Source organism: Mytilus californianus, unplaced genomic scaffold (assembly GCF_021869535.1).
Source record: "Mytilus californianus isolate M0D057914Y unplaced genomic scaffold, xbMytCali1.0.p SCAF_18, whole genome shotgun sequence".
Classification (NCBI taxonomy): Eukaryota; Metazoa; Mollusca; class Bivalvia; order Mytilida; family Mytilidae; genus Mytilus; species Mytilus californianus.
This window is the reverse complement of record NW_026262666.1, coordinates 1-499,122: the sequence shown is the minus strand read 5'-3', so window position 1 is coordinate 499,122 and position 499,122 is coordinate 1. Positions and strand designations below refer to the sequence as shown.

At 33.0% G+C, this 499,122-nt stretch overlaps 13 protein-coding genes, 2 long non-coding RNA genes and 1 other non-coding gene across 27 annotated transcripts in view; 8 read left to right on the top strand and 8 right to left on the bottom strand.

The window, feature by feature from the left end:
* Positions 1–31,882, top strand: part of LOC127726757 (E3 ubiquitin/ISG15 ligase TRIM25-like) — a 61,405-nt gene extending 29,523 nt beyond the window's left edge. The window contains exons 2-4 of the mRNA XM_052234213.1: positions 29,978–30,992; positions 31,126–31,134; positions 31,844–31,882. Coding sequence (XP_052090173.1) covers positions 29,982–30,992; positions 31,126–31,134; positions 31,844–31,882 — 1,059 coding nt within the window. The 5' untranslated portion in view covers positions 29,978–29,981. The remainder of the gene's footprint in view (positions 1–29,977; positions 30,993–31,125; positions 31,135–31,843) is intronic.
* Positions 31,883–50,100: 18,218 nt separating this feature from the next.
* On the bottom strand, positions 50,101–58,889 carry LOC127726510 (small VCP/p97-interacting protein-like). Its single transcript, XM_052233870.1, has 3 exons — positions 58,743–58,889; positions 54,734–54,895; positions 50,101–51,954 (listed from the first exon to the last, which is right to left on the bottom strand). The coding sequence occupies exons 1-3, from the start codon at positions 58,800–58,802 to the stop codon at positions 51,940–51,942; spliced, it is 237 nt and encodes a 78-aa protein (XP_052089830.1). The 5' UTR covers positions 58,803–58,889; the 3' UTR covers positions 50,101–51,939.
* A 2,847-nt stretch (positions 58,890–61,736) lies between these two features.
* On the top strand, positions 61,737–108,563 carry LOC127726502 (protein inscuteable homolog). Of its 2 annotated transcripts, none has more exons than XM_052233863.1 (14): positions 61,737–61,837; positions 66,252–66,316; positions 78,181–78,344; positions 81,629–81,692; positions 82,739–82,862; positions 90,506–90,558; positions 91,773–91,887; positions 92,137–92,250; positions 93,009–93,134; positions 95,307–95,478; positions 95,998–96,173; positions 100,198–100,423; positions 102,268–102,344; positions 102,965–108,563. In XM_052233863.1, the coding sequence occupies exons 2-14, from the start codon at positions 66,282–66,284 to the stop codon at positions 103,094–103,096; spliced, it is 1,578 nt and encodes a 525-aa protein (XP_052089823.1). In that variant the 5' UTR covers positions 61,737–61,837; positions 66,252–66,281; the 3' UTR covers positions 103,097–108,563. The 2 variants fall into 2 exon arrangements, with proteins under 2 accessions (XP_052089823.1, XP_052089822.1); XM_052233862.1 differs by lacking the exon at positions 61,737–61,837 and adding an exon at positions 61,864–62,013.
* A 19,113-nt stretch (positions 108,564–127,676) lies between these two features.
* LOC127726498 (uncharacterized) lies at positions 127,677–136,666 on the top strand. The gene is made up of 4 exons (XM_052233855.1): positions 127,677–128,672; positions 129,491–129,686; positions 132,109–132,135; positions 134,961–136,666. The coding sequence occupies exons 1-4, from the start codon at positions 128,634–128,636 to the stop codon at positions 136,649–136,651; spliced, it is 1,953 nt and encodes a 650-aa protein (XP_052089815.1). The 5' UTR covers positions 127,677–128,633; the 3' UTR covers positions 136,652–136,666.
* Positions 136,667–158,052: 21,386 nt separating this feature from the next.
* On the bottom strand, positions 158,053–164,273 carry LOC127726505 (uncharacterized). The gene is made up of 3 exons (XM_052233867.1): positions 164,195–164,273; positions 162,778–163,154; positions 158,053–158,821 (listed from the first exon to the last, which is right to left on the bottom strand). Exons 2-3 carry the CDS (start codon positions 163,152–163,154, stop codon positions 158,062–158,064), a joined length of 1,137 nt encoding a protein of 378 aa, XP_052089827.1. The 5' UTR covers positions 164,195–164,273; the 3' UTR covers positions 158,053–158,061.
* A 6,844-nt stretch (positions 164,274–171,117) lies between these two features.
* Positions 171,118–196,378, top strand: LOC127726507 (coiled-coil domain-containing protein 28A-like). 2 transcript variants are annotated; one of them, XM_052233869.1, is made up of 6 exons: positions 171,118–171,173; positions 184,790–184,925; positions 186,984–187,124; positions 187,786–187,946; positions 189,807–189,829; positions 190,372–196,378. In XM_052233869.1, exons 2-6 carry the CDS (start codon positions 184,838–184,840, stop codon positions 190,412–190,414), a joined length of 456 nt encoding a protein of 151 aa, XP_052089829.1. In that variant the 5' UTR covers positions 171,118–171,173; positions 184,790–184,837; the 3' UTR covers positions 190,415–196,378. The 2 variants fall into 2 exon arrangements, with proteins under 2 accessions (XP_052089829.1, XP_052089828.1); XM_052233868.1 differs by having other exon boundaries at positions 171,118–171,183.
* A 1,819-nt stretch (positions 196,379–198,197) lies between these two features.
* LOC127726497 (mediator of RNA polymerase II transcription subunit 14-like) lies at positions 198,198–254,331 on the bottom strand. Its single transcript, XM_052233854.1, has 38 exons — positions 254,205–254,331; positions 251,564–251,720; positions 248,788–248,814; positions 248,301–248,406; positions 247,365–247,459; positions 246,202–246,280; positions 244,417–244,546; positions 244,098–244,138; positions 243,563–243,650; positions 243,180–243,287; positions 242,383–242,550; positions 241,890–242,002; positions 239,738–239,806; positions 238,969–239,008; positions 237,903–238,031; positions 236,934–237,015; positions 234,781–234,940; positions 233,730–233,925; positions 233,356–233,402; positions 232,557–232,685; positions 231,822–231,898; positions 230,700–230,811; positions 229,167–229,215; positions 228,047–228,187; positions 221,742–221,833; positions 219,150–219,299; positions 218,187–218,261; positions 216,598–216,674; positions 215,402–215,519; positions 214,900–215,145; positions 214,378–214,534; positions 212,967–213,071; positions 211,988–212,193; positions 210,269–210,398; positions 206,921–206,982; positions 204,923–205,030; positions 204,274–204,402; positions 198,198–199,293 (listed from the first exon to the last, which is right to left on the bottom strand). The coding sequence occupies exons 2-38, from the start codon at positions 251,701–251,703 to the stop codon at positions 199,045–199,047; spliced, it is 4,230 nt and encodes a 1,409-aa protein (XP_052089814.1). The 5' UTR covers positions 251,704–251,720; positions 254,205–254,331; the 3' UTR covers positions 198,198–199,044.
* Positions 207,314–471,556, top strand: LOC127726509 (uncharacterized). Its single transcript, XR_007993552.1, has 2 exons — positions 207,314–207,452; positions 470,555–471,556. It is a non-coding gene; the product is annotated as an uncharacterized LOC127726509 (long non-coding RNA).
* On the top strand, positions 254,375–271,027 carry LOC127726503 (reticulon-4-interacting protein 1 homolog, mitochondrial-like). Of its 2 annotated transcripts, none has more exons than XM_052233865.1 (10): positions 254,375–254,489; positions 256,343–256,642; positions 258,683–258,834; positions 259,308–259,376; positions 261,026–261,150; positions 261,603–261,651; positions 262,380–262,516; positions 263,900–264,089; positions 264,936–265,028; positions 268,116–271,027. In XM_052233865.1, the coding sequence occupies exons 2-10, from the start codon at positions 256,363–256,365 to the stop codon at positions 268,230–268,232; spliced, it is 1,212 nt and encodes a 403-aa protein (XP_052089825.1). In that variant the 5' UTR covers positions 254,375–254,489; positions 256,343–256,362; the 3' UTR covers positions 268,233–271,027. The 2 variants fall into 2 exon arrangements, with proteins under 2 accessions (XP_052089825.1, XP_052089824.1); XM_052233864.1 differs by having other exon boundaries at positions 256,276–256,642.
* Positions 265,479–265,628, bottom strand: LOC127726821 (U12 minor spliceosomal RNA). Its single transcript, XR_007993681.1, has one exon. It is a non-coding gene; the product is annotated as a U12 minor spliceosomal RNA (small nuclear RNA).
* Positions 280,903–322,631, bottom strand: LOC127726496 (serine/threonine-protein phosphatase 6 regulatory ankyrin repeat subunit B-like). The gene is made up of 5 exons (XM_052233853.1): positions 322,537–322,631; positions 319,905–320,200; positions 305,518–305,747; positions 298,217–298,544; positions 280,903–286,340 (listed from the first exon to the last, which is right to left on the bottom strand). The coding sequence occupies exons 2-5, from the start codon at positions 320,116–320,118 to the stop codon at positions 282,151–282,153; spliced, it is 4,962 nt and encodes a 1,653-aa protein (XP_052089813.1). The 5' UTR covers positions 320,119–320,200; positions 322,537–322,631; the 3' UTR covers positions 280,903–282,150.
* Positions 363,267–391,768, bottom strand: LOC127726504 (protein FAM76B-like). Its single transcript, XM_052233866.1, has 9 exons — positions 391,625–391,768; positions 388,173–388,237; positions 386,911–386,971; positions 385,327–385,479; positions 383,702–384,063; positions 380,733–380,831; positions 373,333–373,510; positions 371,980–372,081; positions 363,267–367,027 (listed from the first exon to the last, which is right to left on the bottom strand). The coding sequence occupies exons 1-9, from the start codon at positions 391,703–391,705 to the stop codon at positions 366,929–366,931; spliced, it is 1,200 nt and encodes a 399-aa protein (XP_052089826.1). The 5' UTR covers positions 391,706–391,768; the 3' UTR covers positions 363,267–366,928.
* LOC127726499 (centrosomal protein of 57 kDa-like) lies at positions 391,962–443,166 on the top strand. 4 transcript variants are annotated; one of them, XM_052233857.1, is made up of 9 exons: positions 391,962–392,105; positions 416,126–416,312; positions 421,027–421,407; positions 427,326–427,570; positions 434,115–434,192; positions 435,109–435,300; positions 437,827–438,026; positions 438,724–438,868; positions 440,012–443,166. In XM_052233857.1, the coding sequence occupies exons 1-9, from the start codon at positions 392,085–392,087 to the stop codon at positions 440,282–440,284; spliced, it is 1,722 nt and encodes a 573-aa protein (XP_052089817.1). In that variant the 5' UTR covers positions 391,962–392,084; the 3' UTR covers positions 440,285–443,166. The 4 variants fall into 4 exon arrangements, with proteins under 4 accessions (XP_052089817.1, XP_052089819.1, XP_052089816.1 ...); XM_052233859.1 differs by lacking the exon at positions 391,962–392,105 and adding an exon at positions 411,286–411,322 and having other exon boundaries at positions 421,027–421,206; XM_052233856.1 differs by lacking the exon at positions 391,962–392,105 and adding an exon at positions 411,286–411,322.
* On the bottom strand, positions 417,200–419,024 carry LOC127726508 (uncharacterized). Of its 5 annotated transcripts, XR_007993550.1 has the most exons (5): positions 418,775–419,024; positions 418,215–418,326; positions 417,655–417,934; positions 417,487–417,598; positions 417,200–417,430 (listed from the first exon to the last, which is right to left on the bottom strand). It is a non-coding gene; the product is annotated as an uncharacterized LOC127726508 (long non-coding RNA). The 5 variants fall into 5 exon arrangements; XR_007993551.1 differs by lacking the exon at positions 417,487–417,598; XR_007993546.1 differs by lacking the exon at positions 417,655–417,934.
* LOC127726501 (tyrosine--tRNA ligase, cytoplasmic-like) lies at positions 446,741–484,781 on the bottom strand. 2 transcript variants are annotated; one of them, XM_052233861.1, is made up of 14 exons: positions 484,770–484,781; positions 478,967–479,087; positions 477,112–477,258; positions 476,262–476,437; positions 466,558–466,687; positions 464,906–464,986; positions 463,970–464,021; positions 463,366–463,548; positions 462,034–462,119; positions 460,580–460,712; positions 459,608–459,699; positions 458,477–458,670; positions 452,251–452,389; positions 446,741–449,388 (listed from the first exon to the last, which is right to left on the bottom strand). In XM_052233861.1, the coding sequence occupies exons 2-14, from the start codon at positions 479,030–479,032 to the stop codon at positions 449,278–449,280; spliced, it is 1,590 nt and encodes a 529-aa protein (XP_052089821.1). In that variant the 5' UTR covers positions 479,033–479,087; positions 484,770–484,781; the 3' UTR covers positions 446,741–449,277. The 2 variants fall into 2 exon arrangements, with proteins under 2 accessions (XP_052089821.1, XP_052089820.1); XM_052233860.1 differs by having other exon boundaries at positions 484,645–484,775.
* A 41-nt stretch (positions 484,782–484,822) lies between these two features.
* On the top strand, positions 484,823–494,809 carry LOC127726750 (1-acyl-sn-glycerol-3-phosphate acyltransferase gamma-like; the record flags this gene model as incomplete). Its single annotated transcript, XM_052234209.1, has 5 exons — positions 484,823–484,974; positions 491,148–491,311; positions 492,533–492,702; positions 494,119–494,286; positions 494,656–494,809. Coding segments are annotated over exons 2-5 (649 nt in total), but the record flags the coding sequence as incomplete, so codon positions are not given.
* Positions 494,810–499,122: the final 4,313 nt, after the last annotated feature.

The window sequence follows — 499,122 nt, the reverse complement described above, 5'->3', positions numbered from 1 at the left end:
TAAATTGATCCAAAGTTGGGGTCCGGCACCCTACCCTACCCTAACTTTCAAAGTTTATAAAAAAAATTCTGAGGCAATACTTTTTTCCACACTAGGTGCAAATGAAAGTTGGGACCCTTAGGCATGCTTGACTGAAAAATCCAGGTGGGGTATAGCACGGATTTTTTTTTAAATTGATCCAAAGTTGGGGTCCGGCACCCTACCCTACCCTAACTTTCAAAGTTTATAAAAAAAATTCTGAGGCAATACTTTTTTCCACACTAGGTGCAAATGAAAGTTGGGACCCTTAGGCATGCTTGACTGAAAAATCCAGGTGGGGTATAGCACGGATTTTTTTTTAAATTGATCCAAAGTTGGGGTCCGGCACCCTACCCTACCCTAACTTTCAAAGTTTATAAAAAAAATTCTGAGGCAATACTTTTTTCCACACTAGGTGCAAATGAAAGTTGGGACCCTTAGGCATGCTTGACTGAAAAATCCAGGTGGGGTATAGCACGGATTTTTTTTTAAATTGATCCAAAGTTGGGGTCCGGCACCCTACCCTACCCTAACTTTCAAAGTTTATAAAAAAAATTCTGAGGCAATACTTTTTTCCACACTAGGTGCAAATGAAAGTTGGGACCCTTAGGCATGCTTGACTGAAAAATCCAGGTGGGGTATAGCACGGATTTTTTTTTAAATTGATCCAAAGTTGGGGTCCGGCACCCTACCCTACCCTAACTTTCAAAGTTTATAAAAAAAATTCTGAGGCAATACTTTTTTCCACACTAGGTGCAAATGAAAGTTGGGACCCTTAGGCATGCTTGACTGAAAAATCCAGGTGGGGTATAGCACGGATTTTTTTTTAAATTGATCCAAAGTTGGGGTCCGGCACCCTACCCTACCCTAACTTTCAAAGTTTATAAAAAAAATTCTGAGGCAATACTTTTTTCCACACTAGGTGCAAATGAAAGTTGGGACCCTTAGGCATGCTTGACTGAAAAATCCAGGTGGGGTATAGCACGGATTTTTTTTTAAATTGATCCAAAGTTGGGGTCCGGCACCCTACCCTACCCTAACTTTCAAAGTTTATAAAAAAAATTCTGAGGCAATACTTTTTTCCACACTAGGTGCAAATGAAAGTTGGGACCCTTAGGCATGCTTGACTGAAAAATCCAGGTGGGGTATAGCACGGATTTTTTTTTAAATTGATCCAAAGTTGGGGTCCGGCACCCTACCCTACCCTAACTTTCAAAGTTTATAAAAAAAATTCTGAGGCAATACTTTTTTCCACACTAGGTGCAAATGAAAGTTGGGACCCTTAGGCATGCTTGACTGAAAAATCCAGGTGGGGTATAGCACGGATTTTTTTTTAAATTGATCCAAAGTTGGGGTCCGGCACCCTACCCTACCCTAACTTTCAAAGTTTATAAAAAAAATTCTGAGGCAATACTTTTTTCCACACTAGGTGCAAATGAAAGTTGGGACCCTTAGGCATGCTTGACTGAAAAATCCAGGTGGGGTATAGCACGGATTTTTTTTTAAATTGATCCAAAGTTGGGGTCCGGCACCCTACCCTACCCTAACTTTCAAAGTTTATAAAAAAAATTCTGAGGCAATACTTTTTTCCACACTAGGTGCAAATGAAAGTTGGGACCCTTAGGCATGCTTGACTGAAAAATCCAGGTGGGGTATAGCACGGATTTTTTTTTAAATTGATCCAAAGTTGGGGTCCGGCACCCTACCCTACCCTAACTTTCAAAGTTTATAAAAAAAATTCTGAGGCAATACTTTTTTCCACACTAGGTGCAAATGAAAGTTGGGACCCTTAGGCATGCTTGACTGAAAAATCCAGGTGGGGTATAGCACGGATTTTTTTTTAAATTGATCCAAAGTTGGGGTCCGGCACCCTACCCTACCCTAACTTTCAAAGTTTATAAAAAAAATTCTGAGGCAATACTTTTTTCCACACTAGGTGCAAATGAAAGTTGGGACCCTTAGGCATGCTTGACTGAAAAATCCAGGTGGGGTATAGCACGGATTTTTTTTTAAATTGATCCAAAGTTGGGGTCCGGCACCCTACCCTACCCTAACTTTCAAAGTTTATAAAAAAAATTCTGAGGCAATACTTTTTTCCACACTAGGTGCAAATGAAAGTTGGGACCCTTAGGCATGCTTGACTGAAAAATCCAGGTGGGGTATAGCACGGATTTTTTTTTAAATTGATCCAAAGTTGGGGTCCGGCACCCTACCCTACCCTAACTTTCAAAGTTTATAAAAAAAATTCTGAGGCAATACTTTTTTCCACACTAGGTGCAAATGAAAGTTGGGACCCTTAGGCATGCTTGACTGAAAAATCCAGGTGGGGTATAGCACGGATTTTTTTTTAAATTGATCCAAAGTTGGGGTCCGGCACCCTACCCTACCCTAACTTTCAAAGTTTATAAAAAAAATTCTGAGGCAATACTTTTTTCCACACTAGGTGCAAATGAAAGTTGGGACCCTTAGGCATGCTTGACTGAAAAATCCAGGTGGGGTATAGCACGGATTTTTTTTTAAATTGATCCAAAGTTGGGGTCCGGCACCCTACCCTACCCTAACTTTCAAAGTTTATAAAAAAAATTCTGAGGCAATACTTTTTTCCACACTAGGTGCAAATGAAAGTTGGGACCCTTAGGCATGCTTGACTGAAAAATCCAGGTGGGGTATAGCACGGATTTTTTTTTAAATTGATCCAAAGTTGGGGTCCGGCACCCTACCCTACCCTAACTTTCAAAGTTTATAAAAAAAATTCTGAGGCAATACTTTTTTCCACACTAGGTGCAAATGAAAGTTGGGACCCTTAGGCATGCTTGACTGAAAAATCCAGGTGGGGTATAGCACGGATTTTTTTTTAAATTGATCCAAAGTTGGGGTCCGGCACCCTACCCTACCCTAACTTTCAAAGTTTATAAAAAAAATTCTGAGGCAATACTTTTTTCCACACTAGGTGCAAATGAAAGTTGGGACCCTTAGGCATGCTTGACTGAAAAATCCAGGTGGGGTATAGCACGGATTTTTTTTTAAATTGATCCAAAGTTGGGGTCCGGCACCCTACCCTACCCTAACTTTCAAAGTTTATAAAAAAAATTCTGAGGCAATACTTTTTTCCACACTAGGTGCAAATGAAAGTTGGGACCCTTAGGCATGCTTGACTGAAAAATCCAGGTGGGGTATAGCACGGATTTTTTTTTAAATTGATCCAAAGTTGGGGTCCGGCACCCTACCCTACCCTAACTTTCAAAGTTTATAAAAAAAATTCTGAGGCAATACTTTTTTCCACACTAGGTGCAAATGAAAGTTGGGACCCTTAGGCATGCTTGACTGAAAAATCCAGGTGGGGTATAGCACGGATTTTTTTTTAAATTGATCCAAAGTTGGGGTCCGGCACCCTACCCTACCCTAACTTTCAAAGTTTATAAAAAAAATTCTGAGGCAATACTTTTTTCCACACTAGGTGCAAATGAAAGTTGGGACCCTTAGGCATGCTTGACTGAAAAATCCAGGTGGGGTATAGCACGGATTTTTTTTTAAATTGATCCAAAGTTGGGGTCCGGCACCCTACCCTACCCTAACTTTCAAAGTTTATAAAAAAAATTCTGAGGCAATACTTTTTTCCACACTAGGTGCAAATGAAAGTTGGGACCCTTAGGCATGCTTGACTGAAAAATCCAGGTGGGGTATAGCACGGATTTTTTTTTAAATTGATCCAAAGTTGGGGTCCGGCACCCTACCCTACCCTAACTTTCAAAGTTTATAAAAAAAATTCTGAGGCAATACTTTTTTCCACACTAGGTGCAAATGAAAGTTGGGACCCTTAGGCATGCTTGACTGAAAAATCCAGGTGGGGTATAGCACGGATTTTTTTTTAAATTGATCCAAAGTTGGGGTCCGGCACCCTACCCTACCCTAACTTTCAAAGTTTATAAAAAAAATTCTGAGGCAATACTTTTTTCCACACTAGGTGCAAATGAAAGTTGGGACCCTTAGGCATGCTTGACTGAAAAATCCAGGTGGGGTATAGCACGGATTTTTTTTTAAATTGATCCAAAGTTGGGGTCCGGCACCCTACCCTACCCTAACTTTCAAAGTTTATAAAAAAAATTCTGAGGCAATACTTTTTTCCACACTAGGTGCAAATGAAAGTTGGGACCCTTAGGCATGCTTGACTGAAAAATCCAGGTGGGGTATAGCACGGATTTTTTTTTAAATTGATCCAAAGTTGGGGTCCGGCACCCTACCCTACCCTAACTTTCAAAGTTTATAAAAAAAATTCTGAGGCAATACTTTTTTCCACACTAGGTGCAAATGAAAGTTGGGACCCTTAGGCATGCTTGACTGAAAAATCCAGGTGGGGTATAGCACGGATTTTTTTTTAAATTGATCCAAAGTTGGGGTCCGGCACCCTACCCTACCCTAACTTTCAAAGTTTATAAAAAAAATTCTGAGGCAATACTTTTTTCCACACTAGGTGCAAATGAAAGTTGGGACCCTTAGGCATGCTTGACTGAAAAATCCAGGTGGGGTATAGCACGGATTTTTTTTTAAATTGATCCAAAGTTGGGGTCCGGCACCCTACCCTACCCTAACTTTCAAAGTTTATAAAAAAAATTCTGAGGCAATACTTTTTTCCACACTAGGTGCAAATGAAAGTTGGGACCCTTAGGCATGCTTGACTGAAAAATCCAGGTGGGGTATAGCACGGATTTTTTTTTAAATTGATCCAAAGTTGGGGTCCGGCACCCTACCCTACCCTAACTTTCAAAGTTTATAAAAAAAATTCTGAGGCAATACTTTTTTCCACACTAGGTGCAAATGAAAGTTGGGACCCTTAGGCATGCTTGACTGAAAAATCCAGGTGGGGTATAGCACGGATTTTTTTTTAAATTGATCCAAAGTTGGGGTCCGGCACCCTACCCTACCCTAACTTTCAAAGTTTATAAAAAAAATTCTGAGGCAATACTTTTTTCCACACTAGGTGCAAATGAAAGTTGGGACCCTTAGGCATGCTTGACTGAAAAATCCAGGTGGGGTATAGCACGGATTTTTTTTTAAATTGATCCAAAGTTGGGGTCCGGCACCCTACCCTACCCTAACTTTCAAAGTTTATAAAAAAAATTCTGAGGCAATACTTTTTTCCACACTAGGTGCAAATGAAAGTTGGGACCCTTAGGCATGCTTGACTGAAAAATCCAGGTGGGGTATAGCACGGATTTTTTTTTAAATTGATCCAAAGTTGGGGTCCGGCACCCTACCCTACCCTAACTTTCAAAGTTTATAAAAAAAATTCTGAGGCAATACTTTTTTCCACACTAGGTGCAAATGAAAGTTGGGACCCTTAGGCATGCTTGACTGAAAAATCCAGGTGGGGTATAGCACGGATTTTTTTTTAAATTGATCCAAAGTTGGGGTCCGGCACCCTACCCTACCCTAACTTTCAAAGTTTATAAAAAAAATTCTGAGGCAATACTTTTTTCCACACTAGGTGCAAATGAAAGTTGGGACCCTTAGGCATGCTTGACTGAAAAATCCAGGTGGGGTATAGCACGGATTTTTTTTTAAATTGATCCAAAGTTGGGGTCCGGCACCCTACCCTACCCTAACTTTCAAAGTTTATAAAAAAAATTCTGAGGCAATACTTTTTTCCACACTAGGTGCAAATGAAAGTTGGGACCCTTAGGCATGCTTGACTGAAAAATCCAGGTGGGGTATAGCACGGATTTTTTTTTAAATTGATCCAAAGTTGGGGTCCGGCACCCTACCCTACCCTAACTTTCAAAGTTTATAAAAAAAATTCTGAGGCAATACTTTTTTCCACACTAGGTGCAAATGAAAGTTGGGACCCTTAGGCATGCTTGACTGAAAAATCCAGGTGGGGTATAGCACGGATTTTTTTTTAAATTGATCCAAAGTTGGGGTCCGGCACCCTACCCTACCCTAACTTTCAAAGTTTATAAAAAAAATTCTGAGGCAATACTTTTTTCCACACTAGGTGCAAATGAAAGTTGGGACCCTTAGGCATGCTTGACTGAAAAATCCAGGTGGGGTATAGCACGGATTTTTTTTTAAATTGATCCAAAGTTGGGGTCCGGCACCCTACCCTACCCTAACTTTCAAAGTTTATAAAAAAAATTCTGAGGCAATACTTTTTTCCACACTAGGTGCAAATGAAAGTTGGGACCCTTAGGCATGCTTGACTGAAAAATCCAGGTGGGGTATAGCACGGATTTTTTTTTAAATTGATCCAAAGTTGGGGTCCGGCACCCTACCCTACCCTAACTTTCAAAGTTTATAAAAAAAATTCTGAGGCAATACTTTTTTCCACACTAGGTGCAAATGAAAGTTGGGACCCTTAGGCATGCTTGACTGAAAAATCCAGGTGGGGTATAGCACGGATTTTTTTTTAAATTGATCCAAAGTTGGGGTCCGGCACCCTACCCTACCCTAACTTTCAAAGTTTATAAAAAAAATTCTGAGGCAATACTTTTTTCCACACTAGGTGCAAATGAAAGTTGGGACCCTTAGGCATGCTTGACTGAAAAATCCAGGTGGGGTATAGCACGGATTTTTTTTTAAATTGATCCAAAGTTGGGGTCCGGCACCCTACCCTACCCTAACTTTCAAAGTTTATAAAAAAAATTCTGAGGCAATACTTTTTTCCACACTAGGTGCAAATGAAAGTTGGGACCCTTAGGCATGCTTGACTGAAAAATCCAGGTGGGGTATAGCACGGATTTTTTTTTAAATTGATCCAAAGTTGGGGTCCGGCACCCTACCCTACCCTAACTTTCAAAGTTTATAAAAAAAATTCTGAGGCAATACTTTTTTCCACACTAGGTGCAAATGAAAGTTGGGACCCTTAGGCATGCTTGACTGAAAAATCCAGGTGGGGTATAGCACGGATTTTTTTTTAAATTGATCCAAAGTTGGGGTCCGGCACCCTACCCTACCCTAACTTTCAAAGTTTATAAAAAAAATTCTGAGGCAATACTTTTTTCCACACTAGGTGCAAATGAAAGTTGGGACCCTTAGGCATGCTTGACTGAAAAATCCAGGTGGGGTATAGCACGGATTTTTTTTTAAATTGATCCAAAGTTGGGGTCCGGCACCCTACCCTACCCTAACTTTCAAAGTTTATAAAAAAAATTCTGAGGCAATACTTTTTTCCACACTAGGTGCAAATGAAAGTTGGGACCCTTAGGCATGCTTGACTGAAAAATCCAGGTGGGGTATAGCACGGATTTTTTTTTAAATTGATCCAAAGTTGGGGTCCGGCACCCTACCCTACCCTAACTTTCAAAGTTTATAAAAAAAATTCTGAGGCAATACTTTTTTCCACACTAGGTGCAAATGAAAGTTGGGACCCTTAGGCATGCTTGACTGAAAAATCCAGGTGGGGTATAGCACGGATTTTTTTTTAAATTGATCCAAAGTTGGGGTCCGGCACCCTACCCTACCCTAACTTTCAAAGTTTATAAAAAAAATTCTGAGGCAATACTTTTTTCCACACTAGGTGCAAATGAAAGTTGGGACCCTTAGGCATGCTTGACTGAAAAATCCAGGTGGGGTATAGCACGGATTTTTTTTTAAATTGATCCAAAGTTGGGGTCCGGCACCCTACCCTACCCTAACTTTCAAAGTTTATAAAAAAAATTCTGAGGCAATACTTTTTTCCACACTAGGTGCAAATGAAAGTTGGGACCCTTAGGCATGCTTGACTGAAAAATCCAGGTGGGGTATAGCACGGATTTTTTTTTAAATTGATCCAAAGTTGGGGTCCGGCACCCTACCCTACCCTAACTTTCAAAGTTTATAAAAAAAATTCTGAGGCAATACTTTTTTCCACACTAGGTGCAAATGAAAGTTGGGACCCTTAGGCATGCTTGACTGAAAAATCCAGGTGGGGTATAGCACGGATTTTTTTTTAAATTGATCCAAAGTTGGGGTCCGGCACCCTACCCTACCCTAACTTTCAAAGTTTATAAAAAAAATTCTGAGGCAATACTTTTTTCCACACTAGGTGCAAATGAAAGTTGGGACCCTTAGGCATGCTTGACTGAAAAATCCAGGTGGGGTATAGCACGGATTTTTTTTTAAATTGATCCAAAGTTGGGGTCCGGCACCCTACCCTACCCTAACTTTCAAAGTTTATAAAAAAAATTCTGAGGCAATACTTTTTTCCACACTAGGTGCAAATGAAAGTTGGGACCCTTAGGCATGCTTGACTGAAAAATCCAGGTGGGGTATAGCACGGATTTTTTTTTAAATTGATCCAAAGTTGGGGTCCGGCACCCTACCCTACCCTAACTTTCAAAGTTTATAAAAAAAATTCTGAGGCAATACTTTTTTCCACACTAGGTGCAAATGAAAGTTGGGACCCTTAGGCATGCTTGACTGAAAAATCCAGGTGGGGTATAGCACGGATTTTTTTTTAAATTGATCCAAAGTTGGGGTCCGGCACCCTACCCTACCCTAACTTTCAAAGTTTATAAAAAAAATTCTGAGGCAATACTTTTTTCCACACTAGGTGCAAATGAAAGTTGGGACCCTTAGGCATGCTTGACTGAAAAATCCAGGTGGGGTATAGCACGGATTTTTTTTTAAATTGATCCAAAGTTGGGGTCCGGCACCCTACCCTACCCTAACTTTCAAAGTTTATAAAAAAAATTCTGAGGCAATACTTTTTTCCACACTAGGTGCAAATGAAAGTTGGGACCCTTAGGCATGCTTGACTGAAAAATCCAGGTGGGGTATAGCACGGATTTTTTTTTAAATTGATCCAAAGTTGGGGTCCGGCACCCTACCCTACCCTAACTTTCAAAGTTTATAAAAAAAATTCTGAGGCAATACTTTTTTCCACACTAGGTGCAAATGAAAGTTGGGACCCTTAGGCATGCTTGACTGAAAAATCCAGGTGGGGTATAGCACGGATTTGTTTTTAAATTGATCCAAAGTTGGGGTCCGGCACCCTACCCTACCCTAACTTTCAAAGTTTATAAAAAAAATTCTGAGGCAATACTTTTTTCCACACTAGGTGCAAATGAAAGTTGGGACCCTTAGGCATGCTTGACTGAAAAATCCAGGTGGGGTATAGCACGGATTTTTTTTTAAATTGATCCAAAGTTGGGGTCCGGCACCCTACCCTACCCTAACTTTCAAAGTTTATAAAAAAAATTCTGAGGCAATACTTTTTTCCACACTAGGTGCAAATGAAAGTTGGGACCCTTAGGCATGCTTGACTGAAAAATCCAGGTGGGGTATAGCACGGATTTTTTTTTAAATTGATCCAAAGTTGGGGTCCGGCACCCTACCCTACCCTAACTTTCAAAGTTTATAAAAAAAATTCTGAGGCAATACTTTTTTCCACACTAGGTGCAAATGAAAGTTGGGACCCTTAGGCATGCTTGACTGAAAAATCCAGGTGGGGTATAGCACGGATTTTTTTTTAAATTGATCCAAAGTTGGGGTCCGGCACCCTACCCTACCCTAACTTTCAAAGTTTATAAAAAAAATTCTGAGGCAATACTTTTTTCCACACTAGGTGCAAATGAAAGTTGGGACCCTTAGGCATGCTTGACTGAAAAATCCAGGTGGGGTATAGCACGGATTTTTTTTTAAATTGATCCAAAGTTGGGGTCCGGCACCCTACCCTACCCTAACTTTCAAAGTTTATAAAAAAAATTCTGAGGCAATACTTTTTTCCACACTAGGTGCAAATGAAAGTTGGGACCCTTAGGCATGCTTGACTGAAAAATCCAGGTGGGGTATAGCACGGATTTTTTTTTAAATTGATCCAAAGTTGGGGTCCGGCACCCTACCCTACCCTAACTTTCAAAGTTTATAAAAAAAATTCTGAGGCAATACTTTTTTCCACACTAGGTGCAAATGAAAGTTGGGACCCTTAGGCATGCTTGACTGAAAAATCCAGGTGGGGTATAGCACGGATTTTTTTTTAAATTGATCCAAAGTTGGGGTCCGGCACCCTACCCTACCCTAACTTTCAAAGTTTATAAAAAAAATTCTGAGGCAATACTTTTTTCCACACTAGGTGCAAATGAAAGTTGGGACCCTTAGGCATGCTTGACTGAAAAATCCAGGTGGGGTATAGCACGGATTTTTTTTTAAATTGATCCAAAGTTGGGGTCCGGCACCCTACCCTACCCTAACTTTCAAAGTTTATAAAAAAAATTCTGAGGCAATACTTTTTTCCACACTAGGTGCAAATGAAAGTTGGGACCCTTAGGCATGCTTGACTGAAAAATCCAGGTGGGGTATAGCACGGATTTTTTTTTAAATTGATCCAAAGTTGGGGTCCGGCACCCTACCCTACCCTAACTTTCAAAGTTTATAAAAAAAATTCTGAGGCAATACTTTTTTCCACACTAGGTGCAAATGAAAGTTGGGACCCTTAGGCATGCTTGACTGAAAAATCCAGGTGGGGTATAGCACGGATTTTTTTTTAAATTGATCCAAAGTTGGGGTCCGGCACCCTACCCTACCCTAACTTTCAAAGTTTATAAAAAAAATTCTGAGGCAATACTTTTTTCCACACTAGGTGCAAATGAAAGTTGGGACCCTTAGGCATGCTTGACTGAAAAATCCAGGTGGGGTATAGCACGGATTTTTTTTTAAATTGATCCAAAGTTGGGGTCCGGCACCCTACCCTACCCTAACTTTCAAAGTTTATAAAAAAAATTCTGAGGCAATACTTTTTTCCACACTAGGTGCAAATGAAAGTTGGGACCCTTAGGCATGCTTGACTGAAAAATCCAGGTGGGGTATAGCACGGATTTTTTTTTAAATTGATCCAAAGTTGGGGTCCGGCACCCTACCCTACCCTAACTTTCAAAGTTTATAAAAAAAATTCTGAGGCAATACTTTTTTCCACACTAGGTGCAAATGAAAGTTGGGACCCTTAGGCATGCTTGACTGAAAAATCCAGGTGGGGTATAGCACGGATTTTTTTTTAAATTGATCCAAAGTTGGGGTCCGGCACCCTACCCTACCCTAACTTTCAAAGTTTATAAAAAAAATTCTGAGGCAATACTTTTTTCCACACTAGGTGCAAATGAAAGTTGGGACCCTTAGGCATGCTTGACTGAAAAATCCAGGTGGGGTATAGCACGGATTTTTTTTTAAATTGATCCAAAGTTGGGGTCCGGCACCCTACCCTACCCTAACTTTCAAAGTTTATAAAAAAAATTCTGAGGCAATACTTTTTTCCACACTAGGTGCAAATGAAAGTTGGGACCCTTAGGCATGCTTGACTGAAAAATCCAGGTGGGGTATAGCACGGATTTTTTTTTAAATTGATCCAAAGTTGGGGTCCGGCACCCTACCCTACCCTAACTTTCAAAGTTTATAAAAAAAATTCTGAGGCAATACTTTTTTCCACACTAGGTGCAAATGAAAGTTGGGACCCTTAGGCATGCTTGACTGAAAAATCCAGGTGGGGTATAGCACGGATTTTTTTTTAAATTGATCCAAAGTTGGGGTCCGGCACCCTACCCTACCCTAACTTTCAAAGTTTATAAAAAAAATTCTGAGGCAATACTTTTTTCCACACTAGGTGCAAATGAAAGTTGGGACCCTTAGGCATGCTTGACTGAAAAATCCAGGTGGGGTATAGCACGGATTTTTTTTTAAATTGATCCAAAGTTGGGGTCCGGCACCCTACCCTACCCTAACTTTCAAAGTTTATAAAAAAAATTCTGAGGCAATACTTTTTTCCACACTAGGTGCAAATGAAAGTTGGGACCCTTAGGCATGCTTGACTGAAAAATCCAGGTGGGGTATAGCACGGATTTTTTTTTAAATTGATCCAAAGTTGGGGTCCGGCACCCTACCCTACCCTAACTTTCAAAGTTTATAAAAAAAATTCTGAGGCAATACTTTTTTCCACACTAGGTGCAAATGAAAGTTGGGACCCTTAGGCATGCTTGACTGAAAAATCCAGGTGGGGTATAGCACGGATTTTTTTTTAAATTGATCCAAAGTTGGGGTCCGGCACCCTACCCTACCCTAACTTTCAAAGTTTATAAAAAAAATTCTGAGGCAATACTTTTTTCCACACTAGGTGCAAATGAAAGTTGGGACCCTTAGGCATGCTTGACTGAAAAATCCAGGTGGGGTATAGCACGGATTTTTTTTTAAATTGATCCAAAGTTGGGGTCCGGCACCCTACCCTACCCTAACTTTCAAAGTTTATAAAAAAAATTCTGAGGCAATACTTTTTTCCACACTAGGTGCAAATGAAAGTTGGGACCCTTAGGCATGCTTGACTGAAAAATCCAGGTGGGGTATAGCACGGATTTTTTTTTAAATTGATCCAAAGTTGGGGTCCGGCACCCTACCCTACCCTAACTTTCAAAGTTTATAAAAAAAATTCTGAGGCAATACTTTTTTCCACACTAGGTGCAAATGAAAGTTGGGACCCTTAGGCATGCTTGACTGAAAAATCCAGGTGGGGTATAGCACGGATTTTTTTTTAAATTGATCCAAAGTTGGGGTCCGGCACCCTACCCTACCCTAACTTTCAAAGTTTATAAAAAAAATTCTGAGGCAATACTTTTTTCCACACTAGGTGCAAATGAAAGTTGGGACCCTTAGGCATGCTTGACTGAAAAATCCAGGTGGGGTATAGCACGGATTTTTTTTTAAATTGATCCAAAGTTGGGGTCCGGCACCCTACCCTACCCTAACTTTCAAAGTTTATAAAAAAAATTCTGAGGCAATACTTTTTTCCACACTAGGTGCAAATGAAAGTTGGGACCCTTAGGCATGCTTGACTGAAAAATCCAGGTGGGGTATAGCACGGATTTTTTTTTAAATTGATCCAAAGTTGGGGTCCGGCACCCTACCCTACCCTAACTTTCAAAGTTTATAAAAAAAATTCTGAGGCAATACTTTTTTCCACACTAGGTGCAAATGAAAGTTGGGACCCTTAGGCATGCTTGACTGAAAAATCCAGGTGGGGTATAGCACGGATTTTTTTTTAAATTGATCCAAAGTTGGGGTCCGGCACCCTACCCTACCCTAACTTTCAAAGTTTATAAAAAAAATTCTGAGGCAATACTTTTTTCCACACTAGGTGCAAATGAAAGTTGGGACCCTTAGGCATGCTTGACTGAAAAATCCAGGTGGGGTATAGCACGGATTTTTTTTTAAATTGATCCAAAGTTGGGGTCCGGCACCCTACCCTACCCTAACTTTCAAAGTTTATAAAAAAAATTCTGAGGCAATACTTTTTTCCACACTAGGTGCAAATGAAAGTTGGGACCCTTAGGCATGCTTGACTGAAAAATCCAGGTGGGGTATAGCACGGATTTTTTTTTAAATTGATCCAAAGTTGGGGTCCGGCACCCTACCCTACCCTAACTTTCAAAGTTTATAAAAAAAATTCTGAGGCAATACTTTTTTCCACACTAGGTGCAAATGAAAGTTGGGACCCTTAGGCATGCTTGACTGAAAAATCCAGGTGGGGTATAGCACGGATTTTTTTTTAAATTGATCCAAAGTTGGGGTCCGGCACCCTACCCTACCCTAACTTTCAAAGTTTATAAAAAAAATTCTGAGGCAATACTTTTTTCCACACTAGGTGCAAATGAAAGTTGGGACCCTTAGGCATGCTTGACTGAAAAATCCAGGTGGGGTATAGCACGGATTTTTTTTTAAATTGATCCAAAGTTGGGGTCCGGCACCCTACCCTACCCTAACTTTCAAAGTTTATAAAAAAAATTCTGAGGCAATACTTTTTTCCACACTAGGTGCAAATGAAAGTTGGGACCCTTAGGCATGCTTGACTGAAAAATCCAGGTGGGGTATAGCACGGATTTTTTTTTAAATTGATCCAAAGTTGGGGTCCGGCACCCTACCCTACCCTAACTTTCAAAGTTTATAAAAAAAATTCTGAGGCAATACTTTTTTCCACACTAGGTGCAAATGAAAGTTGGGACCCTTAGGCATGCTTGACTGAAAAATCCAGGTGGGGTATAGCACGGATTTTTTTTTAAATTGATCCAAAGTTGGGGTCCGGCACCCTACCCTACCCTAACTTTCAAAGTTTATAAAAAAAATTCTGAGGCAATACTTTTTTCCACACTAGGTGCAAATGAAAGTTGGGACCCTTAGGCATGCTTGACTGAAAAATCCAGGTGGGGTATAGCACGGATTTTTTTTTAAATTGATCCAAAGTTGGGGTCCGGCACCCTACCCTACCCTAACTTTCAAAGTTTATAAAAAAAATTCTGAGGCAATACTTTTTTCCACACTAGGTGCAAATGAAAGTTGGGACCCTTAGGCATGCTTGACTGAAAAATCCAGGTGGGGTATAGCACGGATTTTTTTTTAAATTGATCCAAAGTTGGGGTCCGGCACCCTACCCTACCCTAACTTTCAAAGTTTATAAAAAAAATTCTGAGGCAATACTTTTTTCCACACTAGGTGCAAATGAAAGTTGGGACCCTTAGGCATGCTTGACTGAAAAATCCAGGTGGGGTATAGCACGGATTTTTTTTTAAATTGATCCAAAGTTGGGGTCCGGCACCCTACCCTACCCTAACTTTCAAAGTTTATAAAAAAAATTCTGAGGCAATACTTTTTTCCACACTAGGTGCAAATGAAAGTTGGGACCCTTAGGCATGCTTGACTGAAAAATCCAGGTGGGGTATAGCACGGATTTTTTTTTAAATTGATCCAAAGTTGGGGTCCGGCACCCTACCCTACCCTAACTTTCAAAGTTTATAAAAAAAATTCTGAGGCAATACTTTTTTCCACACTAGGTGCAAATGAAAGTTGGGACCCTTAGGCATGCTTGACTGAAAAATCCAGGTGGGGTATAGCACGGATTTTTTTTTAAATTGATCCAAAGTTGGGGTCCGGCACCCTACCCTACCCTAACTTTCAAAGTTTATAAAAAAAATTCTGAGGCAATACTTTTTTCCACACTAGGTGCAAATGAAAGTTGGGACCCTTAGGCATGCTTGACTGAAAAATCCAGGTGGGGTATAGCACGGATTTTTTTTTAAATTGATCCAAAGTTGGGGTCCGGCACCCTACCCTACCCTAACTTTCAAAGTTTATAAAAAAAATTCTGAGGCAATACTTTTTTCCACACTAGGTGCAAATGAAAGTTGGGACCCTTAGGCATGCTTGACTGAAAAATCCAGGTGGGGTATAGCACGGATTTTTTTTTAAATTGATCCAAAGTTGGGGTCCGGCACCCTACCCTACCCTAACTTTCAAAGTTTATAAAAAAAATTCTGAGGCAATACTTTTTTCCACACTAGGTGCAAATGAAAGTTGGGACCCTTAGGCATGCTTGACTGAAAAATCCAGGTGGGGTATAGCACGGATTTTTTTTTAAATTGATCCAAAGTTGGGGTCCGGCACCCTACCCTACCCTAACTTTCAAAGTTTATAAAAAAAATTCTGAGGCAATACTTTTTTCCACACTAGGTGCAAATGAAAGTTGGGACCCTTAGGCATGCTTGACTGAAAAATCCAGGTGGGGTATAGCACGGATTTTTTTTTAAATTGATCCAAAGTTGGGGTCCGGCACCCTACCCTACCCTAACTTTCAAAGTTTATAAAAAAAATTCTGAGGCAATACTTTTTTCCACACTAGGTGCAAATGAAAGTTGGGACCCTTAGGCATGCTTGACTGAAAAATCCAGGTGGGGTATAGCACGGATTTTTTTTTAAATTGATCCAAAGTTGGGGTCCGGCACCCTACCCTACCCTAACTTTCAAAGTTTATAAAAAAAATTCTGAGGCAATACTTTTTTCCACACTAGGTGCAAATGAAAGTTGGGACCCTTAGGCATGCTTGACTGAAAAATCCAGGTGGGGTATAGCACGGATTTTTTTTTAAATTGATCCAAAGTTGGGGTCCGGCACCCTACCCTACCCTAACTTTCAAAGTTTATAAAAAAAATTCTGAGGCAATACTTTTTTCCACACTAGGTGCAAATGAAAGTTGGGACCCTTAGGCATGCTTGACTGAAAAATCCAGGTGGGGTATAGCACGGATTTTTTTTTAAATTGATCCAAAGTTGGGGTCCGGCACCCTACCCTACCCTAACTTTCAAAGTTTATAAAAAAAATTCTGAGGCAATACTTTTTTCCACACTAGGTGCAAATGAAAGTTGGGACCCTTAGGCATGCTTGACTGAAAAATCCAGGTGGGGTATAGCACGGATTTTTTTTTAAATTGATCCAAAGTTGGGGTCCGGCACCCTACCCTACCCTAACTTTCAAAGTTTATAAAAAAAATTCTGAGGCAATACTTTTTTCCACACTAGGTGCAAATGAAAGTTGGGACCCTTAGGCATGCTTGACTGAAAAATCCAGGTGGGGTATAGCACGGATTTTTTTTTAAATTGATCCAAAGTTGGGGTCCGGCACCCTACCCTACCCTAACTTTCAAAGTTTATAAAAAAAATTCTGAGGCAATACTTTTTTCCACACTAGGTGCAAATGAAAGTTGGGACCCTTAGGCATGCTTGACTGAAAAATCCAGGTGGGGTATAGCACGGATTTTTTTTTAAATTGATCCAAAGTTGGGGTCCGGCACCCTACCCTACCCTAACTTTCAAAGTTTATAAAAAAAATTCTGAGGCAATACTTTTTTCCACACTAGGTGCAAATGAAAGTTGGGACCCTTAGGCATGCTTGACTGAAAAATCCAGGTGGGGTATAGCACGGATTTTTTTTTAAATTGATCCAAAGTTGGGGTCCGGCACCCTACCCTACCCTAACTTTCAAAGTTTATAAAAAAAATTCTGAGGCAATACTTTTTTCCACACTAGGTGCAAATGAAAGTTGGGACCCTTAGGCATGCTTGACTGAAAAATCCAGGTGGGGTATAGCACGGATTTTTTTTTAAATTGATCCAAAGTTGGGGTCCGGCACCCTACCCTACCCTAACTTTCAAAGTTTATAAAAAAAATTCTGAGGCAATACTTTTTTCCACACTAGGTGCAAATGAAAGTTGGGACCCTTAGGCATGCTTGACTGAAAAATCCAGGTGGGGTATAGCACGGATTTTTTTTTAAATTGATCCAAAGTTGGGGTCCGGCACCCTACCCTACCCTAACTTTCAAAGTTTATAAAAAAAATTCTGAGGCAATACTTTTTTCCACACTAGGTGCAAATGAAAGTTGGGACCCTTAGGCATGCTTGACTGAAAAATCCAGGTGGGGTATAGCACGGATTTTTTTTTAAATTGATCCAAAGTTGGGGTCCGGCACCCTACCCTACCCTAACTTTCAAAGTTTATAAAAAAAATTCTGAGGCAATACTTTTTTCCACACTAGGTGCAAATGAAAGTTGGGACCCTTAGGCATGCTTGACTGAAAAATCCAGGTGGGGTATAGCACGGATTTTTTTTTAAATTGATCCAAAGTTGGGGTCCGGCACCCTACCCTACCCTAACTTTCAAAGTTTATAAAAAAAATTCTGAGGCAATACTTTTTTCCACACTAGGTGCAAATGAAAGTTGGGACCCTTAGGCATGCTTGACTGAAAAATCCAGGTGGGGTATAGCACGGATTTTTTTTTAAATTGATCCAAAGTTGGGGTCCGGCACCCTACCCTACCCTAACTTTCAAAGTTTATAAAAAAAATTCTGAGGCAATACTTTTTTCCACACTAGGTGCAAATGAAAGTTGGGACCCTTAGGCATGCTTGACTGAAAAATCCAGGTGGGGTATAGCACGGATTTTTTTTTAAATTGATCCAAAGTTGGGGTCCGGCACCCTACCCTACCCTAACTTTCAAAGTTTATAAAAAAAATTCTGAGGCAATACTTTTTTCCACACTAGGTGCAAATGAAAGTTGGGACCCTTAGGCATGCTTGACTGAAAAATCCAGGTGGGGTATAGCACGGATTTTTTTTTAAATTGATCCAAAGTTGGGGTCCGGCACCCTACCCTACCCTAACTTTCAAAGTTTATAAAAAAAATTCTGAGGCAATACTTTTTTCCACACTAGGTGCAAATGAAAGTTGGGACCCTTAGGCATGCTTGACTGAAAAATCCAGGTGGGGTATAGCACGGATTTTTTTTTAAATTGATCCAAAGTTGGGGTCCGGCACCCTACCCTACCCTAACTTTCAAAGTTTATAAAAAAAATTCTGAGGCAATACTTTTTTCCACACTAGGTGCAAATGAAAGTTGGGACCCTTAGGCATGCTTGACTGAAAAATCCAGGTGGGGTATAGCACGGATTTTTTTTTAAATTGATCCAAAGTTGGGGTCCGGCACCCTACCCTACCCTAACTTTCAAAGTTTATAAAAAAAATTCTGAGGCAATACTTTTTTCCACACTAGGTGCAAATGAAAGTTGGGACCCTTAGGCATGCTTGACTGAAAAATCCAGGTGGGGTATAGCACGGATTTTTTTTTAAATTGATCCAAAGTTGGGGTCCGGCACCCTACCCTACCCTAACTTTCAAAGTTTATAAAAAAAATTCTGAGGCAATACTTTTTTCCACACTAGGTGCAAATGAAAGTTGGGACCCTTAGGCATGCTTGACTGAAAAATCCAGGTGGGGTATAGCACGGATTTTTTTTTAAATTGATCCAAAGTTGGGGTCCGGCACCCTACCCTACCCTAACTTTCAAAGTTTATAAAAAAAATTCTGAGGCAATACTTTTTTCCACACTAGGTGCAAATGAAAGTTGGGACCCTTAGGCATGCTTGACTGAAAAATCCAGGTGGGGTATAGCACGGATTTTTTTTTAAATTGATCCAAAGTTGGGGTCCGGCACCCTACCCTACCCTAACTTTCAAAGTTTATAAAAAAAATTCTGAGGCAATACTTTTTTCCACACTAGGTGCAAATGAAAGTTGGGACCCTTAGGCATGCTTGACTGAAAAATCCAGGTGGGGTATAGCACGGATTTTTTTTTAAATTGATCCAAAGTTGGGGTCCGGCACCCTACCCTACCCTAACTTTCAAAGTTTATAAAAAAAATTCTGAGGCAATACTTTTTTCCACACTAGGTGCAAATGAAAGTTGGGACCCTTAGGCATGCTTGACTGAAAAATCCAGGTGGGGTATAGCACGGATTTTTTTTTAAATTGATCCAAAGTTGGGGTCCGGCACCCTACCCTACCCTAACTTTCAAAGTTTATAAAAAAAATTCTGAGGCAATACTTTTTTCCACACTAGGTGCAAATGAAAGTTGGGACCCTTAGGCATGCTTGACTGAAAAATCCAGGTGGGGTATAGCACGGATTTTTTTTTAAATTGATCCAAAGTTGGGGTCCGGCACCCTACCCTACCCTAACTTTCAAAGTTTATAAAAAAAATTCTGAGGCAATACTTTTTTCCACACTAGGTGCAAATGAAAGTTGGGACCCTTAGGCATGCTTGACTGAAAAATCCAGGTGGGGTATAGCACGGATTTTTTTTTAAATTGATCCAAAGTTGGGGTCCGGCACCCTACCCTACCCTAACTTTCAAAGTTTATAAAAAAAATTCTGAGGCAATACTTTTTTCCACACTAGGTGCAAATGAAAGTTGGGACCCTTAGGCATGCTTGACTGAAAAATCCAGGTGGGGTATAGCACGGATTTTTTTTTAAATTGATCCAAAGTTGGGGTCCGGCACCCTACCCTACCCTAACTTTCAAAGTTTATAAAAAAAATTCTGAGGCAATACTTTTTTCCACACTAGGTGCAAATGAAAGTTGGGACCCTTAGGCATGCTTGACTGAAAAATCCAGGTGGGGTATAGCACGGATTTTTTTTTAAATTGATCCAAAGTTGGGGTCCGGCACCCTACCCTACCCTAACTTTCAAAGTTTATAAAAAAAATTCTGAGGCAATACTTTTTTCCACACTAGGTGCAAATGAAAGTTGGGACCCTTAGGCATGCTTGACTGAAAAATCCAGGTGGGGTATAGCACGGATTTTTTTTTAAATTGATCCAAAGTTGGGGTCCGGCACCCTACCCTACCCTAACTTTCAAAGTTTATAAAAAAAATTCTGAGGCAATACTTTTTTCCACACTAGGTGCAAATGAAAGTTGGGACCCTTAGGCATGCTTGACTGAAAAATCCAGGTGGGGTATAGCACGGATTTTTTTTTAAATTGATCCAAAGTTGGGGTCCGGCACCCTACCCTACCCTAACTTTCAAAGTTTATAAAAAAAATTCTGAGGCAATACTTTTTTCCACACTAGGTGCAAATGAAAGTTGGGACCCTTAGGCATGCTTGACTGAAAAATCCAGGTGGGGTATAGCACGGATTTTTTTTTAAATTGATCCAAAGTTGGGGTCCGGCACCCTACCCTACCCTAACTTTCAAAGTTTATAAAAAAAATTCTGAGGCAATACTTTTTTCCACACTAGGTGCAAATGAAAGTTGGGACCCTTAGGCATGCTTGACTGAAAAATCCAGGTGGGGTATAGCACGGATTTTTTTTTAAATTGATCCAAAGTTGGGGTCCGGCACCCTACCCTACCCTAACTTTCAAAGTTTATAAAAAAAATTCTGAGGCAATACTTTTTTCCACACTAGGTGCAAATGAAAGTTGGGACCCTTAGGCATGCTTGACTGAAAAATCCAGGTGGGGTATAGCACGGATTTTTTTTTAAATTGATCCAAAGTTGGGGTCCGGCACCCTACCCTACCCTAACTTTCAAAGTTTATAAAAAAAATTCTGAGGCAATACTTTTTTCCACACTAGGTGCAAATGAAAGTTGGGACCCTTAGGCATGCTTGACTGAAAAATCCAGGTGGGGTATAGCACGGATTTTTTTTTAAATTGATCCAAAGTTGGGGTCCGGCACCCTACCCTACCCTAACTTTCAAAGTTTATAAAAAAAATTCTGAGGCAATACTTTTTTCCACACTAGGTGCAAATGAAAGTTGGGACCCTTAGGCATGCTTGACTGAAAAATCCAGGTGGGGTATAGCACGGATTTTTTTTTAAATTGATCCAAAGTTGGGGTCCGGCACCCTACCCTACCCTAACTTTCAAAGTTTATAAAAAAAATTCTGAGGCAATACTTTTTTCCACACTAGGTGCAAATGAAAGTTGGGACCCTTAGGCATGCTTGACTGAAAAATCCAGGTGGGGTATAGCACGGATTTTTTTTTAAATTGATCCAAAGTTGGGGTCCGGCACCCTACCCTACCCTAACTTTCAAAGTTTATAAAAAAAATTCTGAGGCAATACTTTTTTCCACACTAGGTGCAAATGAAAGTTGGGACCCTTAGGCATGCTTGACTGAAAAATCCAGGTGGGGTATAGCACGGATTTTTTTTTAAATTGATCCAAAGTTGGGGTCCGGCACCCTACCCTACCCTAACTTTCAAAGTTTATAAAAAAAATTCTGAGGCAATACTTTTTTCCACACTAGGTGCAAATGAAAGTTGGGACCCTTAGGCATGCTTGACTGAAAAATCCAGGTGGGGTATAGCACGGATTTTTTTTTAAATTGATCCAAAGTTGGGGTCCGGCACCCTACCCTACCCTAACTTTCAAAGTTTATAAAAAAAATTCTGAGGCAATACTTTTTTCCACACTAGGTGCAAATGAAAGTTGGGACCCTTAGGCATGCTTGACTGAAAAATCCAGGTGGGGTATAGCACGGATTTTTTTTTAAATTGATCCAAAGTTGGGGTCCGGCACCCTACCCTACCCTAACTTTCAAAGTTTATAAAAAAAATTCTGAGGCAATACTTTTTTCCACACTAGGTGCAAATGAAAGTTGGGACCCTTAGGCATGCTTGACTGAAAAATCCAGGTGGGGTATAGCACGGATTTTTTTTTAAATTGATCCAAAGTTGGGGTCCGGCACCCTACCCTACCCTAACTTTCAAAGTTTATAAAAAAAATTCTGAGGCAATACTTTTTTCCACACTAGGTGCAAATGAAAGTTGGGACCCTTAGGCATGCTTGACTGAAAAATCCAGGTGGGGTATAGCACGGATTTTTTTTTAAATTGATCCAAAGTTGGGGTCCGGCACCCTACCCTACCCTAACTTTCAAAGTTTATAAAAAAAATTCTGAGGCAATACTTTTTTCCACACTAGGTGCAAATGAAAGTTGGGACCCTTAGGCATGCTTGACTGAAAAATCCAGGTGGGGTATAGCACGGATTTTTTTTTAAATTGATCCAAAGTTGGGGTCCGGCACCCTACCCTACCCTAACTTTCAAAGTTTATAAAAAAAATTCTGAGGCAATACTTTTTTCCACACTAGGTGCAAATGAAAGTTGGGACCCTTAGGCATGCTTGACTGAAAAATCCAGGTGGGGTATAGCACGGATTTTTTTTTAAATTGATCCAAAGTTGGGGTCCGGCACCCTACCCTACCCTAACTTTCAAAGTTTATAAAAAAAATTCTGAGGCAATACTTTTTTCCACACTAGGTGCAAATGAAAGTTGGGACCCTTAGGCATGCTTGACTGAAAAATCCAGGTGGGGTATAGCACGGATTTTTTTTTAAATTGATCCAAAGTTGGGGTCCGGCACCCTACCCTACCCTAACTTTCAAAGTTTATAAAAAAAATTCTGAGGCAATACTTTTTTCCACACTAGGTGCAAATGAAAGTTGGGACCCTTAGGCATGCTTGACTGAAAAATCCAGGTGGGGTATAGCACGGATTTTTTTTTAAATTGATCCAAAGTTGGGGTCCGGCACCCTACCCTACCCTAACTTTCAAAGTTTATAAAAAAAATTCTGAGGCAATACTTTTTTCCACACTAGGTGCAAATGAAAGTTGGGACCCTTAGGCATGCTTGACTGAAAAATCCAGGTGGGGTATAGCACGGATTTTTTTTTTAATTTGTTATATAATTAATTAGTTATGTCCTTGCACACCATACTTTGATTACTAAAAATAAACCCTGCGTGTCATCAAAACTAAGCGAAACCCACTGTTACTGAAAAAGAATGATTCGCCAAAACAGATTTGTTTGACATGAAAGTATTAAAAGTACGAACTAAACTTTGTATTCTCGAAGCGTAGAAATATTTTTACTTTTTAGGAACTATTTTACAGGATGCCGAGAATATGGAAAGCTATTCCGCACAATATCGCACAAACATTTTCTGATGGCAAAGTCGATACCATGTAACAAGAAAATTTAGGAAACATTTAAATAATGTCATTTTTCAGTGTTGACAGTTGAAGTTAAGTCTTTAAGCGTGCAGCACCTGCACGATGTTAAAAGCACATACTATTGTTTATTAAAATATTGAACAGCAAAAGAAATTTTCATATTGAACAGGAAATGAAATTTTCATATTGAACAGGAAATGAAATTTTCAAATTCATTGAAAAGTGTTTTCGACGGCTAAATTGAAGTTAAAACAGATATTGTAGTGGTAATATAAAATTGAAAAGTTTAAGTTAGTTTGAATCTTATGCAACTTTTGGGTTTATAGACATACCTGAAAACTGGCTGCTAGCGGAGTGGCTGCTAGCGAGTGGCTGCTAGCTTGAGTCTAGCTTTGTAACGCATTAATCTAAATCTAAATCTATATTGCAAAATTACACCCATAAGGGTCAAGCCAATACAGACAAACAATGATACATTTTAAATACAATGCAATACAATGTAATACAATACAATATAATAGAACATATTTTAAGAGTTCAATTATAAATTTATGTAAAAAACACAATCATAAGCTTGTCTGACCCCCTAAGTTCTAAAGACTGCTTAATAAAGACTCCAATATGACAAACAAGTTCAGGGATGGGGTTTAGAATGTGTTTTTGTTTATTAAATGCATCAAGATGTTGAAATAATGGTACATAGTCTTTTAGATAAGCAAAAAAATTAGAACGCAATGATATGTTAATGTCACAATACAAAAAAAAAGAAATTCGTCATCTAGGACTCCACATTTTTTACATAATCTTTGTGCTCTTGGAATGTTTCTGTACCTTCCAAATTCAATGCCTATAGGGAATGATCACTAAGTCTAAATTTTGAGAGAAACTGCCTATGTATAGAATTATTGCAATTTAAATATTCCTCAGACTGACAATTAGTTTTTAATTTTCCATAGAGACAAAGTTTGGAAGGAATCCAATTTTGAAAGTTTATTTTAGGTAGTTTTTGGAAAATGACGCTATCAGCGGCATGTTTCCGATACCATTGACCAGAACTTACGGAAGTGGATTATTGCCTCCGCCTACCGCACTCGGTTTCATATTTACTATTTTACATACTAACTGGAATCTGCTTGTATTACGCTACACTCGAACAAAGTGTTGTAGTCGGACGGGAACCAGTATACATACTTTATTTTATTTACCAAAAAGATATCTTGACCTGTCCATATGTTTTTTGTTATTAAATGGTATTTGGAGCTATCCCTTTGTTATATTTTTCTTATTTATTCGCACTTTCACTTTTATGCACATGTCTTACAATCGTAAACAATCGGTATGTATACATGATAAATAGATCCGTTTTGTTATGGTGTTGGACTTTTTACCCTCCAATGATCAGCAATCGCTAGACAAAATAGTTATCCTAAATAATGTCAGCCTTTCATGCCATTTCAACTTTACAATCATTAAAAAAAAGTGAAAATCGGAATCATTTTGATATCCATTGGATAGAAACTGGTCTTTATCCAGATTTACGAAGATTTTAAAAATCGGAAATTAGTAATACGGTTATACCCACGCGATGCGTATGAATCTTTGTTTACAAAACAGGATTTCGGAACGTCTCTAGTTTTTAGATCGTAAGTCACGATAAACTCAAACTGAAAGTAAACAGTTGTTTGTAAGACGCAGGTTTACTCACCATAAACAAGCTGAAACGTTCAGTGTGGCTTATATTTTAGGTTAAAGACGGTCCCATTCATTTAAAAAGCATTTTGAAAGTAGACGGTGGGATTATTTCAGGTTTTGGGAACGAGTAAATTATCACAAAGTTCATTTCTTGACGACCTCATAAATTTCATCATGTCGATGGTACAAATCGATTTTTACTGTTTACTGTCGCTTCTCATGTTTTGTATTTAAACGGTCGTTTATTTTTAAACCCGAACCAGGCATATGCGTTCTGTAATTGTGCAAATCTTCGTTCTTTGGTCAATTGGCTTATGGATAGTTGTATCAATTTCAACTCTTACATTATTTTTTTTAAAAACATATTTGCATTACACATGCAATGGCAGTACCTTTCCAATTACTATTTATGTGTCTAAATTAAAGTTGTAACACTTTATAGTGACTGGAAAGGGTAGAAAAATTCATCAGATGAGAAAAGGCTGAAGATACTTCAACCGGCACCGAATCATTATATATTGCATCTTATAAAAAGAAACTGAGATTTGGATAGTTCCACTTCAAGGTAAAAATGTTTATCTCTTGTGAAATGAAATAAAAAAAATATTGTAACACTGTAGTTAATTAATAAAGATACTATTACGCGTATTTCTGTATTGGCCTTATTATTGGTTCTCGGCCAGCAGTCAAACGGCACCGAATCATTAGATATTGCATCTTATAAAAGGAAACTGAGATTTGGATAGTTCCACTTCAAGGTAAAAATGTTTATCTCTTGTGAAATGAAATAAAAAAAATATTGTAACACTGTATAATTAATAAAGATACTATTACGTGTATTTCTGTATTGGCCTTATTATTGGTCCTCGGCCAGCAGTATTGGCCTTCCGCTTCGCCTCGGACCAATACACCCAAGACATGGACCAATAACAAGGTCAATACAGAAATACTTACGCAATGATATTATAGAATGACAGTATGGTTCAATAGCGGGAATCAGCCCCTCAACTACTTTTTACATAAATATTAACTTCTGGCTTCAACGCTTTTTTCGTCTTGTCTAGAGATCTTGCTGTACTTCCAGTTCAGCAAGCATTTTAGAGACTATCCCGTCCATCCTCTTTTGACTTGTAATCTCTGGTGATAGATTTTGCCGCTTGACATTGTATCCTTTCAAGCTTGTTTTTTTTTTCTTACCGTGTAGGGGTCCCATACAATGGCTCCATATTAAATTATAAGATCCATTCCTAAAGATCCAGATCATTGTTCTAATCTGACGCAAGTTTCAATAACTGGAATGCTACCCAAGTTGAATATATGGTGACCCACGAGAACAGCATTTTCACTATTGAAATTGTGTTTAATACCATGATTGTTCAATGTCATTAACTTAAATGGAGACAGACATTTGACCTGAAAGACATGAAAGGTGGTGTGGGAGTGCAAAATCAAAAACTAACTGACTATGATATATGGTTAAAGAATGAATATCAATTACATGGGTCAACATGGTCAAGGGCAGAGTTGTTATAAAATAACAATATGGCAGAGAAGTGGTTTGAAGTTTCATATAAAGCGACCTGACTGACATGAAAAAAAAAATCGAAGGAGTATCCCTATTTGTCTAATCTTCAAGGTGAAATAAAACTAGTAAAACAATATTATACTATTGTCTAAATATACAGAAATATAATTTGCTTCAAGTAACAGAAATAACTAGGTCACTAGTAACTTATTTAATGAGTATGTGGGGTATAAGAGCTTGCTTACAACAGGCTCTTCATAATCATTTGGTTTGAAAAGGATACTAGTAGTCTATATTCTTGATTTAGAAAAATGTAATTGCAAGAAAAAAATCACATTACTTAGAATACTTTAGATCATTCAGGTAGTCTTTATTTATATGTACAAAAGAACAGCCAGTAGTCATTGGATATTGTAGATCATTCAAATAGTCTTGACCTTTTTATTAAGACAAAAGAACAGCCAGTAGTCATTGGATATTGTAGATCATTCCGGTAGTCTTGACCTATTTATTTATACAAAAAAACAGCCAGTAGTAATTGGATACTGTAGATCATTCAGGTAGTCTTGACTTATTCATTTGTACTGAAAAAACAGACACACATATACGAATATCAATTTTATGCTTACGAGACATGTTGCAATGTTAAACTTATTACGGTATGTGAAAATTAAGACTTGCATAAAAAAATATCACAATATTAGAGACAGTGGCGTCATTTTTCCTCAGAGCTTTCAGCTCTTTGATTTCATATTCCTCGGAAACACACTTTTTAATATTACATTTTAACACGTTTTTTGATTGTTTAAAAGGTACATTAATATTAGAGTAATTTTCTGGGTTTATTTTCATATCTTTAAAAATTTTATCTGCAAATGAGTACCAAGAATAAATTCCTGCGGAATGTAAATTTATGTTTGTTTGTAGAGATTTTTTAACCAGGGGATTAATATCATTACAGTTTATTCTATAAAAATACATGAGTGTTTGAGTTTTCATATAAGAGTCCAAAGAAAATCTACCTAATTCTGATCTAGCACCTATGTTAGTGGCTGTCTTTTTCAGTCCTAATACTGCTTTACAAAATTTAGAATGAACCTTCTCAAAAGGATATTTTTCTGCTAATGCAAGAGTATCACAAAAAGTATTATTGACAGCAGCTCTATTAGATGCCCTAAAAGCTGACTGAAAATTATCCATAAACCAAATTTCAGAGTTGTATGTCAAAATAGGTCTTATAAGAGTATCAAATAATTTACATGACAAATTAGTGGGAACAAAATTAAAATTGGACATATATTTTCTCAATAAAAATAAAACTTTAATACCTTTTTTAGTCAGCTCTTCAGTAGTTTTTGTAAAATTTCCCCTATAGTTAATAATATTCCCCAGAAATTAAAGTCCTTAACTTCAGTCAAAAATTTATCATTGAACAAGAGGGGTGGGGATTGTTTATAAATATTCTGAAAAACTAGAATTTTAGTCTTGTTTGTATTTACACTCAACTGCCATTTAATGCAATATTTATTTAGTTTGTCTAACGCATTTTGAAGCCCCTGGTGTGTCTCAGACAGTAACACTAAATCATCTGCGTAACTGAGAGTTTGGATACTTGAAGTATCAAAAACTGGAGGGTTGCAAGTTTCATTAAAAATTGAATGTAAATCATTAATATAACAATTAAACAAAGGAGGACTTAAACTGTCCCCTTGTCTTACACCTCCAATAATTGGAAATGACCACTTGAAAAATATGACGTATACTGAGTTAACAAAGATTAGAAACATATATTTTTATTAGAAAAATTAAAAATTATAAAAATATTTTTTGAAAGTATATTTTATTTTTGAAATATGAAACTTTAAAGATGTGTTGCTAAACTTGTTTTTTTGCTCATTATATATTCAAAGTACGTGAAGTGTGAAGTGATTGTTCCTGCGAACATTAAATTTTACATTCTGAAGTAAAACAGACAGCGCCCGTCGTGTTCGTCTTTTCTGTACGACCCCCAAAGACTTAAAAACTGGTACTTGCAGCGAATCATTGATTGCTAAGCATGATATAATAAGAACTGGATAGTTATTGACTCGGAGTTAGAATAGCTTGTATGTAGGGTATACTGATACGTTTTACTTTTGTACTGTTACTGTTGTCGTTGGTTCATGTCTGATATATTTGCTTTTCGTAAATTGTTTTGTTATGAATTAAGCCGTTAGTTTTCTCTATTGAATTGTATCATATTTTATATGTCGGAGCCTCTTATAGTCGGTGTTTCTCATTGTTGAAGGCCGTACGGGTGCCTTTAATATCTTACATCTTCTTCATTTGAACTTTGGTGAATAGTTGTCTCATTGTCAATTATACCACATCTCCTCCTCCTCCTCCTCCTCCTCCTCTCATCCATCATCATCATCATCATCATCATCATCATCGTCGTCGTCATCATCGTCGTCGTCGTCGTCGTCGTCGTCATCGTCATCGTCATCGTCATCGTCATCGTCATCATCATCATCATCATCATCATCATCATCATGGTGGATTAAACCTGGTTTTATAGCTAGCTAAACCTCTCACTTGTATGACAGTCCATAAATTTCCATTATATTGACAACAATGTGTGAACAGAACAAACAGACCTGATAGGTAAAAGTGTCAAAAATATGGGTACAGCAGACAACATTGTGTTATAATCTTCACATCACCCCCGGTTGTTGGTATGGGTTTCTATGTTGTGTTTTGTAGGCTGTTGTTTATGTTTTCGTCGTTTTTCGTTCCTTGCTAATGCGTTGCAAGTTCCTCTTTGAATTACCCTTTGTAATCTTTCTTCTCTTTTCTTTTCAAATTTTTAATCCATTTTCCTACTTTCCTAGACCATAACGATATTATCAAACAACAACCTGATATGACTGATGTCATCGAAACTGACGCTCAATACTTTAAATGGATAATAAAGACGTCACAGCTCATTCAAAAAGACAAACGATCAAACACCTGTTCATAGTTCAAGTAGAAGTAAGACAGAGAAAATGATCTTCCGTTGTAGTGTCAAGCATATCAGTGCTAGGCTGGTGTTCCTTTTGTGTTCAAGTAGAAGTAAGGTCGAGAAAATGATCTTCCATTGTAGTCTCAAGCATATCTGTTGTGGCTAGGCCTGTGTTCATTCGGAAGATGCGGCATGATTGCCAATGAGTTTACTATCAACTAGATACAGTACATGAATGTTTTTATATGTCACCGTAGGGCCTTCAACAATGAGCAATAGTCAAAGTGTATATTCAGCTATAAAAGGCCCTGACATGATAATATACAGTTCACTGTTGGAATTGCTAGAAATGTACTCTAACACCAACAATTTATAAACTTAGCCCACATGTTTATTATGATGTGATAGTTTTACCTTTTGGATCCTATTTAATGGTTCCTTGCACATGGAAATGTGAAAGTACGGGTGGGGTATGGTGACAATTGGAAACATATTCTTTTATGCATTTGTTATCGTCTTGAATATGCATGAAATATTTGCCACTGGACATTAAGTAAAGAACAATCAAACTATCAATTAAACAAGCACGTTTCAGGAAAGTTACCTTTTTGAATATAATCTATGATCATTATATGAACATGAAATTATTTATTACTTGTTCAACTTATAATAATGTTGCAGGGTGATGGCCAGTAATTGGAGTCTCTGCGGTGTTTGTGATAATCGTCAGATGAAAAAATCATCCGTAGTCTGGTGTTCCGAATGTGACGAAGGACTATGTGGAGATTGTAAGAAACACCACAGTATTTCTATAGGAACAAAAAACCATGAAACCGTTTCCATCGCCGAGTACAAGAAATTACCGACCGAAGTCCTGCAAATCGCCCAAGTCTGCAAACAACATAATGAAAAATACGAGCTTTTCTGTAGAAAACATCACAGTCCGTGCTGTAAGAAATGTGTGAAATCTCACAACGATTGTAAGGGTTTAACCGATATTGATGAACTCATTAAAAACGTAAAAACTTCAAACGCCTTTTATGAAATCGAACAAACCCTGCTTGAAGTCGCCGAGAATGTTAAAAGACTTAGTGCTAACCGGAAAGAAAATTTAAACTCGCTAAAAGACAAGAAAAGAGAAATTGAAGCAGAAATAAAACAAGCTAGGACCAAGATAAATCATCACCTTGATAAACTTCAGGATGATTTGATTAAAGAATTAATGACAGTTGAACAAAAAGAAAGCAGCAAAATCGAAAAATTGTTGACTACTCTGAAAAAGAAGGAAAAAGAGATCAGTGAAGTACAAGAAAACATTGCTAGTATTAAACAGCATGCGTCCGAGCTTCAAACATTTTTAACCATGAAAGATATCGAAAAAGATATTGCAGTCGAGGAAAAATTTATTCAATCCCTTACAACGAGGGACACCTCAAATCAAGTAAACATTTCATGTCAAATTAACAAGTCTTTACTGCAAATCACATGTACAGCCAACGTACAGAAGTTTGGAGAAATTATTGTCAGTTCTGATCCATGTGATTTTACCATTCAGAAACGGAAGAACAGACAAGCCCAGATTATGGTAGCACTGCCAACCAGAAATATTGATGACCTGACTCTGACATTACAGAAACGTATCAATACAGATTTTTCATTGGTCCGAGGTTGTTCCCTGCTTCCTGGTGGTAGGATGGTATTCTCCTGTTATAAACGAGATAAAATAAATGTACTCAAATCAGACGGATCAAAAGATTTCGAAATAAATAACATCGGTTATACGTTTGATGTTGTATTTGTCGGTGATGATTCTATTGCTGTAACATCAGGCCTATCAGGTAAGATTAATATAATCGACTTAGAGAAACAAAAACTGAAGAGATCAATAAAAGTTAATTCATACAATGATGGAGCAGTATACAAAGATGGGCATTTGATTTATTGTGCCAGAGAGAAAGGACTACAGATGATTAATCTTAGTGATGATTCCATTACCAATGTTACCAATAACAAACTCTCGAAGCTTGCATACGTTACAACATTCGGTGACAAACTGTTCTACACAAACAAAGACAATCACAGTGTAACATGTTGTGATTACCATGGAAACATACTGTGGACATTTTGTGATAAAAGTGTTCTGAAGTATCCATTCGGTATCTCTGTGGACAATGATGGTAACGTGTTTGTAGTGGGATATGATTCTCACAATGTGATCGTCATCTCGCCTGATGGACAACGCTACAAACAACTTTTATCTCGTGAAGATGGACTGGATAACCCACAGGTTCTACACTATGACACATCTACACATACATTGTTAGTGGCAAATGAATCCAATGACGCGTTCTTGTATGAAGTTAGATGATAAGGAATTACGTTCAAATATTTGTCTTTAGACTTACATTGATCTAGATAACTTACAACATTGATCTAGATAACATACTACATTGATCTAGATAACTCACTATATTGATCTAGATAACTTACTACATTGATCTAGATAACCTACTGCATTGATCTAGATAACTTACTACATTGATCTAGATAACTTACTGCATTGATCTAGAAAACTTACTACATTGAACTAGATAACTTACTGCATTGATCTAGATAACTTACTGCATTGATCTAGATAACTCACTATATTGATCTAGATAACTTACTACATTGATCTAGATAACTTACTGCATTGATCTAGATAACTTACTACATTGATCTAGATAACTTACTTCATTGATCTAGATAACTTACTGCATTGATCTAGATAACTTTGTTAATTGGGACCAGTATTTGTTCATAACGTCATTTTTTTTGTCGTAATTATATAATGTATGTTATTGTTTATTAAAATTCTTATTCATCTTACTTGGACTTTTTGAAACAAGAAGTAAGACAAGAAAGCAAGGCTGGCCAAGTATTTTAGAAGATTTCACAGTACAGCAATCAAACAACTTGAATAACAATATTACAGATACAAATACAAGGAGATGTGAGGTATAGGTCAATGAGACAGCAACCCAAGACTGGAACGAAAATATTATAGATACGAATATAATGTACAAAGAAGTGAAGGGTATACGTCAATTAAACAGCAATCCAAAACTTGAACAAAAACATAATGGATACGATTACAAGGAGATGTGGAGTATAACTTAAGTGAATGATACAAAAACCCAACAACTTGGAACAAAGACATAATAAATACGATTACAAGGAGATGTGGAGTATAAGTGAATGACACAGCAATCAACGACTTGAACACATATATAATAGATATGAAAAGAAGGATATGTGGGTATACATCAATGAGAGAGAAGAACCCAATCATTTGAACAAAAATTTTATAGATACAAATACAAGGAAATGTGGCTTTAACACCAATGAGACAGCAACTTACCGACTTGAACATAGATATTACAGATATGAACACATGACGTTTTTGGGTATAGATCAATGAGACAGCAACCCAACGACTTGAACAAAAATATTACAGATAAAAATACAAAGATATGTGGGGGCATACGTCAAAGAGACAGCAACTTTCCGACATGAACGAAAATATTATACATACGATTACAAGGAGATGTGGTTTTTAACATCAATGAGACAGCAACTTACCGACTTGAACATAGATATTACAGATATGAACACATGACGTTTTTTGGGTATAGATCAATGAGACAGCAACCCAACGACTTGAACAAAAATATAATAGATACAAATACAGAGATATGTTGGGGGATACTTCAATCAGACAGCAATCCAGCGACTTGAAAAAAAATATAATACATCCGCATTCAAAGGATGGTATTGTAAACGTTAATAAGACAGCAACCCAACGACTTGTACATAAATATTCTAGAAATGAATAAAAGTAGATGGCGCGGCATATGTCAATGAGACAGAAACCTAACGACACAAACAAAAATATTATAGATACGAAAACAACAAGATGTGGGGTATACGTCATTCAGACAGCAACCCAATGAATTGAACTCTAGTGTTGTACCCCTATTTTTACCTTTTTTTGTCTGTTTGTTTTATTCACGCATCGTTGTCAATATAATGGAATTTGATGCATCTGTCATACAAGTGAGAGGATTAGCGCTATAAAACCAGGTTCAATCCACCATTTTTCTACATAAGAAAATACCTGTACCAAGTCAGGAATATGACAGTTGTTGATCATTCGTTTGATGTGTTTGTGCTTTTGATTTTGCCACTTGATTAGGGACTTTCCGTTTTGAATTTTTCCTCGGAGTTCAGTAATTTTGTGATTTAACTTTCTACCACTAAAAATCAAATATCATAAAAAAGAATTCAAACAGATGTGGGGTATGTGGCAATGAGACAGATACCCAACGACTTGACCAAAAATATAAAAGATATGAATACAAGGAGGTGTGGGGTAAAACGTCAATGAGACAGCGACTTACCGACTTGAACAAAAATATTATAGATATGAACACATGAAGTTTTTGGGTATAGGTCCATAAGACATCAACCCAACGATTTGAACAAAAATATAATAGAAACAAATAGAAAGATATGTGGGGGCATACTTCAATGAGACAGAAACCTAACGCATGAACAAAAATTATTATAGATAAAAAAAAACAAGATGTTGGGTATACATCGATCAGACAGCCACCCAACGAATTGAACAAAAATATCAAAGAGGCGAATTCAATTAGATAATTGGGTATACATCAGTTCGATAGCACCCCACGACTTAAACACAAATTGTACAAATAGAAAAACGAATTCAAATAGATGTGGGGTAGACGTCAATGAGACAGCAATACAACGACTTAAAAAATATATGATTAAACACAATTTCAAAAAATTGTGGAGTGTACGTCAATGAGACGGCAACCCAACGACTTGAACAAAAAATAATATAGATATGAATTCATCGAGATGTGGGGTATACGTCAATGAGACAGCAACCCAACCACTGAAACAAGTATCATGAACACGATTTCAAAAATAAGACAGCTACCCAACAATTTGACAAAAATACAATAGATATGAATACAAAGAGATGTAGGATATAAAATGAGACAGCAACCAAACAATTTGACAAAATATTATAGATATTAAAACAAGAAGATGTGGTGTAATACGTCAATGAGATAGCAAGCCAACGTTTGACCAAAATATAATAGATACGAATACATTGAGACATTGGGTCAAATAGACAGCTACAAACGACTTGAACAAATATATTATAGATATGAATACAAGGAGATGTGAGGGCATACGTCAGTGAGAGACCAACTAAACTACTTGATCAAAAATAATATAGAATGATATGAAAACAAAGAGGTGTGGGGTAGACGTAATGAGACAGCAACCCAACGACTTGAACAAAAATATAGATATGAATACAAGGAGACGCAGGGGTTGTACCTCAATGAGACAGCAACCCACCGACATGAAGAAAAATATTATAGATACGAATACAAGTAGACGTGGGGTTGTACCTCAATGAGACAGCAACCCGACCACTTGAAAAAAATAGCGTAGATACGAATACAAGGAGACGTGGGGGGTTGTACCTCAATGAGACAGCAACCCACCGACATGAAGAAAAATATCATAGATACGAATACAAGTAGACGTGGGGGTTGTACCTTAATGAGACAGCAACCCAACGACTTGAACAAAAATATAGATATGAATACAAGTAGACGTGGGAGTTGTACCTCAATTACACAGCAACCCAACGACTTGAAAAAAAATAGCAAAGATACGAATACAAGGATACGTGGGGGTTGTACCTCAATGAGACAGCAACCCAACGACATGAAGAGAAATAATTCATTCGAACAGTCCGATGGAACTAGTTGTCCGTAATTTTGCGATACGGGGTCCATATTAGATCGTTTATGAATCCGAACTGTCCCCTATTTTATTTAAAGTTCAATCATGTTCGTAATTTCTGTTCAGAGATTGCTTGTAAATCTTGAGCATAATATATTTTCCTGACATTTCATTTACTTTTTTTCATCAACTATGTTAACGTTTCCAGTTCATGGATCTCCTTCAGATGCAAATAAGTAGACTTAGTTGAGTATTGAGGCGTCACATAAACATTCAGTAATTGTTATTGTTTTGTAAATCAACGCTATGAAAATCCTTGCAAACGACACTTATCGAATATACGTACTGAAATGATCATGTTTTGAACTGTTGACACAGAATTATGTCTCGCTTGTATGTAATTTTTTGAAAAGATGCAAATGTTCAAATCAAAATTACAATACTTTTAAGCATGTACAATATGCAAAACATATTAAGTCAGTGGAACTTAACTCAAGCTGCAAATGAGATACGCCAATGCTTGTACAAATGTAAATCTAATATCATTGAGTGGTTCCCCTTAAACATTTAAACCAAGCAAAAATTCTAAAAATCAATAGATCGTGACTAGGGGCCGAGTAAACAAATAACCATGGAAACGATATGCATGAGGTAGTTTTTATACAACTGCATACCAAATATATTTCACCAATCAATAGCTGTTACCCTAAAACAGAATTAATCACATATACTTTAAGAAATTATTGACGCCGCCGCCGAAAACAGAACGTCTAAGTATATCATTTGCTCTTGTTATTGCTACTGTTTGTTTTACTGTATCCCTGCCCGGCCGTATTCTAAAGCGGGTGGTGTATATATAGTGAGGGGGTCCGTCCGTCTGTCCAACTTTTGTATCCGCAACTGCTCCTGAATCGCCGTACAAAATTTTGTAAATATTTCACAAAATCTTACTCTATAGATATTTTTTGGCACTTTACTTATCTTTAGTTCATCATTTTTTGGGGTTTCCCCTAAGGTGACATTGACAAAGACTCTATCATATCTGAATGCTTTAGTATACATTTGTATTCGCCTCTCATCCTAAACCTGATCATAATTTCATGAAACTTTCTCAGCATCATTGTTTACCGTATGATGACATTGTGCATTACTTGCTCTGTTCTTGGTCCGAATTATTTTAAGGACTAAAGCGTTTGCTGATTTTACGTCATCTCCAAACAATGAATAGTCTACTTTGTTATTGGAGATATTTTTTTTGTAACCAGAATAGAAGTCCCAACTTACAATTATATGGCAAGCCGTTTTATTATTTATTCTAACTTCAAGATATCTAATAAAATAAGATATCTCATATAGTTTATAAGATATCTTATATAGTTTACAACCCTCGGAACCCTCCCCCGGATCCGCCACTGGGGAAGCATGACGGGAGTGGGAAACCCTTAGGTCAGTCAGCGGCCACCCCCCTTTTATGAAAAGTTGTGGATCCGCCACTGAGATTTATATAAGCAGGTTTTCTTTGTGTAGATACCTTAAAATATCACCAACTGTGACTGAGTACACAATTTGATTCATTTTAGCTCATTAGCTGGGCTCACTCGCTAAAAAGGTTCATTGCGGGCCTGCTCACTGGCTAACATTTTACGATATTCATGACTCGTGTAGGAAAGCCGATAATCTATATGTCATGTGTGTGAGGAGTAGTTATCAAGCTTGCTTTCGTCTGTAAAAACTGTCTTAGGCCAAGTTAGGGAGGTGAAAAAGCCAGTAATAGAACGATAAACAGATGATCAGGTTTTCTTCATATAGATCCCTTAAAATATCCCCCACTGAGGACACAATTTGATTCATTTTAGCTCATTAGCTGCGCTCACTCGCCATAATAGGTTCATTGCGGCTTACTGGCTAATATGTGTAGAAAAGCTGATAACCTATACATACATGTATATGGTCAGATCATATGTTTTCGTACGTCATATGAATTTGTACTATGCATGCCTTTTCAATGGAAATTGTGACGACAGTACGCATTCTTAATAGCACGAAAAACGATGAGAAGAGGATACATATGTCAACCAAAATTTTTCAGCAACGTCAAAATATGTGAGGACACCCTATCAAGATCTATTAAGCTTGCGTTCATGTTGCGTTAAAACTGTTTAAGGAAGGTGAAAAATACCAACAATATAACAATAAATAGATAATCGATATTGTTAAATATCAATGTGTTGAAAAGCCAATGATCTACATATATACTTAAATATGTCAACCATAAAATAAAACTGATTTAATTTACACCACAACTGTTGAAAAAACCTTTATGTTTATATAACTTATCTCATTCTAGTCCATTCAACTGACAGAATTGGTGTACATTTCATGAACGCTTGAATAACAATAATCATCATGGACTATTCTTTATAGCAATATCTGTTAGCCATTTAGGGGTCTTTTGCATTCAAAGTTTAGTTATAGTGGGTTTATTTTGCGAAAAAGAACTCAATTTCAAGATCAAAGTTAACATTTTCTATATATTTTGCTGTGTCAAAATGACCTAATGAATATAAAGGACAGTACCCATATAGGCCCAAAAATGGTATATCACATTCTACACATGACATTTTAGCAGGAAAGACTGCCATTGGAGTATATAACTTTTAACCTGTGTATATATAATTAAAACATGATAATAAAATTCATATCTTTTTCAGGACTTCTGATCGAACCATGTACATGTAGTATGGCATGTTTTTGAGATATAGTTTTGGTGGATAGGATGTTCATGAAGGACCTGTAGTACAAAGTATATCACTGGATTGAGCTCTTTGTCTAAGTGTATTATTAAAGTGCTTTGCTTTGAGCTCAGTTCATTGTTATGCAATTCATTCTTTGTGAAGACAACTCTCATGTACAAGGATTTGTCAGGGTAGTATCCATTCTATGTACAATTTCACTACACTGTAAGTAATAAGGAGATAAAAGCATTTTATTATGATTTGAACCAAACATTTTTTGTCCTTTAACCAGATTTAAAAAAAGAACAAATTTACCCGACAATGCTACACTCGCTACTAGCAATATGATGCTAGGTTGTTTTAATACATCTGTACTGCCTACTGACGACTCGGTCCTGAGTGTAAATGGTCATTCAGTATGTTAAAAAAAAAAATTTATAAGGCCTATCTGGCCTAATTGATTTCTAAAACTATATTTCATTGTACATGTTCAACATTTTTCATTCATTTGTTTATTTCTTAATTTGTGTGAATTAACATTGTTACAGTAAATGTTGATTACTACACTTTCATACCACAACAAATACTGTATTGGTATCACTTATATTTGTATCCTTATAACAAAAAAAATTGAAAAGAGAATAATTTTGCAATACCTTTTTCATATTGAATACTATAACTTTTTTGATATTTAGACATATTAAGTAGATTTTCATAATACCCACTTGACATGCCTGAAATTCTATCAGATTACTTTTGGAGCAGTTATGAGTCTTTGAAGCATGCTCACAAAGGTTTTTATGTTGATATCGTTTTCATATTGGTCAAAACTTTTTTTTGCTTCGGCCAGCTTTGGAGGAGATGTTATCAAAGAATTGATAAAAAAACAACACAGAAGTTTACTTTCTAGCTCATCTTGCCCCAAGCATCATGTCAGGCATTTTCATTACTAAAAACCAATAAATGTCTTCTAATCTGAGAAACAATTTCGACATTTTAACAAAATATTTTACTAATGATACTGACAATCCACCACAAAGTAATATAAATAGAACCATACAAATAGTGAGCAAATACATATAAAAAAGATGTGGTATGATTGTCAATGAGACAATTCTCCACAACAGACCAAAATGACACAGAAATCCTTCAACAATGAGCAAAGCCCATAACGCATAGTCATTTATGTTATTTATGTACACACAATAAACGAAAAACAAATATTATGTAACACATTAGACAAACGACAACCACTGAATTACAGCCTCCTGATATCATGTTCTCAGATATCATCTCCCATTTAAAAAAAAATCACATGAAAAAATGAACCTATTATGTGTTGCTCTCCTAGCTACAAAATGTATCCAAAATCAAAGATGTGGAAAATATTCTATCATAATCATTTGGTCATTAATGCAATTAGTATCTCTTCCATGCCCTCTTGAACATAAAATCTAAATATTAAATAAACAACACTCCTCATGCTCAGGTTGGTTGTCATCGTGCAACACAGTTAATAACACCATATAGGAAAAACATAGAACTCCTTTTGTCATATAAAACACTGTCAAACATCCAAACATACTATCCACATTCATCTGTGTCCACACTTGTATAGTTTATAAGATATCTTATATAGTTTATGAGATATCTTATAAAGTTTATGAGATATCTTATAAAGTATATAAGATATCTTATAAAGTTTATAAAATATCTTATAAAAAATAGATTATATAAGATATGTGATATATTATATGAGATATCTTATATATTATATAAGATATCTTATATATTATATGAGATATCTTGAAGTTTGAATAAATAGTAAAACGTCTTACCATACAATTAACTATGTATAAATGAAGAATTATTTTTAAACTGAGTGATCGGCTATTTAATTCCGATGGTTAACTTATCGTTAATTTTCTGGTTGTATCTTCCAATATGCATATAGGTAAAATGATTTAAAATCAATATGAAATGCGCAAAAGTTACAACTAATAATTTAAAAACCAACAAAACACCAGTTAATGAATTATTGCAATTTTAATCAATTTTAAATAATGATAATTGAAATATAAATTAAAACCATTTCTTAAAATTACCGGATTGAGATTCAAAATATGTGTTTCCTTCAAAAGTACTTATAGTTATTCACGTTTTATCTATATCTAATTATGTTTAAAGTGTAACGTAACTAAAGAAGATATCGTGAATACCAGTATAATTTGAGCTATAAAAGGAAAATCTATTCAATCATAAATTTGCACCAAATTACTGATTAATTATTGAATTAATTCATGCCAGGGTATTGTTCAAGGTTATTTTACTTTATAAAAGGAAAAGTTAGTGCTACACATAGTCGTGTTTGTCGGTGAGATCATTAAAGCTGGGCGATTGCAATATCATTTAACTATTGAAATTACAATCAATGTTAGTTCCGATAACTGTACTGAGTAAGAAAATAAAATAGTCAACCAGCTCTCGATTCTACTTCGTGTTCAACGATTTGACTCATATTCTCATATTTGATTTATAACATACTAAAACGTATATTCAAATTACAAAAATTCCATACAAAGCAATTAACAATGCATGGAAATTTACCAGTTTTTCGTGTGTATTTTAGACTAGACGCCATCTAATTTACCATCGAGATGGCATCAGAAGAGTGCCGATGGTATATAACCCGATATAAGCATACAAATATTTTTTTAAAAAAGGAAACATTAAATGTAAGTATCTATAAATATTTCGGATAACAGATATCCTTCATCAGTATGATTATGATGTAAAATGAATCGTATCATCTATTCTGATTTAACTATAGCAATCTTTAAATTTATAAAGATTGTTATACATGTAGTTAAATCAGAATTCGATTCGAACCCTTGCTTGTGTGACATCGCGGCAACACCGCCTGCACCGTGTCCAGCGCCCTAGACCTCTCGAATATATATATAATATATATAAACAAGTCTAAATTGAAAACAACGTTCAAACCTATGATTGCGTTGGATAAAAACCGCAATTTTTATACGGGTGCATGCAAAACAAATTTCTTGGTAGAGGGGTCTAAATACAGCACAAACAACATTTTCCAAAAGACCAAATGAGTGAAAAGGTATATTTTAACAAAACGCATTTGACTAGCAGGTCGAACAACGGATTTTCTTAAACCCTGCTGACTGCCATTGGCGATTGCAAATATATATATCATACACACAGACAAGCACGTGTAATAGTATAATGACGATTTTTCTAGGTCTGTTTGATTTTGAATCGAAGTTAATGTTCCAGTTTAAATATTTAAATAAAAAATCATTATAATCGAGTTTTTGTTGAGTCAAAATTGTATCTAATGGTTTATTTTCTTTGTTACATAATTCATGTAATGTTAATTATGTTTATTCATTTTGGGTCAGTAAGTTTTTTTTCAGATTTTATTTACCCACCATTACAAATTTTTCATTTAATTTAAATGCTCCTTAATTCGGATTCCTCCGCGGTTTTGGATCGGAATACCCGGTATGTGTAATAATATTTCTACAGTTATAGCCAAACTGCCCAACCAAGTTTCGTGGTCGGGAGCAGGATCTGTTTACCCTTCAGGAAAACCCTAGATCACCGTGGATTTTGGAGGTGTTCTTGTAACTAAGTGTTTATTTTCTTTTTGTTGTGTTTTGTAGACTGTTGTTAATCTTTTTGTCGTTTATAGTTTTAAGTTGCAGTGCATTGTCAGTTCGTTTTATACGCAATAATTGACTAATGAATAAACAACTATATTTGCATCTAAAAAAAAAGTAAGGGGTTCCACGGAACCCTGTGTCTCGCCTACGATTGCTGCTGTCAGTGTAAAATGTTGACTTAAAAAGTGAGTCCATTTATCAGTAAAATACAGAATTTAAAAAAAACACTTTTTCTTTAGATGCTATTTCTTGGTCTTGGAGATAAGCTTCTGTCCAAGTTTCAAAACAATCCATGAAGGTTTCATCATGTAAAACAAATTTAATCCCAGACTGTCTGTAAATGTTAACTGTAAATAACTAATTAGTCCATCTATCAGAAAAATACTGAAAATGAAAATATATTTTCAAAACTTTGCATCAGACATTATCTCTTAATCATTAAAAAGCTTCTGCTAAAGATTCATAAAATTTTATGAAGGTTTGACAAAGTATTTGTTATGTAACAAGCTTTAACCCCAGACTGTATCTACTTGTTACTATGAAATAAACTAAGTTCATTTATCATTAAAATATGGAAAAATGAAAATCAATATTTTCAAAATTTAGCTCTGGATACTGTACTTTGGACATTATCAAGCTTCTGTCCAAATTTCATAAAATTCCATTAAGGTTTGACAAAGTTATTGATGACAGAAAAACTTTAACCCCAGACTGAATCTGAATGATAACTGTTAAAAAAAACTAAGATCATTTATCAGAAAAATACGGGAAAATGGAAATGAATATTTTCAAAATTTTGCTCTTAATATACTGTATTTTGGTCATAAACAAGCTTCTGTACAAATTTCATAAAATTCCACGAAGGTTTGACAAAGTTATTGATGTCTTAAAAAACTTTGACCACAGGCGGAACCTAAATGTTGACGACGCCGACGCCGACGACGGAATCTAGGATTGCTTTGTCTCGCTTTCGCGAAATAGTTTCGCAGACTGGACAAAAATGAATGGTTACGAAATCCATTGAGAGTAATTTACCAGTTCAGTATAAATAGGTTACCGTTCATTGAAAACAAAGATGACAATAAAGGCAAGCTCGTATATTTAGTGTATTCAATAATCATATTTTAGTAAAATATTACGTGTTTTAAAAGTATGCTACTTTTTTGTTATACTATTGTGTTTTGCACGCTCAATTCAATCCAAATGTATTCGATATTCTCACTGAAAACATTCACCCTTCCATATCACGACGTTCAATGAATATAACTGTTCATTTACGTATTCTTTATATTAGAATTTAAATAGACATTCAGTACATGTACCGACATGTGTATATTACACAGCCCACAGTAGATATGTATTTTAAATACCACTGTATACATGTATTTGGGTTAACATGGGAGTTGTTTGTATATATATACCGTGTATATTTAACTATTTGGATCACCATGTCTTCACAGAGTGTTGAATATGGAATGTAATATGTGATTTTTTAATATCTACGTACATATTTAGTGTTGTGTAAATAAAGTTTTAACTTAGTCAGTCAATAATGTCAATTTCTTAAAGGGAAATAATTTTAAGGACGTTGTTATCAATGATTTTAAGTGGCATTATATCAAAATTAGTTTAAATCTATATGTATTGTGATTTATCAGAAGTCAGATACTGAAATGTGAAAACTTTAGCCACTTCAGTAGAAAGTCGTAGGTTTTTTTTAAACGGTGAAGGCTGTAAAATTGGATACATTGTACCTAATAACTTAATTAGTTCTACCCGAAGAATTACGTTTAAATATTCAAGAACACAAGTAACTGAAAAGTAAACAATTCATTTTGGATCTTTAAAAATTCTGTCTGGATATTTTGTAAGACGACATAACGAGATATATTTTGTGTGGAAAATTTGAAAGTCAAGATCAAAAGAGACAATCTGAGTGAACTTGTATTGCAGAACATTAATGGGAACGATAAAGGCAAATTCGTTGTAGACTTTTGGAGAGACAACATTTGTAAGGATAGCATGACGGACAAGACAAGAAATAGAAATTGTGTGTGGATATTTGGAAAAACAAGATAAAAAAGGGTCAATTTATATGTAAAGATAGTTTGATAGAGAAACCAGAGAACTCAAATGGAAACGTTTAATGATATGACAAAATTAATAAATGGATAAGGTACTTCTTGGGTATGAAGATGATTTCGCGAAAACCAAGCTTTTTCAAGGAATTCAGTCAAAAGATAACTTGGTTTGTCTGGCAAGTATAAAAGCAGGCGAAGACATTCATAGAAAATGCAAGAAATCAGGGCAATCTTATGTGCACGTTATTCTAACGTTTGCGTCTCTAGGTGTGGAACGAAAATTTGTCCCTATGTTCTACCAGTTGTCAAATGCGGATATAAATCTAGATTCGGTCGATAATAATGGAGTATCGCCCTTGCATATGTCAATTCATAAATCCTTGCTTGAACTCATGGTGGCATTGGTAAAATGTGGTGCTTCATGCGACAAGGAACTTGAAATGGACCTTCTGAGGCAAGTGCGCGGTCCGTCTAGTTTTGAGTTGACTAGCTCGTATCAAAAATTTTCTCCTGGATATTGGGACGCAGTTGAAAACGACAAAGCTTTCAAAACAAATGTTTTAGTCAAATCATGGTGTAGGATTAACATATCCAAAAATAATAAATCCCTTATAGAATATGCCAAAGAAAAGAATGCGTGTGAAAAAATAGTCAAGATGTTATTTCAGAACGAGGCATCAATTGAGTTTGCACATGCCACGATAGCAGGGGATGAAGAACGAATGCGCTACCTCTTATTGCATCATGATGTTGATTTATCAACCTCTGACCTTTCACACAGGGAGAGTTATTTCGATCCTTACGCACCCTTAACCTTATATGGCGCAGCCATTAAATACGGTCACAAACATATATTGCATATGTTAAAAAATCCTAAAGATGTCATCGGTGACAGGCGTCAAACTGTAACAACGGAAAATGACATCAGCGACAAGCGTCAAATTGATCAACTCGACATGGTTGACGGTTCACAAGTGTGTGTTGTTCTCTAAATTTTTCAGATGTGATAACACGATTTAACATTCAATTGTGCCAATTCAAACTTTAATAGATTAATTCGTTTTTTTACTTTTATACATAAAATATAATTTTAAATCAAATTCTAATTCATTTAATGCATGTCACTTTAGAAAGTTTTACTCATGTTGATTGATTACTGGTAAATGTCCAGTAGCAAATATTACGCACATGTCAGGACAAGAGCTTGTTAATGGAATGATTATTCTAAGCCTTGTTGTGATTGGCGGACTCACTAAGCAGGACTTTTTACGTGCTTGTTCATAAGATGAACTATATGAAGCAAGTGATTTGTCACCCTACAAGGACGTGACATTGTTATGGCTCTCTGTCATCCAGTGTTTGCTTCAAGACTCTTAAATGTCACTTGCTTATCGAAGAATCAGCAGATAACTGTTTTCAATTATTTGGTTTGACCAGGCGGGGAACTTAACCAATGACTTCTTGCATTCAAGGCTGACAAACTCCTATACATTTAAAAAACTTTATTCATATATGATGATACCAAAAAGACACTGAAGCGGTGTTGACCTTGTCCTCATTAAAACATTTTTGGGACAGATTTTTTTGTCAAACGAAAATTTCATTTTGAATTCAAGTACTAGTATATCATGCATTTTTTCGTGGCCTTTAAATGCTATTAATCTTCATCCTGTTTTCTAACGATCATTCAATCTTTCCATGCAAATCCTCCTGCTAAGTCTATGGAGTGTCAATTATTGGCAAATGTGATTCAGTTTTTGATCGAAAGTGCAATACATTCCTACACCAAGTAATTTGACATAGGTAGTTTTGAACATTTCAAACTCGGGAAGTTAACTGCAATTAAGTCAGGATGACATTTTTTTATGTAGACGGATGCAAATACTTTCTTACTCGCATTCAAAACCAATTTTTATAATTTTAGTCATAAAGTATCGAGACCCTAACTTCGAAAGATAAAATTAATCATGATGTGAAATGCAGGCTTTAATATAAAATAAGGAGATGTGGTATGATTTTCAATTAGACAACTAACAACCAGAGACCAAATGACGTAGATGTAAGCAACTGTTACAATGGATCACCATACAACCTTCAACAATTAGCAAAATACATGCCGCATACCAACATGACAAAATGTAAAACTTCTCGTTTGAAACCAACGCTCTAGTTTATGTACAGAACAACAAACGAAAACAAATATGATATACGGCAACAAACGACAACCACCGAAGACTTTATTTGGGCAAACAAAATAAATGACGAATATAGAATAATGGGCTAAATTACGGAGAATGTTGCCGAGCATCGGGAAGAACAAAAAAATGCACAAAGAATTCAAGAATACAGCGAAGACCTTCATTTAGACCCGCAAATTTGTTTATAATATTAGCATATATACATAACCTGGGAACAGTATATCTAACAATGTCAATATATATGTTCCTGACCTAACGTAGATTGCTGTATAAACAACAATTAGGTCGGCAACAACACAAGAGTCTCATAAAAGCCTGAATCGCTCACCATGCAAAAATATTGTAATTTAATACTTATTTTTACCTTTTTCAAAAACCAAAAATGTACTTCTCTGAAACAAATTGCATGTACTAATTTTCAAATAAACTGCTTTTCGAGAGCAACCAAGTAAACTCAAGGTGGGGTGTCAATATGAGAATCTCAATAATTACTTACAAAATAAATTAATAATAATTTTTGTTCCTCCAAGCACTAAGCAATAAAATTGAGAATGGAAATATGGGAATATGTCAAAGAGACAACAACCCGACCAAAGAGCAGACAACAGCCGAAGGCCACCAATGGGTCTTCCATGCAGCGAGAAAATCCAGCACCCCATACCCCCATGCATGAATTTATTACTCAAATGATGGTACGCCACCCAGTAGTGATAACAACATAAAAGACCAATAAAAAAATGAGGGGGGGGGGGGGGGGGTAATAATTGATAATTGTCATACAAGGGGCAATAACTCCTATATCAATCAGCATTATTGTGGATTTTGTATTGCTGCTCATTTTTATATTGACAGTTTCTGTTTATTTATATCAGTTTCAAGATAATATTTGAAAATAATATGATAAACATTTGGTTAAATACAAGCCATTACTTAGTTTAAGACTATCTACATATATATAGTTTTACTACAATTATATAAGGTGAACCAACACCTAGAGTGGTGATTGTGCAGTAGGAAAATAAACGAGTGGATACCTATAGCTAAAAGTAAGAAATTGTTAAAATAAAAGACAACAACACTTGTAATTAGGGCAAAGTGTTGACATGTTTGCTATCCTCCTAAAGACGCCACACTTGATGGCAAAACATGTTGACCAATAAAACAATTACTTTGCAGTCAATTTACGAGTGTTGTTGTCTTAATGTCTATTATATATATATATATATATATATATAGTTTAGTATAAAACTGGTTTAGTACCAAACATTTCTAACTTATTACATACAAACAATTTATTGGTCTTTGAAGTCAACTTTAATATAAAGAATAAGACAATATACATGTAAATATAGATAATTTTAGTAACATATAAATATCCAAAATCAATAAGTGGCACATGAGCGACTGCAAACCAGAACAAAGATCTGAACTCTGCCCTTTAAGTCATTGCCATAGATCCTATAGAAAAAGTAAACAGTTTTGTCACAAAGAATACAAATATTATTTGATCAAAAGAAGTATGTATGACCAATCTCCCCTGTATTTGTATCACTCGTGTGGTCAAATTCAGAAAATAGTCTTTGAACAGTATTACATAAAACCATGTTATATTGTGCATAAACAGATATAAAAAAAAATTGATACATATTTTAAAAATTTCAGTTTTTTATCATTTTTATTTACTTATGTTCTTTTTGAGGGGACAACCTTACAACTTTAAATTATTGTGTAGCTCAATGTCCATACTCAGCTTTAATTCTGATAAAATTTATTTTTTTGTTCTTTTTATTTTAAAAACACAGTCAGCAGGGCATCAAATTAGTGTGAGTCAAAGGTCTGGGATCAGTCTTTTCTGGCAGGGGACTTTTCATCTTTTAATCACAATTTAAAGACCTCCCATTCTTTACAGAAGTGCTTTATACAGGAACTTTGAAGACATTTTACTTGAAAATTCAAACCGTCCTGGACCATTCATTATTTAAAGCAAATTTGACAAAAAATGTTGAACTGGCATTTAAAAACCATCTTCGGGCATTCATAATTTGGTCAATTGATCACAAAACAATTTTTGTTTGAACAATTTAGTTTTTTCTTTTGGCTGCCCTACATATAAATGTACATACAATTAAAACAGAAGAACATAATCATTATTCATATTGTGATTAAAATGATTTAATATAAAAAAATAAATAAAATGCTTGTTTTTTGCCCCTTTTTGGCCCCTAATTCCTAAAATTTTAAGGCAATTACCCCAAAAATCAATCCCAGCCTTCCCTTTGAGGTATGGTACCTTGCAGTACAATTTCAGAGAGAGATCCATACACTTGAACACAAGTTATTGTCTGGAAACTAGAAAAATGCTTATTTTTGGCCTCTTTTTGGCCCCTTATTCCTAAACGTTTTGGGCAATTACCCCCAAACTCAATTCCAGCTTTCCCTTTGTGATATGGAAGCTTGTAGTACAATTTCAGAAAGATCCATACACGTACACACAAGTTATTGTCATGAAACTAGAAAAATGCTTGTTTTTTGCCCCTTTTTTGGCCCCTAATTCCTAAAATTTTGAGGCAATTACCCCCAAAATCAATCCCAGCATTCCCTTTGTGATATGGAACCTTGTGGTACAATGTCAGAGAGATCCATACACCAACACACAAGTTATGTCTGGAAGTTACAAAAATGCTTATTTTTTGCCCCTTTTTGGCCCCTAATTCCTTAACTGTTGGTACCATAACCCCCAAAATCAATCCCAACCTTCCTTTTGTGGTATTGAACCTTATGGTAAAATTTCATAGAGACCCATTCACTTAAACTAAAGTTAGAGTGCGAAAACCAATGTATCTTCGGACGACGACGCCGAAGTCATACCAATATACGCGTCGTATAAAAAGATGTGCTATGATCAGCAATGAGACAACCCTCCACCAAAAACCAAAGGACCAGGATGTAAACATCTATAGGTTTGCTGAATGGCCTTCAACAATGAATAAAATTCATATCATTTTGTAGTTATCTACTGAAGGCAGGGAGATGACCAAATGTGAAACAATTCAAAAATGAAAAGGAAACAGGAATATGTGCACTGCTTGCACAATCACATTTCCATAATCAGAGAACCGCAAAATATACGTCAAACCCCTAATCTGGCATGGAAATTAAACAGTTCGCTCCATAATGAACATGTGTACCAAGATTCATTTAAATGTGACCACAAACTACCTAAACCAATATTTTAACCTGATATGCACTTTTACATTTCCATGTTCAGTGATCCACAAAATCTGGGTGAAAACCCTTATTTGGCATATATATTAAACAATTCACTTCATAATGAACATGTGTACTAGGTTTCATGTTAATGTGATCACAACCTACCTTATACAATAACTTTAATCTACCTTCAACCAAAACTTTAACCTGATACAAGACTGATGGGAGAAATAACAAATAGATATAATGACAACATTGAGTAAGGCCCATACCCTATAGTATGCTATAAAAGGTAAAAGCTAAATTTTCACTTATAAATTAACACAGGTTTTGCCAGACTAAAATATCATTCAGTATACCTCTAAAATATTTAGTATAAGCCGTCATATAGCAGTCTTAGAAAAGCATAACCTTGTGCAATGCCAAAATATAAGTATCAACAGGTGTTTGGACCTTAAGTGAGGGTAGTAAAAGGTTATTTTCATGCAACGTGTTTTTCCATTTTTATTTCACGTGCAGCCGTGAAAAAGGTTCGTTATTCACTGTGTTTCGTGAAATCGATAAAAAGATCAACATGCAAGAACTTTTTAATTGTTCGTTCATCGTGAACTGGCAATTTTATTTCATGTTCTTCCGTGCAGATACCCCCCTTTACACCCCTCTTAAGTGTTAATAACAGGATAGCAACACATGTTATGTATCAAACTAATGTGGATTCATTTACTTTCGTAGATACTAATTTTCGTGGATTGTGGAAAACTTGTATTTTCGTGGATATTTGATTTTGTGGTTATGTTATGTTACTTTGTCGAACAACAAACTTTGTGAGTTACCTTTTTCGACGATATCCATGAAAATTGGTGTCCCATGAATAATAATGAATCCACAGTATTCAAAATAAAATCAGTTTTAGTAGTGCAAAAGACGTTCTTAACAAAGTTCAAATATCTAACTACCCTGTTACATGGATTACCTTTTAGAAAACATTTATTCAAAGGACCAATTAGTGTACATGGATCTTAGGGTAGTTTACTATCTCTATTAGCAAAGTCATCGTAAACATTTCTACATGTACAGGCAAACTATTTATTTCTTATATAAGCTAAAACTAAAATATATTTACTTAATTTAGCATTCTCCGTAATAAATTCTGAAAATCTTCTATTCATTGAAATATTTGAAGTATAAATTCACATTAAAATATCAGATAAAATGATCACATTTCAACAAAATTTGTACAATAACACAATGAATGACACAAACTGAATGAAAGTGAATTACAAATCTTTATGAATTCTTTTTAGTATCCTCAGTGTTCTCTAAAACTAGTTGTCCTGTCAGTTTTTACCACCAAAAATTTGGAAGGTCCACCAATTTGAGTGTAGTTGTCATGATGTGTAGCTAAAAATTAATGGTAACTTTATACATTTTTTAGGTTGTCTGATATCTAAGTATAGACCCTGATTACAATGTATATCAATTTTTGATATGGAACCATGTTGTTATTGTGCAAATTGGCGTAATCTTATTTATCCCTACATTTATGGAAATACAAAATTTACTTCACAGCAAAAATTTTCTTTATATACAGGACCACCAAATTTTCACTTGGACTACCAGATTTTGTAGTCTTGGTGGTCCTCATGACCCTTAGGCTAAAAAAAAAGGGATTTGGAGAACTCTGTAGCACTTCAATGATAATCATGAAAGCAAACTTAAAATAAAAGAAGACCAGCTTTAAGCAGCAATATAACAAAATAAATTTACAAAATTAAACAATAAACAACAATGTTTTGATCTATATAATACCTGACAAATTAGTGTTTGATCTCATCCGAATTTAACATTTTCAAGCGCTGACCTTTCATCTTTTTATAAATACATATTATCACAAATTTTCAATAGAAAAAGACCACAATTTGAAATAAAATTCCTAAATAGAACTTTTATATACATATAAACATAATATAAGTTGGAAGCAAAATCTGAATATTGACAATCATAAAAAAAAAAACATTTCAACATTGCAAAATATTCAGAATCGTGAGTATAAGAAAGGAAGAAGGATTTTAGTATTTAGAATTTACGTGAAAAAACAAGAAACAGCAGTCATCATTTTGAGCTGTTAACACATAAAAATCAAATATCTGATTGATGTTCTTCTGAAACTCCAATCAATGACACGAAATCACAACACCAATATGCAAAAATCAATTTCTTTTACTGCTGTTCATCATCCCAAAATCATTGTGAGGCCTTCAACATGGGTAAAAATTCTAACCTCACTCCAAGTTCGAAAAGGCCTTTAAAATTTCAGATTCTCACTTATACGTCTTGTAATGCAATGCAGATTAAGTCTAAAAACAAGTCAGTTTTGGTGTGAGCCAATGCTCCGTGTTGAAGGCCGTACCTTGACCTATAATGGTTTACTTTTATATTGTTACTTGGATGGAGAGTTGTCTCATTGGCACTCATACCACATCTTCTTATATCTATTTAGTGATTCTGTCTATCCTATTTTTTATGCTTCCAAATACCTAAGCATAACATTTTAATTGGCAATTTTGAAAGTTAATTTTTGACAAAATGGCATTACGTTTTTATAAATTCAAGGTAGAAAAATTTAGCAAAATAACAAAAAAACGACCAACCTCATAATTTTTCTATATAAGGAAACCCATAACACACATGTCTTCAGTTGGTCTGAAGAGCAAGTAAAACAATGTAATATGTTAATATCCATAGCATTAAAACTTTAAAATTTAATATAATCATGATAATAATATGATACAACTCAACATTTGACTTATTTGAGGTATTATAGCACAAGTTTGATATTCACTCTTTTAACACAAAATACTGATATTTCTCCTTTTTTCTCTTCTTCATTCTTCGGAGATCTTATCCCATCTGCCACTAAAAAAGAAAAAGAAAATGTAGTCATGGCAAGAATATGTCTCCATCTTACACCCTCCCCTGCTTACAATATCAAATTTACCGTGTTTATTTTTCTTTTTTTAATAAAATTTAAACATATATTCTCGATTAACCAAATTAAAATTGCTACATGAAGGAAATTGTTACAAGTAAAATCTGCTTGCTGTATATATATATAGGTATATTATATGGCCTTCGAAATACCGTTTCGATTCCTAACATCACTGAAGACACATTAATTGTCGAAATCCGGATATGGAGTACAAATTTTTGCACCTCATGTTTGCGGTATACCATCTTTTCCGCAAGTTTATTGTTTTCTGTTTGGTATTAAATTAAGTGTTTAAGAACATCCATTGTTCGACCTGCTAGTCAAATGCGTTTTGTTAAAATATACTTTTTTACTTTGTTTTGGTCTTTTGGAAAATGTTGTTTGTGCTGTATTAAGACCCCTCTACCAAGAAATTTGTTTTGCATGCACACGTATAAAAATTGCGGTTTTTATCCAACACAATCATAGGTTTGAACGTTGTTTTCAATTTAGACTTGTATATAAATATATATATAAATGACTGAATAATATCCAACGATAAATCTTACAGGGCGATGGATCATATAATTATGATACAGTACACTACAAAATATAATATATAACAAGTCTAAAAGGGTACAACATCACCAAAAAATAATTAAATCATGAACAAATTTTAGATATTTCGGATAACTAATATCCTTCATCAGTAAGATGTAAAATGAATCTTATCTTGACATGTGGTGGTCAAACTGAATTCTAATATGACCTGCTTCTTTCGCTTTGTAAACAACACCGTGATAAAATTCTCGATATATCTATACTTAGCGCAGACTCAGAGATATACATAATAACGGATGTTACAATATACCTCCCACGTAAATCCACATGTATTGGAACCTATTTGCAAACGCCTTGCCAATTGTATTGTTTTAAAAATTGCATTTAAAAAAAGACAAACAAACTTTTATTCTTATTCGGATGCATAATAAAAAGAATTAATGCACAAGAGCTCGGAAAAAAAAACAAAATCAAAATAAAATTAAATTCCGCGAAAGTCTTTTAATTATTTTGGCGCATTTTAGTCATTTCAAAACATGACGTCATACAAATGAAAACGCTAGAGTTGAAGGTTTTCCGTAGCGTGGACCATCGAAATTCTTTTAATATTGTAATAAAATGGATTTTTGAGGTAGGTTTTGTTTTATTTTCTATTCTATTGCATTATTTGCATATTTACTGATTTCAGCAAGTCAACATGGCGGCTCCTTAGTTACGAAATGTCAACTTTGGATTTGACGGTAGCTGACGAAAAAAACATGTAAATTAAAAATGGCAAATGTTGGGTTTGAGAATTAAAAGAACTATTAAACAGATTTTCTAGCAGTTATTTATGAAATATTCCATGCAAACTACATATTTATTAGGATGTTTGAGCTTTATTTAACAAGGAGTAAAAAAGAACAGCCACACACACGGCATACCCACCTTCGCTTCAGTTTTTAAAAGACTGTATCTGTCCTATTAGAATCGAAATAATTCATGGAAGCCATAAATTTGTTGTAAATTTACACATGGCCTGGGCCGTGATATTCGTTAATTTTATCCCTCGCTAACGCTCAGGATAAAATTCGAATATCACGGCCCAGGCCATGTGTAAATTTCCAACAAATCTATGGCTTCCGTGAATTATTTCTTAAATAAAATCTTGAATGCTATACAAATTATCAATAATCAATACGCTGGTAATTTTTTTTCAATATTGATGTTTGGGCATGTTGGGAGGAGGAATAAATTTCTTAAAACTGTAAGAGTCCAAAACGGAAGCCTGAGTTACTGGAAACAAGTGATGGTAGGGAAAATGAGTGACACATTCTATGTTTTTTCATTTATTCCCTCTAGGGAAACTGTCCTAAGCTTTCTTATCCAAAACCTTTCCCGAGCAAGTCTGTCAGCCCTTGACCAACCCTTGTTGTGGTCTATGATAGTGATGGTAAGGTTTTTGAGATCAGCTTGGGCATGCCCAGGTGATCTCAAATGACGACTTACTGAGAGGTCAGGCTCGCAGGTGTAGTCACTTCGATGACCATTCATGTGTTTGTTGAATGGCTGTTCTGTCTCGTCAACATACTGCATGCCACATCGACACTGAAGAAGGTATACAACATTCTGGGTTTTGCAAGTTACATTGCAAAATATAGTGTACAAAGACCCAGTGGAGTGGCAAGTAAATGTTTGAGTATTCAGTATTTGTTGGCAAGTCAGACATCGTCTGTTACTACATGACTTGCACCATCCTGCAGTTGAATAGCTTTTATTAGAGGAGACATCAGCTCTCACAAATAAGTCTTTCAGAAAAGCTAAGACAGGAGGTTTGGGAAAGATCTTGGATAATTTAGGGTGCTTGGCAATAGTTTGCCAATATCCATGCCAATTGGCAAACTATTGCCAAGCCTGGTTAGATTGGAGTCCAGTGCACCGTATGGGGTTCGAACTCACAACCTCAGTGTTGACAGGCTTAATTGTGATACAGTAGTTGAAATACATTGTACTAAGACAACTTGGCCACCAAGGCCACAAGAGTGAAAATAGTTTTGCAAGTTTTATCAGACCTGTTTGAAAGGAATCTTTTAGATACTGGTGTATAGCCAAGGTTTAAGGAATTTACAGCTAAAAGATTACTACAGCTGAACATAAACTGATAGGTATTTTAATCTCAGCTAATACCTTTAGTCCTCCTTCTCCTTGAGGCTGTAAATCAGCTTTCCTTTCAGCTTCTTCTCGTTTTTGTTGTTTTCTCTTCACATTTTCAGGATCTTTAAGTCCTCTTCCTTCGTTAGCTTTCTGTCTTTGCTCTGCTGCTGCTGCTTGCTGTCGTCTCTTTGTTTCCTAAAGGTAAATACTATGTATACAGAATACAGTGTAAATTCAGACATTTTTGCAGATTTTCATTTTTGCGAAAATTGTGAACAGGATATTTTCACAAAAGTAAAATTCTCAAAATTCTCATTTTAAAATCTTTATAATTTTAGTTGTATACAGCATCTTAAGACTAAATCTCACATTTTTGTTATAACATCTTATGTATGCCTTTACTAACTTTTAGTAGAAAAAAAAACCATGTGTGAAGTACACAGAAATCAGTATAGTCATTGAACCAACATAGGGTCCATCTAGGGCATGATCACTTATATCACAGTACATCAATTTTTACATACTAGGAAACATAAAGAGAGATAAACTAAAACATCCATTTTAATTTAATTTCAACAACAAAAAATTACATTTATAATGTCATATCAAAATAACACTTCAAAAATGTTGTGCCTCCATAGAGCACTTTACTGGATTTATATACCTTCACAAGGACCAATCAAACCAATACATTTGAAAGCCCAATGGCCATGATGTGTAAATATCTGAATATATGTCCAAAAGGGACATAAAAAGAATATCCGATTTCATCATAGGTCAACTTTGCCTGAGGGAGTAGATATCTAAACTGTAAATTCAGAAATTTTTGTGAGGTTTTTAATGATGTGATATAATGCGACTGGGTGAGTATTGCAATAATAAGAACTTGCATTATGATATCTGATATGTATGCAGACCATTCTTACATTGCAATAATTAATCTCGTACTTTTGTCTATTCTCCAAAAATCGCAATAATAAATTCACGCAATAGTTTCTGAATTTACAGTATTGACAGTAGTTTCGAAGTAATTTCCTCAAATATATCTTAAGCAAAACTTGGATTATCTCCCTTTGATCAATAAGTAGTTACTCCATCTAAGATGCACCAAGCCAGTTCACAGTGATAACAGTCCACAGGGTAACATGTAACTGTATCCAGACACATTATTCTGACTCCTACATGTCCTATTTGATCAGTCTTTGCTCTTACCAATTCTTACTCCTCAATGCTGCATGCTTAGCGGATAGAGCTCTAGCAAATACCAATTTTCAAGTCCTTGGTTTGTTTGTATTTTGGTCAAGTATCAAAACCACAACCTCCTGTGCTGAAGCAGGAAATTTTTACATGGGCTTACATATAATTTCATGCTCTACTTGAACACTGTTTCCAAATGTAATGAGTCTATATTGCAAAATGGACAACCTAATTTATTGTAAAATAGAATGGTATAATTTGACAGGATTGCTTCCCTTGAGTAGTAGATACTTAGCCAGCTGCGTTTGGTTGAGCTAGGGAAGTGCATCTATAGCTTAGGTTGTTAAAACGTGACTTGAAACACTGAGGTTTGGGGTTCAAATTCCCAAGGAGACAATATGATTTTCAAAAGAGAAGCATGCTCTCAGTGGCCAGTTACTAGTGATCTGGGAACAAATTATCCACCTTTGATTTTACATAGTCCCTAGTGTGGACAGTGTATAACTTGCAAATCTTTTTCGTACATCTTCCAAATCTATTTCTTTATATTTGATTCATACAATAGGAAGTAGGGGGATGCAATTACATGTAAAATATTTGGGGCATGAACTTTTAGGCAATGTAGTGATTTTGTCCAGTTCATAAGGTAAAAAATTAGTATGTCTGTAAGGAGATGTCAAACTGAATAATAGACCCCCTTAACATAAAAATGTCCATATTTTGAGTCAGAGCTGATAGACTTTTCTATAATTTTTATATAATTTTCTCAAAAGTAGTATACTTAACACTGTACATGCTGTAAAAATCTTATTGGGATAGAGCAGGTGCATTAATATAGTCTAAAAGAAATGCACTACAAGATAACTGTGTTCTGGGGCCAGGTATATGGGACAGACTGACCTTTGTGAGATATATCTCCCCTTAATACTATAATTGTAATGACAAGAACTGTTCCATAGAAATAATCATTTTTTTAAGTTTCTGTGTCTAGAGAGATTTTCAGAAATGGCTGCGGTCAGAAAATCGCTCTGGACACTGAATCAAAAAAGGGATTACCTCAGACACTGTGGTCTAGGACATTGTTATATCATCTGATGAAGATTGAAAAAGGTATGGAATGGCAAAGACATGTATAGACAATTATACAATATATATGTGTCTTCTGTTGACATCATATTTGCTGAACTTTTAACAGGTTGGGACCAAACCCCCTATATCGTGATAATACCTGCATAGAGAGATTACCCTTCTATAGAGGGACAAAATTACAATGTATCCCTCTGTATAGAGAGATATTTTTGTTTAGACTGGATTTAAAGCAGAAAAATGGCAAAAGTGCATTTTGTACTTATATTGGCTATAATCTATAGCATTATATGTATCAATTATTGCACTTTACTACAAATTGGGATGCTTAGTGTTCTACCATGTCTACTAAAGTGACAGAACTTGCAATCTATTGTGTTCCTATCTGAACACCTGAGCAACAACAATAGGGACAGTTGACATTTAAACTTGATGTTAAATTTAACAATACTGTAAACAGGGAAATTTTCGCGGCAGTATTATTTTCGCGGTAAGAGTTGAAACGCGAAAATAAAATGACCGCGAATATTTCAAGGAAATCCGAACACGAATATGAAGACCATACAAGAACATATGTCAATAGGATATGTAGATGGCTAATTTAAAACATCGGTTTTACAGACGACAGATCTATACCTCAAAACATAATTTTATTTCTAAAGGAAAGTCAGTGTTAGATATCAAAACTTTATCTCATGATAGTCCTAATTAATCCAAGTGGACATTACGCATAGTGCTAACTAAACAACTATCGTTACAGTTATGTTTTAAAATGATTACCCATTTCGGTTGCACTCTGCTTCACAGATCAATCAGATTAAAATATTAACTAATAAGCAGAAATTCTGTCAGCATTTAATTCACTCTTAGTTAGGTCATTCCTCTTTGTTTATTGTGATTGTGCTTTTTACAAGCAAACATGACTAATAGTTTTAAATGTGAACCGAAAAAAAGGAATGCTGATTGCTTTTATCACTTGATTTACATACATTTATTAACACTCTACAGTTTCCAAATCATTTAAGAAAAAAACTTATATAGGACACCTACCGGAACATCGCGAATTCAAAACGGCACGAATCTAGATTTTGTTGGTAAATCGCGAAAAAAAGACGGCGCGAAAATTTTCCGGTTTACAGTAGAATGAGTGGAATTTACCTGATCATCACAGCTTTCAATTATGTTGAACATTAGATTGTTTATTCAGTCAGTTTAGCAGTAAATTAAGTACATCAAATATTGGTGCATCCAATGTTGCAGGTTACTGCCATGATATCAAAGATTTGTATAGTGATACTATACAAATCCTTGATGATATTAATAAGTAGAAAATATGCATTTGCCATGTTCTGCTTTAAATACAGTCTAAACAAATATATTCCTCTATAGACATGATAAAGGGATAATTTTATCCCTATATAGAAGGGTAATCACTCTATGCAGGTATTATCATCATAAGGAGTTTGTTCCCAACATGGTCATGCTGTTTAAATTAAGGGATTCTTTTGAATCAGATGTGAAATGTAAATGATGTAGTCTTTTGAACTCTTATGTAGATATTTATGAGTTTCCAGGAAATAAGCTAACGATTTTTAGTTAAATATAAGTATAAAGATACAATTGTTTATAAAACCAGGAAATAATAATACAACGAAACAAGAACCTGATGAGCTGAACATGCTGAAAGTGAAAGTCCTTTTCAGCTTATGAAGATATGGCAATAAAATCTAAGGTTGTCATTATTGAGAAACATATTTACTGGTGATGGCTGGTCATAATCATCAGATTGACCTCCAAGACAGGGCAAACAAATTCCCATATTTAGGAAACCTAGACAAAAACTCCAATATCCTATGTTAGGTTGTCTGCATTTTCTACCCAGATGAAAGTTTACTTCAGAATATTCCTTGCATGGTAATTTTTAGGTATGACTAAAAACCAACCACAAAGTTTAAAAATACAAAGCGTAACAACATTTCGAAGTTGAACTTCAAGCGGGGCTATGATCGACTATAGGATTAAACATTCAACGGATGAAACAGTACTTCGGTACTAGCATGTACATTTGGTACTGGCTATGATTACGTTGAAAACGTAACAATAAGGAAAATAATTGTTACGTTTTAAACTAATTGACGGAATGCATTGTCGGGTTGGGAACTGATTAAATACGACGTAACAATAATATGTTTGTATACTGTTACATTGCGTTATTGTTACGTTATTGCAATTCGATCTACGTAATATATATTAAAATACAACTCAAAAATACTTTTATTCTAAATCAATTCAATAATACAATATTGCATACATTGTATATATATTTATGATATTTAGCTTTTAAACTTCAATTTAATTTTTTACCACTATTACCAAACGGGAAATACATCATTATTGGATTCACACGACGATTTGTAGATCACTCTTTTAGTATATATAAATATTACACCGCTAGTAACAGCAATGGACAAATTATTGAAGACTTACTTAAAAGGCCCGAGGCATTCTTTAAATTTTATTTTGTTATTATGACAATGGTTGTTTGAGAAACGGATTTCTAAAGAAAATAACAAGAAGAGTTTAGCAGCAAATCAATTGAGAAAAAAATGACGCATATTCAAATTATGTGTGCAGGTCAGATTCCGTGACCAGTTTAATGAAATATGATTAATACTTACATTGTTAAGGAAAAAATGCCCATCTTATTTAAAACCTAGCGCCTGTCTTCTGTGTAGAATGTTGAAGTGTTAGATCGGGAACCTCTAATTGGCAAATTTATGTATAGGCACGTGCCTAGTCGAGCCTTAGGTAGCTACGCCACTGTCAGAAATCGATACATCAAATTAACTGATACCAAATGAACGTCCTTCCAGAAATAACAGCGAAAAAGCCTTCAGAATACCATCATGCAAAACAGCAGTTCGGAAGGAGTCGTTCTATCCTAGAACAATCAGAGAGTGGAACACCTTGCCCAACTGTAAGGTCTCTTCCCCGAGTCCTGAATCTTTCAAGGCTCAGCTCCGTAAGTAAATTAAATAATATGTTTTATTTGCACCTGTATATAAATGTCTCCCAGTTTTTAGCTCACCTGGCCCAAAGGGCCAAGTGAGCTTTTCTCATCACTTGGCGTCCGTCGTCCGTCGTCGTTAACTTTTACAAAAATCTTCTCCTCTGAAACTACTTGGCCAAATTAAACCAAACTTGGCCACAATCATCATTGGGGTATCTAGTTTAAAAAATGTGTCCGGTGATCCGGCGAACCAACCAAGATGGCCGCCATGGCTAAAAATAGAACATAGGGGTAAAATGTAGATTTTGGCTTATATCTCTGAAACCAAAGCATTTAGAGCAAATCTGACTTGGAGTAAAATTGTTTATCAGGTCAAGATCTATCTGCCCTGAAATTTTCAGATGAATCTGACAACCCGTTGTTGGATTGCTGCCCCTGAATTGGTAATTTTAAGGAAATTTTGCCGTTTTTGGTTATTATCTTGAATATTATTATAGATAGAGATAAACTGTAAACAACAATAATGTTCAGCAAAGTAAGATCTACAATTAAGTCAACTTGACCAAAATTTTCAGTTGATCCCTTAAGGAGTTATTGCCTTTTATAGTAAATTTTTAACCATTTTTCGTAAATTTTTGTAATCTTTTACAAAAATCTTTTCCTCTGAAACTACTAAGACAAATTTAACCCAACTTGTCCACAATCATCATTAGGGTATATAGTTTAAAAAATGTGTCCGATGACCCCACCCGCGAACCAAGATGGCCGACATGGCTAAAAATAGAACATAGGGGTAAAATGTTGATTTTGGCTTATATCTCTGAAACCAAAGCATTTAGAGTAAATCTGACAGAGGGTAAAACTGATTATCAGGTCAAGATCTATCTGCCCTGAAATTTTCAGAACAATCAGGCAACACCTTGTTGGGTTGCTGCCCCTGAATTGGTAATTTTAAGAAAATTTTGCAGCTTTTGGTTATTATCTTGAATATTATTATAGATAGAGATAAACTGTAAACAGCAATAATGTACAGCAAAGTAAGATCTACAAATAAGTCAACATGACCAAAATTGTCAATTGACCACTTAAGGAGTTATTGCCCTTTATAGTCAATTTTTTACAATTTTTTCATAAATTTTGTAAATTTTTGTAAATTTTACAAAATATTTTCCACTGTAACTACTGGGCCAAGTTCATTATAGATAGAGATAATTGTAAGCAGCAAGAATGTTCAGTAAAGTAAGATCTACAAACACATCACCATCACCAAAACACAATTTTGTCATGAATCCATCTTTGTCCTTTGTTTAATATGCACATATACCAAGGTGAGCGACACAGGCTCTTTAGAGCCTCTAGTTGTTTGTTTTTAAATTTTAAATTGTTTTCATGCGCGCACTCCGAAAATGTGGCAGGATAGTCAACCAGTTGACGATGGCCGCTTACTGGGAGAAGAAGAAGAACCATCTTATAGATTTATACAGATACATCAAGGGTGTTATGAACTATGATATAAAATTCCAAATTCTGTATTTCTTTCAGAACAAAATTACAGCTAATTTTCTAATCCGTTGAAAGTATTTACGATATGTTTCTATGCATTATAATATTATAATTATAACTATGTGCACTTTTGTTCTTCACGATGCGTTGTTATTTTAAAATGTTTTTGGTGTATCTTGTTATTTTTCATAAGGTTCTGTGAAGGGACAATCTGTTATTATTCACTTATCCAAACTTGTGTGAAAACATTTTTTACGACTTGTAACACCATGAACACACACGTATCACATATTTTGAAGGCATGTTGATGAATTTTAAAACCACAGACCATGCAGACAAAGGTAATATTTTTGAATATTTTGTCAAAAATAATAAAAGTTAAATCAAACAATTTTACAAAAAATCTTCACTTTACCGCAATATCATTTGTTTATGTGGAAACCAGTGAAACGTGAAGAAAATCGGATCAAATTTTGTAAATAGTAGACATATTTTTGGGATTAATACACGAGGATGAGTGAGTATATTTTTTTTTCAATTGAATTGATACATAGTTTAGAAGTGTGTTCTTTGTGGCGTTAGTATTCATGAATTAGGCTGTCGGGTACAAAAAGTTTTCAGAAGGAAGAATTTCTTCATGAACAAGGAAACATTTTTGTGCCATCTTACAAAAAATAAAGATTTACATGCCATGTGTGCGTACAAGAAGGATAATATACTGATAAAAAATTACCCATAATAGTTTATGTCTATAAAAGAGAGGCTAAATAAACCAATTTGCAATTATTCATTTGTTCTTGCAATCCTCTGGAAATAATTTGTGGTACGGATTTGCAAAGGATTATTCAAACTCATAAATCGAAAACAAACTGACAGTGACAAATTATGCCATGCATATGGCAAAACATGATAAAAAAACATAACAGTACTCAAAAGTGAAGTGACATAACACAACATAGAAAACTAAATACTGAGCAACAAGAACCCCACCATAAACATGGTAGGTCTTTTCAACACCCCAAAAATTATTTTTTTTATCTCTTATTGTTATAAATGTGACCTAAATATAATATTTAAGTTATTAGTTCAACAAATAATAAGGTTAAGAGAACAAATATCTACATTGAACAGAAAAAGAGATTCTATAACACTACAACTCTGCAAACCACCACTGGACACCTCAAATAATTTCGTTTTCTTCATTTTTTTCTTCTTTCTGAAGTTTCATAAAATAGTTGTACCAATAATAAGAAAAGAGACATGAACAAATGTTAAATATTTCGGATAACTAATATCCTTCATCAGTTATTGATGTCAAATGATTCTTATACACACACAATGTAATCTAGAAAAATAGTGATGAATCCAGAGACGTTTTTCTTTATATTGATTATATTGATAATCGACTTTAACAGAAAAATGATGCATATAAACATCTAAAAATGTGTTAAACTAGACGTAATTTAATTGATTTTACTGTTTTATTGTATAAAATTAAATCACTGATTTTCTTAGTGCTTGATGTTTTTTTTTGGTGTTCGGTGGTGTTTGGTGGTGAAAAGACCCACCCCCATAAACATGGGATGATCGATCTCAAACTGCTATATAGATATTATAAGATCACTGCTTTAATCATGTTAATACATACATGTATATGCACTATAGACTTTTTTATCTTGCTTAAGCAACATAGAAATGTACATGTAATCATAATAATCAACAGGTTGGGGAATGATGAAAAGTCAAATCGGCACCTGGTCAATTCAGCACCTATAGAAAAAGTCAAAACGGCACCAATTTAAAGTCATTTCGGCATTTGGTTAGTCAATTTGGTACCAAATATTTTTTTTATCTTTTTTTCTTTTATTCTGCTGTTTGAAGTTTTCTCTATATTATATTAATTAATGATAATTAAGTTTGATTGGGTATCATTTAAAAAAAAAATGGTATTAATTATAAACAATAACCCACTTGTTGTTTCAACTATTTTCGGGTAGTTTTTGATGTTTTATAAATAAAATAACTTGGATTAAACAGAGAAGTTATTACACCACCCAAGCTATTGTTTAATCCACATACATGACATATGAGGATAAAAACAAATTTAATCATTATTATTTAAATTGTTTTTTCTGCATTTCCTGTCTACTTATATCTTCTTCTTCTTCTTCAGTTATACAACAAAACTTCAGGATACTGAAGATTACTTGTTGTTGCACATGCGTGTTAAAATTTAATTTTCTTGAAAATGCCAAAAAAAAAATATATACAAATTCGACAATTTGTGCATGTATATAACAAAAACTAGTGATTAAAATAAAAATTATATACAAAAACTTATTGTCTTGATTTAAATCAGTTGGCAGAGAACACCTTGTGTAAGGTGTGCTCTGAAACTGTCAACTGTGGCTATAGGTAGCATGTTCCATTGTATGATGGTGTGTGGGAAAAATGACCACTTATATGTTTCCTTTGTGGTTCGTATATGTCTATAAGTATTTGGATGGTTTTGTCTTGTTCTACTGTCTGTTGGTATTAAAATTTCAGATGGTATGGCAATGAGGCCATGAATTACTTTGTAAAATATAATAAGACATGTTTTAAGGCGGCATTCAGCTAATGTCGGTAGTTTTAAATTATTCATCATATTTGTAACGCTACTGATGTTATGGTAGTTGTTACAAATGTACCTAGTTGCTCTTCTTTGAACTATTTCTATTTTTTTGGTAGCATCTTTTGTGTGAGGGTCCCATAAACTGCAGCTGTATTCTAATTTAGGTCTGACTATTGCTTGATATGCTCTTGATTTAATGTCTGTGTTTGATATTTTTAAATTTCTTTTAAGGAATCCTAAAGATTTATTGCCGTTTGAGATAATGTTGTCATAATGTAGGTTCCATTTAAGATTTGATTGTAGAGTAACGCCCAGATATTTAGCAGATGTAACAGATTCAAGAATGTGACTATGAATAATGTTATCATGTAAATATGGTTTCTTTTTATGTGAAATTGAAAGTTAAGTGCATTTATCAGGGTGGAAAGCCATAAGCCAATCTGCTTCCCACTTTGCTGCAGCGTTTAGATCTTCTTGTAATTTATCACAGTCTGATTGAGATTTGATTTCTCTATATATGATGCTGTCATCAGCAAAGAGTCTTAATTTGCTATGTGTTAAATATTCAGAGAAGTCATTAATGTAAATGAGAAACAATATGGGGCCCAGTACAGTACCCTGTGGGACTCCAGATGTAACTGGCACTGATGTAGAACATATATAAAATGAATAATACTGGCACCAATTTTGTATGTTACTAGCAATGTACAGTTGTCATGAAAAGGAAGTTCCTTGATAATTTAAGTTCCAGTAGGAACAGAATGAGATATTACGACATTTTTTATAACAAAGTTTCCATTGGAACTTCTGTTATGCGTAACAAATATACGTTGACACCTGGAGCTAAAAATGTAAATATCTTAAAAAAAATATATATGTAAAAAAACGTAGTCTTCAATAGTTTACTTTGCAAAACATAATACTAGTAATGGACGCCGAAATAACTACCTTGGATGCCGAATTAACCAGGTCCTGATTGACTAGGTGCCGAATTGACTATACCGGGTGCTGATTTGACCAGGTGCCTATTTAACCAGGTGCTGAATTGACTAGAATTCCAAAAAGGGGTCATGCAAAATAACCCATTTGGGATATTATAGCACAAATGGAATTTTAATTTTCATTGCAAAAAAATCTTAATTTTTTAATTTAAGCAAAAATTTTGAAAAGTGCATTTGTTACTGTCAATAGTAGCAACTTATGGTTAGTGACTTTTCCAGAATAAAAATTAAGTTGCTACATGTAAATTGATTCCTCAAGCTCTGAAGAGCATCTTCCAAGGGATAATCAAACTACATTGTTGTTTTGTACTATAAAATGTTGTTGTTCTCTCCAGGCAATCTGGCTTCTTTTACCAATAAAAACTGACAGTCACGAAATAGTCGATAATGCTGAAAGTGGCATTAAACACCAATCAATTTATTTGGTTTATTTTTAAGCATAATAAATTTACACAGCAGTATACATTATACAATGCCCTTTATTAAAACAAAAAAATTAATCATGTCAATTGATGATTTAATAATTATAAATGAATCTCATTATCTTTGGATTGATATTCAATGACTTCCTAAGTTCCTATTGATCTATGTTGACAATTATATTAGATAATAGTGATCATATTTCACTGAAGGTAAGTCAATATACTTATATTAGAAGAAACATGCATGAAAAATAAAATAGCATGAAGATTATACAATGTATATTCCTTTATTGTATCAAACCTACAGCCATGACCATGATGAAAGTAGTTACTTAAATGTATTATACATGTACTGCATGTAAGAAATGGAGCAATATATAAAAAATCTCCCTAACTTTACAGAATTTTGCAAGTATATCATGAACATTATACAATGTACATTATTCTTTGTACATGCATATTGGCATGAGGTAAATTTTATTGAAACAGGATGAATGATGAAATGATTCAATTTTTTAATTTTTCCATAAATTTGTATTATTCGTTTTATTTCTAACAGTCATAACAGTTAAAAAAAAAAAAATATAATACTTACTTCAGCCTACATATACAAAATGTATGATTTTCTTCCAAGATATAAAAAATCCCTTGAATTGTCATGAATGTCTTATGTTAAATTTAAATAAAATTTAAGATGCCTGTTTCATATCTTTTTTAGTGACAACAAACATTTAAAATGGTTTGAATAATGCTTCGACACAGCAAATATAAACAGAGTAAAAGGTAAGGAACTGTATTCATAATGTTATCATTTTTTTTATATTTTGTCAGAATTTTATTGTACATGTATTGAGGTGACTGTTTAATGTCCAGTGGAAAATTAAATGAGAGGAGAATATGATGATATGAAAATAAAACCTTCTTTGTTCTCAACCGACACACTGAGCCAAATTTTAAACTTGCTACTGTAAATTCAGAAATTATTGCGATGTTTTTATTATTGCGAAAAATGCGACAGGGTAATAATCGCAATAATTTAAACTCGCATTTTTTAATTTTTTGTATGAATTATACAGGATTTTTCTCAATATCGCAAAAATTAAAATCGCATTTTAGTCTAAAATGACAAAATCGCAAAAATAAATGCACGCAATAATTTCTGAATTTACAGTATTTGACAAGGTCACAGTCTGCAGGAAGACATGTCACCCTACCTGGACACATTATATATACTGAGCTGACCAGAGTATTTGACCTTACTCCTAAAAGCCTAGTGGAGAAGCAGCAAATACTAATTTTCAAGTCTGGTTTGACCCACGACCTCTCGCACTAGTGACAAGCACAAGACCACCGATGTGGTATTTAGAAAGAACAATGTATTTTATATATTTTATATATCCCGAATCTGCCTTATAGTCTTGTGTTGTCTGTGATGAAACTTGCAGAAGAGTGATACAGTAAACCATTAGTGTGCAGTGTTACCAAGGTAAAGGTTGGACAGTATCACTAGGAAAGCCATATGGTTATAGTGCCCGATTAATGGCAAGAACGCCAGATTATGGTTAATAAATAACCATAATTCGTAATTATAGATGTTTGACACAGAAATAGACGTCCTCCTCTGACTTTAGACGTTTGCTGTATTTTTAGACTTTCGTCCGGCGTTTTAGATGTTTGCCGTAATCCCTCTCATACTCTTAGATAACGATGTCCCTTTAATAACTCGCGCGAACGACGTGTGTATTATTTAACATTAGCTATAGTATTTTTAAAAGTGTTCAGTTAATACACATGATTTATCGTGTCGACGGGAATTAGCTGTTTGTCCGATAAAACTGATGTGTATTGAGTCGTCAATAGAACCAGTGAAGCGTGAGCGACGGTTATAAATACATCGTTAAAATGTAGAACAGATATATATAATCAATGCAAATCAGAATCTGTTAAAATTAACCATCTTATTTACGATGTATTTGAAAATATAGTTACCTGTAAATGAAGACAGAAACAGATAGTATAGAACTATGGAGTAGACTGAGACTTATAATATAAAATGTCGCTGGATTAGATGATTAGTCTACATTTTTTTTCTTGGATTCTTTTATCAGTGTTGCAGGTTTCAAATTAAGGGGAAAGATCGAAATACAAATACGAAACGCTTTTAAGCATGGCTTTTCTGATGAATTAAATATCGAATTTTTTCATTGGTCAATAATAAAAATCTATTTTAATACGACCAATGTACACGATGAATACACGTGGTACCTTTGCAATACACAACTGCAAATATTTATGAATGGAAGTGGTTTATTAAGTTAAAGGTTCAACTTAGAAAATACGGAAATAAATGCAAATAAATTAAAGGTTCAAATTGGAAAATACGGAAATGAATGCAATCAAGTTAAAGGTTCAAATTGGAAAATGTGTTTAACCAGAGACATATATATATACACACAGATTGACAACTGTAACAATGGTCAGCATAAGTCTCTGGTTTAACTTTGAGTTTTATTTCTATTTTTGTCACTTGTCAGTAGCCTATTCATTCTATATACAGTGTCTCATATAAAGTCAATTTGTTTGGCTGGGTGTTGATTATTTTAATTATTGCATATGTTTTAATAGTTATAATTTATTATTATAATTATATATAAACATGAATCGTTAAGTATGTCCCAGGTTATAAATAGGAGGGACTTAATTATAGGAATATTGATTGGTATGAACACACTTAACAGGCACCTGATATTTATTTTTGTAATAATATGATGACCATACTAGAATTTATTAAATGCATTTCTGGTGATATTACTATTTAATTTTAACCTGGCTTATATTTTTAATACCTATGTCTCTCATATATAAATATATATACTGTTCCCGGATTTACTCAATATATACGAGTACTAACAGGACACTATCCAATGTCTTTGTTGCATTTATTTGTAATGTAAAGGTCTCCCATTCAGATAGGCGTGCAGAGTAATAAAGTTGCAATCGATTTTGGTAAATTGCTAACAATAAACAAGGTATAATAAATAGTAAAAGCTACAGGCTCAGCCCTTTATTCGTGAAACGAACTAAATATTCGATCAGGACAGGAAATACCCGATCAATATATTTCAGGATAACATATTTATCTAAAATAATGTCCACCTTAATGTTTACCATCTTCATGGCAATTTTAGATATTTTATTTTGTTGATAAAATATATTTTGTTGGCCGGGAGCGCTTTTCCTTTTACAATCACCAGCAAACCACATTATTTAATAATCGAGGGGGTGGACAGGGGTACTGTAACGTACAGGAAAGTGAGAATGAGGGGTCGGGAAGAGAGTGTCGGATGGAGGAAAGCGGAAGTCAGAGGGTGTCAGATGGAGGTGCGGGCAGAGTTGGAATAAGAATAGTTTTTTTCTTTTCTCTCTCCTCTCCTTACTTTTCGGTAATTAAATCCAAATAATAAGTACGTATAATATACACTACATACGTAATAAATACGGTGTACAGAACATATATATAGAGATGAATTTGCAAAGACAACATTTCATATAAAATAGTTAAAGGTATGTTCCTACCACACAAAGAGCATTACAGTACAAGTAAATCAAATATGTTCCCAAACTCCATACACCACAATTATTCTCGGTGTGACACCAGGAAACTCCAATAATCCTCCCTAAATTCCCTCCGACTTCCGCTACTTTGTTTATTTCATTAGCGACATCTCTCCCAGCACAGTGTCACATCAGGTAATTAATTGCCCTAATCCTCTTGATCTATGCCAGCACGCGACAGTCAGGGTATTTGAAATTTCTTATGTAATTAAACAATTGTATTTCCTGTCTATTTATAATCAGGTTATATATCTAATTGCTTGACACAAATAAAAGATTTAAAAGCAAAATGTTGTTGTTAATTCCTTCAATTGCATTAAATAGATTTATAAAAAAAAAAAACTGTACTTGATTTTGACCTCGTTTTTTTTTTTCTCACCGGTAATATGATATTTTATTTACGAAAAGGGACATACTTGTGTAAAAATAATCGTAAACTACCACTTAATAAATGTGATCAGTTTAAAGAAAATTACGTGTCTCAATGTTTTGTATATGCAAATAAAAAATACCCAAATTATTCACCATTCACTATGTTTAAGTCTACGGCATTTTCTTATTACGATTTGTTGGCATTACTTTAGGATATTTAATACATTTCGGCTACAACAGGAATACTTCCGTACATGTAACTAAATCAACCTTGGTACACAAATACGTGGTCTACGCGTGACATATTTGTCATTCGATGGGTATACATTGAATGAATGAATGAGAATTAGGTCCGGGCGATCTTTTCTAATCAAATTAATAATTAAAATTTGCTCTTTCTTACGAGCAGGGGAACGTCATAACCTATGCAATATCGTGCTTTTAGGTTGCTGCATTAACTCGTCGCTGCATAAATAATATTAATTTACGCACAATGAATGTAATCTTTGTGTGTTGTATTTTGGACAATTTTAAAAAATTAATTTGCCGTGGGAAGACAATTCCACGATACACATCTCAGTGAATAACAGCATGTGGTTGAACTTGAACTTGAACTTGACTTCGCTCACTATATTGAATGCTAAAAATAGCCGACATCAATTTTGTCCACGGCACGAGATTTTTAATGGCGGGAAATTTCACGTAACATTAAACTCATGTGACCTTTTATGAACGACCGTGGGAAAAATCATTCAGGTTTTAAATTTGCTATGTAATGATGTACATTTTTGTGCCTTAATATTGAGGCTCTATCAGGTCCTTTTACAATTGATTTACCGGAATCTAAAATATAATCCTTTTCCAAATAAACGATGATACGTCTTCTTTAACTATTTTATTTTTTATCAGTCAAAACAGGACATAGTCCTGTTAGTTAGGGGACGATCATTTGATATTTTGGGGGGAGGGGCCAGGAGGATTTTGAAAAAAAAATAACTCAGCCTTGATAATAACAAAAGTAAATGGTTTGTTCTGGTGTAGTTTGAAAATAAATAACCTGACTTACGATGTATTGAAAATAAATAAGTCGGCAGGTCTTTTAAGCCATTTTATAATAAATGCTATTCTTAAGTATGAGATGGCACCAGATTCTCCCAAAATTCGTCTTTTTATGCCCCCGCCGTAGTGAAGGGGGCATTAAGTTTTACCCATGTCCGTCTGTACGTCCGTCCCAAAGTTGGTTTCCGTTCTCTAACTTTTAATAGTTTGCCTCAACCAAATGTTATGAAACTTATACACAATGCTTATTACCACTAAATACAGACCAAGTTTGAATTTTGGTGGCGTCACTTTTACTGTTCTAGAGTTATGCTCCTTTATAAATGGTAAAATTGCTAAATTTTTCGTTTCCGTTCTCTAACTTAAGTTTTCCTCAACCAAATGTAAGAAGACTTACACACAATGCTTATTACCACAAAACTCAGATCAAGTTCAAATTTGGATAGCGTCACTTTTACCGTTCTTCAGTTATTTCCCTTTATAACTATATGATATGCAAGCGGGGGCATCATCTGTGTCCACATGTGGACACAATCCACATTTTTTCATATTTTTTTCGGGAAAAACTTTCCAAATCTTTTAAGAATACAATGTATAAATATAAATGTATTTGAAATGTCTGAAAATGGGTTTCATTTAACTTGAGGTATATTGTCTCAGGAACATTTACCTCCCTTTTATTACAAGGCTGTAACTACATTATGGCAAACGCCTCATGTGGGAAGTTTCAAAAACAAAAGCTTGTCTTCATACCTACTTAATGAGGGTTTTAATATTGTACTACTGTCTACTGAACTCCTTGATTCAAAATAATTCTATAATATATAATTTGTAGATTAATTTAAAAAAAAAAAGTTGTGAACGTAACGTAATTGCAATGCATTATTACTGTATGCTGATTTTCTTTGAACATATATACAAGGATCTCTATTCTTAATAAATTTTGCCCATTATTCTCTATTATTTATAAATTAGCACAGAGTGACCCTTAATTCTCTATGGTCTATTTTTCCCTAGTCTTTTTTTTTTGCCCTTTATTCTGTAAACCCCATCCAGACCCTCATATACATGATGAAAAATCTAGTACGTAAGTTTTGCTTCGAACACTAGTTGACATGGGTATAGAAAATTGTCATCTATGTTCTTTTCCCATCCGCAGTATCTATTACCCTTTCTTGCAACGTTAGGCAGCTCTGGATCTAGGATTTATACAAAATTTCCATTATCTCTGCATGATATGACATATAGATTTAAGTATTTACAGGAAAGAAACCTGCGCTAGCCAAACTAAATAAATGCCGAAAAGCAGATCTCAAAATGACAGTAAAACAAAACGGATTAAAACCACAGGGACTCGGTTAGCAGATTAAAATTGTATTAATCAATGTTTATCTAAAAAAAAATCGTATTTCCGGTCTATTTGTATAACATTATAACGTTTTTAACGTTGGCATCAATATTTTTTTTGTATTCTAACAATGTGCAGTTTACTATCCATATCCATATACTGAAAAATCTTATTCAGGCAAAGGACTGAAATAAAAATAAACAAAAGAAATAAAGATAAACTTGAAACAAAATATCGGACATTAATCGTACATTAACGTATGCCTTTATTAAATGTGGACACCTGTAACAAATAAATACACAGTTTATTTATGTTTCAGTTAACGGTTCTCATAAAATATTAATACTTAACTGCGGCCAAGCTTAGCGAAAGGCCGTGCGACATAATCAGTCAAACAAACTTTATTAGATCAACTCGTTAAGGAACGAGTGTTGTCATTGGTCAATTCAAACCTTTGACCTCAAATAAACTCAGTTAAGCCCCGCTCAAGCACACCTGCTAAAAAAACAAAACACGCGTACAATAAACGATCGAAAGTTGAATGATCGCGTACATGATTGTGTACTTGATTATCTCAAGACGTTCTAAATTATATACATGTGCATGTGAAATTTATTTATTTCATAATGTGCAAAAGTTCTAATAAGGTCCTTTTGTTTTAAATTTGATTTTTTTTAACAAACACTCTTAGCAGTTTTCACGGCGAAATATATTGAATCCAACTGTATCCTCTCAAGTAGTTCTGGACTAACCCCGTGCACCTTTTCTATCTGTTAATTTACATCATCATGTGTTTGCAATGAGACCAAATTAGGAATTATGAATGAAATTACTCGAGGCTGTTGGATAAACGTAAATGAGACCGTAATTAACTACAGACATAATTAACCAAATTACATAATATACTTTACGGTAAATGGGTTTTGTGTTCAATATTCATATTCTTTAGTAAGTATATCACAGCCTCCTCCTCGGCCCTTAAACTAATCTCGCGTATACTAAACTTTTTGTTATAAATATGAAAAAACATAGAAATAAGAAAATAGAATTACAAATGACAACTTACATTTACATATCATTTTATGGCTTTTAAAAACAGGGACGTTTTGGGATTTTATGGATTTGACTTTGGATAGTGTGTTTTTTCCCTTCATATTCAGTTTACTCTGGGACATAATATATTTTAGTATTATAGTCCCAGGTTTACTTAATTTTGAAAACAAATCCCGAATTCTAAGTAAATTCGGTGCAGGTAACTATGCTTTCTTTTGAGGAAAATGGAGATAGCAAAACACTGGCCACAATGAAAGGAAATGTACTTTACACATGTTTGTAACTCCGGCGATGTAGGTGATGAAAATATTTACATAGATTTACATAGAAAACCAAGTATTATGTCAACGAACTCGCTAATTGGTAATGAAAAACAATCAATTGAACATGTTTAAAGAAATTGTGTTCATTCATTAAATGTATTAATAAAAAGGTGAAAATGGGTCCCTCCATGTACATTTATTTTGTCATCCTTAAATTTCTTTATATTTGGTTTAACAGTTTATTGTACATGTATTATTTTGTACTTCATTTATAATAAGCATACTAAATTTGTTAACCTTCAATTTCATGTTTCTCGATAAATTCATTCAATTCCAAGTTTTGGGAGAAATGTGAAACCCATCATGAATTATTTTTATTATGAGATCTTTATTACATGTAACTAAAACATTGTCGAGACAATAAGGTAGGATATAATTGTATCCCGTCAGTGTGAAAGAAATTTAAAAGTGGTTCATTTATTTATCAGTATAAATGTGGCACATGTATTTATCCTTATCAGTGGCGGATCCAGAACTTTTCATAAAGGGGGGGGGGGGGGGGGGGGGGCTCCAGTCATGCTTCAGTGATTCCCCATATAATCAACCAAATTTTTCCCACAAATTGGATCCGCCTATGCTAATATTTTTCATAATCCGGTACATGATAATTGGGTTGTTGCAAAGAGAACATTTATAAATACAAAAAATATATCACAAGGATAATATTTCTACCCCGTTATTTTTAAATCAGGCGATAACACAGCAGTACACAAACCTGTTTACGTTCGTAGTAAAACATAGTACATTCCATTGTCGGTCACCTGTGTCAATTCACGTGCACACTACGATTGTTGTTGTATTTGAATCTTTCGGCCAATGAAATGGGACGTTACAAGTTGTTTGTTTGTGTTACACCAGAATGTTATCAATGAATTATCAAATGCTAAACTGCAGTGTAAAATTGAAAACATTATTTACAAATAATAAAAAAATGGAATACTCTCCTGTTCTTTTGAGCCTTCCGAATAGCATTAGTTATGTCCGTGTCTAGTGCATCTGCTCCTTCTAAAGACATTGTTATTTCAAGAATGAACAAGAATGTGTCCATAGTACACAAATGCCCCACCCGCACTATCATTTTCTATGTTCGTGTGCGGGATTTTCTCGCTGCCTTGAAGACCCTTTGGTGACCTTCGGCTTTTATCTGCTCTTTGGTCGGGTTGTTGTCTCTTTGACACATTCCCCATTTCCATTCTCAATTTTATTAGTGGACCGTGAAATTGGGGTCAAAACTCTAATTTGGCATAATTATTAGAAAGATCATATCATAGGGAACATATGTACTAAGTTTCAAGTTGATTGGACGTTAACTTCATCTAAAACTTCTTTGACCAAAAACTTTAACCTGAAGCGGGACAGACGAACGAACGGACGAACGGACGTACAGATGCATAGACCAGAAAACATAATGTCCGTTCTTAGGACTGAATTTTCGGCTCTCTCTTGACACCTTTTGCGAGTATGGCCCGTGTTATGAGAGAGTAATATCTCTTGCACGTAAAAGACACCCTTGTAGATTTCGAAAAAGAGCAGGCTAATGCCGCTACAAGGCAGCACTCGCAAAGTGGAAAGGGATTAATATAAGTTGCAATAACTTGTTTCCCAATCCTCTATAAATAAATATGTTTAAACTAACACAATGTCCATAAATGGGGCATACAAAGATCTAAATGAATTGCTGTCTAACTTCTACATTTTGACATTTCGAGATCGTTTTCGTGTGTATTTTGTATTTTTTATCTGTTCTAAAACAGTCCCAGGATTTTGAAGGCGGAAAGTTTACCCTTAGCAATAAATAAATAAAAACTTTAATCTACAACATTATTTATCAGAAAGAAATATATTTACAAAATATTTGCCACTGGACTTGTAACCAGTTTTCACGCTTAACCACAAGTCCTATGGCTATGGCTTGTAAAATTGCTTTCGGGCTTGTAAAAGTCTTCTCTACAAGCCACAGAATCCAACTAAAATTTTTAAAAAATTGAGCTTCTGGCTTGTGGACTCCAAAGTTAAGCGTGAAGGCTGTGTAACGACAAACTTCCAATCAGTCCAAAGTGAGTAGAAATATGTCAGTTAGTAATTTGCTTTAGACATGTTAGAACGAAATCATACTTTTAATTTTAACATTTAAAAAGTTAGGGGAAGTTTGCATCTTAAAAACTTTGTGTCATATATATTTAATAAAATCGCGTCGAAGACAATAATCAGACAGTCCGATGACGTCCTATCTTTTTGAAATTAATGCATTAAAGTACATTAATTACATATGATGTTTGCAATCAATTTAAATTGCTTCGTCTAAACTATTATTCAACAATCAATGAAAATAATTAAAAATGTAACCGCAGCAGTTATGCAAGTGTTCAATTAACACACTTCTGTTTACCTGTTGACGTTTAAACTGGACACAAATTTGTTTATAATAGTAGGTGTGCGTTGTCTAATACATTTTGTATTTAGGACAACCAGTCATGCGTTCTCAAACATCTCGGGGTAATGATTGACAGGTATTGTAATCTATGTAACATATAAATCGGGGTACAATAAAGGATAGCATGTTTTCAATTAGTAAAAACAGTTCACTTTTTATAGGAAGACAAAATTAAAATATTTTCCGTTGAATCAACACAAGTAATGTAATTATCACAATATAAATTTGTTATAAATAAACAAATGTTTAAATTTTTATTTAAAATTCTACACACAGACCTTGATAGACCTCGTTGCTTGTCTTAATTGCTCTCACTAAAGATAGCAAACTTCAGTATTGGAATTGATTTTAAAATCTTAAATTCCCAATAATAGACTGTCAATGCCGACTTCGCAGATCAACGGGACATTATCTAGGTGACATGTCGCGATCATTTAATTGTATGTGTTCATAAGAAATTTCAGCAAACTTTAATTAATGTCCATCACGGAATTGAGGGATACGCGTTTTCCATTATAGCTGCAGAGTAGAAACCTGACAAATTCTTCAAGTCAAGCCCAACAATTTTTTTCACTAATGACATTATCCATATACTTCTGTGTTTCCGTGACCAATATGTATTTAGTTTTCCGGGACAAGGACCAAAAATAGACATAACTGATTTATTTTACTAAACATGGCAATTAAAGACGAATTTAATTTGATAAAAAAAAATCACATTCTGACCCAAACTATCGGTTAACGTTATGTATCTATCATAGCTATAAGTTCAATTTACGTTTTTTGTTTTACGTAAAACGACTTCCATTCATAGATATTTGCAGTTGTGTATTACAAAGGTACCACGTGTATTCATCGTTTACATTGGTCGTATTAAAATAGATTTTTATTATTGACCAATGAAAAAAAAATCGATAGTTATTTCATCAGAAAAGCAATGCTTAAAAGCGTTCCGTATTTGTATTTCGATCTTTCCCCTTAATTTGAAAAAAACCTGCAACACTGATAAAAGAAAACGAAAAAAGATGTTATCATCTAAACCAGCGACATTTTATATTATATGTCTCTGTCTTAACCATAGATCTATACTATCTGTTTCTGTCTTCATTTACAAGTAACTATATTTTCAAAAACATCGGAAATAAGATGGTTAAGTTTAACAGATTCTGATTTGCATTGAATATATATATATATATCTGTTCTACATTTTATTGATGTATTTATAACCGTCGCTCACGCTTCACTGGTTCTATTGACGACTCAATACACATCAGTTTTATCGGACAAACAGCTAATTCCCGTCGACACGATAAATCATGTGTATTAACTGAAACACTTTTAAAAATACTATAGCTAATGTTAAATAATACACACGTCGTTCGCGCGAGTTATTAAAGGGACATCGTTATCTAAGAGTATGAGAGGGATTACGGCAAACATCTAAAACGCCGGACGAAAGTCTAAAAATACAGCAAACGTCTTAAGTCAGAGGAGGACGTCTATTTCTGTGTCAAACATCTATAATTACGAATTATGGTTATTTATTAACCATAATCTGGCGTTCTTGCCATTAATCGGGCACTATAACCATATGGCTTTCCTAGTGTATGGAGTTAAAGATTTTGTCATCAATATTGTTCAAATGTTTTGGAGTTTTACAAAACTTGGACATATATGTAAATTAAAATTCTTCATGTTTATCACCAAAACGGTTTTAGCACAAAAATTTGAAAATATTTCTTTTTCCATTTTTCAGTGTTTTTCTGATAAATACTGACTTACTTGGGGTTTTTTTTGCAGCGAGTTAACATTTTAATAGTCATAATAGTCTGGGGTTTTATTTTTTAAGACATCAATAACTATGTCAAACCCTCATGGAATGTTACAAAACTTAGACAGAAGCTTCTTTATCATCAGGAAATTACAGCTGAAGAAAAAGCTTGAATTAAAAAAAATCTCTATTTACTGATTAATATTACACTTTTTTTACACTGTTATCAGCAATACCAGGCTAGACAACATATTTTCCCATGAAGTATAAGATGTCATGATTTCTGCTATATTTTCTAAAGGGTACATGGTATTTCCAGACAGATGCTGGGTCTGGGTTGTTTTGTTGTTGTCATTGCCTGATTGGCTTGCTGACTCATTAACGTAGATCCAAAATTTCCTTTAATTCATATTCAATAGATATTGTTCCATGGCAATTTTAAAACTAGTAAACATATTTTTTTCTCAATCTATAGACATGATAGATAACACAGATTTTCAGATTTGAAACAAAATAGCACCAGATGATTATGCCTTTTAGATTCTTTCATGTTCAAATGATTAAGTGTTGGTCAACAAGTAAAATTTTAACCCTTCTTTGTTATAAATGCATACATGAAAACAAAACTATCTCTTTATATGTGTGCTTTATTTGAAAGTTTTTACATTTCAGTCCAGCACCAAACACTATGAGACATTCTTTAATAATAGACCCTGTGGACCAATGGCTATTAGACATACAAGGGGCTGTAGAGATGGAGTGTATGTCAGTCTTACAGGGCAAATCTATCCTCAAACACATGGATAAATATGCCATCAATTCAGCAGCTATAAGAAGTATGTTGTCTTATTATATTATGGATGAGGTTTATGACCTTTTTTCTCTCACTATTTTTGAGTGTTTTTTCAATTAATATGTTATTCATGTTATTCAGTTCCTGTTATTTTGGGGGTATTTTCCCACACTCATCAATATGTTATTCAGCTTACTGTTATTTTAGAGATAAGGAGGCTACAAAAATTTCATCAAAAATTTAAACATTATTTTTTTTCATTACAATTTTTATTTATTACACTATTAGTTGTTACTTTATGATATGGTACAAAAATCAACCATAAAAATCAATTCGTTTTGGCCCCAGATGACTTAAAATGTTTATATCATTAAAAAAGCTCCAAATTATCACCCTTTGATGCAAAAATGACATTTTTTGGCATTAAAATTGAAATATCTTTTTAAACTCATCAGTGACCTATAATTTTTATTATTTTTTTCAAATAAGCTGTACTTAAACTAAACAATTGTAAAATTTAAGCGATTTCTGTAATTTAGTTCTTTTTTTTATTTCGTTATTACCTCTATTTCTCTATTTACTAATTTTCAAGTCTGGTTTGAGTCACCGTTTGACCCACGACCTCTCGCACTAGCGACAAGCACAAGACCACCGATGTGGTATTTAGAAAGTACAATGTATTTTATATATTTTATATATCCCGAATCTGCCTTATAGTCTTGTGTTGTCTGTGATGAAACTTGCAGAAGAGTGATACAGTAAACCATTTATTAGTTCAACAGAAAAAAAGCACCTTAACAAAAATGCATGCTTCTTTCAAAGGTTGATTGTGAGCTTAAATGAACGGTGACCCCATTTTTTTATTTTATTTTTCTATTAAGTATATGATACAGTTAATTTAAAGAAAAAAATAGGGAAATCCTATATTTAAAAAAAAAATGGATTTATACCCGCAAGCCCCCTTAAGTGCTTTTCTCTATTTGATTGTATGCCCTGTTCTTAAATTTAAATTCGTTCAAGTCTCCCAATATTTTTTTTTGTCACTTTATAAGTCTTCCCTGTCTTCAAGGCCTGTCTGCTTCCACCCCCCTTTTTTTGTATAATATTATTTGATGACAAGAAGTTATCAGAGTTCTTAAAGGTTCAGGATTGTTAAATGGATATTGGACTGTGGACTTATAAAGTTTAATAGTTTGAACAAATATAAATCCAGTAAATTTAAAAGAAATTGATCGTTTATATTCAATCTAAACTAGTTGAGGTTGATGTTTGTTGAGAGTAGCATGCTAGCTTTTTGTTTAGAGATAAACATTCATCCTTTATTTGTATAAAGGAATAAAAGGTGATGGTTGGGCATACATCAGTGTGACAGCAAGGTAACAACACAAAAAAATATATCAACATACACTCCTAACTATTGATAACTGTATCTATATAGTATCTCAAGCTTATTATCACCCATAGTCTAGTCATAGACAGGCAGAATGCCAAAGGGATATTCAAACTCATAAGTTGAAAACCAACTGACAATGCTATGGCAAAAAACAGACCAAACGACAAACAGCAGTCTACAAAACTTAACATAGAAAACTTAAGACTGAGCAACATGAACCCTTCTATAATCTGGTGTTATAGGAGGTGCTCAGTAAGGATGAGGAGATACTGCTCCACATGAGGCACCCCTTGTGTTGCTCATGTAAGTGCAAATTTGATGACAAGTCTAATTTGGTGGTGACAAATTTGAAGAAAGAGAAAGGATTGAGGTTTTGACAATTGGAACATTTCCATCGTCATATGTGAAACAGATATTCCAACTTGTGATAGCATCTGTAAACATTTGAAGTTATTATAAATAAATTTGATAGAGACCACCAAAATTTTGTCATCCGCATCAGATTCCCCTTATTTTATAAGTGGATTATGGTTTAATTTGTGCGACGAATCATTGTCAATATTGTATGTTGAATAAATTAAAATTGCAAATCGAATGAACTGTATTGATTAAAATTAAATATTTTAATAGGTTTTAATAGGTTATCATGTTAACGATATAAACATTTTATTGTGATTAATAATAGACGTTTCTGATTCATATGTAATTTATGGGTTGGTTTATATATGGATTAGGATAAAGTGTTCATTTACACAATAGAATGTTGCAGAAGTATGTTTGTAAGAGGATAATTATAAGGATAAAGTGTTGATTTACATAATTAACCATCACAATATATACTATGTGATTATACAACTCCTACTTTTTTGTTGATACTTTAGAATTTATATATTGATTTTAGATTGTAGTAGCATTAATTATTAAGTCACAATTAATCCCAATATGTATTCCTTTGCCAATGATATCTATTTTGGTAATAATTCAAATTTCATTAATTGTTATGTTATTTCATTCAAGTAAACATGGTAAACTTTGTGAGAGAATAGTAAAGAATTAAAATATGAAATTTCTCTTGTTACAAGTAGTTTAACCTGTATTCATGGTAAACATGCTTATTTTGGTTGAATATTGTTTTTGGGTTGTTGTCTTAATGATTTTTACCAAATATCTCTCCATTATATCCAAATATATTCTTATGATTTAAAATGCTCGACATTTATTGACATATTTATTTCATGTTTTCAGGAGATTTATGTATTTTTAAAAGTCTTTAATGAAACAAATATTTTCAACTTCTTTCATGAAAAATCTACCTCCATGGTGTCATGGTAGCATGTTTGCGGGAGGTCACTTGATAATGATCCATCACCACTATCATCCGTGAAAAAAGATTGATATCAAATTCTTAAGTTCAAAAAGGACAGACAACAGGCTGACCAAAAGAAAATGATTAAAAGAGTTTACCCACAACACAAATAAAGCATAAACTTAAGATGAAATAACAGAAACCCATAGATAAAAACATGAGAAAAAGATAACAGGAATTAGCAAAAATATTAGACAGTACAAAAGACCAAATCAACATTGATTCTTTGAGAGAAAGAAACATGGTTAGATAGCCTGACTTGGTAACGGCACAACAATGTGGTGGGATTAAACTATTTTAATGTGCACATAGACCTCTCCACCCACCTCCCCCAATGCACACACACTTTTGGCGGGATGAAATTTAAGTCATCAAAGTGGCATTCATTAAACTTTTGTACTGTTGACTTTTAATTAATCACCAAAAAACCAACAAAACAAACCTTATCCAAACTTATTTGAAATGGTAATCATGAGATAGATATTTGGCCTAAATAGAAAATTATTGAGGAAAGGATGCTCATTTATTTTCTATGATGTTAGTTATGTGTTTATTTTTCTTGTTTCAGGTTCAATTAACACAATACGTAATGAATCTCATTTAATCAGTGGAGAATTCTCTAAGTTATACAAGTAAGTTAATTCCTTATTTATTACATTATTACATCAAAAATTAATGCAATAACTGAGAAGTAGAAACAAAAGAGAACCAGTAAGAACAAAATACTAGGTTGAAACTTTTTTCATACTTCAAGATTACTGGTACTAAGAAAAACATAGACAGAACATCGAAACCTAAAGTTATAAGCAAAAAAAAATTACAAATAGTTTTTTTTTTTCAAAACTGAGAAATTTAAATAAGATGAAAATGCAAAAGTGAAGAAAACACACAAAATAATTATAGGTGTACAAAAAAACAGGAATTTTTAAAACAGAATATTGTTATAGACATAATTCCAATAACTTGAAGTTTTATTTTTGTTGGCTGATCAGTTTACACCGTTTCTCAGTTATTTTTTTAATTGTCAGCTACACTTCCATATTGTAAGTGTGCTTTGTATTGTATGTTAGTAAAATTCACATGTTTTGTAGACCTGTACCTGGACTTTGAAAAATTATCTCTGTATTGATCATTACAACCTGTTACAAACTATTTCTTTAAATTTTGATTATCTCCCATTGACCTATAAATTATTTGAAAAATTACACCAAATCAAACCATTTTTCATTTTTTTGCATTAGTGAAAATGGGAATGAACTAATTATCTGATTTTCTTTAAATGTGAATACCAAATGTTATTAAATACTTACTGAACACATGAATAAAAATTATACCAATTGACTGTAAGGAATAGATTCCAACTTTTTTTTGTCCATAAAAAGGATGGAGTCTCAATTTTGAAATGTGATTAAAGAGTGATGTTAGATATATCTATCCATTCTATGGAAACATTAGATTAGAATTTATCTTCAAAATCTAGAAAATACATGCAGATGGAATTTTTCATTTATGTAGAAAGTGAACAAAAGAATGCAAATATAGTCTGAATGGTAAATATAATCATTCTTTAATTACTTATTTTTTTCTGCACACCTGATTGTAGTAATGTAGAATGGAAACAAAGGAACATTTCTGTAGTATAACTGGTCAATATATCAATAGTTATTTGTCTTTTCAGAAGTGTAAACAGTGAGAAGTGGAAAAATGTCTACCCCTACACAATACAAGTCACATGTCACATACGATCACTCATCCATGAATGTAATGAAACCATGCCAAATGCTCCAACATATATTTTAGAGGTAATAGAAGCATTCATAAGTCAGCTACCGCGTAACTCAACCAAGAATATCATTTCTCTAATTTTTGTGCTATTTTCACATTTCTTGATCGGTGTGAGATAAATATTTCTCCTCACTAGTGAAATATCTGTTCTCTGCAAATGATTGGTCGAAATTTAATTATGATGTCAAATTTTCTTGGTTTCTTCTGAATTTTCCTATTGTGATGTCATTAAAAAAGAGGACCATGCTTGGTGACGTCACGTATAAAGAGCACAACATTCTGCAAATCTGTGAAAAGGAAGGATAAAAATCATCAGAGAAACAGATTCCACCACTATAACTCGTGTATTACGATATTTCTCCACTCTCAACAGTTAAATTTTAATTATTTAAAATGCTCAGCAAGCCTCATGCTTTAAATATTAAAATTTAACTGTCTCGAGTGGAGAAATATCGTAACACACTTGTTCCAGTGGTGGAATCTATATGTAAAATTCTTAAACAAATTCTTACCGACCCTTGAATTGGCTTAAGTGGTGTTCCATACTTTTAGAAGTTAAATATTTTTTTTTTTAAATTTTTATTATTTATAACTTCCAATTTACAACATAATACAGTGTATACACAAATAATAACAATATATAATATATAAATCTATTGATATTATCTTTACAATACATCTTTTTATTAGGAAGCAATTTTTTTTTTAAATATACAAATATAAGATAAAGAGTAAAGCAGTCTGAACACCGGAGAGAGAGAGAAAGAGAGTGAGAGAAAATAGTGTGGTGAGTTTTCAATACAATTCATCTAGACATTGAATTCTATTTTAGCATAGTAAATACAGCATTTTCATTTATAACATGTATAATATTAAATTTAAAGTGTATACATTTTTGTACTTAACTAAGTAATCTATTAAAAATGTTCCATTCTCTGTGAAACTGATGTTCACATTTGTTTTTCATAGCAATATTTTTGTCAATTGCATACACATATTTCATCTTCTCTTTTACTGAGTTTATTGACAGTTTTTTTTTAAAACATCTGGTATTATAAACATATTGCTTTATGGTAAGAAAAAGAGTATTTTCTGCATTGCCTTTTGATATTTTTGCAATGTTACCAAACAAAAAAACTTCTTTTGTAAAAAATACACTAACTCCATTGGTCAGAAACCAATTTTCAATCTGTTCTAATAATATCTGTGTATGTTCACAATCCCAAAATAAATGTTCTAATGTTTCAATTTCTCTATTACAAAATGTACAATTTGGATTATCATAAATCTTAATTTTATGAAGAAATTTGTTTGTAGCTAAGATTCGATGATTGAATCTATACTGCAGCCACTGTAACTTAGTATTATTTGTGACAACAAATGGCATTTTATAAATTTTTTTCCAATGATTTTGATCAAAGCCAAAAATTTCAGTCCATCTTAACTGACTAGTGGGAACACTTTTATTTTTATTTAAAACAATATACATATCTTTAGATCCTTTTGAACTTTTAACAAGTCTTTTAATAGCAGATGGAATTAAAGGTAGTTCTAATTTGTGATTTTTTCCCACAAATGATTTTGATGCTTGATGTATAGCAGATATAATACTATTATATCTCATGAAATTCACATTTATCTGATACATTTCTTCTAATTCTTGATGAGAGAAAAAAGTCCCATCTTCATTTACAATATCATTTATAAATCTTATACCATTTTCAAACCAATCTTTATAAAAAATAGGTTTATTTGCTACCTTTATATTATTGTTAAGCCAGATTGGACTAGCAAGAAAGCATTCCCAACTGTCATATTCATCTTTTTCTCTGAGAAGTTGCCATGCTTTCAGAACATCTTGCCAAAATTTATTTTTTATATTTTGTTGTAATTTTTGTATATAAACACTTCCACAACCATAAAATTTTTCAAGTTCTACATGAACATTTGACAAAAAAACATTCTGCCATTTGTTGTCTGTTTTAAATAATCTCCTTATCCATGTACACTTCAGTGCTAAAATAAATGCACTAAGATTTATCATTTTGAGTCCACCATCTTCAATATCATTTTGTAAAACATCTCTCTTTATTCTATCAATTGGTGAACTCCATATAAAATTGTACATAAGTTCAATAACATTTTTTAAAATATCATCACTTGGATTTGGTAAGGATATAAACAAATGATTTAAAATAGGCAATATCAATGTCTTTACAACAGTAATTCTACCAATAACAGTAAGATTTCGTTTTGACCATTGTTTAATTACACATTTTATTTGTACAATTTTTTCATCATAATTAATTTTTACAATTCTATCAAGATTAACATCAAAGCTTATACCTAATAACTTAAAACATGTTTCTCCCCATGTAAGGTTTCTATTTTGGCATAATACCTCATTACTATACTTTTTATTTCCTATCCAAATAACTTGTGTTTTAGAAAAATTAATATTTAAACCAGATATATTTCCAAACCAATCTAATTCATTTAATGCTTCATTCAAAGATTCTTCTTTACCATCTAAAATAAGAGATGTATCATCAGCAAATTGTGAAAGTTTGTGCTCAGCTTGAGCAACTGTAATGCCATTTATTTTATCATTATTTCGTATTGTTAGTGCTAATATTTCAGCACAGAGAATAAAAATATAAGGCGACAAGGGATCACCTTGTCTACAGCCTCGTTCTATAGAAAAAAATTCTGATAGATGTCCTCCCTGATTAACAGCTGATTTAATATTGTTATAAAAAACTTTAACCCAATTAATTATTTATTCTCCAAAATTGAACAACTTCAAGACACTGGTTAAAAATTCCCAAGAAATTGAATCAAATGCCTTTTCGAAATCTATGAGCAATAAAAGTCCTGGAATGTCTTTTTCCTCAGTAAATTGCATAATATCATAAATTAAACGAAGATTTTCTCCAATATATCTCCCACTAATAAATCCAGTTTGATCGAAATCTATCAGTTTATCTAAAACTGTTTTAAAGCGTTTTGCTATAACTCCAGAGCCAATTTTATAAACTGTATTTAATAAAGATATAGGTCGCCAATTTTTTAAGAAATGTCTAGGTTTATTTCCTTTCGGCAGGCATGTAATTATTCCTTGTTTTTGCGTAACAGATAGTTCACCAATCTCAGTACTGTAGTTCAAGGAGTCTACAACAAAAATTTTTAAATCTTTCCAAAAAAATTTAAAGAACTCTGTGGAGAAACCATCAGATCCTGGTGTTTTATTATTTTTCATATTTTTCAATATCAAACCAGCTTCTTCAATTGTTATTTTACCTTCAAGATTATTTTTCTCATCATCAGTTAATTTTTTAAACTTTATATCTTTCAATCCTTCTTCGAGTTTACTGAATTTATCTCCCTTTGACTGATCTTTATTCTTATATAAATTTTCATAAAAAGATTTCACTTCTTTCAAAATATCTTTTTGTTTTGAAATTACATCTCCATTTTCTTTTTCTACTTTTGGTATTATCTTATTTGTAAAATTTTTTGATTCTAGCCCACAAAAATAGCTAGTAGGTTTTTCACCCTCTTCTACCCATTGTATTCTTGATCGAATTATTTTCCCTTTAATTTTTTCTTTTCTTATATTTTCTAATTCATATTTTTTATTTTCCAAAATCTTTATTGAACCTTCATCTACCTTTTCTTCCAAAATTAGGATTTCATTTCTAATATCTTTCTCTTGTTTTTCTTTTACTTTTTTCTTATAACTTGAATAAGATATAGTTTTGCCTCTAATTTCCATCAACATTGTCTCAAGAAATAAGTGACTGTTAATATTAAAATTTGTAAGGGTTCCGCGGAACCCAGTGTCTCGCCTACTTTTGCTGTTAATTGCAGGCTCAACAAAAATGAGGAAAAAAATTAATAAAAATATTCCTCTCTATACTATCTTTTGATTGTAAGTAGCTTCTGTCCAAGTTTGGTAAAAATCCAGGATGGTTTTTGAATCTAATAAATGTTTTTAAAACTTTAACTGCAGACTGTATGTAAAGTTAACTGGAAGAAAAACTAAGTCCATTTATAAGTAAAATACGGAAAAAATGGAACATATTTTTATCAAAATTTTCTTCTAGATACTATCTTATGATCATAAATAAGCTTCTGTCCAAGTGTAGTACAAATCCAGGATAGTTTAAGAAAGTTGTTAAAATTTTAAAAACTTTAACCACAGAGTGAATGTAATGTTAACTGGCAGAAAAACTAAGTCCATTTATAAGTAAAATACGGAAAAAATGGAATTTTTTTTTTACAAAATTTACTTCTGGATACTATCTTATGATCATAAACAAGCTTCTTTCCAAGTTTGGTAGAAATCCAGGATAGTTTAAGAAAGTTATTAAAATTTCAAAAACTTTAACCACAGAGTGAATGTAATGTTTCCTGGCAGAAAAACTAAGTCCATTTATAAGTAAAATACGGAAAAAATGGAATTTGTTTTTTACAAAATTTACTTTTGAATATAATCTTATGATCATAAACAAGCTTCTGTCCAAGTTTGGTAGAAATCCAGGATAGTTTAAGAAAGTTATTAAAATTTCAAAAACTTTAACCACAGAGTGAATATTTGTGGACGCCGCCGACGACGACGACGACGACGACGCCGACGGAATGCAGGATCGCTATGTCTCGCTTTTTCGACAAAAGTCGAAGGCTCGACAAAAATGGAGATCTTCATTATTTATGTCTTCAATTCTATCTATATCATAAACAGGTGTTACATATTGTTTTTTAACTTCTACTATTTTTTCCTTAACAATCTTCATATATTCTGGATCATACAATAATGAATTATTAAATTTCCACAATCCTCTACCTCGATCAAATGGATTAAATTCTAGATTTAATATAACCATAGAATGATCAGAGCGATAGCTAGGCTCAATATTACAATTATTCAAACAGCATAGTAAATTTTCAGACAAAAGAAAAAAATCTAGCCTTGCTTGTTTAAAGGGGGTTCTTTTTCTCCATGTGAAACGTTTCAAATCTGGGTAAAGTTCTCGGAAAGGGTCAATGAGACATCTTTCCTCAATGATTTCTAAAACTTTTCCCCGAGCATTTGGGTTATTTATATGTAAATAGTTAAAATAATCTATATCAGGGTTGAGAACAAGATTAAAATCACCACATATCATATAGCTATCATTACCAAAATCATCTATAATTGACATAATTTGATCATAAAAAATTGGATTATCTATATTTGGTCCATAAATAGTTACAAGTGTAAAATGTAAAGTATCAACAACTAAGTCTAATACTAAATAATTGCCACCAACATCTTTTTTTTCTTTTAGGACCTTAAACTCAAAGTTGTTATTAAACATAACTGCTACACCTCTTGAATTTGAACTATATGATGAAAAAAAACTATCATATCCCCACATAGCTCTTATATTATTTTCATTTTCACATAAGAAATGAGTATCTTGTAAACAGTAAATATTATAATTCTTTGTTCTTAAATAGTTAAAAACATCTCTTCTTTTAACTTTATCTCCCAAACCTTGGCAATTAACAGTTAATAACTTCAGGGCACACATGATATGATGTCGATAAATACACTAGCACATAACATGACCGTAAAAAATTGTAATAGTAATATCTGATTATTCTCCATATGTATAAAAAATACTAAAGGAAAACATTTCACCAACATATAGAAGCATAAAAAATGATAAGTAGGAAACTCACCATAAACTAAACCAAAACAAAATGTAATGGAATGATATTGCAGAAATGCAATAATTAATAAAAAGAATAAAGGACTGGAAAGAAAAAGATAGAGATAAAAACAAAAATTTAGCATCAAGATGGCAGACATTTTTTATTAAATTAATGTCAAAACAATAGTTTTTTGCAGTATAATTGTTCTTTCAATTTTATATATCCTGTATATGATTTATCAGTTATGACATAGTCAACTATTTTACAAAGTGGAGACAACTTTTGTAGTATTAAGATTTGTCCCATGAAAATAAGAAAAACACTTTTAAAAAAAAAAAAAAATTAAAATTCATCAAGACATAATGTACATGTAACAATGAAAGTCATATACTAAGTTAACTACTTATTTCCTTTGTCTCAATCTAAGAAAAATGTCATCAAAAATATTGAACTTCAGCTGTAGACCATCAGATATCCTTCCATATACACCACAGTTGAAGTACCATACGTCGCTGAACCATTCAGTCTCATTTAGTCTTTTCATCAATTCAATGTTTCTTTTGGAAATGTCATCATAAAATCTTACATGGTCTTGTAAATTCTTCTTTTCTCGCATCACTCTTCGTTTAACATCGCTACTAAATAATCTCACAATTAGAGGCTTTGGTCCTAATTTGTCAGATGGAATTCTATGGATGGCGACAACATCTCTTTCCTCAAGTTCTACATTCATGTCCCTTTTCACTTTACTTATAAAGTCCGCACGCAGATCTTGTCGCTCTCGCCATGGAAAGTTTATAACTCTTATGTTGTTTTTGCGAGAATATTGTTCATTATAGTTGCTGCTGGTAATCGCTTCTCTTGTCAGTCTTTCATTTTGGTGTAATTCTTTCTTTGTTGCAGATAGGCTTTTCATAGCTACCTCAGCTTTCTCCCTCAAGTTCTCATTTTCAATTGATAATGCATCTATTTTCTCTTGCATTTCCCCTATAACTTCTGATACTTTTTCATCAATTTTTGTCTCTAATGATGAAGTAAATTCTTTAAATAAATTCTTCACAATAGATGTTACAATGACTTCCAGATCACTTGACTTAACAAGATCTTTTGTTGCATTTTCAAGGTCTATCTTTTTTAATCCACCCTCAAGGTTTTGTTTAATTTCATCTAAGTCCCTTTGTATACTAATTATACCAGTCAGATCAACACTTGTATTTGATTCATTTGACACTTCAGAGTGAGTTCTTTTTGGTTGTTTATTAGGTTTTTCTGTTTTTTCTTTGTCAACTTTATCTACTTTGGCAGCTAGTAAAGTCTGAACAGTGTTTCCACATTTTCCACTTTTATTCACAGATCTGTTACTTGTAAGGCTATTGCCTCCAGGCATGTTGTATTAAATCCTTTGTGATCAAGTAAATATAATCAATAAATAGGTGAACACTTAAATCCAAAAAATGGTTTTCTGTAAATATCACAAAAGTTCCACCAAATTTTTCTCATAAGTTGGCATCCAATGATTCAGCAAATTGTTATCTATCAGTCTATCCACTTTTTATCATGCAACAATTCATATAAAACACATAAAACTGCAAAAAACTGGGAGCTGACTTTTCACAGTGTTTTCAGCTCGGCAGCCATCTTAATCTTCCAAATTCTTACCGACCCTTGAATTGGCTTAAGTGGTGTTCCATACTTTTAGAAGTTAAATATTTGATTGTGAATTTAAAATTCATGCATGTTCCATCCATTTGTTACAGTTAATTTATTCACGAAAAATTTTAGAGTCTTGATAATTTAATTTTAACAAATTTCAAAAATTTATATATTCTTGTGAGTGATTTATTCATTGCAAATTTCTTCAGATAAGAAATATCACGATAAAATAAAAAGTTGTCTTTGTCTCATTAACGTACACCCCTCTTTTCAGTTTATTAATTTTATTTGTCTTTGTTTTTTTTAGCAACAAGAAGTTGTAATGGGAGAATGTGCCAAGCTTGCCCAGTTAGTAGAAAGGTAATCTTATCTTACAGATGGTTTACCAGGGACGGGTTCAATATGGGATTTTGGGTACAGACATGCAGCTTAAATTTTAAAAATCTTCCCCATTGATATAGAATTCTTATGGAAAAAATGACCCATAAATATATTTAATGGCAAAATCACGACCCATTCATACATTTCTCAGTTATCACATATGCAATTCATGAAATCTTAATTTGAATTGAAATGATAAAACAACATTTATACAAAAATCTAATTGCAAAAGGAGAAAATGTCAGACCCATTGACATTTTACCTTGGTGAAATTGCAACGCATTGATATATTTGATGTGTCAAAAAAGGGACCCATTCCAGCAACACGTCTGTGTATACCTTCTTATAGGAAGAAACCCCTTCCCCTATTAAAAATAATCACTGGTTCACTTATTAATCTAGCAAACTTGTTAACTATTTCTATTCCTTGCAAAAAAAGTTTGTGGGGTATATAGGAGTTATCCTGTCTGTCCATGTGCCTTGTTAGCACAACGCCTACATGATAAAGGGGAGATAATCAAACTATCTTCATTATTGAATTTATTTGTGGTAATAGTCTCTTGTAAGCACAACTCCTCCTAAACGGCTGTGTTGATGAATCTTTATACAGATGTAGAATACCACCTGATGATGTACATAAAGGATGTTTGTAAAGGGAGATAATCCCGGTCCAAAATGATTGAAATCTCATGTGAAATATGCTGAAAAGTGTTAAGAGTAAAAAAAAAAGTATCCAGAATAAGTTGGTTTGCATAAACCAAATTGTTGAATTAACAGCACTTTTATTGCTGTATTTCATCTTGACAGTTCCCAGAAGGTCTTCAGCGATTTAACCTACCATCTAGATTATGTGAAAATTGTAACCAAGGTTGATGATGTAGTGCACACTGTGTCATGATATGTCATCAACCAAGGCCACTGTTTTGCATTGTAGATGCTAAAGATAACATTATTTTGACAGACCCTGATATGAATAAGCAGTACTCTTTGATATTTATAGAATATTGTTCTGTTTAAATGCATTGATTATTTGAAAATTGTAACCAATCATGAAGACATAGTGTACTACTTTAAGAGGAGAGCACTATTTTGTCAACCAAGGCCACTGTTTAGCATGGTCAATGCTAAGAATATTCAACAAATTGTTTATAATTCTGATGAAATCTTTCTACATCTAATTGTTTTTATTTCAGTACTGCAGCAAAATCAGAGGAGAATCCATCTCGGATACCAGTTGTTAATCAGCTTACATTCCTAGGACAAGCTTTCAGTAGAATGGTCGATCTATCACTGGGACATCTTACGCAGGTTACAAAGAGAATATATACATATGATATTCAAATACTAAAATTAAAAATTTAAGACATATATAAATATTAGGAAGTGTTAGCTTACTTAAATCTATGTCTGTTTTGGTAAAATATAATTAGCCAAAAATAATTCAGACAAATGATTTTTTTTTAATTACTGTGAAGTTGGTATATTCTTTTCAACAATTTTATATATAGAAATCTTTTTCAAAATTTATCCTATATATAACTTCTTTTTATTTTGTAGAAAATAATTATCACATTGGACGAGGCTAATGAACCACCAACCCTTGCCACAGCTATGAGAACAATCGTCACTTTAGGGCTGGAAGGAGAACATATGTGTTATATTATAGCAAGGGTATGTCTCAGTAGTAACAAAATACAGGAAGATGTGGGGTATACATCAATGAGACAGCAACCCAACATTGCAAAAAAACAAAAAGACATCCAGAGGTCGACAAACACTTTTCAAAAATAGACAAAATATCAAAATTTTTATTGATTAGTTACAAAAAAACCATTCATGACTGATTTTCTTGTAAAATGGGGTCAGCTCTGCTTTGATTTCATCATGTTTCATTAAAAAAAGAGGAGTTGAAAGAAAAAATGCTATGAATACAAGGTAAGGTCATCTATATCAACAAATTAGCAATACTTCACATGCTAAATTAATTTGGTATTTGATTGTAATTGTAACAAACATTTCTTAGGTTAAATACAGAATCTTTATTCTCATAGATTTTAGGTACATAAAAGTTATATGTCAGTGCAATTTACATGTTTGGAAGGTGCATGGACTATTAAGATTTGACTCTTATTTTGTTCATGAAAGCATTCTATAGACTAATTTTTCAGATTTTGATTATCTCCCCTTGACCAATAAATTATTCTTAAAAAAAAGGATAAAATCAAACCATTTTAAAGGACCAATATGTTTGTTACTTCAGAATCAGAAGCTTTTTTGTATATTAAATCAAGTGAAGTTAATTTAGTTTTTTTATTTTTCTAAAAAACTATAAACATTAATAAAAGGAGAATTGTGTTTATAAATACAAGATAAAAAATAACTTATTTCCCCAATTAAATTGTAAAATGATTTTTCATCACAATTTGTAGGAAGGTGGAGTACGAGCCCTATTAGAAATCTGTCGGACAGAGTCATTAGAGTTTGCCCATTGTCAAGCTTTGAGAGCATTAGCCACCATCTCATGTGTTGCTGAAAGTTTATTTGAAATTGAAAAGGTAAGATATTGGTATTTCTAAAGTAATAATCTGTGACCATATAACTGATAATTAATCAAATTCTGAATGCATATAGGGAGAAATTACATTTTTTGTGTTGATTTCCCAAAATAACTATTGGTCAGTATTTGCTACAGTTTGCAGTATTAAACTACTGGAATTATAAATCTACAGTACAATCTCAGTATTTTGTTACAATAAGCCGTATTAAACTACTGGAATTATAAATCTACAGTACAATCTCAGTATTTTGCTACAATTAGCCGTATTAAACCACTGGAATTATAAATCTACAGTACAATCTCAGTATTTTGCTACAATTAGCCGTATTAAACCACTGGAATTATAAATCTACAGTACAATCTCAGTATTTTGTTACAATTAGCCGTATTAAACTACTGGAATTATAAATCTACAGTACAATCTCTGTATTTTGTTACAATTAGCCGTATTAAACCACTGGAATTATAAATCTACAGTACAATCTCTGTATTTTGCTACAATTAGCCGTATTAAACCACTGGAATTATAAATCTACAGTACAATCTCTGTATTTTGCTACAATTAGCCGTATTAAACCACTGGAATTATAAATCTACAGTACAATCTCAGTATTTTGCTACAATTAGCCGTATTAAACCACTGGAATTATAAATCTACAGTACAATCTCAGTATTTTGCTACAATTAGCCGTATTAAACCACTGGAATTATAAATCTACAGTACAATCTCAGTATTTTGCTACAATTAGCCGTATTAAACCACTGGAATTATAAATCTACAGTACAATCTCAGTATTTTGCTACAATTAGCCGTATTAAACCACTGGAATTATAAATCTACAGTACAATCTCAGTATTTTGCTACAATTAGCCGTATTAAACCACTGGAATTATAAATCTACAGTACAACCTCAGTATTTTGCTACAATTAGTCGTATTAAACCACTGGAATTATAAATCTACTGTACAACCTCAGTATTGTGCTACAATTAGCCGTATTAAACCACTGGAATTATAAATCTACAGTACAATCTCAGTATTTTGCTACAATTAGCCGTATTAAACCACTGGAATTATAAATCTACAGTACAATCTCAGTATTTTTTTACAATAAGCTGTATTAAACCACTGGAATTATAAATCTACAGTACAATCTCTGTATTTTGCTACAATTAGCCGTATTAAACCACTGGAATTATAAATCTACAGTACAATCTCAGTATTTTGCTACAATTAGCCGTATTAAACCACTGGAATTATAAATCTACAGTACAATCTCAGTATTTTGCTACAATTAGCCGTATTAAACCACTGGAATTATAAATCTACAGTACAATCTCAGTATTTTGCTACAATTAGCCGTATTAAACCACTGGAATTATAAATCTACAGTACAATCTCAGTATTGTGCTACAATTAGCCGTATTAAACCACTGGAATTATAAATCTACAGTACAATCTCAGTATTGTGCTACAATTAGCCGTATTAAACCACAATCTCTGTATTTTGCTACAATTAGCCGTATTAAACCACTGGAATTATAAATCTACAGTACAATCTCAGTATTTTGTTACAATTAGCCGTATTAAACCACTGGAATTATAAATCTACAGTACAATCTCAGTATTTTGCTACAATTAGCCGTATTAAACCACTGGAATTATAAATCTACAGTACAATCTCAGTATTTTGTTACAATTAGCCGTATTAAACGACTGGAATCATTAAAATACAGTATAAACAGACAAGTTGTTTGTAGACCCTCGGAAAAAAAAAAAATATTAATTTCAAAATGTTTAACTATTGTGAAAATATTTGATTCAAGGATGACAATATTTATTGATAGAGGATAATTCATTGGTTTGTGGGTAATTATTATACCCCTGCTCCAAGGGAGGAAGGTATGCTGCTTTACCATCGTCCATCATTGTGTCCATCCGACCCATGAAATATTTCAATGCATGTTTCTAAAGAACGATTGTAAAATTATATATTTAGCTACCTTTGATTCATATAAGAGGTTTTTTATGGAGTTTGCTTTCCAAACTTTTGCCAGATAGCGAAAAAACACATTTGGCTTTTAAAGTATACATGCCAAATAACATATTTCCAAATTCTTGTTTTTCCTACCTTTGAGTTTCACATAACTAGTTTCTAATTTTATTTCAGGAAGGAGGAGTAGAAACTTTGATTGAGATTTTATGTGATACAACAGTCGGAGAGAAGGTACGAGGTGAAGTAGCAGGTGTCATAGCACAGATTACCTCCCCTTGTTTGGAGAATTACCAACAGATGTCAGACTTAGTAGACAATATGGAGGATTTACTCAGGTCTTTATTAGGTAATGGTCATACACAGTGCTTCCACATGGGTCATACACAGTTTCCCCCTATTTTCAGAGTTTTCCAACATATGCTGGATTGGGTCTATGCAGGATTTAATTTGGGCAATATCAGGTTTGAATTGAGAAATATTTGGGTGTAAAGAATTCATTTAAAATAATAAATTATTTTTTATAATCTATCCTGTAGTTTACTTGGAAAAGTTTTGTCTGCTTATATAATACTGATCTACTCAAATACTTCGAAATATTGAAAGCACACTTTATTTTTTTTAAAGTTAATCTTTTTAGCCTTTAGGTCCCTAAAGTTCATCAGGTATTCAGATTTTAATACATCTTTGGCTTTAAAATGTTTGGCTTTGAGTGTTCCTGATGAAAGTTAATTCAGAAAAGCGGTTTGAATGCATTAAATTTATCACATATTATTTCCATTTACCTCTCTTATTCAAATATTTGCTAATGAATGATTTAAACAATTGATTTTGATGTATATATTTTCATAGTCCACTCTGATTGTAGGTTTAGCCAGTACGACAGAATCATATGAAATATTCCTGTTGTCGTCTGCAGCTATAGCCAACATAACCTTTATGGACAGTCTTGGCTGTGAAATTTTAGCCCAATATGAAGCTCCAAGGATTCTAATCAAGGCATGCAGTACTCCTATAGCCAATTCTGTCTTTGCAAAAGATCAGGTAAAGTGTTCATATTTGGCTGTATTTAGCAACATAATATTGGTTGTCATATACATATTGAATCAGTACACAAGTAAATATTGGGATTTAAAATGAATTTTATGGTAGATTTTATTCTAATTCATCCTTTGCAAATTATTTAGTCAGTCATTTGAAAGTGTTAATTTTTTGTAGGCATTGCATTGTATGCAGTGTTCCAGCTTGAATCACAGGGCAGAAGGGTGCTAGTTGTCTGAAAGGGCACTTTAGCGTTATAACCCAGATTTTAAGGGCAATGTTGGACAGTGTATAAATTACCTTGAATATTGCTAGGCTCAGCTGGAGAACATTAGTTGTATTTAAACCATATTCAGAAATTAATGTGTTCTTGATGTTGGTTCCAGTAAGAATTTTTTTTCATCAAATTATCATACCATGAAGCAAAGCATATCATTTTGATGTTAATCTAACATACTTGTACATTTGGTATGGAAAATAATCATCAGAAATTTCAATGTTTTATAACTTATACCAAAATAAACAAGTAGTTTTGAAAGATGGAGTTATACATGCAAAATTGAATGTTGATTTTAATTAAATTATCTACATTTAAATTACTTGTTCAAACATATAGTATATATGTTATTGAGAGTTATTTATTATCACTTGAATTGTTACAAAAAAGTATTTTTAAGTGCACACCAAAGTGCTCCTCAGTAAGGAGTTTTATAATTATAACAGGTGAGACAGGAGATGATCATATTTTATATTGATGCAATAATATATTGCAGAAGGTATAAACAGTTACTTTTTTCTCCATCATTGTTAAAAATAAATTTGTTGAGTGCTCCTATGTCAGGAGGATTATAAAATACAAGAAGTATTAAAAACAGGAAGTGAATCTTGTTATGTTCAAAGTACAAATTTCTTTGATTCCTCTTCAAATCTCATACTCATGGTTTTGAAACAAAACATTTTTTACCAATTAAGTCAAAACTATGTATGCCTTTAAAATTGTCAAAAGATTTTATTTTTTATGTTATGTCTACTGAAATAATTTTTTTCAGGTGTACATGCTGTACATAAACATTACAAATGGATAACATGTGGACATTTCATTCTGTATTAAATATCTAGTATTTGTTCAATTATCTTAAATCCACTAATTAGCAGTAAACAATCATTAACAAAGGTGATAAAACTGCCAAAGCACTAGGTATTTAACTTAATCCCATTGTCAGTTAATTAGTGTTACACAATCAGGTAACAATTTTACCGGAAATGCCGGTAGCCATGAAATTTTGAAATTTAATTTTTTTGAAAAGGCAGAGGGGTGCATTCTTTTACTTTGGAGGGCAGAAGGGCGGGGTTAAGGGCACCAAGGGCGGGCCACCCTTCTATTTAGGGCAGGCGGGAACACTGGTATGTTTTTGTCGAGCCTGCGACTTTTGTCGCAGAAAGCTCGACATAGGGATAGTGATCCGGCGGCGGCGGCGTTAGCTCACTTCTTAAAAGCTTTATATTTTAGAGGGTGGAAGACCTGGATGCTTCATACTTTGTATATGGATGCCTCATGTTACGAAGTTTCCGTCAGTCACATGTCCAATGTCCTTGACCTCATTTTCATGGTTCAGTGACTACTTGAAAAAAAAGTTAAGATTTTTTGTAATGTTAAATTCTCTCTTATTATAAGTAATAGGATAACTATATTTGGTATGTGCGTACCTTGCAAGGTCCTCATGCCCGTCAGACAGTTTTCACTTGACCTCGACTTCATTTCATGGATCAGTGAACAAGGTTAAGTTTTGGTGGTCAAGTCCATATCTCAGATACTATAAGCAATAGGTCTAGTATATTCGGTGTATGGAAGGACTGTAAGGTGTACATGTCCAACTGGCAGGTGTCATCTGACCTTGACCTCATTTTCATGGTTCAGTGGTTATAGTTAAGTTTTTGTGTTTTGGTCTGTTTTGCTTATACTGTATGCAATAGGTCAACTATATTTGATGTATGGAAGGATTGTAAGGTGTACATGTCTAGCTGGCAGGTGTCATCTGACCTTGACCTCATTTTCATGGTTCAGTGGTTATAGTTGAGTTTTTGTGTTTTGGTCTGTTTTTCTTATACTGTATGCAATAGGTCTACAATATTTGGTGTATGGAATGATTGTAAGGTGTACATGTCTAGCTGGCAGGTGTCATCTGACCTTGACCTCATTTTCATGGTTCAGTGGTTATAGTTTAATTTTTGTGTTTTGGTCTGTTTTTCTTATACTGTATGCAATAGGTCTACAATATGTGGTGTATGGAATGATTGTAAGGTGTACATGTCTAGCTGGCAGGTGTCATCTGACCTTGACCTCATTTTCATGGTTCAGTGGTCAAAGTTAAGTTTTTGAGTTTTGGTCTTTTTTTCTAATTCTGCATGCAATAGGTCTACTATATTTGGTGTATGGAATGATTGTAAGGTGTACATGTCTAGCTGGCAGGTGTCATCTGACCTTGACCTCATTTTCATGGTTCAGTGGTCAAAGTTAAGTTTTTGAGATTTGATCTTTTTTTCTAATACTATATGCAATAGTTCAACTACATTTGGTGTATGGAAATATTTTATGATCTATATGTCAGTCACACAGGTTTTATTTGACCTTGACCTCATTTTCAAGGTTCATTGCTCAGTGTTAAGTTTTTGTGTTTTGGTCTGTTTTCCTTAAACTATAAGCAATAGGTCAACCATATTTGTTGTATGGAAGAATTGTTAGCTGTACATGCCTGCCTAGCATGTTTCATCTGACCTTGACCTCATTTTCATGGTTCATTGGTCAATGTTTAGTTTACTTGGTTAATGTTAAGTTTTTTGTGACAGTTGTAATAAAGCTTTATATTTAGGACTATAAACATAATATCAATGATTAGTAAAGAAGGCAAGACATTTCAGCGTTTGCACTCTTGTTATGTTAGTTTTTAGAATCAGTTTTTTAGATTCTTTGGATTCATAATTATTCTTCAAGTACTAATTTTCTTAAATCTTGTGGGTATATGTGAACCAGGAAGTATAAATACTGCAAAAAAATCTTGTAGGCTAGTATGCAGAATTCTTGTCAAAATTGTTGAATCAAGAATGCATGAAAATGCAATTTTTTACTTAATCCACAAACAAAGAAATTGATTGACAGTTTAAGGTCTTAATACACCTAAGTCTTACTTTTTCTTAACTTAGAGATCAGGCAGAATTAATCATTATACCCCTGCTTTGAAGGAGAGGATATACTAATTTTCTATGTCTGTCTAGCTCATGCAATTTTTGTATCACATTTTTCTAAGGAACTATTATGTGATGCATTTTTGCCTCTACAACCGATTTGTTTATATAATCTGTATTCTCAAACAGCCAATGCATTACATCACTACTGTTCAAGTGCAATTAGTTAACATGCTTAGGGTCAAGAGTTATTATTAATGGACGTACGCCATACTCTGAATCTGCTGATAACATGCCAATATAAATACCAATTGTCAAATGAATATGATAATCCATGAAAAAAATGGAATCTGTATAAGACAGGAAGCAGATAGACTGCTTAGTAAAATCAGTATTTTTATATTCAGTTGGAACCTTAAAAATATTGTATTTATTCAGTTGGTTTGACTAGTAATTTCAAAGATTTATCCAGGAGATTCAAAGATAATGGAAGATAATTCAACCATTTAAAATAGGTCATATATATATAAAAAATAAGAAGCTGTGATATGATTGCCAATGGGACAACTTTCCATCAGAGACCAAATGACGCAGAAGTTAGCAAGTGTAGGTCACATTATGACCTTCAACAGTGGGCAAAACCAATACCTCATAGCAAGCTATAAAAGGCCATAACATGACAAATGGCAAACAAGAAACTTTTGTCTAAATTTATGTACAAAACATTGAATGAAAAACAAAAGTTTGCAGGTACCCACACACCCCACCCCCTTTCTTCCCTTCTCCCTCCTATGCATATTAGATGCTCCAGTTATAATATTCTCTCATTGCATTTTTTTGGCAGGTTGTGACAGTATTAGCTAACATGGTAGCAGTAGACATGTGTAGACCTTGTATAATAAACAATAATGGAATTAGTTTGTGTTTAGAACTATTAAGTATTTGTCCTGCTGATTACAAATCAGCTTCAGAAATATCAGCTTGTGAACGGGTACAACAAAAAGCTGCTATTGCTCTGACAAGGATGTGTAGGGAAGAAGAAATAGGGAAAATTATTTGTACATCAGAAGGTTTGTAAATTTAAGAGTTATATTTGTTTTAAAATGGTGAAAGAAATACATCTTTGACAGACATTAGAAAAAAATCTTGATTTAAAATGGAAGTTTCTTTTTTTTGCTGGTATCTTTTTTCATTGTTTATGAAATTATTGTTGACTCCTTAAGGTTGTGGTTAATAGATATAAGAAGATGTGGTATGAGTGCCAATGAGACAACTCTCCATCCAAGTCAAAATTTATAAAAGTAAACCATTATAGGTCACAGTACGGTCTTCAACACGGAGCCTTGGCTCACACCGAACAGTAAGCTATAAAGGGCCCCCAAAATTACTAGTGTAAAACCATTCAAACAGGAAAATCAACGGTCTAATCTATATAAAAAACGAGAAACGAGAAACACTTATGAACCACATCAACAAATGACAACTACTGAATATCAGATTCCTGACTTAGGACAGGTGCAAACAAATGCAGCGGGTTTAAACGTTTTAATGGTACCAAACCTTCACCCTTTTTCTGAAACAATAGTGTAACATCACAACATAGAAAGACACACTATAAAATATCAACTGAAATAGCTTAACTCAATCAAAGGACATATTAACACCATTGAACATACACTGAACAAATAAATTTGACCTATGATACAATGTAAATACTTTTAAATGAATCACTTTTTGTGAACTGTAAAAGTTGTTAATTAATTTTACAGAAATATTGAAAGATCTGTTGTTAAAAACAAAAGTGTCCAAAATTCGAAAAACATTAAGAACTAACAAAAACTGAATATGAACCAGACGAGACAGGCAAGATAAAACCTGTTTAGACTGAAATCTGTGTTAAAAACTAAACGTATATAATAAAACAAACAATGAACATTCTTCAATAATCATGATAATGTAACAAGCTAAAATCAAGCACCTGTCTAGTTTGAAAAAAACCAACCTGAAGTCCAGATTGGTTTAAACAGGTTTAATTGTACCTGCTGTTTTTTTACACTTGATTTCATGCTATTATGATACATAGCAACAAAATATGTTTTATGATGTACAGTACACACAAAGTATAAATTCCTCCAAAAATAACTCTAGCTGGTGACTTTTAACAGTGAATGCTATTGACTGATGGTTATTGTACTCCATGCGAAACTTTGAGGGGGACATAGAAATACCGGCTGTCCATCCGTCTATGCATCTGTTGGTCTGTCCATCTGTCAATTCTTGTATGTACTCTCGCTTGTACAATTCTTGCAAGATTTTTATTAAACTTATTATCAGCAATGTCTCAGACAAGTTTGAAAATCTGTGTCAAGAAACTATCTTTAAAAGAGTTATGCCCTTGGAAATATTAATTATATGGAAAATTGCATCGTAAGCGCTGTTATATGTAAGATTCGTGTCGATTTTTATCAAAAGTCCTCTCTGCATATTGCATATCTGTCAATAATCAGAGCGTAGTCATGTCATGTACAAAGGTCAATAATCAGAGTGTAGTCATGTCATGAAATGGAAGTTCCTACATTATATAAGTTCCAAATGGAGAAAATATTCTTGGTTATTATATATATATATATATATATATATATATATTATATGTTCGTAACGGAATAAAAATGTATAGAATATTTGTTCCAACAGGAACAGATATTATGACATTGTTTATAACAAAATGTCCAGTGGAACTTCAGTTAGGTGGAACAAATTTACCTTGACAGTCATCTCAAATCATATACAATCACCCTGATTCACAGTGAATTAGTCCACAGTCTCCACACCAGTAAAAGTGATTTCCAGACTGAATTTCCTTGTGTGTACTGTATAGCACAATAACATGATTTAGTGTTTAATTATTTTGAAGGTATACCTAGACTTGTACAGCTGTGTAGATATGCTAAGGAGAGGAATAATAGTGAAGCTGTCCTGGTGGCTTGTTTAGTAAGTCATTTTTTAACAACTACAAAAATCATTTAAAAACCCAACATTAAGATTTCATGGTGGGAAATTAATTGGGTGAATCAAAAATTTCAAAATTGTGGTAAGTCCTGCCATTGATTTTATACGATTTTAAAGACTATTGTACCTGGATCTCAAATATATAGCTATCTCCGTTTTCTATAAAAAAAGAACTTATATATAACACTATAAGACTCACATGACGATTTGTAAACCATTCTAAGATGATGAAACAAAATTAACCTTTTAACAATGAGGTAACCAAGTCTAGTTGTCTTAAAGATCTTCATAAGACAGATTTTAACAGAGACGAAAGATACCAAAAGGGACATTCAAACTTATCATAAGTCGAAAACAAACTGACAATGTCATGGCAAAAAACTATAAATGACCAAAAGACAAATTAAAGTATGCTAAAAACAACATAGAAAACTAAAGAATGAGAAACATTAACCTCGCTAAAAACTATCTCAGGTGCGTGGCAAGTATAAGCAGATCCTGTTCCACATGTGACAATTAAATAGTGCAATGGCAGCATCATCTGACCTTGTAATGTTGCCTGTTTGTATCATTTCTTGGCTAAATCTTGTCTTCTCTTACAGGCAGCACTAAGGAAGATAAACTCCCAGTATAAATCTACCAACATAAGCCCTGTTGACTATCATCAGCTGATTCAACCAAGACTAATGGATTCATTTCTTATTTGTACAAACACGGATGAAAATTTTGTATGATTAAACCTGAATATTAGGCTAAACGAAAAAATATTTGCTTCTCAGGCTAGTTATTGTTTTTATACAACAATTGAGTTGTATACAGATAATCAGTGAACATCATTATATCCTCTGTACGGCCAGACCTGCCAACGGTCCCAATTTATGGGGGATATCCCCGAGGTGTTGACCTGAATTTGAACTTCTTTATTTTATAAACTGAACACCTCAAAACAGGCATTCAGATGGGTTAAAAGGGTATTTTAGCACATACATACTCTTTGAAACATTATATAGCAGTAGATTAAAAACACTTACGATAAAAGAGGAGCACAAGTTCCTTTTGTGCTAAAAATCCCCATGGAGATTTTGAAAAGTTGGCAGGTATGTGTACGGCAGAGATTTCAAAAGTGGATATATATGAAAAGAATGTCAAGGTCATAAATAATGGAATGAATAATTAAATTTCTGACAATTTTTATATTGAAATTCTAAGGATTTGTTATAATTGTCTGAAAGCAAGGTTGTGATTTTTAGTTTTGATTTTACACTTATATTTAGGATATTATTTTAATGAAGAATTTTTTATCTGCAAATGAATTTGTATGTTTACATTTTGATTGAGGACACAGCTTATTTGTTCCTCATATTCTTTATTGCAAATAAAAGTAGAGTTATCTCCCATGACATATCAAATACTGTTATTTCTTATCTTTTTATTTTTTTATATGTAATTGTCATTTTTTTGTTAAAAAATGTTTTAACAAATGCTATCATCAAAATCTATTTATTGCAACATTGGATATAAAAAATGTTTTAACAAATGCTAAAAGATAGACTGAGCTGTTATGAGAGGTTAAATATTTATTTTGCATTTTCTAATATTTAATGATTTGTTATATATTGTTATATATATATATATATATATATATATATATATATATATTATCTAAATACAGCATTAAATGTTTTTGTTTTTGTCAGCATTTTGTGATAATTGTCAAAATTTATATATGTTTTGTTTTGTGTTGTATACAGATAAAAAACCTGAACACAATGTACACATTTTCCTGCAAGTTTTCATATTTTTTTTTCAAAACCAGCAGCTGCATAAATATTGTCTTTGTGAAAATCTAAATGTTCAAAGGGTACTAATTTTAGTTGATTTTTGTAAATACCTTCAACATCAAAATCCAGTTTTTAGGTAAAAAAAACATCTTATCGATTTGAAGTGTTATATGATGGTTCTCTTCAATGTACTAAATTTTATGAAAAGTGCTGAATATTTTTTTTTCTATTTTTTTTTTCATACAATTGTATGTTGAGTATTTATTGTTTTGGTATGTGTTTTGTATGTGTTTGGTTGCTGTTAGTTTTGTATATTTCAGTTTGTAATAATGTGTTGTGTATTTATCTTTTATAAGTTTTGACCAAATTGTGAACCTGATATAAACATTCCAATATTTTATTTTATAATTTTAAAGTTGTAACAATGATGCACACCTTTCAGCAAATAGTTATTTCATTTTCCCAAATTTCTTAAGAACGTTTTTGAAATAGTTAACATATTGGTGTATTTCTAGATGAAAGATTACTTGTCCCAAAATACATTTTGTATCTCCATTTGTTAAATTTGAGCGGGCAGTAGTGGGATGCTCACAGTTGGCAGGTGTATATCTACTTGAGCTGTATCAGTCAATCAATTTTTGAGACTGGACAGTGCTAGTTTTTTCCTAAATCAATTTCACTGTTATTATCCTATCCATTAAAGGGGCACTAGCTGTCAAATTCATGTTCATCGATTTGACTCAAATTCTCATATTTAATGTATAACAATGTAAAACATTTATCCAAATTATAAAAAGTCTTAAAATAAACAATTGACAGGGCATAGGATGGATAATATGTATCTTCGTTTTGTGTGTATTTTAGTCTAGACTCCATCTAATTAATTGTCGAGTTGACCTCCCAAAAACCACTGATGCCCATATAAGGTATATAAACATAAATAAGGATGTAAATAGATAGCGCAACTCGTGCAAATGGCACTGTTCTCCCCAGGCCGATATGTTGCTGCGGTGCCGCAGCGCCTTCATAATATTTTTGTAGATCCCACAGCGTCTTAATTGGCAGCTGTCCCTTAATACTTGATCCCGCAGCGTCTTAATTTTCACATTTTCATTATAAATGTTGGTTAAAATTGTCAAGTTACTGATCACCGCTGATGGGTCGGTCAGTGTTACGCAATAACTGATAATTAGTTTTACCTGAGCCATGCTTATCTCAGCCTTATCCGACTATGTTATCAGGTAATAGTGTAAATGATCATCAAGAAGATAGATATTTTTTGAAGAAAATTAAAAATTTTAAAAACTTCAGTGCAGAAATTGAAGAAATAGATCGCAAATACATTGTATTTACGCATCGTGTGTGTGATCACTTGACCATTTATATAACGAACTTTTTCATTGGTCGAGAAGAAGAAACTATTTAAACACGAGCAATGAACGTGTTGAATACACGTGATAAATTAGAATACACATTGCTAAAGATATTTACGATGAAAACTATGAATGAAAGTATTAGAAGTTGAAAAAATTAAAATAAAGTTTGATTAAAGATAACGAGGAGTGATTTACTTTAATAGAAAGTGAAAAAATGTTGCTTGCAAGGTAAATTCTTCTGAAACTGTCATATTTTTAGAAATAAAATGATCATTGAACATCGATCGTGAATCCGTGCGTCGGGAAATATGTGACAATCAACACGGGTACAGAATCGCCGCAGCTTCTGTATAATGTCACTGGTAAATAATTTCAGTGGTTTTAACTTTAACAAATTTGTAAAGTTTCGTTTATATCTATCTGCCAAAGATATGATTAAACAATAATACACACGGAAGCGTAATGTGAAACTACGGAAACTGGTCAGCTGTTCATTTATAAAAAAAAATTGTTTTAAAAAGTTGTATACCAAATATCTTAACCATATTCGATTTTATTAATTCTGAATGAACATGTTCTATGCAAATAACAAAGGGGTGAATTATAAGCAAAAGGTAGATGATGGAAGTAGAAGTTTTTTTCAGACCAATGACTTCTAATGAAAAAGGGAATACACCTCCACTTCTCCTAATCTTAAACCAAGCTCAAGTTTTAGCAATTGATAAAAGCAAGCACCATGTTCTTTGTTTCAATGACAAATGGCTGACTGAGTTTTCATGGCTTAGAAATGTTAAAGGGGGTGTAAGCAAAAGTTATTGTGAGTGGGGGTTTAATTTTTAACCCTGAAGAGGATAAAGACAAAGTTGAGGAACAGACTGTCCAACAAAATAACACTATCTTGAAACAATATCCCTAGAAGGAGCAGAGAGTAGAGATGAATATTTATATTTTGACTTCTTTAATTGACTGAATATAAATAACTTTTGTGTTTAAAATCAATTTATTTCATATATATATTCTTGTTATTCATTAATACTCTGCATTATTAAACACATAACACAAAGCATTATTATTCATATTGCATGTCATGATTCATGACATTGCTTCAGATCACAAACGTTCACTCTAAAAAAAGAGTTACGCGCCCTTGAATTTTGCGCCTTAAAAAAATCCTGGGGAGAACACTGAATGGATTCTTCTAGGTCTATTTAATTTTATTTATAGATTAAAAATATATGTTAAGCATGATTTTTACCTGTATAAGAATGATTTTTTTGAGGATCGAATCAGTCAATTAAATGATTAACCTTTGTTTCACTTTCAATGTTGACATTCTTTTCCTTTAAATAATCAAACATGCACACAATTGATGCGTTTTCCATCTCTAGCTTTGGGGTTAAATTGAAGTTCACATGAATACGAATTCAATGAGGTCGAATTATTCACTTGCAAGTGAATAATTCATCATCAATATTTCTTTGCTTATTTTGACAAAATTAGACAATACTAGCTGCTAAAAGCGAATTATTATTTCACTATTTCACTTTCATTAATGATTGAACAAAAAAAATAATATTTTATAATTTGTTTATATCTAGTAGCTAGTGCCCCTTTAAGTTGATAAGAATTTTTCTGAATATAACATGAGTATAGATATTTTGTATGTTTTTTATAGACAATTTTATATTCTTTGTGCCTTGTTCAATTCAAAATGTATGCAAGCAGTCTTCTCTGAATTTAGGATTTTTTTATCAAATGGATATGATTATGTTTGTTGGAAGGATGGTCTTAAGTTGATATGTTTGATCAAAAACCATGCAATCATCTTTAGAATTTTGTATGTTGAACCCACAGACATGTTTCTCTCACTTTGATTTGGAAGAGATGATGTCAACTTTTGCTAGAACCTGTCACATTTTGAGAGGGTCCCTTATTAGCACAATGTAATGTAACTGGTTGTTGATTTTTAATGAATTTTTTTAAAAATATTTACATTTTTTACATTTATAATAATGTTGTGTATTGTAGTTCTTTTCTGATTTTTTATGAAGAATAGAATTTTATATTTAAATGAATTTAAACCTTTCTTTGAAAAAAATGCTGAAGAAGATTTTTAGTGCTTCAAAATTTTTTTGAAGGAGTTAATGAAAAAAAATAGTGGCATACTAAAATCAAGCAACTAAAATAAGTCAGAAGTGCTATTTCATTTTTGGACAGAAGTCATGAGTCATTTAAATATAGATTCTACCACTGCATCGAGTGTGATACGATATTTATCCACTTGAGACAGTTAAATTTTCAAATTTAAAATGTAAGGCTTAAAATTTAACTGTTGGGTAAATATCGATATATATGGATGAAGATGGATTAGAATTTCTTTCATTCCATCTGTCACATTCATTTGATTTGAAAGGAGTATAACTGAATTGCAATAGCGGAAATTTGTAATTTTTCAGTGCTATCCAACATTTTGATGTATGCGAACAGGATTTAACATAAGGATGTTTGTTATTGAGGGTTTAGGATATCCCTACCTATCCAACCATGTTCAGTTAGATTAAACAACTTTGAATTGGTTCTATTTTTTAACTTTTTCTAATGGTAGCTGTCTGTAAAACAAGTTGACTTTTGTTGATTTTTAAAGGAATTTGTGCATGTTGCCCTCCAACATTGTGACTAAGGGAAAAAAACAACTCAAATTACATTTAAAACAAAATTTATTATTAGAATGATTTTTATTTATTCTGTTTGATAGAAAATTTTAACTAATTTGATATTTTATGAACTGGCTGACCTATTAAGGATTAATACAGTTACATGAAAAAGACTTTACAAAAGTTAAAAGGTGCTAAACGTATGTTAGACAATTTGACAAATGTTACAGATTGTTTATCAGTTTTCTTTCTTTGTAATATTTGAAGAAAGCTAAATATTATTTGGGACAATAGTGTGAATTATTTTCCTTGTCAGTGATTGATGATTTATCCCTTATGTTGCTATGAACAATTTCATTTGTACTTGCACAATAAATATGGTGAAAGAAATTTTTTGCTGTTTTTAAGAATTCTTTTGAAAGTTTGATACTACGAATTTACTATCAGTATAAAAAAGAGAGGCAGAAGATACCAAGGTGAAAATAACAAATCATTATTCCAATAATGAAAGACAACATCATGGCAAAAAAGAAAACCATGAAAAGAATACAGACTACAAAACATCATAAAAAAAACTTATCAAAAGGAACACCACGAGGAACCTGGACTTGCTGTCATAAAACGTTCGAGCTCCATTTTGGTACTAAGACTAAGAAAATAAACCAATCAATATATTGGATTCAAGTGTTTCTAGCACACATTTTGTACTCCCAAGTTTTAAGGTAAGTATTATGGCCGAGCTACCAGGGGTCATCTGAGGTAATCAAGAAGGGTAAGCATGACACAGGTATTCCATACTGGTCAAACAAATCATGACGGTTTCTGAAAAGTTTTGGAAGAGAATGTTCCTACATAGAAACGGAAAGCCGAAATCATCTCCTTTGTTTAAAGTAAGTGTCTGGTATCCTTCAAGTTAGATGAGATAGATACGTTCAGACATAAACTCATCTTTATTGCTGAATTAGAAGTTGAGGAATAAGGCTAACTGTACACTTTTTCAGATGAGCTCCTTTATGAATTCAGCCTTAAAGCTGAATAAATAAAGAAATTGCCAAGAAAATGAGGAATAGTTGGTTTCCATAGGAATGTTTTTTTCTCTGTTGAAAAACATGTCCACCAATTGAAACAAATATTATGCTTTCTGGATATGTCAATGTATAACGTCTGCATGCTGATTGAGTCTTTTGATGAAACGTGCCTCGCTGTTCATCTAAGACACACATTAACATAAGTAAGATTAACCAACAGGAAAAACTCCACTTGAATCTGTTGGTAAACTGAGGTACTAGCTGAACTTAACTCTTAACATGCTTAACGCAATAAAAGTGTTTTAGGAACTAAAAATCTTAAGGCCCTTTTTTTTTTATTGCACCCTAAAATATTATTTGTCATAAATACACCTTAGCAATCTTGATGCCAACAATGCATTAGTTTGTAATTAGGTCTGTTTATGTTGAACCACTTGTGGTAGGTTCATGATATTTGGTATGCAGTTGTATTAGCATTGGCACATTTCATTTCCATAGAGATTATTTCACACACACCCAACCTTCCAGTCATGGTTTATTGCTGTTGAAACTTTTTCTTTATATCTATGTGTCAACAGTTCATTTAAAGATTCTTCTACCGAACTGAATGTTGAAACAAAAAACTAGACTTATTTATAAAATCCCATTAATTTTTTGTAAACCTATCTGATGTGAAACTTTGAAATATGAATGACGGTTCAATAGACAAGTCCTTGTAAATAGATTAATGGGGTCACAAGTGAGGAGCAGGTATAGTGAACATGCTTCGGTTTATGGTGGAAGCTTGTTTAACTTATACAACTTATTTATTTTTTTCATTTGATTTACACATATATCTAGGTTTACTAACAGATGTCATGACTTTTATTCCTCTCTGAATTATCCTTCTTAGAAGAGAGGCGAAATATACCAAACTCAGCCAACTTTAAAAGGATGTAATTTCTTTCATAAAGCTCCGATATTCTTAAATGAGTAACCAATAGATAGATGAAAGATGTATCTTTTTATATTTTGATTATTGCATAACTATTACATAATTAATTATATCTATAATTATTTTTAAGATTGTGATGCATTTGTATGTTTTATAAAAATGAAGAGATGACAAAATATTGTCTTGTCTTGTTGTCTTGTCTTGCATTTCAATATAATTAGCTTCTTTGTTATTCATAGCATCCCAAAGGTATTTATATATTCTTGTGTAACACAGTTTGACCTAAAAAAAAAAGTGTGTCATATAAATACAAAAGTCCGTATTTTAGCAGTCAGCAGTTTAACTTGACCACCAAAGGGTGTCTTAAAAAGACAAAAGTCTGTATATCGTCGACAAGTTAACTTGACAACCAAAGGATGTCTTAAAAGACAAAAATTATATATCTCGACGAGGGTTTAACTTTATGATATATCCGATAGAACAGAAAACAAAAGCAGAAATGACATAAGAACAGAAATAAGTTACATAAATCCGGTTCAAAGTACCCAACCTACTAATAAAATCAATGTCGTCGTCAATTCCAATATTAGTGGTTGCACTACAAAAGTAGTTTTCATACAGCGACTGACCCATCTATTGTTTTCTCTCAATTTCCGTTCTCCAAATAGACGAATATGCTATATTAAAATGCAACGGCGCATGAGGAGATTTACAAAAATAAAAAGAACGTAGTAAATAAACTCATCATAGATAACAGGATTGCAATTTTGTATTTGCGCCAGACGCGCGTTTCGCCTACAAAAGCATCAGTGACGCTCGAATAAAAAAAAGTTAAAAAAGCCAAATAAAGTACGAAGTTACGGAGCATTGAGGACCAGAAATTCCTAAAACTTTTGCCAAATACAGCTAAGGTAATCTATTCCTGAGGTAGAAAAGCCTTAGTATTGTAAACAATCAAAGTTTCAATTTTAAATATTAATGTTCATTCAAAAATATTATGAATAGACGCAATAGTATACATGTAATCATAACATATTTCAACAAATCTTATATTGGTAACAAAATACCACTGATATATTTCGCATGATATAGTAGGTAGTATTTAAAATAAATTAGAAGATATTGAACTGTCTGAGTGGGTAAACGTCGATCTAGTGGTGAGGTTAATACATACATTTAAATATTTCACGAAAGAAAACGTGACCAGGTAAACAGAAAGTCTTATATGACTAATCACTTTTAAACAAATAGGATTTTCCTATTTTCGTCCTGCATTTTCAATTAAAAAAACTCTGGAGATGCTTGACAGAATAGAATAAATGATAAGTACATATTCATAGTTATATTAATATCACAACGTTTTTGTATTTTATCTGCTTTCGGTTTTGCTCCTTTTGCTATATCCTAGGTAATGAACACATTATTGATATGGTCATAATCATAAATTAACTGTTTACAAATCTTTGAATTTTTGAAATACTAAAGCTTTTCTACCTCAGGAATAGATTACCTTAGCTGCATGTATTTGACAAAACTTTTAGGAATTTTTGGTCCTAAATGCTCTTCAACTTCGTATGTTACTTGGTCTTTTTAACTTTGTTTGATTCGAGCGTCACTGGTGAGTTTTTGTAGACGAAACGCGCGTCTGGCGCAAATACAAAATTTCAATTATGGTATCTATAATGAGTTAATTATTAAGTCGAAAATAGTTTATAAAAAAACAGAAATGGTTACAAAGAATTACATGGTATTAATGACCATTATTTTATCTCTTTAATTTTGTTTTCATACATTTTATCATCATCGACCACGGAAATCAAGTAGCAAATAAACAATAGACATAGATGCCCTATTTCATTAAAGAATATATTGATCAAAATAGCGTTCTTAAATTGTTTATATCTGCTTCCATGGACATAACAAGATTATTTAAATGCAGCAGTATTTTAAATTGTATCTATTAAATATGATGCATTCATTAAATTTAACACAAATAAATGGAGAACCATTCAGTCATCAGACATTGACTCTCAGTGTTTTGTAAACTCTCATCTGTAGTTACCCGTGAGATTACTATCGACCGTTATCGAATAAAGACAACAGTAGTATACATCTATTCAATAGTCATAAATCGTTTAAGCGAAAACAAATCAGGGTTAGAAACTAAAACCAAGGGAAACAAGAAAACAACGGATCACAGGAATATCTGTTTAACATAAGACGACGGATGTGTTCCAATTATCGTAACTTCGAGCCCGTCCCCTTCTTCCCGAATGTGACCTACCGAATTAGACATATCACCAGCTTTGTACTTACTTAGTACATGAATAACACGATGGCCATGGCGTTGTCAGTTTATTTTCGAGTTATGAGTTTGAATGCCCCTTTGGTTTATTTCGTCTCTCATTTTGTTTTGCAACTGCTTGACATAATAATTGGAGGGAATAGGGGGCAAGTATATAATATACAGTTTTTATTTCAAATATGATCTACAAATCTAAAGAGAAGTAATTTATGAAAATATTTTTGCTTACTTTCGGGTTTCTACGTACGGTAGTAGTTTCCTTGTTCATCAAACATATTATGATGACATATTGTGTACGAGTCTTAAGCTAATAATTGGCTTCACAACCTATAAAACAAATTCATTTTTCATATCAAATCCTTTTTAATGACTCGGGTTTATTTAGGTAATAACGATAACAAATTTATCAACATATGCATTAGACGGATATCCAATCAAAACAAAACAAAACATATTGACACTTTATGTTAAAGAGGATAAACAAATTATCAAATATAGTTTACTAGCTTTGAAAAGGCTGTTTGATTTTGTTTATATGCTCATTAAATGAGTAATGATAAACCCATGTTTTTGGTAGGGTTTGTGTCTCCTAGTCTTTAGTTTTATATATAGAGTTTCTCTAGACAAATTTCTTCGTCTCGTATTGTCATCTTTTCTATACGATCGCAAATAAATTTTTGCGTCCGTATTATGTTATGGCGATGTCTGCGTCTGAAGACATTTGGCTCGCAGACAATAACTTGAGTATAAGTGTATGGATCTCTATGAAATTTTAGCACAAGTTTCCATACCACTAAAGGATGATTCAGATTGTTTTTAGGGGTTACTAGTATTGTCCTGTCGTTTTTCTACGGGTTCATAGAAGATAAATTGGTTCGCAGACAATAACTTTATCATACGTGTATGGATCTGTATGAAATTTTAGCACAAGGTTCCATACATGTACCACAATAGGAGGATGGGGGATTGATATAGGGGACTATCGTCGTAGCTGTTTATGAATTAGGAGTAAAAAATCAAAACCAAAACAATTATTTGTCTGGTTCACATAGAATAACTTAAGTATAACATGTATAAGTGTATGGATCTCTATTAAATTTCAACACAAGAAACCATACCAAAATGGGAAGGCTGGAATTTATTTTGGGGGTTATTGTCTGAACTTTTTAGTAATAAGGGGCCAATAGGGACCAAAATCAAGCATTTTTCATCTTTCAGGAAAACTATTGTGTATAAATTTCTATGAAATTTTACTTCTAGGTTCCCTACTTCAAAAGGAAAATTGGGGTTGATGTTAGGGCTAAACCGTTTCATAATTAGGGACCGAAACAATTATCTGTTCTGATTTGCAGTCAATACTTGAGTATGAATGTATGGATCTCGATTAAATTTTAGCACAAGGTTGGGGTTTATTTTAGGGTTATCATAGTAGCTGTTTAAGAATAAGGGGCAATAAACGGGCTAACAAAAACAATAATTTTTTTTCAGATTCACAGACGATACTTGAGTATAAGTGCATGTATCTCCATTCCATTTTAGCACAGGTTGGGATATATATTTTGGGGTTATTGTCCCTGCTGGTTAGTAATTAGGGCACAAAAACAAGCATTTTTCCTGTTTCACGACAATAATTGGTGTATAGATTTTTATGAAAATTTACCACAAGGTTCCATACTTCAAAATGAAAGTTTTGATTGATTTTTGGAGGGTCGTGTCCAATACTGTTTTATAATAAGGGGTCGAAAAGGGACCGAAAACAACTATTTTCCAGGTTTGTAGGCTATAACGTGATTATAAGTGAATGGATCTCTATTTAATTTTAGCACAAGGTTCCATACCACAATAGGAAGATATGGTTTAATTTTGGGGTTATCATAGTAGCTGTTTAGGAATAAGGGACTCAAAAGGGCATAACAAAAACAATTATTTGTCTGGTTCAAAGACAATAACTTGAGTATAACTGTATTGATAAGGGATGTCAACGAGTACTCAGAGTATTCGAGTATCATTGGTAGTACCGAGTATCGAATACCAAAACAATACTCGACTAATCGGTTTCCTGTTAGAATATTGCTGTTATCTTTATATAATTAGTTATCAAAGGTACCAGGCTTATTATTTGATACGCCAGACGCGCGTTTCGTCTACATAAGACTCATCAGTGACGCTCAGATCAAAATAGTTAGAAAGCCAAACAAGTAAAAAGTTGAAGAGCATTGAGGACCCAAAATTCCAAAAAGTTGTGCCAAATACGGCTAAGGTAATCTATGCCTGGGATAAGAAAATCCTTAGTATTTCGAATAATTCATACTTTTGCAAACTGTAAATTTATAAAAATGACCATATAATTGATATTCATGTCAACACCGAAGTGCTGACTACTGGGCTGGTGATACCCTCGGGGACGAAACTTCCATCAGCAGTGGCATAACTGTTCTGTTGAGAACTTCTTTCGGAAAATTAAATAGGCATTACTAATTAAGCATACTCGTAAATAAAACACATTTTGTTTCGAATGCCTGTCATTTTAAATGCCTCAGAAAAAAAACATGGTCTTCACCTAGGCTAACACTTTAAACTTAACATGTCTTAGCAATAATGTCACATCGGTACCGTCAGAGCAAATATTTTCGTCTGCAAGACAGTAACTTGCAAAGTTGCAAAACCGACCGTCACCAATAATAGTTGACAAAGTAATGTTTCTAAATAAAATAAATTCGTTGAATCCTCTGGTGACCCTCACTGAATAGGTAAACTTCTAATCCTTACGCCTTTGTAAACATTAAACGTAACTTAACTATTACCAAATACTATTGTTTGATATGGGTTTTCCTTGTTATAATTTTAAAATAGGTTTTCATTGAATTATGTTGATTAGATTATTTGTTTCAACTTAATTAGTACTTGCTTTTAATGGGCTATTAATTATATAATTGTTTAATTTCTTGCCCAAGATACTTATGCAGATGGTTTTTCGTCTGTTGAACAACAAACCGCAGAATATAAAATGCGTATTTTTGTGTTTCCGTATTCTCGAGCGAGTACTCAAGAATCACTCAAAAAAAAAAACGACGAGTACTCGATTAGTAATTGTTCGCCGAGTTGACATCCCTAGTATTGATCTCTGTTAAATTTAAGTACAAGGTTCGTACTACAATATGAAGGTTGGGATTTATTTTTGGGGTACTTGTTTCATTGTTCATATTTCAGGACACTAATTTGTGTATTAGATAGATATAAGAAGATGTGGTATGAGTGCCAATGAGACAACTCTCCATCTGAATTTTTATGAAATTTTACTTCAAGGTTCCATACTCAAAAGGGAAGTAGGAATCGACTTAAGGGGTCATAGTCCAAATCCTTTAATAATAAGGGACTGAAAAGGAGCCAAAAACTAGGATTTTCTGATTTCTGGACAATGATTTGAATATAATAGAAAAACAAAGGATATGGGGTATCCATTCATGACACAAAATCAGTTCATCCACAGCCAAAAAAAAAAGAAACAACAACAAACAAACAAACAAAAAAAAAACAAAAAAAAAGCAAAGAAACAGCGCTTTTATTGCTGTTCTTCATCTCAAAATCACAGTGAGGCCTTCAACACGAAGCAAAAAAACAACAAAAATAAAAAAAAACTCTCAGTTCACTGCAAGTTTAAGACGGCCCCTAGCACCGGCTTGAGTGGAATTCTTTGAAAACAATGATTTGGATAGACTTTGTAAGATGTAACACCACCTAATCGGGCCAGGTCAGAAAAGAACATACTGGAAAGTAGCACATATTTAAAACAAAATAGTTCCTACGCATAAGGGTAAATCTTAAACTATGTGGCATATATAAGTCTATTTATTGCTATTTAATTGTGCCACAAGATGTTATACCATAGAATAAAGTTTGGGATTGATTTTAGGGGTTATGACCTTATTGGTTCAGTTAAAAGGAACCAAAACCAATACTTTTTTATGAATTGCCTATTTCTTTAGCAATTTCAATGGGGTTTAATTCAAAGTCCTGAGTTCTTGGGATTCTAATATATTCTGAATCTAATTGGGTATTTAGATTTTGGATTTAAGGGTCTTTTTCTGAAATAATCCATATTAAGGTCCAAAGGGTCCAAAATTAAACTTTTTTTTTTTGATTTATTAAAAAATCAAATTATTGGTGTTCCTTGATATGCTGAATCTGATTTTGTATTTAGATTTTTTAATTTTGAGGTCTGTCTTCAAATTGGTCCGTTTTAAGGTCCAAAGGGTCCAAATTACAACTTTTTTTTTATTAAGAAAAAATTTAATTCTTGGGTATCTTTCATACGCTGAATCTAATTGTGTATTTATATTTTTTAAAATGGGGTATGATCGTCCCATATTAAGGTCCAAAGGGTCCAATATTAAACTTTTTTTATTTCTTCAAAAATTGAAATATTGGTGTTCATTCATATTCTGAATCTAACTATGTATCTAGATTTTGGGGCCTGTTTTCAAATTAGTCCACATTAAGGTTCAAAAGGTCAAAAATTAAACTCTGTTTGTTTGATTTTATCAAAAATTGAATTATTGGGGTTATTTGATATGCCCAATGTGATTTTGGGCTTGGTTTTTAAAGTTGGTCCAAACTGCGATACAAAATAAAAAAAATATGGATGTTCTTAAATGTGTGCAATCTAACAGATTTTAAATTTTTTTATTTTGAGCCCGTTTTTATTTTTAGATTTTGTATTTTGGCCCTGTTATCAAACTGGTTCACATTGAGGTCTTAAGGGTCGAAAATTAAACTATGTTGGATTTCTTTCAAAATTGAATGCTTGGAGTCCTTGATATGCTGATTTCATCCTTATATTTAGAATTTGGATATGGGACCATAGTTTGTCATGTTGGTCCAATCTTAAATTATTTAGGTACTTAGACCCCATTCATTCTTTGTCAAAAATTTTGTTATATCAAATATTAAATCAGAATCTAAATTAAGGATGTATTGCAAAATGAATCGAAATTTTAAGTTGAGTCATAGTTAAAGATAGATAGAGCATTATATCTAATCTTAGAGAAGAGACTATTTATAGAGATTGTTTGAAATTTACTGTTCATTATTAGATATTTTAAATTATATTTAACATTTTTATAACCTAATCATAGAAATTTAATACAAATATGAAAAAGAATGAAGGAAAGTTTATAATGAAATTCGCCTACACATAACACCTTCACATAACAAAAAGAAATTGAAAACTTAATTTTGCTTCCTATAAAACTATACACAATTTGTGTAGTAGATTTTTATAATTAACTAAATATACACATAAGTACATATGGATTAGAACAATGTATTTACAATTGATTTTATTCATGCAATAATTTTTACCTATTATCAAGATAACAAAACATGTGGTAATTATCAATAGCAGAATTATAACTGGAGTGACAGACATACACAAGAATTGCGGACAGCTCAGCTGGATGGCTTTATCAGCTACCACACAGAGAACCGTAATCATTGAAATTTTTTTAACGTTATTGTCTATGGGGAATTATGACCACTAGCTAATTAAACGATTACTATGTCTATTTTATAAATCTCATATAAAATTAATAAATTATAAAGATCTCACCAATTTTTTAGCTTTGAAATGGTGTAATAAAATCCACTTTATCTTGATATTTACTGGTGTCCCTATCATGTTAAACGTCGGGTTCTCTTTTGGTTGAGATATGTTAAATTACGAGGTATACATATTTTATAAAAAAATCATATTAAATTCATTTTTTATTGTAAATCAAATTAACAAATTATACAGTATTGGCAAATAATTTTCCTATCAAATGGTATAAGAATCGTCATTTTAAAGTAATGTTTACTGTTGTCCCTAAGCATTTGAAAGTGAAACTTCATTATTTATGAATACGATGTATATTCATTCAACTAAGATTGACCGTATTCAAAGACAAATTGGTCTTGTTATTTAGTTGAATTCTCATTTTTATGATGTGAACTTCTTTTCTAATTACATCCATCATTTTAAATATCTAGTTAGGTTTTAAACAATATATTAATTTCTATTATACCAAAGAGTTCTTTAAACATCAAAATTTTAAAAGTAGTGTGGTTTTGTTGACATCTTAAAGAAAAATATGCAAAAAGTGTTGGTTTTGTTTTCGTTTTTTAAAGGCTCTGTCTAATTAATCTTATTTTGATTTGAGTAATTATATTATTATTATCAAATATTTGAATACGAAATTGCATGATTGTATTATTGAAAAAAAATGTCTACGAAATCTGAAAAACTAAATTGAAATAGAAAAGATGACAACGTGCAATTTTTAATGTTATTCAAAACATACAAAATTTTATACAAGTTTTGTATAATGAAAAGGTATAGGGAATATTATTCTTATCATTATAAGAAATGATCAGAGAAGTAAATGCAAGTATTTTGAATGTATACAGTAAGATATCATAGCATCAAAATCATTGTTAGGATATGCTATCTTTATGTTCTCCGTCATACATTAATCTTATTGTTTAGTACAAGGATTTGTATAGTACTATACAAATCCTTGTTTAGTATATTCATAAAATGTCGTTTAATAATACAAATGACGAAAAACATGGAAGTCCTTTTTAAGAAAAGCTCCATAATTATCGATCTCAGCTAACATATAAACACGAATGTGTCAATATTTACATAGTATATATTGTTTAAGCGTCCCATGGTGCCACGGCAAATCCTTTCCGGTGCGGTATCACTATTCAATACCATATGTTACTATTTTATCTTATCATTGAAGTATTATATTGAAAATATAGTAGTCCATGCAAAAGAGATTGTTGGGAGACCCCCTTTTTTAATTTTTTGCAGTTAATTTATAATTTGAAAATAGTCTTTTCACATCAACTTTTTTACCTTGTCTTAAGTGTTCAAACTCTTATCAATGCGATTTAACAATAATAATTTATGTATTTACCCTCTATTCTTATGTTTAAATGTTTAAGAGTATTCTACACATAAGAATATAGGGTAATACATATAAACTAATTTTATAAAGTAAAAAAAAATTGAGATACGGCTGAAATATGAACGAATATTTTCAAATAAGATTATTTACAACAAAAAAATAATTATAAAATTAACTAGACAAAGTGATGCCCCGCACTTCACTCTGAAGTAACTGTATCATAACAAAGACAATGTAGAACTTTATCTGAGATTTAATTGTGTCTGGGAGAAACAAATGATGCTCCCGCAGATGCAAAGTGTTATTTTAAAATAACTTCAACTATCTCCCAAAAGAGCAAATATTAAACCATGACCACATGCACATCTCAATATATGTACAAACCACTAAACTTTAAGGAGAAAGTCTGCGGTTTTATTTACTGATATCTATGTCTAATTAAGGGTAGTGAATTATGTAAGTTTTATGTTCCTAGAGGACAGGAAAATATTACAATTTCCTCCACAGGTGTTAATGAGTTTACGTGTTACCTAGATCAAATAAAATTCAGCATGGAGTATACATTTGGCTTATACAATGTCAATGTCGAATACATGTGACCTACCCATATAAAATAAAATTGACAGTAAAAAAATGTACATCTTGTCATATTTATGATATTGCCTTCTGTAGCTTTTATTTATATGTTTTATGAGATTTCAACCCTCCCTCTATACCTCTAGCCTATGTAGAATAAACAAAACACAGCAATACGCACAAAGAAGTCCGAGTCCGATGTCAGAATAGATAATTAAAGTCTTTTAAGACACTTAGCAAAATGGCAATGATACATGATAAATTAACTAAAAGGACTACTACAGCAATAACTGACATGCCAGCTCCACACTTCAATTAAACTGATTGAAAGATTATGTATTCGTCATATTCATAAATTGTCTATCCTTTTCCAGAATCACGTTGAAGAGTTAAATGCTATTTTTTAATATAAAACATAATCTAGATAATACTCAAGCCTCCTTGAAAGCCTGTTTGATGTTGAAAGGATTTGTATATTGGATTTTCATCTAACCCAATTAAAAAGAAATTAACAAGGATAGATCAGTTTGCCTGCGTCTTTTATTGAACTTGTTAAAATCAGAAACACCGATGATAAATTATTTGGACTATCTTAAAGCTTCCGAAAAGGTCGTGTGTAGTATAAACAGGGTTACAAATTTCATACAATAAGAAAATTTACTAGATTAAGAAAAAAAATTTAAAAAAGTATTGATCAAGAGATATACATATATTATAAATATAGGAAATATAATAACATGTAAACGTATCTCTTTTGAACCATCGTTAACAGAAAATATTCTTTCTACATCATAGGGCATGCAAAACTTTTCTTTTTTTAATTATTTCTTTCCTATCGGCAATTTCTTCATCATTCATCTGTGTATAGTGTACGCGGGGTTTCTTTCTTAAATCCAACTGCGTTCGGAATTATCGTATAACTGCTAATATTATTAATTCGTATATTTTAACTAATTTGATTCGTTCAGGGATAGTCACATGTTAAACTATATTTTCGAAGGTAGAGAGAAAACGGCGGATAGCAAAAAGCATATTGCACGGCAAAAAGCATATTGCACGGTTATTTTTAGAATATCTAAAAACCGATATACTTTGTGACGTCATGTTATGAATTTAATGATATTGTTAAAAGTTTTATAAAAAAATATCTATGATCGATTATTTGAAGAAAAAAAATCTTCAAATACATAACATGTAAAAAAAAAACATCAAAAAAGTAAATGAAATAACAACTAATCTGTTGTTATTGTCTAGAAGACAATATGATATCTATAAAATTACAACAAAATCAAATGACGATTTTGATACAAATATGGTCGGAAATTAATAATATAACAATTATAGCCTATTTATGAGGTCAATACAGGATATATCGACCCAAAGAAGTATATCGACCTCGGACTTCGTCCTCAGTCAATATACTTCTTTCAGGTCAATACATCCTTGTATCGACCTCCTACAAAGGCTATAATTGTATAATATCATAAATTACCCTATAGGCATAACGTCAAAGTGACATCTATTGGCGGGATGTTCGTTTAGGGGAGTTATCTATTCTCATCTACTGGTCACCAGACGATGAGAACAAGATGGGAACCAGAATAGAAAAGTAACACGAGTTATCTCGCCTTGAAATGTCCGTAATTCTTGTACATGTTTATTTGAAAATTTTGTGTTTCCTAAGTGTTGTAGATGATAAGCTCTGTAGGAAGGTATACTTATAGTTTGCAATTTACTGTTCATTATTAGACATTTTGAAGCTAATTACAGATAAGTTTTATAGATTTTTTAAAGACATTGTATTAATAATAAATGATATTTTGGATTTTTTTTTCTTTTCTTTGGTAAATTGTTTGAAGAATTTTGTGGTAGGTTTGTTTGTAATTCTGTATAAACCAATTTTCCGAATGCTATATATATTATTTCAACATAAATAAAATATATATAGGGTTCTTTGAAATGCTGAATTTAAACCTTGGAAAACATTTTGGATTTTTTAGCCCAGTTTTCAAGTTGGTCCAAATAAGGGTTCAAAATTTAACTTTGTTTGATTTCAACAAAAATTGTGTAGATAAAGTTGTTGACATTGATAGATAAGTTGCAGATCTATATTAGTTTGTGACAAATGAAAGAAAAAATATTTGGAACTATTAATTATATATATAAAGTTTGAATACACTAAGTGTTTGTAAATAATTTTCACCTTTAATCAGATAACAAAGCATGTGGTAAATATCAATCATACAATTATAATTGGAGTGACAGATTTATTTTAAAATTTAGTTTTTCCGAAGTGCAGTTGATGATAAGCTCTGTAGGAAGGTATAAATATAATTTGAAATTTAGTGTTCATTGTTAGATTTTTATACGACCGCAAAAAAATTTTTGTGGTCGTATATTGGTATGACGTTGGCGTCGTCGTCGTCCGGCGTCGTCGTCGTCGTCGTCGTCGTCGTCGTCGTCGTCGTCTGGCGTCGTCCGGCGTCGTCCGAAGACACATTGGTTTTCGCACTCTAACTTTAGTTTAAGTGAATGGATCTTTATGAAATTTTACCACAAGGTTCAATACCACAAAAGGAAGGTTGGGATTGATTTTGGGGGTTATGGTAATAACAGTAAAGGAATTAGGGGCCAAAAAGGGGCCAAAAATAAGCATTTTTGTAACTTCCAGACATAACTTGTGTGTTAGTGTATGGATCTCTCTGACATTGTACCACAAGGTTCCATATCACTAAAGGAATGCTGGGATTGATTTTGGGGGTAATTGCCTCCAAATTTTAGGAATTAGGGGCCAAAAAAGGGGCAAAAAACAAGCATTTTTCTAGTTTCATGACAATAACTTGTGTGTAAGTGTATGGATCTTTCTGAAATTGTACTACAAGGTTCCATATCACAAAGGGAAAGCTGGGTTTGAGTTTGGGGGTAATTGCCCTAAACATTTAGGAATTTGGGGCCAAAAAGGGGCCAAAAAACACATTTTTTTCTAGTTTCCAGACAATAACTTGTGTTCAAGTGTATGGATCTCTCTGAAATTGTACTGCAAGGTACCATACCACAAAGGGAAGGCTGGGATTGAGTTTGGGGGTGATGAATCATAATGGGGGTTCAAAAAATTTTTTTGGGGGGGGATTTATTTTTTTTTAATTTTTTTCCTTTTTTGTTTCTTTTAAAATTTTCCATTTTAAGTTGGTTATTTCTGATTTAAATTTAAAATCAAATAATAATGATATGGTAGGAGATACACACCAAACAGGATGTGTAAATTATTATATAATAAGTATTGTGCAATAGCAAGAAATTTTCAATTGCACAGTATTGCACAATAGCAAGAAATCTTCAATTGCACAGTATTGCGCAATAGCAAGAAATCTTCAATTGCACAGTATTGCGCAATAGCAAGAAATATCCAATAGCACAATATTGCGCAATAGCAAGAAATTGTCAATTGTACAGTATTGCGCAATAGCAAGAAATATTTAATAGCACAGGATTGTGCAAAAGAAGATACTTCCTATAAATTGCTTATTTCTTGACCAATTTCAATGGGGTTTTATTCTTGATTTCATGGGGTTCTTTAATATGCTGAATCTAACCGTGTATTTAGTTTTTGGATTTTGGGCCCCGTTTTTAAATTGGTCCACATTGAGGTCCAAAGGGTCCAAAATTAAACTTTGTTTGATTTCATCAAAAATTGAATTATTAGCCCCGTTTTTAAATTGGTCCACATTGAGGTCCAAAGGGTCCAAAATTAAACTTTGTTTGATTTCATCAAAAATTGAATTATTGGGGTTCTTTGATATGCCGAATCTAACTGTGTATTTAGATTCTTAAATTTTGGTTCCGTTTTCAAATTGGTCTACATTAAGGTCCAAAGGGTCCAAAATTAAACTTAGTTTGATTTTAACAAAAATTGAATTCTTTGGGTTCTTTGATATGCTGAATCTAAACATGTATTTAGATTTTTGATTATGGGCCCAGTTTTCAAGTTGGTCCAAATCGGGGTCCAAAATTAAACTTTGTTTGATTTCAACAAAAATTGAATATATGGGGTTCTTTGATATGCTGAATCTAACCATGTATTTAGATTTTTGATTTTTGGGCCCCGTTATCAACTTTGTCCACATTGAGGTCAAAAGGGTCCAAAATTAAACTTTGTTTGATTTCATCAAAAATTGAATTATTGGGGTTCTTTGATATGCCGAATCTAACCGTGTATTTAGATTCTTAATTTTTGGTTCCGTTTTCAAATTGGTCTACATTAAGGTCCAAAGGGTCCAAAATTAAACTTAGTTTGATTTTAACAAAAATTGAATTCTTAGGGTTCTTTGATATGCTGAATCTAAACATGTATTTAGATTTTTGATTATGGGCCCAGTTTTCAAGTTGGTCCAAATCGGGGTCCAAAATTAAACTTTGTTTCATTTCAACAAAAATTGAATATATGGGGTTCTTTGATATGCTGAATCTAACCATGTATTTAGATTTTTGATTTTTGGGCCCCGTTATCAACTTTGTCCACATTGAGGTCAAAAGGGTCCAAAATTAAACTTTGTTTGATTTCATCAAAAATTGAATTCTTGGGGTTCTTTGATATGCTGAATCTAACCATGTATTTAGATTTTGGATATTGGACCATAATAGGTGAATGTCCAATTTAAAATTTTTAAGTTCTTAGACCACATTCAATCTGTGTTAGAAACCTATGCTGTGTCAAATATTTAATCACAATCCAAATCCAAAGCTGTATCAAGCTTGAATGTTGTGTCCATACTTCCCCCAACTGTTCAGGGTTCGACCTCTGCGGTCGTATCAAGCTGCGCCCTGCGGAGCATTTTATTTAATATAATTACAGATAAGTTTTATATATTTTTAAAAGACATTGTATTAATGATAAATGATATTTTGGAAATGATTTTTTTTTCTTTTTTTGTTTTTGTTAAATTATTTGAAGAATATTGTGGTAGGTTTGTTTATTTGTCTGTATAAACAAACTTTCTGAATGCTATATATATTTTTTTGATGATGAAGCGAACACCTTTAAAAGCTTAAATTGTCTATTAATAAACATGTATTAAAATTTTTGATTTTATGCCAAGTTTTCAACTTTGTCCAAATCGGAGTCCAAAATTAAGCTGTGTTTTATTTCATTATAAATTGAAAATATACGAGGTTCTTTGAGATGCTGAATCTAAACCTGTATTAAAATATGAGTTTTTGGGCCCAGTTTTCAAGTTGGACCAAATCATGGTCCAAAATTAAACTTTGTTTGATTTCAACAAAAAAAAACAAAAAGTGAAATGATGGGGGTTCTTTAAAATGCTAAATCTAACCAAGTATTTAGATATTGGGTAATGGACCTTCATTGGTAAATGTCCAATTTCAATTGTTTCAGTTCTTTGACCACATTCATTTTGTGTCACAAACCTATGCTGTGTCAAATATTCAATCACAATCCAAATTCAGAGCTATTTTAAGCTTAAATGTTGTGTCCATACTTGCCCCCAACTGTTCATGGTTCGACATCTGCGATCGTATTAAGCTGCGCCCAGCGGAGCATTTAATTTGGTGTTATTACTGCCCCTGAAATATACATTTTTCTAATTTTCTGCATCTTTTGTTGTTATTTTGAAAACTTTGAATCCTAGGTGAAACATGGTCAGCATGACAACGTGTAAGTCCCAATTGTCGTCTCCACAATCTCGTTAACATTTCTGGAAATGTGACACTTCCAGTAAGATGTTTCACCTAATTTTACCTGCTGATATTGATAAGCAGGTTCTGCTTGCTCTTCATTATCAGTATATCGGTTATTTGTTATTCAGTCGGTAGTTTTCTATGTAGTGTTTTGTTTTTCTAACTTCGTTTTTCGCTGAAGCGAGGCATGGCGATTATAGATTCCGTTGTCGTTGGCGGCGTCTTTGTCGTCAGCGGCGTCAACATTTAAGTTTAGTCTGGAGTTGTATTTTTTTAGGCAGCAATAACTTTATCATACCTTTATGGAATTTGGTGATCTTTGAACAGAACCTTTTTTATGATAAAAACCGTATCAAGATCAAGATGTTATTTTCATTTTCCGTATTTTCCTGATATATTTTTGTACAGTTATCATTTAGATACAGCAAAGATTAAAGTTTTTTTTCACTTATCAATAGCTTGTCAAATCCTCATGACATTTTACGAAAGTTGAAAAGATGTTGTTTTTTATGATCAAAAGAAAGTATCTAGAGCTAATTAATGATCAACTTTTGAAAGATAATTTTATATACACGAAAGAGTAATAGATAAGCAAGATATACTAATACACTGTTTACATGAGCACATATATAGAACAAGTAGACAAACACCATCGACTTAAATAAAAAGTATGTTTATAGTATACTAGAACCAGGCCCGTAGCCAGGAATTTCCAGGGGGGGGGGGGGGGGGTTACATGGATACAATCATAGTCAACTTTAACAGTTACAATTCAAACAGAACGTCGACTTTAACAGTGCTTAATTGTTTTCAAGGGGTGTTCGTTTTTGGTTGTGTCTGTCCAGGTTTTCTCACTACTATTGGAATCGGTATCGGATTCGACCCGGAACTGGTTAATTACTAGTAATGTAAATTATGTAGAAACAAAAGGGCCTGGAATGGTGGAATTTTTAATCAAAACCATTGTTCTATATTAGTTATATATAAAGTGGAATTCTTTGATTCGTCGTTTTTACGCCATCCCGGCTAACAAATTTGACCTCGTTATTTTAGTAGTATAGATAGTAAGTTTTAATATGGTTTTGAAATCTATATATATAATATTTCGTACACATGGTTCATAAACGACAGACTGGTGGGTATAAATATACAAGTTTATTGTTTAAACTTGTAATATATTGTATTTCATGTGCATATTGTATTTCATTGCCTATTCTTACATCGGACTCGGACTTCTTTTAAACGAAATTTTACTGAGCGTATTGCTGTGTGTTTGTTTATTCTACATTGGCCAGAGATATATGGTTGGGGGGTTGAGATCTCACAAAACATGTTTAACCCCACCGCATTTTTGCGCCTCTCTTAAGTCATGAGCCTCTGGCGTTTGTTAGTCTTGTTTGTTTTTTTAATTTTAGTTTGTTTATATGTTTTGGAGTTTAGTGTGACGTCCATTTTTACTAAACTAGTACACATTTTTTTATGTTCCAGCTGAAGCCCGCCTACGTGTGCGGGATTTTCTCGCTGCGTTGAAGACCCATTGGAGGCCTTCGGCTGTTTTCTGCTCTTTGGTTGGGTTGTGGTCTTTTTGACACATTTCCCATTTCAATTCTCAAATTTATGTACCAAGTTTTACTTTGAAATAGAAATGTCTAGCTATCTATCTATAGTAAAATTATAACGGTATAACTACGAAAAGTTCTCCTTCTGTATTGTAAAAAGATAAGGTCAAATTTCTGTTGGTCTTATTGTTTTCCAGATCATTAATCTTGTTGAAAGGATCTTAGTTTATTCTAGCTTGTCGAATATCATCATTGTACCAATCTGGTTGGCGATTTCTTTTTACCATTAATAATTGGAGCATGTTTATCTAACACATTCGTTAGTAAACTATATCAGATGTCTAAGAAGACGTTTACATCTAGTGCTTCTTATATATCTCCAAACATTTATTTTTTAAGTTTCTAATTAGTTTAAACTTAACATTTTTGTTTTTTTTTTTATCTTGCAGTGCTAGATACAAGCCATGACACAGACGGAGCGTGAAAACTTTTTGAGAAATGCCATTTTAATTGTTGACCACGCAAAAGATTCTGTCATCTCTCTTCTAGATTTAGATCTAAGAAATAAACATCTAACATTTGAACAGTTCCTTAATCAAAATCAGCATAAAATATACCATTTATGCTACAATTCAAGATGCTGTCAATGCCCTCGAGGATATATACCACGAGGAGGGAGCCGTGTTCTATATCCATTACAGCTTGATATACTCTATGATAAATCGTTGAAACGAACCAATCATACGCATGGAAGGTCACCTGATATTTGTTGTAGCCTGGCTAAAACGGGAATAGTGACACCATTCTTGACCTCACCTTAGGACGATGTATATTAGTGAATTTTTGTACTGATGTATTTTGGTACAGTTGCCTGACTGTACAAAGCCTTACCCTAGAAAACTTTTTGAATCAAAATAAACATATCCTCTGCCATTTTTGGCAAAACAATTCATCATGCTGTCAATGTCATCAAAATGCTTTTGTCTCGTCTTCTCAACAAATTCTTGACCAAAGACAATGGACAGCACTATATACTGCAAATCTTCTTCCATGTGCCTTACACAGGAAGAGACCAAACACAGGAGTTCCAACATCAATCTGTGCGTTTGCGGCGAAATCAGGCATTACAGTCCAGATCTTAGATCCTCATGTGAACAAAATTATTCTAGAAAACTGCTGTGATGTACGAAAAGCCGTGGAGTTAATTGTACAAAGACGGAACCACGTGTACGGACACGCAAACGAGGCGAGAATATCCGATTTGGACTATCTTCAATATACAAACGAAATTGGAAATGGTTTGATTGAAATTGCTCGGGTATGTGGGAATGAATCCGAGGTACGACATCAGTTACTTGATCTGCAGAAAAGAACTCTTGATTAGACTTTGTTGATCCAGTATCAAACAATTATGCTAATTCATGTTAGTCGCAATGAGGAACTAAAAAATGTAAGTTATCATAAAAGCAAAAATATAAATTTCAAATTAGATTAGCCTAATAGATATTTTTTAAAGGATATGAAAGTCTGCAAACTGAAAACAATAATGCTGACATTAAGTCTGAAGGGAAGGTGCCATCTTATGTCTAAAGATTGTTTGGGGGGGGAGGGGGTCAATTTATTGATTACAACAAAAGCGATCTGATAGGTGAATCTTTTTTTCTTTACTATGCTATATGACCGCTATATGACTTTGAATAATGATACAATTAAGTCAGTAATCAATAACACCATATCAAAGAATGCTATCTATTGTTTTGGAAGATAGTTAGAACATATATGGTTCTTGGTAAAATTAATACCACTAACATAACACAAGCTTCATTACAAAAAATAACTGCAAGCTTTTATGTTGTTGGCAAAGCATCTTATTAACCTCTATGGAACACTCGGTCTCGTTCATTTTGGGGTTCATGTGATTCCCTCTGTATTTATTTGTTACCTTGATTTGTATCTTCTTAATCGATTTAACGGTAAACCACTGTTTTCATAATTCATAACAACAAAATTTATTATTCTCATCCCTCATGCACAAATGATGTTAGACGGCTTTGTTTGTAATCTTTTCTTTTTCTTTTTCTTTTAATATTCATAGATAATTTAAAGCATTTGGGTTCCCGAACAATTGGTTTCGAGGGAACATGACGAAGGGTTTCTAAACACATACATTGTCATAACTGTAAAATGCCTATCATGGATATTTTAACAAATGTAAGATCACTAATCACCAGGTTAGAACGATTTAAATTCTACATGCTCAATTTACAGAAAGTAACAGAAATACAACGTCAACTTAAGACACAAAGTAAACATTTGCGAAAAACAGTGGAAAAAGCTGTTACAGTTAAGTTGCCCAAAGTCTTAAAAAAGTCAGTGACAAGCATTGATGATCGTCTAGGATTGATGGAAAAATCTACAAAAGAGACAAACTTGTTAGTGAAAAGAATTGAAACCAAACAGGCTGGTAAGTATTCTAAAATTTTATTTATAAAATAAAGAATATCAATATTCGGAAAAAATTGAAACGCCCTTTCCTCTATAAACTACCAACACATGTCAATTCAGAAATAAATGGACTAAAGTTTGTTGTCAAGTTAAATTAAGCTGTTATTAGACTAGATCATTTAAAATATATATACTCTCAATTTTATAGTATTGTAAAGCACAGTCTAACCGGTTATACGACCCTTTCATGTTTATAAGTAATCCAATTATTTTATCAATCTGATTAAACATATATAATTGCTCCATTTTTTGAAGTCACACACAAATTACGGACAGAAGTGAGAGATATGCCTCTTGAGCAATATTGGTTGTCCTAAGGTTTATACAATATCCCTTCTTTCTTTAAAATAATATATGGTCCGTTATACTTTTCTCTGCGAGTGCAGTAGTACCTTTTTTTCCTTTTATTCTTTGGAAGTAATATTATTTCAAAAACATATTGCTAGCTTAGATTATTCTAAAAAAGCGCTTCTCTTTTTTTTTTTGAAATTCCAAATCCTTTTGATACCCCTGTAAAGATTGATAACATTATATTGCATACTAGTTTTAAAAAAAAATAGGCTACAACAAAGCAGATTGAACAAATAGTTTTTCTTTCTGTTTGCGCTTTAATGCAGATGAACTCGTTCACTCCAATGTCATAAAATGTTTACAAAAGCGATAATTATAAAAAGTATGATGTCTTTCTATACCTTATATTTCATCTTTTTAAAGAAAGAGTTTGTTTCGAAAGGATCGTTAGGATAATTTTTTCGTTTGTTTATAAATGTATTATTTCAACATCAAACCACTTGCGACATTATTGTGTTGATGGTATAACAATTGAAACAAAGTCTCATTCAGTGTCATGATTTAGCCTTTATCACAAGCAAATGTTCAAATCAAATTGAGAATGGAAATGGGGAATGTGTCAAAGAGACAACAACCCGACCATAGAACAGACCACAGCAGAAGGTCACCAACAGGTCTTCAATGCAGCGAGAAATTCCCGCACCCGGAGGCGTCCTTCAGCTGGCCCCTAAACAAATATATATACTAGTTCAGTGATAATGAACGCCATACTAAACTCCAAATTGTACACAAGAAACTAAAATTAAAAATAATACAAGACTAACAAAGGCTAGAGGCTCCTGACTTGGGACAGGCGCAAAAATGCGGCGGGGTTAAACATGTTAATGAGATCTCAACCCTCCCCCTATACCTCTAGCCAATGTAGAAAAGTAAACGCATAACAATACGCACATTAAAATTCAGTTCAAGAGAAGTCCGAGTCTGATGTCAGAAGATGTAACCAAAGAAAATAAACAAAATGACAATAATACATAAATAACAACAGACTACTAGCAGTTAACTGACATGCCAGCTCCAGGCTTCAATTAAACTGATTGAAAGATTATGTCTTCATCATATGAATATCAGGCACAATCCTTCCCGTTAGGGGTTTAGTATCATACCATCATAACATATATGAGAAGAACATAACCCGTGTCATGCCAACAACTGGTTTTTAAATAATTGTGTTTAGTGCCGATGCAAAGACCCTATAAGTGAATCAATATTAACGCCAAAATATGCAATCTTTAATGACCTGACAACAGTATCGTAACTATATCCCTTCTTAATAAGTCTATTTAAAGGTTTTGTTAGCTTCAGAGGTGAATACTGACATTTTTGTGCTTTATAAAGTATCTTTTGTAGTAACTAAATTGAAATAAAACTGCGTCAGGTTTTAACAGGGTAGGATACTTCTGCAAAGTAAAGGACCCATTCCACCCACTTCAATTTACAACGTTTGTAAAAGTAGCCCTTCCGTGAAAAAAATTAGTGCTTTTGATTTTATTGTTTACTTAAACTAACAAACAAATTTGCAGAAATGAAATTGTTGGTGAAACAGAAATATATGTAGACCATTTTGAGCCAACATTTACTTGTTCATGAGTGCATTAAAAATTGAGGATTAATGTGTCCCATAGCATACTTATTCAATATTTTCAGAAAAGAAAACCAGGGGTTATTTTTAGTAGTACTTGACTTCTGAACGGTAGTATCACGCAACAATACTTTAAACCTTGATTGAACATTGGCATGTAGAAAAGTGATACACGCACAATTCATGATATACCTGGTTTCTATGAAGTTACGGTAAAATATTTAGAAAACTGTGAAAATTGCAAAATTTGGTTGAATAGATAGGGATTTTGAATTGGTGGTCTGACACCTAAGATATAAAAATACCGAACTCCAAGGAAAGTTCAAAACGAAAAGTTCCTTATCAAATTGATTTGTTACGATCACAATTTTGTTAACCACTTCATAAGATGTTAGTGACTTTACAAATAGAAGATAATAAGTTCTATTAATTCAATATTTCTGTATTGCAGAAAATCCAAAGAAATTAAGGTTTTTGGGTGAGTAGTTGTTATGGATATTGGTGTTATCTGGGGAAAAATGATATAAGACTATATTATTTGTATTAATATTGATTTTGCTACCAGTAAATTAAAATCAAACTAAATATTTTTTTAATAAACATATGCACATTCATGGCTCTACAATCTGTCGATACCTATATCTGGCATTGCACAATGACATGTTTTTACCTGACTGTTAATAACGTATTTACACTAAATCCATTGTATGTTTGATGTGAAATATTGATATCTTAGTCTTAGATGCATGATTTTTCAATTAGTTGTTATTAGCTTTGAACTAGCAATCAGTAACTGCGAGTACTCTCAGATCCTGTAATTAGAGTCTTTTAGTTGTGAGCATGTTTAAGTACTCTGCCACGTCCACTCTGTGTTTTTGATAGATGTATTTCTATTTGTATCCATCTGACGAGTTAAGTATTTTTCAGCTGATTTTTTATAGTTTGTTCTTATGTTGTACTGTTACACCACTGTCCCAGGTTAGGGGAGGGTTGGGCGCCCGCTTACATGTTTTACCCCGCTACATTCTGTATGTGTCTGTCCACAGTCAGATGCCTGTTATTCAGTGGTTGTCGTTTGTTTCTGTGTATCATATTATTTTCGTTCATTATTTTCTACATAAATTAGGCCGTTACTTTTCTCGCTTGAATTGTTTTACAAAATGTAATTTCGGTACATTTTATAGCCGACTATGCGGTATGGGTTTTGCTCCTTGTTGAAGGCCGTACGATGACCTATAGTTGTTAATTTCTGTGTCATTTGGTCTCTTGTGAAGAATTGTCTCATTTGCAATCACACCACATCTTCTTATTTTTATATAGACACAATAACAAATATTCGCACCCTTTTATTTTTGCTAAGGGCATACAATACAGTTACAGGGGAGGTAATGACGTTGCTAACGTAAAATGTTATTTTCGCGACGTCAAACTGTGACATATCGGGAAAAGATGCATTTTTCGACTGATTTTTATCATTCAAACTGATTTAACTTGAAAACGAGTTCATGGACCCCTCTTTTTTAAAATGACATTTGGTTTGATTACGTATGAAGATTATTTGTACCAATTTTCATGAAAAAGTCAACGATGCAATTTTTTTAAATTAGATAAATATACAGCAAAAGATGCCGTTTTATATCTTAAATCCTGAAACTTTGATAAAAATTAATGATTTCCAGGAAGTGTTATATAAATCTACAGAATACTTATGTAAAGAAGATTATCCAAATGTTTTTACAAAAATCTGCTTGTGTTTATCTTTTGAAACAAAAAAGTTAGGTATGTCTATCCAAAGGAGAGAAATGTAAAAAAAAAAAATTTTGAGTAAATGTCTAAAATTTCGACCCTAATTATCTCTTAAAGTAGCACATGAAGGTATATTTTTTATTACATATTTGAATTGCTTAGGTGAAAAAAGCTTGTATGCAAATTTTCGTCAAAAATTCATCGTGGGATCCAAACTTTATCGTATGCCCTTAACGTATACGGTGAACATCGCAAACAAAATATATGGTAAAAAATGATGTAATGCAATATTCAATGCAAAAAGTAAACCATATTTGACTTTGGTTGACAAGAATCTTCTTCCAATTTAATCATGAAAACAATTTGCAAACGGTCATTTCAAATTAATTTCGTTTCATTAAATAAATATCCATCTGTATGGTCTATCTTATAGTGATTAAAATTATAACACAATGTTGACTGCTGTACCCAAATTTTTGACATTTTCCCTATTGTGTCCGTTTGTTTTTTTTGTGATTTTACTTTTTGCATATGGAACCGAAATGAAGAAAATTTTAAGGGAAACAAAATATAAAACCATATTGTATAGAGCAGCCTTCATTAAGGTAGGAAATTGTCTTTTGATTTATAAACTTCCAGACAAAATAACCATAGTCTACATCACCAACATTGTCAGTCGACTCATGTTATGACTTTTTGTCCATGAATGACGATTTGCAGTCATTTTTGTGCTTCTGGCGAAAACTATATTAGATAGAATGAAATTGTTAAAACAAAAATTCTCACCAAAATAGGATCTACAAACAGGTCAAATTATTAATACGTCAGGTGACTCTTTATAACAGGTATTGCTCTTGAAGAATGGCTTTACCAATTTATTTATTTGCAGAAACTATAGAAGATAGAGAGAAACTGTAAATATAAATAATAATCGGCTTATAAAGATCTACAAGTATGTAAAATTGCTGATTTGTCAGTGGATTCTTAATGTGCGTTATTGTCCTTTGGTGAGAGTTATTAGTTATTTTTGCTTTTTTCTTACTCTATATAGTGGATGATTAGAAACTCTTAGAAAATTGCAAAATAAGATCTATGAATATGTCTAATTGCATGCCAACTCGTCATGCGACTCTTTATAGGAATTATAGACCTTGAGGTGAGACTTTCTCATTTGGTTTTGATGTATTTGTGGTAGACCCTATAGCATATAGAAAGAACTGTATATAGCGAAAATTATCAGCAAAATACTATCCTCAAATAAGGCAAGATGGTCGTAATTGTCAGTTGACTCAATATAGCAGTTATTTCCCTGAAATTACGATTGTTCCCTTTTTCAAGACATTAACAAAATAAGATTTACAAACAGGTCAAATTGGCAAAATTTGTTTTATAGAGTAAATTATAAAAAAGTAAAAACTATTCTTGTTCAAATATTATTCGATAGGAAATGTTTTTAAAAGTTTCTGTTTCCGCATTAAACAAGATTAGTCATCCACATATATCGAAAGTATGTCAAATATTACAAATATACTGAAAAATGAATTTTTCTTTTACAAGATCATACGCGAAAAGAGATTGATCAACATATAAAAGAAAAGACATTTGTGGAAACTAGGGCTATTAAGACATTCATGACAATACATTCTGACAAAGAAGTTTTCTTAATTACTGGGAGTGCAGGAAAAGGAAAAAGTAGAAATGGTTTGGATATATTAAGACAGCTCGGGGAAAAGTATCCAACATATGATGTGGTTAAAGTTTCTAATTTTCATACAGTTGACAAGATATTAAACAAAGATAGTAGAACTATACTTTTATTAGAAGATGTCTTTGGTAAGACAAATTGTAGATATAGTGAAGACAATGATAGGCATGTCTTAGATATATTACAAGCTTATATCAATAGTGGTAATGTTAAGGTCATTTTTACAATACGCAGTGTAGTTAAAAAATCATTACAGTACTTGCATTTATTTTCATCTCATAGAATATTTAAAGGGTTTGAAGAAATAAATCTTAATTCAAGTCAATTTAAAATGACTAAAATGGAGAAAGAAAGACTTCTTGAAAATTATTGTTCAAAAAATAATATAAAAATAGTACATGTAGGAGAAAATGAAAATTGCTATGAGGAAACGGTTTTAGATAAAAATGTTACTGTTAAAATCAATGAGGCAACATTTACAAATATTGTGAATACTGACACATACTTGGGTTTTCCTGAATCTTGCTACATGTTTACTTCAAACAGAGCATTAACTCGATTGGGGATTCAATTTTTTAAACATCCAACCAGATTTTTAAATCAGGAAATTGACAACTTAAGAAGAAGTGGTGAAAGTAACATGAAAGACAGAACTTGCTACATAACCCTAGTTTACATTTTACTGTCTAGCAACACGCTTGGCAAGACAGTTTTTGACTGTGATAAAGCAGCTAGTATATTGAGATCATGTTACAACCGAGACAGCTTTATAATAAACAGTGAAATTATAGGTGCAGCAGATGAAATGACAGGCAGTTACCTTACCTATAATACAGAAACATCAGTATTCCAGTTTCAACATCAAACTATATTTGAAAGTGTTATGTTGTCTTACTACAATGTAGATCCAAATTTAGTCTTGACAATGATTGATTTTGAAATGCTTAGAGAGGTCGTTAAACTCAGCAACTACCTTGCAAAAGAAGAAGAAATAAAAATGATTATACCAAAGCAATTCTACGGTAACTTAGCGAAACGTCTTTTTCAGATATTTCATTTCCAGTTTAGACACATGCCTTCTAATTTTATCAAAGTATTGTGTGACAGTGATTTAATGACACAAATTGATGCTGATTTCATTACTCAACTAGGCGAACATTTCATTGAAGCATCAAATCATGACATTTCTACAATCATAACATACGAAGGCAAAAGTGAAGAGGTAGTCTTTTGTCTTTTGGCAGCTGTACTGTGGTTTGGTACCATTAAAGACTGGAAAACTGAAGATATTAAAGTCATACTTCATTCTTTGAAGATAACATTGCTGTCAGAGACCAGATCAAATGTGAACAACGCGTGTAAAAGAACAATAGTTGCCGCGTTCTTGTATTCATGTGACAAAAAGAATGCAAATGACATTATTGAATTCTTTTTACAAACAATAGACGAACTTGAAATAAGTTTTGATATTAACAGGTGTTTCCAAGACGTAGTTGATAGACAAAATCAGCGGGCTGCATCATGTATACTGCAACATTTTTAAAAAAAGATTGATATTGTAGAAGTCATTTTGGAAACAGAAAGAGAAAAACTACAGGATTTAATTGACATATTTACTGCTTCTTTTTCCTGTTCAACCGTTGGAGGTTTGATACACGATAGAGCCAGACTGATTAAATGGATTTTTTCCTCTGTTGATCCAAAACATTTCAACATGACAAAAGCTGTGGAAACTGCTGGAGATAAAAGATTATTGAATATTGTTGATTGGTTTTTGGAAAAATTCAATTATAAATTGTTTGACTGTCAAGTTCTTCTGAAAGAGGCTTGTGGTAAAGGCTGGGAAAATGTTGTTAGACGCTTTTTGCAAGAGGACGCATACCAATCGTTTGATTTAAGGTGCATAATGAGTGCTGCATGTCAGCATAGTTGGCATTCCATTGTAAAACAATTGCTGCAAAATTCCAACCTAATAACATTTGACGTCAATGTTTTATTGACTGATGCCTGCAAAAAAGACGATTTTAAAATTGTAAAGTCGTTAATTGGGTATATTGGTGATAAAAAAACTAATTTCAACGATGATATTAAGTATGTATTTGAGGCCCTCCAAAGCAATCAGATCTGGAGTTTGTCTGATTTCTGCACAAATTTTGTTAAGGTTTTATTAAAACATATTGATTCGGATAAAAAGTTAATCCAACATGAAGACTTAAAAAGTCTAAATACAATAAACTTGTTGTTAGACAGTGTTTCAGAAACAACTTTTAACTTTCATTCTGCTGTTGCGGAAGCGATATCAAATGACATTATTCACAAAGAGAACGTTTTACAGTTATTTATGGATAGTAATCATGTCAAACAAATCCGTGCGTCATTGCTATTGCTAGAGGCCTGTAGAGGGGTGAATTGCAAGTTCGTTACATGGTTGCTGAAAAACATTGACAATCAATCGCTAAAGGTTACGACCAGCTTTAATGAATCGTGTACATATGGAAGACTACAAATCATCAAAATAATGATACAATATGCGGACCATAAACTGTTGAATTTCACAAGTGCATTTTTCAATAGTGTCAAAGAAGAATGGAGGCACCACAATGATCAAAATGAGGAAGTTTTGAAGTTTTTACTTAACACTATTGATCATTCATTGTTCGATCTCAATAAAATTGCTAAAGAGACCATTATATTAGGACAAGAGGACGTTATGAAAATTTTGTTAAACAATGTTGATATTCAATCCTTTGAAACTGAACAAGTCGTTGATTATGCCTGTGAACAAGGACTTTTGGGAATCGTAGAGATATTTTGGAAAAGTGAAAATAAAGAACAAATAAATGTGCTTAGCGCTGTAAATATAGCTTTAAAAGGTAACAAACTAGACGTTGTAAACTGGTTCAGATTGGATTATGAACGTATGTGTCCCATTAGATTTACCAATAATAAATGAAAACACGTCTGCAATAAAACTAATCAAATATCTATTTGAAAATGAGTATACTTTTAAAATCTACATTGATGAAGTTATAGAACAAAACAGAACGGACCTTTTAGAATGGTTGTATTATAATATTAATAATATTACATCCCATTTAAATACTATTATTACTGACGCAATTTTCAAGGGAAGAAAAGATGTTTTACTATGGATAGTACAAAATGTTGATAAAAAGTTTTTTGATATGAAATCAACAACCAAACATTTATTGGAATTCGGCTTCCTGGAAATAGTGGCATGGATATTGCAGAACGTTGATCCGAAACAGATAGCAATGAATGAAGCTTGTTGTAACGGATTTTTAGATTCTTTTAATTGGATGCAATACAATGTTGTTGATGCATTGCTAAATATAAAAACAGTGATTAATATCGCCATATATCGGAACAATTTCGAAACTGTAAAGTGGATGATTCTTAATAATGACCATACGCTTTTAGATATTCAGGAAATCATGCATAGTTGCTGTTCGTATACGAAAAGTTTGAGCGAAGCAAAATTCTTTATAGAGAACGTAAATTACAATGTGTTGGACACAAAAAAAATCATGAACAAAGCCTGCGGGTTAGGTAATTTATTCATTGTAAAGTCGATACTAGAAATTATTGACCCAGTATTGATAGATATGAAGACAGCGTCCAGAGAAGCCATATATGAAGGTCGTCTAGATGTGGTTAAGTATCTTTTAAGCAATGTTGATCAAAAAGCGTTGGATATAACAAAAATTTTTAACGAAGCCTGGAGATGTAGTCACCTAGAAATAGTAAAGTATATGATAGAAAATTTCGATCACATATTGCTTGATATGAAGGAGAGTGTAAATAAAGCTTTGAAGCTACATCGAATTGACATACTAGAGAGTATTTTACGCAGCCCGAATGAAAAACAACAAGGTACGAATAAAACCATTAACGCATCTTGTGGCACAGATTATTATGACATGGTAAAATGGATATGTGATAATGTTGATCACAGTTTACCAGATATCAATGTAGCCATCTCTGCAGCTTATGAATTAGGTAACCTAGATATGATAAAATTATTATTTCATAATGTTGAACATACACATTTAATAATGAGGAATGTGGTGTATACGACCTGTGAAAAGGGTCACTTAGAAATATTAAATTGGATACTTGAAACTGTTGGTAATGCAACCTTACGTATAAATACAGTCTTGAATAAAGCCTGTAGGGAAAATAACATAAATATAGTTAAATATATACTTGATAAAGTGGAACATACAGTTTTAGAAGTGTGTAAAGCAGTGTATGAAGCTATTATTGAAGGGAACATAGATATAGTAAAGTGTTTACTTGATAAAGTGGATCACAACCGTGTAGATTTTAAGACAGTCCTGAAAGTATTTTATGAAAACATGAACTACTTAGAAGGGGACCTCTTGTGTGCATTTAAAGTAATAGTTGAAAATGTAGATGTGAAACTATTAGATGTTGATACAGTATTGAATGTAGCCTGTACAATTGATAATTCAGATATAGTTAAGAAAATTCTTGGCAAAGAGGATCACACACTTTTAGATATGACCAGTATCATGATTATAGCATGTAGTCAAGAAAACTTTGATATAATAAAGTGTATACTTGATAAAGTGGATCACACACTTTTAGATATGAACAGTGTCATTAATGAAGCATGTACAACAGATAACTCAAATATAGTAAAGTATATACTTGATAAAGTGGATCATAACCTTATAGATTTTAAGAAAGTCCTGAAAGTATTTTATGAAGACTATGACTACCTAGAAGAGGACCCTTTACTTGCAATAGAATTATTAGTTGAAAATGAAGATGTGAAACTGTTAGATGTGGAGATAGTTATGTGCCAATCATGTAGATTTGGTAGATGTGATATGGTAAAGTGTATACTTGATAAAGTGGATCATAACCTTGTAGATTTTAAGAAAGTCCTGAAAGTATTTTATGAAGACAATGACTACCTAGAAGAGGACCCTTTACTTGCAATAGAAGTAATAGTTGAAAATGTTGATTTGAAACTGTTAGATGTGAAGACAGTAATGAATGTAGCCTGTACATTGGATAATTTTGATATAGTGAAGAGGATTCTTGACAAAGAGGATCATAACCTTTTATATATGAAAGCAGCTATGACAATAGCATGTACTATATACGATATAAACATCGTGAAGTTGATACTTGATCAGGTAAATCACGAAATGCTTGATATGAGCTCAGCAATGACTACAGCCATTAAATGTCATAATTTGGAAACAGTGAAGGTTATCCACAATAGAGTGAACAATACCCTATTAGATATAAGAGTAGTCTTCAATGAAGCATGTAAAATGGGATTCCTTGATATAGTCTTATTTCTTGTTGAGAAGGTGGAGCAGTCGCAAATAAATCTAAATCATGCAATGTTTAAGGCATGCCGCGGGCCAGATGATGAGATCGCTAAATTTTTATTTCAAAGATTTGGGGGGAATATGTTTGACAATGAAAGTGCAATGAATAATGCATGCAGATACGGAAATATTCATGTAATTAAGTGGTTTTGGAGTAATAATAATGCGCAGTTGTGTGACATGAAGTCAGCATTGATTAACGCGTGTATCAGTGGCAAGGAAACAGTTGTGGGATGGCTTTTAAACAATGTTGACCAATCACAATTTGATATTCAAGTGTCAATAACAGAAACTTTTGTAAATCGAATCAATGTTACGAACGTAGTAATAACACTTCTGAAACATTCTGATCGCTCATTAGTGAATCTGAATAACGTTGTCGTCGAATCATGCGCAATCGGAAATGTAGAAATAGTAGGGTGGTTACTTAGAACTGATGACAGAAACTTAGTAGATATTAATCAAGCTTTATATTCAGTGTTGAATATCAAATCCAAAATTACTGAAAATGATAGTGAATATAACAATTCGATTACATTAGAAAAATGATCATTAGTGATGTGGGTCTTGAAGAAATATTCGCTATCACTTTTTGATATGAACAACACAGTAAAAGAAATATGCCGTAATGGTTGGATAGACATTTTACAGTGGATATGGAGAAATCCACAGGATCATTCACTCGAGATGGGACCTTCAATAAATGTTGCATGCGTTAATGGTCACATGTGGGCCTTATCAAACATTGATGTGAAGTCATTAGATACCGAAACCTTAATGAATGAATGCTGTGGGAATGGTCTGCTGACTGTTGCCAAGTGGATGTGGGAAAACATTGAGCATAGTAGGCTCAACATAAGAACAGCAATGAATGATGCCTGTGCCTTTTGTCGAATCGATACAGTACAATGGATTTTGGAAAATGTTGATGTCAGCCTGTTGGATACAAGAAATATCCTCAATGAGGCTTCAAAGCATGGATGGGTCTGTGTTGTTACAGATTTGTTGAAAGATGCGAATATAATTCAGCACGACAATCGCTCAACACTATCAGAAGCATGCGTAAATGGACACTTGGATATTGTAGAATATCTGTTTACAAAATTTGGGAAAGATATCTGTGATATTGAAAGTATATTACCCGGGGTATGCTCCAACTCTCTGAATAAAGAAGTAGCTAAATTTCTGATTAACCAATTCAAAAATCAACTTCGTTTGTTTGCAAACGTCATGCCTCCGGCTTGTGGATTTGGTTGGACAGAAGTTGTTGAAATGCTTTTAGAAAACATTAATCACACGGAAATTAAAATGAAAGGTCCTTTGCTAAATGCATGTAAAAAGGGTGAGTTCGATGTTGTCAAGATTATCCTTAATAAGGTCGATCATTCACATCTCGACATAGCATAAGCGTTTATCGTCGTTTGTACTCTTGGTTGGGATGAAATAGCTCGGTTTTTATTGGATGAATTAGACCATTCAGCATTTGATATGAAATTGGCTCTGATCGAGGGAAGCCGAAGCGGCGAGGAAGACATTGTGCAGTTACTATTTCAAAAAGTTAAACCTGAAAAGTTTGATATCCAGATGGCTCTTGACGCAGCTAGTCAAAATCATATGCACGAGAATATAGTTTACCAGTTATTGCAAAGAAACTGTAGTGCCACATTTGAGCTAGACCAACTTAAGACGAAAGCTTTGGAACATGATTGGCCAAAAGTTTTGTCAATCATTAGGAAATGCAATTCCGAACAAAATAAAACTCAATCTTAATAAAGTAGTGTTCAGGAGAACTTACTGATAGCTATAAATTCATTTTTAAAATTAGTTTTAATAGAATTTCATTTTAAATGTTGTTGTTCAGGAGACTTACCCAATTTCATTAATCTCAAGAGCATGACATAACAAAAAATTAATCAAAATGTTAAACTTAATCGATGTATGGTGTTAGATTTAAAAAGAACGATAGTCAGAAAAAGAGTTTTGTGATCTTTGATTTAGATTGAAAAAAGGAGTACGAATTGAACACACATACATTTAATGATTGCAGCGAATCATTGAGTTGCTACAAAATTTTTTGATGGATAACGAGGATACTGAGTTTTACCTTTTCTAACTGGGATATTGCATATATTTATAAAATTGATTTATAATTATCTTAATATTGAAAACAATTATAATGCATATATATACTTTATGTGAATGTGTAATATCTGAGACACCATCTGCAAGGTTCTGTTATCTATTAGATGGCATTACTACTTTTGACGTTTTATATTTTAAAGCAATTTCAATATTTGGACTTAAGGCCACGTGTTTATATGGTGTTTTTTTTGTATGGTATAGCCTTAGTAATTTTCTTAAATTCTCCTTATGTCTTATGCTTACTCAATTATTTATGTTAATATGATATATACAAACCATTACCCATTTTTTAGCTAATGAATATGATATAAGGCCAAAAAAGATTTATTTAGTTCGAAAGCTTATACAAAGTCTTTGAAAAATTCACCAGTCGAAGTTGCATGCTACCTCTTTGATTTCTTAATAAAACCAATTATGTAATACAGCTTCGAAGAAACCTTTTTATTATACGCCCGTTTACGGGACGTATTATGGTATACCGTTGACCGTCTGTCCGTCCGTCTGTCCATCCGTCGTCAACATGTCGGACATTAATTCAAAAATGCTTTAACCAATATGCATGAAACTTTGGTGAATTGTTTATGTCTATTGACGTGAGCTCCCTTTCGTTTTTTTTTATAAATTTCGGATTTACCGTTTCCGAGTTTTGGGGTTTTATTCATTAAAAAAAGGGGGGTTCCATTTTTCGGACAATAACTCAAAAACAATTTCACCAATTTGCAAGAAACTTTGGTAAATTGTTCATTTCTATCGACATGAGCTCCCTTTTGATTTTTATAAATTTTAGACTATACGTATCCGATTTATGGGGTTTTATTCATTACAAAAAGGGGGATTTTCCAGTTTTCGGACAATAACTCAAAAACGCTTTCAGCAATTTTTATGAAACTTTGGTAAATTGTTTATATCTATTTTTGTAAGCTCCCTTTTGCTTTTATAAATTTTTCGATTTTACGTTTCCGAGTTATAAGATTGTATTTGTTTATAGTCTGACAACAGATTTACTAAGTATTGCGCAACAGCACAGTGTATTGCACAACAGCAAGAAATCTTTAATTGAATATAAATTCAATTCATATAACCAATTTCAAGTTCTTTGACTACATTTATTCATAAACCTATAATATGTCAAATATATAATTACAATCCAAATTCAGACCTGTATCAAGCTTGAACATTGTGTCCATTTTTGCCCCAACTGTTCAGGGTTGGACCTCTGCGGGCGTATCCAGCTGCGCTCAGCGAAGCAGTTTACATTTATCTCTTTTTAGAGTAAAAAATAGAGTTTTTAATTCTGGAAAAAAAGTAGACATTTTGAGTTTTGCTGAAAAAATACAATTAAAAAGAAATTACATTATTTTTTTTTTTTAATTTTATCTTTGAACTTGAGAAATAGAACCCATATACAGAACATTGTTACTCCTTCGGTAGATTAACAAATTAGGTGTCTTTCTAAAGTCTAAGATATGATTTATCGTTGAACATATTTTAATAGGGCATTTAGCAAAGAGATTTTTAGAAACCCTGTAAAGATTTGGATTATGCTATGCCGAGGTTATGCTATTATGATAACATTTAAAAAAAAGAAGAACTATCTGATATCAAATATGACTACCATCTCAGAGTCTAATTTATTATTGGATCATAAAAAGGGGAATCAACATAAACAGTATCATTGTTAAAATAGCACAATTTAAATCAAATCCACATACTGCCATATACTGAGTACAAAAAGTTCAGCAACAAATATTTTGATTAAAAACCTTCAAATCATAAATTTCCAAAGTTGCCGAAGTAAAAATTAAAACATGGTTCAATTTCTTTGTAACAGTAATTTATGCTTAGAAGTATAATTTTTTTTTCAGTATAAGATAAGAAATGTGTCTTGCTTCACTTTTTTAAAATGGTATAGTTGGTAATTAAGGAAATAATTTTTGTTTGTAACTACTAAATTATAATTTATGTTAATACATGTAATAAGTTGTTGTGTTTTGACTTCTTTTAAGTTATTAACTATAATTGTTTTTGTTAAGAACTAACTGCATTGTACATTTATATTATTAATTCGTATATTTTAACTAATTTGATTCGTCCAGGGATTGTCACATGTTAAACTATATTTTCGAAGGTAGATAGAAAACGGCGGATAGCAAAAAGCATATTGCACGGTTATTTTTAGATGATATCTAAAAACCGATATACTTTGTGACGTCATGTAATGAATTTCATGATATTGTTAAAAGTTTTTAAAAAGTGTATATTTATGATCGATTATTTGAAGAAAAAAATCTTCAAATACATAAGATGTACAAAAACATGAAAAAAATAAATGAAATAACAACTAATATGTTGTTATTGTCTAGGAGACAATATGATATCTATAAAATTCCAACAAAATCAAATGATCGAATATATAATACTGACGATTTTGTTACAAATATGGTCGGAAATTAATAATATAACAATTATAGCCTTTGTATGAGGTCAATACAGGATATATCGACCCAAAGAAGTTTGATTAAGGAAATCAAAACCAAGTGTCGTTAACGGTTTTGTCAAATTCATATCTTCTAAGCAACATAAATGAAAAGGTGCCTTTTTTACAGACCTAGTTCTCCTTCATTTTCATTTAACTTTTATGCATAACTTTGGGACAAACGAGAAAATACTGAAAACATGTGTAAAGCTGATAGAGATTCCACAGAGAACTTTGTTACGTCAAAAGTCAGAGTTAAATCATATTTTTCAATATCTGTTTGTACAAATCGATAGGAAAATATTTGTTTGAGAAATGAAAAAAAAAAAAAAAAAATCAGATTTTTTAAAGTTAATAGATATAAAAATAAGGAGAAGTGGTATGTTAAGTTTTCATTTCTGTAAAAAGAATGTGTGACCCTTAGATCTTTGCAAAGTAAATTATTAACAGTGAACGTGGTTTTGTGGTTTTTTTGTTTGTTATGTGTATTTTATATATGTTTTAGTCTGTTTAAGACCAAAACACATATAGAAAGTATGAGTATTTTGAAAATACACACTAGTAAGACTTGAAAGAATGTATTTTAATTAACTTTACACTTGATGTTATTCTGAACGTATTAGAACAAAATAAAATGTATTTTCCTTAGTGATTTATGTTTGTTTACCTTTCTAAAATGATATGTAAAAGCTCAGTTTTAACAGCTTCAAATACATATGAAAATACAAATTATATCAAAGAGTAATTAACATTATTTACTTCATTATGTCGCCTGGCTTGAAAAGGCTTTTCCTAACCTCTGATTGAATTTGTTATTCATTCAAGTAAATACACCGAATGTTCTTAAGAGTTGTCTTTTAATTAATTGATTCGTCCTCTTGTTGTTTTTTTGTTTTGTTGTTGTTGCTCAAATGAAAGGGCAACATCGTTGTTTATCTTTCTTTATACGAATAAGAAGATGTGGTCAGATTCGCAATTAGACAACTATGGACCAGATACCAAATGACGTAGATGTAATCAATTATAGATCACTATACGGACTTTAACAATGAATGCAACCCATACCCTACAGTGAGCTATAAAAGGCCCTGACATCACAAAATGTAAAGCAACTCATACAAGAAAAAATAACGATTTATGTATGTTCAAAACAATAGACGAAAAACAAAATTAATTTCATAGTATGATGGATAGAAACCACTGAATTACAGGCTCCTGACTTTGTACAGGCATATACAGAATGTGGGTGTGGGGGAGGTTAAACATGTTCGCGACCCCCACCCTATCATGTGGGACAGTGATGAAACAGCACAACATTAAAAGAAACTGTAAAAATCAATTGAAAAAGGCTTCGACTCTTCAGATCGACACATGGCACACAAAAATAAAGAGGTGCGCCATGAGCGTTTGATACGCCCGTCGCTTTTTCAAAGAATAAAGGTCCATAACTTCTCAATGTCATATCAGAAATTTATAAAAAAAAAAAAACTAAAGGGAGGTTATTTTAATAGATATAAAACAGTCACCAACGTTTCATGAAAACTGCTCAAAGCACTTTTGAGTTATTGTCCGAAAACTGGAAAATCCCCCCTTTTTATGAATAAACTCCCATAACTCGGAAACACACTTTCTAAATTAAATTCGAATGGAAGCTTACGTCAATATATATAAACAATTCATCAAAGTTTAACATTGGTTAAAGCGTTTTTGAGTTATTGTCCGACATGTTGACGAGGACGGACGAACGGACAGATGGACAGAAGGACAGACGAACGGACAACGGTATACCATAATACGCCCCGTAAACGGGCGTATAAAAAAGCACATGACGAAATGACTAGAGACACAGATTACTCACAGCCTTAATCATCTCATTAAACCTCAAGTAAGTATATCTAGCATATTAATCTGTTTCATTACAGAAAAAAGGCTTTATTTGAGTTACAGCAAATAAATTTGCAATGAGATTTTTCAAACAACCATTTGATTAAATAAAAAAAAACATTTTTGATAAGATTGCGTGAAACTATAGTGTAGAAAGTCGAAAAGTCACAATTGTCAATCGATTTGAAAGGACCATCAAAAGCACGCAACTCATCTAAAACATCTAAAGATTTTTTACACTCGAAAACAATTAATTCAATCATTTTCATTTGCTTTATTTGTTTGTTTACTTTTTTAGAGGACTTTTGTGTTGGTGGCTGCTGTGGTCAGTTGTACTATCCAATATTTAGGCAATTCATGTTCCGTTTTTATATACATTATAGAATTGATATCCGCTGAGACATGTGATTAATACCCTTGTATTAATAGAAATAAGAACTGGAAGGAAGTGGTCGACAAAGAAGACAATAGAAGATGCTGAGTCACGATTAAAACACAGTGAGATAGTTGGCAGAGTTGCAGTTGGAAGACAGAGGCTGGATGTTACACCTACAGCAAAATGGAGAACAGCAACAGTGGAAGAAATAAGACACCTGGTACAGAAAGAGGTACGATCAATGGAAGAAGAAAGTAGAATGGTAAAGGCAGTGAGTATGAAGAAACAAGGAAGCTGGTTAAACTGGGAAGGAGCAAGGCAGCAGAAGTTAGGATGAAATGAGATCTGGAAGATGGAGCCACATAGGTTGCAATTCAAGCTAAAGTCAGTATATGATGTATTGCCAAGCCCAACAAATCTAGCAACATGGAGATTGATAGATGACCCAAAGTGTGTTCTTTGCAGTAAGCCAGCAAACTTGGAGCATATATTATCTTCATGCTCGAGTGCTTTGAAAGACGGGAGGTATACATGGCGACACGACAAGGTATTAGGGACACAAGCAGACACCCTAGAGAGAAACATAAGGAAGCCAAGAAAAAACAAGGAAGGCCTTACTTTTGTCAATTTTGTTAAGGAAGGAGAGAAAGGACAGAAGAAGAGTGTGGAAGGAAGTGGTTTACTGGGAACAGCAACTGATTGGCAAATGTTGGTGGATCTGAAGCAGAAGTTACAATTCCCGCCGCAGATTGCAGTAACAAACCAGAGACCTGACATCGTCATTTGGTCAGCCACAACAAAACAGGCAATCCTGCTGGAACTAACTGTGCCATGGGAAGAAAGAATAGAAGATGCCAACGAAAGAAAGAGATTGAAGTATCAAGACCTACTTGCAGAATGCAGAGACAATGGATGGAGGGTATCGTAGAGTGGTTGTATCGGACACAAATTAGGGCTAAGAAATAAGAACGTCTGCATGCAATGATACTTGTATTGGAACTCTGAATAGATAACGTCACAACAACGGTGACGTCGTGTACATAGAGAGCGGTAGCGGGAACACCTCATGTACAATCCTTAACATTCTGGGGGCCCGCAAATGAATTAAATTACAATAAATGAAGATAAATTATGAAAATTTCACTTTGAATTACTGTCTCTAATAAATATAAAACCTTGAATAGCTTTAACTGTCTTTGATAATGCGCACGAATATGACAAAAATGATTTCACAGTCTACAATAAAGCACGACTTCACTCATTAGCACAGTTAACAGTCCATAAAACTCTAGTAAATAATTCACAGTGATCACATCTGACGGTCTTATTTGGTCCATATTTTTATCTTTTCTTTTGCTTCGGTCTTCGCTCGTCCTGCAGGCAGTATTTCATCACGGTCCTATATATTCTTCTGTTGTCAGTTCTAGCGGATATAATAATTGCGGTTCCTTTTTAAGTCTTTTAATAACATTTTCTTTTCTCCATTTTGCAATCTCTTTGTTCACTGGTGAAGGTGGGTGATCTTCTTTCCGGGATAAAGTATCAAAATGTCTGTTGTCATGGTTACTTATACATGTCTTCTGATATGAATCTAATACTTGCAATACTTTCTTTCTCCCTGTCCACTCGTCAATATGTTCAATGCCAAATGATTCTGTCTTCCAAAACTTCTCCTTGTCGCATTCTTCTGTCTTTTGTGATATCCTTACATTCATTGTAGATGTTTGCTGGTTAGTGTAGCTTGATGTACCGTGAAGTGGTCCTGATAATAAATAACCAATTTTAGATTTCACGGCAGTAGGTCCCTCGCCTCTAATGATATGGTTTTCTACAATTGACCAATAGTAGTCGGCTCCTACGAGTACTGAGACTTGAAAATTGTCGTTCGTAGTAACTGGATGAGCGAGTTCTATTCCTGATAAATACGGTAATTTTGCAGCTTTACGGATGTACGTTTTGAGCGGTGCGGCGATTTCCGGTACGATCAATACTCTGATCGGCAATTGTCCTTCATCTGTTAGCTAATAAATAATACTAGTTTTTAAGTGTCTAATTCTTATACTTTCTGCACTGTCCCCAAACCCGGATAAGTTTAAAGTTTCTGTGCCAGTTATTGATAAATGCAATTTAGCGGCTAGGTCTTCTGTGATGAACGACTTCTGTGCTCCTTCATCAAAAAGAATGTTGGCATCTACACATTGTCGTCCCGATCTTACGGGATTAATTGCGATTTTGAGGAAAACATTTGTGGTTACCTGTGAATGTAAAATTGTGCCCGTTTCCTTCGCGTTGTGTTGAATGGTACTTACGTTCACACTATCTTCTTTATCTATTTGTGCATTATCCTTACATAAACTCATGTGATGACGCTTATGACATTTTCTGCATGTTTTGATTGACTTACAATCAACCAAATTGTGATTCCTAAACAGTTAAAACATAAGAGGTCTCTTTTTACTATTGACATCCGATCTTTATATTCCATAACTTTGGTACAATTTACCGAGGCGTGTGACTTATGGCAATAAAAGCACTGTTTAGAATTGAAGCTAGTGTTTTGGTGAACTTTATTTTGGTGGCTGTGACTTGATTGTCGATTTCGCAGTTCCGTGTTTGTCAAAAATGCTGCAGTAGCGGTAGGATTTTCATGACTGTCTATTGAGTTACCGGCTGCCATGATATTCAATTCATTAAATATGCCTTTTCGTAAGTCGGCCAAGCGTATATTAGAAGACCCAAATTCTCTTGCAAGGTTTTTTTCGAATTTCCCCTGGTAGTTTGTTCAATATAATTGGTACTAACAGCGCTCCATATGAATCATCGGTTTGCCCTAGTGATTCTAAACCTCTTATATAAATTTCAATGTTATCATAAAAATGTCGGAGGCTGATAAGTGTGTATCTAGGCGATGGAATATCAATAAGTTCCTGCATATACCTGTGTGTAATTTTATGTTGCTGACCATATCTTTCTTGTAATAGGGAAATTGCCTTTTCATAGTTTGCTTTAGTGTGCGCAAAGCCCGTCACTGACTTTAGAGCTTCATTGTGGAGTAACGATTTCAAATAATTGAATTTTTGGACGTTGCTTAAGGTTGGGTTTGCATGCACGGCTGTCTCAAACGAGTCCCAAAATGACTGCCATTGAAGTATATCTCCATCGAAAGTAGGGAGATTCAACTTGGGTAATTTGTTGTATTCACTTGTTGAGCTAAACGATGGGCGAAAATCTGACAAACGGTAGTTTGAGTTGTTCTGGTGTTCTGTATATGAAGAGTTAATTGTATGAACGGGTTGTGTAGTTTCTAAGCGTGGAGCAAAACTTTCTGCATGTGTATTTAACGATGTAGTTTTTACTAAAATAAGTTTGTTGACTTGACGAATTTTACCTTCTAAGTTAAATGCATACTCATCTGCCTCAACGATCTCTGTTTCAATATCTCCGTCATCCAGTTCCTGTACCATGTCCTCATCTAACTTGCGTAGTATGTCCTGCTTCCGTTTTAGACTATCCAATACGTTTGACAAATCCTCCGTGTCCACGGTTCCATTTTCTTCCTGTGGAACGTCTTCAAATTTCTTTATCAGTCTGGAAACTGCACTTCTATGTCCTGCACGTATCGAACGTAGCTTCAGATTCATCCTGGTCTCGGCACCAATATCGTAGAGTGGTTGTATCGGACACTAATTAGGGCTAAGAAATAAGAACGTCTGCTTGCAATGATACTTGTATTGGAACTCTGAATAGATAACGTCACAACAACGGTGACGTCGTGTACATAGAGAGCGGTAGCGGGAACACCTCATGTGTAATCCTTAACAGAGGGTTTGGTTATTTCCAGTGGAAGTGTGAAGCAGAGGGTTTGTTGGACAGTCTATGTGGAGGGCATTAAGAGCACTTGGTATTGTTGGAGGGGAAAGGAGTAAGCTGATTGGTAACTTGTGCAAAGAGGCAGAGACATCATCAATGTGGTTGTGGAGGAAAAGGTCTGAGCAGTGGAAGCAGTAAAGTGTAGAGGCAGGGATGAATAGCCATGTGGTTTCGGGTTGGGACTTGATCACCCCAGTCGGCGCACCTCTGGAGGTTGTAGTGGACAGAGCCGAAACAGCCGAGGAAGGAGGATTCACCTGATGACGGAACCATGCATCTGTCCAACAGGGTGTAGTAAGGTAAAAAAAACCTAGCATGTTAACATGAAGTAGATAATAGATAACAACAAGCGTGACCTAGATAATGTACAAATTCATTTGCCATATTAGAGGAACGCTGCCACAGACAATGATACTGTAAACCCTTTGTTAAAACCAGGTTTTACAACCTCAAAACCTTGCATGTGTATGACATTTATTTTATTATAATTAAATGTATTCGACACTTTTGGTATAGAGGTAAAGAAAGCTAGAAACTCAAAGAGCAAAACAGATACACAAATTAACCATCATGTGCACAAATTCTGAAATTGTGATTGAAATCCGATTGTTTGTTTATTTTTTAGGAGCTGCGGGTACAAAGTGCGACAAGAGACAAACGGACACAGCGATCACTGAAATTCAATCTCGTTTCATTTAACCTGAGCATTTAACTGTGGAATTAAAACAAGTCTTTATAGGGATTTATATTTTCATTTCAAACCTTAAACTAGAGACTATTAAGAGCCTGTGTCGCTCACCTGTATCTGCTGTGGTTTTGGAAATCATGTAAAATAAGGTTAAAATCATAATAAATAGTATTAGATACCCTTATAATGATTGAGGCCAAGTTTGGTTTAATTTTGCCCAGTATTTAAATTAAAAGCAGGTCATCCCATTGTAGTCTTACAATAGTCACTGAAGACCCCTTATCATTATATAAATTAGTTTTCAAATTGTGACCATTATAAAAAAAAATTTTTAATTTTTCCCATAGACTTCTATAGTAAACCCCTTATGTTCTATTTTTAGCCAAGGCGGCCATGTTGGTTGGATGACAGGGTCATCGGATACATTTTTCAATCAAGATACCATATTGAAAATTGTGGCTAAGTTTAATTCTAATTGGCCCAGTAGATTAAGTGGAAAAGAGTTTTGTAAAAGATTACAAAAATTTACAAAAAATTGTTAAAAATTGACTATTAAGGGCAATAACACTTTAAGGGGTCAATTGACAATTTTGGTGATTTGACTTGTTTGTAGATCGTACTTTGCTGAACATTATTGCTGTTTACAATTTTTCTCTATCTATAATAATATTTAAGATAATAACAAAAAACTGCAAAATTTCCTTAAAATTACCAATTCAGTGGCAGCAACCCAACACCAGGTTGTTTGATTCGTTTGAAAATTTCAGGGCAGATAGCTCTTACCTGATGAACATTTTAACCCCACGTCAGATTTGCTCTAAATGCTTTAGTTTCAGAGATATAAGCCAAAAACTGCATTTTACCCCTGTGTTCTATTTTTAGCCATGTCGGCCATGTTGGTTGGCAGGCGGGATCATCGGACACATTTTTTTTTAAATAGATACCCTTATGATGATTGTTGCCAAGTTTGGTTAATTTTGTCTCAGTAGTTTCAGAGGAGAAGATTTTTGTAAAAGATTACAAAAATTTACGAAAAATTGTTAAAAATTGACTATAAAGGGCAATAACTCCTTAAGGGTCAATTGAATATTTGGTCATGTTTAACTAATTTGTAGATCTTACTTTGCTGAACATTATTGCTGTTTACAGTTTTTCTCTATCTATAATAATATTTAAGATAATAACCAAAAACTGCAAAATTTCCTCAAAATTACCAATTCAGGGGCAGCAACCCTACAACGGGTTGTCTGATTCGTCTGAAAATTTCAGAGCGGATAGATTTCAACCTGACCTGATAATCATTTTTAGCCCACGTCAGATTTGCTCTAAATGATTTAGTTTTAGAGATATAAGCCAAAAACTGCGTTTTACCCCTGTGTTCTATTTTTAGCCATGTCGGCCATGTTGGTTGGCAGGCGGGGTTATCGGACACATTTTTTAAACTAGATACCTTAATGATGATTGTGGCCAAGTTTGGTTAAATTTTGCTTAGTTAGTTTCAGAGGAGAAGATTTTTGTAAAAGTTAACGGACGACAGAAGACGGACGCCAAGTGATGAGAAAAGCTCACTTGGCCCATTTGGCCAGGTGAGCTAAAGGGGTGATAGCAAAGCATGAGTTGAAAAGGGCAGATAAAGTCGTGTTAAAAAAAACGAAAAACACATAAGCAGTTGTACTTAAAATTTAAAGTTTCAGGTACGCGTACAGTTAAAAAAAAACATAAGCACTTTTAAAGTATTATCCGATGAAAGCGTTAAGTAACTTATTTTAGATTACGGAAAAAGTTGATATTTACAAAATATCAATTATAATTATGTCAATGAAATGGCAAACAAATGGCTAAATAACTAATAAATAAACTCATCATAGATACCAGGATTGAAATTTTGACGCGCGTTTCTTCTAAAGAAGACTCACCAGTGACGCTCGAATAAAAAAAAATAGAAAAAAAAGGCCAAAGTACGAATTCAAAGAGACATCTACAGGTCAGCATATGGTTTTTTAAAAAAGAGAACTGTCCGTATTATCTCCTAGTCTAGATTAACAGTGGCATAGGAGTGGACACATTTTCATTTTTATTTTCCGTACTTATTTCTGTTTACAAAAAAAAGGGGGTATATCAATTGCCAAACTACGATTCCTACGCCAGTGAGTTATTCAATCTGACAGACTATTAAAGATCTTCTGTCTACAATAAATCTCTCAGAAAACAAAATATATGGAGTATGCATTTAGAACTCTCTGAACTGCATTTGAATATTGGACAATTATAAACAATTATAAATGAAGCATTTGTACTTCCAGAGATACAGTCAATTTACAGTTTGTGAAATAGACCTATCAATGTCTACAATATACTTAAAAAGCGGTGAAAAGAGGCATTATTTTCTTTTCCAATAGCTATTTCTTGACATTCCGTCCACTAAATGTCAATTGAAAAAAGTTCCGTTATTCAAAATAACAATGCTTATTTTCGATTCCCCCCACCATTTTCCTTCTCTGTTTTATCCTGTCTATATTCCATCTCAAGAAAACATTTTAGGTTGATAAGAAAAACTGGAGTTTTTAAGCCAAATAATAATATATCAGATATTGATGAATCCTCTTTTAAAGGCTGCTGGGTGCGCATATTTTAAATTTTCGCGATTTCGCGTTTTTCGACTTTGATATTTTATAGAGCGAAAATGTAAAAACTAGAAAAGGCGGCCTCCATAACTTTTATTTCCTATTGCCAATAACAACATTGTCATTCAATGAAACAATTAAAAAAACAGATACAATCATCGTGTGATTTTTTACATCCAGCCAAGAACTACACACAAACTCGTAGTGTGCTAAAACCGTATGTTTCGTGTTTAAGGCCTCATTGTGACTTAAAGATGAAAAACTGCAATAAAAGCGTTGTTCGTTTCCTTTTCGTTTTGTCAAGAGCGTATAAATCGCTTCAGACACATGCAAATAACGTGTTGTTTTTTGTTTTTGTTTAAACACTGGGTCGATACCTCTGCTTGTTGACTATCAGTCCCCGAGGGTATCATCAGCTCAGTAGTCATTTCTTCGGTACTAACATGATTTTTAACAGACCTTTCTAAAATTGTCCGTTACATCAATTTTGAAATTATAAAGAAACTATAAGGTTGCAATTCCCTCGGGCAAAGTTAATCTTAGATGGATTTGGCTATTTTAGGTCCTATTGGTCATATAGCTCTTCAACTGTTTCGGTTCTTGTACATTATTGGTTTTCAAATATTCGGCTTTAAGCATTCCTGGTGAAGGTTAACCTAGAAAAGTGCTTCGAACGCTTGCAAATTATAACGTGTTGTCTTCATTTTTTTTTGTAACCTGAATCAATAAACCATATATCAACATCTTCAATGATGCCATACCAGAAAATAAACACTCGTGTGGCGTTTTGAAAATTATTTTGTTCTTCTTTATAATTAGTAGTCATTAATGCTAATGTTTGTTTTGTGAATACTCGTTTGAATTGTTTTACATTTTCTATGCCACAGTCATTTGGTCTCCGGTGGAGAGTTGTTTCATTGGCAATTATACCACATCTTCTTATTTTAATAATGAATAAATTAGTATTAAAGTCGAGTGTTATTAGCCCATTACTTGGCGCCCGTCGGCTGTCGTCGTCATCTTTGTCGTTGTCCTTCGTCCGTCGTCCGTTAACTTTTACAAAGATCACCTCATCTGAAACTACTGGGACAAATTGAACCAAACTTGGCAACAATCATCAATGGGTATCTATTTTAATAAGTGTGTCCGATGACCCCGCTTGCCGACAAACATGGCCAACATGGCTATGAAAATAGAAAATAGGGGCAAAAGTTTTGTCTATTATCTTGAAAACCACTACAGATAGAGAAAAATCCGACAGGGCAAAAATGTTACGAATGTTGAGATCTATACTTATTGTCTATTTACATCAAAACTTTCAGACGACTTTCTTTGAATTATGGCCCTTTAATGACGATTTTTACGATTTTTTTGTGTTTTTGCCTAATATCTTACAAATTATTATACATAGAGAGAAACCGTTAACTCAAAAATGATCAGCAAGACAAGATCTACAATTAAGTCAACAATAATGAAATCGCCAGACAACTCTTTTTTGGAGTTTTTGCCGTTTAATGACGACTTTTACCAATTTTTTGTGTTTTTGCCTTATATCTTTAAAAATACGATAGCCAGCTAGAAACTTTAATCAGCAAAAATGATCGGCAAGACATTTTCTACAATTAAGGCATATGGAGGAAATAGTTTGAAAAATCCTTATAAGAGTTTTGACCTTTAATGACGATTTTTTACCATTTTTTGGCGTTTTTGCCTTATATCTTAAAAATAATAATAGATAGAAAGAAACTTAAATAAGCAAAAAATATCGAAATAGTCCGACGACTCCTTGTTGAAGTTATTACCCTTAGACACTTAAAATAACAAAAAAAAGATCAACAGGAGCAGATCTACAAATAAGTCATATTTTGCCGAAATAGTAGACCCTTTTAGGAGTGATTGTCTTTAAATGATAATTTCTTTTATCATTTTTTGTGTTTTTGGCAAAAACTAAAGAAGATAGAGAGAAACTGAAAACAGGAAAAATGATCACCAATACAAAATTAACAAAAATGAGATTTTTGTCATTAATTCTATTCTAGTCCACAATGTTGGAGAGTATCCATTGTTGAAGATGCACATTGACCTAGGTGAGCGACACAGGCTCTTAAGGGGCCTCTAGTTGTTACACTCATCTTTTGGATATTCAAATCTAGTAAACACGTTAATTTTAAAATGTTAGATCGGTGCTAAGCGGTTGTGATTGCCACTGAATTTTTTTTTTGTATGTGACGTTTAACTGGTCATAAAAGTAAGAGGAGGAAAGATGTCCAGTATAAAAGAAATGTTCACCTAGCCATTTGGTAGTGCTGAAAGTATCCTTGAAACACGTCACTGATTAAAGGTAAACACAATATGCAGAAAAGAGCAATGAGGGTATGGATGGGGATCCTTTATTTCTGTATTATTTTCTAACCGTTTAGGTCATTTTTCTTTTTTCTAAATATATTTTTTGTCCGTCATTCTCTTTTCTTTATATTTTAACACCCCATTGTAACATGAATGGTAATTTTTCCTTTGATCTTCAAGTGAGTTAACTTCTGTTATTTTTAGAAGCGTGCGTTAACTGAATGATTTTTTAGTTATTGCACTCTCCTATCCCGCCGTTTACCGCTTCTCGTTGGAATAGCAAAGAATGGGAGGAGCTTAAACCAGTGCTATAACTTCCATCTCAGAAGTTGTTAATGCACAGTCTGGCACCGCCTCTTTCGAGAAGTAAACAATGAAAGAATAAAACAAAATGTAATAGAAATGACTATACATTTTCATACTGTTATTTTGGTTGGATACCTGCTTTTATCGTGTCCAAAATTAATTATATTCTGCAAAATATATATCACTAGATGTTTAGTAATTTTCTCCAGTTTATTAAGGTCTCGTCTCCATCAAATATGTGTCCCTAGACGTAACACACAATCAACAACCAATGCAATCAATGAAGCGCCGATCTTTTTCCAGTCATTGGGAATGGAAGGATAGTATTAATTACCTTCATAATTGATGTTAGAAAACTTTTCCTTTTTATCACAACGTTAAAACTCCTTAAAACTACATGTCCTTTTCGGTCCCGTTTGAAGGCAGATAAACATCGAATAAAATAAAATTATAATAAAAGAATAAAATTTTGCATTTACACCCCCGCTGCGCTTTTCGTGAATTAAATACGTTAATTCGTAAAAGGCGTGCTATATATATAACTTATTCTCTATTCCTTATTTTTTTGCCCTTTTTTCTCTATTCTTTATTTTTGTGCAATTTTTTCTGTAGTATCGGTTCATTAAAATTCTTAATTTTGGTAAACCCTATTCAGACCCCCAGTTAAACGATACTTACAAGGAAGGAAATGACATATTTTAAGTTGAAAAAGAACTGAAAGAACCATAGCGAACACAAGACAAAGATGGAACAACAATTCTAAAATTGTACACAGGTGTTCTCGAAGTTTTATCAATTCCTACTTAAGTTTTAGCTTTTAGAGAACAGAATCAACCACGTGGTCACAAGAATCATTTTAATTCCAATGGTTTCAATTTTGAACGGTCTTCATTAATATTTGGCAAATCACGTGACATTGTTTTTCGGTTTGTATGAGAACTTCTTTTGTGTCTAGAACTTGATCGACTAAACTGATTCACAGCACTTTTAGTTAAATGACTAATTTGAGTTTCTTGTCGTCTTAGCGACGTCACCAATTCCTCGGGGTAATCAAGGTCGCCCATTTTTTTCTTTCGAACTTGAAACATATGTCCATGTTTCATGACTCTGGCGAGCTTTGGTTTTACCAATCTTACTCTGTTCATGTCTATTTTTGGAAACATTATTCTCTGAAGTTCGTCTGCAATATATCTATTCGTTGTCTCAATGCAGGTTGAGCAGGATGCAGGTCCAAGAACTTCGCAGAAATCATTACCAATCTGGCACTTCTTTGGGTTTGAAAGGGACGGGTACGAATTGACCTTAACAATACTCGGGTCTCTTTGAAGATCAGCCATCATCAGTTTAAACGGATTTGCCTCCCTTGTTTCTGGGCGGGGCATGCCATACCCCGGATGTGCCTTTGGTGCCGGGGCCTTATAAAAATGTCTCATAATGGCATTTTCAAACTTGGCATGGCTGTTGTCACGGAGATGTGCCTTAAGGATATATTCTCTTTCTACCTTTTGCTCGATATTATTGTTGGATGTTGCACTTTCACCAATAGCAGGCTTATCAAGAAATTGCATATCTTTTCCAGCAATGTTTTCTCCAGTTATGGAATACAGAGATCTGAAATGTAAAAAATTAGAAGCATTGAAGGTGGAATAAACAAACACATAGAAATAGCCTTTGAATTTGATTCTAATATGAAGCTCTTTGTTCGCTTTGTAAACAAAGCCATGTTCTAATTTCAGTAATATATAATGTGCACTTGCTTGACGACACAATTAAAATTGATATATGAAACAATATAACTACCTGCACATAAAAAAGACCCAAAGGAACAGCGCTCTTTATTGGTGTTCTTTAACTCATATTTCAACATATCATTCATTGCTAGATGATATCCACGCCACATCTGTGAATTACACAGCTGTAGAGTAATATGAAAAAAATAAGATAACATCGGGTAAATGAATCAAACAAATACTGCCATAAATTGCCAAACAATCTCACGGTAAAAAGTAAAATCACAAAAGTACTGAACTCCGAGGAAAATTCATAACGGAGTCCCTAATCAAATGGCAAAATCAAAACTGAGCAGCTCAAACACATCAAACGATTGGATAACAACTGTCATATTCCTGACTGGTACAGGCATTTTATTATGTAGAAAATGGTGGATTAAACCTTGTTTTATAGCTAGCTAAACCTCTCACTTGTATGACAGTCGCATAAAATTACATTATATTGACAACGATGTGTGAACAAAACAAACAGACATAATAGGTAAAAATGTCAAAAATAGGGGTACAGTAGTCAACATTGTGTTATAATCTTAATCACTATAAAACAAACAAATATGTAACAAAGAAGCACAAACAGGCATATAGACAAAGCACATTAGCAAAAATGAAAGACAAGAATACAAAAATTTACAATAGCACAATAACACAATATCAAAGAAACACAAAAAGGCATATAGACAAAGCACATTAGCAAAAATGAAAGACAAGAATACATAAATTATCATAGAACAATAACACAATGGCGGGATGTATAAGTACAGAGTCACGTCAAATGGATATCACCAAAAACAGACTAAACAGTAAAAGTAATATTCATAAAGATAAATAAAAAAATACTATAACACGTTATTAAGATGATAAACAACGTCAGTACCCAGAATCTATACTTCAAGACCATCGTGTATTATTTGTGAAGTTGATACGGAATATTTATCAACAAGGTCTTGGTACCTTCCGATGAACTTAGAAAAAGGACGAGACGTTCTTTGACATACCCCTGGTTCATCAACTTTCTGCTCAGACACTGGTGACGTTTTACAAAGTCTGAGTAGGAGCTGCAAGCTCTTGAATACCGAATAAGTTGGGAAATGTATATCCCATATGCAGATGAAGTTGGTATGTTGCTACTAAGGTGGGAGAAATTGATAATTTCAAAATTAAAATCGTCTCGTTTGTCATAGAATCTGGTACTGAGATGACCGTGTATGTCAAATTCGAGGTACAAGTCTAAAAATGAGGCGGAGGAAGCCGTGTCTGTTGTTTATTTAATTTCTAGTTCTAGGGGATATATTAATGGAACCCAATCAGAAAAGTTTGGATTATTAATAGAATGAACATCATCAATATATCTGAATGTGAAATTAAATGACCTGACTTCTTTGATCTTCTTGTTTTTGACAAGTGTCTGAAGGAACTCCGATTCATATGAAAATAAGAAGAGGTCGGCAAGGAGAGGCGCACAGTTCGTTCCCATAGGAATGCCGACAATTTGTTGAAAAAGTCTACCTCCAAATTCAACAAATATGTTGGCAATAAGAAACTCCAGCATACTGATCACATGTTCCTCTGTGTAGCATGTTTAACCTTTTTGTTCACAATTAACAAAATATGCCGTATGGTATCCCAAAGTAATAAATTTATAGCGTATGCTACCATTTTTATGTTGAAAAGCATGGTGGATTATTTCTTTTTTTCAATTTCACATGGGGAATGGTGGTATACAGGGTTGAAAAATCAAAAGTTTTGATAGAACTTATTTCAGAATAAGATCGAGATTTAAAATTATTAAGAAGTTCTTTAGAGTTTTTTAGAATCCGAATATGGTTAATACCACTACGCGAGTAAACAGTTTCACAGTATTTCTGAAGACCCTCTTTCACTGCGGACAGAATTTTTGTCAATCTAATGGACAATTTTTTAGTCGAACATGGAGACAAATTAAACGGCAATGTACCGTTGTGTGTACGGAATTTTGTGAAGCTTAGGTATCCAATACAAACAAGGTAAGTCCTCCGATTTGTTGTTCAATGTAATGTTCATTGAAGCCATGAAGGACTTATGATTCGCCAAAATCATCCTTGTCAAATGATATGTTTTTGTATATGGGATTACCTGAGTGCTCATTTATTCCTAATTCTTTTACAAGACACTCGTAGTAGTACGATTTACATACATAGACAATATTATTTGAAGCTTTGTCCGCAGGAACAACAACATACTTATCATGAAGAGATGATAGACATTTCACAGCCTCTTTGTCTCTGAAAACGGACTTTGGTCGATCATTCACACAGTTTTTCAACTTATGAATGCGACGTTTTGTCAGAGACCTGATTGTTTTGACCCATTCTGACAAAGTGTCCAGTTCAACTTCTTCTCGTTTAGCCCATTCTCTGGCGTAGTCCTCAATGGAATCCATAATCATTTTGAAGTTGTGTTGGGGTTCTCTAAACTTAGGACCATGAGAAATCACCTTTCGGAGATTTTCATGTTGAATTATGTTTAGATCCCCAGTAATAACATGGCCAGGGGGGCTGTAATTATAAGGCGAGAAATACATATAAAACCGAATGATTAACAGCGCAGTTAAAATTGTACACCCACAGCTTGTAAAAGTAACTGAAAAAGGAAACATTTACATTAATTTTAATTTATTTTTTGCAATTTTGATATCGGTAAGGTAGTATGCAAGCAACTGTCTTACCAAACAAGAAAGACCACGTCAAAGAGACCGTTCCACTTAGCTGGTAGTTGGTCATTGTCAAGATTAGAATTGTCACTTTCCAAATATATAAAGCCATTCAGTGTCTGTAAATTCAGTAGTCTTAATCGGAAGTACGTCTGATAGCTATGCGTCAAGTATTCATTAAACCTATATGAATATCGGAAGAGGCGAAGTATCTTTCAGACATTATTCCAAACAAGTTTGATTTGGAATGATCGAAATGGTGAAAAACATAAAGCTTCCGGGAATATTTTGAAATGTATAAAGTTGAATTATCACCAAATGAGGAAGTTTTGCAAGGTTTCAACATCATGTTTACTAAAAGGACCTTCCATATATATCAAGTTTAAGTAGATATGAAATAGTTTTCAAACTTAAATGCAAACATTTTTTAAATCATTATAACCAATTTTGACTACCATATGATAGTCGTAAAAAGCGGTACAGCAAATTATATAACTGATAAACTGCATGGGAAATGAATAATTCCACTCCAGCCGATGATAGGGGCCGTCTTAAACTTGCAGTGTGGTGAAAGATTTTTTTGTTCCGTGTTGAAAAATAAAGGCAACAGTAGTATACCGTTGTTCAAAGGTCAGAAATCGACTGAGAGAAAACAAATCCGGGTTACAAACTTAAACCGAGGGAAACACATCAACTATGAGAGGAAAACAACGGAACAACAGAAACACTGAAGTGCAACAAAAATGAACGCAGATAGAAACGGACTATTTGATAACAACTGCCATATTCCTGACTTGGTACCGGACACCTTAAGAAAAAATGGTGGGTTGAAAGCCTCGCTGTGACTTTGAGACGAATAACAGCAACAAAAGCGCTGTTCCTTTGCTTTTTATGTGCTTTTTTTGCTGTGTGTGTACTGATTTTGTGTCATGGATGGATACCCCATATCTGCTTCTCCCTATTGCTTGTAATTTTTAGCGAAACAGGCAGAAATCACAGCAAGGGGAACAACTCTATAAGCAAAACGGGGGTTTCAGAAATTATTTTCTTGAAGTATAATATTTGAGATTTTTATTCCTTACACTTACTTTTTGTCTTGAACATTGCTCTTTCGTCGCCTGGTCTTTTTGACAGTTGCTACATCGTCTTCTTTCTGTCCTTGTGCAACTTCCTGTTCCCATAAGGGTCCAGAAGAGTACTGACGCCGGCCCAAACTCAAACTTGAACTTTCGCGAAAAATATCCCCTTTTTCTGAAAGTTGAATAAGCCCAACAGATGCTCGGCGCTTCTTGTTGACATATTGCTCGAGATCATTGAGATCACTAGGAGCAAATATCTGACTCGTAGAGCCTCGTCTTCGCCTCAGGTAGGCCTCAACACCAGGAAGTGAGTCTACTGAATTTCTTCTATTTATCACTTGAGTCCTTGTTGAGGAAATGCTGGCAACGCTACCAACATCAGACATCTACAAACAAAATCAAACTTTGAAAAAATGTTGTTTTCCCCAGCCCAAGCATACTTTTCGAACACAGGGAAATCATGAAAGCGTATACCGAGAAATAACAGAGAGGCCGTGTGTAATACGTGTTGTATCTTGTGTGTATAGGAGAGGCGGTGTGAAACCTTGGAGTGAAGGAAAGGCTTTAGTTGAGGTGAAATTTAAAAAAAAAACACACAAAAGGTTTGCTAACATAAACGCCAACAAAACTATACTTCATGATTTACTAAGATTTTGATTAGTCATATTTTCTTATTGATTTGTTTTCTATGACGCATCTAGAAAAATATGTCACGGATATCGAAGAATTGGTGTATTAATGTTTTGAAACAAAAACTTAAAATTTGATCGTCAAATATTAATTTTTAAATGATTGTTTACTTATTAATTTCAACTATTTTCAAGGTCATAGAATAAAACAATTACCAACGCGTAAGTAAATGGGCAAAAAAGAACATTTAAGTATGGTCCTATGCATATTACTAGCTTAGATTGGTCCAGGCGGTCGAGTTTGTCCCATATACTGCTAACAATGATGCTTATTGTATGAAGGTATACGAGGCTCAATGACAGATCCGGCCGAGAGAGGGAAGATGAGGGGATTCCCCTACTTGACCGAACTTTTGGTGTGAAAGCTCAATTCTTATAGACAATTTTTTTAATTTCTAAAATGTTATAGATCATTGCCAATCACACCACGTCTTCTTATTTTCATATTTTCAAATTTTCAAATGTTTTGAATACTTGTACATGTTATAATTTCCACAAAAAATTATAGATAAATTTTGAAATATACATTTTCTGATTGTTGACTGCTAGTCCACCTCCTTCCGGACCCCTTAAGAAAAGTTTTAAAATCATGAAACCATCACTATGGCTGGCCCATATTTCATATAGTATTCGATCTGTTATAAAAATAATGACAATAATAAACATGATAAAACATCCTTAACAACAATAATAATAATAATGAAAAAATAAACAAATAGAGAAATGAAATAAATTACCTCTATGTTTTTCTTTCATATCCATTTGTACCACTTAAAACATGGGAGATTAAAAACTAACGGATTTTAAACGAAAATCTTTTCATGATTGCTAATATTCATCTGTAGATTTCGGTTAATACAAGATTTGGATAATCCGGATTAAGTATTTGTTTAATAACATAATCAGTACACTAATTTACTTGTTATGTTTTAATTCATAAATTCAGACAAACCAGAATTATTTACAAAATTAACTAAATATGAACACTTGTGTATAGGGGATCCACTCGCCTGACAGTGACCGCGCTATAATTTTATGAAATATGAATGCACAGTAAAGTTCAACAGTTACTGTCTGCCTGTCACAGCAGGTAACAACTTTCCTGCACCGAGAAAACGAACCTCGATTGACAATATCTTTAAATCACACAACCGCCAAAACCATAGCACGAAATAATGAATTGACGTTATTCTAACCATGGAAGTATATTCTTGACCGGTCAATATAATACTTCCATGTTCTAACACAACCAATGAAAACATCTAACCTTTTAGAAATACTCAACACTTTTTTTATTTATAATCAATGTTTACATACTAGTGAACATAACATTTATAAATATATTCATGTTTAGAAACTATACCTTACCAATGAAGGAACATACAGTCAAAATTAAAACGGTGCCACAAATAATTATATATAGGCAAACAAGCGTATGGTTAACGTGACAGCAAACCAACTTGGCTCTAAGATTATGGAGTATATTTTTGATATTTCATGTTAAAGGTATTTCCTTACAATTACATCGACAATATAGAATACAGTACACATAATTATCCTGTCAAGTAACCTTATAGGTCCTTTTATAGCTGACTGTGGTATGGGTTTTACTCATTGTACATTCAACTTCTAGAACCTGTCTTTAAAAATTTTCTTGTTAATTTGTTTGCTCTTGAATATGCATCAAATATTTGTCACTGTGCGTTAATCAAACATCTGTCATTCTTTTCTTTATTTTAGATAAATAATAATACATAATTGTCATATAAGCATAGACTAATACTTGTGATTAAGGTAAATCACACAAGATGACAAAACTGATTTGGATACATATACATGTATACAGATGCTAAAAAATACGTAAAACTCCTCGGTGCTCAGCTCAAAAGACTGTTTTATAAAGCAACCTGTTTTTCCCTTGATTTATAACTCAGGGCTTAAGCAGGACCACTAGTTTTTCGATATTAAAAAGATTTGCAAAAATATGATGATCGTCAGCATTCTCTAAAAAATAAACGTAGATTGTTATTATGTTGACAGTATAAAAGAAAGTGGTATTAATCTTCTACATGGTTTTACAGGTTTGACACTCATACGAGATTAAGTTTTAGGGGCAACAGTAATTGTTTTAATATTGCTACTGCGCGTTTAACAATTTATCTATCAAATTAAAGGTAACGCCAGTCGCCAGTGATATTTAGTAATGGTGGACAAATAGTGATAAGGTGTATACAATTTAAAAATAAACACAAGACACATTATATATAAAATAAGGAGATGTGGCATTATTGCCAATAAGACAACTATCAAAAAGAGTCAATATGACGTGGATATAAGCAACTATAGGTCGCCGTACGGCTTTCAACAGTGAGCAAAACCCATACTGTATAGTAAGCTAAAAAAAACGGAATATGACAAAATGAGAAAAAATTCAACCGAAAAAGTAACAGTCTTGTTTATGATAAAACAATAAACGAAAAACAGATATAAAATACAGCAACCAACGATAACCAATGAATTACAGGCTCCTGACATGCATGGGGCAGGCACTTTTTAACATATGTGCGACCCACTAACCTGGGACTGTGGTGTTACAGGACAACATAAGACCAAACTATAAAAATCAGTTGAAAATTGCTCGACTCATCAGATCGGCACGAAACACAAAAACAATGACAAAAGAGACACAGTGCCGATCTAAGAGTACTATCATTGACTGGACGCTAGTTCATAGCCAATAAAAAAAAACCTTTAGGTAATACAATGTCTACTGATTACAGAAATGAACGATGAACAGATTAAAGAAGTCATCTAAATACAGAAAGTTTCAACAGTAGAATCATTTTTATGAGAACTTTACAGAATGAGCGCTATTTTTATCGACAAAGAAAAATGCCCTAACCATTTACAGAATACTAAAATTAAGGACCCCAAACCAGACCCTCATAGGCGAAATGGTAAAAATTGACAGTGTACATGAGATGGTTCAGTTAAAAATCACTTTGAGAGTGATCACAGTGAATACCGGTGAATGTGGGAGATTTTTTTATTTTTTTTTTTTGGGGGGGGGGGGGTATCTCTTAGAGTGATCACAGTGAATATGGGAGATTTGGAGTGAAATATCTCTTAAAGTGATCACAGTGAATACCGGTGAATGTGGGACATTGGGAGTTAAATGTCTTTGAGAGTGATCACAGTGAAGTGGGAGATTCGGAGTGAAATATCTCTTAGAGTAATCACAGTGAAAACTGTTGAATGTTGGAGATTCGAAGTGAAATATCTCATAGAGTGGCTAAGAGTGATCATCACAATGAATACTGGTGAATTTGGAAGATTCAGAGTGAAATATCTAGAGTGACCACAAGATGTTTCACATGATTTTATTGCATATATCTTTTTTAAAATTTCTTTTATTTCAGTTCGAAATTCCTTCTCCGTGCGCTATTGACACTCAGCATGCTTTGTTTCGTATTGAAGGTCGATGCCCGAGAATTTTATTGAATAAGCGTGACGATTCCATTGGCAATCCAAAACGATAAGTAGAAGAAAAGCAGAAACCCCAAAAAGATAAGTCGATGACAAGCAGACAAACAAAAACGATTAGTCGACGAAAAGCAGACAACCCAAAACGATAAGTCGACGACAAGCAGACAATTCAAAACGACAAGTCGACGAAAAGCAGACAACACAAAACAATAGGTCGACGAAAAGTAGAAAACAACACAAAACGACAAGTCGATGAAAAGCAGACAACAAAAATGATAAGTCGACAAAAAGTGGACAACACAAAAGCCAAAATATAAACGAAAAACAAACAGACAACAGACTACTAAACACTACACTTTCAGTATCTATAACCCAACTATAACCCGAGGTGAACTTAAGTGTACTGGGGAGGACAACAGTTCCTGCTCCACTATCGACGCTTGTCATGATTATTCTTTTACAGTCCGTTGATAAAGTATAAAATCCGGTGAAAGGATATCACGTATAAATGGATCGGTAAATGTCTCTAGTGTTACCCTGAGACACTAACAAAGTCAAAAATCATCGGTAGGGTAAATGTCTATGGTGTTACCCGGAGACACTAATAAAGTTATAAATCATCGGTAGGGTAATTGTCTGTGGTGTTACCAGAAGACACCACAAAAGTCATAAATCTACGGTAGGGTAAATGTCTTTGGTGTTACCCGGGGACACTATCATGGTCATAAATTTTCGGTAGGGAAAATGTCTTACTATCCACAGCGACGATCACTTATATATAGTATATAAAACCGCTGTGGATATTAAACTTGGAATTGAAGGTAAACAGCAAATATATACGTTATTTCTAGCATGTTCATATAATACAGAAAAAACGCGAAAATAATTGAAATTAATAGAAAACAAAAAATTAACGGATTTTTGAAAAAAGGGGGAGGGCTAAAAAAAAAATTCTGTCCCCAAGTATTTTTACTTTATATGTTCCGACCATTTGCCTTTTTAACAACACCTGCAACCAGTCTGACGACAGTGTAGAAAACATCTGCGCTAGCCAAGGGTTACGATCAAGTCCCCTCCTCTCCACAGAGGAGGGGACTGGGTCGTAACCCTTGGCTAGCGAAGATGTGTAGAAAAATGAAAAGTAGAAAAGTATTATTTTTTTTACTTCACTATTCTTATTAAACAATATCTTCCCTGAATGAAATAAGACAATTTGAATCTGTTTATCGATATAATGCAATAAAGGGGAGACAATCCGACTTCCCATGTTAAACAATCTAATTAAAATATAGAACTCGGATTTCGTTATACTACGTAGTATAACGAAATCCGAGTTTTATATTTTAATTAGATTGCATTTTAAATTCCCCGAAATAAAAAAAAAGTAATTCTAGTATCCTTTTTTCCCCTTTCATTTGATGCATATAAAAACAACTTAACTTATATTTATTTAATTATCTAAAATGTAAACATGAAAATACTAAGTTTTAATTTATCATTTTTCATGAAGAACTAATTTTGTAAACCAAAAAATTGTGTTTAACTTTTCCAAATGTCAAATCTTTAAAATATCTTAATTGTTGCCTATCTGATTGATTGTTGAGCATGGAAAAGATTGAATGAGGATAACTACAGTCTATCTAAAAAAAATCTGCATAGGTGAAAGGTCGCCCTCGTAGGTGACCCGCCTACACTGTGGGAAGCCTGGATTGCAGTGATCTGCCTGCACCCTAACATAATATTATGAATGTAATGAAATAAACAAATATTGTGCTGGATCACCACTGTCCCAGGTTAGGGGAGGGTTGAGCGCTCACAAACATGTGCACATAGGTTGTGCTGATACAACACTGTTCCAGATTAGGGGAGGGTATGTGTCTGTCCCAAGCCATGCAGGAGCATGTAGATCAGTGGATGTCGTTGGTTCAACATGTTCATGTCTGTCATACTTGTTTTTCGTAAATTGTTTTGTTATGAATTAGGCCGTTGGTTTTCACTATTGAATTGTTTCGTAGTTTTCATGTCGGGGCCTTTTATATATAGCCGACTATATGGTATTGGTCTTTCTCATTGTTGCTTATAATTGCTTACCATTCACTTCATTTGAACTTAGGCGGATAGTTGTCTCATTGGCAATCATACCACATATCCATTTTTTTTTTTATAAAGAACAAAAAAACAAAAAAAACCCAATATGATAGGAATATCAAAGATTCATTCATCGTTTTTATTTGATATGGTGTTTGACTTATTCAGTTGAAGATGAATGCTACTTTTGCGACGGTTAAAAAAGTATAAAGAATTAAAACATAAGTTAGACGGACATAGTGCAGATTGAAAAAAAAATTGTCAAACGAGTAGAAGCAGAGAGGTTAACAAATATGTTTTTTTTTGTGTGGTAACAATGTGCCCTATCATACTTGCGGCTATATGCTATTTAAATAATATGCTAAATGTTTATTATTATTTTCTTCTTTCATTAACTTTTGTTTGGCAAGATTTGTTTTTATTGGTAGAAAAAAAGATTGCAACATTACAAAATTCCAGTGTACCCGCTAAGCCATGCATGTTCCCGTTGTGTTGGGATTAGTACAACACAGTATATATTATCTCATATATGTTATTCGTGGTATCGTGTTAACAAAAAAAAATAATCATGATCATTTTAACATCATGCCAAGAAATCCTCGCTAAAAATTCCGGTCTACCTCCTACGGCACTTATTAATAGCTAAAGATTTGATTTCATTCAACAAATTAATTTATGACCTTCATGTACGTGTCGCTTAGAACACGGCCATATACCAAATGGTCAATATTAATCATCGATGTAATTTGCTCTATGGGGTGTTTGCAGAATTTCAACGGAGGCAATTTCTTGGCATGGGAGAAAGGAAGAAAGACCATTCACAATTTGTCTTACGTTTGTTTTTCTCTTTTTTAATTAAATAAAAAAAAAATAATAAACCGTTCAAATGTAGAGTTCATAAGATAAACATATTCCCTGTGGAACACCTCCCCTCCCCCTTTTTTTGTACTCTCTATTTTCAACCCTCGAATTAAGCTTTCCAATCTAATTAAAATTAAAACTTTGCTTTCTAACCAATCTATTCATGTACCGGACCGGCAACTTTCTTTATTTAATACGAAAATCTGCAGTGCCGTTATACACATATGCATGCATGTTGTTTGCTTGGAGTCTCCGCCCGAAAAGAAAGAAATAGCCTAAACTCCAAGATACTATATTCCTGCATCACGTGATTTTTACCACGTGGAGCTTACATTTGAATAATTAAATATGGAAAGTGAAACTACAATTCAAAACATAAAGTCCGAAGGCACAAATAAGAAAAAGAATGGTTTTTTTTGCAAAGGGTGCCGGGATAATTCTCTCTGTGTTCAAAATATACCATGACGAAATATTTGCCACTGCCCCTTTTCTGTTCCATGAATTCTAACCCTGAGTTTTCTATCTGTAACATGCCAAGAAATCCTCTATGGGGTGTTTGCAGAATTTCAACGGAGGCAATTTCTTGGCATGTGCACGGTATATTAAAACATAATCATATGTGACTGTTGATGGGATTGATATTCATTGCCAATTATTATAAATTTCAAACTGAAAATAACTTTCATCTGCCCATTGGCATCTCAATCATTGTCAATGAATATTCAGGGTTTAGGACATAACAACATGACTACATCACAGCTGAAAATTAGCATTTGTTTAAAATATTTTTTTTGTCGAATCACTAAAATTTTGTTTGAGATCGATCTTGCAAATCTCCTGATCATAATAAATATGGGTATAAAATATATTTGTGATATCCTTGACAATTTCATTTTAAATCGGTTTTAAAAATTGTGGATTCCCGTACGGTTTGACGTAAAACCCCGAGAATCCCACCTCAAAATTTAAAGTCAGTCTATAGACACTACAGTGGATTTTACACTATTATTTGGTCAAATAGATATATAAATTATAATGAAAGAAAAAATACGGAAATCATTCGAAGCTTTTCGGAGGTTCAGTGTTTACAGGCACTTGTTCCCGAAGAAAAAAACCTATTCTACCTTAAGGTATATTTTTTGAGAGACAATTAATAAGTGCCTGTGCCTGTGTTGCCTAAATTGAACATTAAATGTTCATTTTAAAGAGCAAAGAAGCGCTTCCGGATTTTGTTGACAGTTGTCGAATCTGTTGTTACTGTTAGTTATATATATTTGATATGTAAGTTCTGGTAGGTACTTACTGAAATTGTATGGTTATGCCTATTCAAAGACAGTTTGATTTTTTCTAGACTATATTTTACTTAATCTCGGGTGCTAAAAATCAGGTAACACAACATTCTTAATTCTTTACGATAAATCTTATCTTTCAGCCACTAATGGCACTATAGTCTATACCTCAATCATGACGTCTTGAAAGGATATTTTATTTTCATAATTATTTGGACTACTAGCTGACCAGCCCAATGCACAGGGGTTTGTTACTATTTGCCGGGTTTTTACTATCAAAAGATTTTTTAGGGGTTCCCATGGATAGTAAACTCGGCAAATAGATTTTTAAGGGGTTCCCATGGATAGTAAACACGGCATATAGTAACAAACCCCTGTGCCCAACGTTAATTTTTGAAGAAGGAAAACGGTCATTTTCTATAACATAACTATTGCAATTTGTTTTTATGCCCCCGCCGTAGCGGAGGGGGCATTAAGTTTTACCTTTGTCCGTCTGTACGTACACAAAAATTGGTTTCCGTTCTCTAACTTGAGTTTGCCTCAACCAAATGTTATGAAACTTATACACAATGCTTATTATCACAAAATACAGATTAAGTTTGAATTTTGGTAGCGTCACTCTAACCGTTCTAGAGTAATGCCCCTTTATAAATGGAAAAATTCCAAAATTTTTAGTTTCCGTTCTCTAACTTAAGTTGCCTCAACCAAATGTTGTGAAACTTATACACAATGCTTATTACCACAAAATACAGATCAAGTTTGAAATTAAAGATGCAGAAATTATTGACCATGAAATTCATAAAATCATATTTGATCATATGTAGACAACAATACTTGATCGCGTTTGAATAAACATTTTAATATATTAAAAACAAAGCTGATTGTAGTAAGGCATTAATCATAATAATCAATATTTTATCAACAGAAAAGACCAGGATACATACCAAATGAGTGTAGACTGACAGGCCTTCAAGACTGTGCCTCATGTGCAGTCTAATGAGCCTTTGGCATTGATGAAAACTAGAAATGAAGTCCTGTGACATGACTAGAATTAGTTGTTCTCGACTCATATTTTTGAAAAGGATATCAAAAGTTATAAATTAAATCCTGTTCTATATTGTTTTAATTCATTTTGTTCATTGAATTAACTTAAAATGCAAAAAAGGTTAATATAAAGATATTTTTTGGACAAGTTACAATTCTGTTCAGACAAGTAAGTTTTGGTATGCACTTGTCCTATTGTACAAGTTGAAAAAAAGTTATTGTAGAGGCCTGTCACTTTAACCATTCACGAGTTATGCCCCTTTATAAATGGAAAACAATGCAAAATTTTTAGTTTCCTTTCTGTAACTTAAGTTTGTCCCAACCAAACATTATGAGACCTATACACAATACTTATTACCACAAAACTCAGATCAAGTACAAATTTAGTAGTGTCACTTTTATCGTTCTTGAGTTATGTCCCTTTATAATGTTGTATGCAAGCGGGGGCATCATCTGTGTCCATGGGGACAAATTCTCCATTTATTTTATTCATATTTTGTTTCACTTTGTTTTCATGATATTTGAAACAATATATCCATGGTGTTACTGGTTACATGTGAAATGTAAATATCAATTTATTTTAATATTTTGAAAATTTACATTTTTATACATGTATACGTACATGTAACTAATTGGCTTCCTTTGACATTTTTATTGCCATACAACATACTTTTAAAAGTAAACAAATTTTACTTTCCTCTACAATATTGCATTTTTATCACAATAGTGTTAGTCAATCGCTTAATCAATTTCTTTTCTCTTATGGATGCACTTATGTTTTTGCAATGGTGAGTCAAGTCAAAAAGTCATGGGGAGTCCAGACTCCAGGACACATTTACGACCCTAACAATTCAAGAACCCAGGTTTTTTCTCCTTTTTTCGAGCACCAAAAATGTCTTTATTGTAAAACTGTACGAAATTGTGGTACCAAATTTCAACATAAAACTCCTGGCTTGTCTAAGCATATATATAAGCTGTATGTATAATTAGCAAAACTTTTTTTAAGATGATACAATTAAGATATTGAGGCTGCTTTGAATAGTACTTGGGACTATCACACATTTATATATTAGACCTAACTTAGTGTTACAGCAAATTGACATGATAGCTGTATAAGTTTGTGTTATGATTTATATGAGATACATTTACTAAATGCTCGTAATTAGAATTCTGTGTATATACATGTACATAAACATATACATGTAGTGATAAAGTTACTAAAAGTACTATTGTTTGCCTGTTTGTCTTTTTCATTTTTAGCCATGGCATTGTCATTTTATTTTCGACTTATGAGTTTGAATGTCACTCTTGTATCTTTCTCCTGTCTTTTATTCAAAATTGATAAACAATTGTGTCATACTTATAGCAATGTTGCAACAATGCAAAACATGTTAATAAGCAATGTAGATTTTTTATCTATATCAAATAAAAAATAAATATTTGACTAAAAATCCAACGATCTATTTAGTCTACATGTACAGTCAAGGGTCTAACTTAAATAAGTTATTAGAGAAAAATAACATACATGTCGTTATTGTGGGCTAAAATATAAAAAAATCTGTGATAACATATGTATGTTACATGTTTCAAAGAGGCAGTATACATCCTTTACTTTGTTAAATTGTATTCAAGTTCTACTGGTATTATTATTTTCTTTATGTATACTAAACTTTAGAAAGATATAACAGTTTATAATTTGCCAATCATGTATAGTACACCTATGTTATTACAGAAAATATATGCCTGTAATAACTAACAGGTGTTATTACAGCTTTTCTACATCTCTTCAAAGCCATTTCTCAGACATATATCACAATATATTTTAATTCATTGTAAGAAATAATGATCAGAGCATGTAATGAGGTTCTGAGCAAGCTTCCCATTAATTCCCAAGTGTCTCATTTTATAAGTTACATGCCTGTAATAACTAAGCCTTGTTATTACAGCTTAGTGTATCCCTTAAAAGCCTTGTCTCATTGATTTACCATGGTTGATCAAAAATGTATTAATTGAATTGGAAGATTAATTATCAAGGTTATGCATTAAGTATCTGCGCAGAGTTTCAAGAAATCCCAAGAGCCCACTAAAAATAAAAATATATTTTGATATATTAACTAATAACAAACATATGTTACTACAGATTAAGAAATAAAGAGCAGACAACTCATGAAAGTATCTGTAATAACATATGTATGTTATTTTTCTCTAATAACTTATTTAAGTTCGACCCTTGACTGATGTACATGATGTACAATGTATATGGTACACAATACCATTACGGCATACACACAGTTGGCCTAGTATATGGTACGAAAAAGCATACACCATTGTACATTGTATATGAAATTGCATACATTTGTACATATATAGATCATCCAGACCATAATCTTGCCGGCGAAATGACGATTTAAGTCGCCAAAGAATTTTGAAAATCGCTAAATCTCGCCGGCCGACTGACTTCATAGCAAAGTCAAATCGCTATCAAAATCGGTAAAAGGGAGACAACTTGTGATTAGGAGCGTCTTTTTACCACAGAACACCACAGAACACCCAAAATTTACCACAGAACTTTGAAATATTAATACTTCAGACATTATTACCGTGTTATTGTTCATTCTTTTTGTAATTTGACATTTATTATTCAAATAAATTTAATTTTTCTATTTAGGGTCGACTCACTATCGCTACGCCCCCAACTGAATGGCCAATAATTGGGATCATACCAAAAACCCCTAACTATTAAAACCATAATATACAAAGATTATTTATATTTTAAATACATTTTTATCTTTTTTGTAATTTTAAATCATTTTTGAAAATGTTTAGATGCATTACGTAATTATTTGTTAAATTTATTTTGTTTACCAGTTTTTTTTTGTCACTTTTTTATACGACCGCAAAAAAATTTTTGTGGTCGTATATTGGTATGACGTTGGCGTCGTCGTCGTCCGGCGTCATCGTCGTCGTCGTCGTCGTCGTCGTCCGGCGTCGTCCGAAGACACATTGGTTTTCGCACTCTAACTTTAGTTTAAGTGAATGGATCTTTATGAAATTTTACCACAAGGTTCAATACCACAAAAGGAAGGTTGGGATTGATTTTGGGGGTTATGGTAATAACAGTAAAGGAATTAGGGGCCAAAAAGGGGCCAAAAATAAGCATTTTTGTAACTTCCAGACATAACTTGTGTGTAAGTGTATGGATCTCTCTGACATTGTACCACAAGGTTCCATATCACTAAAGGAATGCTGGGATTGATTTTGGGGGTAATTGCCTCCAAATTTTAGGAATTAGGGGCCAAAAAAGGGGCAAAAAACAAGCATTTTTCTAGTTTCATGACAATAACTTGTGTGTAAGTGTATGGATCTTTCTGAAATTGTACTACAAGGTTCCATATCACAAAGGGAAAGCTGGGTTTGAGTTTGGGGGTAATTTCCCTAAACGTTTAGGAATTTGGGGCCAAAAAGGGGCCAAAAAACACATTTTTCTAGTTTCCAGACAATAACTTGTGTTCAAGTTTATGGATCTCTCTGAAATTGTACTGCAAGGTACCATACCACAAAGGGAAGGCTGGGATTGAGTTTGGGGGTGATGAATCATAATGGGGGTTCAAAAAATTTTGGGGGGGGATTTATTTTTTTTTCATTTTTTTTCTTTTTTTCCTTTTTTGTTTCTTTTAAAATTTTCCATTTTAAGTTGGTTATTTCTGATTTATATTTAAAATCAAATAATAATGATATGGTAGGAGATACACACCAAACAGGATGTGTGAATTATTATATAATAAGTATTGTGCAATAGCAAGAAATTTTCAATTGCACAGTATTGCACAATAGCAAGAAATCTTCAATTGCACAGTATTGCGCAATAGCAAGAAATCTTCAATTGCACAGTATTGCGCAATAGCAAGAAATATCCAATAGCACAATATTGCGCAATAGCAAGAAATTGTCAATTGTACAGTATTGCGCAATAGCAAGAAATATTTAATAGCACAGGATTGTGCAAAAGAAGATACTTCCTATAAATTGCTTATTTCTTGACCAATTTCAATGGGGTTTTATTCTTGATTTCATGGGGTTCTTTAATATGCTGAATCTAACCGTGTATTTAGTTTTTGGATTTTGGGCCCCGTTTTTAAATTGGTCCACATTGAGGTCCAAAGGGTCCAAAATTAAACTTTGTTTGATTTCATCAAAAATTGAATTATTGGGGTTCTTTGATATGCCGAATCTAACTGTGTATTTAGATTCTTAAATTTTGGTTCCGTTTTCAAATTGGTCTACATTAAGGTCCAAAGGGTCCAAAATTAAACTTAGTTTGATTTTAACAAAAATTGAATTCTTAGGGTTCTTTGATATGCTGAATCTAAACATGTATTTAGATTTTTGATTATGGGCCCAGTTTTCAAGTTGGTCCAAATCGGGGTCCAAAATTAAACTTTGTTTGATTTCAACAAAAATTGAGTATATGGGGTTCTTTGATATGCTGAATCTAACCATGTATTTAGATTTTTGATTTTTGGGCCCCGTTATCAACTTTGTCCACATTGAGGTCAAAAGGGTCCAAAATTAAACTTTGTTTGATTTCATCAAAAATTGAATTATTGGGGTTCTTTGATATGCCGAATCTAACCGTGTATTTAGATTCTTAATTTTTGGTTCCGTTTTCAAATTGGTCTACATTAAGGTCCAAAGGGTCCAAAATTAAACTTAGTTTGATTTTAACAAAAATTGAATTTTTAGGGTTCTTTGATATGCTGAATCTAAACATGTATTTAGATTTTTGATTATGGGCCCAGTTTTCAAGTTGGTCCAAATCGGGGTCCAAAATTAAACTTTGTTTGATTTCAACAAAAATTGAATATATGGGGTTCTTTGATATGCTGAATCTAACCATGTATTTAGATTTTGGATATTGGACCATAATAGGTGAATGTCCAATTTAAAATTTTTAAGTTCTTAGACCACATTCAATCTGTGTTAGAAACCTATGCTGTGTCAAATATTTAATCACAATCCAAATCCAAAGCTGTATCAAGCTTGAATGTTGTGTCCATACTTCCCCCAACTGTTCAGGGTTCGACCTCTGCGGTCGTATCAAGCTGCGCCCTGCGGAGCATTTTATTTTATTAATGTTATGTTAAGAGTTGTTACAATAAATAATCAAAATGGTTAATGTGACATTTAATTAAATTTGTTGTCAACAAATAATTCAACTTTATTAAAGTAATTAGTTAAGCTGCTATCAAGAGTTGTTTCAAACAATTATTTAAACTTGGCTAATGCAGAGACATATATATGTGTATATATGTCTCTGGCTAATGTTTGTACATCAAAGTTTTCTCCATTAGAGTTATATATAAAACAATCCTGTGTTAAGGGCTACCGGCAAATACTTTCTAAAAAGATATCTGAAGTTGTTGTAGGACAGTAATATTTGAGTTGACTAATAACATATTATAAGTGTGTCTTTTTAATTGTCAAAAAGTTCAAGTTCTATGACTGTTTTTGGATTCTTATGTTGTGTGTGTATCTTCTCCAATCATTTGACAATATTTCGGATTTTTACCAAATTTTGTATGCATTTAGAAATCCGTCAGGTCAACTTTTTTTGTAGAATTTTTTTTTTTACTATAAAGGTTATGTTTTCATATAAAATATTCATTATTCTCGCAGATTTCTTAATTTAATGAAAAAAATTTAAAAGAAAAAGCGATATTAGCATATTAGCACTTCCTGTCGATCAGATCAATATTATTCGTAGCTGATATTCGCTGGTAAAATCCGTCAGATCAACTTTATTGTAGAAAAAACATGTTTTATTTATATAAAGTTTTTATTGTTAAACAACATATTTAATAAAATCGCAGATTTCTTTATTTCACGAAAAAATATTGTAAAACAAAAGAGATTTTAACACTTTTTATCGATCAGTTCAATATATTCAAAGCGTATCTTGGATCATATTGATCGTGCGGTAAATTTTTTTTTGCTCAAAACCATTTTTTTTAATGTTTATTTTAGATTTTCATTATTATAATGCATTAGTTTAGTGTCTCAAAGCTCTCCAAATGTAAAAATATGCCAAATAACAAAAAAGTTATATGATCATTTTTTATCTCATCCAGTCAATCGTCATGTCACTGGTGTAACCCGAATTAAAGAAATAATGTAATTCTGAATTATTAGATTTGCATTTTATAAAGTAATTCTAATGTTCTGTGGTATATTTCAGTAGTTTTATTGTAATGTGTGCAGTTCTAGGGTATATTTTGAGTGTTCTGTGGTATATTTTGAGTGTTCTATGGTATTCTGTGGTGTTCTGTGGTAAAAAGACGCTCCGCTTGTGATTGACAAGTCTCACAGGTAAAAAAAATGGCGGCTGACAAGGAAAATCGAGATTTTCGAAACGACCCAGGACTAATACTGTAAACGATCAAATTAAATAAATACAACGGCGACTTTGAACATCCTCGGATATAACTTTCAAAACTGTTGAAACGGAAAACTGACCGTCTGTTTAAGTTATCGTTTTACGATGATTTTCATCTGAGGATGTTGCGTAATCACTCAGCTGATTTGTTTTATTTTTATAACCTACACGAGTCGATCAAATTTACTATTCGGTAGGTAAAGGGTGGGAATTAACGGTAGATTTATTATATTCATTGAATAAAAATTGAAATATAAAAGGTAGAAAGACAGCTGATAGATAATGTGATTGCAAACGTACGACACTCGACCAGATTGTGATCAGCAGTGGATTTTTTCTCATGACCACTTCGTTGATATGGATGATATTTTTAAAAAATGATAGAAATTAGCTCTTTATCGGATAATTAACTTGAGATTGAAAGATATTTTCATTTATAGATTTACAATCTTTAACGATAATCTCAATTTACTACAACTAACATAAATGTCCTGGGCATTCAATAATGTTTTACAAAACAATGACAAGTGGTGTTATAAATTAAATTCCCAATCCCAGTCATGTGAAATTCATCATATTTTTCTGGAGTTTTAAAAATAAATTGAGGCAGATGCACATGAATTCAATGCATCATAATCTTGATAATTTTACTATAGGCTACTCCCTCATGTCCCAATCAACAAATTTTATTTAGAACACATTATGGTATCAATAAATAAATAACAACTATGTATTGTCTAAACCTTTTTATTAAGAACTTTCTATATATACATTGTGTACAATACCATATGAAAAAACTGCAAGTACATCTTTTATTGAATATAAAACAATTTCCTTAGTGATAAGCTTGAAAACACGATGCAACCGAAACGGTAATGGAATCTCACTTCTCCAAGAAGTTGACCACTTCTCCCTTCTCTCTCATGGAAGGAGAAGTCACTTCTCCCTCTTCAAAATCCTAGATTAGGCCCTGGATCATCTAATGAAAATGGCCATGGTGCAAAAAAGTTGATGATATGAAATGAATTTTGTCATAGTACAAAATTACTGAATCAAAGTGTCCAGGGCCAGAGGAATGGAGTAATTGACACAAAGTGTCCAGAGAACAGATGTTTAAAGCAATTGACACAGAGTGTCCAGGAACCAGAGGAGTAAAGTATTTGACACAAAGTGTCCATGGACCAAAAGAATGAAGTAATTGACACAAAGTGTCCAGGGGCCTGAGGTGTGAATTAATTGACACAAAGTGTCCAGAAACCAGAGGGGTGAAGTAATTGACACAAAGTGTCCAGGGACCTGAGGAGTGAAGTAATTGAAACAAAGTGTCCAGAAACCAGAGGAGTGAAGTAACTGACACAAAGTGTCCAGAAACCAGAGGAGTGAAGTAACTGACACAAAGTGTCCAGAAACCAGAGGAGTGAAGTAATTGACACAAAGTGTCCAGAAACCAGAGGAGTAGGGTAACTGACACAAAGTGTCCAGGGACCAGAGGAATGAAGTATTTGACACAAAGTGTCCAGGGACCAGAGGAGTGAAGTAATTGACACAGAGTGTCCAGGAGTCAGAGGAGCGAAGTAATTGACACAAAGTGTCCAGGGACCTGAGGAGTGAACTAATTGACACATAGTGTCCAGAAACCAGAGGAGTGAAGTAACTTACACAAAGTGTCCAGAAACCAGAGGAGTGAAGTAATTGACACAAAGTGTCCAGGGACCTGAGGAGTGAAGTAATTGACACAAAGTGTCCAGGGACCTGAGGAGTGAAGTAACTGACACAAAGTGTCCAGGGACCAGAGGAGTGAAGTAATTGACACAGAGTGTCCAGGAGTCAGAGGAGTGAAGGAATTGACACAAAGTGTCCAGGGACCTGAGGAGTGAAGTAATTGACACAAAGTGTCCAAGGACCTGAGGAGTGAAGTAATTGACACAAAGTGTCCAGAAACCAGAGGAGTGAAGTAATTGACACAAAGTGTCCAGAAACCAGAGGAGTGAAGTAACTGACAAAAAGTGTCCAGGGGCCAGAGGAGTGAAGTAATTGACACAAAGTGTCCAGGGACCAGAGGAGTGAAGTTATTGACACAGAGTGTCCAGGAGTCAGAGGAGCGAACTTATTGACACAAAGTGTCCAGGGGCCAGAGGAGTAAACTAATTGACACAAAGTGTCCAGGGAAGAGAAAAGTGAAGTAAATGACACAGCGTGTCAAGGAGTCAGAGGAGTGAAGTAATTGACCCAAAGTGTCCAGGGACCTGAGGCTTGAAGCAATTAACACAAAGTGTCAAGGGCCAGAGGAGTGAAGTAATTGACACAAAGTGTCCAGGGACCAGAGGAGTGAAGTAATTGACACAAAGTGTCCAGGGACCAGAAAAGTGAAGTAAATGACACAGAGTGTCCAGGAGTCAGAGGAGTGAAGTAATTGACCCAAAGTGTCCAGGGACCTGATGAGGATTGAAGCAATTAACACAAAGTGTCCAGGGACCAGAGAAGTGAAGTAAATGACACTAACATTGTCATACATATGTTGTAGATTGTACATTATATTTATATAAGTATCATGGGACCAACCACCCTAGTCCCTCTGTGCGATTAGAGCAATAATACTTTAGATTACTATTTGCAACAAAAAATCAGTGATCCTCATCCTATTGTCAAATTTGATGCTGGTAGATAATTATGTTTTTTCTGGAGTAAGTCCATTCATTTAACATTGTGTAAACAAAACGCTGGAACATACATGTAGTTATATACTTGACAAAATGAATTACCAGATTTGATGATAATGTGTTTTTACTAGAATTTGTTGGAGGATGATGGCTTTAATACAGTAATAGGGAATTTTGAATTTTACAAGGTGGTGCCCAACTATGCATAAAGACTAAGGGAGATACACTTCATGTGCACATACATTTGTACATGTATTCAGTTTGATTTAGTTTTTTGTTCCATAATTCATTCTGTTACCTGGTTACTGTACAAAAAGTGATGGTGTATTGTGGAATGTGGATACCAATTTTCATGGATTGAGGAAAAATTGTATTATCGTGGATATTTGAATTCATGCTTTTGCTAAAGCCGGCATACAGGCCTATAGAAAATTTTTACTTCATTGACCATTCAAATTTCTGGTTAAGCTATACCCTCAAACTCCATGTAAATTGGTATCCAACGCATAATAATGAATCCAAAGTATTATGTAAAAGCAGAACTTGCACTTCACTAGGTGCCATTGTTCTGTACAGTTCATCAAGATACTGTTACTTGTTATAATTAAATTTACCTGAATCGATTTTGCTGTAAAGGCAGGCTAGACAAATCTCTGTATCTACAGATATACATGTACATGTATCTTTATAGTTTGAGGTTGATTTTAATGTGGTTCCTCAACAAAAACCATCATGAAAATCCCTGCACTCCTTCTTAATTCAGATTTGATGTGGATGAAAATTAATGATATCAGTACTATCAAGGGGAGACCATTTACAATTTAAATAGTAAAACTTACAAAGTTCTTATTTGTTTGGTCAAGAGGCCTGTTTTTTATTGTGATGAAAACCCTCCGCTCTCTTGTATGGAATTAATTTCTTTCAAAGTTTTGATTTTTTGAAATTAAAAGTGTTGAAAAGAATTAATGTACATGGGCCAGGTGATTGCAAGAATCACTGTTGAAGTTTATATGATCTATATATATATACTGGGACATGTATATTAATAATAATCTTAAAGATCCAAAAGTACATTAACTAAGTTGCCACCAGATCATTAGAAAAGTAGTTAGTACTGTTGACGACTTGATGTCTTTTCATTATTTGTGTTTTTGGTTGCTGTCTTGTGGACATAAACGCCACATCTTCTGATGTATTTTTTTAACCGATTACTGTGTCTAAAATGTAACAAAACTTTGTGTGCTTACCCACAACATAAATATCTACAAACCTGATTGAATATGTTTACATGTGCAGTGTCCTAGCTGACTCAAAAAGAGGGACACAGCTCCTGATGTCCTTTTTATGCACCCTTGTGTCCTTATAGCCCTGTCTTATGCATTTCTGGTTTATACAGGAAGATAGATACATTTGTACTTTTCAATGCAAAAACAAACGTTGAAAAAAGGGGGCCCCCAAACCATGTAAAGTTTGGAGTGAGACATGTAAAAAGTTTATGCATTAACCATATATTTAGCTCCATAAGGGGTGCACCCTGCCCCTCCCCCTAAGTCTGCTTCTGACCTAAAATGCCCTTCATATTTAATATGTGTTCCTTAGCACTTAAATTCTTGGTAGAATACTGATGTGTTTTGTGATTCTCAGTAGCAATGAGGTATTAATAATTAGTAAGTCTTAACCTCAGCTATAAATATTAAATGGATTAATATCATTTTTCTAAAAAAAATCCTGTTTTATTAAGTAAAATAATTCCAGTCATGAATAATGAATTAGAATTTCCTGCTTTTAGAAATTGACATTTGATGATGACTCTTGATGTAACAGTATTGATTTCTCATCATATGTTCTAATAATAACTTCTGTTTCTGCATATAACAATAAGGAATGGTGAGTTCAATTTACATTTTATTCATCTTGTATAATTTTGTAAATCGAGAAAAATATGTAACAAGGATATTTCAGATATAACATATAATTTTTATGTATATTTTCTTTCTTCTCTTATTTCTTCAGTGATTAGTACTATATTTAAGCTCGAAGGGATTATGTTTGAAATTCAGATTTATGTTAAGTATATTCTATAAACAACAACCCTTTTTCTGCTTAAATGAGAAAAACAAAATTTGTAGTAAAATGTATCTACATATTTGTAGAGGCTTCTTTGAATTTTTATAAATTCATGCTTGAGAAAAAAATGGTTAGATGCCAAATAGCATGATTAGATAATCAAATTAACAAGGAATATAAAAAATTGTGCAGTGAAAAAAGATTTACAAAAATGCCACTTGTCATTTGAAATATTTGCATTTAAATGATTACATATAACTATCTACATTTAAATTTTGTTTAAAAAAACAATATTTTTAATATATAATGATATTAAGTAAATTAGCAGGAAAATAGGTGGGAGTTTGTGACCAAACCATGCTACAGTACCTGTAAAATTACATGTCTTAATATTATAAACATCCCCTTTCCTGTATGGCTGTAGCCCTTTTTTCACAAACTATCAGTGACTAAGAATTGTAAATTCTACTCATTTTGTACAAATTTATTCATTATGAAGAAGGTTCCTTAATTCCTTAAGCAAAGTTGACCTTTGGTGGATTACCAAATCCCTTAGGCAAAGTTGACCCTTTAGTGGATTACCAAATCCCTTAGGCAAAGTTGACCCTCTGGTGGATTACCAAATCCCTTAGGCAAAGTTGACCTTTTGGTGGATGACCAAATCCCTTAGGCAAAGTTGACCCTTTGGTGAATGACCAAATCCCTTAGGCAAAGTTGACCCTTTGGTGGATGACCAAATCCCTTCGGCAAAGTTGACCCTTTGGTGGATGACCAAATCCCTTAGGCAAATTTGACCCTTTGGTGGATGACCAAATCCCTTAGGCACAGTTGATCTTTGGTGGATTATCAAATCCCTTAGGCAAAGTTGACTCTTTGGTGGATGACCCAATCCCTTAGGCAAAGTTGACCTTTGGTGGATTATCAAATCCCTTAGGTAAAGTTGACCTTTGGTGGATTACAAAATCCCTTAGGCAAGGTTGACTCTTTGGTGGATTATCAAATCCCATAGGCAAAGTTGACCTTTGGTGGATTACCAAATCCCTTAGGCAAAGTTGACCCTTTGGTGGATTATCAAATCCCTTAGGCAAAGTTGACCTTTGGTGGATTACCAAATCCCTTAGGCAAAGTTGACCCTTTGGTGGATTACCAAATCCCTTAGGCAAAGTTGGCATTTGGTGGATTACCAAATCCCTTAGGCAAAGTTGATGTTTGATGGATTTGGCTATTCATTTTACATTCCTGCCCTTTTGGTAATATAGCCATTTATGTGTTTAGGTTCTCTTACACCCTTGGCATTATAATTTTGGAGTCTGAGCATCCCTGATGAAGATTACAAGAATACAGCTTTGGACACAGGCAATTTTTAAAGAGTTATTTTCATAATTAATATTCTTCTTTTTTCAGAATCCTTCTATTGGACAAGAATATTTGAAGACTTGGTTTTCTGTTACGATGGATACAGATCCTGTTAATTACAGGAGGAAAGATGAGACGTTCCCTGTGCCTAAACCCATTCCAGAGAGGAAGGCATCAAAATCTGGTAAATCACAGATTATAGTTATTATATATAAAACAAATGAAGATGTTTGATAAATGTTAAGGAATTGAGTAGACTGAATAAACAATATTAAAATAAAGGCAGTGACAGATCCAGAGGGTGGTTTGGGGGTTGGAACCCCCTTTTTTGTTTGACAAATTTTGTTTGGGAATCAAAGGGGAGCATACTCCTTCTACACCCCTGGATCTGCCAATATTGGTAAAGGAATTTTGTTATTTTCTCCTCCTCCGATTGAACCTCTGACTTTTTATAGATATTGAATTCAGCAGCTTACTCTAATAACTAATTTTTCCAAGCTTAAAGTATTAAAAGTGTTCTGTTCGTGGTAATGTAATTAAAGTAGATTGTATTCATAATACAATGTACCGGTACAATAAATAAATAGACACTGATCTATGACATTTATAAACTCCTATTGGCCATGACAATAAATTATTATAAAATCACTTTGATAAATGAATGGCTCAGAAGTAGTAGTAATAATTCATACATGAAAAATCTCTGTAATTGGTTTTATTAGTTTTTCATGAATACCAAAGATTCTTACAATTAAGTAAGAATACAGAAATAATCGAGTTCTGTAGAAAAAAGGATATATATCCTTCATTTCTTTACAGATCAATAAAAACAATAAATTACTGTTAAGAAACTAAGGTTTAAACTTCCTCAGACAAAGTTGGCCTTAGAAGGATTTAGCTATTATTTTATAATTAGCTCCGTTTGTTTATATATAGCTCTTCAACTGTTTCAATTCTTATTTATCTTTGGATTTCAAACATTCGGCTTTGAGTGTTCCTGATGAAGGTAAATCTAGAAAAGCGCTTCGGACGTATGACATTTATTAGGTGGTGTTTTCATTTTTTACTGGTATTACAAATGTATATACAATGTAGGAGGACATTATTGAATGCAAAAGAGACAGTTTTTTTTATTGTTTGAACGATATTACCCTATTGTGAGAAATTCACAATAACAGTTAAGTGTACTATATATGTTCAGAAATTATTCCCTGTATGTAATTAAAAGACTGAACCAATCCCTGTCAAGTTTTACAATTAAGGTCAAGTTCTAAGAGGAATTATCTTTTTTAGAGCTCATTTTTTGTATAGTAACAAAGTTCCATAATAGATCACCTTGACCTACATTTCATGGCAATGCTAAAATCAATATCATTGCAACAATAATAACAATAAACATTTCCATTCTCAGTTGTATAGAGAAATGAAATTTTGACAGTGTGCACATCTTGGGAGTATAGAGTAAACAGGATCTTTGTTGTGAAAGCTGTACCAAAGGCTTATTGTGAAATAAAAGCCATAGATTTTTTTACCACATAAACCACATTCTTCTTCTATGTAAATTTCTGCAGCTGGTTGTACGAACGTGTCATTAGTCTAATGAGTCATTAAGTCTTCATTAGCTTGATGCATCATAAAGGCTTAATGAAGACTTAAATACCCATTAGGCTAATGCCACGTTCGTACAACCGGCTGCTTACCTATGTATTTTTCATAATCAAATTAAAGGATCATGCAAAAATAAGAAACATTAACCCTTAAGAGAAAGAGATAAGTCAAGCCTAATAATAGCAGACCATGTAAAGATTATTCATTTTTGACAAGTATGGACAATGAGAGATAAATCTGTTCAAATGATTGCCTAATATTATAGAAAAACAAAGGATATTATAAGTTATTCATCCATGACACAAAATCAGTACATGTACATCAGAAAAACACAAAAAGCAAAGGAACAGCACTTTTTTTGTGGGGCCTTTAACACGGAGCAAAAAAACTCACCTCACTGCAAGTTTAAGACGGCTCCTAGCACCAGATTCAGCGAAATTCTTTGCCAAATTTATACGGATAGACTTTGTATGATGTAACACCACCAAATCTGGCCCGGTCAAAAATAACATACTAGAAAGAAGAAAATGTTTTAATATGTTTCTTTGCTTAATCATTGCAATGTTTAGTTTGAAGTTCACCAAGCATAATGAAAGGAATATTCCGATGTGATTTTTGTTTCTTTTTGTCACAGGTAAGAAGGAGAGAAGACAAGCCTGTAGTAGACCATGTAAAGAACATTCCTTCTTGACAGATGTGGCAGACGTCCGCGCCATGGAACAAGGACTCTTACAATTACTGGAGGATTTCCATTCAGGCAAATTACAAGCTTTTGGTAGGTTTTTAATTACTTGCTGCTTGGAATATATTGTGGATTTATAAGTAGGGCCCCACCTAGTGGAGGGTTGCCATATAGTGATCAGTCTGTCCGTCCATCCGACCGTCCATCCGTAACAAATTATGTCCGCTCTATATCTAGAGAAATGTTATAATTTCATACTTTATACTTGACATGTATATTAACCAACACCAGAGGGTGTGTCATAATGTTTGTACAACTTCCTAGGTCAAAGGTCAAGGTCAAAAACTTTAAGTTTCAGTTGACAACTGTTTTTTACAGAGGGGCCCACAGAGATGGCTCCCATCTCAATGATGTCTAGTTTTTTGTGGTATACCTATTTTCGTGAGTACAGTTGAACCATCAATTCAAATTTGAACCATCAATTCAATGTTCAACGAATTACAAATTTTCTATAGGCTTATATGCAGACTTTGAGATAACCACGAAAATGTTAGTTTTCCTGAATCCAAGAAATTGTTGTCCAGGAAAATTGATTCCACAGTGCACAAAATCACCATTGCCGTTTATAGGTCTTTAATTATTACTCCAAATACCTGAAATACTTTTTTAATGTTAAAAAAAACATACTTGATTTGAACAACAATTCTAACTTTCAGAATATAAATTACTGACATTTTTTATTTAACTTTTTTAGGCGGTGGTTCAACATTTCAGCAGATGGATATGATAAGAGAGCAACAAGAATGTTTAGCACGACTCCATTTCGAATTAGACATTCATCAAGACTTACAGAGAGGAAACGATGAAAAGGCTAGAATTTCGGCCAATTCAAAACTGTCTAGACTTATTGATCAGGTAAAAATAAAAGGCTAGAATTTTGGCCAATTCAATAAATTTATAGACTTTTTGATCAGTGAAAATCAAAGGCCAAAATTTTACCAAATCAAAAGCTGCTTAAACTTCTTGATCATGTAAAATTTAAACCAACTATCTCGACTTATTGGTCAGGTAAAACTTAAAGACTTGAATCACACTTAATTGAAAACTAAACTAATTGTCTTGTTAAAAATTAAAGGCCATAAACTGAGCCAATCAAGAACTGTCTAGACTTATTGATCAGTGAAAATTAAAGGCCAGAATTACAGCAAATCAAAAACTGTCTAGACTAATTGATCAGGTAAAACTTCCATGGCTTGACTCACACTCAATCGAAAACTAAACTACTTAGTCAATCAAAAATTTCTAGACCTGTTGATTTGAATTAAAGAATAGTAGTCAATCAAAAACTGTCTTGACTTATTTATCAGGTAAAACATAAAAGTTTTAATCACACTCATTTAAAAAGTATACTGATTGACAAGGTAAAAAAATAAAAGGCCAGAAATTCAGCCATTCAAAATTGTCTAAACTAATTGATTAATTGCAAATCAAAGTACAGAGTTTCAACTACTGTAAATTCAGAAAATATTGCGTACATTTATTATTGGAATTTTTGAAAAATGGACAAAAATGTTAGATTTATTATTGCCGTTTCGGGAAAAGCTGCATACAAATATACATATACATGTATCAGATATCAGAATGTAAGTTTTGAATATTATTGTGATACTCACTCAGTCAGATATTCACATTAATAAAAACCCGCAATTATTTCTGAATTTTATACTACAGTAATCAAAAACTGTCTTTACTTATTGATTAGGTAAAAGAAAGGCTTTAATCACTCTCAATTAACACTAAAATAATTGACAATGTAAAAATAAAGGGCCAGAAATTCTGCCATTCAAAAGTGGTCACGGCTTATTGATCAGTTGAAATTCAATCTTAGCCAATCAAAAGCTGTCTAAACTACTTGATTAGTTGAAAATCAAAGTACACAATGTCAGGCAATCTAACACTGTTGAAACTTAGGACAAAAAAAAGGGTATGATCTAGACCAATTAAAAGATTGACCAATCATAATCAGAAGCTATAAGTTATATAATTTACTGTACTTCAAAACTTTAAAAGTAAACATTTTCAAAGACTTCAAATCATTGGGGGCTGCTGTGGCTGAGTGAATTAAGTAGATCATCGACTGTATCACTAGCCTGTCAACACTGAGGTTGTGAGTTCTAAACCTCGCCATGGCAGGTTCTTTAGACTCCAATCTTAATTGACTAGGATTGCCAGTTTTCCTGCCAACACTGTGTGGTTCTCTCCAGGCACTTCCACTTCCTCCTCCAATAATAACTGGCTGCCACGATGTAGCCAATAGTGCTGAAAGTGATTTTAAACTCAAATAATCAATCAATCAATCAAAACAAATCATTGGCACTCGTTAATCTTAAGATGGAATCATGTCTCAAATCATCATAGAAAATACCTTATAAAAAGTTGAATAACAAAAGTACCGAACTCCAATGAAAATTCAAAATGGAAAGTCCTTTATCAATTGGCAAAATCAAAAGCTCAAACACATCAAACGAATGGATAACAACTGTCATATTCCTGACTTGGTACAGGCAATTCCTTTTGTTGAAAATGGAGGATTTAACCTGGTTTTATAGCTAGCTAAACCTCTCACTTGTATGACAGTTGCATATAAACTTAATAGATATAACATCTCTACAATATAACATATTAGTATATTTTTTTGAGAAGTGATTCTGCAGAAGCTAGTAAACATGTTTATATAGTTTGAAAGTGTATATATTTTTATTTGTTTTTTTTTAGCTTCATTCCATTAGTTCTTCAATGTATCCTTTTGTATGGACATCAATTTTGGGAATTTGATTGGTTGAGAACATTCCTTTTGTATGAACACCAATGTTCAATTTGATTGGTTGAGAACATTCCTTTTGAATGAACACCAATGTTCAATTTGATTCGTTTAAAACATTCCTTTTGAATGAACCTCAATGTTGTCAATTTGATTCGTTCAGAACATTCCTTTGGGAAGATAACTTGATTCTTGATAAAATATCTGACTTCAATCTATTATTATTAACATCTGAAATTGGGAAGCAAATGTTTCTGTTTAATTTAATGATAGCTAATGAGTTGAATGAACTAATTACTTTGTCCAAGACATCTGTTGGGAATTCTGGACTATGGGATTTAATTATATTGTGATGCGGGAACCAACATTTTATTTTCATGGGATTTCATGATTTGGCATTTATATTTCTAGTGAATTTTGGAAAGAGACATCCTCCTACACCCCTTTTTGTACAAGTTTTTATATTCAGATGAAAAGTCATGTTTTTGTCATTCTTGTCTTTCCTTAACTCAAACACAGACAAAAATTACACAAGACAGACTACAGTCCACAGAAGAGATGATAAGAAGAAAGATTGACTTGTTTCCGGTGACAAGTTAGCCAGAAAGGTTGACTTGTTTCCAGTGACTAGTTAGCCAGAAAGGTTGACTTGTTACCTATGACTAGTTAGCCAGAAAGTTGACTCATTCCAGTGATTAGTTAAACAGAAAGTTGAATGACTTCAGAAATCATGTGTGATATTTTGTATTATAATTTTGTGACTTAGTGTCGAATTTTTTTAAACTATTGTGTATTCATTATTTTTCGTTGGATATCCATTTTCATGAATTTCACAAGTAAAGGTGACCTACAAAAGACAAAGGGTGATAAGGGCTGTTTTTGGCCCCAACCCCATATTATTTAATTTGTCATGTTGTTTACTAAATACAAATTTTCTATAAGCTTGTATGTTGACTTTTGTAGCAAAACCACAAAATCAAATATCTATGGAAATACAATGGTTTTCTCACTCCACAAAAATAAAGGAATCAATAGTATTGTAAACTCAATTAATATTTGAATTTTTGCTGGAAAAGAAACATATTATATCGAATTGTAAAAATTGGATGTTCTTTTGTATAAATAACCAACAAAATAAAAAAAATCATGAAAATGCATAATTGACCACAATGGCCTAATGAAAAAAAAAGTGTCAGCAAAAATAATTTGGTTCACAGTATTATCTACTGTGTATTAAGTTTGCAAATGCAGAAGTAAGGATGTATCATTTTTTTTACAATTCAGGGGCTCTTTTCACAAAACATCTTACGACAAAAATTTATCGTAAGTTATACTGAAATGTTCATGACTTACGAGTGTTTTTTTCTCGTAAGATTTTTTGTGAAATTAGTCGCTGTAATTATTTTATAATTTTTTGACATTTGCAATTGACGAAAAAGTAAATGTTCTTTTCTTTTCAATCTATCCCATTTTTTCCCTATTATCTGTTTGATTCATGTTTAGTTTGGGATTTTATAAAGGAAAAATTATGTAGAAAAAACTTAAATCTGATAGGAAATTAAAGGTTTATATTGATATATTTGTTTCAATAAGTATGATAAATAAGAGCATTTAGTCAATATTCAGACAATTCGCATTATCTTATATGTCCTTTTATTCAAAAACAATTTTTGTGAAACTTGTTTTTTTTAGTTTACTTTAAATATTACAACCATACACTCAGGACAAGGCATTAAATCATGTATTTCATGCCAAAATTTTTTAAGTTGGCAGGTATGAAAATTTGTAAAAAAAAAAAACATTTTTGAAATAGATGAAATTAAATGTCTGAATGAATTTATTCATAACTGTAATTGAAAGTGTTATGAAATATATAGTATTTTGTAAACAGTTAAGCATCCATAATCAGAATTTTATTAAAAAAAATCCATCTGCACAAAATGTTGAAATGTTTTGTATGTATATTCCACTAAAGTTATTTAATCAACAATATTGATCTCAGTATTTGTTATAACTTTCAATCACAGGTATTTCTTAAGGACCATCTCAAAATACAAGTTTTGATTTAAATAGATAACATATGTAATTTTCCTTCCTCAGCTTTTGATATAATGAAATAAACACATTTTTGGGGCATTTATAGAAGAAATGAAAAGATATGGTTTGTGTAAATGAAAACTTATTTAGAATAGCATAAAGGATCTAATTTTCACTGCCACTTTCTGAAGTAGAAAATAATACAAATATAGATTGTTGTCAAACTAGGATCCGCTATTAAATGAGTACATCAGCAATGTTCGAAAATCATGAAAATACTTTGCATCAAAGAAGGCTTGAAAGGGCTTTACACAACAACAAAAATCAGCAAAAATCAGTTTGTTTACAAAATGTAAAGTGAAAGCAACTGAAGCTTACCCATCGGTTGTTCTGAGATTCCTGTTTGATATGTGGCCTTGACCTGTTTTCTGCTTTTTGGTCAGGTTGTTGTCTCTTTGACACATTCCCCGTTTCCATTCCATGGTTAAATTTGTTTTTTTTTTAGTTTTCAACAGAATAGATATATATTATGTAGGCTTGTATGCAGGATTATCTTCAAACAACAAATTCAAGTATTCAGGAAAATGCAACTATTCTTCTATCCTCAAAAATAGATAAATGTATCCCCAATAATTTTATTACATAGGGGAATAGGCTGTTTCAGAATCTAAAGGAATATGGGTAATTTTATTGTTTGTTCCCCAAAATGAAAATAATGTCACATCATTGGTTGAATTTAAAGTGTTTAGGACATTTTTAACCAATCACGATACTTTGGTGTAAACTTTTGAAAATATTACCCAGAATGCATTAGATTCTGAATTAGCCAATTGAAAGTCCTTATAAATGTTCAAACTAATACCTACAGGAACTTGTATTTTGAAATTGTCACTTTCTTTACTTGCTTTTCTATAGACATAGTTTATATTTTTGTTGTATTTTTTTATTTATTAGAAGAGAGTTTTGTTTAATAAATGTATTCCATTTTAGTCGACAATCAAATCTTTTTATGTGAAAATAGTACATTTCATTTCAAAATTATCAGTATATTTTTCCGTTCATGTTGTCTTGTTCACTTGACATTTATTAACCTTTAACCTTTATATTATGGCAGGTTTATAGTAGAAATGTATCATCCTTAAATTGGCCCAAAAAAATAATTATGACAATATAGTCCAGGTTTTCATTTTATACCTGCACAATATGCCTAAAAAATTGACAAATTTAGGGTTCTGTGCCTCCATTTAGGCAAAAATTAGACCTGTGTCCTCACATGTGACATTTAAAGCAACTTGTATTATATCAAAGTTAATTTTCTATATGAATGTTTTGTAATTTAGTTAACAGCTTTTTTGTACCATAATTTTAACCTTTAAGTGCCAACCTGCCTAAATATCAGGCAATGGTGAAAACATGACAAACAAATACCCACTCATGTTTACATTAGTTTATTTTCAAAATATATCATGGTGCATGAAAATAACATTTGTTTCCTTTTCCTGATCTGGTATTTCAAGATAAAATTTGGTTGAAATGCACTAGAAATTAACAATTAATGGGAGCTAACTCCTTAACTTGTTATCATTCTAACCAAAAGTTATCTTTAGATTTCTCAAATTACAAGACATGCAGAAAGAAAGACGTACAGATTCTTCCTCTGGATGAGGGTAACTTCAAAATAGGATGGTTAGGTAGGTTGGTTTTTTTTTTTGCCATGTTTGATATTCTTCTAAATTGCCTGATTCTTACAAAGACTGGCACTTAAACAAACTGTTGAGAGGTTGTTGATGTGAATTTTAATGAGTTGTTATTAATACCATTTGCACTAAATTTACAATGTAATCATGACAGTTCATATACATTGCTCAAATCAGAATTAACATTTGCTTAAGTGTGTGGAGGGATATTTTTTATTTTTATATTAGTATACCAATGTTTTTTGTTGCTTTATAATTTCATTGCTATGTTTTAGATCTGTATATCTACTTGAAATATTTCATTTGTTTGGAAACGCCCACCTTACAAAGAATCAAAATATATTTTTTCTTCATTTAATCATGAGTTATCTTCCATTTGTATCAATCCATCCCTATGAAAAAAAAAAAATATTTATTCTTTCCTCAATCAGATCAATGTTTTCTGAGCTTTATATCATTTTTGTTTATCATTACATGCTCTTGCAAATTAATTTATCTTTATATTAGACATTTTGATAAGAATTGAAGAAATTGCCATCATACTGTATAGATGTATTTCTTTCAAAGGAAGTTATTTCTTTGATAAAGGACAGATAATTAAGTGAAGGAGCTGTTATTTGTGCATGTTTATTTTCATTGACTGAGGAAATTCAATTGATAATGAAATCTTCAAATGTTTGTGATTTTGGTTTGTATTTTTGTGATTTCTGTGTTTTTTTGGACTACAATATCCACAATATATTTGTTCCAAACATAGAGAATTAACATAAAGTGAAAAAATTGATGATTTAGCATCAACAGTAAATCAAGGTTGCTATTAAATATAAAAAAAATATTCATTTTATTGTTTCCATGGTTATTGTAAAATTGAAATAGAAATTAATCAGATTATTGTTCTGTGAAGATTGAGAAGGCATTCCTATTTCATCTAAGGGCATACAATACTGTTAATACCCACCATTCATTATTGCTTGACATTATGATACAAAGCAAATTTTTATTCAAACTTTTCAAAATGCCAAGAAAAATATCTTGCGTTCTTTTTTGTTTTTTTTAAAGATATTTCAGTTTCACTTCAGGAAAACGATCAGAAATTTCAGACGTTATATATCAATGTTGAAGAAAAATATAAATTAAAAAAATATTTTTTAAAAAAAATGTCTTTTGGTTTTCTATAAAAAGTCTGTAGACATTCAAGTTGTAGTTGATATCATTAATTTAAATAATGCAATTATTTGTCCAGTAAAGAATGTTGACATCATACTTAATTAAAAAAAAAAATATACACCAACACTTATGTCTCCATTAATTTTTCTTATAATTTTGTTGAAGTTTTCTTCAATCCATGCAAATTTGAATTGCCATTATTTTTTAATTTAAATTTAGAAATCTTCATGCAATTTTTTTTATATATGTAAGAACAATCTCATTTTTTAGATGAATTAGATTTTGTTCCCTATTAATACAGTGTGATAGTTATATAAACGTTACTCTTGGCATTGTTCATACTGATCCCTGCTACATATACTACTGTATTGTATGTCATGAATGTTTTTGGTCTGTAAAAGAAGCTACAGATTTTATATTTAACGAATTTAAGAAGAAAATTCAAGATGAAATCCAATCAATTTTTGTTTGTTTAAATGAAAATTTCCATCTTGTGCTTATATAAGTTACTTTTCTTGTTTTTACACAAGTCTTTCATGATTTAACATTTCTTCAAGATATCCTGAACCGTCCTTTATTTTATATCATTCCAGTTACGTCCCAGTTTCTCTTATATGTTTAATTGAGTTCTTTTTACAGAGGCAGTCACCCTTAAATGTTCAATCTTTGTCTCATTAAGTATTGGTGTCCCTAGTCAGGAAGAAGTTTGGACAAATATTTACTGGAAAGAACATGTAAAAAAAAAAAAAAACCTATGGATTTTTTTGTATGTATTTTTTCACTTATTTTAAATAACAAAACTTTTTAAGTAAGTTTTAACCAGAAATGTGAGTGAATGAAAAAGGATAACTCCCCCTGTTAAGTCAATTCAATTATCACCCTTTAAGTTGGACTGGGAATATATTTCTTGATGCACATCCTCAGGTAATGTCCTTCCAACTGTTTAAAGATTATCAATATCCCACTAGTTATAATAAGAGTTATGCTTATAATGCACATGGACAAGACAAGACAGACAAACAGGGAATGATGAGATCTTTCTTAAGTAACCCCTAAAAACTTTGTGTGCAGGGGGTATAAACACACACGGTTTTCTGATCTTTTTCTAGTTCTATTTTTTAGAATAAGAACATAGATTACATGCTCTAAATATGTGTTGAGATTGAACTGTACTTATGATTTTATTTTGAACATACAATTATTAAGGCCATTAAAGTCTGAATATGCTTTAAAACTAAGGTTTTCAGAAATAGGTAAAATTAATTTTGAGTAGCATAATTCCATTATATGTAGTATACTGAAACTAGATTTGTTTTTTACAATGTCTTATAGAAAAAAATGGTTGCTATTTAATTGATGTGTGGTCAATTTATATATTGCCAATGTTTTTTCTTTTCATCAGATTTAAGAATAATAGGACTATGAAAAATAATCACCACTTTAATCTTAATACCATCTTGAAAATCTCATGCAGAGAATCATATCATGTGCCAATTTCAACACATTGAAGCTTTAGGCTAAAATATACATTTCAGCAAAGAATAATTTTATCAAACTTTTCTACATGTACAATACATATGAATAGTGTTACAATGTATTTTCTAATAAACATTCCATTAGGTTTATTTTGTTGTATTAGCTTTTGTTTCTCTCTCAGCACACATGTCTCAAAGGAACCTTTTTAGCTCACAGCTATTGCTATCACTTGGCATCCGTCAACGTTGGCTGTATGTTGTCATAAAAAAAAAAAATTTAAATGTTCTCTTCCGAAAATACTGGGCCAAATGTTTTCAAATTTTTAAAATTGTTTCCAGGGATTTAGATGTGATCCTTCAAAAAACATGACTGCTGTAGCTAAAAATAGGACTTGGGGTAAAACAGAAGTTTATGGCTTATATCCGGTATCTAAAGAATTAAAGCAATAAGAGCAAAATTGACAGACTAAACATGATCAGCAGGTTAAGGGCTATCTTCACTGAAAATTTTCAGAAAAATTGTACAAACATAAAAATAAGAAGATGTGGTATGATTGCCAATGAGACAACTCTCCACAAGAGACCAAATGATACAGAAATATAAAACACCTATAAAAGCCCCCGAAATGACAAATGTAAAACAAAGTTTGTAATTACTGTGGATTCATTATTATTCGTTGGATACTAATTTTCGTGGATTTCTTGGGTACAGATGAACCGTGAATAAATGTTCAAGGAATTACAAGTTTTCTATAGGCTTGTATGCAGACTTTGGCAAAACCACAAAATGTAAGTTTTCCCTCAATCCATGAAAATCAGTAGCCACAAAAATAAATGAATTCACAGTAGTCAGTTTGAGAATAACCACTGACGACAGATAAATGATATTTTGTGTGTAGTTGTCAGAAATTAGCACATCTCATATCCATGGAGATTATTTCGCCCCGTCTCCTCAGCCATGGTTCATTTTTACATTGTTTACATGTTATGGCTAAGTCTGTGTTTTGGTATTGAAAACCTCTAAATTCATTAAGATTAAATATCAAAATAGCAGGTTAAATAAAATTGAGAATGGAAATGGGGAATGTGTCAAAGAGACAACAACCCGACCACAGAACAGACAACAGCAGAAGGCCACCAACAGGTCTTCAATGCAGCGAGAAATTCCCGCACCCGGAGGCGTCCTTCAGCTGGCCCCTAAACAAATATATATACTAGTTCAGTGATAATGAACGCCATACTAAACTCCAAATTGTACACAAGAAACTAAAATTAAAAATAATACAAGACTAACAAAGGCTAGAGGCTCCTGACTTGGGACAGGCGCAAAAATGCGGCGGGGTTAAACATGTTTATGAGATCTCAACCCTCCCCCTATACCTCTAGCCAATGTAGAAAAGTAAACGCATAACAATACGCACATTAAAATTCAGTTCAAGAGAAGTCCGAGTCTGATGTCAGAAGATGTAACCAAAGAAAATAAACAAAATGACAATAATACATAAATAACAACAGACTACTAGCAGTTAACTGACATGCCAGCTCCAGACTTCAATTAAACTGATTGAAAGATTATGTCTTCATCATATGAATATCAGGCACAATCCTTCCCGTTAGGGGTTTAGTATCATACCATCATAACATATATGAGAAGAACATAACCCGTGTCATGCCAACAACTGGTTTTTAAATAAATGTGTTTAGTGCCGATGCAAAGACCCTATAAGTGAATCAATATTAACGCCAAAATATGCAATCTTTAATGACTTTATGGCCTGTAGAAGCGTCACAATCGAGATGCCAAAGACAATAGAAATGATCCCTATTTGTCTCTACAGCTGGACTATGTCAGGCTACACAGTCAATGATAAGGAGTCTCGCTTTAATTGGACTAGTACTGAGGAATAGCACATATCCATGTCTTTATACATCAAACCAAAGATTCTAAAGACTACAATAACACAATAAATACAAAATCATACAAGTTTATTGTGTAGCACTGTTTACATGACAAGTTCACATGGAAAAAAACAATATAAAAACAACAATTTCTTTATTTTGAATTGTATGAAATTTTGAAGTTTCATAATTTCTTATTTTCCAAAGAACCTCCATCCAATCTTTTGTTATTTTTTTTATGGATTTTACAACTGCATTTCTCCACTCAAGATAATTTTCATATTATAAATACATGTAGCTAAAATTTAAGCATTGAGATCGGAGAAAATATAGTACTGCACAAGGTATGGTGGTAAAATCTTTTTTTTAATGATTTTATACGACAGGTTAGCCTGGGATCCTGGCTCACTGCTCGTCAGTAGAGCCAGGCGGAATACAACATGGTTTCATCAATTGGATGTTAGAATCATGCATCGTGGAATAGCGTCTTTTCTTGACAAATGGCGGGAAATATTTATATTACCACAAAATTTATTGAAAATTATTTTTTATTTTATATGGAATGCAAATTTCAAAAAAATGAAAAAATATAATCCAAAAGTTATTGATTAACATAGTGAATCACCAGTTAATTAACGATGCGATTCGATGTATTTCTTGTTTATAGAACACACACATGTGCAGTAATTCAGTCCTGTTGAGCGCTGATAGTTGGTCAAATGGATTGTATTACGCCTGGTCCTATCGATGAAGTATTAGATTGGGCCAGGATAACGACAGGTAGGCAAACTTTTTGTGTTTGATCCAGGTATTGCAACAGAAACATTTCCAGTATTTATGAACACAGTATTTTTAATTTCAACTTTCTATCCAAATAAATACAGTTTACAAAAGTGATCATTAGTCTCCAATCTAATCTAACCATCAAACTTTTGTAAAATTTCTCTCACTGCTGGAAACACTAAACATTCTGGAGAATTCTGATACAAATCACTAAAGCGTTTTAATAACTGAGATATGGCCATGTACTGTGCAGTATGTATTTGACGTGCTAAGTTTGGACCTTGCATCTGTTCAATGGCATTTTTGTTGATATCATATAACAGTTGAGTGTACATTGTCTGTGGTTCAATGCCACCTTGCTGTACATTCTTTGTGAACTGAAGCTAAAAAAGAACCACATATATGATTATATAAATTTAGAAATTTTTATGGTAATTGGAAATTGATTACCGGTAAATCAACATATCAATATATACGTTTAGTGACGTTCCCTTGTCACCATCTTATGGTGTTTATATTTCTCAACTTGTTCGATTCGCTCATGTATGTAACAACGTATTTGATTTTAAAGAAAGAAATCTCTTTATTAATGAAAAATTATTACACCAGGATTTTCGATTTCACAAACTAGTCAAAACATTTACTAAATTTTATCATCGGTACAAGGACTTCATTCGTAAATATAAATCAACATGCAGACATCTTATACATTAAGGTATTTCACATCCAATCTTTTATGATAATATTCTTTACAAAACACAAAAATGTCCGCATTCACCTCAACAGCTAACCAAATCTTTAAACAAGACTTATTCAGAAGGGATATACTTACGATACTGTTGTCAGGTCATTAAGGATGGCATATTTTGGTATAAAAATTCACTCAGGGTCTTTGCATAAACACATTTATTCTAAAATCAGTTGTTGGCATGATACGGGTTATGTTCTTCTCAAATATTTTATGATGGTATGATACTAAACCCCTAACGGGAGGGATTGTGCTGGATTTTCATATGATGAAGACATAATCTTTCAATCAGTTTAATTGAGGTCTGGAGTTGGCATGTCAGTAACTGCTAGTAGTCCTTTGTTAATTTATGTATCATTGTCATTTTGATTAGTTTCTTTTGTTACCTATTCTGACATTGGACTCAGACTTCTTTTGAACTGAGTTTTACTGTGCGTATTGCTGTGTGTTTCTTTATTCTACATTGGCTAGAGGTATAGAGGTAGGGCTGAGATCTTTAACCCCGCCACATTTTTGCGCCTGTCCCAAGTCAGGAGCCTATGGCCTTTGTTAGTCTTGTATGTTTTTTAATTTTAGTTCATTTATATGTTTTGGAGTTTAGTATGACTTCCATTTTCACTGAACTAATACACATTTTTATTTTTGGGCCAGTTGAGGCCCACCTCCGGGTGCCGGATTTTCTCGCTGCGTTGAAGACCCATTGGTGGCCTTCGGCTGTTATCTGCTCTTTGGTCAGGTTGTTGTCTCTTTGACATATTCCCCATTTCCATTCTCAATTTTATCAATATATCATCTATTGTAATATCTATCATCTAATAAAAGAAGAATGTGTCCAGATGCCCCTACTTGTAAATAAACATGAGTCTTAAGTACTAATTCAATTGTGTTGTGGTTAAGTAAAGTTAAGAGTACGGAAACTGCAAATTTGCCAATTTTTCCATTTAGTAAGCAACACAACTCGAGAACTGCTAAAGTGATGCCATCCATATTCAAATTTGATCTGTGTTTAGTGGTAATAAGCATTTGGTATAAGTTCAGAACATTTGATTGTGGCAAAATAAGGTTAGGGTGCAGAAACTGCAAATTTTGCAACATAACTCAAGAATGGCAAAACTGATGCCACCCAAATTCAAATTTGATCTGTGTTTGGTGGTACTTAGCATTGTGTATATGTTTCAAAACATTTGGTTGTGGCAAATTAAAGTCAGAGTGCAGAAACTCCAGATTTACCAATTTTCCATTTATAAAGAGACATAACTGGAGAACAGCAAAAGTGACACCACCCTATTCAAATTTGATCTGTGTTTGGTGGTACAAATGTAATAAGCATTGCATATAAGTTTCATAACATTAGTTTGAGGGAAATTAAAGTTAGAGAATGGAAACTAAGTTTGGGACGTAAGGATGAGTGAACAGACAGACAATACACCTTATAGCTATTTGTCCGCCATTACTGGACATCGCACAAGTTCCCGTAAAATTTTGACGTCATAATAGAAAACATCTGACGCCACAATGGAAAAGTGATTGTTGTATAACGTCAAAAGTTCAAGCGGGATAGATTCTCAGGTCAAGCGGGACAGATTTCCAAATAGCGATAAGGTGTATGGTAATAGTTAATGTCCTCCCCCCTCTAATGTGAATTATAGTGTATATGAATATCGGAAATAACTTACAACAAAAAACTGGTTGATGCATGAGTGATTTATTGTGCAAGATGATTTTTAAGCATAATGATTTATTGCGCAAGATGATTTCTTAGCATAATGATTCATTGTGTAAGATGATTTCTAAGCATAATGATTCATTGTGTAAGATGATTTCTAAACATAATGATTTATTGTGTAAGATGATTTGTAAGCATAATGAGTTATTGTGTAAGATGATTTCTACATTATGATTTTTTGTGTAAGATGATTTTTAAGCATAATTATTTATTGTGTAAGATGATTTGTAAGCATGATGAGTTATTGTGTAAGATGATTTCTAAGCATAATGATTTATTGTGTATGGTGATTTCTACATTATGATTTATTGTGTAAGATGATTTTTAAGCATACTTATTTATTGTGTAAGATGATTTGTAAGCATGATGAGTTACTGTGTAAGATGATTTCTAAGCATAATGATTTATTGTGTAAGATGATTTCTAAGCATTATGATTTATTGTGTATGGTGACTTCTAAGCATAATGATTTATTGTGTAAGATGATTTCTAAGCATAATGATTTATTGTGTAAGATGATTTCTAAGCATAATGATTTATTGTGTAAGATGATTTCTAAGCATAATGATTTATTGTGTAAGATGATTTCTAAGCATAATGATTTATTGTGTAAGATGATTTCTACATTATGATTTATTGTGTCAGGTGAGTTCTAAGCATAATGATTTATTGTGTAAGATGATTTCTAAGCATAATGATTCATTGTGTAAGATGATTTCTAAGCATAATGATTTATTGTGTAAGATGATTTCTAAGCATAATGATTCATTGTGTAAGATGATTTCTAAGCATAATGATTCATTGTGTAAGATAATTTCTAAGCATACTGATTTATTGTGTAAGATGATTTCTAAGCATAATGATACATTGTGTAAGATAATTTCTAAGCATAATGATTCATTGTGTAAGATAATTTCTAAGCATAATGATTTATTGTGTAAGATGATTTCTAAGCATAATGATTCATTGTGTAAGATGATTTCTAAGCATAATGATTCATTGTGTAAGATAATTTCTAAGCATACTGATTTATTGTGTAAGATGATTTCTACATTATGATTTATTGTGTATGGTGATTTCTAAGCATAATGATTCATTGTGTAAGGTGATTTCTAAGCATAATGATTCATTGTGTAAGGTGACTTCTAAGCATAATGATTCATTGTGTAAGATGATTTCTAAGAATAATGATTCATTGTGTAAGATGATTTCTACTTCTACTTCAAAATGATTTATTGTGTAAGATGATTTCTAAGCATAATGATTCATTGTGTAAGATGATTTCTAAGCATAATGATTCATTGTGTAAGGTGACTTCTAAGCATAATGATTCATTGTGAAAGATGATTTCTAAGCATAATGATTCATTGTGCAAGATGATTTCTACTTCTACTTCATAATGATTTTTTGTGTAAGATGATTTCTAAGCATAATGATTCATTGTGTAAGATGATTTCTAAGCATAATGATTCATTGTGTAAGATAATTTCTAAGCATAATGATTCATTGTGTAAGATTATTTTTAAGCATAATGATTCATTGTGTAAGATAATTTCTAAGCATAATGATTTATTGTGTAAGATGATTTGTAAGCATAATGATTCATTGTGTAAGATGATTTCTAAGCATAATGATTCATTGTGTAAGGTGACTTCTAAGCATAATGATTCATTGTGTAAGATGATTTCTAAGCATAATGATTCATTGTGTAAGATGATTTCTACTTCTACTTCATAATGATTTATTGTGTAAGATGATTTCTATGCATAATGATTCATTGTGTAAGATGATTTCTAAGCATACTGATTCATTTTGAAGATGATTTCTAAGCATAATGATTTATTGTGTATGGTGATTTCTACATTATGATTTATTGTGTATGGTGATTTCTAAGCATAATGATTCATTGTGTAAGATGATTTCTAAGCATAATGATTTATAATGTAAGATGATTTCTAAGCATGCTGATTTATTGTGTAAAATGATTTCTACATTATGATTTATTGTGTAAGATGATTTCTAAGCATGATGATTTATTGTGTATGGTGATTTCAAAGCATAATGATTTATTGTGTAAGATGATTTCTACATTATGATTTATTGTGTATGGTGACTTCTAAGCATAATGATTCATTGTGTATGGTGATTTCTAAGCATAATGATTCATTGTGTAAGATGATTTCTAAGCATAATGATTTATTGTGTAAGATGACTTCTAAGCATAATAATTCATTGTGTAAGATGATTTCTAAGCATAATGATTCATTGTGTAAGATGATTTCTAAGCATAATGATTTATTGTGTAAGATGATTTCTAAGAATGATTTATTGTGTATAGTGATTTCTACATTATGATTTATTGTGTATGGTGATTTCTAAGCATAATAATTTATTGTGTAAGATGATTTCTAAGCATAATGATTTATTGTGTAAGATGATTTCTAAGCATAATGAGTTATTGTGTAAGATGATTTCTAAGCATAATGATTTATTGTGTATGATGATTTCTAAGCATAATGATTTATTGTGTAAGATGATTTCTAAGCATAATGATTTATTGTGTAAGATGATTTCTAAGCATAATGATTCATTGTGTAAGATGATTTCTAAGCATAATGATTTATTGTGTATGGTGATTTCTAAGCATAATGATTTATTGTGTATGATGATTTCTAAGCATGATGATTCAGTATGATATATATGGTTTCTATCACTGCATAGAACTGACAAAAGTTTAAATACCTTGAACAAGAGATGACTCTGTGGAAATGTTTCATTTGGTTTGCAATAAGTCACAATAGCAAATTCAGAGAAAAGTAAGAACATTTAAAGTCTTAATTAAATTTTGACCAAAATATGCAATGAAGAAATGATGTAATATATACAAACCATGAATAACATCTTTCCCGTAGCTTTCTTGAACACAACAGCTGGAGTTCCTGCAGGGGCTACAAATGCACAGGCAGGAGGGACGGTCAAACACCACTGAACTGACCATTTGTGTCTGTTGTCAGGATACTAATTAATATGAAATCACATTAATTATGTTTAACAATTTACATATAATCAGAAATTTCTTCACAATCTAAGGTGTGAATCTAATATTGCAATTAAAATGATTTGATGAAAAAAAAATTCAGTGATAAAAATATAAACTTTAACCTTTATTTTCCCCTAAGAAGACACAATTTAGTTTCAACACCTGATTATTTTATACAAAAATTATTCTAAAATCTAAAATAGAATTGACCAGTTTCAAGAAGACTTAAAATTGGTTTAAGTTTGGGATTTGGACCACCTAATGACCTCTAGATGTTAAACACTGGTTGCTATGCATTATTGGATTGCTGTGTCCTTGAATTTTTAGCGAAAACACTTATTTTCTTCATGTTTGATACTAACAAAATCTGTTTTATGTAAATGAAGATACATTGATAACCATAAAAGATGTTACTGGTTGTTATGTGTTATTGGGTTTCTGTGTTCTTGACATTTATCAGATATATTGTTTAGCACATAAGATGAACACTTTACTCACCAGTTCCATTCTCATAATTTCAATGCAATCTTTGAGAACTCTGATAGGTGTTCCAATCAACCTGCAGAAAGCCCTGACTGTGTTCAGTTTGAAAGGAGGGCAAGCAATCTAAAATAAAATAAAATAATGCATGATAGCTCTATATAACGTGGCTCCTCCTGCTGGTAAAATAAGAAATACCAAATGTACATAACGATTGATTATGGCATCCTAAACAAGATTTTAATAAGAATCAGTTTCTACAACTGCACTCAGGCGTTTCCACATTTCTACTCTATCGACAGTTAAAATTTAAAACATTTAAAATGTTTAAAATGCTCCACAAGTCTTGGAAAAATATAATTTGTATCATAAAAGGTATTGTAGTAAAATCTGTGTTTATCCTGCAAATGGTGTCACTTCAATGCAATCCTATAACTCCTGCAAAAATTGTCAAAAAATCAAAATGACAAACAGTATGGTCAACTTCACTAGATGACAGACAATCCTAGCAAGTATGAAAGCTTTATAGCAAACAATATCATTGAAGTTGCATTCACAAGGTGCAAACATTGTCGAATCAAAATGACAGTATAGTAAGGTCAACTACACATGATGATCAAGAGTGCACACGCTGAAAGGTCTCACCTGCTTTACTGACCATTGATTTTATGTTGATAGTTCTAAATATAAAGCTTTACTACAAGTATCAAATAAATTTAACAAGATACAAGAATATGAGGTCAAGGTCAGATAAACCAAACCGGAAATACAGGTACACCTTACAATCACCAAATATAGTTGACCTATAGCTTATAGTTTCTAAGAATCAAACTAAACCAGGAAAACTTAACATTGACCAATAAACCATGAAAATAAGGTCAAGGTCAGATGATACCTGCCAGACAGACCTATACACCTTCCATAAACCAAATATACTTGACCTATTGCTTATTGTTTAAGAAAATCAGACCAAAACACAAAAACTTAGCACAGAGCAATGAACCGTGAAAATGAGGTCAAGGTCAAATAAAACCTGCAAGCTTGACATGTACATCGTAAAATATTTCCATACACCAAATATAGGTGACCTATTGCATATATTATTAGAAAAAAAGACCAAAACACAGAAACTTAACTTTAACCAGTGAACCATGAAAATGAGGTCAAGGTAAGATGACACCTGCCAGTTGAACATGTACACCATACAATCATTCCATACACCAAATATAGTAGACCTATTGCTTATAATATCTGATATATGGACTTGACCACGAAAAATTAACCTTGTTCACCGATTCATGAAATAAGGTGGAGGTCATATGAAAACTGTCTAGACAGGCATGAGGACCTTGCAAGGTACGCACATACTAAATATAGTTATCCCATTACTCATAATGAGAAAGAAATTAACATTACAAAAAATCTTTACTTTTTTTTCAAGTAGTCACTGAACCACGAAAATGAGGTCAAGGACAATGGACATATGACAGATGGAAACTTCATTTCATAAGGCATCTACATATAAAGAAGGAAGCATCCAAGTCTTCCATCTTCTGAAATATATAGCTTTTAAGTAGTTAGTTAACGCCTCCACAGCCTTATAACTATACCTATGTCGAGCTTTCTGCGACAATGTTGCAGGCTCGACAAAAACGATTCTATCAAGTATGAAAGCTTACTGGAAAATAGCCTGATTTGCATTCACAAGGTGTCATTTGTACCAATAGTAAATGTTGAGAGTCCTATAACTCCTGCAAAAATTGTCAAATCACTATGACTGTAAAGTCAAGAGGATGTGGCGACAAAAGATCCTGCAAATTATGAAATCTATAAGGCAAATGGTCTCATAAAATTATATATTTCAGATGATGAGGATGATTACTATGCAGTGCAAGCCCAAGAGAACAATAACACCATCAGCTTACAAAATAAGGGACAGATACACATGACACAATGTGTTTACAATGCAGCTGATAATAAGTTTCTCGGCTTATTCTTATTGTAACTAAAACTTACCTTTAGTTCAAAGAACTGTTGTACAACCTCCAACACCTCAGCAGGCCAATGTTCTCTTAAATCTAAAAAATAAATGTGTCCAGTGTGACAAGAACTTTGAACATATGTTAGTCAGTAGATTAATCATGTACAAATTTGCTTTATTATAATCCATGCAAAAATCCATTTTATTCCAGCGATAAAATGCATTTGTTAGTTCGCTAATTTTTCTGAAAAATCTTGCTTGATTTGTCCCCTACTAGCAACATGCGTACATTTCATTCAGGATGATTTGCGATATTCTTGTAAAAAACTATATAACTTTTTGAAAAATATTCAGAAGTATTAACAATTAACTACAATTCTTGACAATTTTATTTTCCGTCATATGAATGAAATAATATAAATAATTTATAATAAAATGCTCCGCAGGGTGCAGCTTGATACGACCGCAGAGGTCGAACCCTGAACAGTTGGGGGAAGTATGGACACAACATTCAAGCTTGATACAGCTTTGGATTTGGATTGTGATTAAATATTTGACACAGCATAGGTTTCTAACACAGATTGAATGTGGTCTAAGAACTTAAAAATTTTAAATTGGACATTCACCTATTATGGTCCAATATCCAAAATCTAAATACATGGTTAGATTCAGCATATCAAAGAACCCCAAGAATTCAATTTTTGATGAAATCAAACAAAGTTTAATTTTGGACCCTTTTGACCTCAATGTGGACAAAGTTGATAACGGGGCCCAAAAATCAAAAATCTAAATACATGGTTAGACTCAGCATATCAAAGAACCCCATATATTCAATTTTTGTTGAAATCAAACAAAGTTTAATTTTGGACCCCGATTTGGATCAACTTGAAAACTGGGCCCATAATCAAAAATCTAAATACATGTTTAGATTCAGCATATCAAAGAACCCTAAGAATTCAATTTTTGTTAAAATCAAACTAAGTTTAATTTTGGACCCTTTGGACCTTAATGTAGACCAATTTGAAAACGGAACCAAAAATTAAGAATCTAAATACACGGTTAGATTCGGCATATCAAAGAACCCCAATAATTCAATTTTTGATGAAATCAAACAAAGTTTAATTTTGGACCCTTTTGACCTCAATGTGGACAAAGTTGATAACGGGGCCCAAAAATCAAAAATCTAAATACATGGTTAGATTCAGCATATCAAAGAACCCCATATATTCAATTTTTGTTGAAATCAAACAAAGTTTAATTTTGGACCCCGATTTGGACCAACTTGAAAACTGGGCCCATAATCAAAAATCTAAATACATGTTTAGATTCAGCATATCAAAGAACCCTAAGAATTCAATTTTTGTTAAAATCAAACTAAGTTTAATTTTGGACCCTTTGGACCTTAATGTAGACCAATTTGAAAACGGAACCAAAATTTAAGAATCTAAATACACAGTTAGATTCGGCATATCAAAGAACCCCAATAATTAAATTTTTGATGAAATCAAACAAAGTTTAATTTTGGACCCTTTGGACCTCAATGTGGACCAATATAAAAACGGGGCCCAAAATCCAAAAACTAAATACACGGTTAGATTCAGCATATTAAAGAACCCCATGAAATCAAGAATAAAACCCCATTGAAATTGGTCAAGAAATAAGCAATTTATAGGAAGTATCTTCTTTTGCACAATCCTGTGCTATTAAATATTTCTTGCTATTGCGCAATACTGTACAATTGACAATTTCTTGCTATTGCGCAATATTGTGCTATTGGATATTTCTTGCTATTGCGCAATACTGTGCAATTGAAGATTTCTTGCTATTGCGCAATACTGTGCAATTGAAGATTTCTTGCTATTGTGCAATACTGTGCAATTGAAAATTTCTTGCTATTGCACAATACTTATTATATAATAATTTACACATCCTGTTTGGTGTGTATCTCCTACCATATCATTATTATTTGATTTTAAATATAAATCAGAAATAACCAACTTAAAATGGAAAATTTTAAAAGAAACAAAAAAGGAAAAAAAGAAAAAAAGGAAAAAAAAAATAAATCCCCCCCCAAAATTTTTTGAACCCCCATTATGATTCATCACCCCCAAACTCAATACCAGCCTTCCCTTTGTGGTATGGTACCTTGCAGTACAATTTCAGAGAGATCCATACACTTGAACACAAGTTATTGTCTGGAAACTAGAAAAAAATGTGTTTTTTGGCCCCTTTTTGGCCCCAAATTCCTAAACGTTTAGGGCAATTACCCCCAAACTCAAACCCAGCTTTCCCTTTGTGATATGGAACCTTGTAGTACAATTTCAGAAAGATCCATACACTTACACACAAGTTATTGTCATGAAACTAGAAAAATGCTTGTTTTTTGCCCCTTTTTTGGCCCCTAATTCCTAAAATTTGGAGGCAATTACCCCCAAAATCAATCCCAGCATTCCTTTAGTGATATGGAACCTTGTGGTACAATGTCAGAGAGATCCATACACTAACACACAAGTTATGTCTGGAAGTTACAAAAATGCTTATTTTTGGCCCCTTTTTGGCCCCTAATTCCTTTACTGTTATTACCATAACCCCCAAAATCAATCCCAACCTTCCTTTTGTGGTATTGAACCTTGTGGTAAAATTTCATAAAGATCCATTCACTTAAACTAAAGTTAGAGTGCGAAAACCAAGTGTCTTCGGACGACGCCGGACGACGACGACGCCAACGTCATACCAATATACGACCACAAAAATTTTTTTGCGGTCGTATAAAAAATTATTAAACTTATTTCATGTTTTAAAACTTAAAAGCAAACAATTTTATATGAAACAGTTTGAGTATCTATAATTGAAGGTGTTCCTAATTTAAGGAAACTCATACATAGATGTTAACTACTAGTACAAATTGTCTCCCTTACTATATCATGTTTATCTAAGTGTGACTTGGTCAGGGGTCTAGCCCACAACCTCCCACATTCAAGACAAGAACACTACCACAAGACCATGAAACGGTTTTGTGCTCAGGAGGTATTAAGAGAACAAAAATCAATCAATCTGTTTGTTTAAGACTGTTGTCTTTCCATTTTGATTTTTACAATAAATATCAGGATATGTCATACAGTATATTGGATTATTTTGGTGTCTTTTTTTTGTCCACTATTTTGGCCTTTGATGGGGCATTTAGATCTTCCCTGTGTTCATCATTTGTGTATCATGGTCTTGAACAATACATTTAAATTAACAGGGTAATGTTAACGTAGGATAAATTTTGCAGAAAAAAGGCTACAGTAAATATAGCAAAAATTAAGACACACACGAATATTTCCTGATATACTGTATTGTTTTATGAGGATATGTCCCATAATTTAACGTTTTCAAATTACCTGGAGTGGATTGAACATTCAAATGTATACTCTGGAAGCTATTCATATTATAACTAACTCTAAACTGTAGGATCTCTGTCTTGAACTGGATAACATGTGGCTGGGTACCTTGAACTGGAACTGTTACTAGCTAGAATATATAATATACATGTACCAGGCTTAAATATTAAATTATTTGTGGATCTAAATCTGAAACCATATTACATGGCTAAGTGATTTCAGCTAATAGTGAGAGCTGATGTTAAATGTGGTAAACTCAGAAATTAATGTGTGCATTCATTAATGCAAATAACTGATTACTTGTAAAAATGGAATCTTTAATTAATGCAAATAACTGATTACTTGTAAAAATGGAATCTTTAATTAATGCAAATAACTGATTACTTGTAAAAATGGAATCTTTAATTAATGCAAATAACTGATTACTTGTAAAAATGGAATCTTTAATTAATGCAAATAACTGATTACTTGTAAAAATGGAATCTTTAATTAATGCAATTGCAAAAATTTCACGAAGGAAAATCACAACTTAAATTATGGAATGTAGATGCTAGTTTTTATTATTGTGAACCTGAAAATGTTGCATATTTTACATTTATAAATTCATTGCAATAATTTCTGAATTTACAGTATAACAAAACATCATGAAAATAAAATTAAACAGATTTGTAGGATCTGAATGTTGCTTAGCTAAAAAATTATAGTTGAGATATTTGTCACAGAATTAATAGACTAGATTCTATGTCGCTTCATACTTTGCATTGGTACAAAAAAATAAATAGAAAATAAAATACCCTAATTTTATATAACCTGTATACAGTGGATTATTTTTTTTCTGGGTACCAATTTCGTGGATTCATAGATATTTGATTTCGTAGTTTTGCCAAAGTCTGCATACAAGTCTAGAGAAAATTTATACTTTGTTAATATTTAAAATTTGTGGTTCACCTTCATCCACAACAATTGGTTTCTAACAAATAATTATAGATTATCATTGGTCATCTCAACGAGATTGATTTTCTCGCTTGAGCCGGTACGGCGAAAGTGAGAAAAGCAATAGAGTTGAGATGACCAATGATAATCTGTTTATCGTTATTTTACCTATGACGACGTTGTTAATTTCATTGACAATGGCACGTGCGCCCTTAGTTTCTAGCGATAATTTTTCATATCACTCTACTGTGCTGAGAAAGGAAATTATCAGTCAGTAAGATCAAAGGAAAATTTCGTAAAATAGCGATGATAATTAATCAAAGTACATTATTTCAAAATCTGGAAAATTTTAATTTTTGAAAGAGTCAGTTTCTTTTTTTTTTTATGAACAAAAATTAAATAAATGGGAAATGTGTCCATAGGACACAGATGATGCCCCGCTTGAATATAACATTATAAAGGGACATAACTTAAGAACGGAAAGAATTACACTACCCCAATTCGTACATGATCTGAGTTTTGTGGTTATAAGCATTGTGTATAATTTTCATAACATTTGGTTAAGGCAAACTAAAGTTAGAGAACAGAGCCAATTTCAGGAGGTACTGACTTGCAGACAGATGGACGTAAAGAAGGACAAGGGTAAAACTAAATGCCCCCATCCTCTGCTGTGGGGGCATAAAAACTTACTACTGGAATTATTAATTCACATATAATTATGTAAACAAAATAAAATTATACTCAAAAATTAAATCTGAAGCAATTTGTCTTCTAGATAATGAATACCTCTTCTTCAGCTTGTATAATCCTAGGTAAATGTTTCCTAAGGAAGGCACACCCCAGGAATCTCTCCAGTGGTGACACAGCACACACAGCTCCAGCCACCATGCACGGGGTGAGGAGAATATCGAAGGCTTCATTAGACAGGAGTGTTGGTATTGAGGCTGCCCATGCCTTCTGTGGTAACATTCTAGATGAATGACTCAGCTGTACTGTAATATAAAAAAAGAGTATTAAGAATTAGAAGAGGAATGACAGAAAAATAATAGTATTCAGGGATGGGGTAATCTTGATTTGTAATCCCTCATCAGTGTAATTGATTATATATTTCCAAGTAATCGAGAGTCATCTGTAATCGTCCATTTTTGATACTTGTAATTGTAATTTTATCGATTAAAGCAAAAAATAAGCTGTAATAATCTACCACTAATTGATTACTTTAGTTAAATAGTTTGATGAATTGAAACCAAGTAATTGAAAATCGACAATGCATGTATTCTACAATTTATGTTGTTCAGATTGGTTGTTTTCTTACTGACATTTATTCCAAACCCATGTTATTAATATTTGCACGTAGTATAAATACATCAATATTCTGTTTAATGCCTGCAATGAAATGTGGGATATCCAATATCCATCCATGTGACAGCAACCCAACATCCAAAAGAATACAAAGTCCTTATACAGTCTTTGACAACAGACAAGAGTTCATACATCATGCCAACCTCTATATTGCATGTTAATATGTGCAATTTTCTGTGCTAATCTATGCCACATAGAAAAAACAAAACTATTTCCAATAACTTGTGACAAATTGGTTTGACATATTGTACAGACACCTGTTTGTTGTTTAGATTTTTTGTTGACCTCTAGATGTCTTTTAGTTTTTGCTGCTTGTTTGCTGTCTCATTGATGTTTTATTACCCCTCATCTCATTTTATTTTTAATCATATAATCTATGTATATATATATATATATGACCAACCTGAAGGTTTAGACAGATCTCCATCCTTTCCCATGGTTTGTGGTGAGTGTAAGGCAGGGTGACCTGGTGATGTTGCTGCTCCATGACGGGATGCTGGGGATGGACCTGCAATCACAGACTCATTATCACTATTTTCATAGGTAGTCTTTGATAAAAGGAAATCAAGGCATATTAAGATGTCTTCCAAGTCTCGAACGATTTTATTCAGTAGTTTATAATTTTGATGTAATAATAGTTCTTTTGGTTTTTTAAGGATTGTGTAAAGAATGTTCAAGAGAGAGAGATATATTTTTTATGAAAAAACAAACGAAATCATTGATGTAGAACACCAATCCTACATTCTTTCTACCAAACATTGTTTAGAGCAAGTTGCTATTCTCAGTGGTTTACACTATCTGATTTGCTGTTTCTTTTGATTCACTTTCAAGTAAGTCTGAATGGGAGGTAACTATTAACACCTGGAGATGGGAGATAACTCTTTACACTTTGTAATTTGTAAATTTGTAATAGGAGATAACTCTTTACACTTCGTAATAGGAGGTAACTCATTACACTTGGTAAGGGAGATAATGGTGAAATGATGAACAAACTCGTCATAGATACCAGGATTAAAATTTTGTCTACAAAAGACTAATCAGTGAGTTAATCTGAAAATAGGCACTAACAATCCAAGTTCAATAACCTGTACGTAAGTTGTAAAAAAATATATTTGCAAATGCTAATATGTCTGTTTTTTTTTAATAAGAGCAATACTTCATCTCAATGATAATTTAGCAGAACTGACGGTAGTTCATGACATTCTGAGTTTTTGTTTTTTATGCCCCACTTAGGGGCATTATGTTTTTCGGTCTGTGAGTCAGTTTGTCCGTTCGTCCGTATGTTCGTCTGTCCGTCTGTCCATCCGTCTGTCTGTCTGTCTGTCTGTCCCGCTTCAGGTTAAAGTTTTTGGTCAAGGTAGTTTTTGATGAAGTTGAAGTCCAATTAACTTGAAGATTAATACACATGTTCCCTATGATATGATCCTTCTAATTTTAATGCCAAATTAAGAGTTTTGACCCAAATTTCACAGTCAATTTAAAATGATACTGCTAGTGGGGCATCCGTGTACTATGGACACATTCTTGTTTTTACTCTCTGTTGTAAATTCTCTCTACCTTTTATCCTTTTCTGATAATAGAACTTGCATTTTTCTCTTTTGTTCTATTCTAAGCTGTGGTGCCATGTTGGGTGGTGGGGACCAAACTATATATGAGGATCATTCATCTCAACTCTCTCGAAACTGATTTGTTTCAGTACAGAAAATGATTGGTTATTGATAGACGACAACAACATATGTAAAGAGATGCCAATATCTCACATCTCCCAAAGCAAGGCGAGCTAAATAATGGGAAAGGGAGATAACATCACTCACCTTGTGGTGTGACAAATGATGAGACAGGTGATGGCATAGGTACAAATGATCCAGGTGAGTTAATCTGTATCTGTTGAGGAGGTGCTGGAGATCCACCAGTAAGGAGCGTGGCTGGAGAAGGTGTTCCTATCAAATTTGTTGATGGTGATGGAGCAATCTGAAAAACAGACATACAATGCATTAGTCTTATGCTACTTAAAACTGTGAAGTATCAAATCTACAATAGTAAACATAGGAGGAAGAAAATAAAGTTTCTGTTGCCATCAGGAACAAATTGATTTCATCATTTGTATAGATCATAATACATATACTATAAGGCATCTAATTCAATGAAAACATTACCAGAATTTTTATTCTGATTGAATCAAAAATTAAAAATTTCCAGTGTATCATAAAATCCCATCAAAGAAATCATAGGGTTAAGAAACTTCACATCTCAGTCCTCTCCTGGCATCTGGACAAAGGTAGTTACCCCTTTTACACTGCAGAGCCTCAACCTTCTGTAGTTTCACTAATACTTACCCCTGGCATCCTGGCTGGAGAAGCTGGGGTATGTGGATTAGAGGGTGGAGTCATTGGACTTGGGAACCTTAATCCACCGTCTCCTCTTCTTGAGGCTGGTGAGCCAATGGAAGGTTGCTGAGACATACTGAAGACGTCCACAGCATCCATACCAATAGGTGATGGAGGGTTGTCATCCTCTGCTGTAGATATCCGACGCATATGTAATCCCGTGACGGAGTCATCAACATGCATGGTCAGAAAAGCCTGAAAATAAAACAAAGAATATTGTTTCATGGTTTTCAAGCTGGCTCTGTACAAAAAAATCCCTGACAAAATTAAATTCACTTGAATTTTCTATAATTTCAATCTGTTTTATTTAGAATAGAGGTTGCCATTAGTATTTCTGCTCTATGTTTGACCTTTACCTTTAATCTATGACATACCATAATTGAATAATATTTATTTGTTAAAAAAAACTAAATCATCCTTAATATAAATATCAGTTATGACTAAATCTTACCTTAAACATAGGAGCTGGATTGAATCCATCCACAACTTTACTATTATCAAATAAGCTGAAAGCACCATCTCTAAGGGCAACTATTCCATTACTACGGAAATGTACATCTATACATATACTGGCTAGGTCAAGGATAAACAACAACACAATGTTTGTAATATATTATTACCATCCTCACATGTTCTTTTTCAAGAAATAGTATCTTTTTTTCTTTATGGTTACCTTTTCATCATAGACAGTGCCAAATATTATTTACTTCATAGAGTTCAAAACATTTCTGTATTTTGGGTTTTTATTTTGTTCATTTTTTTATCCAATGAATATTATATTTAATCATATATATATACAGTGATGACTGGCTTGTAGCCACATCAAGATTTGATTATATTAGTAGAAAACTTTAAAACATTCATCCCATGAACTTATTCATTTAGTGTCAACAAAATACACAGACTTAAGGGATAATTTCAATGACAGGACCACAATTGATTTGAAGTGCATTTCCTTATAACAATTAATGAAAATTTAAACAATCCCACCGAATTGCAATTCGAAGCATTAAAAATTGACATATTACATATACAACTGTCTAGTGTGAAAAACAATTTGTTGCCCTTAAGATGTTGATTGTTATGTATATGTCATTGGGTCGCTGTATAATTGACATATAACCTACATTACCTTTTATTCATATGAAGAAATAAATTGGAAAGGTGTACCAAAATTTATGAAGAAAATACTCTATCCATGCTAGGTCTATGTTTGAACACAATAAAAATCTAAGGGCTATAATTGTAACTTAGGATCAGTATAGTGTACCTAGGAGAAGGTCCGGTAAGGGCGAATTAAGGCCTAAAATTTGAAGTACATCTGATGAAAGATTTTGACATTTTTTAAACACTGAAGTGTCTTCTTCAGTCGATTCCATTAGTTTATGTAAAAGATTTGAACAGATTTGGTCATTACATTACAGACGCCTAAATTCAAGCTAAAATAAGAAAAATCTATCAAATATGCCATAAATCATCACTTTTCAGATGGTTTTTATCTAAAATGGAAGTGGCCGCATTCATGTTCAGTCTCAACCTTTATATATGTTATGCATTATCATCAAATACAACATATATTTAAATATTAAGATTGAACACAAGTGCTGCCTACTCCTTTAAAACAATTGAATTCAAAATAAAGGATACACTTGTCTGAATGAGATTCTAACATGTGTTGTTGACTGTGGCATGATGGTGAAGTTCTGGAATAACTGCTTCAGATTCTATAACATAAAAGTTTTACATGTATAACTATTGTATAGAGACATTTAAATTTATTCCATGTGGAAATTAACCAAAAGTTAGTTTTCAATACTGTTTGGGAATGAATACAATCCCACATTTCATGATCATTAAGTAAACATTTGCTTTTAGACAGTGAAAGTTTTGCCCAACATTAAAGGCTTATCCTAGAAATAAAATGGTGTATGTTTCACCTTAAAAAAATTTGGAAATAATAGACCACTTTCGAGTTCATTGAATTTCCATCAAAAACTTTGGTTTTAGTGAACATCATTCACGGGTTTAGGGGCATCGTCACTTCTTTCCATCATGAGCGAGCAGTTGAAAAAATATGATGCTATATTGCACGAATTATTCGGAAAATCAAATTCTTATAATTGATAATCAGCACTGCTGTCATTAGAGAATTGTGATTAAGCACCTATGGAACATACAATATTTCTAGTTTATCCTGCTTAATGACGGTCACAAAGACGCTTTAATAGTGCAGGGATGATACAGGAGATCCCCTCTGTCTAGTAAATAACGTCATGAAGGAACGCATAATTGACGAACATTTCTGGTGAAGAATAGTGGTCTATTGGTGATGAATTAAGATAGAAACTATTCATGTGTTAAGATATTTTCTTTCAATTTGATTGTTCAATTTTTATTTTGCTGAGAGGTCATAAAAGAATGTTAAGATTCGTTCACAATATTGCACAGATGAAACTTAAATTAAGATAACCTCAGCCAATTTCTCCCTGAAAAGTTTTGGTTTCAACATCAGATTTCGTATCAATATTTTTATCATTGATGTAATTTGAGCAAAAGTTACTTCCCTTTTGGCACCATGTTGGAGGTCTAAGTGTGCAAATTCTATCAAAAATCAGCTTTTTATACCAACCACTACACTTAAGAAAAAGTTTTTTTTTTTAAATTTTAATGTCTCTTAGTCTTGCGTAATTCATCACTACCATCTAGTAAGAATCTCTTATCAGACATCTCCTTATTTTTATATTGTGTTTTGCATGTTCCAATTTGGTTAGAAATAGGAAAACCAATTGTTTATCCCTCCAAAATGGCTGCCAAGGGAAATAAATCAGACTCAAATAACACCATTCAAAACCAATCTATTGCTATCAATTTTAGTCTACAATTTTATCAAAGTACTGATTAAATTGTCTTCATCTTCCTTCTCTGACTAACAGTAAAAAATGAGTCTTAATACATTGATTTATAAAACGAAAGGAATACTCATAAATAAGGGAGGGCTGTTCCAATTAAACACATACAGGGAATGGAAGGCACATTTTTTTAGACCCAAACCACGCACATAAATAAATATTTTATTTTACTAATAATGTTTACAAAATTCTGAGGAAATTGCAACCATCCACAATTTATAACTTTGAGTGCCTCTCATCCCTCCCGCCATGACCAATTTGGAACAACCCTAATCAGCATTGTCAATTCCTTTCCTAAGTTAAATTAAATTAAATGTAAATACTCACAGATGCCCCTGCATGTACAATGGCTGTAGGGAGTTTGTTTATAGAGGCCATTGGACCACATGTCTCATGTAAAACCTGAAATTTTGAAAAAGAATTGCATTTACTACATGTAATCAACTAGGAATTTGAAATAGAACATTGTCTATACTCAAGCAACACAACAAACTATGGAAAAATGAAAGGAGCCTAAACAACATGGGGTGGTTCTTAAATAAAATGTAATTCTCAAAATCACATAATTTAATATTTCAATCTATGAAACCAATTACCTAGAAAACTGTGGATTCATTTTTCTTTTCGTCATTTATGCATACTCATTTTTGTGGCTTTGGTGTGTAAAGGTGAAATGCGAATTTAAGTGTTCAACAAAATACATTATTTATAGGCTTGTATGTAGAGTCTGTTAAAACCACTATAGTATCCACAAAAATACCATTTTTCTTCAAATATTATTAATTTATAGTCGGTGACTGACCAACACTGCCAAGTTGTACTTTACCTGTGACAACTGAGCTAAAGATTGTGTATAATTAAGTTTCTGCTGTATCTGAGTTAGCAAGATAAAGTGAGGATTTATAGTTGGTGACTGACCAACACTGCGTAGTTGTACTTCACCTGTGACAACTGAGCTAAAGATCGTGTACAATTAAGTTTCTGCTGTATCTGAGTTAGCAAGATAAAGTGAGGATTTATAGTCGGTGACTGACCAACACTGCCAAGTTGTACTTTACCTGTGACAACTGAGCTAAAGATCGTGTATAATTAAGTTTCTGCTGTATCTGAGTTAGCAAGAGAAAGTGAGGATTTATAGTTGGTGACTGACCAACACTGCCAAGTTGTACTTTACCTATGACAACTGAGCTAAAGATCGTGTATAATTAAGTTTCTGCTGTATCTGAGTTAGCATGATAAAGTGAGGATTTATAGTTGGTGACTGACCAACACTGCCTAGTTGTAAGTTACCTGTGACAACTGAGCTAAAGATCGTGTACAATTAAGTTCCTGCTGTATCTGAGTTAGCATGATAAAGTGAGGATTTATAGTTGGTGACTGACCAACACTGCCCAAGCTCAGCTGGAACTGCTTCGCATCACTTCTCCATTGAATGTTCACCTGAAAAAAAAAACATTATATCCTATATAAATATCCTGTGATTTTTTTGTATGTTCGTGACTTTGTTTATGAAGTCATTTATCAGGTATCATATGACAGAAATTATCGACCAACTTCAGTTAAAATAACAATTTATTGATAACTCTCCCATAGATCTGTTCTATAATGACATACTGTGGATTCATTTATTTTTGTGGGTAACAATTTTCAGGGATGAAGGAATAAGACCAATACCAATTCTGGACCTGTGTCATTGCATGTAATTGATTAAGGTTACATGTATAATACTGAAGCATAACTGATCATTGAAGCCAAGAAAACCTTGACAACAAATTTTCCTTGTTGTAAAATTTCAAACTATCCGCAAACAGGAAGTGGCTGCACAGCAGATGTTAAACTTGCTTACTTGCTGCAACTCAACATTATGAAGCTGCAGACCAAATATAAAATAATTTCCTTTGATAGAAGCCAAGAAAATCTTGACAGTTACTAGACCTGCTTCCGCCTTTGGCCATTCAGGTAAAAATTGTATTTTTATGGATATCTAATTCGAGATTTTGATAAAGTCTGCATACAAACTTATAGAAAATTTTTACTTTAAGCTTTTAAATTCGTGGTTCACTTGTACCCATGAAATCAAAAAAATTGGAATCCAATGAAGAATAATGAATCCACAGTATTGCTGTTATATAAATATCAAAGAATAATGTTGAAAATCTTCATATTAGGGTAAAATTCATGAGTTCAAGGCAACTATCAAGTTGTTGTGATCAGCAGTAAAAATATAGATTCCACCACTGCAACAAGTGTGTTACGATATTTCTCCACTCGGGACAGTTATATTTTAATATTTAAAATGCAAGGCTTGCCAAGCTTTTTAAATAATTAAAATTTAACTGTTGAGAGTGGAGAAATATCGTAATACATGAGTTATAGTGGTGGAATCTGTTTCTCTAATGATTTTTATCCTTCCATTTCAAAGATTTGTGGAAAGTTGTGTTCTTTATATGTGACCTCATCAGGCATGGTCGGCTTTTTTCATGACGTCACAGTAAGAAATTCAGAAGAAACCAAGAAAATTTGACGTCATAATTAAATTTCGACCAATCATTTGCCAAGAAAAGATATTTCACTAGTGAGGAGAACAATTTTTCACAATCGGTTGGGAAATGTGAAAATAGTGAAAAAATTAGAAAATGCTTTTCTTTTACTGTGGATTGATTATTATTTGTGAAATATCAATTTTTGTGGATTTTGTGGATTTCATGGGTTATGGTAAATTACAAATTTAAAAGTTCAACAAAGTACAAACTGTTTATAGGTTTGTATGAAAACTTTGAAAAACCACGAAATCAAATATCCACAAAATACAATATTACCTCAATCCTCGAAAATTGGTTTACAAGGAAATAAATGAATCCACAGTAATTCGTTTATCATTTCGTAGCAGTCTCATGTACATTCATTCCCTATTATTTCTAATCACACTGAATGTATGTAAATGATTGATTGTCATTTACTCAATGTCCAGTGGCAAATATTACCTGCTTATTCAGGAGGAGGAATAAATTAACAATAAATCGGATAATCAAGATCTACAGATTGATTCCACCAGGATAAAGGGCAGGAAAACGGGACTGTAGAAAGAGGGTATGAAGACTACAAACAGTAATATTGTTAAGCAACAAGCCACCTATAGACCCTCAGTCATTGCAAGGTTTCTTTAATTTGTGGCACTCCTACTAAATCAGACATCAAATTAAATATCCCTATCCTGACCAGATGTGGCTGTGTATTCATACATCCCCAAGGCTTAACCTTTACCCCTAAGGAAGGGGTTTTACTGTCAGGCTACCATATTTCTTTACACCTGCCCTTTGGGTTAAACTGAATTAAACTATTGGGCATAGTATCTGCAATTTTCATCGTGAACTGATCCCGTCCAACACTAAATACTCTGGTACTCTGTCTCTGATCTATATGACTTTCACAGATGTAAGGGTCAGGTATCAACTTATTTATTCCAACAGGACTTTAAATCGCCATTAAAAACATTTTTCACAGAAAAATATTGTCATAGAAATTTGTTAAATTAAGTCACTTTAAAACTGATGAATCGTGGAATAGAAATTATCTTACCTCCTATACACTTCTAGGAATATCTGGCTTAATTGAAATACACGGTAAGTGATATCAAATTGTTATGTTGGCATTTGGTTTCCCCATATTAAGGTTGTCAGAAAGAAAAATTCATTACACAGTTGCCAGTGACCTAATACTATATATACTCTTGCCCTCGCCCCATATGGAATTTACTGACCCTGTATAACTAATAGTATTTGCAAATGTTAGCAGAGGAATCAAACTGATACTTGGCATCATGGGATAGCAATCATACCTAGAAAACAGGGGAGATAACTGGACACTACACTATCTACTTACCACATTTGTTCTATTTGGGCCATACAACATGGACAACCTTCTATAAGAATAGGACTCTATATTTACACACTGATGGAGTTTAGTCCTTGTGTCTGTAAAATAACAGATACATGTATGTAGTTTATAATATGAAAATGTTCCTGTACTTTTTGACAGCAGCAAAAAAATCACTTTAATTTAATCAATTAAGGTAGTATGGAAGAATGACACAAATGACAGTAAAATTGGGGTCATCAAACTAAGTTCTTTTGGTACAAATAAAAATAATATATATATATTTGCTGTACATTCATTTCATAAACTAAATCATCTGAGTTATTTTCCCTTATAAAATACAATTTTGAATCAATCAAAACAGTTTCTGTATTTAGATAAAAATAAAATGCTCCGCAGGGCGCAGCTTGATACGACCGCAGAGGTCGAACCCTGAACAGTTGGGGCAAGTATGGACACAACATTCAAGCTTGATACAGCTCTGAATTTGGATTGTGATTAAATATTTGACACAGCATAGGTTTCTGACACAGAATGAATGTGGTCTAAGAACTTAAAAATTTTAAATTGGACATTCACCTATTATGGTCCAATATCTAAAATCTAAATACATGGTTAGATTCAGCATATCAAAGAACCCCAAGAATTCAATTTTTGATGAAATCAAACAAAGTTTATTTTGGACCCTTTTGACCTCAATGTGGACAAAGTTGATAATGGGGCCCAAAAATCAAAAATCTAAATACATGGTTAGATTCAGCATATCAAAGAACCTCATATATTCAATTTTTGTTGAAATCAAACAAAGTTTAATTTTGGACCCCGATTTGGACCAACTTGAAAACTGGGCCCATAATCAAAAATCTAAATACATGTTTAGATTCAGCATATCAAAGAACCCTAAGAATTCAATTTTTGTTAAAATCAAACTAAGTTTAATTTTGGACCCTTTGGACCTTAATGTAGACCAATTTGAAAACGGAACCAAAAATTAAGAATCTAAATACACGGTTACATTCGGCATATCAAAGAACCCCAATAATTCAATTTTAGATGAAATCAAAGTTTAATTTTGGACCCTTCGGACCTCAATGTGGACCAATTTAAAAACGGGGCCCAAAATCCAAAAACTTAATACACGGTTAGATTCAGCATATTAAAGAACCCCAAGAATTCAAGAATAAAACCCCATTGAAATTGGTCAAGAAATAAGCAATTTATAGGAAGTATCTTCTTTTGCACAATACTGTGCAATTGAATATTTCTTGCTATTGCACAATACTGTACAATTGACAATTTCTTGCTATTGCGCAATATTGTACTATTGGATATTTCTTGCTATTGCGCAATACTGTACAATTGAAGATTTCTTGCTATTGCGCAATACTCTGCAATTGAAGATTTCTTGCTATTGTATAATACTGTGCAATTGAAAATTTCTTGCTATTGCACAATACTTATTATATAATAATTTACACATCCTGTTTGGTGTGTATCTCCTACCATATCATTATTATTTGCTTTTAAATATAAATCAGAAATAACCAACTTAAAATGGAAAATTCTACAAGAAAGAAAAAAGGAAAAAAAAAAATCCCCCCCCCCCCAATTTTTTGAACCCCCTTATGATTCATCACCCCCAAACTCAATCCCAGCCTTCCCTTTGTGGTATGGTACCTTGCAGTACAATTTCAGAGAGATCCATACACTTGAACACAAGTTATTGTCTGGAAACTAGAAAAATATGTTTTTAGGCCCCTTTTTGGCCCCAAATTCCTAAACATTTAGGGCAAATACCCCCAAACTCAAACCCAGCTTTCCCTTTGTGATATGGAACCTTGTAGTACAATTTCATAAAGATCCATACACTTACACACAAGTTATTGTCCTGAAACTAGAAAAATGCTTGTTTTTTGCCCCTTTTTGGCCCCTAATTCCTAAAATATTGAGGCAATTACCCCCATCATCAATCCCAGCCTTCCCTTTATGATATGGAACCTTGCAGTACAATTTCAGAGAGATCCATACACTTGAACACAAGTTATTGACTGGAAACTAGAACAAGAGTGCACACGCTGAAATGTCTCGCCTTCTTTACTAATCATTGATATTATATTGATAGTCCTTAACTTTGACCACTGAACCATGAAAATGAGGTGAAGGTCAGATGACACCTGCCCGCTAGACATGTACACCTTACAATCATTCCATACACCAAATATAGTAGACCTATGGCATACAGTATAAGAAAAACAGACCAAAACACAAAAACTTAACTATAACCACTGAACCATGAAAATGAGGTCAAGGTCAGATGACACCTGCCAGTTGGACATGTACACCTTACAGTCCTTCCATACACCGAATATACTAGACCTATTGCTTATAGTATCTGAGATATGGACTTGACCACCAAAACTTAACCTTGTTCACTGATCCATGTAATGAGGTCGAGGTCAAGTGAAAACTGTCTGACGGGCATGAGAACCTTGCAAGGTACGCACATACCAAATATAGTTGAACTATTGCATATAGTATTAGAAAAAAGACCAATACTCAACAAGAGTGCACACGCTGAAATGTCTCGCCTTCTTTACTAATCATTGATATTATGTTGATAGTCCTAAATATAAAGCTTTATTACAACTGTCACATAAACTTAACATTAACCAAGTAAACTAAACATTGACCAATGAACCATGAAAATAAGGTCAAGGTCAGTTGAACCATGCTAGGCAGGCATGTACAGCTAACAATTCTTCCATACAACAAATATAGTTGACCTATTGCTTATAGTTTAAGAAAAACAGACAAAAACACAAAAACTTAACACTGAGCAATGAACCTTGAAAATGAGGTCAAGGTCAAATAAAACCTGCGTGACTGACATATAGATCATAAAATATTTCCATACACCAAATATAGTTGAACTATTGCATATAGTATTAGAAAAAAAGACAAAAACTCGAAAAACTTAACTTTGACCACTGAACCATGAAAATGAGGTCAAGGTCAGATGACACCTGCCAGCTAGACATGTACACCTTACAATCATTCCATACACCAAATATAGTTGAACTATTGCATATAGTATTAGAAAAAAAGACAAAAACTCAAAAACTTAACTTTGACCACTGAACCATGAAAATGAGGTCAAGGTCAGATGACACCTGCCACCTAGACATGTACACCTTACAATCATTCCATACACCAAATATAGAAGACCTATTGCATACAGTATAAGAAAAACAGACCAAAACCCAAAAACTTAACTATAACCACTGAACCATGAAAATGAGGTCAAGGTCAGATGACACCTGCCAGCTAGACATGTACACCTTACAATCATTCCATACACCAAATATAGAAGACCTATTGCATACAGTATAAGAAAAACAGACCAAAACACAAAAACTTAACTATAACCACTGAACCATGAAAATGAGGTCAAGGTCAGATGACACCTGCCAGTTGGACATGTACACCTTACAGTCCTTCCATACACCGAATATACTAGACCTATTGCTTATAGTATCTGAGATATGGACTTGACCACCAAAACTTAACCTTGTTCACTGATCCATGTAATGAGGTCGAGGTCAAGTGAAAACTGTCTGACGGGCATGAGGACCTTGCAAGGTACGCACATACCAAATATAGTTATCCTATTACTTATAATAAGAGAAAATTTAACATTACAAAAAATCTGAACTTTTTTTTCAAGTAGTCACTGAACCATAAAAATGAGGTCAAGGACATTGGACATGTGACTGACGGAAACTTCGTAACATGAGGCATCCATATACAAAGTATGAAGCATCCAGGTCTTCCATCTTCTAAAATATAAAGCTTTTAAGAAGTTAGCTAACGCCGCCGCCGCCGTAGCCGCCGCCGCCGGATCACTATCCCTATGTCAAGCTTTCTGCGACAAAAGTCGCAGGCTCGACAAAAATGCTTATTTTTGGCCCCTTTTTGGCCCCCAATTCCTAAACGTTTCGGGCAATTACCCCCAAACTCAATTCCAGCTTTCCCTTTATGATATGGAACCTTGTAGTACAATTTCAGAAATATCAAAACACTTACACACAAGTTATTGTCATGAAACTAGAAAAATGCTTGTTTTTTGGCCCTTTTTTGGCACCTAATTCCTAATATTTTGAGGCAATTACCCCAAATTCAATTCCAGCCTTTCCTTTGTGATATGGAACCTTGTGGTACAATGTCAGAGAGATCCATACACTTACACACAAGTTACTGTCTGGAAACTAGAAAAATGCTTATTTTTGGCCCCTTATTCCTAAACGTTTTGGGCAATTACCCCCAAACTCAATTCCAGCTTTCCCTTTGTGATATGGAACCTTGTAGTACAGTTTCAGAAAGATACATACACTTACACACAAGTTATTGTCATGAAACTAGAAAAATGCTTGTTTTTTGCCCCTTTTTTGGCCCCTAATTCCTAATATTTTGAGGCAATTACCCCCATAATCAATCCCAGCATTCCATGTGTGATATGGAACCTTGTGGTACAATGTCAGAGAGATCCATACACTTACACACAAGTTATGTCTGGAAGTTACAAAAATGCTTATTTTTGGCCCCTATTCCTTAACTGTTAGTACCATAACCCCCAAAATCAATCCCAACCTTCCTTTTGTGGTATTGAACCTTATGGTAAAATTTCATAGAGACCCATTCACTTAAACTAAAGTTAGAGTGCGAAAACCAATGTGTCTTCGGACGACGCCGACGACGACGACGCCAACGTCATACCAATATACGACCGCAAAATTTTTTGCGGTCGTACAAAAAGTTACTGCCACAAAATTAAATCTCCTTCAAATAAAAAATTGCATTTATGGATCTAATTTTGCCAATTTCAGTAAAAATTCCGACATACTATTTTCAGCTAGGAGCAATTTACGATGGCCATTAACTCAAATACTAAACGAAGGTGCTTTTTTCAGAATTTAAAAAACAAGTTATGGATATTTTTATTCAACTCTTTAGAAGAAGAAAGGACCCAAAAAAGGTCTTTAATATTATTTTTATCTTTAATACAAGCACCAAAGATTAACTAACAAAACTAGAGGCTCTAAAGAGCCTGTGTCGCTCACCTTGGTCTATGTGCATATTTAACAAAGGACACTCTCCAACATTGTAGACAAGAATAGAATTCACGACAAAAATCTGTTTTGTATAAGGAGTTGTCGGAAGATTTCCTCCAAATTGTCTTAATTGTAGATTTAGACTTGCTGATCATTTTGGCTAATTTAAGTTTCTATCTATGTATTATAATTTTAAGATATAAGGCAAAAACGCAAAAAATTTCTAAAAATCGTCATAAAAGGGCAATAACTCTAATAAGGAGTCGACTGATGATTTCGACCATGAGACTTACTTGTAGATTTTGTCTTTTTGATCATTTTTGCAATTTAAAGTTTCTCCCTATCTATGATAGTGTTCAAGATAATAGGCAAAAATGGAAAAAAAATGGTAAAATTTGTCATTTAAGGGTTATAACTCCTATAAGAAGTTGTCTGACAGTTTTGATGCATATGGACAATTGGTAGATCTCAACATTCTTAACATTTTTGCTCTGTCAGATTTTCTCTATTTATAACGGTTTTCAAAATAATAGACAAAACTTGCATTTTACCCCTATGTTTTATTTATAGCCATGTCGGCCATCTTTGTTAGCAGGCAGCGTCATCGGATACATTTTTAATAAACTCCTATAAGAAGTTGTCTGACAGTTTTGATGCATATGGACAATTGGTAGATCTCAACATTCTTAACATTTTTGCTCTGTCAGATTTTCTCTATTTATAACGGTTTTCAAAATAATAGACAAAACTTGCATTTTACCCCTATGTTTTATTTATAGCCATGTCGGCCATCTTTGTTAGCAGGCAGCGTCATCGGATACATTTTTAAAACTAGATACCCCAAATATGATTGTGGCCAAGTTTGGTTAAATTTGGCCTAGTAGTTTAAGAGGAAAAGATTTTTGTAAAAGTTAACGACGGCGACGGACAGGCGAGCTAAAAACCAGTATGATGTAAAAATTTGATACAATATTTGGTCCAAGATTTCAATTGTTTTTTTCCCACTTTTTTATGCACATTCTTTTTAAGAAATATCAATTTCATTTTCTTAAAATTGCTAACCTCCTCCTCAATGAAAATCTCCCCTGAGACTATACAGATAAGGAAGTGCCAATGTCCTTTCCATCCAATAAAATTTGTATGGCCATCACTACCCTTTTCTACCCTTTACCCCTCTTCACTAATCAGTTAAAACTATCGTACCATTATATACAAGAGAGAAATCCTTCACCAGACTATATAGATTAGCTATTGATGTCCATTCCTCCAGTATCATCAGTACAACCTTCTTACTGCTATCCTCAGATTTTATTTCATGCATGTAAATCACTCTTTGGATTGGACCTGTAAAATAAAAAAATAATTTAGAAATAACTGCAAAGCTTTTAAGTCATTTAAAAATTTCGATTTAAAAAAAACTGAATATGTTTTATATACTTGAATTGCTAAGTTTTACTATAAAACAAGTGTACGTGAACTTTCTTGTAAAATAACATCCTTTGTATTATTAAAATCTTCATAAATGTACTGCTGTTGAATTATTGTCTTCCCCAATACTTATTCAAAGATATTTTTCCATATGCAGTGACCTTAACTACGAGACCTCTTGTTCAGCTTCGGCCACCGCACAGCACAAGTGGGAGGAGAAAACCGTGATGAAAGAATGTTAACAAACGTGCACTGGAAGGTAAATAGGAATAACTGATTCTTGAAAGAACAGATTTAATACAACAAATCATTAACAACTAATAAGGAAAAGTTTTAATAAACAGTTGAGAATGCATGGACAATATAAAAAAAATATATATCAATTCACTTATTTGTCACATGCTCCACATGCTCTGTGATGATTGTTTATCAATGTTACAATCCGGTAAACTTTGGCAACAAACTCCAAAGTTAATTAGATTGCAATCAACAATCACTGAATGAATTATCATTTGTTGATAGCTAAGTATGTGCCCTTCTACATACTCGTGTTTTCTTTATACTGTACAAAAACTGAAACTGAAAGTAATAGGTACATAGCTGTGTATATAATTAAACTCATTATAGATACCAGAATTAAAATTTAGTACGCCAGACAAACATTTGGTCTGTTAAAGACATATCAGGGACGCACGAAATCAAAATATAAATTCAAAATTCAGTTATTATATAACTTCCCTGTTTACCATTATTTGAAGTTACACGCTATAAAACTCTGTGTTATTAATAGATTTATTTAACAGAAACCTGTGTTATTAATAGATTATTTACCAGAAACCTGTGTTATTAATCGATTTATTTACCAGAAACCTGTGTTATTAATAGATTTACTTACCAGATTCCTTTCTGCTTAATGACTGTAGTGGTGATCTGGCAAACAAACACTGCAAATATAAACATATAAACATATCATTATACTTCTGACATGTTAAAATGATAGATTTTGTTTGGGTTATAAGAGGGAGATAATTTACTTTATTGTACTTCATGTTAAAATGCCAGATTTTGATTGGTTAATACGAGGGAGATAATTTACTCTATCCCATGGCTAATATTCTATTACCCTTCATGGAGACGCTTGATCAATTGTTGGCTTTAATAAATATGGAAGGTTGTTATGTACAAGACGTCATAATTTTTTGCTTTTAATTCAAAAGTCAATAGACAGTAATAACAGAACATTCAGTATAATAAATTAAATAACACATATCTGAGAGGTTGATAGATAAACCCTTAAAAAACATTGTCAACCTTGGCAAACTGTTGACCATGTTTTCTCAGGGTAACTATCTACCTTCTCAGCTATGTGTTATTTATATAATAACATATGTGATTTCAAACCAAATTTTTATTAAGAAGAAAATATATTTGTCAGAATTATTCCTTTCATTTAATAGTTGTAGTTAATTGAGTAAAAACTGAAAACTGTGAGACTGCAAGTGGTCACTTCTATTTTGACAATTACCATGGTTGAGATGCTATTTGACATGCTAAAAATAAAATCTTTCTTTTCTTTTCATACACATCATACAGAAAGCACTGTAAGGTACTGTGTACAAAATCCTCTTGTTATCACAATCCAAAACATTTGAAAACAATTAACTGGTTCTTCTGGCTTTCATGAAGTTTACATCATTGTGTATATTACAGCTATGTGACAAGACAATTCAACTTGCAATCAAGTTATTGAAATATCAATTGAAAATGGAGCAAATAGGGGAGACAATTTCATATCTATTTCAGTAATAAAATTGACAATATAGTGAAAATGCGAAAAAGGTTACTTTTAATATGATTCAATTGCTACTTTGTCTTCCAATCAAGATGTGGGAATACAACTCTAAATTTTCGAAATTTTTGCGATGCTTTTATTGCTGTAAAAAATTTCTGTGAGATAGTTAAATCGCAAAAATTATAACTCGCATCTAAAATTTTGATAGCATTATTTCTACCAAGCATTTCCTAAAATCACAATTATCAATCTTGCATTTGTATCTATTGTTCAAAAATTGCATAAATAAATGCATGCACAATTTTTTTACTTCAAACTAAGAAAAAGAAGGGAGACAACAGGATGTAGATGAGACAGAAATTTGAAAAATAAATGGAAAGTGTGTCCATGGGAAGCATATGATGCCCCTCTTGCATAAAACGTTATAAAGGGGCATAACTCTAGAACGGTAGAAGTGACGCCACCCAAATTCGAAACTTGATATGAATTTTGTGGTTAGAAGCATTGTGTATAAGTTTCATAGCATTTGGTTGAGGCAAATTTAAGTCCGCTACAGCTGGGACATAAAAATACAGGAAAATAACTAAAACATCAAAGGAATATAACTATTTCATATCCTAATTTTAAGCAACAAACCTCAACAATCCATGATCTCGTTGGTTTACATAAAATCCTAACTTTCAGTGATAACAATGCTTTCTTTAGGCCTTCCATTGTCTCTTTCATTATATTAGGAACATCTGGCATACTGTAAATAAAGGTTTTTAAATCTGATATTAAACTGGATCAAAAAGTCATATGTGGTACAGTGAAGCTTGACAAATTAAACATGATTTTTTTAACAGCAACCTTAGCATCTGTCCCAAGTCAGGAAACTTGTCATTGGTTATCTCCCAAAGTTTTTTTTTTATCTTAATGCAATTTTTGTTGATGACTGATTTTTTTAAAGTTACTTTTAAATTTATTCACAATACTTTCACTTACATGGATGTGGAAATACCATGGAAACTTGATTAGCTTGTCCCTAAATCTCGCAGACAAGTAAGCATGTTCCAACTACTAGTCTGGGGACAAGTAATTTATGAGAAAGCACAACCAGTAGTGTAGGTAAAATAAAATCCATGCAAGTAGATTTTTATACAGTGCTTGTCCTTGGAGAAGTGAAGAATTTTGATATCTCCAGCCCCCTCACTCTGTGTGACTTACAGCTTGACATGTTGTTTATTGATTGTTGCACAAACTTACGCTGATGCTTAGATGCCTTTTGTATTTTAATGTGGATGGGTTTTTGTCTCACTGATTATAACCAAAATTGTAATTCTAATCTCAGGTCATTATTTTTTTGAGAAAGGGTAAGGTCAATGCTCAAGTTTAATATTATTATAGTGTGAGCAAAATTAAGCACAAACATGTTTAACCCTGCCACATTCTTTATGTGCCTGTCCCAAGTCAAAAGCCTGTAGTTCAGTGGTTGCTATTGGTTCATGTCTGTCATAATTTTTTTTGGGTAAATTGTTTTGTTATAAATTAGGCCATTAGTTTTTTTTTCAATTGATTTGTTTCATATTTTTCATGTCAGGGCCTTTTATAGCTGACTATACGATACCTTTTTTTCTCATTGTTGAAGGCAGTACGGTTGCTTATAATTCTTTACATTCACTTCATTTGAACTTTGGTGGATTGTTGTCTCATTGGCAATCATACCACATCTCCTTATCTTTATAATAATCATAGGCTATCACTGATTTGTTTACTAACCTAGCTATTGATAAGCAAAAACATGTGCCTTCACAGTCCACCTGTACTCCTGAATGGACCACACCATTCTTCTGAAACTGTTAAAACATACATATGTATCACTCTTACAAAGAACACATTATATACTCAGTGGTTGTAATTGGTTTATTCAAATATTTGTTTTTCTTAAATTGTATTCTTATAAAATAGGCTGTTATTTTTCTCATTTGAATTGTTTCGCATTTTGTCATGTTGGGGCCTTTTATAATTGACTATACTGTAGGGGTTTTGCTCTTTGTGGAAGGCTGTAGGGAGACTTATTTGAACTCTGGTAGAAAGTTCGTCTAATTGGCAATATTAACCATATAGGGGTTTCAAAACTGCTTGCTTACCCAAGAATAGCATGGAACAAATTGATAATTTTGTGCATTTAAAATATATAATTATGAAACCTTTTAATGGTTAATGTTTGCTTGAATATTTCTTGCCTAATGTCCAATGTGGTGTTTAATATAATTTTTCTTTAACTTTACAATGTAATGTATTAACTAACTGTTCAAAATAGAGGACATTTAGATAATTTATCAACGACAATAACAATTTTTAATGATTTTCAAATTATTTTCACAAAACGTCCTATCTGAATAATATTCTCTCTTTTCTGCTAAGTATGATGTTTTAAATCCAAATTGCAAAATAATCATCATACGACACAATTGTTTTCTTTCAACACAAAACTGATCAAGAGAAAGTTACCTCTAAACCTAAATTGACAAAAGCCAGTCTCTCCTCACAGCTAGATAAAATGTATGTCAATTCAGGTATCATATACACAGATCCTTTCATCTTTTTATTCTTAGGCCCCTCATATTCTCCCAATAACAACTGAAAAAGAAAATATTATGAAGCAGGTGTTATATCATGTGATATAGCGTTAAGTCACATGATGACTAATTAGGCCACCCTTAAAAAAAGTTTTGTTTAATGTTGCCTACTCATGACTCATAGGGTTGGGTAGGTTGAGAGAAATTCCTTTTTTTGCCAACAACATAAGTTACTTAGATTACACAAGAAAACAACATCTGAGCAGGAAAAAATCTAAAAAAAAAACTAATCACAATGATTTGTGTCATAAAATTTTTCAGGTAGGCTGCTTTTAAGTTGGTACGTAGGCAACATCAAACAATTTAAATTCTATTTTTTGGCCATAGTAGAGATATTCTGGGTAATTTTTATTTATTTCTTGTGAAATATTCTAATTTTTACTGATGGTGTTTAATGTGTGCACTTGATTATTTCTTAAGAATTGTACTTACCGTCTCTAAATTGAGAGACTGAAGTTTTTTCACAGAAATAATTTAGACCAGATACAGAGATTTTGTTTTCAAGAATTTCATTTTGGCTAGTTCTTCTGTAAATGGAGATGGATATCTTTCCACTTTCCTCCCAGGCAAGACAAAAATCATCCTTGTTTAATAAATAAACATGTACAAAAATAACTGAAATGAGTCAAAAACTGACAAAAATCTTCCTTTTTTAATATATAAACATGTACCTTTCTTTTCTTTTGTTGTATTTCGTAATCACTCTCCTCAGATTCAGCTGAAATAAATAACAAAATCAAAATTACAGTTTAATTCAAAAGTAAAACATATCTACGGCTATTTAACCCTTTTTTTATATATATAATCTTAATGAAGTCCCAAAACAATACAAATACTAAACTTTCTTGAATAATGAATAAAAAAGCACTTGCTTAGATATAACCCTGACTTTTGATTGAAAATTAAACATGTTAATAGAAAATTACAGAAAAAATTTGAGAACTTTAATGCGAAGAAACAATTTGAAAGTATCAGAAGGTCATTATTGAAATCATAAGGTCATTAGTGATATTAGAAGGTTATTTTTGACAGAAATAAAACTAACGATAAATCTTTGTGTATGGTCCATGTGTAAATGAGAATTCGTCCAGAGGATAAAGTCTGCCAGCTCTAAGATATAATTTAGATCCTACGTCCTCTGCCAGTTCATCGTCAGTACCGTCTGCTGTACAGGGTGTGGTCTCAATCATGTAATATTTGATGTCTACCTTCCTGTTCTTACTCTCCTCTAATGCAACTATCTGTTAAAAAATAACACCATGTTAACATTTTTTAACAAATGTTACAAATATAATTAAATATTTAAATTTCTTAATACTTTCAAATTTTCAACAATTCCTTCTGACATTATTTTTTTTGTATAAAAACATAAAATATATCAGACAATCCACAATTTAGCTCCACAATCTACTGTGTCCCACATCTTTTGTTTTTGAAAATTTCATTTAAAAAATGTTTCTGTACAATAACTAGGAGAGAATGTACTTTAAACTATCATTTTTATCATACTTTAACTACCTTGAAAATACATGAATATAATTGCAAGGAGATATAGTATGATTGCCAATGAGACAACTATCAATCAAAGTTCAGTGATTTGGTCATAATGTGAAGATTTCAAACATTTAAAATAGGAGATGACCCTCTCAAGGAAATGTACTGTATAAACATATTTCATGTTTTTTCCTATAATATGTTATCCTACATTTTCTAAGTGAATTCTAACATTTAAGAACTTTTTACAAATCAACACTAAATTTGTCTAATCATTAATGAATAAATTGGTTAAAATGACACGTATGGTAGCTTGAGCACTCAATATTATGATTTTTTTTTTTTCAAGGTTAAATCCTAGACCCCTTGTTTCTACCTGGTACAAAAGAGATAATTTAAGAAAAAAGAGAGAAGGATTGTAAAAAAGTTATTTCTATGGTCATATAGGCATATTCTCTTTAAACAACAAAGGTTAACAATGATACTTAGCATTTAAAGATGATAAGTGTGGTTAGTTTTTTTTTACACATCACAAAATTTTGCAAACATATTTTTTTTAATGTGATAACTTTTTTCACCAACTTTTATTGCCTTAGACTTACCACATGGTGTGATGACTGTTTGGGTACCCTGATGTAGAATCTACTCTTCGAGACTTCCTCCAGTGGGTGATTAGGGGAGATAATCAGAGGTAAATGTTTCTGACAAGTTGTAGGTAAATACTGGACAGATTTCTCACATCTAATAAGGACTAGTTGTAATCTGGAATTAAAAAACAAAAGTAATTTTGAAACATTTAAATTTATCTCCTCATAAAAAAAAATCCTGTCATCTTTTACGACGGATGCATATTAGTTTGCATGAAATGTCGTGCAAAATATTACTATACTGCCATTTGTTGTCAGACATTGACAAAAAATTAAATGTTCTGTATATATTTGGTTTACTGTGGATTCATTAATATTCATTGGATACCAATTTTTGTGGATTTCATGGGTACAAGGGAACCACAAATTTAAATATTCAACAAAATTAGGAATGTATGCAGGAATCTGATGTTTAGTAGTTGTCGTTTGTTGATGTGGCTCATAAGTGTTTCTTGTTTCTGGTTTTTTTATATAGATTAGACCGTTGGTTTTCCCGTTTGAATGATTTTACACTTGTGTAATTTTTTGGGCCCTTTATAGCTTGCTGTTCGGTGTGAGCCAAGGCTCCGTGTTGAAGACCATACTTTGACCTATAATGCAGTGATCTGGAAGGATTTTTTCTCTATGGGCCCAGGGCCCCCCAAAAATAAATTCAATGGGCCATTTTTAGAATTAATGGGCCATGTTGTCAAATGAGTGGGCCATTCGTTTACAATAAAAAAGTGTATATTTCACTGTACTTACAAGTATGATTCTAATTAATATCATGGATATTGTTCCTGTGATTTTGTAATTTCAATTTCAATGAATATACAATAACTTCTTCCAAACCCGGCAATATTTACGATAACCTTTATTTACAATGTTAAAACTGGTACTGTTCCCTTGTTCATGTTCATGTTGTTTTTTACATTAAATTTGGGTCTTCGTCGATACCATACTTATTCAAGACGTTCCGTATTAGAGGACGTTTCTGGCATTTCCTCTGCACTTGTATTATTATTACTTCATCACGATGACAATAATAACAGTAGAGAGCAACGTTAATTGATAAGACACAACAACAATTCGCTGAAGGCATGTTTACAAAATGTCAAAACGAGCCAAAGACCAAAACAATTGACCAGGACAGTTAAGCCCCTTTTATGGAGAAAAATACTATACTATGCATAAAAAGGCTTTTGGGTTTTTCAATCGAAATAATAGCAAGCTTACTTAAAAGATTATAATTAGAGAAGAATTCTCCCCTGTACTAGCCAATTTTCACAATTAAAGTTGTTTATAAAAAATTATATCATGAATGATGGTTAATTACGTTTTTTGGGTAATCAGTCATACCGCATGTTGCTATTATTACCATAGGAAAACACCCGAGACGTCCCAAAAATATATAGGTGCTCCTATCATTGGAGTGAACACTACACAGTTGTGTACTCACACATGGCGGCACGAAATACGATCGGAAATCCATTTGACGATATCTCAACGTTTCAAAACGAAGTAAAAAATATCATGCGCCACGCGGGCGCTGATATTTGTTACTTTATGCGCCATTTCTGGTCAATAAGCGCAATTGGCGCAAGGCGCACGTCCTTCCCGATCACTGTAATGGTTTACTTCTAAAATTTTGACTTGGATGGAGAGTTGTCTCATTGGCACTCATACCACATCTTCTTATATCTATTTAGAAAAACCACAAAATTAAAAATCCTTGAAAAATTGAATCCACAGTTATAAATTTTTTTAAGGATTATCAAACTAGTGACTAGTCTTTCAGGTCTGAAAATCATTTACATGGTTTAACTCACGACTGTTATTATAAAATTCCATTCCAAATATCACACACTTCCCAAAAACAGAATCTGAGTATTACGTACCAAAAGAAATGGATGAATGAATAGAAGAAAAAAGGACGAGCAGATAGGTGGATGAACAGAAGGACGGAAAAAGTGATTTCAATACACAATCCACTCCATTATTGAACAATTTGGATTTCAAACCTGAGATATTTATAATAGTCTTTGATAAAATTAAAATACAATTGACCTCTTGCAATAAAAGTAAATAAACATGTGTATGGTTTCTGGTGTAACAACATTCTACTTTACCGTAAGTTAACGATGAATTTCCCCAAGTTCTTCCATTCTCCACTGTTCAAAAATTCTTCTAGTTCTTGAACTTCTTGTACACCTAACAAAATAAAATAAGATAAAAGAGAAAAATCCATCAGTCTGATTGACTTGTGTCTTATCCAAAATGTGTTTATAAAAATAAAATATATTTAAATAGAATTAATTAAATTAAAAATATATAAAAGAAAATAGAAATATAGATTCTACCACTGCATCGAGTGTGATACGATATTTATCCACTCGAGACAGTTAAATTTTCAAATTTAAAACGCGAGGCTTGCCGCGCGTTTTAAATATTTAAAATTTAACTGTCGAGAGTGGATAAATATCGTATTACACGAGATTTGGTGGTGGAATCTGTTTCTCTAATGATTTTCAAACAATATGCAGGCAAACTTATTCTGTCTTTTAGAATGATCTGTAAAAAGATGTGTTCTTTCTATGTGACGTCATCAGGCATGGTCGCCTTTTTTCATGCCGTCACAATAGGAAATTCAGAGGAAAGGAAGTAAATTCAACGACATAATCGGATTTTAACCAATGAAAAACTGAGATCAAATAAACCACATGTTGATTAAATTTTTTTTATACAATGGGTGCAGAAAGGGATAAATTGACGAAGAATTAGAGAAAGTCATTTATCAGTAAAATATGGCAAAATAAAAAATATCAAAGTTTTGCATCTGATATTACATGTATTATCTTCCTATCATAAAAAATCTTTTGAATACGTTGTTGATGTCTAAACAAACTTTAACCACAGACATTATCTAATTGTTAATTGCAAAAAAAAACTTTTATAAAAAACACATAAAAATGAAAGTGATGTTTTTCATGATATTATCTAGATCTTAATCACAAAGTAAGTGAAAAGAAACCCTTGACAAAAGATTTTCCCTTAACAGTATACAAACATTTCAAGATATTTTTCATCAAATAACTAACCTTCAATCCCACACAAGGAGGCTAAGATAGATCCTCTCTGGGAGTCCATCATTACTCTGAGGTGTTCAAACTCTAATGTAGGATTAAGTACCGGTACATGTAAAGCTATTGGCAAGTCTTTCATTTCACCTGAAACAAGGATGATAATGAAGAATGTAAGCTTTAAGTAGATGAAATGTAAGAAGATATCATTAAGTCATAGAACCAGACTCAAACTAATTGGAACAATAAAATTGAGAATGGAAACCGGGAATGCGTCAAAGAGACAACAACCTGGCCAAAGAGCAGAAAACAGCTAAGGCCACCAATGGGTCTTCAACACAGTGAGAAAATCTCGCACCAAGAGGCAGGCTATTAAACAACAATGTATACTAGTTCAGTGAAATTGGACGTCACACTAAACTCCGAAACATATAAATGAACTAAAATTTAAAAAACATACGAGACTAACAAAGCTCCAGACCTCAATTAAATTGATTAAAAGATTATGTCTTCATCATATGAATGCATTTGTTGTCGTGCTAAGCATACCCCTACTCATAATTCAAAGTATCAGCAAACAGGAAGATGTCTGACAGATCTGAAAAGCATATTACAACTCAACACTGCTGAGATGCTGACCAATTATAAAATTAGTTTGTATTGCAGTATTGGAAGAATCTTTGATAAATTTTTTTAAGATCATTAAACATATTGAAAAATATCAACAAACAGGAAGTAGGTTTCTGACAGATCTGAAAAGTGCTCAAACATAACTCAACACTGTCAAGCTGCTTACTAAGTCATTATGTATAGCAGTTTCTGGAGAAAATGTGATTGCAATATTTGTTGGACAAACAGTCAGACAGATGGACAGACAAGGTGATTGATATATACACTCAGATTATAGAATGGGAGTATAATTTCATGAATTAATCTTCATTTTGCATGGACAATAAATGTTGACATTCTAGATTACACGTCAGATCAAAGCTTTTGGTCACAAAATAAGAAATTTTATTCAAACACATACATTTGTTTGTCACATGACATTATATTTGAACATGTAAAATTAAACTGCACTTACACTGTCCAATGACGTATTTCTGAAATTCTTTCGACAAGTCCTGAAAAATAGGATTCTTTCATTAAATCTCAAGCTATATCACCATTATTTGTTTAAGCCAGTTCCATTATTCATAAAATTTAAAGAAATGAGCGGCTGCGCCAAAAAAAAAGATAGATGCTTGCTAGATTTGAATTAAATATTTGGAAGGCATCTAATTAGAAGTTAGTATAATGGCCTCATAGAAAACATTCATAAGGATATCATTAGAGATATTTAGGTCAGACAAAATTTATAATATTAGAAGAAATAATCTTGTTTGAAAGTAAATAATGAAATATTTTCGTATGTAGTGATAAAAATTGAATGCAATACAATTTATTGCTCTTGTTTGTTACAGCCGATTTCAATGAGTGTGTAGGAAAAGGTAATATCTTTGGTTAGCTTGCTTGCTAGCTGAACCGTGAAGTCATTATAAGGTAAGGTAAACTACCCTCCTTTATGAGTAGACTAGTCCCACAGGTAACCAATTCTATCTGTCTGTCGGACTAGTCTACTCAAAAAGGATGGTAGTTTACCTAACCTAATAATAACTTCACGGTTCAGCTAGCAAGCAAGCTAACCAAAGATATTACCTTTTCCTACACACTCATTGGAATCGGCTGTAATAGTACAGATTGTTTGGCTCTTGTTTGTTAATAGTACAGATTTTTTTGCTCTTGTTTGTTAATAGTACAGATTTTTTTGCTCTTAAGAAGAAGTGTGACAACAGTAAGAAATATCTACATACCTTCAATTTAGCATGTATCCTCACTTCAATGGTCTGCATCAGTAGCCTCTCTATGGATAAGTGATTACTCTGTAAACAAAAAAAAAGATATGGTCAAATACATCCAAACTTTAAATGACCCATGTAAAAAAAAATGTGGATAGTGTCCACATGTGTACACAGATGATGCCCCCGCTTGTATATCATATAGTTATAAAGGGACATAACTGAAGAACGGTAAAAGTGACGCTACCCAAATTTGAACTTAATCTGAGTTTTGTGGTAATAAGCATTGTGTGTAAGTCTCATAACATTTGGTTGAGGCTAACTTGAGTAGAGAACAGAAACTAAAAATTCAGCAATTTTTCTATTTGTAAACACGCATAACTCTAGAACGGTTGTGTATAAGTTTTATAACATTTGGTTGAGACAAACTAAAGTTACGGAATGGAAACTAAAAATTTTGCAATCTTTCGATTTATAAAGTGGCATAACTCAATAATGGTTAAAGTGACATTACCCAAATTCATCTTCATCTGCTTTTTATCAGTGGAAGTCAAAATCAAACATTGCATTGTATAAAGCATTGATTGTAATTGATTCAACTTTTTATGGACAAAGGAAGATAACGCCAATTTTAAAAATTACTTGATATTTAGAAGAAAATAAAAATTTTGCAATTTTTCGATTTATAAAGGGGCATAACTCTAGAATGGTTAAAGTGAGGCCACCAAAATTCAAACTTGATCTGTGTTTTGTGGTAATAAGCATTGTGTATAAGTTTCATAACATTTAATTGAGGCAAACTTAAGTTAGAGAACGGAAACTAAAAATTTTGCAATTTTTCCATTTATAAAGGGGCATTACTCTAGAACAGTTAAAGTGACGCCACCAAAATTCAAACTTGATCTCTGTTTTGTGGTAATAAGCATTGTGTATAAGTTTCATAACATTTGGTTGAGGCAAACTCAAGTTAGAGAACGAAAACCTATTATTGGACGTACGTACATACAGACAAGGGTAAAACTTAATGCCCCCTCCGCTACGGCGGGGGCATAAAAAATCCTACCTACCCCCTACATTTTGTTACTGTCAAATTTCTAATACCAATGGATGGCTTCAAAGAATCTGAATGCTTAACCTTGAAATCACTCAGTCTCATTATCTAATGCATTCTGGGTAATATTTTCAAAAGGTTAGAAACATCATAAACAATGAAAAATTCAACCAATGAATTGAAGTTATTTCAATTCTTGGGTATGAACAATAAAATTACCCATAGTCCTTTAGATTCTGTAACTGCTAATTACTACACACTTACAGCAGTTTTATTTTGAATGACATAAGGATCATACAGGTACTGTAAATTCAGAAATTATTGCGACAAATGCGAGAGTTGTAAACGCAATAATTTAAACTCGCATTTTGAAATATTTTATATGAACTAAACAGGATTTTTCTCAAAATCGTAAAAATTAAAATCGCATAATAAGTCTAAAATGACAAAATCGCAATAATAAATGCACGCAATAATTTCTGAATTTACAGTAGTGTTTAGTTTGAATAGATACAAGGTTTAAAAGTAGAAACTTTTTTCTTGTAATTTCAAATACAGTCTACATAACTTCAGCTAAATATATATTGGCTCCTTAACTTTGAGAAAATTTTGCTAAAAGTTCATGACAAGTATAACCAGATTGGCCCAATGTGTTTGAAGAAGTTTTCTTTTTCAAATTTGATTGCTTGACTGTTGCTTGCTTAACATCCAATGTTTTAAATCTAACAACAGATATGAGCAAGTGGTGGTAGAACCTCATGCCTGTCTAAAGGGGCATGTGGGCTAAAATGGATGTAGGAAGGATGGATGAGACTTCCAATATCCCACTGAAACATAAATACATTCTTTTGAGTAGTTTTGAATGCATCAAATATTTGAAAAAATGAACAAAAAGCCAGAAATTACCTATGACCAATGTTCAAAAATAAAACTATCCTTTAGCACCTCCCACATTCCTTTTAATGAAATAGCCGATATCATTTAAAATTCTAACAACTGTCAAGATAAACAACAACAATACAAGGACTGTTCTTTCAATTTGGGATAATATTTTAGTCTTTATGCCATTTTTGTATCAGACACTCCCAATCTTTTTTTTTCTAAAATTTAACTTACTTTAATTGCCAGGCCAACTCTGTGGCTCTCCTCCGCTGACATTATTGGGCTGTGACTTATCTGTAACGGCTTCCCTTCATCTTCTTCTGATACATGTACTTTGAGCTTATACACTAATAAAAAAAAACTTTCATTAATATATTGCAATACTGAAATCATAAATTTTCACACTAAATAGTACATGTATTGTAAATTTGTACATAAATGGGTACTCTTATTCAACGTATCCATAAAAAGTTTAAACGTGGACATTTTTTTACTGGGATTCAGATAAATCTTTTAATGAAATATTTTTGCTTAATATCAAACAAACAGTTTAAATAACCCAGCAATGTTTTATCATTGACAAAATATAGCATTAATTCAAAAATTTGCAGTTATGACTTCCAATATTTTAAAATAAATGCATGATCATAAATATTCAATTTAAAGCACTGTCATAGCTGGTTTTTGTAAACCAAAAATGCATTTTTCATTTCTGCATATATCTTACCAACTGGATCCTGCTTGTCCTTCTTGGTCTGGTCCCTCCAGTACGAGACCACGAGACAACGGCCGACAGTGTACTCGTCTATCCTTATGTTGTCCCCCATTCTCTCTCGTATCAGACGTAATGTCTGACTGTTTAATACCTCTAGCTGTAGTGACTGACAAAAGGAATCTTTTTTGTTAAGGAAATTTATCTTTTTATGATCAGCTACCTATTCTTTTGACTGAACTGAACTTTGGGTTCATTTTTAGTCTTCAAAACGAACCACAAACCCACTGGGTTCAGGCCAGTAACAGGTTTCTAAAACTAGAGGCTCTAAAGTGCTCACCTGTATCTTCAACAATGGACACTTTTTGGTAAAAATTGCCATGAAATGGCAATAACTCAAGTTTTAATTGACAATTTCATTCATATTTGTAGATCACATCCTACTGATAATATTTTTGGTTATTAAAGTTTGACATGTTTGAATCTATTATACTATCAAAGATAATAGGCAAAAACTAATTTTGTATTTCTCAAATTAGTTTCAAATATTTCATCATCAAGAGTTTATGCAAAACACTCAAATTTAATTTCAAGAAATTTCAGGGCCTATATATATTGACCTTTTGAAATCATTCACATAATTTTTTTTCTAATTCACTTCTTATGATTTTTTGTTTTCTTTTTGTAAATATCTTAGTCAATTTCTGTTGTGTGTGATGGTTTTAATACTTCTAATTTTTTTTCATCTTTAATATTTCAAGAGAATCGGTCTCTACCATCCTGAGCATGTTTCAAAGCAGATATAAGGATACGTAAAACTTTATACAGGTCATGCAAAGGTCGGTTGTTGTCCACCAATCGAGACTGAGCTAACTGATGTATATAGTTGACTTGTAACGAATGTACCAGGGACTTTCCATCTGTAAATATACGAACAGTCAGTTAAAATACTGTTAATTTTTTTTTCGCCAAATCTGTACAACTATGTTTTCTTCCTGTATAACTTGTATTGGACCATGTTAAGAAATAATGTTGCATCATAGGAATGCAATTCTTCAGCACTTTTTCATTTGAAAACAAATTATTTTTGAAAAGAAGCAGAGCCTGTACAACATATGTATTAAGGACAGTAGTCAAATTTCTGAACTGTCATCTATAGGGTGTATAAAAAATAGGTTGAATTATCTCCCCTTACCTCCAGTGTCCGGATCCTCCACTAAAATGTTAATGTCCAGCAGCCTCCAAGGAATTGTGGGACTATCTCCCATCAATGTTAAGATCACCTGTAATATGACAAATATTCTTCATACATAAGTAGTTTCTGGTGTAACAACTATTTCACATTTTTGATGTCGAGCTTTTAAAAGCTGACTATACAATATAGGTTTTTCTCATTGTTGACAGCAGTTCCTTGACCAATACTTGCTTATATCTTTGTCATTTGAACTCTGGTGGTTAGCTGTCTTATTGGCAATCATAACACATTATTTTTATATTTACTTTGTGACTGAAATATCAGACTAAAGATTGAAACTATTAAACTGCTAAAAAGTTCTGCATTACTTTTGTGTTTAATTACAAATTTAACACCATTTTTTTTATTAAGATGTGGAAATCTTTTTTTGAATACATTTTTTTAGTTTAGACAGGACCACCTGTTAATGTGTATAATCAACTTATAGAGAAACTACCTTGTATGTTATATTATGAAATTTGAATAAAGGTCTTACCTCAAATTCATGTTCAACATGAAACTTAACTCTACCATTTTCTACAATAAAAATGTAAATATTTATAAAACTTACATATACAATGATGATCAACCTGATAAGAAAGTAAGATAAAGATCATTAAAAGATAAAAGACGGTAATACATTTCAAAATCTATGTATCATTTCAATCAATCCTTATTTGAGAAGTAAGTTCTTCAATTTGAACTGTATATCCTGATTAATATCTTGAACAATAAGTCTCTTATCTTATGAAAAAAATTATGATGATACCAGTCTGTACAGTATAACTTTGGACAGTGTCTGGTACCCTACATACCTATTCTAAGTTTCCTCATCTGAGGAGGAAGTTCTGATGATACCAGTCTGTACTGTATAACTTTGGTCAGTGTCTGCAGTGTCTGTCGTTTCTCTGTTGGAGTAATGGCATCTGGAGGTACAATCTTTTCCTAAAATTTTGAACAAGTTTTACTATTCATGTATATGTATTTCAATAGTATTAATACTTCTTAAACTTTGGGACACTCAATTACTTAGCAGCTAAGAGTTTAAACTAAATAGCTCCAATGTCGAGGACATTATGGTTCTTCCACAAAACAATATGGCAGCTTTGATTTCCAATACTTTGGGATCAGGTAGTGTTCTACCTCTGTGGGCATACGATTCACTTACAGGGGAGGTAATGACGTCTTAAGGGTATATGATTCAGTTACAGGGGAGGTAATGATGTTGTTAACGTAAAATGATATTTTCAAGACGTCAAACTGTGACATATCGGGAAAAGATGCATTTTTCGACTGATTTTTATCATTCAGATTGATTTAACTTGAAAATGAGTTCATGGACCCCTCTTTTTAAAAATGACATTAGGTTTGATTATTTGTACCAATTTTTATGAAAAAGTCATCGATGAATTTTTTAAAAATTAGATAAATATACAGCAAAAAATGCCGTTATTTTTCTAAAATCATGAAACTTTGATAAAAATAAATTATTTCCAAAGAATTGTTATATAAATTTAGAGCATACTTATGTAAAGAAGATTTTCCAAATGATTTTACAAAAATCTGCTTGTGTTTATCTTTACAAACAAAAAAGTTAGGTATGTCTATCCAAAGTGTAGAAATGTAAAAAAAAAAACGAAATTTTGAGTAAATGTCTAAAATTTCGACCCCGTTTATCTCTTAAAGTAGCACATGAAGATATATTTTTTATTACATATTTGAATTGACTAGATGAAAAAAGCTTGTATGCAAATTTTCGTACAAAAATCACCATGGAATCAAAACTGTATTGTATGCCCTTAAGTTACATCCATATCTGTTCAGCTGTTTAAGAGGAATTGATCTTTAAAGGCCACATGGACACACAGGAGGACAGATGGACTATATAAACCCCCCTCTCCCTCTTTGTAGAAATTATAACAAATTAATTGCTTCGCTGAGCGCAGCTAGATACGACAGCAGATGTCCAACCCTGAAAAGTTGGGGCCAAAATGGACACAATATTCACGCTTGATACAGATCTGAATTTGGATTGTAATTAAATTTTTGACACATAATAGGTTTCTGACACAGAATAGCTGTAGTCAAAAAAATTCAAATTGGTTATATGATTTGAATTTATATTCAATTTTTTCCTTTTGTGCAATACACTATGCAATTGACTCCCCCCCCCCCCCCCCCTCCCCCCCAAAAAAAATTTTTACCCCATTTTTTGGCGTTTGTGCAATACACTTTTTTTGCCCCTAATTCCTAAATGGTTGGAGCCATAACCCCCATAGTCAATTCTAACCATCCCTTTGTAGTATGGAAACTTGTGGTATAATTTCAGAGAGATTCATACACTTTAACAAAAGTTATAGTCTGGAAACTACAAAAATGCTTATTTGGGCCCCTTTTTTTACCCCTAATTCCTAAACAGTTGGGACCATAAACCCCAAAATCAATCCCAACCTTCCTTTAGTGGTTATAAACCTTGTGTTAAAAATTTATTGATTTCTATTTACTTATACTAAAGTTATTATCCGGAAACCAGCTGTCTTGGACCACGCTGACAACGACATGATACCAATTTACGACCAAAAATGTATAAAAATACATACCCTAATACAAGTAGGCAGTCTGGGATATGTGCCTAATGTTAATACATCTATTGCACATGGTAAGGAGAAGTTTGGTAATCTGAAATTATAATCAATGATATTTGCCTGTATTATGAAAATATATGTAAAACTTGATGAAATATCAGAGCATTCAAACTATATGTATATATGGGTCAAACTTTATTATTTCTACTTTTTAGAAAATATTTGGTATATGGTAGATAAGATTTAGTCTCACAGTGCATTTTTATTCATAAATTCATTAATTTTTTTTCGTTATATCATATTTTAAAAATTCTTATTCAATATTTCTGTGTGATTATTTTCCGTCTCAAGCTATTCAACTGAGATTTGTTTTCTTGATAGAGTAGAATGAGAACGTGATGATGTCATAAGCCAACATCATTTATGTTGCCTTTGAAAATAGCTATAAACAGATCATCTTTGGTATTTCAAACTCAAGAAAGTTTTTCTGCTACTTCTAATCTCAGGGCCTATCAATGAGATTGTAGTCAAGAAATTCCCTTGCCTTTTCAAAACCATTTATAAGCTACAATTCTCATTAGGTCAGCTAAGAAATGAAAATTACAAACAACCCAGTAAAAGTTATTAACAAAGGGAGACAGTTAAGAATGCATTGTCTTTCAGAGGTACATGTATTTAATTCAAATATACCCTATTGACACATGGATATTATAGTTCATAATTAATATATCTATAATCTATACTAGTACCTATCAAATTGAAGCTGATGGTACAAAATGTAGATCTTTGTTAAATTCCGTTATATCTATTCACTTCTTTTATAGACTAGGGTCCATGTAGAGCTTGACACAGTGTATTCATTTATTTTTGGTTGTATGTCCATTTAATGTATTCAAACTTTCTCTAATGTGGTTTTTTTTGTTTGTCTTGTTTTTTGTTGTTTTTTTTGGGGGGGTGGAGATTTCAGAAGTCCTTTCTTATCCATCAACATCCATTTTAATGGGACAGCTCTTATGTCTTTCAGAACTTGTATTCAAATCACCTGAGTAGAACCTATTGATACAAACCTAGCATTAACTAGTCATTCTAGACATTTTGGCTAAGGTATCTGATGCATCTATATATATAAACATAGACTGCTGCTACAGGAAATCAAGGGAGAATGTATTTATACAAACCTAGCATTAACTAAAGTCTCCCTGGACATTTTGGCTAAGGTATCTGCTGTATCTATATATAACATGGACTGTTGCTCAAGGAAGTTACAGATCTCCTGCAAAAAAAAAACCAGAAGTGTTTTATTCAAGTGAAAACCATAGATTTAAGTACTTTTGTGAAAGGTTGCAGTTTAAATCTTACAAAAACACACTTGATTACTCAGACTAAACTCCCATACAATTGATGGCTTTTTTTTGTCCTTTACTAACAAGAACGGACAGACAGGAGGGGGGGTCAGACCTTTATCGGGACTCTAGGATCGGGTGTTTTTAAGCTCAGGATTTCGGGATTGATCCTTTCGGGATCTGGGAATTGTTTTTTTGAATTTAGGGATGTTGGAATTTTAATTTCTTTAAATTCTGGACCTCAGGATTTCATATTTTTAAGCCCGGGATTTTGGGATCAGGACCCCTTCCAAAAATAAGGTCAAGATTAACTGAATCTGGTTAAAAATTTGATAGCTTTGGCATATTGGACAGGCTTCTACTTAAAACACAGATTTTTCAGTGATAAAGAGGTGGCATGATAGAATTATTTAAATTCTAATTGGAAAATTCAGAACTTTTGTACTTTGAAAAGGAGCTATACTACACATTCGAAACACATCCATTTTGATTTGAAGAAGCAAAATCGTCATAGAAAATCAACCGTTTCACAATAAAAAATGAACAGATACATGTAAACTTCCTTTTAGAAAGGTTTATTTAATTTCATAGCTATCAACACCAACACAAATGTCCATTTTGATCTCCTACATTGTTCAAAATACAATTGAAGTTGCAATTTCAATTGTGAATACAATCACGCGCAGCCCATGTTCTATAGGAATTAGAACATGGCTTTGTTTCCAAAGCGAAAGAAGAACTTCACATTAGAATCTTTAAGACATTACTTACTGTGCATTTATCTACTTTATTAGAAGTACTGGCCCATTTCACTAGAGCTAACAGTCTGATAAACAGCTGACGAGTCCGACTGGCAAACTGTACGATTTCTATTTTTCTGCAGAAAAAAAATATTTATTAAATTATTTATTTTTTCAACAATTGGCTCCCTCAAAGTCAATAAGTTGTAATAACATTATCATGCTGTTTTAGAGTTAACATAGACCACACTTTTGCTGAATTTGACATTTTCTCGGAACATGACGTGCATGGATATAGTAACAGTTCCTGAAAAATGCAGTATTAACTATAGGGTCACTTGAAAATCCTGTTTGATGATAAAATTAATATTGATGATAAAAAATCATATAAATAGATGTTAATATAAAGAAGAAAGCTCTCATTTCTTTTATCTGGTCCATTTATGAGTTTTGGAAAATTATTTTAAAAAGATAATGCTATAATACAGATGGCAACAGATCTCATACTTATATCTTACCTATCCATATCAGTTTTTCTAGGTAACCTGCAATTATAAATAGTAAAATTATAGATAGATGTATACAAATAATTAAAACATCACTTATGAAAAATGTCAAAAGTATTTTCCTGAAAAGTTTTAAGACTTGCTGAAGTCCAGACTTCTATCATGTCTATGAAGAAATAATCTTCCACAAATGGTAATTCCTGAAATTATCAAATAAATATCTACTTCTTTTTAACTTGATTAAAGCAAAAATCTTTATTAATTATTAGAAATATGAATAAAAGCAGTTATGGGGAATGTGTCAATGAAACAGCAACCCATAGACATCTAGAAGTCATCGGTATGGATAAATGTCTATGCAATATATCAAGGTTTTAATTGTTCCAAGTTGGTAAAAGTGATTAATAAATAAAACATAAACTATCAAAGTTCTGCTATCAATAATAAATTCTCTAAAGTTGAAAATGTCAGATAAGAAGACGTCTTTAAACATTGTTAAATATAAGATCTAAATGGAAAAATAATAATAAATAGAAATTATTTATACTACATGTACTATGTTTAACATAATGATGCAGAGATCACCACAGCTTAATCAAGAGTGTTGAGGAACATACATGTAAAACATATGTGTTATACACAAGTAAAACATGTGTAAAATAAACTGTTATCACAGAGATATGTCTCGCCTTTTTGTAATTTTGATAATGTAAATATTGAAATTAAAATAGCAATACTTTAACATGTAAGTTATGCAAATATTCAAAATCGATGAACCATGACTGAAGGTACATCGCTTAACAATCTCCAAATACCATTGACTTATTATAAGTCATTCCCTTTAAACAAACCTAAACACAAACATTAACTTGTAAACTATGTAAAAGTTTCAAAGTCGATGAACCATGCTGAGGGTTTGGGCTATATACATGTAATCTCCATTGAAACGAGACTTGCAAATGCCAATAAATTTGCATACCAAATATCACTGACTTAACATAAGCGGTTCATCTTAAACTGATCTAATCACAAACTAATACATGTAAACTAAGCAAAAGTTTCAAAGTCAATAGACCATGACTGAGGGGGCGGAGCCAAATAATCTCTATGGAAATGAGATATGCCAATGCTTATACAACTGCATACCAAATATCATTGACCTACCACTAGTTGTTCCCCCTAAACTGACCTAATCACAAACTAATACATGTAAACTAAGCAAACATTTCAAAGTCAATAGACCATGACTGAGGGGGCGGAGCCAAATAATCTCTATGGAAATGAGATATGCCAATGCTTATACAACTGCATACCAAATATCATTGACCTACCACTAGTTGTTCCCCCTAAACTGACCTAATCACAAACTAATACATGTAAACTAAGCAAACATTTCAAAGTCAATAGACCATGACTGAGGGGGCAGGGCCAAATAATTTCCATGGAAATGAGATATACCAATGCATATACAACTGCATACCAAATATCATTTAACTACCACTAGTGGTTCCCCATAAACTGACCTAATCACAAACTTATACATGTAAACTAAGCGAACATTTCAAAGTCAATAGACCATGACTGAGGGGGCAGGGCCAAATAATTTCCATGGAAATGAGATATGCCAATGCTTATACAACTGCATACCAAATATCATTGACCTACCACTAGTGGTTCCCCATAAACTGACCTAATCACAAACTAATACATGTAAACTAAGCAAACGTTTCAAAGTCAATAGACCATGACTGAGGGGGCAGGGCCAAATAATTTCCATGGAAATGAGATGTGCCAATGCTAATACAGCTGCATACCAAATATCATTGACCTACCACTAGTGGTTCACCATAAACTAGACCTAATCACAAACTAACAAATTGTTGACGCCGCCGCCAGAAACAGCATACCTACGTCTCGCTTTTTGACTGCATCAAAGCGAGACAATGAACAAGTATTATACAAATCTTATGACTGAATACAAGCTTACGGTAACACCTGTGAATATTTTGTGTGTCATGCATATGATGTATATTTTCCTTCTGACCAGTACACCTCTTATACATATGATTTGATTTGGGTTTTTTTGTTTGTTTGTATTTAAGAATACCCACTTTCAAGCTCAAATATTTTATTAATAAGAAATACATGTTTCAAAGGGAATTGGAGAACAGGCCAAGCCAATATACATCCTCACCAATAAGAAAATGGAACATACAGAAATTTTTGCAATGTATATACATGTATCATTGCTAAAATTGCATAAAGGTTTGGCAAAAATAGAAACTTGCATTTAAAATTTTGATAGCATTATTTATATGCAGCATCTACTAAAGTCGCAAAAATTAATTGTCTTTTTTTTTTGTAAATCGCAATAATACATGTAAATGGACACATAAATTTTTGAATTTATAGTATTATTCAGTTGTGTATTACACATTGTATAATACTATATATATACATGTAATCTATCTAACACTTATATATCTTCTATGTGATAACAGGGGCCTCGGTGGCTGAGTGGTCAAGTAGTAATTACTACTGTAATCACTAGCCCAGTCAACACTGAGGTTGTGAGTTCGAACCCCGCTCGTGTGGGTGCACTCGACTCCAATCTTAATTGACTAGGATTGTCAGTTTTCCTATCGAAGGTTGGTGGTTTTCTCCGGGCACTCCGGCTTCCTCCACCAATAAAAACTGGCCGCCACGAAATAGCTCAAAAGCGGTGCTTAAAAGTGGCGTTAAAACACCAAAAAATCAAAAATCAAAATCTATGTGATAACAAACTTACAATTCAGACAAAACAGTAAGTTCATGGTATGTCCTCTGTATGATATTTTCCATCAGATTGGCTAGCGGCATGGTCTCTCCTCCTCTTGGACCTCCATGATGGACCATCATCTGCCCACCATCTGCTGGTGGCATCTTCATTTTTCTTACTATTTGATCTTCAAAAAAAATCTCAAGTGTGAAACATAATAACATTGAGACATTAAAATGTGGAATGTGTCAAAGTGACAACAACCCGACCAAAGAGCAGAAAACAGCCCAATACAACCAATGGGTCTTCAACACAGCGAGAAAATCTCCTTCCAAGAGGCAGGCTTCAGCTGGCCCCTTAACAATAATGTATACTAGTTCAGTGAAAACGTATGTCTCACTAAACTCAGAAACATATAAATGAACCAAACTAAAAAAAAAAAAACATACAAGACTTACAAAGGCCAGAGGTTCCTGACTTGAGACAGGCACAAAAATGCAGCAGGGTTAAACATGTTTTGAGAGATCTCAACCCTACTCCTATACCTACAGCCAATGTGGAATAAACAAACACACAGCAATACCCACAGTTTAAAAGAAGTTTGAATCCAATGTTAGAATATATAGGCAACAGAAGAAACTAAGCAAAATGACAATGATCAACATAAATTAACAAAGGACTTCTAGCAGTTACTGGCATACCAGTTCCAAACATCAATTAAGATTAAGCTGATTGAAAGATTATGCCTTCATTATATAACAATAGGCTGTCAGAGTGACAGCAAACCGGATTTTCCTGCAGAGGTGGAATCCTGAACAGTTGAGCAAGTATATATATGGACACTACATTTAAGCTTAAAACAGCTCTGAATTTGGATTGTGATTGAATATTTGACACAGTATAGGTTTGTGACACAAAATGAATGTGGTCAAAGAACTGAAAAATTTGAAATCGGAAATTTACCTATTATGGTCCAATATCCAAAAACATTGTTCTCATTAGCATATCAAAGAACCCCAAGAATTCAATTTTTGAATTGTTGATGAAATCAAACAAAAGTTTAATTTAGGACCCTTTGGACCTCAATGGGGTATTATCTAATTAATAATGAAAATAAATACAGGTTTAGATTCAGCTTTTCAAAGAACCCTATATATATATTCAATTTATGTTGAAATCAAAGACAGTATAATTTTGGACCCTGATTTGGACCAACTTGAAACATGTGAAAACTGGGCCCAAAATCAGAAATCTAAATATATGTTTATCAATAGACAAACTAAGCTTAGTTTTTAAAGGAGTTTGCTTCATCAAAAAAATATATACATGTATATAGCATTCAGAAAAATAAGTTTATACAGAACTGGTAAGTCCGCCCATACATGTATGTCATGTATGTAGCAAACATGTATGGAGGGCTGATTTATCATATATATTAACAAACAAGAAAGTAAGCAAATGATGTTTTAATAATGGACCACTAAGAAAGGAATTCCAGATGGACAAAATAAAAACTAGAGGCTCTCAAGAGACTGTGTCACTCACCTGATTCTACTTTGGTTTTGTAAATCATGTAAAAATAGATTAAAATCATAACAGATACCCTAATAATGATTGAGGACAAATTTTTAGGTGTAGTTCATACATATTTCTCATTTTGTAAATAGATTAGACCATTGGTTTTCCTGTTTGAATTTGTTTTACACAGGTCATTTTGGGGCCCTTTATACATGTAGCTTGTTGTTCTGTGTGAGCTAAAGCTCCATGTTGAAGTAACAACACTTGGTCAGCACCTCATTAGCATGATTAAGAACATTTATGCCATGTTTGGTTTCATTCCATTCAGTGGTTCTCTAAAAGAAAACATTTGTATGTATTTCCCATAGGGTCCTATGTTAAACTAAGTCCCTGCTGGTGGCCGTCTTGGATGATTGATTGCCTACAAAGTTACAACACTTGGTCACCACCTCATAAGGAACATTCATGCCATGTTTTAGAACTTTTTTTTAAAATTTTTGATATTTTGGCTTTCCATAGTTTTTTAATTGCATTGTCTTTGTTTGATTCAGACTTGACGTTGGTTTTCTTCAAAGTTTAAATAATATAGCAGACAAAATATTTTCGGAAGAGACCCACAAGGAAGTAAAGGGGCGGAGTTAATGGATGGGCTAAATTACTGGACACGACTGTATATGTCATCTATGGTACATGTATCTACTATACATTGAATGTTTAAAATTGAGTTGTTTTCATGATTTTTGTAGGTCACATAATGTGTGTATATATTTTATTATTCAGTCAAATTGAAAAGCTCTCTAGAGCTCGTGTTTATGTAGTTTATTGAATATAGACCTTAAATAAAACTTTTAAGAAAAAAACGACTAATAAATAGGCATAAATTTACAAAATTACCTATACCAAATTACGTCAGCTAAAACGTAGAGAACCTGTTAATTCATGACAGTATGAATTCCAAATAATAATTCTTGGCGTCTTCGGAGGATATTTAAATTGTACAATAAAACACAAATGTGAAAATTAGTGCATATGTGTATAAATGAATAAAAAATGGCAAGTCCGATCTCAAGGTAGTTATTATCGATTGTATGAATTTACGTTCTTAAAAAAGACATATTTCTATTAAAGAAGTGTAATGTGTAATAATGCTAACCTATTCACGCCTTGAAACGTATAATATCATGTTGTAATATTCACATTTCTAAAAATTTAACCAATTGCAAAAATCCCCGTTTTCCAAACTACATTCGGATGACTTCCGGAACTTTTTTTTCCTTTCCTCAGAGCGTCAAATCGCAAGACATTCGAGATAAAAATTAAGGGCAATTACTCTGTCTTTTCTTATGCAAGCACATAATAACATTTCGACATTGAAGCACATATAATGTGTGCTGTCATTTGAAATTAAAATATATGAATATTTCAGAGTAAATTATAGGTAAGATGTTTTCAGTTTTAAATAATGCTACCCTTTAAATTTTTATAAAGCATATAAATAGTAATAAATTCGTGATAATAGAAACTTTTAATACTATATGTCTCTGATAAACCATTTAATATGAGGCAGGCGTTACCTGTGAAAGGGGACGAAGTCTGTATGAATTATTTTTTTTTAATTCAAACATATGTTTTAACTTCAAAATCTGTTCAAAAAGAACGGAAATACCCTTACGTTTCCGATTTCGGTTCTGTTGTTCGGAATTTTAGTTGTGACGTTATTTATATTATGACGTCATATTCAATGTAAACAAAGAAACGCTATCAGGTAACGTTTTTTCATATCAAGTCATTCAAGGAATTATTAAAAATGGAATTGGTATTGCGTTCCTTCCTATATTTTACTAGACTGATAAATATATATTTTACTCAAAGACTCATGCAAACGAGACCGGAAAAAGGAAGTAGATTTCTGCGCAAATGCGGGAAAATAAAAAAGTCTGAAAATAAAAAAGTTAACGATTTTGAGTTCATTAGTACAATGAAAATTTCGGGAAATTTTCCCGATTTTTTTTTTTTTTTTTTTTTTATTGATTTTTCTACCGTAATAGGGGACTTCGTCCCCTTAATATTGGTGCTATATGGAAATGTGTTAAAATTATATATTCAAATTCATTTTTAAAAAAATAGCCAACACTATTATTTCTGAGGCGAAAAAAATGTATATATATATATGTCAAAATAATTCTATTTTATGCTGGAAAATGTTTTGCAAAAAGTGGATATAAAAAGAATGTTTATTACAAACTATCGTATCTCTTTCAAAAAAACAAAAAAAACGTAAAACTCTTTTAAATTGTCTTGCAAATATATAAAAAGACTTTAAAATGTGTACTGACCCTTTTTTATAATCTTCTTGATATAAACTTATGAGTTATCTCCCCTGGTTAAGCACAAATTATTTGATTCCTGAACAAATCTTAAGTTGTATTTTAATTGTTAGCTTTATCTGTATGTAAAATACACAATATTCTTATCATGTGCATTCTTAAAATAAATGATAATAAACTTTGAATAATGTCTAAATGTTTGCATTTCTATAAACAATTTATACAGACTTACAACCCAAACAATAAATTCAACATGGCAGCATCAATAGATAGGTAATGATATGATTAAAGCTAGCTAGCACTGTTTGAGAGCTCTCTGGCCAGTCAAAAACACTCCTAGCAGTCTTCATGCTGAACCACAGGCCCACCATCCCAGGCATGTAAAATTGATGTTGGCCCTGGAAAAATCAGGTCTACAGGGCAATAGAATTTGTCTGAAATTATATTAAAATCAAGCTTTGGGCATGTGGATTAGAAGGTTTATTATGAAGACTGTAGTAGAAGTACTAATGAAATTGCATCTAAATCTGAAATATTATCATGATTATATAGTCTTAAATTAAAAGAATGTGGCAATTTATTATCATACCACATCTCCTTATTTTTATTTAAATGTTAAAGCTTCTAAACTTCTTTTAGATATGAATATATACAAGTGTAAATAAAAAAGATTATTATCATATAATAAAAAATGAATAATAGCAATTTTAGAAATGACAGCTTTTCAACATCATGAACATATCAGAAATACTTTATTTGTTTTTTCATCTACTTTTGTACAAAGCTTATGTCCTATTTTTCACCATGGAAGATAAAAAGCATGTACATATAGCTGGCATATTAAATTATAAATCTAGAACCTTTTACTCTGTTATATTTATATGACTTCTTTTCCAGCTTGACCCTACCACACGTCAGTTGCCTCAGGGTTGGTTCACTTTACCCATTACAACTTCTGTTTCAGTTTGTAAGGATTTATAAAACATGGAAAAGATATGTACATACTGTGTTCAAAGATGTCTGCAAAAGTTTCATCCATCATCAACAGTAAGACAGATCAGACTGCATATTAAATCATATTCCACCAACAGTACAGATCCTAATAAAAAAGGAACAATGAGAGCTTGGCAGATCCACCAATATGGAGGAAATGAAGAATTGACACTATCAGATTCTGTGACAATTCCAAAAATAAAAGATCCAAGAGGAATTCTCATAAATATTCATGCTGCTAGTATAAATCCAATAGATTGTCGCATGAGAGGTATTTACATAACACATTAATCTTTCAAATCATCAACATGGTCAAGCTTTATGAGGGTCTTGATTCTTTCATTTCTGTATTCTTCAATTTTTCTGTAAATTTTCTGTATTTTTTAATTTTTTTACGCAAATTTTCTGTATTCTTTAATTTTTTCTTTAAATTTTCTACATCCTTTAAATTTTAGGCCATTTAAAGCTATTGCCATCACTGGGCACCTGTCATTGTCGTAAACTTTTTCAAAGATCTTCTCCTCTAAAACTACTGAACCAATTTCGAACAAACTTAGGCTGAATGATCCTGAATCCTGAAGGTATTTAGTATAAAGTTTGTGTTTTTTATTACTTTTACTTTTGTCGCAGAAAGCCCGACATATGGATAGTGATCCGGCGGCGGCGGCGTTAGCTTACTTCTTAAAAGCTTTATATTTTAGAAGGTGAAGATCTGGATGCTTCATACTTTGTATATGGATGCCTCATGTTACGAAGTTTCCATCAGTCACATGTTCAATGTCCTTGACCTCATTTTCATGGTTCAGTGACTACTTGAAAAAAAAGTTAAGATTTTTTGTAATGTTAAATTCTCTCTTATTATAATTAATAGGATAACTATATTTGGTATGTGCGTACCTTGCAAGGTCCTCATGCCCTTCAGACAGTTTTCACTTGACCTCGACCTCATTTCATGGATCAGTGAACAAGGTTAAGTTTTGGTGGTCAAGTCCATATCTCAGATACTATAAGCAATAGGTCTAGTATATTCGGTGTATGGAAGGACTGTAAGGTGTACATGTCCAACTGGCAGGTGTCATCTGACCTTGACCTCATTTTCATGGTTCAGTGGTTATAGTTAAGTTTTTGTGTTTTGGTCTGTTTTTCTTTTACTGTATGCAATAGGTCTACTATATTTGGTGTATGGAATGATTGTAAGGTGTACATGTCTAGCTGGCAGGTGTCATCTGGCCTTGACCTCATTTTCATGGTTCAGAGATAAAAAAAAAGTTAAGTTTTTGAGTTTTGGTCTTTTTTTCTAATACTATATGCAATAGTTCAACTATATTTTTGATCTATATGTCATTCACGCAGGTTTTATTTGACCTTGACCTCATTTTCAAGGTTCATTGCTCAGTGTTAAGTTTTTGTGTTTTGGTCTGTTTTTCTTAAACTATAAGCAATAGGTCAGCTATATTTGTTGTATGGAAGAATTGTTAGCTGTACATGCCTGCCTAGCATGGTTCATCTGACCTTGACCTCATTTTCATGGTACATTGGTCAATGTTTAGTTTACTTGGTTAATGTTTAGTTTATGTGACAGTTGAAATAAAGCTTTATATTTAGGACTATCAACATAATATCAATGATTAGTAAAGAAGGCGAGGCATTTCAGCGTGTGCACTCTTTTGTTATTTATTTGTAGGTCTTACTTTGCTGAATAGTTTTACTGTTTGAAGTTTCTGTCTATCTATCAAAGTTTCTGTAAAAAAACTTTAAAATTTAATAAAAAAATAGTTTTTCAAGGGCAAATATGCAAGAAGTTTTTTCATAAAAAAAATGTTTGGAATATCTTATTGACATAGTATGTTCTAAACATGCTAAATTTGGGTAACAATTCTTTGGAAACATCACATAGTTATTTAATTTTCAGAATTTTAGAAGAAAAAAATTACTTTTTTTGCTATTATATTGATGTTATTTTTGTAATTTAAAAAAGACACATAATTATACCAAAAGTCATTTAAAACAGAGGTCCATGTACTAGTTGTCAAGCTACTGATCAAGATCTGTAGAAAATTGCATCTTCTCCCTATGATTGTAAGATTTTGACGTAATGAAAAATAGAACTTTATGCTAGCGATGTTATTACCTCCCCTGTAACTGTATGAGATGGCCTTAAACATGTTAAAACAATAAACAGTTTTGCATGAATATTAAAGAATTTCACAACATATGATACAAATATAAATAAGATAAAGCATTATTTAAGATATTTCTGAGAAGTTTTGAATCATTTCTTTGTTTTAAACGAACCTTTACTACTTTTAAGCTGGATACGGAAGCACTGCTATGAATGCAATAAGGCAAAAGACTATATTCCCAACAAATGGAGGAGAATTCCCATTGATTCTAGGGAGAGATTTTTCTGGGGAAGTTGTAGAAACGGGAAGAGATGTAAGAAAGTTTCATCGTGGAGATGAGGTTAGCACATGTATATTTTATTCTATCCATTGCCCTCACTTTCAAACAACAAACAAAAAATTAATTTGCACACTTTTGTACCAGAAAACAGACGGTAATCAAGTCACATGCTTGCAAACAAAGGAGGCTCATTTTAGTTCAGTACTGCCATTTTATAGGGTGCCAGTGATGAGTGTTATGTAGATGAAACGCACATCTGGCATGATGAATTATAAACGTGGTATCTAAGATGAGTTTTTTAATAAGTTTTAAACTTTTAAAACTGTATCTTTGGACTCAAAGCTTATGCAGTCCTCGAAATTAGCATAGTACTAACAGGACATGTCCTGTAAAAATATATTTGGTCCTGTCAATTTTTGTAAATTTTGTAATACATTCCTAAGAAAAATTTGATGAATCATCAATTCGGTCCTGTAAATGCCAAATCCCAATTTCTATGACTGCTTATGTAGCTTGTTGAAATTCTTTTATAGGTATGGGGTACAGTTTTTGCCTCCAAACAAGGATGTCTAGCAGATTATACAATAGCTCAGGAACATGAGGTTAGATAAAGCTAGAATTGTCATCTTAATGTTTAATGTTTTGTCTGGCCTTGACAGAGTCAAAAAGCGAGACATAGGTATGCTGTTTCCGGCGGCGGCGACAGCGGAGGGGGCGGCGGCGGCAGCGTCAACAATGTATTAGTTTGTGATTAGGTCTAGTTCATGGTGAACCACTAGTGGTAGGTCAATGATATTTGGTATGCAGTTGTATTAGCATTGGCACATCTCATTAAAATGGAGATTATTTTTGTCTCGCCTTGACAGAGTCAAAAAGCAAGACATAGGTATGCTGTTTCTGGCGTCGGCGGTGGCGGCGGTAGCGTTAATAATGTATTAGTTTGTGATTAGGTCTAGTTCATGGTGAACCACTAGTGGTAGGTCAATGATATTTGGTATGCAGTTGTATTAGCATTGGCACATCTCATTACCATGGAGAGTATTTGGCCCCGCCCCCTCAGTCATGGTCTATTGACTTTGAAACGTTTCATAGTTTACATGTATTAGTTTGTGATTAGGTCAATTTATGGGAACCACTAGTGGTAGGTCAATGATATTTGGCATGCAGTTGTATAAGCATTGGCATATCTCATTTCCATGGAGATTATTTGGCTACACCCCCTTAGTCATGGTCTATAGACTTTGAAAATTTTGCTAAGTTAACATGTATTAGTTTGTGATAAGGTCAGTTCAAGGGGAACCATTAGTGGTAGGCCAATGTTAATTTGTGTTCAGTTGTATAAGCATTAGCACACCTCATTTCCATGGAGAATATTTGGCCCCGCCCCCTCAGTCATGGTCTATTGACTTTGAAACTTTTGCTTAGTTTACATGTATTAGTTTGTGATTAGATCAGTTTAAGATGAACTGCTAATGTTAAGTCAATGATATTTGGTATGCAAATGTATTGGCATTTGCAAGTATTGTTTCCATGGAGATTATACAGCCCCACCCCTGATCATGGTTCATTGACTTTGAAACTTTTACATAGTTTACAAGTTAATGTTTGTGTTTAGGTTTGTTTAAAGGGAACGACTTATAATAAGTCAATGGTATTTGGTATGCAGTTGTATTAGCATTGGCACATCTCATTCCATGGAGATTGTTTAGCCATGTACCTTCAGTCATGGTTCATCGACTTTGAATATTTGCATAACTTACATGTTAAAGTATTGCTATTTTAATTTCAACATTTGCATTATCAAAATTAAAAAAAGGCGAGACATATCTCTGTGATAACAGTTTATGTAAAATACACTTCTTTGTTTTCGTGTTGTATCATGTTGAGAATACCATCATTGATTTATTAATGCATTTAGAATGATGCACATATAATGAATACAGTCATAAATAGATGAAGGTCTGGATGGGGTTTACAGAATAGACAATAATGGGCAAAAAGTGTAAATTAAGGGCAGTAAAAAAAAGTATAGAGAAAAATATACCAAAAAAATAGAATAGAGAATAATGGGGTGCTGAATTATATAGAATAGAGATGTAGACTTCTATATGCCTGATTTAAGTTTATACCATTAAACCAAAAACAATGAAGACACACAGCAAACAATTTCAACCACTTAATAATAGGCTCATGCATAGAAAATATACAAAAGGAGTTTGTAGTTTGTTACTATTTATACATTTTGTTGTAGATTTCACTGAAGCCCTCCATAATAACCCACACATCAGCCAGTTCTATACCATATGTTGCCTGTACAGTTAGTGCAGCTTTTACAGAATTTGGAGGATTAAGAGAAAATAGTGTAAAAGATAAAAGGTACCTGTAAAATTACTTTATTCTTTCATGTTTTTTTTGGCATTTCCGTAACTGAGGTTAAAAAAAAGTTGCGAATGATGAGACACAAGTTTTATAAATAAAAAATACTAATTTAAACAAGCAATTTATTTATGTGACTTTTGCTGTTAGAAAATTAATGCTTATATAAATGAAGATTTAAGTGCCTTAATGGCTTATTCATATCATAATTGTGTTAACTAAAGATATTATACTACACCCTAAAATGCGATTTTGATTGTTTAATACAAGGGAGACAATTTACTCTATCTCATGGCTCAACAGGAGACAATTTTATTAATGTCACCCTCTAGTGCAGACCAATAAAAAAATATGACCACCTGGGGTGACAATGTTTTCTCAGGGTAACAATCTGCTCTATCAACCTCCCAGCTGTGTGTTATTAATATAACATTACATCTATTTCATTCCAGAGTTTTAATTTATGGTGGTTCTGGAGGGATAGGAACTTTTGCAATACAGGTATGTTTATTATAGAATAAATAATCCAGGAATTGAAATATTGAAAAATATTGAAGGTGTGACCAACAACAAATTAATTCACAAATGGGGATTATAATTGGTTTTTTTGTCAAGAAATGATTTTTTTTTCGATATTTGAATTCTTTGATTAGTTAGTTTTCATATTACATTGACCATAGACATTTTAATGGAAATAATAGAAAATGCTAGGAGTCCTTTCTTTTTTAACCTATGCTATATTTGTTTATTGCAACTTCATCGAAAATGTGTTGACAACAGCCAATCAAGACTTTAGATTTTCAACATTTGAGCTTCAGCAAGCCTGTAAAATTTAATTTATAGAGTGGAGAAATATTTTAAATCATTGGCAAACAGATTGTACATTTTTCTTTTTTTCTTGTGTATAACATCATGTCTAGACAGGACAAATACATGATAAAATAATAAATAATAAAACTTCTAGAAATGTGGTATGATTGCCAATGAGACAACTCTACACTTAAGACCAAATGACAAAAAATTAAAAATTAAAAAGTGGCCTTCAACAATGAGCAAAATCCATATTACATAACAAGCTATAAAAGTCCTGAAATTTTACCATTCAATCAAAAGATTTATAATGACTGAATTATATTAAATTATAACAGTAGATAATTTATCTCTCATTTTTAACAACCTGACTGAGTCCATAAATCTTCAGTTAAACTACTTGTATATTTTATGAATAGCTGATGAAGGCTTTTGGGGCTGAAGTAGCTACAATATGCAGTACAGATGCAGTAGAACTAGTTACCTCCCTTGGTGCTGATGTTGTCATTGACTACACAAAACAAGATGTCCGACAAGAATTAGCTAATTTGGAAAAGTATGTTTCCTCTTTTGTGTTTTTTTGAACACATTGTTATTGGCATCCAAGCAATTAAAAATTATACTAAAACTAATCTTGAATAAAGAATAAATAGGAAAACAGGAAATACTATAAATTCACAAATTATTGCAATTTTTGAAGAAAGAATGTGGTGGGATTCTAGTATTCTCTTTGCCTATCATAACATATGTTTGACATAAATGTATAACACACAATTAGAAACTTTCACAGTCCAGCTACCAACATGATGACCACTAAGTTGAACATGGAAACACTTTAAATGCATACTATTTTTAGTGTAAACGTCTTTTTGACACTCTTCCTACATCTTTTTTTATTACTACCTGTAACGTCTTTGTTATATAGGCACCTAAGTTTTAATATTTTATTTATATTGTGTCATAGATTAAACTTATTTTTTCAGTGTTTGTTAACTTATTTTTATTTAAATGTCTTTTTGATTGAGTTAAGCCATTTCAATTGATATTTTATAGTGTTTCTTTTTTTGTTGTAATGTTACACTACTGTCTCAGGTTAGAGTGAAGGTTGGCGCCTGTTAAAAGGTTTAAAACCCCTGCATTTTTATGCCCCTGTCCTAAGTCAGGAGCCTGTTGTTCAGTGGTTGTCTTTTGTTGATGTGGTTCATAAGTGTTTCTTCGTTTCTTGTTTTTTAATTATATTAGACCGTTGGTTTTCCTATTTGAATTGTTTTACACTAGTCATTTTGGGGTCCTTTATAGCTTGCTGTTTGGTGTGAGCCAAGGCTCTGTGTTGAAGGCCGTACTTTGACCAATAATTGTTAACTTTTTTAGACATTGTGACTTGGATGGAGAGTTGTCTCATTGGCACTCATACCACATCATCTTATGTATACTGTAAATTTGGCTGACATATATATAACAATTTAATTTAATATAAAATGTTAGAAATATAACCATACATATTTGTGACTTTAATGAGATTAATATATAGCCATATATACACAAAAATTCTGATATGAAATTCTTCAAATGCTTTGAGTACACACCATTGTATAATATGAATATATTGTATGTCAGCTTATCTGCAACAGCAGGATATGTTTGGACTGTTCCCGTTATACTCCCATGTTGTATGCTTTTTATGAATGAGTCACCAGAGGTCAATCGTTGTAAATGACTTCAGTGAACAATGACGTAAGAATATAAGCATTCTACAGGAAAATGCACGAATGTGAAACTGAAAGTCATCAAAATATGGAAACATAAACAAAAGATGATAAAAATTTGTTGAAAGCCAATTTTCTTAATTAAAAGTAAGATGATCATTTAACTTTGTCCAAACCTCTCTAAGTATGTTCTTGTAAATCATTTAGTAACAAATTTATGGTATTTTTTTCAGATTTGACATAATATTGGATAGTTTTGGAAAAGAGAAAACAGGATATTCGATGGAATTCTTGAAACCTTCCAAATGCAATGATGCTAAATATATAACGTTAAAACATCCGTTTTTACAGAACATTGATGACTATGGTATACCTGTTGGACTATTGAGATCGTTATCAGATGCTGCTATTGACACTTCTTTGGTATGAATGTTCAGAAACTGTTACAACTTAAATCTAAACACAAGTCTGTCATATTTGATTTTCGTAAATTGTTTTTTTATAAATTAGGCCGTTAATTTTCTCAATTGAATTATTTCATATTTTTCAATGAGGGGTCTTTTATAGATGACTATATGGTATGGGTTTTTCTCATTGTTGAAGGCTGTACGGTTGCCTATAATTGCTTACAGCCACTTCATTTGAACTTTGGTGGATAGTTGTCTCATTGGCAATCATACCACATCTCCTTATTTTTATAGTGTTTACCCAATTTTCTAACTTTTATGAAGAGCTGTACTGAAAAAAATTAGTTGTTGAAATCAAAATTATAAATATATAAAGTCTCTTGAAACAAGTTGTTTAGCTTAACCTGAGCAGTTGTATGAGTTTGGTTGTAACATAGATAACTATGGTATTGTGTACTGTGTATAGATATAAGAAGATGTGGTATGAGTGCCAATGAGACAACTCTCCATCCAAGTTACAATATATAAAAGTAAACCATTATAGGTCAAGGTACGGCCTTCAACACGGAGCATTGGCTCACACCAAACAGCAAGCTATAAAGGGCCCCAAAAAATTACTAGTGTAAAACCATTCAAACAGAAAAACCAACGGTCCAATCTATATAAAAACGAGAAACGAGAAACATGTATGAACTACATAAACAGACGACAACTACTGTAATCAGATTCTGACTTAGGACAGGTGCAAACATTTATATCCACTAAATATTGCCACAGCTCCTTTTATTCATAACCAATAGTGCTGTACCATTGTATTTCTGTTGTTGACATCCTATTTACATATTCTTTTATGCATTTGTAGGGTTTAAAAAAAGGAATTAGCCACAGATGGGCAATCTATTTACCCATGGGGAAAGCTTTAGAAAGATATGCTAAACTAGTAGATGATGATCAGGTAAATATTTAAAAAACATCATTTCTATGTATCTTCTGTGGTCTCATGGTTTTTTTCTCCAATCTTTAGAGCAGGAATTTTTTAGTTTGAAACAACAATAAGGCCAATTTGAATTTTACTGCAGTCTGGTAAGGAGTCACAAGGAGTGAAAGGAAAATCCAGATGAGAAAGGAAAAGAGATAAGAAGAACCTGATGAAAAAGGAAAAGAGATAAGAAGAACCTGATGAAAAAGGAATCTGAATAATGTGTCCACAGTTGTCATTTCTCATTTCTCTATGTGGATTGCTACCTTGCATGCATCTGAAAGAAAACAAAGAAGAAAAACTTAAATAAATTCTCATTCTGTACATGGTTAAAATGTTAAAGATACATTGGACATTGGAAATACTCTTCATTATTGTTTAATATTTTATCAATTTCTTTTCTTTTATATTTAATTTGTTAGGGTTCAGGCAGATCACTGCAACCCAGGCATCCCGCGAAGTAGGCGGGTCACCTTGGGGGCGACCTGTACCCTTGCAGAAATTATTCCTAGATAATGCTAGGGAGCCTGTAGCTACCCAGGCTCATTATTTTCCTTACTCATTAGTTTAAGGCATGAACTTGTTTTGGGAAGGCAACCATTGAGTATTTCCCAAGACTTGACATTTGGAAAGGTCTAACAAAGAATTTAAGTTTACAAAATAAAGTCTTTAGTAATAAAAAGTTATTACTTTCATATTAGATTTTAATCAATTAGATACAAAACTCTTTTTTTATATGAACTAAATATACTTATAGTTAAAAATTACCAGGTTAACCTTTTTTTTAGTTTTTGGGAAATTTAAATAAAATAGAATTATCTCCCCTTTTTTGACAGCTATTTTGCATGCATTTATAGAAGTAGGAAATTGTCCACAATTTAGCAGGAATTTAATCTAGTTGAAATTTTGTTGTCAGAATTTGATGCTGAGAATAGTGAAGGAAAAGTAATTGGCATATTTGATTTGGATTTGTATGAACATTTTGTATTAAAAAGATGGCAGATTTAAGGGGGATGCAAACATACTGAGGCAAAAACAAAACTCATGCCTTCAAGACAAATTGATGTGTAATATTTAATCTCTATGGCATATTGCAGCTGTTACGATTCAATGTGCTTAATCTGCCATTGACAAATATCCGATTTGTTAATTGTCTCATTTGCTAAAATTCAAGGAGGGGGAGATGAATAAAAATTAAGGACCAATTTTTTCACTGAAATTTAAACTATTAATTGAATAAATCAATTCAAGTCAATTTTAAACTTGAGGTAAATCCAAATAAATAAAAACTTGTATTTAAGAATAAAATTTATAATTTTATCATCTTAGTGTTTTGTGGAAAATTATCTTAGATTTTGGTCATTTATCAAACATTTTGTGCACTTGCAGACTTAGAGTGCATGTTAAGTACCATATTACTAATTCACCACAGTCTATGTAAACCACACCTCTGATGTTAATAGTATACACTTTTGCCACTCACAAAAATGTGTCAGAAAGTTTTTTTTTGCTGTTTTATAGAAAAACTTGATTAATGCTATCTTTTGATCATAAAATCGGAGTGAATATTTATACTATTTGTAAACAATTTCCTCTTTCTTTGAATGTTTCCATTTTCATGTATTGTCTTTATTGTTGAACCTGCAAGAAAAGTCAAGCTAAACATAACAATCCTAGTTATCAGCATGTCGATAAAGATTTTTTTAGACATTTATAATAATGTCAAATCTTCATGTAATTTTAGGAAAAACATGTACAGAAGCTATTTTGTGATCAAACAACAGTTTTTAGAGCAAATTTTTTTTTTTCATATTTAGCTCACCGGGGCCCAAAGGGCCCCATGTGAGCTTATGCCATCACTTGGCGTCTGTCGGCGTCCGTCGTCTGTAGTCGTGGTCGGTCGTCATCGTCTGTTGTCATCTGTCATCGTCAACTATTTCAAAAATCTTCTCCTCTGAAATAACTGGGCCAATTACCTTCAAACTTTAACTAAATGTTCCTTAGGGTATCTTGTTTATAAATTGTATCCGAAGTTTGTATCCATCAACAAACATGGCTGCCATGGCTAAAAATAGAACATAAGGGTCAAATGCAGTTTTTGGCTTACATATCAAAAACTAAATCTTTTAGAGCAAATGTGACATGGGGTAAAATTGTTTAATTGGTCAAGATCTATCAGCCCTGAAATTATCAGACGAATCGAACAACCCATTGTATGGTTGCTGCCACCGAATTGGTAGTTTTAACAAAATTTTGCAGTTTTTTTTTATTATTTTGAATATTATTATAGATATATATAAACTGTAAGCAGCAATAATGTTCAGCAAAGTAAGATCTACAAAAAATTTAATATGACCAAAATTGTCAATTGACCCCTTAAGGAGTTATTGCCCTTCAAAGACAATTTTACACAATTTGTTCATCAAGTTTGCTAACATTTAAAAATCTTCTCCTCTGAAATACAGGTGAGCGATTCAGGCTCTTGAGAGCCTCTTGTTCCATGTGTTGCTTATAAATGGACTTACCAGTATTATAAAAATAAGGAGATGTGGTATGATTGCCAATGAGACAACTATCCACCAAAGTTCAAATGATGTGGATGTAAGCAATTATAGGCAACCAAACGGCCTTAGTTTATATTTTCCAGTAAACATTTATATACAGTCTTTTAGATTTTTAAACATTTAAAACTTGTGAAACCTTCATGAAAAATTGAAACTTGGACAGAAGCTTCTTCATAATTGAGAAATTAGATCTGAAGAAAAAATTTTTTTTTTTTTATTTTACTGATTAATGGACTAAGGTTTTGGCAATCAACATTACGCTGTTACACTAACAGAAGTAATGGCAGGCAAGACACAGGGTTTCACAGAACCCTTACAAATTCTATTATTAAATAAATCAATCTTGTTTTACATTTAAATATAGGCCCAATAAAAGCTTATAGGGACACCTGCATTATTGTTTTATTGTTGGTTAGTACTTTTGTTAAAATTTCAAAATTAAAAAAGATTTTTAATATATTTTATTTATTTATGTATAATTTAAAATTTTTTTTTATAGATAATTCCAGTGATAGACAAAGTTTTTCCGTTTGAAGATGTTCCAGCAGCATTTGAAAAAGTTGAACATGGTCATGCTAGAGGTAAAACTGTGATACAAATGGTCAAAGAGAAGTGAAAGTGAATGCCATAAATCCGTTTTTAGCATCTAAATAAAAGAGGATAGTGAATTTGAGAACATTGATATGAATCACAATGGGATATTTTGTTTAAAGAGCAAAATGAGAGAGCAGAAAACCGAAACTCTAAAAAGTTTAAAAGGAAAGTATATTTATTGTGTCAAACATAAATTTGATGCAAATGCTTCTTTTAGTGAGACTCATCACCAGCATAAGTGCTAGATTAATTAAATTGACCCTTATTTAAGGTGGTACCAAACACCTTGACGTAAATTAATTTGGCTCGTTTAATTTTCATAAAATTTTGACAAAATATTTAATTTGACCCTTTGACAAAAATATAAAAATTTCAAAAAACTTGAATCACACAAAAATTTCATTGGATATATAGCAGTTTGTCAAACACTAATTTTGATCATTGAGAAGCTTAATACTTCCTTAACAATAGAACGTGATTAAAACGTTCAGCTGGTTTTACTGAGTTATCTCACTGTAGTGTTAAGTACCACCTTTAAGTAAGAATTTGTAGCAAAAATCAAAATGTGAGTTTTCACAAAATGTCATCCTGTTAAATTTTCCAATGTCTCCATGATTAAAGTCAGGTAGAGTTATTTCCCTTTCAAGTCAGTTAGAGTTATTTCCCTTTATCTGTAATTGGTATGCCTATATTTGTAAACATGTGGTTAAATGAGCTACATCACATATTAGTAGTGATAACATGTGGCTTTTTAAAATATTTCAGGGTCATGTCTTGTAATTAACTTCTGGGTCATTTACTCTGGTGGTTAACTGTAAGTCCTAGAATCATATTAGGTCACATGAAAGGAATGATACATTAGGTTGTCAGTTAAAAATTTTTAAAAAAATAAAACCAAGGTTTCCAAAAAATATTTGAGCCAGATAGACATTTTTGTCGAGCCTTCGACTTTTGTCGAAAAAGCGAGACATAGCGATCCTACATTCTGTCGTCTCTGTGGTTAAAGTTTTCGAAATTTTAATAACTTTCTTAAACTATCCTGGATTTCTACCAAACTTGGACAGAAGCTTGTTTATGATCATAAGATAATATTCAAAAGTAAATTTTGTAAAAAAAAAATTTCATTTTTTCCGTATTTTACTTATAAATGGACTTAGTTTTTCTGCCAAGAAACATTACATTCACTCTGTGGTTAAAGTTTTTGAAATTTTAATAACTTTCTTAAACTATCCTGGATTTCTACTAAACTTGGACAGAAGCTTGTTTATGATCATAAGATAATATTCAAAAGTAAATTTTGTAAAAAAAAAAATCCATTTTTTCCGTATTTTACTTATAAATGGACTTAGTTTTTCTGCCAAGAAACATTACATTCACTCTGTGGTTAAAGTTTTTGAAATTTTAATAACTTTCTTAAACTATCCTGGATTTCTACCAAACTTGGAAAGAAGCTTGTTTATGATCATAAGATAGTATCCAGAAGTAAATTTTGTAAAAAAAAAAATCCATTTTTTCCATATTTTACTTATAAATGGACTTAGTTTCTGCCAGTTAGCTTTACATTCACTCTGTGGTTAAAGTTTTTAAAATTTTAACAACTTTCTTAAACTATCCTGAATTTGTACCAAACTTGGACAGAAGCTTGTTTATGATTAAAAGCTAGTATCTAGAAGGAATTTTTTTTTAAATTTTGTTTCATTTTTTCCGTATTTTACTTATAAATGGGCTTAGTTTTTCTTCCAGTTAACATTACATACAGTCTGCAGTTTAAGTTTTTAAAACATTTATTAGATTCATAAACTATCCTTGATTTTTACGAAACTTGGACAGAAGCTACTTACAATCAAAAGATAGTATAGAGAGGAATATTTTTATTAATTTTTTTTCTCATTTTTGTTGAGCCTACGATTAACAGCAAAAGTAGGCAAGACACTGGGTTCCGCGGAACCCTTACAAATTTTTAAGGTCAAGTTTTTAATAATATATTTGCTTATATCTAAGTCATTGGATCTTTGATGGATAGTTGTTGCGTTGTCATTATTACAACATGCTTTGCATGTGCAAATTAAGGTGCTTATTACACCTACTGTAATAGGTAATAGGATACTCTAAAAATAAGTTATTTAGCATCATAATTATTTGTTACACAAATGGTGTGGGTCTCATAGGGGTTTAAGCGTGACTAGGGATTACCCTATATTTAGTAAGCATGACTCGTGAAAGTAAAATTATTAAGCATGAAAACAGGAAACGAAGTCTGGCAGAGCACATGAAATTACAACCGTTATTATTACAGTGTTAAGCGGGATACAGGAATCTGACAAAACAATAAGCGGGATCCGGGATCAGACCCTGCAATGGTACGATGGAAAATTCCCTGAAGGTTATTTTGCACACTTTAATGAGAATTATATATGTACTTTTATTTTGAACAACTAATACATCATACTTGATTGTTTTATTTAAGTAGGAATCCTGGAGAAAATAATCATGTATTATTACTTGGTGATAGGTATTCAATCAAGTTCATTGATTTGATGATGCTATTTCAATATTCATTAGGGTCCCTTTGGTAAGCCAGATTTCTAAGTATTTATAAGAAGCCATCTGATTAGTCAGATTTCTAAGTATTTATAAGAAGCCATCTGATTAGCCAGATTTCTAAGTATTTTAAAGAATCTATTTGGTTCTCCAGATTTCTAAGTATTTATAAGAAGCTTACCCAGATTTTTTGTGCTATCACCTCAATATAAATGCAATCTAGTATTTATGTTTATATTATGAATGTTAATTATGAATACAATAAGTTTTTGATCATTTGGTTTTTATGTTTTCTCTTTTATCTGGTTCAAATCAACAAGTTTTAAACAAGATATCTACAAGTCAACCCCATTAGAAAGTTCATTGGAATATCCTGTATAACAATGAGAGAGCCACCAAAAAATAACAAGATATCTATTGGTCAACCCCAGTAGACTGTTCATTGGCCTGTATATCAATGAGAGAGCCACCCAACAAAAACAAGATATCTATTGGCCAACCCCAGTAGACAGTTCATTGGAATTGCCTGTACATCAAGGAGAGAGACACTTAACAAAAACAAGATATCTTTAGGTCAACCCCAGAAGCCAGTTCATTGGAATTGCCGGTACATCAATTAGAGAGCCACACAATGAAACAAGATATCGTCCTTATTTATGCCATATCAATATCTATAAAAATTAAAAGACAGCATTTGAGAATTAAAAAAAAAGCTATATGTAAAGCGTCAACGTAAAATAGCAGGATTAGAACAATAAATGTATGTTATATTGGTAAATAATGAATATAGATACAAGTTTTGTATCTCTGGCTTTGTATGTTTTCTCTTTGCTCTGATTCAAACAAACAATTTTGAGCTCACCTGGCCCACTAGGTCAGTGTGAGCTTTTGCCATCACTTGACACCCATTGTCAGTTATGGTCCTAGGTTGTCCATTTATAGATACTTGGTGGAATTTTGATGTTACTGTGGTTATAATTGCCACAGCACAATTTTGCAAATCTTTTTTCCTGATACTAAAAGCAAATAGCTTTTCCATAAAAAAAAACACTAAACTGTTTGTCTTACTAAAACCAATATTTTACATTGTTATCTTCTGCTACTGTGGATTCATTTATATTCGTGGGAACCAATTTTCGTGGATTGAGGAAAACTTGCATTTTCGTGGATATTTGATTTCGTGGTTTTCCAAAATTCTCCATTTAATCATACAGCAAATTTGCAATTCGTTGAACATTTAAATTCGTGGTTTCCATGTACCCACGAATTCCACGAAAATTGGTATCGAACGAAAAATAATGAATCCACAGTATATAAGATAGCAGGTACATGCTTAGTATCTATTTATTTTTAACCCAAAAAAGTTACACACATGATACAGGTCTCTCATAAACCCCCTTTTTAGCTCACCTTGTCGTCCGTCGTCCGTCGTTGTCCGTCGTCGTTAGCTTTTTACAAAAGTCTTCTCCTCTGAAACCACTGGTCCAAATTTAACCAAACTTGGCCACAATCATCATTAGGGTATTTAGTTTAAAAAATGTGTCCGATGACCCCTCCAACCAACCAAGATGGCCGCCATGGCTAAAAATAGAACATAGGGGAATACAATGTAGATTTTGGCTTATATCTCTGAAACCAAAGCATTTAGAGTAAATCTGACATAGGGTAAAACTGATTATCAGGTCAAGATCTGTCTGCCCTGAAATTTTCAGACAAATCTGACAACCTGTTGTTGGGTTGCTGCCCCTGAATTGATAATTTTAAGGAAATTTTGCAGTTTTTATACGACTGCAAAAATTTTTGCAGTCCTATATTGGTATGACGTTGGCGTCGTTGTCGTCGTCGTCCGGCGTTGTCGGAAGACACATTGGTTTTCGCACTCTTACTTTAGTTTAAGTGAATGGATCTCTATGAAATTTTACCATAAGGTTCAATACCACAAAAGGAAGGTTGGGATTGATTTTGGGGGTTATGGTACCAACAGTTAAGGAATTAGGGGCCAAAAATAAGCATTTTTGTAACTTCCAGACATAACTTGTGTGTTAGTGTATGGATCTCTCTGACATTGTACCACAAGGTTCCATTTCACACAGAGAATGCTGGGATTGATTTTGGGGGTAATTGCCTCAAAATATTAGGAATTAGGGGCCAAAAAAGGGCAAAAAACAAGCAATTTTCTAGTTTCATTACAATAACTTGTGTGTAAGTGTATGGATCTTTCTGAAATTGTACTACAAGGTTCCATATCACAAAGGGAAAGCTGGAATTGAGTTTGGGGGTAATTGCCCAAAACGTTTAGGAATAAGGGGCCAAAAAGGGGCCAAAAATAAGCATTTTTCTAGTTTCCAGACAATAACTTGTGTTCAAGTGTATGGATCTCTCTGAAATTGTACCACAAGGTTCCATATCACACAAGGAATGCTGGGATTGATTTTGGGGGTAATTGCCTCAAAATATTAGGAATTAGGGGCCAAAAAAGGGGAAAAAAACAAGCATTTTTCTAGTTTCATGACAATAACTTGTGTGTAAGTGTATGGATCTTTATGAAATTGTACTACAAGGTTCCATATCATAAAGGGAAAGCTGGGTTTGAGTTTAGGGGTAATTGGGCCAAAAAGGGGCCAAAAATAAGCATTTTTATAGTTTCCAGACAATAACTTGTGTTCAAGTGTATGGATCTCTCTGAAATTGTACTGCAGGTACCATACGACAAAGGGAAGGCTGGGATTGAGTTTGGGGGTGATGAACCATAAGGGGGTTCAAAAAATTGGGGGGGGGGATTTTTTTTTCTTTAAAATTTTCCATTTTAAATTGGTTATTTCTGATTTATATATAAAAGCAAATAATAATGATATGGTTTGAATAGGTAAATTAAAAATTTTTAAGTTCTTAGACCACATTCATTCTGTGTCAGAAACCTGTGATGTGTCAAATATTTAATCACAATCCAAATTCAGTGCTGTATCAAGCTTGAATGTTGTGTCCATACTTGCCCCAACTGTTCAGGGTTCGACCTCTGCGGTCATATGAAGCTGCGCCCAGCGGAGCATTTTATTGGTTATTATCTTGAATATTATTATAGATAGAGATAAACTATAAAAAGCAATAATGTTCAGCAAAGTAAGATCTACAAATAAGTGTCATGACCAAAATTGTCAGTCGACCCCTTTAGGAGTTATTGCCCTTAATAGTCAATTTTTAACAATTTTTCGTAAATTTTTGTAATCTTTTACAAAAATCTTCTTCTCTGAATCTACTGAGACAAATTTAACCATACTTGGCCATAATCATTATTAGGGTATCTAGTTTAAAAAAATTGTCCGATGGCCCCACCTTCCAACCATCATGGCCAACTTGGTTAAAAATAGAACATAGGGGTAAAATGCAGTTTTTGGTTTATATCTCTGAAATTAAAGCATTTAGAGCAAATCTGACAGGTGGCAAAAATGTTCATCAGATTTAGATTTATCTGCCCTGAAATTTTCAGACGAATCCAACAACCTATTGTTGGGTTGCTGTCCCTGAGTTAGTAATTTTACAAAAAATTTGCAGTTTTTTGTTATTATCTTTGATATCATTATAATATCTAATATCTAATACTATTAATTATGATTTTAACCTTATTTTACATGATTTCCAAAGTATCAGTAAATACAGGTGAGCGACACAGGCTCTTAAGAGCCTCTAGTTAGAATTGATATATTTGTGATCATCCAATAAGTTGTCAAGAAAAGCTGTTGGAGAAATAGCAAGACATTAATACTGACTTTTCATATGATATAATGTCAACAACAAAGAGTTTGTGTCCATATTACAAGCAAAATGTTTACTTTTCTTCAACCATCTTTGAAAATAGCTAGAAAATTAAATTAACAGACAAATATACCAATGTGTAATATAAAATAAATACAATTATGTTCCTGTCTACTGATGTTTGAACTAGATTCCTTTGTATTGTTTGATTGATGTCCCATTGCGTACACCATACACTATTATCTATTAAAAAAAAACACGAATTACTACTACAGTTTTCATTTAAGAAAATGTGCACAAAAGTATAACATACTGTCACACTCAAAAAATTTAGTTGCCTAAATATGAGTAGCTTTATTGGCTTAATACTAAACAATGAACTGATTACAATCTAGTCATTTGATAGCAAAGACTGTAGAATTTTGTACAGTGACATCATTCCTTGGTTTCAGAACTGGGGGCGTTTACATGAAAAAAAATTGAACATAGAAATGTAATGGCTTTCTGTAGTCGTGTTCCTGAACCTCACATTTCTTTTCATATCGCCATCACTTGTTTTCTTTTTCAATAGTACAAGAAGTTAAAAATTGTTGCGAGGTCTGCTAAAATTTTATAAATTTTCATATTGGTCATTAATTTCTTGTAAGTTGACTAATGTTCAATGTCAAGTATTAAAATCAAATTCAGGACCTAAAACAAGTTAAAGCTACAGCTGAAATGGTCGTATAGAAAATCTATATATAGAATAGTTTGAATTACCTTTTTAAACTGGATATATTAAGAAGACAGCGAATTAAAACATTTAACAGACGTTCTGTCTACTTCTCTGCAAAAGTATGTTTTATTAAAGTTCCGAGTGCCATGAATGGTTTGATGAGAAAAAAAACAATACTGTTTTAAGTTAATTAAATGTTTACACTAAAGGGTTATCTTGCAAAAAAGGGAGTTTAACACATTTCATTGTCATTTAACATCCATCATCAATTTAGAATTAATTTACAAGGAATGACTGTAATATTTTTTCTGTCTATTAAAAAAAACCAGAAATAAAAAATGTGGTGCATTCTTATAAATAACCAGCTACACAGTTAATGCAATGTGCACCACATTTTTAAAGTTATTTCTTCATAGACAGAAACAAATATTACAGTAATTCCTTAAGACACCAGAGAGACAGCACACATAGCAATATATATCTTCAGGTTGAAAAGCAACCCAACAAAAGAAACAATAATGATATCTACTGGTTAAAAATACACAATAGAAATAAGAAGATGTGGTATGAGTGCCAATGAGACAACTCTCAATCCAAGTCACAATGTACACTTTATTGATACTAGACATCAAAGAGACAGTTACAAAAAATAGATACTTACAGGTAAATCACACACGATATGGTCACTGGACAATAAAGGGATAGAACAAAAACTATACATAAATAAAGGCATTAGAAATAAAAAGACAGCAACCAAACATCAGCAAAAATTACTTACAGATATCTGCATGTCAACTACAGTAGTTTATTATCGCAGTATATCAAAAGGACACCAGAAAACCAAAAGATATCCACATGTCAACTATAGCAGACAGTTCAGGGTCACTGGTATTCAAAAGGACAACACAAAACCGCTTTTTGGTCGGGTTAACGTTGTTGTTTCTTTGACTCAATCCCCGTTTCCATTCTCTGAACTAGCACACAATTTTATTTAGGGGCCAGCTGAGGACCACCTCCGGGTGCGGGATATTCTCGCTGCATTGAAGACCCATTGGTGGCCTTCGGCTGTTGTCTGCTCTTTGGTCGGGTTGTTGTCTCTTTGACATATTCCCCATTTCCATTCTCAATTTTATCTATTCTATATTGTACTCGTTTTGTAATTTTGTTCTTCATTTACACAGTGTGCGGGTGATTGGTTTGCTTCAGAGTAGGAATTTGGTTTAAATTCTAAATTAAATGCAAAATCGGTAAAAGGTCAACGAACAAAAAATACCGATCCCCAAGGAAAAATTCCAAATCCGAGAATGTCAAGAGGATAAAAAAAAAACAAACGCCCATTCTTTCATTTTTGAGACCAAACTCATTTTACGCGGATTGCTTAACAAAATTTGCCGTGTGCTTGGGTTCTGTATTTGTTGTTTGTAGATCCTGACCCCTTTAACATGATATTCAACGATGGAAAATCACGTTAAAATTCAATCAGTAATTTTCGGAAAATAAAAGAGATACATGCATTTTTTTTCGATTTTCAGTTATTGTTCAATGAGCCAAAGATATATGCAAAATTTTATCAAAATCTGTGAAATAGACCATTTACTGTAACTTAGCCTTAAATCAGAATAGATTGACCTTATTCATTTTACATTATCATTATCATAATGATGAAAGATATCTGTTATCCGAAATATTTATTGATACTTGTACTTGTTGTTTCCTTTATGTCGAGCCTGCAACATTTATGTCGCGAAAGCGAGACATAGCGATCCTAGATCGGTTAGGTTCAGTCTGTGGTTTAAGTTTTTTAAGACATCAAGTTCATGACCTACAGTGCCCAGATTAAAATTTTGAAAATATTTATTTTCATTTTTCCATATTTTACTGATAAATGTTTTTTTTTACAGTATGCATTTAGATTCAGTCTGAGGTTAAATTTTTAAGGTTAATTCATTAAGTGAAACTAACTTTCTAACACCAACATCTTTGTTATACTGCTGTGACCCCAACTATGATCGCAACAAGGAACTATCGGCGGTTCATTTTGGATATATGTTTAGTGTTATAAACAAACACTAGTTCATTGTGACAAAAAAGTAATTAAAACCTTATATCCGAACTATCACACCAACATCTGTTTATCTCTTAAATATGAAAGACATATGTGTAATTTAGCGTTCAGTAACTGCGAGGACTCTTAGACCCGTGTCTTTAGTCTTTTATAGTGGTTAATGTGGATCTGATGAGCCAAGCCATTCCAACTGTTTGTTGTGCTGCAACCTCAATGTCCCAGGTTGGGGAATGGTTGATGAATCACAAACATGTTTAACCCCGCCACATTCTATATGTGCCTCTCTCAAGTCAGGAACTCCAGTAGTTGCCGTTTGTTGCTGACTGCCATATTATTTTGTTTTTGTTTATTGTTTTGTCATGTATTCAGGTCATTGTTTTAATTGTTTCACTTTTCTTGTCAGTGCCTTTTTAGCTGGATATACAGTACGGGTTATGTCTTTGTTTCAGGCCGTATGGTCACCTATGTTTGCCTAAATCCGCTTTATTAGGACTAGTTTTCTCACATGGAATTATATCATATCTTCTAACTTTTGTCACCCAAAAAACGCTGTTCGGGGGTCATAAATAAAGGCAACAGTAGTATACCGCTAAAAACACAGGCGTCCGTCCGTCCGTCTGTTTTTTTCGGTCTTGTAATCGCTCTCACTTGTACATTGCTAGCAAAATTTATATGTAAAAAGTAAAATAACAAAAAACAGAACTCCAAGGAAAATTCAAAACGGAAAGTTCCTTATCAAATGACAAAATCAAAAGCTTAAACACTTCAAACGAATGGAAAGCAACTGTCATATTCCTGGCTTTGTACTTGCATGTCCTTATGTAGAAAATGGTGGATTGAACCTTGTTTTATAGCTAAGTTAACCTCTCACTTGTATGACAGCCGCATAAAATTCCATTATACTGACAACAAAGTGTGAAAAAAAACCAAACAGACATAAAAGATAAAAATGTCAAAAATAGGGGTACAGCAGTCATTATTGTGTTATTATCTTAATCACTATAAAAACAAACAAATATGTCAACAACGAAAAACAAAATGACATATAGACAAAGCACATAAGCAAAAATGAAAGACAGAAATACACACAACTACCATATCATAGTTCATATCAAAGGATTATATCAGCAGTTGCCTCGGACAAATTTAAAAAAAAACAGTGGTAATTAATAACCAACTATTTTTAAAGAAGAAGAAATGCCCCTTAGAAATTTAAATTCTATAGAAAACATTGTAAAATTGTAACATTCTATCAAATGCACAATTCTTGCCAGGTATTTATGTAATTTACATCAAAGATTTTTATTAGCACTTTATCGGACATATTACAAATACGTTTTGCAGGATCTCAACATTGACGACTTCAAGTCTAAACCTCCTGATTGCACCTGTGCTAGTTCCAAATTCACATATAATCCGGCTGGCCACATTATTACCGGAGACTTCAACATTGTCAATAACACTTCCCTGCGAAATTTGTTATACAAAGGTCCGAAATATCGTGAGCCTAAATCCATCAATTGGAAATACAACTTCAAAATACTGATGGATTCAGTCGAGGATTATGCCAGGCAATGGGCTAAACGCGAGAAAGAAGACGTAGATACTCTTTCCGAAAGGATTAAGGCTGTGAGGTCGTTGATACAAATCCGAAATAAGAAACTAAATGGGTCTATCAATACCCACGCTACGTCAATTTTTAAAGACCCAAATGTTGCAAAACACTTGTCCTACCACCATGACAAATATGTTGTTGTCCCCGCAGATAAAGCCCCAAACAACATCGTTTTTGTGTGTAAATACATGTATCATTACATAAACTGCTTGATAAATGAATTAGGTATTGACAATTCATTTGGAAACTCAACATATACCCTCACGACACTTACCAAAGAGGAAATCCTGGATAATCATAGGTCTATGTTCCTTTGGAATTTCAACCAAAGATGAAGAACTGGATCTTGCATCACTGTATTGAATACATAAACTACATAAGTGTCCTTACAAACAACGGTGTATTGCTGGGTCTTCCAAGTGCTCCACGAAACCTCTTTCTGAATTATTAACATCTATTTTATCAGCAATCAAAGCCGGTTCCAAAGTTATTCTGAAACTGCCTATTCTAGAGGTGGCGTGTATCAGATGTGGATACTAAAAAATTCCAAAGATCTTTTAGAGTACATACAATCTAAGACTCTCTCATCTTGCAATAGTATTAAAACATTTGACTTTTCTACACTTTACACAAGTATTCCCCATTCCAAACTAAAAGACAAATTGAAAGATTTTGTATTACTTTGTTTCATTTAAAAGAATGGCGAACGTAGATACAAGTATCTTGTCTTGGGGAGGGATAAATCCTTCTTTGTAAAGAATCACTCTGATTCAAACAAAAAATTCTCTGAAACTGACACTATCGAGATGCTTGATTTCTTGATTGACAACATATTTGTTACGTTTTGAGGACGAGTTTTTCAACAGACTGTCGGAATTCCTATGGGAATCAATTGTGCCCCTCTTCTTGCCGACTTGTTTCTTTATTATTATGAGGCTGACTTCATACAGGAACTTCTTAGGAAGAAAGATAAGAAGTTAGCAATATCCTTTAACTTTACGTTCCGCTATATAGATGATGTTCTCTCACTAAATAATACAAAATTTGGTGACTATGTTGAACGAATCTATCCCATCGAACTAGAGATAAAGGATACTACAGACTTACATCTAGAAATTGACAATGAGGGTCGGTTGAAAACAAAACTTTACGACAAAAGAGATGAATTCAGCTTCCCAATTGTGATCTTTCCATTTCTATGTAGCAACATTCCAGCAGCGCCTGCATACGGAGTATATATCTCCCAATTAATACGATATTCCCGGGCTTGTATTTCCTATCATGATTTCCTTGAAAGAGGATTGCTGCTCACAAGGAAGCTATTAAACCAAGAGTTCCAAATGGTGAAGTTGAAATCATCCCTTCGTAAATTTTACGGACGCCATCACGAGTTGGTTGACCGTTATGGAAGAACCGTTTCACAGATGATATATGTCGTAACTACAATACCCTTCCCTTTTCACGAATGTGACCTACCGAATTAGACTATTTACCGGATTTGTAATAACATAAGCAACACGACGGGTGCCACATGTGGAGCAGGATCTGCTTACCCTTCCGGAGCACCTGAGATCACCCCCAGTTTTTGGTGGGGTTCGTGTTGCTTAGTTTTTAGTTTTCTATGTTGTGTCATCTGTACTATTATTTGTCTGTTTGTCTTTTTATTTTTGACCATGGCGTTGTCAGTTTGTTTTCGATCTATGAGTTTGACTGTCCCTCTGGTATCTTTCGTCCCTCTTTTATAGAAAATTGCATGGTAAGCATTCTCACACCTACATTTCGTGTAGGGTAGTTTATGAAATTTATATCAAAATCAGCAGTATCTGTTGGTTAACAAAATTCTTTTTTGTACAGGAGTTGTCTCTCTCTGAATTGTAATCTATGTTCATTGCCAAACAACTATTCTATATATAGTTATGCCTTCGGCAATAAAAAATACATTGAAAAATAATATTGTTAGTGATCTCATGCCTATATTATTTGAAAGATAAGTTTTTAAAAAGTTTAAAAGAAATAAAAACACAATTTTATTTGTGCTATTGCCCTTGGACAGATAAAACATGTGCAACACAGGGAACATTGGAACGTTGTTCTTTTATATATTATAGACGTATAACCTTTTTCTTTTTATTCATGCGTTTTTTTGTTTTTTTTGGTAGTAGTCAAATTCTTTTGCTGCTCTATGATCAATGGAGGACCAGCATATTAATTTAATCCTGTACTGGAATAGTCACCAGCAAAAATGATTCAGTACACACATTTTTCTAGTATGTACAATGGGAACCAGAATAATTAATATGCTCCATTATGTAAATAAAAATGACGATAAGGAATGAACATTACATTAATAGATGGTCAAATATGGTTTATATGCTCCTGCATTTACAATAGGCAAATATGTACTCTATATGTTCGGTATGTGCTATAGGTACATTTTTAGATCATTGGATTCTGTCTGTAAAACAAAATGGCCTTTGGCTATTATAGTTATGTCCCTTTTTAGTCATATAGCTCTTCACATGTTGTGAGTCTTTAACATTAAATCGATAGTAGTTTAATACACCCTTGACATTCGATTTGTATTGCATTTCTAGTAAAGGTAAATCCATAAAAGGGCTTCGGAGGCATACAAATTTTGAAGTGTTATTTTCATTTACAATAGGTACCACTAATCTGTAACAAATTGTAATTTCAAGATAAATCATAAGTGTTTGTAGATGAACGTCTTCTCCTTGAATTATGTAACAACCATATAATCACCAATTAAATTTCACTATAATTACTTTTTTGTGATGTAAGAGGTAAAGTCCTGCAGATTCCACTGAAAATTACTTTCCTGGCAATCAATGAAGAGAGGCGATGATCTATTCTTTAAAACAAAATCCTTCCAATATCATTATGTATTGGTAGCTTCGCTCTGTTCATGTACCTACTTATGCATCATCATAAGAACACATATATCTGTATGATTGTTTTTAAACATCTGAAGTTCTGCAGCATGTCCTTTCTGTGTAGCAACGATCAAAGGCGTTGATCAATTTTTTACATTGATGAAAATCTGCCTTACTGTGATACAGCGTAATTGCTTTCGCATGTTCATTCTGACAATCAATTTACAGAGGACATGGACAGATGTAGGTTACAACGAAAGAGGTAGCTAATTGTTATAGATAATACTAATATATTTAACGATTATTTAGCCAAAAATATTCATTTTCCCGATTAAAAGGGATGCGTGCGCCCTTTGCGCCCTAATCAGAATCAATCACTGGAGGAGATGCCACATTTTCTGTATACCTATTCATGCCTGCCTTATTGTTTAATAACATCCGAACTACTTCAGGGTGTCTTTCTAGACGCGCAATGTACAGAGGTGTTGACTTATTACTTGTACACTTATTGATGTTTGCTCCGTTTTTTATTAATATCTCAACCAAACTGATGTGTCCTTTCTTACAAGCAATGAATAAAGGTGATGACCTAGTATATGTACACTTATTGATCTCTGCGTTATTGTTTATTAATATCTTAGCTATTTCGGTATGTCCTTTCTGACAGGCAATAAAAAGAGGGGATGCTCTTGTTATTCTGCATTTATTTGGATCTGCATTATTTTTTACTAATAACCGAACGATTTCAATATGTCCTTGTTCACAGGCAATGAATAGAGGTGATGCATCTTCATTATTGCACTTATTAACCACTGCCCCATTATTAATTAACATTTTAACCACTAATGTGAAACCTTCCTGAGATGCCATGAACAGAGGTGATACATCTTCATCATCACATTTATTAATGTCAGCCTTATTGTTTATTAAAAGTTGAACTAACTCAATGTGGTTTTTCTGGCAAGCAATGGACAGAGGGGATACACCTTTACCGTTGCATTCATTAATATTTGCCATTTTGCTTATTAGAACAATTACTATATCAATGTGTCCTTGCTGACAGGCAATGAATAGAGGTGATACGTCGTTTTTGGTACATTTAGTAATGTCTGCATCATTTTTTATTAGCACCTGAACTACTTCAGTATGTCCTTCTTGACAAGCAATGTATAGAGGTGATTCTTCATAATTACTGCACTTATTTATATCTGCCCCAATCTCTATCAGCTTTTCTGCTATATTAGTATGCCCGTTATAACAGGCATTAAACAGAGGCGACGCTCCAGTATCAGGGCACTTATCAATATCTACATTATTGTTAATTAACAGATGAACAACAGAAGTATGTCCGTTCAAACAAGCAACGCACAGTGGAGATGATCCAGTATCGATGCACTTATTGATATCTACATTATGGTGTATTAATTTCTCAACAATATGAGTGTGTCCTTCAAGACAGGCAATGAACAGAGGCGATGCCCCAGTACGCGTGCACTTATTGATATCTACATTATTGTTAATTAATAGTTGAACATTTTCAGTATGTCCGTTTTGACATGCAATGAAAAGAGGCGAGGCTCCAGTATCTTTACATCTATTTATGTCTGCATTTTTGTCAATCAACATTTGAACCGCTTTAGTGTGTCCATTTTGACAAGCAATGTATAGAGGGGATAATCCTTTATTGACACACTTATCAATGACTGCCTCATTCGTTATTAACAACTCTACTATTAAAGTGTGGCCTTTTTGACAAGCAATGAACAAAGGTGACACGTCTTCAGCATTACACCTATTAATGTCTGCATTGTTGTTTATCAACAAATTAACTACTTCAGAATGTCCTTCCTGACAAGCAATATAAAGAGGAGAAACTTTATCATCATTACACTTATTAATGTTTGCCGACCCAATTATCAATATTTCAACTACTTCAGTATACCCTTTCTGACAAGCAACGAACAGAGGTGAGACCCCAGTAAGAGTACACATATTAATATTGATATTGACTAACAGTTTAACAACTGCAGTATGTCTGTTTTGACAAGCAACCAATAATGGTGATTGTTCAATTTTGTCACACCTATTGATATTTGCTTCATTGTTTATCAAAATGCGAACAATATCCGTATGTCCTTGCTGACAAGCAACGAATAATGGTGATTGTTCAGTTTTGTCAAGCATATTGGTATCTGCCTCATTGTTTATCAAAATGCGAACAATTTCCGTATGTCCTTGCTGACAAGCAACGAATAATGGTGATTGTTCAGTTTTGTCACACCTATTGATATCTGCCTCATTGTTTATCAAAATGCGAACAATTTCCGTATGTCCTTGCTGACAAGCAATGAAGAGAGATGATGCTCCCTTATCTTTAAATTTATTGTATATCAAGTTATTTTCCTCTCTCGCAATATCGAGAGATGATACGTTTTTATCAGCGGTAATTTTTATGTTTGCTCTATTATTCATCGCTAATTGAACTACCGCAGTATATCCTTCCTTACAAGCCACAAACAAAGGTTCGGAACCAGTATTTGTACACTTGTTAATGTCTGCCTTCTTGTCTATCAACTTTTGGACCACATCAAAATGACCTTGCTGACAAGCAATGTACAAAGGCGATGATCCAGTGTTTCTACACTTATCAACGATTGCAGATTTGTCTAGTAGAATTTGAACAATGTCTGTATGTCCTTCTTGACAAGCAATATAAAGAGGAGATACGCCATAATGTGCACACTTTTCAACGTTTGCAGATTTGTCAAGTAGCTTTTGAACAATGTCTTTATGTCCTTCTTGACAAGCAATGTAAAGAGGCGATACGTTATCATGTGTATACTTATCAATGATTGCAGACGAGTCTAGTAGCCTTTGAACAATGTCTGTATGTCCATTTTGACAAGCAATATAAAGCGGAGATACGCCATCTCGTGCACATTTATCAACGTCTGCCTCATGGTCTATTAACTTTTCAACTATTGCCAAATTACCTTTTTGACAAGCAATTAATAAAGGAGATGCGTCTTTATCATTACACTTTAAAATGTCTGCTTTATTCTCTATTAATATTTCAACTATGTCAGCATGTTCCTCATGAGACGCAATGTGCAGAGGCGATGATCCAGTGGATGTACACTCATTAACATCTGCCTTATTATTTATCAATCGCTGCACTAAACTTTTATATCCTTTTTGACAGGCAATGTATAAAGCCGATACTTTATCTTTATGTCGACAATAATTAACATTATCGATACAATGATGTAGACACCAATCAATCATAGCATCATCTCCATCTAAACAACACTGCATCAGCGGTGTAATATTGTTAACTCTATCACATGCAGTTGCCAATTTTTTCTGTTTTGAAATATCCAAACTTTTTAAATGTTCAAAAAATCTATTTCTGAACAGTTTGTTGTCCATATTGATATTACAGAACACATCAACAACTTCATTTCTCTCCCAATCACAGATCATTCTATTGATATATCTTTCCTGATACGGTTCTGGTACAGTAATTTCAATCTTTTCACTCGTGTCCCTATTTTTGAAAACAAACCTTTCACTGATAAAACGACTAGTAGCATTATCAATTAAACAACTCATCATGACATTGGCAAAATGAAGAACAAGAAATTCAAAAAACTTGTCATCAATTGTGCGATACACATTACCATCCTTTTTGATAAAGGTATTGGTGAGAGAATTAAGCTCATCATGAAGAACCCATGTTAATGATTTCGCTACTTTCAAAGCTTCATATGTTTTCTTTACAACAGTTTTGAAATTTTTATCAGCGTCTTCAGTGATTAATTTTTCCTCGAAATTATTATTAAACATCACACATAGAGCAAGTGCACAGTATTTGTCATATGCTTCCTCTTGCTTTAAATTATCTAACTCTGTTTTGTAAACTGTAAATGGATTCGTAAAGAAGTTTATAATGCACATATTTGTGTTTTTACTAAACAATTGGCATAAGAGAGGAAAACAGTCAAACATGTCCCGAAATGTCTGAATCTTTGAAGACATTGCTTTCAAATACAATTCCGCTATTAATTGTTTTTCTGTCCCCGACAAACACATATTTTCAGACAAGAGATTACATTCACAAGATTGAATAAAGGACAAAGCTTTTAATTTTTCATCCTTATAAACCTGCAGTCTACTAGTCATAATTAACCAGACTCCTTTCGATACCCATTTTTGGATTTTTTGCATGTTACTTTTCCAACTTTCAAAATTTATTTTATTCAAAGTATATGTTCCACAAAAATCATCTACAACAAAAACTTGGTTTTTCGTAAGTGGATTGTAAAAACTGACAATTTCATTTGGGTTTGTAACAGGTAAAATAACATATCCTTCTTGTTGCATTTGCAAAGCTACGTGACGCGCCAATGATGTTTTTCCCATTCCGAAACTGCCAGTTATGACAACACAGCCATTTACTTTTACATATCTCAATACCCTTTTTGCTGCATTTGTTTCTACGAACATTATGTCATCTGTTTTCCAGGTTTCTAATTCTTTATTCATTTGATCTATAAAATAAGGAAAACGATTAATAAGATTAAAAAAAAATACCGTCTTCGTCAATATATCATAACTGCCTGTTTAAGGGTCTTAATATCTCCTTTAATGTTTCTCATTTGAAATATAACTGAATATTATTACTTGTTATTCTTTCATTTAATTGTGAATGCACCATATAAAAATTAATTGATGACTTAAAAACAAATAAACTTTCGTTTCGTCACTATGAAACAAAGAGATGTGGTATGCTTTTGCATAGTATGACGTCCATTATCACTGAACTAGTATACATATTTGTTTAGGGGCCAGCTGAAGGACGCCTCCGGGTGCGGGAGTTTCTCGCTGCATTGAAGACCCATTGGTGGCCTTCGGCTGTTGTCTGCTCTATGGTCGGGTTGTTGTCTCTTTGACACATTCCCCATTTCCATTCTCAATTTTATTGTCAACGAGTCAACTATACAACAGAGTGCAAGTGTTACGGATTTAAGCAACTGTAGGTCACCGTATGGCCTTCATCAATGAGATAAACTAAGAGCATAAAAGGTCCCAGTATGACAAAATGTGAAGGAAAATAATACCCATTCCTAAATTTCAGGTTCTTCACTAGGGACAGGCAGATGGGAGAATATGGAGAGGCTAAACAAGTTTGTTAGCACTTATCATCTCCTAACTTGACCCATTGGTATAACAGCACAATATAAAATTGGCACGAAGTATAAAAAGAAATAATATAAAGATAAATACACAAAGTGTCAATGAGTACTTCCAGTTCTGAAATCTAGTTCATACCAACAAACAACTAATACATTTATCATGTTCTCGTAGACTAAAGTTAGAATCAGCATAAACAAACGAATTTGGTATAAACACGCATTAAACAGTCTTATAAAAGAAAAATAACAAAAATTCAAAACGGAAAGTCCCTTAGTATGCTTATTAAATGTCAAAATCAAAAGCCCAAACACATCAAACCAATGAAAAACAACTGTAATATTCCTAACATGGTACAAACATTTCCTTGTGTAAAAAATGGTGGAAAAAACCTGGAATTATAGCTAGCGAAACCTCTCATTTTATGACAGTCGCATAAAATTCAATTGTAATTAAGATAATGTTAGGATTCGTCGTAGGTGAGAGTTTTTTGGCGCCGCGTTGAAGGGCCAGTCTTAACTTTGATTTTTGTATTTTGATGTGCATTTACTGATTTTTTTTTTGTTTACTTTCTTTTCTTTTGTACGACACAATTACTGTTATTTATTGCCATACAAATATCTCCCACACAAATATTTATGTTTTGATTGATATATTTTGTAATAGAGTAGACGTACAAAAAATAAGTTTAACAGCCCTAACACAAATCATACAATGAAAAGATTTCATTTATTTCTTTTAAAATCTAAAATTTAGTTTATCCCCGTTTTTTGTTATTGGTGGATAATACAATATTGTCAATTATAAGTCTTATTGCGTGTCTGGTTTACCAAAGTATAAACCTGGTACCTTTTTAGAATTTTGACATTACTTCTTCTAAAAGCTTGAACTAAATAAAAAAAACATTCAGTCATCTTAGGTCTACCCAGAATTAATCAACTGACCTCAGACAGTTGACTTTGATGAATTTTGAAATTTTTTTAATGTATATTCTGGTAATAAAGCTCAAACGTGTTTCCGTCGATTTATCCTCGATTTAAAATGTTTGGGGTTGAGCGTTCTTTGTGTCGGTCAATCCATCAAAGCGCTTCGGAGGTATGGAAATAAGTAAATTGTTATTTCCCCCTAACAGTGATTTATTCATACCTTTTGATACTTGTTTAGTAACAGTCCATGCCATTTTGAACCTAAAATCATCCATAATTTTCACAGAAATTAGAATATCATTATTGATGCTTAATTTTGAAACAGGGGTAAAAAATATGAAGATTTGGTCGCTTGTATTCGGTGATAATGGTGAAAAGTAAAAACACACAATGATTTCCAAACTACAATACTCCTATTTCATCGGTATCGATACTATTTAATGAAGAATCAGTAAAAAATGTCCAGTTATATGATATTTCTATCTTTTGCACAGAATGTTTTACTAAAATAAAATGCTCCGCTAGGCGCAAGCTTGGTACGACAGCAGAGTTCGAACCCTGAACAGTTGAGGCAAGTATGAATACAATATTTAAGACCTCTACGTGGACCAAAAGGAGCCCACAATCCAAAATTTAAATACATGGATAGATTCAGCATTTCAAAGAACCCTATAAATTCAATTTAAGTTGAAATCAAACAGAGTTCAATTTTGGACCCCGCTTTGGACTTATTTGAAAACTGGGCCCACAATAAAAAATCTAAATACATGTTTATGAAGAGACAATCGAAGCTTACTTTTAAAAGAAGTTCGCTTCATAAAAAAATATATATACAAAAGTCAAAATAATAGTTTATACAGAAAAACAAACAAACCTACAAAATAAATCTTCAAACAATTTACCAAGAAAAAGATAGTTTTCACAAATTATCATTTATCATTAATACAATGTCTATAAAAAATCTATAAAACTTATCTGTAATTATCTTCAAAATATCTAATAATGAACAGTGAATTTCAAACTTCATTTATACTTTCCTACGGAGCTTATCATCAAAATCATTTAAGAAACACAAAATTTTCAAATACATCTGTCACTTCAATTATGATTGTTTGATTGACAATTACCAGATGTTTTGTTATCTTGCATTCATAACAGGTGAAAATTATTTTAAAGCACTTAGCGTAATCAAACTATATATATATTTAATAGTTCCCAATATTTTTTCTTTCATTTGTCACAAACAAATATCTGCAACTTATTTATCAATGTCAACAACTTTTCTACACAATGTATTGTAATAAAATACATACTTTTATGAAAATAGCATTAAGATAAACCAAATGTATTTAAAATTTTACTTGCCCTTCCACTTTAACAAATGCACAAAGGTTTGTTTAATTTTTCAAGTGAATATTCAACCAATTAGAAAATATTCAATCATGTTGACAATCTTTAAATCTAACATGATGCATACACAATTATCACCTCAGTTAATATATCTAAATCAGCAAATCTATTTTAAGCAGTTAAAATTTTTTATTAGTTTACAATAAATCAATAAAAGAGGGATGAAAGATACCAGAGGGACCGTCAAACTCATAGATCGAAAATAAACTGACAACGCCATGGCCAAAAATAAAAAGACAAACAGACAAATAATAGTAGAGATGACACAACATAGAAAACTAAAGACTAAGCAACACGAACCCCACCAAAAACTGGGGGTGATCTCAGGTGCTCCGGAAGGGTAAGCAGATCCTGCTCCACATGTGGCACCCGTCGTGTTGCTTATGTTATTACAAATCCGGTAAATGTAAAACTTGATTAAATATTTACTATCCCAACCCTCCTATTGTAGTATGGACCCTTGTGCAAAAATGTCTTACATATCCATACACTTATACTAAAGTTATTGTCTCTGATCCAATTTATTTCCCATTAACCAGTGATGTAAACCACAAAAATAGTTCTCTGAAATTAGATATGATTAATTGTGCAGTTACATCACTGAATCAGATTCTGAGCAAATATGTATAAGTGCTTAAATAATTTTAAAACTAGACATTTACCAAATATGGTCCAACATTAAAATTCAAAATGCATGGTTGGATTCAGCATATCAAATAACCACATTGTTTCATTCTTTGTTAAAATCAAACTCAGTTTTATTTTGGATACTTTAAACCTTTATGGGGTCAAGTTAGAAAACGGATCAAAATCAAAAGTTTTAGATTGCGCGAATTAAAGAGCACCGATGATTTAATTTTTGAAAAAAATAAAATAAAGTTTAATTCTGAACTCATATTCCAAGAAAACCAAGAACAAAATCCAAAAATCCATAAATATAAAACACTGTTGGATTGACCACATCAAATAACACAAAATGAAATCAAACAATGTTCAGTTTTGTACCCCAATTTGGACCATCTTGTATACTGGGGCCAAAATCAAAAAGCTAAAAACAAACTTATATTCAGCATGTCTAATTACCCCAACCATTCTTTTTGTTTTAAATCAAACAAAGTTTTATTTGAACCCTTTGGACATTCATGTGGACCGACCATCCCTAAAATCAGAAATCTAAATACACAATTAGGTCGAGCATACCAAGAATCCCAAGAATTTATATTTTTGTCTTGAAAAAAAAATGTATATTTGACCCTTTGGTCTTTAATGCTGACCAATTTGAAGACAGGCTCACAATTAGATTCAGCAAATGAAGGAACAACACTAATTTTATTATCAAAGAAGTAAAACAAAGTTTAATTCTATACCCTTTGAACCTTAATATAGATCATTTAAAAAACAGACCCCAAAATACAAATTATAAATACCCATTTAGATTCAACATATTAAAGACTACCGAGAATTTAAGACTCTAGAAGTAAACCCCATTGAAATTGCTAAAGACATAAGCAATTGATACGAAGTATTTGTTTTGGCCCTTTTAACTAAACCAATGGGCTCATAACCCCTGCAATCAATCCCATGGTATACCACCTTGTGGCACATTTACAGAGTAATAAATGAATTTATACTCAAGTTATAATCAAGTTATAAGAAAATCCTAGTTTTTTCGCCACTTTTCAGCCCCTTATTATTAAACGGTTTGGAGCATGACCCTTAAATAAATCAAACTTTCCATTTGAAGTATGGAACCTAATAATAATATTTCATAGAAGTTCATACTATCAAACACATATCAGTGTCCTGAAACATGAAAATGTTTTTTTTTATCCCTTTTTGGCCCTAAATTACTACTCAGGTAGAAAATAACCCTCAGAATAAATCCAAAGCTTCCTATTGTGGTATGGAACCTTGTGCTTAAATTCAATTGAGATCTATAGAGTTATACTCAATTTATTGTCTGTTAGTCCCTTTTTTATCCCTAACTCATAAATAGCCACTAAATTACCCAAAAAATAAACTGCATCCCTCCTATTGTGGTATGGAACCTTGTGCTAAAACGTAATAGAGATCAATACACTTAGACTTAAGTTATTGCCTGCAAAACAGAAAAATAGTTGTTTTCGGTCCCTTTTCGACCCCCTAATTATTAAACGGTATGAGCCATGACCCTCCAACAATCAATCAAAACTTTTCCTTTGAAGTATGGAACCTTTGAGTGGAATTTGATAGAAATTTATATTGTTATACACCCAGTCCTGAATCATGAAAATTGCTTATTTTTGGACCTTTGTTTACCCCTTATTACTGAACAGCTGACGACAATAACCCCAAGAAATAAATACCAACCTTCATGTTGTAGTATGAAACCTTTTAGTAAAATTTGATAGAGATCCATACGCTAGTACTCAAGTTATTGTCAGTGAACCTAAAATTGTTTTTGTAAACCCCTTTTGGCCCCTAATTCCTTAACAGCTATGACAATAATCCAAAAATCAATCCCAGTTCTCACATTGCAAGGAAGAACTTAGTGCTAATATTTTGACCAAAGAAATATGTCTTATACTCAAGTTATTGTTTTAAAAACAGACAAATAATTGTTTTTGACCCTAATTACAAAACAGCTAAGACAATAATCCTCAAATTAATTCCAACCATCTGGTCGTAGTATGGAGCCTTGTACTAAAATTTCTCACACATCCTTACACTTACACTTATGTTATTTTCTGCGATTCAATTTATTTTCAATGAACCAGTAAATTTGACTTTGTTGATACCTAATTAAAAAACCAAAAGTACAATAGAATCCAACCCCCACATAATATCAATAATCCTTTAGAACCTTGTGCTCAATGTCATAGGTCGTATGAAAACCCTGTTTTCACGTTAGAAATTTCAAGCAGCATAAATCAAACGTTGTCAATTTCGATTGTTTCAAATATTTTTTTTGCATTTGAGAAAGACCTTAAGTGCTGGGTCATTCTAAATTTATATACATTAAATCGATCAAATTAAAAGACGTTCCTAATATTGAAACAAAAGTACAATAATTAAAAAAAGAGAAGCTTAAAATAAACACCGGCAGGTTAAAGTCTGCTGCTTTTTTTAGGGGTATGTTCGTTTTTATTCTGTGGTTAGTATGTCGAAATGTACTATTGTATTGTTTATTTGTGTATTTCTCTATCCTGAATGTTCTTGCAATTATTTGTACTGTATTCCTGTCATGTAATGTTGTCATTTTAGTGTTATATTTTACATTGCCATAAAAGCGCGAGGTTTGGCTAGCCACAAAACAAGGTTCAATCCACAATTTTTTCTTAAAATGTTCTGTACCAAGTCAGGAAATATGGCAGTTGTTATCTTATAGTTCGTTTCTGTGTGTGTTGCTTTGTCGTTTTTGTTCACTTCAGCGTTTCTGTTGTTTCGTTGTTTTCCTCTTATAGTTGATGTGTTTCCCTCGGTTTTAGTTTGTAACCCGGATTTGTTTTATCTCAATCGATTTATGACTTTTGAACAGCGGTATACTACTATTGTTTTTATTTATTTACAGTATTTAAGCGGAAATATGTGCTGAATTAGATACCACAGTTTTCTTCCTTTCAATCAGAAAATAAAAGAAATGAAAGAAATAAATATCTCATAGGTCTCCATATTTTCTGTCGTGTTATCATATTATATCAGTACAGAAGTAATAAATCAAATGTCTTAAATGTGTTGCCAATCATGACATATGCAAACAACTATACATTTTAATTGAATCACAAAATAAACGCTTATACAACAAAAACTTAATGGTCAAGAAGGTACGTTAGAAAAAAGGACTTAAGAAATAATAACAAAAGCCATTCCCCAATAATCAAATGACCCTCCATTGAGATGTTTTCAAACTGTTAACGAGGATTAAATTCTGTGTTTCCATTATTGTTTTAAGGATAATATTGAAAACACAAGAAGTTTATGGACCTAACCAATAATGTGCAACAATTAAAATTGTGAATATTTCTTAAGGTTTGATTATTATCTAACGTTACTAAATATAACTAAAATCAAAACTTCTCCTACTGATACCATGAATATTGTTGATAAAAGACAACGTTAAAATAAGTTTCATGGCAAACTAATCAACCGAAATAAACGAATTTAACATCGTATGAATTATACACTTGATAATCTCTTATTTATATTTAAAAACAATGGTAGGCATCAATTATTATGTAAACTTGGTCAAATAACAATTAGAAAATTGAATGATATTTTCAAGGAGTGTGACGCAATCTCTTTCGTCAGCCCACTTTGAATATACGCGTATAATTACAGCTTTTTGCCACCATAGGCTGTTCCCGCGTATCGATTAACCCGAAGACCACAAACGGCACTTTTTGAAAATTAAATATATTAACAGAGGTATTGATTTCATCAACTTATCGAGTATAATTAATGACTATACCATTCAAAACTTTATACTTTCCTACTTTGGTAACACAGAACCATCTATTTTTTCGTACACAAACAAAAAAATAAACGCAGCAGAATTTTAATTTTAAGTTATACGTAAGTATTATCAGATGTCAATGTAGAAATTTATACTGCTTGAACTTGAAACTGTGAATCGTCGAAGTTAAGATATGATCCCTATGGCCATGTTAATACTAGAGACCTACATATCGTCAAAGACAGAGAGGTTAAAAACGTTTTGAAAAAAGGACCAAGATATCGTCCTCCATCTAAAATAGAATGGAAACAGTGTCGTCATGTCACAAAAGACGCTCTTTCCTCGCTTTGTAAAAATTGGTGTAAATGGAAAAAATCTGATAAAAATACCTTGATTCTTATTAAAATAAATGTATTCATTTAGTGGATATTCGAATTTGATGTGTGGTGGTATGCCGTAAATATTACGCTGACATTCGTAAGAATGAAATTTTGAATTCATCTACATAAAGGTCCGTGCACTCCACTGAGAGTCATATAGTAAACAAACATATCATAACCGCATCACAGCTTAAGGCCTCTTCTGAACATTTGAGGGTCCTTACTATGTATTCTTTACATAAACAACACAAAAACGAGTGAAATATCGTTGCATCTCGGGCTGTAATAAGTGTTCTACAACTAATTTTTCAGTGCCTTTAGCTAGTTCTTTAACTTCTTACTCTCAAAGAACTTTTGTAATAAAATATTTGAAAATAGAATAATCAACTATTGTTGGAGTGTAAACAATTATTTGGATGCTTTAGACAAATTATGTGCTTTTGATGGTCCTTTTGATTCTGTTGACAGTTTGACATTTCAACCCTTTATACTACATTTCCAAACAATCTTGTCAAACATAATTTTAATTACATGGTCGTTCATGAAGGAAAATATATGTGCTGCAACATATTTAAAGCCTTCTTTCTTCTCTAATGAGAAAGGTTGATATGCTCAATATACTTACTGGAGGTGTGATAAGATGATTGCAGCTGTTAGTTTTCTCATTTATATACGTTTCGGCAACAAATAGATATAAGAAGATGTGGTATGAGTGCCAATGAGACAACTCTCCATCCAAGTAAAAATTTATAAAAGTAAACCATACAGGTTGTAGATATTCCTATGAGCACTAATTGCGCCTCTTAATAAGACAACTTGTTTTTGTACTGTTATGAATCACAGTGTATGACCAAACTCAGTAAAGACCCGTCTCAATTGCATATATTGATAACTTCAACAACACTTACCGTTACCTTGATGATAATTTTTCGTGAAATAATCAAGAATTTTCTAAATATACTGACGAAATTTACCCAAAGGAACTTTAAATAAATCTAATGTTAACAGTGATAACTGTCCTTTCCTAGGTTTATTTTTTAGTTTTACACGGGAAACTCCACACCAAGATTTACGACAAAAAGGACGATTTCGTTCCTTATTGTCAATTTTTCTATTTTTGTATGGTGGTGTTTCTTTAGCAACATCTTACGGTGTTTAGATTTTACAACTCGTTCGCTATGCTGTGTCTGTTGTGACTTTTTTAAAATTTCAATGAACGTAATCTACGTATCACTGGAAAAGTAATAAGTTAGGGGTTTCGGTACCAAAAATTAATAAAAACCTTTACTTAATTCTTCCATAGATATAAAGATTTGGTTCTAAAGTTAGTTGTACCTGTAGAAACTTATTTCAAACGGGATAGTACATCCTTATTTTTACGGAGATTTTATTAACCGTGCCCGGAAAATCAGAAACAATCCTGGTAAACTTATTAATTCTTTAAATAAACTTAATCTAAAAGGTTACCAATTCAACACTGTAATTAAATTTTTGAATGTCGTTTTTATTGGTCTCAATTTTTATATTGTTAATTGGTAAATTAAAAGCAAACTAAACGTTATTGTCGTATTCAAAGTCATATGCACTTTCATGGATCTACAATATGTTGATAACTGTATCTTGGCATTACACAAGGTCATGTTTTTCACTGACTGTTTATAACGTCTATCCACAAAATCGAAGGGATTTTGGATGTGTAATGATTAGTCTTAGATGCATGATTTTATGTATTAGTTTTTATTGGTTTTGAACTAGCTGTTAGTAACTGCAAATACTCTCAGATTAGTACTTAGCGTCTTTTTTTGGGATGTACAAGTACCCGGCCACGTCCACTCTGAGTTTTTGTTAGATGTACTGCTATTTGTATCCATCTGTTGAGTTAAGCCTTTTTTAACTGAGTTTTATAGTTCGTTCTTATGTTGTACTGTTACACCGCTGTCCCAGGTTAAGGGAGGGTTGGGATCTCGCTAAAATATTTAACCCCGCCATATTATGTATAAAATTGAGAATGAAAATGGGGAATATGTCAAAGAGACAACAACCCGACACCAAAGAGCAGATAACACCAAAGGTCACCAATGGGTCTTCAATGCATCGGGAAATCCCGCACCCGGAGGTGGGCCTCAGCTGGCCCTTAAAAAATGTGTACTAGTTCAGTGAAAATGGACGTCATACTAAACTCCAAAACATATAAATGAACTAAAATTATAAAACATACAAGACTAACAAAGGCCAGAGGCTCCTGACTTGGCACAGGCGCAAAAATGTGTCGGGGTTAAACATGTTTTGTGAGATATCAACCCCACCCCCCGTATACCTCTAGCCAATGTAGAATAAAGAAACACACAGTACACGCATAGTAAAACTCAGTTTAAAAGAGGTCCGAGTCCGATGTCAGAAAAGGTAACAAAAGAAACTAAGGAAAATGACAATGATACATAAATAAACAAAGGACTACTAGTAGATACTGACATTCCAGCTCCAGACCTTAATTAAACTGATAGAAAGATTATGTCTTCATCATATGAAAATCATCAAAATAACAAGATCAAAGACAGATTAAAAAAGAGGGACGAAAGATACCAGAGGGACAGTCAAACTCATAGATCGAAAACAAACTGACAACGCCATGGCCAAAAATAAAAAGACAAACAGACAAATAATAGTACAGATGACACAACATAGAAAACTAAAGTCTAAGCAACACGAACCCCACCAAAAACTGGGGGTGATCTCAGGTGCTCCGGAAGGGTAAGCAGATCCTGCTCCACATGTGGCACCCGTCGTGTTGTTTATGTTATTACAAATCCGGTAAATTGTCTAATTCGGTAGGTCACATTCGTGAAAAGGGAAGGGTATTGTAGTTACGACATAAGGAACATATCCGATATCACCTGTGAAACGGTTATTTCATAACGGTCAACCAACTCGTGATGGCGGCGTAAAATTTACGAAGGGATGATTTCAACTTCACCATTTGGAACTCTTGGTTTAATAGCTTCCTTGTGAGCAGCAATCCTCTATCAAGGAAATCATGATAGGAAATACAAGCCCGGGAATATCGTATCAATTGGGAGATATATACTCCGTATGCAGGCGCTGCTGGAATGTTGCTACATAGAAATGGAAAGTTCACAATTGGGAAGCTGAAATCATCTCTTTTGTCATAAAGTTTTGTTTTCAACCGACCCTCATTGTCAATTTCTAGATGTAAGTCAAGATATGAGGCAGACTTAACTGTATCTGTAGTATCCTTTATCTCTAGTTCGATGGGATAGATTCGTTCAACATAGTCACCAAATTTTGTATTATTTAGTGAGAGAACATCATCTATATAGCGGAACGTAAAGTTAAAGGATATTGCTAACTTCTGATCTTTCTTCCTAGAAGTTCCTGTATGAAGTCAGCCTCATAATAATAAAGAAACAAGTCGGCAAGAAGAGGGGAACAATTGGTTCCCATTGGAATTCCGAAAGTCAGTTGAAAAACACGTCCTCCAAACGTAACAAATATGTTGTCAATCAAGAAATCAAGCATCTTGATAACGTCAGTTTCAGTGAATTTTTTGTTTGAATCAGAGTGATTCTTTACAAAGTAGGATTTATCCCTCCCCAAAACAAGATACTTGTATCTACGTTCGCCATTCTTTTTTTAATGAAACTAAGTAATACCAACTCTTTCAATTTGTCTTTTAGTTTGGAATGGGGAATACTTGTGTAGAAAAGTCAAATGTTTTAATACTATTGCAAGATGAGAGAGTCTTAGATTGTATGTACTCTAAAAGATCTTTGGAATTTTTTAGTATCCACATCTGATTCACGCCACCTCTAGAATAGGCAGTTTCACAATAACTTTGGAGCACGGCTTTGATTGCTGATAGAATAGTTGTTAATAATTTAGAAAGAGGTTTCGTGGAGCACTTGGAAGACCCAGCAATATACCGTTGTTTGTAAGGACACTTATGTAGTTTAGGTATCCAATACAGTTTAACAATTCCGAATTGTTAGCACATAGTTACCTAAACCCTGCATCACCATACTTAAACATTAATTTCACTATTTTTTTTATTAAAAAGTCAAATATACCTTTTATGTTCCAAGGTATCGTTTCCTTTCTGGCAACTGAAAACGTGTTACTCAAATTGTCTATTGATATCTGCCTTGATCTATCAGATTCTTCTAAACTTGCAACATTTTTTGTCACATTCAAGTGTTCATTTTGCAAGGTTTGGCAGGAGTCTTGTAACTCTCTTTGATAATCTGTTACTCTGTCCAACGTTGTTCTCATGTAAATAATCTCATTTTGTGTTTGTCTGAATTCCAACATAATTTCATGATATGACTGATCTATTGGTTTTTCTTTTAACCCTTGACATTCTTGGTATATTATTGGACCAGCTAATCGGTTTAAAGCCTGCAAATGTAAGAATAAACTCATCATAGAAACCAGGATTAAAATTTTGTATTAATGCCCGACGCCCGTTTCGTCTACAAAAGACTCATCAGTGACGCTCGAATAATAAAAAAGTTAAAAAGGCCAAATACAGTACGAAGTTGAAGAGCATTAAGAAATTAAACTCTGTGCTACTGTTCAATACTGACTCTCTGTCTATAGTTTTTTGATAAACAATATGTTTGAAATGCAATGGATGTGAAAATGCATCGCACAGCATAGTATGCTCACATGTATTTTGATACCAGAAGAAAATTTACGAAGCGTTATCTTTGGCTTAGATGTTTTTATGTTCTTTTTTTATACATGTTCATTGTATATCTTTATTCTCTATAAGCCAATGCAATACATCAGTACAGAGATAACAAATACAACAATGATTATTTTCAATATTCACGAAACAAGCGAGAGAGGATAAAAAAGTTACAAGCCAGGAGTACAAACACAAGTATTTGTTTTTTTTATAAAAAAACAAAGCTTCTTCCGAACTGCTTTTCTTGTACTTGACACAAGTTCTCTAACTTAACTGTATTTGGACATTTTGTAAAATATGCAGTTAATTCTCTTTTCGTTTTTGATCAGGCCACAAAATTAAAAATTTCACAACGAAATAGTTGCAATATTACTGTTAACACAACATAACTTCATTTTTCATAAAAGCACATGATAAATACTTTATATAAAAAAGCATATTGCACGAGTTAATCTTTCTAACATCTGTGACACCAAGTCTCCAACTGTTAATATCTGACCACTCGTTACAATCAGGAGTAATCTATATAACCAGGGGACCAAAATGTAGAGGGAAATATATAAAGCGGATGAATGTATTTGGAAAATCTCTGACACAAGTTTATGGATTTTCTATCCCAGGAATTTAGCACTGCTGTTTGAGGCAACCTTCAAAAGGGTATCACAAGCCCAGTAGTCTGCACTTCTATGTTGACATGATTTATCATTGATATGGTCATGATTTTTAATCAACTGTTAACAAAACTTTGAATTTTACGAAATACTAAGGATTTTACCCCCACGACATAAGCTGGTTTTGTGTAAGGTTTCTGAATTGTGGTTCTTAGATACTTTTGAACACCGTACTTTGTTTTGACCGTTTGAACTTTTTGATTCGAGCGCCACTTATGACAAAGGCTAAGAGCGTAATACTGGGAAATATCTTTACTTCGGTTCTCATGCCATACGATAAATCAGAAAGTATCGGCCTCTCATAAAGCACCAAATTTACCAAACTCCAATCGGAAGGCGGACCTGGTATTTGTTTTATCAATCTGTTTTAGTAAATGCATTTAGAACGAAAGGGATCAAATCATCTGTATTTTTATATTTACCCGTTTAATTTATAAAATACGGAAAGTAACTTCTGGTTTCGGAAGCAAAGACCCTTTTCGGTCACGTGCTAATGTTTATACCCCATGGAACAGAGTTCCGTAGTGTATAATGTTTTTGACCCGTTCGTCTGTCCGTCTGTTATTCTGTTCGTCAGTCCTGTTCTTGTTATTGCAACTCCTCTGAAACCACAAATCATTACATGACAGGAATACAGTACAAATAAATGCAAGAACACTAAAGACAGAGAAATACATAAATAATTAATATAATAGAACGTTTCGACATGTTAACCACATAAAAACAACGAATAACTAAAATTAATTTAGGACAGTACACAAAAACAACATAATAGAATTACGAACTGTGTGTCTGTCACACGAATGTATCAACGCCACAAAAAGTAACGTCACAGGTAAATTTCTAAATATTGGATATAAATCAAGATTAGGTTTCTAATTATTTTATTTGATGTATTTTATAACTATTACAAGAATATCAATATCGAATTGTGTTAGTAATTGCGCAACTAACTTCACTATCTAACTATGTCGGCCTTTCTTCCAAATCAAACTGTGTAAAATAAATAAATCCTGTTGCTTTAAACTAAAATCATACAATTTAACTGGGTGATTAATTATCTTTACTTTTACATACATGAAACTTTTGATAAGGACAAACTAAGTATATGTGCATATTGACAGAAAATTATGATTCCATTGTTTTTCTTAGAGATAAGCTTCTTTTAACTTAGAGTTTTGGCCTAAATATACTACTGCAACAGTTTTTTTATCGCAACTCCTCTGAAACCACACAACAGAATTTCATGAAACGTTTAATAAGGATATACCATGTAGATGTGCATACCAACAGAAAGTGTTCATCAGTTGACTTTTGCAAGTCTATGAACTTAGAAATCTGGGAATATTTTGTTTGCCCAGTGACAATGTTGGGGTGTGGGGTATGTTATCGTGCTCACAAAGGTTCTTTAATTCGTGAAGATTCGATTACTTCCCGGTCACGTGGTTTGCATTAACGAATGAACAAGAAAACGATGCGTGTCGTGCATGATATTCCGTTAAATACACTACCTCTATAAAATCTTGGAAAAAATTTATTAAGATAATTAAACAATGATAATCCAATTTGAGTTCTGTCTTACATCAGTCTTCATAAGTTCAATAGATTATGGCGTAATTTGGTGACGTCGAAATATGGAAATTCAGTAATTGGTATTTAAATATATTAAAGAGAATCAAATGAAATATATGTCGCCAATACCATATTATTTCGTTGTATCAATTGATGAAAAGGGTTTTAAGAGTTTGACGAAAAATAAAACTGCCGCCTTCATTAGAATAATTAATGTAAGAGGAGAATGCTTATCGGCAATAATTCCCTAAAAAGTCATTTATTTATTAATTAAAGATTCCATGTCTTAACTTTAAAGTGTTGAATAACAGTCAACAAGTATTCATAGAAAAACACGTTAAACTATCATTTGAAAAGATGAAAAGTTTAAGACTTATACTTTCAAGTAAATGACAAGCCAACTGAAACATTCGAAACAAATGTAATCGTTTAAATAAACGTTTGAGGTGTGGGTTTATCAAAAGGCCAAATGCAAAATGTTAATAATTGGTCTGCATCAGTATCCTGTCGTCTTTAAGTTCATAAAAGTTTAATCTTTCTAAAAGGTATGAGTACGTTGCAATTTCATATCTAAAAAAAAACATTTTTTTTCGTAACGATTTTGATTTTTTTTCTGATATCGTTATATAGATTTCAGGTTTATAAATAATGTTCATGAAAAAAATGGGGTCCATTGGGTCGATTTATGGGTCACTGGAAAAGGAATCGATAAGAATCACGCGTTACTGTTTATTCTGAAATAATTTTACACTCTGATAAATTAATCGTGTTATGTAGAAGTTCAATGATACGTTCAATTTCATTGTCACATAAACGGTTACAACACGTAGCGAGTGTTACTCGTTAATTGAAGCTTAAAGTTCCAATGTACCATTTACAGAGGGCTACTTAAAAGTTAAACAACAAAAATACCGAACTTCAAGGAAATTCAAAACAAATAGACCTTTATCGAATAGCAAATCAAAGCTTGAACACATCAAACGATTGGAAAACAAATATTAATGACTTGGTACAGAGATTTCCTTACGTCGAAAATAGTGGATAAAAACCTGGTTTGATAGGTAGTTAAACCTTTCAATTGTATGACAACCGCATAAAAGTCCTTTATATTGAAAAAAATGTGTGAACAAAACAAACAGACATAAAAGGTAAAAAAAAATTGAAAAAGTAGGGATACAGCAGTCAACAACGTGTTATAATCTTAATCACTATAAAAACAAACAAATATGTCAACCAAGAAAAACAAAATGGCATGTACACAAAGCATATAACATGCATAAGCACAAATGAAAGACAAGAATACAAATAGACTATTGTCATATTACCAACTTTTGACTCCGGATTATATAATTTGTCGACTGGTTACCTTGGACATCATGGTACCAAGTCAGGTAAGAGCAAGCTAAAGAATTAAAACCAAGCTTTCAATCGGTACAATTTTGGGGGAAAATTACCTGCTTAACATTTTTTTTTCACTATTATACCGATTATATGTTTGATTTTACTTATTTTGGTTGCTCTTACTTGACCGATTACCATGATGTCCAAGGTAACCAGTCGACAAATTATATAATCCGGAGTCAAAAGTCGGTAATATGAAAATAGTCTATTAAGACCATAGCACAATAACACAATGGCGGGATGTACAAGTACCGAGCCATATCAAAAGGATATTTTCAAAAATGGACTTAGCAGGACAGGTAAATAATTCACAAAATTAAATAAAAGAACACAATAACACGTAATTAAGATGATACAACAACGTCAGTGCCTAGAATCTATGCTTCAAGACCATCTAGTTTATTTTTGAAATTGATACAGATTATTTATAAACAAGGTTTTGGTATCTTCCGATAAACTTTTTCGAAAAAAGACGAGACGTTCTTGGACGTCACTCAGATTCATCGACATTATGCTCAGAAACTGGTGACGTTTTATAAAGTTTGTGTAGCAGCTGCAAGCTCTAGAATACGGAATGACTTATCAAAAGTAATACCCATATGCACATGAAGTTTATATATTGCTACTAAAAAAATTGAGAATGGAAATGGGGAATATGTCAAAGAGACAACAACCCGACCAAAGAGCAGACAACAGCCGAAGGCCACCAATGGGTCTTCAATGCAGCGAGAAAATTCGGAGGTGGTCCTCAGCTGGCCCCTAACTGAAATAGTGTGCTAGTTCAGTGAAAATGGACGTCACACTTAACTCCAAAACATATAAAAGAACTAAAATTAAAAAACATACTAGACTAACAAAGGCCAGAGGCTCCTGACTTGGGACAGGCGCAAAAATGCGGCGGGGTTAAACATGTTTTGTGAGATCTTAACCCTCCCCTATACCTCTAGCCAATGTAGAATAAAGAAACACATAGCAATACGCACAGTAAAACTCAGTTTAAAAGAAGTCCGAGACCGATGTCGGAATAGGTAACAAAAGAAACTAAGCAAAATGACAATGATACATAAATGAACAAAGGACTTCTAGCAGTTACTGACATGCCAGCTCCAGACCTCAATTAAACTGATTCAAAGATTATGTCTTCATCATATGAAAATCAAGTACAATCCCTCCCGTTAGGGGTTTAGTATCATACCATCATAAAATATATGAGAAGAACATAACCCGTATCATGCCAACAACTGGTTTTAGAATAAATTTTTATTTCTGATGCAAAGAGCCTATGAGTGAATCAATATTAATACCAAAATATGCAATCCTTAATGCTTTACAACAGTATCGTAACTATATCCTTTCCGAATAAGTCTGTTTAAAGGTTTGGTTAGCTTTTGAGGTGAATGTCGACATTTTTGTGCTTTGTAAAGAATATTACCACAAAATATTGGATGTGAAATACCTGAACGTATAAGATGTCTGCATGTTGATTTATATTTACGAATGATGTCCTTGTACCGATGATAAAATTTAGTAAATATTTTGACTAGTTTGTGATATCGAAAACCCTGGTGTAATGATTTTTCAGTAATACAGAGATTTCTTTCGTTGAAATCAAATACGTTGTTACATACACGAGCGAATCGAACAAGTTGAGATATATAAACACCATAAGATGGCGACAAGGGAACGTCACCATCTAAAATGGATAATTAACAATAGGAAATGAAAAATCATCTCTTTTATCATAAATTTTGGTATTAAGCTTTCCGTTAAAAATAAAGATATCAAGATCTAGGAAAGGGCAGTTTTGATTGTTAGTATTAGCTTTATTTAAAGTCAGTTTGGCAGGATAAATCTCTTTAGTGTACATACTGAAGTCGTCATAAGACTAGCAATAGACCTCCAGCATTGTATATACGACGCGATCGTTTACCTATATATTCAACAAAACTGGTCTGTAAAAACAGGAAAACTGAAACTAATCTAGATTCTATTTTCGCATATGAGTTCGTCTCTTCTACACGGCGTGTTTAATATTCTATAATTCATTAGCGCCAGTAGAAAAGTAGCCACATCGTTAGACAACAGGCATTTTTTAATACCAATTTGTAGGCGTTTATATCGTCGGAAACTATTAACTTTTTACCATAATGCGAAGCAAAACGACGTGAGTAAATTAAATAGAAAATATCAATAATCTATTATCACGATCGAATTCCCACGAGGGCCAAAAATTAAAACAAATAACAAAATAATGTTAAGGACAATCATATAATCTCTTTTGAAGGAAACAAAATTAAATAATTTCATGTTAACTTAGATTTCAAAACCATTTCAAGTAAATGCAAACAAATTGATTGTCAGAATATAACTGGACAGAACGATGAAAATATCATTTAAATTTGTCTGAGTTAATGTTTCACGGGAAAGTAATAAAAAAAAGGGACGAAAGATACCAGAGGGACAGTCAAACTCACAAATCGAAAACAAACTTAGAACCCCATGGCCAAAAACAAACAGAAAAACAGACAAACAACAGTACAGATGACACAACATAGAAAACTAAAGACTAAGCAACACGAACCAAACCAAAAACTGGGGTGATCTCAGGTGCTCCGGAAGGGTAAGCAAATCCTGCTCCACATGTGGCACCCGTCGTGTTGCTTAAGTTATTACAAATTCGGTAAATTGTCTAATTCGGTAGGTCACATTCGTGAAAAGGGAAGGGTATTGTAGTTACGACATAAGGAACATATCCGATATCATCTGTGAAACGGTTATTTCATAACGGTCAACCAACTCGTGATGGCGTCCGTAAAATTTACGAAGGGATGACTCCAGCTTCACCATTTGGAACTCTTGGTTTAATAGCTTCCTTGTGAGCAGCAATCATCTATCAAGGAAATCATGATAGGAAATACTAGCCAATATGCATCTGACTGATTGATGTTTAATTAATCGAACATTTCATTAAAATATCAAGCGTTGTATAAAAACAATATTTTATAAAAAAAAAACAGTTTATGCATAATAAACTTACATTAGATATATCACTCCATGCTATATTGAAATATGTGGTGTCTATTGTATCACTATCAAGATGAGCGATGATATTCCTATACCATTTTATTCTTGCAAGATCAGATCCTGGAGTTTCCTCGAATTGAAGTGGTAGATCGTCAAATCCATTGATTGGAGGAGTGATAGATGTCAAGTTTCTGATCAAACAGATCATTAAGGATAAATCAAATTTTGTTGAATCAAGTGAACCTGAAAATACAGGTTTGTGGATATGACTAAGTTATATAACATTAGGTTTTATAAACAGAAATGTCAAAGGCTGAACAAAACCTGTAAAGGCAGGTCCATTGTAAGACCTGCAGTGGAATATGCATGGGATCCAACAACCCAAAATATGCAATAGAAGTTAAATTTACAACATTTTTAAATTATTTTAGTCTTTGGGGTTTCAGTAGTGTGAGTTATTTTCTTGTTCTGAAAGTATATTAAACACCAGTATTTACTTTCTGCTTAACGAGTAAAACTATACATCTTGCATGTTAATCTTTCAGTTCAGCCAATTTTCATTCCTTTTTGTTATGCAATATGTTATAATTGTTGCCTTATACTTAAGACAATAATAGTTTTTTTTATATAAATGTTCAATAAATGCCTCAATACCTTTGCTAGTGTTTTCTTACTAAATATTACTACTATCTTCAAGAAATATAAATTATATTATAACCAAATGAATACAATGAATAAAAGTACAATATATAAAAGAGGGACGAAAGATACCAGAGGGACAGTCAAACTCACTGATCGAAAACAAACTGACAAATCCATGGCTAAAAAATTAAAAGACAAACAGACAAATAATAGTACACAAGACACAACATAGAAAACTAAAGGCTAAGCAACACGAACCCCACCAAAAACTGGGAGTGATCTCAGGTGCTCCGAAAGGGTAAGCAGATCCTGTTACACAAGTGGCACCCGGTTTTCTGTAATTTTTGTGCATGAAGTATGTACCTTATAGTTATCTGTCAAGCTCAGTCCAAACTCAAATCATAATCATGTTTACAATAGAAAATACCCTTTTTATAAGCCAAATTACACAATAACGTTGCGTGCAAGAAAATAGATCGTTAAAGTTCAAGATTATTCATGTAAATCACTGTTAGAACGTACATAAATATTGGATTAAATAGAAAGTCAGCACTATTTCATACGTCCTGACACCGATTTAGCAATATAAAGCCTGTTTTATTTCAGTAACTAAAGAAATGTAGGATTAATAACAAGCTTGAAAACAAAGATGTTATTCAAATGCCACATGTTGGCTGAATTTCGCAACGCTAAATTGGCAACAGTCAATTTTGCAAGTAACGACGTTACGTAAACAAAACGGTAATACCGCGTTATTTAACGTTCACAACACTGCCCTCCGTAAAAATGGAGTTTCGTCTCCAAATTTAGATAATCACGAAATATTAGATCATTATATACAATAAAACAAAATATAAACAAGCATCTGCTGTCTCAATGAAATATTAGAATAAGAAAAAAATGTTTCTGTCAATTTGGACTATAGTTCTAGACACATTATTAATCACGGATACCACAAATCACTTTAAAATTGTATCAATTGAATACGACAATGATACGAATAAATAATGTCAAAACTGTAGTTTTGTTTCTTGTAAATATAATATTTCAAAATTAATGTTTTTTACATTGGATATTGATTTATGGTTCTTCTCCTCCGGTCCTTTTCTTTTGTGTTTTCTTCTAGTCTTTTATTCCTTTTCCTCCAATCTTTTTGTGTGTCTTGAGTACCTGTTTTTCTTTCTAAATTTCTTTCTTAGTTTGGTCTAAATCTGTTTTACTGAAACTTTATATCTGTTGACTTATTTCTTCCTCCTGACAAAATATGTTTCTTCTGTAGTGGAAACATTTACATTTTTTTCTGTAACTGGAACATTTTCATTTTCTGTTACTAGAATATTCACAATTTCTTCTGTAACATTCACAATTGCTTCTGTAACATTTATATTTTCTACTGTAGTATTTATATGTTTTCTTTAACATTTACATTTTCTACTGTAACATTAACATTTTCTTTGGTAACATATACATTTTCTTCTGTAATTTGTTTCAACAGTCCATCAACATCTGGACATCATCCTTGTCCGTCTGTGTATCCGTATCACTTGCAGTTGTAATATTTCTCATATATACATGTATGTCCTGGGTCAATGACTTTGGTACTGTTAACTTATCTTTCTTTTTCTAATTGTATCCTGTATTGAGCATAGTTCTACTTTAACATAATTTGGTTTCAAATTTGAAAGTTGGTCATCAAGGATGATCACTCTGATTGGGATCTATTACCAAAAGGATCTACTAGCGTACTTGCTACCAACGGTTTTCTGCCATCTGACATTACCGCCTCTACCATAGAATCTCTGATTGACATGAACTATTTTCTTTCCGCAACCTTGTCAATGATAAGCCCAGAATAAGTGTCTCTTACTCCGACTCTGGCTACTGCATCAGTTTGCCTCTTAGTCTCACATTCAATCCACTGACCATTAAACTTTAAGCTTCGCTTAGGATTGATTGTGATGATCATTTCATCTATTAGGTCACAGCCTAATAATATGATATCTCCAATGGGTGCTACATAAACTGGCCATTGAAGTCTCACTTCCAAGAATAACTTCCACCTCTGTAACTCTATAATCCCTCGTGTTGTCAAGTTCTGTCCTGCTTCAGCAAATACCAAATGTCTTGTTGCTCTCCTTAGTTTTGGCCTTTTACTCTCAGGAATCTGAATATACAGCTTCTCACTCAGAACCGTCACCTCCGCTCAAGTGTCAAAAACTGCATTCGTCACAATATTGTTATTGTATTATAATGACTAATACTTTAAACAATTAACAATTTAATGCAGTAAAAATTTATAAATTAGATAATACTGATAAATGTTCAAATTAAACTGTTAATTCTGTATCACTTGTTAGCTGAACTGCTGCCGAAAAATATACTTCCAGTCATCAAAACTGGCCCAACTTAACGTGTAGTTTGACTGTCCCTCTGGTATCTTTCGTCCCTCTTTTACGGCTGCCCTATTGACGTCTCATAAGGTTTACGTTGTCATACAATAATGTTGCTTTATACCATACTTCTAACTATTTTACCCAGTTACGTGTTTATCTCCATACTACATACTACTAACTATATCATACTCCTCAGCCCTCTGACTGGGACCTACCGAAATATATACTATACGTTATAATAAGACATATACATACCCTTGTGTATTACACATGTCGCATAATTAGTCATAAATACTTTGCACGACTACTTATGCGTTCAAGCTATAGAAGATTGCGTTACATTAGATAATATTTAATGCTTTACTTTACAAAATAAATAATTACGGCGTATCGCATAATGCACTACGTTTCATGTCACATAGTTGACTATAAAGTATTATGTCATTATAAAATTACTACACAACGATATATAGCTTTTAAGCTGAATATACATTCATGTCTATATTTTGCATATTGCTTTACATACTTATGGAAATACGTACAACATTGCATTATCGTAAGCAAACTTATATAAAACACTAACTGCTTCGATAACCGCTTATTTACTATAGGCGGAAGCATACACACGTTCTCAAAAAATTGAAAACAACACGTTTAAAAATTTCATGCGTCCGAAGCGCTTTTCTGGATTTACCTTCATCAGGAACGCTCAATGCCAAACATTTGAAATTCGAGGGATGTATAAGTACCGAAACAGTTAAAGAGCTATATGACAAAAATACCTAAAACAAATAGCCAAATTCATCTAAGGTCAACTTTGACTGAGGGAGTTGAAACCTTATTTTCTTTATAATTTCAAAATTTATTAACAGACAATTTTAGAAAAGTGTGTTATAAATCATGTCAATACCGAAGTACTGACTACTGAGCTGATGATACCCTCGGGGACTGATAGTCCACCAGCAGAGGTATCGACCCAGTGATGTAAAAAATTGAAAACAACACGTTTAATAATTTCATGCGTCTGAAGCGCGTTTCTGGATTAACTTCATCAGGAACGCTCAATGCCAAACATTTGAAATCCGAGGGATGTATAAGTACCGAAACAGTTGAAGAGTTATATGAAAAAAATACCTAAAACAAATAGCCAAATTCATCTAAGGTCAACTTTGCCTGAGGGAGTTGAAACCTTATTTTCTTTATAATTTCAAAATTTATAAACGGACAATTCTAGAAAAGTTTGTTATAAATCATGTCAATACCGAAGTACTGACTACTGAGCTGATGATACCCTCGGGGACTGATAGTCCACCAGCTGAGGTATCGACCCAGTGATGTAAAAAATTGAAAACAACACGTTTAATAATTTCATGCGTCTGAAGCGCGTTTCTGGATTTACCTTCATCAGGAACGCTCAATGCCAAAACATTTGAAATCCGAGGGATGTATAAGTACCGAAACAGTTGAAGAGCTATATGACAAAATTACCTAAAACAAATAGCCAAATTCATCTAAGGTCAACTTTGCCTGAGGGAGTTGAAACCTTATTTTCTTTATAATTTCAAAATTTATAAACGGACAATTTTAGAAAAGTTTGTTATAAATCATGTCAATACCGAAGTACTGACTTCTGAGCTGATGATACCCTCGGGGACTGATAGTCCACCAGCAGAGGTATCGACCCAGTGATGTAAAAAATTGAAAACAACACGTTTAATAATTTCATGCGTCTGAAGCGCGTTTCTGGATTTACCTTCGTCAGGAAAGCTCAATGCCAAACATTTGAAATCCGAGGGATGTATAAGTACCGAAACAGTTGAAGAGCTATATGACAAAAATACCTAAAACAAATAGCCAAATTCATCTAAGGTCAACTTTGCCTGAGGGAGTTGAAACCTTAGTTTCTTTATAATTTCAAAATTTATAAACGGACAATTCTAGAAAAGTTTGTTATAAATCATGTCAGTACCGAAGTATTGAGTACTGAGCTGATGATACCCTCGGGTCATTATTAAGAATATTATTGTAGATTCATTAAAATTCGTTGGATACCATTTTATCGGGGGTTTCGTTGGTACAGGTGAATCACGAATTCAAATGTTCAACGAATTACAAAGTTTCTGAAGGCTTTGTACATGTGTGCAGAGATTGGAAAAACCACGAAATCAAATATCCACGAAAATGCAAGTTTTCCTCAATCCACGAAAATTGGTACCAACGAACATAAATTAATCCACAGTAATTTACTTATTTCATTGACAAAATTACAATGTCGGAAAATAAAATGTAAATAAATATTAAAAAATTGTTTTTATCATCGAGAACAGGTATCACGTGATACTAAACCCGTTCGACGAGTTTACAGGTAAATGCCGAAGTAAAAAGTGGACGCCACCTTATTTATTAGATGTAAAATGTGGATATGTATTATACACTGAAGTTTGCAGAATATACGTTTTATAAAATACTGACAGTCTGCAAAATTGAAATAGAATAAACCAACCAAAATAACTTTACATATAGGTGTGAATAAAGTCACCTTGTGACACCCGCTGATTTTTTTGGTTCAACCAAATGCTCTTTCATTTTGCAATGTTTCTCTTCATCCTTCAAATTATTCACTTTTTTTTTCTTTAGCATGTGTATGGGCTGACACTTGGCCGATAGTCTCAACCCTTAACAGTTTGAAAATTCTGCGGTGTACCCTCTTGAACATTATATTCAGAATTAAACCCTCTGTTTTCTGCATTTCTTTGGATTTGTCTTGTTTTTGTACAGTCTTTGATATAACAGCCTTCTTTATTGCAATTAAAACATCTAGTTGTTCTTGTTTAATTATGTTGCCTTTTTTTGTTGCACCTCAGTGTTTCTGTTGTTCATATTTTTCCTCTTATAGTTGATTTGTTTCCCTCACTTTTGGTTTGTAACCCGGATTTGTTTTTCTCTCAATCGATTTATAACTTTTGAACAGCGGTATACTAACGTTGCCTTTTTTCATTGTGTTAGTCTCTCCTCAGTGACACATCTCTTTCTACCAACATTTATAACCTCTATATCGGCTTCACATTCATCTGAATCAACAGTATCTTGTGTAGTAAGCTGACGTATGTTTCTGTCCATATGCCCTTTTTTGTATGTTTCATATAAGGTCACCTGGTGAATAGCCTCAGTCATACAAGTAATCATCTTCGTCAGTAATTCTATTGTTATGCTCTGGTCAGTTAGTCCTCTTAGCATCTACTCGATACTCAATGCGTTGCTGCATCGCTAGTAGGAAGTGACCGTCTGACCAGCATTTCCACTCTGGATGCATAGTCATGAATGCTTTCTCTGCCTTGTTTTCTTAATTATGTAACTCCTGTCTATACGTATCGGGAAAACCAAATCTATTCTACATAGGTGCACACAGCCCAAAGTAGGATCTTTTGGTTTCATGTATGATGTAGAATGCATAAACCATTGCCTCATCTGTAAGTGCTTTTACTAATTCAATGTCTTCTGCATCAGTATCCAATCTTTTGATATCTGCAATCAGCTCGAATAGTATAAAAATAAGCATTCTAAGGATCCATGACGTTGTAAAATGGTACTCTGATTGTTCTCCCATTATCTTGTTTGGAGTTTCAAAATTCCGTAAGCCATTCTGCTGTTGCTGTGATTTGCTATACTGTTGCTCAGCTAACCAGTTTGCTATTGTTGAGTTGTTTGGATGCTGCAAGTAGTTAGGACGTGGCTGTATCTCAGGCATTGTTGTACTAGTATATAAGTAGTTTGGACGTTGCTGGATATCAGGTATTGTTGTATTTGCGTAGGAGTATGTTGGTCGTTGATGTGTCTCTGGCAATGTTTTATAAGTTTAGGAGAAGGTTGGATGTTGCTGGGTCTCTTGCATTGGTGTACAAGTGTAAGAGTATTTTGGACGTTGCAAAACATTTGCATGATGACTTTGACTACTGATTTCATTGTCAGGTTCAATCTGAGGGAAATGTTGAGCGTTGTTCTTCATCTGAAGGTTTTCATTTCTTAATGCCTCTAATGCTTATCTCAAATTTATAATTTTCTTACTCTCATATGATTTTTCTCTTGTCATAGTAGCTATAGCACTATCACTCTTACTTTGAGTTGAGAAAAGAAATGTGTTTGTGCTTACTTCCCTTTGAATATTTTTCCCTGGTAAATTCAAACTAAAATTGCACAAAGAACTAGCATTTTGTTTAAATCGGTAGCCTGGTTCGAGTCTAAATAATTACAAGAAGTGGCATCCCCAAATGAGCAGGTGTCAATATTTGTAGATGCAACAGACCAAATGGAAATGGTTAAACTTGTTAATGTGGTAATTCTCCTACCAATTGAATTTGACCCCTGTGGTATACCCTGTGGTATACGAGATCAGTCTATTAAATTATACATTTTACTGTTAAAATATAGACTAGGGTGAAGATTTTCAATGGAACATTCAACTTGGATTGAAACTTATCCTTGTTGATTTCATACTTAATTACAAAATGATTCAACTTGAATTTATGTATACATTTCCTTATCCTTTCTATCAAATCAACTTAAATTTATATTTATACTTGTTGAATGCACTTATTTGGATAATATGTTTTTCCTTATTATTTGAAAACACTTTATAAAATAGAAAATAAAAATTGCAAATTTGAAATAGACTGTAGATTAAAATTGAAATATACAACTTTACATTTATCTATAACTTAGCTTATTATCAACGATAAATTTATGGAATGGACTATACAATTTACACTATCAAAAACTTACTATTTAATTTAAAAATCAACTTGGATTCATATTTATCCTTGTTGAGAAAGATAAGTTTATGAAATAAACTATATACTTTACATCTTTCAAATGGACTATATATTTTCCAACTTTGACCCTATTGAAAAATTACTTTAATTTTTATAATCAACTTGGATTCATATTTATCCTTGCTGAAAATAGACTCCCAAATTTAAAACTCAACTTGGATTGCAACTTATTCTGGTTAAATAAGGTATTCACTTTTATTATATCTACACTTGGATTATATCTTAGCCTTATTGAATATTTGACTTATCAAATTGTCTAGTTTAAAATTCAACTTGGATTAGAATCTATCCTTGTTGACGTATACTTATTTACTATTTAGTTATCAACTTGGATTTATTCTTTATCCTTGTTGATGTATATTTTTATTTACTATATTATTTCTTTTTAACTGGGATTAAGTTTATCCTTGTTAAATATAAAACTACTTAAATATATTCAATAAGCTAAGGTAATCTCACCAATTGTACTTTTCTTTCCTTTAAGATTTTGTTGAAGTGTCCTATTTAATATGTTTGAATTTGTTTTATATATGTTACCAAATATTATAAAATATGGACAATGACAATTTCAAAACATTTTTACTTATTTAAATGCCTGTAAATGATTGTCTCGTAGATTCTTAAAACTTCCTTAATAAAGAAAAGTTAGTACGATGCCACCAATGATATAATTGTTGCCTTATACTTAAGACAACAATAGGTTATTTTTATATATATGTTTAATAAATCCCTAAATACCTTTGCTAGTATTTTCTTATTGAACAATAACTATTACACTAGCAACAAATATGTTGATATCACTTTTTGAGTTGTGATATAGAAACATTATGTACTGTTGATTTCAGTCTTACTTTCTCATAATTTTGTTGAGGCTTTATTTTCGTCATTAATTATAGTTTGGAGTCGTTCATTTGTGTCAATATCGTGGAAATGATTAAGATGTGAAGCAAAAGTTCTTCTTTCTATAGTATGTTTCCCAAGTTCTGCAGCTATCAGTAACCTGAAGTTATTTTTCAGGTGACGGGCTCAGGAATTCGATATTCAGGGCTATTTGATAACAACTCTCTAAGTTGTTCACTGTTTACTATGTCAACGTCTCTAGTTATAACAAACCAGAGGGATTATATTCTTATGAGAACAATGCACAATAGCAATCGGGAGGTTAAAATGTTACAATCCTCAGGAGAGGAAAAGGTCTGTGATACTTTCTTGTGGTCGATAACTTTGTATGCAAAAGGTATTGCTTAAGTCTATATTGTTATAGGTGTAGTTTTACCTTTGAAGTATCAAGGAATTGTTTTTTGCACAGATGTTTGGGGAAAATATGGTTTATATCTACCCATTGTCTCAATATTGAGATAGGCAGATATAACAATGTATATTGAGAAAATAGCTTATGTACTATGTTCAGTAGCACAATTTTTGAGGATGAATTACATTTTATTTTATAAATGTAATAGGCATAGTGTTCTAAGAAAACGATGAATTAATTTTTTTAATTGGCAAATCAATCAAATGATTTTTTTAAGAACATAATAATGTAGATACATTTTTGTTCAATATCTAAATAAATCCGTAGTATGTAGTTGTATTTCTTATTCATTATAATGTTATTGTCCCCGCCATATGTGTATATTGTATTGTTTTTAATGATTATTGCATTGAATATTTAATGTAAAAATGTATCCGATATCAGCTGGATTGCTTTTGAATAAAAAAGATATTATATTGATAGATATTGATAGCATCTTAACCCTTTTTATGAAACTCTACATTGGAAAACAACGTCTTTCATTATGTCGGAAATAATTGAAAAGGGTTTGAATAGCGTATCATTATTAATGTTCATAAGCATTGCAACCAACCTATACTTTTTATATCAATAATGGAAGTTTGTTGAGCTACTTTAAAAAATGAAGTGAATTTGATAAGGTTATGGGAAACAGTTAAGTTTCGAATGAAATGGAAAACATAATACGGTTTGTGAAAAAAAAATGAAATTTGGTGGGTAATAGTGGATTAAAATAGGCAACATTAGTTAGGACATGCGTCTCGCATGCGTGACATATGAGTCTCTCATGTGTGACAAATGCGTTTCTCCTCATGTCACACGTGATTTTGAGGCGTTTCCTGCCACGCATATGACACACGTGTGGAAAACGCATGTGGTACACATGATTCAACCATGTAATCATGCGTTTTACATGTATGTGAAAGTACGCATGTGACACATGAGCAAGTAAACCCACGTAAACCGCATGGCGTATGTATTAGATATATTTTTCTTAAATGTCCTCACATATGGAGTTTTTATAAAATCATAAAAGTTAGCATGAAGCAAAACTTTAATTACTACCTGATTGTGAAATAATATATAATCAACCAAAGATAATTCAAAATAAACAAAACAGATATTCAAGAATAAGTGGTTCCTGCATTAAAAATAGCTGTAATTAACTAGCCAGCATCCAGCATGCAACATTTATATCCTAAAATTTTCCTTAAGTGAAAGCTTTCTTGTGAATTTCATGTGAAGGAAGCTAATATAAGATATCCACTAGAAAGGAAATAAATAAAACATTCAGTGCTCTTGATTCTTAACAATATGAGAGGCATTTTTAAATCAACCTTATCAACGTTAAACCTCTTCTACTCGCATGCAAATGATATAATTCCTGAAAATCTACTGATCAAGACATAAAGCATGTGAGGGTTCAGATCTCAAAAACAAGTTAAAAGAAAACTCCCACATATCCATGTACCTGTCCAAAGTCCAGAACTCGTTGTTGTTTCTTCGAATGTAAGGTGTTGGATGCCTACAAAGAAGTGAATATGGCTCATAAGCCTTAAAACTAAAAACTGTCATCAAGTTTGAAGATGTTTTTTCTTTGTTGTTTCCAGATTCATCTCTGCTGCTGCTGTTTTTACTTTCATCATAAAAACATGATAAAGATCTTCAATTTCTCTTTCTTCTACATCACATTCATATCGACATTCACGTCTAAGTCATTACAACTGAAAGGACGTGCTGGGTCAGCTCCACTTTACCCGCTATATACGATGTTGGTTTACTGATAGATGGATCAACGACTTACTACTTTCGATGACAGAAACCAATCCAACGCTATACCGTCTACATTGTTGTCTATGTAAATACTCGCGTCAGCCTACACTCCAAAACCCATTATGGATGAGGGAGTGGTATGCCGACTGACGTCCGAGGGTCTGTATCCTAGGTGTTAGATAATGGAAAGCCATTTCGCTGTCTTACGACTTTGGTCCTGATAATGCTTCCTGTCATCGTTAATACTATTTCCGAGACTCATCGACCAGTACTTCATCATCGTGGTTAGCGGGCTGCTCAGCTGACAAATCTGGCCCTGAAAGCAGCCGTTGACAGGCAGTAAACAACAACAAAATAGTCAACATACCAAAAAGATCATACAAAAACCAAAATGGCGGCCGTCCTTTTCAACTGTTCCAGCATTTCGATTTTGTCAACAAATTATTTAAACGCTCACCAAACGCCTTCGTTCGTTTAAACCAACTAGATAGATCTCTACATTAAGAATGAAAGATACTGGATCAAATAGTAGTTCGGCATCAAAAGTGCACTTGTCAGATCTGCCACATCTTCTTCGAGTCCGTTTTTGATAGAACCATATGTCAGGGTCATTGCAATATTTTTTTTGTTGCCAATATATTTGTGATATTGGTTTTTTTTTGGGTCCTTTTTCGGGAGCTTAATAGTATAGTAGCGTTCTGTGGTATTGATCGTTTCATTTTTGAAATAAGAAATAACTTGTTTTGTTTTAACCATATCCCCTCTAGGAACAGTAGCTATATTGCAATCACTTTGTCTGTGTACGTCCATTCGTTAAACAGATATTTTAGCCACATTTTCCACAGAACGACTTCATATTTAGTCAGCAGCTTCACATTGATTACTTTTAAAAAAATGATCCCATCGAATAATGTCATTCCGCATGAATTAGAATATTACTATAGAACAATAAATAGATACTAGTATATAGATATATTACATGTATGCTTCATATTTTACTAAATATTGCTTTATAGAAACAAGTTCTTACCGATTCTCATGGTCTCCAACAGTCAACCACTGGATTAGCTGACAAAATATCCTCATAACCGAAGTATCTTCTTCTGTGAAAACTACCAAACTGTTTAACCCTTATATTTTGCTCACGCATGGCATGATGACAATCACGAGTTTTGTGGAATTTCTTAAAAAGTAACAGGTAATTTGCAAATCTGTAGCCTCAGTTTTTGGTGGGGTTCGTGTTGCTCAGTCTTTAGTTTTCTATGCTGAGTTTTCTGTACTGTTGTTTGTCTGTTGGTACCTTTTGTTTTTATCCATGACGTTGTCAGTTCATTTTCGACTTATGAGTTTGAATGTCCCCTTGGTATCTTTCGCCTCTCTTTTAAATATGTATTGTATCAGCAAAGATCAGATTCAGTTTTTTCCGTTCAAGTGTCTTTCTGCCTCTTTCAAGCCAAGGGTACTATCAGTGTCGAATGTTACATCAAAATCTGTCTGGATATTTTTATAATTCACGAGAAGTTCTTCAATGTTTCAAATATGCAACACACCAATATATGTTCTATTGAAAACATTCAAAAGTGTATCGTATGACAAGTACATGCATGAAATTTTCTGTTGAACAAGAGCATTTAGATTTTTCGCCTTTTTAGTTGAATTAGTATTGATAAAAGTTTCCAATAATGTCTACATGTGTAATGGAACGCCATATTGCCATTATTTTAGAGTATTCAAATATTTCCAATCCAATGGTTCAATATCTCTTTTTTCTCAGGAAGGACCGTTTTCTTCAGATCATTGTCTTATGCATATTGGTGGATATGAGTATTAATCACATGATGATATATTCGTGCATTTATATAATCACAACGCAGTCTAAAGTGATTTAAACTGTCCTTTACATTTTTGGATCATGTCAAAGATGTTGACCGAGAAAATATTATAGACCAAAATTGAATGCTATGTTTGCTTTTAATCCTGCTTTTAATTAAAAATGAACATGATGAAATGTCATGAAGGATAAATTGTCAACAATGTTTGGTAATTCCACAACTACGTTGATTTCTTTGCAATGGGAACATTTTCGTGTACAGTCAAACCACACTAAATTCTCAAACGGTTGTTCTTTGTTCAATTCTATATCGTGGTGATCAATGATTTGTCGGCAAATGGATTTCACTGTTGGTAAAACATTTGATGGTTTCATAATCTGAGGCAAGCACGTTCCTCACAGTTTTCATATATGACTGCTAAGCTACATCATATAGACCAACAGATTAATGTAATAGCTTTTCAAAAACTTCCATATTTGTTTAAAGCAAAAATTTCAAAGTCAATAGACCATGACTGAGGGAGCAGGGCCGAATAATCTGTACGGAAATTAGATGTGCCATTGCTTATATAATTTCATACCAAATATCACATCACTGACCTACCACTAGTGGTTCCCAAAAGAATTGACCTGATCTCAAACTACTGGTAATACATTGTTGACGACACCATCGCCGCCGTTGGACGCGACGCGAGACGAAAACATAAAATAATATATAATAAGTAAAATAAAATGTTGGATGCTAGTAAGGTCAGTTATCCTTTAATTCACATTTCGAATATATATGTTAAACTAAAGCAACATAAAGTACATAGAGGAAAAGTTGTAAAGTCTTGGATTAGAATATAATAATTTGATAGATTAATTAGAAAAAAAATGAACAAACTTAAATATGTAATATTTGCAAGGAAATAAAAACACATGCCTGAAATTATTTAAAACACAAGGAATAATACAGGCGGATTTGAGGGAAGGCCAGTGGTCCTTGCACCCCCACCCCCTCGGTTTTATGGAGCTACATATATGGTTTATGTATACACGTTTTACATTTTCCACTCTTAACGTTGTCTTGTTTGCATCCCTTTTTCAACATCCTCGATCCGCATCTGTTAAAACCTTAATTAATATGTTAAACAAAATATCAATAATACAGATTTTATAAAATTTCACGAGAGAGAGAATGAAGCAACAGCCATATCCATGAAAATTCATTTCCGAGTCAGGAATTAGAATAAAGAAAAATATTTTATTTTAATAGTAATGAGGGAAAAAAGATTTAACCTTTATTTTACAATTCATTGATAGATATGGCTAATCTAAAACGTCTTGATATATAAATACATGCAATGTACATTTTAATTAATTTGTTTTTCTTTTTTCTTCTCATGTTTTGAATGTATTTTCGCTGTTGTTTGTATAATGCATATCAAACATAAAAATATACGCTGACATTTAACAGCTTGTGTAAGTTTATTATCTTTGTTTTTATACGTTGTAACCCTAACAGTTATTAGCCTGTCAAAAACATAAAACTAACATGACACACAACATCTTTAAAATTCTTAATTCTCCAATATATATCAGCTAAAAATGACACAATAGAATAAATACGAACATATTACTTTTAGTAATAAAACATACCATTTCTTGGAAACAGGAGATCCCATTGGGCCTGGTTCAAAATTCGCTTCTTAGACAAATTTAGGAGAATGGTTCTGGAGGTATTCAGTGTTGAAGAAAGAGTGGTTGGTGGAAATTTTCCATAAAAAAAAGAACGGACCGCCCTCGGCGACACTCCATTTAGCAACAAACATAGCCGGACATAATTCTCTTGATCTAAAGAGAGGGGTGCCATGTTTTAAAAAATATTTTCCTATTTCAGTGTATTTGGTAGTTAACTATATCATCCTTTTCCCATTATATAAATGTCCTAGATCCTGAAAAAAAACCGGTAAAAACTGGTATGCTATTGATATTGAAAATGATTTATAATACATTTATGTTAAATTATGTATAATATGAATGAATGTCGGGGAAAAAACTCACCAAAGACACCAAGAAATGAAACGCTTTTGGTGAAGTTCGTGTTGATCAGCTTTTAGATTTCAATGTGTTTTAGACTGTTGTTTGTATTTGCTCTTTTTTTCTTTCTTTTTTTGCCATAGCCTTGTCAGTTCGTTTTTTGTCTTAAGAGTTGGAATACTCCTTTAGTATGTTAAGCCTCTCTTTAAACTATCATACAAAATGTAAAATGATATTTATGTAAAAAACAATAAAATATAAAACATTAATATTAAACATCAATCAAGAGCAACCACTGTGTGATCGGACGGGTACATGCAATTTAGTACAGGTTAAAACATCTTTTTTAACAATAAGTCTGTTCAATGCTGATGTTTGCAGGGGCAGATCCAGCCATTTAAAAAAGGGGGTTCCTAACCCAGGATCAAGGAGGGGGGGGGGGGGGGTTTCAACTATATGTCCCCATTAAAATGCATTGATCGTCAAAAAGGGGGTTCCAACCCCCGGACCCCCATTGAATCCGCCACTGGTTGCATATTTTTCGTAACAGGATTGTGTCGGAGAGGGCCACTCTGGAACGAACTATAATTTGGTACATACGTTTGCCTTTTTTTTTTACAAGTATTTAAAATGTAGGTCATCTTTATGGATTGAACTGTGTATAAAACTTAGATTTTTTTCAAAATACTAAGGAAGTAGTACCATAGAAATAAGTAACCTCTACTTGGCAAAACCTTTTGGAATATTGGATTGTCAATGCTTTACATATCATAGATATAAGAAGATGTGGTATGAGTGCCAATGAGACAACTCTCCATCCAAGTCAAAAATTATAAAAGTAAACCATTATAGGTCAAAGTACGGTCTTCAACACGGAGCCTTGGCTCACACCGAACAGTAAGCTATAAAGGGCCCAAAAAATTACTAGTGTAAAACCATTCAAACGGGAAAACCAACGGTCTAATCTATATAAAAAACGAGAAACGAGAAACACTTATGAACCACATCAACAAACGACAACTACTGAACATCAGATTCCTGACTTAGGACAGCAAACAAATGCAGCGGGTTTAAACGTTTTAATGGTACCAAACCTTCACCCTTTTTCTGAAACAATAGTGTAACATCACAACATAGAAAGACACACTATAAAATATCAACTGAAATAGCTTAACTCAATCAAAGGACATATTAACACCAGTGAACATACACTGAACAATTAAATTTGACCTATGATACAATGTAAAAACAAAATAAATAAACTAAGGGAAGAATAATAAAAATAATATGTTATATCGGTATGAAATGTTATACAATTTAAGAAAAACAATATGCTCGAACAAAAATATCAGCCATTTGCAATAACTTTAAACACATACACATACCTTTATTTTGTCTTTTTAACATTTTGGTTCGAGCGTCACTGTTGAGTCTTTTGTAGACAAAACGCATGTCTGGCGTACAAGATATTAATTCTTGTATCTATGATGGGTTTATTTACAATGTTATGTAATCAAATTTTAATATGACGCGAACGAATCATATTAATAACTGTAAATAAAAACACTAATTTCTGTTTATCATCAAAAGACATAAAATCACTATAAAAATGTGTTCCTTCATCAAATATTTTTTTTGAAATCGTCATATAAATACACGATAAAAATATCTAATTTAATAAGGTCTTCATTAAAATACAACCACAACCCAATTAAAAAATGATGACGAATATATATTAAATAGAGCGTTTAAGTGCCTATATTCGTCATTGTAAATTGATCATCCGAAACCAAAAAAGACACCAACTGTTGATTTCAACAAATTTTTATATCTTTTTATCTTTGGCTTTTGCTTAGTTTATGAATCAAAGAAGAACCGGAAATCAATTCGTTTTGTTTTGAAATATTTTTTAGTGTTCAAAATAGCTTGTGTGTAAATTTTATTCTATTGTGGCCGCAGCATTGTCAATGTTGTTGTTATCAATGCTTTTGTTATATAAATTCTTAAAAGAACGAAAGGCTACCATTGTTTCGACTAAGGGAAACACAATATACAAACTTTACAAATTGGAATAGAAATGATTGAATGTGGCCAAAGCTAAAAGCCCAAAACACAAGGGTCCAAGGATATTCTGTCATCTCAACAATAGGAATCGTTTATGGTGTTCAATATTTACAATATTTCATTGTTTTTGTAAAATCAAAAAAGGCATAAATAAAACATTTTTAGTATCCATTGTAATGCAACTTACCAGGACCCTTCAGCTAGTAAACATCCAGCCCAAATTTGATGCACTCAATAAAAAATGTTATTATATCCACATACAAGACAAGTTATGTAGACAAATATTATTTGTCTATCCATGCATTACCTGTAAATAAAGTAAAAACGGATCTAGAATATCTTCGGTTACAACGTAAATCTTTTATATAAGGTTACTCAACAGAAACGATCGGAATGAGATTCATATCACAACTTAGTATTTAATTACAGAAACGAAACTTGGTTTAGATAAAAAAAAATAATTTTCATTTAAAATGGTAAGAATTAACACGATATGCAAATTGAAAAGAAGATATATTGTAATCAGAAGGCCCATATGGGTACTTTCTATTCAAAAACTTAGTTGAAATTTTTTAGATTTTTTGTTTTTGTTTTTACATACTTTACAACTTCATTGACGTTTTTTGCATCTTTCTTATGCTCATTTACTTGAATGTAATAAAATTGAGAATGAAAATGGGGAATGTGTCAAAGAGAAAAAACCCGACCAAAGAGCAGAAACAGCATTAGGCCACCAATGGGTCTTCAATACAGCGAGAAAATCCCACACCCGGAGTCGTGCTTCAGCTGGCCCCTAAACAAAAATGTGTACTAGTTCAGTGATAATGCACGTCATTCTAAACTCCGAAATATATATGTGAACTCAAATTAAAAATCATACAATACTGACAAAGGCCAGAGGCTCCTGACTTGAGACAGGCGCAAAAATGCGGCGGGGTTAAACATGTTTTTTTTTAGATCTCAACCCTCCCCCTATACATCTAGCCAATGTAGAAAAAACAAACACACAGCAATACGCACAGTAAACCTCAGTTTAAAAGAAGTCCGAGTCCGATGTCAGAATAGGTAACAAAAGAAACTAAACAAAATGACAAGGATACATAAATTAACAAAGGACTACTAGCAGTTACTGACATGCCAGCTCCAGACCTCTCTTAAACTGATTGAAAGATTATGTCTTCATCATATGAATATCAAGCACAATCCCTCCCGTTAGGGGTTTAGTACCATACCATCATCAAATATATGAGAAGAACATAAACCGTAGCATGCCAACAACTGGTTTTAGAATAAATGTGTTTATTTCTGATGCAAAAACCCTATAAGTGAATCAATATTAAAGCCAAAATATGAAATCTTTAATGACCCGACAACAGTATCGTAACTATATCCCTTCTTAATAAGTCTTTTTAATAGTTTTGTTAGCTTTTTGAGGTGAATGCCGACATTTTTGTGATTATATTATCCAAATGATGTGTAAATGTGTCGCACTCTCACACAAATTACACGATGTTTTGTATCCTTGTTTTATAAAGTAATGTTATATAACCCTGACGTCTTGAAAGATGTTGAGAAGCCTTTTAAATACATGATTAAATTGGATAAGATCATTTGGAACGTATTATTTCACATACTCATGTTCATAGAGATCCATTTTAAAAGTTGATTCTGCGTTATCAACATAAGAAAGTAGACAATATTTGGCACAATGGTGTCATTAAATATATCAGATAAGGTAATACAATTAACTTTAACACGTATTGTAAGCCAATCGAAAATATCCTGTCCTTTTCTAGGCAGTTTACTTACGAAAACTCTTGAAATGTAGTTTCTGCTCCCCGGAGCACCTCTACTTGTGTATAAAACTGCGTCAGTTATTGTGTTAGGAATGGATCCTCAGATTGATTAATACTTGTGTACTAAATGGCTTCCTGTAATTTTGTGTTACTGTATTATTTGTGTAACTTAAGGCTTTTCATTGTTTTTTATTTTGAAGGATGAGCGTTCTCCAGCTGCTTATTAGTTTTACCAGTGTAAATGAATATATTCCTTTTTTGTTTGTATCTTAGTGGGGTGCCCAGTGTCCAAAAATTCCTCTAGTTAATGAGTTTATGTTAACGGAATAACACACGGCTATTTTGTTTTAGCAAATTAAAGGACAATCATTATATTTTACAATCATGATTGTCGTCTGAAGTTCCCGTTGTCACGATATTATAAATTTAGTTTCTTTACAGGGAACCCCAAGATAGCGTATTGTACGGGGAATTTTTAACATGAAAATACAATTATTAAAATGGAAAGTAAAAGTGATTTTATTATAAGAATTTCAGCATTTTAGTAAGAATAAAATTTTACCCAAAATGTACACCATTTTCATCGAAATCAAAATTACTACGTGTATTATCACGATATTTTGTAGTCTGATCAAAGCAATAATTAAGACACAGTGCATGTGTGTACCAAATTTCATGTGTGAAGTCGTTTTGAAGAAATAAGCAATTAAAACACAATTAAGTCAACATTTTGGCATTTATTAGACTCGGATTATCTTGTACCATTAATCGTTTTCCTGTTTACACTATTATGTCATTAACAAGGACAGTGGTCACTCAATACATTCTCTTTTTTTTTCTTGTTGTGTGGTTGATTTATTTGTTTTGAATAGCCAGTTAACTTTGTAGATTGTTACTTTATTCGGAGGAATATGTTTTGTGTCTGTTTTTCAAACTTTAAATTTTATTGAATAGATAAGATAAGATATTTTATTTTTCCAAATTAGGTCCCCAGGGGTGGGGCATACTCATATAACAAATATAATCTTTACAACATACAGTAATTTACATGACATTCATATAATACACCTAAAATATTGATATAAAGTTATTCAGGCTATTATAATTATGTTAAATATAAAAGTATTTAAGAGTTGCTACTCCAGAAATATGGCAAACGTCCTCTCACTTTATTTTATTTGCAGTTGTTTTTATTTTGTTTTATTTTTTAATATTTTTGGTTGAAATGTAAAAAATATAATTGATTGTTTAGCTGCAACAGGTACCAAGGGAGCTCTAACAAGCCTCCTCGTATCTGATGCAGAGAAACAAACATAAATCACATAAGCAATTTGAAAAAGTTTGCGAACTATTTTGGATAAAAAGGCTTCAAACAGATTATCCTCTCGGTCTCAATGGTAAAATATTAGGACAGGGGAACATATCTAAAACTTCTATCGATGTCATTAATATTGTAGATGAACGGCTAAAAAATAATAGGTCTCATCGTAAACGTAAAAACTGTAATTTACGTATTAAACATCGTATAAATTATACACTTGCTGATCTGTTATCTATAATAAAAAATAATGGTAGACATCAATTACTATGCAGCTTGGTAATATACCAATAAGTAAACTATATGATATTTTTCTGGAGTGCGATAAAATTTCATTTTTTAGCCCGTTGTATGAATACACCCGTATTATCACAGCCTTTTGTCATCACAGGCTGTTTCTTAGTATCGATAAACTTGAAAATCATAAACGACATTTTCTTAAATTAAAATATATAAATAGAGGTATTGATTTTATAAACATGTCTAGTATATTCAATAACTCTACCATCGACAGCCAAATACCTCCATATTTTGATAATACAGAACCACCTTTTATTTCTTATTTTTATTAAATAAAAAACCAGCAGAAGTTTGATTTTTAATTACACGTCAGTTACATCAGACGTCAATATAGAAAGTAATACTCCTTCCACTTGAGACTATAAAACATCTAGATTTAGATATGTTCCCTATAGTCATGTCATTACAGGAGACCTCAGCATTGTTGAAGACCGTGAGGTCAAAACTTTTCTGAAGAAAGGACATGAATATCGTCCTCCATCTATAATAGATTGGAAACAGGTCATTAAAGACGCTCTGTCTGCCTACTGCAAAAATTGGTGTAAACGTGAAAAATCTGATAAAACATTCTCTACACAGTCATTTGAATAAAATCATGAATACTGTTGATATTCGTATATCTCATTTTAAAAACAATTCTGAAATTAATAATAGGGTTCATGATATACCCATTTCTAGAATAAAAATAAAATCAAAGTACTCGCAAAGCGATTTGTGTTCGTACCGGCAGACAAAGCAGCCAATAATGTATTGGTGGTGTGACGCATATATTACACGGAAGTTCTCCAAAACAAAATTAACAATTCTTCTTCATTCAGCTCCGTAAGCTCCACAGATAGTCAAATTGTAAACAAGCATACCACTGCCACTACCCAGCTTAAAGCCTCTTCCGAACATTTGAAAGTTCCGACTATGTACTGGTTACCTAAATTACGCAAACAACCATTTAAATTTCGTTTCATCTCCGCATATAGTAAGTGTTCTACTACTAATCTGTCAGTGCTTCTAACTACCTCCCTTACTACAATAAAAAAACTTGTTATTAACTTTTGTAGTAAAGCTTATGAAAATAATGGTATTAATTGTTTTTGGAGTGTTAAAAATTCTCTAGAGGTTTTAGATAAAATACGTGCTTTTGAGGGTCCTTTTAATTCTGTTGACAGTTCTCATTTTTCTATTCTCTACGCTACACTTCCACACAATCTTATCAAGAAAAAGTTTTCATGTTTAATTAAATGTTCTTTTGAAAAATCTCATTGCAAATTTATTTGCTGTAACTAGTTTAAAGCCATTTTTCTGTAACGAAAAAGATAAGTATGCTAGATACACTTACTGGAAATGTGAAGATATGATTAAAGGTTTAAATTTTCTCCTGGACAACATATATGTACGTTTCGGTAATAAAGTGTATCGACAGGTAGTAGGTATTCCTATGGGCACTAATTGCGCCCCTTTAATAGCAGATTTATTCCTGTATTACTATGAATCTCAGTTTATGACTAAACTCAGTAAAGACCCGTCATTGTTACATTTGGTTGACACATTCAACAATACCTATCCTTATCTTGATGATATTTTTGCGTTAAATAATCCAGAGTTCTCTAAATATACTACTGAAATTTATCCGAAGGAACTTACTTTTAAACTTTAAATAAATCTAACATAAACAGTAGTAGTTGTCCTTTTCTAGATTTAGACATTTCAATTACTAAAGGGAAACTCAATACTAAAATTTACGACAAAAGAGACGATTTTTCATTCCCTATTGTTAATTTTCCCTTTTTAGACGGCGATGTTCCTTTGGCTCCATCATACGTTCTTTATATATTCCAACTAGTTCGTTATGCCCGTGTGTGTAATGATATCATAGATTTAAACGAACGTAATCAATGCATCACTGGTAAATTATTAAGTCAGGAATTTTGTTACAAAAAATTACTTAACACCTTTACTAAATTCTTTCATAGATACAATGATTTGATTAGTAAATTTGGCTGTACCTGTAGAAACGGTATTTCACATCTTAAATTTTACGGTAGTATTGTACCATAAGCGCGGAAATCACTATGTGATCCCGGTAAACTCATCGAACCTTTAAACAAATCTATTAGTAAATGTCATCTTATCAATAATGTAATAAGATCTTTGGATATTGTTTACATTGGCACAAATATCGATTTTGTCATCAACAAACTTAAACATAACTATATTTGAATTCTTTTCAAATGTATTTTTGGGATGTGTAAATACACATCCACGTTCATTTTCTGTATAGAGATTTCTTTATCTATGTATAACATTATACACATTTATTAAAAGATTAAATCCTAACTATCCTACTGCCTGTCGATACTTTTATTTTGGAATTGCACAAGTCGTGTCTTCGTTGACTGTCCATGGCGTTTAAACACTAAATCCCTGGGATGTGTTCTAGTTGATTTTAGTCTCTGATCCATGATATTTATTATTAATAGTTTTTGGCTTTTAATTAGCTTTCAATAACTGCGAGTTCTCTTAAATTGTACTTTCTTGTTAATTTGATCTGTTGACACAATTTGTAATTCATTTTTATTATTCAATGTTTGCTTATTTTGTGTTACATCTTCTCTCACTATTTTTAATATGTACCACCTGTGATAAGCATTTAGTTTAACGATTAATTATCAATTCTGCTCGCGTACTATGAACAACAAATTTATTTATTTTGTTAAAAAATATTTTCGTACTCCATGTTCACCTTACAACAAAATTATTATAGTTACCTGTGTGCGTTATTTCATTTAACGCCGTTTTGTCCAAGGTTATCTTTCTGATTATGTTTTACATCTCCCCCTTTTTTATATTAATATTGTATTTATATTGTGTAAGAGAATATTCGTCCAGTGTATGATTATCTGTTTTTGTTAATATGTGTTTTTGATTCAGTTAAGCCATTTCAATTGATATTTTAAAGTGTGTCTTTCTATATTGTAATGTTACACCACTACCTCAGGTTAGGGTGAGATTGGCGCCTGTTAAAACGTTTCAAACCCGCTGCACTTGTTTGCACCTGTCCGAAGTCAGGAACCTGTTGTTCAGTGGTTGTCGTTTGTTGACGTGGTTCATAAGTGTTTCTCGTTTCTCGTTTTTTTATATAGATTAGACCGTTGGTTTTCCCTTTTGAATGGTTTGACACTAGTCATTTATGGGGCTTTTTATAGCTTGCTGTTCGGTGCGAGCCAAGGCTCCGTGTTGAAGGCCGTACTTTGACCTATAATGGTTTACTTTTTACTAATTGTGACTTGGATGGAGAGTTGTCTCATTGGCACTCATACCACATCTTCTTATATCTATAAATGTAACAAAAGTCCAAGTTTATTCACAGCAAATAAAATTTACTGCAGTAATAGGTATTGAGCATAGTGTAGGTTTCCCTACTGCAACAAGGAATATATTATTTTTGTTATAAATGTAGTATAAGAATCAAATCGGCTCGTTTTGTTTCACAACCGGAATATGGCACATCAAGTCTATGTTATTGTCTCGCATGATGTTTTCGAACTAAACCCCCACACCCCCCTCGATGTGAATGACAGCACAAATGTACAACCGTTCGTGCTATAAATTATACAGCTGCACACAACAGCAGTAGTTTCAAAGCAGAATTGGCAATAGGTTTGTCCAAGCAAACCACTAAAGCCAAGGACCTATATGTGCCAAACATGCATGTTCAATCTATCTACCATGTTTCAGATTGGAATGGTTTTTTTTCTGTGAAGATAATGAAATTAAAAAAAGATCGTTAGTTTAAAATTATTTTAACTTTTTTTGAATCGAGCGTCACTGATGAGTCGTCTTTTGTAGACGAAATGCTCGTCTGGCGCAAATACAAAATTTCTATCCTGGTATCTATGATGAGTTTATTTATATGATCAGCTATTAAAGGCCCCTACAAAACAAATTGTGAAACAATCCAAACGAAAAAACTAACGTTCTCATTTATGACAACAACAACAACAACAAAAAAAAAACAGATACAACAGACAGCAACCAACACCAACACTGAATTGCAGGCTGCTGACGGCAGGACATTTTTTTCCGGATTGACAACTTGTTTTCATCTGTTGTTACGCATGCACATTCATGGCTCTACAATCTGTCGATACCTGTATCTTGAGATTGCGTAAGGTCATGTTTTTCTCTGACTGTTTGTGACGTTTTGACACTAAATCCATTGGATGTTGGATGTGTACTGATTAATTATTTATTCTTAAATGCATGAATTATCTTTATTAGTTGTTATTGGCTTTGAACTAGCTGTCAGTAAGTGCGAGTACTCACAGATCTTTACTTAGTGTCTTTGTTGTTGAGATGTACAAGTTCCCGTCCACGTCCACTTTGTGTTTTGTTAGATGTATTTCTATTTGTATCCATCTGATGAGTTAAGCATTTTTCAACTGATTTTTATAGTTTGTTATTATGTTGTTCTGTTATACCACTGTCCTAGGTTAGGGGAGAGTTGGCGCCTTTAAATAAGTCTAACCTTGCCAAATTCTGTATGTGCCTGTCCAAAGTCAGGAACCTGTAATTCGGTGGTTGTCGTTTATTGCTGTGTTACATATTTGTTTTTCGTTCATTATTTTCTACATAAATTAGGCCGTTAGATTTCTCGTTTGAAATGTTTTACATTTGTCATTTCGGGGCCTTTTAAAGCTGACTATGCGGTATGAGCTTTGCTCATTGTTAATGGCTGTACGATGACATATAGTTATTAATTTCTGTGTCATTTGGTCTATTATGAAGAGTTGTCTCATTGACAATCATACCACATCTCCTTTTTATATATTTTTAGCGGCTTTGCTGCGCGAAAACTTCAATTTCCACTTTTTTGCACATTTAAATCCTCAACTATCCTACAGGATTCATTTTCATCCTGTCTTGTGCAACGCCAGTTATTTTCAGTTCATACCAGGCCAATTTATTCATTCTCAAAATCCTCCTCCCCTCACCTCTTCGAAATCAAATAGTCGTCCCCTTACTAAATGCTAATGAAAAGACATCATCAAATGTCAGGATCGAGCCAGTATTTGAGTGGTTGTCGTTGGTTCATGTTTGTCATATTGTTTTTTCTGAAATTGTTTTGTTATAGATTAGGCCGTTAGGTTTCTCAAACGAAATGTTGCAATTTTTTTCATATCGGTGCCTTTAACATCCGACCATACTATTTGAGTTTTTCTCATTGTTGAAGGTCGGTCGGTTGCGTATAATTGCTTACTTCTACATCTCCTTATCTTTTATATTATACAACAAGTATTACACAAAATCAATATTATCAATGTTCACTGATCCATGAAATGAGGTCGAGGTCAGGTGAACCATGTCTGACGGACATGTAAACCTTGCAAAGGATACCATATATTAGTAACCAAATATGGTTATCCTAGAACCCATGATAAGTGAGACATTCATATGACGAAAAAAAGCTATACAGTTTTTTTAGCAGTCACTAAGCCATGAAAATGAGATCAAGAACAATGATTATATGACAGCAAAAACTTCGTACCATAATGGATCTATATAAAAAGTAGGGACCATTCAATTCCTCTAGCCGCTGAAATATAAAACTATACAAAAGGTTTACGGTGTTGCCGCCGCCACCTTCAAATTGTATTCTGTATTCCTCGCATTCTGCGACTAACGTCGAATGCTGTTTAAAAAGAACTGAATCATTTCTCTAACCTAAACCTGGTCGATAGGCTTTCAACTTAACAGTAAACAATGAATAGTAGCTACTATTAGCATCGGAAATTTTTCCTATGTTGTTTCAATCTGATCAAAATTTTCATCTATATTAACTCGCGTGCTCGTATATATAACCTCATTATGAGGATAACGAAATCAGAGATATTTATTTTAACTACTCGTGACCTAATGTCTTACTGGGGATGAAGAGGATAAGTAAGTAGGTAATATTCATTTGAAAAAGTTGCACAAGGTCATGCTTGAGGTAAAACTGTGATACAAATGGTCAAAGAGAAGTGATTGAGAACGCCATAAATCAGGTTTCAGCATCTAATTAAAAAAGTGAATTTCAGAACATTGATATGAATCACAATGGGATATTTTTATAAAGAGCAAAATGAGAGAGCAGAGAACCAATATCTAAAAAGTTTAAAATCCAAAGTATATTCATTGTGTCAAACATAAATTTAATGCAAATGCTTCTTTTAGTGAGACTCATCACCAGCATAAGTGCTAGACTAATTAGTTTGACCCTTGTATTATTTAAAATAAAAATTTGTAGCAAAAATCAAAATGGGAGTTTTCACAAAATGTCATCCTGTTAAGTTTTCCAATGTCTCCATGGTTTATGTTTATGTTAGGACAACTAAAGTCAGTTAGAGTTATTTCCCTTTATCTGTAATTGATACGCCTATACATGTAAACATGTGGTTAAATGAGCTACATCACAAACCAGTAGTGATAACATGTGGCTTTTGAAAATATTTCTTGGTCATATCTTTTGTAATTAATTTCTTGGTGTAAGTCCCAGAATCCTGTAAGGTAAAGTTGCTGTATTCACATGATTGGAATGAAACATTAAGTTTTCAGTTCATAAAGTTTTTAAACATATAAAAAGTAGTGTTAAAACCAAGGTTTTCAAAAAAATATTTGAGCCAGAAAGACATTTTTAAAGATCAAGTTTTTTTTTTTTTTTATGTATGTCATATCTTATTGATAATTTTAACATTTGTTAGTTGGATACAGAAAATACCGGTACCTTATCACGGCCGCGTTAACCATTAGTAGTATATAATAATTTGGTTAGTACTTATTAGTTTACTTATGTCTGAAATATATACATTTCTAAATTATGATATATCCAAATAATACATATATCAATATAGAATTTTCCGTATATTTAAAAAAGGAGAGAAGAAAAAATAAATGAATCAAAATAACAGAAATTAGGAATTTTGGCAACAGCAAAACAAACAGAAAAAAACCCCAGCAAAAATCAAAGAAAAACACATTTTCTCACTTACAGCATTCATTACAGCTCACAAGGGTTTTTGTTAATTATATTTGTACAGACAACTAAGATCAAGTTTTTAATCATATATTTGTTAACATCTAAGTCATTTGATCATTGATGGATAGTTGTCTCATTGGCAGTCATACAACATGATTTGCAAGTGCAATTAAGGTGCTCCTTGCACCTACTGTTATGATTTAGGATTTCAGTGTTTTCAAAATAAGTCATTTAGTATCATGATTATATGTTACACAAATGGTGTGGTCTCATTGGAGTATATGCGTGATGCGGGATTCCCTGATTTTTTGTGAACGTGACTTGTGAAAGTCAAATTATTTAGCGTGAAAACTAGAAAGAAGTCTGGAAGAACATGTGAAATTACAAGTGTTATTATTTCATTCCCCCCCAAATGAGACCCCCAATGGTACGATGGAAAATTTCCTGAAAGATATTTTGCGCACTTTAATGAGATTTATATATGTACTTTCATTTTGAACAACTACTACATCATACTTGATTGTTTTATTTAAGTAGGAATCCTTGAGAAAATAATCATGTCATACTACTTGGGGATAGTTATTCAATCAAGTACATTGATTTTTTTTTTGGCATCATTGCTATATAAGTATTCATTAGAGGCCATTTGTTAAGCCCAATTTCTAAGTTTTTTTAAGAAGCCATTCGATTAGCCAGATTTGTAAGTATTTATAAAGAGCCATTTGATTAGCCAGATTTCTAAGTATTTATAAAGAGCCATTTGATTAGCCAGATTTTTAAGTATTTTTAAGAAGCCATTTAGTTAGCTAGATTTATTGTGCTATCACATCAATATAAATGCAATCTAGTATTTATGTTTATATTATGAATGTTAATTATGAATACAATAACTTTTGTACCTTTTGGTTTTTTGTTTTCTCTTTTCTCTGGTTCAAATCAACAAGTTTTAAACAAGATATCTACAGGCCAACCCCTGTAGACAGTTCATTAGCATGTACATCAACGAGAGAGCCACCCAACAATGAGAGTAACACCCTGTCAAAAACAAGATATCAGTTCCTTAGCATGTACATCAACAAGAGAGCCACCCAACAACAAACGAGATTTCTATTGGTCAACCCCAGTAGACAGTTCATTGGCATGTACATCAATGAGAGAGACACACCCAACGAAAACAAGATGTCAGTTCATTGGCATGTACATCAATGAGAGAGACACCTAACAAAAACAATATATCAGTTAATTGGCATGTACATCAATGAGAGAGACACCTAACAAAAACAATAAATCAGTTAATTGGCATGTACATCAATGAGAGAGACACCCAACGAAAACAAGATATCAGTTCATAAAAATGTTCATCAATGAGAGAGACACCCTGTCAAAAACAAGATATCAGTTCATTAGCATGTACATCAACGAGTGAGTCACCCAACATAAACAAGATATCTATTGGTTAACCCCAGTAGAAAGTTCATTGGCATGTACATCAATGAGAGAAACACCTAACAAAAACAAGATATCAGTTAATTGGCATGTACATCAATGAGAGAGACACCCACCGAAAACAAGATGTCAGTTCATTGGCATTTACATCAATGAGAGAGATACCTAACAAAAACAAGATATCAGTTAATTAGCATGTTCATCAATGAGTGAGACAAAAGAAATGTCATTGTCACTGGACATCAATAAAATGCCACATAAAAAAAAATATATCTACAGATCACCCATAGTAGACAAGTCATTGTCACAGGACATCAATGAGAGCGCCACCGAAAAAAAACCAAGACATCTTTAGATCAACCCCAGTAGACAAGTCATTGTCACAGGACATCAATGAGAGAAACACCCAACAAAAGCAAGATATCTACAAGTGACTGTCACAGGACATCAATGAAGCGCCACCCAACAAAAACAAGATATCTTTAGGTCAACCTTAGTAGACAAGTCATTGCCACGGAACAGCAACGAGAGAGCCACCTAATAAAACAAGATATCTACCGGTTAACCCCAGTAGACAGTTCATTTGCATGCACATCAATGAGAGAGCTACCAACAAACACGAGATATCTATAAGTCAACCCAGTAGACAAGTGATTGTCACATGACATCAATGGGAGAGGCACCCATCAAAAACAAGATATCTTAAGGTCAATTCCATTAGATAATTCATGGGCACTGAACATCATAAAGCAATAGATATCAACATATCAACCCTACTAGACAGTTCATTGGCATGTACATCAAAGAGACTGCAACCAAACAAAACATAACTAAAATAGATATTAACAGGTCAACTCCATATGGCAGTTTGTTTGTGATATCAAATAGACATCACAAAAACAACTTTACTATAGATAAATTCTAGAAGACTGTGTATTATCTCTAAATTTAAAAACTGCCACGAAAACAACATATATTTACAGATCAACCCCAATAGACAGTTCATTGACTCTGGCTATCAAGAGAGAAAAACAAACGAAATATATATCTACAGGTCAATCCCAATAGACAGTTCATTGACTCTGGCTATCAAGAGAGAAAAACAAACGAAATATATATCTACAGGTCAATCTCAATAGACAGTTCATTGACTCTGGCTATCAAGAGAGAAAAACAAACGAAATATATATCTACAGGTCAATCCCAATAGACAGTTCATTGACTCTGGCTATCAAGAGAGAAAAACAAACGAAATATATACCTACAGGTCAATCCCAATACACAGTTCATTGACTCTGGCTATCAAGAGAGAAAAACAAACGAAATATATATCTACAGGTCAATCCCATTAGACAGTTCATTAACTCTGGCTATCAAGAGAGAAAAACAAACGAAATATATATCTACAGGTCAATCCCATTAGACAGTTCATTAACTCTGGCTATCAAGAGAGAAAAACAAACGAAATATATATCTACAGGTCAATCCCAATAGACAGTTCATTGACTCTGGCTATCAAGAGAGAAAAAACAAAAGAAATATATATCTACAGGTCAATCCCATTAGACAGTTCATTGACTCTGGCTATCAAGAGAGAAAAACAAACGAAATATATATCTACAGGTCAATCCCAATAGACAGTTCATTGACTCTGGCTATCAAGAGAGAAAAACAAACGAAATATATATCTACAGGTCATTCCCAATAGACAGTTCATTGACTCTGGCTATCAAGAGAGAAAAACAAACGAAATATATATCTACAGGTCAATCCCAATAGACAGTTCATTGACATTAGGCATAACAGAAACAGTATATAATCAACACAATTTATACATATGCATGTCATTTCAACTGGATAGTTTGTTGATATATGACACCAAAGATACACTGTGCATAACAGAAACAGTATCCAAACAACACAAAAATCAACAGATATCTACAGGTCAACCCCATTAGACAGTTTATTGTCATTGTACAGCACAAGAAAGGGATACCTACAGGTCAAGGACGTTAGATAAGTAATAAATATCAAGTATATTAGATATATAGGGATATTTAAAGGCCGGATTGCATCATCAGCTCAGTAGAAAGGAATTTAGTACTTTAATAACATTTTCCTAAATTTCTCGCTGATAAAGTAAGAAACTAAGATTCCAACTCCCTTGAGAGGAAAAGATTACCTTAGCTAAATTTAACTATTTTTATACGACCGCAAAAAAATTTCGAATATTGGTATGACGTTGGCGTCGTCGTCGTCCGAAGACACATTGGTTTTCGCACTCTAACTTTAGTTTAAGTGAACGGATCTCTATGAAATTTTACCATAAGGTTCAATACCACAAAAGGAAGGTTGGGATTGATTTTGATGGTTATGGTACAAACAGTTAAGGAATAAGGGGCCAAAAAGGGGCCAAAAATAAGCATTTTTGTAACTTCCAGACATAACTTGTGTGTTTGGATCTCTCTGACATTGTACCACAAGGTTCCATATCATAAAGGGAATGCTGGAATTGATTTTGGGGGTAATTGCTTCAGAATTTTAGGAATTAGGGGCCAAAAAGGGGCAAAAAACAAGCATTTTTCTAGTTTCATGACAATAACTTGTGTGTAGGTGTATGGATCTTTCTGAAATTGTACTACAAGGTTCCATATCACGAAGGGAAAGCTGGAATTGAGTTTGAGGGTAATTGCCTTAAACGTTTAGGAATAAGGGGCCAAAAAGGGGCCAAAAATAAGCATTTTTCTAGTTTCCAGACAATAACTAGTGTTCAAGTGTATGGATCTCTCTGAAATTGTACTGCAAGGTACCATATCACAAAGGGAAGGCTGGGATTGATTTTGGGGGTAATTGCCTCAAAATTTTAGGAATTAGGGGCAAAAAAGGGGCAAAAAACAAGCATTTTTCTAGTTTCAGGACAATAACTTGTGTGTAAGTGTATGGAACTTTATGAAAGTGTACTACAAGGTTCCATATCACAAAAGGAAAGCTGGGTTTGAGTTTTGGGGTAATTGCCTTAAACGTTTAGGAATTTTTGGCCAAAAACGGGCCAAAAACAAGCATTTTTCTAGTTTCAGAAAATAACTTGTGTTCAATTGTATGGATCTCTCTGAAACTGCAAGGTACCATATTACAAAGGGAAGGCTGGGATTTTGTTTGGGGGTGATGAATCATAAGGGGGTTCAAAAAATTTGAGGGAGGGATTTTTTTTCCCTTTTTTTTCCTTTTTTTTTCTTTAAAATTTTCCATTTTAAATTGGTTGTTTCTGATTTATATATAAAAGCAAATAATAATGATATGGTTTGAATAGGTAAATTAATTCAGAAACCTATGCTGTGTCAAATATTTAATCACAATCCAAATTCAGTGCTGTATCAAGCTTGAATGTTGTATCCATACTTGCCCCAACTGTTCAGGGTTCGACCTCTGCGATTGTATCAAGCTGCGCCCAGCGGAGCATTTTATTAGTTTTGAAATTATAAATAAACTAAGGATTCAACTCCCTTAAATAAAGTTGGCCTTAGATGGATTTGGCATTTTTTAAGGTTATTTTTGGTCATACAGCTAATCAATTGTTTCGGTTCTTATAAATCCTTGGCTTTGAGCGTTCCTGATGAAGGTAAATCCAGAAAAGCGCTTCGGACGCATGAAATTTATATAACGTATTGTTTTCATTTTTTAGGTCTCTTCTGGTAAAATTTTACCTCCTAAGATTTCTACATATTTATACATCTCTAGCTTTCAAGTGCTTGGATTTAGCTTTTGTGATGAAGGTTAATAAAAACAAAGCTCTGCGGACGCACGAAATAGTGTTATTTTTATATTAAAACAGTAGAAGATGTAAATGTACATTTTGTAACCTTTTTCAGCCTTATGATTCATGCGACATTAACAGCGTGATGTCTTGCTTTTTAAATACTCTAACATTAAATGAATTTTATCAACACTATAGATAAAATAACAAGGCTTATTCATATATCATTCTTATAATATAAGAAGCAGATTTGTATTCAATAATGGACACAATAAGGACATGCGAATTTTTGGTCTTCAATGCTCTTCAACTTCGTACTCTATTATGCTTTAAAATTATTTTTGATTCGAGCGTCACTGATGAGTCTTTTATAGAAGAAACGCGCTTCTGGCGTACACAATTTTGATCCTGGTATTCATGATAAGTTTACTTAACATGAAAGCAATTATTCAATAGTTTAAAACATTAAAACATGTCAAATGAAACTACTGAATTTCCTCAGCTGATATCAAATATAGCTCATGATATCATAATACACCATGCCAATGTTTCTGATATTTATTTCAATAATTATCAACATATATATTGATAGAAATGTTTTAAAGTTCTGATTTGATATTCAGTAATTAGTCCACTGCTATAGCCTCATACTTGTTAGATTACACAGTCATTTTCCCCGCAATTTATGAGCAATAGCGATAATGTATTAAGCTAGATATATATTCGCCGGTTGCTTCATTTTAGTCTAGATGTTTCTTTTTTCACCAACCTTTCAATTTGATCTAGGCTAACACTCGATTCGACAGTTGAAAATTTTTCTCTCGATGGTTCTACATAAGACAGAACACCAGAATATCCTTTTATTCTATACGTATGTGACATATATCTGGGTCCTACACCATATGACGATCTATGAAATTCGGGTTTTGGGCGACTAGGCCTTAAATGTGCATAAGACGACGAACCTCTCCTTCTATCACTAGATGAAACATATCTGGGAATCATATCCTCACGTTCCACCGAAGGCCTGTCATAATGTACTCTTGTTTTCAATCTTCTTCCGTGTCCTCGCCTTTTTAATTTAACGTCGTTTCCTAATTTCCTCCTTACATCAGCCATGGATGACAGATCGGCTAACAATTTTGCTGTAGACGATGGTCCCTCCAACGCCTTGCTGTTTTTTGTAAGGTGCTTAGTTTTTACACCTTGAGTGTTCAGTCTCTGATAGACAGTTTGAGCAATTACCATTTCATCAACTTCTTCGCCACGATCAACATATTTTTCGACTTCATTTTTTACTTCCGATGTGAATTTATTTAAAGACAGTTGTTCCTGAGCGCCTCCAATTATGACATTTATTAGCTGATATGGGTTTCTCATGGGCACATATTGTCCACCTGTTAAGAAAGCCAGGGCTTCAAAAAAGTCCTTGTATTTATTAATAGATGGCTCAATACCAACAGTATATAATGTTATACCCAATTTAGCCAATTCTCGTATAGTTTGCATTGGGTCGTGTTCATTCGGACACCCGCTATGAAATGAACTATCTCTAGAAGGATCCAAAGCATGAGGCGGAGCATCGGAAACCATAATACTGATTTTAGTTGATTCCGTATTCCATGATAACATTGCTGCTTCATTCAAAGCATCAGCAACAGCTTCCGGTGTGTCGCCACCTCCTTGTGCTTTTGCATTGTCCAGCCATGTTATCATTGTTTCCACAGATTCAGTAAAGTCATGTGTTCTTGTCACAAACGAATTGTCCTGGGGTGGATGATCTCTGTATTCCACTAAGGCCAACCGAACTCTACTTTGCGAATTTTTTACAATGGCGTTGACAATTTTTCGAATATTTGCCTTCGCACTATGAATATAAGAAGACATGCTTCCTGTAGTATCCATGATAAAAGCTAGATCAAGAGGGTGTTCGAGAGAAACTGAGGGTTGTTGATTTCTAGTGGATCTGGTTGTTGGAGGATCAATTGGTGGTCTCACAGGTTCTGGTCGATCGATTGGTGGCCATAGCATGTCGGGTTCTTCAGGATCGATTGGTAGCCTGACAAGTTCTTTACGCTCGATCGGTGGCCGCCTGACAAGTCTTGGATCATCAATTGGTGGCATGCGATGTTCTGGTGTCATGCCAATATCTTCCCTGAGAGTTCTTGACTTAGCAATACATACCAAAGTAGTACACAGTAAAACTGCAATATAACAAGCTCGTTCCATGATTACAGTCTGAACGTTAATATATATTCTGAATCAATTCGATATATTTATAGTATTTTGACTGAATCATTGGGATTAACATTTGATAAGTACCATTGAGAGTACTTGAAGTACTTAGCCATAGTAAAAGCTCTCCACAACGTATCCCTTTAATGTAACTTATTATATCCAATGTATTAACCAAGTGTTTACAAAACATTAAAGCGAAATCATGTCTCTCTTTAAACACCACTTGTGTTTTCATTTTCCCCTCTTCCTATTCTTAAACCGCTGAGCATCAAACATTTTTGTTCAGCAATCCCCATCAGTTCTTTCCGTTTAAAAAATCTCTTAACACTTTTCTAATGTAACTTATTATATCAGATTTATTAACCAAGTGTTTACAAAATATTAAAGCGAAAATCTGTCTCTCATTTAACACCACGTGTAATGTACTATTATATTATTTATGTATGCATTTCTCTGTGCTGAGTGTTCTTGCTTTTGTTTGTACTGTATTCCTGTCACGTAGTGTTATCATTTTAGCGGTATTTTTAACGTTGCCATTTAGCGGGAGGTTTGGCTAGCCATAAAACCAGGTTCAACCCGCCATTTTTTTCTTCAAATGTCCTGTGCCAAGTCAGGAATATGGCAGTTGTTATCAAATAGTCCGTTTCTATGTATGTTGGCGTTTGTTTTTGTTGCAGTTCAATGTTTCTGTTGTTCCGTTGTTTTCCTCTTATAGTTGATGTATTTCCCTCGGTTTGAGTTTGTAACCCGGATTTGTTTTTGCTTAATCGATTTATGACTATTGAACAGCGGTATAGTACTGTTGCCTTTATTTTTGTAGCAACAAAATAATTTGTTTGATTTTCTTGTTATTTTGTATATCGGGTTATTTGGGGAAGGTTTTGATCTCGCTTTAGACTATGGATGGGACATGCAAAACTTATATTAAATTCGATCTTGGAGGAAATTGAATTTTGGAGGTCCAGTGATAATTGTGGATCTCCATAATTATTTAGGGATATCTGAAATTGAATTGTCGAGGTCCTGAAATATATGATTATGGAGCTTAATAAATATCAAGGATGTATGTGGGTCCTGCAATATTCCAGAATATCTTGAAATCGAATTATCGTGGTCCTGAAATATTTCAGGATATACTGAAATTGAATTATGGAGGGCCTAAAATATTCCAGGATATTATGAAATCGATTGATGGAGGTCCTGAAATATTTCAGGAGGTGATCAATGAGAAACAGATATCCTGAATTGGAATTATGGCGTTGATGGAATATTTCAGGAGCTCCTTGAAAACAATTTATTGATCAAATCCGCGCATCAAAGTATTCATTCGTGCTTCACGTCTTTGTACAATCCATTAAACTGATCAGTGAAATGTTCGCGTAGGGTAAATTTCTTGGTAAAAAGTTTACCGCGAAATTAGAGAACATTATACACATGCATTAATATCCCGATATATTGTTCCCACATTTTAAAAATCATTTCTTCCAATACATTGTATAAGTAAATTTCAGGGGCATCTTTTCACTTAATTATATTACAAAATAAGGTAATTAATTGCATAATATTTCAATTTTAAGGATTTAACAGGAAGGGGAATTTCACGCAAAGTTTTATATTTATATTATTTTAAGCGAAATTAAGGCCACCGAGGACTGGAAATCATGTAAATTGAAGGTTATAAACCATATCGGCAGACTGCTGAGTGAGTTACATGTCACACACTGAGCTTATCAATGAGTGGTCATCCGTCTGACCATGTAATTAGCTGTCACTTATAACTTTGCACCGTGATGCGAAGCAAACCGATATTATTTTCTGGAAGAAAAGATATGTTAGGTTTCTGGAAGGGTTCAAAATGCATATCCTGTTCCAAATTGTTGAATAAATCCCCTAAACATGCTTAATACCACCATGTAGCCTCATATGCACATACGCACCAAGAGATGGAAAGGAAAGGAAATCATTCGAAAATCTACAACCAGTGTTAAGATGATACCACCGGGTAAAATAATTTTGGATATCAATTTTCGATATTAAAGTATTGGAAGCCATGATCATCGTATCAGTGGATTAAGCACGTTCTTTTGTTTTCGGTAGATTAAGCACGTTCAATTTGTTTTCAGTAGCTGCGAACATTGTTTGAATAAGTATTGCATGTGCCGTAATCGTTAGTTTTTACCCGTGCTTTTTTTCATTTGAAATATCTCCATTGTAGGGAAGTGCTTTTCTTAACTGTATTTTGTGAACTTAAAGATAAACTTTGCATTGTATAATACAAAAAAACATATCAGTTTTTGAAATTGAGGCATCTCCCATTTTTACTAATTCTAGATGGAACAGATAGATTCAAACCCCCTATACTACCTTTTATAACTTCATAAATAAAGTAATAGTTTGAAAATACGTTTCTTTGTCGAGTATATTAAAACAAATACATATAATTTATAAATTGAACATTTGAGTAGAGATTATTATTGAATTGTTTGACATGAGTATTGATATGATCTCAAGAATGTTTACTTCACTCATTTATGTTGCGCATACTCTTTACACATTTACCTTTAATCCGAAGTATACCAGACAAGTAACAAGATATGAATTTTCCAGCTCTTCTGTTGTCAAAAATGAAAACAACACTTTATAAATTGCATGCATCTGACGCGCTTTTCTGGATTGATATTTTTTAGGAACGCTCAGAGTCAAGGATACTGTGGATTCATTATTATTCATTGGGTACCAATTTTCGTGGATTTCGTGGGTACAGGTAAACCACGAATTTAAATGTTCAACGAATCACAAATTTTCTATAAGATTGTATGCAGACTTTGGCAAAACCACGAAATCAAGTATCCACGATAATGCAAGTTTTCCTCAATCCACGAAAATTGGTACCCACGAAAATAAATGAATCCACAGTATATAAGAACCGAAACAGTTGAAGAGCTATATATGAATTAGAACCTTACAGAAAAGCCAAATCTATGTAAGGGAGTAGAAACCTTAGTTTCTCAGTAATTTATCAATTTATAAACGGACTATTTAAGAATTGTTTGTTATAAATCATGTTTATACCGAAGTACTGACTACTGAGCTGATGATACCCTATGGTACTGATAGTCCACCAGCAGCAGTATCGACCTTGTGATGTAAAAAACTAAAACAACACTTTATAAATGTCATGCATATATATGCGAATAGCTTTTCTGGATTTAACCTTCATCAGGAACGCTTAAAATCGAATATTAGAAAGACAAGGATGAAATTTGATGCATTTGAATTGAAACACTAATAAATTTGTATACACATATAGTTTAAGTTGTCGCCGTCGCCACTGGGTTGGTATATCTTTGTCATGCAATCTGCTACGTCGTCGCTGCCGACGATTTGGTTGTAATTTTGTTATGAAGCATTTTCATTGTCATTTCTGAGTCTTGATCTCTAGATGTTTTGTACTGTTGGTGTGGTGTCTGAATAATGTATACTTTATCTCGGAGAACATGATTTATTTGTTAGTTGTTATTATTGGCTTTGAACTAGCTTTCAGTGACTGCGAGTACTCTTAGATAATCTTATGTACTTTGTGTCTTTTGTCGTTATGTTAGGTGTTTTTGTGTGCTTTATGTGAATCTGAGGAGTCCAACTGATTTTCAGGGTGTTCTTATGGTTTGCTGTCCCCGGTACGGGGAGTATTGCGCTTTCACAAAAATATTCAAACCCGCTTTATGCTTCATGAGTCACAAGCATGTAATTTAAATACGCAAATGAGATGCGATGTGTACGCAAAAAGTATTAACAAAAATACCGAACTCCAATGTAAATTAAAAAAGAGGGAAGTCCGTTAAACCTGACAAAACCAAACTTTAGACTATATCGAGGGATGGGGGGGGGGGGGGGGGGGGGTATCTTCCTATCTAGAGATATACACAGACGTGCCGCTGGTATGGGTAATTTTTTTTGGAGTGTCAAATATATCAATGGGGCGCAATTTGTGGGATGTAATATAACAATGTGTAGAAGTTTATTTGTGAATGGGTTATCGATATGCGTCTTTTTTAAGATATCTGTAAAAACTGTGTACTGAGTTTTTGTCTAAAAATATGAATGATCGAATGTGGTTTGCATCTAATGATGTTATAAACTGTATTTCTGAAACCAGGGAAAATATATGAATGGGAAGGGATTTTCGCAAACAACAACATATCAATGGGGTGGTTTATATACCAAAAAATCTGTATGTTTAGACACCGACATCCCCCCCCCCCGCGGACTATTTCGAATGGAAAACAACTTTCATATTCCTAACTTGGAACAGTCATTTCCCGAAGAAAATGGTGGGCTAAACCTGGCTTTATAGCTACCTATATCTCCCACTTGTATTATAGTTGATTATAGTTCCGTTATATTGAGAAAAAAAAAGGTGAGAAATCCAAACAGACATAATTGGTTACTGTGACAATAATTGTGAAAGAGGGACGAAAGATACCAGAGGGACAGTCAAACTCATAGATCGAAAACAAACTGACAACGCCATGGCCAAAAATAAAAAGACAAACAGACAAATAATAGTACAGATGACACAACATAGAAAACCAAAGACTAAGCAACACGAACCCCACCAAAAACTGGGGGTGCTCTCAGGTGCTCCGGAAGGGTAAGCAGATCCTGCTCCACATGTGGCACCCGTCGTGTTGCTTATGTTATTACAAATCCGGTAAATAGTCTAATTCGGTAAGTTATATTCGTGAAAAGGGAGGGTATTGTAGTTACGACATAAGGAACATATCCGATATCATCTGTGAAACGGTTATTCCATAACGGTCAACCAACTCGTGATGGCGTCCGTAAAATTTACGAAGGAATGATTTCAACTTCCCCATTTGGAACTATTGGTTTAATAGCTTCCTTGTGAGCAGCAATCCTCTATCAAATAGGAAACACAAGCCCGGGAATATCGTATCAATTTGGAGATATATACTCCGTATGCAGGCGCTGCTGGAGTGTTGCTACATAGAAATGGAAAGTTCACAATTGGGAAGCTGAAATCATCTCTTTTGTCGTAAAGTTTTGTTTTCAACCGACCCTCATTGTCAATTTCTAGATGTAAGTTAAGATATGAGGCAGACTGAAATGTATCTGTAGTATCCTTTATCTCTAGTTCGATGGGATAAATTCGTTCAACATAGTTACCAAATTTAGTATTACTTAGTGAGAGAACATCATCTATATAGCAGAACGTAGAGTTAAAGGATATTGCTAACTTCTTATCTTTCTTCCTAAGAAGTTCCTGTATGAAGTCAGCCTCATAATAATAAAGAAACAAGTCGGCAAGAAGAGGGGCACAATTGGTTCCCATTGGAATTCCGACAGTCTGTTGAAAAACACGTCCTCCAAACGTAACAAATATGTTGTCAATCAAGAAATCAAGCATCTTGATAATAAAATTGAGAATGGAAATAGGGAATGCGTCAAAGAGACAACAACCCGACCATAGAACAGACAACAGCAGAAGGTCACCAACAGGTCTTCAATGCAGCGAGAAATTCCCGCACCCGGAGGCGTCCTTCAGCTGGCCCCTAAACAAATATATATACTAGTTCAGTGATAATGAACGCCATACTAAATTCCAAATTGTACACAAGAAACTAAAATTAAAAATAATACAAGACTAACAAAGGCTAGAGGCTCCTGACTTGGGACAGGCGCAAAAATGCGGCGGGGTTAAACATGTTGATGAGATCTCAACCCTCCCCTATACCTCTAGCCAATGTAGAAAAGTAAACGCATAACAATACGCACATTAAAATTCAGTTTCAGAGAATATTTTGTTTGAGTCAGAGTGATTCTTTACAAAGTAGGATTTATCCATCCCCAAGACAAGATACTTGTATCTTCGTTCGCCATTCTTTTTAATGAAACAAAGTAATACCAACTCTTTTAATTTGTCTTTTAGTTTGGAATGGGGAATACTTGTGTAAAGTGTAGAAAAGTCAAATGTTTTAATACTATTGCAAGATGAGAGAGTCTTATATTGTATGTACTCTAAAAGATCTATGGAATTTTTTAGTATCCACATCTGATTTACGCCACCTCTAGAATAGGCAGTTTCACAAAAACTTTGGAGCCCGGCTTTGGTTGCTGATAAAATAAATGTTAATAATTTAGAAAGAGGTTTCGTGGAGCACTTGGAAGACCCAGCAATATACCGTTGTTTGTAAGGACACTTATGTAGTTTAGGTATCCAATACAGTGATGGAAGATCCAGTTCTTCATCTTTGGTTGAAATTTCAAAGGAACATAGAACAGACCTATGATTATCCAGGACTTCCTCTTTGGTAAGTGTCGTGAGGGTATAGATTGATTTTCCAAGTGAATTGTCAATATCTAATTTATTTATCAAGCAGTTTATGTAATGATATTTACTCACAAAAACGATGTTGTTTGGGGTTTTATCTGCGGGGACAACAACATATTTGTTATGGAGGTAGGACAAGTGTTTTGCAACATTTGGGTCTTTAAAAATTGACGTAGCGTGGGTATTGATATGCCCATTTAGTTTCTTAATTCGGATTTGTATCAACGACCTCACAGTCTTAATCAATTCGGAAAGAGTATCTACGTCTTCTTTCTCGCGTTTAGCCCATTGCCTGGCATAATCATCGACCGAATCCATCAGTATTTTGAAGTTGTATTTTCAATTGATGGATTTAGGCTCACGATATTTCGGACCTTTGGATAACAAATTTTGCAGAAAGTGTTATTGACAATGTTGGGGCCTCCGGTAATAACGTGGCCAGCCAGATTATATGTGAATTGGGAACTAGTACAGGTGCAATCAGGAGGTTTAGACTTGAAGTCGTCAATGTTGAGATCCTGCAAAACGTGTTTGTAATTGAAAATTTTAGTTGCAATTGGTTTGGTATAGGTATAAGAAATTATTGGTACAGACTGATCTTTAAAATAAGGTGATATGCCCCTAAAAAGACAATACGATGTAATGCCAGACGACAACTTCCAACTTGAAGGTTCCTAGCTGACAGGCACACGGATAAACTTGCATTTTTTTTTATTTCAATTCTCTTCATTTTAATATTGTCGTTCTAAGTAACGAAAATATCCTAAAAGAGATTACAGTTTTAAAAAAAATACAGTAAATGCACTGATTTCTCTCATATATCAGTACGATAGATAACAAAGAAAAAGGTAAAATGAAAAACACGATTAACAATTCCGTAATTAAAAATGCTAACAGTTACCAAAAGATTGTTCAAATACTTATATTATATACAAATATGAATACTAAATCATACCGCTTACACTATAATTTGGTTAATTATTCCGGTGTTGTTTTAGGTTTCGGATTTTTCATTTTATGGATTTAAAAAAAAGGGGGGGGGTGATGTGACTGACATAAATGTGGAAAGTTTTGATGTTCTGTAACCTGATTGAACCTTATTCAAACACACAACCAACATTGTCATACGAAGGTGCCTATACCAAATCAAGGCTTTGATATCCAATCGTTAATTTCATTAGGGAATTCAGATGACTTTTGTCGAGACTAGCAAGTATGGGCATATGTTTTTTTTCTGTAAAATACAACTCCATTTTAAACACGGAATAATTCCGGGCTTGATATAAAGATCATGAAGGTTCAATATTTACCCTTAAATTACCTTTTTGTCATTAGTTTGCTTGTTGTATTTTCACGTTTTGTGTATATTGAAGTTATGAACAATTTTCACTGACATTACAAATCAACACATTTTTCATAATAACTTCATGAACATTCTGACTGCGTATACAGAATAGATATGAATTCATCTTAAGTATGGGAATAACACTTAAAAACTGGTTCACATACTTTAATATGACAATTATATCAATAAGACTATAATTAAAGCATTTAGATATACGTCAGATAAATCAAAACGAAAGTTCCAAAATAGATATAAATACAGCGTAGGATATTGTGGTACAACATGCACTGTTTTTGGTGATATTAGCTCCAATAGTTATCCAGAAATTTTGATAGATATTCTTTAAGTTTTGGCTATAATCTATTTTGCAAAAACATACACACGTTGATAGTTTCATTTTAGTCTCGCAGTTTCTTTTTTCACCAACCTTTCAATTTGATCTAGGCTGACACCAGATTCTACAGTGGTAAATTTTTCCCTCGAGGATTCTGCATGAGACAGATCACCAGAATATCCTTTCGTTCCATACGTATGTGACATATATCTGGGTCCTACACCATACTCATCATCCAATTTAGAAGATACACTGCGGTCATAACCGCGTGCTAAATATCTGGGTCTTATATCAGATGACAATCTGTGAAATTCTGGTTCTGTAAGACGAGATCTTAAAAATGCAGAGGAACCTCTCATTCTATGCCTATATCTCAATCTTCCTCCATGCCTTCGTTTCGGGACTTTTGTAACTTTGTTTCCTATTTTCTTCCTAACATCAGCCATAGATGACAAATCGGCTAACATCTTTGCTGTAGAAGATGGTCCTTCTAACACTTTGCTGTTTTTTGTAAGATGCTTAGTTTGTACTCCTCTTGCATTCAGTCTCTGATAAACAGTTTGAGCAATTGCGCTTTCATCGACTTCTTCATCATCAGCGACATATTTCTCGACTTCATTTCTAACTTCCGATGTGAATTCATTCAAAGACAGTTGTTCTTGAGCTCCTCCAATTATCACATTTATGAGTTGGTATGGGTTTCTCATAGGTACATATTGTCCACCTGTTTTGTAAGCTAGAGCTTCAAAAAAATCCTTGTATTTATTAATAGATGGCTCAACACCAACAGTATATAATGTTATACCCAATTTAGCCAATTCTCGTACAGTTTGCATTGGATCGTGTTCATTCGGACACCCGTTATGAAATGAACTATCCATAGAAGGATCTAAAGCATGGGGCGGAGCATCGGAAACCATGATACTGATTTTAGTTGATTCCATATTCCATGATAACATTGCTGCTTCATTCAAAGCATCAGCAACAGCTTCCGGTGTGTCGCCACCTCCTTGTGCTTTTGCATTGTCCAACCATGTTTTCATTGTTTCCACGGATTCAGTAAAGTCATGGGTTCTTGTCACGAACGAACGATCTTCTGGTTGATGATCTCTGTATTCCACTAAGGCCAACCGAACTCTACTTTGCGAACTTCTTACAATGGCGTTGACAATTTTTCGAATATTTGCCTTCGCACTATGAATATATGAAGACATGCTTCCTGTAGTGTCCATAATAAACGCTAGATCAAGAGGATGTTCGAGAGAAACTGGAGGTCTAGTCGATCTTGGTATTTGAGTGGATCCTGGGAGTCTTGTTGCTTGAGGATCAATTGGTGGCCTGATAGGTCCAATTGGATCGATTGGTGGCCAAACAGGTTCTGGTGGTATGACATGATCTTCCCGGAGAATCATTGACTGGGTTATGCAAACAATAGTTGTGCAAAGTAGAACTATAATATAACAAGTTCGTTCCATGTTTACAGTCTGAACGTTTACATGTGTTTCCAAACTATTCAATATATTTATAGTCTTTCAAGTGAATCATTGCGGTTAATACTTGATAAAACTCTTGAGAGTACTTAAAATATTTACCTACACAGTACCAGTCCCCGACAATACGTAACTTGTTCCTCTTATGACTGACCTACTATTTCCAATTGTTCGCAAAAAAATAAAGAGCGTCTCTCTCTATCTTTTGAGACTGCTCGCTACAAGTGCATATTTTTCACACTTGTAACCACTCTGGGTTTTCCTAGTCTACACATTTATTGTGCTATGATCATTTTTGTATTCTTATCTTTCATTTTTTGCTTATGTACTTTGTATATAGAGTGTTTATATTTCATTTTGTTTTTCTTTGTTGAAATAGTTATTTGTTTTTATAGTGATTAAGATTTAACACAATGTTGACTGCTGTACCCCAATTTTTGACAATTTTACCTATTATGTCTGTTTGTTTTGCTCACACATTGTTGTCAATATAATGGAATTCTATGCGACTGTCAAACAAGGGAGAGGTTTAGCTAGCTATAAAACCAGGTTTAATCCACCATTTTCTACATAAGGAAATGTCTGTACCAAGTCAGGAATATGACAGTGGTTTCCAATTCGTTTGATGTGTTTGAGCTTTTGATTTTGCCATTTGATAAAGGACTTTCCGTTTTGAATTTTCCTTGGAGTTCAGTATTTTTGCTATTTTTACTTTTTCAAATGCTCTAAAAAAAACCCATATATGATCCTATAGTCATTAGTATTATTTAAATTTGCATCTCAGATGCTCTTCCTGTAAAATATTTAAAAAAAATCATGATATTATAATTAAGGAATAACAATGCTGTTTTTGAAGAGATACAACCATCAATTGAGGATTTACACCCATCAAATCCATAATTGACGGTGGCAACTCTTCAAAATATCATTACAGGAAATCAATACAACTGTTGATGCTTCTTAATTAATGCTTTAAAAACTTATTCAGAAGACGATGATGTATCTTGATAATTTACACACTTTATGCGTTGTTCATGTTGTAACGTCAAAACTGTTTGCTCATCAAAATGCCTTACACAAAATCCAAGCAAATTGTTGTATATAATCAAATGGTTGTGTATAAATATATGTAAATATTGAGTTATTTTGTATACTTATCTATTTTCTTGTCACAAAAATACTGTTTATAGTTTATATGACAATAACATTTGAATATATACTCGTATACCATTTTAAAAGAATTTCACGATAGTTCATGTATTTTACTAATGATTTTGTGTGTAATAAAGTATCGATATTACTGTGATGTTTTTCCATTCGTATTACTCGCATTAATAAAAACATCGCAATAGTTTTGCGATGACGTTATGCAGACTATGTATTACAAAACTCATCATAGATACCAGTATTAAAATTTTGTACGCCACACGCGCTTTTCGTCTACAAAAGACTCATCAGTGACGCTCGAATAAGATAAGTTAAAGAGGCCAAATAAAGTACGAAGTTGAACAGCATTGGGGACCCAAAATTACAAAAGGTTTTGCCTAATACAGTTTCTTAAGGTTATCTATTCATGGGGTAGAAAATCCTTATATAAATGCACAGTCTTTAAAGATTGAAAGGGGAAGACACCAATATATTCCAAGAAGTGAATGGTTCTGTCCTATTAAAATAAAATGGGAAATTGAAGATTTACAACATTTCTTAAAGTGAAAGGTACTGTCCTATTTGTATAACAATGGATCAAAGAATATCGTGTCTTGATTTGGTATAAACTTATAAATATAAACACTCTGATATGAAAGAGAAAGACAGTAAAAGTAGTAAAGTTTAGTTATTTATTTTTACCAATTGGAATATTTCAAAAATATTTAACATATTAAGGCACAGTTAATGGGCTTTGTCACAGATTTTGATCTTCAACAGTATAAAAATGACTACAATGTGTCAAGCCTAGCCGGCTAATTAGCCCGGGTCTAAACCAGTTGAGGGACTATTAAAGATCTGCCATCAATACCAAATACTTACTCAAAAAAACACAACGGACAGCAGGATTGACTGTCTTGTTTGCGTATTTTATTTGAAGTTAAGTACTTTGTTCGTTTGTATCATACACTAATACATTTTTCATATCAACATCATGTACATTGTGACGTCGTACATATAAAATATTTTAATCGGCCTTAAGTATGGGAAATTACCCTTAAAATATGTTTCACGTACCATCCAAACAGATATAACCGGAATCATAAGCTACTTAATTTGTACCAGTCCCTGTCAATTGATGTGATTACTGACATGTTTCAGACTTTACTTTTACGTGTCTTCAGAACCTACGGTAGAATAATAAAAAATTGTTTGTTTAACGTCATTTCTACTCATTCCTTTTTGAGAATAAAATGTTGGCAGTTTATATGTATTTTTCTTTATACAAATAAGAAGTCTTACATTTGTACACAAAAATTGCAAATCTGTCTCAAAATTTGAAAATTTAGACAAAGAACTAGACCGATTGTGTACTGCTATTATACTATCCAAGATGGCGGTATACAGTGAATCTACCTTAAACAGTGTTAATACTACGTTACAAATACAGCATACATTGTATTCTTATATTTGTCGTTTTGAGGCAAATCTTTAACAATATAGTAAGAAATGTTGTAGATCTTCAATTTCCCTTATTATTTCAATAGGACAGAACCTTTCTCTTCATGTATTTATCAAAGTTGTACAAAAAATCGAACATGTAAAAATGTTGTTTGTTTATAGTTGACTAGTGTTTGGCTCATTATAGTAAGGTCGGTTCGATTGGGATATTGAGTTCATGCACGAGTGAACTCATGTGGTTTAAAGTCATTCGAGCCATTGCATTCAAAGTGTTCAGTAGCATTTTATTAGTTTATCTTCAACTTGTACTTTTCGTAATATGGCAAGTTCTGAACGTGAAGAAAATCACCTTTATGATATTATGATACTGACATAACAATGAAGATATGGTAACCAAAATTGCAGACATAACATTGAACAATTTTAAACAGTATTTAAATAGTAAAATTGATAGCCTAAAGATGGAACTTCTGGAAGACGCGACGATTAAATCAGAAACCTTGTTTATAAACAGCTTAAATCAAGACTTTCTTATAATTTTAAGTTACAGTAAGCATGTTCAGCACGAATTTAATTCTGAAATTGATTATATAGTATCCAGGATCAAACGTGCAGCCGAGCGTGAGGATTATTCTAAAGTCGTGGATATTAGCTATGACCTTATGGAGAAAATTCTTAAGCGGAACAAGTGTATTAAGATCGCTGACAAGTCACCAGCAGAATGGGATAGAGTCAAAGAATACCTATCAGATGAGCTTGCTTAGGATTCCGAGAATGAGAAGAAAATTAGGTCTGCTGTAACACGGACCTTGACGGACCAAGTAGCACAAGGAACAAGAGCGTTTTAAAGATCAAGGTGGTAAGTATTGTTTACATCATGTACTGTAAATTCAGAAATTATTGCGATGTTTTTATTATTGCGAAAAATGCGACAGGGTCATAATCGCAATAATTTAAACTCGCTTTTTGAAATTGTTTATATGAATTAAACAGGATTTTTCTCAATATCGCAAAAATTATAATCGCATTTTATTCTAAAATGACAAAATGGCAATAATAAATGCACGCAATAATTTATGAATTTACAGTATTGTTTTTCATCATATTGAATTTAAAATTTATTATAAAAATGAACATTTAGGTTGTAATTCAGTACATGTCATTTGATTATGAAAAAGAATCCCTCTTCATGATTTGTAAGGGAAATGAGAAGAACATATATAAGTATTTGAAAGATAATGATACACATTCATTTGTTTTAGACATGATTGATTATGGTTCTTATAACCAGTTTATCACAGTTCCGCCAGTTATACTGTTATATTTAACAAGAAATATTTAATAATGCTGAATTTGTTTCAGAAGCTAATTCAGGGAAAGGAATTGGACTATAAAAAATTTTTGTTTTTGGTTTTGTTTATCCTTGTTCAGAGTTCTGACATGCGCAGGTTATATAATGTATAGTTATCATGAGCTGTAGCTAAACTATAATACAGTTACCAAGAGTTTCTTTTTGATTATTGTTGCTTAATTACCACTGGGAATGATACTAGTAGATTTCTTTAGGGTTTATTACTTTTTGAGTATCTATTTGTCTTAATCAATGGGCTGATTGATTGTTAAAATTACTGCATGTGTTGGTAAAAATTTTGAAACCACTTGCTCCTGACTGGTTGTCTTGATACTAAGTGACTGGTTGTCATTGAAGCCACTGTGTTGATTTTATTAAAGCCGTTGACTGGTTATTATTGAAGTATATGTACTGATTGTTATTTAAGCCACTTGACTATTGTTATTGAAGTCACTGGACTGGTTGTTATTGAAGCCATTGGACTGGTTGTCATTGATGCCAATGGGCATGTTGTAATTGAAGGCACTGGACTGATAGTTATTTAAGCCTCTGGGCTGTTATCATTAAATACACTAGACAGGTTGTTATTGAAGCCACTGGACTGGTTGTTATTGAAGGCACCGGACATGCTGTATTGACGGCACTATACTGATATTATATTAAGCCTATGGGCATTAAATCCACTGGACAGGTTGTTATTGAAGTCACTGGAAAGGTTGTTATTTAAGTCACTGGAATGGTTGTTATTGAAGTCACTGAAAAGGTTGTTATTGAAGCCACTGGACTGGTTGTTATTGAAGGCATTGGACTGATAGTTATATTAAGCCTCTGGGCTGTTTATCATTAAATCCACTGGATGGTTGTTTTTGAAGCCGCTGGACTAGTTGTTAATGAAGCCACTGGGCATGTCGTAAATAAAAGCCACTTGGCTGATAGTTATTTAAACCGCTGGGCATGTTGTTATTGAAGCTAATGGGTACGTTGTTGTTGAAGCCACTGGACTGGTTGTTGTTGACGCAACTGAGCAGGATGTTGAAGCCACTGGGCGTGTTGTTATTGAAGACACTGGGCAAGTTGTAATTTAAGCCACTGGGCTGATAGTTAATTAAGCCACTGGGAATGTTGTTATTGACGCCACTGGGCATGTTGTTATTAACACCACTGGGCAGATTATTATTAATGCTAATGGGCAGGATGCTGTTGAAACCGATGGGCATGTCGTAATTTAAGCCATGGGCTGGTAGTTATTATGCCACTGGGCATGTTGTTACAGACGCCACTGGGTGTGTTGTTGTTTTTGATGCCACTGGGCGTGTTTGTTTGTAAGCCACTGGGAAGGTTGTTATTGACGCCACTGGGCAGGTTGTTATAGACGCCACTGGGCAGGTTGTTATTGATGCCACTGGGCAAGTTGTAATTTAAGCCACTGGGCTGATAGTTAATTAAGCCACTGGGCATGTAGTTATTGACGCCACTGGGCATGTTGTTATTGACGCCACTGGGCATGTTGTTATTGACACCACTGGGCAGATTATTATTAATGCTAATGGGCAGGATGCTGTTGAAACCAATGGGCATGTCGTAATTTAAGCCATGGGCTGGTAGTTATTAAGCCACTGGGCATGTTGTTACAGACGCCACCGGGTGTGTTGTTGTTTTTGACGCCACTGGGCGTGTTTGTTTGTAAGTCACTGGGCAGGTTGTTATTGACGACACTGGGCAGGTTGTTATAGACGCCACTGGCCAGGTTGTTATTGATGCCACTGGGCAGGTTGTTATAGACGCCATTGGGCGTGTTGTTATTGAAGCCACTGGGCAGGTTGTTTGTAGGGCACTGGGCATGTTGTTATTGACGCCACTGGGCAGGTTGTTACAGACGCCACTGGGCGTGTTGTTATTGACACCATTGGGCGTGTTTATTTGTAAAGCCAATGGGCAGGTTGTTATTGACGCCACTGGGCAGATTGTTATAGACGTCACTGGGCAGTTTGTTATAGACGCCACTGTGCGTGTTTTTATTGAAGCCACTGGGCAGGTTGTTATTGACGCCACTGGGCAGGTTGTTATTGACGCCACTGGGCGTGTTGTTTATTGAAGCCACTGGGCAGGTTGTTGTAGATGCCACTGGGCGTGTTGTTATTGACACCATTGGACGTGTTTATTTGTAAAGCCACTGGGCAGGTTGTTATTGACGCCACTGGGCAGATTGTTATAGACGTCACTGGGCAGTTTGTTATAGACGCCACTGTGCGTGTTGTTATTGAAGCCACTGGGCAGGTTGTTTGTAAAGCCACTGGGCAGGTTGTTATTGACGCCACTGGGCAGGTTGTTATTGACGCCACTGGGCGTGTTGTTTATTGAAGCAACTGGGCAGGTTGTTGTAGATGTCACTGGGCGTGTTGTTATTGAAGCCATTGGGCAGGTTGTTTGTTAAGCATTTGGGCATGTTGTTATTGACGCCACGAGGCAGGTTGTTATAGACGCAACTGGGCGTGTTGTTATTGGAGCCATTGGGCAGGTTGCTTGTAAAGCATTGGGTAGTTTATTGTTGAAGACACTTGGCTGGTTGTTATTGACGCCAATGGACAGGCAGGTTGTTGAAGCCACTTGGTGTGTTATTGAAGACACTGGGCCAGTTGTAGTTAAAGCCACTGGGCTGATAGTTAATTAAGCCACTGGGCATGTTATTATTGACGCAATTGGGCAGAGTTTTTTTATTATTATGCCAATGGGTAGGATGTTATTAAAGCCACTAGACATGCGTAATTAAAGTTATAGGCTGATAGTTATTTAAGCCAATGGGCATGTTAATAATGCCACTGAGCAGGTTGGTATTGAAGCCACATGGCAGGTTGTTTTTAAAGCCACTGGCCAGGTTGTTAGTGAAGACACTGAGCAGTTTGTTATTGACACCAGTGAAAAGTATGTTGTGAAAAATACTTGACTGGTTGTTGTTGAAGCCACTTGGCATGTCGTAATTAATTAAGCCACTGGGCTGATAGTCACAGTTATTGACGCCACTGGGCATGTCGTTATTGACGCCACTGGGCATGTTGTTATTTACGCCACTGGGCATGTTGTTTTTTGAAGATACTGGGCTTGTAGTTATTGAAGACTCTGGGCTGGTTGTTATTGAAGACACTGAGCTGGGTGTTGAGGACACTGGGCTAGTAGATGTTGAAGACACTTGCAGTGATTTGGCTGTTTGTCAATGAAGCCACTGAGCAGGTTGTTATTGCAGACACTTGGCTGGTAGTTATTCAAGACACTGGGCAGGTTGTTGTTAAAGACACTGGGCATTTTATTGTTGGAAACTATGGGCAGGTTGTTGTTGAAGACACTCGGTTGGTTGTTGTTGAAGCCTCTAGGCATGTTGTTATTGAAGACATTGGGCAGGTTGTTATTTAAGACACTGGACTTGTTGTTATTGAATACACTGAGCTGGTTGTTGTTGAAAATTCTGGGCTGGTTGTTGTTGAAGACACTGGGCCTGTTTTTGTATAAGCCACTGGGTAGGTTTGTTATTAAAGACACTGGGTTGGTTGTTGTTGAAAACACTTGCATGTTGTTATTAATGGTACTTGGCTGGTTGTTATTGAAGACACTGGGTAGGTTGTTATTGAAGACACTGTGCTGGTTGCTCTTGAAAACACTGGACAGGTTTGTTATTATAGAAAACGGGCAGGTGGTTGTTGATGAAGCCACTGGGCTGTTTATTATTAAAGTAACTTAGCATATTATTATTAAAGTCACTAGGGCGAATATTTAGACAATACTGATTGTTATTGAAGCTATTAGGCTGAACTTCAGACATGCATATTGGTATATTATTTAACAAAATAAACTTCTTTAAATAGCTATATTAAAGATGCTGACATACACCTTGATTAAAATTTTTAGTTAAAATAACATTCTCTGAGAAGTCCAATGTTCATAGGTTTCGAAATGATTCCAGACGTCTCTCATATACAAGAGCCAGTGCTAACGCCTGTATTTCTGATAGGATTTTTCTGAATCATAACAGGTTAAAATGGGACAGAGTAAAGGATGGTTACGTTAGAGAAGACTTTAAAGCACAGTTATCTGTTTATCAAAATTTAGGAATTCAAATAAATATTCAATGCTATTTTCCCGTTCTTTGTGTCTCTGCAAGTGGCGTCTCCCATGTAAGAGTTTGTGGTTATTTGATAAATATTTTATGTTCGTTTGAGTTTACGAATTAGAATTTAAATGTATTTATCAAAGTTGTACAAAAATCGAACATGTAAAAATGTTGTTTGTTTATAGTTGACTATTGTTAGGTTCATTATAGTAAGGTCGGTTCGATTGGGATATTGAGTTCATGCACGAGTGAACTCATGTGGTTTAAAGTCATTCGAGCCATTGCAGTCAAAGTGTACAGTAGCATTTTGCCAAATAAATAATATTATTAATTATATTATTTATTTTCAGATTTGTAGACCACTAGTATGGGGAAACCAGTACATGTACAAGCTGCTTAATACCTGCGTATTTATATGAACTTTCCACAATATTATACTCATATTTATAATAAAATGTGCGCTTGTCTCTGCAAGTGGCGTCTCCCATGTAAGAGTTTGTGGTTATTTGATAAATATTTTATGTTCGTTTGAATTTACGAATTAGAATTTAATTGGAATATTAAGAAGTCTTCTCCTTTCAATCATCAAAGAATGTGCGCTTACACGTTTTCTGCTTACTGCTGCTCTATCATTCAGGAATAGATTACCTTAGCAGTATTTGACAAAAACTTTCAGAATTTTGGGTTCTCAATGCTGTTAAACTTCAAACTTAATTTGGCCTTTCAATAATTCTTTTGATTCGAGCGTCACTGATGAGTCTTTTGTAGACGTAAAGTGCGTGTTGCGTTCAAATTTTAATCCTGGTATCTATGTTGAACTTGTTAATATTTTATTGTTTAACAAATCATTGTATGACATTCTTTGACCATTGTTTAGACTTTCTGAAAGATGAAAGAAAACAAAAGTTTTTCAATATTCCTGTATGTTTACATTTTGACTTTGCAAGCACTGATCATAAATTATTTGTTTTATTTCATTTAAGTGTTGTTTTGTTCAGCAACCATTATCCACAAGATATAATCCTAAGTTTTGTAAAATAGTATAATTTTGATTATTCAGGGGTTTGAAAACCTTGTAGCACAGAACAATTGATATCTGAACATACAAGATTCCACTAGCTAATGACTATTTATTAGCTGCAAGTAAGCTTTTGAAAACTACAGCAGAAACAATATGTTGCTCAATTGCTTTATTTCGAAAATGATCATCATATTTAAAGAGGATTTGTGGTTCTAGGACAGGGGAGCAAATATTGCCAAGAGTAAGAGCGAGATTTCTTGTGATTCTCCAAGTTTTTGCCTGTCATATTTCTTTTTTTATTGTGGTTTTCAAGAATGAGACAATTAAAATTTGTAAAAAATCGTCATTTATGGGCAATAACTCATATAAGGAGTCATTTGATAATTTTAGTAGAAAAGGGAAGTATTTATATCTCTACATTCTGAAAGTTTTTGCCTGTCATATTTTCTTTTTCTATTGTGGATTTCAAGAAATTAGACAAACAAGCATTTTATTTTAAGCCATGGTGGCTATGTTGGTTATTGGCAGAAACAAAAAAAACACAATCTTTATACCATTCAGTCCAAGTTTGGTTGAAATTGATTCAGAGGTTCAAGTATTTGAACAGCTGACGTCGACATCGAACACCCAAGTGATTGCAAGCACATTTTGCTTAGGGCCAGGTGATCAAAAATCAGAAAAATAACTACACAATAGTAGGTGCAAAACTTTTTTACACATGTGCACTCTTTCTGTGACACATGTGCATTCTTTCTGTGACACATGTGCATTCTTTCTGTGACACATGTGCAATCTTTCTGTGAAATTTCAGGGATCTGGTTTGAAAATTGTAAGTGAAGTTCTATACAAAAAGTTAAAACTTCTGGTTATTTTGTTGGAAAAGAAAATTTACTAGTTTGAAAAGGGGGGAAATTCATTCAACGATGCTATAATAGACGATGCTATAATAGCTGGTGCACAACTTTGAAATTTGTGCAATAGATCTATGGAGATTTAAGAGATCTTGATTAAGAAGTTTAAGAGAATGAATGTCTGTAAAATTCTATTTCAGCACATGCAAAGTACTTATTATTTCAGAAACATGTTTGATGACATGAAAAGAAGAATACCACACACTTTTATCACATTTATTTACTTTTCATTGATACAACTAAACTAGAAATACAAATAATCTTATAATGAGACGTTAAAATGTCAAACATTTAAAACAAAATATGAACATTGTAAAAAAATAACTCAATAATACATGGTCAACAATTGAAGGAACAATCAGATAAAATATACTGGCATATGAACTAACATTATTTACATTTACATTGTCAAGAACATTTATAGTGTCAACAACATTGTACTGTACCAGGCAGCTGGAAACAGATTATTTTGCGTCAAATTTTGTTCATGTTTTGGGCCTAAGACATGTAAGAAGGGGCAGTTCAATCCTACTCATGTTTATTGTTTGGGTTTTTGGTCTTGTACAAGGCATTTTACGCTACAGTGAAATATTCACATAGGGTAAAACTTGCATTAAAATGCCTACAGCGAATATAGTGAAAATTAGAAATATGCAAATATTTCCCAATACTAGAGTACAGAATTCATTATAACTTGCATATTTTGGATTATGTCACCGTATTAAATTATACTTCGATGAACTGATTGCACTTGATGTATGAAGCATTCATGAAAGAAAATGAGGAACCAGATTTTTTCCCAATTGATATTTAAGGCTTGATAAGCTGAATTATTTAAACCACATATTATCTTGTAAATCAGATCTGAAGGGAAGCCACTGAAAAAAATAGATCCCTAATTATATTATAATCAAATTAAATAACAATAGCATATGATAATTTTTAATGAGTACATTTAAAGTGAATTCCATACCACTGTATACTATGTAATTGAATTCCATACCACAATATACTATGTTATTGAATTCCATACCACTGTTTACTATGTAATTGAATTCCATACCACAATATACTATGTAATGGAATTCCATACCACAATATACTATGTTATTGAATTCCATACCACTGTTTACTATGTAATTGAATTCCATACCACAATATACTATGTAATGGAATTCCATACCACAATATACTATGTAATTAAATGCCATACCACAATATACTATGTAATTGCCAAAAGAGACAAAGATACACATAAGCAATAATCAAACTCTGGTAAACCTTGTCTGCAACTTCAGAAATTATTACGTGCATTCATTATTGTGATTTTTGAAAAATGGACAAAAATGTGAGATTAATTATTGCAATTTAAGTAAAATCTGCATACAGATATATGTATCAGATATCAGAATGTGAGTTCTTATTATTGCGATACACACTTAGTCGCATTATTGCCATTAATAAAAACCTCGCAATTATTTTTGAATTTACAGTATCAAAAAAATTGATTGCAGCAAAGTGAACATCTATTGATTTACTATACTGTGTTTTAAAAAATTCTTCAGTGCATTTAGTATTCAGATTAATTTACAATGGACAAAAATGTCAAGGTTAAGTGCCAGTCTTTGTAAGGATCAGGCAATTCAAATAAAAATCATAACATGGTCAGAAAAAACCCGCCAACCTTACCATGCTATTTTGAAGAAACCATCATTCTGAGCCAGAAATAGTATATCTTTCGTTTCTATATATTTGGTAATTCAAAATAACTCTGGATAAGTTTTGGTTAGAATGATAGCAATTTAAGGAGTTATCTCCCCTTAAATGTCAATTGATAGTGCATTTCAACCAAATTGTATCTTCTATTACTAGAACAGGAAAGGGAAAAGAAAAGTACTTTCTTGCGTTACTACATATTATGAACTGAAATCAATGTAAAGTTCAGTGGGTTTTTATTTGTCATGTTTTTGCCACTGCCTGATTCTTATGCAGACTGGTACTAAATTAATACAATTTCAGAATATGCTATCAAAATTTAAAAGTCACATTTATTTTGTTGTCGAAACCTATTCAGTCATAATTTTCGCAATAATAAAAACATTGCAAACAAATTGTGATTTTATAGTATTTCCTTTAATCCAATATGAAGACAGGACATCAAATATAGCTTGGATACCGGTTTAAAGATTTCAAATTTTGCTGCGAACAATCTAGCCTTTAATATGACATTTTATTTTTTGCAACGTATTTAAAACCTAATATAACATTTACTATACAATTAAAATGAGTAAATACCAAAAATATATTCTAAAAATTTAAATAAAACTGGAACTGGCTTAAAATATCTGTTGCTTAGCAACAGAAAGTGATCAAGATATGTAAATATAGTAAACAAAAACTTAAGTAGAAACTATAGCTTACCATCACTTCTGATACATTCATACAATATTTCGTGGATTCATGAAAATTTTAATTTTTGTGGATATTTGAATTTGTGGTTTTCACAAATTCTGCAGATTATCCAATATAAAACTTGTATTTACTTGGAACACTTAAAATTGTGGTTCATCTGTACTCATGAAAAATGTATACCCACTAATACAATTAAATCCACAGTTTTTGAACATAGTTTCCTATATACTAAATAATAAAAAATATTCATAACATATAATAAGAAAAATTGTTGCCATATAGGGATGGGAGGGGGAAAAAACAGTCTCCATCCCTAATGTTCTACCAATCATGTGCCCAGAATTAATAAGGCTTATCATTATCCATTTATACACAGTAATTTTCCTGGACTTGTAAGTTTCCTTTTTTTATTATAATAGCAAGCAAAATAAATGTCTTCATGCAATAATTGAATTGAAATAAAAGACTCCAACCATCCCTAAGATTTTACTCCACCTGAGCCAATGACATCCTAGAATTTCAACCATTGATATTGTTATCTTGTGAAAGATAGGTTTTGATATGATGTAATCTAAATGAGTTATTTCCCTTGGTCACCATTTTGGAGGTGTCAATGGTTGATTTTCTTATTTGATTACAGTTCTTTTCATAATGCTAGCAACACAAAGGTTTGTTTGGCTTGCTTGCTTTGTTTGTATCAATGTTTGCTCAAGCATTGTAATTAAGATTGACATCTGTAAACAATATAAGTAGGTGGAGTTAAACTTATATACATTATATTTAAATTTGATTGGACATTATCAAATAATCAAATTTACCTATACACAGGTTTAACTCCGCCTACTTATATTGTTTACAGATGTCAATCTTAATTACAATGCTTGAGCAAACATTGATACAAACAAAGCAAGCAAGTCAAACAAACCTTTGTCTTGCTAGCATTATGAAAAGAGCTGTAACCAAATTGAAACATGTTGTACAAGTAAGACTGATACTTACTAGATCCTAGTGATGAATTAAGGCTTAAAGAAATAAAAAAAACAGACAACAATGTTTTCTTAAGTCTAGCAATCAGAATAACAAGTTGAATTTTGCTGATTTATGATTTATTTGATTTATTTGTGCACATAGACCTCTAACATGGCAACCACAGGGAAATAACTCTAGCTTAAATTGCATTAATCGAAAAAACTATTAATTGTGAAAAAAATACAATCAATTATATAATTTCAGAAAAATTGTTAGCTTTAAAGTTTATAGCTATAAACAAACAAACAAAATTTATAAAATCGATTCAAAGATAATATAAACAGTATTGTCTAAATATTTAACTTGTGGCTGACTATAAAGTTGATGATAAACACTGAGGTATATATAAATAAGGCCATACTCACAAATGGTCAAAATAAAACATTCAAACTTTCTCATAAACATTCAATTTAAAATAGATATCATCTGGATAGCTAGATACTTTGAAAAAATCTTTTAATAGTAGAAAATATGAGATTTTTTCCTTTTTCGTTAAAACATTGGATCGGGAAACACACGCATTACTGTCACAACAAAGCCTTTGTTAAAATGATGTGCTAGGACATAAATAAATTAAAAGAAAATAATAAACAAATCGGGCAACCTTCTTTCATCCATATTTTTTTTTATCTCTGAACACATTTTAATGAACACTAGAATACAATGTAAAATACTGTGGATTCATTTATTTTTTGGTGGATTGATGAAAAATTATATTTTTATGGATATTTGGATTCATTGTTTTGCTAAAGTCAGCTAAACAGTTTATAGAAAATCTGTACATTGTTGAACACTCAAATTTGTAGTTAACGACACACAGAAATCCACGAAAAATTTGTATCCCACGAATAAGGGCTATTCCATTAAAATGTATGTGGGAGGGTAGGAAGGGAAGTTTAATTATTAAATGTGGGTCATGGGTCTTTTTTCAGCATGCGTCTATTACCATTATGAAAAATTATCTAAAAAATGGTTCTTGGTTGTAGGGATATTTTGAAAGTCCCTTCCTACCCTCCCACATACATTTTAATGGAATAGCCCTAATAATGAATCCACAGTATAGAATTAACATAATTGAAATTTTATAAGTTTAAGATAAGACTCTTCCAGATATGCTCATAGGGATGTTGGAAAGGGCTTTTTAAAAATGATTGATACAGAGTGACAGAAAAGTTTCTGTAATTCTTCCTATAATTTCCCACTTCCCCTTTTAACCACTTTACAAGTATTACAGGTTTTGAACAGTTTTGGCCACCTTTGAGGAGGGGCAAACTGAAGTCTTGGGGAGGGGCAAGCTGAAGTCAACTCTTTATTCTCTCCCTATAAATACAAAAGTTATTTTTGGGACGATCAATAATACATGTTTGCAAGAAATTTTTTTCTTCAATAAATATAATATTGGCAAGCTTAAAGTTATAGCACTTTAAATATAATAAATAATTCTAAAAATCATAAATTAAGCGCAAGTTTTTTCTGTTGTAGGAAAATTTTGGAAAGTTTGCGCTTAATCTATACCTTCAATTTCTAAACTTCTATGCAGCTGCATATCTCATGTTTGAGGGTCTCGATTAGGGGTATTTCATTTCTGCATATCTCATGTTTGAGGGTCTCGATTAGGGGTATTTCAATTCTTCATTCTTTAATTTTTTGTGCCATTTTTCTCTGTTCTTTATCTTTGCTCATTATTCTTTATTATTTATATTTCAGCGCCCTGTTATTCTCTATTCATTATATTTTGGCAACTCATTGTTCTCTGCTCTTTATATTTTAGCACCCCATTATTATCTTTTATTTGCTTTCTTCCTGTTAATCTGTATTTTGTTAACCCCATCCAGACCCTCCTTGTGTCATTGTGACTTCTCACAGAGAGTATGTGTTATTGATTTTTTTTTTTTAAATCAAAATGGACTTTTTTTAAAAATTTTCATGTATATTTTTGGCTCAACATTTTTTAAAGTATACTTAAAAAAAAAAATAAAAAATACACAACCCCTTTGATTATTTTAAGTTTTCTATATAAAAAAAAAGACACTGGATGAAAAGCAAACAATAGTCAATGAATTTATTTTAAAAATGACCCTGGAGTGAGATGCTTAAATCAACCAACATCTTATTTTTTATCTCTTTTTTTTTGGCTTCATTTAGTTTTGTAATAATTCAAAAACATTTTGATATACATGTATACAGAACAACCAAAGAAACACACCACCTTCAATTAGTACAAGATCAAGTGCATATAACTCTTGCCATAGTGTTTGCAATAAATGGAATTTATTATGTTTATAATACAAATGATCCTTGATGTAACAGAACAGATACAATGAAAATGACAAATTTAAGAAATTGGGGTTTTTAATTCCCAACAACTTTTTCTATCCCCCATAGATAATTTTGCCAAATTTTCGTAAAATTACATTAATGTTAGTCTCGTGTAGGTCTTGAGGGATCAAGCTCTACATGAATGATTCTTTTGATTATCTGTGTGCAGTATGTTTTGGTGTTCATTTATTAGTTTTCATACGTTTTGTGTTTATTATTTGATATGATCAAATCTTGTCTCGCTTGATACTGCTTGCTTATTAATACATATTTTGCTTGATTTGTATGTCTTTGTGTGCATGTATTGTAATGTCAATCATTTGTATTTCGGTAAAAAACTCAACAGATACACCAACTTCAAGAGTTTTATGCATTATGCTTTAGAAATTTTGCTTTAACTGTCATTTTCTGAAAGAATTATTTAGAAAATGACCAGGTCAATATCAATCTTTTGATTTATAATTTGACGAATGAAACTTCCAATGTTAACAGAAAAAAACCATTTTAATGTCAACCTAGGATTAACATCAAATAATGCTGAATATATTTTAGTTTCTCATAAATCTAATGTTAATTCAATGCATGTGGAAAACATTGTGTGTTTCTTGTTGTTCAGAGTATATATTGTTGTCAGCCATTTTGCAAAATACACTTTGCTACTTTCAATTTTAACAGTTAAAATAAAAATTCCTTTGCATTTAAAATCACTGCTTACATATATTATAATAGATAACATTCAGTATAAAATATAAATATTTAAAATTATACATATAAATACATTAAATTCTAATTTACAGGGTTAAAAACAATATATTTACACCAGAAACCTAATCAATGTTGACCAATCTTCTTGCAACTGGTCAAAAGACCAAAAGATGTTCAAACCATTGGGAAGTTTTAAAAAAAAGTACTGTGCAACAGCTAGAATCAAAGTGACTTTAACTTGAATTTACAAGAGTTATGCCTGAATGATTTTTACTTTAATAAACTTTACTTTACTTTACTTTTTTACTTTGATTTTTACTTTGATAAAATACTGTGGATTCATTTAGTTTCCAGGGTAACAATCATCGTGGACTGAGGAAAAATTGTATTCTAATGAATACTTGATTTTATGATTTTTTGAAATTCTGCATTCAACCTTGTAGAAAATAAGTACTCCATAGTTCATTTGAATTGTTGGTTCACGTCTACTCATGAGATCCTGGAAACTAAGTACAACAGGTAACATGATGAACCCACAGAATCAAAATAGAATTGATCCCTTGAAAGAAAATCGGTTAACACATGAATCTTTTCTGATGTTACAAAGCTATAAGCCTTTGTTGAGATTGCTGGGAAGTTCTAATAACCTAGAGGACTGTCTTCTATCAGTCCTATATAACTCTAAACGGACCGTCTTTTATCAGTCCTATAATTCTAAAGGACTGCCTTTATCAGTCCTATAATGCTAAAGGGCTAGGGACTGGACTGTCCAGTCCTTTTAGCTTCTTCCCTTTAGATAATGTTGATATCTGTTTCATTAAGTCACGTACTTTGATCTGAAAAGAAAACAATAAAGAATTAGTATTGTGGAAGTCAGAATGAAAAATTCGCAAAACCTCATATATTGCTATCAAGTCTAAAATGTGAACTAGAGGCTCTCAAGAGCCTGTGTCGCTCACCTGTATTTACTGATGCTTTGGAAATCATGTAAAATAAGGTTAAAATCATAATTAATAGTATTAGATATTAGATGTTATCATGATATCTAAGATAATAACAAACTAGAGGCTCTAAAGAGCCTGTGTCGCTCACCTTGGTCTATGTGCATATTAAACAAAGGACACAGATGGATTCATGACAAAATTGTGTTTTGGTGATGGTGATGTGTTTGTAGATCTTACTTTACTGAACATTCTTGCTCCTTACTATTATCTCTATCTATAATGAACTTGGCCCGGTAGTTACAGTGGAAAATACTTTGTAAAAATTTACAAAAATTTACAAAATTTATGAAAATTGTAAAAAATTGACTATAAAGGGAAATAACTCCTTAAGGGGTTAATTGACAATTTTGGTCATGCTGCCTTATTTGTAGATTTAACTTTGCTGTACATTATTGCTGTTTACAGTTTATCTCTATCTATAATAATATTCAAGATAATAACCAAAAGCTGCAAAATTTTCTTAAAATTACCAATTCAGGGGCAGCAACCCAACAACATGTTGCCTGATTGGTCTGAAAATTTCAGGGCAGATAGATCTTGACCTAATGAACAATTTTATAATCATCAGATTTGCTCTAAATGCTTTGGTTTCAGAGATAAGAGCCAAAAACTGCATTTTACCCTATGTACTATTTTTTAGCCATGTCGGCCATCTTGGTTCGCGGACGGGGTCATCGGACACATTTTTAAAACTAGATACCCTTATGATGATTGTGGACAAGTTTGGTTAAATTTGTCTTAATAGTTTCAGAGGAGAAGATTTTTGTAAAAAATTACAAAAATTTACGAAAAATGGTTAAAAATTGACTATAAAGGGCAATAACTCCTTTAGGGGTCAACTGACCATTTTGGTCATGTTGACTTATTTGTAGATCTTACTTTGCTGAACATTATTGCTGTTTACAGTTTATCTCTATCTATAATAATTTTCAAGATAATAACCAAAAACGGCAAAATTTCCTTAAAATTACCAATTCAGGGGCAGCAACCCAACAACGGGTTGTCCGATTCATCTGAAAATTTCAGGGCAGATAGATCTTGACCTGATAAACAATTTTACCTTGTCAGATTTGCTCTAAATGCTTTGGTTTCAGAGATATAAGCCAAAATCTACATTTTACCCCTATGTTCTATTTTTAGCCATGGCGGCCATCTTGGTTGGTTGGCCGGGTCACCGGACACATTTTTTAAACTAGATACCCCAATGATGATTGTGGCCAAGTTTGGTCAAATTTGGCCCAGTAGTTTCAGAGGAGAAGATTTTTGTAAAAGTTAACGATGACGGACGCCAAGTGATGAGAAAAGCTAACTTGGCCCTTTGGGCCAGGTGAGCTAAAAACTGCAAAATTTTTGTAAAATTACTAACTCAGGGGCAGCAACCCAACAACGGGTTGTCAGATTCATCTGAAAATTTCAGGGCAGATAAATCTAAATCTGATGAACATTTTTGCCACCTGTCAGATTTGCTTTAAATGCTTTAGTTTCAGAGATATAAACCAAAAACTGCATTTTACCCCTATGTTCTATTTTTTACCAAGTCGGCCATGATGGTTGGAAGGCGGGGTCATCAGACAAATTTTTTAAACTAGATACCTAATTATGATTATGGCCAAGTATGGTTAAATTTGTCTCAGTAGTTTCAGAGAAGAAGATTTTTGTAAAAGATTACAAAAATTTACCAAAAATTGTTAAAAATTGACTATTAAGGGCAATAACTCCTAAAGGGGTCAACTGACAATTTTGGTCATGTTGACTTATTTGTAGATCTTACTTTGCTGAACATTATTGCTGTTTACAGTTTATCTCTATCTATAATAATATTCAAGATAATAACCTAAAAATGCAAAATTTCCTTAAAATTACCAATTCAGGGGCAGCAACCCAACAACAGGTTGTCAGATTTGTCTGAAAATTTCAGGGCAGATAGATCTTGACCTGATAATAAGTTTTACCCTGTCAGATTTACTCTAAATGCTTTGGTTTCAGAGATATAAGCCAAAATCTACATTTTACCCCTATGTTCTATTTTTAGCCATGGCGGCCATCTTGGTTGGTTGGCGGGGTCATCGGACACATTTTTTAAACTAGATACCCTAATGATGATTGTGGCCAAGTGGTTTCAGAGGAGAAGATTTTTGTAAAAAGCTAACGACGACGGACGACGATGGATGACAGACGACGGACGCCAAGTGATGAGAAAAGATCACTTGGCCCTTCGGGCCAGGTGAGCTAAAAATGGGTCATATTTAGTTTTTCCTCATAAACATCAGGTGTTAAAAAATGTCCTACCAAATTCAGGCTTGTATAGTCCACATTTTTTTCTCTCCAAAATTGAACCTGCCAGACAGGATTGCGGACTATAGAGTACGATAAGCAAGAAATAAGAGAAAAATTCTATTTTTCTAATTTGTTTACGTTCTGCCATGTTTGTTATTGAAATTGTAGAGGTGCTCTTATCATATTCAAAACTAATAATTTACCTAATCCATATTAATATGCAATTTTTATTCAATAACTAATATAAACTATATAACTATAAATTTCAAAATTAAATGCTTCATTACAATTTTCTCCTTTCTTTTTACTGCCTTGTATAAAATAAACTTGAATCCATTTGAATTTACTGATGGAACGGAAAAAGTGTACAAGTCAGCTGGGAACCAGATTATGCATATCCATGTATAAACTACAAAACGTAATCGGTTATTCGTTCCGTTTTGGTATTTCAAACTGACACATGTGTTTTGTTTTAGCTTAAGATCCTTCATACCGGTACATTAATGTGATTGATATGTTTAACATTATTTTACTTTAGGATGAAACTGTTTTACTTTCAAAGTCGTATTCTAGTGATATCTATAAGTACGGATTTTCCATTCACTCTTGCCATATTTTTCATTTACACTTGCTATTTGAACTTCCGGTTTAACAAACACAAGTTTCTCATTTTGTTGTTGTTGTGATTTTGACTTATTTTAACACTCGTGAAGTGTTCTAGAATCATTTACAAGCATTTTCAAGTTCTAATTGATGATTGAAACGAGTTTTTCCATGAAAATACCGCAAAAGATCACACATGATTTGAAATTATCGGAGTTTTATAAGACATTTACGAACAGTTACAAAAAGGTTTTTTTACCTGAATTCTCGTGGCGAGAAGGGGGCAGCAGACAATGACAATGTACCAGTGTGAACTATACATGGCTGATTGCGATAAACTTGCGAGCGGAAATATGCTGATTTTCACCCTAAAACATAGTCTGGTTTCGTATTACAGTCAGTGTTCTCACACCAAACATAGTTTGGTACCGTATTACAGTCAGTGTTCTCCCCACAAAACATAGTCTGGTCTCTGTACTACAGTCAGTGTTCTCCCCCAAACATAGTCTGGTCCCTGTACTACAGTCAGTGTACTCACCCCAAACATAGTCTGGTCTCTGTACTACAGTCAGTGTTCTCTCCCCAAACATAGTTTGGTCCCTGTACTACAGTCAGTGTTCTCGCCCCAAACATAGTCTGGTCCCTGTACTACAGTCAGTGTTCTCTCCCCAAACATAGTTTGGTCCCTGTACTACAGTCAGTGTTCTCCCCCCTAACATAGTTTGGTCCCTGTACTACAGTCAGTGTTCTCCCCCCAAATATAGTTTGGTACTGTATTACAGTCAGTGTTCTCCCCCAAACATAGTTTGGTACTGTATTACAGTCAGTGTTCTCCCCACAAAACATAGTTTGGTCCCTGTATTACAGTCAGTGTTCTCCCCCAAACATAGTCTGGTCCCTGTACTACAGTCAGTGTTCTCTCCCCAAACATAGTTTGGTACTGTATTACAGTCAGAGTTCTCCCCACAAAACATAGTTTGGTCCCTGTACTACAGTCAGTGTTTCCCCCCTAACATAGTCTGGTCCCTGTACTACAGTCAGTGTACTCCCCCCAAACAGTGTCTGGTCCCTGTACTACAGTGCAGACTGGTTAAACTATCTGTCCTGTAAGTCTGTTATTCAAGATAATGAAATGCAAGAACTAAATGAACAATACAATGGCCGCACTTTACTGTTTTATTCTTCAATATAAATGCTGAAGTCAAGAAGAGGTGGTAATAATATGATATAAACAAATTACTTGGACCCTTCACAGAAAAGTAGGTGGATTGTAAAATTAAAATGAATTCCCCTAGTGCTTGTGGATTCCGCCCAGTAAATTAGTTTTTTATTTTGCATTTGTATGAATTAATCATCTTCAATTTCTTAAATTTTGCTTTCATCTATCTGTGTGATAATTTTCATCTTGAGGAAGTTTCCCATTTCACCATGAGGAAGTTCCCATTTCACCATGAGGAAGTTTCCCATTTCACCATGAGGAAGTTTCCCATTTCACCATGAGGAAGTTTGCCAGCTACATTTCATCTCAAAAGTATGGCCAAGGGTTCTCACTAAGGATTTTTGAAGGAGAGTCCAAGGACTTGTCATTTTTGGCCATGGCGAGTCCAACAGTAATGATGAAAATTAATTATTTCAGTCTCCATACAAAATTGAGCAAGGTAATGACATTAAATTTAGATTAATTATACACTTTTCTGTAAAGTGATGATATCTGGGCACATTTGATACAACATTTTACAATCCTGATGCATCTTTGGATTATTCAGTTTTTAAAATGATGAGTGCGAGACAGATTTTGATGATTCCAGGACTCAATGACTCGCCATAGTGAGAACCCTGTATGGGCCTTTAATGAGTTTTTAGCTAAGAAACTCCTTCTGGGTACAGAACCATAAATAAACTACCTGATTGTTCTCTGTTGCCTCTGTAAGTTTTTTCTGTAAATTTGTAAATTTTATTCTCCACTCTTTCTCTGATTCATAATTCTGAGCCTTCAGTTCTGTTAGCTACAAAAAATTCACAAGAAATTTAAAGATTGAAAGATAAATCTAAAGAAACTTTATACAACTTTTATATAATACATAACAACAATTTACTATTTACCAAAGGTATCTTATTATTTTTTTTAAAACTTTTTTTCAAAGGTAATCTTGAAATTGAACATTCAAGCTGTTCCAGAAGAAATGAAAATAAATAAATGTGTGTGAGTGAGTGTGTGTGTGAGTGTGTACATGGGGATTGGGTCAAGAGGTCAAGAGGCACTTTTGTACAACTTAAGTTACCCACGATACCATTTTTTTTTCTACGTTTCTTAAAGCTGTATAAAAAAATACAACCATCCATCAAATTTTAATAACAGTGCCTCCCGTATTGTAAATATTGAAAGTCACTGAAATAATAACACATTTTCATTCTAAAGATGGATAGAAAGTGATGTGGGGTTTATTGGTGTATGAGACAGCAACCCAGAGATGCATGAAATTTAATATCAGATGTGTTTTGTCTTTGACCATGATAATAATGCCATTTTACTCACTTCTACTATGAATGAGATAAAGCCTCTATATGGAGGAACACTTCCAAATACGAAAATTTTGTTCCAAAATATATAACTCAATTTTTTATTTTTTCCAGTATTGACAAGTCTACTCAAGATCTGTCTCTATCCTACAGACTTCAGGACATTTTGGTGCAAAGCTAAGGACAGGAAAATTACTCTTATTATTTAGATCTCTCAGGTGGATTGTAAAGTGAGTTTCATCTGTTCAACCATACTTTACGAAGTTAAAAGATGTTTAGCAACTCTATTTTTCATGCTGATAGAAGCTATTTCAATGTTCACATTATTCAAACAAAAGTAGCTGTTTTAGATGTCAAATAGTAACTCTTTTGTTGTGATAAGCATCTTTCTTAAGTTTTAATATTATTGTTATACATATATTTCTAGACTAATAAAATGCTGAAAAAAATTGTAAGTAAACATTAAAACTGCCGTTTTTATGTATTTAAGTCTCAGATTTAAGTCCATGCAATAACTGCCTCTGTTCTATGCTGTCACAAAAAATATGTTTGTTGTCTCACTCAAAAGTGAGACCCTCAAAATTCTAGCTCAAACCCAGAATTGCCAACCTTTTTTTCTTTTTCTGGAAGCAGCTGCTTTTTGTTGTTGTATCTGTTCTTCCTTCCATCATTTACCTCAGCTAACAGCCTCTGTAAATATCATTTTCAGTAGATTTTTTTTTTTTGCAGAATCCTACCTTTTTTTCTTTTTCCAGAAGCTGTTGTTCTTTTTGTTGTAGTGTTTTCTTCAGTCCTTCCATCTGTTCCTGTAGAAGCTGTAAAGCTATCAGATGTTCTGAGCTGTGGGGGTCCTCAGTTGATCTGTCTGTCAGACTACTCATATTTAACCCTGTTATTGAGGACAAACTACTTCCACTACAAGTATAAAAACAAATATAATAAAACCCTTCTTTGAAATGAAATTCTTAACAAATCTTTTGATTTAGCTCCCTTTGTTCATACATGTCAAGGTGTTTTTTTCAACCCTTGACCTTGCAAGAAAATTACATCATCAACTATGTTTTATCCTTGATGTAAGAGATGCTAAGATGAAGAAGTAAAATGTTTGTATTACCTAACCTTGATGGAATAAGAATATATAAATTAAGATATACAGTTGACTTACAAGAGACAATATTTAGTATATATAAACTTTAAAATATGAAACTAATTGTATGAAAGGGTACAGGCACTTAAATTTATATCAAAATGAGAAAGTATCACTTTTAATAATGAAATTAAAAAAAAACATGTAACTTTTTAGTTATTGAAAGTTAAAAAAAAATGGATTTATTTCTGCAAATTCAGATTCTTATTTCAATTTACCCTACCCTACATCAAAATATATGTTCACTTTTCACTTGCACCCAAAAAGCAAAAACGTACTAAGGATTGGAACTTAGTTTAAATATGTCAAACAAAAATGAAATCAACTGAAATAGCACTGTCAATAAAGCATGAAATGAATCCTGAATTTGACACAAAATAATGTTTTAATAACACTTACTCTCCTTCAGAAAGGATGCTCAATTGTTTCTTTCAATGTGGAACTAAAGAGATTGGTAAAAAATGAACTATTTACTGACTTTATAATAAGTGTGTATGAAGTAAAAGTACCATTTGTAAACAAACAAATTTTGATATGAAAACTAACACGGAATAGGCCTGAATAATAGCAGCTATCCAGTATTACACCTTGAAATTTAAATAACTTGTCTGCAAATTTATGGAATTCAAGAGTTTACCAAAGTTTAGTTAAATGATATTTGTATCAAGTCATATTTATACTAAGAAATAATTCTTTCATGTCATGCTTTTTGCTATTTTTCACATGGTTAGGCATTATATTTGTAAATAACTTTATACTGAGCGATAGCAATAAGAAGAGGATCATAATAGAATTCAGAATTTTTTTAGAAAGCCATAATAATATATTTCATTTTCAGACTTATATTAAAATTAAGCCACTAAATTCCGCAATATAAATATCAATATTTCAAACAGAAGATGGCGTCTTCCTTACAAAATTTTAAGCTTTGTTGTTTATATGTTTTATTTCACATTCATTTTAAAATGTTCTGTTAATTTGTAAAGAGTTACCTCCCATAAATATTTTTGTATTCATAAATGAGTTAATTCAGGATTCATAAAATGATGTATTCCAAACAGCTATATACATGATAAGTGTGAATTGACCTTCACACAATTACAAGGAACAACCAAAGCTTTAACACATAAAGGGATATAAACATAGATTCTACCACTGCATTGAGTGTCATGTATAAACTCATCATATGTTTACCAGGTTTCACATTTAGTATGCCAGACACATGTTTCGTCTACAAAAAACTTATCAGTGACGCTTGAATAAAAAAAGTAGAAAAAGTCAAATAAAGTACAAAATTCAAGAGAATTGAGGACTCAAAATTCTGAAAAGTTTTGCCAAATACAGCTAAGGTAATCTATTCCTTGCATAAAAAATCCTTAGTATTTCGAAAAATATGGTACTTCTCCACTCGAGACAATTAAATTTTCAAAATAAAAAACCCTCACACAAGATACAGTGGTAGAATCTGTTTCTCTACAAGTTTAAGTTGGCAAACTTTTATTGTTTTTACATCTTTCTCATTAGACTATATATCATACATCTAAAAAGTATTAAGGAAAATAAATATTTTAGAAGCATTTGGAAAATTGTAATATCAATAACAAGAATAGCAAAATATTTACCAGTATATTTGAGATGTAAATTAAAAAAAAAAAAATGAGAAAAACAGGGGCTGAAGTTTTTTAAATGCATAGCCTAGGTAAAGTACAAATGGGTTATAAAATATTTAGAAAACCAGAAAACATGAGAAGCACTGTAAATCCTTAAATTATCCTCAATACAAATCTATTATAATACAAAGAATGCACACACTGAAATGTCTGGCCTGCTTTACTGACCATTGATTTTATGTTTGATAGTCCTAAATATAAAGGTCCACTACTAGTATCACATAAACTTAACATGATCCAAGAAAATGAGGTCAAGGTTAGATAAACCAAACTGGAAATACATGTACACCTTACAATCACTCCATACACCAAATATAGACCTATTGCTTATACTTTCTGACATACATGTATGGACTTGACCAAGAAAACTTAACCTTGTTCACTGATCCATGAAATGAGGTCGAGGTCAGATGAAAACTGTCTGACGGGCATGAGGACCTTGCAAGGTACGCACATACTAAATATAGTTATCCTTTTACTTATAATAAGAGAGAAATTAACATTACAAAAAATCTTAACTTTTTTTTCAAGTAGTCACTGAACCATGAAAATGAGGTCAAGGACAATGGACATACGACAGACGGAAACTTCATAACATAAGGCATCTATATACAAAGTATGAAGCATCCAGGTCTTCCACCTTCTAAAATATAAAGCTTTTAAGTAGTTAGTTAATGCAGCCGCTGGATCACTATCCCTATGTCCAGCTTTCTGCGACAAAAGTCTCAGGATCGACAAAAAATTAAGGAAATGTGGTATGATTTCCAATGAGACAACTATCAACCAGAGTCCAAATGATATGGATTTAAGCACTTATAGGTCACGGTAAACCTGTACAGCTTTCAGACAATGAATGAATTAATATTTCATACCATATGTTACCTTTTCATTGATATAATGTAAAGCAGGAAATTTTCGTGAGGGTTTATTTTTTTGCTAATTTTGCAATTAAGATCTAAATTGTAAAAATGTCCCATCATGTAAATTTGAATTTTAAAACAATCTGATTAAAACAAGGATCTGAATCCACGCTGAGATTACAAGGGTCTTAGAACACTCCATTCTATTTTCTATTTTAAAAACCTTTCGAATTCCTTTGGTTTTGTCGTTACAATCCACACCTCAAATTTTGAAGCCAGAAATTTCATTGGCCGATGTTATAATTACCAGAACAGAAAGTAGAACTGAGTGTTGTCAAATCCTTGTATGTGAAGCGTCGACACAGGGTCTGTATTTTAATCAGAACAAATTTTTAGGAAAACAGAACAAGAGAAAAAAAAAAGAATGAAAATAAAACATCATGTACGGTTTGGCAATAAAAAGCGTAAAATCTAAACTCCTTGAAAAAAGACCACTTTACAACAGGTTCATCTGTCACCATGGTTACATAGCCATTTCAGCCAAGCAAGGTCAAGTCACATTTGAGTCACAAGAAATATAATGACAATATTTATATGTACATGAATGCTTGCATATGAATATTCCAGTTCACCTAATAAAGCAATGAAGACCCAAGTCATCTATTTTTTTGCTTAATTCTACCCGACTACCATTGTACAAATCTTCCCCTTACAATGAAATGATTTCCTCCATCAAAAGCAGATGAATACATTGACATGAATTAAGCTCGGGGGCGATGAAGCTTACTTTTTTAAGAAAGAGAATCTGCTTTGATCTGCATTAGACTGAATATCTGGTCTGGAAGAAAAAACGTCTGCGTCCATTAATATTAAAAAGAGTTAGTTTAATAGGATGAGTCCAACCCACTATAAAACAGCTGTCAACATTTACAAAGACGGTCAAATCTACTGTGGATTTGTTTAATTTTAATGAAAAAAATGTAATATGCTGTATTTAAAAAAAAAAATTTTAAGAATCCAAAGGATAAACCTGAAGCCAAATTTATTGTTAAATCTTTCTAAAAATCTAGTAGCTGACAGAAGTATTCTTGGTACATGTACTGTAAATTGAGAAATCATTGCAAGTTTTTTTATTTATGCAAATAATGTGCCTACTTTAGTACATGTATCGCAATAATAAGAACTCCCATTCTGATATCAAATTTGTATGTAGCTTTTCATAAAATTGCAATAATTAAACTCACATTTTTGTTAAATCTTCAAAAATCGCAATAATTTCTCAATTTAGAGTATTTAGTGTCATTAACTGGAGGGAGATGGTACATATTGTATCATTAGCTGGAGGGAGATGGTACATATGGTACATATTAGTGTCATTAACTGGAGGGAGATGGTACATATTAGTGTCATTAGCTGGAGGGAGATGGTACATATGGTACATATTAGTGTCATTAGCTGGAGGGAGATGGTACATATTAGTGTCATTAACTGGAGGGAGATGGTACATATTAGTGTCATTAGCTGGAGGGAGATGGTACATATTAGTGTCATTAACTGGAGGGAGATGGTACATATTAGTGTCATTAGCTGGAGGGAGATGGTACATATTAGTGTCATTAACTGGAGGGAGATGGTACATATTAGTGTCATTAGCTGGAGGGAGATGGTACATATGGTACATATTAGTGTCATTAACTGGAGGGAGATGGTACATATTAGTGTCATTAGCTGGAGGGAGATGGTACATATTAGTGTCATTAACTGGAGGGAGATGGTACATATTAGTATCATTAACTGGAGGGAGATGGTACATATTAGTGTCATTAACTGGAGGGAGATGGTACATATTAGTGTCATTAACTGGAGGGAGATGGTACATATTAGTGTCATTAACTGGAGGGAGATGGTACATATATGTGTCATTAACTGGAGGGAGATGGTACATATTAGTGTCATTAGCTGGAGGGAGATGGTACATATTAGTGTCATTAACTGGAGGGAGATGGTACATATTAGTGTCATTAACTGGAGGGAGATGGTACATATTAGTGTCATTAGCTGGAGGGAGATGGTACATATTAGTGTCATTAACTGGAGGGAGATGGTACATATTAGTGTCATTAGCTGGAGGGAGATGGTACATATTAGTGTCATTAACTGGAGGGAGATGGTACATATTAGTGTCATTAGCTGGAGGGAGATGGTACATATTAGTGTCATTAACTGGAGGGAGATGGTACATGTTAGTATCATTAACTGGAGGGCCGGGAGATGGTACATATTAGTGTCATTAACTGGAGGGAGATGGTAAATATTAGTATCATTAACCGGAGGGAGATGGTACATATTAGTGTCATTAACTGGAGGGAGATGGTACATATTAGTGTCATTTATAACTGGAGGGAGATGGTACATATTAGTGTCATTAACTGGAGGGAGATGGTACATATTGGGGCTTTTTTAAGGTCCCTAATTGACCAACAAAATGATTACCAGTAACAGAATTTCTGGTTAAATTTTTTATTTTGCTAAATTAAGGACTGCATGAAAATCTAAATATGAGATTAGTCTTGATGCCACAAGAACCAATGACAACCACAGAACTACAGGCTCCTGACTTGGGACAGGCACATAAAGAATGTTGAAGGGTTAAACATGTTTGTGAGAGTTCAACCAGGATTAGATGATCTTAAAGTGGAAAATGTTGCCCTTATATATTCATTATATTCTGACCTGTTGACAATAACAAAAAAATTTGAAGAAATTTGAACCACACAATTCACAGGAATAATATCATTGGATGTATAGCAGTTTGACAAACACTAGTTTTGATCTCTGAGAAGCTTGATTTCTCTTTACTTATAGTATTCAATCTAAACGTTCAGCTGATTTTTAAGAGTTAAGTCGTTTAAGTGTTATGTAACCCCTTAACTCATCAGATCGATACAAAGTAGTATGTTTTAAAGTGCTGAGAAACTGCATATGGAGTGCAAAAAGTCCAGATCTAATAAACTGGGACTGTAGATAGTCGATGAGGTCTGTTCCATTTAAATATCAGGTACTCAACAGAGGTCTCAATGGAGATTTTTCACAAAAGTCCAGAGGCTTTTCATTTTCAGGCATGATGATACCATATTGTGGAGAGAAACAAGGTCAGGGACTTTTTTCACAAAAGGTTCTTATGAATAAAAGTGGACTTACATAAATGAACATTTCACATACCAGCTTTGATAAGTGTTCGGTATTACTATAAATTTTCACTTCGTACTATGAACATCAAAATTATTTATTTTGTAAAAATATTTCCTTTCTCTATTGGAGCTGTACACGTATACCTAACAACAAAATTATTTTCATTTACCTGTGTTAAAAGTTATTGCAAATGGCTGATATTTTTGTTCCAACATATTGTTTTTCTTAAATTGTTTAACATTTCATACCAATATGACATGTTACTTTTATTATTCTTCCTTTAGTTTATTTATTTTGTATTTACATTGTATCATAGGTCAAATTTATTTGTTCAGTGTATGTTCACTGGTGTTAATATGTCCTTTCATTGAGTTAAGCTATTTCAGTTGATATTTTATAGTGTGTCTTTCTATGTTGTGATGTTACAATATTGTTTCAGAAAAAGGGTGAAGGTTTGGTACCATTAAAACTTTTAAACCTGCTGCATTTGTTTGCACCTGTCCTAAGTCAGGAATCTGATGTTCAGCAGTTGTCGTTTGTTGATGTGGTTCATAAGTGTTTCTCGTTTTTTATCTAGATTAGACTGTTGGTTTTCCCGTTTGAATGGTTTTACACTAGTAATTTTTGGGGCCCTTTATAGCTTACTGTTCGGTGTGAGCCAAGGCTCCGTGTTGAAGACCGTACTGTGACCTATAATGGTTTACTTTTATAAATTTTGACTTGGATGGAGAGTTGTCTCATTGGCACTCATACCACATCTTCTTATATCTATTTCACAATCAGTTTTTATCGTAAGATTTTTAGTGATCATAATCACAGTTTCTTTCTGAATCAAGTCTTATGGCATGAGAAGATGAAAAGAAAACTAAATTTTTAACCGTCTTAACTTTAAAAAAAAAAATTGGTGATGACCGGACAGTTATCTTAATGAGTTTGAGGCTCATCTTATATAGAACCATAAACTTAGATAGGCATTTTTAAAAATCGGGAAACCATAGATTTTTTAAAATGCTCAACATTTCATTAAAATTTAGGTTGCAATTTCTGACCACTTAAATCTGGTGTTTGAAATAAAAACTTACTTAACAGTTTCAAAACCTCTTTTAAATGAAATACATGCAGAAACAAACTCTAAACTCCACTATAAATACTTTAATGACACAGTTAAAACTACTGGAGGTAGTATATATATAGTGCCACAAACTACTCAACTATGTACATATAAGTGTGTATCTTGACATACACAGAATTAAATCTCTATATTTTACCTTTTTGTTGGTGTAACACCATTAGTGGATGAGTTTGTCTCTAACCGAGGTTTCTTGGGTGGAGTTTGTGCTGCTGTTGGAGTATTTGGTTCACTTGATCTATAAAACACAGAAACTAAATATAATACATGTATCTTTACTTGTGACTAAAACACAGAAACTAAATGTAATACATGTATCTTTACTTGTGACTACAACACAGAAACTAAATATAATACATGTATCTTTACTTGTGACGAAAACATAGAAACTAAATATTATACATGTATCTTTACTTGTGACTTATTTAAACACAGAAACTAATTATAATACATGTATCTTTACTTCTGACTAAAATTCAGTGAATGTAATGCCTCCTCAATATTTTGTAATTTTCTAATTTAAACTAAATACACTTTCATGACCCCATTGGAAATAAGCAGAAATGCTTTAATGGGTTATCCATGGAAGGATATCAACTTGAGAGTGCATTTTAGCATTACCGTATTTGTTTTATTTCAAATTTTTTAACTGTACTTGTCTATAGTTGATATTGATTCCTAATGAATTTTACCTTTCACCTTTTATCTTTACATGAATGGGTTAATGAATTATCATGATAAAATATGATTTACAAGAACTTGTGAACATAAGACACAATGCCCCAGCTTGCATTGTAGCACTTCTATGTTCAGTGAAGCATAAAATATGGGTCAAAACCCTTATTTGGCATATATTTTAAACAGTTCATTTCATAATGAACATGTGTACTACATTTCAAGTTGATGTGACCTTTAACTATTTATTACTTTTTTTGGTGATGTGTTCCTCACCAACATTCACTTTTGACTGTGGTGATGTGTTCCTCACCAATACTTACTTTTGACTGTGGTGATGTGTTCCTCACCAATACTTACTTTTGACTGTAATGATGTGTTCCTCACCAATACTTACTTTTGACTGTGATGATGTGTTCCTCACCAATACATACATCTGACTGCAATGATGTGTTCCTAACCAATACTTACTTTTGACTGTGGTGATGTGTTTCTCACCAATACGTACTTTTGACTGTGATGATGTGTTCCTCACCAATACTTACTTTTGACTGGTGATGTGTTCCTCACCAATACTTACTTTTGATTGTTGTGATGTGTTCCTCACCAATACGTACTTATGACTGTGATGATGTGTTCCTCACCAATACTTACTTTTGACTGTGGTGATGTGTTCCTCACCAATACTTACTTTTGACTGTAATGATGTGTTTCTCACCAATACTTACTTTTAACTGTGGTGATGTGTTCCTCACCAATACTTACTTTTGACTGTGATGACATGTTCCTCACCAAAACATACTTTTGACTGTGGTGATGTGTTCCTCACCAATACTAACTTTTGACTGTGATGATGTGTTCCTCACCAATACTTACTTTTGACTGTTATGATGTGTTCCTCACCAATACTTACTTTTGACTGTGGTGATGTGTTCCTCCCCAATACTTACTTTTGACTGGTGATGTGTTCCTCACCATACATACTTTTGGCTGATGATGTGTTCCTCACCAATACTTACTTTTGACTGGTGATGTGTTCCTCACCAATACTTACTTTTGGCTGATGATGTGTTCCTCACCAATACTTACTTTGACTGGTGATGTGTTCCTCACCAATACTTACTTTTGATTGTGGTGATGTGTTCCTCCCCAATACTAACTTTTAACTGTGATGATGTGTTCCTCACCAACATTCACTTTTGACTGTGGTGATGTGTTCCTCACCAATACTTACTTTTGACTGTGGTGATGTGTTCCTCACCAATACTTACTTTTGACTGTAATGATGTGTTCCTCACCAATACTTACTTTTGACTGTGATGATGTGTTCCTCACCAATACATACATCTGACTGCAATGATGTGTTCCTAACCAATACTTACTTTTGACTGTGGTGATGTGTTTCTCACCAATACGTACTTTTGACTGTGATGATGTGTTCCTCACCAATACTTACTTTTGACTGGTGATGTGTTCCTCACCAATACTTACTTTTGATTGTTGTGATGTGTTCCTCACCAATACGTACTTATGACTGTGATGATGTGTTCCTCACCAATACTTACTTTTGACTGTGGTGATGTGTTCCTCACCAATACTTACTTTTGACTGTAATGATGTGTTTCTCACCAATACTTACTTTTAACTGTGGTGATGTGTTCCTCACCAATACTTACTTTTGACTGTGATGACATGTTCCTCACCAAAACATACTTTTGACTGTGGTGATGTGTTCCTCACCAATACTAACTTTTGACTGTGATGATGTGTTCCTCACCAATACTTACTTTTGACTGTTATGATGTGTTCCTCACCAATACTTACTTTTGACTGTGGTGATGTGTTCCTCCCCAATACTTACTTTTGACTGGTGATGTGTTCCTCACCATACATACTTTTGGCTGATGATGTGTTCCTCACCAATACTTACTTTTGACTGGTGATGTGTTCCTCACCAATACTTACTTTTGGCTGATGATGTGTTCCTCACCAATACTTACTTTGACTGGTGATGTGTTTCTCACTAATACTTACTTTTGACTGATGATGTGTTCCTCACCAATACTAACTTTTAACTGTGATGATGTGTTCCTCACCATACTTACTTTTGACTGTGGTGTGTGTTCCTCACCAATACTTACTTTTGACTGGTGATGTGTTCCTCACCAATACTTACTTTTGACTGTAGTGATATGTTCCTCACCAATACTTACTTTTGACTGTGGTGATGTGTTCCTCACCAATACTTACTTTTGACTGGTGATGTGTTCCTCACCACTATTTACTTTTGACTGTGGTGATGTGTTCCCCACCAATACTTACTTTTGACTGTGGTGATGTGTTCCTCACCAATACTTACTTTTGACTGTGGTGATGTGTTCCTCACCAATACTTTATTTTGACTGTGGTGATGTGTTCCTCACCAATACTTACTTTTGACTGTGGTGATGTTTATGTTTGTGGTGGTGGTGATGATGATGATGTTTGTGTTTATGATGTTTATGAGGCTTCCGTTCACTAGATTTCTCATCCTGACTACCAGTACTCTCCTGACTTTCAGTAACAGAACTACTTGTATTTTCAGTTTTAGGTCCTGGCTTGTTTTCATCCGTAGTTTTGTTCATTATACTATCAAATTTGTCAATTTGTTCTGATTTTTCAGATTTTTCTGATTTTTCTGATGACTGTTTTTGAGACCCAAAGTTCTTTCTTGATACTTCCTGCCTTAACTTAGCTTTAGCCAGCACTCGTTTATAGGCTACTGTACACAACCAGCACATTAATTTTCCATCAACCTGAGAAAATAAACATGAGAAAATGTTACTATCTTTCTCCAGAAGTATTGCACTTTAGTATAAAGCAAACTACATTAGCAAGTTGATCATTTTTTAAACAGCTCAGTTAGTCCTGTGATCTGGTTCCTATTATAAAAAACATTAGCCAGTTCTATGAATACATCATGTACATCAGGGAATTCAATTTATTCAACGATTGTTGGGACGTATAATTCTCAGATCAATTTTTGATATTGCCAAGATATCTGTTTTTCAAATACACATTTATATTTTCGCACATTTCAGAAGCATCCTATTTCCGAAATTATAGAGTAAATATAAAATTTGGTTGTGTTGTCTGTTCTTTCAACCACACATTTTTGTTTACATGTTCACAATTTTAGGAGCACCCTATTAACCCTCCATAAACAGTCAGAGCTCAGACATAAATAAGTCAAATTTTGCTTTTGACTTGTAGAGGTCTAAATGTGCATGGGTTCTCTCCCTTTATCTTAAAACAAAATAAGACTCCAACAAGTCAAATAATGTTAAGCAAACAATATTTGACCTTTATCAAAATGTTGCAATAAATGACTTCTTCCAAGTCAAAAAGTTACAAGAATTGGTAAACTTCAAGACCTATGTACATACATAAAAAGGTCTTGCACCTACATGAAATTGAGACAACATTGTTAAGCAATGCGTTGTCTTCTAGAGAAAAATATGAGTTTGATTCTGAAAAAAAGAGACATTGTCCATTCTCTTTCTGATGCAATCATTTATAACAACTAAAATTGGAAAAAAAACTTAAATGTAAACTAAAAACTGTTCAATCAGATCATTGCTTGTAGATAGCTCAGGTACTTATACATGTTGTAAATTCTCAGAAAAATTTTTATTGACATAGGTGATGTACTTTGACCACAAAGTCTTATAATGTGTTTTCATCCTGTTTTATAAAACATAAATAGACTGAAACAAGACTGTCATTTTCTGACTTAGACATGTTCAAATTTTATCAAAATACATGATTTGACTTCTAAAAGCTGATTTGCTTAGGGCTATTCCATTAAAATGTATGTGGGAGGGTAGGAAGGGAAGTTTAATTATTGAATGTGGGTCATGGGTCTTTTTTCAGTATGCATCTATTACCATTATGCAAAATTATCTAAAAAATGGTTCTTGGTTGTAGGGATATTTTGAAAGTCCCTTCCTACCCTCCCACATACATTTTAATGGAATAGCCCTTATTTCTGAGCCCTGACTGATAAAGAAAATACATACTTTAGTTGAGTTGTCTGTTCTTTCAAAAGCACATTTCTGTTTACATTGTTCACAGGTTTTCGGAGCACCCCATTTCCTTTCCGAGTTAGTACATCTCTGACATTTGTTTCCAATAAATGCAGCAAGGATATTACAATATTCACAGGCTGATGGCTGAAAGAAAAAGTTATCAGCAATGACAATCTTTACAATCAAAGTGCTTGCTAGTACTGAAGGATAAGATAACATTCATTTAACAGAGGGAACTAAAAAATCAAACCTTGCATAAGTACGTAGAATATGAATGTAGTACTATGGATAACAGATGTAACTGTAGTTAGTTCGACTTCAATTATGGACAAAAGAAGATAACTCAAATTTTAAATATTATTTTAATAATAACATCATTGATACTTTTAGAACAGATACTATGCACAATTTATGTAATTTATCTTGAAAAGTATTGTTATACACATACACATCATTTCAGAACTTGAATGTCTGAGAATCTATTTCTTTGATAAATTTCTTGAAATATTCAATGAATGTACTATGTTTTGTTTATTTCAAAAGTGGTGATTAAGTCTGGAAAATTGATAAATATCAAGCCAGCCCAATAAGGGATATAACTGCATGAATTCAATCTTTACCCCAAAATCGGTCATACACACTTCAACTAATAAAACGCTAATCTAAAAATATTTAACATGTCAAATTAAAGTTCACAAATGTTTTCTTGGGCAGATTCAGGCCGTTGTGTACTAGCTACTTCCTTAAAATCGAAAAAAAATAATTAAATTTTTTACATACTACACCCCCTCTTCTAGTGACCAAGGATCAGCACTTATTTTTTCTCCTAAAAAAAGATATTCTATTGTGAAACCATCTGTTCCCAAACAATTCTCCCAGACTTACTGTTAACCAACTAATTTTGGTAGCAATTTATTTTTGTGACTTTCCCCTTTAGAAAAATAACGCGAATATAAACAGTCATGAATATGTAAAATTTGGATCTTTCCTTATTCATGTTATTCAACTAAATCAAATTTATTTGAAAATTGTGAAAGTCAATCGCCAGGATGTGGGCTAGAAAGGGCTAAACGAGAAATAAAGTATCCATGAAAATACGTTGGTTTACAGTCTTCATTGTCTGATTTCCATGACTATGATTACGCTCTGAAAAAATCTATTTTTTTTTTGTTATGGCCTTATTAGAAATTTTCAATGAGCCAAAACTTTAAATGGTGATCAATCAAACTTAATAGGTTGATATTGAAAGGTCCTGCAGGTTTTGGGTCTATTTATGAATGTCAAGACCGGTCTGATACTGTCCCAAGTCAGGATTCCCACAGCAGTTGTCTTTGTCTATCTTAATGTGTTTTTGTATTTTAATTGGAGAAATTGGTGTTTATGACATATCTATGTTTGTCCCGTTAAATAATTTCTTGACTTTTAGACTGTTTAGAGCTTGACATATTGTATAGACACCTGTCTATTTCTAAAAACTATATCTTGACCTCTACATGCTCTAGATGTCTTTTTATTGTTTGTGTTGTTTGGTTGCTGTCTCATTGACGTGTTCCTCACACCTTCTTTTTTTCATACCTTTCCATACAGTTTGACATTCTGAGCACACTTCTTGCAGATAGAATTTGTACTGGTTTTGCTGTAAAAAAAAAATAGAATTTGCTAAATCATTATATGTTATACCTTGTAAAAATGACCAATCTGATTAGGATCCATATCTTAAGTCTACGCTCTGTTTTACTTTCTGTTTTCAAGACCTATTCAGGATCCTTGCATTTTGTTGACACGATATATACACCTTCAAATATTTGGAGGCAGAAATTGCATTGGTTTTTCTTGTGATATTGAAATTTATCTGGTATGTACGTTTAAACCTTAGAGTCATTTTGAATATCAGCTAAAATATATTCTTGTTACCGCTAAAATTCTTTAAATCTTTGTATCTAGAATTAAACATTCAATATCAAAGCTAAAAGAAGTGTCAGCTCTCCTTTAAGTCTTTGTAACTAGGATTTAACATTCAATATCAGAGCTAAAAGAAGTGTCAGCTCTCCTTTAAGTCTTTGTAACTAGGATTTAACATTCAATATCAAAGCTAAAAGAAGTGTCAGCTCTCCTTTAAATCTTTGTAACTAGGATTAAACATTCAATATTAGAGATAAAAGATGTGTCAGCTCTCCTTTATCATGTTTATATCTCTGTAACTAGAATTTAACATTAAATATTACAGCAAAATATGTGTCAGCTCTCCTTTAAATCTTTGTAACTAGGATTTAATATTCAATATCAGAGCTAAAAAGATGTGTCAGCTCTCCTTTATATCTCTGTAACTAGAATTTAACATTAAATATAACAGCAAAATATGTGTCAGCTCTCCTTTAACATGTTTAAATCTTTGTATCTAGGATTTAACATTCAAAATTAGATCTAAAAGTTGTGACAGCTCTCCTTTAAAGACCAAAGCACAAAATATCTGTTTCTTTAATCAAAAGCGCTGTTTGTTATTTACTTTAAAATAACAAATTTCACAAACAACGTACACATAACAGCTTCAAATTTCTGATTTAATATTCAGTTTACACATGTACATAAGAACATGTATTGTATAACAGCTGAAAATCACTTGTAATAGTATCAAACGCAACTACTATTTACATGATTTTTTATTGACATGATAAATACAGTATTTGATTGGTTTGAATCCTTTTGGTGACTGTTTCAATATTGATTATACCCATATCTCTTTTTGTTAAGCCATCCAAATTCCAACTTCTGTTCTATGCTTTTAGGTTATGTTTAGAGATTATGTTTAGAGATTAATGTTAAATATACAAACTTACTCTTCCTGTTGGAATTCAATTCTACAATAAGTACACTTTACTATGGGGTAGTAATTTCTGCATTCCTGAAAAATAAATTGGCAAGATCACTTAAACTATATAATTAATACAACCAAAGATTTATATTAATCATTGTTAATTAAACCTGTGCAATACAAGGGATAGAAAAATAATGATTTATTGTTTTTCTGAATCCCAATGGCTTTGGGTAATTTCATTGTTCCATTGCCTGAAATGAAAATAACTTTGAATCATTGGTGGAATTCATACCCACTGTTTTATAACCAAGTGACAATATAAACAATCATAAAACAATTACCTAAAATGCATTATTTTCTTAAATTGTGTATGTCCTAAATCCCAAATACCATTTTGGTCATCTGATCTTTTAAATTAGTCTGCCAAATATGACAGTTTCAAAAACACTTGCAGTTCGAAGCAGGCTTATCTCATAAAAGGAAACATTTGAAGTTGAAAAGTATCAGAACTATACAAGATGAGAACTCAGCAGCAGAGATCATGTTTGTGTCCTGAGTTACAAATTCCAGCCTTTAATGTAATCATGATGTCGGATTGAAAATAGTTTTCTGTCTTAAAAAGTGCTTTTAAACGACTTTAATGACTAAGCTCCTCAGGCAGTCTTCACGCTTAACCACAGGCCCACCAGCCCAGGCCTTTAAACATCATCTCTACAGGCCAACAGAATCTAACCAAAATTTTCTAAAAATTGAGCTCCCAGCCTGTGGATTTCAAAAGTTTATCGTGAAGACTCCAGTGTAAACTACAGCATTGAGTTTTATAATATTCACAGAGCGGCTTTTTGGTAGAACACACATACAGCTTTACACTTATCAAGCAGTTAAAAAAAAATTGAGGATTTTGATTTTAATCATGTTAGTGAAATAGGAAAATATAAAAGCATAAGTTGTAGCAAAGACAAATGAAAGAGGGAAATCTAATAATTGAAATAGGTCAAATATCTGCAAAGTGTAGCGAGGCAAAAATTTTGTTTTCGATTTTATGAAAAAAAACTTATTTTTTCCGCATCAAATAAAGGGGGAGGGGGTCTGAATCAGACTCTGTCAATATGAATGTAAAAACAATTGAAAATGACACTTAAGGATGTAGTCAGGTGAAATTAAAAATATATAGAATTTAAATTGACATAAGTCAGAAGACCATTTGTTAAGGAACAAAATAAGATAAAAATATTGATAGGTTATGGAACTCTTTTTGAAATATTTTGTTTTAAAAAATGGCGGGAAAAAGGCTGACTCAGACTTTTACCTTATATTTATCAATGGCATTAGTTGGGTCTTAAATCGTAAGTAGAAAACTAGAATCTGCTTAAATATTGGTAATGACCTTTTAATGAGCTGTTGAAGTCTTCTATTGAAAAAAAAGAGGGTGATTATGGGGCAAAATATCTTACCCTGTATTGTAGGAAAAAACCCAAGGAGCCTGAAAATCTGACAACAAATCCTAAACCTGACCCGACGACATCCTTATTAAATTTGGTTTGTCCGAAAGTGCTTTTCTAATTTTCTGTAACTATTGTATACCTTTGTAAACGTGGTAAGAGAAGCGAGATTCACTTTAAAATATAAATAAAGAATGTGTCTGTGGGACCATGTAAATGATATATATATATCTTCAATTCTCAACAAACCAAATTAGAGATAAACCCAATATATAATAAATCAATTGTTTTAAAAACAAATTGTAACCCGTCTTTCCCCCTCGTGATTGCTTGCTGGATTGATTGGTTGGTTGACCGGTTAAACACACAGGACCGTGTCTACAAATGAAGACCTTGGATCCATTATTACCACATGGGCCCGGAACCTGTAGGATTTATTGAATGAATGATTTAACTCTTTTTCATGAGTGGGGCGAGTTGATAGACCCAAATTCAGCGGAAAGTGGGGTGTGTTTGCAGACCTTTATCTATCAGGCTTTACTACTTTTCATAAGTAGGGAGAGTTGGCTAACATGAGTGGTGCAAGTTGCTAGAAATTCTGGAGAGTTGGTTAACATGAGTAGTGCAAGTTGATAGAAATTGGGGAGAGTTGGTTAAGGTGGCTGGGGTGTCTTCCTCCATCTTGGATTTTGAAGTAGCAGATGACAATTGACACATATTTTAGCTCTAATCTTTAATCATATTTATGGCTGTATTTTCTAAAACACACAATATTTTTGTTTGATTCTTTTTTTTTCAACTTTGCCACATAAGGGGAGATAACTCAGATAAAGTAATTTTTATTATTAGAAAGTGTTGTGAATTTACTTATTTTAATATGTAGCAAGAAAACAAGTCTAGTGACCCCACTTTTTCTTATCTGAAACCATGTTATAAGAGCTATCTTCTCACATTTTATCTTGAAATTCTAAGGGGTAGTTTTCTTTTTATCACAACTAAAGTGGATTTTCCATGCATAATCTATACAAAATCTGACGATTTTGCACAATCTGACAATTTGCACAATCTGAAGTGCGAAAAATAGTCTGGTGACCCATACTTTTTATTGTATTTTGTAAAAATGCATGATAAAAACTACATTTTGACAAATTATAAAAAATTCTATGGATTTTAATTAAGACTCCCCATCCTCCTTAACATATGAGTGGTGCAAGTTGTCATGGATTAGGCCAGATCAGGGAGTCATATCATAGGGAAGCAAGCCACTAAAAGTCAACTTGTACCAATGTTACATTTTAACTTGTACCACTGCAAACTTGTACCATTATGAGCTCATACCACTGCAAACTTGTACCATTATGAGCTCATACCACTGCAAACTTGTACCATTAAGAATATAGAATTTTATTGAATTTTAGATTGAAAAAATATACAATTTACAAATATTTTTATGAATTGTTTTGCAAATCTTTACAAAAAAGTTTGGAATTTCTTAATTAAATACTAGTATCATAGACTTGCATTGATTTTTTTTATCATTACTTCACCATTCTAATTAACAAATTATATTCCTTTGATTGTGTAATTATATAATTTTACAGTTTGGAATTAATTGTATAATGTCTATTAAAAATAAAATTCTGTGATTATCAAAACACAAGTTGAGATGAGTCGTCTCTTTTATCAGTAAAAATTAAATAATGGAACTACATTCAAGGGAGACAACAAAGCCAATCTGCTATACTGAGTTTTCTTCATCCAATTAGCCAATGCAAGGAACAATCATTAATTCATATCATCATGATCATAGACAACAGCAATATTTCATCAAAAATAACCTTTGAAAATACTTTCTGCAGTTGAAAACAAATAATGGTTACTAATCAGCTAATTGCGATAAAAATAGAGTAAAGAAATAGAAAGTTATAAGAGGAAAATCTTGAGCTGACGGTGTTAAATCATGCAAATTATTTACTGATGCCGTGATGGGTCAGTAAGATCGTATAAATTTACAAATCGCTGGGTGTCATACTTTGCACAGTTGTTCAGCTGAAGATAATTCGTCAAAAGGGTGTCTCCTGTGACACTTTGTACAAGCAAATAATGCAGCCATTTCAAATATATATAAATTTAAGGATAAAATTTAGTCATAAGTGCTCTTTCAAGTTAGCGGAAGTGCAAATAAATATGGATAATGCAGGATCGCAGTTTTATTTTTATTTCGAAAACGAATAATTTGATTCAAAACCAATAATTTTATTTCAGTTCTAGTAATTAAAGATAATTATAGACAAATTATGATTAAATTCAATTTTTAACATCCGTTTTAAATTCAAGCTTTTATTTTTGACCAATAAGAAAACAGAAAACTTCAAATGTCCGGCGGGATGTCAAAGTTGCTGTCAAGTTTGTTTACAGTTGAAACGATGCACATGTCAAAGGATTACAGAATCAACACGTTTTGTTTTTACGGTTAATGTGTAATTTTCATAATGGAAGACAATTATAGATCAGTAAGTTACAAGTTTTTTATCCCACATTGTCTAGATATTCTTGCATTCATTATTATCTGGAAAATATCAGGTCTGTTCTTGATTTCCATTCATGACATTCCCATATTTTTTCACATACTTTTTGTCAGATTTCTTGAAATGTTAAGGATGAATGAGCCTTTTGCAATGTCAGAATAATTGACTGCCAAGTTAAATCTGAAACAAAGCCAACAGACAGTAAACTTTACACTGTACAATACTAGATATTGAAACATACATGTATGTAAATTATGGTGGTCACTTTTGCTAGAGATCTTTTCTACTTACAGACTACTATACATTATTGTAGTTGTAAAATTTCCCGTGGGCGCAGCCATTTTAATTAGGGTTTCGCAGGTCCACTTCCTGTTGGCCAGCCGGGACATTTTAGGGTTTGATATATATAGCCAGAAACAACAACGAATAACACAAAAACCGGGCCACAAAGGGTAACACAAATGACGGAATAACACCGTTATTATCCAAATAACACTTGTAATGACCGAATAATACTTGAAATTTTAATATAAGCACATACTGTATTGGTGACTTTTAAACATTGATTATTAAATAATGTTATATTATAATTGTATTTTATAACTTAAAAATGATTAACAGAAAGCAGGTAAGTTCATAAAGATCGTTTTAAATTTAGTGTGTACATCCATCATGGCGACCATTGTGATTTCCTTGGTCGCCATGTTGGATGTACGCACTATATTTAAAATAATCTTTATGAACTTACCTGCTTTCTGTAAATTATTTTTAAGTTATAAAATACATTAATAATATACTATTATTTGTTAATCAATGTTTAAAAGTTACCAATATGTGCTAATATTAAAATTTCAAGTGTTATTCGGTCATTACAAGTGTTATTCTGATAATAACAGTGTTATTCGGTCATTCGAGGTACCACAGAGTTCGCGAAAACCTTTTTTGACCCGTCGATCATAGGACTGACTAAGCAAGATTATTTGTCAGTCCTACAAAATTTTTGCCAGTCCTACAAAATCTGTCAAATTTTATCCTGAAATAAAATTAATAGCATATTTTATCGAAAAATAACTTTATTTAAATAAGTTATATTCTTCACAGCCACAGGCAAATTAACAATGAAGGACCAGTTCTGGTCTTCTGATTGTTCTAATTCAAAGTCATCTTCACTATATATCCATTTCATCATCTGAATCACATTCTCGGTTGTGACAGTAATTGTTGGTTTCATCGGAGGGTTCCACCGCCCATTGTTTGCCAGGGATGGCTCCATGAAAAAATTTAATAGGCCATGTGTAGATCGCCGCTTTGATTTGTTTATAATAGAATTCGGAAACCAGTACCGGAAATTAGCCGTGGGTACATCTGATGACCGATGTAAAACACGTACTGGAAATAGTCACGGGAACATCTAATTACCGATGTAAAAAATTGCCGACATAGGCACTGCAACGGCCGTTTTTACATCGGTCATCGGGACTGCCACTAGCCTTCAAAATACTGGTCCGAGTCTCATTTTGGCGGTCAGGACCGACAGGACCGACGGTTTTCGCAAACTCTGGGTAACGGGCCACAAATGACATAGTTACTTTTAGTTGATTTCCAGTACAGGATCCCTAAGGTTCCTCTTCACCAGACTCATAATTTCAGTTATTTCTATTACTGTTTTGTCCGTGATTACCAGATATTTCTGCTCTATAGTCATTGTAATACTAATAGAGCTCTTCATCAGACTAATATTTATCTAATCGGTTTTTAAAGGTATTTATGGATGGAGCTTACTTCCTTATCATAGTAGCCATTGATAGTTTTGAAGGTTTCAATCATATCCCCTCGTATTCTATATGATAGTGTAGGTAAGCCTAGTTTTTTAAGTCTCTATGGATAGCTCATGTCTTTGATTTGATTTTTGGTGTTTTAATGCCACTTTTAAGCACCGCTTTTGGGCTATTTCGTGGCGGCCAGTTTTTATTGGTGGAGGAAGCCGGAGCGCCCGGAGAAAAACACAGACCTTCGATAGGAAAACTGACAATCCTCATCAATTAAGATTGGAGTCGAGTGCATGAGCGGGGTTCGAACTCACAACCTCAGTGTTGACTGGCTAGTGATTACAGTAGTAACTACTTAGACCACTCGGCCACCGAGGCCCCTCTCATGTCTTTGAGACCTGGTAGTTGTTTTTATTACCCTTCTTTGGACTCCTTCTATTTTGTCAACATCTTTTTTCTTGTATGGAGAACAGACTGAACTAGCATAGTCCAAATGAGTTCTGACCATGGTTATATGTTTATACAATGGTACGAATGTCTACTTACCCAAGTATTTAAAAGTTTTTCTGAGAACTGCAAATATTAGTTAAGTTGGCCTTATTTACTTTTTCGCTTATGTGATTTTAAATAGTGAGTTCTGAGTCAATTAGGACTCCTATATCTTTTTCCTCTTTAACCTTTGCTATTGTATGATATAGTAGACTGTAATTAGTTGAGTGGTACACTGTATGTGCTATTTGATTTCTTACATATTTTCAGGGTGAAATTTGAGTAGCCATTTGTCACTCCATGTTTCCATCTAATATAGGTCTTCTTGTAGAATTTCTCTGTCATGTTGAGTCTTTATTACTCTGAAGATCTTGGTGTCATCAGCAAATAGATTGGCATCAGAATCCACTTGGGAGACTTGGTAAATGTTTTTTTAGGTGTTCATGGTGTTGTATATATATCAGCTTCAAGTACCTACAGAGCTTTTATTTCCATGTGTACAGAAGATTGAAGCTACATGTACAATGTACAAATATATATATACATGATATATACATTGATATATGTACAATGTACTCGTAGATATATGCTTATTTGGTGTTGTATTACAGCTATCATTTACGATATAGAGGATCTATTTCCATATGAAAAGAAGCTTGAGTGTAAAGAAGAACTTAAGATATAAATTTAATTTATTTTTAGCTCACCTGGCCCAATGGGCCAAGTGAGCTTTTCTCATCACTTGGTGTCAGTCGTCAACGTCTGTTAACTTTTACAAAAATCTTCTCCTCTGAAACTACTGGGCTAAATTTAACCAAACTTGGCCACAATCATCATTAGGGTATCTTGTTTAAAATATGTGTTCGATGACCCCGCTTGCCAACCAACATGGCCGACATGGCTAAAAATAGAGCATAGGGGTGAAATGCAGTTTTTGGCTTATAATATCTCTGAAACTAAAGCATTTAGAGCAAATCTGACATTGGTTATAAATGTTAATTAGGTTTGCTCTGAAATTTTCAGACGAATCAGACAACCCATTGTTGGGTTGCTGCCCCTGAATTGGAAAATTTAAAGAAATTTTGCAGTTTTTGGTTATTATCTTAAATATTATTATACATAGAGATAAACTGTAAACAGCAATAATGTTCAGCAAAGTACCATCTACAAATAAGTCAATATAACCAAAATTGTCAATTGACCCTTAAGGAGCTATTGCCCTTTATAGTAAATTTTCCGTAAATTTTTGTAATCTTTTACTAAATCTTCACTTAATAATCTACTGGGCCAAATAGAATTACAAAATGTAATCTTAGCCACAATTTTCAAATTTGGTATCTTGATTGAAAAATGTATCCGATGACCCTGTCATCCAACCAACATGGCCGCCATGGCTAAAAATAGAACATAGGGGTTTACTATAAAATTCTAAGGGAAAATTGTAAAAAAACCAATTTCAAATGGTCACAACTTGAAAACTAATTTGAATAATGATAAGGGGTCTTCAGTAACTAATGTAAGACTACAATGGGATGGCCTGATTTTAATTTAACTACTGAGCCAAATTAAACCAAACTTCAATTACTTGGCCTCATGCATTCATTATTAGGGTATCTAATACTATTAATTATGATTTTAACCTTAATTATTTTACATGATTTCGAAAACAACAGTCGATACAGGTGAGCGACACAGGCTCTTGGGAGCCTCTAGTTATTCATTATAATATCATACATTCCAACAATTATTTAAAACAAATAATATTTATTCATCAAATCATTAAAAAAAATATTTTATTTAAATGAATTTTTATTCATGAAAATATAAACTATTTTCCTATATACAGATATATATACATCTAAAAAAACATCTGATAATTTAACTGGTATTTGAATGCGAACAGACACAGGGGGCAAACATGCGGGAAGCGAATGTGTAGGATGCGAACATGTATTTGGAGCGAACAGACACGATACCCGACCCCGGTAGCAGATGATACAGCAAGGAAAAACTATCCCAGTCGAAAGAACATAAACATTTAGTGTATTTATAGTTAACTAAGAAATATTTAGACACCACCATGCACATGATGCACTCACATAAATTTGTTACCCATTAACATCATGAACATGATTAATGTATATCAAATTATCAATTTGTCAGATACATTTTTTACATCAATAACAATAAATATTTTTGATACTTCAAACGGCTTCGTTCTTTAAAATCAGAGAACTTTCGAATAATCATTCCCATGACATTATGGATTGTCCATCATCTCTGCCACTTCAGATGGATCTTGCCAAACCACAAGATTGTGAAACTACCACCAATTGTACATGTGCTGCCATCAATTCCAGAGGCAAAGGAGGAATAAGGGGGTTATATTCGATGGTTGTGTTTGAGTATAGACCAGTTTTCACATCAGAGGGAGACAGTTAAGCAAAGATAAGAATTCGAAGAATAGGAAAAGAAGGGACAAGATTTGAACAAGAAAGAAAGATGCCCCATGAATTAGAAGCAGGAAACAGGAGACTGAAGCGATAATTGAAGAAGACTAAGTGGAGGGAACAGTTTTTATTTCCAACGGAACAGTAATTTTATCCATTTCTACAGTGACTGTCCATTCATTTGTGACTTTTGATTAATGCCTTGATTGATATCTTATAGTGTGTCTTTTTATGTTGTAATGTTACAGTACTGTATCAGGTTAGGGTGAAGGTTGGTGCCTGATAAAATGTTTAAACCCACTGCATTTTTGGAAAGTTTGCAATAGCTTGCTATCTTGACTTTTGTCGCAGAAAGCTCGACATAGGGATAGTGATCCGGCGGCGGCGGCGGCGTTAGCTCACTTCTTAAAAGCTTTATATTTTAGAAGGTGGAAGACCTGGATGCTTCATACTTTGTATATGGATGCCTCATGTTACGAAGTTTCCGTCAGTCACATGTCCAATGTCCTTGACCTCATTTTCATGGTTCAGTGACTACTTGAAAAAAAAGTTAACATTTTTTGTAATGTTAAATTCTCTCTTATTATAAGTAGTAGGATAACTATATTTGGTATGTGCGTACCTTGCAAGGTCCTCATGCCTGTCAGACAGTTTTCACTTGACCTCGACCTCATTTCATGGATCAGTGGACAAGGTTAAGTTTTGGTGGTCAAGTCCATATCTCAGATACTATAAGCAATAGGTCTAGTATATTGGGTGTATGGAAGGACTGTAAGGTGTACATGTCCAACTGGCAGGTGTCATCTGACCTTGACCTCATTTTCATGGTTCAGTGGTTATAGTTAAGTTTTTGTGTTTTGGTCTGTTTTTCTTATACTGTATGCAATAAGTCTACTATATTTGGTGTATGGAATGATTGTAAGGTGTACATGTCTAGCTTGCAGGTGTCATCTGACCTTGACCTTGTTTTCATGGTTCAGTGGTTATAGTTAAGTTTTTGTGTTTTGGTCTGTTTTTCTCATACTGTATGCAATAGGTCTACTATATTTGGTGTATGGAATGATTGTAAGGTGTACATGTCTAGCTGGCAGGTGTCATCTGACCTTGACCTAGTTTTCATGGTTCAGTGGTTATAGTTAAGTTTTTGTGTTTTGGTCTTTTTCTTATACTGTATGCAATAGGTCTACTATATTTGGTGTATGGAATGATTGTAAGGTGTACATGTCTAGCTGGCAGGTGTCATCTGACCTTGACCTCATTTTCATGGTTCAGTGGTTATAGTTAAGTTTTTGTGTTTTGGTCTGTTTTTCTTATACTGTATGCAAAAGGTCTACTATATTTGGTGTATGGAATGATTGTAAGGTGTACATGTCTAGCTGGCAGGTGTCATCTGACCTTGACCTTGTTTTCATGGTTCAGTTGTCAAAGGTAAGTTTTTGAGTTTTGGTCTTTTTTTCTAATACTATATGCAATAGGTCAACTATATTTGGTGTATGGAAATATTTTATGATCTTTATGTCAGTCGCACAGGTTTTATATGACCTTGACCTCATTTTCACGGTTCATTGCTCAGTGTTAAGTTTTTGTGTTTTGGTCTTAAACTATAAGCAATAGGTCAACTATATTTGTTATATGGAAGAATTGTTAACTGTACATGTCTGCCTGGCATGGTTCATCTGACCTTCGACCTCATTTTCATGGTTCATTGGTCAATGTTTAGTTTTCTTGGTTAATGTTAAGTTTATGTGACAGTTGTAATAAAGCTTTATATTTAGGACTATCAACATAATATCAATGATTAGTAAAGAAGGCGAGACATTTCAGTGTGTGCACTCTTGTTTACAATGTTTATTAAAGACGTAAAAGCCCGAGTGTATCGAAAGTATCCCGGTATCTCATCTCGGACCACAACAAACTCGGACTATAATAAACTTGGCCTATTACATAATCGGCATCAGAAAATCAGACTATAACATGTATAACAAAATTCGTAATTATACTTCTTGCTATTAAGTCTCCCAAACAAAGTTTGGAGACTTATTGTTTTGCTCAGTTCTTATTATTTTTCTTCTTGAGGTCTATTTAGGGGTATTTTGAGAGGCCATTAGAAGGGAGGGATTTACTATAGAACCCTATGGGATTTTTTTAAAAAATTTTTCAAATGACTATAACTTGAAAACAGTAAGTGATAGACACTCACGGTTTTCAGTAATGATCACAGGATCATAAAACAAATCAAATGAAATATAGCGGGAGTCCCTCTGGATCAGCCCCACCCCCTCCTGTTTGAGATAAAATTGAGAATGGAAATGGGGAATGTGTCAAAGAGACAACAACCCGACCATAGAACAGACAACAGCAGAAGGTCACCAACAGGTCTTCAATGCAGCGAGAAATTCCCGCACCCTGAGGCGTCCTTCAGCTGGCCCCTAAACAAATATATATACTAGTTCAGTGATAATGAACTCCATACTAAACTCCAAATTGTACACAAGAAACTAAAATTAAAAATAATACAAGACTAACAAAGGCTAGAGGCTCCTGACTTGGGACAGGCGCCTCTTGTAAACGGTTGAGATCCCCAACCCTAAACCATATATATTCTTGTACAGGACAATAAAACCAGTCAAATGAAATATAGGGGGAGTCCCTGGGTGTCACCCCACCCCATCCTGTTTTGAGAACTTGTAAACGGTCAAGATCCCCACCCCGAAACCATATATATTCTTGTACAGGACAATTGAACAAATCAAATGAAATAAAAGGCGAGTCCCATGGGGTCACTCCCACCCCCTTCCTGTTTAAGAACTTGTAAACGGTCGAGATCACCACCCTTAAACCATATATATTCTTGTATGGGACAATAAAGCAAATCAAATGAAATATAGAGGAAGTCCACAAGGGTCACCCCTACCCCCTTCTTTTTGAAAACTTGTAAATGGTCGAGATCCCCACCCCTAAACCATATATATTCTTGTATGGGACAATAAAACAAATCACATGAAATAAAGGGGGAGTCCCTGGGTGTCACCCCCACCCCATCCTGTTTTGAGAACTTTTAAACGTTCAAGATCCCCACCCCGAAACCATATATATTCTTGTATGGGACAATAAAACAAATCAAATGAAATAAAAGACGAATCCCCTGGGGTCACTTCCACCCCCTTCCTAAAATGACTAATTATGGGAGCTTTGTTTGGGAGACTTCGTAACAGCATCATGTTACAATTATTTTTTGTATTAATTAATAATTAAGTAATTTTTTTTTAAAGTCGGAAAAAAAGTTAAACACCCGATCTACACATTTACAACCTATTTGAAATATTACACATCTACCGTTGCAAACTTTCCATAGGTGCTATCCAGCACTTTGATTATGTCTTAAGTCAGGAGCTTGTTGTTCAGTGGTTGTCATTTGTTGGTGTGGTTCATAGGTGTTTCTGGTTTCTCATTATTTATATAGATTAGACTGTTGGTTTTCCTGTTTGAATTGTTTTACACTTAGTCAGTTTGAGGCCTTTTATAGCTTGCTGTTCAGTGTGAGCCAAGGCTCCGTGTTAAAGGTCGTACTTTGACCTATAAGTGTTAACTTTTTATACATTGTGACTTGGATGGAGAGTTGTCTCATTGGCACTCATACCAAACACATCTTCTTATTTATACTTATAAAAAAAAGGCTTTACCAAACATCAGTGACTATGTGAACATTAACTTTAATCAAATTTGAACAGAGTAACATTTAAATAATGAAGTTTTATTTTTAATTAATGTTTATCATGTTTATGTGAATAATATTACCATGAGCTGATGAGTACTTTTAAATAGATTGACTTTAAGGTTTCTTATAGGTGATTAACCATAATCATACTTAAAGAAATTCATATTGAAATGGTTTTTTGAGAATTTATTTTCTATAAATCCACACAAATTTATGAATATTTCACAACGGAAAAAAAGAAGAAAGTTTAATAGTTAATTAGGGCCCCGCCGAATGGCGGACGCCCTACATTGATCAGTCTGTCCGTCCGTCCGTCCGTAACAAATTGTGTCCGCTCTAAATCTAGAGAACTGTATATTAACCAACACCAGAGAGAGTGTCATAATTTATGTACAACTTCCTAGGTCAAAGGTCAAGGTCATAAACTTTGGTTTTAGTTGACAACCCCATGTCCTATGGTAAAGATCGTGTCCGCTCTATATCTTGAGAACTGTTATGATTTCAAAGTTTATACTTGACATGTATATAAAACAACACCAGAGGGTGTGTCATAATTTATGTACAACTTCTTAGGTCAAAGGTCAAGGTCATAAACTTTGGTTTGAGTTGACAACCCCATGTCCTATGGTAAAGAATGTGTCCGCTCTATATCTTGAGAACCGTTATGATTTCAAAGTTTATACTTGACATGTATATAAACCAACACCAGAGGGTGTGTCATAATTTATGTACAACTTCTTAGGTCAAAGGTCAAGGTCATGAACTTTGGTTTCAGCTGACAACCCCATATCCAATGATAAAGATACAAATTTTTTACCACACATTATTCACAGCGGGGCCCACAGAGATGGCTCCAATCTCAATGATATCTAGTTCTTTTTACAGTAAACAGTCAGGGGACTTTCTTAAATGAGTGATTTTCTAAATCACTGATTCAAGTAACATTATGTCCATAAAGGTTGGAAGTAAGAGTTGTCTTTCTTTAATAATCACCCATTTAAGTAGTACAAATTAATCACTAGACTAAGTGATTTAATTTTATTGTAGCTTTAAATATAGAATACTAATGATCCAGGGACTAATTATGTTGCTAAAATTATCAGAACCAAAATCTGTGTTGATAGGATGACAGGGTCATGTCAGGTGATGACCTTGTACTAAATCTAGGATAATGACATAAAATCACTTGTTTAAGTATCATACCTCAATTTCCTTCCAAAAAATCACTTCTTTAAGTATAATTTTTTTAATAACCCCCACTAATTTCAACACCCCCGAACAGTGAAATTTTGATCATGAACAGTAGAATTTTAGTACATAATCTATAAGATGAAACCTTGAATTTTACAGGAAAAATACTCCCACTGCTGGGAAAAATCTGTTAAAAAAGTATCAGTTAATTATGTAAAGCCATTTTTATAGCATTTTTTCAACTAAAATAGAATTTGCAGCTAAATGATTGCATCAAAGGCATAATTCTTGCTGCTTAAAAGAAGCAAAAAGTTCATTTTTTTCAATTTTACTAATGAAAAGATATTATCTAAACCTATGTGTTTAAAATTTTTCGTAAAACTACAAAATCACAATTTGTGACAAAACTTCGAATTTGCTACTTAAATAAGTGATTTAAAAATCACTTATTTCAATAAGTCCCCTGACTGGTAAATTGATATTTAAAAGATATGATACATGTAAATGAAAGATAATTCATTTTTTGTTTCATTACATTGTGTACATATTGTGTATATTAATATGTTGTTTATTTTCACTTTTGGGCAAAGTCAAAATAAATGGTCCAAATTTTATTTTTTTTACCAAATTTCAACATTGTTTTAGTGCATTTTCTTTTGTTGTATCTTGATACATATTCATTTAAGTTAATAAATCCAAAAGGATATAAAAAAGTATATAGAAATAAAAAAGTTCTGAACCTTAAATGACATAAACCAATAAAACAAATTTAAATCAAGAATACATTTTTGGAATATTATTTCAGACAAACACTATCAAATATTTATATTTTTTTCACCCCTATTGATTGCAGAGATCCAAACATTACTTTTGATGCAAAGATTATTAATCTCCACATTGATTATAATTTTTTTTTTATGTTTTTGGCTATTTTTTTGTATCAATTCATTTAAAGTTGATTGAAAAAGTTTTGATTAAAAAATAATTCATCAATTAGTTGATGAAAAAACTTCTCCATATTAAAACTAACCCTTTTTCAAATTCACTGAGGAAAAAAAATTGACAGATAAATCTTTTAATAAAGAAGATATATCAAAAAGAAAATACATCCAATTTCCCCTGTTTTTGTTGCACTCCTGACATATTATACACCAAACAAAAAATGCAGAAACTAGAACAAAATACTCATGATTTTTTAAAATTTGTAATCATTGCTGGTTTATAAAGACCTAAATCTGTCATTTAAATGTTATTACTATTTTAACTTATGCATCTTATGCACTTCAGATCACATTTAAATTGATTTTTCTGACACATTATTATAAAAATGAAGTTAAGTTACCAAACTATGAACTAAATTCTATTAAATATTCAGTAGAATTGTTGTTTGACAACTTAAAAAGAGATCTGCATTCTTCAAAGTTTTTCTGAACTATTATTATTTTTTTAAATTATTACCTATATAAGGAACTTTATTTTTCCTATTTTGTTGCACTCCTGACATTCAATATATATCATATCAAAACAGTTATACATCATCAAAAAAGCCCATGATTTCTAGATTAAGTGTATATATACCTTTCAGATTTAACATTTTAATTTCATTTAAACAATATTTTTGAACTATATCATACATATCACTTATTGTATACATAAGTTCACGTCTCATCACATTTCGCTACTTTTTTTTTTAAATGGCAGTCTTTGCAATGTTAAAATGGGCCGAATTTTGTGGCTTGATGTGTAGAATAATCCTGCAAAATATCTTTGGAAAATCTCAAGTATTAAAAAAATGACGATAAAAAAAGAAGCAAAAATTGTCAGGAGTGCAACACTTTTTGTGACATTTTGAAAAAATACTTTTTTTATAAAGACACAGCAACTTGTAATATGATGATATGTCCCATAGATTCTTATTTATATTACAACTATTATGTCTTAGTGATGAATTAAGTTACAAATGAAGTTTGTCCATTAAACCGTTTTGATGCAGATATGTTTTGAAAAAAAAGTATTGCCCTGTCAGGAGTGCAACACAATAATTAGTACAGCTGTGGAATAGAATGATGTTTGAATATATGAATCACACCTAAACATAAACAAAAGTCAACCCTGTAAAACAAATATGTCCTTTCCAGAATAAATACTTTATTAACCTGATTATTGATATAAATAATGTGTGATCAGTCAGGGATATAACTCTATAGGGTTATTACAGAAAATAACTTGCATGTGTTATTACAGATACTTTTATGAGTTGTCTACTCTTTAATCCTTAAATTTACTAAATCTGTAATAACATATGTTTGTTATTTGTAAAATAAACCATAAATATTTTTATTTTTAGTGGGCTCTAGGGAACTCTTGAAACTTTGCGCAGAAACTAAATGCATAGCCTTGATAACTAACTATTAATTTAGATTAATACATTTTTCATTAACCATGGTAAATCAATGAGACAAGGCTTTTAAGTGATTAACTTAGCTGTAATAACAAGGCTTAGTTATTAAAGGCATGTAACTTATTAAATGAGACACTTGGGAATTACTGGGAAGCTTGCGCAGAACCTCATTACATGCTCTGATCATTACTTCTTACAATAAATTTAAATACATTGTAATTGAGCATAATCTATGTCTGAGAAAATGCTTTGAAGTGATGTAGAGAAGCTGTAATAACACCCTTTAGTTATTTCAGGCATATTTGTTCTGTAATAACATAGGTGTGATATGCATGATTAGCAAACTATGAACTGTTATATCTTTCTATAGTTAAGTATACATAAAGACAGTAGCAATATCAATAGAACTTGTATACATTTTAACAAAACTAATGATGTATATTGTCCCTTTGAAACATATAACATACATATGTTATCACAGTTCTTTGATTTTTTTGTCCACAATAACAAGCGTATGTTATTTTTCTCTAATAACCCTATAGAGTTATATCCTTGACTGGTGATAGTCAAGTAAATAAGGCCTCCCTATAAGTGTCAGGAGTGCAACTTTAAAGTTAAAAAACTCACACTTAATAAATACAAAAGCCAATATATTGTTCTCTTTTATTTTTCAAAAGATAATATAATAGATACAAGATTGCACCCAAAGAGTAGCCTGATAGACAAGGATTTTTTTTTAGAACCATTTATTTGATGTCAGGAGTACAACAGTTTTAAAATGTTATTTTCTTGGACTTACATTTAAAGATAATCTCAGCTCCTTATGACTTATTTGCCTTCAAATATGTGTTCTTACTATTTAGGCTACATGTATGATATATTCTTAAAGGTGAATTTCAAAGCAGGACTTCGATCCAAAAAATATTGTTTGTCACAAGCAATTATATCTGAATGATGATTTTTTATATAATTTTAGAATTTAGGAAGCTAATTGTCATAAACTGTGTCGTTTGATTAGGAAATAACCATATTTCAATTTAAAAGTTTTATAATGGTTTCATGTAATACTAATTAAATTATTATAACTGTAATAACAAAACAATTAATTTTGTTGAACTCCTGACATGAATTTACCATAACAAGCAGTTTTGAACAGATTCAATATTTTTATTTTATTAAAGTCTCACACATTTGACTTTCATCTTGCAGATCCAACCTTTGAATGAATGAAAGATGGGAAAGATATTTGATCATACTGAAATAACTTGAGAAGAAAATCAGACAGACTAAGGGATCAAAACACACCATCAAAGTCAACATAGACTATAACTTTGATGAGCAGAAAATTGAGAAAAAATCTGAAAGAAGATCCACCTAAAGGACACACTAGACAAATATAAGCAAAGAAAGAACAAAAAAAACAAAACAATGTAAAACTTAATTACAAAGACTTAACCTGAATACAAAAACACAGATGGAGAAATTGAAAAAAACAAAACAAAGAAATTGGCAACAGAAAAGAAGAAGAAAATTGACACAAGCCAAAAAAGTTGCAAACCCACAGAAAAATGTCCAGTCGAGAAGCAAAAGTACAGGTGCAGATACACTATCTAGAGAAATCAGAAAGAGAAGACAAAGTATAGGGAAAATTCTTCCTGACCAACCCAAACCTTGCCCTAAAACAATTGAATACATCATATCCACAGCTACACCAAGGCAGTTGTAAGAACTAATCAGTACTGATGGAAGTGTGCTAGAAATTGATGGGTGCCGAAGTGGAAACAAAATTGAGAGACCCTTAATAGATCTGGAAACTGTTGAAAAGAAACTGCCATTTTTAAAAAGAATAGAGGCTACCTGAAAAAGTTAGAACTAAGGGACTCTTTGAAAATGCCATTTTCTTTTCAACAGTTTTCAGATCTTTTGGGGGTTCCTCAACTTTGGTTATACTTCAACATGTTCAAGACTCATCAATTTCTTGCACACAGCTGATATCAGTTCTCATTTACTCTGACAACCACCTTGGTGTAGCTGTGGATATGATGTGCTCAATTGTTTAAGCCCAAGATTTGGGATGGTCAGGAAGATAATGTCTTATTCTTTGACTTCTCTTTCTGATTTCTCTAGGTATTGTATATGCATCTGTACTTTTGCTACTCTACTTGACTGGACAATTTTCTGCTGGTTTGCAACTTTTTTTAGCTTGTGTCAATTTTCTTCTTCTCTTCTGTTGCCACTTTCTCTGTTTTGTTTTCATTTTCTCATATGTGTTTTAATTCTGGTCTAAGTCTTTTGAATTTTTCTTTTACATTGTTTTGTTTTCTTTGTTCTTTCTTTGTTTATATTTGTCTAGTTTGTCCTTCAGATTTGGATCTTATTTCAGTGTTTTTCTCAATTTTCTACTCCTCAAAGTTGAAGTTGTTGTTGACTATGATGGTGTGTTTGTATGCACTTAGCCTGTCTGATTTTATTCTAAAGTTTAGTTTCACAACCATCTTTCCCATCTTTCATTCATTCAAAGGTTGGGTCTTAAAGTTGAACTCAAAATGTGCAAAACGGCTTGTTATGGATAATTCATGTCAGGAGTGCAACAAAATTAATTGTTTGTTATAACAATTATAATAGTTTAATTAGTATTACATGAAACCATTATAAAACTTTTAAATTGAAATTTGGTTATTTCCTAATCAAAAGACAAAGTTTAAGACAATTAGCTTCCATAATTTGAAAATAATATGAAAATTTAACATTCAAATATTTTTGCTTGTGACAAACAATAATTCTTGGATCAAAGTCCTGCTTTGAAATTTACCTTTAAGAATTTATTTTAACTCATACATGTAACCTAAATAGTTAGAAAACATGTTTAGATGCAAATAAGTCACTAGGAGCTGAGATTATCTTAAAATGTAAGTCCAAGAAAATGTCATTTTAAAACTGTTGCACTCCTGACATCAAATAAATGGTTCTAAAAGAATAATTCCTCGTCTATCAGGCTACTCTTTGGGTGCAATCTTGTATGTAGTATAGTATCTTTTGAAAAATAAAACAGAACCATATAATGGCTTTTGTATTTTTTCAGTGTGAGTCTTTAAACTTCAAAGTTGCACTCCTGACACTTACAGGAAGGCTTATATACTTGACTCTCACACATTATTTATATCAATAATCAGGTAAATGAACTATTTATTCTGGAAAGGACATATTTGTTTTACAGGGTTGACTTTTGTTTATGATTAGGTGTGAGCCATTTAAGCAAAAATCATTCTATTCCTCAGTAATACTAATTTTTGTGTTGCACTCCTGACATGGCACAACTTTTTTTCAAAACACTTCTGTATCAAAACGGTTCAATGGAAAAGCTTCATTCTGAGCTGAAATCATCACTAAGATATAATAGTTGTAATATAAATAAGAATTTAAGGCACATTCCTCCATACAACAATTTTCTGTGTGTTAATAAAAAAGTATTTTTTCAAAATGTCACAAAAAAGTGTTGCACTCCTGACAATTTTGGCATCTTTTTTTAACGTCATTTTTTCAATACTTCAGATTTTCCAAAGATATTTTGCAGGATTATTCTACACATCAAGCCACATCATTTGAAATTAATTTATTCAATCAAATGATCAGCATGATTTATAAATATTGCGTTATATGCAAGGAACCATTTTTTTTGACTTTGCCCTTTTCAGACATTGTGACTAATACTTATGTGAACACATTAGGTCTTAAGGGGGAGGGGAGTTTAATAGCTGTTGCATTCCCTAGAGATCTTCTTTATTTGCAGACTACTATTGTATACATCATGTACATCATGTACATATTTATTAAATATTATTGTAGTTGTATATTTTCCCATGGGTGCAGCCATTTTAATTAGGGATTTGCAAGTCCACTTTCTTTTGCCCGGCTGGGACATTTTAAGGTTCGATATAAATAGCCCCATCCCTGTGACCGGCAGTTTCGACCTCCGTAGCAGATGATACAGCAAGGAAATATTATCTTAGTCGAAAGAACAGGCCAAGTGAGCTTTTCTCATCACTTGGCATCTGTCGTCGTTTGTTAACTTTTACAAAAATCTTCTCTTCTGAAACAACTTGGTCAAATTTAACCAAACTTGGCCACAATCATCATTGGGGTATCTAGTTTAAAAAACAATGAACGATGACCCACGCCGCCTGCCAACCTATATGGCTGACGGTTGAAAATAGAATATAGGGTAGAAATGCAAGTTTTGTGTATTATTTTGAAAACCGCTATAAATAGAGATTTCGACAGGGGCAAAATTTCAGAATGTTTAGCTCTACTTACATGTTTTGTCAAATTACGTCAAAACTGTCAGGCGAATTCTTATAGGATTTATAGCCTTTTAATGACGAATTTTACCATTTTCATTTTTTTTTCATTTTTTGTGTTGTTGCATTCTTTCTACAAAAATATAGTAGATAGATAGATAGAAACTTAAAAAAACAAAAATGATCAGCAGAACTAAATCAACAAAGAAGAAATTTTTGTCATGAATTCTATTCTAGTCCACAAAAATTGAATTCTCTAAGTATATCCATTGTTGAAGATGCACATAGACCTAGGAGAGCAATACAGGTTCTTTAGAGCCTCTAGTTTTTCAGATCCTCTTCAAATTTGTATGAAGGTTTCTTATTAATTTCATCAAAATCTCAGAGGCTCTGATGAGTTCAATAATCAGAGAACTAAATGGGTTGAGGGCCTTTGGGAGGTGACTTGTAAAAATATCCCAAACTAATTTTTGTCATGTCCTTAAATTTGTCTTTAATTTTTTTACAGGTTCAGACCAAATTTGATTGAGTTTAACCTGTCTGTGATCAGGGGTGGATCCAGGTTTTTAGTTTAGGGTGGGGGCGCAAACTTAAATTTTTTTTGAGGTAAAATTATCGAAATATTCTTTATTAAGCTGAGGACAACCCATGCTTTGCAAATTTTAGGGGTGGGGGGGGGGGGGGGATACCGCTATGCCCCCGCCTGAATCCGCCCCTGGTGATAGGCACATTTTCTACTTCATTAAAATGGCCATTTCTAAAACTTTCACACGTACACATGGTACAGTCAGCATGGTCAGGGGAGACATATTTAAACATGTTTTGTAAAGTAGTGTTTATGATTATCCATAATTCTTTTAAAGTTTATTTAGATTTGCCTTACTTTTATTTATACTTGTTTACATTATATTGATGGCTTTATTGAGTTATCTCGTCATTTTGTAAAATGTTTTTATTAAATTTTGATTAAATTTATGCTTGACAAACACTTGACACTATCTGAACAGGGATTGTGAATAAAAGTTAGTTTAGGACAAAAGTAAATTTGGGAAAGAGATAAACAGGTTTTTTTAAATATAGACAGTCAATAAGGCTTGGTAAGTTAAGACATGGTTGAATTTACCAAAAAAAATTCAATTCAAGTTTGAAATTATGAATTACAAGTAACTGTATACAATCAGAGGTCAAAAATGTTTCACAACTAAAAAAATCAGCTTTATATTTCATATTCATATGCAATGATCATGATGATATAATGCATTTAAAAAAAATTTTTTTTCTGAATTTCTAACTTGTCCAATTTGAATGATATTAATACATTATAATTACAGTACTTATGTAAAGTTTCTTGCAATAATCTTCAATGTGTGTTTATTGTATGATTTGTAGTTTTGTACTTTTAAAGAAATCACTGTATTATGAGACAAACTGTAATTTCTACATTCAAAAACTAGTATGGATATTATTTAAGCATGTAAACATGGTATGCACATGCCTGTGTAGGGAACAAATTTCAATGTCATGTTTTAAAAATGTTTTATGATAACCGTAAAAAAACTACTCATTTATGACAGTCAAGGATATAACTCTATAGGGTTATTAGAGAAAAATAACATACGCTTGTTATTGTGGACAAAAAAATCAAAGAACTGTGATAACATATGTATGTTATATGTTTCAAAGGGACAATATACATCATTAGTTTTGTTAAAATGTATACAAGTTCTATTGATATTGCTACTGTCTTTATGTATACTTAACTATAGAAAGATATAACAGTTCATAGTTTGCTAATCATGCATATCACACCTATGTTATTACAGAACAAATATGCCTGAAATAACTAAAGGGTGTTATTACAGCTTCTCTACATCACTTCAAAGCATTTTCTCAGACATAGATTATGCTCAATTACAATGTATTTAAATTTATTGTAAGAAGTAATGATCAGAGCATGTAATGAGGTTCTGCGCAAGCTTCCCAGTAATTCCCAAGTGTCTCATTTAATAAGTTACATGCCTTTAATAACTAAGCCTTGTTATTACAGCTAAGTTAATCACTTAAAAGCCTTGTCTCATTGATTTACCATGGTTAATGAAAAATGTATTAATCTAAATTAATAGTTAGTTATCAAGGCTATGCATTTAGTTTCTGCGCAAAGTTTCAAGAGTTCCCTAGAGCCCACTAAAAATAAAAATATTTATGGTTTATTTTACAAATAACAAACATATGTTATTACAGATTTAGTAAATTTAAGGATTAAAGAGTAGACAACTCATAAAAGTATCTGTAATAACACATGCAAGTTATTTTCTGTAATAACCCTATAGAGTTATATCCCTGACTGTATGAGTTTGACAGTAAATATTTCAACAAAATCTGACCAAAATAAAAAGACAAATTTTAAAAAAAAGTTTTTTTTATATGAAATATATTGCTTAATTTTAGATTTGTGAAACTTTTTTACTTCTGTACATTTTGTCTTTAAAACATGAAATAAGACAATTTACTTATATTCCTGTCAAACCCACTACAAAATCTACCGTATTTTACCTGCTACAATTTCCTTTGTATTTTTTTTATCTTACATTTAAAAAAAAAAAGTTGTTTAACAGAAAGTCTTCTTTAGTAGTTAATGTCAGAGTTCAATATCTGTGCATAATTAATGTACCTTGTTAAAAATGTGTTAACAGAAAAACTTCAATTGTATACATATACAATATATGCCTATTGTGTATACATTTAATAGTAAGCTCTTCCATAGAGGGTCTGAATTAATGATTAAATCAATTAGTAAACAATTAGAAGGCTATCATATATCTTATTAAGTATTTATCCCATATTTAATCCAAGATGGCGTTCTGTAGTATAGGGGAGAATATTCAGGTCAGTTACCGTTTTTTTTCTTCCCGGGGAAGGTTCAATTGCAGGGATAGCAATGAATCGTAGCTGTAAACAAGAATTCAGTATTTAGCTTTAACAAATCTATGGTAAATTTTGAATTTTCAGAGAACATGGAGGATAGAAGCATTTAGGGGAATAAAATCACATTATTGATAAATACTGTAAATTCTTTTATTATTTTGGCTTCCAATTTCCTCTGTTTTTTTTTGTAGATACTTTATTTCATGCGTTTGACAAATTCGAATTGTATACAAACCTAAAGAAAATGTATTTTGTTTCAGAACTATAGTTTTGGTTAAAAATCAATGAAACTGAGTACCCGATGTCGGGGTTAAAATGAAATCATGGTAGCAAAGAGGTTCTGATTTAAAAGAATTCCATTAATAACAGTTAAGGGGCTTTTCATATCATAAAAAAATGTATCTTAAAAACCATAAGTACATGAAATTTAGGTTTTTTTTCAGTACTAAATAAATTTACATGTACTAACTCACTTAAGTAAACTGTTCTTAAAATGTGAAGTGAGATCTTGTTGTTATCTTTATCATGTTAATTGTAAAAAAAAAATGACTACAAGTTTTTATTACTTTATTATTGTTTGCCATCCTCATTCAAGATCTGCTGATTCATGTCTTTGCATTGTGCTTTCAACTACTCATTGAGCTGGGACACTTGAAAAGATCTGAATATGTTTATTGTGTAAAAAATTTGAGATGATATGAACGTACATTTGGAAGAAAGCTGATCTTTTTAAAAGTGTTTTTTCAATACAAAGTAAGTTTTCAAAACTATTAAAATTTATAAATTCATATTCAATTTAAAAGTATATTACAATTGAGCGTTATCATTATAACTTTACAGCCCATCTTTCAGATTAAAGGCTTCTGTTAATTGCTTTTATCTGCAAATGAATTTGCCATTTCAGTTTCAATACGGTTTAATATGCTCAACAGTACTTTCTGTTATACAATGATTTGCATAGAAGTGATTCAATACAAATTTGTATCGTAAGTTCATAACCGAGCTATTGTTAGATAACTGTGCTGTTGTATTGTGAATTGTACGATTTAAATGGAAATACGGTACATTGATCTCTTAGCTGTTTTGTTCTGTATGTAGACATCTCAAACAATGAATAATATCGTGAACAATAGTCCGTAAGATGCTCCAAAGAGATAAATGTTAACTATCTTTTACAGTTTATCAGCCCTTTATCAGTTTCGGCTTCAAGTCAATTCCTGTTTACCAAATTTACATTTATATTAACATTTAATGGTGTTTTTCCATATACACTGAAACGGAAAAAAAAAAGCAAAACCCATTTACATTTTTTAAGTAGTTTTTCATTTCAGTGGAAAGAATAAAATTGGATCTTCATAGTACTAATGTTCCATAATAAAAGATATCTTGATTTAGTTATGCACCTGGGTCGTTTGTTACTTAATTTAGTATGTCCGGGTCAAAATTAGCAGACAGATCTTTGAATGTTTTTTGGTAAATACGATAAACAAGTAGAGGTATGATTTTGATTGAATAAAGATGGTAGGTGTCATTTTTTGTTTTTTTTACAAATTTAAAAGCCTTGTTATTTGGGCACATTTTGTTGAATTTTTTTAATTACAGTATTAAAAGGTTATAAAATGGTGAAAAAATTATTTCAAGGGTATAACATAAACATGATAAATAATTCTAAGTTAACGAAATACATGTATAGACAACGGCAATACAGTGGGAAATCTAGTGAACGAAATACATGTATAGACAATGGCAATACAGTGGGAAATCTAGTGAACGAAATACATGTATAGACAACAGCAATACAGTGATAAATCTAGTGAACGAAATACATGTATAGACAACAGCAATACAGTGGGAAATCTAGTGAACGAAATACATGTATAGACAACAGCAATACAGTGGGAAATCTAGTGAATGAAATACATGTATAGACAACAGCAATACAGTGGGAAATCTAGTGTACGAAATACATGTATAGACAACAGCAATACAGTGGGAAATCTAGTGAAAGAAATACATGTATAGACAACAGCAATACAGTGGGAAATCTAGTTAACGAAATACATGTATAGACAACAGCAATACAGTGGGAAATCTAGTGAACGAAATACATGTATAGACAACAGCAATACAGTGGGAAATCTAGTGAACGAAATACATGTATAGACAACAGCAATACAGTGGGAAATCTAGTGAAAGAAATACATGTATAGACAACGGCAATACCATCGGAAATCTAGTTAACGAAATACATGTATAGACAACGGCAATACAGTCGGAAATCTAGTGAACGAAATACATGTATAGACAACGGCAATACAGTGGGAAATCTAGTGAATGAAATACATGTACATGATGTATAGACAACGGCAATACAGTCGGAAATCTAGTGAACGAAATACATGTATAGACAACGACAATACAGTGGGAAATCTAGTGAACGAAATCAAAAAGAAAATTCACCGTTCTTATGATAGAGTCGTGAAAGTCAATAATAAAACAATGTCGTGACGATTCTAATCAAAAGATATTTCTATAATAATTGTACATTTTAAAGAAATTATTTGTTAAACTGTGTATATTGCCAAGAGAAAAAAAAATGAACACACCACACAGGAACTACGATTTTGTATACACATTAAAACAATAGAAGCCCTTACATGCACCTGAGATTAAATTTTCACTTCTTTTTTTCACATATATAAGAAAAAAAAAACATTTTTTAAAGGAGTGCATGAAACAAGATCATGAAGGTATAATTTGTATAAATGACTTGTCACTTGTTTTCCAATCTTTGTCTTGCATTGCTGTACAATTGTTTCTTTATTTGTTTTCTTAATAAATTTCACAGAATGAAATAGAGAATTAAAAAAATGTATTATCTACAACATTTACTAATTACTTTCTTGATATATAGATAAAAAATTAATTATCACAAAGATTTTCAAACAATATTTGCAAATTTAATCATGTTACCTAAGAATTCCCCAGTTAATTACTGAGTACACAGCCTATATTTGGTTACTCATTTACATAATTGGTATTTGAAAGGAGAAAGTGATTTAAAACAGTAAGAGTATTGGATTGTACACCTGATTGACAGGTAAAACATACAAGTGTAAACATGTTTATATTATAATGTAGTATTCATGCTATACTACCCAGTTCAACAATGTTCAATTGCATTTAATAGATTGGGAGGCATAAGTTGAATATATACATGTTGTTTTAGTGGATTTTATACAAAAATGATTAAGGTATAGGCATTTTATTTTTATTGAAAGCTATATTATTATTGTTCTTGGTATTTTGAAAATTATGTCTTTTTTTGTGTTCTTTTTATGACATTAAATTGTTTATTTTTTACTTGAAATTTCTAAAATGTGCTTGCACTTTACATGCTTTACATGCTAAAATTATGAATATTTATTATTATTAATTAAATGGTTCTTAATTCATGCAAGTAATTGATTTAAAGGTATTTTTAGCTTTTGAAATTTGCACCAGGACAATGCATTGTGTAAGTTACACTTTAACATTGGAATTTATTTTCATATAGATCTATATATATCATGTATATTATCATGTGAAAAGATTTTCTCTGCTTTCGCCTAAATGTTAGAAAATGTGTAATTAAATGGAAGTTTATATCCTTTTTCTGGTGGCAACCTGGTCATTTTCTAAGTTTTATTTTGACTGGAATTTAATAAATTTTAGTTTAGGATTTTTCTGCATGTATACCACATCATTTGCATATATACATGTACTTGTTTAAGAAATATTAACAATTTGAAAGCAAATGTCATGTGACATCAAGCTCTCAAAAATTATGCAATAGATTTTGCAGAATATACATGTACTTGTTTAAATTATTTATTATTTTGAAAGCAAATGTGATGTGACATCAAGCTCTTAAATTTATGTGATAGACTTTGCTGAATGATCCCATTAATTTCAATATATTTTAAGATAACAATTCCTTTATCAAGTAAAAACTGGATATATATCTATGATCATGTAAAAAAAAAATTTAAGTGCTAATTTTTCTGCCATGCATAACTATGAAACTGAATTGAAGCCTTGTTACTTCCTATTACCTTGACCAAAAATGGGCTGTTTTGTTACAGGCCCCTATAACCAACATGTTTAACCCCTCCACATTCTGTATGTATGTGCCTGTCCCAAGTCAGGAGCCTGTAATTCAGTGGTTGTCGTTTGTTTATGTGTTACATATTTGTTTTTCGTTCATATTTTGTACATAATTTAGGCCGTTCGTTTTCTCGTTTGAATTGTTTTACATGGTCATTTCGGGGCCTTTTATAGCTGACTGTGCGGTCTGGGCTTTGCTCTTTGTTGAAGGTTGACGGTGACCTATAGTTGTTAATTTCTGTGTCATTTGGTCTCTTGTGAAGAGTTGTCTCATTGGCAATCATACCACATCTTCTTTTTTTATATCCTTTTAAATAGTAACCTAAAGTCTTACTCACCATAAGTCAGAATGAGTCTACAATACATCTGCCTTATTGACATATACCTATATCTCTGTTCACCCTTTAGTCATAATTATAAATAGATCCCTAGTCCTGAAATGCTGGGTCCCCAAAATTAAAAAAAAAAAGTCAAAGTATTGGCATATTATACAGAAAATCAAACTATGACAGAACAAGGGTTAAAGGTCAGGATACTTTTAAGTGGAATTTCATATATCAGGTGATAGCTTCATTTTCCTTAATAATATATATTTATTTCATTCATTTATTTCTGTAGACATTTTCACCTCATATGGGATCACTGCGGAGTCCTGCAAAACGACCTCTGTATAGGAACCAAGATGAGAGTTTTACCTTGAACCACGACAACACACAGTACCATGAATACCCAAACAAGCCATTTATCAATGATGATTACAGACAAACTAAACCAACAAAAGCATACCCTGAGAATAATAGGACAGGTAATTAAATATTGTTTACAAAGTTTTGTATTGTATACTTTTTCTGTATGGCTTTTTGTTCTTTAAATGCTATGCTTTTGTAAACAAAGCACCTGCATTTTTTTGTTACAGGGTTTGGGTTTAATTTTAAGCATGAGAATTAGGAGATAACTGTATCGTATTTTAAGCTCCAACGGCATTCATTGGTGATTTGATGGTCACAAATTAAGTTTACTGGTGACACTTTTTCTCCATTCTAATGATACTGACGGAAAACAACGTCAAATCATACATTTAAAATCTGTGATACGTTGTCTGTGCTTGCGCATACGTTTTCATAGCATCAATTGTGAATTGATGCCATGAAAATTGGTGGCGTTATCCAATCAAAATGAACGTTACAAACAATGTTGCATTAGAATTTAGGATGATATGAAGGAGAGAGTCATCTCAACCTCTGTTTATGCAATATATCATATCTATAACACGATATAATGTATAATGAAATTAATTAAAATTAATTAAGAAAAATGTATTATAAAAGATATTTATTATTATTATCAATAATAACCCTCAACCAATATAATCCCTCGAGCAGAGCTCTTGTGATTATATTGGTGTCTCGGGTTGATACAGGTGTGATATTGAAAAAGCCATATGATATTCTCTATATAAAGCCTTACTTAAGCATAAATGTTGGATTTGTTTTGAAGCCCGAAAGAAATGCTATAACAGAACAGGTAAGTCATGCGTGAATTTTGACCCCAATATTTTTGAGAAAATTCCTAGATATTTTCACATTATTTGATTTGTCCCTCTAAAACGAAGATCTTACCAGTATCCAACGTTCAGAGAAAACCTAAATATTGTCCCTCTAAAAAGAAGTCTTACCAGTATCCAGCGTTCAGAGAAAACCTAAATATTGTCCCTCTAAAAAGAAGTCTTACCAGTATCCAACGTTCAGAGAAAACCTAAATATTGTCCCTCTAAAAAGAAGTCTTACCAGTATCCAACGTTCAGAGAAAACCTAAATATTGTCCCTCTAAAAAGAAGTCTTACCAGTATCCAACGTTCAGAGAAAACCTAAATATTGTCCCTCTAAAAAGAAGTCTTACCAGTATCCAACGTTCAGAGAAAACCTAAATATTGTCCCTCTAAAAAGAAGTCTTACCAGTATCCATCGTTCAGAGAAAACCTAAATATTGTCCCTCTAAAAAGAAGTCTTACCAGTATCCAACGTTCAGAGAAAACCTAAATATTGTCCCTCTAAAAAGAAGTCTTACCAGTATCCAACGTTCAGAGAAAACCTAAATATTATCCCTCTAAAAAGAAGTCTTACCAGTATCCAACGTTCAGAGAAAACCTAAATATTGTCCCTCTAAAAAGAAGTCTTACCAGTATCCAACGTTCAGAGAAAACCTAAATATTGTCCCTCTAAAAAGAAGTCTTACCAGTATCCAACGTTCAGAGAAAACCTAAATATTGTCCCTCTAAAAAGAAGTCTTACCAGTATCCAACGTTCAGAGAAAACCTAAATATTGTCCCTCTAAAAAGAAGTCTTACCAGTATCCAACGTTCAGAGAAAACCTAAATATTGTCCCTCTAAAAAGAAGTCTTACCAGTATCCAACGTTCAGAGAAAACCTAAATATTGTCCCTCTAAAAAGAAGTCTTACCAGTATCCAGCGTTCAGAGAAAACCTAAATATTGTCCCTCTAAAAAGAAGTCTTACCAGTATCCAGCGTTCAGAGAAAACCTAAATATTGTCCCTCTAAAAAGAAGTCTTACCAGTATCCAGCGTTCAGAGAAAACCTAAATATTGTCCCTCTAAAAAGAAGTCTTACCAGTATCCAGCGTTCAGAGAAAACCTAAATATTGTCCCTCTAAAAAGAAGTCTTACCAGTATCCAGCGTTCAGAGAAAACCTAAATATTGTCCCTCTAAAAAGAAGTCTTACCAGTATCCAACGTTCAGAGAAAACCTAAATATTGTCCCTCTAAAAAGAAGTCTTACCAGTATCCAACGTTCAGAGAAAACCTAAATATTGTCCCTCTAAAAAGAAGTCTTACCAGTATCCAGCGTTCAGAGAAAACCTAAATATTGTCCCTCTAAAAAGAAGTCTTACCAGTATCCAACGTTCAGAGAAAACCTAAATATTGTCCCTCTAAAAAGAAGTCTTACCAGTATCCAGCGTTCAGAGAAAACCTAAATATTGTCCCTCTAAAAAGAAGTCTTACCAGTATCCAACATTCAGAGAAAACCTAAATATTGTCCCTCTAAAGAGAAGTCTTACCAGTATCCAACGTTCAGAGAAAACCTAAATATTGTCCCTCTAAAAAGAAGTCTTACCAGTATCCAACGTTCAGAGAAAACCTAAATATTGTCCCTCTAAAAAGAAGTCTTACCTGTATCCAACGTTCAGAGAAAACCTAAATATTGTCCCTCTAAAAAGAAGTCTTACCTGTATCCAACGTTCAGAGAAAACCTAAATATTGTCCCTCTAAAAAGAAGTCTTACCAGTATCCAACGTTCAGAGAAAACCTAAATATTGTCCCTCTAAAAAGAAGTCTTACCAGTATCCAACGTTCAGAGAAAACCTAAATATTGTCCCTCTAAAAAGAAGTCTTACCAGTATCCAACGTTCAGAGAAAACCTAAATATTGTCCCTCTAAAGAGAAGTCTTACCAGTATCCAACGTTCAGAGAAAACCTAAATAATGTCCCTTTTTGTGCTGAGTGTTATGTTTTCCTTTGCCTTGTCCTCAAGCCATTTTTACAATAGAAAGTTAGTAGATTGAATTTTAAATTGGTTTTTGGGTTTAATTTTACTTCCTCATGTATGGAACACTAACACTTTATTTTGCATGCTATTAATTCGTCATTGCTTTGTCCTTGATGAAGCATAGATTGATTGATAAGATGTTAAGAAGTAATCAATCAATCAATCTCATAACTGTTACTTAAAGCTTTATGGAAATGTAAAAAAGAGAGGGACATTCAAAACACATTAGTCGGAAGAGAAACTGATGACGCCATGGCAAAAAACAACGAAATTGTCACACAAGTTCATCTCAATGTTTAAAAAAGTCATAACGCTTAAAAGCTTATTAATGATCTTATCTTAACAATTTAGAAATCTCTTAGCTGATGTTCATGCAAGGGTACCTGGATTTAGGAGCACGGCTACAATCTTCTTTCCTTGCGCATTGATTTCCATATTAAGCATGACCTAAGGGGGAGTTGGTTCTATAATAGAGCACTATAGTCATGATAGTGGCTAGTTCCATACTAAAGTCTGATCCTATAGTGGCTAAAATTTATAGTAAAACTAAAGTTATGAACATTGTAGTTGTAAAAGTGCTTCTTTTATTGAAAAGTGTCATTAAGACTTCCTTGATATTTGTCTTCAACATTTAACTGTTATCCAGTATTTTAATTCAAATTAATTCAAATTAATAAAAAAACAAATCATGCAGTTAAAGAGGTTATGTAATGATTTAATATTCATATTTCACATGAATACAAATCACAGCTTATCGAAAAGTTTAAATGTATAAATGCCTTTAACAAATGGGTATAAGAGGATTGTGTTAAGTGGGTATTATATTATTTCACAGCCATTAGCTACTCTGATATTTATTTTCAAATAATTATATTGTTGGGACCCTGTAATATTTTATGACCACCCTGAAAATGAGGCATTCTGTCTGTGTGTCTTGCCATTTTCAGGTTGCAGTCCATACAGTTTTGTACTTACTTAAGGATGTTCGCTACTCTGTTTCAGAATAACAAGCCTTTTAAAAGACTGTTATAAAATGATAGTATATAAATAATTATAAAAGAACTAAAAAAGCAGAAAAAAATGAAGGGTCAGTGTGCTTATTTTCGAGATATAAGACACTGAAAATTTGGCGTGAAATTATTCTCTCTAGATTTTTCATACTTTTAACATTGTCTGCTTTTCTCTTTTAAAAACTATGAAATAATAACAAGATTTTTGTAAGTTATTCAAAAAAGGCTTTTAAAACTATATGTAAAAAAATTTGAAAAGAAAAGTAGGGGTTAGTGGACAAATTTTTAATTGCTAAACATGGATAAAATCAGAGGATTCCGAAAATCTGGCAAAAATTCAAAAACAAGAGGAGCAAACATCCTTAAAAGTGATATACATCAATGATACAGCAAACTCTCCAACATAAAAAAATCAGACTTCTAGAGGTCAATATATATGGTCTTCAACAGCATGAACAATATAGATACATTTGGCGATTTATCATGTTTATTAGGTTCTCCAAATTTTTATTTACGCAGCATGGCAGACTTCATATATTTTTATTTTTGTTTGTTCTGTGAGTATTTTTCATGTTTATATTAGCCATGTTAGTAGATGAATAAATATGGCTCACAAGCATATGGTTTTGTTAGGTTTTATGGATTCCCCTTTTTGAATTTACCTTAAAGTTCTTTATATTTGTTATTACAATTTTTTACACTAATCAATTGTATTATCAGCTAGCAGCAGCTTGGTATGTTTACTTGTGTATCCCATGTATGGCATGTATTGGAAATATCATAAGTGAAAACATTTTTCCATCTTAAAAATGCTGGTTATGAAATTCATTATCATTTATCATGTTTATTGACCACTAAATATTTAAGTTAATACAACTAACACCACTTTAATGCAATTTTTTTTTAGAAAATATGTCACGATTTTAATATTGTCGTTTTTTTTCAGCGGTAATATCAGCCCTAAAGAATCTTCAAGACAAGATCAGAAAGTTGGAGCTAGAACGAGGAGCTGCCGAGGACAATCTGAAAAGTTTGGCGATAGAAACAAATAAATACAGAGACATTTTGCAAAGAGACAGAGATATTGAAGAGCCCCGTCAGTCAACTGTGTCTAAAAATACACAAGGTAGGGAGAGTGACCTCCCCTTATCATCAAATCATGTTACATTAAATTTACATCAAGAAAATGGCAGGATTTCTCCGAAAAGTCAACCTTCTTTTTCACAGGACAGAGATGGAGAAGTGACCTCTCTTTCTACTCGCTATTCATTAAATTCACATCCCGATGTGAAGGAAGATGCCAGGAAAATGTTGTCCCAGTCACGAGGTATTGGCCGTAGCTTTGTGTACACATATATAGTCTGCCAGCCCTAACAGTCACACATTTAACCACTTTCCATTTTTATTTTTAGCCACATTTTTCTGCACTGTTAACTTTTTTTGCATTGTGGTCATTAATTATACTCCAAAGCTGGAGAAAGATGTGTTCAGTATATTTCTTTCTTTTTTTTTTTCTTCGAAATCATGACTTTTTTCCTGGAACTGAACTTGTTGCAGTTGGAGAAATTAGAAAAATTATTTGATTTAAAACATTTTGTTTTTAAAACAGCAAACTATCTATTTTTTCTTGCAGTCAATCGTCCACCTTGCTTAGTTAATCCCTCTTCCCTATAGCTAGCTTTTACTGCCTCTTGTATATATGCTAGATCTGCTCAGTAGATTGTTCATTATACCCAAACTCTAAACATATATATTTTTATTTAACAGTTATATACAGGAACAGTATGTACTGGTTTTTGTGACTGCTAGATTTATCCAGTAGCAGCTTACAATTTATTACAAAGCAGTGTCCTTCTCTCCCTCTGCATTTTATATGAGAGATTTCAGTGTGAATAACATTTGATTTTGTAGAGTTGTCCCAATGAATTAGGAGGAAATTGATTTTATGCAATGTTGATACACATAATCTTATTGGATATTTTTGCGGCATCACTTTATGGTTGATCTATGAACTGAATTGATAAAATCCTCCATTGATGCTATTTAATATTTAAAGTTCTGAATGACAAGGACATGTATATGTAAGTTAGCTATAGGTGTTTGCTATTAGCTATGCTTAAAAATGAATTGGGAGGGTGTGGATGGTATTAATGGGTATAGGTGAACCTTAAATTAAAGTGTTCAACAAAGTACATAACTACTATAGGTTTGCATGCATAATATTTTTATTACCAGAAAATTATGTAGCCATGAGAATACACTTTTTCAATGTAACCACAACAATAAATGAATCCACTCTATGCTATCATGACAGTTTCTGTTTTTTTCTCTCCCAATTTTGAATTCTAAAGATCAGATATAAATCTGAACACAAGAATTTTTTTTTATACTGGTTATAGGAATTATAGATTATCGTTGGTTATCTCAACGAGATTGATTTTCTCGCTTGAGCCAATACGGCGAAACTGAAAAAAGCAATCGAGTTGAGATGACCAATGATAATCTGTTTATCGCTATTTTACCTATGACAATGTTGTTCATTTCATTGACAACAGCACGTGTTTCCTTAGTTTCTAGCGATAATTTTCCATATCACTGGACTCCGCTGAGAAAGGAAATTATCAGTCAGCAAGATCAAAGGAAAGTTATGTAAAATAGCGATAATATAATTTATGTAACAAACATGTAGTTGTTAGCTTCAGATTAAAGTGTCTTGAGAATCTTGTCCAGAGATCATCTGTCTTAACTTAGTAACAACTTCATATATGCAAGTGTCACCATTATGTTTAACCTGGTAACAGCTTTTTAGTCAGATTCATACAAGAGCTTTTACGATCAGTTGTAAGTTTTTTTTGGAGTGGATTTTTACTGTCTCTTGGAAAATAGATAATGGCCACTTGATAAAGTAATACAGCAACAGACCTTTAAAACATTTGTGTAAATATTTCACTTCAATACACCACTTAAATCGTGTATAAATATGCAATGTCATATATTATTGTTAGCTTACAATTTGAAAGGCTTATTGTTTGATCTTTCTTGACATTTATAGCCTTTTTTGTAGAAAGGTTGGTTTTTTTTAGGTCATTCTGAGTTAAATATTTGAAAAACCTTTTGTTTTCTAATCAGACAAAACTTGAGGGCCTGTTTTTTTAGAGATAAACTTTTTTTTGTGTATTTACCCAAATAGAAATGGTCTATATATATGCAACCAAGTCTTTTCCCTTTACCTACAAATATATATATATGTGGATTCATTTATTTTCGTGGGTATCAATTTTCGTGGATAGAGAAAAAAAGACGTTTCGTGGTAAACGTAAATTCGTGGATCGCTGATTGATAAAAAAAGATAAATTCAGATACGTAATTCGTGAATTTCTGGTTGATTTAGGATGTCATATAACATCCTTGGTTTGATCAATAATAAAACAAAAAAGAAGGAATTCATTGAAAAAGTTTAAATTGTCAAAATCCTCGCTTGGTCATTCAAGGTTAAAGTGTTCATTGAAAACTTCGATTAAAATCGTGGACAGAGACAACTAATTATATGTTTGTTTTACAATTTATAAATTTTTGTCGGTAATTTTATGAGGCATTCAAATCTCTATGATTGATATATGATTGAAAGCTTACTTCCCTAATCACGGTATAATAAACAGTCATATAAGAAAAAGGTGTGAAAATAAACGTTCCTGTCATAAACAATATTACCTACGGGCAATATCCCCATACTTAATCCTATTGATTTTTAATCACCAGTAATCCAAACTATGACACGGTAATTAACAACTTCTAGTTATTTTCCATGAACAGTTTTAATCAATTTTAAAAAGTAGTTTATCACTAATATTCGTTTTTTTTTATTATTTATTTAATCAAAATACTTTTATCTTCTTTCAATAGAAACACGTGTTATGTTGCAAAGTTTATCGCTAGTCAACACTATACAAGAACTGCATAACATAACCGGAAATAAACATCTGACTCCAAACACATTTTTCGTTGAATTCTTAAATTCGTGGTTCGCTGTGACCCACGAAACCCACGAAAATTGGTATACCACGAATAAAAATGAATCCACAGTAACATTTTCTTTTGAGACCAATTATATTCTGATTGGAACCAAATATGAGTTTTGTTTGAGTGACACATAACTGTGTCGGATAGAAATGGACATTATGCAAATGAATAGCAATACATCTATAAACTATTTCAGGTTGAAAGATTCTCCACGGAAAGTCAGTAACTGTTTGAAAATTAAGTTGTTATAAGAACCTTACAAAACAGACCAAAATTCATCTTTTATTTTGTATTTAGATAATGTTCCAAAATCAATCAAAGTATTATACAGGTACATGTATACGTAATATACTTGCATAAGATCAATTTCTATCCGACACAGATTATATGTTTGTCTTAAGTGAGGTTGTCACAGGAATTGCTGACCTTGCAAGAGTTAAACTGCTTCTATGTTACTTATACTTTAGTTTTGTGGGTAGTGTTTTGTGGTCTTTTGTATTTCTGTTGGTCTTTTTATACGACCGCAAAAAAGTTTTGCAGTCATATATTGGTATCACATTGTCGTCGTCTGCATCGTCCGAAGACATTTGGTTTCCGGACAATAACTTTAGTTTAAGTGTATGGATCTCTATGAAATTGAATAAAAGATTCAATTCCACAATAGGAAGGTTGGGATTGTTTTTGGGGTGATGGGGTGATGGTCCCAACGGAATAGGAATTAGGGGCCAAAACAATCATTTTTCTAGTTTCAGGACAATAACTTGTGTATAAGTATTTTGATTGCTCTGAAATTGTACCACAAGTTTCAATACCACAAGTAGAAGGTTGGGATTCATTTTGGGGGTAATTGCCCAAACCGTTAAGGAATTAGGGGCCAAAAAGGGTCTTAAACAAGCATTTTTATAGTTTTTAGACAATAACTCTTAATTTGTACCACATTTTACAAAAAGAAAAATTTCTTCAAAATTAATTTTTTTGGAAAAAGGAGGGGTGGAGGGAACAATTTTTTTTTTTTTGGGGGGGGGGGGGTAATTTTTTTCCTCCAAAGAAAATTCTCTTCAAATAATATATTTTTTTGGAGGGAGGCGGGTAAAAAAAAATTTGTGTAGGGGGGTCAAATTATTTTTCCTCAAGATTTAAGAAATTGTCAATTTTCCAAAGAAAAAATTGGGGGTCACAATTTATTTTGCTCATTCTTTGTATATAGTCTGAAAACAGATTTACTAAGTATTGCACAAACAGCACAGTGTTTTGCACAACAGCAAGAAATCTTCAATTGAATATAAATTCAAATCATACAACCAATTTCAAGTTCTTTGACTACATTTATTATGTGTCAGAAACCTATAATGTGTCAAATATTTAATTACAATCCAAATTCAGACCTGTATCAAGCTTGAATATTGTGTTCATTTTTGCCCCAACTGTTCAGGGTTGGACCTCTGCGGTCGTATACAGCTGCGCTCGGCGAAGCAGTTTATTGCTTTCTGAAATTAAAATGTCAGTTTTTCTTCGCTATAGTTTGATTGCCTCTTGATATCTTCTACCATTCTTCCATTAAACTTTTTTTAGGTTGCCTAACATTTTTGTAATAACTTTCTTTTCTCTGCTTTCGGGTCCTCAGTGGTGGATAGGTCTAAGCAGTTTAACTTCTCCATCACTAGCCTGTCAACACTGAGGTTGTGAGTTCAAACCTCACCATGGCAGGTGCTTTTGACTCCAATCCTGATTGACAGTTTTCCTGTCGAAGGTCATGGTTCTCTCAGGCACTCCAGCTTCCTCCACAAATAAAACTGACTATCACGAAATAACCAATAGTGCTGAAAGTGGCGTTAAACACCAATCAATCAGTCAATCAATCTTCTCAACTTTCAGCTACCCATGCAGATTAATTGAGCTAATTTTATTTTAAGTATAATTAGTAATTATACACTTATTTTGTATATGCCTTGAAGTGAGTTAGGTTGGGCTTTGTAAAGTGATATATATTTTTTAAGCCCTACCTACGATAGTAGGGAGCTTTATGGTTTCCTCTCAGTGCGACCGTACATCAGTTAGTCCATCCCGTATCAGGTTAAAGTTTTGGTTTGATGATAAAATTGAGAATGGAAATGGGGAATGTGTCAAAGAGACAACAACCTGACCATAGAGCAGACAACAGCCGAAGGCCACCAATGGGTCTTCAATGCAGCGAGAAACTCCCGCACCCGGAGGCGTCCTTCAGCTGGCCCCTAAACAAATATGTATACTAGTTTTGGTTTGATGATGTTTACCATGAAGTCACATCAAAGTGAAATGCATATTCTTTTTTATCAATTTTTCAAAATGTATGTAATATTAAGGTTTTGGACTCAGATTTCATGGTTCACTGAATAAGGGAATGGAATAGTTGATATATTATAAAAGAAATTACTTTAAAAGACATCACTTTTGGAGATGTATCAGTTCTTGAAAGTCAAAGTTTTGATTGAATGATCCATAGGTCATTTATTTAAACTTACACTGGATGATTGCAGGTCAGCAATTGAATTTTCTTAAAACATCTTGTTTGTTTCTTTAGACCCTCAGAACCAACCAATATGTCATTAAAAATTTTCATTTGTGGTTTTATGTCTTTATATTGCAAGCATTTCATAATGTTTTAAATTTCATTGAAATTTTAAAACCTATGTTTTGTCAAATTCAACTTTACACTCAAATGAGTTCAGTATTCAACCCATTCCATAGTGTAGCTAGATTTGATTTGTATATAGGCTATTTGAGATGTTCACATATAGATAGTAAATTAACTTTTATAGAAACTTTTAATATATAATGTTCAACAAAGGCGTAATATTTTAATATTTTATGCAATCTCCATAGCAATTGCACAATTTCAAAGAAAGAATGATATTATATTTTGTTATTTACTGAAGCTTTTCATTTGTGTTTTTAATTTTTAATAATATTATCCAACCAAGCAATAATGAGTGAAATTGATCGTTATATATTTAATTTTGTGGGGTAAATTTGTCATTAATTGATTTTGTACTAAATTTAATGGATTTGATGAATAATTTAATGATTTTGTGTGTCTTCTTTTCATTTGGTCATTCAGTTTGTTTTTCAGTAACATGATACTTAAAGCTAATAACATAAACTTTGAACTTTTGTCGAGTAACCAATATAATCAATTGATGTTCATTCATAAAGATTTACTAATTTGCATGTTTGAATATTCATTAGAGCTTGAATCACAACTGTCGTCTGCTGAGACTAGAAGTCAGCTACTGGAAAAGCAATTGGATTACATGAGAAAAATGGTACAGAATGCTGAATCGGATCGACAGGATGCCATGGTAACCAATGCCTTGATGAAAACAAAAGACAGATATGGTCTCTCCTCCACGGAATTGAAAGATCATGATCATAAAATTTCTGACTTAGAACGAGAACATTTAAAACTGACTGCAACTCAAACATTATCAGAGGTAAAGATACAAAAAATATACTGAACAACACAAGAAATGCACAACCAATATTTTCATTCTCTTAGCAGTCAAAGATCAAATGGTTAACTCCTAAGTAATGATGGTTTGGTCAGAAATTTGGATACTATCATTTTGACGTCAATATGATGAAGGCCATTATATTGCTTATAATATGAAATCAAAGAGTTTTTAAGAAAAAGAAAGAAGTTCAAACAGGTTTTACCAAGACCATGCTTAAACATCATGTTTATGAATAAAAAAAAGATTATGAATCCTTATGAAAATTCTTCAAAACATTACAAAAATATTTTTGTTGTCAGTTTTGTAGCTTCTACTATTTTTACAATATACTCAGCTTATTTTTTGTCCCTTAATGTGCTACTATGAGACAGATCTTATTCATCATTTGTTAATGAACTAACAGCAAAACATTTTTCAACATCAAATTAAAGCATGTTGAGGTCTGAAAATTGAGGTTATTTGTTCTTGTGTAACTCAGTATAGCTAAATTATTTTCTCTTTAGTTAATGAAGATTCATCTGACACACATGCATATAGCTTTACAATTTGATCAGTTCAGTTTTGTCATGACAACACATCTTTGGTAAGAGTGGGCACAGAGCAATCATGACATCTAGATTATTCCCTGTGCACACCCTATGAAGTAGACATACAACTCTCCATCCAAGTCACAATGTGTAAAAAGTAAACAATTATAGGTAAAAGTACGGCCTTCAACACAGAGCCTTGGCTCACGCTGAACAGCAAGTTATAAAGTGGTCCAAAATGACTAGTGTAAAACAATTCGAACATCTTTGCATTTATTAGAAGAACTGAACATATAATACCATGATGAAATAAATTAGGCTTGTGTATATAATATTTTGACATCATACATATGTCATATGAGGTTTAATATGTGGAAATGAGGGGGACTAGCCAAAGTAGGGAGGATAGGATGACAAAACACAACAATCGGTAATATACATGCATGTATATGAGGCAGTACCATTACCTATCGTTGCTATTATCGCTATTTACTTAAATTTGGCTTTGATCTTATACTGTGAAAAATTTTCATATCACGCTAATTGAGTTTTTTTCAGTCGTATGACACCATGAGCCTATATCATTGAGGTTGCCTAAAAAACAGAGATAAACAAATTATCTATGGTCTTTCAAACTCTGGAATGTTTCTCAGCTTAATCTCATCTCAGGGCTGTTGCTCTTTGATTAGATTAGAAAAACCCTCCTGTTTGAAATACACTCAATTATCTTGAAATCTCTACATCATTTTGTCTCTGGTTGATAGTTTTCTCGCTGGCCATCTTACCACATCTTTCTTATTTTGTATAGGGTGAAGCACTGAACTAAAGTCGTATTTATGAGTAGTATTTTGTGCTGGCATTCTTTCAAATCTAAGTTCAGTTATAAATCCATTATGTAATATTTTGACAGGTAGAAATGGTTTTTGTCATCTTTTGATTTATGTATAGTATTTATGATTTAATATGAATGTAAATACCTTTAAATTTCAATTTTGAAAAGTAAAAAAAAAGCAACGAAAATCTATTATGAGTCTTGATAAATGTTTGTCGTATTCAATATCATCGATGGTAATATCATCCAAGCAACATAAAGATTTGATTTGTCAAACGAGGTAATTTGAAAGATCTTATCAAGGGTAATTGGTCATTTAATATAAATAATTTTCCATACATTATGATTCTCAGTTCATGATGATATAAATTAATTTAAAGCAGAAACACTTTAACCATCGACATATTTTCTGGCATCTGGTCATCTGGAATAGAGTACTGTTACAAGTTTTCTAAAGAATTAAAAAAATTTTAAGTCATAATTGCTTGCACCAGACATGTAAACGGTATAACTTTATTGATAAATTTTACCGCAATTTATTTGACATTGCAATAGCTCTTATTTATATCTAAATATGTCTAATTAATTGCTAGAAAATGTGTACATGATCGGAGCATTTCAGTTGTAAATTTACCAAGCAGATTGACATATACATATAGTTTTAATAGTAAAAGTAGTTTAATTGTTATCGGATCAGGTATAATTAAAAGTATAATGGCTTTGTAACTGGAGAATCTGTAAACTGAGCCGTCAGGTTAAATATCAGTTTAATTCTAATTATGACAAGTTGAGTGAATCTATGTGCCGCGACAAGTAACGGTATTTAACTCAACAGGTTAGGGTGGAGACTGGAATTACAGGATATAAAACTATAAATTGTGAAACTGACAGTATTAACTTTAAAATTCTTTGGTGCCCTTTATGTTAAGAGAATAAAAAAAAAAACGCTGTTTGTCAGGCCATAAAAAAAAAATGTTTTTAAGGATAGAAAAATGGAAAATAAGAAAATTTGGATTTATAGTTTGAAACAATACTAAGATTTGATTTTTGTGTTTTCTGCATATATATTATGTACAAAAGGAAATTTCCCTTACATTATTTGAGTATTATATGCCAATCTTTGATCAACTTCACTAGCCAAGGGTTACAATCCAGTCCCTTCTCCACCCTTGGCGGATTAAGATAGAAATTGGGATCCATGAGGGAACGATTTTCACTGGTTACAATTGAAACTGGCTTCATCCAATCAAAAAGTGCCTTTAAGATGATCATGTGTAAATGTAAAAAAAGTAAATAAACAATTGCCACGTGCTGATTATGCAACAAGTCTTTACCCCAAAAACATAGGACAATATATAGTGACAAATTTTAAAGTTCTTAATCAGCTAATTCTAGTTCCTGGGTATGTTTCTTGCGCAAATGTTGGAATTTCGACGTATATTTTCGGTTCCTGCTTCACGAAATTTGTAAAAACACTAGACACAACCATTTTTACACAGAGGAAGGGACTGGATCGTAACCCTTGGTTAGCGAAGATGAACTTTGATAGGATTAATATGGTATACAAGTCATTGTCTATCCCTTAGGCCTGTTCACAACTCTTAACAAAAAGTAGAATTTTCTCTGACTAATTTTCATGTAATTTTTACACATTCTTTCATATTTTGATAATTTTCTGATAAAGTGGTACTTAGTTTTCCCATTTTCCTTATTTCTGTTGCAGATCTAGAGTTTATGTGACTCCAATTGAAAAGTATGTGTATCCCCAACATTCCTTACAAAAACTAAGTTTGCTTTGACTGATTGTCGTGAAATTTTAACATATACTGAATCCTCTTTGATTTTGGTGATTATCATGGTTGTAGTTTTGGAGTTAAGGAACTTTCATTGATTAAAAAAGGGGGGGAGACAGTGTTTCATATGTTGTATGATAACTTGAAAAAATTGATTGCGGGGACAGCCATTATTTAGATATGATTGGTCATTAAGTTCAAAGACTAATGTTAAACCTTTTGCAAACAATTCAGAACTAGACTAAAAATTTATCCACATTTAATATTTATTTAAAATCATTGTGAATACCATCAAATTTAAATTTTTAAAAGTGAAAAAAATTTCGGTTAATATTTTATTTTTCGTAGATTGACAACTATACGGGTACTACATTGACCACAATGAATATACAACTTCAGAATAAAGTAAACAGTTTTAAACCACTCCAAATCAAAATGTTGACTATTCACTTAAGTAAATATTTTATCTAATAGTTTAAATGAAGGTATTATTATAGCCCTAGTCAACAAAAACTTAAATAATTTTTATAATAGTATGTAGAAAGAAGCATTTATTAAAAATTCTGGTGATTTATACGTTTATATTGCTTGATTGATTGCTTTTAATTTTCAATTCAAAAATTTAATTAGCTATAATTTATGGTATATCTTTTATAAATAGGTTGTAAATCTGACATGAAAAAGTGATTTAAATATCATCCTCGCTAATAACTTTTCAATAAAAGTTCTTCAGTTCCTGTATTTTTTAACAGTATTTACTGTTTAAAAGGTACGGTATCAGTAATCTCTCTTTGCCAGCAAGATAAAAGCAAATGTTAATTTTAATACAGGTTCTTTCTTTTAAAATTACTGAAATTCCGTACTAAAGTCTTTCATAAAATTTAATGTTAGTGATGTTTTACTTAAAATGCAATAGGAGTCTGGTTTCTTTTTATTGGGTAGAAAATATGAAATCTAGATAAGATTTATGAAAAAGTTTAACAAAACATGTTAAAACTGGTTAAAGTATTATTAGTTAGTGTGACTGATGAATCCTGGTACATTCAGTGTAAAGTTATAATTTTTTTTCATATAAATAAAAGAAATGGACAGGAATATTAGTTCCATGTACATTCACAATTAGTGGGGGTGGGGTGGGGTGGGGTGGGGGGGAGGGAATAGTACAAAATTACTCAGCTATTTGAATATTGCTTTGATCTAAATGAAAAAAAAAGATCTTACTAGTAAAATCAAATACATAAAATTAAACATATTTTATTTAGAAATAGACTGGATATCAGCCTTATGCATATCTATACATCCTCTAAAAGGGAATTCATACAGAAATAATTCTTTCATGTTATGTCCTATTCTCATTTTAACATGGCAGATATCATACTTGTCAGTATTATACACCTCTCTGATGCTTGGTATACGGGTGATGAGAATTTATATCTACTGAAACATAAAACACATGTCATGAAAGTTTTTTTTCTCAAGGGCTGTTCCAGAATTAAATATTTAGGGGGCAGGAACCATCAATTTTATAAAATTATCATTTTACTTCTATTTCTTGCAACTACCAACAATTAATTAATTTGAGTTCTTCCCATCCCCCCCCGCCCCCCCCACCATGATCAATTTTGGAACAGCCCTAATGAGAAAATATTCAGATCATTAGTACATTGTAACTTTGACTGCTTTTCCTTATATGGAAGTAGTTTGAAGGTCTAAAGTAAATATTTTTAATTCAAAATACTGATTTCTTACATGCTAATGAACTGAAGAATTTATTTGATAGATTTTCAGTACTTCCATGATTTTCAAAATCATGTGTCTACAAAGTAGATGTATCATTCCTTTTTCTTTGTCATTTGAACAGTCTTTATTAAGCTAACAGATATTTAAATAAACAATTTAAGAATAAAAAGCATGTTTGCTAATCTTTGATGTTTACCCAACTACAGGTGTTCAAAAATTGCACCATTCTGCAAAATTGATAACATTTATACACTTCTATTGTAAGAAATGTCAGTGGTATGCATTTTTAAATTTAATAAATTTGAACAACATTATTGAGTTGTTGCTGAGAAAGCTTTATATGGGTCTGTTTATAGAAATTCAAGAATTCTGTTTGATAGTAAATTTTACCGAATGTTGACACAAGACTTAAGGTTTATTAGATAATAGGTGTTATAACATTGAGGGGGCTAATCCAAGGGGTTAAATATCAATGGACGATTTACACTGTACAACTTATTAAATACCTTTGTGAACGTTATGATAGGAAGGTGTCTGACGGCAGACGTCATGGAATCGTGTAAATGATACCATTGAAATTACGATGGCTGTAATCTACAAGATAAGAATTTTGAACTGTGTTTTAACACGCTGTGATCATATATTAAATATGTACGAGGAAAAAAGTACTTTTGATAAAATAGATTAAAATTATTTACCATGCTTTCCCCCCACATTCATGATTCATGTGTTTAGCACAACAAAGTAGTTTTACTTATTAATTGAACTGTCATGTCTTTCTATGAGGCAATCATATCAGGACGTTCATAACAGCCCATTTAGATAAAAGGCCTTAATTTAAATATGTCATATTAGATCTGGAGCTAAAATCCATGACAAATCAATCAATATACCGGTATTCATTTATTTTCAAGGGTACCAATTTAAGTGGATTAAGGAAAAATTGTATTTTCATAGCTACTTGCAATTGATTTCATACTTTTAACAAGCTTACAAGATTCACATTCATTGTTTTCTATAAGATTCTTTAAAATAAGAGCGCATCATAAAACAGTAGTGAATCCCCATATAGAAATAAGGAGATGTAGTATGATTGCTAACGAGACAACTATCCACCAAAATTCAAATAAAGTGGATGTATGCAATTATAGGCAACTGAATGGCCTTCAACAATGAGACAAACCCATACTCTATAGTCTGCTATAATAGGCCCTGACATGAAAAATAACACACAATTCAATTGAGAAAACTAACGGCCTAATTTATAACAAAACAATTTGCGAAAAACAAATACGACAGACATGAACCAACAACAAACACTGAACGATAGTATAATAAAATTTAGAATGGAAACAGGGAATGTGTCAAAGAGACAACAACCCAACCAAAGAGCAGAAAACAGCCCAAGGCCACAATGGGTCTTCAACACAGTGAGAAATCTCGCACCTGGAGGCAGGCTTCAGCTGGCCCCTAAACAAAAATGTGTACTAGTTCAGTGAAAATGGACGTCACACTTAACTCCAACAACATATAAATGAAACAAAATTTAAAAAAACAACCAGCATACCTCAAATTTATTGATGACCAAAGTACAAGAAACACGTCATTAATGTGTAAATTGTTTTTTGCAGAACAAAATAAGAGAATTAGAAGAGAAATTACAAGAAGAAAAACATCACAGAAAATTATTAGAAGAAAAAGCTGTTGAGGTTAGTAACATTTGGGTAATACTTAAAAGATGATGTTGAGTAGACCTTAATATGACAGCAACTAAACACCAAGAGATCACATTAGTAAGTAACATTTGGGAATACTAGAAAGATGATGATGTGTTTTAGTGAAAATATGATTTCAAGGTTTTGACAAATTCTGCATACAAGTCTAAAGGAAATCTATATTCCATTGCACACTTAAATTTGTGGTTCACATTTAACAGAAACCCAAGAAATTTAGCATCCCATGAAAATAATGAATCCACATGCAGTATAATAATTTGTGAAAATTTCATATATGGTAAATGAAGAATTTATTATGTGTAATTATTATTGTGATTGACAATTATCATGATAATGCAAGATTAATATTTGAAACTTCATGAAGTTCTGCATACAAATAATGCTATCAAAATGAAAAATTCAAAGTTTTATTTTTGCAACGCCTATCATGATGTAATTTTCACAATAATAAAAACAAAATTTCTGAATAAACAGTTTTTTTTGTCTTGTGTCAACCTAGTTGAAAAATCTAGACTAAGTCAAGCTGTTTTCAATGGTGGCGGCGGCATCTACCATGATATTTCATTTTCATGGAGATTATTTTGTTCCACACCCTCAGTCATGGTCTATTGACTTTAAAACTTTTGCTAAGTTTACATGTATTAGTTCTTGATTAGGTTAGTTTAAGGGGAACTATTAGTGGTAGATCATTGATATTTGGTATGCAGATATATTAGCCTTGGCACATCTCATTTCCATGGATATTGTTTGGCTCCCCCTTTTGAAGTCCTGGTGTATTGACTTTGAATGTTTTGCATATATTACATGTTCAAATATTGACATTTTAATGTCCATATTTGCTTATACCATCTACATATCTCTGTGTCAACAGTTTATTTTCTCTTTTCAGTTAGAAACTATGGCGGCTACAAATAGAATTTTAATGGAAGCTGATTTAGATGAACCTTCAAGTAAATCAAAACCAAAGAGACCAGCTAAGAAGAAAAAGAAAGTAGTAGCTAAATCAGGCAAAAGACATTGCTCAGACCCTACAAAACATTATAGACTCAACTTAGCAGAAATCCCATTTGTAGCTGGCACTGTAAGTAAATCTGTTCAGCTCTTAAATAACAAGACATAGAAAAAAAAAATTCAACCATAACATTCAGTGTGATACATTGTATATAGTTTTTAACCAATAGTACTTATATTAACTCAAATTTTAAAAAATTGACCCGGGATCGTCTATTAGGTTTTGTCCATGATTTAACGCAAGTGTCATTATTCGACCGCAAAAATTTTTTTGGGTTCATATAATGCTATGATGTCGTTGTCGTCCGAAGACACATTTGGTTTCTGGACAAAAACTTTAGTTTAAGTGAATGGATCTCTATAAAATTTTATAAGTATGTTCAATACCACAAAAGGAAGGTTGGGATTGATTTTGGGGGTTATAGTACTAACAATTTAGAAATTAGGGGCCAAAAACAAGCATTTTTGTAGTTTCGGGACAATAACTTATGGGTAAGTGTATGGATCTCTCTGAAATTGTACCACAATGTTCCATATCACAAAGGGATAGCTGGGATTGAGTTTGAGGGTAATTGCCCCAAACATGCATAGCAGGAATTGGGGTAAAAAAATGGGCAAAAATCAAGCATTTTTCTAGTTTCCAGACAATAACTTGTGTTCAAGTGAATGAATCTCTCTAAAATTGTACTACAAGGTTCCATACCACAAAGGGAAGGCTGGGATTGAGTTTGGGGGTAATTGCTCCAATGGAGGGGGGACGGGGGGGGATTTTTTAAGGGGTTCATATTTATTTTCCAAAATTTTTCAAATTTCAAATTTTTTGAAAAGTTCCAAGAAGAAATCTTCAATTAAACAGTAATGTGCAATAAATTTTTAAGATCTTTGACCACATTTATTTTGTGTCAGAAACCTATATTATGTCAAACATTTGATAACAATCCAAATTCAGACAGTATCAAGCTTGAATATTGTGTCCAAATTTGCCCCAACTGTTCAGGGTTCGACCTCTGTGGTTGTATTAGGTTGCGCTCAGCAAAGCATTTAATTTAGATTTTTGTATCAAGAATCAGATGGATGAATACTAATAAAACATCGGGCAATCAAGACAAAAAGAGTGACGAGTCACGTAGTAAACGTAAAACACAGGCTGAGAAGGATAAGGAGTGTGAAAAAAAAAAACTGAAGTGAGAATTTCAGACATTGTGGATATCAGATTTCCCCTGGCTCTCGGGAAGAAAATATGGAAAATAAATTGATTTTTTGTATAATTTGTAGACAAAATCCAACCCTTGCCGATCAAAAGTCAACCTTATTTGTTGGCAAAGTGGGAGAAAGAAGGGACACTTTGATTGCCCATCAACTATCAGCAAAACACCAAGCATGTCAGTTGAAAGAAACAAATAAAATTCAATAGTTAATCTATTATTTAGTTTTCATTTCTTCACTCACTGTTCTCGAAATTTAGTATATGTACCTACTGGCTAGTATTTTTAAATAAATGCTGCTGCAAAATTGTCCTATAGGTGTCATTTCATATGGTTGTTTGCTGTTGGGTTTCTGTCTCATTGATGTTAACCCATTACCTCCTTTTATTTGTACACAAACAAAATGACTTTCATTCATATTGTGATTCAAAACAGTGTTAAGAATCATACAAGCTCACAGTAAAATACTTTATTTATTGGGTATTTCAGGGCAAGTAACTTTTTTCCGGACAAGTAAAATTTACAGTTTTAGTTGCCCAGGGGCAAGTGCTCACAACAAATATTTCCACACCCCTGTTAAAAATTATTGCAAATTTTACTATCATGTTTGATAGATAATGCATTTTGTTTTATAGTCTTGCAGAATCCCTTTCTTAAATTTTTGGTATGCAATATTTTTGTCAACAAATTAACAGATAGTGTGTTCGGAAAAGTGTAAACTGATGCAGAATTACAGGAAACTTTTGACAAAGTAGTTGTTTATTTACTGATGGTTTCATTTGCTCGATAGACAAAACATACGACCAATTTAGCAATTTTCTCTTTTTGTTATTACCTTATGTTTTTTTCCTAGTCTGATTTGGCCGAGTTTAACCCTGCCACATTCTGTATGTACCTGTCCCAAGCCAGGAGCCTGTTATTCAGTGGTTGTCGTTTGTTGCTGTGTAACATATTTGTTTTTCATTCATTATTTGTACATAAATTAGGACGTTAGTTTTTCGTTTGAATTGTTTTACATTTGTCATTTTGGGGGCCTTTTATAGCTGACTATGCATTTAGGGCTTTGCTCTTTGTTGAAGGCCAAATTGTGACCTATAGTTATTTATTTCTGTGTCATTTGGTCTCTTGTGGAGAGTTGTCTCATTGGCAATCATACCACATCTTCTTATTTTTATATTGACTTGCATACTTCTGTTCTTGAAGTGAAAGAAAAATTGCATAAACAATCATTGAATTGATCTAGCAATCCCATACACCTCTTGTTTACAAAAATCTACTTTCCACTATTATTTGTAACTAATTTATCTATCCTGTCACTTCTGACATGTGATCCTGTTGTGGCAAAAAATGTACAGGGAGTCCTAGCATTAATTAAATATTTCTGATTTCAGTCTCTTACACCTAGTCATTCTGTTGGTGGTAATGTACAGCGAGTTCTAGCTTTAATGAAGTCCCACAACATGGCTTTGTGTTCAGAACTTAGTGACAACAGATCTTCCAGTCCTTCCTCAGGCTCAAGTAATGGTAGTCTTAACAACGACCTTGCTGATCTTCTGTTACAATTACAGGACGAGTTTGGTCAGATGAGCTTGTAAGTCAACTGAGTAGAAGAATTGCATAGATACTTTTAATTCAGAAATTATTGCGTGCATTTATTATTGCGATTTTTGAAGCATTAACAAAAATGCGACTTTAATTATTTTGGTTTTAGGAAACGCTATATACAGATATATGTATTTGATATCAGAATGCGAGTTTTTATTATTGTGATACTCAAGTAGTCGCATTATTCGCATTGATAAAAACCTCGCAATAATTTCTGAATTTACAGTACTTATTCAAATGCAAAAGATGGGGAGAACAAAATTCCAAATCTAAAAAATTAACAAACAAGAAAAGAAAATCATCTTAGTCTTCAATACTTACCGTGGATTCATTTATTTTTGTGGATTAATGACAAATTGAATTTTTCCTAGAAACTTGATATGAGTTCATATGATTTCATACAAATATTTAAATGTGGAAAAAGAATGGAAAAATATTCATTGAAACTAGACCTGACAAAGTTGCAGACTTTGGCAATGCTCATAGACATTTCCATGTGAATCCATGTATGTGAACACAACATAAACATTGCCATGTGAATCCATGTATGTGAACACAACATTAATAACAACCAATGCAAAAAGTATAAATACATACTGAAATTTAAATAATAATAAAATAAACATTTTAAGATGGTAAGTTTTAAGTAAAGATGATTTAAGTGTTGTATTGTAATTTTTTAGTGAACATCAAGAAATTTCCAATGAAATCAATGAAGCAACAGACCATAAAGTGAGAGAAGATTTGGAGAGAGAACTTGAAGCTTTGGTCTCTAGGATGGAGGCTAAAAGTCAACAGATATCAAAAGTTAGGAAACATCAACAAAAGGTAGGGATGATATAATAAAAAGTCATCAAAAACATAAAAAATGGTAGGGATAAGATCAAAAGTTAGAAAGGCATTAAAAATGGGAGGAATTATATCAAAAGTTAGAAAAACATGAAAAATGGTAGGGACAATATCAAAGTTAGGAAACATCAACAAAAGGTAGGATAATATCAACAAAAGGTGGGAATAATTTTCAAAAAATTTAGAAGAAACTATAAAATACATGAATAATATTAAAAGTAAAAGTAGGAATGTCATAGATTCAAAAATATCATTAAAGTATAAAGTTAATATCAATTGTAATGAAAATCCAGAGGGGTTTGGTGAAAGTCAAAATTGAAAAAAAAACATTGCAGAAGGTAGATGAAATATTGGAAAAACAAACTACAAGAGTGATATCAAAATGTACATTAAGTGTAAAGCATTTTCTTTCTTAAGGGCATACGATACAGTTACAGGGGAAGTAATTACATTGCTAACGTAAATTGTTATTTTCACGACGTCAAACTGTGACTTATCGGGAAAAGATGCAGTTTTCGACTGATTTTTATCATTCAAACTGATTTAACTTGAAAACGAGTTCATGGACCCTTCTTTTTTAAAATGACATTTGGTTTGATTACGTATGAAGATTATGTGTACCAATTTTCATGAAAAAGTCAATAGTGCAATTATTTTAAATTTGATAAATATACAGCAAAAAATGACGTTTTTTTTCTACATTCATGAACATTTGATAAATATGAGTTATTTTGGGATCAAAACTGTATCATATGCCCTTAAACAAGGTAGATGAAAGGAAAATTATTTTATGGGTTTATTTGAGAATGTTGAAGGTGATACATAACGCTACAGGGAGATAACTCTGTAAAGATCAGCTGAACGTTTTGATCACATTCTATTGTTAAGGTAATATTAATCTTCTCAATGATCAGAATAAGTGTTTGTCTAACTGCTATGTATCAAATGAAATCTTTCCGATAAAGTGAGTGGTTCATTTTTTTGAAATTTTGAAATTTTTGTTAAAGGGTCAAAGTAAATATTATGTCAGAATTTTATGAAAATTAAACGAGGCCAAATTATTTTAGTCAAGGCGTTTGGTACCATCTTAAAATGTTTATTTTATTATTATTTAAATTTCAGTTAGAAGAAAAGAAGAAGAAAATGAAGAAACGTCCAAACTCTGCGAAACAAATAGACTCAAAAGAGACAACACCTCGTACAAAATCATCCTGTTCTAATTATAGTTCTGGAAACGGTGAAGTGGAAGTGACGACTACGATACGAACAAAAGGTTCTAATGTTGGAAAGGTGCAAGTTAGGCCACACAGTGGACATAAAGTGTCGTTAAACGTTCTGAAAGACATGAAAAAATTACAAACAACATTACGGAAAGATGATCTTAAATGGGAATAGTGACTATGATATTAGTAATATACAATTGTGCATTTTAAAACAGGGCATATTTATACTCCAAAAATATGATACCATTGCATTGTCTGGCAATGAATGAGTTTTTATAGGACGGCCTCAGTAGTTAAATATGTTTAATCATTAAAAGAGCATATTTACTTGTTCAGGACAATTTACAACAGTTATTTGTGAATATCAAAGAGGTCTGGCCAAGTTTACTCCAGATTTGTTAATGATTTTCCTTTACGATACTGTGGATCCTTAATTAATGGCTTTCAAATAACTTAAGAAGATGAAGAACAACAATAAGATGTCATACCTTTGATATAAGTTTATTCCAATTATAATACAGGAGGAAATTTGGTTTTTACATTTTTCCATTCCATATTTACATTTTCCCCATTCAGGTTAAATTCACACAAAATATTCAAAGGTAATCAGTTTTGGATATTATCATAGTTATATTGTTTCAGTTTTTCTGCTGGAGTATGAATATGCCCTTGTATCAACAAGAACTATAGCTACATGCCTCCCTGATATTATTCATGTGTACCTCAGCAAATGCATTAATTACAGTATATAAAGGGACATAATTATACATATTTCATTGGCAAATCAAAATATTATCTCCCTTTATGGTGACTTGATGTGTGATTGTCAATTCTGTCCTTCCATTTAAAGCATCATTGCAAGGATGCTTTTCTTATTTAAATGTGTCAGTTTAAGGCTGAAATATTGTCTTACATTAAGTATTTATCAGTTGTCTCCATCTAATATTTTTCATTTTTTGGAAGAACTCAGTTGCAGCTAGACTAGTCACTACTAGTGTGTCCACTGAAAAATAAAGTTTGCTATTTATAAGTACAACCATGAATTCTCATTTAGCCACTGAATGTAAGCAAACAACAGATAATCAATCAATCTTTAACTATTGTAATTTTATAAAATCAAACTGGTCAAACAGAAGTTGATTGGCTTATGAGGATAATTTTCCTCAGTCAGTAGAAAGTAAACAATATTTTAATGATTTTCATGGTCCAATGAGTGAATACATTTTTCTTTGTACACGTTCAAGTAAATATGCTGTAAAAATTTTTAACTTCAGCTTGCACTTTTAAGTACATTTTGACTACTGAGGAAAAGAATGTATTTTTTATTTGACTACTGAGGGAAAGAATGTATTTTTTATTTTGTTTAATTTATTTTATAAAGTGCTCATAATGTTGTGCTAGTTTTAATCTTGAAAGAATTTTTTGTTTTAATTTGAATACACTGAGAGAGTCAATTTTTAAAGTGAAACATATTTTATTTTGTGTAGTTTCATTCTGAAGCTGTCCATGTTTTTTTACTCAATTTTTACCCAGTACTTGTTATGAAAATGTAACACAAGTAAGAAGGTAATTAGAATTTGTTCCCTATATTGGATTGTTAAAAGGCAAATTAAAAATATTCTAAAAAAATAGTTTTCGGACTTAAATCACCAAGTAGCTTATTATCTCATGAATATTAATATTTATGATCAAAGTAATCATTCCAGACATCATCTCCTCTCATAGTGCCTGATAGTGTGAATGTTTGGTTAAAGGTTAATACGTATTTACTGTTTGGTTAGTATGTAGGAGTGTAATTTGGGTGATTGTACAATTTTCCCAACAGTGGTTAAGATGTGAAACTGTTTCAGTTTAAAAATAAATGTTTCTAAAGACAAATTTCAAATTAGTTGGGGAAAATATTCATTTATTTATTTCGTATTATACATGTTCTAAGTATTAGTAGTTATCATTGAAGAGCAATAAATTGCCTCTAAAGTTTCTTGGGTTTTTTTTGTGTAGCTGGGTTACTGTCTCATTTACATATACCCACCTGTTTATATTTATATCTTCTTTAAAAAATATTCATTTTAGTTCTTAGAGATATTGCAAATGGAAATAAAATAGTAATATATTTAGGGCATCACTATTTACTACTAGCTTCATAATTTCTCAGTTTAAAGTTTGTTTTTTAATTTAATAAGAAAGAATTTGTCTGCTTTTAACTTAAGAAAAAAGGCTTTTTTTGTCCAGCCATTTGTATTTCTGTTCAGTCCTGTACCCTGAATATTTCTGCTAACTGATACCCACAAAAGGTCAAAAATGGATATGTTCATCATTTACCACGTTTTTATGTTAGAGTAAACTGGATCCCTGCTACATAATTCTATTATTGCAGTGTACAATCCACCAAGAGTAAACTGGATCCCTGTTACATTATTCTATTGTTGATGTGAATGCCAGTTAACTGTGGTATCCAGTAAGTGTGTATGCATCATTCATAATTCATTATCTTGCCCATCAATATTACTGTCTGTGATTATATAATTTGTCTTCTGTATAAATAGTACCATACAAACTTATTAGCTCATTAATTTTCTTTAAAGTTTCAAATAGCGCACATATTTGAGATAAGAGTTGATAAAGTAAAAATTTCATTTTGGTAGCAATTATGATATGGCAAAACTTATTGCTTCCATGGGAAAATGAACTTGCGTTTCAAATTCATAATTTAAGAGTCCTTGGCTACATTTTAATGTGCTTATTTTATCCATAAAAATCTGACCCATGTTTTCACAAGTCATTGTTTTAGTTCTTAATTTTGTTCATTTTAATTGCAAAAGTAACAAAAAATAGAATTTGTTTAATGACAAAACCTTGGACACGAAAGTATTAAACAAATTGACATCTTTTTGATTAAGAAATGTTGCCCTACAGGAAAGAGTGTAAGACATAGAACAGACTGTTTATACAGAAAATAGATCATTGTTTTTATTGGTATTTTATATTTGTTATATGTATAGGTCATTTATTTTATATACAAATGTAAATATGAATAAATTATATACAAAAGTGTTAGAGACTTCTATTTCTTGCAGATTTGTTTATCTCTCCTATTTATACGACTGCAAAAATTTTCGGTTGTGAAATGGTATGGCAAATAATTAATGTTGTTGTCATCTGAAGGTTTCCAGACAATAACTTCAGTATAAGTGAATGAATCTGTATGATATTGTAACACAAGGTTCCAAAGTCTGTTTAGGAATAAGCTGTCCCAAAGGGGCCAAAAATAACCATTTTTGTCGAGCCTGCATCATTTATGTCGTGAAAGCAAGACACATAGATCCTAGATTCTGTCGTCAGTGGCGTCAACATTTAGGTTCAGTCTGTGGTTAAAGTTTTTTGTTGAGCCTGCGACTTCTGTCGCATAACGCTTGACATATGGATAGTGATCCGACAGGGTGTTAACAAACTTATTATTGCGAACCCAATGAAAGTTTTCCACAGTGCCATCTCTATCTTGACCAGGTATTTAAACTTTTGCAAGTTCACCTGTCCTATTGAATAAATACAATAGCTATTGTTCTCTGTGTAGTTTATTCTCTGGGACCTTTAAATTTCTTCTAAGAGAAATCTATCATTCATTGATTAAATTACCTGAGTAAAAAAAAATTCTTATATATAGACAAAAATACTTTTTTTATACTCATTAATTGCGTGTGATGATGTATTTATTCAATATTAATAATATATTTTCATTCAGTTTAATATAAACATTGATTCAATCATAAAAAGTTAATTTCTAACAAAAGTTTTATCAATGTTCCTATTGAAATTTGATTTTTTTTTGTTTAGTTATAGAATACATTTAAGAAGATCTTAATTTGAAACATCATTATTTTCAAGTTCTTATTCATGTCAAACAATCTTTTTTTTAAAAGGAACAATGTTGAAAGTTTTGTCAGAAATCAACTTTTTATGATTGAATCAATGTTTATATTAAACTGAATGAAAATATATTATTAATATTGAATAAATACATCATCACACACAGTTAATGAGTATAAAAACAGTATTTTTGTCTACATATAAGATCATTTTTTCACTCAGGTAATTTAATCAATGAATGATAGATTTCTCTTAGAAGAAATTTAAAGGTCCCAGAGAATAAACTACACAGAGAACAATAGCTATTGTATTTATTCAATAGGACAGGTGAACTTGCAAAAGTTTAAATACCTGGTCAAGATAGAGATTGCACTGTGGAAAACTTTCATTGGGTTCGCAATAAAAGCTTAATATTTCAGAAAGTAGAAGACCTGGATGCTTCATCCTTTGTATATAGATGCCTTATGTTATGAAGTTTGTCTGTCGTATGTCCATTGTCCTTGACCTCATTTTCATGGTTCATTGACTACTTGAAAAAAAGTTAATATTTTCAGTATTCTTAATTTCTCACTTATTATGAGTTCAAGGATAACTATATTTGGTTTGTGGGTACCTTGCAAGGTCCTCATGCCCATCAGACAGTTTTCACTTGACCTCGATCTCACTTCATGGATCAGTAAGCAGAAACTATAAGCAACAGGTCTTCTATATTTGGTGTATGGAATGATTGTAAGGTGTATATGTCTTGCAATTATCCATCTGCCCATGACCTACTTTTCATGGTTCATTGGTCAATCTTAGGTTTTCCTGGTTAAGTTTGTTTCTTAGATACTATATGCAATAGGTCAACTTTATTTAAAGCATGTAATGAATGTAAGGTGTACATGTCTGTCTAGCAGGGTTCATCTGACCTTGACCTCATTTTCATGGTTCATTGATCAATTTTAAGTAGGGATGTCAACTCGGTGAAGATTTACGAATCGAGTACTCGTAGGATTTACCGAGCGATACTCCAGTACCCGGTACTCGCTCGGAAAAAACATCTACAAAATGTAAATACAAAATTATACCCATTTTATGTATTGTGGGACGTTGTCTTATGGACGTAAAACCCTCAACATTATTACCCAGGACAAGATAATAGTCCCAGGAATTTTATACCATAATTAATAGCTCATTTACTACATATACTAATTATGTAAACTGGCAATGATCTAATCAATTAATTAATAAAAAATCAATAGAAAAATGATTACTCAAACAATAGTATTTGGGAATCGTTTTCTCAGCTTTGTTACAAAACTAACAGTCCTGCTGATGAAAATATCTGTTCTTACGGTACAGAGGTGGTGGGATGACTAAGACACGTTAAGCTAAAAGTGTAAGCCTTGGAAAGGTGCTTTTGTTCATAGCCTTCCTATGTTCGGAGGAATTTTAAATGACAATTAAACGCAAACATTCGAAATGTATTTTAATTTTGATTAATTTTGATTAATATTTAATTTCCCGGGAGGCGCTCTTAATAAAAATATTATTTCTTTAAGAAGGCAACAACATTCTAACAGAAAACCGATTAGTCGAGTATCATTTTGGTATTCGATACTTGTACTACCGAGCCATACTCGAGTACTCATTGACATCCCTAATTTTAAGTTTTCCTGGTTAAGTTTGTTTCTTAGATGTGCAATAGGTCAACTATGTTTAAAGTATATTTGGTGTATGGAATGATTGTAAGGTGTACATGCATTTCCGGTTTGGTTTATCTGTCCTTGACCTCATTTTCTTGGATCATGTTAAGTTTATGTGATAGTTGAAGTAAAGCTTTATATCAAGGGATTTTTGTTATCCTCTTTCGTGTTTTGAAAAAAAACTAAATAAGATAGAGAGAAACTATACAGATTAAAGGAGGGTGTCCTTTGTTGAATACGAATAGACCAAGATGAGTGACACAGGCTCTTTAGAGCCTCTATTTTTTTATTTTGTGAAGATGAGTTGCATCTCCATTAATTTTATAATTTCAGTTTCAATAAATACCGAGAAAAAGAGTAAATAGACAAGTTAAACCAGTGCCTCCTTAATTTTGTGTTGGTAGAGTTCCCTTTGACTAAAGAGTGTATTACAATTTATGATTAAATCATTGATTGATTGGTGGTATTGAACACCACTTTAAGGACTTGTGGTGATATCGTGATGGCTAATTTTTACTGATGAAAAGCTGGAGTACGTGGAGAGAACCGCAGACCTTCGGCAGGAAAACTGGCATTCCTCATCAATTAAGATAGGAATCAAATATACATGACACAAACTTTCTTGATTTTGGATATTGGACCATAATAGGTAAATTAAAATTTTTTAAGTTCTTAGACCACATTCATTCTGTGTCAGAAACCTATGCTGTGTCAAATATTTAATCACAATCCAAATTCAGAGCTGTATCAAGCTTGAATGTTGTGTCCATACTTGCCCCAACTGTTCAGGGTTCGACCTTTGCGGTCGTATCAAGCTGCGCCCAGCGGAGCATTTTATTATTGATGAAAAGCTGGAGTACGTGGACAGAACCGCAGACCTTCGGCAGGAAAACTGGCATTCCTCATCAATTAAGATAGGAATCAAATGTACATGCCACAAACTTTCTAAATGCTGACAGCTGACTAGTGATAGCTTCACAAGGAACTACTAGTCCACCCTCCCACCATGGCCCTCTTGATAAGAATGTAATCACCTGAAAGATTACATAGCAAAAAAAACTCCAACAGCTATAATGGGTCACATATTTATTCTCATTTCTTTGCAGCTTCTTTAAATAACAGTATTAAAATATTGCTTAAATGAACATGTGATAAAGATTTGAAGTATTGATTCTGTCATTGCTTATAAAAATAGCAATTACAACTTGTATGATGTCTGCATAAAAGATCCTATACAGAAAGCACCAATGCCACATCTGTTATAGATCTGAACATTTATTGCATACATTTAATAATTTAATAAAACTATTAATTTTAAACCTGTTAAACATATTGTCATTAATACAATGACACAGATTTCATCAAATCAAAATAAGAATAATAGTACCAAACAAAATACAAACACTTTCCATTAGTTTGGTAATTTCTAACGTTTGATATCAGAATACACTAATTAAAGTACTGTGAGTTTATTTTTTTTCATGAGTACCAATTTCTATGGATTGTAGAAAAAATGTATTTGTACATAATTTGAGGGTTTTGACTAACTAGGCATAAAATTGTCCAGGAAATTTGCATTTTGTTGGACACTTAAATTTGTGGATAAACTGTACACACAAAGTCCCTGAAAATTGTGGTAAAACTGTACACACAAAGTCCCTGAAAATTGTGGTAAAACTGTACACACAAAGTCCCTGAAAATTGGGAATCCACAGTACTTTAGATAAATAAGTTCGACTTTTGTGGTTAATATTTTTACAAAATCTAAAATAAACTTTGAGTGGAAATGTCTAATTATACCTGGCCTTGCAGACATAAAAATTTCAACCAGGATTATCATACCCTGGACTCAGACACAGAAATCGACCAATCAAAATACTGGATTCAGTGTTTCGAGCACAAATTTGGTCTCTGAGTACTAAGTTAAGTTTTATGACCAAAGATCGCACCTGAAATGAATGAAAAAACATTATCTTCAAGGCCAGTTGTTCTCTGGGTACAATGAAACGATTTTCTAGTTTGATACCGACGTTGATTTATAATCTTTATATGGTTTCTGTTTAAACATGCTTAAATTGAGCTGTCAAGATGGGATATTGTGAAAATATCAACATAGAACATATATAAATCAAATTTGAATATTTAAGAAAAAAATGAAAATAATAAACAATAAATTTTTATTTTGTGACCTAGATGAATAAAGTTGAAACAAATGGATACCATAACCTTTAGAAATGTGACACAAGTAACATGTTCACAAAACAAAACATTTAAATCTAATGAGACGAGCAAAATCTTATTTGATTATAAAAATATTTTAACATTATAAAGTGGATAAGCTAACAAAAAAGTTTATAGCAGATCATGACACTTTTACCATCAATCTTCTATTTTATAATATTTTCAAAATGTCTCCCCACCTATCTTATGGACATTTCTGTAAAAAAATTCATTAGCATTTACAGATATGAAAAAAAGAATAAAACTGCAGGCAATATGTGTATGCATGGTAATAAATGTAGGAATGTTTCTCCTTCATGCCAAACTTAACAGAACACTGGATATATATAGATTCCACAACTGCATCAAGTGTATTACGATATTTCTCCACTCGAGACAGTTAAATTTATTTATTTAAAGCGCGAGGCTTGCCGAGCCTTTTAAATAATTGAAATTTAACTGTTGAGAGTGGAGAGATTTCGTAATACACGAGTTAAAGTGGTGGAATCTGTTTCTCTAATGATTTTTATCCTTCCTTTTTAAAGATTTGCAGACAGTTGTGTTCTTTATATGTGACGTCATCAGACATGGTCGCCTTTTTTTATGACGTCACAATAGGAAATTCAGAAGAAACCAAGAAAATTGGACGTCATAATTAAAATTTCGACCAATCATTTGCTGAGAACAGTTATTTCACTAGTGAGGAGAACATTTTTTTTCACAATCGGTTGGGAAATGTGAAAAATAGTGCAAAAGTTAGAGAAACAAAATTCTACTGTAATTCTATATTTAGCACCCTGTTCCTTATTTGAATGGATGATATTGGATATTAACAATAGATAATCCTAGTTGACATATACCATAATATTTCAAATGTAACATTAGAATTGGAACACTCATCACTTGAACATTATTTGCAGCCGGAAAATCAGCAACTCTTCAAATACTATAATTTTGTATTATAATATAAAATTCATTTTAGGTGGGAATCACTTTGATGCATTCATTTTAAATAATTTGATTCTTTAAAAAAAAAAAATGTCGATAACACTATCAGTGCATAGAAATTTATGTAACTTAAAATTATATTAAATATTCTCCACAAAAAATATGTTGACAACACTAACAGTGAATAGTAGTTTTAATATGTATTGCATACAATTGCTAAAATAATCTCCACAAAAGATATGTTGACAATGCTTTCAGTGAAGAGTCATTTATGTTACATACAATTGCTTAAATACTCTCAACCAAAAAAAATATGGCAGTCAACCAATAAATTAAAATTATATGGAACATTAAAATACAATGACTGAATAGTTTGTATCACAACTGAGTTCCTCGACGATGGTGTTCAAAATAAATAAATACATCCTACATCTGATCTGTATCATTTAATCGGCGATGATTTCAGTGATTTACACGTAACATTCCCTAACTTTGTCTTCATTATGTTTCCTTGCCATTCTGCTACACAGTCACTATTTGTTCGTAAATCAGGCTGAAAATAAAAACATGAACATTAGCACTAATTTAAAAATATATTATTTTCCTATTTTTTAAATGTATTTAATTGCATGAAAAAAAATTCAATCATGATTTTTTTTCTTAATTGATTGAAATAAATCTGACTTATTCTAAAATTTTTAGCTATTAATACACTGTGAAAGATGTGTACAGAAACTTTGGGCTCTAAAGAGCCTGTGTCGCTCACCTTGGTCTATGTGCATATTCAACAAAGGACACTCTCCAACATTGTAGACGAGAATAGAATTCATTACAAAAATCTCTGTTTTGTTGATCTTGTATTGCTGATCATTTAGTTTGTTGAGTTTCTCTCTATCTTCTTTAGTTTTTGCTCAAAACACAAAAGAGGGTAAAAGAAATTCCTTACCTACCTATATCAGCGAAATGTGACTTGTTAGTAGATCTTGCCTTGCTGATTATGTTTGTGATTTAAAGTGTCTATCTATCTATTATAATTTTTATCATGTAATGCAAAACCCCAAAAATGATAAAAATCGTCATTAAAGGGCAATAATTCCAAGGAGACGTCGGACGATTTCCTCTATATTGTCTTAATAGTAGATCTTGTCTTGCTGATCATTTTTGCTTATTCATGTTTCTATCTATCTAATATAATTTTTAAGATATAAGGCAAAAATGCAAAAAATTGGTAAAAATCATCATCAAAGGGAATTAACTCTCATAAGGAGTCATCTGACGATTTCAATAATGTAGAACTTGTCTTGCTGATCATTTTTGCAGTTTACTGTTTCTCTGTATCTATTATAGTTTTCAAGATAATAGGCAAAAATGAAAAAAAAAAAAATAGAAAATTTGTCATTTAAGGCCAATAACTCCTATAAGAAGTCGTCTGACAATTTTGATGTATATGGACAATTGGTAGAGCTTAACATTCTGAACATTTTTGCACCTGTCGATTTTCTCTATTTATAATGGTTTTCAAAATAATAGACAAAACTTGCATTTTAACCCTATGTTCTATTTTTAGCCATGGCGGCCATGTTGGTTGGCAGGAGGGGGCATCAGACACATTTTTTAAAATACCCAAATAAAGATTGTGGTCAAGTTTGGTTAAATTTGGCCCAGTAGTTTCAGAGGAGAAGATTTTTGTAAAAGTTAACGGACGACGGCGGACGAAGGACGCCAAGTGATGAGAAAAGCTCACTTGGCCCGTTGGGTCAGGTGAGCTAAAAATGGAAAAAGATGTAAACTCTGAGGTATAGAAAACATCAATGACCATACACATTTGCAAAGTTTGTGAAGACAATCTCAATCAGTGAAGTGATTGGCAAAAGGCCAACATAGTATGACAAGACAATCTCAATCAGTAAAGTGATTGGAAAAACCCCAACATAGTCTGAGAAGACAATCTCAATCAGTGAAGTGATTGGCAAAAGCCCAACATAGTCTGAGAAGAAAATCTCAATCAGTGAAGTGATTGGCAAAAGGCCAACATAGTATGACAAGACAATCTCAATCAGTGAAGTGATTGGCAAAAGGCCAACATAGTATGACAAGACAATCTCAATCAGTGAAGTGATTGGCAAAAAAGCCCAACATAGTCTGAGAAGACAATGTCAATCAGTGAAGTGATTGGCAAAAGCCCAACATAGTCTGAGAAGAAAATCTCAATCAGTGAATTGATTGGCAAAAGCCTAACATAGTATGACAAGACAATCTCAATCAGTGAAGTGATTGGCAAAAGGCCAACATAGTATGACAAGACAATCTAAATCAGTAAAGTGATTAGCAAAAGTCCAACATAGTCTGAAAAGACAATCTCAATCAGTAAAGTGATTGGCAAAAGCCCAACATAGTCTGACAAGACAATCTCAATCAGTGAAGTGATTGGCAAAAGGCCAACATAGTCCGACAAGACAATCAATCTCAATCAGTGAAGTGATTGGCAAAAGGCCAATATAGTCTGACAAGACAATCTCAATCAGTAAAGTGATTGGCAAAAGGCCAACATAGTCTGACAAGACAATCTCAATCAGTGAAGTGATTGGCAAAAGGCCAACATAGTCTGACAAGACTATGTCAATCAGTAAAGTGATTGGCAAAAGGCCAACATAGTATGACAAGACAATCTCAATCAGTGAAGTGATTGGCAAAAGGCCAAAATAGTCTGACAAGACAATCTCAATCAGTGAAGTGATTGGCAAAAGGCCAACATAGTCTGACTTGTAATCATTCTGAAGACAATCTCAATCAGTGAAGTGATTGGCAGAAAACAATCTCAATCAGGGAAGTGATTGGCAAAAGGCCAAAATACTCTGACTTGTTATCATGTGTCTACCATGTCTACAGTCACAATCATTGTGGAACAGTAAACATAAAATATGTCGTCCTTTCCAATCATTGTGACACAGTCAACAGAAAATATGCAGTCTTCATGATCATTGTGGAACAGTCAACAGAAAATATGCTGTCCTTCACAATCATTGTGGATCAGTCAACACAAAATATGCCATCTTCACAACCATTTTGGAACAGTCAACACAAAATATGCCGTCCTTGACAAATATTGTGGAACAGTCAAAAGAAAATATGCCACCTTGACAATCATTGTGGAAGAGTCAACAGAAAATATGTACAGATAGAAAATTGTGATAGTAATCATTTATCTGTGTTTGACTTTTCCTTTAATATATTTCATCTGCTACTTCCTTTTCTTGGTAATAGAAAAATATCATCAAACTAAGGAATTACCATCTATGAAATATAAAATTTTCCCTTAAGCTACAGGAATTTGGAATTAATGGAATAGAACAAACCAAAGGTTTTCTCTGACCATTGAGATAAAAAAATATCTTTTCTGGCATTTTACACTCACCTGTAATTGTTCCCACACTTTTTTCTTTGGCTTCAATTCTTCATCAGGTTTGCCAGACTCATGTTCTTCGAAAAATACTCTCTCCCCTGGTGCACTGCCCTCTGGTGGGTTTAAAGGTTCTACTGCCCTTGGCTCAGCACTACAAAATAAAAATCAGGTCAGTACAGGATTCAGTACATCATAAATATAGATGATGTCACAAACAAGCCCATGCTGTTGCTTGAAAACTTTAAAAATTTGCATTTCTAGCTCACCTGACCAAAAGTCAACTAAACCGAAATTGTCAGACAACTTCTTATTAGACTTTTTTCTCTTGACTATTTTAACTATTTTTTTGTGTTTTTGCCTAATTTCTTAAAAACTACAATAGATAAACTGCTTCGCTGAGCGCAGCCAGATACGCCTGCAGAGGTCCAACCCTGAATAGTTGGGGCAAAAATGGACACAATATTCAAGCTTGATTCAGGTCTGAATTTGGATTGTAATTAAATATTTGACATATTATAGGTTTCTGAATAAATGTATTCAAAGAACTTGAAACTGGTTATATGAATTGAATTTATGTTCAATTAAAGATTTCTTGCTGTTGTGCAATACTTAGTAAATCTGTTGTCAGACTATAAACAAATAAAGTTCAATCAATTCTCAATGTCATATTAGAAATTTATGAAAATAAAAAAGGAGCTTACATCAATAGATATAAACAATTCACCAAAGTTTCATGAGAATTGGTGACAGCATTTTTGAGTTATTGTCGGAAAACTGGAAAATCACCCCTTTTTTTAATGAATAAAACCCCATAACTCAGAAATGTAAAATGTAAAATTTATAAAATTCTAAAGGGAGCTTACATCAATAGATATAAACAATTCACCAAAGTTTCATAAGAATTGCTGAAAGCATTTTTGAGTTTTTGTCCGAAAACGGGAAAATCCCCCCTTTTTTATGAATAAAACCCTGTAACTCGGAAATGTAAAATCTAAAATTTATAAAAATCAAAAGCGAGCTCATGTCAATAGATATAAACAATTCACCACAATTTCTTTCAAGTTGGTGAAAGCATTCTCGACTTATTGTCCGAAAACTGGAAAATCCCCATTTTTTAATGAATAAAACCCCATAACTCGGAAACGTAAAATCTAAATTTTATAAAAAACGAAAGTGAGCTCACAACAATAGATATAAACAATTCATTAAAGTTTTATGCAAATTGGTTAAAGCATTTTTGAGTTAATGTCCGACATGTTGACAAAGGACAGACAGACAATGGTATACCATAATACGTCCCGTAAACGGGCGTATAACAAATAAAAACTTTAAAAAGCAATAAAATGCTCCGCAGGGCGCAGCTTGATACGACCGCAGAGGTCGAACCCTGAACAGTTGGGGCAAGTATGGACACAACATTCAAGCTTGATACAGCTTTGCATTTGGATTGTGATTAAATATTTGACACAGAATGAATGTGGTCTAAGAACTTAAAAATTTTAAATTGGACATTCACCTATTATGGTCCAATATCCAAAATCTAAATACATGGTTAGATTCAGCATATCAAAGAACCCCAAGAATTCAATTTTTGATGAAATCAAACAAAGTTTATTTTTGGACCCTTTTGACCTCAATGTGGACAAAGTTGATAACGGGGCCACAAAAACAAAAATCTAAATACATGGTTAGATTCAGCATATCAAAGAACCCCATATATTCAATTTTTGTTGAAATCAAACAAAGTTTAATTTTGGACCCCGATTTGGACCAACTTGAAAACTGGGCCTATAATCAAAAATCTAAATACATGTTTAGATTCAGCATATCAAAGAACCCTAAGAATTCAATTTTTGTTAAAATCAAACTAAGTTTAATTTTGGACCCTTTGGACCTTAATGTAGACCAATTTGAAAACGGAACCAAAAATTAAGAATCTAAATACATGGTTAGATTCAGCATATCAAAGAACCCCAAGAATTCAATTTTTGATGAAATCAAACAAAGTTTAATTTTGGACCCTTTTGATCTCAATGTGGACAAAGTTGATAACGGGGCCCAAAAATCAAAAATCTAAATACATGGTCAGATTCAGCATATCAAAGAACCCCATATTTTCAATTTTTGTTGAAATCAAACAAAGTTTAATTTTGGACCCCGATTTGGACCAACTTGAAAACTGGGCCCATAATCAAAAATCTAAATACATGTTTAGATTCAGCATATCAAAGAACCCTAAGAATTCAATTTTTGTTAAAATCAAACTAAGTTTAATTTTGGACCCTTTGGACCTTAATGTAGACCAATTTGAAAACGGAACCAAAAATTAAGAATCTAAATACACGGTTAGATTCGGCATATCAAAGAACCCCAATAATTCAATTTTTGATGAAATCAAACAAAGTTTAATTTTGGACCCTTTTGACCTCAATGTGGACAAAGTTGATAACGGGGCCCAAAAATCAAAAATCTAAATACATGGTTAGATTCAGCATATCAAAGAACCCCATATATTCAATTTTTGTAGAAATCAAACAAAGTTTAATTTTGGACCCGATTTGGACCAACTTGAAAACTGGGCCCATAATCAAAAATCTAAATACATGTTTAGATTCAGCATATCAAAGAACCCTAAGAATTCAATTTTTGTTAAAATCAAACTAAGTTTAATTTTGGACCCTTTGGACCTTAATGTAGACCAATTTGAAAACGGAACCAAAAATTAAGAATCTAAATACACGGTTAGATTCGGCATATCAAAGAACCCCAATAAATCAATTTTTGATGAAATCAAACAAAGTTTAATTTTGGACCCTTTTGACCTCAATGTGGACAAAGTTGATAACGGGGCCCAAAAATCAAAAATCTAAATACATGGTTAGATTCAGCATATCAAAGAACCCCATATATTCAATTTTTGTTGAAATCAAACAAAGTTTAATTTTGGACCCTGATTTGGACCAACTTGAAAACTGGGCCCATAATCAAAAATCTAAATACATGTTTAGATTCAGCATATCAAAGAACCCTAAGAATTCAATTTTTGTTAAAATCAAACTAAGTTTAATTTTGGACCCTTTGGACCTTAATGTAGACCAATTTGAAAACGGAACCAAAATTTAAGAATCTAAATACACAGTTAGATTCGGCATATCAAAGAACCCCAATAATTCAATTTTTGATGAAATCAAACAAAGTTTAATTTTGGACCCTTTGGACCTCAATGTGGACCAATTTAAAAACGGGGCCCAAAATCCAAAAACTAAATACACGGTTAGATTCAGCATATTAAAGAACCCCATGAAATCAAGAATAAAACCCCATTGAAATTGGTCAAGAAATAAGCAATTTATAGGAAGTATCTTCTTTTGCACAATCCTGTGCTATTAAATATTTCTTGCTATTGCGCAATACTGTACAATTGACAATTTCTTGCTATTGCGCAATATTGTGCTATTGGATATTTCTTGCTATTGCGCAATACTGTGCAATTGAAGATTTCTTGCTATTGCGCAATACTGTGCAATTGAAGATTTCTTGCTATTGTGCAATACTGTGCAATTGAAAATTTCTTGCTATTGCACAATACTTATTATATAATAATTTACACATCCTGTTTGGTGTGTATCTCCTACCATATCATTATTATTTGATTTTAAATATAAATCAGAAATAACCAACTTAAAATGGAAAATTTTAAAAGAAACAAAAAAGGAAAAAAAGAAAAAAAAGGAAAAAAAAATAAATCCCCCCCCAAAAATTTTTTGAACCCCCATTATGATTCATCACCCCCAAACTCAATCCCAGCCTTCCCTTTGTGGTATGGCACCTTGCAGTACAATTTCAGAGAGATCCATACACTTGAACACAAGTTATTGTCTGGAAACTAGAAAAAAATGTGTTTTTTGGCCCCTTTTTGGCCCCAAATTCCTAAACGTTTAGGGCAATTACCCCCAAACTCAGACCCAGCTTTCCCTTTGTGATATGGAACCTTGTAGTACAATTTCAGAAAGATCCATACACTTACACACAAGTTATTGTCATGAAACTAGAAAAATGCTTGTTTTTTGCCCCTTTTTTGGCCCCTAATTCCTAAAATTTAGAGGCAATTACCCCCAAAATCAATCCCAGCATTCCTTTAGTGATATGGAACCTTGTGGTACAATGTCAGAGAGATCCATACACTAACACACAAGTTATGTGTGGAAGTTACAAAAATGCTTATTTTTGGCCCCTTTTTGGCCCCTAATGCCTTTACTGTTATTACCATAACCCCCAAAATCAATCCCAACCTTCCTTTTGTGGTATTGAACCTTGTGGTAAAATTTCATAAAGATCCATTCACTTAAACTAAAGTTAGAGTGCGAAAACCAATGTGTCTTCGGACGACGACGACGACGCCGGACGACGACGACGCCAACGTCATACCAATATACGACCACAAAAATTTTTTTGCGGTCGTATAAAAATCAAGAAAGAAACAGATTCTACCCCCAAATCTTGTGCAGAATGATGTTTCTCCACTCTCGACAGTTGAGAGGAGAAATAAAAAATCCTTTTTTGCTGATCTTGTATTGCTGATCATTTTTTCTGTTTGCAGTTTCTCTATATCTTCTTTAGTTTTTTAAATATTTATATAATTTGAAAATTTTTACCATCTCGAGTGGAGCATATCCTATCACACTCGATGCAGTGGTAGAATATGGCGCCCTTCAATGATTTTGTATCTATCTGATAAATACCTTCTCATTTGAAAATCCATCATTAATCTATAATTTGACAAATTATGCAATCAATTTTAAGAGAAACCTTTATCTTATTGATGATTGATATTCATGGTTTGTCTTTATGAGAAACCTTTATCTTATTGATGATTGATATTCATGGTTTGTCTTTATGAGAAACCTTTATCTTATTCATGATTGATATTCATGGTTTGTCTTTAAGAGAAACCTTTATCTTATTGATGATTGATATTCATGGTTTGTCTTTATGAGAAACCTTTATCTTATTGATGATTGATATTCATGGTTTGTCTTTAAGAGAAACCTTTATCTTATTGATGATTGATATTCATGGTTTGTCTTTATGAGAAACCTTTATCTTATTGATGATTGATATTCATGGTTTGTCTTTAAGAGAAACCTTTATCTTATTGATGATTGATATTCATGGTTTGTCTTTATGAGAAACCTTTATCTTATTGATGATTGATATTCATGGTTTGTCTATTTAAGAGAAACCTTTATCTTATTGATGATTGATATTCATGGTTTGTCTATTTAAGAGAAACCTTTATCTTATTGATGATGGATATTCATGGTTTGTCTTTAAGAGAAACCTTTATCTTATTGATGATTGATATTCATGGTTTGTCTATTTAATAGAAACCTTTATCTTATTGATGATGGATATTCATGGTTTGTCTATTTAAGAGAAACCTTTATCTTATTGATGATTGATATTCATGGTTTGTCTTTATGAGAAACCTTTATCTTATTGATGATTGATATTCATGGTTTGTCTATTTAAGAGAAACCTTTATCTTATTGATGATTGATATTCATGGTTTGTCTTTAAGAGAAACCTTTATCTTATTGATGATTGATATTCATGGTTTGTCTTTAAGAGAAACCTTTATCTTATTGATGATTGATATTCATGGTTTGTCTTTATGAGAAACCTTTATCTTATTGATGATTGATATTCATGGTTTGTCTTTTTGAAATCCAGGCAAATGAGTACCAATCAAATAATAATGAATTTATAGCATTAATATACAATTATAGCCTTTGTATGAGGTCGATACGAGGTTATATCAACCTAAGAGAAGCATATTGACTGAGGACGAAGTCCGAGGTCGATATGCTTCTCTGGGTCGATATAACATCGTATTGACCTCAACCAAAGGCTACAATTGTTATATTATTAATCAACAACTATAGCATGAACAATGTAAAATTGGGGATTTCTAGAATCTATTTTTAGTAACATGCTGTATGCCCTGTGCAATATGATGTTTTTACCTACGAAAAGCTAAACACAACAGTATTGGCGTGCAAACTGAGCAAATACAAATGTACATGTGATCAAGTTTTAACAAATCACAAATCCTTAAAAATATTCGATTAATAATATTTTAACTTATGCCTTCACTGAAGCATAGATCAAAATGGCCTTATATTCTACACTGAATCACTAAATAACAAGTCTGTAATATCTATACAGGAAAACCTACACAGAAGCACACATAAGCATGGCCTTAGATTCAATTCCTCTCATTTTTTGGGGTTTCAGGTTACATAAAAACACTCCTAGCCTGTCTTGTAAATCTTCCATGGGTACCAGTCCAGCTAGCCCACTGACTACAGTTCTCTCCTCACCATTGCCTAAATCTACTGTTTCTACATATAGTGAATCTGCATCTGGATGCTGCAATTAGAAAATAAAACATGTTTAGAAAAGGTCTGAGTCTTCCAAGGAAGAAAGGTGCAGCCTGACCTCCCCAAATTATTATAAGCAGAAATGGCATGTTTTGATATGGGAAATCTTTAAACCTCATCAGAGCTGTTCCATTAAAATTAATGGGGGAGTGAACCTTGACTGAACTATTCCATTAAAATGAATGAGGGAGGGATAGAAGGCACATTTTATTTTTATACATAGGTTGTAGATCAATTAAGGTTGTCTGTCAATTTGACATACGAATTATTACACAAAGAAAATATATCTGGGGGAGATTGGAAATTTATTCCTTCCCTTTCACATTGGTTCAATGGGCCTTAGCATTTGTCTTTTGTGAACTCTCAATGTTGTTTTTTGTTAGAGATATTGATAATGAATGAGGATCTTTGATAGCCTCTGTTAGATTTGTTCACTATTTCTATTTGGACTCTTTAAGTAATTTAGAGCTTGATATATTGTATAGAAATTTGTCTGTTGCTGAAGAATTTATGTTAAACTCTAGATCATCTTTTCATTATTTGTGTCTATGGATTGCTGTCTCAATGAAGCATGGACCACATCTCTTTTTTTTGTGCTATATAATATGCATTTCTATAATTTATCCTGTATGTTGGTTCAAAAGCTGGCTTAGAACTTAAATGGTATCGTTACTAACTTGCCGACTTAAAGTAAAACTTATTTGATTTGATGATTTACAGTGAATTCATTTATTTTCATATTTCAATTTTAGTGGACATTTCATTTCATTGTTTTACCAAAGTCTGCATACAAGTATATAGAAACGTTGTACTTTGTTAGACTTTAAAATTCAAGATTAATCTTCACCCACGAATAATAATGAATTCACAGTATACATATTTATAAATACATATGTGAAAACTATTGACTCATTAGATATATTTACCTTTTCCACTTTAGTGATTTTACCGACTCTCAGATCTAACCTAGATGGTACGATTGCTTCCTCCGTCTGTCCACCTGCCTGACCAGACTTCTCTGTAATATAATATATACTGATACAACAGACCTGTATGAACCAAACCCTGCATATACCTTCTGGTCCGTAATTTAATTCTTCTATAAATTATTTATTTAACTATATGTGAACAAAGTGCATGGACCTACAATGTATCTGACAAATGAAATTACAGGACCTAACTGTACAATTTTAATTTACATGTAAATCTTGTATCAGGACATTAAACAAATAATCTTTAGTAAATTTAACCTTTGTAAACTGTACACCTGTCTACTGTCGCCAATCATAACAGAGTCTAAGGTAAAAAATGGGTTAATATCTGTGATCTTATATACTTACTTTTGAAAATTATCATTCTGTTTTTCTTTGTTGACGTAGTTTGCTTTTATAGTGATTAAGACTATAACGCAATGTTGACTGCTGTACCCCTATTTTTGACATTTTTACCTATTATATCTGTTTGTTTTGATCAAACATTTTTTTCAATATAATGGAATTCTATGCAAATGTCATACAAGTGAGTTGTTTAGCTAGCTATTAAACCAGGTTTAATCCGTCATTTTCTTCATAAGGAAATGCCTGTACTAAGTCAGGAATATAACAGTTGTTTTCCATTCATTTGATTGTTTGAGCTTTTGCCATTTGATAAAGGACTTTCTGTTTTGTATTTTCCTTGGAAATTGGTATTTTTGTTATTTTACTTTTTATCTGAAAGTCATAAGGCTTAACAGCGTCACAATTGCAATTAGTTATAAACTTTCATGTCAGTAAAGGCCCATACTGAGAGATGGATGGATGGACGACAGATGGACAAAGGGAAAATTATAGGGCTCCCACATCTTTGACATATATTACGCTTTTAGTCCTAATAGCATACAACAAAAGACAGTATCTTACTTTTTTTCTCTACAGGATAAGCTTGGCTAGTCAGTTTCTTCAGTTCAGGTGTATCAAATTCCTTCCTGATTGGATCTAACAGCTGATTCAGGTAATTCTCTACAGCTACCTTTAAATCACCAGGATGCACCTCCTAAATGTATAAAATAATTTGGTCAATAAATTAGTAAGTCAAAATCCATTGTGATTGGGTCCATAGCAGGTCAAAGTTCAATAAACTGCTTCGCTGAGCACAGCTGGATATGCCCGCAGAGGTCCAACCCTGAACAGTTGGGGCAAAAATGGACACAATATTCAAGCTTGATACAGGTCTGAATTTGGATTGTAATTAAATATTTGACATATTATAGGTTTCTGAATAAATGAAGTCAAAGAACTTGAAATTGGTTATATGAATTGAATTTATATTCAATTAAAGATTTCTTGCTGTTGTGCAATACACTGTGCTGTTGCACAATACTTAGTAAATCTGTTGTCAGACTATAAACAAATAAAGTTCAATTTCTTCTCAATGTCATATTTGAAATTTATGAAAATCAATAGGGAGCTTACATCAACAGCTATAAATAATTCACCAAAGTTTCATGAGAACTGCTGAAAGCATTTTTGAGTTATTGTCCAAAAACTGGAAAATCCCCCCCTTTTTTATGAATAAAACCTTGTAACTCGGAAACGTTAAATCTAAAATTTATAAAAATCCAAAAGGAAGCTCATGTCAATAGATATAAACAATTCACCAAAATTTCTTGCAAGTTGGTGAAAGCATTCTAGAGTTATTGTCAGAAAACTGGAAAATCCCCCCTTTTTTAATGTGTAAATCCCCAAAAACTCGGAAACGGTAAATCTGAAATTTATAAAAAACGAAAGGGAGCTCACGTCAATAGATATAAACAATTCACCAAAGTTTCATGCATATTGGTTAAAGCTTTTTTGAGTTAATGTCTGACATGTTGACGACGGACGGACAGACGGTCAACAGTATACCATAATACGTCCCGTAAACGGGCGTATAAAAATTGGGATTGTTCTGTTAACATATGTTTGTTACACCTCACAAAAGTTCCCCTGGAAACTGTTATAAACAATGCAATAGTTTCTGTTCCTGCTGGAACAATTATTTTATACTCTTTATTCCGTAAGTACTACGAAGGAACTTTTATTTCATGACAATATTAAACTTGTTAAATGCCTCTTGAATATATGAGTAAGCTGAGGCAGATAATTGTACATGTCTTTCTTTGGAGTTGTTAATTTTGTTTTTTTTCAGGATTTTTATGCCCCGGCCGAAGGCGCCAGGGGCATGAAGTGTTACCCTTGACTGTCTGTCCCATTTTCTTTTGTTTAAAGCTTGAGCGTGGGCATTCGTGTCTACAGACACATTCTTCTTTTATCTTTTATTTCTTCTTTTCCTTTTAACAAAGTTGCACCATACTAATTTTGTTGCTATTCATTACCTCTTTAGCAAAAGCATCTTCCAGTTCTTGATATTTTTTGTAAGTTACGTTTCCACCAAATTCTTCCTTCCTAACCACTGTGAATCCTAAAAATAAAAAGCTTTACAAATACACAACATGCAGCTATCAATGAATATGTGCTAATATCTGCAATTCAATAAGTCATCAAATCTTTTCACTATTTACTACCTGGTTTAATACTTTTTCAGATTTTTTTTTTCTTATTTAAGTTTCAATAGTTTTAAATGGTTAGGGTTCCTGTGTACAGTACAATATTGAAATAAATTTGCTTATAAATGTGACGGTGTCCAAATTGCACCTATTTGACAGTTTTTTCACCTATATTTATTTAAAAAACAGACAAAAGTCTACATTCTGTGATTATTTGGTAAATGTATCCTTATTTACTATATATCTCCACAAGTTTAATTTTGAATCCATACTGAAATATAGTAAAATAGGTTTAAGCCCACCTCCAAATGACCCAGAATTCTGTAATGAGGAGTTCCTTAATTGCACTCATGCTGAACTTCACTTGTGACTTAAGGTTATGGGAAAGGGGAGGAATGTAACTTTTCTTGACATTGTTAAACTGTTAGAATTTAGAAATTAGATATTTATATTTTAGAAATTTAAGGAATGAATGATGTAGTGGAAATGAAATGCAGAATAAAATTATAGCTAATTATAAAAGGATAATAGAATCGTATTTATAATGAACTGAAATTTTTTTTTTCATTTTTTGGAAAAATAGAATAATAATATTGGATAAAATTGTGGCATGAAATTGGGTGTGAACTGGTAATTGTGGTTTATGGGATTGTAATTCTAAGTGGATGGGATGCTATTTTAATTAGATTTGTGAATAATTTGTGAATAGAACTGTTTTGAAAAGTGATATCCAAAGGTGACACTAATGTGTTTAAGAGTGGATTATCATTTTATTGTGATTTGAGTTATTTCCCTTTGAACTGAAAATGTAGCAATTCAAACAAAGTTTTTTACCCCTTATTGGCCCTTATTCCTGAGCAGATACACCTGTAACCCCCAAATTCAATCCAAATCTTTCTTTAGTGGTACAATTTCATACAAATCAATACCAGAAAAAATTCTGAAATGGTACTTGTTGTACATTTCATAAAGATCCATACACTTTTACTCAAGTTATTGTCTGGAAATCAAATGTTTTCAGACAACGACATCCCCATACCATTATACAGCAGGAAATTTTTGATGTCCTATAAAAATGTGTAGTCTGTTGCATAAATTGATTTCAGTAGGCCGTCTTATAAATATCACATGATATTATGAATATTCATTATCCAAACTTACCTTCTTTACATGTGATTGGATAGAGGACATGTTTACAGAAGGACAACAGGCCATTATCTGTTATATTTCCAGGTTCACAGAAGGCCATCTTTAATTTCTTTTTCACCTGGGCTGCAGTGTCAAGTAAATCTATTTTAGAATCTTCTTCTGATGAACTCATTTTACTACCAGTCAAACCAGGAACTGCAAAAACAACAGTTTTGTTAATTCTATCTTTGGTACATAAAATTCACATGTACAATGTTGAAATTCCTTATATTTAAAAAGATTGGTTTAATTTGATAATTTAACTGTCTAGAAAGGAGAATTATCATATCACACTTGATGCAGTGGTAGAATCTATATCATACTGTAAATTCATCATTTTTTTGTTGTTGTTACTACTTTTCATGGTTGGGAGAAAACAATTTTTTTTTTTAGGATTCCTAGTTTTGTAGTTTCATTACATGCTTTGAATAAAGTAATACAAATTTGTATCTAATTAAGTTTTTAAGTTCTCTTTTCCTCCTCCCAATGAAAAATTGTTATCCCATGAATATAAATGAACCCAATGTACATCTGCTATATAGCTATATAAAAGTTGTAAGAACAAATGTAAACTTACCCATAGGGTTCATTAAATGTATTCTTTTGGTATATCCTAAATGTGGCAGGTACTAAAAATAGAAATTCATTTTGTAGGTCAGAATTATGAGATTTGAATTAAGAATATCTTGGTAAACATGCTCATCAACTGATTCCACTAAAAACTTAAATATGTGTGTAATATTTTTCTTGTGACTGGTCAGTTCCAATTTGAGTTTTATTTAAACTGGTCTATTTTAAAGTCCTGAAGTAAATATCTCTCATGTTCAGAAGGTTTAGGTGACTTTAATTACCCTCATATTTAACTGAGGGATGTTCCAAAATTGATGATGGGATGTGGGAGGCACTCAAAATAATTCATTGTGGGTGGTTGCATTTTCCTTAGAAATTTGTAAGAATTTTAAGTAAAATGAACATTTTATATTATGCGTGCAGTTCGGGTCTTAAAACAGCGCCTCCCACGCCCCAAGCATTTAATTCTTGAACAGCCCTGAGTTTCACCTTTATAATTTTGGTTCAATACCCGATATTCTTTAAATAAACACATTTTTTTTAGCTTTTCTTAAAATTAAATAAATGACCATAGGTATTTAAACACAATTTTATCTTTGCAAATGGATAGCATATTAAGCTCAACCATACAATTTCTGCCTGCAAACTTTTTCTTTTAAATGCCTTTAAAAAAATCAATATCTTACTCTGTTACAATTTCTAATTAATCATAGTAAAATTATCATAAGGGCTATTCTATTAAAATGTATGTGGGAGTGTAGGAAGGGAAGTTTAATTATTGAATGTGGGTCATGGGTCTTTTTTCAGTATGCGTCTATTACCATTATGCAAAATTATCTAAAAAATGGTTCTTGGTTGTAGGGATATTTTGAAAGAACCGTCCTACCCTCCCACATACATTTTATTGGAATAGCCCTAATATACCTGTATCTATTTTGCCTACCTTTTCAGCATAGGTGAATATCTTTCTCTGATCCACACCACCAAACTGTGCATCCACTTTCAAATATTCTTCATCTAAAGCCTGTAAGGTAACAAAAGATTTCAAAAGATAGATTAAATATTCTTCATCTAAAGCCTGTAAGATAACAAAAGATTTCAAAAGATAGATTAAATATTGTTGGCTCAACATCCAGTTTCAAAAATACCAAATGTATATTCTGTACAATATTTTAATAGAGAGGAAAAAATAAACCAAAGGGACATTAAAAATCATAAGTCGAAAACAAACAGACAACCCTATGGCTAAAAAAAAGACCAACAAACAACAGTACACAAAATACAACACATGAGACCAAAGATTGAGCAACACAAACCCCACATAAAACCAGGGGGGATCTCAGGTGCTCCGGAAGGGTAAGCAGATCCCGCTCCACATGTGGCACCCGTCATGTTGCTCATGCAAGTACAAACTCTGTGATAGGACCAATTCAGTACATCACATTCGGAGAAAAGGGGAAGGGACTGTAGTTACCACAATTGGAACATACCAATCGTCTACTGTGAAACAGATATTCCATAACAGTCAACCAACTCATATGGTGTTCTTAAAATTTACTATGGGATGATTTTAACTTCACCACTTGGAACTCTTGGTTTAATAGCTTCCTTGTGAGCTGCAACCCTTTAACAAGGAAATCATGATAGGAAATACAAGCCCTGGAATAACAATGGATTAATTACTCATTACCTTACCTTTGCAGAAATACTGAATCAGGGTTCTCACTAAGGATTTTTGAAGGTCCAGGCTCTCATAGTTTTTAGCCATGGAGAGTCTAACAGTAAGAAGAGGAAATTTTAATGCTATATAATTTATTATTTCAGTCTCAATGACGAAATAGACCAAGAAAATGAAATCAAATTTTGATTATTTTAAAACTTTTTTCTATAAATGATTAGTTGATGCAACATATTACAATCTTGATGCATCTTTGGACTCACCAGTTGTGAAAATGATGATTCCAGACTGATTTTCCTGAGCCCAGGACTCATCGACTCCCCTTAGTGAGGACCCTGCAGAATCATATACCCTTTTAATACACTGGTACTTACAATTACTTATCTCATTAAGAATCCATCACAAAATATATAATATATACATCATCAATAACTTATCACAAGTTTTATTTTCATTGTAACTGATAGGTTCCTAACTTTACAACTCACAAAATCTGATAAAATTCTTAAACTAATCTCACATCCTTGAACACTAACCCCAATTGAATCAGTCTGATTAAAATCAAACCTCTCATCGCTCCCGTTGTCTGATATGTTGAGTGACAAAAAAAATAAAGGATAGCAAGTGAGAGGTATGATTTTAATCAGACTGCAAGTAGTTATTGTAAGGTATATATGCCTAATCAGACTGCAAGTAGTTATTGTAAGGTATATATGCCTAATCAGACTGCAAGTAGTTATTGTAAGGTATATATGCCTTTTACATTTAATATTCTGATTCAAACAGGTTTTTTATTTCATACTTTAATATTTGATAATGCCTAAGAAAGAACAAATACTTGATAAAAAAATATCTGGCCGAAAGACCTATTTGACAACTTGAGCTACACTCATGTTACTATGGAAACACAGACTTACCTGTAGTCCTGGATATAGCAAACCACTTAACAAAGGATGTTGGACCTGTTTGACAACTTCAGCTCCAGCCTTCCTTGCATCATGTTCTGTAACCAATGACGACAGTCTGTATACATCTAATGTATATTCCCTGTAGCAATAAACAAAGTAATGTTAAACAAGGAAACGTGAATTTAGAATTTAGAATTTTACCACTGGTGTCACTTCATAGCTCTTAAAACATGTACAAGTCGTAAAAATATATCGGCTTTTTAAATAACAACAAGACCAGACGGACGGACGGATGCCCGGTATTTCTATGTCCCCCGCAACGTGTTCTTGGGGGACAGTAATTTTAATTGTATTGCTCCAACTTCAGCATGTACAAATAAAATGCTCCACAGGGCGCAGCTTGATACGACCGCAGAGGTCGAACCCTGAACAGTTGGGGCAAGTATGGACACAACATTCAAGCTTGATACAGCTCTGAATTTGGATTGTGATAAAATATTTGACACAGCATAGGTTACTGACACAGAATGAATGTGGTCTAAGAACTTAAAAATTTTAAATTGGACATTCACCTATTATGGTCCAATATCCAAAATCTAAATACATGGTTAGATTCAGCATATCAAAGAACCCCAAGAATTCAATTTTTGATAAAATCAAACAAAGTTTAATTTAGGACCCTTTTGACCTCAATGTGGACAAAGTTGATAACGGGGCCCAAAAATCAAAAATCTAAATACATGGTTAGATTCAGCATATCAAAGAACCCCATATATTCAATTTTTGTTGAAATCAAACAAAGTTTAATTTTGGACCCCGATTTGGACCAACTTGAAAACTGGGCCCATAATCAAAAATCTAAATACATGTTTAGATTCAGCATATCAAAGAACCCTAAGAATTCAATTTTTGTTAAAATCAAACTTAGTTTAATTTTGGACCCTTTGGACCTTAATGTAGACCAATTTGAAAACGGAACCAAAAATTAAGAATCTAAATACATGGTTAGATTCGGCATATCAAAGAACCCCAATAATTCAATTTTTGATGAAATCAAACAAAGTTTAATTTTGGACCCTTTGGACCTCAATGTGGACCAATTAAAAAACAGGGCCCAAAATCCAAAAACTTCATACACGGTTAGATTCAGCACATTAAAGAACCCCAAGAATTCAAGAATAAAACCCCATTGAAATTGGTCAAGAAATAAGCAATTTATACGAAGTATCTTCTTTTGCACAATACTGTGCAATTGAATATTTCTTGCTATTGCGCAATACTGTACAATTGACAATTTCTTGCTATTGCGCAATATTGTGCTATTGGATATTTCTTGCTATTGCGCAATACTGTGCAATTGAAGATTTCTTGCTATTGCGCAATACTGTGCAATGGAAGATTTCTTGCTATTGTGCAATACTGTGCAATTGAAAATTTCTTGCTATTGCACAATACTTATTATATAATAATTTACACATCCTGTTTGGTGTGTATCTCCTACCATATCATTATTATTTGCTTTTAAATATAACTCAGAAATAACCAACTTAAAATGGAAAATTTTAAAAGAAAAAAAAATGAAAAAAAGAAAAAAAATGAAACCCCCCCCCCCCCCCCCCAAATTTTTTGAAACCCCTTATGATTCATCACCCCCAAACTCAATCCCAGCCTTCCCTTTGTGGTATGGAACCTTGCAGTACAATTTCAGAGAGATCCATACACTTACACACAAGTTATTGTCCTGAAACTAGAGAAATGCTTGATTTTTTCCCCTTTTTGGCCCCTAATTCCTAAAATTTTGAGGCAATTACCCCTAATATCAATCCCAGCCTTCCCTTTTTGGTATGGTACCTTGCAGTACAATTTCAGAGAGATCCATACACTTGAACACAAGTAATTGTCTGGAAACTAGAAAAATGCTATTTTTGGCCCCTTTTTGGCCCCTTATTCCTAAACGTTTTGGGCAATTACCCCCAAACTCAATTCCAGCTTTCCCTTTGTGATATGGAACCTTGTAGTTCAATTTCAGAAAGATCCATACACTTACACACAAGTTATTATCATGAAACTAGAAAAATGCTTGTTTTTTGCCCCTTTTTTGGCCCCTAATTTCTAAAATTTTGAGGCAATTACCCCCAAAATCAATCCCAGCATTCCCTTTGTGATATGGAACCTTGTGGTACAATGTCAGAGAGATCCATACACTAACACACAAGTTATGTCTGGAAGTTACAAAAAAGCTTATTTTTGGCCCCTAATTCCTTAACTGTTGGTACCATAACCCCCAAAACCAATCCCAACCTTCCTTTTGTGGTATTGAACCTTATGGTAAAATTTCACGGAGATCCATTCACTTAAACTAAAGTTAGAGTGCGAAAACCAATGTGTCTTCGGACGACGCCAGACGACGACGACGATGCCAACGTCATACCAATATACGACCAACAAATTTTTAATTTTTGCGGTCGTATAAAATTGAGGTCTTTCAGTTAAAATGGCTCTTAGTGGTGATTATTTACAGCAAAAGATGGTGATTGTGGGTCATGCAAGCTATGGAATGTCTCTCTGTATATTCCAAAAGGTACTATATGAAAGTTCATAAATGAGAGAGTCACCACTCAGAAAAAAACTGGCAGTGACCATATTTTACAGTTATTAATTTAACACAAGAAAGAGACATTTTAACTGAATCACCATGTGTATTCTGTCTGTGTGTCCTAAAAATGAACTAATATACTAAACAATAAATGATCAAAAGTAGATGTAGGTGTATACATGTCAATGAGAGTTAATCGCTCAATTATAATTATTCTTTTTTCAAATGATTGATATTAAAAAGTATGAATTATAAATTAGGCCGTTAGTTTTCTTAATAGCCAACTATACAGTATGGGTGTTTCTCATTGTTGAATGCCGTACGGTTACCTATAATTGCTTCATCTACTTCATTTGAACTTTGGTGGATAGTTGTCTCATTGTCGATCATACCTCATCTCCTTATTTTTATACTGTAAGGTCTTCCAAATATTATGAATATATTCACCAATAATTTAAATTCAAGAGAAGGATTACGTTTGTTTTTTCTAACAATGTCAAAATTGCTTTGTTTTAACAAATATTTGTGAAGGCAAAATATTGATCGCATGAAATAAACAATAAAATACTTTAAAGAATAAGAGAGATGTTGTGTACACAAACAAACACAGATGTCCATCATCTTGTTGGTTTTGACAAGCACTAATTATTTACCTGTCAGAAAACTATTTGAAAATTTACCAACATCTTTCAATTTTCAATAAAACACTGAAAGTAAACCATGAGACATTACCAAATTAAACTGATCACCGAACATTTTCTTGCAATGAGCATCAGGATTGGAGTGCATTTGTGATTTTATGAACTGCTTCACTTTCAAGAGCAGATGCATTCATCCCAACTTTTTGGTAAGGTTGGTTTTGCATTATCTCTAGTTTTCTGTGCGATGTTTTATGGTTTGTTTTCTGCTTTTCATCATTCTCATGTCATTTATTTTAATTTAAGATTTTTGTTTAGTCAATAGGAATCTTTTCTCCCTTTTTTCTTTTTACATTATCAGGTTTCCTACACAATGATATCACAAAATATCAGCTAACAAAACAAGAGGCTCTCAAGAGCCTGAATCGCTCACCTGTATTTCAGAGGAGAAGATTTTTGAATGTTAGCAAACTTGATGAACAAATTGTGTAAAATTGTCTTTAAAGGGCAATAACTCCTTAAGGGGTCAATTGACAATTTTGGTCATATTAACTTTTTTGTAGATCTTACTTTGCTGAACATTATTGCTGCTTACAGTTTATATATATCTATAACAATATTCAAAATAATAACAAATAAAATGCTCCGCAGGGCGCAGCTTGATACGACCGCAGAGGTCAAACCCCAAACAGTTGGGGCAAGTATGGACACAACATTCAAGCTTGATACAGCTTTGCATTTGGATTGTGATAAAATATTTGACACAGCATAGGTTTCTGACACAGAATGAATGTGGTCTAAGAACTTAAAAATTTTAAATTGGACATTCACCTATTATGGTCCAATATCCAAAATCTAAATACATGGTTAGATTCAGCTTATCAAAGAACCCCAAGAATTCAATTTTTGATGAAATCAAATAAAGTTTAATTTTGGACCCTTTTGACCTCAATGTGGACAAAGTTGATAACGGGCCCAAAAATCAAAAATCTAAATACATGATTAGATTCAGCATATCAAAGAACCCCATATATTCAATTTTTGTTGAAATCAAACAAAGTTTAATTTTGGACCCCGATTTGGACCAACTTGAAAACTGGGCCCATAATCAAAAATCTAAATACATGTTTAGATTCAGCATATCAAAGAACCCTAAGAATTCAATTTTTGTTAAAATCAAACTTAGTTTAATTTTGGACCCTTTGGACCTTAATGTAGACCAATTTGAAAAAATAACCAAAAATTAAGAATCTAAATACACGGTTAGATTCGGCATATCAAAGAACCCCAATAATTCAATTTTTGATGAAATCAAACAAAGTTTTATTTTGGACCCTTTGGACCTCAATGTGGACCAATTTAAAAACGGGGCACAAAATCCAAAAACTTAATACACTGTTAGATTCAGCATATTAAAGAACCCCAAGAATTCAAGAATAAAACCCCATTGAAATTGGTCAAGAAATAAGCAATTTATACGAAGTATCTTCTTTTGCACAATACTGTGCAATTGAATATTTCTTGCTATTGCGCAATAATGCACAATTGACAATTTCTTGCTATTGCGCAATATTGTGCAATTGAAGATTTCTTGCTATTGCGCAATACTGTGCAATTGAAGATTTCTTGCTATTGTGCAATACTGTGCAATTGAAAATTTCTTGCTATTGCACAATACTTATTATATAATAATTTACACATCCTGTTTGGTGTGTATCTCCTACCATATCATTATTATTTGTTTTTAAATATAAATCAGAAATAACCAACTTAAAATGGAAAATTTTAAAAGAAAAAAAAAAGGAAAAAAAGAAAAAAAAGGAAAAAAAAAAAAAATCCCCCACCCCAATTTTTTGAACCCCCTTATGATTCATCACCCCCAAACTCAATCCCAGCCTTCCCTTTGTGGTATGGTACCTTGCAGTACAATTTCAGAGAGATCCATACACTTGAACACAAGTTATTGTCTGGAAACTAGAATAAACTGCTTCGCTGAGCGCAGCTGGATACGCCCGCAGAGGTCCAACCCTGAACAGTTGGGGCAAAAATGGACACAATATTCAAGCTTGATACAGGTCTGAATTTGGATTGTAATTAAATATTTGACATATTATAGGTTTCTGAATAAATGTAGTCAAAGAACTTGAAATTGGTTATATGAATTGAATTTATATTCAATTAAAGATTTCTTGCTGTTGTGCAATACACTGTGCCGTTGTGCAATACTAAGTAAATCTGTTGTCAGACTATAAACAAATAAAGTTCAATTAATTCTCAATGTCATATTAGAAATTTATGAAAATGTAAAAGGAGCTTACATCAGTAGATATAAACAATTCACCAAAGTTTCATGAGAATTGTTGACAGCATTTTTGAGTTATTGTCCGAAAACTGGAAAATCTCCCCCCCCCCTTCTTTTAATGAATAAAACCCCATAACTCAGAAATGATAAATGAAAAATTTTTAAAATTCTAAACGGAGCTTACATCAATAGATATTATAAACAATTCACCAAAGTTTCAAAAAACTGCTGAAAGCATTTTTGATTTTTTGTCAGAAAACTGGAAAATCCCCCTTTTTTTATGAATAAAACCCTGTAACTCGTAAACGTCAAATCTAAAATATATAAAAATCGAAAGGGAGCTCATGTCAATAGATATAAACAATTCACCACAATTTCTTGCAAGTTGGTGAAAGCATTCTTGAGTTATTGTCTGAAAACTGGAAAATTCCCCTTTTTTTAATGAATAAAACCCCATAACTCGGAAACGTAAAATCTAAAATTTATAAAAATCGACAGGGAGCTCATGTCAATAGATATAAACAATTCACTACAATTTCTTGCAAGTTGGTGAAAGCATTCTTGAGTTATTGTCTGAAAACTGGAAAATCCCCCTTTTTTTAATGAATAAAACCCCATAACTCTGAAACGTAAAATCTAAAATTCATAAAAAACGAAAGGGAGCTCACATCAATAGATATAAACAATTCACCAAAGTTCTATGCAAATTTGTTAAATCGTTTTTGAGTTAATGTCCGACATGTTGACTACGGACGGACAGACGGACGGACGGACAACGGTATACCATAATACGACCCGTAAACGGGCGTATAAAAATGTGTTTTTGGCCCCTTTTTGGCCCCCAATTCCTAAATGTTTAGATCAATTACCCCCAAACTCAATTCCAGTTTTCCCTTTGTGATATGGAACCTTGTAGTACAATTTCAGAAAGATCCATACACTTACACACCAGTTATTGTCATGAAACTAGAAAAATGCTTGTTTTTTGCCCCTTTTTTGGCCCCTAATTCCTAATATTTTGAGGCAATTACCCCCAAAATCAATCCCATCATTCCCTTTGTGATATGGAACCTTTTGGTACAATGTCAGAGAGATCCATACACTAACACACAAGTTATGTCTGGAAGTTACAAAAAAGCTTATTTTTGGCCCCTAATTCCTTAACTGTTAGTACCATAACCCCCAAAATCAATCCCAACCTTCCTTTTGTGGTATTGAACCTTATGGTAAAATTTCATAGAGATCCATTCACTTAAACTCAAGTTAGAGTGCGAAAACCAATGTGTCTTCGGACGACGGCGGACAACGCCAGACGACGACGATGACGCCAACGTCATACCAATAAACGACCGCAAAATAAAAACTGCAAAATTTTGTTAAAACTACCAATTCGGTGGCAGCAACCCAACAATGGGTTGTTCGATTAGTCTGAAAACTTCAGAGCTGATAGATCTTGACCAATTGAACAATTTTACCCCATGTCAGATTTGCTCTAAAAGCTTTATTTATTTAGTTTTTTGAGATATAAGCCAAAAACTGCATTTGACCCCTATGTTCTATTTTTAGCCATGGTGGCCATGTTTGGCAATGGATCAAAACTTCGGATACAATTTATAAACTAGATACCCTAAGGAACATTTAGTTAAAGTTTGAAGGTATTTGGCCCAGTAGTTTCAGAGGAGAAGATTTTTGAAATAGTTTACGACGACGACGGACGCCAAGTGATGGCATAAGCTCACATGGGGCCCTTCGGGCCCCGGTGAGCTAAAAAGGCTTCCCATTGTGTCAAGCGCCTGATATTTTATGATATCTATATGCAGCAAACCTGATAATCTAATTATTGTGCTATTTCTGGTCTTTCCCCCCAGCTTTAACAGTCAGGGAACTTATTGAAATAAGTGATTTTTAAATCACTTATTTAAGTAGCAAATTCGAAGTTTTGTCACAAATTGTGATTTTGTAGTTTTACCAAAATTTTAAACACATAGGTTTAGATAATATCTTTTCATTAGTAAAATTGAAAAAAAAATGAATTTTTTGCTTCTTTTAAGCAGCAAGGTTTATGCCTTTGATGCAATCATTTAGCTGCAAATTCTATTTTAGTTGAAAAAATGCTATAAAAATGGCTTTACATAATGAACTGAAACTTTCTTAACAGATTTTTCCCAGCAGTGGGAGTATTTTTCCTGTAAAGTTCAAGGTTTCATCTTATAGATTATGTAATAAAATTCTACTGTTCGCGATCAAAATTTCACTGTTCAGGGGTGTTGAAATTAGTGGGGGTTATTAAAATAATGATACTTAAAGAAGTGATTTTTTGGAAGGAAATTGAGGTATGATACTTAAACAAGTGATTTTTATGTCATTATCCTAGATTTAGTACAAGGTCATCACCTGACATGACCCGGTCATCCTATCAACACAGATGTTGGTTCTGATAATTTTAGCAACATAATTAGTCCCTGGATCATTAGTATTCTATAGTTAAAGCTACAATAAAATTAAATCACTTAGTCTAGTGATTAATTTGTTCTACTTAAAAAGGTGATTCTTAAAGAAAGACAACTCTTACTTCCAACCTTTATGGACATATTGTTACTTGAATCAGTGATTTAGAAAATCACTCATTTAAGTAAGTCCCCTGACTGTTTAAGCTTGACTCATGTAAGCTCGTCTTCTCACACATTTTGACGTCGCTTATAACTTCTACTCAGGTCTCAAAGTGGTGATATGAGAAATACAGAGCAACTGAGCAGGGTGATATAGGAAAATGAATGGTGGATAAATTAAATTAACGCTATTTTGCATATTTTTTCTTTGATCTATTTTGTGATAATTTTTCATATAACGCTTCTCACTGGAGATAAAAAATTATCGTCAGAAACTAAAGGCCCATGTGACAATGTAAACATCAACTACGTCATAGGCAAAATAGCAATAAACAGATAATCAATGGTCTTTCAAACTCAAGGATGTTTCTGGGCCACATCTCATCTCAGGCTGTCACCCTTCAATGAGATTGTAGCTGAGAAACACCCTTTCATTTGAAATAAAATGCTCCGCTGGGCGCAGCTTGATACGACTGCAGTGGTCGAACCCAGAACAGTTGGGGCAAGTATGGACACAACATTCAAGCTTGATACAGCACTGAATTTGGATTGTGATTAAATATTTGACACAGCATAGGTTTCTGACACAGAATGAATGTGGTCTAAGAACTTTAAAATTTTTAATTTACCTATTCAAACCATATCATTATTATTTGCTTTTATATATATATATAAATCAGAAATAACCAATTTAAAATGGAGAATTTTAAAGAAAAAAAAAGGAAAAAAAAATCCCTCCCCCAAATTTTTTGAACCCCCTTATGATTCATCACCCGAAACTTAATCCCAGCCTTCCCTTTGTGGTATGGTACCTTGCAGTACAATTTCAGAGAGATCCATACACTTGAACACAAGTTATTGTCTGGAAACTAGAAAAATGCTTGTTTTTAGGCCCCTTTTTGGCCCCAAATTCCTAAACATTTAGGGCAATTACCCCCAAACTCAAACCCAGCTTTCCCTTTGTGATATGGAACTTTGTAGTACAATTTCATAAAGACCCATACACTTACACACAAGTTATTGTCCTGAAACTAGAAAAATGCTTGTTTTTGACCCTTTTTGGCCCCTAATTCCTAAAATTTTGAGGGAATTTACCCCCAAAATCAATCCCAGCATTCCCTTTGTGATATGGAACCTTGTGGTACTATGTCAGAGAGATACATACACTAACACACAAGTTTTGTCTGGAAGTTACAAAAATGCTTATTTTTGGCCCCTAATTCCTTAACTGTTGATACCATAACCCCCAAAATCAATTCCAACCTTCCTTTTGTTGTATTGAACCTTATGGTAAAATTTCATTGAGATCCATTCACTTAAACTTAAGTTAGAGTGCGAAAACCAATGTGTCTTCGGACGACGACGACAACGCCAACGTCATACCAATATACGACCACAAAATTTTTTAGCGGTCGTATAAAAACGATTGATAATCTATAACTTGAGGGTCAAAATTAAGTGTTATCAGTCCTAATAACCAGATATCACAGCAATTAACTTCATACACAGAAAGACAGATTTTTTATCAAATTTCTCTGTGTAATGTATTTCCTATTTACATTACTCACTTGCTCAGCTGAAAATCTGTTCCCTTGACAAACTTTAGCTTTTCTAGTGGCACATTTATAGATTTTAACATTGCCTTGATAATGGCTTCATAATATTTTTCTCTCAACTGCAGCAATGACCAGGGTGCTTTCATGTTATCTAAGTAGGCATGGAGATCAGCAAACAAAATGGTTACCTAGGAAACAGAAAACAATCAATAATGTCTGTATAATTTTTCTCATCTATATACTGTAAATTCAGAAATTATTGCCAGGTTTTATGAATGTGAATAATGCAACTTGGTATGCATCATAAAACAAAGAACTCACATTCTAATGTCTGATATATATATTTGCATGCAGATTTTCTTGAAACTGCAATAAATTAATCTTGCATTTTTGTCCATAATTTGAAAAATCGCAATAATAATGTAAATGTGCGCAATGATTTCCGAATTTGCATTTATTGCATGACCATAAATAACACAACAGTGGGTGTATGTTGTAGTTGTTCCGCAGTAATGTGTGTAATATTTCACTCACAGAAAAGATATGGTACATTTACATGCAGTTTTCCTGTCTTAACTGTTTCACAATAGCAATCATATATTAGGAAAAATATCTGCCTTTTTTTCCATGGCAGAAAAATAGGAAACATGGTTTGCCTGTTTAAGCTGTTTCTCTATGCATGTAACTGGCCTCACACTCGTCTATTCAATTTCTTTTATTTTTGACACTACAATAAAATGAAAAATAGTAGCATGTTGTGAAATAGTTTTATAGTAACATATTTTATGTATTTATCTCACATTTGCAAAGAAAAGACCTGGCAACAAAATAGGCAACATGTGGCTGTTCCCAAGTAACTTACCTCACACCCTGCATGTAAGAAATCAGCTACTTTTGACATAGCAACAAAATAGGCAACATGTGGTCTGCCTGTTGTAGCTGTTCCCCAATAGATTTTCAAGTCTCTTTCCTTTAAAATTGGATTGATCCTGTCCTCACCCAGAACTTCCTGTTGAAGAAAAAGTTTTCAAAGGATATTTATCTGAACAATTTGATATGAACTTATTAGAAAAGTTGACTTCAGTCAACTTTAGATATTTTTTGATTAACAAGTTCATTCTACTTCATAGGTCTCATCTCTTAAATCTGACTAAGTGGTAGCTCAGTCATGGCAGTGTTTGTGGAAAATTGTTTAGAGGGGGAATTTGTTGTACTTCCTTCCAGATGGTTTCAAAATATTTTTTCATGGCCTAAGATAAAATAAATATAAATGAAAATCTGAATATCATAAAAAAAAACACCTATTCAATCCCTAGATAACCATTTTAAATGAAAAGACTCAGTTGGGAAATCCACGTTTTTAGCATTAGTAAACTATTACTCAACTGAAGGATGGTTCACTGTTTTGGGGAATAATTCCCCAATTGGTGGGCTGTTCCAAACCTGTTTATTCCTCAAATTCTTTCATATTTCTTTCATTTCTAAATATTAAAAGTTAATTATCTGGCACTTCATTGTCAGTTTCATTAATATTGTTTAAAAAGGCCTAGATTGTTTTCAGATCTGCCAACTTTTGAAAATCTCCATGGGGGATTTAGTGCACGACCAGATTTTTAAGGGTTACAATTTTTGCGGCGTTCCTGAGTGCACTGTTTTTTACTTTTGAAATAGTCTCATATTTCTTCTATTTTCTTTAGGTTTACTGATGATGAGCTAATAAGCCTTGATTTCTTTTATTTGCATGAATCTTGTAATTATTAATTGGCAAAATAACTTAAGAATAGAAAAAAATGGTGTAAAAAAAATAAATGATACAAAGTGAAGACCCCCCCCCCCCCCCCTTTTCCCTCTCCAAAGACCTTCTTATCTTTGCATCATGACTCAAAAGACCTGAACCTAAATGTCCTAAATTTATAAGGATGAAGACAGATTTTGAGTTAGTCTATCAGTATTAATGATAAAATGGATAAAATTTGAGTATCATATCTTTCTTTGTGTTCAGAGGTGCTCTTACTGGTGGAGGCTTATACACAGTAGAAGTGAATACAAAATGGCGTCTATTTTCAATCAGAACTGGACAGAAACACGTCTGATTTCAAAAAATTTAACGGATTTCAAGATAAATGCGGTTTTCTAATGAGTTCATTACAGTTTTGTCTTTCAGTTAATTACGATTTTGTCATGAAATTATGGTAAACATTGCAAATTGTGATTGTATGATAAATTGATTAAAATTGAAATGCCGACTGACCGATTCTGTTTACAAATTAATGAATTTTGAGGATTGTTATGACCCATCAGCAGATCAGATAAGCAGATTACCTGTAACAACAAATTATGACACCTGTTGTGACTGTTGATTAGCGCAGGGTCGTAAAATTGTCATGCATATGTCGCCAGGTAAAATTATAGATTTATAGAAATTGGATCAGAAAAACTTCAAAATCGGTAAGCAATAATTTTTTTGGCTAGATTTTGACTTGTTTTACGATCCCGACATCGGGATTTGGGTTGAAAATCGGGATGATACCACCAAAATCAGGATAGTTGGCAGGTCTGTGTTTTTCTGCATATCTCTTTCTAAAATGAAACTTCTCCAGGTATTCGTGCTTTTCAACTTTCCCGTCTATATCTGTTTATTGCAAGCACATTGTCAAGCCTCATTTTAGATTTTGTGGGTAATTATGTATATCATGTTGGAGACTAGTAAAATATACCTGTAAATTTCTTTTGATCAGTTCAAGTTTCTCTTCAGGACTGGAAGCAGTTCCATTTTCAGCCATTTTGTTTAAATATTACTTATGTCTCAACAAAGCACAAGTATCTAGTTATATCAAACTGAAAATAAATGAATGAATATCATAAATATATCATGGATCCGCTTAATTTTATTAAGATATATAGTCCTAGATAAATAAATGGGGAGTGTGTCCATGGGACACAAGATGATGCCCCTGCTTGCATAAAACATTATAAAGGGACACAACTCAAGAACTGTAAAAGTGACACTACCCAAATTTGTACTTGATCTGAGTTTTGTGGTAATAAGCATTGTTTATAAGTTTCATAACATTTGGTTGAGGCAAACTTAAGTTAGAAAACAGAAACGAATATTTCAGCAATTTTTCCATTTGTAAAGGGGCATAACTCTAGAACGGTAAAAGTGAGGCCACCAAAATTCAAACTTGATTTGTGTTTTGTGGTAATAAGCATTGTCTATAAGTTTCATAACATTTGGTTGAGGCAAACTAAAGTTAGAGAACGGAAACAAAAAATTCAGCATTTTTTTCCATTTGTAGAGAGGCATAACTCTAGAACGGTTAAAGTGACGCCACCAAAATTCAAACTTGATTTGTGTTATGTGGTAATAAGCATTGTCTATAAGTTTCATAACATTTGGTTGAGGCAAACTAAAGTTAGAGAATGAAAACAAAAAATTCAGCAATTTTTCCATTTGTAAAGGGGCATTACTCTGAAACGGTAAAAGTGACGGCACCAAAATTCAAACTTGATCTGTGCTTTGTGGTAATAAGCATAAGTTTGATAACATTTGGTTGAGGAAAACTTAAGTTAGAGAACTGAAACCAATTTTGGGACGTACGTACAAACGGACAAGGGTAAAACTTAATGCCCCCTCCGCAACAGCGGGGGCATAATAAAATTATTGGCAAGTACAACAGATCGCAACAACCAAAAATAACTGTGAAAAATACAGACCTAGAACATGCAGGGGTCACCACACCAGGCGAAGTGAGCAACTATGTCACCCTATGACTCCCCACTTCGCTCTAGAGAATTCGAAGCTCCAGGGAGTAGTTTATGTCATCCTTGATTTTCAGTAAAATTTCCCAATGTCGCTTCATGATTTTTGGAAAATTCTCGATCCAAACGTAAACGACCCGATGGTTGACGAAATACATGTACAAAACATGTTATCCCTGAAATTCAGAACTGATTTGTCTGCGCTATTATACTCCAACATTAAAATTACTTGACATGATGTACTATAAGCAGGAAACAAGAAAAAAACTTGATTTTGCGATGTTTGTTTATTGTCCGCCATCTTTGTTATTGAAAATTATAGATGGCGCCCTTTTATCTTTTCAAAACTCTTATCATTTACCTAATCCATATTAATATGCATTTTTAATTTTGATTATCTTATAGGCACTGGCTACAGTTACATGGAAATGTAACAATAATATAATAACCCCCCAAAGCAAATCCTAACCATCCCTTTGTGGTATGGAAACTTGTAGTATAATTTCAGAGAGATCCATACACCGTTCCACAGTTATTGTCTGGAAACTAGAAAATGCCTATTTTTGGCCCCTAATTCCTTAACTGTTGGTACCATAACCCCCAAAATCAATCCCAACCTTCCTTTTGTGGTATTTAACCTTATGGTAAAATTTCAAAAAGATCCATTCACTTAAACTAAAGTTAGAGTGCGAAAACCAATGTGTCTTCGGACGACGACGACGACGCCAACGTCATACCAATATACGACCACAAAATTTTTTTGCGGTCGTATAAAAATTATTGTTACATTGGAAACTAATTGCCGGAATGCAGGGTCGGGTAAGGAACCGATTAATTACGAATGTAACAATAATATTTGGGTCTACGGTTACATTGCGTTATTGTTACATTAACGCACTGCAATGTACGATTGGAATAGTAATAAATATGTATTAAAATAAAACTTGAAAACTTTTATTTGATATTTACAATATTGCATACAATATTTTGATTTTTTATTTACAATGACAGTTTCTACAAATCCAGTATGTTGTTTTTGGAGCATGTTTTGTTCCAACGCATTTTCGGTGAAACAATTCTAAGCAGCCATCACAAACCAGTGATACGGCAATGTGCATACCGTACAATTCCATTCTGCATTAATTTTCCCTTTATGAAGTTTAAGAAACTTTCAATGTCTGAATGCCATGCTTCAGGTGAAAAATATTTTGTTACTCTCGCGATGTTTACATTTTCGTCCAATATTTTTTTTGGAAGCATGTTAGGTTGTTTAAATACAAGTCAATTGTGAAAGCAATTAATGTTGACATTTGCCGACAGATTGAAATTGGTGGAAACAGTGTTTTCATTTTCAGAGTCCAGATATTTTGTGATCTTATCAGTCGTGACAGTACATGCTCTATTGAACAGTTCATTAAGTATTCATCAATAGTGATATTGAACTAAACTGTAGTAGTCATGAATTTTAACAACACCAAACAATCAATACTTATTAGCAGAATAATATTATTATTATTAATATTATCTAGTACATATAGAAGAATTAAGCAACATAACTGTAGAAGGTTTAAGTTTAATAAATCTATCATACATTGCAGTCTTTAATGTAACAATAACGCAATGTAACCGTAGACCCAAATATCATTGTTACATTCGTAATTAATCAGTTCCTTACCCAACCCTGCATTCCGGCAATTAGTCTCCAATGTAACAATAATTTTTATATTATTGTTACATTTCCATGTAACCGTAGCCAGTGCCTATCTTATATTTTTGGTAGATATCAAAATTTGATGCTTCATTAAAAATTTCTTACTTCTTTTCAAATGTTGCATAATGTTAACTGGAATCCACTTGTATTTTAACTAGCTACAAAGTTTAGTAGTCAGCTGGGAACCATCACAAGGATGTATAAACTACAAAACGTAGTCTGTTTTTCGTTCAGGATTTGGTGTTACAGACTGCTGCATGTGCTTTTTTTTAGCTAAAGGTCCTTTAAACAACATTTTGATGAATACTATAACATTAATTCACTAAAGGACAGCACTATTTTACTTCCAAAGTCATATATTTTTGTAAAATATTGAGTACCAATTTTTGCCACGTCTCGCACCGTATTTGTTTTTCGATTTACAAGTACTTATCCAATTTCCAGAAATGAAAAATACAACTTTTCCTATGTTACTTGTTGTGATTTTGTCATATATGAACACTCGCGAAGTGTTCTAGAATCATTTATATGCATTTCCAACGGCAAATTGGTGCTGGTAAACAGCCTTTTCAATTAACGTGATCCTTCAATTTTCCCTGAAGTCTCCCTGTTGGGGTTTCACTTCTCCCAGAAGTCTCCTTGTTGGGTCTTCACTTCTCCCTATTTGCCTGCCCGGGAGAAGTCACTTCTCCCAATAATTCTGAAATGTGGTGACCCCTGACATGGCTTAAAAAAGATGGTATTTTACACGAAACTTGATTATAGCCATACTGTCTTTAAATTGAAATGGACACCAAATGTGGGTTTTACATATATGTAGTAAAGGAAATTGACAAACACACCCTTGACTCCTAATGCAAGTAGGATAATTTCATATGTTTCAAAATTTGGTGTGACGTCCATTTCTCTGAACTACATTATTTTTAGGGGCCAGCTGAAGCCCGCCTCTAGATGCCAGATTTTCTCGCTGTGATGAAGACTCATTAGTGGCCCTGGGCTGTTTTCTGCTCTTTGGTCAGATTGTTGTCTCTTTGACACATGCCCTGTTTCCATTCTCAATTCTACAACTCTTGCATTTAACATCTTCTTCTGTCAAATTCTTGACAAAATTAAAGCTAGGGAGGAGTGATAAATAGAAATTTCTGGAATGCTGAGTGATTGAACTGGTGCTTCCTGCAGGAAGTTTTGACGTGGTATGGCCCCATCCTGCATTTTCTTGATGCCATAAGCACCATGGCGCATTTTCTTGATGTCCTGCACTTTTTTAAAAACATTTTGGCACCACGCTTCTTTTCTTTAGTATTTTATATTTTAATAATACCATTTCATTTAAATGAAAGCAAAATCTTCATGGCTGACATTTTTTATTGAATATTGTAACTTGTTTTAACTTTTTTTGAAATGATCGAGTAAATACGATTCATGAATGGAAGATTGACAACAGTGCAGGGTTGGCAAAGTATTACCCAGGCGGGAAAACCCGGGTTTTCTCGGGCTGGGCAATACTCCTAGAAACGGGTAATACTGGGTAATATGATTTTTCAAGCTTATTTTTACACAAAATAGTAAAGACTTGTTGTAGTTTAATAGTATTATAGCTAAATATATACATTTTATACAGATAACCATTGAGAGTCATTCCTGGAGATTGCAAATTCAATTTTTTCCTTTTCTCCACTAATTCTATGTAGGCAGAGTACAAGTTTTTGACATTTCACAATACCTTGTTAATTTCCAAGCTTTGTTTCAATATTAAATCCAAGTTGAAAAAATGCATTTATTCTCATTTTCTTCATTTTCTCTATCATGTTGTCTATGTACATGATGTAGGTAGAATACAAGTTTTGCACATTTCAGGATATCTTGTTAATTTCCAAGCTTTGTTTCAATAATCCAACTTTGAAAAAATGCATTTTATTGCAGTGTTTAAGTGAATTGTAAATTTTAATTGTTAAACAATCATCATGATCATATTGCTAAATAAACACCCTAAGGGGACAGTCCATGAACACTTATAGAAATGAAAAGGCTGATTATTGTTATATAAACAAATCTGTATCATAATCTGAATAATTACTTATTATTAAGTGATGTACATAAACATATGCTAAAACTTAGTAAACATTTTTAGCAATGAACAAAAACTTTTTAAAAGTTATTTTCCTTACACATGTTACATAGAATTGTTAATTCTTAATATTAGTTATATTATTAAATAAAACCAAATTGAATTCGACTTTAATGTATTGTATTTGTGATTAATCACTGAATCCTCTTTAAAATTCAGGCCAGTATTTCATATTACCCAGTATTGCCCATTATTACCCGGTAAAACCCAGTAAAACCCGGGTTTTCCCAGTATTTCCCATTGGGCTGGGCAATACTCATAAAACCCGGGTTTTTGCCAACCCTGCAACAGCGACTTTGTACCTCTGCAAATTTTGAAATATCAATTATCTAAAGAGGTACCAGGTACAATTTGAAGATGCATTGGTTGAACATTACATAAACAATCAGCCATTTGTCATTTTAACTTACATTGTATGTTGCTGTTCCTGTTAAATGTTGATGTTACAAGAAAAAATGATTGACACCACAAAAGAAAAATGAATTTGTATGGCATCAAAGTTCAAGTGTGGCAAATTCTCTTGTAAAGTAATGCAGTTTTAAATATAGCATTAGGCCAATGGCAATGACAAATTATGTACCTCCCATAGGGATTTGCAACAATATATGATTCCCTGTGTCAACCTCAAGAAATGAATATGTGATTTCTTCCTTCCAGTATTTTTACGAAAATTATCCAAGTGGACAGATGGATTATGATTTCTCTAGATGGATTTCTCTCATTCATTTGTCATTTGCATCCTACACTGCAATGTTTGTGATTTTCAAAACAAACAAAAATTTTGATGAGTTTACCTGATAAGTAAAAATATTCGTGATACAAGATATAGTGTTTTATGGAAGTGTGAAAAATGTAGCCCAGGAACATAGATTTCGGAACTAAATTATGACATATGATTTCATCACAAAAACGTGTTTACCGGAAGTGAGTCGTAAAGTTTGTGGATGTCGTAAATTGCAAGAATTACGACAACCGAAAACACAACTGTTTGTTTGGGTACAAATTCTGACCCATTGATCAAGTTTTCTACTATCAATCTGGGTCACTGTGACAAATGAACTTTGTCCCCTACATTACATAAGTTATTTCGTATTTATTTTTCATCTGAAGTGAATCTTACACTGGTAAGCTTCGTAACAAAGACATAGTTTGACTTCTTCAGGTAGTTCCGTTGGGAACAACCCCCCAAAATGAGGGAGAATCCGGGTCCGATCGCCCAAAATCACGTTCGCACCCCAATCGCTCGCACCCTAGGTCCATTTGCACCCTTTTTAAAGGTATTGTGTTAAACAAGTTTTTAATCATGTTTATTTAGTGTACATAATTTGCTAAGAAATAAAGGAAATAAGTTTTTTTTTATTGTTTTTAAAAAAGGTGACATTCTAACAACATACACAAGTTTTCTTTTGTGAATTATTTTGAATAATGAATAGTGTCATGATGATCAAAGACTAAGTAATTCGTCTCTAACTTAAGACTTGTAAAAGAAAGACAGAAGATTCCAAATGGCTATCAAACTCATCACAAGCTGTTAAAAATAAGGCAGTGGCTGTTTTGCCAGCTCTGGCAATTTAGCCTCTTAGGTGCTATTTTACCAGCTCTGGCAAAATAGCCTCCTTAGTGCTATTTTCCTGGAGCAGGCAAAATAGCGATTTATATAGTTTTGCTATTTTGCCAGTCTTATTTTCAGCAGATTTTGTTCAGACTAAATAATTTCTTTTATTAAAATCATTGATGTTCGAAAATGGAAAACTACACTTCGTTGTAAAAAAAACTTAAAATAAACGCTATGTTCGACTCACATGAAGAGTTAAAACAGGTTTTGGAGCACTTTGAAAAGGACGACTGTGCAACTGTGGAAACTATACAATTATGAAAACTTGAGCTAGAAACAAAACGATCTAGTCTATGATGCATTAAAGTACTGTTGTGTTCATGACGCAAAGACCACAAACCTTCATCCACTGGTTATTCAAGTTGTTTCATGATTACATGGACATGTTTCTTTGTTTTTATCTTGCAACTACAATGTATATATACATTTACGAATGGCGGCATGCATTTGAGATGACAACACCACAGAAACAAACATTGTCAAAACTTGCGAAATTGTCAGTCATTCAACATCTTTCAATCGATTTAAACCAAACTTGGCATGTATACCCTTTGCACTTACAAGTGCGTTCTTATTTAGTGCATAAAATTACAAACCTAAAATAACATATAAAAAAAATAATTGTGTTATTCTTGCTAAACATCAAATCATAAACAAACTATTCTTATAACCTTATCCAACAAGTGTTATGTGCAGTTCATGTCTGCAGTGGCAGCATCTTTCTTACGCAAGAGTAAAAAAAGCACCAAAAACAAGGCTCTGGGCTTGTAACACTTGTAAAGCATTTTGAAGTTGTTGAATTTTTATACTTTTAATTTGAAAAATTATGGGATATTTTTATTATAATTTTTAATAAGAATATTAATTTTCATATGCATGCTTTGCTTTATATGTATATATTATATTTTAAAAAAAGACATATTTTTTTGTATGTAAATTTATTTTAATTTCAAAACTTATGAAAGTATTTTTTATTAGAACATCAATTTTAAAATGCATTCTTTGCTTATGTGTACATTTTTTAAAGACATGAAAGAAGACATATTTATTAGAGATTTCTTATTAACCCTTTCACCGATAGCCGGCCTGGCAGAAGCTACTCTGAGACGATGGCTTCCCTGGCTATTATGACACAAGTGGGAGATCTTCATATTAAATATCAATAAAAACTTGTAAGCCTTTCGATTGCTCTGAAATTGTACAACAATGTTTAATACCACAAGTAGAAGGTTGGGATTCATATAAGGGGTTATGGGGCAAACAGTTTAGGAATTAAGGGCCTAAAAGGGGCCAAAAACAACAATTTTTGTAGTAAGTGTATGGATCTCTCTGATATTGTACCATAAGGTTCCATATCACAAAGGGAAGGCTGGGATTTAGTTTGGGGGTAATTGCCTCAAACATGTAGGAATTGGGGGCCAAAAAAGGGCCAAAAACATGCATTATTCTAGTTTCCAAACAATAACTTGTGTTAGATGTGTATGGATCTCTCTGAAATTGTACTACAAGGTTCCATACTACAAAGGAAAGAATTGGATCGAGTCTTGGGGTAATTGCTCCAAGGGGGGTTTCCAAAAGTCAGGGGGGTTTCCAATTTTTTTAAGGAATTCATATTTTTTCAAAAATTTTCAAATTTCAAATTTTGTAAAAGTTTCAAGAAGTAATCTTCAATTGTACAGTATTGCGCAATAGATTTGTGAGATCTTTTACCACATTTATTTTGTGTCAGAAGCCTATATTATGTCAAAAATTTGATCACAATCAAAATTCAGACAGTATCAAGCTTGAATATTATTTCCAAATTTGACCCAACTGTTCAGGGTTCAACCTCTGCAGTCGTATCAGGCTGCGCTCAGCGAAGCATTTAATTGTACATAAAACAGCATTTTATGTCAAGAAAGTATACTAGTCTGGCTTCAATTCTTCCTTATTCTTTCAAAAATTTTTTTTCCTTATTTCAAATTCTAGTAAAATCCGTAAAATTCATCTGATTTTGACACGGTTTTCAACAAACAGAAGCGCCATGTTTACACTTTCATCCGGGTATTCAACAAAGAAAGATAACTTGTGTTTTCAATGTTTTTAGCGGGAAATGTCAAAGAGGTATTCTGATCCTGGTAAACAGGGACTCATCGTCAGCTGTCTGAAGCGTGAATCCCGGTAAACCGGGATTCGTCGGCGAAAGGGTTTTAAACATGTTAAATTGTATGTTTCTATATTTCTTTCTTTTCATAATTATTATACTGAAAAATCTGAATTAAGACCGGCAAAATAGCAAAACTCTATATAAATTGCTATTTTGGCGGCTGGAGCCGGCAAAATAGCCACTGCCTAAAAATAACATATCTTTCATCTTTTTATACGACCACAAAAATTTTTAACAGTCGTATATTGGTTTGGTGTTGATGTCGTCGTCCAAAGACACATGGGTTTTCGCACAATAGCTTTAGTTTAAGTGAATGGATCTCTATGAAATTTTACCATAAGGTTCAATACTACAAAAGGAAGGTTGGGATTGATTTTGGGGGTTATGGTACCAACAGTTAAGGAATTAGGGGCCAAAAATAAGCATTTTTGTAACTTCTAGACAATAACTTGTGTTTAAGTGTATGGATCTCTCTGAAATTATACCACAAGTTTCCATACCACAAAGGGATGGTAAGGATTGGCTTTGGGGGGTTATGGCTCAAACCGTTCAGGAATTAGGGGCAAAAAAGGGGAAGAAACAATGGTTTCCTGGTTTATGGACACTTTAAAAGCAGTGTAAGGGAGGTAATCCAAAAACAAAATTGTACAATGTTGTACAATGTTGGATTACCTCCCTTACACTGCTTTTAAATTATCTATTTAAGACTTTTATGATGTATTTAAATTGGTAATTATGGTTGCAAACTCCATTGGAAATTTGAATTGAGATTATGACCAAATCTTGAGGGAAAGAATTTTTTTTTTTGAAAAGGGGGTAAAAAAAGAAATTGTGGGGGGCAATTTTTTTTTTCATTTCAGATTTCAGAAATTAAAAAAAAAATTTCTTCAAATATTTTTGCAAAAAAAAGGGGGGGGGGAGGGGTCAATACGCAACAGCATAGTGAATTTCACAAAAGCAAAAAAAAGGGGGGGTAAATTATTTTTTTGGGGGGGGGGGGAGGGGGGCAATTCGCAACAGCATAGTGTATTGCACAAAAGCAAACAATTGAATATAAATTCAAATCATATAACCAATTCCAAGTTCTTTGACTACAGTTATTCGGTGTCAGAAACATATTATGTGTCGAATATTTAATTACAATCCAAATTCAGACCTGTATCAAGCACGAATATTGTGTCCATTTTCGCCCCAACTGTTCAGGGTTGGATCTCTGCGGTCGTATCCAGCTGCGCTCAGTGAAGCATTTTATTTCATTTAAAATCCTCACTGTTTTTATACGCCTGTTTACGGGATGTATTATGGTATACCGTTGTCTGTTGTTAACATGTCGGACATTAACTAAAAAACGCTTCAACCAATTTGCATAAAATTTTGGTGAATTGTTCATATCTATTGATGTGATCTCCCTTTTGTTTTTTTCAAAATTTAGATTTTACGTTTCTGAATTATGGGGTTTTATTCATTAGAAAAGGGGGGATTTTCCAGTTTTCGGACAATAACTCAAAAATGCTTTCCGCAGTTCTCATGAAACTTTGGAGAATTGTTTATATCTATTGATGTAAGCTCCCTTTCAATTTTCATAAATTTTAGATTTTATGTTTCCGAGTTATGGAGTTTTATTCATTAAAAAAAAGGGGGATTTTCCAGTTTTCGGACAATAACTCAAAAATGCTTTCCGCAGTTCTCATGAAACTTTGGAGAATTGTTTATATCTATTGATGTAAGCTCCCTTTCAATTTTCATAAATTTTAGATTTTACACTACGAGTTATGGGATTTTATTCATAAAAAAGGGATGATTTTCTAGTTTTCAAACAATAATTTTAAAGTGCTTTGAGCAGTTTTTATTAAACTTTGGTGACTGGTTTATATCAATTAAGATAACCTCCCTTTAGTTTTTCACAAATTTCTGATATGACATTGAGAAGTTATTGAACTTTATTCGTTAAAAAATCGACGAGCGTATCATTCGCTCATGGCACAGCTGTTTATAATTCCTACTAAGCTACTGTATTAAACTACTTTTCATTTAAAAAATTCATGAAAATATAAATATTTGGATACACATCTAACATTGTCTAAAAAACATCTAATAATTCAACCGGTATTTGAATAAAAATAGGGTGGGATTGGACCCAGGGGGCGAATGTGTTTTGGGAGCAAACGGACCTGATACCAATCAGGGATACCCCTTAAACATGTTAAATATGAGACTCTCCCTCAGACAAGTTTTTTTTTTGCTGTTGTATAAAAAAAAAAGAAAAACTAAGCCTTTTTAACTTAAAAGGGGGAAAATTCATTATATTTGGAATAACTCTTCTAAAACAGGGGTCCTCTTATTTTCAATAATAAAGAAGATTGAAGTCCATGAATGTTCTAAAATTCATGGACACATTTTGACGATATAATTCCAGATTATAGACATAGTCATATTGTCCTTTGAGAAAAATTTCTGCAAATAATGTCAAAATGTGCCCTTTTGTACTTAAAAGTTGTTTTAAAAAAAAAATTCTTACTTGAATTTTACCCCTTGTAAATGGGATAATCATCACTTTGAGGGATAGTTCCCAACCTGTTCTTGCACCAATTGGCCAAATTTATTTGCCACTAGAAGTTCACTGGTAAACACGATTACATCTATGGCATCCCATCATACTCCAGTGTTTTAATGGGTTTTTACTAATTTGATTTTCAAAGTTTAAAAATAACATGTACAATGTAGGACATATCTGTTTATCTGAATGGATATATGTTACAATTGGACAATCAAAGGGGAGGAGGGTAAACAACTTTTTGTCTTGGTGAACGGATCAAAGTCAATACCAGCTATTGGTGTCATTTTGCCTGTTTCTTACAAGCACTTTTACTGATAAAAAAACGTCACCTTGTTTTTTTTCATAGGCAAATGCCTGTGGCTGTGCACAGATGCTGGGAAATATTGTTTTTTCCTTGCTTTTTTTTAATTCTAGTAAGCTGTGATACCGGTAAGATCCTCAATAGTTTTGGGACTCTATATTCATAGGTTGTTTTTGTGGATTCATCCCCATGAAAGGGTTGTTTTGGGCCTGTTTGTAAAATAGATAAACCATATTCATGATATTTATTCTAAAAAACTTTTTTAGGTATGAGACAGTTTAATCTTGTCTAAAATATCTTTAATACATTAATTAACATTTTAAATGTTTATTATTCCTTAACAATTTATGTCTTTCAAGGACCTATACTTTAGCAAGTAATATATATATATCATGCACTTTAATATAATGGACTGGCATACTTAGAAATAAAAAAATAAAGCTCAAATCTAGCTAGGTAAGATAATAAAATGTATCAGTAGCGAAAATTTTATTTATTTGGAAAGATTGGCAATTGATTCAAAACACTTTTTTTTGGAATTGATCAGCCTGTAGTCTGACTAAACCCAGCCCTGATTATTCACTTACGCTTGTAACATACATGTTTTTTTCACGGACTGGATATTCAGACCTAAATATGGCCCTTATACTTAATTTACTCCATGACAATATTTTTCAGAAAGAAGATGATTGAATCCATTTTTTATTTGCTGTTTGTATATATCTACCTTGTCAGTGCTCTGTTTGTCAACTTTCTACAACTATGTTCCATGGTTATATGGCCGTTCGATAAAAGTCTTTACCGAAAAGTTAACTGGTGGTTAGTTAGATCTTATTGGAGCCGTAAGTATCTTTATTATATACTTAGTAGTAAATACAGATAAATTGTATGTGTAATACAATCATTGGCCAGCATGCTGTATCAGCCACCCGTGATGATATCGATATCAGCACGGTTGCAAAGGCTTTATCACACCTTTAATCTGTATGACGTCACATCATCGATTGCAGTCACTGTTGCAAAGGCTTCATCAAACCCCTAATCTGTATGACGTCATGTCAAACCTATAATCTGTATGACGTCATTTCAAACCTCCTTACTTGTATGACGTCATGTCTCATAAAAAACATCTACGTGAGGTATATGTATATAATAATGTGTATATGATATGGCTTTTTCAATATCACACACCGTATCAACCCTCAACCAATATAATCCCTCGAGCAGAGCTCTTGGGATTATATTGGTGTCTCTGATTGATACGGATGTGATATTGAAAAAGCCATATGATATTCTCTATGTATAGATTATGAGTGTTTAATATTATTTAATTGACACATAGCTTAGAAGGTGATAGCGTAGATTGTAACCCTGAGAAATTATTGTCAACCGTGGTGAGAGTAACCAATTCAAAATCTGGCATTTTAACGTGATGTCATGTATAATAATGGATAATATCACATGTGACTCAAAAGTCAAAAATAGAATTTAAGGAAATGAGCAAAGTAAACAAGACAATAGGTTGATGTTGAGCTGAATAAAATTCAAGCACCTGATACTTAATATCTAAATAATCTATCCACTGAAAACTTGTATAGATTTGTTAATGTATTAAACATGTTAAAACTCAAAACTTAAATTTTAGTAATTCTTAGTAAAGCCTTCCTTGATCATGTTGATAATACATGTATCTGGTAATACACAATAGCACACTTCAAATTAAATATTCTGGCCTGGCATAATTGATATAATCATTGGACCATTACAGTGAATCTTTAAAACATCTCAAGCATGGGACTCGGGTTTTTCAGAATGATGATAGATGTAATAAAATTGATAATATTAAACAATCTTACCATTAATAAAATTTCTCCATTTTGAAATTGTGCAAGAAAGGTTTTTGAAGGACTTCAAAAAATCAATGGATATTTCTATAAAATTTCACCCCTTTTGGAATTTTTTGAATATTTTTTTTCTTTGCAATGTTACTTTATTCAAGTATCACATTTCTCTATGTCCACATTTGCAAAAAGTTGTTTGATGTTTATTTTACATTTTTACAGAATTTACTTTTGTGGCTGAATGGTGGTCTGGCTGTGACTGTATACTGTACATGCACCCAGATGAAAGAGAACACATTGCTACAGAACATATTGTTGTCATAATGAACCATACATATGAAATTGATTGGTTGATGGCATGGATTTTAGCTGAAAGATATGATTTAATTGGTGTAGGTATCTAAGCAATTAAATTGATGCAATTTTTTAAATAACAACAACAACAAAACGGTACTTTATTTTAAGAGGGTTACGAAGTTAGCTATATAACTAATCTTCCCTGAGGCCCTCATCATAGAAAAAGCATAAACAAAAATGCAAACATATCCATGGCATACATAAGTATAAAAGTCAAGTATGATGATAATGTTCAGTACAACTTGATAAAATGTTATAAAAAATAAACATAATCAGTATTCAATATTTTTTTTCAACAGGTTGATTTCAATAAATGATCTGTTATTTTGTATTTGAAAGAATTAACATTTGTAATATTTCTTATCAGTATTGGCAAATTATTCCATAAGAATGGTCCAGAATACATAAAAGATTTCTTGAACAATTCTATTTTTGGTTTAGGTTGAGATTTCCTTGAACAGCATTTTTCAAGGGGTATGGATTTCTGTCTGAAACATAATGAAACTTGCTAGTAAGATATGATGGGGAATCATTTTTTATGCACTTAAATGTCATCACAAACTTGTGATATTTTATTCTCTGTTCAACTGTCATCCAGTTAAAGTGTTTGAATAAGGGCTCGGAAGGAGCGAATGGGTCTGTTTCTAGTATTATTCTAGCAGCTCTCTTTTGTAACTTTAATTTCCTATTTGAAATAACAGAAATAGATAGGAATGTTTTTCATCTTAATGATTTGGAAATTTTTGACTTAACTGAATGACAGATTTGATGCATATTCTCTTGTGACAACATGTGTGAAGAGATGCAATAAATATATTATTTTTCTCAAATGAATTTAACCTCCATACATTTTTTATTTGAATTACCTCCCCTTAAATATTAGTAATTTCATTTCAATGAAGAGCCAGCTTGTTTATGTTTTGAAACTGCATTTGATAAGAAATTTTAAGGAAACAATCAATATTATTTTATGTTGCATGCATGGAAAGTCATTGTTATTGAGGAGTGTATATTTGATTAATAATTTAACATCAACAAATCAATTATGCCTATTGTTGTACTCTGAATAGATATTTTCAATGTACAGTACTACATGTACTTCGATCTGTGTACCATTAATAGTCCACTGATAATAATTGAGGATGCTTCAGATCTCAAACAGTTACTTTAGATTTTTTAAAGAGAGGGTTCAAAAGGGCACATGTCACTTTTGAACAGAAGTCTTCAGTAGAAAAAATATATATATTACGGTTTCTTATGAGAGAATGGTTTAATCATATTCTATATCTTTACTTCTGAAAAACTCAGAAAAAACAGTTCCAAAACATATATGAAAATTAATTTTTTGCTTAATAGGCTGCAAAGAAGCGAGAAGAAACCATCTTGACAATTGAAAATCATAAGTCCAATAAAAACAAAATTTGAATTATCTCCCTTTACATATTCTTCAGGGAACCAAGATATATGGCAAGGAATCACTACGATTCGTACCTACTATGGGTTGGTCCTGGATATTTGTTGAGAGTATATTCTTAAAGAGAGACTGGAACAAAGATAAAAAACGCATACATGATGGTGTCAAGGAACTGGTTGCCTTCCCTGATGGATACTGGTTTACGGTAAATACTGCTTTAGCTTTACTCATTATTAAAATGCATAATTATGATATTTAATAGAATGGACAGAAGTTTATGATGTGTACGAAGTTTACAAATAGTGTCAACAGTGAGCTGAAAAAAAAGAAGATTTTTCTTGTTCTTAATTTCACTAGAAATGCAAATTACATTCACTGATCAAATCAATTCTACACAGAATGTAGTAGATTGGGGATAAGATATGGAATTGCCTGGGAGTCTCACAAAAATTCTAAAATGATATGTTTAGAAAACTAAAAAGATGCTTAAATTCAATGGGAGCTTAAAGGATCAAGATATACATGTGTTTATTTTCCATGTAAACTGTTATTTAATGCATATGTATTTTGTTAGTTGCTCCTTTTTCCTGAAGGAACCAGATACACGCCTGAGAAACATGAAGCCAGTTGTGAAGTGGCCAGACAGAAAGGCTATCCTGAACTCAAACATCATCTCTTACCTAGAACTAAAGGGTTTGCTTATTCTATGCAAGAAATGAAAGGGAAAGGTAAGCAGTGCTATAGTTATTACTGCTGCGACTCTATTCATAAAAAATCTTAAGAGTAAAAATACTTGAAGTCATACACATTTCAGTATAGCTTATGATCAATTTTAATCGTAAGATTTTTTGTGAAAAGAGTCGCTGGTTCATAATTATTTTTGGGAAACCAATTTTTATTAGTTGTTATTGGCCTTGAATTAGCTGTCAGTAACTCATGCATGGTACAGCATGGTGTTGTAGAAGTCAAGCTTTGGACAGCATGCTGTCATAGGAGTCTGACATTGGACACCATGATGTCGTAAGGGTCAGGCTTGGGACATCATTGTGTCATAGAAGTTGGGCATGGGACACCATGATGTCATAAGGGTCAGGTTTGGGACATCATTGTGTCATAGAAGTTGGGCATGGAACACCATGGTGTCATAAGGGTCAGGCTTTGGACATCAGTGTGTCATAGAAGTTGGGCATGGGACACCATGGTGTCATAAAGGTAAGGCTTTAGACATCATTGTGTCATAGAAGGGCATGAGACACCATGGTGTCATAAGGGTCAGGCTTTAGACATCACTGTGTCATAGAAGTTGGGCATGAGACACCATGGTGTCATAAGGGTCAGGCTTGGGACATCATTGTGTCATAGAAGGGCATTGGACACCATGGTGACATAAGGGTCAGGCTTGGGACATCATTGTGTCATAGAAGTTGGGCATGAGACACCATGGTGTCATAAGGGTCAGGCTTTAGACATCACTGTCATAGAAGTTGGTCATGTGACACCATGGTGTCATAGGAGCCATGCTTGGGATTCATTGTGCCTTAATCCTGCAAGATGTCAGACTGGTCAGACAGTTGTCTAACCTGCTGTGATATAACCTGTGTAATATCAGTGGAAGGTCATAAATCAATCTGTACCAGCTTGATTAGAATTAATTTTACCTGTACAGATATTATAGTCTTTTAATATGGAGGATAGATACATGTAAATGTTATATTGTATTCAATCAAGAAAATTACAATAAAATATCGAAATTATAATATGAGATAAAATTTTATTGAAAGTTGTTAACTGGCTGTATAAAAATGGAAGATTGATGATTTTTAACAATGTATTGTTAACCGCAATTATTTCATAATAATTAAAATAATAACATTTCATAGGGGCACTTTCTCCATTTTGTCCTTTTGAATCGGGATTATATGATTTTCATTAATTTTTGAGAAGTTTCATTATATTCATATAATTGCATAATTGTGCATATGTTCCTTTTATACATCGAAACTGATCATTCCAACCAAGACAGTTGGAATTTAGGTTTCCATCAAAACATCCTGTAAATTATACGAGTAATTCTTTTATATGTGATAGTTCCTGAGGGTATGATTAGCCCAATAGCCGGTACCTCTGTACTGGTAGGAAAATACTGATTGTGTTTTATTAAAATTTGCTGTCATGAAATTTCTAAATCATTATAAAGTTAGAAATGTATATCCCTCATGCGTAACTCAGATTCCTTGTCCAGGTTCAGCTTTATGTTTGTCCTTTTTGGTTTATCAGCTCTTCAACTTTTGTATTAGCTTCTTGGATTTTCAAATAGTTTGGCTTCAAGCATCACTGAAGAGACATTGATTGTCGCAATGCACATCTGGTGCAGTAAAACTGGTACAGTTTATAATAGTACATAATAATAAAAGCATATCAGTGTGCTGAAACATTCAAACTACCTTATTGTGTCAAGATGTTTGACTTGACCTTCTGATGACATATGAGATAGAGTTATCACAACACCTTTATTATCAAGACGCCCTGTTTGATCTTTATATCAGAAGTTGTCCTGACCTTTACAAAATTTATCTGACCTCAGATATAGTAGATAGTAAAAATAGTTTAAAGGTATAATGAAAAAGATGATCATGATGATGTTGAGGATAGAGTGGCCTATTTAAGAATATATTGGTACACAATTTGTGACCTTGTAAGTTACTAGAAAATTCAAAATAGGACAATTGCCTGTTTTTCAGCCTTTCAAACATTGCTTCACTTTATATGGTTTTGGATATCTATCTTGATAGCAGATGCTCTCTGTACAATCGCTTTCTATTGCACAACAATTATTTTCCAATCTGTTTTGACAAGTCACATACAATTCTGATAAATGGGTGTTGTACTTGAATTGATTTAATGTAAATTGCACTGGCTTTTAACATTGTACATATTTTTGTATTAAGAAGTTTAAATGAAATTGATTTTTAATTTTCTTGATAAAAATAGCAAATATTTTAAAGAAGCAAATGACATCAAACCGAATGTGTATGTCTCTAAAATCAGTTTTCCAAATCAAAACAATTACAGTTTGAAAGCGTGTGCTGTTCCATTGGAAGTTTTGTTATTTGGTTACACATTATCTCTATGTTAAATGTGATGCAATAACATTAACTGTATCATTTTTTTCTGCACCAGATGTGCATTTCAACAATAAATGTCTCTTCAGTGATGCTACAGTCCAAATTATTTTAAAATCCAACACTGATTAAAAAGATAAAGAGCCTATAAATCAATAAATATATAGCCAAAGCCAGCAAGGAATTAGCATGAGGGAGATATATTCCTTGATATAAACATATTTCCAAAATTTTGTAACATCCATATTTTCATTTGGAAGTACTAACTGCTGGGCTGGTGACACAGTTGTTTTCCTATGTTCAAATAAAATACATGTAATAAGAAGATACACATGATATATATAAATCAAGGTAAAAAGAACAAAATTTCAAAAAGAATTACTTGAACTCCAAGGCAGAGATCAGTTGCATCAACAGAGTAAGCCTCTCCTGATATCCTACTATGCATACATCACCGCCATGCAAATCCACACGCAATCCATATGTCCCAATTGAGAAACCTACACAATCGATAAATTTATCGATCAGACAAGTATTCTGGTATCTTAATAGTTTGTTTCTTGTTTAGTACAACTTATAATAAAAGTTGATCCATAATAAGCCAACGTCAAAGATATTTTCGAGGTAAAAATGATAAACAGATTATGTTTAGATGCCCTTCCAACTCTTGGAAGTTTATCGGCTATACCCCATCTCAGGGTTATCAGCTTTCATTGGGAATGTAACCATAAGTTAACTTCGATATTTCCACTTACCTGCCTCCTTAACTATTTGCAATTTACCTCTACTTCCTGTTACATTTGTTAATTTTTTAATGACCACAAATTTTTTGCTGTAGTACAAATGTATAATGGTATGACACTGTCGTTGACGTCTTTGTCTTCATCGTCCAAATTCATTTAGTTGAGTATAAGTGTATGGATTGCTATGAAATTGTACCACAAGGTTCTATACACAAAAGGAAGGGTGGGATTGATTTTTGGGGTTATTGTTCTAAATATTTGAAAATTCAAGGCCAAAGACAAGCATTTTTCTTGTTTCAGGACAATAACTTGTGTATAAGTGTATTGATCTCTATGAAATTGAACCACAAGGTTTCATACCTTAAAAGGAAGGTTTGGAACGATTTTGGGGGTTATGGCCCAAACTGTTTAGGAATTAGGGGCTAAAAAGGGGCCAAAATCAATGATTTTCTGGTTTCCAGACAATAACTTGTGTATATTAAAGTCTATGTATCTCTATGAAATTATACCACAAGGTTTCATATCAAAAAGGAAGGTTGGGATTGATTTTGGGGGGGGTAATGACCCAAACTGTTTAGGAAAAAGGGTCCAAAAACAATACTTTTCTAATACTTTGTATAAATTGCTTATTTCTTGACCGATTTCAGTGGGGTTACTTTAAGTCAAAGTTTTGAATTTGTGGGTCTTTAAGATGCTGAATTTAACCATGTATTTAGATTTTGGATTTTGGTTCCAGTTTTTAAATTGGTCCACATTGAGGTCCAAAGGGTCCAAAAGTAAGCTTTGTTTGATTTCAATAAAACTGAATTATTGGGGTTCTTTGATATGCTGAAGCTAACCATGTCAGGTAAGTGTAAATATTTCATAAACAAGAGTTTTACCAACAACAATCCTAATTATCCATAACACTACATATTCCAACTTTTTTTTACTAACATCTTACAACCAAAAGACTTCGATTTTCTTCATTTTTCAGTGGTTCTAGGATTTTCAAACGGGAGGGGGGTGCCCACTGCAGTAAAAATCTGAGAAATGAAAAAAAAAATCAAGATAATTTTTTTTTTTCATTACTCAAGCTTTTTCTACTGCAGTGGGGCACCCCCCCTTCCCGTTTGAAATCCGTAGAACCACTGAAAAAAGAAGAAAATCGAAGTCTTTTGGTTGAAGATGTTGAGA

Bases quoted from the DNA above. Each gene is read 5' to 3' on its own strand.
- LOC127726510 (XM_052233870.1), bottom strand. From the start codon at position 58,802: ATGGGAATTTGTTTGCCCTGTCTTGGAGGTCAATCTGATGATTATGAC. The intron at 54,896-58,742 runs GTAAATATGTTT...ATTTACCTTTAG, and splicing joins ATTATGACCAGCCATCACCA to GAAACAAAGAGACGACAGCA.
- LOC127726502 (XM_052233863.1), top strand. From the start codon at position 66,282: ATGCTTCGACACAGCAAATATAAACAGAGTAAAAG. The intron at 92,251-93,008 runs GTATGTCTCAGT...CACAATTTGTAG, and splicing joins TGTGTTATATTATAGCAAGG to GAAGGTGGAGTACGAGCCCT. The intron at 102,345-102,964 runs GTAAGTCATTTT...CTTCTCTTACAG, and splicing joins CTGTCCTGGTGGCTTGTTTA to GCAGCACTAAGGAAGATAAA.
- LOC127726498 (XM_052233855.1), top strand. From the start codon at position 128,634: ATGCTAATTCATGTTAGTCGCAATGAGGAACTAAAAAAT. The intron at 128,673-129,490 runs GTAAGTTATCAT...CTCAATTTACAG, and splicing joins GCAATGAGGAACTAAAAAAT to AAAGTAACAGAAATACAACG. The intron at 132,136-134,960 runs GTGAGTAGTTGT...TTCTTTTACAAG, and splicing joins AAAGAAATTAAGGTTTTTGG to ATCATACGCGAAAAGAGATT.
- LOC127726505 (XM_052233867.1), bottom strand. From the start codon at position 163,154: ATGTCTGATGTTGGTAGCGTTGCCAGCATTTCCTCAACAAGGACTCAA. The intron at 158,822-162,777 runs GTAAGTGTAAGG...TTTACATTTCAG, and splicing joins AGCAATGTTCAAGACAAAAA to ATCTCTGTATTCCATAACTG.
- LOC127726507 (XM_052233869.1), top strand. From the start codon at position 184,838: ATGGATACAGATCCTGTTAATTACAGGAGGAAAGATGAGACGTTCCCT. The intron at 187,125-187,785 runs GTAGGTTTTTAA...TAACTTTTTTAG, and splicing joins AGGCAAATTACAAGCTTTTG to GCGGTGGTTCAACATTTCAG. The intron at 187,947-189,806 runs GTAAAAATAAAA...GTTTTTTTTTAG, and splicing joins TGTCTAGACTTATTGATCAG to CTTCATTCCATTAGTTCTTC.
- LOC127726497 (XM_052233854.1), bottom strand. From the start codon at position 251,703: ATGAAGATGCCACCAGCAGATGGTGGGCAGATGATGGTCCATCATGGA. The intron at 243,651-244,097 runs GTAAGACCTTTA...GTCATATTACAG, and splicing joins ATGTTGAACATGAATTTGAG to GTGATCTTAACATTGATGGG. The intron at 230,812-231,821 runs GTTAGTAAACAA...CTTTATTTACAG, and splicing joins TTTTGCTTATCAATAGCTAG to TATGCCAGATGTTCCTAATA.
- LOC127726503 (XM_052233865.1), top strand. From the start codon at position 256,363: ATGGAAAAGATATGTACATACTGTGTTCAAAGATGTCTGCAAAAGTTT. The intron at 261,151-261,602 runs GTACCTGTAAAA...ATTTCATTCCAG, and splicing joins AATAGTGTAAAAGATAAAAG to AGTTTTAATTTATGGTGGTT. The intron at 264,090-264,935 runs GTATGAATGTTC...ATGCATTTGTAG, and splicing joins CTGCTATTGACACTTCTTTG to GGTTTAAAAAAAGGAATTAG.
- LOC127726496 (XM_052233853.1), bottom strand. From the start codon at position 320,118: ATGGCACCCCTCTCTTTAGATCAAGAGAATTATGTCCGGCTATGTTTG. The intron at 298,545-305,517 runs GTAAGTTTATTA...TTACATTTGCAG, and splicing joins CATGGAGTGATATATCTAAT to GCTTTAAACCGATTAGCTGG. The intron at 286,341-298,216 runs GTATATTTGACT...CTTATTTTATAG, and splicing joins GATACCTTGGAACATAAAAG to ATCAAATGAATAAAGAATTA.
- LOC127726504 (XM_052233866.1), bottom strand. From the start codon at position 391,705: ATGGCTGCATTATTTGCTTGTACAAAGTGTCACAGGAGACACCCTTTT. The intron at 380,832-383,701 runs GTAAGTATTGGT...TGTGTTTTATAG, and splicing joins AAACATCACCACAGTCAAAA to ATCAAGTGAACCAAATACTC. The intron at 373,511-380,732 runs GTAAAATATAGA...TTATACTTGTAG, and splicing joins GGTGTTACACCAACAAAAAG to TGGAAGTAGTTTGTCCTCAA.
- LOC127726499 (XM_052233856.1), top strand. From the start codon at position 411,290: ATGGCGTTCTGTAGTATAGGGGAGAATATTCAG. The intron at 411,323-416,125 runs GTCAGTTACCGT...TTATTTCTGTAG, and splicing joins GTATAGGGGAGAATATTCAG to ACATTTTCACCTCATATGGG. The intron at 416,313-421,026 runs GTAATTAAATAT...GTTTTTTTTCAG, and splicing joins CCCTGAGAATAATAGGACAG to CGGTAATATCAGCCCTAAAG.
- LOC127726501 (XM_052233861.1), bottom strand. From the start codon at position 479,032: ATGGCTGAAAATGGAACTGCTTCCAGTCCTGAAGAGAAACTTGAACTG. The intron at 477,259-478,966 runs GTATATTTTACT...TTTCTTCAACAG, and splicing joins TGATCAAAAGAAATTTACAG to GAAGTTCTGGGTGAGGACAG. The intron at 463,549-463,969 runs GTAAGTTTACAT...TTGTTTTTGCAG, and splicing joins ACATTTAATGAACCCTATGG to TTCCTGGTTTGACTGGTAGT.